The sequence below is a fragment of the Monodelphis domestica genome, chromosome X, assembly GCF_027887165.1.
Source record: "Monodelphis domestica isolate mMonDom1 chromosome X, mMonDom1.pri, whole genome shotgun sequence".
In the NCBI taxonomy this organism is placed as follows: Eukaryota; Metazoa; Chordata; class Mammalia; order Didelphimorphia; family Didelphidae; genus Monodelphis; species Monodelphis domestica.
The window spans coordinates 31,628,956-32,191,305 of NC_077235.1; the positions used below are offsets into that span (position 1 = coordinate 31,628,956).

The 562,350-nt window shown below is 45.5% G+C and overlaps 9 protein-coding genes and 3 non-coding genes across 38 annotated transcripts; 9 read left to right on the forward strand and 3 right to left on the reverse strand.

Moving 5' to 3' along the window:
• Window positions 1-12,642: 12,642 nt before the first annotated feature.
• Window positions 12,643-45,201, forward strand: RLIM (ring finger protein, LIM domain interacting). Of its 7 annotated transcripts, none has more exons than XM_007505624.2 (7): window positions 12,665-12,851; window positions 25,430-25,511; window positions 30,566-30,656; window positions 34,985-35,125; window positions 35,896-36,089; window positions 37,217-37,300; window positions 37,961-45,201. In XM_007505624.2, exons 5-7 carry the CDS (start codon window positions 35,921-35,923, stop codon window positions 39,574-39,576), a joined length of 1,869 nt encoding a protein of 622 aa, XP_007505686.1. In that variant the 5' UTR covers window positions 12,665-12,851; window positions 25,430-25,511; window positions 30,566-30,656; window positions 34,985-35,125; window positions 35,896-35,920; the 3' UTR covers window positions 39,577-45,201. The 7 variants fall into 7 exon arrangements, with proteins under 7 accessions (XP_056665276.1, XP_007505686.1, XP_007505685.1 ...); XM_007505625.3 differs by lacking the exon at window positions 12,665-12,851 and adding an exon at window positions 13,731-13,806; XM_007505626.3 differs by lacking the exon at window positions 12,665-12,851 and adding an exon at window positions 13,765-13,821.
• Window positions 45,202-61,612: 16,411 nt separating this feature from the next.
• SLC16A2 (solute carrier family 16 member 2) lies at window positions 61,613-156,015 on the reverse strand. The gene is made up of 6 exons (XM_007505629.3): window positions 155,464-156,015; window positions 80,319-80,463; window positions 75,761-76,208; window positions 74,841-74,993; window positions 68,707-68,935; window positions 61,613-67,430 (listed from the first exon to the last, which is right to left on the reverse strand). Exons 1-6 carry the CDS (start codon window positions 155,762-155,764, stop codon window positions 67,210-67,212), a joined length of 1,497 nt encoding a protein of 498 aa, XP_007505691.1. The 5' UTR covers window positions 155,765-156,015; the 3' UTR covers window positions 61,613-67,209.
• Window positions 156,016-179,625: 23,610 nt separating this feature from the next.
• On the forward strand, window positions 179,626-393,060 carry LOC100015800 (actin-binding protein WASF3-like). 11 transcript variants are annotated; one of them, XM_056808934.1, is made up of 67 exons: window positions 179,626-181,854; window positions 186,117-186,233; window positions 186,964-187,015; window positions 187,683-187,800; window positions 188,138-188,223; window positions 188,423-188,513; window positions 189,662-189,778; window positions 189,898-190,541; window positions 190,793-192,595; window positions 192,783-192,815; window positions 193,430-193,547; window positions 194,552-194,672; window positions 195,275-196,000; window positions 196,773-196,862; window positions 197,098-197,218; window positions 199,266-199,382; window positions 200,151-200,271; window positions 200,720-200,812; window positions 201,060-201,180; window positions 201,680-202,179; window positions 203,024-203,107; window positions 203,841-203,961; window positions 205,494-206,928; window positions 207,164-207,284; window positions 210,959-210,994; window positions 211,368-211,441; window positions 212,183-212,303; window positions 214,211-214,303; window positions 214,559-214,671; window positions 216,414-216,534; window positions 217,661-217,776; window positions 218,513-218,629; window positions 219,766-219,855; window positions 220,089-220,209; window positions 222,513-222,599; window positions 223,317-223,437; window positions 224,025-224,130; window positions 225,211-225,300; window positions 226,068-227,447; window positions 227,561-227,993; window positions 228,699-237,396; window positions 238,016-239,255; window positions 247,332-247,383; window positions 248,748-251,444; window positions 252,706-254,468; window positions 255,169-255,254; window positions 255,973-259,730; window positions 260,476-263,985; window positions 264,702-264,818; window positions 265,550-265,665; window positions 266,844-266,967; window positions 267,705-267,741; window positions 268,252-268,358; window positions 268,779-268,853; window positions 276,271-276,421; window positions 277,846-277,905; window positions 287,678-287,809; window positions 296,511-308,288; window positions 330,091-330,250; window positions 358,850-359,007; window positions 362,369-362,503; window positions 368,827-368,980; window positions 370,588-370,705; window positions 376,775-376,950; window positions 378,469-378,732; window positions 380,292-380,683; window positions 382,391-393,060. In XM_056808934.1, exons 60-67 carry the CDS (start codon window positions 358,875-358,877, stop codon window positions 382,546-382,548), a joined length of 1,530 nt encoding a protein of 509 aa, XP_056664912.1. In that variant the 5' UTR covers window positions 179,626-181,854; window positions 186,117-186,233; window positions 186,964-187,015; window positions 187,683-187,800; window positions 188,138-188,223; window positions 188,423-188,513; window positions 189,662-189,778; window positions 189,898-190,541; window positions 190,793-192,595; window positions 192,783-192,815; window positions 193,430-193,547; window positions 194,552-194,672; window positions 195,275-196,000; window positions 196,773-196,862; window positions 197,098-197,218; window positions 199,266-199,382; window positions 200,151-200,271; window positions 200,720-200,812; window positions 201,060-201,180; window positions 201,680-202,179; window positions 203,024-203,107; window positions 203,841-203,961; window positions 205,494-206,928; window positions 207,164-207,284; window positions 210,959-210,994; window positions 211,368-211,441; window positions 212,183-212,303; window positions 214,211-214,303; window positions 214,559-214,671; window positions 216,414-216,534; window positions 217,661-217,776; window positions 218,513-218,629; window positions 219,766-219,855; window positions 220,089-220,209; window positions 222,513-222,599; window positions 223,317-223,437; window positions 224,025-224,130; window positions 225,211-225,300; window positions 226,068-227,447; window positions 227,561-227,993; window positions 228,699-237,396; window positions 238,016-239,255; window positions 247,332-247,383; window positions 248,748-251,444; window positions 252,706-254,468; window positions 255,169-255,254; window positions 255,973-259,730; window positions 260,476-263,985; window positions 264,702-264,818; window positions 265,550-265,665; window positions 266,844-266,967; window positions 267,705-267,741; window positions 268,252-268,358; window positions 268,779-268,853; window positions 276,271-276,421; window positions 277,846-277,905; window positions 287,678-287,809; window positions 296,511-308,288; window positions 330,091-330,250; window positions 358,850-358,874; the 3' UTR covers window positions 382,549-393,060. The 11 variants fall into 11 exon arrangements, with proteins under 11 accessions (XP_056664912.1, XP_056664914.1, XP_056664913.1 ...); XM_056808936.1 differs by having other exon boundaries at window positions 190,793-193,547; window positions 205,494-205,545; window positions 207,164-210,395; XM_056808935.1 differs by having other exon boundaries at window positions 190,793-193,547; window positions 205,494-205,545.
• LOC130456213 (small nucleolar RNA SNORA35) lies at window positions 197,248-197,379 on the forward strand. The gene has a single exon (XR_008914806.1). It is a non-coding gene; the product is annotated as a small nucleolar RNA SNORA35 (small nucleolar RNA).
• Window positions 207,314-207,445, forward strand: LOC130456214 (small nucleolar RNA SNORA35). The gene has a single exon (XR_008914807.1). It is a non-coding gene; the product is annotated as a small nucleolar RNA SNORA35 (small nucleolar RNA).
• Window positions 220,239-220,370, forward strand: LOC130456215 (small nucleolar RNA SNORA35). The gene has a single exon (XR_008914808.1). It is a non-coding gene; the product is annotated as a small nucleolar RNA SNORA35 (small nucleolar RNA).
• Window positions 393,061-399,429: 6,369 nt separating the features above from the next.
• On the reverse strand, window positions 399,430-405,832 carry LOC103094578 (uncharacterized). 4 transcript variants are annotated; one of them, XM_056809763.1, is made up of 4 exons: window positions 405,706-405,832; window positions 402,948-402,993; window positions 400,577-401,251; window positions 399,430-399,596 (listed from the first exon to the last, which is right to left on the reverse strand). In XM_056809763.1, exon 3 carries the CDS (start codon window positions 401,187-401,189, stop codon window positions 400,584-400,586), a length of 606 nt encoding a protein of 201 aa, XP_056665741.1. In that variant the 5' UTR covers window positions 401,190-401,251; window positions 402,948-402,993; window positions 405,706-405,832; the 3' UTR covers window positions 399,430-399,596; window positions 400,577-400,583. The 4 variants fall into 4 exon arrangements, with proteins under 4 accessions (XP_056665741.1, XP_007506212.1, XP_007506214.1 ...); XM_007506150.3 differs by lacking the exon at window positions 405,706-405,832 and adding an exon at window positions 403,847-404,001; XM_007506152.3 differs by lacking the exons at window positions 402,948-402,993; window positions 405,706-405,832 and adding an exon at window positions 402,663-402,919.
• Window positions 405,833-408,992: 3,160 nt separating this feature from the next.
• On the reverse strand, window positions 408,993-418,244 carry LOC103095065 (sialidase-like). 3 transcript variants are annotated; one of them, XM_007506155.2, is made up of 4 exons: window positions 418,095-418,244; window positions 414,081-414,126; window positions 410,292-412,385; window positions 408,993-409,159 (listed from the first exon to the last, which is right to left on the reverse strand). In XM_007506155.2, exons 3-4 carry the CDS (start codon window positions 412,337-412,339, stop codon window positions 409,153-409,155), a joined length of 2,055 nt encoding a protein of 684 aa, XP_007506217.2. In that variant the 5' UTR covers window positions 412,340-412,385; window positions 414,081-414,126; window positions 418,095-418,244; the 3' UTR covers window positions 408,993-409,152. The 3 variants fall into 3 exon arrangements, with proteins under 3 accessions (XP_007506217.2, XP_007506216.2, XP_007506215.2); XM_007506154.3 differs by lacking the exon at window positions 418,095-418,244 and adding an exon at window positions 416,817-416,983; XM_007506153.3 differs by lacking the exon at window positions 418,095-418,244 and adding an exon at window positions 414,980-415,165.
• Window positions 418,245-422,402: 4,158 nt separating this feature from the next.
• Window positions 422,403-424,433, forward strand: LOC107650461 (ARL14 effector protein-like). Its single transcript, XM_056808746.1, has 2 exons — window positions 422,403-422,566; window positions 423,105-424,433. Exon 2 carries the CDS (start codon window positions 423,190-423,192, stop codon window positions 423,871-423,873), a length of 684 nt encoding a protein of 227 aa, XP_056664724.1. The 5' UTR covers window positions 422,403-422,566; window positions 423,105-423,189; the 3' UTR covers window positions 423,874-424,433.
• A 15,807-nt stretch (window positions 424,434-440,240) lies between these two features.
• Window positions 440,241-454,413, forward strand: LOC103096973 (collagen alpha-1(V) chain-like). Its single transcript, XM_007506170.3, has 4 exons — window positions 440,241-440,272; window positions 449,355-449,400; window positions 452,510-453,603; window positions 454,247-454,413. Exons 3-4 carry the CDS (start codon window positions 452,573-452,575, stop codon window positions 454,251-454,253), a joined length of 1,038 nt encoding a protein of 345 aa, XP_007506232.2. The 5' UTR covers window positions 440,241-440,272; window positions 449,355-449,400; window positions 452,510-452,572; the 3' UTR covers window positions 454,254-454,413.
• A 5,286-nt stretch (window positions 454,414-459,699) lies between these two features.
• Window positions 459,700-468,282, forward strand: LOC130453519 (ARL14 effector protein-like). Its single transcript, XM_056808754.1, has 4 exons — window positions 459,700-459,910; window positions 460,764-460,809; window positions 466,230-466,367; window positions 466,906-468,282. The coding sequence occupies exon 4, from the start codon at window positions 466,991-466,993 to the stop codon at window positions 467,723-467,725; it is 735 nt and encodes a 244-aa protein (XP_056664732.1). The 5' UTR covers window positions 459,700-459,910; window positions 460,764-460,809; window positions 466,230-466,367; window positions 466,906-466,990; the 3' UTR covers window positions 467,726-468,282.
• Window positions 468,283-471,324: 3,042 nt separating this feature from the next.
• LOC103095951 (zinc finger protein 345-like) lies at window positions 471,325-529,394 on the forward strand. 6 transcript variants are annotated; one of them, XM_056808751.1, is made up of 7 exons: window positions 471,325-471,465; window positions 473,383-473,465; window positions 473,831-473,918; window positions 477,346-477,450; window positions 486,401-486,472; window positions 512,116-512,290; window positions 525,806-529,394. In XM_056808751.1, exon 7 carries the CDS (start codon window positions 525,874-525,876, stop codon window positions 527,977-527,979), a length of 2,106 nt encoding a protein of 701 aa, XP_056664729.1. In that variant the 5' UTR covers window positions 471,325-471,465; window positions 473,383-473,465; window positions 473,831-473,918; window positions 477,346-477,450; window positions 486,401-486,472; window positions 512,116-512,290; window positions 525,806-525,873; the 3' UTR covers window positions 527,980-529,394. The 6 variants fall into 6 exon arrangements, with proteins under 6 accessions (XP_056664729.1, XP_056664726.1, XP_056664728.1 ...); XM_056808748.1 differs by lacking the exon at window positions 512,116-512,290 and having other exon boundaries at window positions 477,299-477,450; XM_056808750.1 differs by lacking the exon at window positions 486,401-486,472 and having other exon boundaries at window positions 477,299-477,450.
• The last annotated feature ends 32,956 nt before the right edge of the window (window positions 529,395-562,350 follow it).

Here is a 562,350-nt window from a genome sequence, read left to right on the forward strand (position 1 = left end):
ATGATAGCATGGAAACTTGGGCATCCACATTCCTCTAAGCAGCAGGCAGAAGCCCTCTGGTTAAGATTAATTTTCATCTTTTGACCTACTCTCTTGCTGGAAGGTCCTGGCCCCTGCCAACTATTTGACTTAGGGTTAGAAAATTCCTTTTAACATTTGTCAACATTCTGCCTGTCATATCGCTAGCCTACATTCCGTCAAACATTTCAGGGACTGCACTCAACAAAACCACAGAAGAGCTGCTTAAGCACAGGATACCAAATATAAGTTAGTCTTTTGGTGATGGCCAAGGTCATTGTTGTGATATTCAACTACTAAACTAAGCTAGAATCAAGGCCTACTGGGTATGTCAGGGTTCCTTACACAAGAATACCAAATAATGCAGTCCTTCATGTCAAAGAGCTTCTGTTCCACTAGTGTAGAAATTGTTTATGTTCAAGTGGAGTGGTAAACAATATGTATACAGATAAGTATAATTACTTATAATAATAAATAAATATTATAACATTTATATTATATAATATATAATAAATAAACAATACAGATAATTATAATTACTTATAAGAATATATAAATACTATAATTATTTTTATAGTATATTATATATTTTATTTTATTATGTTTAATATATTGCGTAATATATTATAATTGTATTTCTATATAATAAATAACATTTATATAATATAATAATGAATATTATATTTGTATTATATTCTATATATAAATAAAAATATAAGGAAGAATATTGACGTCCATGTGCTGAGACAACTAAACAACCCCACCCCACCCCGAGTTCTAGGTATAGCCCTGAGGAATTAAGGGGATGTATTTTTTTTTTTAACCCTTACCTTCCATTCTACAATCAATACTATGTATTGGTTCTGAAGCAGAAGAGCCACAAAGGTTAGGCAATGAGGGTTAAGTGACTTGTCCAGGGTCACCCAGATGGGAAGTGTCTGAGGTCAGATTTGAACCCAGGACCTCTCATCTTCAGGCCTGGCTCACTATCCACTTTGTCTCCTAGCTACTCCTGAATTCTATCTTAATGAATAGATTGCCTGTTGTTTAATTATTTGAACCTTGAGAGAGAGCTTCTTTTTTAAGTCCAGTACATGAATGACTGAATCTTCTGTAGAGTTGATAATGTTGAAGTAGAGGTTGCATCATTAACCATGTGTGGGTATGTCCCCTCTAAATGTAAGCCCTCCGTCTCAGTATAACAGAGCATGCACAGAGCTGCTCGGTCTGCTTCCTGCCAGCTCTGTGTACTAGATCAGTGCTTAGGCATTTGGGGGACACTAAAGCCCTTAGGGTCATGTATGATTCAATGCTAAAGGACTGGGGCTTTGGGAGATGATGGAGCAATTCCATTGGGTAAGAAGAGCCCTCAGTCATCTCTTCCCTTCCCTGCTACGGGTCACGTCAGGTCTATTAGAATCTATCCCTGAAAGGGTTGGGGGGGAAAGGCAGAGAAATAATTATTGCTCCCACAAAGACACACAGGTAGGTCACCCATGAACTTGGCCCTGGATCCCTGGTTACCTTTTTGTGCTTTGTGTTTCCTTTCCTGAGTATAGGCAACTGAACATTATCCTATCTTAAAGGTAAGCTTGGGAGGCAGCTGGGTGGCTCAGTGGATTGAGAGCCAGGCTCAGAGATGGGAGGTCCTGGGTTCAAATCTGGCCTCAGACACTTTCTAGCTGTGTGACCCTGGGCAAGTCACTTCACCCCATGCTCTGCGTTGGAACCAAAGCACAGTATTGATTCTAAGATGGAAGGTGAGAGGTTTTTTGTTTGTTTGTTTGTTTTTAAAGAAGGGTAAGCTTGAGAGATCAAGAGATTGGAGATCCTGAGAAATTTGGAAATTCCTGGCAACAACACAAGAGTTCTTGGAGAAATGATAACCTGTCAGGAGCGGCACCTGAACCCAGGCCTCACTGAACAAAATACATAGATTTCTATTTCTAGTGACAGTGGAGACCTACAAGGTGAAATGTAAAATGCCTGTTCAGAAGCCTCACAGACTGCTTTTTGTTCAGATATTTGAGTCTCAAGCTCCTAGGAAAACATAACAATAACTGTCAATTATAGTACACTCTTTGAAGTCTTATCATAAATATGTGCTTCTAGGTTCTGTGCGTGTTCAACATTCTTTAATGTGTAAGAAATAAACAGCTGTCCCATTCCTGATTAATATTGTATACTGAATTCCTTTTAACATTTCCCTTTGGGGATCCCCTAGGCTTGAACTAAAATCAAATGTTCCGTTAACCTTCAGAGATGGACGTAAGGAGCCAAAGAATGGGAGAAAGGGAGTCTTACCTCTTTTCTAGATGGCTAGTTATCGAACCCGGTCAGAGTTTGAGAAAAGCCCCTGTTTGGAGAGGGAGAGACGCCAGGTGCGGCTCCTCAGTCTTCCTCCCCCTCCAATTTTGTTGTGGGTAGATTAATTTGTAGCTATTATGGCATGAATTGAAACATCGTCCTGTGCCTAAGCCAGACTGTCTGAAAACTGTGTTTGGACTTGTAAGTCAGGATTGACTTCGGTACCCCTGCTTGCTTCAGAGGGCAGGTTCTGGACATTACCCCAAAGAATGGGACGCCAAGGGAGCAGCGGTCCTTAGTGATCCTCCTTCACTGTTGTTGTCCTGTCTGAAGCACGCAGAGAGCCCCAAGTCCAGAGTTAGCCAGGCCATGCCAATGCCATTTCTACTCCCTGTTCGAGAGCATTTCTTATTGTACTCTCTGTTTCTGGAATGCATTTTGGTGGGGTGTGATTACAACTTAGTTGTTCATTCATAAAACAAGTGTGTAAAAGCAGCATTGTGCCGTGAATTTGAAGGGACCTCAGCCCAGCCAGTCCAGTCCTCCATTTCACTTCTGGGGAAACTGAGGCCAGAGAGGAGAAATAATTCTCTGCAAAGATATCCTCCAGCATGCTGTGAAGGAACTTACAATTTAGGAGGAACAGTGGAAGGGGGCTAATTATGGTGGCCTCTGTGGAAGGACTGGAAGGCAACCCTAGCATCATAGGCTGGTGGAGGCCCGCTGAGAGATGAGGAAACTGAGGCTGAAAGCCATTAAGTGGCTTGGGGAATAGCCAGAGCCCAAGCTCTGAGGATCTATAGGAATCCAAGCCGGGTGTTACAGGCAGCCTAGTCTCAGGGCCTTGGGGGACCCTGGGTCTTTGGCTTTAGATATGAATTTGTGGGCCTGATAGATACTATGTTGGAATTCAGCTGTGCAGTAAGCCTCAATCTGCCCGCCTCCACCTCCCACTCTAAGGTATGACAAGAGAAATTCTACCTCTAAAATGCTGGGAGAAATATTTGTGTGCTTGTCCTTGCTCTGTCTGTGAAGTCAGTAGCCCTTCGGAAAAGACGGTCTACTCTTACAAAACAGTAAGTAGCTCTATGGGAATGTGGTACCAGCCTCCCTGGGTTCCTCAACTGGTAGGGACTAAGGCAGTGGCAGAGAAGAGAGAGAACCCCAGCCCCCTGGGGTGCCCTGGAACCCCGAAGGGATCTTTAGCAGTCCTGGCAGGGAGAAGCGAGCCCAGAGTGAGCCATGGTAGACTCATTCCTAAAATGAGAATTTCTGCTAAGTATTGAGGGTGGTGTTTAAGCTAAATAAACTAAGCAGATGCTTAGTGGGTGTTGATTTAGAAAGTACAGCACAGCCTCTTGGAGAAAATGGGGCTGTGGGTCCTGAAAGCACTTGAGTTCATCTAAGGAAAAGAGAAAGCATTTAAGGGAATAGAAGCTTTTAAAAAATGTTTCCTACTGAGAATACTGGCCCCCATGGGAGATAAAAATGAATCAAGGGTGGCACACAAGTAAAAAGCAACTTAATTTTTTATTAGAGTAATATCAAACATTCAACCCACATGCTTTTAAAGTGAACAACAAGGAACATAAATCTTAATTCAGTCAATCAATCCTTAATCAGTGCAAATATCCTGAGAAATATCAAAGATTGTTCCTTGGGGCTTGTTAATAGTGAAAGAAAAGAGGGCAGAAGAGGAAGGGGTCAAGAGATGAAGTGAGTAGAAGAGAAAGGGAGGATGAAGAAGTTTGACAAAATTGTTTTTTCCCATCCTTTTGTTTGGTTGGATGTCAAAACATATTAGCTGTTATTATCTGTGCCATTTGCCACTCTAGTTTAGTTTATACATGGTTTGGGAGCTCTCGGGAGCTGCCGCTCTTCAGATTTCATTGTGGTAGAATGGAAGGAGGACTTGGCACCCTGGGCAAATCTATCTGGTCATCTCTAATGTTACCCTTGAATAGTTAGCCCCGTCTCTTTCATTGCTTGCTAAGCATCTTCCCTGGCCGTCCTGCTGGTACCTCAAACCCAATATGGACCAATTTTATTTTTGGAAGTAATTTTATTTTTTTTTAAGTTTTGGAAAGTTGTATTTAATGAATTAATTTAGAATATTTTTCTATGCTTATGAGATTCATGTTCTTTCCCTGCCCTCCCTCAACCCCCTTCCATAGCCGACACACAATTCTACTGGGTTTTACATGTGTCATTGATCAAGAACTATTTCTGTGTTATTGATATTTGCACCAGCGTGATCATTTAGGGTCTTTATCCTATGGATATATATATATATATATATATATATATATATATATATATATATATATATATATTCTATGGGCCAAATTGAACAAATCACTTTCCCTTTTTCTAAATCTAGAACTCCAAACTCTCCATTTCTCTTCATGGTTTATTTATTTTATTGTTTTAAACCGTTACCTTCTTAGAGTCAATACTGTGTATTGGCTCCAAGGAAGAAGAGTGGTAAGGGCTAGGCCATGGGGGCCAAGTGACTTGCCCAGGGTCACACAGCTAAGAAGTGTCTGAGGCCAGATTTGAACCTAGGACTTCCCATCTCTAGGCCTGGCTCTCAATCCACTGAGCCACCCAGCTGCCCCACATCATTAAGTTCTCAATGAGCTCCTTTCCAACCCTAACCATTGTCTTGATCTCATCCCTGCCCTCCCCTTGCATGGGTCCTGCCAATTCTAGCCCTGTCACATTTCTCACATCTTTCCTCTCAGTCTCGAATAATTCCAGCCATTTCAAGTGCTCATGTCTCTCATCCAAATTATTATAATTTGCTCCCACTGCTCCTCCCGTCCCCAGTCACTTCCATTCCCAAACCATCCTTTATACCACTATCAAAGCCATCTTCCTAATGCTCTCATGGCAGATCAGATTTTTCCTCTGTTCAGAAAGCACGGAGTAACTTTGCTTCTAAGATTAAAAACATTCCTGTCTGGCATTCCAAGCCCAGAGAATAAATGACCGATAATGATGGAGTACAAAGTCCATGGTTCTTGATTCTCCATATCTTAACTTGAGCCCTTTGCCATTGTTCATCCCAGCACCGGGATCTTGTGCGTGACCCTCCTCTATCAGGAGAGCTGATCTGCTCTAGAAGTTTCTCCCCTTTCCCACTATTCCTGTTTGCTGGGAAGCCATCCTGTCTTTATCAAACACTAGGCCGCTGAGGCCATTTACCCTTAATCTATTCCACTGATGCGACATTCTGTTTCTTATCCAGTACCAGATTATTTTGATGATTGCTGCTATTTTATAGTATAGTTTGAAATCTGGTACTGCTAGGCTTCCGCCCTTCACATTTTTTCATTAGTTCCCTGCATATTCTGGATCTTTTGTTCTTCAAGAAGTAGTTTGGGATATTTTGTTATTTTTTCTAGTTGTATAACATAATTTTTGGTAGTTTGATTGGTATGGCACTGAATAAATAAATGAATGTAGGTAGAATTGTCATTTTCTTATGTTAGCTCAGCCTACCCTTGAGCAATGAATGTTTTTACAGTTGTTTGGATCTGGCTTTATTTGTGTGGAAAATGTTTTGTAATTGTACTCATATAATGCCCCTGTTTGTCTTGGCAAATGATTTCATGTGTATTTTATATTGTCTAGAGTGATTTTAAATGGAGTTTCTCTTTCTAACCCTTGCTGCTGGACTTTGTTGGTAATATATAGAAATGCTGATGGTTCCTGTGGATTTGTTTTGTATCCTGCAATTTTACAAGTCATTATTTCAATTAGTTTTTCAACTGATTCTCTAGGATTCTTTTAGTAGATCATCATATCATCTGCAAAGAGCCACAGCTTGGTCTCTTCATTGCCAATTTTAATACCTTCAATTTCTTTTTCTTCTCTTATTGCTACAGCCAGCATTTCTAGTACAACAGTAAATAATAGAGGTGATAATGGGCATCCGTGCTTCACCCCTGATCTTGGGAAAGCTTTTAACTTATTCCCTTTGCAGATGATACTTGCTGAAGGTTTTAGATGGGCAGTTTTGCCCTTCTGCCCATCTATTCCTATACTTTCTAGTGTTTTTAGTAGGAATGGGTGTTGTATTTTGTCAACGGCTTTTTCTGCATCTATTGAGATAATCATGTGATTTTTGTCTGTTTGCTTGTTGACGTGGTCAATTATGTGGATGGTTTTCCTAATATTAAGCCAGTCTTGCATTCCTGGTATAAATCCCACCTGATCATAGTGAATAACCCTCATGATGACTTGCTGGAGTCCTTTTGCTAGTATCCTGTTTAAGATTTTTGCATCTATATTCATTAAGGAGATTGCCCTGTGATTTTCTTTTTCTGTTTTGGGTCTGCCTGGCTTTGGTATTAGCACTGTATTTGTGTCATAAAAAGAATTTGCTGAGACTCCTTCTTTTCCTGGTTTCCCAAGTAGTTTATATAGAATTAGAATGAATTGTTCCCTAAATGTTTGCTAGAATTCACTTGTGAATCCATCTGGCCCTGGGGATTTTTCCCCTAGGGAGTTATTTGATGGCTTGTTCAATTTCTTTTTCTGAGATGGGACTAAGTATTTGATTTCCTCTCTTGTTAATATGAGCAATTTACATATTATTATTTATTAATAACATATAATCAATAATCAATAATCAATCAATCAATAAGAAATTAAAAACTAATAAATAAATAAAATGAAATAAATACAAATATGAAATATTATTAAAATACCATGTAAATATGCATCTATTTCCCCTAGATTGCTCAATGATAGAGGTCAATGATCCCTCAGTAACCAAAGACCCCTGATGAAGTTAGAACAGCTGTTTATACAGTTTAGTGGTTATACAAGATCCAGAAAGACCCCCAAACTAAGATTGTGATTGATTTTTAATCACGCCATCTGACCACCTGACTGTAAGTCTTCACCCATCATGGTCACCAGAAAACCCAAATTAGGCCAACATCCTCTTGTAAGAAGCAAAGTCACAGGGGGCAGCTGGGTAGCTCAGTGGATTGAGAGCCAGGCCTAGAGATAGGAGGTCCTGGGTTCAAATTTGACATCAGACACTTCCTAACTGTATGACCCTGAGCAAGTCACTTTATCCCCATTGCCTAGCCCTTACCCCTCTTCCACCTTGGAACCAATACACAGTATTGACTCCAAGATGGAAGGTAAGGGGTTAAAAAAAAAGAAGCAACATCACACTGCCCTGGCAGGCCAGACTTTTCAGTCCATGGTATAATGAAGGGGGGCATAGACTTAGTCAACGTTCAGTAACATTCTCCGGAAGTTTCTTATCTACCATTCCCTGAACCAGTGGAGCCCAGGAGTAAGCAAACATCTTGAAATCAGATTAACTTGTCCTCCATCTATCTTTCTTATCTTCCTTTGTTGGCATTTGGTTTTTGCTCACTAAATGAGGGTTAGACATTTGATCTGTATAGTAATACTTACAATATTTTTATTTTATTCTCCAGTAATTGATGTGGTGAAATCGCAACTAGATCCTTCTTGCAACAAGGCAATCCTTTAATATCTCCTTAATTTACTGACTTCTGGCCACCACAGTGACTTTTCCAAATGCTTGCATCTTTCTGCAAAGTTTCCAGAGCTTCCGTGGTAGAGCTGCTTCTCTACTGCCTGAAAACATGCCCAAGTCTCCCTCATCTTCCCCAAAGACCCATTTGATCCATCTGGCCATGCTAGCTCTCATCCCATATCTCACCTCCCTTTTTTGGCTAAACTCTTCAAGAAGTCCATCTAGAGCAGGCTCTGGAACCTTGAGTTTGAGTGTCCAGAGGGCAAATCCAAGCTGTTGGTGAGCCCCTGAAATCACCTTCCAGATGAGGGAGTACTTGCTTTGGGTGGCTGAAAAGAGGGGTGGGGCATGCAAAATATGTCCTGGGTCTCTGGGAAGAGGAAGCATAGAGTGCCAGCTCTGGATGTGTGCCATGTCTTTGCCAGCACTGATCTAGAACAATCCAATTCCATTCCTCTCTCTTTCTTAACTCTCTGCAGTCTGGCTTCTGACCTTGCTATTCCATTGAAATTGCTGTCTCCAAAGTGACTAAAGATAGGATGGAATGGATTTTTCTCAATCCTTAGCCTTCTGGACCTGCCTGCCCCTTTGGACACTATTGATCGCCCTCTTTTCCTTGATAACTCTTTTCTCTTAAGTTCTCAGGACTCTGCCCTCTCCTACCTATCTGCCTGCTCCTTCTCAGACTCCTTTGCTGGATCTTCATCTCGGTCATGGGTGCGAATTCCCTGGATGTCCCATTGGGCTCTGCTCTGGAACAGGGCTGTGGGGAGTTTAGTTCAGAGAATGGGAGATGGGGGGATAGAAGGATTGCCTCCTGGCAATGAGGGTACAATTGAGACTAGGCAGCATGGTTGTGACTTCCTCACTTGCTGTCCAGTGTATGAGTCATTGGAGGAGGGAGGTGGATGATGGGGTAACTATGGTTCTAGAGGCCATGGAATAAGGGAGCAAAGGACTAGGGTCCAAGAGGTAAGGACAGTGTATAATTGAAGTGGTTATAGTGCAAAAGCAGATTTTACAAAACTACATTGCATTTTATTTTCTGATCTTCATTCTTCCCTTTCCACCGCCCAAACCACCCCCACCCCCGAGAAAACAACAAAAAACAATTCCCCCTTGGGCCAAGGCCACTACTGAAAAAGGTCGATTTGTACTGGGAGTCCCCCTCTCTCTGGAGGTGTCTTAAGGCCTCCGGAATTGCAGGTCATGGGGTCCATCAGCATTCCTGGGTCTCTCAGAGTTGTTTTATTTATAATATTGTTGTTATTTAAATTGTTCTCTTGGCTGTGTCAGTTTATGCAAGTTCCCACCTTTTTTTCAGCTACCAAAGTGACCTTCCTAAAATGCAGATTTGACCGCCCCCCCCCCTGGTTGAAGTCCATTGTTCCCTTATCCTCTTTAGGATCAAACAAAATCCAAGGCTTGTCATTCTATGCCCTTCAGGATGCGGCTCCTCCTACCTTCCCAGTCTTCTACCTGGCTGGGCTTTAATGATGCGCTGGCCTCCCTGCTGTTCCGCCATCATCTCCTGCCTCCTGGCACTTTCACTGGCTGTCCCCTAGGCACACCTCAGCTCTGCCTCCTGCCTCCCTTCAAGTCCCACCTTCGAGTGGAAGCTTTCCTCAATTCACTCTTAATTCTGGTACCTATGGGGCAGCCTCTGAGAGCAGCGTTACCCAGAAAACCCCCGTCGCGGACCATCCACTCCTGCTCTGGTCCTCACAATGCCCCCCAGTGTTCTTCACATAGAAAGGCCATCTTAGCAAGCCCATGGCATCTGCCTATCCTGGCTACACCGGTATTCCGAAGGACAGCTTCTAGGAACTCTCTTCTCAAGCCATGTGGGCAAGTCTGTGTTGCCTGTGTCATGCCCCTCACCTACTAACAGCCCCTGAGGGGTGAGCCCCTTCCCCCTCCCCGTGACTCGGCCAGAACATTTCCCAAAGAAATGCCAAAGGGAAGAAAGAGCAGCGGGAAAGCAATGGTCAGCTCCCTTTAAGAGACCAGGATAAAGTGGCTACTTCCGCTGGAGTCTGAGCCAACCAGTTCATTATGGGTGTAGTGCCTATGACTGACACTTAATCAGAGGACGTCTTCAGACCTCCCAACAGCATTCATAGCTATAGGGGGAAATTCAGTTCCAAAATATGCCCTGTAAGTCCTTCATATGGAACTCTTTAATGGAAATCCTTCATACCAAGCACATCACACACACACACACACACACACACACACACACACACACACACACACACAAAGAAGTATTTTCTTTTCTTTTTTTTTAAGCCTTTGCTTTAAGCCTGACAGAAGGGCACGGTATAAGGTATTAAGTGACTGGTTCAGGGTCACACAGCTAGAAAGTGTCTGAGGCTAGACATAGAGGTATTTTCCACCAAAAAGTTTCTTTTCATGAAAGACTATATAATATATTTTGTGAAACAAGTGGGAATTTTAAGTAGAGTTACTTAACACATTCGGTATTAAAGGGCATTGAATTTATGGTCACAAGTGAGATTTATACAGTGCTTTCAAGTTTACAAAGTACATTATATATGATCTCATTTGATCTAATTCTACTCTGCTGACTTTTTGGCTGCAATGGAAACTAGATTGATATTCCTGGCACAATCATTGTCATCAACAATTATATAGATTAGGAAAGTGAGACTTTAAAAAGTTATGTGAATTGCTCAAGGTCACACAGCTAATAAATATTGGAGGCAGGATTTGAACTGAGTGTTTCCTGGTAACAACTGCAGCACAGTATTACATCATAAAGCCTCAGGTGGCAGTGCAGTAGATAGTAAAATAAACTCACTCTAGACTCAAAAGAACTGGGTTCTAATATTGTCTCTGTGATCTGTGGCAAGTCAATTAATCTCTACAGGCCTCTGTAAAAATAAAATGATCTTTAAAGACCCTTTGAGCTCTAAATTGGATTCTTTTTTTTTTAAATCTCTTTCTGTCTTATAAGACAGAAGGGCAAAGGTTAGGCAGATGTGGCTAAGTGACTTGTGCAGGGTCACACAGTTTGGAAGTATCTGAAGCCATATTTGAACTCAGGTCCTCCCAACTCCAGACATGGTACTCTATCTACTGTGTCACCCAAGTGCCCCTCTAAGTCTGATTCTTAAGTGTTGCCTTCATGAAATTAATACATTTTCTAAAGTAAAGCATTTTAAGTGGTTTCAATATATTCTTTTCCTTTTAAGTGTTTTTACTTGGCCAGAAATTTTTTCATGTCAAATAGTTATATTTATTTTTGGACTAGGACTCTAGCTGACTCATCATATAATGTTTAATGTAGTTTTTCTCTGAATATTAACAACTGTCAATTTGGCTACCTTGGTCCTATAGTTTTTTGGCTACAATGGAATAATAGTTCAATTTTCCTGGCACAGCCATTGTCATCTGCAAACTCAGTGGCCTGGAGTGTTATTGACAACCATAAACTTGGCAGAGGTGGAGGATGCCCCCATCCCTCAGGCTTCCCCGTGGGCTAGGAAGTAGGGCTGCTAGGGCCCAGTTTTCATCCAACTCACTTCCTGCTGGGGTTGAAGAGCATCCACGTTAGCTATGGTCCTTTTTATTCCATCTCATAACATTCAATTCCAAAGATGCCCAAGATCTAGGTTCAAAATAAATTTCAGTTTACTACATGTGCCAACCACCTTGGCATGCTGCTTTGGGAACCCATTTCCTTGGTTATAAAATGAGTGTCATAATACTTCTCTTTCACCTAATTGTTCTGAGCAAAGAACTTTTAAACTATAAAGCATCCTGTCCATATTAATTCTTTTTCAATACTTCAAGGACTCATTGGTATGATACTAAGAGAGATTGTAGTCTGTTGAGAACTTAGTATATTGGTTTCATGGCAGACCTGTTGACCTGGAGCCTATCCCTGATGAAGCCAAGCCTCCCATGAGATGGTTGTCATTAGAGTCCTTCCCTAGCCTATCAACGAACCTTCCTGCTAGATTTTTTTTAATGTGTGCCAGCCAAGCTCAAATGACTTAATGTGTGAGAAGTGGAGGCCATTTCCATGCCAGGCTTAGCTGACTTGTTATGTGAGGAGTCAGGGCCATTTCCATGCCACAGTGTGGTTCTGATAAAGCTTGCAGGGGTGGGGGTGAAGGAAATTGGAAAAAACTTGTTTTTTGGTTTTGTGTCTGTTTGTGAATTTAAACATTGCATTACCAGTTAGCCTCATGCTTTTACTTTTCATTTGAAATGGCATTATAATATGCTGAAGAACTATTTTCACGTTTTCTAGGTGGGGGCTCAAGGGTCAATGTGGGTCTTGATTCTCCAATTTCAGAATTGGTAGAATGACCTGAGAATTTTGGTTGCCTCAGATGGGAACCGTGGACATCAATCGCTAAGGGCCCTTATCACAACAGGTCTCCCTTTTCCTAAGAGAAACTTATTAACACTACACTGTCAGGAGTTCGGCAGAAACCGGAAGTCCCTAGACTGCCGGCGTTCTTTGGCCCTTCAGCGCCCGAGGCTTGCATTGGAAGGCTATGGGCTGGCCCTTTCCTGCTGAAGGGGGAAGGGGAGGGTGGGTGGGGAACACTCGATTTATGCCCTTTTCCGGGTGTGGGCAAGAATTTCGCGACTCCGGGGGCTCGAAGTTTTGGTCTTAATTCAAGATGGCGCACAAGGCCGTCACATGAAGGGCGTGAAGCCTCCTTGGGGCTGTGCGCCCTCTTCGCGCAGCAAGCCTCGCGAGACTGAGGCGGATTGGCCAACGGCTATGGGGTGGGGCCGTGCGTAAGTAGGGCGTTGTGCCGTCACTTTGTGTTTGGTGGGAGTCGTTTCCGGCGGTTCCCTGGTAACAATGGAGAAGGAAATGGCCGCCTGAGCGACGTGCAGGGTAGCGGCCAACATCTACCACTGAGTCTTCTCAACCAGGCTCAGAGGACGGTGGCAGGAGGTGGGAACAGCCGCCGGACACCTCGCGAGGGAGTCGCAGTCCAGCAGCGACCCTCAAGTAAGCGGAGGCGGGCGGGCGGGAGGCCGGGGACACCCCGGGCGGGAGTCGGGGAGCCTGCGGAGGAGCCGCCCCGAATGCCCCTGCTTTCCTTCTCCTTCTCTGTCTCCTCTCAAAATGGCCCGGGGCCGCGGCCATGGGCCGGGAGCTCGGGGCCTGACCGCGGTTCAGCGCGGAGAGAGGAGAGGAGAGGCGAGGGTGGCAGGGCCGGAGAGGGGAGGGCAGGGGGCGGGCTTCTGGTCCTAGTCCCTTGGTCGATGCCATTTTAGGTTGGCGTTGGCGCTTGAACCCCGGGGACCTTGGCCTTGGCCGCGCTTCGCCGGAGGACGTACCCCCCCCTCCCCCATTCCCTCATGCTTGGGAGCTCTCGGGCTGTAACCCCCGCCCGTCTCTCCGGGCCGGGGCCGGGAACCTTCTCTCGCGGCGCCGGGGGCGAGGGTGGGGGGGAGGGCCGGCCTCGGTTCCTGGGAGTTTGGGGAAGTGGGAATCGAAACCAGACCGTCTGGTACTGGAAAATCCTGACTTGTCCATGGCTCTAGGCTCGTTTCATTCTCCGGGGCCCGTTTTGCGCCGCCTTCCCCTCCCCCCTCCCTGCCCCTCCCCCCAGAGGATTTTTTTTTTTCCTAGGGGCACCCACTGAGAGCCTGCCCTGGAACCCCTATTCCCAGCCGCGGGGAACGTTGTTTGGTTTTTTTGGGGGGTGGGGTGGGGAGTCGGATTAGGGCCATTTTAGTTTTTAATTTTTGCCAAATTAAAAGTAGTGAGGCTTTAGACACTGAGGCTTTTACGCAGGCCTTGTTGCTAGCCAGCTGCGCTCTCTATCACGTCACAATCCCCGTTTATTGGTCAGCCCGCCGGTTGCCTATAAGACTCCCTCTCCCGGTTTCCCTGCTGCTGATTTAATTTTCAAGATGGAGGAGGCAGCAGCAACATTTCTTCTCTAAAGCTTTCCTCCGTGAGTAAACCACAGGTTAGCCCGTGGGCCGGAGGCCTGGTAACCCCTTTCTTGTTAGAGGCACCTGTTAGCTGTATGGGATTGTATTCAGCACTAGTGACTAAGAATAATCTAGGTTAGCAGAATGCGTTTGAGTTCTGGGGCTTGTACTGAGGGGGGGGAAGGAATGGTCTGGGAAACTGCTAGAAACTGCTAGAAACTGGTGAACCTTTCGGAAGGCGACAGTGAACTAGGATAAGGTATCTGCTTTGAACAAGCCGAGGGAACACTCCCGTTCGGGCTGACTCATGAGCAGTTTCAGACTTGGAGATAGGAGAGCCCAGGTTTCACAGAATTTCAGCCATGTTGAGCCACGAGTAAGATAAGCTTTGCTAAATTGTAGCGATAGATTTTCTGAGGTTGGTCTCGGTTTGGGGAGTGAAATGTGCCACAGGCACTTGAGCTTTTTTTAAAAAGACTAGTTCGTTAGCCTGCTTGGGAAATGTCGGTCGTTGTCGTTTGGCCTCAGGCAGCTTGACGACTAAATCCTATTCCCCCTGTGGACCCTGTCTAGCTCCTTCTCCAAGTTAAATCTCTGAGAGGTGGTTGTTGTCGGTTGGGCGTTTTTATTCAGTATTTTGGTACCTTCTCAAAGTAAGTGAGCTTTTGTTCTTAACTACTTTACCGTTTAACTGGTGTGTGGGGTTTGAATGTTTGAGATATGTGTATGTAAAAGAAATGCCTACCCTAGAGACAGAATGGAGAGAAACGGATTTTTAAGTAAAGGAGAGTAGTCTCATTCTAATGATTGTGATTAAAAATGTAAATCATTTACTAGTCAGTCTTTTTGGTGTAGAATAAAGGTTTAAAAACCTCAGTAGAATTTCTTTTAAAAAGCTTTATTTGTATCTGGATATTCCACTCTAAGCAAAGTCTCTCTGGGTTTATTTTTTTTTTAATTTACTTAGAACCTGGAGCTGGGGGCTTATATCAGGATGTTTTAAATAATTCAAAATAAGAACCGTTTTTTTTCCGTTGAGAAACACAATATTCGCAGATTGTTGCATGTTTTTAATGATGAAAAATCCCGAGGTTCTTTTTATTTGTCTCTCAATTCAAGGACTAGTATCCAAATATAGAGATAGGGACTGAACCAGTGACTCCATTGGCATAAGGAAATCCCAGGAGAGGATATTCCCTCTGCCAATGCATGTTGGCACGTTCCTCAACGACTTAGTATTATAGTCTTAGTTGTCTTAGAGAGTTTGGATATAAAACTTTGCTAATTTAAAAATAATTTGCTAATACTGGTAAATAAGTTCTTTTGGGAGCAAAGCAGTCAAGTGGTTTTGGAATGTTGGCTTTTTTCATACCATTGATTGTCACAATGCATTGATTGTCACAATTTGATTTTCAGATTTCCCTATGGAAACTGAAGTCTCACCTTGGTTACATGATTATGGATTAAGTACAATATATGTCATAGATAGTTGTACATTGTATGTCGTCTATATTACATACAACATATATGGCACATACCATATATTGTATAGAATATAGCAATACCACCTACATGTTATGTACAACATAAAGGTGTGTGTGTTTTCTATATGACAATATATAAATGTATTGCTATATAATTGTATATGATTAAATGTATATATTATACAACATGCAATATATATTTATTAATGGCTATATATTATATTACTATATAATATATAACCACATTTAACTATATAAATGTTATTTGTTGTATAAAAACAAAATATTATATCATAAATACAATATATTGCATGTTATAATATAGACATACTATGTTATAGTATATATGTTACTATAATATATGTAAACTATATATAACTATTATATATATTATATATAATATATAACTATATAAATGCTATTTGTTGTATAGAAAACATAATTACATATAAAGTTATGATAAATACATTGTGTGTTATAACATGCATATTATGTTATAGTATATGTAAACTATATATAACCATATGATTATATAAATTCTAATATGTAACTATACAAATGTTATTTGTTGTATGTAAAACATAATTACTTATAAAATTATATATAATGCATTTATGATAAATACAATATGTTGAATGTTATAATATAGACATACTATGTTATAATATATAATATAAACTATATACAATTACATATAAATTATATATAATATATAACTATAAATGTTGTATTTAAAACATTACATATAAAGTTCTATAATGCATATATGACATACAATGTGTTGCATAGTTTGCATATATTATAACATGTAGTATATATGTGTAAACTATATACAATAACTATTATATGTGACTATATAAATTATATGTAATATATAACTATAAATGTTAATTGTTTTACACAAAACATAATTACATATGAAAGTATATAGTGCATATATGATAAATATAATATATTTCATGTTATAATATAGCATACTATGTTATAGTGTATTTATAACAAACTATATATAACTGTTATGTATAACTACATATAAATTATATATAACTAAATGTTATTTGTTGTATAGAAAACATTACATATAAAGTTCTATAGCGCATATATGACAAATACAATATATGCATAGATTGCATATATTATAACATGTAGTATATATGTGTAAACTATATACAATAACTATTATATGTGACTATATATAAATCATATGTAATATATAACTAAATGTTATTTGTTGTATATAAAACATAATTACATATAAAAGTATATATAATGCACATATGATAAATATAGTATATTGCATGTTATAATATAGGCATACTATGTTATAGTGTATGTATAACAAACTATATAACTGTTATGTATAACTATATATAAATTATATAGAATATATGACTATAAATGTTATTTGTTGTATATAGAACATTACATATAAAGTTCTATAATGCATATATGACAAATACAATATATTGCATAGTTTGCATATATTATAAAATGTAGTCTATATGTGTAAACTATATACAATAACTATTATATGTGACTATATATAAATTATATGTAATATAACTAAATGTTATTTGTTCAATTACATATAAAAGTATATATAATGCATATATGATAAATATAATATATTGCATGTTATAGGCATACTATGTGATAGTGTATGTATAACTATATAACTTATGTATAACTACATATAAATTATATAGAATATATGACTATAAATGTTATTTGTTGTATATAAAACATTACATATAAAGTTCTATAATGCATATATGACAAATACTGTATAGTTTGCATATATTATAACATGTATTATATATACTATGTGTAAACTATATACAATAACTATTATATGTGACTATATATAAATTATTTGTAATATATAACTACATGTTATTTGTTGTATATAAAACATAATCACATATAAAAGTATATATAATGCGTATATGATAAATATAGTATATTGCATGTTATAATATAGGCATACTATGTTATAGTATATAATATATGTAAACTATATATAACTTATGTAACTATAAATGTTATTTGTTGTATATAAAACATTACATATTAAGTTATATAATACATATATGATGAATATAATATATTGCATGGTATGCATATATAATACATGTAAACTATACAATAACTTATATGTAACTGTATATAAATTATATGTAATATAAGTATATAAATGTTATTTGTTGTATATAAAACATAGTTACATATAAAATTATATAAAGGCATATATAAAAAATACAATATATTGCATGTTATAATATAGGCATAATATGTTATAGTATATATAATATATGTAAACTTATATAACAACTATATAAATGTTATTTGTTGTATATAAAACATTACATATAAAGTTATAATGCATATACTATAACATGTTCTATATAATACATGTAAACTGTATACAATAACTATTATATATAACTAAATTATATGTAATATAACTATATAAATGTTTGTTGTATATAAAACATAATTACATATAAAATTATATATAAAGACATAAGAAATACAATATATTGCATGTTATAATATAGGCATACTGTGTTATAGTATATATAATATATGTAAACTTATAGAACATATAACTATATAAATGTTATTTGTTGTATATAAAACATTACATATAAAGTTATAATGCATATATTATAACATGCACTATATAATACATGTAAACTATATACAATAACTTATATACAACTATATATAAATTATATGTAATATAGAAGTATATAAATGCATATAGAATACACATATGTATATATTGAGTACAACATATATATGTTGCATATAATTATATATACTATATACGAAAACAAAATGTTATATATGTAATATAACATAATGTTCTACATATGGTATATATGATTAATCATATGTAACGTGTATGTATAACAAAGATGATACAATAAAATATCTAACACAATACATTGCATGTTACATATAACATGATACACATTTAAATATATTAAGCAGGACAGATAGTATTTATATATAGTTAAATGTATAGAAGTACATGTATGTATATATATAATTGAACCTGTGTTAAGTACAATATATGTATATGTATAATTAAATATTTTATTACATATAACATGTGTATATACAACTGACCACTTGTAATTACAACATATGTGGTTATGTATAATTAAATACCTGCATCAAGTACAATGTTTGTATAATTAAATCTATTAAGTACAATGTGTGTATATAAAATATATTAAGTATAACATTGTATATATACATATATATACACACACATATAAAAATTTTTTTTGAGGCAAACAGGGTTAAGTGGTTTTCTCAGGATCACACAGCTAGTAAGTGGCTGAGACTGGATTTGAACTCAGGTCTTCCTGACTCTAAGCAGAGCACTCTTTATTTTAAAATATAGAGGCAATTTGATTTAGTGGGTATGCTGCTGGGCTCGAAACCTGGAAGACTTGGGTTTAAATCTGATTTCTGACATAATAGCTATGTGATTTTAGACAAGTCACTTAACTGTTGCTTTTAGTTATCTCCCTAGGACTTATTTAAGTCATAAACATTTTGGATTTGAATCTGTTGAGACTTCCCATACTGGGAGTTCCCACACAAAAGTCATAGATTTTTCCATTGTACTTACAGGAAGATTCTATAGGTTGTTTGATTTATGAATTCTTATTGTAGTCAGAATTGCTTCTGAGAGTCATCAGTTTATTGGCTCGGATATTTCAAGCTGCTGATTTATTCTGATTTTATAGTAATATTACAGAGTTCTCATACATTTCCTGTTCCCCTAGCCTCAGAGCAAAACATACATAAAATTGTAGATTCCAATAATTAATCAAGACTTTAATGATCATCTGGAAGAATACCCCCTATGACGTCACTGATAGATGAATGATTCAACACTTTTTGACAACTGTAATTATTATAAAGTTCTTCCCACTTGTCAGCAATGTAAAGAGGGAAGGTAGGCTTAGTTTGGGAAAAGTTCTTACCTTGGATATTTTTGCTTTAAACCCTGAGCATTCTAAGAGTACAGAAGGGATTGTGAAATTATGGTGATCATTGTGATTTTATTTTTTTCTGTTGTCTCACTTCTGCTATTTAGTACTTATGTAGCATTGGGCACGTCACTTAACCCATTTGGACTTCAGTTCATCTGAAAAAGTGATAAGGTTCGATAGAATGACCTCAAGGGCCATTCTGTGGAACCCAACTCTATATGATCTTATAATCTCCATTTGGATTTGGATAAAATTTTGTAGAATTGGTCATTTTACACCCAACATGATTTTGCTTCTCTTTGAAGAATGGTTATATGGGTGGAAGAGGGGAAATTTGTCCCTGACCTATTTAAGCTGTCTTTTGTTATCAGTTCTTTAATCTATTGACTCTCTCTTACAGGAGCTGGATGATGAACCATTTTTGGCATTTTGCCTCCAGGAAAAAAAATTCAACTAAAGTTACTGTGATTAAAATCCCATCTTCCCAAAGTGTAGTATAAATACTCTTGTAAAGCATGTCATTCAGAATAACATTTGAACAGCAAGGAGATCTTAGTGGAAGCATGTAGCTGATATAATAGCCATCTTGAGCTTTTACTTTCTTAATTCAGTTGATATTTTACTTTGACAAAAATATCAAAATTAATACAGGTTTAGTAATGTTTTATAAGTTTTGCTATTGAAAACTTAAAAATATTGCCAGAGAAGATTGAGGTGATTTCATGTAACTACTCATGTTTTTATACTACTTTAATGATTTATAAAGCACTTTCTCCATAGCAACCCATTGGGGTAGTATAATATGCATAATTATCCCCATTTTACAAAAGAAGAAACTGAGGCCTGGAGAATTTGAGTAAATCACTCTATCACAGAGCTATTAAGTGTTAGGGCCAAGTTTGAAAAAGATTTCCTAATACTGGGGTTAGCATTCTTTCTGCCTGTTAGGTAATTCAGTTCTTCCATTTCCCTATAGCCGTCAGAATTTCTCTGAAAATTTTCTTTTGTTTTTATGCCTGTCACACATGCATTATTGATGAGAATATCATGTATGGCTGTTGCATAGCCCAAGCAAGAGATATTATGAAGGTAGAATAGACAAGACTCATTATCTTGTTGGATATGGTTGAGTTACATGAGAGTGAAAAGTTGAGGGTGACTGCTATGTTGTACACCTGGATGACTGGAGTGATTATGGTATTTTTAATAGAAATGGAGAATTTTGGAAGTGAAGTGAATTGGGCAGGAAATAGTAATTCTGTTTTGTATGTGTTGAATTTGAGATGCCAGTGGGAGGGGTCAGATATTCTAGTGGAAGAAGTCTAATGGGTTCATTCTGAGTCGATATATAGATGGGTTGGAGGAATCATCTGTTAAGAATGAATGAGATCAGGAATGGGGAGGGTGTGGGGAAAACAAAGAAAAAACAGGAGAAAGCATTGAGGAAAACCAATGTATGGGAAGAAAGGAAGGGTGTGGAGACCGAGAGTAGGAAGTCATGAAAATCCAAGGAGGGAAATGATATCTAGGAGGACAGGAGTGGTCAGCAGTCTCAGATATTGCAGAAAGGTCAAGGGGCCAGAGTACTTTGCAAAGGACATCAGATTTAGCCATCAAGCGATCCTTGCTAACCTTGGTGAGAACACTTTGTTGAGTGATGAGTTCAGAAGCCAGATGGCTAGGGGTTAAAAAGTGAATTAAGAGGAAATGGAGGTAATAAATACAGACCACTTTTCCTAAGAAAATTTGCCTATGAAAAGGAGAAGTATAGGATGTTATCTTGAAAGGGGGCTTGGTAGAGTCATATAAAGGTTTCTTAGGAATGTAGGAGACTTGGAGATATTTGGAGACAGTAGGAATAGAGCCAGTAGTTAGAGAGATGATTGCAAATTAAAAAGAAGGTGTGGTGGGGAGGGTGATTGTGGGAGAAAGTTCCCAGAGGAGATGGGAAAGTATGGGGGAAAAGAGCTGGTCAGGTGATAAGAGCCATTTGGAGCTAAAAATGAGGAATGCTGTCAAAGGGTTTTAAGGAGTGGACTGGAGGGGAGAAGGAGCTCATGATAATAGATAACCTTTCATTTTCTCTGTAAAGTATGAAGTGAGGCCCTCCTGAGAAGGAAGTGGCAGAGTCAGGGTGGGATGGGAGGTGGATGGTAAGCTTGAAAGAAGAAAAGGTTTGGAACACAGCTGTTGGGAGTGTAGTAAAGGGAATGGGAGGAGGGAGGAATAAAAAGATTGCCTCATGGCAGTGAGGGTATACATGAGATTAGGTAGCATAGGTTTGTAGTGAACCCAGGCAAGCATGGTTGTGACTTCTTCACTTATTGTTCAATCTGTGAGTAGGATTGGAGGAGGGAGGTGGATGGTGGGGGGTAAACCATGGTTCCCCAGGCATTATTAGTGGCCATAGAATAAGGGAGCAAGGGACTAAGGTCCAAGAGGTAAGGACAGTGTATAATTGAACTGGTTATAGTGCAAAAGCAGATTTTACAAAACTACATTGCATTTTATTTTCTGATCTTCATTCTTCCCTTTCCACCTCCCAAACCAATCCCCACCCCTCACCCCTGAGAAAGCAAGAAAAAAAAAATTCTCACAGTGGCCATATCCCCCAAAAAAAGGCCTCAATCTGTAATCTTAAATCCTCTGCAATTGTGGATCATTATGTTAATTTGCATTCCTAAGTTTTTCAGTTGTTTGTCTTTATATAATATTGCTGTTATTTAAATTGTTCTGTCAATATCACTTTATATAAGTTCTTTCTATGCTTTTCTGAAACTATTCCCTTCATTTATTATCACACCACAGTAGTATTCTATCATATATATATGTGTATATATATATTTTTTTTCTACAATTTGATCAACTGTTCCCCAATTGATAGGAACCTCCTCATTTTCCAGTTCTTTGCCACCACAAAAAAAGCTACTATAAATATTTTTGTGTGCATGAGTTCCTCTTTCATCTCTTTGGAGTGAAGTCCTGGTAGGTGGTATCACTAAATCAAAGGGTATGCACAATTTCGTAGCTTTGGAGGGGAGGCATAGTTCCAAATTGCTTTGCAGAAGGGTTTGACCAGTTCACAACTTCACTGATGGTGCATTAGTACCTGTTTATCCATAGCCCCTGTGCCATTTTGCCATTTCTCTCTCACTCTTTTTTTATGAAGTTAACTAATCTAAGGAGTGTGAGGAAAGACTTCAGAGCTGTTTTGTTGTGTATTTCTCTAATTATTAGTGAAGTAGAACATAAAAAATGGCTGTTGAAGGTTTTGATTTCTTCCTTTTAAAGCTGCCTTTTTATATCCTTGAGTATTTTATCAATTAGGGAATGGCTCTTATGTCTTAACATTTGAATCATTTCCTGATGTATCTTAGAAATGAGACCTTTATTAGAGAATTCAAATTACAATTATAATGTCAAGATTGAGAAAGGAGGGAAGTTAGGCTAGAGCAGAGATGATGGTCTAGGAGAGCCCTGTGGGGTGGAGTGACTAGAGGTCACAGTGAAGATGGAGAATTACTTTAGGAGGAATGAGGCCTTGGAAGAGATGACAGGATAGAAGGTGGGTGGTCAGATTGAGGAATTTCAAAGTTCTTTGTCATAGAAGTGGAATTCTTTATGAGTGATAGTGCAATCCACAGTATGACTGAGTGTCTATGGGTGACTTAAGATGGAGTGAGTGTTCTGGGTTGAGGTGTTTAGTAGCTAGTGCATCAGCATGTATTTTGAAGGTCTCCCAACTAGAAGGGAACAAGTTTGGGGTGAAGGAGATGTAGCCAGCTCCTGAACTCCTTTTCTCTACTTTGGTCAGGCATCATTCCTTCCGATTGTCATAATGGCTGGCTTTTTCAGATTCTTTATCTCCCTCAATTGTCTTCCTCCATATACTATGCCTTCTCCATATCTTTTTATCAAGTATATTTTCCCAGAGATGAACAAAATATTCTAGCTCTGTCCTGAACAAGACAGAGTACATCGGGGCTATTGTGTCTCTCACATTCTGTACTCTATGTTTCTGTTAATTCATTTTAGGATCACATTAGATTTTTGGCTTCAACATCATTCTATTGATTATCTAATTGATTGTTCACTAAAACTCATATCTTTTTCATATGAACTCTTGTCTAGCTACATCTCTATATTTGCATTGTTGGTTTTTAAAAATCCAAATGTTGGGCTTTATTATATTCATCCCTATTCAACTTCAGTTTACTAGATTTGGTCCTTACCTCCAGCCAGCCTTGCTCTTGATTCTATCATTTAGTGGAAGCTGGTTAACCATTTGACGGGAATGTTGTAGAATATTATAGTTCGGACAATGCATCTGAAGTTATCTTCCGACTGGGAAGTACAGTGAAATCTTCACAAGTTAGAAGTAGGTAATAGGCTTAATGGGAATAATTCCAAGAAGGTAGTAGAGATGGCTAGGGAGAGGCTTGTGATTGTTCCATGCCCTGGAAACATCTTACTATGGCCTAAAAGATGCACCACAATAGCAGTGCTTTTATTTGATTAGGACTTTTTTTCCCCCATATAATCTTACAAGGGAGTGTCTTTCCTTGGTTCCTGTAGGGGTTATAGTAGATCATCCTCAGATTGCCTAATTATTCCATATTTAAACTTCAGGCAAGAGACAAAAATTGAGGGTTTTTTTCCATTTTATTTTTCTGTCATCAAGTACTAGTCATTTTTCTCCTTCCCTAATCCTCTTTCAAATACCCCACGAACACATAACCTTAAAAAGAATGAAGAGGTTATTTATCTAGGAAATTTACATTCCCCTATGATTGCAAGCTTATTCATTATAGATATGCAGGGTCTCAACTATGGTTTTTTTCTCTAGCTCCTGCAGATGTTTGTTGAATTGAATTATGTTGTCTAGTCCCCTAATTTTATTTTATTTTCAGTTCCAACTTCTTTCCCTCCACCTCTCCTCTACCTATTGAGAAGACAAGAAATATGATACTCATTACATATAGGAAGTCATGCAAAACATTTCTGAATTAGCAGATGGGGGGGGGGGTTAGTGAGTGAAGAAACAAGAAAAAGAAAGAAAAAAGTAGGCTTCAATATATACACTTTTGAGTCTATTGGTTCACTATCTAGATGTAGCTAGCATTTCATTTATTTGTTTGTTTGTTTGTTTGTTTGTTTATTTATTTATTTGTTGAGCCCTTACCTTCCAGAATCAATACTGTGTATTGGTTCCAAGGCAGAAGAGTGGTGAGGGTTAGGCGATGGGGGTTAAGTGACTTGCCCAGGGTCACACAGCTAGGAAGTGTCTAAGGTCAGATTTGAACCTAAGACCTCCTGTCTCTGGGCCTGGCTCGCAATCCACTGACACCCAACTGCCCCTTAGATAGCATTTTATCAAATGTCTTTTGAAGTTGTAGTGGATCACTGTAGTGATCTACCTTAGAGTTGCTAAGTCTTTCAAGGTTCATTATCTTTACAATATTGTTGTTACTGTGTAAATTGGTTTTTCTGAAACTTTTCCATTGGAGAAACTTGCTATAAGATTTTTCCTATTTCTTCTAATTTTGGCTACATTGGTTTTGTTTGTGAGTTTTATATAATCACAATTATCCATTTTATCTCCTATTAAACTATCTCTTATTTGGTCATAAGCTCTTTTCCCTACCCATAGATCTGACGGGGAATTTCTTCCATGCTCCACTAATTTGCTTATGATATATTCTTTATGTCTAAATCATGTGTCCATTTTGAGCTTATTTTGGTATCGATACACCACGAAATGTTGATCTATGTTTAGTTTTTGCCAGACAACCTTTCCAGTTTTCTCAGTATTTTCTTAAATTAAGTAGTTTTTATTGCAACACTTTGGATCTTTGGGTTTATCAAACACTAGGTTATTATGCTCATTTGCTTCTGTATATTGTGCCTTCATTTTACAAATGAGGAAAATGAGGCTCAAAGAGGGAGAAAATGACATGAACCAATAAATGGCAGAGGTAAAACTCAAACCTAGGTCTTCTCCTATACTGCACTACCTCTCATACAAAGAGGATATACCGAAGAGTTTGTGCTTATAGGATTTCACTTATATTAATATTTTAGATAAGCTTAAATAAAACTAAATCAGAACAAATTATTTATCTTTACAAACTTTTGGTTAAATTTAGGGCTTTTTGGGATTACTGAAAAAAGCAAAGAAACGATGAAAGTATTAACAGTGATCCAGTGAGTGATGAAAGAAACACGAAGGTACTGTATTTAAATTTTATAGTTTACAGATTAGTATGCATAGTTGCCCCTACATTAGATAGATTATTAGATCTGGCAAATATTAAATTTTATTTTATAGTATATGCAGTTTATAAAATAGGTAAGAAAATTGAGATCCTATTTTTAATCTAACAATAATTTTAGCTATAGGACTACTAAGTTGGAACACTTCATCTACAATTTTAATATTAGAAATTTTTTTTGATATGATAGCTAAATATTTGTAAAGGTGAGTATTGAGGTTGTTTTGGTGAGTTTCACTTGTAGATTGGCAATAATGCATCAAATCCCAATATAACACTCCATGAGACACCCACTTTTTTGTTAGAATTTTGTTTTATAAGCTTTTATCTTTCCCTCCCTCTACTCCTGCATTGAAGAATAACACAACAAATATGCATAGTCCAAGAAAATAAATTGTCATGTTGGCTATGTCCAAAAATGTATATTTCAATCCCTCCCCCCATTTTATAGAGCCCATCTCTTCCTGGCAAGAGTGTAGAAAGTACTTCATCTTTAGTCTTCTAGCATCATGGTTTATCATCAGACTTCTAAAGTCTTTCAAAATATTTTTCTCCTTACTATTGTTATCATTGTAAAAATTGTTGTTCTAGTTCTGCTTATTTCACTCTGCATCAGTTCATATAGGTCTTCCCAGTATCCTCTCAAATTGTCGTTTTCATCATTTCTTATGGCACTGTAATACTCCATTACATTCATATGTTATAATTTGTTTTCAGGAGGTAGGACCCCCCCCCCCCAGTTGTTTTTCTCCTATGGAAAGAAATGCTATAAATGTTCATCCATGTAGACCTTTTTCTTCTGTGTATTTCATCTCTTTGGGGTATTGCCTTAATATTGGTATAGCTGGATCAAAAGGCATGAACAATTTAGTAACTTTTTGGTCAAAGATTCAAATCACTTTTCCTGAATGACTGGACTAATTCACAGCTCCTCAAAGACATTAGTGAACCTGTTTTCTCACAGCCCCTCCAGCATTTGCCATTTTTCTCTTTGTCAGAATTTTGTTCTTAAAAGAACATTGACAAGAGTGTAAATGGAAAGAATGAAGCAGTGGAAACTGAAATTATAATGACCTCTGAAGTCTGGCTCCAAAAAAGAGATAGGAGAAAGCACCTCTCACATATATGGCCAGGCTTTTATGATGTGTTGCTTAAGAGTATAATCCCTATAGCCTGTCTTTGTCCCCTCTGTCTAGAACTGTCCTGAAGGGGGATAATGATTAGGTAAATGAAAAATTTGGAACACATTTAAAGAAAGGGAAAGAGATATCTAAGCAAGTTGCATTTCACTTTAAAGGGAAATAACTCTATTTGTTTCCCTGTGTCTGTCTCCTTTCTGTCTCTCCTCTCTTTGTCTCCCTCCTTGATTCTTAAGTACTATTTCATTAGTTTGAAGAATGGTTTGAGTAGTATAGGCTTTGTTTTCTGGCCAGGGTCATTGGGAGACATATATTCAGAATGCTATAGTTTAGTGATATCAAACTCAAATAGAAAGGAATCCTTGTGGGCTGCTTGTTGACTTAGAAGACCACAAATTTACATTATTTCTTTTATTACATTTTTATTTTGTTAAATATTTCCCAATTTTAGTCTGGTTTGGGAAGGGCTAGGTATAGAGAGGATAGAATGCCAGACTGGCTGTGTGATCATGGACAAATCATTGAAGAAAACATTGAACTGTTTTTGCATTTGGTAGATGTGTTACCTAAAAGGGACTTTAGAAATCCTCTTGTCCAACTTACTCATTTTGCAGATAAGGAAACCAAAGCCCAGAAAATTTTAATTGATTTGCCCACAGGAAAAATAATAAGCCAATGGAGTTGGGCTTCAAATCCAGCTCCTAATTCTGCTGATGTTCTTCCCACATCACCTCCTTAGATGTTTGAGCCAGAGAGAGACATGAGATGCTGAAAGACAGTTGTTGCTGATTCATCATCTGTGGGGACCAGAAACAGTTTAGAAGAGCTCTGCTTTCCTTAGCTTAGCTCCCTGACTCCCAAAGCACTCTTGAACACCTGACAGGGACTTGGCCATGTTTTTGTTTTCCATTATTAAAAGTTTCCTGTTACTAAGGTTTTCATGGCACACCAGTTTCAAGAGATACCTCATCTGTCCAATTCTAAGAACTTGTTTCTTAGTAAAAATCCTTTGACTTTTTAAATAGGATTTCACCTTTGTGAGAGACAGCTTAGGTAGAGATAAGAGTGTTGGCTTGGGACTTAGGAAGACCTAGGCTCAAACCTATTATGTGCCTCTGGTTAAATCTCTTACCTTCTCTGGACCTCAGGCAACCTTGAAAGACTAAGTTATAAGTTATTGCAGTCATGCTATTCATCTGAGGTAGAAGGGAATAAGCATTTATAGCACCAGCTGTGGGCCAGACACTGCAAAAGGGCTTTCACAGATTCTCACAACAACCCCAGAAGGTGGGTGAAGGGAACTTGAAGTATTTGAATGTCCTCAAACAGTCAGGATGAAGGACTTCTAATGTGTGCACACACATACATTAATATAAAGAGTAATTTACCTGGAATCACGATTGATAATGAAAGCCTCATAAATAAGATTGCCTTTCACTAGTCAGGGCTTCAAAAAGAAAGCTGGACAGCTTTAATGACACCTTAGTTTTCTTGTTTTACTCTACTGCTCTAACATTTAAAGGTAAGATCTCTTGGTATTTACATATTGGTGATAGAACTAGCCATTTGTGGGGCTTTGGAGAAAGAGGGGATGTTTGGGATTTTTTAATCTGTTTTTTTGAGAGGGAAAAAAGTTCCTCTTCCCCCAGGCTTTAGAAAGAAAGGATAAATAAGGCTGGAGAATAGGTAGAGGAAAGAATTTGAAGGCGGATAGGTAACTTCTGATTTTCTCATGCTCTAATTTAGTCTCTTTGGCATCATTAACATCATTCAGTTCTTCTTACGGGTACTGGTACAGGAAACATAAAAAAAGTTATAAAATCAGGGAAACCTTAGGGGGGCAGCTGGGTGGCTCAGTGGATTGAGAGCCAGGCCTGGAGATGAGAGGTCCCAGGTTCAAATGTGACCTCAGACACTTCCTTTCTGTGTGACCCTGGGCAAGTCACTTAACCCCCATCGCCTAACTCTTACCACTCTTCTGTCTTGGAACCAATACATAGTATTGCTTCCAAGGTAGAAGGTAAGGGTTTAAAAAGGGGGGGGGGGACTTTTCCTCACTCAGCAGTAGAATTGAAACATTTATTGGTGTGGCTGCTTAATGAGAATTTGGGATTTTGTTAAAATTAAGATGGCTTCCCCCCTTTACCTTTTTGTTTTTTCTTTGGGAAAGATGTTTTATTTTAGTGTTTTGGTAGATCTTAGGCTTCCTTGAATGCAGTTGATTGTGTCACCTAAATGTCCAGGAATGAATATGTTTGATGCAATGACTTTTGATGTTTATTGCCATTTGGTGTTCTCCCCTATTATCTCAGGGGGAAAAAAAAAATAAAAACCACAAGTAAATTCATGGTTAAAAACCAATTTTAGTTTGTGATACAAATGAGTAAAAGGAACAGATTGGATCACTTGGAGATGATCTCTTTTTTCTGACTGAATATTTGTGAAGTGGCCTGCCATTTTTTCTCTTTCTAGAGTGTAGAAATTTATTTTAAAATATGTTAACATCATAAACTTAGAGGTGGAAGGAATTTTAGAGGCCATGTAGTCCATATTTCTCATTTTACAGATAAGAAAACTGGGACCAAAAAAATTATAGACTGATAGATTTAGAGTTACAGGAGACCTTAGAGGCTGTCTAGGCCAACCTCTCATATTTTGCATATAAGAACTGAGGCCTAGTGAGGGTTAGGTTCCATTTTGAAATCACATAGCTGTGTAAGTAGTAGAGGTAGAAGTTTTTTTAAAATTCTTTCTGTCCTAGTATCAATTCTAGGACAGAAGAGAGTGACAAAGGCTAGGCAATCTGAGGAACTCCTGGGATAGAAACTCCTTTTGAAGTAGATCATCAACTCCCATAATTTACAGTCTCGGGAAGTTGCTTGAAGCACCAATAGGTTCATTGACTTGTCCAGGGTTACATTATCTGTATCTGTTGCTTGCCAGATGTAGGACTCTCACCCAGAGCTCCCTGCCTCCCTCTAGTTACTATGACATGCTACCTAAGTAGAAGTGCTTAGTAACAAATTCAAAGCTAATTCAGACTAGATCATTATTGTTACCATCTGGATATTGAAAACAACTATCTTAATTATCATATGAGAACAATTGCTTTGGAAATAGCTAACTTCTTTGGGGTAGCTAAGTGGCTCAGTGGATAGAGTCCCAGGCATAGAGTTGGGAAGACCTGGGTTTGAATATGGTTTCAGACACTTCCCAGCTATGTGACTTTGGGCAAGTCATTTAGCCTTCATCACCTCACCCTTGCCACTTTTCTGTCTTAGAATTGATATTAAGATAGAGGATAGGGGTTTTAAAAAATGGTGAGGTGGAATTAATACCATTGAGTGGTTCAGATGCTGGAAATTAAAAGTTACTGCAAACACAGAGGGCATGGGCTATGTTGAAAGACTGAGTCAGGTCTCAGATTCAAAATAAGGTTTCCATTTTGTGTAAGTTTAACTGGTTCTCTAAGGAGAGTACTTCTCATTTCTATTCTGGTTAAATGTTTCTGTACTTTATGGAAAAAGTTTCTATTCAAATCATTCATGAACATATCTGTTCGGATGTCCTCTCCGATGCCACAGATTAAAACTCATCCATGTTTGCTCACTCCATGCAACTCTTGTTTGTGCTCTCCCAGAAATTTGTCATGTGGATCTACTCTGTGAGTTCACACTTTAGATTGCCATTGTGAAGAAAGATACTCAAGCGGTCCACATAACCTTCTTAATTCTCATGAACTCCTTTCTGACCCTCTGTTACAAATGGAATGTTGCCTGTTAATCTGTATTTGATGAATTAACTTTTATATTTTTTTCCTGTGAATTTTTTAATGACATCTCTGACCTTTCCTGTTTTGGAAAACTTCCAGATTTGGAGCTTGGAGGAAAGAGAAGCAAAGTGCATCGAGCGTTGTGGCAAGTGAATGATGCTTAGGTTACCTTGACCTCTTATTTCCAAAGGTAATTTCTTCCAGACTTAACAACTGTGTCATGCTCTTAAATGCTTTCTGAATTTATTTGTACATTTTCAAATTCTATTTAATGAAGACTTATATTTTTATATTCCTATTCTTTTTCACAACAGCTTTGGCATGTTTCCTGAATTTTGGAACTGGGATCCAAATAGGCCTACGGTACTTGATTAAAGTGTTATTATTGGTGCTACCAGGTCTTTCCAAACCTGTCATTTTTGAAGAGCCCTATAACTTAATTACATACCCCCAGGGCCATGGTATATGGGATAGGAAGTTCAAAAATGCTATCCTATTAGCAATGATAATATATGACAGAAACTAGAAGAGAAATTACGAGACAGGTGGTACAGTAGATAGAGCCTGAAGTCATTAAGACTTAATGTTTCTGAGTTCAGAATTTACCTCAGATACTTAGTAGTGTGAACCCTGAGCAAATCACTTCACTCTGTTTGCCTCAGTTTCCTCATCTGTAAAATAAGCTGGAGAAGGAAATGGCAAACCACTTCAGGATCTCTGCCAAGAAAACCCCAAATAGGGGTCACAAAGTCTGGCAATATTGAAACAACTAAACAAGAGAAATTAAGATCCCTAAACTCACATTTAGAAATTCAAGGTGAATTAAATTTGCATTGAGATAGCTAATCTCATTATTGACATAATTTCATTTGACTTTCTTACTGATTTAAATTTCAAGTGCTTTGGGTGGCATAGTATTTTGATGATAGTAGTTATCATTTTCCTTATCACAACCCTATGACCTAATGGTTCATTTTATATTTTACAAGAGGAAATAGGTTAAGTTAACTGGCATAGTATGCCCATTGTCTCATAGCTAAACATCAGAGCTGGCTCTTGAACCAGCCCATGCCTTCTGCTCTACTAGTTTGTTTCACCACATAAAAGGGGTCTGATTTAATTATGGAGCCAGCTTTTAGAAGATTGCTAATGAATGCAAGATAGTGATCTGGCAGCTTGTTTTCAAGTGGATTCTATTTATAAATAGTTCTGGTAAAATGTACAAAGGTACAACCTTAAAGACTCCCCTCCCCCCCACCCCCAGCCAAGCAAAGTTACTGTGAATTGGCTTGGTTTGGGGACCCCCCCCCCAAAAGTGTGTTGGTTCTCTGAATGACATGTATAAAGAATTTTGTCATTTGGAAGCTGTAGAGATGAGATGAGTAAGCACAAAGGAAAGACTGCAAGGAAAGAGTAAAGTGGAATACTGTTGTGAAGGAATGTCTTTCATAACTTTATCTTGTGTGTTGGGTGTTAACATTTTGATAGCTCTTTAAGGTTTGCAAAGCAATTTACAAATATTATTTCATTTGATTCTCACAACTCTAGGAGGTAGGTGCTATTATTATCCATGAACTGAGACAGGTTAAGTGACTTGCCCAGGGCCCCTCAGATAAGTGTCAGAGGCAGAATTTGGATTCAGGACTAATTGACTCCAAGGCCTATGTCCTATCTACTATATCTAGTTGTCTCTGTTCTGATCTCACTTCTTTTCTGATCAACTTCTTTGGAGTGATTATGAGCTCATTGCAACCTCCTGGTACCTGATGAAATCAATAAGTACTATGTCATCCCCCAACATGAGGATCTGGGTTGGGGGAGCTCATTTTCTAGAAGAAGTGATTCTTCATTTTGGATTCTGGAGTTCTATAACGGTGGTGAACAGCTTTAAGGAACAGATGTTCTCTTATCTTATGCTTTGCCTGATAGATCTGCTTCATTAAACAGAGTTGTCTCTGTTGTCATTTTCAAGGAATCTTGCTTGGTTTTGATGTATGCATAGGAGATACCTTCCTACATACAACTTGTGTTGGAAGAGAGCCTTTACTGAATTAAACTTTTTGTTAGTCATCAAAACAAGTCTAGTGGGATCTTGTATTTTGTATATGTCGTAGTTGTGTGATGATGATAAGGATGTGTACTGTAGAATATTGCTTTAGAAAACCTGTTGTCTTAATCCTTGCTAATCCTTCATCAAGGAGGCCTTCAATGAAGAGAGAAAGAGAGAATTATAAAAAAAAAATGTAGACTGCAAAGTAGGCCTGTAGGTAGGCAATTGGCTGATACTCTTGGTTACCCTTTGAAAAAAGTAAGGTCCAGGATTTTTTTTTCATGCCTTTAATATATTCCTTTCCTTTAGTTACTTTATGAATCATCCCTAAACACCCTGACATTTGTGTTGTCTCCAGCTGCCTTTCCTTACTACTTCTGACTACTACAGGAAGGACTGGGATGTTGAATCCTAGTTGATTGAACCACACTGTCCTTGATGATGGTGAAAAGATTTTTTTTTGTGTGTATTAATCTTTTGCAAATTCTTTTCTATTTTTCTTCTGTTTGTTATCCTTCTATTGTCATTCTTAATTAATCTTGGGATGACTTTAATTAGGCTCAAATCTTTTGCCTGGCTTTTTTCTTTAAGTGTTTTTTAACCTATTAATTTTTTTCTTTAGTAATTTTCATTCCTTTTGCTGTTCTTCCCTGTGAGATATTACAAACCAGTATCTTTTCTAAATTGGTGTGGTCTCTGGCTGCTATATCTCACCACTTCACAAAATTAGGCATGTGTTTGCCAGCTGAGATATTTTTTATACTCTTGTTTTTTTTTTTAATGGCAATTGATTTATATCAGTTACAGTTCTTTATGAACATTATTATAATTGGTGTCTAATCCTTCCATTCGTTTCTTATATTTTATTACAGTATCAATAATTTGCTTAAATAGGCCATGTAGGAGTTCTTTTAATTATACAGTGTCTTTTTCTCATATTTATTCTTCCGGCTTTGTACTAATTTTTATCTTTGCTGTAACAAAGCCTTCTCACTGGACACAAGCAGTTGATTAGGGTTTTTCTTCCCACATCAGTAACAAGTTGCTTCTTGCCCTTGTGTAATCACTGTTGGAGGTTATTTGGTTTTCCTTGTGTCCAGCAACCTTCAAACTTTTTAATTTTTCTGAACTTGACAAATACAATAGACATATTAATTTTTCAATATATGAAGAATAGGAAAGGAAAGCTGCTTATTAAATGGTGAGTTTTCAAGTATGTTATATGAATTCAGCAAGTTAATTTCGGTTGTTCTACTTTATTTTAAAAATGCACAACAGAGGGAAGAAGATGATGAACATCCCTTTGTTGTGTGCATTTTAAAAATGCTTTCAGTGGCACGTTTATCTTTCTTTTCCTTCTTACTTGGCATCATTCTCACTAAGCCTAATTTCTACCATATTGCTTTCTGGTCTTCTCAGCAGTTTACAAATGTGAGTTATTACTCTCAGTAGTCAGGGACTTTGAGTTTCTCAAATACTGTGCTTCCATCATTGTTTTGTTTCTGTATGCCATGTACTTAATTCATTCCATTGATTGGTTTTCCTATTTTTTTTTTGCCATTTCCAAATAGTGTTGATTATTCCCTGCTTTTTGTAGTATCATTTAGATTTGGTACTTACTGCTCAGGCCCTTTCCTCGTTATTTCCCTTGAGATACTTGGCTATTTTACTCCTCTTTGTGAATTTTGATAGTATTTTTCCTAGACCTATAAAGTAAGGAGGCAGTGTGGAAAGAGCACTGAACTTGGAGCCAAAGGACTTGGATTTCAATCCCACCCCTTGGTTTCCATTTCCCTCTTAATCATTTTTGCCACCTCCTTTTCATTTGGAAGATCATATTCCTTGCTAGAGAAGTTGGCCAGTGTGGTAGCTGAACCTTCCTTGGCATCTTGAACATTTCTTTTTGCAAGCCTCAGCAGATCCTGGCTTTTTAGCCTTCCTGTTAACTCTTCATACCACTGGGTATGTGTCCCATCTGAACGCATCTGTTCTTTAAAAAAAAAAAAAGCTCATTGGGGAGCTTTCAGTTTCCTTTGGCCTTTCATAGATGCCTTGCTTTTTTTTTTAAAATCAGGATTGTTCATAATTGTATGGTCAAAAGTTTAGAATTTTTTAAGTATATATAAATTTATCATTGACATTCAAAAAATAGCCTCCTCCAAGTATGAAATCAGTTTCTAAGGTTGGGCTTCATGGGAAAAAGGTTGCTTTCCCATTGTTTTTAAATTTGCTAAATTATAAGATATTGGAAACTAACTTACTGAGTTTTCTTTTTGAGGTCCCCTCAAAGTCTCCAGTTTCTGTAAGACCCAACGTATTGATAGACCTTTTTGTAAACAGTTTTACCAAAGTGGATGAATCTTTTTGTAACTACTTTGGGAAACTGAGTCTTTCTAAGAGTTGTTAAAAATTTTTTTCTTCTCCCATTTTACTGGCCAATCTAAAAAGCTTTATAATTTTTATTTTAGTCGTTCTTCCCCCAAGATGACAGAATAGTTCCAAATATAATCTAGGAAGAAGTAGAGAACTTCAGGAACTTAAGCCTGGACCCAAATGCCCTTTGGGTCAACTGAAAGTCAAGTGTACTTCCAAGAAAAAAAAACTTTCTTGTAAGTTTTTTCTTTTTCTTTTACTTTTCTTTCTTTTTTGGGGGGGAGAGAAGGGGTAAAGGGAAGTTTTAAATTTCACTACTGCCATTTGTGATTTCAATTCTTGCAAATTTCTCCCATGTTCACATGCATACAAGAAATGAATCTTTTTTTTTCCCCTCTTCTAATTTGTTTTGTAAAAAAACAAAACAGAACTCAAAGAACTTTTCTCAGCATCTTTGGTAAATGAAAGGAAACCCTATAGTAAAAGAACTTTTAATCCCTTGCTGTTGCAGCTTTGAAATACTGCCGGTCCCCTCCTCTACCCCCTCCTCACCATTGTTGGTTGGTTGTGGAATGCAAGCTAATTTTAATGTTGGCTTAATCCAAATATAATTAAGAGGGAAGTTGGAGGAGGAACATAAAACCAAATAAAGTTTATTTTTGTATCATCCACACTGTAGATTCCATAAAATGTACACTTCCATTAGCATGGAAAATTTTGCTAGCTAACCACCTAGAAACCTGGCAAAAATATATTCCTTCAAATTCTTAGTTATTGAATTTTCCTGGCAGTCTCCTAATTATTTTCTAAACACTCACTCAGAAGTGTATACCTGTACATCTCAAGGATTGTTAGCTATTAGGTAGTTTCTAAATTCATATAGAGTACATTCATCTATCTGATGAATTATGTTAATGATTATGAACAGTGCAATGAATATTTGGGGGGAGGTTGATCCATATGCTATTTTCAAGATGAGCAATATCTTTTCCTCCTTCTTTCTCAGGTAATTTTTCCATTCATTCATCAAAATGGAAAACTCAGATTCTAATGATAAAGGCAGTATCGATCCATCTGAAGCTCAACGCCGGCGTCAGCTGGATCGGTTGGATCGAGAAGAGGCATTCTACCATTTTGTAAATAATCTGAGTGAAGACGATTATAGGCTTATGAGGGATAACAATTTGCTAGGAACACCAGGTATGTTATAATGTAATTTTGAGGATTTACATGTGTTAATTATTGACTTTAAATAGCTTAGTTTTATTTTTCAATCATATAGTTTCCATTAACTGTTGTATTGCTGTATTTGAATGATGATGATTATTCTGCTGCTGCCTTTTACAGAATCATTAGTTTTTATCTGGAAGGGGAGCTTAGATTATCTTGTTCTAGTTCCCTTATTTTACAGATGTGAAATCTGAGGCCCAAAGTGTTTAAATGACTCACCTAAGGTCACACAGGTTTATATGCATATAAAAGAATGATTCTTGAGTTGGCTAATCATTGCTTTGTGTTATCTGATTTTATTCATGTTATATTATATTGCCTTGTTGCGGACCAGAAGTGAATTTGTACTTAATTATTTTTTCATCCTCTCTTTTGGAGGGTAGTTATTATTAATTTGGTAATTTAATTTGGTCTACAGATCACATGAGGGCTGTGGTTAATGTAAGCTGGACTTGAATCTCTTTAGAAATACTCATAGGGGGAAAAAAAGAAAAGAAACACTCCTAGGTCTGTGAATATTTAGTACAGAAGTGCCCGTAGTATTGATAATGCCATTTTTAATAGGCATAAACTGGTTTTGTGAATATGGGTAGGGTGAAATAAATGTAGGCTTTATTTGGGTTTTTAGCCTTAGCTATATAGCAAGTGATACCATTAAGCAAACAGTTTATGAGCAAAGCCTAGACTAGGAATTGAAACCCTAAGGCACATACTGAAGATGGCACAGGAAATGAGTTTGTGGAATAAGAGCTAAGATTGGAATGGTGAGGGGTTTGAGGTATGTGAGTTCCAAGGCAAAATTGCATAGTAAGATGTGCCCGGACCCTTTCCTCTTTGGCCTTTGCTAAAGATATTAGCTGATTTATAGTGTGCCAATGACTTTCTTCTTGGAGTATTTGCTTTTTAATTAGGCACTTTAAAAGGCTTTCTAGACCCAAAAGAATGAAGGAATGTGATCGCTTTATTTCTCTCTCCCACCCCTTCAAAATGACTTTTAACAAAGATTATTACCAATCTCAATCTCTTATCTTTTTCAGGTTAGCTTTCATTGCTTCTCTTTCCTCTATAATTGAGTAACATTTTCCAACCGTTTTCAGGTGAGATTACGGAAGAAGAATTAATAAGACGACTTCATCAGATTAAAGAAGGTCCCCCACAACAAAACAGTGATGACAACAGAGGTATATAATATTGGGGAGATGGAGAAGGGAGGGGGGGGATCTATTTAAGTTTTGACTAGGGGCCATAAATTATGCATAAGTAGGGGCTAATGAATCTGAATTCTCACAAAAGTGAAATATTCATTGTGATATTTTAAGTGTGAATGGTCAGCATTATATTGGGAGAGAAAAAGCTATAGATTTTTAGATCATTTAAATGAGAAATTTCCCCATGATTTTCCCAACTATACTGAGGTTTCCCATTACTTACTATTTCCTTTTCTCTGAAAAGTTACTTCCTTTCCAGCAAATAAAAATGTTCTGGGTTCAGCATATTTAGCTTTTATGGCATTTCCTTGCCAGTGGGAGACAGGGAAGCTGAAGGTCTGGCCTCAGAAGCCAGCAGTCCATTTTTTGTTCCTGAGCTCTTCCCCTTGTGTACTGTGCTCAGGTTGGATGCTAATACTCTGCATATAAATCAGAACTAGAAACATTTGTGGTATTAATTTGTCTCTATGCAAAGTCTACTTTGAATCTTTTAAGTTCTCATTTTATTGTTTTTGGAGTCTTAGAGAAAGGAGGAGTAGTGGTTTTTTTTCTCAGTCCTAATTTTTGTAGTTCCTATTTTTCTTTTTTTTTCTTTTCTTTTTCTTTTCTTTTCTTTTCTTTTTTTCTTTATAGAATCAGCTGACGATGTCTCTAACAGCGATTCCATCATTGACTGGCTTAATTCAGTCCGACAGACTGGAAATACAACAAGAAGTGGACAGAGAGGAAATCAGTCTTGGAGAGCAGTGAGCCGGACTAATCCAAATAGTGGTGACTTTAGATTCAGTTTGGAAATAAATGTGAACCGTAATGGGACCCCAAATTCAGAGAATGAAAACGATCCATCTGCAGAGCCTTCCATCGGGGAAGATACCGAAAATAGTAGTAACCCAAGTGACATTGAAACACCAAGAGCTGAGTCTCCATTTATCAGGCCACATGGATCTGAAAGAAGTATCCTTGAGGAATTAACCGAAGAAGCTCCTCTTCCCAGAGGTCAGAGAAGGGCCCGAAGCAGGAGTCCAGAGCAACGGAGGATCCGAGCTAGAACCGATAGAAGTAGGTCACCTTTGATTTCAGTAACTGAGATTCCCCGAAGAGCCCATCATAATATCACATCTCAGACTTTCGAACATTCTGTGGTAAATGAGGCTGAGGGGAGTTCTAGAACAAGGCAACATGTGACATTGAGACAACATATGATGGGAAGTGAACTGGCCAATGAGAATGCAATTTCATTTTCAGCTTCTGAGATGAGAAACATCCCTCAGGCATCAGGTTCATCGGAGACCAGTGGGAGTAATGAAAGTCTAGCTCCTGGTCAGAGACCTCCAACCATAGTTCTGGATCTTCAAGTGAGAAGAGTTCGTCCAGGGGAATATAGGCAGAGAGACAGTATAGCTAGTAGGACTCGGTCAAGATCTCAGTCAACAAATAACACCGTCACTTATGAAAGTGAACGTGGAGGGTTCAGGCGTACATTTTCAAGATCAGAAAGAGCAGGAGTAAGAACTTATGTCAGCACTATCAGAATACCTATTCGTAGAATCTTAAATACGGGATTAAGTGAGACTACTTCAGTTGCAATTCAGACAATGTTGAGACAGATAATGACTGGTTTTGGTGAATTAAGCTACTTCATGTACAGCGATAGTGACACAGAGTCCGGTGGTCCATCTTTAAGTCCAACCCTTGACGATCCAGATCTTCAAAACCCAGGACTGGGTAGTAGCGGTATTGGTACATCTGGCGTTAGTGCCAGTACTAGCACTGGTGGAGGAGGTGCCAGTAGCAGTAGCAGTAGCAGCTCTAGCATTGAAAGTTTAGAAACCAACTCTGAGTTATACGATGGTAGCAACGAAGGAAGCTCATCGGGCATTAGACGGGAAAGTCGGAATAGGGATAGGGATAGAGATAGAAATTCGGTCACATTTGAAGAAAGTGGCTCTTTGCCCTTCCTTAGTCTGGCTCAGTTTTTCCTCTTGAATGAGGAGGATGATGACCAACCAAGAGGACTCACCAAAGAACAGATTGACAACCTGGCCATGCGAAATTTTGGTGAGAGTGATGCACTGAAAACCTGTAGTGTTTGCATTACCGAGTACACCGAAGGCAACAAGCTTCGAAAACTGCCTTGTTCTCATGAGTACCATGTTCACTGCATCGACCGTTGGTTATCTGAAAATTCCACTTGCCCCATTTGTCGGAGAGCAGTCTTAACCTCTGGAAACAGAGAAAGTGTTGTCTAAATGCGATCTGGACTTTCAGCTCTACAGCTAAGCTGTTTTTAGTGATGGGCAAAAGCGAAAACAGATGCCACTTGCTTTATGACCACCTTTTGAGTGGTGTTTAAGTGTAATATCCAGGAGTGCATCTTTGCTTCCAATAAAATGTTCTCCCTTTCCCAACTCCTATTCTCAAATAAAAGCCAATTACTTTAAACAGCAACATTTTAGGGCCCGGAAATCTGACTTTGAATATCAATAAGTATCTTGTTTTATTGAACATAATTTTATCCATAAGTATTTTTGGTTTCTCTTAATTATTTTAAAAACAATGTCTTAGTGATGGTTCCTCTCAGCTTCATTTGGATCTCAAAAGATCCAGCCCCATCCCATCTAGGAGAGAGCTGTGTGAAGTAGAAGCCCAGGTTGGAATTAGATTTCATGTGGATTTCTTTTTTGACATTCAAGCTCCACCAATCTCCAGCCATTAGTTTTTAAATTCACCAAAATCAATAATATAATTTGTTATAATTACAGATTAGATGGGCATGTCAGTGTAAATAACACTAAAGGTAGGGTCTTCTAATTGTATAGCTGTCTCCTAAGCCAATCACTGGCACACACTGTAGAGTGAGCTACGATAGTTTAATTGGGATATTTATCTTGTCGTGGAAATCATAAAAATGCCTATGCTTGTTTAAATAAAAAATCACTTTGGGGAGGGGGGTTAAAAATGTAAGGCTTTTTTTTGTAGAGCTCAATACTCTCTTTTCCAGTACAGTGTTGTATTAATTGAAAATTCAAAAGCACTATGCTTAGATGTAAAAAAATGACTTTTCAAATGAGGGCCATTATCTGTAGAAACACACAGTGATACAATGCTGTATTTGTGACATATGATTGTCCAAGAACAGCTTATCTAGAATTATTCCTTTATGTGAACAGCTACAGCTACCTTGGAATGCTGGACAAAGTTCAGAACTCAGTCCTATAATTGCATTCAAGACCAATATAGAACATTTAACTATGATGTTTGAAGCTTCAGCAGAAAGGAGATGGGTAGGTTGGGGTAGGACAGGGGGGCAGTAGAAGGAGAGAGCTCCAGAGAGCTTTACTTGAACTTGCTGTCAGGTGTAGTAATTCCGATGTGCCAGTTTTACATGGAGAGGTGGACACAGGCTTAATGCTATTTAGTCCATTTGAGTAGATGAAAGCGCTGTGTTGAATCTTCAGCGATTTTGATCAAGTTTTTGTTTTCCAAACCCCACAGGGACAGAGCTGAGATTTTCCCAACCTCTGTTAACAGGCTAATCTGCCCCCAGAATGATAGTGGAGGGTGCAAGACTTTAAAAGCATTTTCGCAGAATTCTAGCTGCTTTACAGATAGGTGCTCTGAATTGGAAGAGCCTTAAGGTTTTGTCATTTCAAGGTTTGTCCGGGCTCAGTCTTCCTTAGTCCGTTGATTGAAAATATGCCATCTTACATTTCTTTGAAAAGTTAAGTGCTGCTCCCTGACCCCCCAAGTTCATTGAAAGTATTAGTGATGTTGGGCTTCGTGTGCTATTCTTTCCTATAGTTGAAGTTGTTGCTCTTCCTGTTCTCCTTCCTCCACCTATTAGTAGTAGAACCCAGGCATACGTTTTACTTGTTTCCTTGGTAGTGGGGGAAGGGTTTGTGATGATGCCACTTGTGACCAATAGATACTCTTGAGATCTCTGCCTTGGGGGTAGGCAATGGAGCTTATGGAACAGGATTTTTGTTTTTGTTTTTTGAAGCAGAGCAAACTGGCCCAATTGGGGGGTTGAGCCCATGTCCTTGGCCTTGCTTAAGCAGCACTTCTGACCAACTTGGGCTGAGGATATTCAGATGGACTTCAGTGTAAATGACTGAGTCTGCTTTGGACATTATCTGGGTACCTTAACCAGCATTAGCCTGGCAGTTAACCAAGAATTTGTGCTGCTCTTGCAATGAAGGTCCAAAAAATCCAAACAAAGCCTCATTAAAAAAAAAAAAGAGCAAGCAGAGGTCACTTTCATGCTGCATCCATAATGAAGTTTATCTTTTAAAAAGTGAAATTGGATGTTGAAGATCCAGAATTCCATTCCCTGCTGGAGCACAGCCTTTCTCTTCTGAGGAGGGTGTGCAAGCCCCTCTGCATATCCACAGGGGTGGCTTTCTGATTGGCTAGAAATAATTTCCTCTGTGCGGAACATTCCATTGCATGGGGAGGAAGTGGGAAATGCTTAGCTTCAGATGGCTTTGAGACCATTGCAGCACAATTTAGGCATAGAAGCAGCTTTTATTGAGGACAGGACACCTCTAGCCATCTTCCTTTTACCTTCTATGATGTATTCATTTAGCAAGTATTAAAGAAGCGGGTCATCCAGAATAGTAACACTAATGAACATGGATGTGGGAGCTGTTCTCCATAGGCACTGGAAACAGTTTGAGTTATTTTGCGGTAGAATGCACACGATGCTTCTAACATGCATGTTGGAGGCACATTTATTTTTCAGAAGCACTCATTACTCTTCCATTGGATTGTGAAGTGGGGTTTACTACTTAATTATAAATACTTTATTTTTTAACTTTACAAAATTTGTAACTTATGTATCTTCCTGGGAATATAGATATTGACTCTTTTAAGCCCTGATCATTAGCAGGGGTCAGATGTACAGGGGAGAGCAAAAATTTATATATATTTTCCCAGCTAACAGCTGAAATGTCTATTGTTTTGAGGGCCTGTTCTCTTTTTAAGAGACTATGCTGTTCATTATGCATCTCTCGTTTTAGTTCATTGCATAACAGTTCTCTTTAGTCTGTATGCAATAACAAGACAGAGGCAGCATTATTTAGTGGGGAGAGAGCTGGCTTGGGGGCCAGAAGCCCTGGGTTCCAGTCCTCCTGCCACATACACACTGTGACCCTGGGCAGTTCACTTAACTTAACCTCTCAGTGCCTGGGGCAACTCCCTGACTGTTACTGAGTGGCAGTTCTGTAGAGGAAGAGAATAGAGAGGGAGTTTCTGTGCTGGAAGCTTCCTATGCCAATGGAATCATCAGAGGTCTGGGCCCCAAACCCAACAAATAAGCACCCCAAGAAATAAGATGAGATTTAACTCTTTTCAGTTTAGGGAAATAATAAAAACCAGAACGAATTTTCTGGACTATTTGAGTTTTCAAGAATTAAAAATGTTATTGAAGGGTTTTTGTTTTGACTAATCGAGAAAAGCAACAGAGATTTGCTAGTGTTAGGTTCTAAAAGTGCAAGCTTTCTCAGTAACACTTAACAATGAAGCACTTTGAGTAACTGGTCAGAAAAGTATGCCTCCCTCCATGTCAATGGGGTCCTGGAAGGTTTGCTTGGTTGGAGGGAGATAGAGTGGTCTTGTTAGGTTTTAGAGTTTCATTTGATTTATTGCTAGTTTTCATTTGTCTGCTTTTCAGATGTTGACCTTCATCTGACTCTTAAGATTAGAAACTGGTTGGGTATTGGCATTACTTCAAGCAATTTTTCTCTTATTGTCCCTCCTAACCCCCCCACCCCCAGTGGCCCCCCAATCCTTTTGGTGCTTAGCGTCAAGATGTTTTGAAATTATTCTTGATCGGAATATTGTTTGTTTCTCAAATAGCGATGGCTTGAGAAAGCTATCTGCAATCTTAGATCCCTTTCTGCCAGGGAAGGAGGGTAAAGAACATCAGAGAGCTATTGCTCCCTCGCCACGGTCAGTTCCTGCATTGAACTGGCTTACAGTGACACCTTGTGGCCATTTTAACCCTCTACAACAGGGCGGATTTTCAGTTTCAAAAGTAAAGATGCTGGGTCTTTCTGCCTTAAGGGGGAAACAAACGGAAAAAGCTGTCAAGGGGTTTCCCCTGACATGATTTTCCTGTCAAAAGTCGTTAATTTTTAAGTTTAAAGAAGCCAAAATATGTCTGGCATACCTCCTGGCATAGACCTATACTGATGACCACTTTGTGTCATCTCCTTAAATGTACAAATACAAGGCACTTATTTTTAAGGTATAAATGCATTCATTTCAGTATTTTTTTTTGGTAAATAATACAGTGCTGTTATCTACCTGGTTACTTTTAGATTAAAGGGTATACTTTTGATCTGGGGGGAGGGGGGCCTTTGGGACAATAAGACAACCAGTGATATGCTGTTTGGAAAGATAAAAGCTTGATGTGTGCAACCCTTTTTGGACTCTTATAATCCTAAGTTGATGTTGGTCTGTGGCCTGCCCTTCCTTTAACTTTCCAGTTTGGAAATCAAGGGCCCTTGGCTTCACTGAAACTCTTTTCCTAGTGAGATCTCCCAGAGCGAGTCATTTGCACCATTTTCTTTAGGCGAGAGCATCCAACACTTTCTGGAGTTTGGGTTTGGCCCTCTGGGGCACGCAGCGCGGTCCCACGAAGGTGATGTTGCAACTCAGAAGGCATCCTTTTCCTTGAACCTTTTAAATTAGTCTCTTGTCTTTCTGTAGGCACCAAAATCGAATGTCTGAGGTCTGTTCCCAAATACAGTAGCAGTGAGGATTTGTTTTTTGTTCTGAAAACAACTTTCAGAAAGCACACCCATAGGTTGCATTATAGCTACCTGGGTTGAGAGAAATGTGTGTGTGTGTGTGTGTGTATGTGTGTGTACACACGCACACACATACACACCCACCTCTATATATATATATACACACATACACATATATACATACATATATATATATATATACACATATACATATATATTTGAATGAGATGCCGAGGTGGTTAACAATCCTATTATGCCACACTGTGCCTTGGTATTTTCAAGGCTCCTCTAGCAGTCCCTGTCTTGTACACTGACTGCAGTACCTGCCAAGGTTTGGCTGCAGCAGTTCCCCAGCCTTCGTTCTAAATAGTTAGCACTCCTTTACTAACACCCTTGTACTGCTATGCTTAGGTGTGGGCACCTGCAGAGCCCTGGGATTTTCTTGCCTATTTGCTCCTGTGTTCTGGTGCTGCTTTAGGGAGTTAGGGTCAAGTCATGCCATTGAGTGTCTAGTCCAGTAGGTGTGCAGTTGGCTTCTGTATCTGCCTGTTTTCTCCTGGGAACATGCTGCTATGGGTAGATGTTTACTCAGGTCTGTGGCACAAACCTGGTAACTTTCTGAAGCCCATGAGAACCTGGGGAAGGGGTTGGGAGAGGAAGAGCAACGAATATTGGCTTTGTGTCTGCGGACACAAGGCTTAGAAAGGCTTATAGTGCAAAGACTAACCCGTGCTTGTCATCCCACGGCTTCCTGACCCGCAGGAGAGGCTTTCCCTTTCATTCCAGAAACAGAATGGAGCTCAGAACGAATTTTCTTTGGCTGCCTTGCTTTCTCTGGTTTCTTGTTTTTCCTTCATTTTGACCTGAACTCGACACTCTCCTCCAGCAGACCTTTCAGTTGGGAAGTCCTGTGTTTAAATGAGATTGTATTGCATTTCCTTTTTTTGTACAATGTTTGAAAATCTGTTAAAAATGAACTTGTTTATTTCAAAGCAAAACCCTGAAGGGCCATATTAAAACAGTTTATTCTTGATAGTTCTCTTTTGGGAGGAGTTTATTTCCAATGTAAATGTCATACTGCAAAGTTAAATTATAGTCTATCAATAAAATGCATGAAGTGGTCGTTTGTGTTTGATCATCACTCCTTGGGCTTTTATAAAACATTTTCTTTTAAACGGGAATATTCCATTCTGGTTCAACAAATACTTGTTGAATGAATGAAAACATCGGATCAGATGTGCTAAGCAGTTATATAGTTTGTAACTCCCAGTTCAGTTGACTTGATTTGAAACGATTAAGTTGAATTGCAGTGCAATGTGGGCACGAAGTTTCTGTTCTCTTCATTGGGTACAGAAGGGTAAGACGGTACAGTTCTGTGTGCCCACATAACTTTAGCTTTCTTTGTGTATTGTATAAAATAAATAGTTTCAACTTAAACAGTCATTTTTCTCTGCTTTATCAGGGGTCGTGAAACATTTCTGCAGATGCTCCCAAACATGCACAGCCCTGTCTTTTTCTCACTGCGGAGCTCTTTCAGGATGTTTCTCAGCCTTTAGATTCATCTCCTGAATCCCTTGCTTTGCCTGCATATACTCACCCATACTCACCACCTCCTCCAGCACTTCTCTGTGACCATACTGTGCTGTTACTGATTTTCAGAGAGTATCACAGTAGAAGTAGGATAAGAGTTGGAAGGGATCATCAGGATCATCTCCAGTGCTATGTCTGGAATTGGGAAGACCCGAATTCAAATGCACTTTCCAGCTGTGTAATAACACTGGGCAAATCAACATGTTTGCCTCAATTTCTTTAGCTCTAAAGTGGGGATAATATCTCAGAATTATGAGCATCAAATGAAATATTTGTAAAGAGCTCTTGGCCAATGCCCGGCAAATCATACACACTGTATAAATGCTTATTCCCTTCCCCCTTGTAATCCCATGTATTTTATTTCATGCATTTAAAAATATTCTGAGGGGGATCATGACACCCCCCCCCCCAAGTTCCAAATCCCTTGTCTAGTTCAATCCATTTAATACAACAGGAAGAAACAGCCTAAAAAGAGAATCTGGCCCAAGGTCACAGCTAGTGAGTGAGTGGCTCAGCCTGGATTCACGTTCAAGGCCTCTGACTTCCAATTCAGGACCCAGTATGTGTGGAGGCCACTGTGAGGACTTTCTGGTGTGTGTGTGGTGACTGCATTTTTTTGTGTGACCACATAACCTACTAAAGACTGTGTACAGTTAAAATGAGTCCTGCAAGCCCACTTGGTAAGTCAGGATAGGAACTGGCACTCGATGCATGTTTCCAAAAACTGCAGTGTAAACCAGTACCAATAGCGGAAGCCTCAGTGAGGCAGTTTATTAGCATCTGTGTCCCAACTTGCTCAGCAAATGAGAACTCACAACTTTTTCCTTTCAAAGCCTTTAGGCCAGCCAGGATTTTAATCTGAGGGAGGTTGTTTAAGCTAGACCCCTCATCCTTTCATGCCCATGTACCCATATACTTGGCTCATGGATAATGTTTCCCAAGAACAAATACCACTTGGGCAGAGAAACTGGTGGCCAAGCTGAAGTGCTATGCAAACAGCAAGGAACAGAGAAAAGCAAGACTTGGAGAGAATTGAATTCCTGGTTGCCTTCAAGTAGCCGACTCATGTGGCTGCTCAAGACACACGAAGGCAGTAGCTTTACTGGAAATAGAGTACAACCTGATACATTTTAGAACCATGAAAATAACAGCAGGGGGTCACATTTCTAAAGGGTTTTCCTTTCAAGAACACAGGCAGGGACCAGGAGTACTTGCCCCCATTTTATGAGCCAGGACTCTTCTCGAGAGGTTATTTACTTTGCCCTAAAGTCACATCTAGGAAGTGACAGCCAAGTTTCTGTTTTCTCCTCTATTCCCTGTTGGGGAGAGAGAGAGAGCGCACAGATGGATATTTTGAATCTTGTCTTTTCCGAGAGCCTACATGAATGCTAGATTTCAGCTAACTCGGTTTAAATGGGATTTCTTCAGCAAGGCCCCAGGCTTAATGCTCAAGAGACAGACCTGGTATGATGATATCAGCCAACAGGTACCACATTTTGTGGAGGGCATTGCTTATATCTTCTCATTTGAGCCTCAACTGTGGGAGGTAGGTGCTTCTCTTACCCCCATTTTAATAGATGGGGAACTGAAGCCAATTGAAATTGGAGCTTAACCCAGTATCGCACAGCAAATACTCAAAATGGGACTTGAACAGGACGTCTCTGGACTTCCTGACTCCTGAAACCAACACTAGTCGCAATTCCACACAATCCCTTTATATGTGTATGTATAAGCCCTTACCTTCCATCTTGGAATCAACACTGTGTATTGGTTCTAAGGCAGAACAGCAGTAAGGGCTGGGCAATGGGGACGAAGTGACTTGCCCAGGGTCACACGGCTGGGAAGTGTTTGAGTCCAAATTTGAACCCAGGACCTCCCGTCTCTAGGCCTGGCTCTCAATCCACTGAACTACCCAGCTGCTCCCAATGCCTTTATATTGTTAGTGCCAGTATATAGTATGAGTACCCTGACTGCACATTAACTGTCCCTCCCTCCCCTTAAGTGTCCATATCAGTCAAGGCAGCCTTGACCTCTGGATTTTGGATCATAAAACCGGGGTTCAAAGCCTACCTGGTGCCTGTGTGACTTTGGAAGATAAGCCTCTCTCTGGGTCTCAGTTTTCTCATTTCTAAAATGGGATGATCTTCAAGGTATGGACATTATCTCCAGAACCAATTTCAGGATCATGGGAGAAAAACATTCCCTGAATCTCAGAGTACTGTTTTTACCCAAACCCTCAAACCCCAGATTTATCATGTGTGTTCTTTGCTGGGATTGGCCCTAAACTGGCTTTTGGCTGTTTGCAAAAATGAAATTATTTCCCAAAGAAACCTTTGCCACCACACAGGGTATTTGGGTGGGCTGTAGACTTTGTAGGCAATTCCCAAAGAAGATTTTCATACGGTTCCTTCTGTTCCAAATAAGGGTGGAACATGTAAATGGATATTAAGTCTATCAAGGTGCCCAATTTGAAAACATGGTCCTTTGATGTAGAAAAGAGTCTGAGTATTATTTTTTCCTTTGAAAAAATCTGCCCCTTTCTGTTATGGTCACATGATGTGTCAGCATGAATAATGGGGAAATATTAAAGCAGTCTGAATAGTGTCTCTTAGTTGGGAAATTGTTTCACAGTGGGCTGATAGGGGAGGTAGGGGTGGGAGTAATTGAGTCAAGGTCAGAGTTCTATCAACAGGAAGTTTGCTAGTAGGGGAAGGAGGTCGAATTTGGATCTGAATAACTCAAGTGGAAAAACCTCCAGAATTTTCCAGTTTCCATCTTTTCCCTTACAACCAATAACACAAAAAGGTTTCAGGCATGTTAAGATACTAGATAATGAGGACGCAGCTGGGTGGCTCAGAGGATGGAGAGCCAGGCCTAGAGATGGGAGGTTGTGGGTTCAAATTTGACCTCAGACATGTCCCAGCTGAGTGATCCTGGGCAAGTCACTTGACCTCCATTGCCCAGCCCTTACTGCTCTTCTGCCTTGGAACCAATATTGATTCTGAGAGAAGGTGAGGGTTAAAAAAAGATACTAGAAAATGAGTTTTTCCCCAAAAGATGAGTACAACCAGCTTGTTTCTCATTGTGGAATAGAGATGGCTAGCTGTGAAACCTGAGCTTTTCTTGCCTTGTTTCTTCCGTGGCCACAGCGGCATGCCAGAATAACCTGACCCCATGTCTGCTGGACCAGGGCAGCGGGTTGAAAGGGTTGAACCATGATCCACAGATCTTCCTCTGAGAAGAGACGTCCACCTCTCTAGATTCTGGGGCCCAGATTGGGCAGGTTTTCCCATAGGGATGTTGACATACTTTATGTGGTGGGCTAATCCAGAGCCCCCTTCTGGTCAGCCTTAGAGTGTGTGCTGCCATCTTTCTAGCCAACTCTCTGGTTGGTAGTCCAGACCTGGGAGAACTGGCAAAACCATTCACATGGGAGTGAATTGACATTGTGTGGCTATGCTAAGTGAAAGGTAGGTTTATTGACAAATACACCATCATCATTCAGCGGGTAGCAGGGGGAGATCCAGTGCCAAGCTCCAGTGCTTCGGAAAATGCCTGATTTTTCTTTCTTTCTGCTTTTATTTAAACCCCAAGTTGGGTTTGGCTTTAATTGGCAACTATCAGGTGTCTACCATGTACCAGGTGCTGGGGATATGGAGATAAAGACAATGCTGTCCTTATCCTCAAGGCCTTTACAATGAATATGTAGCCCTTGCCTGCTCCAGTGGTCTCCAAGTGAATGTTCCACTATCTGGAATAGCCACATGCACATCTAGCCAGCAGCAGGCAACGTTTGAGACCTACCTTGCATTGGACATCTTGGTACTGTCACCATTGAGGCTCCTCTTTCTGTGGGTATTAGAAATGTTCATCTGTTTCTGTCAGCCTCCTCCAAGGTATGGTGGGAGGTTGTTTTGGCCAGTTGAGGTCCAAGGCCATTGGATCAGACTTCAGCTTTAAGGAAAGCAAATATTTCCCAATAGCGAGCAAGTCTGGTGACAGCCCAAAGCGAGCACATGTACTCCTGCCATGTTTGTTGACTTGGAGGATGTAGGCGCAGGGCCATGGCGAAAGTGGTCTCCCCATTCTGGCAAAAACAGATTCACCTGGCTTGTTTTGATGATGTGAAGACACCCGTGTTATCACATGCCTTTCTCGATGGCCTTTTTATAAGTCTGCAAAGCAATTTCTTGGGCACATTTTGTGGCCTGGGAAATGAAGCTCTGAAGACCTGAGTTGGGGCCATGATCTCTAGACCACTGCCTAGTGGTGGCCTATATGGCAGCCTATTCTGACTGGTCGCCATAGAAGGAATGAGAGAGCAGATATCTGGGTAGAGTGGTACTGGCACAGCTGGGATCAAATCTGGTTTGGTCAGATGCTATGGCCATACCCAGAGGAACACATCTTACAGAAACATCTGGTACCTCTTCAGACATGGACTGCCAGCGCGTCATTGACCTGGCATGAAAGTGGACCCTTTGTCGGCTAACTGGGAAGAAGAGGGGACAGGGGCTGGGAGATTTCTGATAGCTGATCCCCGACTTCAGTTGGCATCACTAATAGTCATGGAGATAAAATCCAGGGGTGCCCACATTCACAAGAGGGCTGGTGGGGCAGAGATCAGTCACAATTGGGTACTCAAAGGATGAGGGGGCAGCTGATTGTTTCAATCCATAGGGAAGGGGGCCTTTCGCAGCTAGCCTTTAGTGTTCATAGCCATTGCTGTTTATTTCCAGAGGGTTGTGTGGCTTTACCACTTGGAGACAGCTCCCGAGATGATCCTCCCTAAAAAGAACAATAGCTAATGCTTATGTAGAGTACTTTAAAGTTTGCCTAATGCTTTACATATACCATCTCATTGGATTCTCATAACAACATTGGGAGATAGATGCTGCTATTATCCCTATTTTACAAGTGAAGAAACTGAAGCTGACCAAGGATAAATGACTTGCCTAGGGTCACACAGCCGGTAAGTATCTCGGGGAAGATTTAAATTCAGGTCTTCCTGACTCCAAGACCAGGACACCATCCACTAGGACTTGGGCTTGACCCACTGGAGAAAGCTAAGGCATTAGGAGTTCATAGAGAGTTAGATCTGAAAGGGGCCTTAGAGCTCATCTAATGGAGCCTCCGATGGGGAAACAGACCAAAGTGTTCAGTGACTTGCTCAAGGTTACACGGTGAGCTAATGGCAGAGCTTGGATTCCAACCTGGATCTGGCTCAGTCCAGTGATCCTTCCATCGCACAATCTCCCACCCCTGGGTGTAACTCCCCTGGGGCAAGGGGGAGAATGGAGAGTGCTCCAAACTGCCGCTGCCTGAACCCGGAGCTCTTTTCCTACAGGGACTCTGGTATCAGAGCTTGACTTCCAAATAAGAGAGATCAAGTAGTAGGCCTCCCTTTCATGAGCCCCAGCTGCTTAGATGGAAAGGGTAGTCACCAAAGCCCCTCGAGGGGCTGGCCTCAGAATGGAATGGCAGCCCCTGATCGGGAAATGCTTATTGAATACCGGCTGCCAAGTCGAGGTCTAGTGGCATCCGAACTGGTGTTATTGCAGGCAAGATGGTGGGTTGGATGGGCGTCCACTAAATTGGGCACCCTTCTTTGTTTCCAGCTCACTAGCAGCCAGTCAACAGTGTCAGCTAGTGCCAACAAAGAGTGCAGCTGTCCTACTGAGGGTACTGTCCCTAGGGTGGGGCCAGGCAAATTTGAGATTCTCAGCCCCCTGCTAAGGCCAGCTGGTAAGAATAATGGAAGCTGGGAAAGGGCACTCCTCGTAAATATTCTGAGGTGAGACGAACCTTTGATGGTGGGCCTTATCTCCCACTCAAATACCACAAATGTTTGCTGAGACTGGTGCTAGAAACCCGAGAGAATCCAGTGTGCCCCGCAGCACTCCAGAGACCTGGGTTCTAGTCCTGACTTTCCCCCCAATGTATTGTGTGACCCTGGAGAGGCTAGCACTCCCAGGATGAGAGGCTGGACCTAGACAGAGGCTCTCCAAAGTCCCTTCAATGGCTGCCATTGGCTAGTTCTCTCCACCTGAGAGGATGTTCAGCTTTCTGTCTTTTCTGCAGTGAGCCTTTAGAAGTTCATCCTAAAAGATGCAAGCAGCCCTGGGGCCCAGAATGCCAGCCAGAGCCCCCTTGGAGACTTGGGGGGCTGGAAACACTGAAAGACAGAGAAACCACGCTCCAAGGCATTAGTGAGTTAGGACCCAACGAGCATGGCCCCAACATCCTTCCAGCAGTGACCTGGAGCTCACAGCATCACTGCCGTTCCACCATGGTGTCCACTAGGGGGCGCTGCGGTCTCAAGAATAGACCAAAGGCTGGGAAAATCCCACATCCTACTACTGAAGGGCTCTTTTCCTTGTTAACTCTAGGATTTCCCAATGGGCTGGCCCAGCTCTTCAGCTTCCTTTGTGGTTCCTCCAGTGAAGATGATGCTGGGAGTTGTGGGTTCAAGTCACAATGATGGGATTGTCTAGCTGGCCAAATCATTTCTGACTTTGGAGCCTCAGCGTTCTCTGGAAAATGAGATTTGGCTGGACAAAACCCATGAGCACTCCTGCCACTCTAATGGTATTCATTGCAAATTTCTGGAGGCCGTTGACTGCCTCCATGGACACTTCATGGTTTAGCACCTGTGACATACATTCCCTGATGAGGAGAGCCTTTATGCCCATTATATAGATGATGAAACCAAGTTTTATTTAAAAAAATTTTTTTAAAACCACTCATCTTCCACCTTAGAATCAATACCGTGTATTGGTTCCTGGGCAGAAGAGCTGTCAATGGGGGTGAAGTGACTTGTCCAGGGTCACACAGCTGGGAAGTGTTGGAGACCAGATTTGACCTCAGAACCTCCTGTCTCTGGGCCTGGCTCTCAATCCACTGAGCCACCCAGATGCCCCCATTGTTTGTGTGTGTGTGTGTGTGTGTGTGTGTGTGTGTGTGTATTGATTCTAAGGCAGAAGGAGTGGTATAAGGGCTGGGCAGTGAGGGTGAAGTGACTTGCCCAGGGTCACATAGCTAGCAAGTGTCTGAGTTCAGATTTGAACCCAGAACTTCAAGGCCTGGCTCTTTCTCTATCCTCCTAGTTGCCCCCAACAAAAACTTTTGTGCATTGAAAAACTGTCATGTAGGAAAGGGAGAAGATAAGTTCAAGCTAGTTAGATTGGATTTTCTTCTCTGTACCTTGTAGCCACTCTCCCTAGTTCTGCGCTCAGAGACTACGCAGAAGCCTCATCCTTTTGTGATGATGCAAGAAAGTCTCACCCAGTAAAGCCCCTCGGAACATGTTCCCAAATGTTCTCTGCTCAGGGCTGGGCTGACAGAGGAACCACTAGAGCCCAGTCTTGGGCACTTCTCCCTCGACACCAGCTCTCTTGGCTCCCGCCTACCACTGTTGACTCCCAGAGAGGTTCCAGGCCACTGCAAGGCCCCGCTTTCCCCCTAGCTACCCTTCTCCCGTCTCACCCTTAATGTTCCATTAATCTAGCTCTGAGGCTTCAGCAGACCGTGGAGGCCCAGGCGCTAGCCTTGTCTGTGACGGAAGTGATTTTTAGGGATGTTATAGAGAATTGCTGCCTGGGGTCTGGCCCTGTGCAAGCAACATACCCAACCGAAAACCCACCCTGGGCACAGCTTCACTACTGCCCAATCAATGAGATCCCTTTCAACTGGAGTGTCCCAGAGGAGTTGGTTCACCTTGAGGTCAGGCTGAATTGCCAAAGAGTGAGTTGGTTAAAGGATAAGTGGAGTCCAGGCCTAGAGAAGGGAGGTCCTGGGTTCAAATCTGGTCTCAGTCATGTCACAGCTGTATGACCGTGGGCAAGTCACTTCACCCCCATTTCCGGGCCTTGATCACTCTTCTGCCTTGGAAGCAGTACATGGTATTGACTCCAAGCTGGAGGGTGAGGGTTAAGAAAAAACCCAAAGAATAAGTGGAATTAAAGCCAGGAGGACCCTTCCTTAGAGAGGCCTTCCAACCCTCACTTTTCAGCTGAGCATACTGAGGCCCAGAAGGTCCTGTGCTGAAGTAGCAGAGATTTGAACTCAGACCTTCTGGATCCAAGTGTGGTTCACTTTCCAATATCCCTGGAGTTGGAATCAGAGATTCTGGGGGAGCCCTGGGTCTCATGCCTAATAAATAGGCAGCTGGCCAGGCCAGAGAGCCTGGAGAGGCCAGCCAGTGACCAGTGGGATCTCCAAGCAGCACTTTTCAGCCTAGTTGATGCTTGATTCTGAGACCCGGCCAGACAGCCCGGAGGGAGCCTTCCAGATCAGCAGGGGTGAGCCCCAGAAGTAGATCTGGATGCCCTGAAGCCTGGCCACACTGACGACCACAAAGGGCCAAATGGCCCCATGTGACGAGGGCCCAGAGCAAGGCTGAAAACCCAGCCTGCTCCAGATTTCTTAGGAGGCATCAAATCAATGAACCCAGGATTTGCTGCTATGGCAACAGTTTTTGTTCATCCTCTGTCCACACTTCTGCAACTGCAACAGGATCTGGTTGGGGAGATCATTAGATAGAGCAGGTGCAAATAATATAATCCACCAGTAAAACTGGCTAATTGGCCAAAGAAGCTTGTTAAAGCAAGCCTTTGGGAAAAGCCTGCGACCATCTCTGCAGAGACACTCCACAAACGGATTTCTTCCAAGGAGAGCCCTTTTTGCCAGTGCTATGGAAGGGCTATGGCGGAAAGGATGGAGCCAAGTCCTTCTAGGAAATTCAGGCCTCCTGGAATCTTCCCTCCCTCCAGCCCCACTCCGGCTCCCATCTGCCCTTGCTGTGTCCTATGGTCTGGCGACCCTTTGGCTAGAGGGGAGGCCAGAGAGCGGTTCACCCTGCATGAGTCGAGTATCAAGTTCCCAGAAGGCCAGGGTTGAAGCTGAGAAGTGGGCATCAAGGCAGCCCTTCAATATTCCCTGAGACACTGAGACAAAAGCCAGAGGGACAGTCATTGCAGAGAACTCCTGCTGCCTAGAAGTCCCTGGGTTGGCCTTCCAAGAGTTTAGGGCTCTAGCCCTTAGGGGTCAAGGCTTAAGGAGTCTTTCCTCTTTAGACCCCCTGCTGGCCTGCCTTCAAACAATGTGATGGGAGAGAAAGAGCCCTGAAGTGGGAGCTTGAGAACCTGGGTAGACAAGCTGTGTGACCTTGGGCAAGTCACTTCTTTCTCTTCTGGAAAATGAGGGCATCAAGCTGCGCCTCTTCAGTGGGGTCAAACTCAAACAGAAAAGGGGAATAGGGAGGGCACCCGGCTGGCTGCAGACTGCAATGTTACCTGGCCTTTAATTGTATTTTTTGTGATTTTGTCACGTTTCCCCACACCATTCTAACCTAGTTCAGCCGCACGAGGGAGCGTTCTGGGCCCCATGTGGGCATGCGTCCCCCTTGGGCTCAGTCACCTTGAGGACCCTTTTAGTCCTAAGTCCTATGATCTTTGTGAAGGTGAGTTTGCCTGAAGCCTGGGCGCTTTGTCAGCATGGCATTGACATGCTTTGGGATTCCCCTAGTTACAGCTGTTTACAGGACTGCTGAACTGGAAAGAATCATGGCTGAACCTTGAAAGTGTCCAGAACTTCTGGGAGAGCCATTCATGGCAGCTGATCTGGAGGATGGGAGCAGGAGCCAAGCGGCCATCTGCCCCCCAGGCTCCTCCCAGAAGCCTCAGCTCCCACCAGCAGCACCCAAGCTACTGCATCAGAGTCCCCTCTGATCCAGCAGAGGGGGACGGGGCATGACCACAGTCCCGACTGACCAGGATTGGTCCTAGAATGGCCAATGAGGATGGGGGTCTCTAGGGCAAAGACCCTGAATTCCCTCTCCCCTCTCCTGGTTGGCTGTGGCCACACTCAATGATTGTTAGAATTTGATGCACCTTCCCCCGTCCCCATCCAGTGCTAGGGGCTCCCGCCCTTTGTTGAGGGCCCGCATCCCTGGAGCAGGCTGGTGACGTCTGTCTCCTTCTCAGGATTAGGGGTTTAAATGCAGAAAATAAATAAAATATGGAAGATTCTAAAGGCAACCAATTAGATCAAAGCACAAAGTTCACAGATGCCAGGTTAAGAACTCCTGTCCAAGCTCCTCATTTTTCAGAGGGGGAAACTGAGGATTGAGGGTGGTGGTAGAGGACAGGACTTTACTGAAACTTCTTCCACTTGGATTCAAGCCCATCTCCCTGTTCTTGTTATGCAATAGCTCCTTTGGGGATTAGCAAGGGGAGTGATGGAGCGGGCCCCAGAGAGGAGAGTGAAGGCCAAGATGGCCCCCTAAGCCCCACGCACTAAAGCCAGTTCAGCGAGCATTTCTATTGACCACCTACAACACTTCAAGGGAGATGGCCGGTCCTTGTGCTGAGTTTTGCCCTTCAGGGATGTGTCAGAGAGAGACTCAACCTCCTCCCGTGCCATCACAGACTCTCGGGATCAGAAGGGATTCCAGAGATGATCGAGTCTAATTTGGACCTGAACAAGAATCCCTGTGACGGTCCCAGCAAGAGGCTCTGGATCCCCTGCTCCAAGATGTCTGGAGACCTCCTTCCCCTTGTCCTTGGGAAGGGGATTTTTTAGCTGAAGTATAAGACTTCCGGAAGCACTTATCTCTTCATGCTCAACTTCGTGGCCCACGAAGTCATGGCCCATGCACCCTTACTCCAAATCCAGCCTTCTTTCCCCGCCTATTGGATCATGGGCTGTTCCTCTCTCCGGCATAAGAGCTCAGAGCCCATCTCCGGGGGGACAGCCCTCTCAGGGCCAAAGCCTTCCAGGTCTACTCCCAGGAGTCTGTTTGCTGCCCCCCACCTCATGTGCTGCACATACAGCGGCCCTTTCTCCAGGATCGTTGGCCTCTATTCTAGGGCTCTTTCTCACCCTCCCAAGCCTGGTCCGATGCATTGTCAGCCATTCCAAGAGAAGGCTCCCTAAATGCCTTCAATCCTTGGACTCCTTTTTCTCTTGAAGGAAGAGCCTCAGTTTGCCTCTCTTTGGATCCATCTGGCTTTCCCTCTCTGAACTCTTTCTTTCCATTTTCCTTCTCCCCACTGACACAGATCAGGCCTTCAGTTATCACCACCCACTCCCAAGCCTAAACCTGACCCAGAGGCCCACTAATTTCTGTGGTTTGTCAAGGCAGCTCCCTCCCCTCTGGCTTCATGTGGGAGGCCTCAGAGCCTGGAAGGAAAGTTTGGCAGGCGCCTCCTATGCCTATCGTGGGGCCTCTCTTGCCTCGATGCTTTCCCCAGGAGTGGAAGACCTCTACTCCCTCTGAAACAGGCCAAGTGACAAGACCGTGGACAGGAAACAGATGGGAGGACTCGTGCTATGGGAAGCAGAGGCTGGGGAGAGGATGGATGGTCCAGAAGGAGATAAGTTGGCTCCTCCTGATTCCCGGATACACAGACCCTTGGCTTTGTGGCTCCCAAGTACCATTGCTGGGCCTTGTCCAGTTCCTGTCTGCGTTACTTGGTTTTCCCTCTCAGTGGCTGAATCTGAGAGCCTCCCTTGCCTTCATGAACTCCCTGGCAGGATGGCATTGCCCTGAGCCCTAATAGCTACTTCTAGCCACAAGCTTGTTCCGGGTGGCTCCTCCAGGGCTGCTTTCCCTGTCTGTTCAGTGGGCTCTACCCCAGCTGTTCTGGATGTTAGGACTCGGGATGGTACAGAGGAAACAGCGAGGAGTCTGGGTTCAAATGACAGCTCCACCACAGTGACCTCAGACAAGCCACTTTGGAACTGCAGGCCTCAGTTTCCTCCTCTGCCAAAGGAGACGGTGAGATCAGATGGCCTCTCTCTGAACTTGTGACACCATATCATGTAGGGAGGCAGTCAGCCCAAGGTCTCCTCCTGAGACTTCTGGGAGACCTGCATTGGGGAAAGCCTCAGCCATTTGGCATTGGAAACTGTGGGCTGGGGATAGAGAGCACATTCCTCCTAAGGAGAGCCACCTTCTAGCCCACTGGGGGCTAGAAGGAGACAATGACTGCCAAACCTCTGGGGCAACTCTTGGCAGCTCCCTTGGGACATAGCGAGATGCTGGAGCCCTGCACCAAATCTCCGGGCCCCCCCTTTCTCCAGCTAGAATAGGAGAATGGAGAGATAAGGAATGCTGGAAGGTGGGCTCCACTCTCCTGCTGGGTGAATTCCCTTCTGTCCTTGGCAGCGACTGGGGTAGAGTGGGCAGGACTAGACCCAGATGCCAACAGAAGTCTCTGGCCCTACGGTGTCACCCAAGTTTTTGCAAGGCTTACTTCCCACCCCTGGTCAGGAGGGTCCATCTTGGGGGGAGAGGACTGTTTGTTGGGAAGGATCCCAGATTTCCCTGCTAGTCGGTGTTGGGGACTCTTCATACTAAGGAATTGAGGACAGGCCAGTTCCCTCCTCCAGCCTCCATGGAGGCTTCTGGCTCACAGGTGGGAAGTGACTTGCTCAAGGTCACACAGAGAACTGGAAGTGGCCTCTGAGGCCAACTGGTCCAACCCCAACATTTTACAAATGAAGACTCTGAGGCCTGGGAAGGTGAACGACTTGCTCAGGGAAGTATGGAGGTGGCTGGAAGCAGAGCTGAGCTTCAGACTTGCTCCTCTGTCTCCAAGTCCAAGACTTTCCACCGGACGACTATTTCCCTCCTGCTTCCTAATTATTCTTAAAAACGGTTTGCAAGACTGCAGCCTTGGTTACTGATCTACTCTGTCCTGAGAAGAAAGGGCATGGGAGGACGGATCTAAATGAGAAAACACCATCAATGGGAAAGTAGATCAGGTAACCCCGTCCCCTTCCCAGCTACCCTCTGGTTTGATCATCAGGCTTCTGGCCATGGGGAATGGAGGCAACAGGGCCGGGCTGGGCACTTCAATCATCTTGGGGCCCTTCCATCTCCAAGATAATGCTTTCCCGTGCTTCTGGAGGAGTGGAGTCAGGATGGGGGTGCTCGTCAGGCTTCTGTTCTGGTCATTACCCCCACATTGTCTCCCTTCTACATGTGAGCCACAAGCTAGGAGTAGGATCTGGCCCCTTTCTCTTCCTGCAGTCTCAGAGGGAGGGTGGTTGAGTGATGGGGTTCTCAGACTCTTTGCAAGACTGGCTGCCCATTTCCCAGGCCAGGATGATTTGTGGAACATCATAACTTTCCTTGCCAGCTAGACCTTGAGTTCTTGGTCACATGACCGAGGGCCTGGGTGAGTTTATGTGGCTCTTCTCTAGCTCTGCACTTCCTGTGCTCTTTCCCTTCTGGTATTGAAGGAAAAGAGGCTGCTGGGACACCAGGCTGCCATATGTATTCATAGTCATCTGTGGCCAAGAGCAGGCCTAGATCATTCATAGGCATGGTAGGATGCCTTCCAAGAGTATCCCCAGCTAGGGGCACACATGGGCACACACATACACACACACACACACAAGGAGTGATGGGAAGCGGGAGGACCAATCCTTTTGTAGCCATGTCTCATACTGCGATAGAGAAACCATTTCACAAATCTCTCCTGCTCTCATTGTCCCTGTAAGGACAGCACGGTAAGTGATGACATTCCTCCTGCAGAGCCGGGGAAACTGAGGCCAATGGAAGCTAGTCACCCAGGTAGTCTTAGAAGTACCATGCCGATCATGTTCTCGTTCCCTCTGATGGTTCATCCTAGACAGGCCTAGGGTTAGGTTGTGCCTGTCATCTGGGGGGCCAGTCCAGCTAAGCTGGGGAATTCCTCAAGGACAGACCTTTGGAGGCCCCAGCTTTGACTAGTCTCCCTGCATGGGGGCTGGCTGCAAGTGCACCCTAGGGTGGAAGGAGGGAATGTAGGTACATTCCTTTTTCTCCTTCCCACTAGGAAGGCCTTGTGTTGATCAAGAAGAAAGTTAAAGACAAGCACTTTTGTGGGTACCTGGGTGGCTCAGTTGATAGAAAGCCAGATCTGAAGGTGGGAGGTCCTGGGTTCAAATCCGGCCTCAGACACTCTCTAGGTGTGTGACCCTGGGCAAGTCACTGAACCCCCATGGCCTGGCCCTTACCACTCTTCTGCCTTGGAACTGATACACAGTATTGACACTAAGATGGAAGGCGAGGGGTTAGAAAAACACAGAAGCATGTTTGAATGGCGCACCCAGGGGAGGGGGCTAAAAATAAAGGGGAGAGGAGTCCGTGGAGTGAGTGGCACTGGCTTCGGCAGTATTGGCAAGTGCTGGAGTGGCAGCAACAGTGGGCTGGGCTGGGAGCCCTTTCACCCCAGTACCCAGGCCCTCAGAATGTCAGAACTCCACAGGGCCTGGGTGCTCAGCCCAGCCAGCGCTCTCCTTTTCTATGGGGCCCAGTTCATATGGCCAGTCATTGGCAGGCCCTCTCTCCCGATCCCTTAGGGCTGGAGCCTCAGGCTGGCGATTTGCTCCCAAGAGCAGGACAGCCTTGTGGCCTTGGACAGGTTATTCCCAGGCTCCCAGGTCTGGACTTAATGATGTCTCTAAGACAGCCAGTGAACTCTGGAGGCAGAAGGCCTGGGTTTGAATCGTGGCTCCCTCACTTCTTAGCTATGTGACCTTGGATAAAAGTTACTGAAAGTAGTCGAGAGAGTGCTAGGCTTAGAGACAGGAAGATCTGAGGACAAAGCCAGCAAACTTCCTGGTGGCGTGAATCCTTGGCAGGTCCTGTCATCTCTGTGTGCCTCAGTTTCCCTCATCTGTAAAATGAAGTTAGGCTCCAGGGCCTTTAAGGCAGTCCCTTTTAGCTCTAAAGCTCTGATCTCATGCTTCTTATCCACTGTCCCTCAAGGCAGGCCAAGATGGGGGATGGAAGGGAGGCAACGTTTAAGATTTGGATTTGATGGGCACCTAGGTGGCACAGTGAGTAGAGTCCTGGGCCTGGAGGTAGGGAGACTCCTCTTTCTGAGCTCAGATCCAACCCCAGACACTTACTAGCGGTGTGATCCTGAGCAAGTCCTTTAGCTCTGTTTACCTCAGTTTCCTCATCTGTTAAATGATCCGGAGAAGGAAATGGCAAACAGCTCCATTTGATCTCTGCCAAGCAAACCCCAAATGGGATCATGGAATCAGTTGTGACCGAACAACAACAAGGTTTCTTCCAGCTCAGAATCCTCTGCTTCTGGGAAGGAGAGGAGGAGAGGAGGCGTCGCCCAGCAGCTGCTCTCTGACATACTTTCTCATGGTCATCCCAGCAGCTGCTGTCCAGCTTGGCAGGATAGGGTGGGGGGCCAGAACCCAGGCCTGTGACCCTAGCCAGGGCAAAGAATTCAAACCCAACCCACCGAAACCCCTTTGGGGCTCCTGAGGAGGTGACGTGTCGAGGCCCATCTAAAGAGCCATAAAAAGGGGGCAGATGTTGCTCTGTCCCTCTCCCACCCTGAGGATGTCTTGGGTGCTCAAGGGTTTGGCTATGCTGCTTCGGAGCATTCAGTCACACAGACTAGGCGGGATGTGGACAGACCAAGTCAGTGAATGACTGAGTCGGAAAGAAAGGAATTTGTGAATGCCGGACTCTGAAGAAAGGTTTGGTGATACCAGGCCGAAGGGGTGGAGACACCTGGAGCACCCTTAGATCTGGGGCCCCCACAGGGCCAGAGGCAACTGGGGCTCTTCCTCTGTCCCTTAGACTCAGTCAGACTAGGCTCTACTTCCCCCTTGGAAGGAGGAAAGGATTGAGGTATAAGGGCCTTCATGGTCACTGGGACTAGCTCCATTTTTCAGAGGATGAAACTGAGGCCTAAACAAGTAAGTGACAACTGGAATTTGAACCCAGGCCTTTCTTCCCATCCCTCATGTAGCCACCCCTTTCCCTCAGAACTTGAGATCATCCGGGACCAGTACTCTGCTTCTCTGAGCACAGTGGTCCCTAGGGCCTTGGAATTCAAGGTGCGCTGATTTGTACTCCTTGCTCTTAGTCCCCTCCAGGGACACCCCCTTTCCCCCCGTCCCAAAAAGTTCAGCGTGCCAGGAGAAGGATTGTCACTCTTTAATACAATACTTGAGAGGTGCAGAATATAATGATCTCAGGGTGGCTCTTGGCTGAGGAAGAGGCCCAACGTGGGAGCGAGCCGCTGGGTTTTGCAACAACATCAGAGAAAAGCTCAGTAAACTGAAGGAGGAAGCTACATATGGATACACAACTACACAAGGGGGAGGCCAGGCCAGGTATGATAGGTGGAGAAGGCCAGCTCGCCCTCAGACGTGGAGAGGGCCCAGGACAAAGGCCTAGTCAGGCTGCTGCTGGGAAGGCTGTGCCCTGGGCCTTTGTGGAACGGGAGACAGGGCCGGTGCTCTAAGGGAGCCAAGCAGGGGCCCGAGTGGCCTTCTGAGTGGGGCCAGCCCAACAGCCTCAGGTAGGATGAGAGGCAAAGAGGGAACGCTAGGGCCACTGGAATCTTCCTGCCAGGCTTTGCTGGTGGGAGGGAGAACCAGACACAGAGGAACGCTGGGGCCTCCCAAGAAGACAACGTCCTCTGGGAGATGGCAGAGCAGACTGTACTAGGCCCGACCCCAAAGACAGTGGAACAGTGTGGACTCGGGGATAATTCCAGAGGCTACTCGAGGTGAGCACAAGATTTAGGGCAGGCAAGCTTGGAAGTGACCTTGGGCCTGCTCTGGGCCAGGACAAGCAGACAGTAGCTGTGGCCCAGAAGAATCAGGCCTCCCTCGAGCTTCAGTTCTGGCTGTTGAATGGATCTCCTGGGCCTGTATCTGTGCCCCTGCCAGAGGTGTTCACCAGGCAAAAGAGACCTTCTAAGGCATTGTGCCTCTACCACAAGGCGTTGTTTAACCCCTCAAGTGCTGGCACCTTTCTTACGGCTCTCAAAGAAGCCAGCAACTGAGGCTGCCATGTGCAGGAGGCGGGTCTGCCGCCTTCCCAGAGATGAAAGGGAGGAGAGAAAACACTCATAAAAATGATGGGATTCTTTAGCTTTGAAATCTAATGATTCGAGGGGATCAAACACAAGCTGAGGCCTCAGGGCTTGTGGAGGGCTGAGGTACGGGTAAGGGTGAGGGCTTGGATTGGGCGAAGGCCAGGGAGCAGCCCTTTGACCTTGGCTGGCAGCTAGGAGCGAGGAATGAGAGCTGGGGGGTTGGAGGAGAGCGGCATTAGTCTGGCACCAGGGTCAGACAAGAAACCACATTACCCTGCAGGGAGAATGAACTGGGAAAACCTCCCAAGGCTTGGCTTTCTTCTCACCAGGCAGAGGTGACAGGGAGACAAGGCATCCATCCCCCATTTTCGCTAAATCCCCGTCCGTCTTTTGGGTGCTGCGTGGAGGCTAGGGGACACGGCGGGGGGGGGGGCAGCTACGGTGATCTCTCTAGCTCATTCAGGATTCCCTCTTCCACAGGGCAAAGGGACGGATGCCCAGCTTGGTATCTTTCACTTGGGGGTGGCATTTGTGGATTGGTCCAATGGAAGGAAACAGCCCTCAGTGACTGTCTGGGCCACTCAAAGATGGGAGACGACTTGCCCCAAAGTCATAGAACCAAGAAACCGAGGTGGCATTTGAAGCCAGTGAGGTCACATACAAGGCATGCTATTTATGGGTCCTTGTAAGCCTACCTCCCCTGTGTGACTCCCCTCCAAGCCCCCCAAATTCCAGTGTTGGCAGATCTTTCCTTAGGACTCAACGTCATATCCCCTGGTCCCTCGGGGACGGGGCAATTTCCTTGATCCGTAACAACTTTCATTGAGTGGGGAGGGAGTTAGAAGAGACAAGAAACGCTTTGGCAATCACAAAAAAATGTTAAAGTTAAAAAAATGAACTGAACTGAAGGGAAACCCGGCTTTGTCGTATGTAGCCTCCCTGTACGGGGCATCCTCAGGAATGGCCACTGAGAGCCCGCCGTGGCACCAGGATTTGGGCCCACTCTCACTATGGATGATTCCACCACTAGGCGAGGGAAGAGGGGGAGCACCTCACCACCATGTGGCCTCTCGGGCTGCTGCTACCTGGCTGGAGGAATGAGGCTACGATAGCTGCCCCAGGGGTTCCCGTTTTTGAAAGGCACCACATTTTCCATTTGAGCCGAGAAAAAAGAATCTAACCCAAAACAGCCCAACCCAGTCCCCTGCATGGCTCCGCTTCCAATTTCCGCTCTGGCAGAGAATACGGACCCCGACAGATTGGGGGATTTCAAACAAGCCTGTGGCCTCCTTGGTCCCAAAGCCAAACTTCCTGCTGTTCACAGGGTCAAGTTTGTTGCACCCTGGGAGCCAGTGCACATACCAAGGCGAAGTTTGCAGATTTGTTTATTTGTCCCAAACTCCTCCAGGATTTCAATGTCCACGGCCCTGAGCCGCAGGCAGCAAGGAGGTCTGTTTCTGCTGGAGAAGACTCAATGGGGCCATTTCAGGAGTTCCTCTAACCCTCCACTGCCCCCCAATGACTTCCAACCCATTCTGCTGCTTGGGTCCCAGCCTTCGTGCAAGAGCCTGGCCGCTCACTACAATGAAGATGAATGTTACGCTCCTGTGGCCAACTTTCCATAAAGCCCTGCCAGGCCAAGTACAGACGCAGATTGGGGAGAGGCGCACAGGCACCTTCTACCCTGTGGCCTTGGCTGCTCAGGGCAAGTGGGCCCGGGGCCTCCCATCCTTCATCCAGACAAGAAGGAGAGGTTAGACTTCTCTTAACCACCTGAAGCAGTAGGAACTGATCAAGGGCTACCTACGTTCCCCATCAGTCAGTGGGGCCATTGTGGGGCCAGCTAAGAGCCCAAGAGGGAAAGCCCTCTTTGGAGGAGGGGAGGTCTGATGGCTGCCCTGAAGTTATCAACAGCCATTACAGGGAAATTCCTAGACATTACAGGTGCCTGGAAGTCTATCATCTTCTTCCAAGGCAGAACCAGGCCACCCTTGGTAGGAAGGAAGTCTCCAAGCATTCAAAACAAAACCCCACGCTTGCTCATTCCCAGCCCCTGCCCACCCTTCTGGATCAGTAAGCCTTAGGCCTGGAGTGCCTCAGTTGCTACAGATGACAGGATTTTGGAGCTAGAAGGCAGCCTTAGTGATCTTCTAACTTCAATGGTCTCCTTTTAAAGGTGAGGAAACTGAGGCCCAGAGAAGGGAAGGGTCTCTCTAAAGTTCACCCAGCAACAGAGCTGAGATTCTGAGGCAGTTTTTTGGCCTCCAAATCCAGTGTTCTTTCCATGACACTGTGCTGCTGCCGGAAAAGGGGCGGGGGCGGGGGTACCTAGCCAAAGGGGCCGAGGGCCCTGGACTGGGAAGAAGTTAGGCGCCAACCCTTGTCCTGGCCAAGGCCCTCCTGGCTGCCAGTTTGTAAAGTAAAACTTCATGGTTTGGGAAAACAACCTCAGTGTGGGATTGTCTCTTTCCCATGTTTGGTTGAACGGGTTGGTTTCAGAGGAGCCAGAGTGCAGAAGGGGAAATGTAGGGGCTTCCAGGGCCCTTCCGTGACCTCATGGCCCTGGAGGGCAGAGGGATCAAAGGTCCCAGGGGCCCTCATTCACTGCCACACTGATGACAGCCCAGAGCAACAGCCAAAGTGGGGACACAGAGAGAGGCCACATGCCCAAGTGGAGAGAGGCTGGGAAGGAGGCCTAGTGTTGCTATTCCAAGCCTAATGAACAAGTCTTCAAGTGGCCCTGATGGTTCCCTTTGTTCTTGGGGCGGTATTCAGCAGGACTGCTGCCCAGGGCCTGGGCAGGGGCAAGAAGTTGGCATCTGCTCACAGAGAGAGGCCTGGGCCAGTGCTGTCTGCTCCTGGCAACTTTTGTGCCGGCATTAGCTGGGGTCAGACCCCTGTCTCGGTGCCCCTCACTGCTGGGCATGTGCCAGCTCCCTCATCCCGCCTCCTAAACAGAGCGGTCCAGAGAGCCTTGGTGTGGCAGTGGGGTCAGGACGGACGTGAACGAGTTTCCCCCCAAATAACTGAAGCTGGCTCTCGGCTATCTAATGAAAGCCTCCCACGTGCCACCTCTGTCTCCATATTGCAGGCATTCTCTACAGGGGCTTGGGGTGCAGCACTGTAGGGGCCTGTAGCCCTTTCCCCACAATACTGACCTGTATGACAGTCCTAGCCCAGGCTCACGACACTTTCTAAGAGCAAGCTCAGTCCTCAAGTGGGGAAGGGCCTCGACCAAGGCTACATAAGCTGAAGGATGGAGCTGGAATGGGGCTCAGCTGTGACACAGGGTATGTGCCCAGGGCTTCTTAGAATAACTCCCGGAGGGAGGCGTGAGGACAGGGGCCCGCTTAGATCAGAGAATTCCAATGGCCTGAATGCACTATGGCCTTCCCTCTGCTGCATGTTTATGGAATGGGTCTAGCCTTGGGATGAGCAAGTGATGCCCCTGAATGAGGATGGCAGAGGCCTAGGCCTACGTTCATTTTGTTGCCAGCAAACATTCAGAGGTTCTTAATAGCCAGGCTCCTTTCACTTGTCAAGCACTCTGGTGGCAACGGGTGGGGGAGCACCCGTCACCCATCAATGGGGGGCCAAGAAGCTCAAGGATTGCTGAGCTGGAGATGAGGAGGAGAAGAAAGTGTTCTTGGAGGACACCCCTGTTCGTCCCAGCTAACTCCAAGCCTGGTGTCTAGAGGACCCCTGAGGATCAATGGTCAAAGAGGAGAAACTCAACCGGTCCTTGCCCCACCCCAAGAAAACGTGGTTGTTGGAATTCAAGGATTTAGAAGTGGAGGAAAACCTCAAAGAAACCAGAGAGTCCAACCCACCTTGTTTTGTGTGTGGGGAAAACTAAAGAAGGGACCAGTGTCTGCTGCGACTGACCGGGGCCCACACAGAGCCATTTACGTCACAGCGTGGATCTGGTGCTGGTGGGATGGGTTGGACTACCCTGAACTTGGAAGGGCACAGTCACTAGCACCTAGCACAGTTCCTGGCACTTAAGAGATGCTTGTTAGTTGGTCAGATTGCTCCTCTGCCCCAGCATCCTATAACAAGAAGAAACAGAGGAAAGGAAGAAGGGAGGGAGAGAAGAAGCAGAGGAAGGAAAAAGAGAAGGAAGAAGCAACTGCCTCTGGGGGAGAGGGGATAGCCAGCCAGCCAAGCCCTCCCAGTGGCGCACTGGTGTACTAGTGTGGCAAGAACCAGCAGTCGGGGCTTCCCAATAGCTTGATGAGTGGCATCACTCAAAGTCGGGGGATACTAGAGCATTCGGTGACATCTGAATTTGCTTCCTTCCCATGATTCCCAGAGGCAGATGGACAGTACAGGTGACTATCTCGTTAGCACTCAGGGGCCTGGATCTCCCCCCAAGGCTCCTGGGAGCCAAGTGACCATTACCAGAAGTTGGTGGCCCAACATGGGGTCAGGATGCTATAACAACTCCTCGACTTCATTGAGAGATCAGAAGACTCCTGGGGGGAAGTCCAAAAGTCAAGAGAAAAGCCACCCTAGAGAGAGACTTTCCAAGCCATGGCACTGGAAAGGTACAAGGCATTAAATGGGGAGAACTTGGCTAATGAATGCAGAGCACCCGAGGTAGGGTGTAGGAAGTGCCCGCGGCTGGGTTGAGGGAGAGGTGCTGGAGGCCAGAGGGCGAATGCCAGGGAGAGGCAGCGATGGGGGCAGGGTGTTAGATGTGAGCCTCTGTGGCAGGGGCCCCGGGCAGCAGCTCTCCATTCATGATGGTGTCTGAGGCCAGCATCTTGTCCTTGCTGGAGTCCATTTCCTGTTTCTTGGGCATTTTCCGATGGAACAGTGGAACAAAGAAGAGGATTATGCCTCCAATGATGGGGGGAATGCCCGCAAAGTAGAAGGCCACATGGTAGTTCTCAAAACAGTTGTGGAGGAGACCTGCAAAATTCAACAGAGATGTGGTTCTCTGCCTACCAGGTGCCCATCAAGCCCTCTATCATCTCCTCCCCTCAGGACCCATGGTGCTTGTTCAGATTCTGCATGAATCAGGGTCCCAGCAGGAAGTCCAACACATATAGAGGTACCCAGAACACAGCCTGTCGGAGCTAGAGGGGACCTAGATGCAGACAATGTCAGAGCTGGCAGGGCCTTCCAATGTGGAATGGCAGAACTGAGGGGAACTTTAGAACTCAGAGCTTAGATCATCAAAACTAGAAAGGATCTTATAACCTAGAGGCAGTGTGGTATAGTGGGTGCGGAATTGGACTTGGTGTTAGGAAGACCTGGGTTCAAATCCTGTTGCAGACACAGGCTGTTACCTTGGGCAAATCACTCAATCTCTCTGTTTTGTCTCCAGTTTCTCATCCAATGCCGCTTGCCCCAGAAGCAAAAATTGCTGTGGATGGCTCTGCTGGCCCTGCAGTTTGTGGCTGGGCAGTCATTCTAGCCTGGCAAGAGCTGGCATCAGAAACAGGCTTGAAAGGGGGCTGCTATTCAAGAATTTGTATACGTAGCCATGTTTCCTCTCAGTCTGCCTCTCTGTCTACTGGTGGAGAATTAGGAAATAGGACCAGGTTTAGCCTTTTTCTCTTTCCCATGCCTTCCTTGTCTATTCAGTCATCAAGTCAAAGCCCAGCCTTCTTCGGGTTCTGCTGCTATACAATCAGTCGTCTGAGAAGCCGGGAGCTCTTTACGGGGGCTCCCTGGCTCCTTCAGCTAGTGCAGGCCCCAAGTTGGCCCCGCCTGAGGAGATAATTGAAGGAGTTGCAATGAACCCAAAACACGCTTCCCTCGTAGGTGGTTTTCTTGTGCTGAGCTGAGGCTGTGGGTGCTTAATCTGGCTGACTCTCTGCTGAATCTCCTACAGTCTATCACTTACAGTCCCTTACTGGGCCTGGGCTCAAAGCTTCCCCAAACTGGGAGGAATGGATGGGCCTCGGGCTCTCCTCGCCTAGCCTTGGAGATCCATCCCCAGGGTCACCCCTGTGCCGAGACCAGTATTGGAAGAGAGCTTTAGTTGGATGGACTCGGGTGTGCTAGGGGTCAAAATCTGCCCTGCGACAGGGATCCTTCGAATTCCAATGTGGTTTAGCCTGAGCTGGTACAATTGCTGAGGCTTGCCCAGCATGTGCCAGCATGAGAGTCCATAATGGAGTAAGAAATGCCAAGAGGTCCTAGGTAGAGGTGTTCAGATGGGCAGGGTGGGCAGCCTCACCTGCTATGGGGGGCCCGGCGGTCATGGGCAGTGCCATCATGCCTAGGAGGTAGCCAATGGCCTGAGATGCCTGCATGGGCCCGACTAGTTCGAAGGCAACGGGTGCCATGATGGTGGTGAAGAAGCCGTCACATAGGCCAAGGAAGAGGCAGACAACGATGAGGCCACCAAAGCCCTTGCACAGGGGAATCATCATACACATTAGGCCCAGGAGCATAAAGGCGATGACCTGGAGAAAGAAAGAAGGAACCTGGGTCAGGCAGTGTAGACACCTATGGGCCAGATTTAGTCACCCAACAAACTATCAGAAGCCTCCAAAAACTTCCTTGCTCTGGGACCCTTCCAGGCTTAAAGTCCCTTCTGACTTTCCACTAGATTCCAAGGTCCCTCCCAGACCTGCCATTCTAGGGGGTCTATGACTATATCCTTTGAATGGGAAGAGGGAAGGAGGAAAGCAGCACTTATTAAGCACCTACTATGTGCGAGGCACTGTGAAGATTGCTTTACAAATATTATCTCATTGGATCATGAGTATTCCTCTGGAAAAGGCCTATACCGTGTGTGTGTGTGTGTGTGTGTGTGTGTGTGTGTGTGTGCTGAAAGATATTTAGGGGTATTGTTTTTTAGAGGAACATGAGCACATCTGGGCTTTAGTCTGCATTACGTCAGGAGGGATGGGGCTGGCGGTCCTGGCTTCCGGAGCAGGATGGAGAAAGTACCAGGGGACCCCAGAACTTCTGGCTTTGGGGGGAAACAAACCCAGGAAGATTGAGCACCACTAAGGTCTGGCCCAGCAGGCGTTTTGGATCACACCTTGGCCAGAGCCTGGCACCTCTGGGACTATCTTGGGAAATGAGGCAGGATCCTCTCTTCCTGGCTTTGCTTGAGCACAGGGGCCTCCCATGGAAGCTGGTTCCCAGAGAGACCTATTGGGAGTTCCAAATCACTCCAAGGAGAGAAGGAAAGCCGGTCAGTATGATGTTGCTCTTGGTTGGACAGAATGTCCCCAAAGCGCAATCCAAAATTGGATGGCAGCCGTGGCTCGACAACAGTTTGTGTGGAAAATACTCAGAGGTAGTAGAGGCCTGACTTTAGCTCAATATGAGTCAAAAGAGACGAAGCTGCCAAGAAAGAAATGTTAACTCTCTCTTGGGCTGCGCGAATAGGAGAGGCGGTGGGGAGGCTAGTCCTTTCCTCATTCAGGTCACATCTACCGCATTGTGGGCCATTCGGGGCGCCTTATTTATCGGCAAGAAAAGCAGGACGGTGAGAGGAATGGATGCCACTCTACTGGACTGGTTGAGCTAGCAAGGGATGCAGGGGGTCCTAGATGGTCTACACCATGTTCTTGGCCCTGGAGGACAGAGATGGAAAAATGGGTCCTTCTTGTCATGAGGCCAAAGAGTGTAGGGAAGATTTGCATTGCAGTCCCACCTCAGATACTTTCTGGCTGTGTGACTTTGGGGGAATGACTTAACCTTTCTGGGGCCTCAGTTTCCTCATCTTGTAACCCAGTGGTTTCTAAGTTCCCTCCGAGATCTGGCAAGAATCCCATGAGAGGGAGATTCTAACTTACCAGAGAAGCGCCCACTATGGGAATGAGGTGTCTTTTCAAAAGGAGTGAGTTCTCTGTCCCTGAAAGTACTCCAGCATAGACTTTCCACTTCAAACCCTTTCAGTTCACTACACAGTTTACCCAGCACCTATTCTGGGCCCAGCATCCTACTAGACCTTGCGATACCAAGACAAAAGATGAAACAATCATTGCTCGTAAGCATCTGACACTCTCGGGTTGTTGGGAGGATGAAACGAGATGACGTTGGTAAAGCCCTTTGCCCACCTCGAAGGGCTGACTGCGCACTATCATGATGACTATCGCCATTGCTAGGGAAGACTTGGGAAGCTGATGGCATCTGGACAGGATGAGCTTTGAGTGACAGCAGTGACAGAGAGGCTCATGGTCCAGTTGCCCGAGTACTTTTCCGGAAGGCCACCGAGTGCTTGTGGGTGTGGCTGTCATTTATGGGGAGTAACCCTCCCCCCTGCCTCTGACCCTCCAGAAAGACTGCCTCCCATTGATTTCTTCTGGGAGAATAAAATCCATTTTTGGCTCAGGTCTTTGAGTCAGCCTGGATAGCAGAGAAACTGAGGCTGAGGTCCCAAAGCATCAGTGCTGGCGAAGATTATTTCTTCATGCCTGAGGTCACTCCCTGGCTTTTCTGGGCAGCACAGTGAATTGCCCAAGGACACGCAAGTATAGGGAGAATTTATTTTTTAAAATGTTCATTAAGAAAAACAAAGCCTAACCTTTCATCTTAGAACTGGCACTAAAAATCGATTCCAAGGCAGAAGATAGGGAAGGGCTGGGCATTCAGGGTTAAGTGACTTGCCCAGGGTCACACAGATAGGAAGTGTCGGACAGAGGTCAAATTTGAACCCAGGACCTCCCGTCTCCGGGCCTGGCTCTCTAGGTGCCCCTCTACAAGCATTTCTTAAACGTGTTTACCACGTGCCAGGCACTGTGCCAAACACTGGGCTTCAATTTGGTGCCCCAGAGGAGATGGAAATGGGAGGCGATGTTCTCTAGGAAGCTCCTTGCCACATCTGGGGTGGGGGTGGGGGAATCCCCTCTTCTCCCAGCCCCAAACCCTGGAGTGGCTTCTTGGGCCCACCGCCAGCCCGCCAGCCCGCCAGCCCGCCAGGATTGGGGCTGCACACCAGGTGAGGAAAGAACAGACGTGCCTATCAGCCAAGCCCATTAGGTCAATTAAGAGTTAATATCATTATATAACACAAAAGGCCTCATTAACTGACTTTAAAGAGTGTAATTACTGGCCCATTGTGTTTGGCCGCCTCTTACATCCTCCTGGAGGCCTTGCCAAGGTTCCCAATGAAACATCCCTCTTGGAACAGAGTGAGCCCTCAGCTCCCAGCGACCCTGGGGATCCTCCCAGGCAGCGGCTCACTGTGGTTCAACGGCTGCTTCTGGGCTGGTCATCCTCGCCGGGGCCCCCTCACAGGCCAAGGGGCTGAGAGAGCCCTTCCCGCCCCCCACTTCCCTGCCAAGGATGGGGGGCCTCAGATAGGCCTTGCGTGGAAGAAAGGGGGCACATATCGGGAGCTGAGAGGGCTGATCTCATGTCGGGAACCTGGCCCTGCCCTCCACTGGCTGGGTGACCTTGGGCAAGTCACTGCCCCTCTTCTGAGCCTCAGTTTCCTTTCATGTAAAATGAGAATAGTGCTCCTAGATAGGCCACAATTACTGGGAGTCAGACATTTTACAAACCCAGATGCACTATGGGAATTGTTTTGTTTTGTCTGGGGGGGTTGAGGGGGGCAACATATCCCTGATTTCATCATTTAAAAGGAACTTCTGATGCAGAGTCCCCAGTGCAATTTTGCAATTGTTTTGCAGATTACAGTCTTTGACCCAAAAGTTCTTGACTCGAGGGCCGGCCTTGAACTTTAACAAAGCATATAACTATCTGGTTATATTTGCTTTCTTGTTCAAGTCTCTGTATTTTATTTTAGACATTTAAAACACCATTTCGAGGTGTCCAGAGGCCTTCCCAGACTACCTAAGTGGTCCCTGAAATAGGAAAGGAAAAGAAAGAGCCCCTGCAGGTGTCTGTGACAAGAGAGGTTAAGTGATCCATGATCTCCCAAGGATCAGTGAATTAGTGTGTACGTGCCGCCGGAGGCACACCTGGAACTCAAGACTTCCTGGCTGTGAGGAGGCAGGGGCCACGCTACACCACCTCTAATATTATTGACAACAGGAGTACTTAAACCAGCACACAGGGCTGGGGTTGTGTGATGGAAGTGCTGGGTAACCTTGAAAGTTTTTTAGACATGAGTTATTTATCAATATGACGGGCCAGTCACTTTCCTCTTTGGATCCGGATTTCCTTTCTAGCACATGATGGGAAGTAGGTGGTGGTGGGAGGAAGTTGGAGGTGGGAAGTAAGAGCATAATAATGATGATGATGGCAACAGAAATGACAGTCTTGCCATCCTGGGGGTGAGGTGTGTTATGAGAATCTAGAGACTCAGTTGAATTCCATTGTATTCTGTGATGAATGTGACCTAGAGAACTCTCTTGTTATGAGGCAGTGATGGCGAACCTATGGCACAGGTGCCAAAGATGGCACAGAGTGCTCTCTGTGGGCACATGGCCACCCCTTCCACCCCCAGCGTTCCTTACTAGAAAGGCAGAGGGACTTGGGCGGAACTGCTCCCCTCTCCCTTTCCATCATGCCTGATGACAATTTTTTACATCCCTCACCCCTCTGCCCAGCAGCCCAATGGGAGCACACAGGGGGTCAGGTGGGTGGCTCATGGGTGGCAGAGTTGGAAGGGAGCGGAGCATTCAGGCCACTTCCCTCCCCCTCTCTACATTCACTGAGGACATTCCTCACTTCACCCAACCCTCTACCCACCAGCTCAATGGGAGCACTTCCTCCCTACCCTGTGTGGGGTAAGGGTGTGTGTGTGTGTGTGTGTGTGTGTGTGTGTGTGTGTGTGTGTGTGTGTGTGTGTGTGGCTGGACAAGCCAAGCACTCAGTGGTAGGGAGCAGGGTCTGGCACTCCATCTCTAAAAGGTTCATCATCACTGTTACAAGGGATTCTTTCTTCAAAGTAAGTACAGGAAAGTTTCCATTTATATAATATTTTGTTTCTATTCTCTCAGCTATTTCTCAGAACAGTCCATAAGATTTTTGAGCTCTATTTTACAGAGAGGGAAACAGAGGCCCAGAGCCACACAGAGAATTAGAAGCAGAGGAAACTTCAAACTGAAGTCTATGGTCACAGAAACTCAGAAAACGCAGGGCTCTTTCTATTCGGGCATGTTGTCTCTTAGAGGAAGGTGTTAGGCAAATCTTGTCAGCCCAGTGGTGAGGGACATTACTGGCTGGCTCTGGGAAGCTGGTGGTGGACTGCATAGTGAGGCTACTATCTCCTCAGGCTGTAGGAGATAGGTGAGTGGCTGGGCTCTTCCTGATAGGTCCCTCTCCATCCCTCAAGCCTAGGGCTCTGTCAGCCCTGACATTCCACTTTAGTTTCCCCAGGAGATCTTTTTCTGGAGACCCCTCAGCAATCTGAGAGGTCTGGACTTTTGCTATGTCTAAGCCGCCATCTTGACTCCACTTTCCCCTCAGCAATCTGGATTTGGGTTCAGAACAATGGTGCCAGATTGTTTTGACCACAAAAGTTACCAGGAAAGAGGGTTGGTGGCCTGGGCCCCTGGCATCTGCACCCAGAGAAGCCAAACCCTGGGGATGGGAAGGACTTCAGTGCGTAACCAAGAACTTGAGACTGAGGGCAGATGAGAACACACAGGTGAGTAATGGAAAGGAGTGACTGGCAATGAGGCTGGACAACTGAGGGGAGTGGGTGCAATGCACTGACATTCAATGTTCTCTGTTCTAAGGCTCTTCTCTGGCTCCAGTTCTGCCCTTCCATGCCCCAAGGCTCCTCACAGCCCCAACGGTCCATGTTTTAGGGGATATACTTAGCCCCGACATTCCCTGTTCAGCCTAACCTTCCCACTACTAAAACCGTTCCTAGTTTTGTCATCCTCGGTTTTAATGACAATTTTGTGTGATGTTTATCTACAGGGAGTTTTACTCCCATTTTACAAATAAAGAAACTGAGGCTCTTCGAGGCAATCTGACTTGACCACAGTCACATGGGTAGAATGTGTCAGAGCTAGAATTTGAACCGAAGCCCTCCTGACTCCAAGCTACGTTCCATCACAGACATTGGGGAGGCAAGGCATTTCGGATACTTCTGCCTTTGGCCTCCCAGATGGAGGGGGCTGATAATAGTAATTATTAACAATAACGCACAGAGGCTTATTTAATTTTTACACTCTCCCTGGGAGGTAGGGAGAGGGAGCAATCTTTGCCTCCATTGAAGAGCTGAGGCGCCCATGGTCCATTGCCCAGGGTTCCACAGTGAATCAGCAGTGGAGCCCAGAACTTCCTGTTGTTTGGCTGAGGGAGGAGCTCTAACTGCTAAACCATACTGCCTCTCCTCAATAGGGAGCCCCTAGATTGGAGGAGGTCTTCTCCCCTCTGCCCCCACCCCAGCCTGTCCCATTTCTTCCTTGCAGGGCAAGGTCAACTGGGCACCTGTAGGTAGATCTTCTTTAATCCAGGAATGGAATCGCTGATCCGGCCGGACACCAAGCGCCCAATGCCTGAGGTGGCCCCGATACACACCAAGAGGACCCAGGTGTCCTTGATCATCTTCTCTCCGGTGAACTGCTTGTCCACGTACTTCATCTGAAAAGCACAGCCCGGCCCCAGCCCCAGACAAGAAAGAAAGCAGATGAATCCGGGGAGAACTTAATGGTGCATCTCTCACCTTACTTTCTGGGGAGAACATTCTCATTCCTGGTGCCGCTTACAGCCTGGCACCAAGTTCTCCAGACCCTATCACGGGAAAGCTTCCGAGGTGGAGGTCTATCCTATTGAGCCCTCAGCCTACCCTTCCACCCCACCTCTGGTTTTTTGGGGTGTGTTTGGGGGAGTTAGCCCATGGATCCATTTTAAGGCACGGTTAGAAGATGGGGACTATGAGTGGTGCTGAATGAGGGGATAGTGTAGACACTCCTTCTGGTCCCTGCCACTCCCCCCACCCCGAATCATCTAGCCATAGACCCGACTCCTTTCTCTCCATGTACCTCAGATGCCATCTGGGTCAACTTGTACCTGAGCAGGAATGCCCTCTAAGACGTCTGACCTCCCCCTGGAGATGACCACTGAAGGAAGGGCCCTCACAGCCTCCAAAGGGTAGCTCATTCCACTGTGGGGTGGCTGACCGTATCACACCAGAGACTCCAGGTCCACTCTCCCTGGCTGAGGAGAATGCCCCTATTCTCCCTGACAGCCCTCTAAATCCCAGGAGACAGGGATCGTGCCTCTCCCTAAATCTTCAGTCCTAACCCTGACTCCTTCCTGTGGCTAGCTCAGCCCAACCTGAGACCCTGGCTCTGCCAGCTTGAGTGCTAGGTACTGGGGAGACTGAGAGCTGGAGGGAGATGGCTCACCAAGTGCACGTAGGGGATGAAATAGCCCAGAGCTGCTGTGGCAATGCCAAATGCCCAGATACGATAGGTTCTGTGATAGAAGACCCTCATGTTGCAGTAGTTGGTCAAGTGGCCCAGGCACTGCTGCTGAAAGCTTCGTCCCAGCTTGGCCCGGGGGTTGTGGGTTGTGGGCAGGAGGGGCCGGTAGGTGAGTGACAGGAGCATGAGGATCAGCATGAAGACGCTGAGTACCTGCAGGGTGTGTGCCAACTGGATCTTCTCCCCCAGGACCTTCATCAGGAAGGGGAAGGACATGGAGAAGAGGCTGCTGGCAGCAGCCACCACGCCGTTGGCCAGGCCCAGGCGCCGCTGGAAGTAGTGGCCCAGGATGACGAGAGAAGGCTGGAAAGCAAAGGAACTCCCACAGCCAAAGAGGATGCCGTAGGTGAAGAAGCGGGCCTCCAGGGAGCTGGGGAGGAAAGAGATGGGCCGCCCTAGGCATCCTGGGCTTCTCCAGTTCTGGCACAATAGGCTGTCTTCCCTCAGTCTTGCCTTTTTGCCCTGTCCCTTCCTCCCTCCCTCCCCTTTCCTCTGTTTCCCCACCCAGAATCCAAGGCAGTCACTGGCTGCCCCCCCCCCACTCTGCTCCCACCCTCATGCAAAACAGAGAGGTCAAGGAGGAATAATGGCAATGAGGAGAACCCTCGGTTTCAGTCAGAAACCTTGACTGGAATCAAAGCTCTGCTACTATCTATGGGAACTGGAGTGAGAAATGCCATCTTTTGGAGTTTCTCAGTTTCCCTCTCCTTCAAAATGAGAAGGGATTAGGTGATCTTGGAGGACCCTTGGCCATAGTCCCACCAAGCTTGGAAAAGCCCCTGGAGGAGGGCTGGGGAAGGCATCCACTGGTTGAGGGAGAACCTTGAGGATGAGTGGAAAGACAGTCACCATTGGACTCAGAATGGGCAAGACATCTCCCAATTACCAAGAATTAAAGAAGAACAGGGAACATGGGATCAAAGGAGTAGAGCTAGAAAGGCCATTGAGTTCAGCCCCATTTTATAGGTGAGAAAACTGAGGTCCCAGGAGGTTAAGTGACTTGCCCAAAGCCCCACAGCTCATGTTTAAGGTGGGATTTGAATGCAAGTCTTCCTTACTCCAAATCCAGGGCTCTATCCACTACAGTATGCTGTTTCTCACAGAGCTGGGGTCTTTGGTGAGCATCAGCCCAACTCAGCTTCCTGTTTGGAGTCTGGTTAGCAGAAGCCATTCCATTCCCAGTGATCTTGGGGTAGTATAGACTAACATAGCTCACATGCCTCTTTGATTCCCTCCTCTAGGAGCAGTCAGAGATTACTAGAGCTGAAAGGGATGTTTCAGGCAACTGAAGAACAATGATTTGCCCAGGGTCACACAGCTAGGGAGTGGCACGGGTCTTCTGACTTCAAACCACCACACCTGCTGCGTATGTCAGCTTGGCCCTCCCTTTGCTCCAAGCTAGGCCTCGCCTGGCCAGATGAGAATTTCTGCAGGATTTTTGGGTTATTGAGGGGAGATGGAGTGACCTTCCTCATCTGCCCACTATTGGAAAGGACCAGAGTGAAGCCTCCCTCCACGATGAGGCCCACCAACTTCTCCACAAGGACTTCAAGGGCAGTGCTGGAAAGAGTGTGAGTGTTTCCATGGCAACTGTCACCATGGTGCTCCATCTCCACGCATTCGCATTCCCAGGACAAGGCTGTTGATGCAGGCAGTGTGAGAATGAGATCAAGCCAATTGCCAGGAACCCTTATGATAGCTATTTGCTGAGTTACTGCTGCAAACCACAGCTCTGGGGCTCAATTGGCTCTGCGAGGTCATTGGGGAAAAGCTTGGGGACCTAGAGCAGTGATCGTGGTGGGGGAGGGTATCCCCAAACTCCCCCCAAGCAGCCCTGATCCTGAGAGACCAGATATCTTCCTGGTCACTGTCTGCTAGACTCAGAGGTTGGCCAATATCGAGCCTCCATCCAGACCTGCTCCTGACCCAGAGGTCTGTTCACGCCCCCCTCCGCCATTCACTCCACTTCCTTGCCATCTGAGATGACTCAAGATCCTGATTGATACAGCAGAAAGGATGGGCTTGGGCCTCCTGCCAGCAGCTGAAGCCACTTTTCTGTGGACAGTGAAGCCAAATAACCTGGAAAGATCACCGGTTTGGGACCCACAGGACCTGGGTTCAAATCTCAGCTCTGTTATTTATTACCCATAAAGTGAGAGAGTTGTATTAAATGGCCTGAGGTCCCAGCTGGCTCTGACACTGATTTCTGGCTCCGATGATGCATGTGTTCATAGGGAAAGCCAAGTCATGGGGGCTTGGTGGCAAGACACCTCCAATTCAGAGTTTTTGTAGAGGGCGGTAAGAAGAAAACAGTCCCTGCTGCTGCCTTCCACCTCCATTATTGAACCCATGTGGATTGGAAGGGAAATGGGATCCTTATGTGCCTAATTTGTTTACACTTTGCTCAGTCTTACAAAACAGCTCAGTGCTGAGCAGTGTAGGGCCTGGAGCCCCTCCTCTATCCTGCTGATGGCCGGGGCATGGCATTCCACTGGAGCATACATGCTGCAATGGGGCCCGAGAGAGCCGCAGGCAGCCACCCTGGGTTTTTCCCTTTCTCTGTCCCAATCTGACAGGATGGTGCCAAACCCTGATTGCTGGCCGAGTCTGAGTTTTGCTGGCATGTCAGCTTGGGGAGCTTGGGTGGGTGGCCGGAAATGTTAGACTCATAAAGAAAGTTGGCTCACCCTCAGAGGGCCTAGGACCATAAAATTATTTTTTTTAAAGTGATGACTATTTTTGAAGCCACAAGTACCAATGCCGGGTACCATTCTGGAAAGAGATTGGTTGGGATAGAGAGATGAGAGACTCTGTGGTGCAGTGGCAAAAACACTGGCTTTGGAGTCCAGAGAATCAGGTTCAAATCTCACCTGTTGCTTCCTACCCGTGTGACCTTGGGCAAATCCCTTCCTCCCTCTGGACCTTGATTTTCTCCTCTGAAAACTCCGGATTTTGGATTATGTCATCTCTTTGCCCACTATCTGATGACCTCGTCCACTGCTCCTTGGGTATTCAGCTCTGCCCAACTTTCTCTGGCATTGCCACTACCATTCCCTCCATCTCTTGGCAGGCCAAGGCTCTCATTTTTCCAGATAGATTGAGGACAGGTGGGTGCCATAGGGAATGTCCTTGATAATCCCACTTTCCCCAGCCTGAGGGAAGGCGCGCTGACTTGACTTCTCTCTCACTAATACCGGCTGGAGAGGGAGGGTTTTGTGAGCCAGGAGGCACCTCTATCTCATCTGAGGGAGTCTGCTTGGGGTGGGCCATCGCTCCTCTAGGAAAAGGATGAGCAAGGTGGCGATGGGCTGCATGAGGTTCAGTTGAGGAAGACATAGGGGAGACAGAGAGCCACCTTCCAGTATTCCAAGGGCTGCCATACTGAGGAGGGAATCTGACTTGTTTGCTTGGTCCCAGAGGGCCAAACGAAGAGCAACAGGTAAGTTAGAGAGGCTGGTTCTGAGGAAAAACTTGGTGCCACTGAGAACTCAGGAGCAGTGGAAAGGACTCCGGCCTTGCCTGGTACGTGGTTGAGGGGCTCTGGTTTCAGCAAGGATTTGGTGTTTCTGTGGGAGTGGGCCAGATGGGTTGTGAGCCCTGAGCTCAGTGGAGGAAACAACTGGTAAATATTCTTAAGCTTTCCTGTCTCCTGCTGAAAACATCTGGCTCTACCTGTACACACGTCATCCAGGTGCGTAGGTGGCAAATGGAGCTGCCTGATGGGGAGCCAGAGAAACAAAAGGGCACCGAGGTGAGCCCACCTCTTTCCTGGGTGACCTGCCCTTACCAACTGGATCGGAGGCAGAGAATGGGTGCCATTCTTGGTTCCGTTATTTATTGCCTATGTGATCCTGGGTTAGGCTGTTGGGAGCCTGTCTCCTCATCCTCTTTCACTGGAGCTTGGTGATGAAATGGAACAAGGTCAGAGGAGGCAGTGCGGCCCAGTGGGGAGTAGCCTGACTCTGGAGTGGAAATTCCTGCCTTGCTTTGACCTGGCAGGACAACTTACTCTCAGACCCTCCGATTTCTCATGTGCAAAATTAGGGTTTGGGGCTAGAATCAGAAGTTCTTAATCCAGAAATAGAAATGACTGCAGGTTCTTCTGACCTAAAAGCACCATGATTCTATGAATCTGTGGCTTGTTCCTTGCCTCCCGCCACCTGTGAGCATGGGAACTCCCATGAGAGCAGGAAAGGGGTGGCGCCACTTGGGTTGGGCATAAGAATGGTTGCCAGCCTCTCCTCCCATGTGGTCCTGTTCTTGCCATTGGAAAAGGAAGGCGACTTTCTCTCTTCCCAGGCCCAAGTATGGATTTTGAGTGGCTGAGTGGTGCAAAGAGTGCTAAAGGTTAGATTTAACTTCTCTGAGCCTCTGTTTTCTAATCTGTAAAATAGGACTAGTAGCTACTGGCCAGGGCAGGCGTGAAGAGGAAGAGGGAAGGGAAGGGACAGGGACTGGGCTTGGTCAGTCTTGGTCTTACTTGGTGAAGGAACTGGCGAGGAGGCCGATGAAAGCAACAGCTGCCCCGGCCGTCGCTGGGATTCTGCAGCCCATCCGGTCTGTGAAGATGCTCACGATGGGGGAACACAAGAAGATCATCCCCATAGCCAGGGCTCCGACCCATGCTGCACAGAGACACCAAGAACAATAAGGACCCCCTGGAGTGGCCAAGTACCTGCCGATTGACATCACCCCCCTTGGCCTACCTACAAAGGAGGATGCCAAAACCCAGGGGTTACGCAAGGCCACGTAAAAACTTTGTGGCAGGGCCGGGACTAAGGCACTAGTCCTCCAGCTGCAAGTGACCAAGAACCCAAACTCCCAGTGTATTCCTGCCAACACCTTTCCCACCAGCCCTTCAAGAGATTTGGGGAGGCACTGAAGGATACTGAATGTGCACACACACGACTACGAATTAGAACAACCCTTGACCAGTTCTAAAACTTGATCAGTTTTAAGAGTGTTAGAAAATCTAGAATTGTATGATTTGGAGCTTGAAGGAATTGGGCAAATCATCTCTGGTCAGCCTTCCCATTTCACTGAAGAGGAAACTGAGGTCATGAAAGAAAGGTTAAATAACTAAACAAATGAGAGGGTTGACTAGATGACACCTCAGGCTCCTTCTAGCTCTGAATCCTCTTCTCTTTAGACCTCTGTTCTCCCCTCTCCAGGCTACAGAGTCTTAGCTTCTTTAACTTTTCCTCCTCGGTTAATTACCAGCCCTATAATTATCTTCCCACTTTCCTCTGACTGCGTTCCAAGTTTGTAGCAGCAACAACGTGAAATACTGCTCAATATCTGTCATCTGAGTGGGATAGATCTCTTCTAAGTGGTAAGGCCTAGTGCAGGCCATAGGTGTTAGGCTAAGGCAGGATGGAAACACAATAAAATAGTAAGATTGCTTTCTGGTCCCTTAAAGCTCTGTTCCTCATCGGGGCCTCCCCTAGATCACACTCAGGGTGCTTTCCTCAATGGTTAGCACATGCTTATGTTGTAAATGAGGCCGGAGTTCAGAGCTGGAACACTGTGATGGCTGGCCACATCCTGTACACTTAGCCCAAAGCTAGCCATCCTGCAAGTAAGCGTGGGAGGTCACTGGAGACAACAGGTGGGAGAGAGAATGGGCAGACTGCTTTAATGGAAAGTTCACTAGAGTTGGCTTTCAGCTCTCATATTTACTAGGCCCTTTTTGCCCTTAGTGTCCTCATTTCCTTGTCTGTACAGATGAGAGAGTTCGACTTTTATAGACTTTTCCATTCTATATCTGTGATAAAACGATTACCAGAGTAAGCTCATCCATGGTGCTTGGAAAAACAATTCCCAGATAATTGTCTTTTCATTATTTCCTCTAACTCTCTCCAAATTAAGAGGAGAGCCAATTTGCAACTAAGCAGCCCTACCAGAGACCGATTGTGAAGGCCCTACGTATTAGCGCCCTCAACTCCAGAGACTGTTCCGGATCTATTTTTATGTTTTAGAATTTATATACTTTATAACTACTTTTTCCTGTGTACGTCGTTCCCCATTAGTCAAATGGAAGTTCCCTGGGGAAAGGAACTGGCATTTTTTTGGTTGGCTTTTTTATATTTATATTCTTAGTACCTAGCACAGCAGCCAATGTATAGTAGGTGATTTATGCTTGCTGAATGAATGAAAGGCACAAATAACTGACCCAAAGGACGGTAAGACAAGGGAACTTAAAATCCTGGTTGTTAGTGCTGAAAGGAACCTTATCAATCATTTTCTTTAACCCTTTATTTTACAGAGGAGGACACTGAGGCCCCAAAGGGGAAATGACTTGTCCAAGACCATGCTTCCAGTACATGGCTGAGCCCGTCAAACTTAGGTCTTCTGATTCCCATGCCTCTACTTGACAACCTTTCTTCTCAGAATCATGAAGGTACGAGAAATCTGAGGGAAAGGACCCTTTGAGTAAGAGAGTGAGGGTCTGAAAAGGCTTCTTGGAAGACATCTCTTTTGTAGGAAGAGGAAAACTTCAGCAGGCGAGATGAGTCCCACTGGGGATCTGTTTGAGTCAAGCGACAACAAGAATGGGAATTGGAAAATGGTCCAACTTGGCTAGAATCTTTAATTTAGGAATAGTAAGAGCTAGACAAAGTAGAACCAGATTGGGAAGGGTCTTGAAAGCCAAGATGAGAAATTCATACTCTAATAAAGTGATGGGGAGCCATTGAAGGATCTATCTCTGTTTCCAAAGCTTTCCTTGACAGCCGTGAAATGACATGTGCATTTTCAATGTGGACTTCAATGTGGTAGAAAAGCATTTAAAGCAAATTCTGATTGTTAGAGTGCACAGGTCACTGGACTTGGTCAGAGGCCTGGGTTCAAAGCCCCACTCTGTTATCTAGGAACTGAGATCCAGAGCAAATCAATGATTCTCCTCTCGGTCTCACTTCTTCTATTTCTTCTGCCGTTAAACGAAGGGATCTGTCTAGGTTCTGATCTTTAAGGTTTCTTCCAGTTCAAACCAAATCCTTGGCCACCTCCAGCCCCTGGGAGCAACCAATTCCTGAGTGAGGGCCTCATCCCTTGAGTGCTCATGGAGTCCTCCCCATCCCTCTCGGGTCTTGAGGATGAGCTATAAATATATATATATACACATGCGCACTCATACTCTCCAGCCCGTTCAGTAGGCCTGGGCAGGTTGTCAGGGAAGAAGGGGAAATCTGGCTGGACTATCGGGCAGGCTCTGAGGAGCACTCACTTCCCCGTCCTACTGGGCCTGGGGAGAGGCCCCCAAAGACTTTTCCCTCCTGTGCCTGGTTCCTTCGGGGTTGGGGGGAGCTCCTCCCCTCCACACACACACAGAGAAAAGCCAGTGCCTTTGAAGCTTCTGGGGAGACATTCTGAATAACTCAGGAACCCAAGAGGGGCGAGATAAGAAGAGTCCTCACTAGGCCGCCGCTGCCGCTGCCGCCGCCGCCGCCACCACCAAAGGACCACTCCAAATTAATTACAGGGTTTCAGGAATCAGTGCATTCAAAAGCATTCCTGTCATAAGTGGGGGCCTGGTGCTCAGGCTCACAGGAGGGAAGAATGGAGCAAGGCCAAGGATAAAGGAGGGAGACTGGGAAGGGGAGGGAGGAAAGGAGGAAAGAGAGAGACAGAGACAGAGAGACAGAGAGACAGAGCGACAGAGAGGCAGAGAGAGAGACAGACAGAGACAGAGACAGAGAGAGAGATGGAAAGAGATGGAGAAGAAAAGGGAGAAGAGGTGGGGAAGGAGGGAGAAAAAGAGAACGTGGAGAGGAAGGAGAGGGGGCAGACCAGAGCTAGAGAGTTAATAAAGTGATGGGGAGCCATTGAAGGATCTATCTCTGTTTCCAAAGCTTTCCTTGACAGTCATGAAATGACACGTGCATTTTCAACATGGAGTTTAATGTGGTAGAAAAGCATTTAAGGCCCAGACTTAGTAACAAGGTGCACAAAGTCCTGGAAGAACAGCTAAGAGGATTAAGTGGTCAGGCACCGAGCGTAGCCATCTGAAACCACAGTGCTCAATGCTGGCAGACAGGGAGAGCCTCCCCCACCTCCAGAAAGTGGATACTGTGTTTCCAGTGGTTTCTGCCACCCAGCCACAGGGAGAGATTACATGGGTGGAAGCAGGATGGAGCAAGGGTGCCACTGCTGATCCTTGCATGTACACCCTCCCCCTCCCAGGCACTGATCACTGGAGTTGAGGCAGCCAGCTGTGATATCTCCAGGTGGCTGGAAAATAATAGTGGGGTACTTAGAAACTGCTGGCAGGAGAATGTTGGGGGCAAGGAGTCACCCTGGATGTGGCAAACACCCAGAGGCTTCTGGGGCCTCTGTGGCTTAGGGGCCACGAAGCCAGTTTTCAATTTGGGCTTGATTCACCCTTGAGGCCCTGAGCCAAGGAGTAGTGGGGATGAGGTGGGGTGGAGCGGGCGTGAATCTGGCATCCTAGGACCTGGATTTGAATCCTTGCCCTGCCATTTACTAGACCTGTGACACCAGGCAAAGGTGAGTTTCCCCTTCTGGGCCTCAGTTTCTTCCTCTGAGCTTTTTTTGGAGGAAGCATCCTCAATGCCAGGCTAGAGACTTTAGACTTGAGCCTATCTTAATGGGGAGCCATGGAATGCTTTTGAGAAGGGGCATCTCATGATTAAAGTAGCCACTGGACTAACTTGCTGCCACCCCTTCTATTTTGGGATGGTGTTACAGCTTAGCTCCATGAGCGAGGAGAGGACACTCCACTGCACGGGTCTCTGTAGGAACTCATGAAGGGACCACCGAGGCAGCTGGTCCAACCCATGCCCATACAGGCACTCTCCTCTATGACCCACCAGACAAGTGTTCATCTAGCCTCTGACTGGGCACATCCAAGGACAGGGAGTTCATTACCTCCCAAGGTGGGTAGCCTGTTCTACTCTTGGACTGCTCTGGTTGGTAGGTTTTCTCTTCTGTGGATGTCAACTCAGTTTCTGTACCTTCTACCCATTGCTCTCTTGGCGTGGTGGTTGAGTCATATTTCAGTCTTGTCCAACTCTTTGTGACCCCATTGGGGGTTTTCTTATTGTTTCTTTTTGAAAAAAAACTACTTTCTTTTTTATTTTCATGCCAATCTTATAGAACCAGAACCCCAAAAGTAAACATTTGGGATCTTCTTGGCAAGGATACTGAAGTGCTTTGCTCTTTCCTTCTCCAGATCTTTACAAATGAGGAAACTGAGGCATATGGGGTGAAGTGACTTGCTATGGGACACACAGCTACTAAGTGTTTGAGCTCAGGGGTGAGTCTTCCTGATTCCAGGCCTGGCACTCTATCCCCCTGCCCTAGGGCAGTGAGGGCAGCATGGGGCCAAGCAAAAGAAAGCTGATTCCTGGTCCAAAGATAATGTTTCGTATCCCTACAGATAACAATCCCGGGTCCCAGTCCTCACCATTTCTCCTGAGCTGCCCTACCTTATTTTCAGCATCCATCCCCTACTATTGAATCCCACACCTACACCGACAGACACTCTCCTCTCCCCAGACCTGGGAGGAACAAAAAAGTTTCCAGTGACCTGTTCAAGGTCACCCAGCAGAGCCAAGATAGAAGGTTTCAGTCCTGTTTCTAGGCCATTGTCCTCAGATGAGAACAAGGGACAATATGGCTGAAGGTGGGGAGAGGGAAATGGGCCTGGAGTGGCATATTTGGGAGCTAGACTGCAGAAGTTCCTTAAATGCCAGGCTAAGGGGCTTGTGTTTTATCCTAGAGACAGTAGGGAGCCAGAGAAGGTTTTTGAGTGGAAGAATGACCTCATTCCACTTATACATCGAAATGATATTTGGGCAGCTGGGTGAAGAATGAACTGGAGAGGGAAGAGACCAGAACAGTAGTTAGGAGGCTACCCTCATAGACCAAAGCCCCTAATGAGGCTCTGAATTAGGGGGAAGGGAGTGCTGGTGGAGAAGCTGTGAAAAGCTCACGTTAGGTGTCTGAGAAATTAATTCCAGCGAATTGGTTATTCTCTTCCTCAGTCTCCTCTTTAAAAATGGCCACGCCAATGCCTTAGTTGGAGAGTTTCTCAAACGCCTCACTCCCTGACAGAAGGGATAGATGGGCGTCCAAGAGAGGCCTGCAGCGAGTGAGGGAGTAGGGGTGGGAGGGAAGGGTCCCGTAGGGGAACTGGGGAACCTAGGACAAACCTTACCCCTTCACTAGACAGTCTCTGTTGGAAATGGGAGATGGAGGCCTGCAACGCTCAGATTAGGTCTAGGCCCTCTTCTAGGCCTCTGGGCCAATTATCTTACTTCTCTGAGCTCCAGTTTGTTTCTCTGCAAAACAGGATTTGGAAACCTCGGCCCATCTGCCGCTGAGGGTGGGAGCAAAGGATGCTTTTGATCAGCTGGAGTGTCCGTTGACTTCACTGGGCCTGAGTTCTTGGGTCGGGAGTTCATGGGTATTTTCAGGGCAAAAGAAAGGACTTAATTACCTTTGGATTCCAAGGCCCCAAGGACAACGGTTCTCTCCCATGTCCCTCTGGCCCTTGGTGCATAGCGGGCCTTGCCCTCCTGGTTGCATAATAGAAAATGATCCCGAAATGTTTCTTTTCCAGGAAAGGGGACAAAGAAAATGTAATAGTTTTAAGAGAAAGGCTCCAAATTCCTCATGGGATTTTAATTGTTTCCAAGATTCTCAGAAACCAGGAGCTAAGACTTTAGCCACCTCGAGGTGGATTACCCCACTGCCTGTACCCCATCCAAGGCTGCTGGGTCCTATCTTGGCTGGCCAACTCCTTCAGCAGCCTGGAAACAGGCCGGGATGGGGGCAGAGCCTGAGGCCTGGCCACTTTGTGTTGGGTGGGACAGCCCTGAGCTCCTTCCTGATCCCTCCACGTAGTGTCCCCCCTCGGTTCCTCACTCTGATGGGCCCTGCTCTCTTCCCCTTCTTCCTCTCCCGTCTCCTCTTTCTTTTTCTTCTCACCTCCCCTTGCTGCCAGCACCACCTTCTCCCAGCAAGAGCCAATCCCTCTTTTAGATCAAGGCTTTGCCTGGGAAATTGTTGTTGTTTTTCCAATTCTGACCACTGGATTTCAGCAGAATTGGGTTTTTTGGGAATCTTCTGCATTTAATTTTATCCATCTGAAAATACAAATCTGAGAAGGGGACCATCGGCTTACTCATATGGCCAAAGGAGGGGGGGTGATAAGTATTTAAAGAGCACCTACCATATGCTGAGCACTTTTTATGAAGACTATCTCATTCAATTCCACAACAACCCTGCAAGACAGGTACTATATTATTGGATAATAATTGTACATTTGGGGAAACTGAGGCAAACAGAGATGAAATGACTTATCTAGGGTCACATAGCTAGTATGTTTCTGAGGGAAAATTTGAACTAAGCTTTTCTTGTCTCCAGGCCTAGCACTCTCTCCACAATACCACCAGCTACCCCCCACAACACACGAAAAGGTTAAGAACCTCTGACTTAGCTCATGCTCCTGTTTTTACCTCTCCTAAATTCCTACGGTAGATGTCACTTTTTTCTTTGACCCACTTATTCTATGCCCTTGCCACTAATAAAGGTAGGGGTGTACACGTGAAGTCAGTCTGCATTTGTCAGGAGAGGGGAGAAGGACCCGTACTCTGGTTGTGGGAAAGATGGCATTTTCTTCCCTAGCCTGCTCTTAAAAACCGTGGGGTAGGCATCACCCTTTGGACTCCTCTTGAAAAATTCCTCTAAATGGGAATGCCATGTTGTCTGACTATGCGGAGGAGGCCTGCCTTTATGAGAGGTCCAGGGAGATGGGAAAGGACTGGCAGGGCAGGGATCCTAAAGGCCAACTCCGGCTCCTTCCTCAGTCTCCCAGAATGAGTCTAAAGACAAGAAAGATGGATAGTTCTTAGAGACATTTCCCCACTAGTCTGCCCACCTTTCCTGGCACCTTTCTGAAATGCTGGCACCCTTCCAGTCAGGGTTAGTGTAAAACCACATCAATGAATCTCTGGGGAGGGTTCTATTGGGCTTGATGATGAGCTGTCATCTATTATGCGTGAACTCTTTGAGAAAAGGGACTGTGTCCCCAGCTCTTAGCACAGTGCTTTGCACACAGTAAGACCTTTTCATTCATTCATCCCTCCATTCATCCATTTATTTATTCATGATCCCTGGTAAGCCCCACAATAATCCTGCAAGGATAAGTACACAGACTGACATTTCCATTTCCTAGATGTGGAGACTGAGGCCACAACTAGGCAATGTTAAGCTCTAATCTTCTGATTCCAATTCCAATGAGCTTTCTTCTATGCCACAGGGAACACTGGCCCAGTGACCACAGAATCTTAGAAATGGAAGACATCTAGTCCAGCTCACAGCTGAACAAGAATCCCTTCCAAGGCACCCCAACTAAGTGGTCATGTGGGCACCGGTTGAATATTGTTAGTAATAGGGAATTGGCTCCCTTTCTTCTCCCCACCCCCAGAACCCATTTAATTGTGGCCAGGTGCGATACTTAGGGTGTTCTTCCTTGAATCAAGCTTAACTCTGCTTCTCCGGCACCTCCTCCACCCCATACGAGGGTATGCTCCTGGTTCTCCAAGCAGAACGAGCTTTTGGGCCCCCACCACGGAATGGTCTTTTGGGATCCCATCTCTAAGCTGTCTCTATCCAAGGCCAAAGTCACCCCGTCAAGTTGCCTCACTCCCAGGATCCATCTTTGGTATGGCTGCAGTTGAGTCCTGGTAAGCCCCAGTCAGGGAGGAGTAATGGGAGAGTTTCCTCAAGAGCTGTCTCAATTTCTGGGACTGTTCCAGGGACAGCTGGGAAATGGCAGCAACAGATGGGCTCTGGTAATGCTGAGTGGGTGGGAATGGGGGCGATTTCTTGGGAGCATCAGCCTACCATTAACAATGGTGTTGTCTGCCAGCTTGGGAGGTAGAGACAGCAACGATGACAGACCTGCCTCCTCAGCTCTCTCTTCACCCCACCCCTCCCCCTCCAGCGGCTGTTTGTGTGGGGGTACATGTACGTGTGTGTGTGTGCACATGACAAGTTGTCCTTCTTTCCCCAATGGGAGGGGATGGACAGGCCTAGTCTGCTCTTCTCCAACTCCCATATACAACTCTAGCAGTTTGGGAGCATCAGAGGATCGTGCTGTTCGGAGCTGGAAAGGACCTCAGGGATCACTTATACTGACTCCATTTTCTAGAAGAAGGACCAGAGGCCAGGAAACAATGATATGCCCAAGCATATACCCAAGCATTCCAAAGTCATAGTCGCCATCTCTCCCCAACTCCCTCCCCCATCTCCAGGCCGAATCACGGTCACAGATGGTTGGGCATCCCTTCTCTGCCATCCCATGGTACTGCTGTGGCCCTTGGGACAATGTAAGGCAGCACAGGCTTGTAGAAAGAACAGTGGCTTTAGAGACAGTAACTCCCTGGGTGATCTTGGGCAAGTCTCTACCCATTTGTGGTCCTCAGTTGCCCTCTCTGTAAAATGGGATACATGGTCTTTCCAGCTCAAATTCATATGCTCCTTGTCTTATAGTTGAACTAACTATTTTGGGCATAGAGGTGAGCTTCTTTTTTTCTTCACTATGAATCTGCTATCACCTGAGATTTCCCTCCTTTCTCTTTTAATTTTTATTTAGAATATTTTTCTATGGTTCCATGATTCATGATCCCCCGGCTTTCTCCCCTCCCCAAAGCCAACAAGCAGTTCCAATGGGTTATCCATGTATCATTGTTCAAAACCTATTCCATGGTAGTCATATTTGCTGTAGAGAGATCTTTTAACACCAAAACCCCAATCACATCCCTATCAAACTACGCAATTGAGTATATATTTTTCTTCTGCATTTCTGCTCCCGCAGTTCTTTCTCTGGATGTGGACAGTGTTCTTTCTCATAGATCCCTCCGGGTTGTTCAGGATCACTGCATTGCCACTAATGGAGAAGTCCATGACATTGAGTTGCACCACAGTGTATCAGTCTCTGTGTTTCTGCTCCTTTCACTCTTGCATCAGTTCCTGGAGGTCTTTCCAGTTCACATGGAGTTCCTCCAGTTCATTATTCCTTTCAGCACAATAATATTCCAGTGGTGAGCTTCTTAATCACAGGTGCTGCTGTGATCAGTGAGATGAGTAAGTGATCCACTCTAATTATCCACCCCAAATGGGTGAAGAAGGCCAAGCCCAGCGGTTCTAACACATTTTTGCCCCAGGACCAGCAAGGGGTTCATGTGCCCAAGCACACGCGCGAGCACACACACACACACACACACACACACACACACAAAAATGGAAGTTCCATAGAACCAATTAGTGGCAGACACTATGAAAAGAAGCTGAATGAGGGGCCATTGAGTTAGCTCTGGCCTTTATATCTATCTGGGACAAACACTCCAAACAGGCAGTAGGCCAGGTCCTGAACTAAATAGGTGAAAGAGAGCCAACTGGATTGCCTTGGGAAACTTGTACGCTACCCTTGGCCTTTTCTGCTTCTTGACACAGAAACTCACCTCTTGAACACCAATGTTCTCCCAATTATACTGGGTGGTTTTGAGTCCAGAAATGCCACAAAACCCTGAAAGATCAGCAGTGCTGTTGGATAGACCCAAGGCATCTGTGAGAAGGCTGGAGCCCATGGCTAGTGGTGACTTTTGGGCAAGAAGAAGGCATATATTGAAGGACAAGTGGAATTGGACATGGAGTGGCCACAAATGGCTAGCTGGAAGACTGCTCCTAGGAGAGATGACTATGCTGTGGAAGGGATGAAGGGAGATCTGTGGAGGATTTCCTGGAGTGTGGGCAAGAAGCACATAGGATGAGGAGGGGATAGGGTATAATCGGTACTGGTGAAGGGATCCCGGAGTCCCAGAGCTTGGAGGGATTTCACAGGCCACAGAAGCCATATCTGACTGGAGGGCTCCTTCTACTGGTCTTTAGTGATCGGTACGTTGCCTCTACTTGAACACGTACAATGTCCCAAGGCAGCCCATTGTCCTTTGGACCAGCTCATCATTAGGAGGCATCTAGACGAGTGGCATGTACTGCAGCCCAGAGCCCACACACAAAGGTCCCATAGGTAATAAGTAGAGGAGATGGGGTCTGAAACTGGGACTTCTTCCCACAGAGGCCTTCGAATTTGGCTGGCTTCTTAGCCCCAAGCTCATAAGATGGTCTGGGTTTAGAGTGAGTCCTTCTTCAAAGAACTCCTAGCACTGTCCCATTTAGCATCTCATTTGATCCTCCCAGCAGCCCTTCTGGTAATAGGCACATAAACCCCATTTTCATCCTCCCACACTCTCAGGCAGAATACCCGCCTACTCTAATGGGTTACCCAACTTTTTTCTTTCCTTTGCACAATAGATTTCAAAACCCCAAACCCCAAGGAATAACGGGACCAGCCAAAGGGTGACTGTCCGGCTGCAAACACTCAATCCCCCATTTTTTTCTCACTCAAAAGAAAACCAATTCCCATTTCTAGGCCTCTTGAAGGTTTCCAAAAGGCTTTCCTTTCCAGAGCCATGGGAAACAGCCAGGACAAGCTTTATTATCCTCATCTTTCAGAAGAGAGAAATGAAACTCTGATGGGGCCAACAGCTTGCCTTGGCTCATGCAAATAGCCAAGCCAGGGTTCGAATCCAGATGGGGCCTGCCTCCAACTCCAGGGTCCTTTAGGCTCTGGTGGCCCCCACCTTCTTACTTTCCAGCTCCTGGAATGTTAGGATTTCTGGCGCCGGTTGTTCCCCAGATTCTTCTTGCTTATCTCGGTTTCACCGATTTCCTCCCAGGACCCAGGATCCAGCCCCGCCATTTAAGTAGCTACGTGAGCACAGAGCCACAGAGATCGAGATGGGCCCACATAAAGAGAAAAGCCTGGATCCCTATCCCCAAACTTAGCCATGTTCAAGGCTGGCAGAGGCACCTGTCAGCAAAGAAGAGCTGCTTGGCTTTAGGCCTGCGTGAAGACAATGCCCTTCAATTATTCCCTGCCCTGTCCTAGAGGCTCAAAGGGTATAGAAAGGTTCCCAGAGGGTCAGCCCAATCACCTCATTTTATAGATGAAAAAACCCAGGAAGGCCCTCCCCTTGGCTGCAACTTGGGCTAGACGCTGTGCAGCCAGGGCTTGGCGCAGAATAGGGGCTTAGGAAGTGCTTGCCGAATGACTGCCTGACCAAATGGACAGGGGCCAGCGTTATTCATTCCAGAGTTTCAGGGTGAATGAATATTGATGGAAGACAGAATTTCCAAGGCCATTTCTGGACATGGATAACAAAGGGCCTATAAGAGAAGAATGATGCCTTCTTTCAGGCTCCAAAGACCAGCTAGCCTCTGATAGGGAGCAGCTGCAATTCAGCTACTTCTCAGGGTGCTAGTAGTCCACATATTGCAGCCACATGGGAGCCCATCGACTCGGCTCCCAGGCTGGGTCCCTGATTGGTTAATTGGGTAATTATAGTCACAGTGGCTCAAACTTGACACATCTGGCCCACAAGGGTGGGGGTAGGGGCAGCCTTGTTTCCTTTGGAAGGCAGTGGGTCGTAGTGGGGAGCTCAGGGAACTTGGACATTACCCAGGCCATGAAGCCATCTCACAGAGGAAGAAACTGTGGCTGTGGCTAGAGGTCAGAAGACCCAAGTTTCATCCTGTAGCACATGCGTGACATTGGGCCAATCGCTTCCCCTCATGGACCCTCAATTCCCTCATCTGTTCGGAAGGTGGGGACCTTTGCACCGCCTAACTCACTGGGGGACTGTAAGGAAAGGACTTTGTAAACTATAACGCCCTATGGAAATATCAGCTACAATAGCCATGAGGGCGATGGCTTGGGTTCATATAGCATCTAAAAAAATCCTTTTTATCATGGACTTAAATATCAACAAACACGAACATTTCCATATACAACAAAGATCAGAACAGAGGATTGTATTCACTTGGCATCCTTCTTCAAAGAAGCCAAAGTATTTTCATGTCTATTATCTCACATTCTCTCAACAAAAGTGGCCATCCCAATGTTACAGATGAGGAAATTGAGGCCCATAGAGGTGACATCCAAGATCACACAACAAAGTTAATGGCAGAGCCAGGAGTGAGACTGGGGTTTCCTGGTTCTCATTACAAAGTTTTATGAGCTAGATCATACAGCTTCCTGTTTCCGGAAGTCTGTCTTACAAATGGAGGGTGGCTCAAAGCCTTGCTGCAGGCCACATATACAGAATAAAGGTGGGGACTTGGGACAAAGGGTTGAGGTAGATGGAGATAAGGCATTGCCTAGGAAGGACTCCATCTGGGATTTTTTTTTTAATTTACAAAAATTTTTTTCAGATAACAAGTATTTATTTTCTCTTCCTTCCACCTCCTTCCCCCCCATTGAGAAAAAAAGAAAGCTACCTGGAATTTTGTTCTTGGTCTCCCCCATTTGTTTGGGAAAGAAAAGGATCTCAGAGAGTTGAAAAAAACTGATCTGCCTCAGAACCAGATTGTTCTTGTGGGGTTTCTTTGGCAGAGATCTCCCTGAAATGGACTTGGGGGAAGAAGATTCCAATAGGAGAATTTATTCATTTACTAGGAATTTCTAATCCTAAATCAGATGGATGTCTGGCACAATGGATTCCAACTCAGTTCTTGACGCATTAGATTAAAGATGAGTTAAAATCCCTTTGGGCTGTACTCAGCTGGTCGGCTAGCTGTTCAGAGTTCCAAAAGTGCTTGGTTCTTAGAAAAGAAAACTGCCCATCTAGAGAAAAAAGATAACCACAGCTAAGATTCTAGGAATTGGCAGACCTCTCTAGGGAGAAAGCAGGTGAGCATTTTCCCTTAGTCTGATACCAGGGGTGTAAAGAGCTACAACTTGGGCTTCTGGGGTCTATGCTAAGAGACTTCCTTTTTTTAAACCCTCACCTTCCGTCTTGGAATCAGTACTGTGTATTGGTTCCAAGGCAGAAGAGTGGTAAGGGCTAGGCAATGGGGGTCAAGTGACTTGCCCAGGGTCATGCAGCTAGAAAGTGGCTGAGGTCAGATTTGAACCCAGGACCTCCCGTCTCTAGACCTGGCTCTCAATCCACTGAGCCACTCAGCTGCCCCCTACAGAACACTTCTTATGCAGAAGAAGTAAGTCCTTGGCTGGATTCCCCAGCTGAAGCCAGAAACCAGAAACTGGAAGCAGAGAGAGCCCCCCCTCCCACCAGAACAGCAGAACAATGTCAAGCAGTCATCATGAGACTAATAGAGCATTTCCCAGCAGAGACCACACACCATGCAAAGCCAGGCAGTCTCCAAGAATTTATTAAGCATTTCCTATGGGCAAGACACTGTGGTTCCATGCTAATGACACAAAGAAAGGCAAAACCGGTCCCTTTCCTCAAGGTGCTTATTTTCTAGTTGGGATCAGAGCATGAAAATAGCTCAGCCCGTGAGAGATACATACAGGATTGGATGGTAATCTCGGGACGGAAGGCACTTGAAGCTACAAGATGGGAGTACTGGAGAATGGGCAAAGGTCTCCTGCAAAAGGTGCTATTTGAGCAGAGTCTTGAAGAAAACTGGGAAATTAAGAGTTGGTACTGGAGGGAGAGCATTGTGGGCATGAGAAACAGCCTGCGCAAAGACACAGAGATGGGAGATGTAGTGTCCTTTGCAGAGAACAGGAAGTTGAGTTTGAGATGCCCATGGAATATCGCGTTCGAATGGTCCTAAAAGGGATTTGGTGATGTGGGATGGGAATTTGGACAGGAGATTGGGGCTGGATTATATAGATCTGCCAATCATCTGCATAGAGATGTTCACTGATCCCAAGGTGGGTGCTGAGCTTACCAAGTGAGAGAGGAGTGACTTTAGAACCAGGCTATTAGACCTCAAGGAAACCTGAGAGATAGAACAGAGAATGTCAGCACTGGAAGAGACCTTGGAACCTAGATTATAGCCTAAAGAGTTGAAGAAGGTCTGGTCCAGAGCCTCCATTCTATAGAGGAGTAAGCTGTAGTCCAGAAGTGTTCCTTCTGTGGCCTTACAAGTCTCCCCTTCCCTCCAATCCCAACCGACAGAAGAACACGCACCACACATAAAGGAGGAGGAAGAGCTAACGTTGAGATAGCCTCAAGTGAACAGAAAGGAAGAATGAAATTTAGGGAAGAAGTGTTGGTTTCCTTTCCCAAAAGCAGTAGAGGGAGAGGCATCAAAGGCCTCTTGGCGACTAGGATAATCATTTGGGGTTTCATAGTGAGAGGGCCTATCAGAAACCAAGAAAGTGGGAAGCAGGCCCCAGCCATGTGCAATGCATTCATACTTCTGGGTCCTATGCCATAGATAGGCTTTTAGAGCTGTATAGAACTTTAGAGTCAACTCATCTCAACATATGCTAATCCATGAAGATGAGGGAACCGAGGTCCCAGAGAGCAAATGACTTGTCTAGGGTGACACGGATCTCACGCAACAGAATTTAGGCCTTCTTCATCTGTTTATAAAGTAAGGGGGAAGGGGAGGGCTGGGATTATAGGATGATTAAATCCCATGGTTTTAAGAATTGAGTGATGTGAGTAGGAGGGGCACAGGCAAGAGTGAACTGGAACCAGCTTGATCAGGCTCTCAGGAGCCATTTGTTAAACCTTCAGTATGAGCATTTACCCCTGGTATAGGAGCAAACGCTACAAATCAGGCCTTAATTTATTGTTTTGTTGGTTGTCTAAACTTAAAAAAGTGATAGAAAAATATGAACATGAATAATTCAGGTTAAACTTAAAAGTATGGTCTGCATAAACTTTTTTTCCCAGAGAGCCACTTGTTAAATATTTATCAGCCTACCCCCCTGGGTACTCAGGGTGGGCCATTTTCTAGGCTAAGGCTTTTTCTTCAGGGATCCTAAGATGTAACATTAAAGGCAGGAAATTGGGCTCTCTTTGTGTTCCCAGCTGGGCTTCATGCCTGATTGGGTGCACCTGGCTTGGGCCACCAGCTCCATCCTGCCTGACATTGTCTCCATCCCCCGGCAGAAGAGCTCTGCAGTAGGTTCCCATTGTCCCTAGGATGGCAGGCAAAGACAAGTCCTAACCCGATTGAGAGTATGAACTTTCTGAAGCATTCCATTTATCAATAGTTCAAGGTTGCTGACTGGCCATTACACAATGGCCCGCTCTGTCCCAAGTGTTAATGATTGCACAGGGAGGAGGAGGAGGAGGAGAGTCAACTGAGTCCATGGCATCTGGCCCCTTTGGAGGGAGCTGCCCGCCCTCCCTCCCCCCAGCAAACCATGCTGTGCACCCACAGAAAGGACTTGGGCCCTCCAGGGAACAAGGCAGGACTAGGGCGGAGCTCCCTGTTCCCATTCGAGATATGTCTCCATCGGGGTATGGAGACCATGGAGGGGAATGGGAGCATTTGTAGCTAAGCCCACCGTCATCTAGGGCCCCGAAAGGGAGGGAGGGTGGATTGTGAGTGTTGGAAGAACAAGAGGAATATCTTTCTCCAATACACCCTCCATATTCCTATCTTTGTAACCTTCACGCATCATTCTAGCTGTGCTTTCTCTACTCAGAAACCTTCTGTGGCTCCCTATTACCTTCTAAATGATCTAGAAAGCCTTGACTCTGGCATTCAAGGTTCTGCATAATCTAGCTCCAGCCTACCTGTCCAAGCTTGTTTCCTATTCTTTTCCTTCACAAAGTCTATGTTCCCATCAAGCTGGATACTCCTTATTCTTGTCCCACTCTCTCCAATCTCTGCTTTTGTTCACATGGTCCCCTGTGCTTGGAATAGACCCCACCCCACCCCAGTTAGAGTCTGTCTCTTATAAGATTGACTCCTGTGTCCATGAATCTTTCCTTGAAGTCGGGAGTCAGTTCACCAGGCTGTCCTCCCTCTTCCCAAGGCACTTTGGAGTTGAATGAATGCATTTTAAAAAGCATTGCCAAGGGCTAGGAATCCAAAGAGGGAAGTGGCCCCAGTCCCGGCCCTCAAGGACCTTCCGTTCCTGTGTGTTAGGAGGTTAGAGCAGCAGGGTAGATGGAAAGGTCCTATGGTCTTTAGGGTAACAGCAGCAAAGCGGATGCGAATGCCTTGTCTTTAGTGCCATTTCTATTGATAATAACAATGCTGGACCGTTGGACGATGCTAAGGCCTTGGCGACTTCTCTGGCTCTTGAATCACGGCAGGGTACTTTGCACATGCCACATAGTAGGTACCTAATGAGTTGCATTGAAATGGGGAGGGCCCGGAAGAGTCCATTAGACCTTCATTCCAATAAGAGGCAGAGTCAAGCCTAGAAGTGCCCCGTGAGCTGGGGCTGCTGGTCTCCCGTGGGTCCTAGTATGATGTACTTGGGTACGCCAGCCCTTGAGCGTTAATAATAATAACTAACCTTTCTGTGACATTCAAGAAGAGGCATCACCATCTGCTTTTCCCCGTACCCTGCGGTCCAAAGGACTTTGGCATTTGACTTCTGCCTGAAAAAGCTTTTCTGTATGTCCTCTGCCCTGCTGTAATATGAGTTCCTGTAAGCAGAGATGGTCTTCCTGTGCTCTTTGGATCCCCAGTGAGCCCTCAGTGCAATGCTTTCTTTGCCCACAGTAAGTGTTTAATAAATGCTTTTCATTCACTCATTGCCCCGTAAGACTTGCAAAGTGCTTTCCTCACAAGAGCCCGGAGGTGAGGATGAGGAAACTGAGGGGAAATGATGTGACGTCACATAGCTGTTAGATGGCAGAGCACGGATGGGAACTCAGACCATCTTTCCCCCGGATCCTGGTACTTGGGTGCCTAGCAGCAGAAGATATCATAGCTGAGGTAGCTAAAGCGCAAAGAGGTCCCCAGCAAGGCAATGATGGGACTAGCCTCTTCCCATTGCACTTCCCTGCCTTTCCATGGGCTCTGTCACAGAGCAACTGGAATTCTGGGCCCCGAGCCTTGAGAAGCTTTGAGTTGGGTAAGTTCTGAGGACACCCTCTAAAGGCCGTGTCTCTATCTCCCAGTGAATCTTCAGTCGGGATGTGCAGGTGAGGTAAATGGCTGCGCTCCCCTGTGTACTTGTAAAAAAAATTCCTAGACATTCTAGACTCTCAGGCTTGGGCTTGTTCTGCTCTGGTAGTCTTGCCAATGTGTTCAGAGCCCCAAAGAAATTGGGAGGGAGCACAAAAACCGCCCCAGAGATCCTTGTTCTCTTTCTGCTGAGGCTTTCCTGAGCCCTACAGTCTGAGGCCCAAAGAACTTAGAGCATGGAATGGTAGAGCAGGAAAGGTCCTGGGAACACAGAGGCAGCAGGTGTTTGCCTTGACTGGTCCGGGGCAGTCGAACCAGGAACAGTGCCGGGAAGCCACTGAGAGACAAAATCCTGGCTCCTGTGGGGCAGAGAGAACAGAGACGGGGAGGGAAAAGAGGGGCCGCTGTGTTAAGATGAGCCTGACTGCATGGCAGGACAGTCAAGAGGGGAACCCTCTAGGCAGGACAGAGATCCTGATGTGATGTCACGAGGGGGATGCGAGCAAAATGGATTTAAGAGAAATTGCAAAGGCCTGGAGACTCCATGTTGGGGAAGAGTCAAGGCCACCTGGAAAGTTTTGAGGGTAGAACCAGAGCCACAAGCTCTGGGCCCAGTAGTTTCTGTCTCCTCTAGATTTTTTTTACTTTGTCACCTCCCCCAGACTGGCATGCTTACACTGGATGAGGCTGGGGGACCAGACAGTTGTGCCGCAGGTACCCAGGGAAAGTTTGGGCAAGGAGATAGAGCAGTTTAAGAAAGAAGGAGGTAGCAGCCACTGCCAATGGCCCCACTGACGCCTTCTGCCACTCTCCTGCTCTGAGCCGGCGGGCCAGATCAGAGCGACTCAAGGCCTTGGTTTCTCCAACTGGCCTTATATGGTGGCTGGAGAGAAGACTATGTTGACAGGAGGGAGTGCTCTTCTAGGTCCTGTCTTGAAGAGCAGAGTGGGCCTTGGAAGCTTGGGGCTTTCCCAGTGATCTTCATTAGTGTTCGGTAAGGTTCTGTGCATCCTTGGGGAAGAGTCTCATGAACTGGGCTGTGCTGTAAATGATTGCTAGAGGTCTTCGGCCCCGAGAACATCAAAAGGCTAAAAGTAGACTTAAATAACTGCATCGTTGACGATATTTTTCCGAGTCCCTGTCTATTCTGTCTGAAGAGTGTAAGGGACAGAGGCACAGAGAATGGGACTCTGGAAGTCAGTGGGCATCCCGACACCCCCATCTCTCCGGCCATGTGGCTGAGGCAAGGGGCAGCCAAGGGGCTCCAGATGTTCTCTGATGATGCCCAGTGCCGGGACGCTTTGGCTAGAGCAGCAGGTACTTGGAGAGAGGTTGCCCAGCTACCACAATGGCTTGTTCTCTTCCTCTCAGTGTGTGGCATTCCCAGGAAGGGGGCAGGGAGCGAGGCATCCAAAGAGCTGGGTAGGGAAAGCAGAGAGAAGCAAAGCAGATGCCGTCTGTTGAGACATGTGCATTTTGGAGGGGGCGTCCTTGGCTTTGCCAAGGCAAACTCCTTCAGAAAGAAATGTTTGACATAAAAGATTAATTACAGGTTGAGCTTTGGTGTTTAGCAGGAGGGAACTGAGCTGGATTCAGATGGAACTTTCAGAGTGGAGAGCCAGACTGCAGCAGGGCTGGGGCCGAGATGTGCCATCATGGGAGGTGGGTGCCAAGCCCCAGGACCCCCTCCCCTTTCCCCTCTGGCCAGGAAGCATTATTTCCCTTTGGGGGAGGAGGAGAGGTGTTTTTTTTTTCCAAAGGGGGGCATGGGCACTGTTTGATTTCTTGAGCATTCAAACCTCATAGTCATGGACCAAGGTTCTTTCTACCCAAAGCAGGAGGGCATGGCTAGAGGAGGTAGAGGGAAGCGGGGGCAGAGCTGGGCACGGCCGAAAGGAACATCAGATCCTATTTTCCTGGGGACCTACACGGCACCTATTCTTGTCAGCCTTTCCATGCCATTGCCATCAATACAGATCAGTTCTGGCCAGATTATGTTATCCCCTAGTCTGTCCATTCGCTATCCCATCCCATCTTGTCCTGATGCCACCTGCCTTACTGAGCCAGAATCTTCACCTGAAGACGAGCAGGAGGCCAAGGAGCAACTCTGAATGTCCCAGGGGGCCTTTGGCTTACTCTACCTGGAGGGTCATTCAAGAAGGTTTATAGGGAGATGAGGCAGAAGTAGATTCCTCTGTGGAGGTCACTTCAACTCAAGTGGCATTTGACAGTCTTCACCTGCCAAAGGCTAAAAGCATTGGGGGTGGAGCAGAGCCTAAAGGGTAATTCCTTCTCATCATTTTAATGTGGAGCCTGGCAACTCAACTGATGCAGTAGAAGGAGCACTGGGCTTAGAAGATCTGGGTTCGGATCTTAACTCTGTTAGTTGTTGGCCATATGTCTGTGAGTATTGTGAAGGTGTGCCTCAGTTTCCTCATCTATCAAAAAGAGGAATTTGGGATACATGGTCTCTAAGGTCCCTTATAACCTAAAGTCCTTTGATTCTGGGACTACCTAGTTGCAGAGGAATTTAGAGATCATTTAGTCCAGGCTTCCCACTGCTTCTTAATTGAAGATGCATTCGAGACCAAAAGAATGGAAACGATTGGTTTTGGGTCATTTATCCAGGGACAGGAATCCATCCTCTCCCCCAAACCTCAAGAAATCCTCCACTAGCTGCTCAGCGATGGAGTCTCTGCTCTGGAGGGCCTGAGAAACGGTTAGCGAAGCTTTCATTTCAAGACCTTGACGTACTTTCTAACCAACAAATGGGGGCTGCCTGGGTGGCATCCTTCTTCCCTCTTCCCTCTTCTTTCTGCCTTTACCTCCCACACACATAAAAAACGAAAGGTGGGGCCCAGAGAAAGCAATATTATTGGCCGCTGACCATATTGTTAATCCCTGAGGCCACTTTAAACTGGATTACAAACACAGGCCAGAGGAAGGAAATGCTTGGCCTCAGCAGCAGCAAAGAAGGAGAACGCCAATGAAGTAGAGCCTTGCTCTGGATGGCCTCAATTCCAGTCAAGCCAGGAAATGTTTGTATGTTTCAGACACCATGTGCCAGACACTGCCCTACCAAGGGAGCCTACCAAGGCCCTGCAGATATAAAGATAATACTCAGAAGCACCTGCACTTCAGCCCCTGTCCTCAAGATGCTTCCAATCCATTGGAGGGAATACAGAGTAAGAAGAGATCAATGTCTGCAGCATTATTTGAGGAGACACAATGCTAATGAGTAGGCCCTAGAAAGGCATCACTGCAGTTCTGACTCAAGACCTGAGGCTTCAAGGGAGCTAAGAATAGTTATGGGGCCCATTTGAGGAGGGAGAACATTACAAGGCATGGGGGAAACCTGAGCCAAGTCCCGGCAGAAGCTTTGGGATCTAGCTGGAGATAGGATGATTAGGAGAGGAGAGGGACTGAAGATAGAGTCCAGCCAGGACGTAAGAGGTGACAGAGGCCTGAACTAGGGTGGGAGCCATGTGAGCAGAGAATGGGTTAGAGGGGTCAAGACAAAATCGAGAGGTCTTGATACATGATTGGCTCTGGGAGAGAGACACACAGAGATTGGGGGGGAAGGGAGAGAGACACAGAGAGAGAGACAGAGATAGACAGAGAGACAGAGACACACAGAGAGACAGAGAGAGACACACACAGAGACAGACAGAAGGAGAGAGCTGCAAACCTGGGTAATTGGGAAAATGGTGGTCCCCCAACAGAAACAGAAGTGTGGTGGTTTGGGGAGACAGATTGTTAGTTCTTTTTGAACCTGTTTGAGTTTGAGATGCCCACAGGAGATTTAGATTGAATTATCTAGTAGGAAGGGATGAGGGCTGCCTGGGTAGATCTAGTAGTCATCTGAATCTGAGGACATTGTCATTAGAGATGGTCTAGAGAGAAGAGAAGAGAAGAGAAGAGAAGAGAAGAAAAAGAGAAGGGAAGAGAAGAGAAGAGAAGGGAAGAGAAGAGAAGAGAAGAGAAGAAAAAGAGAAGGGAAGAGAAGAGAAGAGAAGAGAAGAAAAAGAGAAGGGAAGAGAAGAGAAGAGAAGAGAAGAAAAAGAGAAGGGAAGAGAAGAGAAGAGAAGAGAAGAGAAGAGAAGAAGAGGCCTTAGCATGCCCTATCTGGGAAAGGATGCAGCATTTGAATTTGGTCCTGGACCCCTCTCCCGGGTCCTTACATTCCTTAACAGGCTTCACTGCCATTCTACTTAGATTTTCCTAGCCCAGTTTTCATGGCAAAGTGGATTGAGAGGCAGAAGACCTCTCTTGGAAAGCTGGCTCTGCCACTTGCTAGCTGTGTGACTGAATGAATCATTTCCCATCTCTGGGGTTCGGTTTCTTCCTCTCTAAAATGCTGCTAATAGCTGCGCTATCTGTCTCCTTGGCTTGGTTTTGTCATTGTGAACTATCAAGAGCTACCCAAATGGGAGATGTTACTGCTTCCTCACCCAGGCCTGAGGGCGGGAGTGTGGTAGAGTGGGGAATTCCTCTCTGAACTTCAATTCCTCATTTGTGCAGTGTGTGCGTGCATGCATGTGTGTGCGTGTGCGTGTGCATGCGTGTGCGTGTGTGTGTGTGTGTGTGTTATACCAAATGATCTCTAGGGTCCTCTTCATTTCCAATGTTCTAACCCCTTCCGCAGCCCAACTTGTTTCTCAGCGATGGACATGGAAATGATTCCTTAAGGGTTGGTCCTAATGGGGAAGACATAGGAGGCTGGAGTGGGCCGTGGGGATGATGGCTTGTTTAGAGGTGAGTGTATGCTGGAGTCCATTCCAGGGGTTCGAAGGTCTAAATACCTTGGGAGATTGGTGAACTGGATCTTGATCTATTGATAAGCTTTCTGCCTAGCTTTAAGTGATGGAGAAAGGTTAATGAAGAAGTTTCAGCTTTAGAAGTAGGTCATGGGCACATTCTCCTCACTCTCCCCTCCAGAGCCAGTTGTTAAACATTTTACGAGCGCACCCCTCTTCCAAGAAGCCGAGTGGGTGAAACGAAGAGGGAAACAGACAATACCTTTCACTCTTAAAGCAGAGTGAGGAAAGTTGAACCGCTTTTGAGATTAAGAGAGGGGATGGTTGGGAAAGACCTCAGGACCTCAGAGGAGCATTTAGAGCACTTTTACAATTTGGCTCATCAGAAATCCCCATCAGGTAGGTGCTCATCCAGCTTCTACTTGAATACTTCCAGTGAGGGGGAACTCCCTCCCTTCCCCAGAAATTCACCTCTCTGCTATTTTCTCTTCGTTCTGCCCAAGCACAGTAAATTGAATCCTGCTTTCATGTGGTGGCTCTTCAGTTACCTGCAGATAACTCTCCAGTCCCCCCACCCCCCGCCTCCTCTTGTCCAGGCTAAATGCCCGTGGCTCCTACAAATTATCCTAGAGCCTCTGATGGCCGAGTCTCTTGTCCCCTCGTGATACTGAGTGCTTTCCTCTGGATACAGTCCAGCTTGTAAAATTCAGTGCCTGGAACTGAGCCCAGGAGGAGTGTGGCCAGGGTGTGGAACCCAGGACCGTGGCCCTCTTCTTTCTGGGATTTCTACGTGACTAGGCCAAGAGACAAAGAGGAGGCAGAACTGCCAGGAGAACCCCAGGAGCTGAAAAGCAAGGCAGGGGCTGAGGGGGGGTTGTGAGGAAGGCAGAGAGGAAAAGAGAGTGGGAGGGCTGGGCTGGGCCAGGCAGACAGCTGTGCTAGCAGGACTCTGAAATTAGTAATGGGGGGGGGAAGAGGGAGAGATGAGGGTCATATTTCCAAACAGTCTTAGTGAAACTGGAGGATGTGGAGCACATTTGTGGAAGGGGAAGGACACTGTTGTGATTTCTACCCTGGGGGTTGGAACATGGAGTCCTGGAGGGCAACGGGCACGCATTGGCCACAGGGAAATGGGGCAGATGGGTGGGTGGGAAGCCAGGCCTATTGGCCATTGCTCTTAATCACAGCTTGCTGTCCACCACTCCACCCCCCATACACACAGAGGGGCACAGCCATGAGAGCAGTAACGTGTACCTGGGTGACCCAACCCGTCCCATATCGGAATAAAAAGAGCCAGAATTCCTTGGGGGCATCAAAGGACCTCACCTAGAACCCCAGCTTCAAGTCCTGCTTCTACTACTAACTCATTTGGTAACCCTGGCCAAGTAATTTCATTTATCTGGGCCTCGGTTTCTTTATCTGTAAAATGGGGCTATTTGAGCAGCTGACTTCTCAGAGGTGTGTTTTATTTATTCATTTTTGTGCAAAGCCCTACATAAGTACATGTAAGCTATTATCTTGCATTCATTAAGTAAACAGCTTTAGATGTACAGCCCTAGGCCAGCTGCTGGGGAAAACACAAGGGTGAGTTAAGATCCAGTACCTCCACACAAATGATAAAAGTCCCCGCCTTTCTCTGGGCCTTGGTTACTGTGCCTCGAGAATAAATGAGCTCAAAAGTCCCTTCTGGTTCTACAGGCTCTGATCCCGGGCTGTGTTCATAGATAAAGATTCTACAGATAAGAATACAGAAGGCACACGAGAAGACTAGAACATGATTTGAGATCGATCAGAGGAGGGGAGGATCGCTTCCTGCTAGAGGAAGAAAGAGATTCAGCCCAGGAAGAAAATCACCTTTGTCTTTCACTGAATGTCCCTGATATTCCCTTTTGCTTGGCCCACTTGCTGTCTAGCTTCCCTGGGCCTCCCTTGCCTTCTAGAGAAATCGAGGTCAGAGAGACCCTTCTCCAGTGCCTCGTCATGATGCCCTGGGCTTGTGGGGTACAAACAAGAGAGGTTTGGAGCACAAAGCTGGCAGTTAGAGCAAAGCTAGCCTGAGGCAAGAAGGGCTTTGCTGAAAGTACCACATCTAGGGAGGCAGAGGGGATGTCCATTGGAGTACTGGCCATGATCTGGGCTACCACCCCAAGTGGTCAGCACTGCTCTCCCATAGTCAAGTCAGCCCTACCTCTACTATATCTCCCTAGCCATCCTGCTGTCTGGAGCCCTCCTCCATTATCTGTGATCTCTTCCCCTCATATTCCTTCCATCTTCAGATGCTCCCTGAAACCTATTTTTCTCCCAAAGACACCACATCTCTTAGTGCCATATTTATAACTGGATGGTCCTTCCTTCAAGCGGCCTCTGACCTCCAAATCCCCACCCCAGGGCCAAAAGAAGTAACTGGGGTCTCCTTGTTCCTCCTACCACTCAGATGCTTATTCTGCCACTTCTCCATTCTGTCCAGATCCTTGTTGATATCAGTCCTGGAGTTCTAGATCACTGGCCCCCCCTTCCACAAAACTTTAATCTTTCCACCTCTCAGAATATCCCAGCCTCCCAGTTTCCTCAGGCTCTTCACGTCCCCCATGCCCGTCTCCTCCTTTCTATCACGTCACAGCGGTGGTCATTGTAGCACCACTCTGACCCTAGCCCATCACTTCCTTGTCTAGTCACTGCCTGTGGTCTCAGAATCTCTGGTTATGGCTCTGGGGCCTAGTGGTTGTCATGGTCTACTTCTAAGGACCAGTCTTTAGCCAAGAGAGGCCATGAGGGATTCTGCCTTGGCCAAAGCCTTCCTGGAAACAATGTCCAAAGGCGCCGAGGGGGAGGGAACTGCCTTGTCCAAGAGAGGCCTCGCACAGACGACATCCTTTATGCTCAGAATTTGGTGTACAAAGCTCATGGTAGTTTCTTCCTCCATCAGTGACAAACCCTTTCTTTCCCTCTCAAGGGTCAGAGCCATGCTGTAGCCACAATCCAGAGCAGCCAGAGCCTGGCCCTTTGGCTCACCCTCCTTACAAGTGAAGCACAGCATCGTGACTGCCTGCCCAAGTCAGGGGGCATGGAGGGACCAAGAACATCTAGAGTCTTCTGCCTTATAGGCCGAGGCTCCAACCTGACAGAGAAGCAAGCCAGCCTTGGGCCTGACCCAGCTGACACGGAAAGGTTACTGTATAACCTGCACTGTGCCTCCTTACCTTCTTTCCATAGCGAGCCTAATCAGTGACCCTGAAAGCTTTCAAAGGCTCCATTCAGTCTACTTCTCAGTACCTGGCCCCCTGGGCCAGGCTCTAGAGTGCCCAGCTCGACCTGGCATCTGTCCCAATTCCCAGAGGAATGTTGAGACCTCCCTGGGCCTGGGACCCTGAGGTTGAGTGGGTGGTGGAAAGGACTTAGAGGAGAGACTGCAGCTCATTGCACAGCGAGTGCCTGCCCTTCGGCACACGGGGTCCTGGAGAGGACAGGTTCAGCTGGAAGTGCTGGAGGACAGATGCCCCAGAGGCCCCAGGGGCACTGAACCCATTGAGCCTTGGGCCACACAAGGCAATGCCACCGCAAATCAATTTGAGGCAGGGATAGAAGAGACCCAGGTCAGCTAGTCCCATCTCCTCATTTTACCGAGGAGGAAACTGAGGCCCAGAGAGGGGAAGACATACCCAAGTTAGTTAGGGGACAGCAGAGCCAAATGGTAGAATCCTAGGAGATTGTCAGTGGTGAGCTGCTTCCTGACTCTCTTTTGATTTGTAAGCACTTGTCAAGGGCCTACTGGGTGCCGAGTCTTGTACTTGGCACTGAGAATACAGAGATGAAAAGAGAAATCACCTCTATCCTTAGCATCAGGGAAGAATATAAGGACCCAGATAGAGGTAGTTAACTGTGTTACTGACATCTGTGCACAGTGAAGACCAAACAGAAGGGATTAGAAGAGAGGGATCAGGAAAGGCTGCATGGAAGAAGGGGCATCTGAGCTGACCTTTGAGGGAAAGGCAGAGAAGGAGAGGATTTCAAGGGGCACAGATGGGCCAGAGTATATATGATCCAGGCCTATGCAAATCCAGGGAGTGTGAGACAGACGGAGGGCATTAGGAAATGGGGCCATCAGCAAAGCCAGCACCAGCAGTAGCCTCCACATGTGACTAGAGATAAACCAGAGATGGGGAGTCTGAAGGGTTCTGTATCCACAGGCCAAAAGAACGGAGCTCCCAGAGCCCCCCCCCCAAGTGCAGACTTTGGAAGCCCCTGGATGGAGCAGTGATTAGAGCAGCCAGACTGCCTTTAGAGCCAGAGCCCAGACAAAGGCCTCCGAGGTCCCCAGAACTTTGTCCTGAGCTACTACAGAGGGCCCTGAACATTCAGCTCTCTGACCCTCAAAGCCAAGGCAGGCCTAACTCCTGGAAGTGGAGATCAGCACAAGACACCGGGAAACTCAGTGTGACCAACCTCACCCCAAAACTCAACAGGGGTCTGAGCCTGGCCTTGTCACAAAGCCCCAATTCAGAAACTAAAGTCGAAGAGAGAAGTCAATGCAAGAAAACATGTCAGTATCAAAAATTCTTGTAGATCTGGAGGTCCCCCCAAAAGAAGGCCCAAGTAACTCTAACAGATGCAGGCACACACTCAAAGGAAAAAGCAAATTTTCTGTGAGGATGGCAAGAATACCGAGGAGAACTTCTGCAAAAGATAAATGGAATAGAAAATGGAAACTTGGACATCCTGAAAACTAGATTAGACTAAACCGAAATCAACAACTCCATGAGAAAACAAGAAACATTAGATCAGGGCAGCTGGGTGGCTCAGTGGATGGAGAGCCAGGCCTACAGATCAGAGATCCTCAGTTCAAATCTGGCCTCAGACATTTCCCAGCTGTGTGACCCTGGGCAAGTCACTTACTCCCAATTGCCTAGCCCTTACCACTCTTCTGCCTTGGAACCAATGCTTACCATTGATTCTGAGACAGAAAGTGAGGGTTTAAAAAAAAGGAAATATTAGATTAAAATCAAATGATAGAAAAAAATATAAACTATTGGATATCAAAAAAAATCTGACTTGGAAAACAGACCAAGGAAAGGTGATTTAAGAATCACCAGATGCCCTGAAAATTGTGATTAAAAAATCCCCCCAAACTTTGGACACTAAGTCATAAATGAAAACTGCCCAGATCTACTGGAACCAGGGGGCAAAGTAAAGATGGAAAGAATCCATTGATTGTCTCCTGAAAGGAACTCCAAGAAGAAAAGCGCCTGCAATGGCATACACAAAATATAAAGCCCTCCCTCTTCTTTCACCAAAGAAAAAAGTAGTACAAACATCTAAAAAATGGATAGTCAGAAAACTTGATCTCGACTCTACTATATACTAGGCCTAGAAACTGATGTCAGTCAGGCCCTTGGAGCCCGTCGCTTTTCCTTGAAATAAGACAATGAGGAGCACTGTGGTACAGTGGAAAGAGCCCCGGAGTTAGGGTAAGAGGGCTTGGGTTCAAATCCTGACTCTGTTTCTTACTACCTATATCATTCTAGGCAAGTCACTTCTCTCTGGACTTCAGTTTCTCCATCTCTAAAATAAAGGGGATGGACTAGATGATCTAGGGTCTCTCCCAAGCTCAAAGTCTGAACTATGACCCAGCAGAAGTCAAGCTCAGGCTTCTCTTTGGCCCAGGACAATCTGGTCACCCAAATGCCAGCAGGAGTTATTTTATGTAACCCATAGGGGCAGCCTGGAAAGCTTGCTTCTCTCTCTCATGAGATACGGTGGAGCTACGACGAGGAGGAGGAGCAGGGCTGAAGAGCACAGAGCATCCCTTGGTGAGACTTAAGCCATTTTCTTCCAGCTGGGAGCTTCTGGCACTTGTAGTGACCCAGGGCAGCCAGGGCAGGGAGGGGACTGTCCCCTGGCTGAACATCCGCCCCTTAGAGTGCTCCACTTTGGAATCAGTAATGTACTTCCTGTTTTGAAACACTCTCCAGGCCCCTGAATCTCAGGAGAGCACATCCTCATATTGTTTCTGTCAGGATGGGGACCCACAGGAAGCTTTACCTTTTATTAACAACCTGAACAGTCTGTTCTGAGGCAGCCCGCTGTCCAAGTGGAGCACAACCCAAAGGGCACACCCAAGGCTCATCCTTCACTAGGCATCTGGACTTAGATGATGCCTCTAGTAGCCTTGGCTGGCTGCCTAGCACCTTGCCTCCTGTCACCCGGGAAGAAAGGGCAATGACTTGTTCAAGGACACACGAGTACTCAAGGTCAGGAAAATCACATTAGGGGCTGAGCTGAGGAGACACTGGTGACAGGAAGACCAATGAGCAGACCACTACAGCAGTCTGGAGGAGAGCTAATGAGGGCCCAGAACTGGGATGGTGGTTGTATGAGTAGAGAGAATGGGATCGCTATTTCCCCAGTTGTCAAATGAGGTGGTTGGAGGAGATGGCAGAGGTGTATCGAAGGCGGGGAAGCTGGAGCTGTCCTCCCCGATCCAGCTCTTTGTCGGGTGTCAGGATTCTTAACAACAGCTTTGGCCTTTGGGTCTTTCCAAATCTGAGAGTCCTCGAGCTTCTGAAATGTCACTGGAGGCAGAGGATACCCAGAGACCATAAAACAGTGTGGATCGGTCATTTTTAGGGTGATAAGGAGGGAGCCAGACTGTCCTGAGCAGTTGGAAAGGGAGATAAGTGCTAATGCCCCAGCTAAAGGCAGAGCCCCAAGGAATTATTTCTGTGTCAAGGCCGGCAGGAAACCAAGAACTCGAAGTCACTGACAACTTTTGTAAGGCAAATCCAGAGCCTTGCCTTATTGGCAGAAGATGCTGACCCATAGGATGTTAGAGGGAGAAAGGAGCTTGATGATCATCTACTCTAACCCTTAATTTTCCACTTGAGGAAAACCAAGGTGCAGAGAAGAGAAGTGACTTGTCTAAGGTCACGTAATTAGTCAAGTGTGGAAAGAGAATTAGAGTCCCAGGGACCTTTCAGATGCTTTTTATATAGCACCTAGATTCCCTACCCTTTGCCACGGAACAATGCCTTGGAAATAGGTGTTTAAGAAGTGCTTGTAGAGGAAGATGGTGATGACAATTTGAGATCTAGGGGGTTCTGGCCACTAGGAGATCCCAGAGTTAATACCGAAAGGCCTAGGTCTTATTGTTCTTGACTTCACTACTTATTAGCTATGTGATCTGGGCAAGTCCCTTGCATTTCTCTGAACCTTAGTTTTCTCATCTGTCAAATGGGGATAATGGTCTTACTTTACAGGGCTGTGTAGGAAAGCACTTGGGAAGCAGGAGAGGTCCTTGTCTACTAGGCTTCCAACCGACAGTTCACTACGACTACTGCTGTAAAATGGGTCATTGGCCCCGTTCCCCTTGGAGGTGCCTTCCAGCTCTAACATTCACTAGTCATTCAATGGAGTTTATTTGTCAGCAGGCCAGGGCCTTTCATTCCGTAAGAGCACAGTTCTGCCGGAGTGCCAGTACTCAGGTCCTTCAGCCCATCATCCTGATAACTGGTAGGTGTAATTGGGCAGAACGGGAAAATGGTCCAACCAAAGCCTTTGGTTATTTCGTCCACTCCAACGACTTCCCCCAGTTCAATGAATCTACTTGTATGGTGGAAGGTAGAGGGCCCATTCCCTCTCTCACCCTCCTGGGGACTGCCCATGGTCGGCCTCCATCCTTCCCAGGACACAAGCAGGTAATCAGGAAACCCAGCCTGAGGGGACAGAAAGGGGGAGTAGTCTGGGTTGGCCAGAGCTGGCCCGGGAAGTCAAAGCCTCAAAGCATACGTGTAGTGTGTATGTGGAGGGGACAGGAAAAAGGCTCGGCCCAAAATAGGGAACGATAGGGCCTCGAAGGGGCTTTAAACAGAGAATGTCAGAGTCGGGGGGAGCCTCTGAGATTTTCAACCCCCTCATCCTGAGTGGTGAACAAAGAGGCCCACCGAAGGGTCCAATAATGAAACCGGGCTCATACACGAGACCATTACAATTCATTATTGCATACATTAGTGCACTCAATCTTCACGACATCCCTAGGAGGAAGGTTCTGCAGGGAAATGACTTGGCAGAGGCCACGTTTAAGTGGTGAAACTAGATCAGAGCCCCAAATCCGAACCAAAGCAGTCCCCCGCCATTCCATCCTTGAGAACGTTCCAGTTTACCCATGATGACTTTCATGTGGGTCTCTGCAGCCGGGGAGTAGGGTGAGGGTAAAGTTCTGAGGCTGGGCGCCCCTTCTCAATGACTACCAGCAGCCATGTTGAAATGGGGCTGCTATCTGGCCCAGTACCAGGCTCCCAAGAAGGTATGGAACTCGCTTTCCCTACTGGATCAACAAGACAACTTCTCTATGGTAAGAAGTTGGGAGAGGAGGTATTCTGGAGTAGACGTGGCCTTCCCTGGCTGGGCTGCTGGGCCCCTCCACCTTAGACCTCTTTGGAGAATAAGGAAACCAGAGTAGGTTAGACATCTTCGAGACCTTCTAGGCCAGAGGTTCTAGACCCCTTTGGCAGCCTGGAGAAGCCTAGAGACCCCTGATCAGAATAGTGGTTGCAAATGCATAAAATAAACCATTCTGAGGATTGCAAAGTTATAATGAAATCGAGTGTTTGAAATGTCAAAAGAACACATTCAGGGGTGGCTTCAAGTCAAGAACTCGTGCTCTAGGCCAACTTCTTCCTTTTACAGAGGAGGAAACTGAGGCCAAGAGAGGGGGAAGGATCCTGGTCTAGATCACTTGGCTAGTCCACAGTAGAGCTGAGATTCGACTCCAAGTTCCGTAAGAGAAAAGCTATGACCTTGTGGAGTGTCCAGAATGGGTCTGGAGGCTCCTCTATGAACTCGGAGCAACGAATGCCCCTGACGCATGCCAGAGCAACTAGGCAGACCCAACTAGAAGACTGGACGAAGTGAGGGAGTTGGGGAGGTTGAGTGTTGGGGACTGCTGAGAGAGGCTGTGTTGAACCCAAAGCCTGTTTTGAAGCTTTCATCTCTTGTCAAAAAGCAGGGCTTGTTTCTCTACCACCCAGCCTCCCCCTGCCAAAGTTGGCCACTATTTAGACTGGTGACTCCTAGCCTCCCGTGGACACTAACTCTCACATCAGCCCCAATGATCTCCGGCTGTGGGTTCACTTCTAAGTTTTCCCCAGAAAGACCTAGAAAGCCAAGATCTCCCAAAGATTTGCTGTCACCAACTGCATGTCCACTCCAACATCTGCCAATCACAATGCCCAACCTGACGGGCCGACTGTGGGCCGGCCACTGGCTGAAGTCAGATACCCCGCTGTCACCATCTCCCCTGACTCCTGGGTGGTGCATATAAACCTGGAACACACTGTACTGTAATCCATTCCCTGGCCACCACCCCTCACCAGGGCATTCCTGGGCTCCCAGAATGGCAGAGCTGGGAGAAACCTACGAAACCAGTGGCAGAGGGTCCTTAGGAGCTGGGAGGAATTCTAGAACACACAGTTTCCAAGTCGTAAGGGATCATAGCACAGAGAGCATCAGAGCTGGGAGGGTCCTTCGAAGCCAGAGTGTCAGAACCGAGAGGAACCTTGGAACCTGCAGGGCCAGAACTGGGAGACTCTAAGCGAGAATGTTGGAGTGTGAGGGCCCTTAAAATAGAGAACAACCCGCCACGGCAAAGCAAGAAGGGAGCTGAGTTTGGAAGCACCAGAGGGACTGTGGGATGGCAGGGCTGGGAGGGCCTTTAAAACAGAGACCAGAATGGCAGAGCAGGGAGCACTAGAAGATGGGAGGAATAACGATTTGGCATCAGAGCCCCGAGTTTTAATAACGACTCTCTAGTTGGGGAACCTTGGGCAAGACACTTCTCTTCCTTCTCTGGACCTCAGTTTCCTCCTCGATACAATGGGAGCATTGGACTTGATGATCACTAAGGTCCCTGCCATCCCTCATTTTCCAGGGTGAGGTCCAAAGAAGGGGAGGGAAGGGGCAGACCTTGGCCAAAGGGACAGAAGTTGTGGTGGGGACAGCAGGGCAGGAGCCTAGGATCGAGCTCTCCTTTCTCCAAGCCTGGAGCCCTTTCTGCTCCCCTCCCCATCCTTCCCTCCTCTGGCTAGAATGTCTTTTCTCCATACCACTGGGAGGGAGGGTTTCCGCCCAAAGCCTCCTGGGGAGAAGACAGGAGAGATGGAGGATCCGGCCCCCAGGGTGGTCTGGGACACCAAGAGCCAAAGCTTTGAATCCCATCAAGCTTTTCCATCTCTTTATTTTGATCAAGATCCCAAGACTACAAAGGCGGGCAGGATGTTTGTGCTCCTCAGTGGCAGTCCTGCCCCCAGCTGAGCCAGGGCAAGAGGCAAGAGGGAGTGGGGGGATCAGAAAATTACCTCCTTGCAAAAGTAGGTCACCATGTGTGTTGCCTAGCACTGCATAGGAAGGGGCCGCCAAGCCTGTCCTAGCACCGGGGCTCTTCCAGCCTGCCCCACTAAAAAGGAGGATGGATGGATTTGGAGGCAGAGGGCATGAGTTCAAATTCTCACTTTGCTAGGTACTACCTCGGTGACCCTGGGTGAGCAGTACAGGGTAAAGGGCTAGAGGACCTTCCCGCTTGGCCACCTGCTCCATGTGCAACCTGCTTTACTTTGGTAGGCCTCAGTTTCCTCAACTGTAAAATGGTGAAGGGGATGGACCTTATGGCCTGTGAGGCCCCTTGGAGCTCTAACTCTGTGATCCTAAGACTTCTAGGTGCTGCATTTGATCGCCTAGTTCTCTTATAAATTGAAAAATCCGCTTTCCTCCCTCTCAGTGGGTTGCGGAGAGATGCTTGCACACTCATGCCCTCACTTCTCTCCTGGCCTCTAAAAGAGCTAGGCTAGGAAGCTTCGAGAAGAAAATGCCCAACGGCTCGTTGGATTGGGGAGCCTTGAGGGGACTGGTATGTAAGCTGGGAAACAGCTGCTTTCCTCTTCTAGCTGAAGCCAGAAGCGGGGGACAGAACCCGAGAGGAAGGAGAGGCCACGGTTCAGGCCGCCCTCATGCCAGAGTACTCTTTTTTCAAGCTTCACTCGGTATCTCCAACTGTAAAATGGGGGACTGGGTTCCATAAAGCACCTGAAAAGAGACCCTGCTGCTCAAAAAGGGAAAAGGATCCTGGAGGGCTGAAGGGTTCACCCTCCTCAGAAAGACACTCACGAGAGTGGCTCGGCCTCACCCAAAGGACCAAGCCGCTTTCTGAGCAGCATCTAGCCTCTCGGAAGCACCAGAGACTGTTGGCTTTAGAGCCGGAAAGGGTCAGAGAGAGCATGTGGTCTGTCGGCCGGCCCCGTCTCGGAGGCCAGGAAGCTGAGGCCCAGGGAGGACTTGCCTGAGATCTCCCAGCTAGGAAGCGGCACAGCTGGGATTGGAAGCCAGCTCCTGTGACTCAAATCAATCCACCACCCTGCTCTGGAGAACTTCCCTGCAAATCCATCCGGAGTGTTCCCTCCTGAGCTGACCTCAGCACCGGGTAGGCCTTCCCCAGGACGGAGGGAACTTGCACATGGCCAATGAACGGAGGAGTCCCGGGAAGGGGAAGAGGAAGGTCTGGCCCCTGGAAGCCCAGATGAGAGAGATAACGGAGCAGAGCCCTAGAGGCCCAGGTCCCCAGCCTGGCTTCCTTCCCCCACCCGGCAACGGAAGGAGTCCTTCTACAACATTCTCCCAGGCTTAGTTCTTGCTTTCTCAAGCTTTGATTTCACATGAAAAACCACACATGCACCAGTCGGGGAGACTTAACAAGCACATTCTTGGGCGCTGACTCATGGGTTGGGGTGGGGGAGGCAGCAGGGGGTGGTGGTGAAGGAGGGGGGTGGTGTCGGAAATCTGAAAATACCAGCAAACAAATGGAGGGCAGCAGGAGACTGACTACTGGATGGGAGAGGAGAAGACACATCAGCAGCTTCTTGCTCCCAAGGGAACCTCTGGGGGAGACCCAGACCCAAAAGAAACCAGGTGGTGGAGTGTAAGGACATTGAGCCAAGTCTCCTGGAGGTTGGCCCTCAGGCTTGCTGGTTGCTTGCATAGCTAAAGAGGAGTAGATTTGGACTCAGGAGCCCTGGGTTCAAATCTCTCCTCTCCTTCTCCCTGCCTGCCTCAACCTAGCTCGAGTCATTTTGAACCCTGGGTTCCTCACCTCCAGCGATCTAAGTTCTTAAACCTCATCTAGCTCCAGCATCCTGGAGTTCCCAGGCCCTTCCACGTTGCCCTTCTCTCATCATGCCTCACCGTGGGGTGAGGCGCCTTTGCACTGAGGAGGGCTCTGCCCGGCTCTGCCCAGCCAATGGCTTGCAGAACAATGGTAGTGCTGGGTGGGGAAGTTAGTCCATCCTTAGGAGGGTGACCACCTCTGAATGAGTTCTCAGCTCATGGCAGCCGGCCCATGCAACAAGATTAGAACATTGAGCATCCCAAAGGCCCTTCTGAATCATATGCTCGACAGCCTTCGTTTGAAGGATGCGTCCTGTTCAAATGGTCTCAAGAGTGCTGCTGGACTTGGAGTTGGGAGACACCAGACCTGGGTTCAAATCCTGCCTCAGTGGGGTGGCCATGAATCTGGCACTTGGGTTTCCTCATCTGTAAAAGGAGGGCTCCGAAGAGCTCTAGTATGTCTGACTCTCACATGGCTGTGGACATGAAGCTCTGCTAGAAAGCTGAACATAGTATGTACATATCAGTGCCAGCCACGGGGATCATGACGATGATGACAAAGATGTTCTGAGGCATGTCTGTGCTCACCTTTGGGAGTCTCTGTGCGAAGTGGCTCTTCCCTCAGGGCCTCGAAGAGGAGGAGGAGCCCGAGGAGGCCAGAAGCTGAGTCCAGAGAGAAGATGGGATGATGGACAGGGGAGGAGGTAGACGGAGAAGGGTAGGGAGGCCAGGAAGGGAGTTGGACCGAGGGGCAGCAGGACCCTGAGAGGGAGGAGGCAACCCCATAAATCAGACTCCTAGGCCCACTGCCCAAGATGCCGAGAAGACCTTGTGAAACCCACTGCTGCCTCATGTACACCCAGGTTGAACGGGAAGTTGGGGGGGGATAGGGGTGGCTGGGAGCCAGGGAGGGTGGCTGGGGAGTGTTGTGCAGAGGGGAGCCTTCTCTGTCCTGACAGCTGCTGGGCTTGGACTCCTGCCAGCTGGGGAGAGGCTGACAGTCCCAGGAGGTAAAGGTTCTTTCCTAGCTTCCCTTCTCTAGGCTAAGGGTAGTGATGAGCACCAACACAGTCACAAAGCAGCCTGGAGGTGGCAAGGGAGGAGATGAGGTGGTACCTCAGACCCACCACTCAAGAAACTGCCATGACTCCCTATTGCCTTTTGGACTGAATATGAAGTTGACTATTTGGCTTTTAAAAGCTCTTCATCTCCCATCTCCAAATGACCTTTTCAACACAGCGGTGCACTACTCCCCTTCATGTATTCTCTGGTCCAGTTATACTGGCCAAGAATCTTGTTCTTTCTCTTGTATCATCTCCCATCTCCAAGCCTTTGTACTGACTATCCCTCCTGCCTGGAATGAATCTTCCCCTCACTTTCACGTCTTCTGAACTCAGCTCATATCTCCCCTTCTGCAAGAAGCCCCTCCTGTTCCCTGCTCCTGTGGGTGCCATCCCTTCAATCCCCCTACATTTGTCATAGACACGTTCCAGTCCTCACACACAGTGGCCAGTTGTGGAGAAGATGCCCACCTGCATTGGAGTAGCCCTCAACAGTGAAATCACAAGGGCAGATGTACACGTATATGCCTACTGTGTCTCCCACAAAGGAATGTAAACTCCTTGAGGCCAGGGACAGTTTCATTTCTGTATTTTTAAACCCTTACCTTCCATCTTGGAATCAAGACTGTGTATTGGTTCCAAAGCAGAAGAGTGGTAAGAGCTAAGCAATGGGGGTCAAGTGACTTACCCAGGGTCACACAGCTGGGAAGTATCTGAAGCCAGATTTGAACCCAGGACCAGCCAACTCTGGGCCTGGCTCTCAATCCACTGAGCCACCCAGCTGCCCCCCATTTCCATATTTCTATCCCTATCACTTGGCCCAAAGCCTGGCACATAGTGGTGACTACTTACTGTATGCTTATGAATTCACTGGTTAATTCACTGATGGAGGTGGGTATAGTAGATGCTGGCTTGGCAGTTGAGACCTGAGTTCTAGTTTAAGCCTTGCTGTTTGACTCTGATCCCTTCCCGTCGGTGGGCCTCAGTTTCCTCATCTGGAAAATGAGGCCTTGGCCTGGCTGATTTTTATGGTCTGTGGTCACTTGGGATTCCGGCATTCTGGTTCATTTTATTCCCCCAGCTCTGACATTCCACATTCCAAGATCCCAATGGGCTGTTCCAAGGGCCCTCCTGGCTCTGGCATTTAAGGTTCCGATCTAACTTGAGCATGCTCGATCCAACGCTCCTGTCAACTTGTCGGCCTCCTTTCTGTGCCCTAAGGCCTTACACTGGACTTCCCGGAGATTCCGAGCTTCTGCAGGGGACAAGGAGAGGGCAGAGTGGGCATGGGCTTTGGGGCCATCTCCCACTCTGGGCTTGTCCTGTAGAGGGAGCAAGAGAACACTGTTCCCCGTGAGCTCTCTGATGGACTGCGCTGGTCTTCGGGGTTTGGGTGGAACCCCAGGGCCCAGAGCAGAAGCCCAAGGAATTCCTCCTCCAATCTCCTTTCCCGGCTGCTAGTGTGGGGGGTCTAATAGGGCTGGTGAACCCCCTGGGGCAGGCCTTTGTTTGAGAGCAGGCCCATCTCTCATGTTCCTTATTATTCATAATTATAATGATTATAATTGGACATCCAACCTTCCCACCCATCAGCATGATGACCTGAATTTATCGAAGGATCTCCAAGCATCTCGCCCACATTCTCTTGTCTTATGGATTGAGGGGACACTGAGCGACGGGCCCAAGACTCCACGGAAGGAGGGGTTGAAAAGCCCATGTTTCATGTGACACCCAGTGGAATCACGCGTCGGCTACGGGGGGTGGGGGGAGGAAAAGAAAATGATCTATGTCTTTAACAAATAATGCTTGGAAATGATCAAATAAAATATTATAAAATTAAAAAAAAAAGAAGCAGCAGCACAGGAAAAGAAAAAAAAGCCCGTGTTAGAGCTGAGCCTTCCGTCAGACTCCCAGCAAGGGCCAGGATCTCTGAGCCTTTTGTTGCCTTGAGGTATGAAGGAAAAGGAGGCACCAGCTAAACTGAGTTTTACCGGGACATCTAGCCTAGGCAAGATAGAGAAGTATGAAGACAAGAGACACCCAGAAGGGAAGTGACCAGTCCAAGGTCACTGCTTCCCTTCTTCTTCTTCCTCCGTGACCTAGCCTAGCAGAGTTGGGCACACAGTATGTAAGCCATAAACACTTAGTGATTGATTGACTGGTGAAATATGACCCCTCCTGTTTCGTATCCCTTCAGGGCCGTATGGTCTGTTTGCCAGGGTGACAGCTGGCTAATCTGAGAAACCAATCTGTGCTAATGGGTTAGTAGGCGCCGATGGACTAATGATAGCGCACATTTCTACAATGTTGCTTTAACTTCCAAAAAGCCTTGTGGGGTAAGTAGTATGATGATAATGTTTAAGCCCATTTTCTGGCTAAGCTAACTGAGGTCTAAAGAGGTTAAGAGGCTTCCTCAAGGTCACACAATTAGTAAGTGATAGAGCCTTTCCACACTAGCGTGTTGCACAGTAACGGGGGTCCTGGGGAGGCATCGTGCCTAAACCAAAAGACGGAGTTTCAGTTTTGGTCCCATGTCAGGAAGATGGAGGAAGACACGCCACGTGGCTCTTCACTTATTCTGTCTATGCTTTCCACCCAACTCTACATTCCTGATTAGTGACTTGGATGTGAGAAAGAACCGGAAAGAGGAAGAGCTGCCATTAAGGGAACAGTAATTCCAGGCAAAAAGCTTGGGGATAGGGAGTGAAACTGAGGCAAGCAACTACCTAAACAGGAGCCACCAAGATGGTTGCCCTGCCCCATTCTCCTCTCCTCCAATCCAGCCTGGAGATGCTGCCTAAGTAATTTCTCCACAGCACCACTCTGATCATGACAATCTCCTGCCCAACACTCCTCAGTCCCCCATTGCCCACTGGGAAAAAACCCATATTCCTTAGCTTGGCATGCATGGCCCTCTACTGTCTATGCCTGCCCCACCTGCCCCAGCCTTATACCACACTATCCAGAATCACAAAATGTTCGTGAAGGAAGGGAATCTTAGAACCATCCAATCAGCCCTTCTCATTTTGGAGAGGGGAAACTGAGGCCCAGACCTCACTTCAGGTCCCGAGAGATCAAGCTCTTCTGACTCTAGGTGTAATGATGTTCTTGCTGGACCACACAGCATACTGTGAGGCCCAGCCCTCGACCTGAAGTGAGCCATCCCTCACCTTGCTCACACCTGACCCTTGTCCTCCTCGATTTCTGCTTGGTACCACGGTGAATTGTGCCAGCCTCTCTCCTGGCCACCCAGGAGAGTACCCGGCTTGGTGCTCTATCCAGACTTGCCTTCCCCAGTGATACCCCCCTTTCCTTCCTCTTGCCTTTGCCAGTATATCTGGCCTGCGTCCCATCTTCTCGGGAAGTCAATCTGAAAATAGATTCTGGGTTCATGTCACAATAGAAGTCAAAGGGTTAATGCCACCTCATGCTGAGTCCCCCCCATAACACATGGTAATTCCAACACGGACCTTGGATTTGTTAACTAAACAGCATAGAAGCCAACTCCTGGGCGAAAGACTGAGGGGAGGAGTTAGACCTTTTGATGTCCCTCATGTTCCCTTTGTCCTCCACCATGTCCCATGCATGTGCCATGTGACAATGTTGTCATATGCTCCCCAGGAGAGTTCGGGACCTGGGTCCAGGTGACCATGACTTTCTAGATGGCCTGTGGGACTCAGAGAGGAGGTGGAATATGGAGTCACCAGGGAAGCAGGTGGCGTAGACTATATGACAAATACAGGACTCAGAAAGGAGTCAAAAGAGCTGAGTTCTAGTCCTGAAGGAAACCAGTTACCTTTTGTGCCTTGGTTTCTTCATTTTCTAAAATAAGGTGTCCGAATTAGATGGCCTTTCCAGGATTGATATTTTATCAACATAATTCTCTGCCTCTGTAAGTGTTTAAGTGATGAACCCCGTGCTTCCATTAGCTGAGACTGCCAAGGCAAATGAGGTGGGCAGACACCAAGACGGGCATACCAAGGAAGGGGTCTTTCAATGAGATCAGTCTGAAATAGGCATCTTTGTTGTCATCCAGTTGTTTTTCATAAGAATGCTAATAAATGGTACTTCTAGGTGGCCAGCAGGCTCTTCAGCGCCATGTCTGCCCAGAGAGCGGAGAAGATGGACTGCCGTAGGGAAGGAAGGCAGGAGACATGTCCCTTGTGTTCTGGTCCCGTATAGGCATACCTTGCTTTATTTTGCTTCATAGATATTACAATTGGTTGATTTTTTTTTGGCAAATTGAAGGTTTGTGGCAAGCCTGTGTTGCCCAAGTCTACGGGCGCCATTTTTCTAACAGGACATGCTTACGTTGTGTCTCTGGGTCACATTTCGGTAATTCTTGCAATATTTCAGCCCTTTTCATTGTTACCACAGCCATTACGGTGCTCTGGGATCAGTGATGGCTATAATTGTTTTGGTTGCTAGAAACCACATCCATATAAGACTGCAAACCTAATAAATAAATGTCTCAAAATCGGGCCAATTAATAACCCTACATTGTGTTCTCTGAAGGTCCCTTCCTGTTGTGCTATTCCATGTTTTCGAACTCCAAGCTTTGGCCTTCTCGGTTCTAAGAGCTCTCCCCCAGCTAGAAAATCTCTATATTCTAAGGTCCCTTGTAATTATGATATTTTTTCTATTGTAAACCCTCTCTTTGTGTCCGTCATTCTCAGGGTTCCTCCCAGCTATGACATTCCATGTTCAAGGCTGTCCAAATTCTATTGAAAACAGGCTAAATTTGGAGTCTGAAGACCTGGGTTCAAATCCCAGCTTTGCCATTTATTCCTAGTTATTTCCTCTCTCTGGGCCTCAGTTTCTTTCTCTGTAAAACAAGGAGATTGGCCTCAATGGACTCTAAGGGGCCGCTGGCCTCTAAATCTTTGCTCTTTTCATGCATTCTTGCCAGGGGATCCACCCAGGGCAGGCACCATGACTATTTGAATCAGCCATTGAATTCATGTGTCTCCAGTCAGCCCCAGATGAGGGAGAAGTTGAGCTTTATCACTGCCCAAAATAGAGGCACTCCTCTGGCCCCTTTCCAGCCTTGCCTTTTAGGAGGCCTGCCCACTGGTAATATCCTGCTCCTCTTTCTGCCAGCACTTGTGCTATTTGGAGCCAATGTTCATCCGCTACTATTTTAAACATGGGGCACCTCGAAGCTATCAGAAGCATTTCTCCTTAGCTGTCGCAGTCTCCTCCCAGGGCCTCCTGGGGAGGATGACTTGCTAGCGCCCAAGGGAGCCGTGCCTGATCCTGAGAGCAGCTTGCCCAAACTGGGTGCTAGGGTCCAAGGAGCAGTCTTGTACAGAGGCCAGAGCCCTGTTCAGGAGTCTCGGCCCTGCTGTTCTCACTGTGTCACTCTGAGCAAGTCGGACCCTCTCTGACTGTCGAATGGGGATGATATTTTGTATACCTTCACGTGTGGCATGACTGTGGACTACTGCTATTATCATTAGGACGGCCCACTCTGATTTCCTCGTGCTCCCTAGGGAGACAATGTTGCTAGCATGGCACCAGGACCCTGGACTCGGAATCATAACCCCGAGTGTGATACTGCCTCAAGGTGTGACTGTGGGCAAGTCATTTGATGTTCCGAGTTTCAGATGGGAATCTGCAAAATGGGGAGCATAATATCCTCATCACTTGGCTCCTAAAGTGTTGGGAGGAAAGTACCTTTGGAATTTTTCAGTGCTACAGAAATGAGTTATTCATGAGTTCTCTCTGAGTTTCATGCCTCTCCCCAAAGGAGATCCCCCTCCCTTACCTGGCACTCCCACCACGAGTCTCTGCCATTTCCCGTTCAGGCCGAGAGAGATGATGAAAGAGGATGAGGGACTTGAGAGTTTTAGAGCAAGGACGATGGCCTGGGCTCCCTGTTGGCTGTATTCTACCCCTCAGGGTGGGCAAGATAGAGAAGAACTCACATTTGTCCTCCTGCAACTTCTCCTCACTCCACCCTCACCTGGAGCTTTCAAACTCTTGGCCCACAAGAAGCAGACAGTCATGCCAACAGCTGGGCATGCTAGGGCCCATGGGCCTGTGATGAAACTCTGGCCTGTGATGCGGAGGATAAGTTACGACGTGGGTGTGATGGAGGGGCCTGGGGATTGAGTGCCCCATGGCCCTAAGCTGTCCTGCTCTGACCCCGCTCTGAGCTTTGCGCTGCATCTTCAGCAGCAAGGACAGACTGTATGGGCCCTGGGAAATGGGGCACCACGTGGATCACGGCAATCTGGGCCTCTCCCGGGATTGGGAAGCCCCAGCTCTATGAAAGCGTCCGTCCTCGTGAGAAGAGACAGATTCCATGGAGACAAATAAGGAGGCAGCAACAGACAGATTCTTAGAGAACGGAGAGCGGGATTTCATCTGTATTCTATATCGTGCACGCTTTTATCAGGGCCTAGATCCAGCATCCTCGATAAAGACTGTTCTAGTTCTGGGGAAAGAAGCTGCTTAGAAATTCATCACAGGCTACATGGAAAATCTGGGTCCTACCAGAGACCAACCCATATTGTGTCCCTGCTTCCCTCAGTTTCTTTTTCTGTAAAATAAGGGAGTTGGCAGGAGTGACCTCTAGGGTTCCTTCCCTCTGTTCTCTCTCATAGGCTGTGTTCTACGGTCTCTCCCAGCTCTTACCCTTGATATTCTAGATTCTCTCCAGGTCCTTCCAGCTCATATTCTAAGCTCTCTCCAGGCTCTGACATTTTATGAGTCTATGATGCTAAATACATGGGTGAAAACCCCCCACATAACACTCAAAGTAGGCAGTCCTTGCATTGGTTTACATTGTAAGTAGACAGGATAGAACTTGCTTCCATAGAAACAATATTATAATGAGAGGTTCCCGATTGAGGGCTGAAGGACCACACACATGAAATGTGATCAACGAGGGGTAATATTCTCAATGCACTATGTGGTCCCATGACTGCATCAGCTTCCCAAAGGGGGCAGGCAAACCAAACAGTGAGCAATAAGATGTTTAATATAAGGGGACAGCTGGGCAGCTCAGTGGACTGAGAGCCAGGCCTAGAGATGGGAGGTCCTGGGTTCCAATCTGGCCTCAGACTCTTCCCAGCTGAGTGACCCTGGGCAAGTCACTTAACCCCAATTGCTTAGACCTTCCTTTTGTCTTAAATTGTTACTAAGATAGAAAGTAGGGGTTTATTAAAAAGAAAAGGAAGGAAGGAAGGGAAGGAGAGAGGGAGGGAGAGAGAGAGGGAGAGAGGGAGGAAGGAGGTAGGAGGAAGTAAGGGAGAGAGGGAGGGAGGAAGGAAGAAAGGGAAGGAGGGAGGAAGGGAGGGAGGGAGGAAGGAAGGAAGGAAGGAGGGAGAGAGGAAGGGAGGAGGAAGGGAGGGAGGAAAGAAAGAAAGAAAGAAAGAAAGAAAGAAAGAAAGAAAGAAAGAAAGAAAGAAAGAAAGAAAGAAAGAAAGAAAGAAAGAAAGAAAGAAAGAAAGAAAGAAGGAAGGAAGGAAGGAAGGAAGGAAGGAAGGAAGGAAGGAAGGAAGGAAGGAAGGAAGGAAGGAAGGAAGGAAGGAAGGAAGAAAGGAAGGAAGACAATCCCTTTGAGATCCTGCATCTTGTACAGCTGAACTCAAAGCAAAGATAAGGAAAAGGTAGGGCTAGATTCCTTCTCTGTCCCAAATGTCATTGTACAATGACTGGGGGACAGCCGAAAAAGCCCTAGTGGTCCTTTTAATGTCCTCGGGGCCCTCTCCACATGGGCCACTCCCTTCTTCCCATCACCATCTTCACTGGCTGGCCCCACTATCAGCCTGCAATCACAATTCTTGGCTTAGGAAGAAGTCCAGAACCTCTTGGCTCGAATGGACCACATGTGGTCCTCCCAGTGCCTGAAGAGGAATGGCCCAAACAAATGGCAATCTAACCTCTCTGCTCAAAGGCTTCCAGCACCAGAGAGCTTATTACCTAGAGGCAGCCTGGTCTGCTCGGGACAGCTCTGGCGGGCAGTAAATTTTTCCTCTCCAGCAAGTCTAAATCTGCCCCCTTGCAAATTTCTCCCACTGCCCTTAGTTGTCCCTGATGGGGCGAAGCAGAGCAAGGCTAATCCTTCTTCTATGGGACGGTTCTTTAGATACTGGAAGACAATGATCATGCTCCCTCCTCTATGTGTGACCATGTGTGCCTCAGTTTGCTCATTTGTAAAACAAGAGGTCTGGCCTTCTTGGGTCTCTCCTAGCTCTGAGCCCACGTCTGTGGGCTTTTAGGTGGTGGGGAATTTTAAGGAGACGAGAATGAGAGGCCTAGGCTAGGTGGGGAGGGTATGGCCCAAGGATAGAATCAGTTGCCAACACTAGGAGTTCCCCGTTTTGGGATAAATCAAGGCCCTTTCAGTCAGCCTAACCACAGGCTGCTGGCTCCGGGCCTGTCCCAGCAGGTGACCTAGTTAGAGGGGTGTGTAGCTGAGGGAATCAGAGAGCTGACAAGCCCCACTGGGAGTTACAAAGCCTGCCAGGAGGGATCTTGAAAAGCCAAGCAAAGAATGCCCTTGGGTGCCTACATCCCACAGGGAGGAGAAGTCACTTGCTTCTGGGCTTCGTGAAAAACTGAAGGCTACTGGCTGAGGCTGAATGGGAATGTCTTCAGATGGGTCCCAACCAGGGGAGCAGAGGGCAAGACACACATTGAATCATCCTTTGGTGACGGGAAGGGACCTTAGAATGGAGAAGGGCAACATGGGGCCCGAGTTTCAAACAGAAAAGGGCAGAGCTAGAAGGGTCCTTAGAACAAGGAATGTTAGCTGTGGGAGCAGCTTAGAACAGGGAACATCTGAAGTGAGGGGCAGCTTGGAACACAAAATGTCAGGACTGACAGGTACCTTAAGATGTCAGAGCTGGAAGGAATCCTAGAACGTGGAATGTCTGTGCTGGGAGGAAGCTTAGAACAGGGAATGTCGTGGGGAGAAGGAACCTTAGATCATCTAGTCCAAGCCATACATTTTATGGAAGAAGAAACTGAGGCCCTCTGAGGAGAATATGATTCGCCCATGCTCTCTCCTGGTCAGTAAATGATAGACTCAGATCTTGAACCCAGGCCTTTTGGCTTCTAGCTAGGGCCCATACCCTGCACCAGGCCACGGTGGAGTGATTGAACTGTATTCCCTGGCCACCTTGAAGCTAAAACCTCACCACTCGTGGCTCCCAGAATAATCCTTTAAAAGCAATTGCTTCGGGAAGGGGGGAAGGCAGGGGGCCAGGCTTGGGCAGGGTGAGGCCTGGCCTGCAAGAGCAAGAAGCATGTCTGACGAGGTGGGCGTGCAAGAACAGCTCCCAGGGGCTGTCTTGGAGCTGGATAATTGACAGGGGAGGCATTTTTCAACAGCTGTCATTATGCTTACATTCAGGGCTGGTGGGGCTGGCGTGATGAGAACAGTGCCCCAAATCCCCAAGACAAACAAACCAAAGCCCAGCCCAGGCCCTGGGTTGGGGTTACCTGGAGCTAGTTAAACCGCCCTGCACAGGCTAATCCCACCAGCTCCCGACTCAGGGGAGAAAAAGGTGAAGTCCCGTAGCCTTAACACTCAGTTAGTTCCCCGGTACTTTCCGGTTTCTAAACATTCTCCTCCCTCCCTGAAGCTACGTGCTGTAGGGAGTGGGTACAAGCATCCTCTTCAGTTCATAGAGGAGTCAACTGGGCTTCACTGTACCCAGGTCTCCTGGCTATGAGCCTCGAGCTCTCTACTTTTCTCTCTCCGCTCTGCTTCTCTTACTACATGGGCCCCCCTGCCCACACTTATACACTCTTTTAACTGGGAGGAAATTTAGAGATCAGCCACTCACTCCCTTAATTGACAGAAGAGGAAAGTGAGACCCAGAGAGGGGAAGAAGGGGTGGCAGAGGCCAGAGTAGAACCCAGTCTTCTGTCTTCATGTCCAGGGTTCTTCTCCCTCCTCTATGCTGCCTTCCTCTCCTCTTTGGGTTAGATTCTGTGAGATGCTCTGTACCCCTTCTCTGAGGTGTGAATTGGGTGGGAGTCACTTTTGCCTCTAGGGGAAACCAAGGCACATACATAAAGGTTAATGCCACATGGGCAAAGGGGGAAAGAAAGGCACTCCTACATTGGACTTTAAAAGGGCAGGCAGGATCAAACAGAGGGTAAATGCGGTGGTGGGAAGGCTGATGACACAAGCCTGGTTGGAGTAGCAGATTCAGATGGAAGAATAGCCTCATCAAGTCAAGGAGGCAACTAGACTAGAAAGATAGATCATGAAGGCCTGAAAGCCAGACTTTGGGCTTCTCCTTGTAGCCAATAGCAGCCTGTTGGAAGTTTCTGAAATGAGATTATATCGGTGAGTTGGCAAGAGTCTATTTTTTATTTAGGTTTGGAAACAGAGATGACAAGGAGCAGGGCCCGTGCGTGTCACTGGTGTGACCTTGAGTGAAAAGCTGCAAGAATTTCCTGCCAGGCTTAGCGATCTCTCACCTCAGTGGGTAGCGTCTGTGTGGGCAGGAACAGGTATGATAGCGACTACACTTAGTAACTTATCAAGGAGAAGAATCATGCTCCCAACCCAGATGCGTGCCATCCTTGACGGCTCGCTCTCTTTCATCCAATCTGGGTTTTACCTTCTCTCCTCTGACTCAGCCACATCCTGGTGGAGGCCCTATTGCATGCTGTAGACTGCTGCTTGGCCTTCCTGCCTCCAGTGTCTCCCCGATTCAGTCCATCCTCTATTCAACTGGAAAGGTGATCTTTCTAATGCACTGGTCATACCACATCACTCCTGCTCCCCTTCAACAACCTCCAGGGGCTCCCTATTGCCTTCAGGATCCCATATGAAATCCTCTCTGACTTTTACAGCCCCTCTATCTTTCCCGTCTTTGTCTGCCTCATACCGTTGCCCCACCCAATATACCCTGAGAGCTAGTGACACTGGCCTCCTTGTTGTTCTGTGAACCAGGTACTCCAGACATTTCCCTGGCTCACCGCAGAGCCAGGATGCAGTCCCTCCTCAGCTGTACCCCACCCCTGCTGCCCTCTAGATCTCAGGGGAGATGCTTCTTTCTGGGCTGTGTGGGAGCCAGCCATCCCCTCCGGGCCTTCCCACCTTCTCAGATATGGCTTCTCCAGCCCTTTTCAGTGGAAGGCACATCTTGCTTGCCTCATCGGGGAAGCCTGGCTTGGTGCCTTTGACTGAAAGGCAAACACTGGTGACATCTGCCCACTTCAGACAAGGCCCCTTCTCCTGAGCCAAGGGTTTCTGCTGCTTACTGGCTACCTGATGAACTCCTCTGGGACTTGGTTTCCTTATCTGAAGGCAGCTGTTGGAGTGCTTGTAGAGCATTATGGTTGGACTCCAAGGCCTTAAGTCTAAAAACATCTCCAGCTAGGCTACTCACAAGCTATGCTACTTTGGCCACATGATGACGTCCCTTCTCCGTGCTTCCCTTTTCCTATCTTCTGGGGTGTTGTGGGAAGACTGTGTGTTGAAATAAGACTCGGGGACCTCTGAGATCTCTTTCGACTCCAAGATCCTCATTTCAGTAGTACCCTAAGCTCACCAAAGTACTTTCCTCACCACAGCCCTAAGAGGTAGGCTCTGAAAATATTACCTCCATTTTGCAGATGAGGAAATTGAGGCTTCAAGGAGTTAGGTGACTTGCCCAAGGTCACACAGCTTTTAAGCATTGGAACCATGACTCAAATTTGGATCTCCCCAAGCAAATTTGGGACTTTTCTCTTTTAGGTTGCCACTCACCAAGCTCTGAGAGTTCATGGTTTGGGCACTGCCAGATGGCATCCCAACCCCTCCAGTCCATGCAAGATGAATGGGCCATTTACAAGGGTCCCTCTAGAGACCCAAGGACCCCCTTTCCAAAGCTGGAAGGGAGAATGTCATGTGGATTCTCTCTGATAAGGGGGAAGGCATGGGGTAAGAGAAGCCATTGACAGGGGTTCAAGGATACCATCCCATCTAACTTCCCTGCATGCTCTGGAAAACCAGAGCCGATACTCCACACTCACCCACATTGTGGTTCCCCCCGAGGCTTGGAGAACACCCCTTTGCCCCAGGGAAGTAATGAAGTACCTTGGCCCCAAAGCCAATGCCAGAGGAAGAGGGTACCTTGGCCCTGACATCCCCAGCCAGCACCCTTGCCTCCTCTTCTCAAGCCACTCTCATCACCTCCCAACTCCGCCATGACCAAAAGACATTCCTATGGACCAATCTGTGTGTGGCGGGTAGGGCAGGACAGTCTTCCCTCCATGAAAAGGATACTCAGTCTATTCAGGCCGATGGGAATATGGTCTGTAGACAATGGCTCCCAACTTCTCAGGGCCCTTGAAAGTTGAAATGGCACTTTGCCCTGGTTCCCAAGTTCTCCATTCAATATGTCAGCCTCATGAAGTCAGGAGGACAAGGAGACCCAGAGAGCAATGGAAGTGAATTAGATAATGAGGGCGGGCATACATGGTCTGTCTGCCTGAGGCCCATCTGCTGGGGCTTTAATACTCAGAGAGGCATTCAGGGGGCCTCGTCCTGAATGGCCTAGAACCATGCGATGAATTCCCCGCCATCGACCCGAAGGCCCTGACAGGTGCCAGGGGTGATTAAATTGGGTACTGGCACACTCTGGCAGGAGCCCCCCTAGCAGGGGACTGGAGGAAGGCAAATAGCGAGAAAGGGCCAGTGGAACACGGATCCCTTGTAGCCCAGAGCACTGAGCGAGCAGAGATACCCAAGGGAGAGATGAGTTGTGGTGGTGGCATCTGGGCTATTTGGGCCTACGTCTCCTCTGCTAGCATTTTCACTGGCTTTGTGGCTGCTTCGGCCAACACAAATTCTACGGACCCTTCTGGCTGTGACCTCTGTCTAGTGGACCGGGCGGGCAGAGCTAGGATAGGATGGTGGAGGTGCCACGCTGCCCAGGAGCGGAGGGTGGGGTGCGTGGGAAGCAACATGCTACCAGGAAAGGAAGAGGTGACAAATGATGTTTGGGCAGGAATGACAGACGGGGTAGGGAGACAGAGTTTCCAAAAGAAGCCCAGACAGCTTGTCAGTGTGGCCTCCAGCAGGCCGGCCAGGGAAACTCCCTTCCTAGTGTCAGCCAGCATCTTCCCAAAGTGAGCCAGCCCAGCCAGATGGCCCCTTAGAGCCCTGTGACGGAGCCCCCAGGCCACCCCGGCTTTTCTAATCACCAGATACCCCTGCCCATGGCCCAGGCTCCTCTTTCTTCCCCAGACCATGACTCATAGCAGCCAGCCCTCAGGCTGTACCAGCTTTTACTCTGTGCCAGGAGCCAGCCTGGTTTCTCATTGGTCAAGAGAGGGCTGAAGATGAGGGCATCGGGGTAGGGGGGACGGCCTCTAAAGAGAGTCATGGATAATTGAGAACAAACACTCGTATAACCCCGATTTCACCAGCCCTGTTGCTCTCCACAGCCCCCCATAGGCACAGAAGGCAGGGACAGCAGCTGCCCAGGGCCCCTCTTACTGGGTTTCCTCGTTTGCCAATACCAAGGAGACGTTTCCTGTTTTTACATTGGGAAAGAGTTACACAGCCCAGGCCCAGAGCCCAGAGCTGGCTCTGGCCTGAGGTCCGGAAAGCGGCTCACCTGGGACCTGCAGCCAGGGGCACATGGGAGCCCAGCTCCCGCCCCTGAGCAGGGGGCAGTTCTTCTCCCCCTATGCAGGGAGGGGAGAGTTCAATAGGGGCAGAACAGGGTTAGGGGCCACGGCTCAGACTTGATATCAGGTTGGCATCTTCTGGGTTCCCTCTCTGAGCCACCCACCACGTGACAGTATTGGGGAATAAACAGAGCATCCCACATATCAGCGATTCAAAGCCCATGATTTTATAGAGCCTCCAACAAGGAAAGTGACTTTTCCAAGGCCACACAGCTAACAAGCCAGTGGCAGAGAATAAGAGGCTGACACACCATCGGTTGGGGATGTTGTGAAGGGAAATCCCGCCCTGGCCCAGTGGGTTAGACTAGATGTCCTCTGGAGTCACTTCCAGTTCTAGGCTTCTCTGAAAAGACATAACCCAAGTCTAACCAAGGAGGCAAGGTTATTCATGGGGCCCTTCCATCTCACTTGCAGGGAAACCTCCAGGAATTGTCTCTCCAGCTGGTTTGGAAGCTTCTGGAGAACAGGAACCCCTTTTCATTTTCTAGCACTTGGCACATAGTAAGTCCTTATTAATGACTTTTCTTTCCTTCATTTCTCCAGAAGGAAGACCAGAGAGGGGGGCCACTCAAACTGGGCCTTGAAGGACAGGGTTCGATTTGTATTGAGGAGAGTAAGAATCCTGAAGATAGGAAGACAAAGGCATGGAGGTTGGACTTAACTTTGGCATCAACAGGCTGGGCAATGAGGACCCTGATCTGACTGGAGCAAATGTTGTAAATTGGGAAGGAAGGGGGGGACGGGGATGCACAGGTAGGTGGGACCACATTGTGTACGGCCTTGAGAGCCATGCAGAAATGCTTAGACGTGATTTGCTAGACAATAGGGAGCCATTTTTGATTCTTGAGCAGGAGAGTAGCACATTAAAAAGTGTTCAACTGTAAATGTCACGTTTAAAAAGTCATTGTCTATAAATGGAGGGCATCGAATGAAATGATGTCTAAGTTGTAATGGCTCTTCCAGCTCTGCTATGGGCATGCAAGTGGCTCTCTTGTTGCTGGGGATTCTGCCTTAAAGTAAATTGCATCTCTTGAAAGATGAAGCCCTGAAGGGCTGTGTGTGAAGCCCCCTTTATCTGGACAAAGAGATAAATGGTAGAAGTATAGAATGCAAAATCTCCCAGGGCCCTTAGAACAAGGGCCATCTGAGCCCCAATCACTGTCTGTCCAGCCCAATTCCAGTCTGGCTTGGCCAACTGTTTGCTGGACAGCTCCACAGGGAAGAGCAAAGGGAATACCCATCTATTAAGCGCCTACTATGTGCCAGGTACTGGGCTAAGCACTTACAAGGCTGATCTCATTCAGGCCTCCAATCCTCCAGGTTCAAGGTCCTGGAGTTCTTCTTGTGTCTTTTCTTTCCTTCACCCCCATCTCCCATTACCGGGCTCGCCTCCTCGACCTCTACTTGCCTGGCATATACTCCTTTCTCCAGACACATGGCAGCCACCAAAGCCTCATGTCTTCTCACTGGGACTATTAGAGTGGTCTCCCTGCCTCCATTCCTGGACAGATGTAGATACGTAGATAGATGTACAGGTGGGCACCTAGGAGGCACACTAGATAGAATACTGAGTCTGGAGTCCTGAAGACTCCTCTTCCTGAGTTCGGATCTAGCTTCCAACACTTACTACTGGTGTGATCCTGAGTAGGTCATTTAACCTCGCTGGCCTCAGTTTCCTCATCTGTAAAATGACCTGGAGAAGGAGACAGCAAACCACTCCAGCCAAGAAAACCCCAAATGGAGTCATGAAGAGTTAGACGTGATGGAAAATAACTGAAAATATATCAATATGTGGCTATATGTATATGTAGAGCAATGCCGAACTAATCCTTCTAATACAAAGATTCCACTAGGTCACTCTCCTCTCCTCTAGCTCTCAGTGATTCCCTATTGTCTCTAGTCCTCAGGCTGGTATTAAAAGCCATCCCAAAGGGAGCAGCTGCGTAGCTCAGTGGATTGAGAGCCAGGCCTGAGAATACAAGGTCCTGGGTTCAAATTTGACTTCAGACACTTGCTATCTGGGTGACCCTGGGCAAGTCACTTGACCCCCATTGCCTAGCCCTTATCGCTCTTCTGCTTTGGAACCAACACACAGGACTGACTCTAGTGCAGAAGGTGAGAGGTTAAAAAAAGCCAGCCACAATCAGAATTCAGCCTACCTCTCCAATCTTTTCTCCCATGACTCCCCTCTGTTCTAGGGAAACTAACCCACTGGCTCTTTGCCAACCCCGACAATGCCAGGCTTCCCCAGACCTGGAATGTCCTCCCTCCTGATCTCAGCCTCTTGGAATCCTTGTGTTTCTTCCAGACTCAGCTCAGGTGCCAGCCCTCCATGAAGCCGCCCCCTCCCACCTAACAGAGCTGTAGCCTGGCCGAGTGGCTCGGTGGGATAGAGTGCTTCTGGCTCTGGAGTCGGGCAGTTCAAATTTAATCTCAGAAGCATACTAGTTGTGTGAGCCTGGGCAAGTCACTTAACCTCCACTTTACCTTCCTCATCTGTAAAATGGGCTACTAATAGTACCTGCCTCACAGAATTGATCTAAGCCAATAGCTGTAAAGCCTTATCACAGGGCCTAGCACCGGCACTGGGCAGGCAGAATCTCTTCCCTACTGTGTCCCTAGAACTCAGCACCCAGATCATGGAAGGATAAGGATGGCGACCTAGATTTCTTTGTTATGGGGAACCTCTGGGTGAGGAAAGTCCTTCTACTAAAGCCAGTGATACCTCAGCGACCCAGAGTCCTCTGGGATTGCCTGGGGCGCCTTGAGAGGATGATTGCTTGCCCATGGCCAAGCAGCTAATAAATATTCATCAGCTGTTTGGAACTGAACCCAGAATGCCAGAGGCCAAGGCCTGGGGAGAACATCTATCCAGCCTTGGCATTTTTCGGGCAGTTTTTGGACCATGGGGGGAATGAAGACCTAACATATGGACTGTGTGACCCTGGGCAGGTCACTTAACTTCCCACTGCTCTAGAGAAGGCATTCCTCATGCACTGGCGGAGGGTGTTTCTTCACTGAGGAGTCCCCTAGACCAGGAAATCATAGACCCAATCCCTAACTCGACTTTATTTGGAAATATATAAATGAAAATCAAAGGACTAAAAGTTCTGAGACATGGAGGCTGCAACCACTGAGCAGCTAGGTGACACTGCAGGGGATAGAGCACCAAGCTTAGAGGCAGGAAGGATCATCTACCCAAGTTCAAATCTGGCCTCAGATACTTACTCAACATGTGATCCTGGGCAAGTCACTTCGCCCTGTTTGCCTCAGTTTCCTCCTCTGTAAAATGAGTCAGAGAAGGAAATGGCAAACCACAGTAGGATCTTTGCCAAGAGAGCCCCAAATGGGCTCAGCGAGTAGTACTGGCTGAACAATGACAGTGAGCAGGAGCTAGGGATAAGGGTGAGGATAAGGATGAGGACGGCCCATCTGTGTGGAAGAGACAATTCAATTCAGTTCAGGGGAATCAAGGTACCTTGGGCTCTAGGATGGGCAGTTCTGGCTCTGAATGGCCTGTCTCGTAAGCTTTGCATGCCCCGGAAGCCATGAATTCAGATTAGGGGAGAAGAGGAGGGGAGAGAAAAAAGGCATTATGGGAGAAAGAGGCCCCCTAGTTCTTGGCAAGGCTTTCAGGGGAGAGCTGACACAATAGACAGGAGGGGACACCACTATGCCTGGAGTTGAGAAGACCAGAGTTCAAATCCAATTACTAGCTATATGACCCTGGGCAAGCCATTTCACCTCTGTCGGCCTCAGTTTCCTCAACTGTAAAAGGGAATAATAATAACACTTGCCTCACAGGATTGATAAATGCTTGTTTCTTTCCTTCCTTCCATACTTCCTCTCCTCTTCCTCTTTTCTGCCAGAAGCCTAAGGGGAGAGGGAGAGGGAAGACCTGAGGATAGGCTGTTCTGGCCCCCTTTTTTCCACACCCCCAGCACCAGACTGGTGACACGCACACCCTGCTGTTAAGTCCTCCAATCGCTTCTTTCATGGAAAAGAAGGAGTGTAACAAGGCCGGACCAGCCCAGGCCATCCAGGCTAAGCATGGGGACTGTTGGACAGATAATGCCATCTTGGAAGTGCTTTAGGACACTTTGTAGGCAATAGCCTTGGTTAGCGGGGCATTTACTGAGTATTCTTGCCCCCATTTTACAGATGAAGAACTGTATGGGCACAGAGGGGTGAGTGACTTGTCCGTGGGGACCCAGCTAAGAGGCAGTTAGTTCTTTGGACCCCAAAGTACCCCTCGTCCGGCTGTGTCCCATAGCCTTTCCAAGGACATCAAGAGCACTCCCTAACCCGAGGTTCCCTCGGTCTTGGGCTGAGGCCTTCCACCAGCTCTAAGGCTTGGCATCTCTTGGCTTATTCCTAGTGCAGCTTCCCCCTTTGCTCGTAACACCCATTGTTTACCTAAGACTTAAAGAAATAGCCTGGCTTTAGCTCCTGCAGCCGGATTAAGAGCTGGCAAAGACTCAAGAGGCATTGTGGGCATTGTGACTGTTTCTATTCCCTTGGCACCCGGAGCCAAGTGGAGGAAGAGTATGCGGGGCTCTGTAGGCAAGCCTCAGTTTTCTCCTCTGCCAGCTGACTGAACTGCACTAGGTCTCCTGTGACACAGGCTGTTCTAAGGTCCCTCCCAATCCAGACGATCTATTTAAAGGCCTTTCTCGGCTTGGCCATTTTCAGTTCTAAGGACATTCCGATTCCGAAATTCCCTATTCCAAGGTCCCTCTCAGCTCGATTGGGTTCTTCTTTTTTAAAACCTGTACCATCTTAGGATTAATACTCTGCTCCAAGACAGAAGAGCAGTAAGGGCTAGGTAATGGGGGCTAAGTGACTTGCCCAGGGTCACATAGTGAGGAAATGTCTGAGGCCAGATTGGAACCCAGGACCTCCCATCTCTAGATCTATTCAACCACCTAGCAGCTCCCTTGATTGTGCTCTAAGGGCCCCTCAAGACCCTTGCGTGTCCACTCCTTCTGGGGAACACAAAGAAAAAGAGATATCCCAAGAAGACTCCTGTGATCTTATCAAGGTTAACAGGGAGATGAAGACAGATTCAAACTCAGAGCAGTCAAAATTGATTCCCAAAGCTGAGCTAGCTCCGTCTCCTCCCAGATTCTAGAGGGGGGTACTGAGGCTTTCTGGGAGAAGGGAGGGAACCAGCCCTAGACTGACCCCAAGACAACCTATCATGTCGGCCTCTTAGAGCTGACTCAATCAGCCTTGGGGGTGGTGACTGACCCTACTGAGGCACAGGCTCTTTGCCTCTAGCCAGCCTGGCGCTCCCTCCATTTCGGTGCTGTATCGAGGAGTACACATCAGATTGGCAAGCTTCCCTCCACCAAGCAGTGGTCCTCAGACCACACGGTCATTTTAAGCTAACAACTCCTGAGCCCAGATGCCAAGAGCTTCTTCTTTCAGCAAACAAAGGCTGAAAGTTCAGGGCAAACCTGGCACATCCATCAGGGCAGCACCAAGCACTGAATGGGAATGAGCTAGAAAGGAGCCTAGAACGTAGTATGACGGAGCTGGAAGGGTCCTTTGGAGAATGGCACAACAGAGAAGAACAAGCCTGAGAAGGGTTTTAGGACACAGAATATCTGAGCTGGGAGGGACCTTGGACATCATCTATTCCAACATTTCCCCTTTATATGGGCAAATCAAGGCCCAGAGAGGGGCATGTACTTGGCGGAGCCTGTCCCCAAAGCCCAAGGTTCCTTGTTTTCATGTCCAACATCCATTGATCTGGCAGCATCAGGAGAAATCAATGCTTATTTCCACCCCTGGACTAACTAGATTTAAAAAAAATGATCTCAAAAGGCCCTCGTTGCCTTGTAGAGGGAGCTATAAATACCTCCTGCACAGTATAGCTGCGGCTGTATCCATTCTGTCTGTCAGCCAGCTCTTCAGGGCCACTGACTGAGCCGGGATCTGTGCTTCCCAGACATGTGGATGCCACCAGCTGCAGCTTTGATGACGGCAGTGCCAACATTAATCTTCCAGCTGTTGGAAGGAGGAAGGGAGAGGGGGAAGGCAGGGAAAGGGCCCAGCAGGGGGACCAGGCACCAGCAAGCAGCAGCAAGGACAGGGAATGCTGAGGCAGAAAACTTGGGTTCTGATCCTGGCTTCTCTGCTCGCTCACTGTGTGTGCCCTTAGGGACAAATCCCTTTGCCTCTCTGGCTCTGCTTTTCCTCAACTGGAAAATGGAGGAGTTTTAACCAGATGATTTCTAAGAGTCCCTTTCAGTTCTAGAGTTCTAGGGCCCTTTAGTTTCCATGGTTCTCCTTTTTAAAAAATATTTATTTATTTAGTCAATTTAGAACATTATTCCTTGGTTACAAGAATCATATTCTTTCCCTCCCTTCCCATAGCTGATTATTCCACTGGATATTACATGTGTGGTTCTCCGTTTTTTAAAACCTTACCTTCTGGCTTACTATAAGTCCTAAGTCGGAAGAGCAGCAAGGGCTAGGCCAGTGATGGTGAACCTTTTAGAGATTGCATGTCATGCCCTGAACCCCAGAGATGCTCCTCCTGTGCCCTACCACCACCACTACCATCTTATCCCTGACAGGGCAGGAAGCACTCCCATTGGTCAGTCAGGCAGAGGGGCAGGGGAAGTAAAAAAATGTCCTCAGAGCAGTAAAGAGGGGGGAGGAGAGCAGCTCTGCCAGAGGCCCCCTACCTTTCTAGTAACAAACTCTGGTGGGCAATGGCCCTCATCTCTGTGTGCCCTTTTTTTGATTGCGTGCCATAGGTTTGCCATCATGGGCCTGGTCAATCAGGGCTTGCCCAGGGTCACACAGCAAGGAAGTATCTGAGGCCAGATCTGAACCCAGGTCCTCCTGATTCCAGGCCTGGTGTTCTATCCACCGTGTTACCTAGCTGCCCTTTATGTTCTCCTTAAAGAACTGGTTATTCTGGTCTCTGGGCTGCAGAATGTATTCCTATACTATAGGTACACCTGTACATGCCAGCCCCTGCCTCTGTATGTACATGAGTGTTACATGTGTCCATCTTAGATCAGTCATACGACTGCGTGTATACACATACAGAAAGGTGGCTAATGACTAGACTGGACAGGATGTCTCAGAGGCCCTCATTTCATAGATCAAGAAATTGGGACAGCAAGTGACTTGCTCAAGGTCACACAAGTAGTATGACTCAGAGGTAGGATTTGAACCCAGGTCTTGACTCCTAAGCCAGTGATCTCTGCCACTTTATCTTGTTTCTACTTGTTAGCTAAAGCTTTTGGCAAATAACTCTCTAAGGATCAGCTTGTTCAGCTAGCAAATGGAGATACTAATTGTTGTGAGGATCAGATCAACAGATCAACAGATAGGAAGGGCTGTGGCAATGTCCTCTGTGGTGATAAGGATAATGACAGCAATTGCCAGCAGATTCCCAAAATGGACGGAGAAGTAAGGGAGTCTCACAGCCCTGAAAACTGTTCACTGTCCTGACAGAGCTGTGTGATCCTCGAAAAGTTACCTCACCTCTCTGAATCTGTTTCCTCCTGGTCTGTGAAGAATCATACTGATGACAAGTTGCGACATTTAGCTAATTCTTTAAAAGTTGGCAAAGCGTCCTCATTTCCTCTGTCAGAAAGGCTCGTCCCATTTTATATAGGAGGAAGCTGAGGGTCAGCACTGAAGTGACTTGCCCAGGGTCAAACAGCTAAGATCAGTAAGAGACAGGATGGACTGATCCCCAAGAATTCATCAAGTACCTACTATGTGTTTAATAGTGCTCTGTGAAATAGTCCCTGCTTACCTTCTCCCTGAGAAGATAACATGTTTGCCAATAGGTAAATAGAGGATCTAGGGCTAGAGATCACTTGGGATTGGACCAGAATGGTGAATTCTGGATCAGGACAGTCCCTCTCCCCTTCTGGGACGGTTCCTTCTTGAGTTTCAGATGGGTACCTGGAGCACTGAGAGGCAGTCATTTGCCCAGGCTCACCCAGCCAGTGGAGTCAGAGGTGGGCCTTGAACCTAGGTCTCCCTGGCCCTGAGGCCGGCGGCTTTCTAGTCACAATGTCATGGTCGCCTCCCCAAAACAGGGTACAGACAAAATAAGTACGAAGTGATGAGGGCGAGGCGCTTACAGTGAGGAGGACCAGGAAGATCCTGATGAAGGCTATATCGCTTGGGATGAACCTTGAAAGGGAGGGCCAGGTTCCAGATGACAGAAGCGATCAGCATTCCAGGAATGGGAGACAACCTCTGCAGAGCCATGTTGGCGGAAGATGGAATGTCAAATATGGAGGGAAACTGAGTAGGCCCATTTGGCTGGTGGGTAGAATGCATGAGAAGGAAGAATGCGTCATCGGCCTAGACAGGTAGACTGAAGCGAGGTTGGAAAGCTCTTGAAATGCCACCTGGGAGATTTTCTATTGGACCCTAGAAATACTGGGAAGCCATTGGCATGCACTGAGTAGGGAGGGACAGTCACACCGAAACTCACTTTTGCAGGGAAATGAATGGATTAGAGAGTGGAGGCTCCTGAGACCCAAAAGCCATTTAGAAGGCTTTGTCCAAGTGAGAGGCATTGAATGCCGGGTCCAGGGTGAGTAGAGAAAAGGAGCTAGATGTTGAGGAAATAGGATTGAGCAGAGTTAAGGCTTGATGGCGTCTGAGGGGGAGGGACAGGGAAGAGTCCAGGATGACTGATTCCCTGGCTGCCGATCTGGGTGCCTGGAAGAACTGAAGTGCAGTTCTACCCTCTCCCCAAAGAACCAAAGGTGATGGCACTTCCATTATTGACCTCCCATGGTGGTTGGGAGAGAGATACAGCTGGAAAAGACTAAAGCAGAGGAGGAGGTGGTGGTGACGATGACAACGGAGGCGGCAGCCTGTTGGTGGCAACGGCAGTGGCTTCAGGGGCCTGAGGTCAGCCTTAGAGTTCCTCTCTCTTCCTGTGTTTTCCAGTTACCTGGCTAGACCGGTTCCGTGGGAGTCTGCCATGCCTGATGATGTCACCAAGGAAAGAGAGGCTGACTGGGGGTAAGAGGAAGTGGCTTTTGATGCTCAAGATTCCCTGGAGACACAGGGAGTGGGGCAACCCTGGCATCCTTGGGCTTCAGGATGGACTGAGAATACCATAGGCGGAGAACCCAGGTCCAAAGCATAGCTCTGCTGCTTTTGAGCTGTAGGCCATCATGTACTTTATTCCACCTCTCTTGGCCTCAGTTTCCCTAGTCATACAACAAAGGAGTCGGCTTAGATGTGCCCCAAGGTCCTTTATTGTTCTGTCCTCTCACCCCCACCCAGATGGGCCCTGACCATCAGACCCACAGACCTGAAGATACCTCTCTGCCCGCCTGCCTTTCCATGGGCAGAATCTAGGTCAGGGGACTTGTGGGAAACACAACTACTCTGTTGTTCTCCACATGGATGGCTGGGGCCTTGCTGAGCTAGGCAGGGTAACAGACACTGAAGTCGACCTGAAAGACCCCAGATCACTGATTGGACAGTCAACTGGCAAGCCTGCTCATCTCCAAAGAAGGCCCCTCCCTCCTTCCCATATGGTCTCATGATGGAATCACAGGCTTTTGGAGGAGAGGCAGAGCCTAGAATGGAAGAACTATGGGGAACCTTATTGCAAAGAATGAAGGTCACAGCTGTAAGGGGATGCTTCAGATATATGATTCCAGAACCAGAGAGGCCCTTACTTAGAACACATAAAGAACCATGAAGTTACAGGAGCTGGAGGGGGCCTTAGAACAAAGGATTTCAGGGGCAGGGGGGACTTTAGGGACCGTCTAACCCAAGCCTGTCACTTCTCAAGAAAGGAAACTGAGACTCAGAGAATCTGGGGGTCTTGCCCAAGGTCACCCAGCTAGGAAGCAGCACCTCTTTGACCACCTCCACTCCAACAGCCCCAAGCTTTTTGTAGTTGTTCAGTGACACCCATTGGTTTCCTGTCTGAGGCGAAAGTGGGGTGGGGATTTCCGCTCTGAGTAAAGGGATGGGGGTTGCAGGAGAGATAGAAGCCACTGGGCAGCAAAGGTAGCTTGGCAGGCTAAGAATCCCTCTGGTCTGAGACATAAATGTGTACAGTAGTAGGCCGAGATGCTCGGGTCCAAAGATGTCGCTCTGGCTTCCTTGGAATGCGAGGGCTCCCTGGGCTCTGCCAGCCTGGAGTTGGACTGTCAGATGGTCACAAATCCACAGACAGATGTGCCTTTCTACGTGGGCACAGAGCCTGCTTGGAGGGTCATGTCATGGGTTTCAGCCACTCTCCTGGGACCCAGAACCTTCTAGAACCCTGGAAAGGCTCCCCTGGGGCTGGACTCTGCCTGCCAGTTTGCTCATCTGTAAAATGGAGATGGGAGCACTTCCTATAGTATGGGTTGGCCTGGATAGCTGCCAAAGTCTTTCTCAGCTCTCAAATTCTGTTTCTGTGAGAGCCACCTGAATTGAGAAGATTCCTTTGTGCTCAGAGGCACCTGGGAGCTCACTGCGGGCATGTCTTACCCGGGGTCCACGACCAGGCTGCCGAAAGCTCTGGGCTGGCCAGAGAAGACCCGAGCCCTTTCCCTGGCACTCACTCACTAGCTCTGTGACCTTGGCCAAGGGAGGCTACCTTTCTGAGTTTCCATTTCCCCTCTCAGTGGTTAAATGTGGCCAGGAAGCCTCATTAGGACTATCGGTGAAGAAAGTGGTTCCCGGACCTGAGGGGAAGCACTGGAGGAGAAATAAAGGAGAATGACTGTTATCGGCCGGCCCCGGAGCCAGGCCAGGGGAACAAGGGAAAAGCCCATTTTCCAGGCCATATTCATTCAACTTCCACCCATCCCACCCCCCAAGTCCGACAGCCAGGGGTTCTTTTGCCCAAGTTTGGAAGGAGGACCCAGCACTCAATGCAAAACAGGCCTGCCTTGAGTTCTAGGCATTTTCCCAACCACTCACTTTGGGCCCCTGGAGGCCTTGAGTGCCCGCTTTCTTTGTGCCTTCTTTCAGAGCACTCCCTTCATGCCCTCTGGGCTCAGTGCCAGAATGTCAACCTATTCGAATAGGATCAGAGGAGCGAAAGCTGGAAAGGGGCACAGATATTGTCCATTCCAACCCCCTCGCTGCACAGAAAGGAAAAAAGAGGCCCAGGGAGGGCAGCGGCCTCACCCAAGGTCACAAAGGTCACAGGCAGTCAGGGGAAGGCCCCAGCCTGAGATTCTGAGCTCAGACCCAGGGCTCTGACCACGCACTAGACTCCATCTCCTGAAAAGGTATCTGGGCTGCTGCCTGGAAGTAACAGGTGTTGGGCAGCGTGCTATTTCAGCTCCCACTGACATGGCCCTACTTTCCTGGCTAGGTGCCTGCTAGTCCCCTGTGGCCCCTTCCCCCAAATGCTCCTCTCCCCACTTCCCTGGCTTCTCTGGGCTCCACCCCTTCCCCCACTTGGTCAGCCAGTGCCAGTCCAATGGGAAAGGATGACTCACTAGGGCATGTGTCTGATCTGACTGCTTCTGGAGCTCGCCCAACTAAGCACCTCTCCCAGAGGTGTTCTCCATTTAGCCAAAGCCTTTAAGGCACAGTTCTTATCTCACCTCCTCTGATTGTCTCTTGAGTAATTCCTCAGGTAAGGGCCCCAAACTCTAAACATTGCTCTACCGCTAACAAATTCGCTCAGAGAGCCTCAGTTTCCTCATCTGTAAAATGGCTTGAGCTTGTAACAGTGGAGTGGGGCAGCAGAGAATTTCATTCCAAGATCTTCAAGATAATCAAGAACAAAACCCTCTCATCTCCAAAGAAGTCATCACTGACCACCTTATCCCATTCTCATGATGGAGGCACATGGGATTGGGAGTGGGAAGTCCTAGGTTTGGGTTCTAGGTCTGCCACTAACTAGCCGTGAGACTTTGGCTTGCTTCCTTTGTTTGGATATGAACACTGACCTTACAAGGGCCAAGTGTCCTCATCTTCATTTTACAGAGAGGAAATTTCAAAGAGAAGTGGGTTGTCTAGGGTCTCATAGCTAGGGTTCGGAGCCAGTTCTCTCTCCACTTTCCATGACTCCATCCTGATTCTTACCTAACCTCTCCAGTCCTCAGTTTCCCTATCTCTAAAGTGAGTAGGCTGGACTCACTGATTTCAAAGTCCCTTCCATTTTGAAATCCTAGAATCCTCTGGGTCTCCAGGAAGGTTCTCCTGACTACAGTGCCCCATCTTCATCCCTGTGTAGCAGGAAAAAATCCTGAAGTCAGAAGGCAAGGAAACCATGTCCTGGTCCTAGCTCTTCTCCTAATTCACCGCCCTCCTCTAGGGCCCCATCCTTCATGGTCTAGCTCAGGCCAACTTACTTCCGGAGGTCCTCCATGACTAATGAACACAACAATCATGGTGGCATAGAACACTCTGGGCACTGCGAAGCAGCAGACCTGGGGCAGTTTGATATCAAAGTGGTTAGAGCACTGGGCCTTGAGTCAGAAAGGCAGAACTTCAAATCTGGCCTCAGATGCTTTCTAGCTGTGTGACCCTGGGCGAGTCACTTCACCCTGTCTGCCCCAGTTCTTCATATGAAAATGATCTGAAGAAATGGCAAGCCATTCCATAAATGTTTGCCTCGGTTTCTTCATCTGTAAAATGGAGACAATAATAGCATTTACTTGGAAGGATTGTTGTGAGGATCAAATGAGATGCTCATAATGTGCTTAGCCTAGTGCCTGACCTATAGGAGGTACTATCTAAAGGCTGGCTATTATCATATCAATCATTCTAGTCTTTGCTGTGTCACAAACTGTCCTTCCCTGGGCTTTGAGTATCATAGCTAAGAAATGAAAGGTTGACTTGGGTGACGTCCATGAGTTGCCTTCCACCTCAGAAGATGCTCGGATGTTCATTCCTTGTCTTCCAGGTTATTCGTGACTTGCCATTTGGTGCCCGTTGCCTTCATACCTGCTTAGATGGTGCCGTTTAGGGAACGTGGTGAGTTCCTGGAGAGCAGGGAGCCTGGTGTCTCCTCTTTAGTTCTCAGGGGATCACACGGCACATGGCTGGGCACCCTGTGGGTTCTCAGGAAAGACCTGAACCAAAGCCAGCCTTTCTGACATGCTTCCTGAATGATTAGCTTGCTGGCTCGTGGAGATGGTGGCAAAGTACTCCAGTTTCTCCCGCCAGCCCCCTCCCTCTCCTTGAAGGCATTTGAGGCTAGATGCTGGGAACAAGGGACCAATTACATAGTTTTCAGTTATCTATTGGACTCTCCAGCCAAGTATCCAAGCAATTGGGGCTGAGGAATTTGGGTAGCCGTCTCACTCAGAGACTGGTAGGCTAGCCCAGCCGGGAGGGCCCTTAGAACGGGGAATGTCAGAGCAGAGATGATGTCACAGTGGGAAGGAAACGACTTGGTGTGGACAGAATATTTAATTTTTCGTGTATACATTGTTTCTCCCCAATATCATGTAACCTCCCTGAGGGCAGGGGCCATTTTGTTTCCTTGGGCCTCCAGCATCTAATCGGGTACCTGACTAGTTCTTATTAACTGTCTGTCAAATTAGACTGAATTTAATAAAGAATGCTAGAGTTGACTTGGTCCTTTGAGAGAGTGTCTAGGCCGGCCTTACCTGCTCTTGACCATTCTACAAAGAAAGAAACTGAGTCCCAAGAGGTCTTGCTAGTGCCGGGTGAATTTGAATGAACTGCAATGATGCAAAATCCCACTCTCCTCCCCCACCGCTACCATTTCCCAGAACACCTTGAGAGTGCCAGTACCCTACAGCCCTTAGGGTTTGGGAGGCTCAGCTTTCAGTCTGTTCCTCCTCAAGTTTGAGTAAACAGTGCCCTCTCCTCCTCCCCTCTCCAGTATTGCAGGGGGTTGATGAGTTCCCTGATCAAGTTAGCTGAAGTGAACCTTTGTTTGGGGCTTTGAGTATATCTTCCAATGGAGAGTGTGCACCTATTTGTGAGGCCTGGGACGCCATCGGTTATGGGTTAGAGGTACCCTTTCTGCTGAGCCTACCCCTGCCCCTTTCTGGAGAAATCCTAAGAGATCTGAACAGAGGCCAGATCGAAGCTAAGATGCAAAGAGAGAAGGAGATGAGGATCTGCCTCCCCTCCGACTTCCCTTCATTTGTTTTTAATCACGTCAGACTCTTTGAGACCCCATTTTGGGGTTTCCTTGGCAAAAATACTGCAGTGGTTTGCCATTTCTTTCTCCAGTTCATTTTACAGAAGAGGAAACTGAGGCAAACATGGTGAAGCGACTTGCCCAGGGTCACACAGCTATTAAGTGTCTGAGGGCAGATTTGAACCGAAGAAGCGGAGTCTTCCTAACTCTGGGCCTGCTACTCTATCTATCCACTGTGCCACCTGGCTCCCCCACAAACTCATCCTTTCTTCCACCAGTTGATGGATAAAGGCAGCTCTATATCTACAACTTTGCCCATCAGGCCAGATTCTAGGAGTTCCTGGATCAGGCTGTGCAAACATAGTGATGGAATCTCTTGGTAGCAGCCATGGAGAAGAAACCATGTGACAAGGTGGTGGGAGTTTTAGAACCCGGAGCCTTTTGGAGGAGTGTTGAGAGTTTCTGTCTGAACCTGAAGACACCTTGAATATGGCAAGAATTTCCAGGCTGAGGATCTGTCCTCAAGTACACGTCCCCAAAACTGTAGGAGCTACAAGCGACGGAGCCATGACATGCAGGACCAAAAACAGCGGGACTTTACCTATCACTACTACCGTGAGATATTCAGCAAGGGCAGCTCGATGGGGAAATGAGTCACCTCCCTAGCAATCCAGGCCATTTTTTCGGGGGGGGGGTGTGTATTAGGTAAGGCCAGAGGCCCATATGGGTTCTCCGGGGTGAATGGAATAGGCCGAATAGCAAGGGGGTCACCTCCCTAGAAAACTCAGGTTTGTATCATTTGGACGGAGGTAATTCCAAGTGTAGGGTGTCACTATGAGTCCAAAAGACCATATGGGCCTGGGAGGAAGACATACCTCAGTGGAAAGGAAGGGGAATTCTTTATGGACATTGCGTTTGTAGTCTGAAATAAAACTGTCCTTTACTTGGCGTCCATTATTACCTTGACTACTTGAATGGGAACTGAAGACCCTTTCATTCATATCTTTGTAAGCCGAACCACAACCTACATTCCGAGCTTCCCAGAAGAGACTCTGTGTGTGTGTGGGGGCAAACAAGGCAAAGAGATGACTTTTGAGAATCCTGTAGATTAAGTCTGGTCTGTATATGCTTGGGCTGCTGGGCCACACTCCCCTTTCTGGACCGTGGATGTAAGCTGAGTCCTTCTCTTCCCGTACAGCCCCCAATGCACCTCTCTTCCAAGTGGCCTTCCCGGACAAATCTCCCTTCCAGTGTCTCTCCACACTCTGGCAGTCTCCTAGTACAGCTGGAACTGGTTAGGTTGGTGCTGATGGATTTCAATCACTGATGTCTCCATGTTGGATTTTTTTGGTTGCCATCCTTCCCTCTAGGCTACAGAGTTTCCCCGGAGGAGGCCTACATCGTCTCGTCCCACCACCGCTGGTCCTGGACCTTCCTGTCCCAGCTTCCACTTGGCACCATAGCTTCTCCCTCTCCACCCACCCCTTGTTGATGGGGATTAAGATGATAGGTTTGAAGTCTTGCCCCAGCAGCGGAAGGGCTCCAATGACTCGTCCTTTGTTCTTTGCAAAGAAAGGGAGAAGGGCTCATTTTTGTTTGCCCATAACATAGCTCTAACTGCCTGCTGGGACCTCCCGAGACTGACATCCACTGGAAAACACTTGATGAAAGAGTTCTTGGACCCCACCTCCTCCTCCTCCTCCTCTTCTCTGGGAACCAAAGTCCTGTGTCCCAGCTGCTGGCTCTCCAGCATCCAGGGGCCCGAGAGCCTCAAGTTTAGGCCCTATATTCCTCAGGCCCTATATCCTGTTTAGAACACAAGGCAACCCACAGAGCTCCAAAGGAGACTACAAAGGGCTCGATGGCCCCCCCACCCCACCCTGTGCTTGAAGCTCGCCAGCCCCTGGGTCTTTGGATTCTAAATATCCCTTTCCTTCTTCCCCACTACCTGCTGTTGGGCTGAAAGTTCAGTGAGAGACCCCTGGGGAGAAACGGACACCCCAGGCCCCACCTCAAATCCTCTCCCGCCCTCTCTCCCTCTCCCTCTGGCAATTTGTAGCAAAAGAACTCAATCGTTGACATGAGTGGAGGTTTGCTGGTTCCTTGCCAAGCACAGTAAATATTTCAACATGCCTCGTTTCCGTGACTGTGTACAGTACAGATGTCTTTTTTTTAGGTCACTTTCCATGTGACCTTAGACAAGTCATTTTCCTTTTCTGGGGCCCAGTCTCCTCATCTGGAAAGAGAAGATGTTAGACTCGATGCTCTTTCAGGTGCTCCCCAGGTTTCTTCCTATCGTGACCCTCTGTGATTCCGGATTACCGAGTCTGGATAGTTCCTCTTGCTGGGTTTCCTGGGAGCTTAGATACAAAGCAAATGCAGCCAGTCGTCCTCTGCCCTGGGGCCCCAGCTCATGTTCCCAAAGAATCCAGTGGAGGAGGAGGTGGGACAATAAGCAAGAGCAAGGGCAAGACAAGAACAGACTGGAATAGCAGCCAGGGGCTGAAATAAGCCAGGGGAGGCCCCCTGTGATTGATAGGAGGAGGCAGCAGGGCTAGCTGTTCTGAAGAACTTTCTGGAAGGTGGGAAGCCGAGCTCCCATGATCTGAGCAGTGTAATGCACCCCCCCATTTAAGAGAAAAAGAAATGGAAGCCCAAAGGGTTCCAAAGTGCCAAGCTAGGATTGGAATCCAGGTCCTCGGAGCAGAAGCTATATGTAAGGCAGCCAATTCTGGCTCCAGTATGAAGGCCAAATTGGAGGCGAGAGGTAATAATACCATAGGAGGTTGGGCAGAGTAAGTCTAGGGGTAGACGGTGGGGAGTGATCCAGTGCCAGCGATCCCCTACATCCTTTCTTCTGAACAACCGTCTGGGCAGTAGTGAGGCCAGAAGAGGAGGGATCAAGGTCCAGAGACTCCTCTTGAAAGAGTCCCACAAGGTTACCTTGATGGAGCCTGGGAGGCGTAGATCCTGCTCCCAACTCATCTAGGCTGACCTTGTGGCCATAACATCCTAAGACTATTCACCCACATTTCTGTAGCCGGTCAGGGGTGACAAAACACTTCACATTCCTTTATTATCTTATTTGGACCTCACACTGGGCCTAGTAGCCTTATTTTCTAGATAAGTAAAAGAAAGAAATCCATTTGCTCCAAGATGGCCCAGCTAACAGGTGGCCAATTTGGGCCTTCCTGGGCCATGGCCTCTTCCTCCCTCTTCCCACCCCTGAGGGTGTGGGAGGGCAGAAGGGGGACCCCTGTCTTCCCATTGGAAGGTAGCCATCTGTTGTCTGGAGTGCTGACCTTTGCTTTATATACTAGGCCAGGAAAGTCTCTCCTTCCACTTTCCAACATGGAGCCCAGATCTCTATTGGTTGGGCAGGCCCACGTAGGAGAGGGCAGACTTCAGAGGGAGAGGAGGCCAGAAGACAGATATTTGGAGGATGGAGAATTGTGGAATCTTGGCTCTTAGACCTACTAACTGTGTGTCCTTTGCCAAGTGTCCCTACTTCCCCGTTTTCTCCTTCTGTAAACTGAGGCTAACCCTATCTGGATCACCACAGGGTCCATGTGAAGAAGGGCAATCAGTCAACAAATGATTCAGAAACTACTGTGTGCTATGAACTGCCCTAGGAGCTGGGGAGACAGAGAAAGGTAAGAGTTCTCAAGGGATAGGTACCAACCCCAAAGTCCCACAGGAAGGTACACTGAGGCTGTTGCTGTTCTCTCAATCTGGAGGTGAGAAATGCCACTGAGGAAATGGGGTTTGGAAATGATTAAACCCCCTTTCCAGGCCCCTGGCCTCCACCCCCCACCCATGGCCATAAAGGAACCCTTCTGACATATTCTCTGTGCCACTTGAGTGGGCTAAGAGAGCCAGGCCTGGAGTCAGGAAACCTGGCTTTGAGGCCCAACTCTGATGCTTACTTGTTGGCTGTTGAGTAAACTGCTTCCCTCCCCTGGGCCTCAGTTTCCTCACTTGTAAAAAAAGAGGGTGATAAGCTGTTTCTTATTTAGCTCATGGGGTCACAGGATCATAGATCTCAAGCTAGAAAAGACCTTTGAGGCCATCACATGGAGCAATTACTAATAGAGAACAGCACAAAGCTGATGTCCAGGACAGAACATTACAGGTCCAGTACAGGCGGTTAACAACCCAGAATGGTTCACTGATTAATAATACAGATTCTGCGATTCATGCTTGACTGATGCCAAAACTACAAATTGTACAGTTTATGCTTAACTAGTGCTAACTGGGGAGAAATACAAGATTTCAGAACATGAGAGTCCTGCTTCTTCTATCACTGCCTATCACTGCCCACGGCCCACCTCCATCACTTGCAATAGTTGTGATAGGTAGGGAAAGCAAGAATCACTGTGCCCATTTTAGAGATGAGGAAACTGAGTGTCCAAGGTTACACGATTAACAAATGTCAGGAGTCTGGTCTTCTGACTTTAACATACACTGCTGCTTTGTGCTACATTTCTCTGTCAAGGGAGTAGGGTGGAATCAAGGGGCACTGTCCACTAGAGAGTCCTGTGCTATCAAGTTACCTTAGGCAGCCCATATTGTTCTTGTTGTTTAGTCTTGTCAGACTCTTCATGACCCCGTTTGGGGTTTTCTTGGCAAAGACACTGTCAAGGTTTGCCGTTTCCTTCTCCAATTCATTTTACAGATGAGGAAACTGAGGCAAACAGGGTGAAGCGACTTGCCCAGTCACACAGTGAGTGTCTGAGGCTGGATGTGAACTCGGGTCTTCCTGAATCTAGGCCCAGTGCTCTATCTACTGTGCCACGTTGGCAGCCCATGGGCTGGTCTAAGGCTGTTAGCCCTTGTGAGGAGCTCAGCAAAAACCCTTCTCTATTCCAGAATTGATGGACTCTGTGCAGACTCCAACATATTTTTATTCTCTTTATTTTTTTTGTTTGTCCCCCCCACTTCCATCGTGGCTAATGTGGAAATCAGTTTTGCATAGCGTCTTATTCGGAGTGGGTTTTGGATTTCTTGCCTTTTCAGTGGGTGGAGGGAGAAAGAAGAGAAGGGGGAGAATTTGGAACTCAAAGTAAAATTAAATTGAATTAAAGATAGATTACATAACAAAGAATAAAGCTGCAGCAAGCCTTAAAAAATGAAAGAAAGAAAGAAAACATTCTCCATGTGAAGCTCAAGGGACTGAACCAAGCGTTTGGCTGAGAAAACCACTGGCTGTGGTAACTGGCCTGAACCTCAGTGGTCACAGGGCCCAACACCTTCATTCTGAAGCAAAGAAAGAACTGACCATAAGTAATGTAACAGAAATTCCAATCTGGGTCTCTTTGGCCTCTAAACCGGGCATTCTTGCCACTATCCTGTGGCTCCTTCCAATTGGTGGTGGCTAAGGCGAGCATGGCAAAGAAGCCTTGGTTGGGCACCTGGTTCTGTCCCACTTTCCCCTGGCCTTGCCAATGCAGGGGAAGAAAAGGCCCTGGGAACTTCTTATCATTCCTCCTGCTGGTGTGGCTACCGGCACCAAGTCTCTCTCCATTCCAGTCCACCTTTCACTCAGTTGCCTGAGTGACCTTCCCCTTGACAGTCCTCTGTTGGGCGGACAAAGCCTTTGATGACCTTCCCCTCCTCCCCACTTTTCTAGTCTTTATACCTTACTCTCCCATTCAGGTACACTGACCGTGAATGGCATACTGCACTCTAGCTCTTGACTCTGACTGACCCCCATGCCTGGAATGCACTCCCTCTTCATCTGAGCCTCCTGGATTCCTACAAGTCTCAGCCCAAATCCCAGCTGCCACAGGAAGTCTTTCCCATCTCCTTTAATCCTAGTGCCTCCGTCTGTTCCTTATTGTCAATTTATCTCATGTATAATTTCTTTATCTATAGTAGCCAGTTGTCACACCCCATTCAACTGGAAGCTCCATGACAGCAGTGGCTGTGTTCTGGCTTTCTTGGTGCTTAGCATAGTGCCTGGCACATAGTGCATGTTTAATTCATGTTTACTGACTGGCTGAGGACCCTGAAGTAGCTTTACCACAAGTGAGTCCCCTCTTGTTCCCACCTCCTGTCTGGGCCATGGCTTGTCCCTAACCTACATGTAGCCAGTTGTTGGCAAGGTGTGGGGGGAGGAAGGACGAAGGAAGAGATGTAGGAAGAACGGGCTGGGACAAGTAGTCATGGCATTCGTCCTGGCACCGTCCCCAGTAACACAAGAGAATGACCATTACGATAACCCAGAATTCCAGAGTATGGAGATCTGGGGGATCCCATCCCATCTTCCTAGACCACAGGGGTGTGTGTGGGGGTATGTATGGACATGGGAGGGTCTTGCGGACTCATCCAAAGGATGGGTACCATGAGTTAAAAATGGGGGTGCTCTCTTGACAGGGTTCCAAATCCCAGCTGAGTAATGAGGAAGCTGGAGAGCCCAAAGCAAAGAGAAAAGGGATCATGGGGCTTAGGAGTTTGGAGGGACTTGAGAAGTTGTCAGGGCCAACCTCATCATTTCTTCAAGAAGGGCACTGGACCGGAGATCACAAAGATAGTGAGTTCATGGCAGAGCCAGAATTTGAGCCCAGATTCTCAGTGCTCTTCCCAGCAGATCTGTCCAGATCTATCCTTTTGATAGGCAAAAGCCAAGCAGGAACCTGGGGAAGAGAATGTCCTTCCTCCAAGGCCCCACCTTGGCCCTGGGGAGATGGGACAGAAGCCAAACGGATGGGTACCTGCAGGAGATTCTGGCTCAGGCCTCCTTCCAAAAGCTCAGCCAGGGCCACACTCCCCACTGGATTGTACCTTAGCACCCACAGCACCACCTTCAGGGAAGGAAAGGAAACATCTGCCCCCTAAAACCCTGGGGCCTGTGCGGGCATCTTGGGAGGCCAGGGGCTGGAGAGACTCCCCAGCTTTGCCACATCCCTTCCTGCCTTCCCACATCCTCAATCAGGAAGGCCTGGGAGAGGTCCCGGGGCAGGGACAAGAACGGGGAAAGACTATCAGCGACGTGGACTCCCCCAACCACCCTTCAGGGGAAGGGGGTGATGGAAGACTGAGCAAGCCCTCTGAGGGCCCTGACGGGCTTCATGGGCAGTATTTCCTGGGGGTCAGAGGCACCACAAATAGATGGGCCTTAGGGCCCATCAGAGAGCAGAGCTGGACAGGACAGAGGATGCTGGGAGTCAGAAGAGCCCTTTGAACAGAAAATGGCACAAGTGGGAAGGCTTCATGAACAGAGGATGTGCCGGTCAGCCAGGAAGAGCTTTAAAGATGATGGCAGCCAAGCCAGGATGTGGAGTAAAGGGGCCCAGGTTCAAGTCTTGATTGTGACACTTCCTAACAAAAGTACCCTCTTGTGTGTATATGTGTGTGTGTGTGTGTATGTTTGTGCCTGTGTGTGTGTTCTAACACTCTTATTGTGGTTACTCAATAAACTCTGGCCCTTTCACGATGAAAACCTAACTGACACCCCCAGAGCCCAGGGGGTAGATGGGTTTAGGGCACTGAATGGGAAGGAAAGCTTTTCTCCTAGGAAATGATATGGGCCCAGCTAGAAGTCAAGGACTTCCTCTCATGTTCTGGAACATCACGGACATCAAGAATCCCCACTGAATGCCTCCAGGGAGCTGCGAGGGTCACAGAATGTCCTGTTATGATGTGGTTTTATGGAGGCTCCAGGACAAGTCAGTTATCCAAGATCTTGAGAAAAAACGTTGGCTGAGATGCAGCTGGGTGGCTCAGTGGATTGAGCGCCGGGCTCAGAGATGGGAGGTCCTGGTTTGAAATGTGTCCTCAGATTCTTCTTAGCTGTGTGACCCTGGGCAAGTCACTTTACCCCCATTGCCCAACACTTCCTGCTCTTCTGCCTTGGAACAGTATTGATTCTAAGACAGAAGGTGAGGGTTTTTTTAAGTCATTGGCAGAGCTGGGACCTGAACCCAGGTCTTCTGACTGCTAGCTCAGGGTCTTTGCAGTCTATCAGAAGGCTGGAATCTTAAGAAAACTATCAGCAGGGAAAACCTACACAGTTCTTGGAGATGCCTTGATTTCAAAATGCTACATCAAAGTACTGCACTTTGAGTCACAAGAGCTGGATTCAAGTCCCTACTGCAAGGCTTACTTGCTATGTACCTGGGCAAGTCACTTCCCTTTGGGAAGGGGGGGCTCTGTTTCTCCTTCTATAGAATGGGGATGAATACCAACCTTATAAGACTCAGTGAGCGAATGGGTATGAATAGGCCTACCCGTGGGAGGCAAAGAAAAGATGGAGAATCACTCAAGTATTTGTACATCTCACTAGATTCTTTAGGAACCAGCTCCCAAACTGGGAGACAGCCATTTGGACACACCCCACTGGGCAGCCCATCTGCAAGGCCTCTGCCAGACTGCTCCTTGCAGAAAGGACCCACCCTCACACAAGGGCAGCAGTGTGGTGGCAGGAGTAGCCCGACTGTCTTTGAATACAAAGGACAACACCATCTAGTGTCTCCCTCTGGTCCTTCCTCTGCCCTCCTGCTCCCCCCCCAGCCTGGCACATTGTCATTCGACTACGTGAGTGACTCACAATTCATGCCAGGTGAGTAGGAAAGAACTTGATGTCACTGAAGTGGATACGCAAGAGCTCCAGGGCCTTAGAGCACAGAATGGCAGAGCTGGAAAGCCCTGGAGAACCCAGAACTCACAGCCTCCGGACTTTGGCCCCTGAACCACCAAGGGCCCTTGCTAAGGCTATCTGGCTGTAGGTGTGAGCAGACTAGCAGGCCTGGAGCTCAGAGCAAGGTGGGCTCCTGCTATTCGGGCTTCCTCCCCAGAGCCAGAGGCCGTCCACTCCCTGGTGGAATGAGAAAAGACTTGGCTTGGATCTCTGCTTTGGGCACTTCCTAGCTATGTGCCCCAGGGCCATGCACTGCTCACTGAGCCTCAATCTCCTCACCTGTAAAACGATTCGGCATCATATTTGCTGTGTCAGCCTCACAAAGTGGTTACAAGGAATGTTTTGCCAGCCTCAGTGCCCTGAGGAAAGTCCCCCCCCCCTCAAAAAAAAAAGTCTTCCAGAGTTGTCTGAGGCCCTGAGGAATGAAGGGACTTGTTATGGGTCGCCCAGGTCAGCTTTCAACTCCACTGGACCACACTGCCTCAAAATGGACCTCAGTGACTAGATTTCACAGAAGAGGAAAAGGAGAGACACCCAGAGAATGGAAGGGACTTGCCTATGGTCACACAGACACAGTGGTTGGTCTGATTGAGCTACAATGATGATGACATCGAAATCCCCTACGCTGCTCTCAGCCATCAGAGCTGGCATGTTGGTGGCCCGAGGAAAATGAGTAAGAGGAGGTCCCAGGGGTAAGTGCAGTGGGGTGCAGAGCTGCTTGACTTGGCTTCAGTGAGAAGAGCCTTTGATTTACCATTCCCAAATCATCTGTGCCTCCCCATTCCCCCACCTCCCTGGAGAAGGTGAGACTAATGGAGTCCTGGCTTGAATGTGTCCTCAGGGAAGTCAAGGCCCCTCTCTGGGCCTCAGTTCTCCACTCTGAGAGACAGGAGGCCACTGGGCACTCTAAGGTGACCAGGCAGCACTGAAGGAAACACTCAGTGGCAATTGGAGGCCAGAGAGCAATCAAAGCTGTCATTGTTTTCCCATCTAAGGTCCCAGCCCCCCCCCAGTCTAGCCACTAGGCCCTTTGGGGGTCCCTGGGCTCCAGGGAAAAGAACCCCTATTCTAGATAAGCCCCAGCTCAGTCTCATGGACCAAGATCTCTTCCTGCTCCAACATTTTGAGGCTCACATTCTCTGTTCTAAGTCTCTGAAGGGTGTGGAACCCCAGCCAGAGGAGGTTCTGCATTTCCAGGGGGGCCAGAGTGACTGGTTTTGTTTAAGGGGTGGGGAGAGAGGCCAGGGAGAGGGCCTGGAGGGGAGAGGGGCCACTTCTGCCTTTCCTCCTTGGGACTTGGATGAGCCCAGGGGCAGGACGGTCAGGACCCCAGCCTTAGTCCGAACTACCTTCCCCCTGGGCACAGCAGCACAAGGATAGGCTTCTGCTGCCCCTCTGCTGCCAGCTGCTGTCAGCTGCTGTTTTAAGGCTGTAGGCAAGTCCACACTGCCCCCTAAGCCCCCACTCACACTATTCCAGCACCATAAAGGTCTTCTTCCCTCAAACCAACTCTGAAAGGTGGACAGTGTGGTCCCTTCTTTCCCCATTTGACAGAGGAGGAAACTGAGGCTCGGGAGAGAATCCAAAAGCATTTATTTAGTGAAAAAGCGTGTATGCAAGCACTGTGCTGCAGGGTGCTGGGTGTGGTGGAGGGAGGTGGATCCAAAGCTGGGCTAAGGGAGTAGCTCCCTGTCCTCAGGGGGTCAAAAACGCCAAGGAAGAGGGCGGTGCAGGAGCGAACAAGCGGCAAGCGGCAGAGCACTTAGCCAAACCCAGGGGGGCTGCCCCTGCCACACAGCAGGCAGCAGCGCTGCTTGGGGGAAAGACGCCGAGGGAAAGGCCGAGGGCAGCGACCCCAGAACGCAGTTTGGGCTCAAATGCCCCGTGACTGCATTGCCCCTGGCAGCGATCGATCGAGCGAGCGAGTGAGCCGGGGGGAGGAGGGGGGGAGAGGGAGGGAGCGAGGGAGCGCACAGAGGGTCCGGGTCGGCCCACCTAGCAATTCTCTGCCCATTGGAAGAAAGGCTGCCTCCAGGCCTGCTCCCCACCCCAACCCCCCAGCCCCAAAACTTCCCTGAGGGGAGGAGGTTAGTGGCCTTTGACTCCGCAGGCGCTGCGCCCAGCGAGGAGCGGACCAAGGTCAGCTACGGGGTCCCACTTCGCCCGGGGGTGGCGGCCTCGGACCCCGCTGCGCTGGGATGGGCACCCCGGGCGCCCTGGGCTAGAAAGCACTTCGCCGGCCGAGTCTTCGCACTAGGCCAGACTCCGGTTCGAGGTGCTCGCCAGGAGGCTTAGGCTTTCTTGAACCCTCCGAGCCCACGAGTGGGTGTAACCTCCTTACAGGAGCCAAGAAGCGTTTGTGGGGCTGGGGCTGGGGCTGGGAGCGAGAGTGCGTGTGCGCGCGAGATGAGAGAGAGAGTCTCTCGGGTCTCGCGACTTTACTCCCCAGCCCCCTGCATTCAGCCGGAGGCTCTCGACCCCTCCTCGGGAGGCCCCTGGTGCCGAGGGTGGAACCCTTGGAAAGGTGCAAGCTCCGATCTGGGTTCCCACGACATACTTTCTCAGCCCGGGGCCAGGAAAGAGGCGGGGAGCGAGCAGCTGCCTGGGGTCTCACCGCCATCCACAAGGGGCTGGGGGCTTGGCTTAGCCCGAACAGCGGCGGGCAGAGGGCGAACCTGGTAAGCTAAGTTATAACCAGGGAGAGAAACAGACTCCCGCACGCACACAACACGCGTGTACACACACGCACACCACAGGTACACACGCACTCTTGCCATGTGCCTGTTCGCGCGCCTACCTGCCAGAATTCTAAAGCACTGCCCGTGCGGCCGGCCAGTGCCCACGGCAGAGGGAGGCAGGCAGGCAGCGGATTCCGCTCTTCGGAGAGCTTGGGGACCACTCAGTACTTGCCTCCTTCCTCCTCCTCCTCCTCCTCCTCCTCCCCAGCCAGGCCCAGCGATGAGTGCAGCCACTGCCCCCCCCGCCGCCGCCCAGCACACACGCACGCACCGAGTGCTTTAAACCAGCCCGGGAGGTGAGGATGGACACTGCTCGGAGCAAAAAGTTCTCCGCTTCCAGGGGGCCGGCTGCTCCGAGCTCGGGCTGCCCGGGGAACCCTGCCAGCCTGCTTGCCAGCCACAGGCCCGCTGTCCGGAGCCCCGGGAGCCCGGGGCGGTGGGGTCCGCAGGCAACTGGGCGCTCAGGTGGGTCGGGAGGCGGCCCCCGGGGGCTGCGGGCCGCCCCGGCAGCCCCTGCCCCGGAGGGGCCCAGGGCCCAGGGCACTACTGGGCCAGCCAGGTGTGTGCCGCCACTGAGGGGCGGACGGGGGGCGGCGGGGGCGGGGGTCACTCACTCACCTGCCTTAAACTCCTGCTGGCTCTTGTCGCCTTCCTCGTCCTGGAGCAGCAGGGTGTAGATGATCCCGAAGGAGTTCTGGATGCCGAATATGGAGCCGTTGCACCAGGTGGCGGCGAACACCACGAGCCAGCCGTAGCCCCCCTCGGGGGGCTGGAAGCCCGGGCCGGGGCCGGAGCCGGGGCCGCGGGTGCTCACCGTGAGCTCTGGCTCGGGGCTGCTGGCCGGCTCCTTTGCCTCCGCCTCCGCCTCCGCCTCCCAGGGCCCCTTCTGTCCTCGGGACTCGGGGCTCCGCAGGGCCATCGCGGGCGCGGGCGCGGGGGGCCGGTGGTTGCACGGCGCGGGGCGGCGCGGCGGCGGCGGCGGCAGCGGCGGCACGGCGGGGCTGGGCTGGGCTGGGCTCGCGCTGCTCTCCGCGGGCGGGCGGGCGGCACGGCTGTTGTTGTTGTTCCGCCTGTTATTGCTCCAGCCGCCTCCTCCCGGCCCAGCGCCCTAGCTGCCCAGACCGTCCCGCGACAGACGGTCCCTCATGCCCTCCTCTCCTCCCCCCACTCCTCCCCCTCCTCTCCTTCTCCCCCTGTCATCCCTTTCTCCTCCCCCCCCTCCCTTCCTCCCACTGTCTGCGCCGGCTACAGCCTCCTCACCGCTTCTCCTCCTCCTCCTCCTCTTCCTCCTCCCCCCAGAGGCTCCCCCCTCCTGGGCACCTCGGGCCCGCCCCCTCCCCTCTCCAGTCAAACTTAGCCTCCCTTGGTCTCCGGAGACTTGCCAGGGCGGGAGACGAGGTCAGAGAGGAAGAGGGGCGGTCAGCCGGGCCCCGGGCCCCCAGCCCTCCCGGAGGGCGGAGGGCCCCAATCCCCTGCGGCCAGAGGGGTGGGGTGCTCTCCTGGGCTCAGGCTTAGACTTGGGCCCGGGCCCCCTCGCCCCGCCACTCTAGCACTAGCCCAGGGCTAGGGGTGCCCTTCGCCCACCTCTAATGGAAAAGAGATGGCTGGGCGTCGGACCCCACCCCTGCCCTCGAAGGGCACCCCCAGCCCCCTTGTTCCCAGGGCTGCCCCGCCCTGGCCCGGCTCCTTGGGAGGCTGGCCCCGAGGGGGCCCCCAGCGCCCCAAGATCGGAGCTGGGACTGGTGCGGGGGCTGCCCCTCGCAGCCCCCAAGGCAAAACCCCCACCCTTCTAGCCCCCCAGAGCGCCCGCCTGGGGCCTGCAAATCCGGGGGCCGGGAGGAGGCGGCCCCGCGGCTCCGGGCCCCGCCCCTTTGGGAAGTCAATCAGGGCTTTGTTTGCGCCGAGCCCGAGCCGGAGCCCGGAGCCGCCGGGGGCCGAGCTGGACCGGGGACTGGGGCCAGGGGCCGGGGAAACGACTCCCGGCGGCCGTGGCGGAGGTGGGCACGACGTTGGGGGGCAGGGCCGCCGGGGAAGAGGGCTCAGCTCGGGCCCCTCCCCTCTGCTCCCGGGCCGCGTAGGGCCAGACTGGACCGGGCCGGGCCGGGCCGGGCCAGGCCAGGAGGGGGCGGGCTGAGCAGTGGCCAGCAGTTTGGGAAGCACAGGACAGGCCGCCAGGAGCCTGCATTCGTGGGTTGGGCTGGGCCGGGGCCGCAGGCATGGAATGGAACAGAACATGTAGTGAGGTGCCATGCTGTGCTGTGCCCTCTGGTACCTTGCTGGGCACAGCCACTGCTCTACCCGGGGCCAGGGGCCTTGGATGCTTCAGTCTGTGTTCTTTCCCTTCCCCAGGGAGGGGACTCTGCACCATTGTCTCCCACCGTCCTGAGGAATGGGACACTGGCCCCTGGCTGAGGTTGGCAGGGATCCAGGGAAAACTCCTCATACCATCTCTGGAATCTTTAGCAAAATCCTAAAGAGAAATGAATCGGAGCAGAAGAGAACCGTTAGAGATGGATGAGTTCAGGGTCTGGGACCAGGCTCTCCTCCGGGGCATCCTGCCCCATCTCAGGATCCCAAAGCGCACCCCAGGCCTGGCCACTTGTCCTACCGGGAAAGCCCTGCTTGGCCAGCCCAATGCTCCCTAGGGAAAGTTGGGGAAAGGACGTTGGCCCCTTTCTGTGATCTCCTGACCTCCCCACTTGCTCATGCCCTCCCCCACCCAATCAGGGGAACCCTGGGCCCATCCTTCCTCCACTGGCCTCCACAGAGCCTCAGTTTAGCAGGTCTGACCAACTCCTTAGAGCTAAGCTGTTCAGGGAGGACTTCCTTTTGACTCTGGGTGGGCATTCCTGGTGCCTCTGGGCCTGAATGGGGGGTGCCTTTGGTTCAGGGGACCCTCACATTCCCTCAAACAGAGCTAGCCCCATAGTGCCTCTTGGTTCACATTCGAGTGCTCTTCTTGCTCATTCCCTTGGACTGATTGCCTCTTTGCTCCAAGGTTAGAGAAGAGGGAAGGCACCCGCTGCCAGTGAAGATGCTCAGGAACATCTCCTAGTGGTTTCCTCCCCCCAGCTTTAGCACACAGACCAAAGTTGTTTATAAACCAGCCAGCTAAACAAGTTCATCTGAAATGGTTCACTTACTTCCATTCAGAAGCATGGGGCAGAGTGCATAGAAGGTTGGACCTGGAAGGAATTCAGGAAGACCTGGATTTGAGTCCTGTCTCAGACACTCATCTATCTCTCTGTGTGGCTGTGGGGGAAGCCACTTAACCACTGAGCCTCAATTGACTTGTGTCTGAAATGGGGATAGTAAGAGCACCTACCTTATCCAGGTGCTGCAAGGATCAAATGAGATGATGTATGCTGTTGTTCAGTTGTGCCGGACTCTTCCTGACCCTATTTGGAGTTATCTCGGCCAACATTTGAATCTAGGTCTTCAGATGTCAACTCAAGTAGGAGCTGACCCCTGACCCCCACCTTCCTCCCCAATGTCTATTTCCATAATATTTTAAGGTTCATTGACAGCAAAACTATTGACTTCACTGTCCCTCGGTTTCTTTCTCTGTAAAATGGAGTGACCAGGATAGCCAAGGTGTCCAGAGCTGTTCTATTTTCCTTCTCTTCCTTGTTTGACAGATGAGGAAAATGAGGCAAATAAGATTAAGTGACTTGTCCAGGGTCACACAGCTAGGTGGTATCAGAGGCCAGACTTGAACTCAGGAAGCTGAATCTTCCTTACTACAGGCCCAGCACTCTATCCACTGTGCCACCTAGCCAACTAGCTGCTACATAATAATGGAAGCTATCCTCATCTGTCGTAGCCCTTCCTCTAGTCTCCAATGAGGCCCACATGGAAATTTTCCCAGATTGTTGTAAATCAATAAAGTTTCCAATTCCCCCTAGAGGTAGCCACTCCATAACTCCTCACTCTCACCCTGGATGTCCCAGTCTGGTGCCAAATCTTGTCCTGCCTCCCTTCTCAATGTGGAGGGACATCTGGCCCTTCCTGTGTATCCATACAGCCACCACTCGGCTTCAGGCCTCTTACCACCTCTCCTTTGGGCTCTTCGTAGCATTCACCTTCCAACTGCTCTTCCTCCCTCAAGTTTCTGCCCTCTCTAATCCATCCTCCATTCAGCCCCAAAAGTGATTCCTGAAGGCCACATGTGGGCATGGCCTCCACCCTGACAAACTGCCCTTATTTCCAGGATCCAGGAAAAAGCCCCCTGCTTGGCCTCTTTTCCAGGCTGCTGACACCTTCCTTCCCTCCACTGTGCTCCATCCAGCTACCCTGGCCCTTCTTTCAACATGGCACTCCTTTTTTCTGGTGGAACAGAATGGAATGCTCTCCCTCCATCACCTCTTTGTTCTTCTGCTTTCCTTCAAGACACAGCTCAAATCTCACCTTCTGCAGGAGGCCTTTCCCACTTATTCCACTAGATAGTGCAGCCACCTCCTAGATCACCTTCCATCTACTCTTTCTTCATTCTGAATTTATCTAGTTAATGCCCTGTTCTCTCTCCCAGTAGAATGTGAACTCCTGGGGAAGCTGGACAGTATAGTGTGGATAGAGTGCCAGGCCTGGAGTCTGGAGGTCCTGGGTTCAAATGTGACCTCAAACCCTTCTTAGCTGTGTGACGCTGAGCAAGCCACTTAATGGTGATTTCCCAGCCCTTGGAACCAGTGCTAATGATTTTAATACAGAAGATCAGGGTTAAAAAAGGAGGAGGAGGTGAGCTCCTTGAGAGCGGGGATTTCTTTCCTTGTATCGCCAGCACTTTCTATGGTGCCTGGCACATAGTGGGTGATCAATAAATGCTTCATGGCTGGCCACTGGGTTCTTCATTCAAGAATGAGGAGAAACAACATAGTGATGAGGTCTGAACTCCAAAAGTCTAAATGGAATTGATGATAGGGAAAAAGAGCTTGAGTACTTAGGGAACAGGAGAGAGACGGAGACAGACAGAGAGAGGAGAAAGACAGGGAGACAGAGAGAAGAGAGACAGAGAGGAGAGAGAGACAGACAGAAACAAAGACAGAGAAGCAGACAGACAGACAGAAACAGAGACAGAGACAAAGAGACAGAGAGCTTGTAAAGGTAGAGAGGACATTTCTCTTCTTGGCCACATTAGGGAAATGATGTTGATGTTCCTGGTCTTCCCAGTTTCCAGTCTGATCCCCTCTCTAGTCCAGTATCCAGATGGCATAGAATCTTCCCGTTGTGCCTCTGCTCTGATCATGTGTCTCCTCTTTTCAGAAACCTTTGGTGACTTGCAGCTGCTTACTAAGTAAAAGAAACATTCCTGCCTGACATTCAAGGCCTTCGGTAACCTGGCTCCACCCTACCTATCTGGCCTTATCACCTAATACTCCTTTTGTACTACTCTGAACCAATTAGGCCATTCTCCAGCCCCAATTCTCATCCTGGTCTCTTCTGCTTGCATGCCTTTGCTCCTACCATTCCCATGCCTGGAATTCTGGGTAGAATTTGTAGACTTGAACAAAGTCTTCAGCTGGAAATTCCAGACTCTTCTTCATCTGACTCCTGTGAACCTTTCCAGACGTCTTTCACATTAGTCTCCTTCAGGGATTCTGTATTTCAGCCAAATTGGCCTACTAGCTGTTTCACCTTTCATCTCCAGTCTCCCTGCTTTTGTAAGGGTGGTCCCTTAGGCCCGAAATGTGCTTTCTCCTCACTTTCACATCATGGAATCTGACTTCCTTCAAGGAATGGCTCAGGGGCTCCTGTGTACTCGGAGACCTTTCTTTTTTTAACCCCTCACCTTCTGTCTTAGAATCAATACTGTGTATTGGTTCTAAGGCACAAGAGTGGTAAAAGCTAGGCAATGGGGGTGAAGTGACTTGCCCAGGGTCATACGGCTAGGAAGTGTCTGAGGACAGATTGGAACCCAGGACCTCCTATCTCTAGGCCTGGCTCTCAATCCACTGAGCCACCCCGATGTCCTTTCTTGATCCCCCACTCGTTGTTAGTCATGTACTCTCCCCTATGAAGTTACTTTGCATCATTGTGTGTGTGTGTGTGTGCACACTTCTCTGTAGGTTTTATTTCCCCTGGAGAATTGAGGAATTTCCTTCTTGTCTTTGTGTCCCCATCATCTGGCACAGTGAATGGCACATAGTAGGTATTTCATAGATGTTTTGAGGTTGAGGTGAATGACTTTGAAATCCCCAGAAATGCCCACACCTCCAGGTGCTTCAGGAGGAGAGGTGTTGGACAGACAGAGAGGATGAACTCAGGGTGGGTCTCATCATAGTCTGTGCCAGGAGGCTATTCATGATAATAAGTGCATCACAAACAAATCAATTGAGTAAGGCATAAGGAGCCCACTTCCTGAGAGCTGGGGCCATCCAGCTCAATAGCCATTCTATTCTTAGAGTAGGGGGAGAAGGGGGGGAAAGATGACTAAAGCTATCCTGCCTAGCCATCTCAGCCAGCAGGAGCATTGTGGGAAAAGAGCAGATAGGAAACACGCCATGGTAACCCCTTTAACCCTATAGTGTCTGGAGCAGAGTGGAAACTTCCTTTTTCCTTGGAGACCCAAGCAGAATTGGAGTAGGGATCATTCGTAGGTATTTTCCATAGAATAAAGGAAAAGTTGAGAAGATTTAGGGATGTCCATTTGGCTCACAAATTGTGTTTCTTGAGGAAATGGGATAGTTGGTAGATAATTTTGATAGAAGAATCATCCATCAACTCTTTAACCTGGTATTAATGATGAGTTATAAGACCACTCTGTCTATGTGTGCTCTCCTATTTCTGCCCTGCCTTTCTCCGTCCTAGACTTGTCCGAACAACTTTATAGACTGACTCGGTTTCCTCCAAGATTTGCTTGTGTGTATTTGGATAAGTTGCTACTATGCACTGTGCTTCAGTTTGCAGTATGTGCTGGGTTAGGTATCATCCCCTTTTCTTATTCTCCACTGGGGCCGATTGATACTTGGTAGTCCAATGCCCTCAGAAGATCCATCCACAATGGAGACTCCAAACAAATTTGAGAACATGGCGGAGTGGAGTGGGCAATGCTAAGAGGCATTTATCAAGGACTTGCTCTTGTGTGCAACAGGTGGAAAGAACACTTCAGTCAGTTCCTCAACCAACCCTCTTCAGTCGACCAAAGTGCCCTTGACCAGATCCCCCAAAACCGCTCCATTGAACAACTTGATGTCCCTCCTTCAATAGAGGAAGTCTAAAAAGCCATTAAACAAATGAGTGCAGGCAAGGCACCCGGTAAAGACGGGATCCCAACCGAGGTGTACAAGGCCTTAAATGGAAAGGTGCTCCAGGCATTCCACATAGTGCTGACCAGCATATGGGAAGAGGAAGACATGCCCCCAGAACTCAGAGATGTCTCCATAGTAGCCCTATACAAGAACAAAGGCTCACGAGCAGCCTGTGACAACTACAGAGGCATCTCACTACTCTCCACTGCTGGAAAGATCCTCGCCCGTGTTATACTCAACAGACTCCTGTCATCTGTTTCAGAGCAGAACCTGCCTGAATCACAATGTGCCTTCTGACCAGATCGCAGCACCATCGACATGGTCTTCACAGTGAGGCAAATGCAGGAAAAATGCCTTGAGCAGAACCTGAATCTCTACATTGTCTTCATAGAACTGACAAAGGTGTTCAACACAGTGAACAGGGATGCATTGTGGGTGATCCTCAGCAAGCTTGGTTGCCCAGCAAAATTCGTCAAACTGATCCAGCTCTTTCATGTCGACATGACAGGGGAAGTCCTATCTGGTGGAGAGACTTCCGATCGCTTCAACATCTCCAATGGCGTGAAACAAGGCTGTGTCCTCGCTCCGGTACTATTCAACCTATTTTTCACCCAAGTATTATGACATGCTGTGATGGATCTAGACCTGGGCGTCTACATCAAATACTGACTGGATGGCTCACTATTTGGCCTTCGCCACCTGACTGAAAAAACAAAGACAACAGAGAGACTCATCCTGGAAGCTCTCTTTGCAGATGACTGTGCTCTCGTGGCCCACCAAGAAAATCATCTCCAAACCATTGTGGACAGGTTCTCCACCACAACAAAACTGTTTGGCCTGACTATCAGCCTCAGCAAAACAGAGGTGCTGTTCCAACCTGCACCAGGGAGGCCAACGAACCAGCCATGCATTACAATCGACAGCATTCAGCTTTCTAACGTCAACACTTTCAAGTACCTGGGCAGCACCATCGCCAACGATGGGTCCCTAGACCACGAGATCAATGCCAGGATCCAAAAGGCCAGCCAGGCACTTGGGCGGCTGCGCTGCAAAGTCCTCCAACACAGAGGTGTAAGCACTGCGACGAAGCTCAAAGTGTATAACGCAGTAGTCCTCAGCTCGTTCCTGTACGGTTGTGAAACATGGGCACTGTACCGGAAGCACATGAAACAGCTGGAGCAATTCCACCAACGCTCTCTCCGGTCAATCATGAGGATCCGATGGCAGGACTGAATCACCAACCAGGAAGTCCTCGACAGAGCCAACTCCACCAGCATCGAAGTCATGGTCCTCAAAGCCCAGCTACGATGGTCTGGACACGTCATCCGCATGGACCCACAGCTAATACCAAGACAGATATTCTACGATGAGCTGTCAGCTGGACTCAGGAAACAAGGCCGACCAAAGACAAGATTCAAGGATCAGCTAAAGTCCAACTTGAAGTGGGCTGGCATGACACCAAAGCAACTAGAACTTGCTGCCTCTGACAGAAGCAGCTGGCGAACCCACATTAACCAGGCCGCCACCACCTTTGAAGATGAGCGACGTTGACGTCTTGCCGCTGCACATGAACGCCGACACCAGGCCACAACTGCACCTCCCATAACAACTGGTGTCCCAGGCCCCATGTGCCACAAACTCTGCGCCTCAGCCTTTGGACTCCAAAGCCACATGAGGGTACACTGTAGATGAAACTGCACAAAGACAATAGTCATTCTCGGTCACCGAGAGACTACCACTACTACTGCTCTTGTGTTAGACACTGTGCTGAGCTCTGGGGATATGAAGAAGGTAAGAAACTTGGTCTCTGCCTCCAAGGAGTTCACCTTCTAATGAAAAGAGACAGCATGCAAATGGATGTGTGTTGTTATTGTTGTTGTTCAGTCACATCCGACTCTTTGGGACCCCATGGACCATAGCACATTGGGCCCTTTTGTCATCTACTATCTCCTGAAGTCTGTTTGAACTCATGTTCATTGCTCTCATGATAGATACATGAACAATATATTCAATGTAACTGGGAGATCATCTTCGTGGCAAGGCACTATCGGAGGCATCTCCTCATTGCCCGATATGTTGCACTCATTCTAGATTTCTTGGATTTTGTCACTGAGCCCCCATGCTGGGGACCTTCCCTCCCCCCCCACTTCTGGTCTGCTTTTGTCTATCTTTCCTCATGTGACTGTAAGCTCCTTGAGGGCAGAGACTTTCTTGCTTTGTCAGTTTTTATGCCTGATGAATAGTAAGGCCTTAAGAAAATCTTATTGACTGTTGACTGGCAGTGGAGGTGGGACTTTCTGCAGAATCTCTGAGGTGTGGGTGTGGAGGGAGGTATGGAGACAGAGTGAAGGACCAAAATAAGGACATAGAGGATCTGGATTGAGGAACAGCAAGGAGGCCAGAATGGCTGGATTCCAGAGTATGTGGAGGAGAGAGCCTGGAAGGGGAGTAGGGGTCCATTTATGGAGGATTTTGAAGGCTAAACAGAGGATCTTCTCTTTGATCCTGGAGATGATAGGAAGGTTCTGCATTAAGGAAGATTCATTTGACAGCTGAGTAGAAAATGGATGGTGGTGGTAAGGGACTTGAAGCTAGGACACCAACTAGCAGGTGGCCATTTGGATAATCCAGTGGTGAAGCGATGAGGGCCTGCACCAGGGAGTCAGTGATGGATAGGTTATGAAAGCTAGGAGCAGAGATTTAGAGCTGGCAGGAGCTCAGAGGTCAGTAGGCCCACTCTCATTTTACAAATAAGGAAGCGGATCCAGAAAGACATCACTCTGATTCTGGCCCAACATTGCTAGATGACTTTTGGTTGGCTAGATAAGTAGTGGCAAGACTCACGGGAGAGTGGAAGCCATGGGCAGTTAGGAAGTATGGGGGAAGACATGGGTCCATACCCAGAAGAAGCCATTGGCAAGTATGTGTTGATAAAAGAGCGAGGCAGAAATGATCTTGATTAAGTATTTGGCAAAGCTAACAGGGAGGAATGGGGAGAGGAGCGCATTTATAAGGTCAGCTTAACCTACTCAGTAGAAATGAAAACCAGAGTTTCCCAAGGGTAGACTTTGGGGGCTGTGAGCTTCCTGCCTTTGGAAATGCTCAGACTGGGGGGAGGGTCAGCTAGGTGGTTCAGCACATTGAGAACCAGGCCCAGAGAGACTAAGTCTTGGGTTCAAATTTGGCCTCAACAATTCCAAGGGACTTATGAGAAAGAATGCTATCAGTATCGAGAGAAAGAACTGTGGGAGTAGAAACGAAGAAGAAAAACATATGATTCATCACTTGGTTATATGGGTAAAGGATTTGGGGTTTGGCTTTAAACGATTTTTCTATTACAAAAATGAATAGTATGGGAAGAAGTATTGAGTGATAATACATGTATAAGCCAGTGGAATTGCTTGTCAGCTCTGGGAGGGAGGAGGGAAGAGGGGAGGGAGACATGAATCATGTAACCATGGGAAAATATTTTTCAAAATAAAATTATATTAAAAAATAAAAATGGGGAGCAATGTAAAAAATATTTGGCCTCAGACATTTCCTAGCTGTGGGACCCTGGATGAGTCATTTGAACCCCATTGCTTAGCCCTTACTGCTCTTCTGCCTTAGAACTAACACACTGTATTGATTCTAAGAGAAAAGGGATGGGTTTTAATTGTTAAAAAATGCTCAAGCGGAACTTGGGTAGCCACTTAGGAGGGAGATTGTAAAAGGAAGATTCCTCTATCGGAGAGAGATTTGGAATCAATGGCCCTTCATGTCTCTGGATACAATGATTCATTTGGCAGCTGAGAAGGGACCGCCCTGTAGCATCTTTTCAGAATTGACCTTGAGCTGTGATTTGACTTGTTAGAAGGTTGTCAAGAATGTTGATCATCAACAGCGGCTCTGTGGGCTCCAGATTGGGAAAGAAAATGTCTCCTGGCTTCTACCTCCCCTGCGTGGAATCGGCAAGCCTGAGCTCCGAAGCTGGAGATAACGGAAGCAGATCAGCTGGCTACTATGGATAGTTTAGCCCTACTCAAGGTGCTTTGAGGGGAAAGGAAGTAAACCAATATATCTAGTCAATATCCTTCCTACTGTGGAGGAAGGAATGCATCCAGATAGACTTCAGAAGTGTTTGCAGAGCAGCAGAGTGTCCCTGCGACCAAGGGAGTGGGCCACTGCTCTGGTCTCTGGCAGGGCCTAAGCTTGGAGGCCTTGCATGGGCACCTACTGCTACACGTTGGAAGAAGGCCTACTCTTCCCTGGGTCACTGAGCCGAATGAGAAAACTTGAGAGCCTCAGCTTTTCATCAGTACTGGGCTCCCTGGGAGGTGGGGGCCAATTAGGTGGCAGTATGTTGTCTCATTCGGAGGTGGGAGGCGCGATGTCTGCTACCCATCATTCCTGTCCTGTTCCTAGCCAGGGGAAAGCCACCTCTGCCAACTGGAGCTCTGTTGATTATTCCTTTCCTGTCGCTAGACCTGGAAACATAGGGCTCAAGGCTTAATTTTCCTCAGAACTTGGAGCTGATGTTCTCTTTGGCCTTAATTCTCCAGGTACCTGAGAAGAACAAGAACATTGCAGCCCTCCAGAACTGGAGAACATTCAGGTGCCACAATTTCATCTCAGACCAGGGCTTCAGATATCAGCCCTGACCATCCAGGGGTAGCATCACTTCTAGGGATGAGACAAAAGAACTAGTACCATCTGCAAGTTGAATCAGGCTCCAAGGGACCTGAACAGCACCTATTCACTGACCCAGATGCTTGAGTTCAACCCCTTCTTCCTTGGTGTTTGTGAGAGCAGACTAAAACCCTTTAGCATCACAGGACTGTGGAGGTTAAAAGCCCCAGTCAACAGTATCTGTCCTTCTCTTGTGCCTAGGGAGCACCCACATTCTTCTCATTCAATTCCTGGGATCTCGACTCACCCAGGCAACAGTTGCCATTCCTCGCAACCCTTTCTGGATCACTTATCCTTATCCCCTCTACCCTGCCTTTCCTGGGTCCCTATCTATTCTACCTTCCAGTTCTCTTAAGTCCTGAGAACTTCATTCTATCACTACCTTCCTAGATCCCTTCCCCTCAAACCCCTTTCAGCTTCTTGCACTCATGAATACTACACTATACTGCTGACCACCCTCTCCTAAGACCATAAAAGTTCTATGACTCAATACCCTTGGTTTCCCTCTCTGCTCTAACTCTTGCCCTTCCTTGACACGGTCACTGTATGTATCAGCATCCTCTCTCATAGCCTGCCTGCCTGCCTCCCAAGTCTTGAACTCCTGTAACCTGCACAGTCATTCTGCCTCAATCCTCCACAGGACGGGTTCTCTACATTTTTGTTCATCAAAGTGTTTCATTATATAAAATTTCCCCTCGGGAATGGCTTGGCTACATCCCCAAAGTCGTGGTATGCTGTTTGATTATGGCCGTTTTTGTTGATGAAATTTCCTACTGCTTGTACGATTTGTTCTTTAGCCCACAAATTCCTTGGGATTAGGTTATTTAGTCTCTAATTAATTTTTAATCCTCTTTTCAAAGATCATTTCTTGAATGCAGTTGTTATTGTGTTGTGTTGAATACTTCTGCTTTTCTGCATTTGTGAAGTTTGTGACCAGTTTTTGTTAAAGTTCCACGAGCAGCTGAAAAATAGGTATATTCTTTTCTGTCCCCCTTCAGTAACTGCCAGAGATATGGCATATCTAACTTTTCGGAAATTCTATTCCAGTCTCTATGCTCCACGGGGCAATCCCTATCAGGGGGGTGAGTGGTCTCTTTGTTCCTCAAGGTGCCCCCTTTCATGGAGATATGGAAGCTTACCATTTTGTAGACCTGTGGTCTTGCTGGCCTCTCTGGTAGGACTTCTCTTCCAGTGTCCATTACTTCTTTTTTTTAAACCCTTACTTTCTACCTTAGAATCAGTTCTGTGTATTGGCTCCAAGGCAGAAGAGTGGTAAGGCTAGGCAATGGGGATGAAGTGACTTTCCCAGGGTCACACAGCTGGGAAGAGTCTGAGGTCAGATTGGAACCCAGGACCTCCTGTCTCTAGGCCTGGCTCTCAATCCACTAAGGCACCCGGGTGCCCCCAAGTGTCCATTATTTCTGATTGTGTTTTTATGAAGGCCTGGGCTAGATGAAGGGACTAACTGAAGTTTTTCTTTGGCTTTTTTTCTCTCTCTGAGTGAATGATTATATGGTAGCTCACCATCAAGGTTAAAAGGGAAGAAAAGTAGAAAACAAATACTTAAAACTTTGGGTCCCCAAACTTTTTACACAGAGGGCCAGTTCACTGTCCCTCAGACCATTGGAGGACTGGACTATAAAAATCTAACCCTAACCCTAACCCTAACCGGGCAGCAGTATACACAGTGTGGAATCCCCTCCCCCAGATTGCCACTCACCATGCTGATATCTTCCACTGTGCAGCCACATAATCCTTTGCGAGGCGCCTTGTTCTAAGGCACCATTCAAAGTATTATGTCACCAGAAGTAGTACTATACATGAGCAACACTGCGCTTTGTGGTGCCGCCACATACAGTGCTCCTCTCACTGACCACCAATGAAAGAGGTACCCCTTCTGGAAGTGCAGTGGGGGCCAGATACATGGCCTCAGGGGGCCGCATGTGCCATAGTTTGGGGACCCCTGGCTTAAAACTTGCCTGTCCAAAAGAGTTTTATTAAAGTGTAAGGAAAGAGGGAGGCTATGAGGGCATCCCTGACCAATCCATGTCCCCTCCAGCTCAGCTGATGAGATTGCAGGAGGGTCAGGTAATGAGATTTTAATGTGTTAAATGAAGTGCAAAGATGTTGCTCTGATTTCTTATCCCTTTACAAAATCAAAGATTTCCATAATGGAATTAGAAGGCAGCTTGCTGTTGACTGGCCAAACATTGGTCATACCTGCCCGGGTGGTGTTTAAAAAGATGATTTGCCAATTCTGGAGACAGTCCAGATGGGAGAGCTTTGTGCAATGTGAGCCTTGGCAACAGAGGAGAGCCGGCTATAGAGGAAGAACCCAGTTCTTGAGAGCGAATCGCTCTTTGCCTTTCCACTTCTAGCTCTGCCAGAGGGCAGAGGGAGAGGAGATTTCTCTGGCTCTCTTCCCCCTATCAGGTCATGAGCAACTTACACCCTGGAAGACAAGGCACTCAACAACAAAGTGAGTTGGGAGAGAACAGGCAGATGGTTCTGAATAACTTGACTCTCAGCAGTAGAGAAGAGAGCCATCAGCGAAGAAGAGTTAGCTCTGTCAGGTGGCACCAGAGGCAGGAGTTGCCTTGACCATATATATATGTGCCATGCTACCAGTATATTGTAAGTGCAGGCCCGAGGCTTAGTTGGGAGAGAATATGACCCAGCTTTACTACCGTTCTTACAACAATACCATAAATGACTTTGTTTTAAGCTGCTCTGTCTATTGGCTGATTGTTAAATGTAAGTGAAGCAATAGGGGATTGAGAATTTTAATAGAAACTCATCAAGTGCCCTTGAACTGGAAAAGGAACCTCCCCCTGGGGACCGAACCTGGAACTTCTGGCGGCCAAGCTGAGGAGGAGGCTCAGTGGATATTGCAAAAGAGCCTATGGAAGTCTCAGAAGCGCTGGCGATGGGCTGGGAGGAGGGCAGGATGCTTCTATGTCCACACCCAGATTGGCAGCTCTCAAAATGACTTTTGTACATCTCCTCCCAGCACATGCTCCAGATGCTCCTTTTGGGGGACTCCATGACATTGACCAATGGAGGGCAAGATGCTGTCTATTGCCTACGTTTCGTGTCTTTGAAGGGAGTAATTGATTGAGAGGCATGAGACTTGGGTATTGGACTGCCTCCCAGATTGTTCAGGGTTGGCTCCAAAGGGGGTGTGTGGAGAGGCTGATCTGTCTGTGGTGCCAGGCACTCTGGAAGCTATAGGAACATCTCCAAAGGCAGAATTAGGGAGATGGGAGACAGCTTCTCAGCTGGAAGAAAGGCAGCAAGAAGCAATGAAGTGGACATTGGTGCATGTGACGGTATGCAAATTCCATCCATCCAGCCATGAGTCTTCTTCCCAGGGAATTCAGCCTTTCAATTGGCTGGGCCTTGCTAGGAGAGGACTTTAGTTTGCCTTTGTAATGAGGGTCAAAGGCTTTGGGGGGCTAATTATGGATCTTGTCCTAGAAGATTCTACAAAGAAATGCTAACTCAGATCCTATAGGGATGGAGGAGCAAACTTACCAAACACAAAGATACCAATGAGAGAAGGGCCTTAATTATTAATATTGCTATATATAAACTCATGTATGCAGATGGTATCCTTTGGCCTTGGGGTCAAGTTTCAAATCCAAGTTGTTGACTGACAAATGAGGTCAGTCAAAGGGCAGAAGAGTCATTAAAATTAACTGGGGGCAAAGGAGAGGTTGGTGGAGCCAGATTGGCTCTTTTATCCAGCAAATATTTACCCAGTTCCCTCTGGGGCCAGTTTGACCCCATTTTCTCCATTGCTCATTTTGGGGAAGGTTTTTTTTTCTATCATGACAAAATAGTATGTCGCGAAGATGTTTCATGAAGAGAATGGAAAGCATTCCACAAGGGTCTGGTGGAAGAATTGAGGGTGCTTACCTCAGATTTAAAAAAGATTTAGGGAAGACATGCGTGCTGCCTTCAATTATTTTATTATTATTATTATTATTAACCTCCTTACCTTCCACCTTAGAATCAATACTTTGTATTGGCTCCAAGGCTGAAGAGTGGTAAGGGCTAGGCAATGGGGGTCAAGTGATTTGCCCAGTCACACAACTGGGAAGTGACTGAAGCCAGATTTGAACCCAGGACCTCCCATCTCTGGGCCTGGCTCCCAATCACTGAGGCATCCAGCTGCCCCTTCAATTACTTTAAAGGTTGTCATCTAGAAGAATGATTTGACTTGGTCTGCTTGACTCCAGAAGATGTGATGAGGAACCATGAATGTAAATTGTGGAGAAGATTTTGGTTTACTCCAAGGGAAAATGTAGAACTGTCCAGAAATGGAGTGGTTTGCTTTGTGGGGAGTGGAGCAAGTAAAGGGGTGCTAGTGAGCTCCCATTACTGGAAGTGTTTGAGCAGAGGATGGATGACACCTACTTGGGGATGTAGATTGAGAGTCAGAGAGACCCTGGAGATCAAGTAGACCATCCTTCTCATTAATGATAAGGAGTGATGCCCATCCAAAATCCTGTTTGGCTTCAATCCCTTCCCTATCCTAAGGTTTCTAGTCTTTTCACCTTTTCTTGCCTTTCACGTGCCTTTCATGTCTCCCAGGACACACAGCTAGGGTGTAACAGAGCTGCTATTGGATGAGCAATCAAAGATCATTTATCCTTAGCATGTGGCAGGCACTCACCTCTGAAGATACAAAGAGAGGTCAAAACTGGCCCCTGCCCTCAGGGAGCTCACTTCCTAGCAAGGGAAACTGAACATTATGAGCTCGGAGGAAAGATACTAGTGGGTGGAGGAGGGGACGAGAAGGACTGGATGAGGCCTTTTTCGGAATGTGGGATTGGAGCTGAGGATCCCAGGAAGCTAGGGAAGCCAGGAAGTGGAGGTGAAGAAGGAGGACATTCCAGGCACTGCAAAGGAATAGAGGCGAGGGATGGCGTGTCATCTACAGGCCACAATGGCTGGATTGCCAGGTATGTGAAGGGCAGAAAGGTGCAAGAAAGTTAGAAATGTCGGAAGGGATCAGATTCGAAAGGGATTTGAATGCCAAATGGGATTTTGTGTTTGATTTGGGAGGCAATGGAATTTTTCCATAAGAAAAAGAGGTCATTGAGGCCAGATGTACACTTTAGGAAAGTCTCTTTCACAGCTGAGAATGATTAGAAGGAGAAGAAACTTAGGTTAGAAGGCTATTGCAGGGGGCAGCTGGGAGGCTCAGTGGATAGAGAGTCAGCCTGGGAATTGGGAGGACCTGGGTTCAAATTTGGCCTCAGCCATTTCCTAGCTGTGTGACCCTGGGCAAATCATGCTCTTCTGCCTTGGAACCAATACACCCTATTGATTCTAAGATGGAAGGTGAGGGTTTTTTAGGAAAAGAAGGCTATTGTGATAGGCCAGGGAAGAAGTGATGAAGGCCTGAACTCAGAGGGAGGTTGTGTGATTGGAGAGAAGTTATGTACCATGGATGCTCTGAAGGGGAAGTCAAGAGGCCTTTGTGACATATTGAATATGGGAGATGAGAGAGAGGGTGAGGAGTTGAGGGTGACACCAAGGTTGTGAGACCATTAGGGGACAAGGTCATGAGTTCTGTTTTAGACACACTGAGTTCGAGATGACTCTGAAGTTGATGAGATTCTGTAGCCACACATTTTGACAGATGATGAGTTGGGACGAGTCGATCAATGTGCACTGAGATCCTGCATTCCACCCTGTCTAAAACTCCATAGATCCATGGTCTTTCGAGATTATGCCAATTCTTCAAACCCCAACCATCTCTGTAGCCTTCCATTTCCTAAGCTGAAGTTCAGAAATCGACTTGGTCCTTGGGTCTGGGTACAGGCCGTACCATTGTTTGTTAGCAAGAATGTGGTGGAGAGGCAGAGGGCCATTTTAATGGAAAGGCCGGGGCACTCATCTCTAGCATGGTCAGAATAGGTGGGTACCTTCCTGGTGTGATTGCCCCATTGTTCTCAATCCTTGCCCCACCGGTGTACTCTGGGGAGCCTGAGATGTAATCATAGGTGAGCCATTTTCCTGGATTAAATATTGCTCTCTTTTCCACATACAGATCAAGATCTCACATACAAGGAAAGGTCAAGGCACAATTTTCCTCCTCTCTACCATTTCAGTCCAGATATTGGGGTAGGATAGAACCTGGGTGCAGGATGGCTCCCCTCAGAGAGCACAGTTAAGGCCAAGGTTAGTATATGTGGTTGATCTCAGCTAAAGGATGCTGGGAAGAAGCAACTTCTAGGCTCTGATATCTCCTGGGGTGTTCATGTATGCATGCGTGTGTGCCTGAGTGTGTGTGTATGCGCACACATGCACGCACACATGCACGTGATGGGAGAGGTGCTGAAATCTTAGCACCTTTGTTCCACCCTTGTTAGAGGCAGTCAGGTATAGGGATAATGAGAAGGCCTGAGGATCCAGGACATTTTGATTATTAGATCTGGAAAGGACCTGACAATCTAGAGGAGAGACTGTAGGGATGTCACTGACTTTAGTGGACAGAGTTTGAAGACTGTAATCTTGTGCAAGACCCTTAATCCTTCTGGGCCTCAGTTTCTTCATCTGTAAAATGAGGAACTTGGGCTAGATGATCTCTTAGCTTCTTTCCAGCTTTAGATCTATGATCCCATGATCATGTCAAAGCTAGAAGGGACCTTCCAGTGCAGAGAGGCAGAGACGGGAGGGAACTTAGAACAAGGAATGTCAGATATTGAAAGAAATGATAGAGTGTCAGAGCTGGAAGGGGTCCAAGAATACGGGATAGCAGAGCCAGAGCAGGACATTAGACTGGGGAATGTCAACAGTGCTGGCCTGGGAGGTGATTTAGGGCAGGGAATGGCAGAGTTGGGAGGGAGAATATGACACTTGGAGGGAACCTCAGAAGCCATCTCATTGGACACGTTCATTGTCCAGACGGGACAGTAGCACCAGGCGTAAGTGGCCACACCATGCTTTGGACACAGCTGTCCTACTGCCCAGCCCTGAGCTTTTCCCACCACTTCCCTTCCCTGTGTCTTGTGAAAGGACATAAGAAAGGACCAGACTCAGCTGGCATGAATCGGGAAGCCCTTCTAGGCAGCTCTGCTCCCCTGCTGTTCCCCCTCTGGATGTCAGAATCACAGACTCCCCAAGTGGGGCCTCACTAGTCAGCAGAAGGACCTCCCTTCCCCACCCCCTCTCTGCTCTGTGCCTGGGGGAATAGTAGTAGGAACTTGGGAGATTAGCAGGGGCCCCCAGCTCAGGCTGCCTCACCAAAGAATGCACTCAGAGCCCTCTGGTGGGAGGGCCAGAGGCAGGCCTGCTAGTCCACACTTTACAGAGAAGGCTCAAGGCTCTCCTGCTTGGTTCCTGGCCCCCTGCCACAGCCAGACTCCTGGGTGTAATCACCACCTGCCAATCAGCTACTCTCTGAGAAGGGGAAAGGGCAGCGTTTGGAGCAAGGCTGCTGAATGCTTGGATCTGGCAGGGCCCCCACAGGGAGCCAGGGCCAGGGTCACCGAGAGAGATCATACGATCTTGGCTTTGGGAGCTAGGAAGGGCCTTACAGACTGTGGGTTTGGGAAGAAGAAAGCCCTATCCAGCCTGCCTTCTGGGAAAGGAAAGGGCCTGGAGAAGCCAGAGGCCAGCCTGGCCAAAGGCCTGGACCCGGAAAGGCTTCATTGTTGTTCAGTCCTGTCTGACTCTTCGTGACTCTGTGGCTCTCCGTGGAGTTTTCTTGGCAAAGATACTGGAGAGGTTTGTCATCACAATCGGAGGTTAAGTGACTTTTCCAGGGTCACACAGCTAGGAAGGACTAGATGTGAACTCAGTCAGGTCTTTCTGACTCCAGGCCCAGCACTCTATCCACTGAGCTACCTAACTACCTCCTAGGTTTACAAGAGGTTAAGTGACCTTGCCCAAGGGTACACATATGGGAATTGTCTAAAGCTGGCTTTGAATTCATGTCTTCCTGACTTGGAAGGAGTGTGGCCTTGTTACTGATACAATAACTTCATCCCCTTCCATGTCCTGATCCCTGGGTTCTTAGCCTTTGGTGTGTCCTGGATCTCTTTGGCAGTCTGAGGAAGCCTATTACATTGGCCTCTTGAAGGACACCAATTATATTGAACTATAGTTACCAACATTGTTTTGACATCTGAAGACCCCTCCCACCAGGAATCTTTCCATGGGATCCCTTCCGGGTCATTGAACCCCAGGTTAAGAACCCTCATTCTCTTCTGCTGCATGTTTTTTTTTCCAGGAGGCTACTACTCTCTTATCTAAGAGGTAGTAGTTCAATGTTTTTTCTCTGGGATCCTCTCATCTTCCGCAGGAGGTGAGATACCTAGGTATTCTTTTAAAGCTGGGAAAACAAAGGGACAGGACATGACTCACTCAATTTGGCACAGTTACTAAATGGTGGAGTCAGAACTTGAACTCAGGCCTCCTGATTTAGATTCCTAGAAATTTCTATCAGGCTTCATTGAAAATGCTCAATGTTAAGTTTTTCCTCTAGGGCAGTGATGGTGAACCTTTTAGAGATGGAGTGCTGGGCCCCCCCTCCCAGTGCCATGTCCACCACCACCCCCAGACTGAGAGCCATGCCCCCTACTTGCCCCTTCTGCACAGCTTTTTACCCCAGGCAGGGGAGGGAGGAAGGACTCCTATTGGGCAAAGGGGTGGGGAAAGTGAGGAATGTCCTCAGGCACACAGAAAGGGGGAGGGGAACAGCTCTGCCTCCTCTGGCTTTCTAGTAATACTGATAGAGAGGATTCTGCGTGCCCTTTTTGGCACATTTACCATAGGTTCATCATCAGTGCTCTAGGGGAATGGCAATTTCCTGAGATAGAGGCCACTTGGTGTCAGAAACAGGATTGAATTTGGATTTTGAAGACCTGCAGGGGTTCAAAAACTGGGTTCTATTTCTGTCAGACCTCCAAATCCCAAAATAACCCTGCTGTTATCACCATTTTACAGGTGATGAGACCATAGGTCAGAGAGAGAAAGTCACTTGTCAGTGGCCACAGAGCCAGGAAGTACCAGAGGCAGAGATGGAATCTGGCTCTCTCCTGTGTTCAAGCTCAACCCCCTTTGTCCTAACTAGCCCCTAGCCCCAGGCCTTGTGTACAGGAGGACTCCCATAAATGGTCAGGAGTGGTGAAATTCAGTTAAACCATGCCACCTCTTTGGAGGGGGCTAGGCTGAGGTCTCCTCACTTGTAAAATCTCTGCGGTACCTCCCGACTCTGATGTTTCATGAAATCTTTGGAGATTTAGAGGAATGAATGAATGAATGTCTAAGAAAGGAAGAATGGAGGCCTAGGAGTCACTTAGCGGGGACACCCACCCAAATCCAGTCCCTTCCAGGCATCCTCTCCAGGCTGTGGAGTATGTGGGAGGATCATGGGACCTGGCCTATTTCCCTGAGAAGACTGAGGCTCAGAAACTTGCTCAATGTCTCAGAGGTAGCCCAGCTAGAACACAGGTGCCCCAACTGTGGCTTTGGGCCACACTTTCCCTCCCTGCTGGGGAGTGGTGGGATCTTGAAGGCTGCTGCCAGGCCAGGATTCTCCATGCTCTCTAGGCTTGCCCAGGCCTGCCGTACCGGGGGCTCTAGGGCAACGTTCTGAGGAGGGCTCAGGGCCCCAGGATGAAGGAGAGCAGCTGCCCAACCAGCCAGGCTTTCAAAGTCCCTGCAAGCCAGTGGGGAAGAGCTGCGTTGTCCAGGGTCCTGATGCCCCCTGGTGGCTTGAGGTGTGTTGCTTTGCAGTCAACCTTGCTTTCCAGACTACTTCTGTGGCTGGCTCCGGCTCCCAGACTAGAGGCCAGCTCCTCAGCCCCTGGAGCCCTGGGCTTCTCGGAAAGGCTCCGCAGCATTTGGGCACCCTCCCTCCCTCCCTCCCTCCCTCCTCCAACACTTTCCAGAACTGCTCAGTTCTCGGGCAGGCCACAGCTATTTGGGTGAGAGGGGGTACACTGAAGGATGAAAGTAGAACGGGGAATCAGGCTTAGCAAAGGAGAGGCTTCTAGCCAGAGGCCTAAATTATTGGGGGCCCCACAGGCCTCTCTCCCTGTCTCTACACGGTATTGGATCTCACCTTTCCAATGGCTGAGCCACTGGGCCTGGGAGAGAATCAGAGTTTGTTCCAGATGGCCCTTAAAGGTCATCTGGTCCAGCCCCTCATTGTACAGGGGAGCAACTGAAGTCTGGGGCTGGGAAAGGACTTATCTAACGTCAAGTGGCTTGTAAGGAGAAGCCAACTCTAACCCCAGTGTCCTCTCTCCTAAACCAATACTGATTTGACTACAATCCACCTTACTTTAATCCCTCAATGCCCTTTTCTCAGTGCCAGAGATCCCACAACAATGAAAATATTCCTGTAACCAAAGAAGCTTCCAAGATTCTATCCCTTGGTTTGCACCCTCCTTCTGGCCTTTCCGAATTCTGTTCACCCTTCAAGATCCAGCTGAAGATGCACCCTCCCTGGCCCATTTCATGTTGTACTTTGGCCAACAGGATGATCGAGAGTATTTATTCCTGGAAGAAAACTCAGAGATGATCTAGTCCATCCCCCTCATTTTCCAGAGCAGGCAATTGGATTGGTTCAGCCAGCTTCCATAGTGGCCCTGGCATCATGCCTGGCGCATAAGGCTCATTCCCACAGTTTTTGCCTTTCAGTGCAATGCTCTTTCTCCCCTTCCCCCTCCTGTATTAGAGATAGAAATGAGGTAGGGAATGGATGCATGACTTCATGGGCACTGGGGACTTCTGGATAAGCAAATCCCTCTACCAGTGCAGGTTGGCATCTTCTCTATAACTTACAGGCACAGAGTGTTGCCTGGAGAACTGGAGGGTTAAGTCACTTGGCCAGAGTAACAAAGAGATAGGACTTGAACCCAAAGCCTTTCCATTCTGAATCTGAATCATTATACATTCTACCTCTGTTACATAGCCACCCTTTCAAGAATAATAACTAACAATAACAACGATATTAATAATAACTGAGTCACTGAAAAGGCGCCAACCTTTAATAGGCTTTAATAACTGTGTCCAAAAAATGAGGTTAATTTGGCATAAGCTGCCCTGGAGGAAGCCATGCTTTCCCCAAATTTGCGATTGCCACTTTAATGAATGTTCATGAGCTGTTCTTTGAATCTTTAGAATTTTCCCGGCATCGAAGTCAAGCCTACTGCCTTACCCTTGCTAGGTCTTTCTTTTCTTTGCACCTTTTCTTTCCTATAGAACCACAGCCACAGGTTTCCCTGTATTGGAATGGGCCTCAGAGGTTATGTAGTCCAGCTCACCAACCCATTCCATCTGTGGGCTGCTGGGTGGCTCTGTGGATTGAGAGGCAGGCCCAGAAACCGGAGGTCTTGGGTTCCAATTTGGCCTCAGACACTTCCTAGCTGTGTGACTCTGGGTGAGTCACTTAACCCCATTGCCCAGCTGTTACTGCTCTTCTGCCTTGGAACCAATACACGGCATTGATTCTAAGTTGGACGGTAAGAGTTTTTAAAAGTTTTCTTTACAAATCTACCTTTCAGCAAATCTACTTCTACCTCTATCCATTATTCTTAGCATCTTACCCTCCACACCCCAGAAGGAAGGACCAGTATCAGTTGAAGACCCATGCCCATGCAGAGACACAGACCAATTAGAGATATGGAAGGTCGGAAGATGTGAAGGGGAAGAAGGGTCAACATCGCAGAGTCACAAAGTCCTGAGAGCACAGGATTGCTGTCACTATAAACTCCATGACTCTATGACTCTGAGGGAAGGTGGGGCTTACCAAAGGGGGTGCCTGAACCCCATTGTGCCATGCCCCTTGCTCCAGCTGTAAGTCAGGGCAAGGGGGGTGAATGGGCAAAGGAAGTTCTACTGGGTCTTCATGGCTCCATTCAATACTTGGTTAACCTGAGTTCTTGCTTGGACATTGGGGGCCCTTTGAGATATGTGAACCAAGTTCTGGTGTTCCTAGGGGGAAACCCTGAGAGGTGGCATGAGCCGTTACTGAATTATTCCTGAGAAATCTCCAAGATTGAAGTTGACTCTTGTGAACCTCAGTGTGTGATTCTGAGCCACAGGTTCCATTCTGGGCCAAGCAGAACAAGTCTAATCCCTCTTTCACATTCTCAACATAGTTTTTAAGAAAACCCCAAATAACCCTTTTCCTTGTCCTTAGAATTCTCCACCAGGCTTAGCTCATTCTAGGCTTTAACATTCCTGACGGGATTCTTTCGGGATTGGGTTACTCTTGTATGTGTACTCAGTTATCTGTTATCCCCATTATTATTTATCCTTCATGTGTGTTCTTTCAAATACCACGCTTGCAGTAGTCACATTGGTCTCTACAGACAATTCTCTCTTTTTCTCCTCACTGAAATAATTTCTGCTTATGTCTTTAGAATTCCATTGTTGAGTGCCATTTTTAGTTTTTTTCCCCTTCCTAGGCTGACTTGGCCCATGGAATCCTATGACTCTCTTCTTAGAACTCTTTAAAAATATCCTCTTCCCCAAATCTAGGCTGCACCCAAGACTATGTACCTATGTCAGTAACAAGTTTTATAGCTATGCTTCCAATGGCCCCATGGCTTGAATAATACTTGCCCATCAAGCCCAAGAGGGGCTGGGCCAGACATGGTATAGGACTGCATTGGTGAAGTATTGGCACACATGCGGAGCCAGCACAGGACAGCTGCTCTGTTCCCCCTCTTCCCAGAACCAGAGGACATATTTTTTCATGCCTTGTCCCTCTGTCCAGCCACCCAAAGTAGTCACTTCCTCTCTCTGCTCTCTGGGGTAATGTGGGGGTGGGGGTGGGGGTTACAGGCAGCTTGAAGTTGCAGTTTGGGCATGCGACCTTGAAAACCTTCACCAGTGCTGGTGTAGGATGAGGCAGGATGGGCACTGAAGAGGTGGAGGGCTTTAGTGAGGAATGGGTGGCATGAGAGGAACCTCCACCTGTTCCTAGTCTATACTCACTTTATTCTCCCATTTCACTTGCTAGGAATGGGCTTTACAGGTTAATCAGAACCCTATAGAACTCAGGTGACAAACAACTGGATCAGAAAGCAGTTGGAGGGCAAGATCAGAGGTCTCAGTTGGCTACAGAGAGTGACAAGTAAGGAGAGGGAGCAGGAATCGCTACATTTGGTTTCAAGTCTCTGCACCACCCCTTCCCCGTGACTGAATGTTGACCCTTTGGTAGGCTGGAAAAGCAGAAGGTGGAGGCCAGGGAATGCTTGTGGCTTCAGGCAGAAATGTATGAGCTGAAGGGCTTTCTAGGAACTTCCCGGTTTGGGTGTGTGCCTGCTGATGGCCTGGGACTGAAGAGAGCTACTTGTACAACAGGTATTTCACTATTCGAAAATGTTATTCTTACCTTGAAGATAATGAGGAAAGCCCTATATTTAGCCAGGCCATGCTTACACAGCCATCTCCATTATGCCATGCTCACACAATTACGACCCACCGAAAGCGGCATGAAAGGAGAAGGGCAGGGTGGCCCAGAGGATGGGGCTGAAACAAGATTCTATGAGCACTGCCACCTGGCAAGTGATGGAGCTGGGGACGGTAGTCACCATAGAGACTAGGAAGCCGAGAGAGCTTGTCGTTTCCCCTCAGCCTCTTCTGGTATTGAATGTAGCACAGAGCTGCTGGGCATGAATATGGGGCTGCCTTGATAAATGGGGTCAGGTAGCTGGGCAGCAGAGCTCCCCCTTCCCACTCTATAACGAGCTCTGTCATGGAGCTGTCACTTGGCTATGAAGTTCCTGTCAATTCCACTTCAGCAACCAATCAGTCACTCAATAGGTATTTATTAAATGCCTGCTGTGGCCCTGGCACTTTGCTTGGAGATAAAAAGACAGAAATGAAACAGTCCTTAGCCTCAAGGAGGTTACATTATGTTGAGGGCAGGCAATATATTTATATCTATATGAGGATAAACAAAACATAAGTAAAACAAATATGAGGGATCTGATGGGGGCAGGAGGGCATAGCTGCTCAGGGTAGATGAGGAAAGGCCCCATTTGAAAGGTGACACTGAGCTATGAGGGAAACTAGTCATTCTAAGAGGTAGAAGTGAGAAGCAGAAGCATTCCAGGTGGAGGGGTCAGCCAGTGCAAAGACAGAGAGGCTGGAGATGGCATGTCAGATGAGAGGGACGTCAAGGAGGCCAGTTGGGCTGGACCATCAAGTGTGTGAAGGGAAGTAATGTGTAATTAGCCCAGAAAGTCACATTATGAAAGGCTTCAAATCCTATACAAACGAGTTTCCATTTGACCCTGGAAGTAACAGGGAGGAAGCCGCTGGAATTTATTTGGTAAAATAGTTGTATGGTCCAACCTGTGCTTCTGGAAAATCATTTTGGCATCTATGGGAAGGATGGATTGGAGAAGGGAGAGACTTGAGTCAGGAAGACCAATCAAGAGGCTGTTACAATAACCCAACCAAAAGGCCTCTACTCCTCAGCATCAGGTCAGGCATAGTGGTTCCCTTGGTCGCTTTCTTCATCTGGTCATCTAAGTGGTCGTTCTGGGTTGGGAAAATCTGAATTCGAATCTCACCATGGACATTTACCAGTTAGTTGTGTGATCCTGGACAAGTTACTTAATCTCCCTCAGTCTCCTCATCTGTAAAATGGAGATCATAACAGTAGCTACACTGCAAGGTTATTGTGAAGCTCTAATGAGATGCTCCATATTTTTAAAAATATGTCACAAACCTTAGCGAGTGCACTATCGGTGCAATGTGCTGCCAGAATGAAATAATTACCAAGGAAAGTCATCATTTTCCCATCTGCCACTTTGTTTGGGGCAGACGACTCCAACAGATGTCTCGATAGTAGATGTTCTACTTCTCAGTAAGAGCCCGTTTTGATGTCAGCTTTGTGGTCTTTCTTCCGAGCTCCTCATCTCATTCTTCCTTCCTTTTGTTCAGGTGGTGTGTGGCATCCTCCAGTGACCCAACACCACGTCTGGTTTTCACACCACTGATCCTCGGCGGGGGCAAAATCAGCACCTACTGTGTACCAGGTAGTGGGCATGCAAAGGACGGTCCTAGCCCTGAATGAGCTTATATCCAAATGGCCAAGACACGTATAGATAACCAGGTATGTGCGAGATAGATGGAAGGATCCTTAGAGATCTTAGAATACATTAGAGGAGAAAACGGAGGCCCTGAGGCTAAGGGACTTGCCCAAGGTCACACAGCTGGGAAGTGTCTGAGGTCAGATTTGATCCCAGGACCTCCTTCCTGTTTCTAGGCCACCTACTGGCCTCTTAAATTAAAAAAACCTTTACCTTCTATCCCAATAACAACTCTAGGACATGGGCTAGGCAAATGGGATTAAGTTATTCGCCCAGGGTCACACAGCTAGGAGGTATCTGAGGCCTCCTGGGCTATTGTAATAGCATCTTCACTTATTTCCCTGCAGCCTCCTCAGCTGTCAAATAATCTTCCTAAACTGCTGCTCTGACCCTTTTGCTTTAGTATCTGTCAGAAGTGAGATTCAAACTCAGGCCTTCCAGACTCCAAGACTTGCCCTCTCGCCTCTCCCAGACACTGCATCTCAAGAGCCTTTATAAGTAGGAGCTGGTTTATAAGTGCTTATCAAGCTGAAGGCATGCCTGTCCCAAGTTCTGTAACAGCTGCTTTTTCGTCCCTTGGAGCATCTCTGTGGCTCATGTCACATGACTATTCCAGAGTGGAGAAACCCTGACACAAAGCACCTAGCTCCAGACAGGCCACGTCTGTAGACATCCAATAAATATTTGATGAATTGAATTCAATTAATTGAATTGAATCACTAAAGGTCCCAAGGAGCTCGGGGCATCTCGGAGAGCTCTCCGATTCTCCAGAGGGATGGCATTACCTAGTTGCTTTGATGAAATGTCTCTGTCTCCTTGCCTGGTCTATCGCTGCATTCTTTTTCTAACACGAGATAATTAGATTATGGAAGATGACAAATTGCTTTCTGGAGACTTCTCTGTGTTCTCAAATAATTAGCCCACCAAAGCCGGCCTTGGTTGAGGAACAAGTAGACCAGCAAAATCTTCATGTCCTCAGCCATACTTTTGAGCCTGCTTCAATCATTGGCTAGTCCTGAGAGAAGGAGCAGGGTGTGATGGAGGGAGGAGGGTGTGAGAGGTGGTATCCCTGTCTCTCAGAAGATCCCAGCTCTGTACAGGAGAAGGGAGGAAAAGAGGGCCTTTGTCCCACTTTGTCCGGAGCATGCCATATCCAGCCTAATGTTTGTTCAAGGCATTGTTGACGTTGAGTGATTTCTAGGTCGTATCTGACTCTTTGTGGCCCCATCTGGAATTTCTGGGCCAAATACCGGAATGAGTTTGCCATTTCCTTCTCCGGTTCCTTTTACAGATGAGGAACCAAAGCAAATAGAGTTAAATGACTTGCCCAGGGTCACACAGCTATTAAGTGTCTGAGACCAGATTTGAACTCAGGGAGCTGAGTTTTCCTGACTCTAGGCCAGGCATACTCTCTGCTGTTCCACCTAGCTGCCTTGTTCAAGGCATTAGTCATTCACGAAGAGGGGAGAATCACAGCCTAGTACTCTTGCCTCTTTTTGCTTAAAACTAATAGCAGATCTAGCTGTCAGTCTGAGGAGAAGAAGCAAGTTCAGCCTGAAAAGAGAAGTGAGGGGAAGAAGGCAAAGGCACAGCAATCTGGAAATACAAAAAGACTTCCTTGCGTACCCAAACACATGGGGACAGAAGCCCAAGGATCACCACACACTCCATAAATCTACATAAAATGGAAGCAAAAAGACCCTGCACACGCCTCTCCTTCCTTGGCCTCATCCCCCCACATACAAGGCCCTTGCTAGACCTGTGAAGCATGCAAGTGGTCTGGGATGCTCCCAGGGGACCTTTCCTGCATCCTTTCCCCTACTGATTGTACTCTTCTCCCATCGATTCCACCTGCTCTTCCATCAAACTTGCTCCCTGGAGAGACTGCTCTCACTTTACTCTTAATGTGAGGAAATGTCTGTTCCTATGTCCCTTCTCCCACAAGCCTCTTCAGTCTTAGCTATCAGAGCCTACTTTAAGGCCATTGCCACACTAATCTAGTGGGTGTGCAAAGGAGTCAGGGAACATAAGGTGGGAAAGGCAGTTTGACCTCTGGTTGTAGGGGGCCTTGAATGCCAGACTCAGGAGTATGGACTTTATTCACTAGGCAATGGAGATCAATTAGAGATTTTTGAATAGGGGGATGGTGTAATCCAAACTGATTTAGGAAAATCATTCGGCTAGAACAAGGATAGATCTGAAAGGAAATTATTTGGAGGCAGGGAGGCTGGTTAGGAGTCCACTATGCTAGCTCTCCTGCACACGAGGCCATAAGAGCCTGAAATAGACTGAATATGGGGTCAGCAGAGGGGGTGAATGCAGTAAAGATCGCCAGGGTACGCTCACTGCACTTGGCAGCTGGATGTGGGGAAGAACCAAGGTGTTAGAGCTGCAGGGGGACCGAGGGTGCAGCTAGTCAAACTCCTGCATTTACAGAAGAGAACTCTGAGGCACATGGGAATTTGTCCACCCTCACACACATGCACGGGAAGGAGCCAAGCCAGAACTGGCAAGGGGGTCCTCTTGCTCTCTATCCAAGGGCCTCAGTGAGGTCCGAGGCCCTGTGGGATGGTGGTCCCACCCACAGAAGGAAGAGGAGCACATTTTGGTAGAGACGGAGAAGCTTGGGCCCTGTGAAGTCACTGTCTTAAGGGCCAAAGCCATGCTGAACTCACACCACCAGGTTTCTTCTCAGCCCGAGAATGAGTGCTACACACTCAACTGACCAACCCACCACTTTGTGCCGGGGGACTGGCTTAGCCTTGTAGAAATGCTGGCAATCTATGTGAAGAGTGAATGTGACCATCTGGGGAGAGATTTTTCCTTGGTAACCGAGTCAGAAAAAGATCTGAGAGAGAGACAGACAGACAGACACACACAGACAGACAGAGATGGAGAGAGAGACAGAGACAGAGAGAGATGGAGAGAGAGAGACAGAGAGCAACAGAGGCAGACAGAGAGAGACAGAGAGAGAGATGGAGAGAGAGAGACAGAGAGGGAGACAGAGATAGAGAGAGAAGTGGAGAGAGAGACAGAGAGAGGGAGAGAGAGACAGAGACAGAGAGAGCAACAGAGACAGACAGAGAGAGACAGAGAGACAGACAGAGGCAGAGAAAGACAGAGAGAGAGAGAAAGGGACAGACAGAGACACACAGAGAGACAGAGACAGAGAGAGACAGAGAGAGAAAGAGATAGAGACAGAGAGAGAGGGAGAGAGAGACAGAGACAGAGAGCAACAGAGACAGACAGAGAGATACAGAGAGGGAGACAGAGACAGAGAGAGAGGTGGAGAGAGAGACAGAGAGAGGGAGAGAGAGACAGAGACAGAGAGAGCAACAGAGACACAGAGAGAGACAGAGAGACAGACAGAGGCAGAGAAAGACAGAGAGAGAGAGAAAGGGACAGACAGAGACACACAGAGAGACAGAGACAGAGAGAGACAGAGAGAGAAAGAGATAGAGACAGAGAGAGAGGGAGAGAGAGACAGAGACAGAGAGCAACAGAGACAGACAGAGAGATACAGAGAGGGAGACAGAGACAGAGAGAGAGGTGGAGAGAGAGACAGAGAGAGGGAGAGAGAGACAGAGACAGAGAGAGCAACAGAGACAGACAGAGAGACAGACAGAGACAGAGACACACAGAGAGACAGAGACAGAGAGAGAAAGAGATAGAGACAGAGAGAGAGATGGAGAGAGACAGAGACAGAGAGCAACAGAGACAGACAGACAGAGAGAGAGAGGTGGAGAGAGAGAGAGGGAGAGAGAGACAGAGACAGAGAGAGCAACAGAGACAGACAGAGAGAGACAGAGAGACAGAGATGGAGAGAGAGACAGAGAGAGGAAGAGAAAGGGAGAGAGAGACAGAGAGAGAGAAAGAGAGAGAGACAGAGAGAGGGAGGGAGAGGCAGAGAGAGAGAGACAGAGAGAGGGAGGGAGAGACAAAGACAGAGGGAGAGAAAGAGAGAGACAAAGAGACAGAGAGACAGAGAGAGATGGAGGGAGAGGGAGAGGAAGTGAAAGAGGAGGAGGTAGAAGGGAAAGAGGAAGATGAGGGGGGAGAGGAAGCAGAAGAGGAAGTGGAAGAGGAAGAGAGGGAGAGATAAAGGGCCCACACTTGGCAATACTTATTGAATTCTTATTAGTAGGCCTAGGCCAAGCCTTTTCTCAGGTTAATGAAAGAATAAGTATATTTGAAAAAATTTATTCAATTAATTGATTTAGAATATTTTCTCATGGTTACACAATTCATGTCCTTTCCCTGCCCTCTTCCAACCCCCGTCCTGTAGCTGAAACACAATTCCACTGGATTTTACAAGTGTCATTGATCAAGAACTATTTGAAAGAATGAGAAGAAAGGACAACTGAGTCTCTACCAGTGAGGGATGGATCAGTGAAGTCACTTGGTGAGTGGGAAAGGCGGTGCTGGGCTGGAATGCTAAAAATGGCTATTTTCCCTCAAATGGGGAAGAAGGAAGAGTCTGGATATTAAAAGTCAGTTGGCCGGACCTCCCTCTCCCTCAGAATTCTAGAGCACATAAAGGTAGTTATGGAATCTACTGGTCACACAGGGTGGGTGAGCATAGTGAGCTTCATTGAGTAGTACAGGTCATGACAGGCTAACCTGCCCTTCAAGGCTTAATTCAAGTTCCTGCTAACCTCAGAACTTCTATATGAACTTTTCTCCTTGTGATTATTAATGCTCAGTGTTCTAATCTGGGCAAATTACTGCATTTGGGACAGAGAATGGCAGAGGGGGAGAGAGACAGACAGAGAGAATGGGGAGTTGAAGGGAGAAAGAAAGGAGGAAGACAGAAGGGAGGAGAGGAGGAGGTAAAAGAGCAGAGAAGACATAGCAGAGAGACAGACAGAGAGGGAGAATTAAAGAGAAGGAGAGACACACAGAGAAAGATTCTGAGAGGACTCAGTGAATTCAAGTCCTCAGTCCTGGGTGAGCAACCTTCTCAAATTAATGGACTACTAGAAAGATGCCACCAAAGCATGGATCAGTGAAAATCTTTGGGGATATGATAAAGGGGAACCTGCAGTGCTGCAGTAGGCCCTTTTTGGCTAAGAGGGGGAAGAGGGATGAGTCTGGACATTATAAGCCAGTGGCTTGATTTGTTTCTCTTCCAGGAATAAGGAAGACAGCCAATGAGTTGTAAACAATCCATATCTCAAAAGGAGGGTGAGCATCTTTATCTTCTTTAATAAGAGGTCAGACCAGAGTATCCCGGCCCTCCCTGGTTTCCTTCAAGTCCCTATTAAAATCTGATCTTCTACAGGAAGTTTTCATCCCTGTGATTATCAATGATTAGTGTTATATCCTAGACAACTTACTGTCTTTGGTCCTTATAGGAGAAAGGGCTATTTGCCTAGTGGTGGGAGATGAAGAAAGAACATTGGAAGAGAAAGAGGAGGAGGAAGAGATTTTGGGTTCAGAAGTTAGGAGGAAGAGAGGATGAGGAAGAAATCAAGAGGGAGGAAGAAGAAGAGAAAGAAAGAAGGGGAGAGAGAGAGAGAGGGATAAAGTAAGGAGAGAGAAAGAGAGAGAGAGAGAGAGAGAGAGAGAGAGAGAGAGAGAGAGAGACAGAGAGACAGAGAGACAGAGAGAGAGAGAGACAGAGATTGGGGTGGGGATAGACAGGGAGAGAGGGAGAAGGAGAGGGAGTGGTTCTACACTTTCCAGTACTTATTGAATTCTCATCACCAGGCCTACATCAAGTCTCTTTTCAGGTTAATGAAAAAATAAGTATATTAGACAAATTTTATTTAATTAATTGATTTAGAATATTTTTCTATGGTTATGTGATTCATGTTCTTTCCCCTCGCCTCCTCCCACCCCCATCCTGTAGCCAACCAGCAGTTCCACTGGATTTTACAAGTGTCATTGATCAAGACGTATTTGAAGGAATGAGTAGAAAGGACAACTGAGTAAGATACCAGTGAGGAATGGATCAGTGAAGCCATTTGGTGAGTGGGAAAGGCGGTGCTGGGCTGGAATACTACAAATGGCCATTTTCCCTCAAATGGGGAAGAAGGAAGAGTCTGGATATTAAAAGCCAATTAGCTGGACTTCCCTCTCCCTCAGCATTCTAGAGCACATAAAGGTAGTTATGGAAACTACTGGTCACACAGGGTGGGTGAGCATAGTGAGATTCATTGAGTTCAGGTCAAGACAGACTAACCTGCCCTTCAAGGCTTTATTCAAGTTCCTGCTAAAATCAATTTCAATAGGAAGTTTTCGCCCTCTGATTATAAATGATCAGTGCTATATTTTATGTAACTTATTCTCTTTGTGACATTGTAGGAGACATTTGCATTTGCCTGGTGCTGGGAGATGAAGAAAGAGCATTTGGAGGGAAGGAGAAGGAGGAAGACTTCTGGGGGAGAGATGTAAGGAGGAAGAAAGTATGAGGGAGAAAGGAAGAGGGAAGAAGTGGAGAGATAGAGAGGGAGGGAGGGAGGGATATGGAGAAGAGAGGGAAAGGAAGTAGAAGAGGAGGAAGTGGAAGGGGAAGAGGAAGAGGAAGAGAGGGAGTGGGAGAGAGAGAGTGCCCACACTTGATGGTACTTAATGAATTCTTATCACCAGGCCAAGTTCTAGTCTCTCCTCAAATGAAAAAATAAGTAAAAAGGACAGCTGAGTCGCTACAAGTGAGGGGATGGATCAGTGAAACAACTTGGTGAGTGGGAAAGGGGGTTCTGGGCTAGAGTACTGAAAATGGCCATTTCCCCTTAAATGGGGAAGAAGGAAGGGTCTGGATATTAAACCAATTGGCTGGACTTTCCTCTCCCTCAGAATTCTAGAGCACAGGAAGGTAGTTATGGAAAGTACTGGTCACACAGGGTGGGTGAGCATAGTGAGTTTCATTGACTTACAGGTGATGACAGGCTAACCTGCCCTTCTTGGCTACATTCAAGTTCCTGCTAAAATCAAAATTTCTACAGGAAGTTTCAATGATCAATGATCAATGTTATATCCCATGCAAATTACCTTCTTTGTGACATTGTGGGAGACATTGGTATTTGAGTGGAGGGGAGAAAGGAAGAAAGAGCATTGGGAAGGAAAGAGAAGGAGGAAGAAGATATTGGGGGAGGGATGTAAGGAGGAAGAAAGTATGAGGGAGAAAGGAAAAGGGATGAAGAGAAGAAAGAGAGAGAGAGAGAGAGAGAGAGAGAGAGAGAGAGAGAGAGAGAGAGAGAGAGAGAGAGAGAGAGTAGAGGGAGTGGAAGAGGAGGGAGACGAAGAGCAAGAGAGGGACAGAGAGAAAAGATTAGAGAGTGATTTCCGGCTTCCTTCAGGTCCCTATTAAAATCTGATCTTCTACAGGAAGTTTGCTTCCCTGTTGTTATCAGTGATCAGTGTTGTATCCAATGCACCTTACTGTCTTTGTGTCATTATAGGAGACATGGCTATTTGACCTGTGGTGGGACAGGAAGAAAGAGCATTGGGAGAGAAAAAGGAGGAGGAAGAGATTTGGGGAAAGAAGTTAGGAGGAAGAGAGTATGAGGGAGAAATCAAGAGGGAGGAAGAAGAGGAGAAACAGAGAGGGAAGGAAAGAGAGAGGGAGAGAGAGAGGGGGACAAAGTAAAGAGAGAGAGAGGGGTGGGGATAGACAGGGAGAGAGAGAAAGGGAGAGGGAGTGGTTCCACACTTTCCAATACTTGCTGAATTCTCATCACCAGGCCGACCTAAAGTCTTTTTTTAGGTTAATGAAAAAATAAGTAGATTAGACAGATTTTCATTTAATTAATAGATCTAGACTATTTTTCCATGGTCATGTGTGATTCATGTTTTTTCCCCTCGCCTCCTCCCACCCCCTTCCTGTAGCCAACCAGTAATTCCATTGGAATTTACAAGTGTCATTGATCAAGACCTATTTGAAAGAATAAGTAGGAAGGACAACTGAGTCAATACCAGTAAGGGATGGATCAGTGAAGTCACTTGGTGAGTGGGAAAGGGGTTGCTGGGCTGGAATACTGTAAAAAGCCATTTTCCCTCAAATGGGGAAGAAGGAAGAGTGGGCATATTAAAAAGCCAATTGACTGGATTTTCTTCTCCCTCAGGATTCTAGAGCACAGGATGGTAGTTATGGAAATTACTGGCCAGACATGGTGGGTGAGCATAGTGAGATTCATTGAGTAGGTAATGACAGACTAAGATGCCCTTTATGGCTTCATTCAAGGTCCTGCTAAAATCACTTTCAAGAGTAAGTTTTCACCCTCTGAATATCAATGATCATTGTTATATCCTATGCAACTTACTGTCTTTGTGACATTATCAGAGACATTGGCATTTGCCCGGTGGTGGGAGATGATGAAAGAGCATTTGGAGGGAAGGAGAAAAGGAGGAAGACATCTGGGGGAGAGATATAAAGAGGAAGAGAGAGTATGAGGAAGAAAGAGAGAGGAAGTCGAGAGAGAGAGAGAGGGAGGGAGGGAGAGGAAGCAGAAGTGGAAGAGGAGGAGGAAGTGGAAGGGGAAGAGGAAGTGGAGGAGGAAGTGAAGGAGAAGTGGAAGTGGAAGAGGAGGAAGTGGAAGGGGAAGAGGAAGAGGAAGAGAGGGAGTGGGAGAGAGAGAGGGCCCACAGTTGACAGTACTTAATGAATTCTGATCACCAGACCTAGGTCTAGTCACTTCTCAAATGAAAAAATAAGTAGAAAGGACAACAGAATTGCTACCAGTGAGGAATGGATCAGTGAAACAACTTGGTGAGTGGGAAAGGGGGGTGCTGGACTAGAATACAGCAAATGGTGATTTTCTCTGATATGGGGAAGAAGGAAGAGTCTGGACATTAAACCAATTGACTGGACTTCCCTCTCCTTTAGGATTCTAGAGCACATAAAGGTAGTACATAAAGGGGAACCTAGATTGCTGCAATAGGCTTTTTTGCTAAGAGGGGGAAGAGGGATGTTTCTGAACTTTATAAGCCAATGTGCTGCTTGATTTATTTCTCTTCCAGGAATCAAGAACAAAGCCAATGAGTTGTAAATGATCCATATCTCAAAAGGAGGGTGAGCATCTTCATCTCCTTTAAGCAGAGGTCAGATCAGAGTATCCTAGCCCTCCCTGGCTTCCTTCAAGTATGTCTCTATTAAAAATTGATCTTCCATTGAAAGTTTTCATCCCTGTGATTATCAAATATCAGTGTTATGTCCCATGCAAATCATTCTCTTTGTGAAATTATAGGAGACCTTGGTATTGGAGTGTTGAGGGGAGATGAAAAAAGAGCTTTGGGAGGGAAGGAGGAGGAAGAAGATATCTAGGGAGAGAATTTAGGTGGAATAGAGTATGAGGGAGAAAGAAATTGGGATGAAGAGGAGAGAGAGAGACAGAGAGACAGAGAGAGAGAGAGAGAGAGAGAGAGAGAGAGAGAGAGAGAGAGAGAGAGAGAGAGAGAGAGAGAGAGAGAGAGAGAGAGGACAGAGAGAGGGAGAGAGAGAGAGATACAGAGAGAGAGAGAGATACAGAGAGAGAGAGAGAGATACAGAGAGAGAGAGAGAGAATCAGATTGTACTCAGTGAATTCAAGCCACTAGGTCCCCATGAGGTCTCATCTCAGGGTAATATATAAAAGAATAGGAAGATTTCATTCTACTACCTACAGCCTGGCAGGCACTACCAGCCAGGGATGGACCAGGGAAAGCCCTTGGTGTGTGGGAAAGGGGGCCCTCCACTACAATTCTTTCAGTGGCCTATTTTTCCTGAAAGGAGAAGATGGAAGAGTAGAGTCATTATAAATCAGGGAAGTTGCTTTTTTTCCTAAGAGGATTCTGGGACACATTGATCCAGTGGCCAAAGGAGGGTGAGCATAGTTATCTTCATTAAGGAGAGGTCAGACCACATTATCTCAGGCTTGTCTGGCTTCCTTCAGGTCCCTATTAACATCTGCTCTTCCATAGGATGTTAATCCCTGTGTTTATCATCAATGATCAGTGTTATATCCTAGCCAACTTACTGTCTTTGTGACATTGTCAGAGACATTTGTAATGGGGATGGGGCAGGACAGAGATCATTGGGAAGGAAGGAAAAGTGTGTAAGGCAGTGGAGGGAGAAGATATTAAGAGGGAGATTGAGGGAGGATGCCAGAGAGACAAAGAGAGAGCACCAGTGATTTCTCATCACCTGACTTGGGTGAACTCTTCTCAGGTTACTGCAAGAATAGGCAGAAAGGACAGCCATTGCACTACCCGTGAGGGATGGATCAGTGAAAGACCTTGATGAGTGGGAAAAGGGTGGTGTATTTGAATACTGTAAATTGCCAGTTTCTCTAATATGGGGAAGAAGAAGGAAGAGTTTGGATTTTAACCAATTGGCTGGACTTCCCTCTCCCTCAGGATTCTAGAGCTCATGAAGGTAGTTATGGAAACTACTGGTCACAAAGAGTGGGTGAGCATAGTGAGCTTCATTGAGTAGGTCATGACAGACTAAGCTGCCCTTCATGGATTCATACACATTCCTGCTAAAATCAGAACTTCTATATGAACAAGGTGAATACCTTGTGATTATTTATTAATATTTTGTTAAAATCTGGGCAAATTACTGTATTTGGGGGGGAGGATAGGAGAGGGGGAGAGAGACAGACAGAGAATGGGGGTTTGAAGGGACAAAGAAGGAGGAAGACAGAAGGGAGGGGAGGAGGTAAAAGGGCAGAGAGGAGATAGCAGAGACACTGAAGGAGAGGGAGAATTCAAGAGAAAGAGAGACATGCAGAGAAAGATTCTGACAGCACTCAGTGGATTCAAGTCTCAAGTCCCAAGTCCCAGGTGAGTAACCTTCTCAAATTGATGGAAGACTAGAAAGATGCCACCAAAGGATGGAGCAGTGAAACTCTGTTGGGGATATGACAAAGGAGAACCCAGAATGCTTTAGTAGGCCTTTTTGTCTAAGAGGGAGGAAGAGGGATGAGTCTGGACATTATATGCCAGTGGGCTTGAATTGTTTCTCTTCTAGGAATGAAGAAACACATTCGACAAGTTCTAAAAGGTAGAGATTCCAAAAGGAGGGGTGTATGCATCATTATCATCAATAAGCTGAGGTCAGACCAGAGTATCCTGGCCCTCCCTGGCTTCTTTCAGTTCTGTATTAAAATCTGATCTTCTACAGGAATTTTTCATCTCTGAGATCATCAATGATCAGTGTTATATCCTAGACAACTTACTGTCTCTGTGTCATCGTTGGGGACATTGGTTAATGGAGTGCTGGGGGGAGATGAATAAAGCACATTGGGAGGGAAGGAGAAGGGGGAGAAACTGGGGGGGAGAGAAGTTAGGAGGAAGAGAGTATGAGGGAGAAAGAAAGAGGGAGGCAGAGGAGAAAAACAGAGAGAGGGAGAGAGAAGAAGAGAGAGAGATCGAGTGGGGCAGGGAGAGAGACAGAGAGAAAGAGGAGGGGGAAGAAAGTGAGAGGCAGAGAAAGGGCCCACAGTTGGCAGTAGTAAGTGAATTCTTATCACCAGGCATAGGTCAAGCCTCTTCTCTGGTTAATGAAAGAATAAGTAGATTTGAAATAATTTATTTACTTAATACATTTAGTACATTTTTCCATGGTCATATGATTCATGTTCTTTCCCCTTGCCTCCTCCCACCCCCTTTCTGTAGTCAACCAGTAATTCCACTGGATTTTACAAGTGTCATTGATCAAGAACTATTTGAAAGAATAAGTAGGAAGGACAACCTAGTCGATGCCAGTGAGGGGATGGATCAGTGAAGTCACTTGGTGAGTGAAAACAGGGTTGCTGGGCTGCAATATTGCAAATGGCCATTTTCTTTCAAATGGGGAAGAAGGAAGAGTCTGGATATTAAAAGCCAATTGGCTGGACTTCCCTCTCCCTCAGCATTCTAGAGCACAGGATGGTAGTTATGGAAACTACTGGTCACACAGGGTGGGTGAGCATAGTGAGCTTCATAGATTACAGGTTAGGACAGACTAGCTCTGCCCGTCTTGGCTTCATTCAAGGTCCTGCTAAAATCAATTTCAATAGGAAGTTTTCACCCTCTGAATATCAGTGATCATTGTTATATCCTATGCAACTTACTGTCTTTGTGACATTATCAGAGACATTGGCATTTGCCCGGTGGTGGGAGATGATGAAAGAGCATTGGGAAGGAAGGAAAAAAGGAGGAAGACATCTGGGGGAGAGATATAAAGAAGAGAGAGTATGAGGAAAAAAGAGAGAGGAAGTCTAGAGAGAGAGAGAGGGAGGGATGAGAGGGAGAAGAGAGGGAATAGGAGAGGGAGAGGAAGTGGAAGAGGAGGAGGAATTGGAAGGGGAAGAGGAAGTGGAAGGGGAAGAGGAAGAGGAGGAGGACGAAGAACAATTGTAAGGGGAAGAGGGAGAGAGAGGGCCCACAGTTGACAGTACGTAATGAATTCTGATCACCAAGCCTAGGACTAGTTTCTTCTTGAATGAAAAAATAAGTAGAAAGGATAACTGAGTCTCTACCAGTGAGGAATGAATCAGTGAAACAACTTGGTGAGTGGGAATGGGTGTACTGGGCTAGAATACTGCAAATGGCCATTTTCCCTCAAATGGGAAAGAAGGAAGGATCTGGACATTAAACCAATTGGCTCAACTTCCCTCTCCCTTTGGATTCTAGAGCACATAAAGGTAGTATAAAATGGGGAACCTGGTATGCTGCAGTAGGCCTTTTTGGTTAAGAGAGGGAAGAGGGATGAGTCTGGACATTATTAGCCAGGGGCTTGATTTATTTCTCTTCCAGGAATCAAGAACACAGCCTACGAGTTGTAAAGGATCCAAATCTCAAAAGGAGGATGAGCATCTTCATCTTCGTTAAGCCCAGGCCAGACCAGAGTATCCCAGCTCTTCCTGTTTTCTATCAGGTATATCTGTATTAAAAAATCGATCTTCCATTGAAAGTTTTCATCCCTGTGATTATCAAATATCAGTGTTATATTCAATGCAATTTACTGTCTATGTGAAATTATAGGAGCCTTTGGTATTGGAGTGTTTGGGGGAGATGAAGAAAGAACATTGGGAGGGATGGAAAAGGAGGAAGGCATCTGGGGGAGAGAAGTTAGGAGGAATAGAGTATGAGGGAGAAAGAAATTGGGAGGAAAAGGGAAGAGAGAGAGAGAGAGAGAGAGAGAGAGAGAGAGAGAGAGAGAGAGAGAGAGAGAGAGAGAGAGAGAGAGAGAGAGAGAGAGAGAGAGAGAGAGAGAATCAGATTGGACTCAGTAAATTCAAGTCATTAGGTCTCCCTGAGCTCTCATCTCAGGGTAATATATAAAAGAACATGAAGATTTCATTCTACTACATACAGCATGGGTGGTACTACAAGCCAGGGATGTACCAGGGAAAGACCTTGGTGTGTGGGAAAGGGGACCCTTCACTACAATCCTTCCCATGGCCTATTTTTCCTGAAAGGAGATGATGGAAGAGTAGAGTCATTATAAATCAGGGGGGTTTGATTTTTTTAAATTAGGATTCTGGGACACATTGATCCAGTGGCCAAAGGGGGGTGAGTATAGGTATCCTCATTAAGGAGAGGATAGACCAGAGTATTCCGGCCCTCCCTGACTTCCTTCAGGTATGTCCCTATTAAAAATCGACCTTCTACAGGAACTTTTCATCCCTGTGATTATCAATGATCAGTGTTATATCCCAGGCAAGTTACTGCCTTTGTGTCATTGTTGTAGACATTGGTTATTGGTGAGCTGAAGAAAAAGCATTGGGAGGGAAGGAGAAGGAGGAAGAAACTTGGGGGAGAGAAGTTAGGAGGAAGACAGTATGAGGGAGAAAGAAAGAGGGAGGAAGAGGAGAAAACCAGAGAGAAGGAGAGAAAAGAAGAGAGTTCCAATGGGGGGGGGGGAGAGACAGAGAGAAAGAGGAGGAGGAAAAAGTGAGAGTCAGAGGAAGGGCTCACAATTGGCAGTGTAAATGAAGCTTATCAGCAGGACTAGGTCAAGATTCTTCTCTGCTTAATGAAAGAATAAGTAGATTTGATATAATTTATTTACTTAATTCATTTAGAATATTTTTCCATGGTCACATGATTCATGTTCTTTCTATCATAACTTCCCCCCCTCCTATAGCCAATAAGCAATTTTACTGGGTTTTACAGTTGTCACTGATGAAGACCTTTTTGAAAGAAGAGTAGAAAGGACAACTGAGTCACTGTTAGTGAGGGATGGAACAGTGATGCCACTTGGTGAGTAGGAAAGGAGGTGCTGGGCTAGAATACTGCAAATGGCCATTTTCCCTCAAATGGGGAAGAAGGAAGGATCTGGATATTAAAAGCCAGTTGGCTGGACTTCCCTCTCCCTCAGGATTCTAGAGCTTATGAAGGTAGTTATGGAAACTACTGGTCACACAGGGTGGGTGAGCATAGTGAGCTTCATTGATTACAGGTGATGACAGGCTAACCTGCCCTTCTTGGCTTTATTCAAGTTCCTGCTAAAATCAGAATTAATATAGGAAGTTTTTACCCCTGAGATTGTCAATGATCAGTTTTTTATCCCATGTAAATTTTCATTTTTGTGACATTGTGGGAGACCTTTGTATTGGAGTGGTGGGGAAGATGAATAAAGAGCATTGGGAGGGAAGGAGGAGGAAGACATTTAGGGGAGAGAAGTTAGGAGGGAGAGAGTATGAGGGAGAAAGAAATTTGGAGGAAGCAGAAAAGGAGAGAAAGCCATAGAAAGAAGATGAAGAAAGAGCATTGGGAGGGAAGGAAAAGGAGGAAGGCATCTGGGGGAGAGAATTTAGGAGGAAGAAAGTATGAGGGATATATAGAGGAAAGAGAGAGGAAGTGGAGGGGGGAGTGGGAGAGGGAGTGGAAGTGGAAGTAGAGGGGGAAGGGGAAGAGGAGGAAGTGGAGGGGGAAGAGGAGGGAGGAGTAAGGGGAAGCAGAAGAGGAAGAGAGGAATTGGCAGAGAGAGAAGGCCCACACTTGACAGTACTTAATGAATTCTGATCACCAGGCCTAGGTCTAGTCTCTTCTCAAATGAAAAAATAAGTAGAAAGGACAACTGAGTCGCTACCAGTGAGGAATGGATCAGTGAAACAACTTGGTGAGTGGGAAGGAGGGGGTGCTGGGTAGAATACTGCAAATGTCCCTTTTCCATCTAATGGGGAAGAAGGAAGAGTCTGGACATTACACCAACTGACTGGACTTCCCTCTCCCTTAGGATTCTAGAGCACATAAAGGGGAACCTGGTATGCTGCCGTAGGTTTTTTTGGTTAAGAGGGGGAAGAGGGATGAGTCTGGACATTATTAGCCAGGGGCTTGATTTGTTTCTCTTCCAGGAATCAAGAACACGGCCTACAAGTTGTATAGGATCGATATCTCAACAGGAGGATGAGCATCTTCATCTTCCTTAAGCCCAGGCCAGACCAGAGTATCCCAGCCCTCCCTGGTTTCCTTCAGGTATGTCTCTGTTAAAAATCGATCTTCCACAGCACTGTTAAGTGACCCACTGGCCCTCCCTGTGGCCAGCTGGGCCTCATCACAGTGCAAGAGTAACTCCCCTCTTTACAGAAGGGCCAGGCCTGCCCTGTAGGCTGCCCCTTTTGAACTGGGGTACATCTGGCCAGCATGGGGCAGGCACTTCAATAAAAAAGCTAGCTCGCCCTTTGGATGAAGAACCCCGACCCCAGCCCACAAGTGGCATGCCCCTGCCCCTGTATGCTAATGGCCAGTGAAGGAAGATAATGCTCCAGGCATTTTGCTAACCACTGCTCTCTTTCCTCCACCTCCTGGAAGCTAAAAACTCCCAAAGTGTCCCATTGACAGTGATCAGAGCATGTCTGCTCTTGAGGCCACAGACTACTTTGTGTGACAAGGGCTGTGTGGATGTAGTGGGCTTTAGCTACCTCTAGGTGTTCTCTCCTGGCCTCCTCCCACCCACCTATTACTTCAATAGGAGGGCCCTCAGGCATGTGCTCAGATGATACTAGTACAGAAGCCCAGAAAACGGAAGTTTACTTCAGTCTGCCTCCCTTTCCTTCTCCTGGATTTAAATCTCCTAACTAGGAGGGTCCCTATGATGTCTCTCCCCACATTGGCGGGCCGGCCGGCCTGCCCTGTGGCCCCCTTCTCCAGAGTCTCCTTATCCATTTTTTGAACATCTGGTCCTTCAGACAACCTTCCTCCTTTCCTTTTGCCAGGCTGCTATGAATAGCAACCCCATTAGTATCTTCTCTGATCCTTCCATTCATCCAACTGCATGTCCTGTTGCTGTCTTGTCCCAAATTGGACTCTATGAGGTCTATGTGCCTTTTACAACTAGAAGCATGCCTGTGAAGAGAGTATGAGGGAGAAAGAAAGAGGGAGGCAGAGGAGTAAAACAGAGAGAGGGAGAGAGAAGAGAGAGAGATCGAGTGGGGCAGGGAGAGATACAGAGAGAAAGAGGAGGGGGAAAAAAGTGGGAGGCAGAGAAACCGCCCACAAATTGGCAGTGTAAATGAATTCTTATCACCAGGCCTAGGTCAAGCCTCTGTTCAGGTTAATGAAAGAATAAGTAGATTTGAAATTTTTCATTTAATTAATAGATGTAGAATATCTTTCCATGGTCATGTGATTCATGTTCTTTCCCTCCCCTCCTCCAACCCCCTTCCTGTAGCCAACCAGTAATGTCACTGGGTTTTACAGGTGTCATTGATCAAGCATTGATCAAGACCTATTTGAAAGAATGTGTAGAAAGGACAACCGAGTCTCTGCCAGTGAGGGATGGATCAGTGAAGTCACTTGATGAGTAGGAAAGGAAGTGCTGTGTTAGAATACTGCAAATATCCATTTTCCCTCAAATGGGGAAGAAGGATGATTCTGAATATTGAAAGCCAATTGGCTGGACTTCCCTGTCCTTCAGGATTCTAGAGCACATGAAGGTAGTTATGGAATCTACTGGTCACACAGGGTGGGTGAGCATAGTGAGCTTCATTGACTTACAGGTGATGACAGGCTAACCTGCCCTTCTTGCCTTCATTCAAGTTCCTGCTAAAATCAGAGTTTCTTCAGAAAGTTTTCATCCCTGTGATTATCAGTGTTATATACTATGCAACTTACTGTCTTTGTGACATTGTAGGAGACCTTGGCATTGGAATGGTGGGGAGAGATGAAGAAAGCATAAGGAAAGAATGAGAAGGAGGAAAATATCTGGGGGAAGAAAGTAGGAGGAAGAGAGTATGAGGGAGAAAAGAAGAGGGAGAAAGAGAAGACAGAGTGAAAAAGAGAAAAAAGGAGAGAATGAGAGATGGAGATGAAGAGGAAGAGGAGAGGCAGAGAGACAGAGAGGACGCACACTTGGCAATACTCATTGAATTCTTGTCAGCAGACCTATGTCAAGTTTCTTCTTATGTCAATGAAAGAACAAGTAGATTTGAAATTTTTCAATCAATTAATAAATTTAGAATATTTTTACATTGCCATGTTATTTATGCTCTTTCCCTCCCCTCCTCTCATGCCCATCCTTTAGCCAATAAGCAATTGAACTGGATTTTACAAGTGTCATTCATCAAGACGTATTTGAAGGAATGAGTAGAAAGGACAACTGAGTCACTATCAGTGAGTGATGGATGAGTGAAACCACTTGGTGAGTAGGAAAAGAGGTGCTGGGCAGGAATACAGCAAATGACCATTTTCTGTCTTTGTGACATTGTCTCTCAAATATTGATATTTGCCTGGTGGTGGGAGATGAAGAAAGAGCATTAGGAGAAAAGGAGAAAAGGAGGAATACATCTTGGGGGGGAGATATTACAAGGAAGAGAGAACATGAGGAAGAAAGAAAGAGAGAGGAAGTGGGGAGAGAGAGAGAGAGAGAGAGAGAGAGAGAGAGAGACGAGAGAGAGAGAGGGCACACTCTGGACAGTATTTAATGAAATTAATGATCACCAGGCCTAGGTATAGTATCTTCTCAAATGAAAAAATAGGTAGAAAGGTCAACTGAGTCGCTACAAGTGAGGAATGGATCAGTGAAACAACTTGGTGAGTGGGAAGGAGGGGGTGCTGGGTGGAATACTGCAAATGGCCATTTTCACTGAAATGGGGAAGAAGGAAGAATCTGGACATTAAATCAACTGACTGGACTTCCATCACCTTTAGGATTCTAGAGCATATAAAGGTAGTACATAAAGGGGAACCTGGTATGCGGCCATACTTTTTTTGGTTAAGAGAGGGAAGGGGGATGAGTCAGGACATTACACCAATTGGCTGGATTCTCTCTCCTTTAGGATTCTAGAGCACATAAAGGTAGTACATAAAGGGGAACCTGGTATGCTGCTGTAGGCCTTTTTGGTTAAGAAGGGGAAGAGGGATGAGTCTAGACTTTATAAGCCAGGGGCTTGATTTGTTTCTCTTCCAGGAATCAAGAACATAGCCTACGAGTTGTATAGGATCCATATCTCAACAGGAGGGTGAGCATCTTCATCTTCCTTAATCAGATGTCAGACCAGAGTATCCCGGCCCTCCCTGGTTTCCTTCAGGTATGTCTCTATTAAAAAATCTATCTTCCATTGAACGTTTTCATCCCTGTGATTATCAAGTATCAGTGTTATGTCCAATGCAACTTACTGTCTATGTGTCATTGTAGGAGACCTTGGTATTGGAGTGTTGGAGGGAAGGGGAAGGAGGAAGGCATTTGGGGGAGAGAATTTAGGAGGAAGAGGGTATGAGGGATAAATAGAGGAAAGAGAGAGGAAGTGGAGAGAGAGAGGGAGGAAGGGAGAAGAGAGGGAGTAGGAGAGGAAGTGGAGGGAGGGATGAGGAGGGAGTGGAATAGGAAGAGGAAGTGGAGGGGGAAAAGGGAAAGGAGAAGGGGAAGAGGTGGAGTAGGAAATGGACGGGGAAGAGGAGAAGGAGGAAGAGGAAGAGAGGGATTGGCAGAGAGAGAGGGCCCACTCTTGACAGTACTTAATAAATTCTTATCACCAGACCTAGGTCTAGTCTCTTCTCAAATGAAAAAATAAGTAGAAAGGACAGCTGAGTCACTACCAGTGAGGAATGGATCAGTAATGAAACAACTTGGTGAGTAGGAATGGGTGTACTGGGCTAGAATACTGTAAATATCCCTTTTCCCTCAAATGGGGAAGAAGGAAGAGTCTGGACATTAAACCAATTGATTGGACGTTCCTCTCCCTTAGGATTCTAGAGCACATAAAGATAGTACGTAAAGGGGAACCTGGTATGCTGCAGTAGGCCTTTTTGGTTAAGAGGGGGAAGAGGGATGAGTCTGGACATTATAAGCCAAGGGCTTTATTTGTTTCTCTTTCAGCAATCAAGAACAAAGCCAATGAGTTGTATATGATCCATATCTCAAATGGAGGGTGAGCATCTTCATCTTCTTTAAGCAGAGGTCAGATCAGAGTATCCCGGCCTTCCCTGCTTTCCTTCAGGTATGTCTCTGTTAAAAAATGGATCTTCTATTGAAAGTTTTCATCCCTGTGATTATCAAATATCAGTGTTATGTCCAATGCAACTTACTGTCTATGTGACATTGTAGGAGACCTTGGTATTGGAGTGTTGGGGGGATGAAGAAAGAGCATTGGGAGGGAAGGAGAAGTAGGAAGGCATCTGGGGTAGAGAATTTAGGAGGAAGAGGGTATGAGGGATAAAAGGGTATGAGGGATAAATAGAGGAAAGAGAGAGGAAGTGGAGAGAGAAAGGGAGGGGGGAGGGAGAAGAGAGGAAGGAGGAGAGGAAGTGGAGGGAGGAGGAGGGAGTGGAATAGGAAGAGGAAGTGGAGGGGGAAAAGGGGAAGGAGAAGGGGAAGAGGTGGAGTAGGAAATGGACGGGGAAGAGGAGAAGGAGGAAGAGGAAGAGGAAGAGGAAGAGAGGGATTGGCAGAGAGAGAGGGCCCACAGTTGACAGTACTTAATAAATTCTTATCACTAGGCCTAGGTCTAGTCTCTTCTCAAATGAAAAAATAAGTAGAAAGGACAGCTGAGTCACTACCAGTGAGGAACAGATCAATGAAACAACTTGGTGAGTGGGAATGGGGGTGCTGGGCTACAATACTGCAAATGTTCCTTCTTCCCTCAAATGGGGAAGAAGGAAGAGTCTGCATATTACACCAATTGGCTAGACGGTAGAAGGAAGAGTCTGGACATTAAACGAATTGATTGGACGTCCCTCTCCCTTAGGATTCTAGAGCACATAAAGGTAGTACATAAAGGGGAACCTGGTATGCTGCAGTAGGCCTTTTTGGTTAAGAGGGGGAAGAGGGATGAGTCTGGACATTATTAGGCAGGGCCTTGATTTGTTTCTCTTCCAGCAATCAAGAACAAAGCCAATGAGTTGTATGTGATCCATATCTCAAAAGGAGGGTGAGCATCTTCATCTTCTTTAAGCAGAGGTCAGATCAGAGTATCCCGGCCTTCCCCGATTTCCTTCAGGTATGTCTCTGTTAAAAATGGATCTTCCATTGAAAGTTTTCATCCCTGTGATTATCAAATATCAGTGTTATGCCCAATGCAACTTACTGTCTATGTGACATTGTAGGAGACCTTGGTATTGGAGTGTTGGGGGGAGATGAAGAAAGAGCTTTGGGAGGAATAGGAGAGAGATAGAGACAGAGAGAGACTGAGAGAGGGAGAGAGTCAGATTGGACCCAGTGCATTCAAGCCACTAGTTCTCCATGAGCTCTCATCTCAGGGTAATATATAAAAGAATAGGAAGATTTCATTCTACCTGCAGCCTGGGTGGTACTACAAGCCAGGGATGTACCAGGGAAAGACCTTGGTGTGTGGGAAAGGGGACCCTTCACTACAATCCTTTCAGGGGCCCATTTTTCCTGAAAGGAGAAGATGGAAGAGTAGAGTCATTATAAATCAGGGAGGTTGAATTTTTTTCTACTTGGATTCTGGGAGACTTTGATCCAGGGGCCAAAGGAGGATTGAGTATAGTTATCCTCATTAAGGAGAGGTCAGACCAGAGTATCTCGGCCTCTCTGGCTTCCTTCAGGTCCCTATTAACATCTTCTCTTCCACAGGAAGTTAATTCTTATGTTTATAAATGATCAGTGTTATATATCTTAGACAACTTACTGTCTTTGTGACATTGTCAGAAACATTTGTAATGGGGATGGGGCAGGACAGAGATCATTTGGAAGGAAAGAAAAGTGGGGAAGACAGTGGAGGGAGAAGATATTATGAGGGAGATTGAGGGAGGAGGTGAGAGAGACAAAGAGAGAGCACCAGAGATTTCTAATCCCCAGACTTGGGTGAACTCTCTTCTCAGGTTACTGCAAGAATAGGCAGAAGGGCAGCCATGGCACTACCAGTGAGGGATGGATCAGTGACCATCCCCACCAAGTGGACCTTGGTGAGTGGGAAAAGGGTGGTGTATTCGAATACTATAAATTGCCAGTTTCTCTAATATGGGGAAGAAGAAGGAAGAGTCTGGATATTAAACCAATTGGCTGCACTCAACCTCAGAATTCTAGAGCACAGGAAGGTAGTTATGGAAACTACTGGTCACACAGGGTGGGTGAGCATCGTGAGCTTCATTGACTTACAGTTGATGACAGGCTCACCTGCCCTTCTTGGCTTCATTCAAGTTTCTGTTAAACTCAGACCTTCTACATGAACTTTTCTCCTTGTGATTATTAACACTCAGTTTTCTAATCTGGGTAAATTACTGCATTTGGGAGGGAGGATGGCAGAGGGGGAGAGAGACAGAGAGAATGGGAGATTGAAGGGAGAAAGAAAGGAGGAAGACAGAAGGGATGAGAGGAGATAAAAGCAGAGAGGAGGTAGCACCAGAAAGAGAAAGCGAGGGAGAATTTAAGAAGAATAGAGAAACACAGAGAAAGATTCTGGCAGGACTCAGTAAATTCAAGTCCTGAGTCCTGGATGAGCAACCTTCTTGAATTAATAGAAGTCTAGAAAGATGTATAGCCACAATCACTGCCAGCAAAGGCTGGATACGTGAAACACATTGGAGATATTGGAAAGGGGAACCTGGAATGCTGCAATAGGCCTGTTTTTGGCTAAAAGGGGAAGTGGGACGAGTCTGGACAAAGTCAGTCATTGGGCTTGTTTCCTTTCTCTTCTAGGAATAGAGAACACATTCAACAAGTTGTAGAAGGTAGCGATTCCAAAAGGAGGCTGAGCATAGATACCTTCATTAATCAGAGGTCACAACAGAGTATCCTGGCCCTCCCTGGCTTCCTTTAGGTATGTCCCTAATGAAATTTGACCTTCTACAGCAGTGGTTCTCAACCTTTCTAATGCCGTGACCCCGCCATACAGTTCCTCATGTTGCAGTGACCCCAAACCAAAAAATTATTTTGGTGGCTACTTCAAAACTGTAATTTTGCTACAGTTTTGATTCGGAATGTAAATTCCTGATATGCATTATGTATTCTCATTGCTACAAATTGAGAGGTTGAGAACTGCTGTTCTACAGGAATTTTTCATTTCTGAGATCATCAATGATCAATGTTATATCCTAGACAATTTACTTTTCTCTGTGTCATTGTTGGAGACCTTGTTTAATGGAGTGCTGGGGGGAGATGAAGAAAGAGCACTGGGAGGGAAGGAGAAGGAGGAAGAAGACATCTGGGGGAGAGAAGTTAGGAGGAAGAGAGTATGAGGGAGAAAGAAAGAGGGAGGCAGAGGAGAAAAATAGAGAGGGAGAGAGAAGAAGAGAGAGAGATTGAGTGGGGCAGGGTGAGATACAGAGAGAAAGAGGAGGGGGAAGAAAGTGAGAGGCAGAGAAAGGGCCTACAATTGGCAGTGCAAATGAATTCTTATCACCAGGCCTAGGTCAAGCCTCTGTTCAGGTTAATGAAAGAATAAGTAGATTTGAAATTTTTCATTTAATTAATAGATGGTCATGTGATTCATGTTCTTTCCCTCCCCTCCTCCAACCCCCTTCCTGTAGCCAACCAACAATTTAACTGGTTTTTACAGGAAGATCAAGAACCTATTTGAAAAAATGAGTAGAAAGGACAACTGAGTCACTCCCAGTGTGGGATGGATCAGTAAAGTCATTTGATGAGTAGGAAAGGAAGTGCTGCGTTAGAATACTGCAAATATCCATTTTCCCTCAAATGGAAAGAAGGATGATTCTGAATATTGAAAGCCAATTGGCTGGACTTCCCTGTCCCTCAGGATTCTAGAGCACATAAAGGTAGTTATGGAAACTACTGGTCACACAGGGTGGGTGAGCATAGTGAGCTTCATTGAGTTCAGGTCAAGACAGACTAACCTGCCCTTCAAGGCTTTATTCAAGTTCCTGTTAAAATCAGAAATTCTACTGCACTATTCACTTTGTGATTATTAATGCTCAGTGTTATAATCTGGGCAAATTATTGCATTTGGGAGGGAGAATAGCAGAAGTTGAGAGAGAGAGAGAGAATGGGGGGTTGAAGGGAGAATGAAAGGAGGAAGATAGAAGGCAGGAGAGGAGGAGGTAAAAGAGACGAGAAGAGGTAGCAGAGACACTGAAAGAGAGGGAGAATTAAAGAGAAAGAGAGACCTAGAGAAAGATTCTGAAAGCACACAGTGAATTCAAGTCCCAAGTCCTGGGAGAGCAACATTCTCCAATTGATGGAAGACTTGAAAGATGTCACCAAAGGATGGAGCAGTGAAAATCTCTGGGGATATGACAAAGGGGAACCCGGAATACTGCAGTAGGCCTTTTTGTCTAAGAGGGATGAGTTTGGACATTATAAGCTAGTGGGCTTGATGTATTCCTCTTCCAGCCATCAAGAACAAAGCCAATGAGTTGTAAAAGATCCATATCTCCAAAGCAAGGTGAGCATCTTCATCTTCTTTAAGTAGAGGTCAGTCTAGAGTATCCCGGCCCTCCCTGGTTTTGTTCAGGTATGTCTCTATTAAAAATCGATCTTCCATCGAACATTTCCATCCCTGTGATTATCAAATATCAGTGTTATGTCCAATGCAAGTTACTGTCTTTGTGAAATTATTGGAGACCTTGGTATTGGAGTGTTGGGGGGAGATGAAGAAAGAGCATTGGGAGGGAAGGAGAAGGAGGAAGAAGACGTCTGGGGGAGAGAATTTGGGAGGAAAAGAGTATGAGGGAGAAAGAAATTGGGAGGAAAAGGAGAGACAGACAGAGACAGAGAGTGAGACACACACACACACACAGAGTATCAGATTGGACTCAGTGACTTCAAGTCATTAGGTCTCTATGTACTCTCATGTTAGTGTAATAAATAAATGAATAGGAAATTGAACAGTGAGCCAGGGATGGGTCAGTGAAAGTCCTTGGTGAGTGGGCAAGAGCGGGTGCTGGGATAGAATACTGCTAATGGCCCATATTCCCTCAAATGGGGAAGAAGGAAGAGTCTGGATATTAAAGACCAATTGGCTGGACTTCCCTCTCCCTCAGGATTCTAGAGCACATAAAGGTAGTTATGGAAACTACTGGTCACACAGGGTGGGTGAGCATAGTGAGCTTCATTGACTTACAGGTGATGACAGGCTAATCTGCCCTTCTTGGCTTTATTAAAGTTCCTGCTAAAATCAGAATTAATATAGGAAGTTTTTACCCCTGAGATTGTCAATGATCAGTTTTTTATCCCATGTAAATTATCATTTTTGTGACATTGTGGGAGACCTTTGTATTGGAGTGGTGGGGAAGATGAATAAAGAGCATTGGGAGGGAAGGAGGAGGAAGACATTTAGGGGAGAGAAGTTAGGAGGGAGAGAGTATGAGGGAGAAAGAAATTTGGAGGAAGCAGAAAAGGAGAGAAAGCCATAGAAAGAAGATGAAGAAAGAGCATTGGGAGGGAAGGAAAAGGAGGAAGGCATCTGGGGGAGAGAATTTAGGAGGAAGAAAGTATGAGGGATATATAGAGGAAAGAGAGAGGAAGTGGAGAGAGAGAGGGAGTGGGAGAGGGAGTGGAGGTGGAAGAGGAGGAGGAAGTTGAAGAGGAAGAGGAAGTGGAGGGGGAAGGGGAAGAGGAGGAGTAGGAAGTGGAAGGGGAAGAGGAGGAGGAGTAAGGGGAAGCAGAAGAGGAAGAGAGGAATTGGCAGAGAGAGAGGGCCCACACTTGACAGTACTTAATGAATTCTGATCACCAGGCCTAGGTCTAGTCTCTTCTCAAATGGAAAAATAAGTAGAAAGGACAGCTGAGTCACTACCAGTGAGGAATGGATCAGTGAAACAACTTGGTGAGTGGGAAGGAGGGGGTGCTGGGTAGAATACTGCAAATGTCCCTTTTCCATCTAATGGGGAAGAAGGAAGAGTCTGGACATTACACCAACTGACTGGACTTCCCTCTCCCTTAGGATTCTAGAGCACATAAAGGGGAACCTGGTATGCTGCCGTAGGTTTTTTTGGTTAAGAGGGGGAAGAGGGATGAGTCTGGACATTATTAGCCAGGGGCTTGATTTGTTTCTCTTCCAGGAATGGAGAACACAGGCAATGAGTTGTATATGATCCATATCTCAACAGGAGGATGAGCATCTTCATCTTCCTTAAGGCCAGGCCAGACCAGAGTATCCCAGCCCTCCCTGGTTTCGTTCAGGTATGTCTCTGTTAAAAAGCGATCTTCCACAGCATTGTTAAGTGACCCACTGGCCCTCCCTGTGGCCAGCTGGGCCTCATCACAGTGCAAGAGTAACTCCCCTCTTTACAGAAGGGCCAGGCCTGCCTTGTAGGCTGCTCCTTTTGAACTGGGGTACATCTGGCCAGCATGGGGCAGGCACTTCAATAAAAAGCTAGCTCGCCCTTTGGATGAAGAACCCCGACCCCAGCCCACAAGTGGCATGCCCCTGCCCCTGTATGCTAATGGCCAGTGAAGGAAGATAATGCTCCAGGCATTTTGCTAACCACTGCTCTCTTTCCTCCACCTCCTGGGTTCCCAGCCTTAGCTGGGAAGCTAAAAACTCCCAAAGTGTCCCATTGACAGTGATCGGAGCATGTCTGCTCTTGAGGCCACAGACTACTTTGTGTGACAAGGGCTGTGTGGATGTAGTGGGCTTTAGCTACCTCTAGGTGTTCTCTCCTGGCCTCCTCCCACCCACCTATTACTTCAATAGGAGGGCCCTCAGGCATGTGCTCAGATGATACTAGTACAGAAGCCCAGAAAACGGAAGTTTACTTCAGTCTGCCTCCCTTTCCTTCTCCTGGATTTAAATCTCCTAACTAGGAGGGTCCCTATGATGTCTCTCCCCACATTGGCGGGCCGGCCGGCCTGCCCTGTGGCCCCCTTCTCCAGAGTCTCCTTATCCATTTTTTGAACATCTGGTCCTTCAGACAACCTTCCTCCTTTCCTTTTGCCAGGCTGCTATGAATAGCAACCCCATTAGTATCTTCTCTGATCCTTCCATTCATCCAACTGCAAGTCCTGTTGCTGTCTTGTCCAAAATTGGACTCAAATGTCCTGGCCATCCTCCCCCTCACCTAGGCTTTCAGTTGCATCTTCACATGCCAGTCATCCACTCTGTTGCTTAGATCTATGGATTCTCCCTTTAAAGTCTTTCAAATGTCCCCCATTGCTCTGAATCCACCACTCCTCGATGATGTTCCATCCCATGGGCAAGGGATTATCTCTAGTTATCCCTGCCTTCCATCTCTTGTCTATGTGCCTTTTGCTACTAGAAGCATGCCTGTGTCTTCCCAAGCCCTTGATCTCCATCGCCACTTCTCTATCTAACTAAACCCAAGTCTCCACTTTCTCCTCGCTATCCCTTAACCTTCTTACACTCTGCCTTCTGACCTTATCTAGCCAAAATGACCCTCTCCTAGTTCCCAGTGACTTGGCTGTCATCGTGGCCTTTGTGCCTTTTGCTGCTGCCTGTATTCCTCTCCCTTATACTTCTGGTCCTACCTCTCAGGCCTCTTCATGCTCTTTTTTGGAATCCTCAGCCAAGTCACCCCTTATTACTAGTCTCCTATAGGCTTCTCCCTCCTAATACACTTCATAATTAGCTCCCATGGACTCTTATCTCTGCTGCTGATCCTTGCATCTACACATCGTGCCCTGCCCTCTCCTGACCTCCAGTCAGCAACTGCCTTTTAGTTAGCTGTCCGAATCTGGGTGGCCAGTCGATGTCAACGGAACTCATCTTTGCACCCTACACCCTGTCCCTTCCAAACTACCCTAGAATAGTGATGGGCATTTAATTTGATCCTTGAACAACCTTGGGGGGGGGGAGGTAAATGCTATTTAGCCCCATTTTAGAGTTGAGGAAACAAGGCAAATAGATTAATTTGTCCCTGATCAGGCCATATTTCAACTCCATTCTTACTGTCTGGGAGTCCAACCCCATCACTCTAATTCATAGGACTACCCAACTGCCAATGAGGTGTCATCCCTGCATGTCCAATCTGTGGCCAAGGTCTCTGAAATCTCAAATATCCCCCTTCTGGTGTCACTTCTGATATCCTGATACACTCCATCTCCATTCCTGACCATTACAATTCTGTGCTGGTGACTGCCATCCAGAAATCTCTCTCAGCACTCTCATCTAGCCAGCCAAAGTGATTTCTTAAAGCAAAAGTCACCCACCCCCATTCATTAAACTCCTGTGGCTCCCTATTACCTCTCGGATCAAATATAAGATTCTCATTTGGGTAATCAAAACCCTTCTTCACCCAGGTCCAGTTTTACACTTTTATTCTACTTTTCTATCCAGTGATATAGGCCTCTTTTCTATTCACTAACCAATCCTCCAACTGACTTCCTTGACTTTAGGTCTATCAAATTCCTTAAGCCTTATGCAACCCCCTTAAATCTGGTACCTTCCCTCCATTAAGAATAATAAATCATAAAAATCTCATCCTATGCTGAATTCCTTGAAGGCAGGGACCCCTGTCTCTGAGTTTGGGCACCTTTTATCTGTCTTCCCTGGAGGAAGACATTCCCAAAGCCTCAGTTCTCAACGGTTCAATTGTTACCCTTACACAGAGGTTTCCTAGATCCAATAAGTCTCCAGCTAAGCTCCAAACCCCAGCTGTTCACTACCTTTGGCTGGATGTCCTCAGGCATCTCCAGTTCAACTGGTTCAATTGTAAGTTCCTTATCTTTTCCCTAAGATTTCCCCTCCTCTGAAATTTCCTAGTTCCTTTTTGGGGGGTTGGGGGAGGAATCCCTTTTCCTACTGGTCACTCTTTTTAACCCCATTGCCTTCTGTCTTTATCAATTCACAAGAGCTAGGTAATCGGGGTTCTGACTTGCCCAAGCTCACAGGCAGTGTCTGAGGACATATTTGAACTCGGTTCCTCCCAACTCCAGGCCTGGTGCTCTATCCATTGTGCCACCCAGTTGTCCCTTGGTCACTGAGTTTTGAAACCATGGCATTATCCTCAGTTCTTCACTCTCCCTCAGCCACATTTGATAATCAATTACCAAGTGGGTGGCTTCCCCCTCCAACCTTCAATTCTGACCTACTTCCTTCCCTTTTCTTGCCCTCATGGATGTGTCTCCCTCACAAACACACAAAATAAATTTTATAAAATCGATCGTCAGTTGAAAGTTTTCGTTCCTGTGATTTTCAAATATCAGTGTTATGTCCCATGCAACGTACTGTCTTTGTGAAATTATAGGAGACCTTGTTATTGGAGTGATGGGTAGAGATGAAGAAAGAGCTTTGGGAGTTTCGGAGGGAAGGAGAAGGAGGAAGAAGACATCTGGGTGAGAGAAGTTAGGAGGAATAGAGTAGGAGGGAGAAAGAAATTGGAAAGAAGAGAGAGAGAGAGAGAGAGAGAGGGAGGGAGGGAGAGAGAGAGAAAGGGAGAGAGAGAGAAAGAGAAAGAGAGAGAAAGGGAGAGAGAGAAAGAGAGAGAGAAACGGAGAGAGAGAAAGAGAGAGAGAGAAAGGAGAGAGAGAGAGAGAGAGAGAGAGAGAGAGAGAGAGAGAGAGAGAGAGAGAGAGAGAGAGAGAGAGAGAGAGAGAAAGAGAAAGAGAAAGGGAGAGGGGGATAAGGAGAGAGTCAGATTGGACCCAGTGCATTCATTCAAGCCACTAGGTCTCCATGAGCTCTCATCTCAGGGTAATATATAAAAGAATAGGAAGATTTCATTCTACTACCTACAGCCTGGATGGCACTACCAGCCAGGAATGGACCAGGGAAAGCCCTTGGTGTGTGGGAAAGGGGCCCTTCACTACAATCCTCCAGGTGGTGCATTTTTCCTGAAAGGAGAAGATGGAAGAGTAGAGTCATTATAAATCATCAGGGTTAATTTTTTTTCTACTAGGATTCTGGGACACCTTGATCCAGGGGCCAAAGGAGGGTGAGTATAGTTATCCTCATTAAGCAGAGGACAGACCAGAGCATCTCAGGGTTCTCTGGCTTCTTTCATGTCCCCATTAACATCTGATCTTCTACAGGAAGTTTTCATCCCTCTGATCATCAATGATCAGTGTTGTATATCCTAGACAATTTACTGTCTTTGTGACATTATCAGAGACATTTGTAATAGGGATGGGGCAGGAAAGAGATCATTGGGAAAGAAAGAAAAGTGGGGAAGACAGTGGAGGGAGAAGAGATTAAGAGGGAGATCAAGGGAAGAAGAGAGGGTGAGAGAGAGAGATGGAGATAGAGAGAGCACCAGTGATTTCTCCAGTGATTTCTCATTACCGGACTTGGGTGAACTCTCTTCTCAGGTTAGTGAAAGAAGAATAGGCAGAAAGGACAGCCATGGCACTACCAGTGAGGGATGGATCAGTGAAAGACCTTGGTGAGTGGGAAAAGGGTGCTGTATTCAAATACTTTAAATTGCTAATTTTCCATCAAATGGGGAAGAAGGAGGACAAGTCTGGATATTAAATCAATTGACTGAACTTCCCTCTACCTCAGAATTCTAGAGCACATGAAGGTAGTTATGGAAACTACTGGTCACACAGGGTGGGTGAGCATCGTGAGCTTCATTGACTTACAGTTGATGACAGGCTCACCTGCCCTTCTTGGCTTCATTCAAGTTTCTGTTAAACTCAGACCTTCTACATGAACTTTTCTCCTTGTGATTATTAACACTCAGTTTTCTAATCTGGGTAAATTACTGCATTTGGGAGGGAGGATGGCAGAGGGGGAGAGAGACAGAGAGAATGGGAGATTGAAGGGAGAAAGAAAGGAGGAAGACAGAAGGGATGAGAGGAGATACAAGAGCAGAGAGGAGGTAGCACCAGAAAGAGAAAGCAAGGGAGAATTCAAGAGGAAGAGAGACACACAGAGAAAGATTCTGGCAGGACTCAGTAAATTCAAGTCCTGAGTCCTGGATGAGCAACCTTCTTGAATTAATAGAAGTCTAGAAAGATGTATAGCCACAATCACTGCCAGCAAAGGCTGGATACGTGAAACACATTGGAGATATTGGAAAGGGGAACCTGGAATGCTGCAATAGGCCTGTTTTTGGCTAAAAGGGGAAGTGGGACGAGTCTGGACAAAGTCAGTCATTGGGCTTGTTTCCTTTCTCTTCTAGGAATAGAGAACACATTCAACAAGTTGTAGAAGGTAGTGATTCCAAAAGGAGGCTGAGCATAGATACCTTCATTAATCAGAGGTCACAACAGAGTATCCTGGCCCTCCCTGGCTTCCTTTAGGTATGTCCCTAATGAAATTCAAACTTCTACAGGAATTTTTATTCTCTGAGATCATCAATGATTAGTGTTATATGCTATACAACTTACTTTCTCTGTGTCATTGTTGGAGACATTGGTTAATGGAGTGCTGGGGGGAGATGAAGAAAGAGCACTGGGAGGGAAGGAGAAGGGGGAGAAACTTGGGGGAGAGAATTTAGGAGGAAGAGAGTATGAGGGAGAAAGAAAGAGGGAGGAAGAAGATGAATTCTTATCACCAGGCCTAGGTCAAGCCTCTTCTCAGGTTAATGAAAGAATAAGTAGATTGGAAAATTTTCCTTTAATTAATAGATGTAGAATATTTTTCCATGGTCATGTGATTCATGTTCTTTCCCTCCCCTCCTCCAACCCCCTTCCTGTAGCCAACCAATAATTTCACTGGGTTTTATAGGTGTCATTGATCAAGACCTATTTGAAAGAATGAGTAGAAAGGACAACCGAGTCTCTGCCAGTGAGGGATGGATCAGTGAAGTCACTTGATGAGTAGGAAAGGAAGTGTTGGGATAGAATACTGAAAATGGCCCATTTCCCTCAAATGGGGAAGAAGGATGGGTCTGGATATTAAAAGCCAGTTGGCTGGGTTTCCCTGTAAATCAGGATTCTAGAACACATAAAGGTAGTTATGGAAACTACTGGTCACACAGGGTGGGAGAGCATAGAGAGCTTCACTGAGTTCAGGTCAAGACAGACTAACCTGCCTTTGTTGGCTTCATTCAAGTTCATGCTAAAATCAGAATTTCTACAGGAAGTTTTCATCCCTGAGATTATCAGTGATCAGTGTTATATCCAATGCAACTTTACTGTCTTTGTTACATTCTGGGAGATATTGGTATTGGAGTGTTGGGGGGAGATGAAGAAGGAGCATTCAGAGGGAAGGAGAAGGAGGAAGAAGATATCTGGGAGAGAGATGTTAGGAAGAACAGAGTATGCGGGAGAAAGAAATTTGGAGGTAGCAGAGAAGGAGAGACAGAGACAGAGACAGAGAGACAGACAGAGAGAGAGAGAATCAGATTGGACTCAGTGACTTCAAGTCATTAGGTCTCTATGTACTCTCATGTTAGTGTAATAAATAAATGAATAGGAAATTGAACAGCGAGCCAGGGATGGGTCAGTGAAAGACCTTGGTGAGTGGGAAAGAGCGGCTGCTGGGATAGAATACTGCAAATGGCCCATATTCCCTCAAATGGGGAAGAAGGAAGAGTCTGGATATTAAAGGCCAGTTGGCTGGAATTCCCTCTCCCTCAGGATTCTAGAGCACAGGATGGTAGTTATGGCAACTACTGGTCACACAGGGTGTGTGAGCACAGTGAGCTTCATTGACTTACAAGTGATGACAAGCTAACCTTCTTGACTTCATTCAAGTTCCTGCTAAAATCAGAATTAATACAGGAAGTTTTCATCCTTGAGATTATCAAGGATCACAGTCATATCCAATGGAATTTATCAAGTTTGTGACATTGTGGAAGAGACCCTGGTATTGGAGTGGTGGGGAGAGATGAAGAAACTAGCATTGGGAAGGAAGGAGAAGGAGAAAGGTATCTGGGGGAGAAAATTTAGGAGGAAGACAGTATGAGGGATAAATAGAGGAAAGAGAGAGGAAGTGGAGAGAGGGGGGGGACAGAGGGAGAGGGAGAAGAGAGGGAGTGGCAGAGGGAGTGGAAGAGGAAATGGAAGAGGAGGAGGGAGTGGAAGCAGAAGAGGAAGTGGAGGGGGAAGTGAAGGGGAAGAGGAAGTGGAAGAGGCAGAGGAGTAGGAAGTGGAATGGGAAAAGTAGGAGGAAGGGGAATGGGGGAAGAGGAAGTGGAAGAGAAGGAGTGGGAGAGAGAGAGAGGGCCCACACTTGACAGTATTTAATGAATTCTCATCACCAGGCCTAGGTCTAGTCTCTTCTCAAATGAAAAAATAAGTAGAAAGGACAACTGAGTCACTACCAGTGAGGAATGGATCAGTAATGAAACAACTTGGTGAGTAGGAATGGGTGTACTGGGCTAGAATTCTGTAAATATCCCTTTTCCCTCAAATGGGGAAGAAGGAAGAGTCTGGACATTAAACCAATTGATTGGACGTCCCTCTCCCTTAGGATTCTAGAGCACATAAAGGTAGTACATAAAGGGGAATCTGGTATGCTACAGTAGGCCTTTTTGGTTAAGAGGGGAAAGAGGGATGAGTCTGGACATTATTAGGCAGGGGATTGATTTGTTTCTCTTCCATCAATCAAGAACACAGCCAATGAGGTGTAAACGATCCATATCTCAAAAGGAGGGTGAGCATCTTCATCTTCTTTAAGCAGAGGTCAGATCAGAGTATCCCGGCCTTCCCCGATTTCCTTCAGGTATGTCTCTGTTAAAAATGGATCTTCTATTGAAAGTTTTCATCCCTGTGATTATCAAATATCAGTGTTATGTCCAATGCAACTTACTGTCTTTGTGAAATTATAGATCTTTGTATTGGAGTGTTGGGAGAGATGAAGAAAGGTTATTGGGAGAGAAGGAGGAGGAGGAAGAAGACATCTCGGGGAGAGAATTTACTAGGAATAGGATATGAGGGAGAAAGACATTAGGAGGAATAGGAGAGAGAGAGCGAGAGAGAGACAGAGAGACAGAGAGAGACAGGAGAGGGAGAGAGTCAGATTGGACTCAGTGAATTCAAGCCACTATATCTCCATGAGTTCTCATCTCAGGGTAATATATAAAAGAATAGGAAGATTTCATTCTACTACCTACAGCCTGGGTGGCACTACAAGCCATGGATGGACCAGGGAAAGCCTTTGATGTGTGGGAAAAGGGGCCCTCTACTACAATCTTTGCCATGGCCCATTTTTGCTGAAGGAAGATAGAAGAGTAGAGTCATTATAAATTAGGGGGGTTGGTTTTTTTTCTATTAGGATTGTGGGACACCTTGATCCAGTGGCCAAAGGTAGGGTGAGTATAGTTATCTTCATTAAGGAGAGGATTGACCAGAGTATCTCGGCCTCTCTGGCTTCCTTCAGGTCCTTGTTAACATCTGATCTTCCACAGGAAGTTAATCCCTATATTTATAAATGATCAGTGTTATATATCTTAGACAATTTACTGCCTTTGACATTGTACGGCACATTTTAATGGGGATGGGGCAGAACAGAGATCATTGGGAAAGAAAGAAAAGTGTGTAAGACAGTGGAGGGAGAAGTGACTAAGAGGAAGAGCAAGGGAGGAGGACAGAGCAACAAAGATAGAGCACCAGTGATCTCTCATTACCAGACATGGGTGAACTCTCTTCTCAGGTTACTGAATGAAGAATAGGCTGAAAGGACAGCCATTGCACTACCAGTGAGGGATGGATCAGTGAAAGACCTTGATGAGTGGGAAAAGGGTGGTGGTGTATTTGAATACTGTAAATTGCAAATTTCTCTAATATGGGGAAGAAGAAGGAAGAGTCTGGATATTAAACCAATTGGCTGCACTCAACCTCAGAATTCTAGAGCACAGGAAGGTAGTTATGGAAACTACTGGTCACACAGGGTGGGTGAGCATAGTGAGCTTCATTGACTTACAGTTGATGACAGGCTCACCTGCCCTTCTTGGCTTCATTCAAGTTTCTGTTAAACTCAGACCTTCTACATGAACTTTTCTCCTTGTCATTATTAACACTCAGTTTTCTAATCTGGGTAAATTACTGCATTTGGGAGGGAGGATGGCAGAGGGGGAGAGAGACAGAGAGAATGGGAGATTGAAGGGAGAAAGAAAGGAGGAAGACAGAAGGGATGAGAGGAGATACAAGAGCAGAGAGGAGGTAGCACCAGAAAGAGAAAGCGAGGGAGAATTTAAGAAGAAGAGAGAAACACAGAGAAAGATTCTGGCAGGACTCAGTAAATTCAAGTCCTGAGTCCTGGATGAGCAACCTTCTTGAATTAATAGAAGTCTAGAAAGATGTATAGCCACAATCACTGCCAGCAAAGGCTGGATACGTGAAACACATTGGAGATATTGGAAAGGGGAACCTGGAATGCTGCAATAGGCCTGTTTTTGGCTAAAAGGGGAAGTGGGACGAGTCTGGACAAAGTCAGTCATTGGGCTTGTTTCCTTTCTCTTCTAGGAATAGAGAACACATTCAACAAGTTGTAGAAGGTAGCGATTCCAAAAGGAGGCTGAGCATAGATACCTTCATTAATCAGAGGTCACAACAGAGTATCCTGGCCCTCCCTGGCTTCCTTTAGGTATGTCCTGTTAACTTGGAAATAACGTAGAACTATTAAATAGTCAGAAAAACCAAGTCTTTAATCAGGATAGGGATAAGTCCAATTTGGCCCTTTACTCAGAGTTGGGGCCACAACCTTTTCAGGTGCAAAACCCTGGACTCTGGAGATGTTATCCCTAGGGAGTGCCACAATGCTAGATGACAACTCAGAGGAATAAAAGAATTTGGGGAACCTCTATACCATTTGGGGAGTCCAGAGGCAGGGAAAGATGATTGACATCACTATAGCTACAAAGAAAATGGGAGTGTTCAAACTACACTGACAGGATGGGAAAGGAATCATAGCTAGAGGCTAAGGTGTAAGAGAAGGGGCTACCTACAATGGATACTAAAGGATGGTTCCTGCCCTGGTGTGGATCTTCTGCTTATCTCACCCAACCAGGATTGTCAATCCCCTGAGGGTCTCCCACTCAGTCTGAAACTGCTAACTTGGGATTCCCTTCAGGGTAGATTCCATGGGAACAGGGAACAAGTACAAGCCTTGGGGTCTCCAATGTACATGTAGTCATGAAACTTGGGGTTCATCAGATCCCACTAGGCCACAAGTTTGGGATTCCTAAATTCCATGTTGACAGTCCCTAATGAAATTCGACCTTCTACAGGAATTTTTCATCTCTGAGATCATCAAAGATCAGTGTTATATCCTAGACAACTTACTTTCTCTGTGTCATCGTTGGGGACATTGGTTAATGGAGTGCTGGGGGGAGATGAATAAAGCACATTGGGAGGGAAGGAGAAGGGGGAGAAACTTGGGGGAGAGAAGTTAGGAGGAAGAGAGTATGAGGGAGAAAAAAAGAGGGAAGCAGAGGAGAAAAACAGAGAGGGAGAGAGAAGAACAAAGAAAGATCAAGTGGGGAGGGAGAGAGACAGAGAGAAAGAGGAGGGGGAAGAAAGTGAGAGGCAGAGAAAGGGCCCACAGTTGGCAGTGTAAATGAATTCTTATCACCAGGCCTAGGTCAAGCCTCTTTTCAGGTTAATGAAAGAATAAGTAGATTTGAAATAATTTATTTACTTAATACATTTAGTATATTTTTCCATGCACATGATTCATGTTCTTCTTATCATCTCTTCCTCCCTTCCCTTAGCCAATAAGCAATTTCAGTGGGTTTTACCGGTGTCACTGATGAAGACCTTTTTGAAAGAAGAGTAGAAAGGACAACTGAGTCACTGTTAGTGAGGGATGGAACAGTGATGTCACTTGGTGAGTAGGAAAGGAGGTGCTGGGCTAGAATACTGCAAATGGCCATTTTCCCTCAAATGGGGAAGAAGGAAGAGTCTGGATATTAAAAGCCAGTTGGCTGGACTTCCCTCTCCCTCAGGATTCTAGAGCACATAAAGGTAGTTATAGAAAGTATTGGTTACAAAGGGTGGTGGGTGAGCATAGTGAACTTCATTGAGTAGGTCATGACAGGCTAACCTGCCCTTCTTGCCTTCATTCAAGTTCCTGCTAAAATCAGAATTTCTTCAGGAAGTTTTCATCCCTGTGATTATCAGTGTTATATCTCATACAACTTACAGTCTTTGTGACATTGTAGGAGACCTTGGCATTGGAGTGGTGGGGAGGGATGAAGAAAAAGCATTAGGAGAGAATGAGAAGGAGGAAAATATCTGGGGGGAGAAAGTAGGAGGATGGGAGTATGCTGGAGATGGAGAAAAGAAGAGGGAGGAAGAGAAGAAAGAGAGTGAAAAAGAGAAAAAGGAGAGAATGTGAGATGGAGATGAAGACAAGAAGGAGAGGCAGAGAGACAGAGAGAGAGGACCCACACTTGGCAATACTCATTGAATTCTTGTCAGCAGACCTATGTCAAGTTTCTTTTTATGACAATGAAAGAATAAGTAGATTTGAAAATTTTCATTTAATTAATAAATTTAGAGTATTTTTCATGGCCATGTTATTTATGTTCTTTCCCTCCCCTCCTCCCATGCCCATCCTTTAGCCAATAAGCAATTGCACTGGATTTTACAAGTGTCATTCATCAAGACGTATTTGAAGGAATGAGTAGAAAGGACAACTGAGTCACTATCAGTGAGTGATGGATGAGTGAAACCACTAGGTAAGTAGGAAGGGAGGTTCTAGGCTGGAATACTACAAATGACTATTTTCCCTCTAATGGGGAAGAAGGAAGAGTTTGGATATTAAAAGCCAGTTGGCTGGATTTCCCTCTCCCTCAGGATTCTAGAGCACAGGATGGTAGTTATGGAAACTACTGGTCACACAGGGTGGGTGAGCATCGTGAGCTTCATTGAGTAGTACAGGTCATGACAGGCTAACCTGCCCTTCTTGGTTTCATTCAAGTTCCTGCTAAAATCAGAGTTTCTATAGGAAGTTTCACCCTCTCATTATCAGTGATCAGTGTTATATCCTATGCAACTTACTGTCTTTGTGATATTTGCCTGGTGATGGGAGATGAAGAAAGAGCATTAGGAGAAAAGGAGGAAGACATCTTGGGGGGAGATATTAAGAGGAAGAGAGAGCATGAGGAAGAAAGAAAGAGAGAGGAAGTGGAGAGAGAGAGATAAAGAGAGGGAGGGAGGCAGAAGAAGAAGAGAGGGAGTGGGAGAGAGGTCCCACACTGGACAGTACTTAATGAATTCTATTAAAATCGATCTTCCATTGAAAGCTTTCATCCCAGTGATTATCAAATATCAGTGTTATGTCCAATGCAACTTACTGTCTTTGTGAAATTATTGGAGACCTTGGTATTGGAGACCTTGGTATTGGAGTGTTGGGGGGAGATGAAGAAAGAGCACTGCGGAGGGAAAGAGGAGGAAGAAGATATCTGGGAGAGAGAAGTTAGGAGGAATAGAGTATGAGGGAGAAAGAAATTTGGAGGAAGCAGAGAAGGAGAGAAAGAAAGAGAGAAAATGAAGAAAGAGCACTGGGAGGGAAGGAGAAGGAGGAAGGCATCTGGGGGAAAGAATTTAGGAGGAAGAAAGTATGAGCGACACATAGAGGAAAAAGAGAGGAAGTAGAGGGAGAGAGAGTGGGAGGGAGGGAGAAAGAAGAGAGGGAGTGGAAGAGGAGGAGGGAGTTGAAGAGGAGGAGGAAGTGGAGGGGGAAGGGGAAGAGGAGGAGTAGGAAGTGGAAGGGGAAGAGGAGGAGGAGTAAGGGGAAACAGAAGAGGAAGAGAGGAATTGGCAGAGAGAGGGGGCCCACACTTGACAGTACTTAATGAATTCTGATCACCAGGCCTAGGTCTAGTCTCTTCTCAAATGGAAAAATAAGTAGAAAGGACAGCTGAGTCGCTACCAGTGAGGAATGGATCAGTGAAACAACTTGGTGAGTGGGAAGGAGGGGGTGCTGGGTAGAATACTGCAAATGTCCCTTTTCCCTCTAATGGGGAAGAAGGAAGAGTCTGGACATTACACCAACTGACTGGACTTCCCTCTCCCTTAGGATTCTAGAGCACATAAAGGGGAACCTGGTATGCTGCCGTAGGTTTTTTTGGTTAAGGGGGAAGAGGGATGAGTCTGGACATTATTAGCCAGTGGCTTGATTTGTTTCTCTTCCAGGAATCAAGAACACAGTCTACAAGTTGTATAGGATCCATATCTCAACAGGAGGATGAGCATCTTCATCTTCCTTAAGGCCAGGCCAGACCAGAGTATCCCAGCCCTCCCTGGTTTCGTTCAGGTATGTCTCTGTTAAAAAGCGATCTTCCACAGCATTGTTAAGTGACCCACTGGCCCTCCCTGTGGCCAGCTGGGCCTCATCACAGTGCAAGAGTAACTCCCCTCTTTACAGAAGGGCCAGGCCTGCCTTGTAGGCTGCTCCTTTTGAACTGGGGTACATCTGGCCAGCATGGGGCAGGCACTTCAATAAAAAGCTAGCTCGCCCTTTGGATGAAGAACCCCGACCCCAGCCCACAAGTGGCATGCCCCTGCCCCTGTATGCTAATGGCCAGTGAAGGAAGATAATGCTCCAGGCATTTTGCTAACCACTGCTCTCTTTCCTCCACCTCCTGGGTTCCCAGCCTTAGCTGGGAAGCTAAAAACTCCCAAAGTGTCCCATTGACAGTGATCGGAGCATGTCTGCTCTTGAGGCCACAGACTACTTTGTGTGACAAGGGCTGTGTGGATGTAGTGGGCTTTAGCTACCTCTAGGTGTTCTCTCCTGGCCTCCTCCCACCCACCTATTACTTCAATAGGAGGGCCCTCAGGCATGTGCTCAGATGATACTAGTACAGAAGCCCAGAAAACGGAAGTTTACTTCAGTCTGCCTCCCTTTCCTTTTCCTGGATTTAAATCTCCTAACTAGGAGGGTCCCTATGATGTCTCTCCCCACATTGGCAGGCCGGCCGGCCTGCCCTGTGGCCCCCTTCTCCAGAGTCTCCTTATCCATTTTTTGAACATCTGGTCCTTCAGACAACCTTCCTCCTTTCCTTTTGCCAGGCTGCTATGAATAGCAACCCCATTAGTATCTTCTCTGATCCTTCCATTCATCCAACTGCAAGTCCTGTTGCTGTCTTGTCCAAAATTGGACTCAAATGTCCTGGCCATCCTCCCCCTCACCTAGGCTTTCAGTCGCATCTTCACATGCCAGTCATCCACTCTGTTGCTTAGATCTATGGATTCTCCCTTTAAAGTCTTTCAAATGTCCCCCATTGCTCTGAATCCACCACTCCTCGATGATGTTCCATCCCATGGGCAAGGGATTATCTCTAGTTATCCCTGCCTTCCATCTCTTGTCTATGTGCCTTTTACTACTAGAAGCATGCCTGTGAAGAGAGTATGAGGGGGAGGTAGAGGAGAAAAACAGAGAGAGGGAGAGCGAAGAGAGAGAGATTGAGTGGGGCAGGTAGAGAGACAGAGAGAAAGAGGAGGGGGAAGAGAGTTAGAGGCAGAGAAACCACCCACAAATTGGCAGTATAAATGAATTCTTATCACCAGGCCTAGGTCAAGCCTCTTCTCACTTTAATGAAAGAATAAGTAGATTGGAAAATTTTCATTTAATTAATAGATGTAGAATATTTTTCCATGGTCATGTGATTCATGTTCTTTCCCTCCCCTCCTCCAACCCCCTTCCTGTAGCCAACCAGTAATGTCACTGGGTTTTACAGGTGTCATTGATCAAGACCTATTTGAAAGAATAAGTAGAAAGGACAACCGAGTCTCTGCCAGTGAGGGATGGATCAGTGAAGTCACTTAATGAGTAGGAAAGGAAGTGCTGGGATAGAATAGTGCAAATGGCCATTTTCCCTCAAATGGTTAAGAAGGAAGGTTCTAGATATTAAAAGCCAATTGGCTGGCCTTCCCTCTCCCTCAGGATTCTAGAGCACATAAAGGTAGTTATGGAAACCACTTGTCATACAGGGTGGGTGAGCATAGAGAACTTCACTAAGGTCAGGTCAAGACAGACTAACCTGCTTTTCTTAGCTTCATTCAAGCTCCTGCTAAAATCAGAATTTCTACAGGAAATTTTCATCCCTGTAATTATCAGTGATCAGTGTTATATCCAATGCAACTTTACTGTCTTTGTGACATTCTGGAAGACATTAGTATTGGAGTGGTGGGGAGAGATGAAGAAAGAAGTTTAGGAGAGAAGGAGAAGGATGATGGCATCTTGGGGAGAGATGTAAGGAGAAAGAACAGATATGATGGAAAATGAAAGAGGAAAGAATTGGAGAGAAAGATAGAGAGAGGGAGGGAGGAAGAAGAGACAGAGAAGAGAGGGAGAGGAAGTGGAAGAGGAGGAAGTAGAAGAGGAAGAGGAGGAGGAGGAAGTGGAAGGGGAAGAAGAGGAAGAGGAGGTAGGAGGGAAGAGGAACAGGAGGAAGAAGAGCAAGTGGAAGAGGAAGAGATGTAGAGGAAGTGAGGGAGAGGGAGAGAGAGGAAGTTGAAGTGAAAGAGGAGGAAGAAATGGAAGAGAGGAAGTGGGAGAGAGAGAAGGGCCCACACACTTGACAGTTCTTAATGAATTCTTATCACCAACCCTAGGTCTAGTCTCTTCTCAAATGAAAAAATAAGTAGAAAGGACAACTGAGTCGCTACCAGTGAGGAATGGATCAATAATGAAACAACTTGGTGAGTGGGAAAAGGAACACTGGGCTAGAACACTGCAAATGGCCATTTCCCCTCAAATTGGGAAGAAGGAAGAGTCTGGATATTAAATCAATTGACTGGACTTCCCTCTCCCTCAGGATTCTAGAGCACATGAAGTTAGTTATGGAAATTACTGGTCAAAAGGGTGGGTGAGCATGGTGAGCTTCATTGAGTTCAGGTCATGACAGACTAACCTGTCCTTCCTGGCTTCATTCAAGTTCCTGCTAAAATCAGAAATTCTACTGCATTATTCACCTTGAGATTATTAATGCTCAGTGTTATATTGTAAAATTACTACATTTGGGAGGGAGAATAGCAGAGATGGAAAGAGACAGACAGAGAGAGAATGGGGGATTGAAGGGAGAAAAAAAGAAGACAGAAGGGAGGAGAGGAGGAGGTAAAAGAGCAGAGAAGAGGTAGCAGAGACACTGAAAGAGAGGGATAATTAAAGAGAAATAGAGACACACAGAGAAAGATTCTGAAAGCACACAGTGAATTCAAGTCCCAAGTCCTGGGAGAGCAACATTCTCCAATTGATGGAAGACTTGAAAGATGTCACCAAAGGATGGAGCAGTGAAAATCTCTGGGGATATGACAAAGGGGAACCCGGAATGCTTTAGTAGGCCTTTTTGTCTAAGAGCAGGAAGAGGGATGAGTCTGGACATTATAAGCCAGGGACTTAATTTATTCCTCTTCCAGCAATCAAGAACAAAGCCAATGAATTGTATATGATCCATATCTCCAAAGGAGTGTGAGCATCTTCATCTTCTTTAAGTAGAGGTCAGATCAAAGTGTCCCAGCCTTCCCGTGTTTCGTTCAGGTGTGTCTTTATTAAAAATCTATCTTCAATTGAAACTTTACATCCCTGTGATCATCAAATATCAGTGTTATATCTGAGAGAACTTACGGTCTTCATGAAATTATAGGAGACCTTGTTATTGGAGTGTTGGGGGGAGATAGAGAAAGAGCATTGGGAGGAAAGGAGAAGGAGGAAGAAGACATGTCAGGGAGAGAAGTTAGGAGGAATAGAGTATATGGGGGGGAGAGAGAGAGAGAGAGAGAGAGAGAGAGAGAGAGAGAGAGAGAGAGAGAGAGAGAGAGAGAGAGAGAGAGAGAGAGAGAGAGAGAGAGAGAGAGAGAGAGTCAGATTTGACTGGTTGAAATCAAGCCACTAGGTTTCCCTGAGCTCTCATCTCAGGGTAATATATAAAAGAACATGAAGATTTCATTCTACTACATACAGTATGGGTGGCACTAACATCCAGGGGTGTACCAGGGAAAGCCCTTGGTGTGTGGGAAAGAGGGGCCCTCCACTACAATCCTTATGGTGGCCCATTTTTCCTGAAAGGAGAAGATAAAAGAGTAGAGTCATTATACATCAGGGAGGTTGATTTTTTTTTCTATTAGGATTGTGGGACACCTTGATCCAGTGGCCAAAGAGGGGGTCATCAAAGTGATCCTCATTAAGCAGAGGACAGACCAGGATATGACTGCCCTCACTGTCTTCCTTCAGGTATGTTCCTATTAAAATCGACCTTCTACAGGAAGTTTTCATCCCTGTGATTATTAATGATCAGTGTTATATCTGAGAGAACTTACTGTCTTCGTGAAATTATTGGAGACGTTGGTATTGGAGTGTTGGGAGGAGATGAATAAAGTGTACTGGGAGGGAAGGAGAAGGAGGAAGAAGACATTTGGGGGAGAGAAGTTAGGAGGAATAGAGTATGAAGGAGAAAGAAATTTGGAGGAAGTGGAGAAGGGGAGAGAGAGAGAGAGAAGGGGACAGAGAGAGAGAGAAAGAGAGGGAGAGAGAGAGAGGGGGGGGGGAGGGAGGGAGAGAGAGATTGGACTCAGTGACTTCAAGTCATCAGGTCTCTATGTACTCTCATATTAGTGTAATAAATAAATGAATAGAAAATTGAACAGTGAGCCAGGGATGGGTCAGTGAAAGACCTTGGTGAATGGGCAAGAGTGGGTGCTGGGATAGAATACTGCAAATGATCCATATTCCCTCAAATGGGGAAGAAGGAAGAGTCTGGATATTAAAAGCCAATGGGCTGGACTTCCCTCTCCCTCAGGATTCTAGAGCACATAAAGGTAGTTATGGAAACTACTGGTCACACAGGGTGGGTGAGCATAGTGAGCTTCATTGACTTACAGGTGATGACAGGCTAACCTGCCCTTCTTGGCTTCATTAAAGTTCCTGCTAAAATCAGAATTAATACAGGAAGTTTTCATCCCTTAGATTATTAATGATCAGTGTTATATCCAATGCAACTTACCGTCTTTGTGACATTGTGGGAGACATTGGTATGGGAGTGGTGGGGAGAGATGAAGAAACTAGCATTGGGAAGGAAGGAGAAGGAGAAAGACGTTTGGGGGAGAGAAGTTAGGAGGAATATAGTATGAAGGATAAATAGAGGAAAGAGAGGAAGTGGAGAGAGACAGAGGGAGAGGGAGAAGAGAAGGAGTGGGAGAGGAAGTGGAAGTGGAAGAGGAGGAGGGAGTGGAAGCTGAAGAGGAAGAAGAAGAGAGGGATTGCCAAGGAGAGAGGGCCCACTCTTGACAGTTCTTAATGAATTCTGATCACCAGGCCTAGATCTAGTCTCTTCTCAAATGAAAAAATAAGTAGAAAGGACAGCTGAGTCGCTACCAGTGAGGAATGGAACAGTGAAACAACTTGGTGAGTGGGAAAAGGAACACTGGACTAGAATACAGCAAATGGCGATTTTCTCTGATATGGGGAAGAAGGAAGATTCTGAATATTGAAAGCCAGTTGGCTGGACTTCCCTCTCCCTCAGGATTCTAGAGCACATAAAGGTAGTTATGGAAAGTACTGGTCACGCAGGGTGGTGGGTGAGCATAGGGAGCTTCATTGAGTTCAGGTCATGACTGACTAACCTGCCCTTCTTGGCTTCATTCAAGTTCCTGTTAAAATAAGAAATTCTACTGCACTATTCATTCACCTTGTGATTATTAATGCTCAGTGTTATATTGGGAAATTACTGCATTTGGGAGGGAGGATGGCAGAGGGGGAGACAGACAGAGAGAGAGAGAGAATGGGGGGTTGAAGGGAGAAAGAAAGGAAGAAGACAGAAGGGAGGAGAGGAGGAGGTAAAAGAGCAGAGAATAGGCAGCAGAGACACTGAAAGGGAGGGAGAATTAAAGAGAAAGAGAGACACACAGAGAAAGATGTAACTTGTTGAATGAGAATGGGGGGGCTGGGCTTGAATGCTGCAAATGTTCCTTCTTCCCTCAAATGGGGAAGAAGGAAGAGTCTGGACATTAAACCAATTGATTGGACGTCCCTCTCCCTTAGGATTCTAGAGCACATAAAGGTAGTACATAAAGGGGAACCTGGTATGCTGCAGTAGGCCTTTTTGGTTAAGAGGGGGAAGAGGGATGAGTCTGGACTTTATAAGCCAAGGGCTTGATTTGTTTCTCTTCCAGGAATGGAGAACAAAGGCAATGAGTTGTATATGATCCATATCTCAAAAGGAGGGTGAGTATCTTCATCTTCCTTAAGAAGAGTTTAGACCAGAGTATCCTGGCCCTCCCTGGTTTCCTTCAGGTATGTCTCTGTTAAAAATGGATCTTCCATTGAACGTTTTCATCCCTGTGGTTATCAAGTATCAGTGTTATGTTCAATGCAAATTACTGTCTTTGTGAAATTATTGGAGACCTTGGTATTGGAGTGTTGGGGGGAGATGAAGAAGGAGCATTCAGAGGGAAGGAGAAGGAGGAAGAAGATATCTGGGAGAGAGATGTTAGGAAGAACAGAGTATGCGGGAGAAAGAAATTTGGAGGTAGCAGAGAAGGAGAGACAGAGACAGAGACAGAGAGACAGACAGAGAGAGAGAGAATCAGATTGGACTCAGTGACTTCAAGTCATTAGGTCTCTATGTACTCTCATGTTAGTGTAATAAATAAATGAATAGGAAATTGAACAGCGAGCCAGGGATGGGTCAGTGAAAGACCTTGGTGAGTGGGAAAGAGCGGCTGCTGGGATAGAATACTGCAAATGGCCCATATTCCCTCAAATGGGGAAGAAGGAAGAGTCTGGATATTAAAGGCCAGTTGGCTGGAATTCCCTCTCCCTCAGGATTCTAGAGCACAGGATGGTAGTTATGGCAACTACTGGTCACACAGGGTGTGTGAGCACAGTGAGCTTCATTGACTTACAAGTGATGACAAGCTAACCTTCTTGACTTCATTCAAGTTCCTGCTAAAATCAGAATTAATACAGGAAGTTTTCATCCTTGAGATTATCAAGGATCACAGTCATATCCAATGGAATTTATCAAGTTTGTGACATTGTGGAAGAGACACTGGTATTGGAGTGGTGGGGAGAGATGAAGAAACTAGCATTGGGAAGGAAGGAGAAGGAGAAAGGTATCTGGGGGAGAAAATTTAGGAGGAAGACAGTATGAGGGATAAATAGAGGAAAGAGAGAGGAAGTGGAGAGAGAGAGAGAGAGAGGGACAGAGGGGAGAGGGAGAAGAGAGGGAATGGCAGAGGGAGTGGAAGAGGAAATGGAAGAGGAGGAGGGAGTGGAAGCAGAAGAGGAAGTGGAGGGGGAAGTGAAGGGGAAGAGGAAGTGGAAGTGGAACAGGAGTAGGAAGTGGAATGGGAAAAGTAGGAGGAAGAGGAGTGGGGGGAAGAGGAAGTGGAAGAGAGGGAGTGGGAGAGAGAGAGAGGGCCCACACTTGACAGTATTTAATGAATTCTCATCACCAGGCCTAGGTCTAGTCTCTTCTCAAATGAAAAAATAAGTAGAAAGGACAACTGAGTCACTACCAGTGAGGAATGGATCAGTAATGAAACAACTTGGTGAGTAGGAATGGGTGTACTGGGCTAGAATACTGTAAATATTCCTTCTTCCCTCAAATGGGGACATTTGTCTGGACATTATTAGCCAGGGGCTTGATTTGTTTCTCTTCCAGCAATTAAGAACAAAGCCAATGAGGTGTAAACGATCCATATCTCAAAAGGAGGGTGAGCATCTTCATCTTCTTTAAGCAGAGGTCAGACCAGAGTATCCTGGCCCTCCCTGACATCCTTCAAGTATGTCTCTATTAAAAATCGATTTTCCATTGAAAGTTTTCATCCCTGTGATTATCAAATATCCGTGTTATGTCAAATGCAACTTACTGTCTTTGTGGAAGACTTTGGGAAGGAAGGAAAAGTGTGTAAGGCAGTGGAGGGAGAAGTGACTAAGAGGAAGAGCAAGGGAGGAGGACAGAGCGACAAAGATAGAGCACCAGTGATCTCTCATTACCAGACATGGGTGAACTTTTTTCAGGTTACTGAACGAAGAATAGGCAGAAAGGACAGCTGTTGCACTACCAGTGAGGGATGGATCAGTGAAAGACCTTGGTGAGTGGGAAAAGGGTGGTGGTGTATTTGAATACTGTAAATTGCAAATTTCTCTAATATCGGAAAGAAGAAGGAAGAGTCTGGATATTAAATTAATTGGCTGGACTTCACACTCCCTCAGAATTCTAGAGCACAGGAAGGTAGTTATGGAAACTACTGGTCACACAGGGTGGTGGGTGAGCATAGTGAAATTCATTGAGTAGTAGTAGGTCATGATAGACTAAGCTGCCCTTCATGGCTTTGTTCACGTTCCTGTTAACATCAGAACTTGTACATGTACATGTGATTATTAATGCTCAGTGTTATAATCTGGGCAAATTACTGCATTTGGGAGGGAGAATGGGAGAGGAGGAGAGAGAGAGAGAGAGAATGGGGAGTTGAAGGGAGAAAGAAAGAAGGAAGAGAGAAGAGGAGAGAGGAGGTAAAAGAGCAGAGAAGAGGTAGCAGAGGCACTGAAATAGAATTCAAGAGAAAGAAAGACACACAGAAAGATTCTGACAGCACTCTGTGAATTTAACTCCTGAGTCCTGGGTGAGCAATATTAAGGATTGGAAAGATGTCTCCAAAGGATGTATCAGTGAAACTCTTTGGGGATATGACAAATGAGAACCTGGAATGCTGCAGTAGGCCTTTATGTCTAAGAGGGAGGAAGAAGGATGAGTCTGGACATTATAAGCCAGTGGGCTTAATTTGTTTCTCTTTCAGGAATGGAGAACACAGCCAATGAATTGTATATGTTTCATATCTCAAAAGGAGGGTGAGTATCATTATCTTCTTAAAGCAGAGGTCAGACCAGAGTATCCCGGCCCTCCCTGACATCCTTCAGGTGTGTCTGTATTAAAAATGGATCTTCCATTGAAAGTTTTCATCCCTGTGATTATCAAATATCAGTGTTATGTCTAATGCAACACTGTCTATGTGAAGTTATAGGAGATCTTGGTATTGGAGTGTTGGGGGAAGATGAATAAGGATTATTGGGAGAGAAGGAGAAGGAGGAAGAAGACGTCTGGGGGATAGAATTTAGGAGGAATAGAGTATGAGGGAGAAATCGGGAGGAAGAGGAGAGAGAGAGAAAAAGAGACAGAAAGAGAAGATATAGAGAAAGAGGGAGAGAGAGAGAGAATCAGATTGACTCTGAATTCAAGTCACTAGGTCTCCATGAGATCTCATCTCAGAGTAATAAATGAATAGGAAATGAAACAGTGAGCCAGGGATGGTTCGGTCTAAGACCTTGGTGAGTGGGGAAGAGGGGAACACTGGCTAGAATATTGGAAATGGCCCATATTCCCTCAAATAAGGAAGAAGGAAGAGTCTGGATATTAAATCAATTAGCTACAGTTCCCTCTCCCTTAGGATTCTAGAGCATATGAAGGTAGTTATGGAAACTGCTGCTCACACAGGGTGGGTGAGCATAGTGAGCTTCATTGACTTACAGGTGATGATGGGCTCACCTGCCCTTCTTGGCTTCATTCAAGTTCCTGCTAAAATCAGTACTTCTGTATGAACTATTCACCTTGTGATTATTAATGCTCAGTGTTCATTTAAGATCCTGCTAAATCAATTTCTATAGGAAGTTTTTACCCTCTTGATTGTCAATGATCAGTGTTATATCCTATGCAAATTACTGTCTTTGTTTCATTGTAGGAGACATTCCTATTTGAGTGGTGGGGAGAGATGAAGAAAGAGCATTGGGAGGGAAGGAGGAGGAGGAAGAAGATATCTGGGAGAGAGAAGTTAGGAGGAATGGAGTATGAGGGAGAAAGAAATTTGGAGGAAGCAGAGGAGAGAAAGACAGAGAGAAGATGAAGAAAGAGCATTGGGAGGGAAGGAGGAGGAGGAGGAGAAAGAGGAAGTTGGAAGGGGAAGAGGAATAGGAAGAGAGGGAGTGGGAGAGAGAGAGGGCCAACACTTGATAGTTCTTCATGAATTCTGATCACAAGGCCTAGGTCTAGACTCTTCTCAAATGAAAAAATAAGTAGAAAGAACAACTGAGTCACTACCATTGAGGAGATGGATCAGTGAAACGACTTGGTGAATAGGAAAAGGGGTGCTGTGCTAGAATACTGCAAATGTGCATTTTCCCTCAAATAGGGAAGAAAGAGTCTGGATATTAAACCAATTGACTGGACTTCCCTCTCCCTCAGGATTCTAGAGCACATAAAGGTAGTTATGGAAACTACTGGTCACACATGGTAGTGGGTGAGCATAGTGAGCTTCATTGAGTACAGGTCATGACAGGCTAACCTGCCTTTCTTGGCTTCATTCAAGTTCCTGCTAAAATCAGAATTTCTACAGGAACTTTTCACTTTGCGATTACTAATGCTCAGTGTTATAATCTGTGCAACTTCACTGCATTTGTGAGGAAGGAAGGGAGTGGGAGTGGAAGAGAGAGACAGAAAAGGAAAGAGAGACAGAGAATGAACTGCTTAAAGGGAAAAGAAAGGAGAAAGACAGAATGGAGGAGATGTGGTAAAAGAGCTGAGAAGAGATAGCAGAGAAACAGATAGAGAGGGAGAATTAAAGAGAAAGAGAGACAGAGAAGGATTCTGACAGCACTCAGTGGATTCAGGTCCTGAGTCCTGGGTGAGCAATCCTCTCAAATTAATGGAAGACTAGGAAGATGTATAGTCGCAATCACTGCTACCAAAGGATGGATTTGTGAAACACGTTGGGGATATGGCAAAGGGGAAGCTAGAATGCTGCAACAGGCCTTTTTTGGCTAAAAGGGGAAGAGGGATGAGTCTGGATACTGTCATATTTGGGGCTTGTTTTGTTTCTCTTCCAGGAATGGGGAACACATTTAAGGAGTTCTATAAGGTAAAGATCCCAAAAGGAAGGGGGTGAGCATAGTTACCTTCATTAAGCAGAGGTCAGTCCAGAGTATCCTGGCCCTTCCTTGTTTTATTCAGGTATGTCTCTATGACAAATCTATCTTCTATTGGAAATTTTCATCCCTGTGATTATCACATATCAGTGTTATGTCCACTGCAACTTACTGTTTTTGTGAAATTGCTGGAGACCTTGGTATTGGAGTGTTGGGGGAAGATGAAGAAAGAGCAATTGGGGAGGAAGGAGAAGGAGGAAGAAGACATGGGAGGGGGGAGAAAACTTAGGGAGGAATAGAGTATGAGGAAGAAAGAAATTAGAAGGAAGAGGAGAGAGAGAGGGGGAGAGAGAGAGAGAGAGAGAGAGAGAGAGAGAGAGAGAGAGAGAGAGAGAGAGAGAGAGAGAGAGGGAGAGAGAGAGAGAGTCAGATTAGTCTCAGTGCATTCAAGTCACTAGGTCTCCATGAGCTCTCATATCAGAGTAATAAATAAATGAATAGAAAATGGAACAATGAGCTAGAGAAGAATCAGTTTATCCATCTGGTGAGTAGGAAAGGGAGCCTGTGCTAGAATACTGCAAATGGCCCATTTTCCCTCAAATGGGGAAGAAGGAAGAGTCTGGATATTAACCCCATTTACTGGACTTCCCTGTCCCTCAGGATTCTAGAGCACTTGAAGGTAGTTATGGAAACTACTGGTCACACAGGGTGGGTGAGCATAGTGAGTTTCATTGACTTACAGGTGATGACAGGCTAACCTGCCCTTCTTGGCTTCATTCAGGTTCCTGCAAAATCAGAACTTCTACAGTAACTTTTTATCCTCTGATTATTAATGCTCAGTGTTATAATCTTCACAATTTACTGTATTTGGGAGGGAGAGGATGGTAGGTGGGCAGAGAGAGAGAGACAGAGAGAGAATGGCGAGTTGAAGGGAGAAAAAAGGAGGAAGATGGAAGTGAGGAGAGTGGAGGTAAAAGAACAGAGAAGAGGTATCTCAGAAACAGAAAGAGGGAGAATTAAAGAGAAGGAGAGACACACAGAGAAAGATTCTGATGGGACTCAGTGAATTCAAGTCCCGAGTCCCAGGTGAGCAACTTTCTCAAATTAATGGAAGACTAGAAAGATGCCACCAAAGGATGGAGCAGTGAAACTCTGTTGGGGATATGGGAAAGGGGAACCTGGAATCCTACAGTAGGCTCTTTTTGGCTAATGGGGGGAAGAGAGATGAGTCTGGACATTATAAGCCAGTGTGTTTGATTAGTTTTATTCCAATAATCGAGAACACAGGCAATGAGTTGTATAAGATTACAGATCTCAACAGGAGGGAGAGCATCTTTATCTTCTATAAGCAGAAGTCAAACCAGATTATCTGGGCCCTCCCTGGCTTCCTTCAGGTTCCTACTAAAATCTGATCTTCTAGAGGAAGTTTTCATCCCTGTGATTATCAATGATCAGTGTTATATCTCATGCAACTTACTGTCTTTGTGACATTGTAAGAGACATTGGTATTGGAGTGGTTGTGGGAGATGAAGAAAGAGCACTGGGAGGGAAGGAAAAGGAGGAAGGCATTTGGAGGTGGAAAATATGAGGAAGAGAGTCTGAGGAAGAAGAGAAAGAAAGAGGGAAGAAAAAAAAGAGGGTGAGGAGAGAAAAGAGATATGGAGGGAGAGAGAGAGAGAGGAAGGAGGAGGAAAGTGAGAGGGAGAGAGAGAGAAGGCCCACAACTGGCAGTACTAAATGAATTCTTATCCCCAGCCCTTTGTCAAGTCAGTACTCAGGTTAATTTAAGAATAAGTAGGATTGAAAAATATTATTTAATTAATTGATTTAGAATATTTTTCCATGGTCATGTGATTCATGTCCTTTCCCTCTCCTCCTCCCACCCCAAGCCATAGCCATCCAGCAATTCCACTGGATTTTATGGGTATGGTTGATCAAGGCATATTTGAAAGAATAAGTAAAATGGACAACTGAGTCTCTACCATTGAGTGATGGATCAGTGAAACAACTTGGTGAGGGGGAAAAATTGGTTCTTGGCTAGAATACTGCAAATGGCAATTTTTCCTCAAATGGGGAAGATTGAAGAGTCTGGATATTAAAAGCTAATTGGCTGGAATTCTCTTCTTTCTCAGGATTCTAGAGCACATGAAGGCAGTTATGGAAACGACTGGTCACTCATGGTGGGAAAGCATAGTGAGCTTCATTGAGTAGTACAGGTCATAATAGGCTAACCTGCCCATCTTGGCTTCATTCAAGTTCCTGCTAAAATCAATTTCTATAGGAAGTTTTCACCCTGTGATTATCAATGATCAGTGCTATATCCTATTCCACTCATTATCTCTGTGACATTGTAGGAGACATTGGTATTTGAGTGGTGGGGAGAGATGAAGGAAGAGCATTGAAAGAGAAGGAGAAGGAGTAAGACATTTGGGGGAAAGAAGTTAGGAGGAAGAGAGCATGAGGGAGAAATAAAGAGAAAGGGAGATGAAGGGGAAGAGGAAGAGGGAGAGAGGGAATGGGAGAGAGAAACAGAGAGAGGATGAGAGCCTCTGTTAGGACTCAGTGCATTCAAGTCACTTGGTCTCCCTGAGCTCTCATCTCAGGGTAATAAATAAAAGAAAAGGAAGATAGAAGAGCCAGCCAGGGATGGATCAGGAAAAGTACTTGGTAGTGGGAAAGGGGACCCTACACTACAATACTTCCCATGTCCCATTTTTTCCTAAAAGAAGATGGTAGAGTTATTATAAATAAGGGGATTTGATTTCTTTTTCTAACAGGATACTGGGACACCTTGATCCAGTGGCTAAAAGGAAGTTGTGCATAACTATCTTCATTAAACAGAGTTCAGACCCTAGATTATCCTGGCCCTCCTTAGCTTCCTTCAGGTCGGTATTAACATTTGGTCTCCTACAGGAAGTTTTCATCCCTGTTATATATCCTGTATACATCCCTGTTATACATCCCAGTGTTATATATCCTAGGCAACTTACTGTCTTTGTGACATTGTCAGAGACATTTGTAATGGGGATGGGGCAGGACAGAGATCATTGGGAAGGAAAGAAAAGTGGGGAAAACAGTGGAGGGAGAATATATTAAGAGGAAGAGCGAGGGAGGAGGATAGGAGAGAGACAGAGAGGACCAGTGATTTCTAATCCCCAGATTGGGTGAACTCTCTTCTCAGGTTTTTGAAAGAATAGGCAGAAAGGATAGCCATGGCTCTCCCAATGAGGGATGGATTAGTGAAGTCACTTGTTGAGTGGGAAATATATTTGAATACTGGAAATGATAATTTTCCCTCAAATGTGGAAGAATGAAGGGTCTGGATATTAAAAGCCAATTGGCCGGACCTCCTTCTCTCTCAGGATTCTAGAGCACATAGAGGTAGTTATGGAAACTACTGGTCACACAGGGTGGGTGAGCATAGTGAGCTTCATTGAGTAGGTCATGACAGGCTAACCTGCCCTTCATGGATTCATTCTCGTTCCTGTTAAAATCAGAATTTCTATGGGAACTTTTCATCCTTATGTTTATTACTTCTCAGTTTATATGGGAGGGGGAGAAAGAGCAGATGGGGAGAAAATGGGAATGTTGAAGAGATAAAGAAAGGATGAAGATGGAAGGGAGGGAAGAGTTAAAAGAGCAGAGAAGAGGTGGCACTGAAATGGAAAGGGAGGGAGAATTAAAGAGAAAGGGAGACACAAAGAGAAAGATACTTACAGGACTCAATGAATTCAAGTACCGAGTCTTTCTCTACAAGAATGATGCCAGCAAATGATGGACCAGTGAAACTCTTTGGGTACATGGGAAAGGGGATCCTGGAATACTACATTAGGCCTTTCTTGGATAAAAGGGGAGGAGGGATGAGTCTGGACACTGTCAGCCATTGGGCTTGATTTGTTTCTCTTCCAGAAATGGAGAACACAATCAACAAGTTCTATAAAGAATAGATCCCAAAAGGAGGGTGAGCATAGTTATATTCATTAAGCAGAGGTCAGACCAGAGTATGGCTGCCCTCCCTGGTTCAGGTATGTCTATTAAAAATTGATCTTCTATTGGAAGTTTTTATCCCTTTGATTATGAATGATTCATGTTATGATCCAATGCAACATACTGTCTTTGTGAAATTATAGGAGACATTGGTATTGGAGTGTTGGGGGGGGGGTTGATGAATAAAGAGCATTGGGAGGGAAGGAGAAGGAGGAAGAAGACTTTTGGGGGAGAGAATTTAGGAGTAAGAGAATATGAGGGAGAAAGAAAGAGAGGAAGAGCAGAAAGAAAAAGAGAAACAGAGACAGGGAGAGAGAGAGAGATAGATAGATAGATAGAGAGATAGAGTGTCAGATTGGACTCATTGAATTCAAGTCACTAGGTCTCCATGAGCTTCTCTTCTCAGAATAATAAATAATTGAATAGGAAGTGGTCCAGTGAGCCAAGGATGAATCAGTTTATGCACTTTGTGAATAGGAAAGGGGACCTGTGCTAGAATATAGCAAATGTCCGATTTTCCCTCAAATGGGGAAGGAGGAGTGTGGACATTAAACCAATAGGCCGGACTTTCCTCTCTCAGGATTTTAGAGCACATGAAGGTAGTTATGGAAACTACTGGTCACACAGGGTGGGTGAGCATAGTGAGCTTCCCTGATTACAGGTCTTGACAGACTAATCTGCCCATCTTGACTTCATTCAACTTCCTGCTAAAATCAATATCTATAGGAAGTTTTCATTCTGTGATTATCAATCACCAGTGTTATATCCTGTAAAACTTTTTGGCTTTGTGACATTGTAGGAGACATTGGTATTTGAGTGCCGAGGAAGATGAAGAAAGAGCATTGGGAGGGAAGGATAAGGAGGCAGACATTTGGGGTAGAGAAGTTGGGAGGAAGAGAGTATGAGCCATAAATAAAGAGAGGAAGAGGAAGGGGAAGAGGAATAGGGAGAGGGAGAGAGAAACAGAAAGAGGCTGAGAGAATTAAGTTCAGTTAGGACTCAGTGAATTCCAGTCACTGGGTCTCCCTGAGGTCTCTTCTCAGGGTAATAAATAAAAGTATAGTAACATGTAAGAATCAGGAAGGGATGGACCAGGGAAAGACCTTGGAGAATGGGAAAGGGGGCCCTATACTACAATGCTTCCCATGGCCCATTTTTTCTACAAGAAGATGGAAGGGTAGAGTTATTATAAATCAGCAGGTTTGATTTCTTCTACCATGATTCTGGGACACCTTGATCCAGGCGCCCAAAAGGAGGTTGAGTAGAGTTATTATCTTCATTAAGCAGAGGTTAGACCAGAGTATCAAGGGCCTCTCTGGCTTCTTTCAGGTCCCTTTTAACATCTGATCTTCCACAGGAAGTTTTCATCCCTGTGATTATCAATGATCAGTGTTATATATCCTAGACAACTTACTGTCTTTGTGACATTGTCGGATACAATTTTAATGGGGATGGGGCAGGACAGAGATCATTGGGAAGGAAAGAAAAGTGGGGAAAACTGTGGAGGGAGAAGATATTAGAAGAGTGAAGGAAGAGGAGGAGCAGGAGGAGGAGGAGGAGGAGAAGGAGAGAGAGAGAGAGAGAGAGAGAGAGAGAGAGAGAGAGAGAGAGAGAGAGAGAGAGAGAGAGAGAGAGCACACCAATATTTTCTAATTCCCAGACTTGGGTGAACTCTCTTCTCAGATTTCTGAATGAATAGGCAGATAGGACAACCAGGGCTCTACCAGTGAGGGATGGATCAATGAAGCCACTTGTTGAGTGTGAAATGGATGGTGTATTTGAATACTGCAAATGGTTCATTTTCCCTCAAATGAGGAAGAAGGAAGAGTCTGGATATTTAAAGGCAATTAGCTGGACTTCCCTCTCCCTCAGGATTTTAGGGCACCAGAAGGTGCTTATAGAATCCCATGGTCACACAGGGTGGGTGAGCATAGTGAGCTTCATTGAGTAGGTCCACAGACTAACCTGTCCTTCTTGCTTGACTACATTCAAGTATCTGCTAAAAAGGAATTTCTTCAGGAAGTTTTCATCCCTGTGATTATCAATGATCAGTGTTATATATCCTAGGCAACTTACTGTCTTGGTGACAATGTAGGAGACATTATTATTTGAGTGGTGGGAAGAGATTAAGAAAGAGCATTGGGAGAAAAGGAGAAAGAGGAAGACATCTGGGAGAGAGATGTAAGGAGGAAGAGAGTATGAGAGAGAAAGAAAGAGGGAGCAAGAGCAGAAAGAAAAGGAGAGAGCTGTATAGAGGGGGAAAGAGAGAAAGAGGAAAAGAGTGATTGGGAAAGAGAGAGCCCACACTAGGAAATAATTAATCAATTCTTGTCACCAGGCTTAGGTCCAGTCTCTTCTCAGGTTAATAAAAGAATAAGTAGATTTGGAAAAACATATTTAATTTATTTAGAATATTTTTCAATGGTCATGTGATTCATGTTCTTTCCTTCCCCTCCTCCCACTGCCATGCTGTTGCCAGCCAGCAATTCCACTGTGTTTTTCTACTGTCATTGATCAAGACCAATTTGAAAGAATAAGTTTAAAGGACAACTGAGTCATTACCATTGAGGGTTGGATCAGTGAAACAACTTGGTGAGTGAAAAAGGGGATGGTCGGCTAAAATATGGCAAATGACAATTTTCTCTCTAATGGGGAAGAATGAAGAGCCTGGATATTAAAAGCCAATTGGCTGGACTTCCCTCTCCCTCAGGATTCTAGAGCACAGGATGGTAGTTATGGAAACTACTGGCCACACAGGGTGGGTGAGCATAGTGAGCTTCATTGAGTAGGTCATGACAGGCTAACCTGTCCTTTTTGCCTTCATTCAAGTTCCTGCTAAAATCAGAATTTCTACAGGAACTTTTCACCTTGTGATTATTAATGCTCAGTGTTATAATCTGGGCATATTACTGTATTTTGAAGGGAGGGATGGGAGGGGCGTGGAGAGAGACCAAAAGAGTGGGAGAATTCAAGAGAAAGAGTCACAGAGAGAATGATTCTGACAGCACTCATTGGATTCATGTCCCGAGTCCTCAGGTGAGCAACCATTAATTAAAATTAATGGAAGACTAGAAAGATGTCACCAAAGGATGGAGCAGTGAAAATCTTTGGGGAACCCGGAATGTTGCAGAAGGCCTTTTTGTCTAAGAGGGAGGAAGAGGGATGAGTTAGGACATTATAAGTCAGTGAGCTTGATTTGTTTCTCTTCCAGGAATGGAGAACACAGCCAATGAATTGTATATGATCCATATCTCAAAAGGAGGGTGAGCTTCTTTATCTTCTTTTAGCATAGTATCCTAGGACTCCCTGGTTTCTTTCAGGTATGTCTGTACTAAAATCTGATCTTCTCTTGAAAGTTTTCATCCCTGTGATTATCAAATATCAGAGTTATGTCCAATGCAATTTACTGTCTTTGTGTAATTATTGGAGACCTTGGTATTGGAGTGTTGGGGGGACATGAAGAAAGAGCATTCAGAGGGAAGGAGAAGGAGGAAGAAGAAATCTGGGAGAGAGAAGTTAGGAGGAAAAGAGTATGAGGGAGAAAGAAAGAGGGAGGCAGAGGAGAAAGAGAGAAAGGGATTCACATTGGACTCAGTGAATTCAAGTCACTAGGTCTCCATGAGCTCTAACATCAGAGTAATAAATATATGAATAGGAAATGGACCAGTGAGCCAGGGATCGATCAGTGAAACACCCTGGTGAGTGAGAAAGAGGGTGTGCTGAGCTAGAATACTGCAAATCACCCATTTCTCCTCAAATGGGGAAGAAGGTAGTGTTTGGATATTAAACCAATTGGCCTGGACTTCCCTCTCCCTCAGGATTCTAGAGCACAGGAAGGTAGTTATGGAAACTACTGGTCAAAAGGGTGGGTGAGCATGGTGAGCTTCATTGAGTTCAGGTCATGACAGACTAACCTGCCCTTCATGGCTTCATTCAAGTTCCTGCTAAAATCAATTTCTATAGGAAGTTTTCACCCTCTGATTATAAATGATCAGTGTTATATCTTATGCAACTTCCTGTCTTTCTGACTTTGTAGTAAACATTGGTATTTTCCTGGTGGTTGGAGATGAAGAAACAACATTGGGAGGGAATGAGAAGGAAGAATGCATCTGGGAAAGAGATGTAAAGAGGAAGAGAGTATGAGGGAGAAAGTAAGAGGGAGGACGAGGAGAGAAAGAAAGGGATGGAGGGAGCAGGATGGAGAAGAGAGGGAGAGGAAGGAAGTGGAAGAGGGAGAGGGAGGAAGTGGAAGTGGAAAGGGAGGAGGATGTGGAAGGGGAAGAGGAGGAGGGAGGAGGTAGTGAGAGTGGAAGAGAGAGAGAGGGCCCACACTTGACAGTACTTATGAATTCTTATCACCAGGCCTAGGTCTAGTCTCTTCACAATGAAAAAATAAGTAGAAAGGACATCTGAGTCCCTACCAGGGAGGCATGGATCAGTGAAACAGCTTGGTGAGTGGGAAAGGGGATGCTGGGCTAAAATACTGCAAATGACCATTTTCCCTCAAATGTGGAAGAAGTTAGAGTCTAGATTATAAAAGCCAATTGGTTGGACTACCCTCTCCCTCAACATGAAGGTAGTTATGGAAACTACTGGTCACAAAGGGTAAGTGAGCATAGTGCGATTCAATGAGTAGGTCATGACAGCCTAAGCTGCCCTTCATGGCTTCATTCACATTCCTGTTGAAATCAGAAATTCTACATGAACTCTTCACCTTGTGATTATTAATGCTCAGTGTTATAATCTGAGTAAATTACTGCATTTCTGAGGGTGGAAGGGAGAGAGACAGACAGAGAATGGGGGGGGTTGAAGGAAGAAAGAATGGAGGAAGACAGAAGAGAAGAGAGGAGGTAAAAGAGCAGAGAAAGAGGTAGCAGAGGCACTGAAAGAGAGGGAGAATTAAAGAGGCGAGACACACAGAGAAAGATTCTTTTTTTTTCTTTTTTTTTCTTTTTTTTTAATATATTTTATTTGATCATTTCCAAGCATTATTCGTTAAAGACATAGATCATTTTCTTTTCCTCCCCCCCACCCCCCATAGCCGACGCGTAAGTCCACTGGGCATTAGATGTTTTCTTGATTTGAACCCATTGCTTTGTTGATAGTATTTGCATTAGAGTGTTCATTTAGAGTCTATCCTCTGTCATGTCCCCTCAACCGCTGTATTCAGGCAGTTGCTTTTTCTCGGTGTTTCCACTCCCATAGTTTATCCTTTGCTTATGAATGGTGTTTTTTTTCTCCTGGATCCCTGAAAGTTGTTCAGGGACATTACACCGCCCCTAATGGAGAAGTCCATTACGTTCGATTATACCACAGTGTATTAGTCTCTGTGTACAATGTTCTCCTGGTTCTGCTCCTCTCGCTCTGCATCACTTCCTGGAGGTTGTTCCAGTCTCCATGGAACTTCTCCACTTTATTATTCCTTTGAGCACAATAGTATTCCATCACCAACATATACCACAGTTTGTTCAGCCATTCCCCAATTGATGGGCATCCCCTCGTTTTCCAGTTTTGGGCCACCACAAAGAGCGCAGCTATGAATATTTTTGTACAAGTCTTTGTGTCCATTATCTCTTTGGGGTACAGACCCAGCAGTGCTATGGCTGGATCAAAGGGCAGACATTCTTTTGTCGCCCTTTGGGCATAGTTCCAAATTGCCCTCCAGAATGGTTGGATCAGTTCACAACTCCACCAGCAATGAATTAATGTCCCTACTTTGCCACATCCCCTCCAGCATTCATTACTTTCCTTTGCTGTTATGTTAGCCAATCTGCTAGGTGTGAGGTGATACCTCAGAGTTGTTTTGATTTGCATCTCTCTGATTATAAGAGATGTAGAACACTTCTTCATGTGCTTGTTAATAGTTTTGATTTCTTTATCTGAGAACTGCCTATCCATTTCCCTTGCCCATTTATCAATTGGAGAATGGCTTGATTTTTTGTACAATTGATTTAGCTCATTATAAATATGAGTAATTAAACCTTTGTCAGAGGTTTCTATGAAGATTTTTTCCCAATTTGTTGTTTCCCTTCTGATTTTAGTTATATTGGTTTTGTTTGTACAAAAGCTTTTTAGTTTGATGTAGTCAAAATTATTTATTTTACATTTTGTGATTCTTTCTATATCTTGCTTGGTTTTAAAGCCTTTCCCCTCCCAAAGGTCTGACATGTATACTATTCTGTGTTTACCCAATTTACTTATGGTTTCCTTCTTTATGTTTAAGTCACTCACCCATTTTGAATTTATCTTGGTGTAGGGTGTGAGGTGTTGATCTATTCCTAGTCTCTCCCACACTGTCTTCCAATTTTCCCAGCAGTTTTTATCGAATAGTGGATTTTTGTCCCAAAAGCTGGGATCTTTGGGTTTATCGTATACTGTCTTGCTGAGGTCGTTTTCCCCCAGTCTATTCCACTGATCTTCCTTTCTGTTTCTTAGCCAGTACCAAATTGTTTTGATGACTGCTGCTTTGTAATATAGTTTGAGGTCTGGGACTGCAAGGCCCCCATCATATGTGTTTTTTTTCATTATTTCCCTGGATATCCTTGATCTTTTGTTCTTCCAAATGAACTTTGTTATGGTTTTTTCTAAATCAGTGAAGAAGTATTTTGGTAGTTCAATGGGTATGGCACTAAATAGATAAATAAGTTTGGGTAGGATGGTCATTTTTATTATATTGGCTCGTCCTATCCATGAGCAGTTAATGTTTTTCCAATTGTTCAAGTCTAGTTTTAGTTGTGTGGCGAGTGTTTTGTAGTTGTGTTCATATAGTTCCTGTGTTTGTCTTGGGAGATAGATTCCTAGGTATTTTATTTTGTCTAAGGTGATTTTGAATGGGATTTCTCTTTCTAGTTCTTGCTGCTGAGCTGTGTTGGAGATATATAGAAAAGCTGATGATTTATGTGGGTTTATTTTGTATCCTGCAACTTTGCTAAAGTTGTTGATTATTTCAATTAGCTTTTTGGTTGAATCTCTAGGATTCTTTAAGTAGACCATCATGTCATCCGCAAAGAGTGATAACTTGGTCTCCTCCTTGCCTATTCTGATGCCTTCAATTTCTTTATCTTCTCTAATTGCTACTGCTAGTGTTTCTAGCACAATGTCAAATAGTAGAGGTGATAATGGGCATCCTTGTTTCACTCCTGATCTTATTGGGAATGCATCTAGTTTATCCCCATTGCAGATGATATTAGCTGTTGGTTTTAGATATATACTGTTTATTATTTTTAGGAATGACCCTTCTATTCCTATGCTTTCTAGTGTTTTTAATAGGAATGGGTGTTGTATTTTATCAAAGGCTTTTTCTGCATCTATTGAGATAATCATGTGGTTCTTGCTAGTTTGCTTGTTGATGTAGTCAATTATGTGGATGGTTTTCCTAATGTTGAACCAGCCCTGCATCCCTGGTATGAATCCTACTTGATCATGGTGAATGATCCTTCTGATCACTTGCTGGAGTCTTTTTGCTAGTATCCTATTTAAAATTTTTGCATCTATATTCATTAGGGAGATTGGTCTATAGTTTTCTTTCTCTGTTTTTGACCTGCCTGGTTTTGGAATCAGTACCATGTTTGTGTCGTAAAAGGAGTTTGGTAGAACTCCCTCTTTGCTTATTATGTCAAATAGTTTGTATAGTATTGGGGTTAACTGTTCTCTGAATGTTTGATAGAATTCACAGGTGAATCCATCAGGCCCTGGGGATTTTTTCTTAGGAAGTTCTTTGATGGCTTGATGGATTTCAATTTCTGATATGGGATTATTTAAGAATTCTATTTCCTCTTCTGTTAGTCTAGGCAGTTTGTATTTTTGTATATATTCATCCATTTCTCCTAAATTGGTGTATTTATTGCCATATAATTGGGCAAAGTAATTTCTAATGATTGCCTTAATTTCCTCCTCATTGGAGGTGCTGTCCCCCTTTTCATCTTTAATGCTGTGAATTTGCTTTTCTTCCTTCCTTTTTTTAATTAGATTGACCAGTACTTTGTCTATTTTGTTTGTTTTTTCAAAGTACCAGCTTCTTGTCTTATTTATTAAATCAATAGTTCTATCACTTTCGATTTTATTAATTTCTCCCTTAATTTTTAGGATTTCTAATTTGGTTTTCTGCTGGGGGTTTTTAATTTGATCGCTTTCGAGTTTTTTCAATTGCATTTCCAATTGATTGATCTCTGCTCTCCCTTGTTTGTTAATATGAGCTTTCAGGGATATGATTTTGCCTCTGATTACCGCTTTGGCTGCATCCCAAAAGGTTTGAAAGGATGTTTCGCCATTGTCATTTTCCTTGATGAAATTATTAATTGTTTCTATGATTTCTTCTTTAGCTAAACGGTTTTGGAGTATCATATTGTTTAATTTCCAATTGGTTTTAGATTTGGTTTTCCATGTACCATTACTAATCATTATTTTTATTGCCTTGTGATCTGAGAAGGCTGCATTCATTATTTCTGCTTTTTTGCATTTGTGTGCTATGTTTCTGTGACCTAATGTATGGTCAATTTTTGTGAATGTGCCATGTGGTGCTGAGAAGAAGGTGTATTCCTTTTTATCCCTATTTATTTTTCTCCATATGTCTATTAATTCTAATTTTTCTAAGATTTCATTCACTTCTTTTACCTCTTTCTTATTTATTTTTTGATTTGATTTATCTAAATTTGATAATGGTTGGTTTAAGTCTCCCACTAGTATGGTTTTATTGTCTATTTCTTCCTTCAATTCTCCTAGTTTCTCCATTAGAAATTTGGGTGCTATATTATTTGGTGCATACATGTTGATTAATGATATTTCCTCATTGTCTAGAGTCCCTTTTAACAAAATATAATTACCTTCCCTATCCCTTTTGATCAGGTCTATTTTTGCATTGGCTTTATCAGATATCATGATTACCACTCCTGCCTTCTTTCTATCAGTTGAGGCCCAGAAGGTCTTACTCCATCCTTTAATTCTGACCTTGTGGGTGTCAACCCGCCTCATGTGTGTTTCTTGAAGACAACATATGGTAGGGTTTTGGATTCTAATCCATTCAGCTATTCGTCTACGTTTTATGGGTGAGTTCATCCCATTCACGTTCAAAGTTATGATTGTCATTTGTGGACTCCCTGGCATTTTGATTGCCTTCCCTAATTCTAACCTTTTCTTCTTCGGCTCTACCTTTTAGTCCAGTGATTTACTTTGAATCAGTCCCCCTTGTCCCCTCCCTTGATGTTTCCCTTTTTAGTCCCTCCCTTTTTGTTCCCTCCCCCTCCCCCCTCTCTTTCCCTCCCTTTTTGTTCTCCCTCTCCCCCTCCCCCCCTTGGTTTTCCCTTCTCCTTACCCTTGTTGGGTAAGATAGAATTCAAGATCCCAATGGATCTGGATGTTTTTCCCTCTCAGAGTTGATTTCCCTGAGATTGAGGTTTAAGTAACCCCCCCCCCTCTCTTCCTCTCCTTCTTATAGGAGTTTTCTTCCCCTCCCCTTCCCCTGTGAATCTTTGTGTGAGAACCATTATTCTATTTGGTCTTTCTTTACCCCCTATTTATACATTACATTTTCCCCACATATTAGTATACATAGGTTGATATAAATGTAGTCCTTATAGAAGAGAGTTTGAGTAAAAGAAGATAACATTTTTCCCCTTTCCTTAATATTTACCTTTTCAGGTATTCCTTGCTCTTTGATTTTCGGTATCAAACTTTCCACAGAGCTCTGGTCTTTTCTTTGCAAAAAGTTGGAAGTCTTCTATTTTGTTGAATGCCCATACTCTCCCTTGGAAGTATATAGTCAGTTTTGCTGGGTAGCTGATTCTTGGTTGGAGACCCAGCTCTCTTGCCTTTCTGAAGATCATGTTCCATGCCTTACGATCATTCAGCGTAGAACTTGCAAGGTCTTGTGTGACCCTGATTGGCATTCCTTTATATCTAAATTGTCTTTTTCTGGCTTCCTGTAGGATTTTTTCTTTTGTTTGATAGCTTTGGAATTTGGCAATTACATTCCTGGGAGTTGTCTTTTGGGGGTTTAGTGTAGAAGGTGTTCTGTGAGCTCTGTCAGTGGCTGTATTGCCCCCTTGTTCTAGAATCTCTGGGCAATTTTCTTTGATTATATCTTGTATCACCATGTCCAGTTTGGTGTTTATTTCTGGCTTTTCTGGGAGTCCAATTATTCTTAAATTTTCTCTTCTCCCCCTGTTTTCCAGATCTATCACCTTGTCGGTGAGATATTTTATGTTCTCTTCTAATTTCTTGGTGTTTTGGCTTTGCTTTATTAGTTCTTGCTTTAAAGCCTGGTTTTCTTTTACAGTTTGGTCAAACTGGTTTTGTAGATGCGTGAATTTCTTTTGCATCATTTCCCACTTTTCCTCCCAGAGGGCTTCCATCTTTTTGGTCCTTTCTGATTCAAATTCTTCATGGGTTTGTGGAGAGTTTCTATTTCCTTTGGAAGATTTTGGAGAATTTTCTTGTATATCTTCTTCTATCTGCTCTGTATTTTGTATTTTGGCTCCATAGAATGTGTCCAGAGTCGCCCCTTTCTTCTTATTTTTCTTGGTATTTTGGGGCTTCTGTGCTTCTGTGGAGTTTGTCATCTCTGAACGTGGAGGATTGGCTTTTCTTGTCTTTGTCTGGTGATCAGAGGCTTTAGTCCTGGGCAGATGTTGGTTCTATGAGCGTTCCCTGGGTTAAACTGAATATGCCTCACTGGAACTGGAATGGAAGGGTTGGACCACGAGGCCACACTCTCCCCCTGGCTCGATTTCCGGAAGTTGCCTTCAGAATCCCTGGCCGTGAGGCTGTTTCGTCGGCCTGCGGGGGGATGGGCTGCCGCTTCCCCAAGCTCCGAGAGCACAGACTTTCACTGAGACTTGGATAGCAGGATCCAGCCCGTGAGGCTGTCTTGCCCGCCCTAAGGGTTGCTGTTGTTTTGACCAGCTCTCTGCAGCGGAGGCCCCAGGCAGTAACTTTCACCCGGACCGACCAGCTCTCTGCAGCGGAAGCCCCAGGCAGTAACTTTCACCCGGACTGGGACTTGGGTAGAAGACCCTGAGGGTTGTTGTTCCTCAGACCCTGCTCTCTGAGCCCGGCGCGGCTGCCGTTTCCGGGAGCCTTGGACTCTGCGCTCCTACCCCTGAGGTCCGAGGGATCTCGGGTTCTGGCTTTTAAGGGGAGCCGTACCTTTTGAACCGGGTCCAGGTCCAGGAGGAGGGTTCCCAGGGTCTGTGCTGTTGATCGTTTTGAATTTCGGCGCCTTAGGAGCTTCTAGTTTGAGATCGGTCGGGAAGGGTTTTCCGGAGATCTGAACTTCAGCTTTCTCTAAGCCGCCATCTTAACCGGAAGTCACAGAGAAAGATTCTGACAGGACTTGGTGAATTCAAGTACTGAGTCCCGGGTGAGTAACCTTCTCGAATTGATGTTAGACTAGAAAGATGTCACCAAAGGATGGAGCAGTGAAACTCTTTTGGGATATGACAAAAGGAAACCTGGAATGCTGCAGTAGGGTTTTTTGGCTAAGAGGGGGGAAGAGGTTTACAAAGAGCTAAATCAATTGTACAAAAAATCAAGCCATTCTCCAATTGAAAAATGGGCAAGGGAAATGGATAGGCAGTTCTCAGAGAAAGAAATCAAAACTATTAATAAGCACATGAAAAAGTGTTCTACATCTCTTATAATCAGAGAGATGCAAATCAAAACAACTCTGAGGTACCACCTCACACCTAGCAGATTGCCAATATGATAGCAAAGGAAAGTAATGAATGTTGATGGGGATGTGGCAAAGTTGGGACATTAATTCATTGCTGGTGGAGTTGTGAATTGATCCAACCATTCTGGAGGGCAATTTGGAACTATGCCCAAAGGGTGCTAAAAGACTGTCTGCCCTTTGATCCAGCCATAGCACTGCTGAGTCTGTACCCCAAAGAGATAATGGGGAAAAAGACTTGTACAAGAATATTCATAGCTGCGCTCTTTGTGGTGGCCAAAAATTGGAAAATGTGGGGATGCTCTTCAAATGGGGAATGGCTGAACAAATTGTGGTATATGTTGGTGATGGAATACTATTGTGCTCAAAGGAATAATAAACTGGGGGAATTCCATATGAACTGGAATGTCCTCCAGGAACTGATGCAGAGCGAGAGGAGCAGAACCAGAAGAACATTGTACACAGAGACTGATAGACTGTGGTACAATCCAATGTAATGGACTTCTCCATTAGTGTCAATGCAATGTCCCTGAACAATCTGCAGGGATCTTGGAGAAAAACACTATCCACAAGCGGGGGACAAATTGTGGGAGTAAAAACACCGAGGAAAAGAAACTGCTTGACTACAGGGGTGGAGGGGACATGACTGAGGAGAGACTCTGAATGAACACCCTAATGCATCATAGCATCAGCTATGGGAGGGGTGGTGGGAGGGGGGGAGGAAAAGAAAATGATCTTTGTTTCCAATGAATAATGTTTGAAAATGACCAAATAAAATAATGTTTAAAAGGAAAAAAAGAGGGGGGAAGAGGGATGAGTCTAGACATCATAAGCCAGTGGGCTTGATTTGTTTCTCTTTCAGGAATGGAGAACACAGCCAACAAGTTGTATATGATTCATATCTCAGAAGACGGGTGAGCATCTTTATCTTCTTTTAGCAGAGGTTAGACCAGAGTATCCCGGCCTTTCCTGGACGTATGTGTCTATTGAAAATCGATCTTCCATTGAAAGTTTTCATCCCTGTCATTATCAAATATCAGTGTTATATCCAATGCAACTTACTGTCTTTGTGACATTATTGAGGACCTTGGTATTGGAGTGTTTCGGGGAAGATGATTAAAGAGCATTGGGAGGGAAGGAGAAGGAGGAAGAAGACCTCTGGGAGAGAGAAGTTAGGAGGAAAAGAGTATGAGGGAGAGAGAAATTTGAAGGAAGCAGAGAAGGAGAGAAAGATAGAGAAGATGAAGAAAGAGCATTGGGAGGGAAGGAGAAGGAAGAAGAAGACATCTGTGGGAGAGGAATTAGGAGGAATAGAGTATGAGGGAGAAAGAAATTGGGAGGAAGAGAGGAGAGAGAGAGAGAGAGAGGAAGAGGGAGAGGGAGAGGAGAAGGAGGAGAGAGAGAGAATCAGATTGGACTCAGTGACTTCGTCATTAGGTCTCCATGGGATCTCATATTAGTGTAATAAATAAATGAATAGGAAATGGAACAGTGAGCCAGGGATGGATCAGGGAAAGACCTTGGTGAGTGGAAAAGAGGGGGGATGCTGGCTAGAATATTGCAAATGGCCATTTTGCCTCAAGTGGGAAAGAAAGAAGACAGTGGATATTAAACCAATTGGCAGGACTTCCCTGTCCCTCAGGATTCTAGAGCACATAAAGGTAGTTATGGAAACTACTGGTCACACAGGGTGGGTGAGCACAGTGAGCTTCATTGCAAATAGGTAACAACAGGCTAACCTGCCTTTCTTGGAACTTCCTTTAAGTTCCTGGTAAAATTTGAATTTCTACAGAGACTTTTCACCTTGTGATTATTAATGGTCAGTGTTATAATCTGTGCAACTTACTGCATTTTGGAAGGAGGAAGGGAGAGGGGCAGAGAAATGGAGAAGAGAGAGCCAGACATTGGGCCAGTTGAAGGGAAAAAAAGGAGAAAACAGAATGGAGGAGATATGAGGTAAAGGAGCCGAGAAGACATAGTAGAGAAACAGATAAGAGAGGGAGAATTAAAGAGAAAGAGAGACAAACAGAGAAAGATTCTGACAGCACTCAGTGGATTCAGGTCCTGAGTCCTGGGTGAGCAATCCTCTCAAGTTAATGGAAGACTAGGAAGATGTATAGTCGCAATCACTGCCACCAAAGGGATCTTTTGTGAAACACGTTGGGGATATGGCAAAGGGGAAGCTAGAATTCTGCAACAGGCCTTTTTTTGGCTAAAAGGGGAAGAGGGACAAGTCTGGATACTGTCAGATTTGGGGCTTGTTTTGTTTCTCTTCCAGGAATGGGGAACCCATTTAAGGAGTTCTAAAAGGTAAAGATCCCAAAAGGGGAGGGGGTGAGCATAGTTACCTTCATTAAGCAGAGGTCAGTCCAGAGTGTCCCTGCCATTCCTGGTTTTGTTCAGGTATGTTTTTATTAAAAATCGATCTTCTATTGGAGGTTTTCGTCCCTGTGATTATCAAATATCAGTGTGATGTCCAATGCAACTTACTATCTATGTGAAATTATAGAAGACCTTGGTATTGGAGTGTTTGGTGGAGATGAATAAAGAGCATTGGGAGGGAAGGAGAAGGAGGAAGATGACTTTTGGGGGAGATAAGTTAGGTGTAAGAGAGTGTGAAGGAGAAAGAACTAGGAAGTGGAGAGAGAGATGGTGAAACAGAGAGAGAGAGAGAGAGAGAGAGAGAGAGAGAGAGAGAGAGAGAGAGAGAGAGAGGGACAGAGAGACAGAGAGACAGAGAGACAGAGAGGGAGAGAATCACATAGGACTCAGTGAATTCAAGTCATTAGGTCTCCATGAGCTCTCATATCAGAGAAATAAATAAACGAATAGAAAATGGAACAATGAGCCAAAGAAGAATCAGTTTATCCATCTGGTGAGTAGGAAAGGGAGCGTGTGCTAGAATACTGCAAATAACCGTTTTCCCTCAAATGGGGAAGAAGGAAGAGTCTGGATATTAAAAGCCAGTTGGCTGGACTTCCCTCTCCCTCAGGATTCTAGAGCACATAAAGGTAGTTATGGCAACTACTGGTCACACAGGGTGGGTGAGCATAGTGAGCTTCATTGACTTACAGGTGATGACAGGCTAACCTGTCCTTTTTGCCTTCATTCAAGTTCCTGCTAAAATCAGAATTTCTACAGGAACTTTTCACCTTGTGATTATTAATGCTCGGTGTTATAATCTTTACAGTTTACTATTTGAGAGGGAGAGGATGGTAGATGGGGGAGAGAGACAGAGAGGGATAGAATGGGGTGGTTGAAGGGAGATAGAAAGGAGGAAGATAGAAGGGAAGAAAGGAGCAGGGAAAAGAGCAGAGAACCAGCAAGAGAGGGAGAATTAAAGAGAAAGAGAGACACAGAAAGATTCTGACAGGATTCAGTGAATTCAACTCCTGAATCCCGGGTGAGCAACCTTCTTGAATTAATGGAAGACTAGAAAGATGCCACCAAAGAATAGGTCAGTGAAACTCTTTGGGGATATGGGAAAGGGGAACCTGAAATGCTGCAGTAGGCCCTTTTTGGCTAAGAGGGGGGTAGAGGGATGAGTCTGGACATTATAAGCCAGTGGCTTGATTTGTTTCTCTTCTAGTAATCAACAAGACAAGCAATGAGTTGTATAAGATACAGATCTCAACAGGAGGGAGAGCATCTTTATCTTCTATAAGCAGAAGTCAAACCAGATTATCTGGGCCCTCCCTGGCTTCCTTCAGGTTCCTATTAAAATCTGATCTTCTAGAGGAAGTTTTCATCCCTGTGATTACCAATGATCAGTGTTATATCTCATGCAACTTACTGTCTTTGCAACATTGTAGGACACATTGGTATTGGAGTGGTTTGGGGGGGATGAAGAAAGAGCACTGGGAGGGAAGGAGAAGGAGGTAGATATTTTGGGGGGGGGAGAAAAATTGGGAGGAAGAGCATCTGAGGAAGAAGAGAAAGAAAGAGGGAAGGAGAGAGAAGAGAGATATGGAGGGAGATAGAGAGGGGGGAAGGAGGAGGAAAGTGAGAGGGAGGGAGAGAGAGAAGGCCCACAATTGGTAGTACTAAATGAATTCTTATCAACAGCCCTATGTCAAGTCACTTCTCAGGTTAATTTAAGAATAAATCAATTTGAAAAATATTATTTAATTAATTGATTTAGAATATTTTTCCATGTTCATGTGATTCATGCTCTTTCCCTCCCCTCCTCCCACCCCCAGCCCATAGCCAACCAGAAATTCCCCTGGATTTTACAGGTATTGTTGATCAAGGCATATTTGAAAGAATAAGTTTAAAGGACAACTGAGTCTCTACCAGCGAGGGATGGATCAGTGAAACAACTTGGTGAGGGGGAAAAATTAGTTCTTGGCTAGAATACTGCAAATGGCCATTTTCCCTCAAATGGGGAAGATTGAAGAGTCTGGATATTAAAAGCCAATTGGCTGGAATTCTCTTTTTTTCTCAGGATTCTAGAGCACATGAAGGCAGTTATGGAAACGACTGGTCACTCATGGTGGGAAAGCATAGTGAGCTTCATTGAGTAGTACAGGTCATAATAGGCTAACCTGCCCATCTTGGCTTCATTCAAGTTCCTGCTAAAATCAATTTCTATAGGAAGTTTTCACCCTGTGATTATCAATGATCAGTGCTATATCCTATTCCACTCAGTGTCTCTGTGATATTGTAGGAGACATTGGTATTTGAGTGGTGGGGAGAGATGAAGGAAGAGCATTGAAAGAGAAGGAGAAGGAAGAAGATATTTGGGGGAAAGAAGTTAGGCCGAGATTAAGAAGGGAAATAAAGAGAAAGGAAGATGAAGGGGAAGAGGAAGAGGAAGAGGGAATGGGAGAGAGAAACAGAGAGAGGATGAGAGCCTCTGTTAGGACTCAGTGAATTTCAAGTCACTTGGTCTCCCTGAGCTCTTCTTTCAGGGTAATAAATGAAAGAAAAGGAAGATAGAAGAACCAGCCCAGGGATGGATCAGGGAAAGACCTTGGTGAGTGGGAAAGGGGACCCTACACTATACTTCCCATTGTCCCATTTTTCCAAAAAAGAAGATGGGAGAGTCGAGTCATTAAAAATAAGGGGATTTGATTTCTTTTTCTAACGGGATACTAGGACACCTTGATCCAGGGGCCAAAAGGAGATTGTGCATAACTATCTTCATTAAACTGAGAGTTCAGACCCTAGATTATCCTGGCCCTCCTTAGCTTCCTTCAGGTCCATATTAACATTTGGTCTCCTACAGGAAGTTTTCATTCCTGTAATTATCAATGATCAGTGTTTATATAATCCTAGGCAACTTACTGTCTTTGTGACATTGTCAGAGACATTTGTAATGGGGATGGGGCAGGACAGAGATCATTGGGAAGGAAAGAAAAGTGGGGAAAATAGTGGAGGGGGAAGATATTAAGAGGAAGAGTGAGGGAGGAGGAGAGGAGAGAGACAAAGAGAAAGCACCAGTGATTTCTAATCCCCAGACTTGAGTGAACTCCCTTCTCAGGTTTCTGAAATAATAAACAGAAAGGACAACCATGGTTCTGCCAGTGAAGTATGGATTAGTGAAGCCACTTGTTGAGTGGGAGAAATGGTTTGGTGTATTTGTATACTGGAAATGGCAATTTTCCCTCACATGGGGAAGAAGGAAGAGTCTGGATATTAAAAGCCAATTTGCCAGACCACCTTCTCTCTCAGGATTCTAGAGCACATGAAGCTAGTTATGGCAACTACTGGTCACACAGGGTGGGTGAGCATAGTGAGCTTCCCTGACTACAGGTCATGACAGACTAAGCTGGTCTTCTTGACTTCATTCAAGTTACAGCTAAAATCAGAATTTCTATGGGAAATTTTCATCCTTGTGTTTATTACTTCTCAGTTTATTTGGGAGGGAGTATATGGGAGCAGGAGAAAGAGCAAATGGGGAGAAAATGGGAATGTTGAAGAGATAAAGAAAGGATGAAGATGGAAGGGAGGGAAGAGTTAAAAGAGCAGAGAAGAGGTGGCACTGAAATAGAAAGGGAGGGAGAATTAAAGAGAAAGGGAGACACAAAGAGAAAGATACTTACAGGACTCAATGAATTCAAGTACCGAGTCTTTCTCTACAAGAAAGATGCCAGCAAAGGCTGGACCAAAGAAACTTTTTGGGTACATGGGAAAGGGGATCCTGGAATGCTAAATTAGGCCTTTTTTGGCTAAAAGGGGAAGAGGGATGAGTCTGGACACTGTCAGCCATTGGGCTTGATTTGTTTCTCTTCCAGGAATGGAGAACACAATCAACACAATGAACAAGTTCTATAAAGAAAAGATCCCCAAAGGAGGGTGAGCATAGTTATATTAATTAAACAGAGGTCAAACCAGAGTATGGCTGCCCTCCCTGGTTCAGGTATGTCTCAATAAAAAATCTATCTTCTTTTGGAAGTTTTCATCCCTGTGATTATCAAATATCAGTGTTATGTCCAATACAACATACTGTCTTTGTGAAATTATAGGAGACATTGGTATTGGAGTGTTGGGGGGGGGTTGAAGAATAAAATAACAATGGGAAAGAAGAAGGAGGAATAAAACTTTTGGGGGAGAGAATTTAGGAGTAAGAGAGTATGAGGGAGAAAAAAAGGAAGAGCAGAAAGACAAAGAGAAACAGAGACAAGGAGAGAGAGAGAGAGACTGAAAGAATCAGATTGGACTCAGTGCATTCAAGTCACTAGGTCTCCATGAGCTCTCATCTCAAAATAATAAATAAATGAGTAGAAAATGGAACAGTGAGCCAGGGATGGATCAGTTTATGCACTTTGTGAATAGGAAAGGGGATCTGTGCTAGAATATTGCAAACATCCGATTTTCCCTCATATGGGGATGAAGTAGGAGTCTGGACATTAAACCAATAGGCTGGACTTCCCTCTCCCTCAGGATTCTAAAGCACAGGAACATAGTTATGGAAACTGCTGGTCAAACAGGGTGGGTGAGCATAGTGAGCTTCCCTGACTACAGGTCATGACAGACTAATCTTTCCAACTTGACTTCATTCAACTTCCTGCTTAAATCAATATCTATAGGAAGTTTTCACCCTGTGATTATCAATCACCAGTGTTATATCCTGTAAAACTTTTTGGCTTTGTGACATTGTAGGAGACATTGGTATTTGAGTGTCGAGGAAGATGAAGAAAGAGCATTGGGAGGGAAGGATAAGGAGGCAGACATTTGGGGTAGAGAAGTTGGGAGGAAGAGAGTATGAGCCATAAATAAAGAGAGAGGAAGAGGAAGGGGAAGGGGAATAGGGAGAGAGAGAGAGAAACAGAAAGAGGCTGAGAGAATTAAGTTCAGTTAGGACTCAGTGAATTCCAGTCACTGGGTCTCCCTGAGGTCTCTTCTCAGGGTAATAAGTAAAAGTATAGTAACATGTAAGAATCAGGAAGGGATGGACCAGGGAAAGACCTTGGTGAGTGTGAATGGGGACCCTACATTACAATACTTCCCATGGCCCATTTATCCTACAAGATGTCGGAAGGATAGAGTTATTATAAATCAGCAGGTTTGATTTCTTTTTCTACCAAGATTCTGGGACACCTTGATCCAGGCGCCCAAAAGAAGGTTGAGTATAATTATCTTCATTAAGCAGAGCTCAGACCAGAGTATCTCGGGCCTCTATGGCTTCCCTCAGGTCCCTATTAATATCTGATCTTCCACAGGAAGTTTTCATTCCTGTGATTATCAGTGATCAGAGTTATATCCTAGACAACTTACTGTCTTTGTAAAATTTTCCGAGACATTTGTAATGGGGATGGGGCAGGACAGAGGTCATTGTAAAGGAAAGAAAAGTGGGGAAAACAGTGTATGGAGAAGATATTAAGAGGAAGAGTAAGGAAGGAGGAGGAGGAGGAGGAGGAGGAGAGAGAGAGAGAGCACTCAGTAGTGATTTCTAATCCCCAGACTTGGGTGAACACTCTTCTCTGATTTCTGAAATAATAGGCAAAAAGGACAGCCATGGCACTACCAGTGAGGGATGGATCAGTGAAGCCACTTGGTGAGTGGGAAATAGATGTTGTATTTGAAAACTGCCAATGACTTATTTTCCCTCTAAAGGGGGATAAGGGGGAGTCTGGACATTAAAATCCAATTAGCTGGACTTCCCTCTCCTCAGAGTTCTAGAGCACATGAAGGTAGTTATAGAAACTACTGGTCACAAATGGTGGGTGAGCATAGTCAGCTTCATTGAGTAGGTCATGACAGGCTAACCTGCCCTTTTTTATTTCAATCAAGTTCCTGTTAAAAAAAGGAATTTCTTCTGAAAATTTACATCCCTGAGATTATCAATGATAAGTATTATATATCCTAGGCAACTTACTGTTTTGGTAACTATGTAGAAGACTTTAGTATTGGAATGGTGGGGAGGGATTAAGAAAAAGCATTGGGAGAAAAGGAGAAAGAGGAAGATATCTGGGAGAGACATAAGGAGGAAGAGAGTATGAGAGAGAAAGAAAGATGGAGCAAGAGCAGAAAGAAAAAGGGAGAGAGAGGTACAGAGGGGGAACAAGAGAAAGAGAGAGCTCTCACACTTGGCAATAATCAATCAATTCTTGTCATCAGGCTTAGGTCAAGTCTCTTCTCAAGTTAATAAAAGAATAAGTAGATTTGGAAAAACATATTTAACTTATTTAGAATATTTATCTATGGTCATGTGATTTATGTTCTTTCCTTTGCCTCCTCCCACCGCCATCCTGTAGCACATGGATCGAGACCAATTTGAAAGAATAAGTTTAAAGGACAACTGAGTCACTACCAGTGAGGGATGGATCAGTGAAACAACTTGGTTAGTGGAAAAGGGGCACTGGGCTAGAATACTACAAATGACCATTTTCCCTCAAATGGGGAAGAAGGAAGGGTCTGGATATTGAAATCCAATTGGCTGGACTTCCCTCTCCCTCAGGATTCTAGAGCACAGGAAGGTAGTTATGGAAACTACTGGTCACACAGGGAGGGTGAGCATAGTGAGCTTCATTGAGTAGGTCATGACAGACTAACCTGCCCTTCTTGACTTTATTCAATTTCCTGTTAAAATAAAAAATTCTACAGAACTATTCACCTTGTGATTATTAATGCTCACTATTATATTGGCAAATTACTGCATTTGGGAGGGAGAATGGCAGAGGGGGAGAGAGACAGATCAGAATGGGGGGTTGAAGGGAGAAAGAAAGGAAGAAGACAGAAGGGAGGAGAGGAGGAGGTAAAAGAGCAGAGAAGAGGTAGCAGAGACACTGAAAGAGAGGGATAATTAAAGAGAAGGAGAGACACACAGAGAAAGATTCTGAAAGCACACAGTGAATTCAAGTCCCAAGTCCTGGGAGAGCAACATTCTCCAATTGATAGAAGATTAGAAAGATGTCACCAAAGGATGGAGCAGTGAAAATCTCTGAGGATATGACAAAGGGGAACCTGGAATGCTTTAGTAGGCCTTTTTGTCTAAGAGGGAGGAAGAGGGATGAGTCTGGACATTATAAGCCAGTGGACTTAATTTATTCCTCTTCCAGCAATCAAGAACAAAGCCAAGGAGTTGTATATGATCCATATCTCAAAGGAGGGTGAGTATCTTCATCATCCTTAAGTAAAGGTCAGTTCAGAGTATCCCAGCCATCCCTTTTTCGTTCAGGTGTGTCTCTATTAAAAATCTATCTTCCATTGAAATCATCCCTGTGATTATCAAATATCAGTGTTATGTCCAATGCAAGTTACTGTCTTTGTGAAATTATAAGAGACCTTGGTATTGGAGTGTTGGGGGGAGATGAAGAAGGAGCATTGGGAGGGAAGGAGAAGGAGGAAAGCATCTGGGGGAAGACAGTATGAGGGATAAAAGAGGAAAGAAAGAAAGTGAAGAGAGAAAGAGGAGGGAGGGAGGGAGAGGGAGAAGAGAACCAGTGGAACTGGAAGAGCGGGAGGGAGTGGAAGAAGAAGACGAAGTGGAGGGGGAAGTGAATGGGAAGAGGAAGTAAAAGGGGAAGAGGAGGAGTAGGAAGGGGAAGGGGAAGAGGAAGAGGAAGAGAGTGATTGACAGAAAGAGAGAGGGCCCACACTTGACAGTACTTAATGAATTCTGATCACCAGGCCTAGGTCTAATCTCTTCTCAGTTGAAAAAATAAGTAGAAAGGACAGCTGAGTAGCTACCAGTGAGGAATGGATCAGTGAAACAACTTGGTGAGTGGGAAGGAGGGGGTGCTGGGTAGAATACTGCAAATGTCCCTTTTCCCTCAAATGGGGAAGAAGGAAGAGTCTGCATATTACACCAATTGGCTGGACTTCCCTCTCCCTCAGGATTCTAGAGCACAGGAAGGTAGTTATGGAAACTACTGGTCACACAGGGTGGGTGAGCATAGTGAGCTTCATTGAGTAGGTCATGACAGCCTAAGTTGCCCTTCATTAACGTTCTGGTTGAAATCAGACCTTCTACATGAACTTTTCTCCTTGTGATTATTAATGCTCAGTGTTTTAATGTGCGCCAATTACTGCATTTTGGAGGGAGGATGGCAGAGATGGAAAGAGACAGACAGAGAGAGAATGGGTGGTTGAAGGGAGAAAGAAAGGAAGACAGAAAGGAGGAGAGGAGGAAGTAAAAGAGCAGAGAAGAGGTAGCAGAGACACTGAAGGAGAGGGAGAATTAAAGAGAAAGAGAGACATAGAGAATGATTCTGACAGCACTCAGTGAATTCAATTCCCAAGTCCCAGGAGAGTAACATTCTCCAATTGATGGAAGACTAGAAAGATGTCACCAAAGGATGGAGCAGTGAAAATCTTTGGGGTATGACAAAGGGCAACCCGGAATGCTGCGGTAGGCCCTTTTTGTCTAAGAGGGAGGAAGAGGGATGTGTCTGGGGCTTGATTTGTTTCTCTTCCAGCAACAGAGAACAGAGACAATGAATTGTTCAGAATTCATATCTCAAAATGAGGGTGAGCATTTTTATCTTCTTTTAAGTAGAGATCTGACTAGAGTATTCCAGCCCTCTCTGCTTCAGGTGTCTCTATTAAAAATTCATCTTCCATTGAATGTTTTCATCCCTGTGATTATCAAATACAAGTTTTATGCCCAATGCAACTCATTGTCTTTGTGAAATTATAGGAGATTATGGTATTGGAGTGTTGGGGAGGGGAATGAATAAAGAGCATTGGGAGGGAAGGAGGAGGAAGAAGACATCTGGGGGAGAGAAGTTAGGAGGAATAGAGTATAAGGGAGAATTTTCGAGGAAGATGAGAGAGAGAGAGAGAGAGAGAGAGAGAGAGAGAGAGAGAGAGAGAGAGAGAGAGAGAGAGAGAGAGAGAGATGTAGTAAGGAGGCAGGTCACACTTAAGTAGCATAGGTTTGAACAGTAGTTAGTAGTAAGATAGATCAGGGAAAGAAAGTATGAGGGTGGAAGAAATAAAGAGAAATAGGGATGGACTGAAGTGAAGGGAGAGAGAGTGGGGGGGGGAAAGGGGAGAACAAGAAAAGAAGGTCAGTAAATTAAGGAGGAAGTTGAGAAAGAAACAAAGAAAAAAAAGAAGAGAAAGAAAACTAAAAAGAGAATCTGACAGGCCTCAGTGACCTCTACCCAGGCCTTCATTAACTCCCCTCTTAGATTAATGGGCTGAACAACCAGGGATCTGTCAATGAAACCCATTGGTGTGTGGGAAGGTTGGGCACTTGGATGGAATAATGATCAAGGTCCATTGTTCCTAGAAGGAAAAGAAGGGAGATTTTGGATATGATAAGGTAGTGGACTTGATTTCTTTCTTTGCTACTATTCTAGAACTCATTAGAGAAGGTGCTGGTCCCAAGACAATATGGCAGATATTAACCCTGCCTTCTTGCCTTCCTCCACGTCCCTGCCAAAATCTCATTTTCTACAGGAACTTTTCATCTGGGTGATGTCAGTCCTCAGTGTTGTAATCTGTGTAACTTACTCCCTTTGTGACATTGTAGTGACATTTGCATGAGAGGAGGGTGGGGTTGAGGGAGGGAGAAGAAGGAGGAAAGACGGTCAGTCAAGGGAAGAGAGACTGAGGGAGGAAGAAATGGAGAGAGAGACAAAAGGGAGAAAAGGAGGTTTTGAAGGGAGAGGAAGGGGCAAGACAAGGAGAGAAGAGAGGTGGGGTAGAAGAGAGCCAGGAAAAGAGGGAGTTGGGGAATGGGGAGAGAGTCTGAGACACAGAGAGCAACAGAGACAGAAAGAAAGAGATGGCACCTGACACAGGACTCCGTGAATTCACATCACTGGGCCTGAATGAACTCTCTCTTCTCAGGTTAATGAAAGAAATAGGCAAATAGCACAGTTGAGTCACTACCAGAGAGGGATGGATCAGTGAATCACCTGGTGGGTGAGAAAGGGGAAGCTGGGCTAGAATACAGCCAATAGTATATGTTTCCTAAAATGGGGAAAGAAGAAAGAGCATGAGTATCAAAAGACAATAGGCCTCACCCCCCCCCTCAATTCGAGAATGGACAAAAGTAGTGAAGAAAACTACTGGTCACACAGGGTGGGTGAGCATAGTGAGCTTCACTGAATAGGTCATGACAGGATAACCTGCCCTTCTTGGCTTCATTCAAGTTCCTGCTAAAAAAGGAATTTCTTCAGGAAGTTTTCATCCCTGAGGTTTGTTAATGATCAGTGTTATATCCTATGCAACTTACTGTCTTTGTGACATTGTAGGAGACTTTGGTATTGGAGTGGTGAGGAGAGATGAAGGAAGAGCATTAGGAGGGAAGGAGAAGGAGGGAGATATTTGGGGGAGAAAAATTAGGAGGAAGACAGTATGAGGGATAAATAGAGATAAGTAAATAAAATATAGAGATAAATAGAGATAAATAGAGGAAAGAGTGAGGAAGTGGAGAAGGAAAGAGAGAGGGACGGAGGGAGAGGGAGAAAAGAGGGAGTTGCAGAGGGAGTGGAAGAGGATGGAGAGAAAGAGAGTGAAGGGGTGATGGAGAGAATACAGAGAGAAAGAGGAAGAACATGAGAGGCAGAGAAAGGGACCACAATTTGTCAGTACTAAATGAATTCTTATCACCAGGTCTAGGTTAAGTCTCTTCTCAGGTTAATGAAAGAATAAGTAGATTTGAAATAATTTAATTGATTTAGAATATTTTTCTATGGTCATATGATTCATGTTCTTTCCTTCCCCTCCTTCCACCGCTATCCTGTAACCAACCAGCAATTCCACTGGGTTTTTCAACTGTCATTGATTAAGACCTATTTGAAAGAATGAGTAGAAAGGGCAAGTGAGTCCCTACCAGCAAGGGATGGACCAGTGAAACAATTTGGTGAGTGGGAAAGGGGGTGCTGGGCTATAATACTGATAATGGATCATATTCCCTCAAATGAGGAAAAAGGAAGTCTGGATATTAAAAGTCAATTGGCTGGACTTCCCTCTCCCTCAGGATTCTAGAGCACATAAAGGTAGTTATGGAAACCACTGGTCATACAGGGTGGGTGAGCATAGTGAGCTTCATTGAATAGGTCATGACAGGCTCACCTGCCCTTCTTGGCTTCATTCAAGCTCCTGCTAAAATCAGAACTTCTACATGAACTTTTCACCTTGTGAATATTAATGCTGAGTGTTATAATCTGGGCAAATTACTGCATTTTGGAGGGAGGATAGGAGAGGGGGAGACAGACTGAGAGAGAATGGGTAGGTCGAAGATGGAAAGAAAGGAGGAAGACAGAAGTGAGAAGAGGAGGTAAAAGAGCAGAGAGGAGGTAGGAAGTTGTACCAGAAACAGAAAGAGAGAGAGAATTGAAGAGAAAGAGAGACACACAGAAAAAGATTCTGACAGGACTCAGTAAATTCAAGTCCTGAGTCCTGGATGAGCAACCTTCTTGAATTAATAGAAGTCTAGAAAGATGTATAGCCGCAATCACTGCCAGCAAAGGCTGGATACGTGAAACACATTGGAGATATTGGAAAGGGGAACCTGGAATGCTGCAATAGGCCTTTTTTGGCTAAAAGGGGAAGAGGGATGAGTCTGGACACTGTCAGTCATTGGGCTTGTTTTGATTCTCTTCCAGGAATGGAGAACACATTCAAGGAGTTCTATAAGATAAAGAGGCCACAAGGAGGGGGGTGAGTATAGTTACCTTCATTAAAGCAGAGGTCAGTCCAGAGTATCCTGGCCCTTCCTGTTTTCTTTCAGGTATGTCTCTATTAAAAATCGATCTTCTATTGGAAGTTTTCATCCCAGTAATTATCAAATATCAGTGTGATGTCCAATTCAATGTACTGTCTATGAATTTAAGGAGATCTTGGGATTGGAGTGTTGGGGGGAGATGAAGAAAGAGCATTTGGGGAGGAAGAAGGAGGAGGAAGAAGACTTTTGGGGGAGAGAAGTTAGGAGGAAAAGAGTATGAGGGAGAAAGAAAGAGAGATGAATTGGAGAAAGAGAGAGACAATGAAACAGAGAGAGACAGAGAGAGAGACAGAGAGAGATAGTCAGATAGGACTCAGTGAATTCAATTGAAATCAAGAGATCTCCATGAGCTCTCATATTAGTGTAATAAATAAATGAATAGGAAATGGAACCGTGAGCCAGAGATGAATCAATTTATCCATCTGGTGAGTAGGAAAGGGAGCCTGTGCTAGAATACTGCAAATGGCTCATTTTCTCTCAAATGGGGAAGAAGGAAGAGTCTGGATATTAAACCAATTGACTGGACTTCCCTCTCCCTCAGGATTCTAGAGCACATGAAGGTAGTTATGGCAACTACTGGTCACCCAGGGTGGGAGAGCATAGTGAGCTTCATTGAGTAGGTTATGACAGACTATCCTGCCCTCCATGGTTTCATTCACATTCCTGCTAAAATCAAAATTTATTCGGGAAGTTTTCATCCCTGTGATTATCAATGATCAGTGTTATATCCTAGGCAACTTACTGTCTTTGTGACATTATCAGAGACATTTGTAATGGGGATGGGGCAGGACAAGAGATCATTGGGAAGGAGAGAAAAGGGGAAAGACAATGGATGGAGACGATATTAAGAGGAAGAGGAGGAGGAAGAGAGACAAAGAGAGAGCAACAGTCCAGACTTGGATGAACTCTCTTCTCAGGTTACTGAAAGAATAGGCAGAAAGGACAGTCATGGCAGTACAAGTGAGGGATGGATCAGTGAAGCCACTTGTTGAGTTGGAAATGGGCTAGTGTCTTTGTATACTGCAAATGGCTCATTTTCCCTCAAATAGGGAAGAAGGAAGAGTCTGGATATTAAAAGCCAATTGGCTGGACTTCCTCTCCCTCAGGATTCTAGAGCACACAAAGGTAGTTATGGAAACTACTGGTCGCACAGGGTGGTGGGTGAGCATAGTGAGCTTCATTAAGCAGAGTGACCATAGTATCTCTGCCCTTCTTGGCTTCATAAATGTTCCTGCTAAAATCAGAACCTCTCCAGGATGTTTTCATCCTTGTGATTATTAATGCTTAATGTTATATTCTATGCAACTTAGTGTCTTTGTGACATTATTGGAGACTTTGAGATTGGAGTGGTGAGGGCAGATGAAGAAAAAGCTGAAAAAAAGGGAAGGAGAAGGAGGAAGATATTTAAAGGAGAAAAATTAGGAGGATGAGAGTATGAGGGAGAAAGAAAGAGGGAGAGCGGGGGGGAGAGAGAGAGAGAGAGAGAGAGAGAGAGAGAGAGAGAGAGAGAGAGAGAGAGAGAGAGAGAGAGAGAGAGAGAGAGAATATAAAGTAGGAAGGAGGGCAGGTGGTTCTTAAGTGTAGTATAGGTTTGTACAGTAGTCAGTAAGATAGATCAGGGAAAGAAAGTATGAGGGTGGAAGAAAGAAAGAAATAAGGATGGATTGAAGGGAGAGAGGATGGGGGAGAAAAGGGAAGAGGGGACAGTAAATTAAGGAAAGTGAAAAGAAACAAAAAAGAAAGAAAGAAAGAGAGAGAAAGCTAAAACAAGAATCTGACAGGCCTCAATGAACTCTAGTTAGGCCTTGGTTAACTCCCCTCTTAGGTTAAGTGGAAAGGGTGGGAGTTTGGACAGAATAATAAACAAGGTCCATTGTTCCTAGAAGGAAAAGAAGGGAGATTTTGGATATGATAAGGTAGTGGACTTGATTTCTTTCTTTGCTACTATTCTAGAACTCATTAGAGAAGGTGCTGGTCCCAAGACAATATGGCAGATATTAACCCTGCCTTCTTGCCTTCCTCCATGTCCCTGCCAAAATCTCATTTTCTACAGGAACTTTTCAAATGGGTGATGTCAGTCCTCAGTGTTGTAATCTGTGTAACTTACTCCCTTTGTGACATTGTAGTGACATTTGCATGAGAGGAGGGTGGGGTTGAGGGAGGGGAGAAGTAGGAGGAAAGACGGTCAGTCAAGGGAAGAGAGACTGAGGGAGAAAGAAATGGAGAGAGAGACAAAAGGGAGAAAGGAGGTTTTGAAGGGAGAGGAAGGGGCAAGACAAGGAGAGAAGAGAGGTGGGGTAAAAGAGAGCCAGGAAAAGAGGGAGTTGGGGAATGGGGAGAGAGTCTGAGACACAGAGAGCAACAGAGACAGAAAGAAAGAGATGGCACCTGACACAGGACTCCGTGAATTCACATCACTGGGCCTGAATGAACTCTCTCTTCTCAGGTTAATGAAAGAAATAGGCAAATAGCACAGTTGAGTCACTACCAGAGAGGGATGGATCAGTGAATCACCTGGTGGGTGAGAAAGGGGAAGCTGGGCTAGAATACAGCCAATAGTATATGTTTCCTAAAATGGGGAAAGAAGAAAGAGCATGAGTATCAAAAGACAATAGGCCTCACCCCCCCCCCTCAATTTGAGAATGGACAAAAGTAGTGAAGAAAACTACTGGTCACAGAGGGTGGGTGAGCATAGTGAGCTTCACTGAATAGGTCATGACAGGATAACCTGCCCTTCTTGGCTTCATTCAAGTTCCTGCTAAAAAAGGAATTTCTTCAGGAAGTTTTCATCCCTGAGTTTGTCAATGATCAGTGTTATATCCTATGCAACTTACTGTCTTTGTGACATTGTGGGAGACATTGGTATGGGAGTGGTGGGGAGAGATGAAGAAAGAGCATTAGGAGGGAAGGAGAAGGAGGGAGATATTTGGGGGAGAAAAATTAGGAGGAAGACAGTAAGAGGGAGAAAGAAAGAGGGAGGATGAGGAGAAAAGCAGAGAGGGAGAGAAAGAGAGAGAGAGAGAGTGAGAGAGAATGAAGGGGGAATGGAGAGACACAGAGAAAGAGGAAGAGGAAGAACTTGAGAGGCAGAGAAAGGGCCGAAAATTGTCAGTACTAAATGAATTCTTATCACCAGGTCTAGGTTAAGCCTCTTCTCAGGTTAATGAAAGAATAAGTAGATTTGAAATAATTTATTTACTTAATACATTTAGTATATTTTTCCATGATCACATGATTCATGTTCTTTCTATCATAACTTCCCCCCCTCCTATAGCCAATAAGCAATTTTACTGGGTTTTACAGGTGTCATTGATGAAGACCTATTTGAATGAATGAGCAGAAAGGACAACCGAGTCTCTGCCAGTGAGGGATGGATCAGTGAAGTCACTTGGTGAGTTGGAAAGGAGGTGCTGGGGCTGCAATACTACAAATGGCCATTTTCTCTCAAACGGGGGAGAAGGAAGAGTGTGCATATTAAAAGCCAATTGGCTGGACTTTCTTCTCCCTCAGAATTCTAGAGCACATGAAGGTAGTTATGGAAACTACTGGTCACACAGGGAGGGTGAGCATAGTGAGCTTCATTGACTTACAGGTGATGACAGGCTAACTTGCCCTTCTTGTCTCCATTCAAGTTCCTGCTATAATATATTTTTTCAGGAAGTTTTCATTCCTGTAATTATCAATGATCAGTGTTATATTTCATGCAACTTACTGTTTTGTGACAAATGGGAGAATTTAGTTTTGGAGTGGTGGAGAGAGATAAAGAAAGAATATCGGGAGAAAAGGGGAAAGAGGAAGACATCTGGGTGAGAGATGTAAGGAGGAAGAGAGTATGAGAGAGAAAGAAAGAGGGAGCAAGAGCAGAAAGAGATAGGGGAGAGAGAGGTACCAAGGGGAAAAGAGAGAAAAAGGAGAGTGATTGGGAAAGAGAGAGAGCCCACACATGGAAATAATTAATTCTTGTCACCAGGCTTAGGTCAAGTCTCTTCTCAGGTTAATTTAAGAATAAGTAGATTTGGAAAATTTTATTTAATTTATTTAGAATATTTATCTATGGTCATGTGATTTATGTTCTTTCCTTTGCCTCCTCCCACTGCCATCCTGTAGCCAGCCAGCAATTCCACTGGGTTTTTCAACTGTCATTGATCAAGACCAATTTGAAAGAATCAGTTTAAAGGAAAACTGAGTCACTACCAGCAAGGGATGGATCAGTGAAACAATTTGGTGAGTGGGAAAGGGACACTGGGCTAGAATACTGTAAATGGCCCTTTTCTGTCAAATGGGGAAAAAGGAAGGGTCTGGATATTAAAAGCCCATTGGCTCGACTTCCCACTCCCTCACAATTCTAGAGCACATAAAGATAGTTATGGAAACTACTGGTCGCACAGGGTGGGTGAGCATAGTGAGGTTCATTGAGTTCAGGTCAAGACAGACTAACCTGCCCTTCTTGGCTTCATTCAAGTTCCTGCTAAAATCAGAATTTCTACATGAAGTATTCACCTTGTTATTATTAATGCTTAGTGTTATAATTTGGGCAAATTTTTGCATTTGGGAGGGAGGATGGCAGAAGTTGAGAGAGACAGACAGAGAGAGAGAGAGAATGGGGGGTTGAAGGGAGAATGAAAGGAGGAAGACAGAAGGGAGGAGAGGAGGAGGTAAAAGAGCAGAGAAGACATAGCAGAGACACAGACAGAGAGGGAGAATTAAAGAGGAGAGACACACAGAGAAAGATTCTGAGAGGACTCAGTGAATTCAAGTCCTCAGTCCTGGGTGAGCAACCTTCTCAAATTAATGGACTACTAGAAAGATGCCACCAAAGCATGGATCAGTGAAAATCTTTGGGGATATGATAAAGGGGAACCTGCAGTGCTGCAGTAGGCCCTTTTTGGCTAAGAGGGGGAAGAGGGATGAGTCTGGACATTATAAGGCAGGGGCTTGATTTGTTTCTCTTCTAGCAATGGAGAACACAGTCAACAAGTTGTAAAGGATCCATATCTCAAAAGGAGGGTGAGCATCTTTATCTTCTTTAAGCAGAGACCAGAGTATCCCGGCCCTCCCTGGTTTCTTTCAGGTATGTCTCTGTTAAAAATGGATCTTCCATTGAAAGTTTTCATCCCTGTGATTATAAAATATCAGTGTTATATTCAATGCAACTTGCTGTCTATGTGAAAGAAATTATAGGAGCTATTGGTATTGGAGTGTTTGGGGGAGATGAATAAAGAGCACTGGGAGGGAAGGAGAAGGAATAAGAAGAAATCTGGGAGAGAGAAGTTAGGAGGAATAGAGTATGAGGGAGAAAGAAATTGGGAGGAAGAGGAGAGAGAGAGAGAGAGAGAGAGAGAGAGAGAGAGAGAGAGAGAGAGAGAGAGAGAGAGAGAGAGAGAGAGAGAGAGAGAGAGAGAGAATCAGATTGGACTCAGTGAATTCAAGTCACTAGGTCTCTATGCACTCTCATATCAGAGTAATAAATGAATGGGAAATGGAACAGTGAGCCAAGGATGGATCAGTGAATGACCTTGGTGAGTGGGAAAGAGGAGGTACTGAGTTAGAATACTGCAAATCATCCATTTCTCATGGGAAAGAAGGAAGAGTCTGGATATTAAAAGCAAATTGACTGGACTTCCCTCTCCCTCAGGATTCTAGAGCACATGAAGGTAGTTATGGAAACTACTGGTCACACAGGGTGGGTGAGCATAGTGAGCTTCATTGACTTACAGGTGATGACAGGCTAACCTGCCCTTCTTGGCTTCATTCAAGTTCCTGCTAAAATCAGTACTTCTGTATGAACTTTTCACCTTGTGATTATTAATGCTGAGTGTTATAATCTGGGCAAATTACTGCATTTGGGAGGTAGTATGTTAGAAGGGGAGAGAGAATAGATTGAAGAGAGAAAGAAAGGAGGAAGACAGAAGGGAGGAGAGGAGGTAAAAGAGCAGAGAAAAAGATGTAGGAAGTTGTACCAGAAACAGAGAGGGAGAATTGAAGAGAGAGACACACAGGGAAAGATTCTTACAGGACTCAATAAATTCAAGTCCTGAGTCCTGGATGAGCAACCTTCTTGAATTAATAGAAGTCTAGAAAGATGTATAGCCACAATCACTGCCAGCAAAGGATGTATTTGTGAAACACTTTGGGGATATGGCAAAGGGGAAGCTAGAAAGCTGCTATAGACCTTTTTTTTGTCTAAAAGGGGAAGAGGGATGAGTCTGGACACTGTCAGTCATTGGGCTTGTTTTGTTTCTCTTCCAGGAATGGAGAACACATTTAAGAAGTTCTATAAGGTAAAGAGTCCACAAGGAGGGGGGTGAGCATAGTTACCTTCATTAAGCAGAGGTCAGTCCAGAGTAGCCCGGCCCTTCCTGTTTTCCTTCAGGTATGTCTCTATTAAAAATCGATCTTCCCTTGAAAGTTTTCATCCCAGTAATTATCAAATATCAGTGTGATGTCCAATGCAATGTACTGTCTTTGTGGAATTATAGGAGATCTTGGAATTGGAGTGTTGGGGGGAGATGAAGAAAGAGCTTTGGGGAGGGAAGGAGAAAGAGGAAGAAGACTTTTGGGGGAGACAAATTAGGAGTAAGAGAATATGAGGGAGAAGGAAACAGCAAGGAAATGGAGAGAGAGAGAGAGAGAGAGAGAGAGAGAGAGAGAGAGAGAGAGAGAGAGAGAGAGAGAGAGAGAGAGAGAAGAAGAAGAAGAAGAGGAAGGAGGAGGAGGAGGAGGAGGAGGAGGAGGAGGAGGAGGGAAGGAGGGATTGGGAGGAGAGTGAAAGGGAGAGCAAGATGGAGAGGAACAGAGAGAAAAAGGAAGAGAGTCATTGGGAGAGAGAAACAGAGAAACTGAGAGAATCACAATAGGACTCAGTGAATTCAAGCCACTAGGTCTCCCTGAGCTCTCATCTCAGGGTAATATATAAAAGAATAGAAAGATTTCATTCTACTACCTACCACCTGGGTGGCACTACCAGCCAGGGATGGACCAGGGAAAGCCCTTGGTGTGCAGGAAAGGGGGCCCTCCACTACAATCCTTCCAGTTGCCCATTTTCCCTAAAAGTAGAAGATGGAAGAGTAGAGTCATTATAAATCATCAGGGTTAATTTTTTTCTACCAGGATTCTGGGACAACTTGATCCAGGGGCCAAAGGAGGGGTGAGTATAGTTAGCTTCATTAAGCAGAGGTCAGACCATAGTATCCAGGGCCTCTCTGGCTTCCTTCAGGTCCCTATTAAAATCTGATCTTCTAGAGGAAGTTTTTATCCCTCTGCTTATCAGTGATCAGTGTGTTATATCCTAGGCAACTTACTGCCTTTGTGGAATTATAGGAGATATTCCTATTTGCCTGGTGGTGGAAGAGGAAGAAAAGAGCATTGGGAGAGAAAGAGAAAGAAGTCATTTGGGGGACAGAAGTCATGAGGAAGAAAGTATGAGGGAGAAGTCAAGAGGGAGGAAGAAGAGAATGAGAGAGGGAGAGAGAGTGGTCCCACACTTTTCAGTAGTAATTGTATTCTCATCACCAGGCATAAGTCAAGTCTCTTTTCAGGTTAATGCAAAAATAAGTAGGTTTGACAAATTTTATTTAATTAATTGATTTAGAATATTTTTCTATGGTTATGTGATTCATGTTCTTTCCCCTCACCTCCTCCCACCCCCATCCTGTAGCCAACCAGCAGTTCCACTGGATTTTACAAGTGTCATTGATCAAGACGTATTTGAAAGAATGAGTAGAAAGGACATCTGAGTGAGGGATGGATCAGTGAAGTCACTTGGTGAGTGGGAAAAGGGGGGTTCTGGGCTAAAATACTGATAATGTCCCTTCTCCCTCAAATGGGGAAAAAGGAAAAGTCTGGATATTAAAAGCAAATTTACTGGACTTCCCTCTCCCTCAGGATTCTAGAGCTTATTAAGGTAGTTATGGAAACTACTGGTCACACAGGAGGGTGGGTGAGCATACTGAGCTTCATGTAGTAGTACAGGTAATGACAGGCTAACCTGCACCTTGGCTTCATTCAAGTTCCTGCTAAAATAGGAATTTTTTTGGAAATTTTCATCCTTGTGATTATTAATGTTCAGTGTTATAATCTGTACAACTTACTACTTTTGGGAGGAGATGGAGGGAGGGAGAGAGAGAGTACCTGACAGGACTCAGTGATTTCTCATCACCAGATTTGGGTGAATTCTCTTCTCAGATTACTGAAAGGCAGAAAGGACAGCCATGGCTTTACCAGTAAGGGATGGATCTGATGGATCAGTGAAGTCACTTGGTGAGTGGGAAAGGTGGTGCTGGGTTAGAATACTGCAAATGGGACTTCCGGTTAAGATGGCGGCTTAGAGAAAGCTGAAGTTCAGATCTCCGGAAAACCCTTCCCGACCGATCTCAAACTAGAAGCTCCTAAGGCACCGAAATTCAAAACGATCAACAGCACAGACCCTGGGAACCCTCCTCCTGGACCTGGACCCGGTTCAAAAGGTACGGCTCCCCTTAAAAGCCAGAACCCGAGATCCCTCGGACCTCAGGGGTAGGAGCGCAGAGTCCAAGGCTCCCGGAAGCTGCAGCCGCGCTGGGCTCAGAGAGCAGGGTCTGAGGAACAACAACCCTCAGGGTCTTCTACCCAAGTCCCAGTCCGGGTGAAAGTTACTGCCTGGGGCCTCCGCTGCAAAGAGCCTGTCGGTCCGGGTGAAAGTTACTGCCTGGGGCCTCCGCTGCAGAGAGCTGGTCAAAACAACAGCAACCCTCAGGGCGGGCAAGACAGCCTCACGGGCTGGATCCTGCTATCCAAGTCTCAGTGAAAGTCTGTGCTCTCGGAGCTTGGGGAAGCGGCAGCCCATCCCCCCGCAGGCCGACGAAACAGCCTCACGGCCAGGGATTCTGAAGGCAACTTCCGGAAATCGAGCCAGGGGGAGAGTGTGGCCTCGTGGTCCGACCCTTCCATTCCAGTTCCAGTGAGGCATATTCAGTTTAACCCAGGGAACGCTCATAGAACCAACATCTGCCCAGGACTAAAGCCTCTGATCACCAGACAAAGACAAGAAAAGCCAATCCTCCACGTTCAGAGATGACAAACTCCACAGAAGCACAGAAGCCCCAAAATACCAAGAAAAATAAGAAGAAAGGGGCGACTCTGGACACATTCTATGGAGCCAAAATACAAAATACAGAGCAGATAGAAGAAGATATACAAGAAAATTCTCCAAAATCTTCCAAAGGAAATAGAAACTCTCCACAAACCCATGAAGAATTTGAATCAGAAAGGACCAAAAAGATGGAAGCCCTCTGGGAGGAAAAGTGGGAAATGATGCAAAAGAAATTCACGCATCTACAAAACCAGTTTGACCAAACTGTAAAAGAAAACCAGGCTTTAAAGCAAGAACTAATAAAGCAAAGCCCAAACACCAAGAAATTAGAAGAGAACATAAAATATCTCACCGACAAGGTGATAGATCTGGAAAACAGGGGGAGAAGAGAAAATTTAAGAATAATTGGACTCCCAGAAAAGCCAGAAATAAACACCAAACTGGACATGGTGATACAAGATATAATCAAAGAAAATTGCCCAGAGATTCTAGAACAAGGGGGCAATACAGCCACTGACAGAGCTCACAGAACACCTTCTACACTAAACCCCCAAAAGACAACTCCCAGGAATGTAATTGCCAAATTCCAAAGCTATCAAACAAAAGAAAAAATCCTACAGGAAGCCAGAAAAAGACAATTTAGATATAAAGGAATGCCAATCAGGGTCACACAAGACCTTGCAAGTTCTACGCTGAATGATCGTAAGGCATGGAACATGATCTTCAGAAAGGCAAGAGAGCTGGGTCTCCAACCAAGAATCAGCTACCCAGCAAAACTGACTATATACTTCCAAGGGAAAGTATGGGCATTCAACAAAATAGAAGACTTCCAACTTTTTGCAAAGAAAAGACCAGAGCTCTGTGGAAAGTTTGATACCGAAAATCAAAGAGCAAGGAATACCTGAAAAGGTAAATATTAAGGAAAGGGGAAAAATGTTATCTTCTTTTACTCAAACTCTCTTCTATAAGGACTACATTTATATCAACCTATGTATACTAATATGTGGGGAAAATGTAATGTATAAATAGGGGGTAAAGAAAGACCAAATAGAATAATGGTTCTCACACAAAGATTCACAGGGGAAGGGGAGGGGAAGAAAACTCCTATAAGAAGGAGAGGAAGAGAGGGGGGGGGGTTTACTTAAACCTCAATCTCAGGGAAATCAACTCTGAGAGGGAAAAACATCCAGATCCATTGGGATCTTGAATTCTATCTTACCCAACAAGGGTAAGGAGAAGGGAAAACCAAGGGGGGGAGGGGGAGAGGGAGAACAAAAAGGGAGGGAAAGAGAGGGGGGAGGGGGAGGGAACAAAAAGGGAGGGACTAAAAAGGGAAACATCAAGGGAGGGGACAAGGGGGACTGATTCAAAGTAAATCACTGGACTAAAAGGTAGAGCCGAAGAAGAAAAGGTTAGAATTAGGGAAGGCAATCAAAATGCCAGGGAGTCCACAAATGACAATCATAACTTTGAACGTGAATGGGATGAACTCACCCATAAAACGTAGACGAATAGCTGAATGGATTAGAATCCAAAACCCTACCATATGTTGTCTTCAAGAAACACACATGAGGTGGGTTGACACCCACAAGGTCAGAATTAAAGGATGGAGTAAGACCTTCTGGGCCTCAACTGATAGAAAGAAGGCAGGAGTGGTAATCATGATATCTGATAAAGCCAATGCAAAAATAGACCTGATCAAAAGGGATAGGGAAGGTAATTATATTTTGTTAAAAGGGACTCTAGACAATGAGGAAATATCATTAATCAACATGTATGCACCAAATAATATAGCACCCAAATTTCTAATGGAGAAACTAGGAGAATTGAAGGAAGAAATAGACAATAAAACCATACTAGTGGGAGACTTAAACCAACCATTATCAAATTTAGATAAATCAAATCAAAAAATAAATAAGAAAGAGGTAAAAGAAGTGAATGAAATCTTAGAAAAATTAGAGTTAATAGACATATGGAGAAAAATAAATAGGGATAAAAAGGAATACACCTTCTTCTCAGCACCACATGGCACATTCACAAAAATTGACCATACATTAGGTCACAGAAACATAGCACACAAATGCAAAAAAGCAGAAATAATGAATGCAGCCTTCTCAGATCACAAGGCAATAAAAATAATGATTAGTAATGGTACATGGAAAACCAAATCTAAAACCAATTGGAAATTAAACAATATGATACTCCAAAACCGTTTAGCTAAAGAAGAAATCATAGAAACAATTAATAATTTCATCAAGGAAAATGACAATGGCGAAACATCCTTTCAAACCTTTTGGGATGCAGCCAAAGCGGTAATCAGAGGCAAAATCATATCCCTGAAAGCTCATATTAACAAACAAGGGAGAGCAGAGATCAATCAATTGGAAATGCAATTGAAAAAACTCGAAAGCGATCAAATTAAAAACCCCCAGCAGAAAACCAAATTAGAAATCCTAAAAATTAAGGGAGAAATTAATAAAATCGAAAGTGATAGAACTATTGATTTAATAAATAAGACAAGAAGCTGGTACTTTGAAAAAACAAACAAAATAGACAAAGTACTGGTCAATCTAATTAAAAAAAGGAAGGAAGAAAAGCAAATTCACAGCATTAAAGATGAAAAGGGGGACAGCACCTCCAATGAGGAGGAAATTAAGGCAATCATTAGAAATTACTTTGCCCAATTATATGGCAATAAATACACCAATTTAGGAGAAATGGATGAATATATACAAAAATACAAACTGCCTAGACTAACAGAAGAGGAAATAGAATTCTTAAATAATCCCATATCAGAAATTGAAATCCATCAAGCCATCAAAGAACTTCCTAAGAAAAAATCCCCAGGGCCTGATGGATTCACCTGTGAATTCTATCAAACATTCAGAGAACAGTTAACCCCAATACTATACAAACTATTTGACATAATAAGCAAAGAGGGAGTTCTACCAAACTCCTTTTACGACACAAACATGGTACTGATTCCAAAACCAGGCAGGTCAAAAACAGAGAAAGAAAACTATAGACCAATCTCCCTAATGAATATAGATGCAAAAATTTTAAATAGGATACTAGCAAAAAGACTCCAGCAAGTGATCAGAAGGATCATTCACCATGATCAAGTAGGATTCATACCAGGGATGCAGGGCTGGTTCAACATTAGGAAAACCATCCACATAATTGACCACATCAACAAGCAAACTAGCAAGAACCACATGATTATCTCAATAGATGCAGAAAAAGCCTTTGATAAAATACAACACCCATTCCTATTAAAAACACTAGAAAGCATAGGAATAGAAGGGTCATTCCTAAAAATAATAAACAGTATATATCTAAAACCAACAGCTAATATCATCTGCAATGGGGATAAACTAGATGCATTCCCAATAAGATCAGGAGTGAAACAAGGATGCCCATTATCACCTCTACTATTTGACATTGTACTAGAAACACTAGCAGTAGCAATTAGAGAAGATAAAGAAATTGAAGGCATCAGAATAGGCAAGGAGGAGACCAAGTTATCACTCTTTGCGGATGACATGATGGTCTACTTAAAGAATCCTAGAGATTCAACCAAAAAGCTAATTGAAATAATCAACAACTTTAGCAAAGTTGCAGGATACAAAATAAACACACATAAATCATCAGCTTTTCTATATATCTCCAACACAGCTCAGCAGCAAGAACTAGAAAGAGAAATCCCATTCAAAATCACCTTAGACAAAATAAAATACCTAGGAATCTATCTCCCAAGACAAACACAGGAACTATATGAACACAACTACAAAACACTCGCCACACAACTAAAACTAGACTTGAACAATTGGAAAAACATTAACTGCTCATGGATAGGACGAGCCAATATAATAAAAATGACCATCCTACCCAAACTTATTTATCTATTTAGTGCCATACCCATTGAACTACCAAAATACTTCTTCACTGATTTAGAAAAAACCATAACAAAGTTCATTTGGAAGAACAAAAGATCAAGGATATCCAGGGAAATAATGAAAAAAAACACATATGATGGGGGCCTTGCAGTCCCAGACCTCAAACTATATTACAAAGCAGCAGTCATCAAAACAATTTGGTACTGGCTAAGAAACAGAAAGGAAGATCAGTGGAATAGACTGGGGGAAAACGACCTCAGCAAGACAGTATACGATAAACCCAAAGATCCCAGCTTTTGGGACAAAAATCCACTATTCGATAAAAACTGCTGGGAAAATTGGAAGACAGTGTGGGAGAGACTAGGAATAGATCAACACCTCACACCCTACACCAAGATAAATTCAAAATGGGTGAGTGACTTAAACATAAAGAAGGAAACCATAAGTAAATTGGGTAAACACAGAATAGTATACATGTCAGACCTTTGGGAGGGGAAAGGCTTTAAAACCAAGCAAGATATAGAAAGAATCACAAAATGTAAAATAAATAATTTTGACTACATCAAACTAAAAAGCTTCTGTACAAACAAAACCAATATAACTAAAATCAGAAGGGAAACAACAAATTGGGAAAAAATCTTCATAGAAACCTCTGACAAAGGTTTAATTACTCATATTTATAATGAGCTAAATCAATTGTACAAAAAATCAAGCCATTCTCCAATTGATAAATGGGCAAGGGAAATGGATAGGCAGTTCTCAGATAAAGAAATCAAAACTATTAACAAGCACATGAAGAAGTGTTCTACATCTCTTATAATCAGAGAGATGCAAATCAAAACAACTCTGAGGTATCACCTCACACCTAGCAGATTGGCTAACATAACAGCAAAGGAAAGTAATGAATGCTGGAGGGGATGTGGCAAAGTAGGGACATTAATTCATTGCTGGTGGAGTTGTGAACTGATCCAACCATTCTGGAGGGCAATTTGGAACTATGCCCAAAGGGCGACAAAAGAATGTCTGCCCTTTGATCCAGCCATAGCACTGCTGGGTCTGTACCCCAAAGAGATAATGGACACAAAGACTTGTACAAAAATATTCATAGCTGCGCTCTTTGTGGTGGCCCAAAACTGGAAAACGAGGGGATGCCCATCAATTGGGGAATGGCTGAACAAACTGTGGTATATGTTGGTGATGGAATACTATTGTGCTCAAAGGAATAATAAAGTGGAGAAGTTCCACGGAGACTGGAACAATCTCCAGGAAGTGATGCAGAGCGAGAGGAGCAGAACCAGGAGAACATTGTACACAGAGACTAATACACTGTGGTATAATCGAACGTAATGGACTTCTCCATTAGGGGCGGTGTAATGTCCCTGAACAACTTTCAGGGATCCAGGAGAAAAAAAACACCATTCATAAGCAAAGGATAAACTATGGGAGTGGAAACACCGAGAAAAAGCAACTGCCTGAATACAGAGGTTGAGGGGACATGACAGAGGATAGACTTTAAATGAACACTCTAATGCAAATACTATCAACAAAGCAATGGGTTCAAATCAAGAAAACATCTAATGCCCAGTGGACTTACGCGTCGGCTATGGGGGGTGGGGGGGAGGAAAAGAAAATGATCTATGTCTTTAAAGAATAATACTTGGAAATGATCAAATAAAATATATTTAAAAAAAAAAAGAATACTGCAAATGGCCATTTTCCCTCAAATGGGGAAGAAGGAAGGATCTGGATATTACAAGTAATTGGTCTGGACTTCTCTCCCTCAAGATGCTAGAACACATCAAAGGAATTATACAAACTACTGGTTACAAAAGGACTGTGGATGGACGAAGTTAGCTTCACTAAGCTCAGGTCCTGAGGAAGTAGCTCTGCCCTCCCAGGATTCCTTTCAGGCCCTGCTAAAATCTAAACTTCTACATCAACTTTTTATCAATATAATTATCAATCCTTAGTGTCGTAATCTATGCAACATCCTACATTGATGACATTGTAGGAGACACTTGTATGAGAGTGGGGGAGGGAAGAGAGGAGGGAAGAGGATGAGGAAGAGAAACAGAATGACTGAGAGAATCAGTTAGGATTCAGTGAATTCAAGTCACTAAGTCTCCCTGAGCTCTTATCTCAGAGTAATGAATAAATGAATATGAAATGGAACATCAAGCCAGGGATGGATCAGTCCTCCACTACAGTACTTCCCGTGGTCCATTTTTCCTCAAAGGAGAAGATGGAAGGAGTAGAGTCATTAGAAATCATCAGGGTTGATTTTTCTCTACCAAGATTCTGGGACACCTTGATCCAGGGTGAGCTCACCCAAAAGGAGGGTGAGCATAGTTAGCTTCTTTAAGCAGAGGTATACCAGAGTATCCAGGGCCTCTCTGTTTTCCTTACTGAAATCTGATCTTCTACAGAAAGTTTTCACCCTGTGATTATCAATGATCAGTGTTATATCCAATGGAACTTACTGTCTTTGTGACATAGTAGGAGACATTTGTATTGGGGGGTTGAAGTAAGACAAGAGATCATTGGGAGGGAAGGAAAAAGGGGGGAGACAGTAGAGGGGAGAGAGACAGAGAGAGAGAGAGAGACAGAGACAGAGAGAGAGAGACAGAGAGAGAGACAGAGAGCACTAGTAATTTCTCATCACCTGACTTCTGATTTCTAATCCCCAGATTTGGGTGAACTCTCTTCTCAGGTTACTGAAAGAATAGGCAGAAAGGACAGCCATGGTGCTACCAGTGAGGGATGGATCAGTGAAGCCAATGAAGTGGGAAAGTGGTGGTATATTCGAATACTGCAAATTGCCCATTTTCTCTCAAATTGGGAAGAAGGAAGAGTATATTAAGGTATTCATTCAAACTTCTTTATCTCTCCTTCAGTATTCTAGAACACATGAAGGTAGTTATGGAAACTACTGGTCACATCAAGATAGTGAGCTTCATTAAGCCCAGGTCTAACCCTACCCTTCCTGGCTTCCTTCAAGCCATTGGTCAAATCTGACCTTCTATAGGAACTTTTGATCAGTATGATTATTACTCCTCAGCATTATAATCTAGGCAACATACCCCCTTTGTGACATCATATGGCACATATATATGAGGGGAGTTGAGAGAGCATGGTAAAGAGGATAGAAAGGAGCAGTGGAGGAAAACAGTGGGAAAGATTGGGGGAAGAAAGAGTATTCGGGGGTGGAAAAGAAGATGGGGGGGCGAAAGAGGCATAAAGATGTGGGTAGAAGAGAGAAAATGTGAGAAGGGGAGAGAGTAGGGAAAAGGAGAGTAGAGAAAAGAGAGAATAATGAAAAACAAAGAAAGCTAGAGAGAGAATCTGACAGGACTCAATGAATTCAAGTCACTTGTCCTGGGTGAGCTCCCTTCTCAGGTTAATGGAAGACTAGAAAGATGGGACAGCAACAATCAATGCCATTGAGGGATCTGTAATTGAAACATCTTAAAGCAAATGGCCCATTGTTCCTAAAAGGAGAAGGGGTGAGAGTTTGGACATTATAAGCCAGTAGACTTGATTTCTTTCTCTGCCAAGATTCTACACCACATTAAATGAGTTCTAGAAGGTATTGGTCCCAAATGGAGGATGTACATAGTTATCTCCATGAAGCAAAGTATCCCTGCCTTCCCTGGCTTCCTTCAAGTCTCTACTAAAATCTGATCTTCTACAGGAAGTTTTCATCCCTATCATCAGTATTCATCATTCATCATCAGTCATCATTCGTCATCAGTATTAGATTCTATGCAATTTAGTACCTTTGTAGGAGACATTTGTATGAGATTGGGAGGGGGAGAAGAGAACATTGGCAGGGAGGCAGAAGGAGGAAGAAAGTAATGACAGAGTTTGGAGAAGACAGAGTATGAGGGAAGAAGAAATAGGGAAGGAGAGAAGAGGGGTTGAAGGTAGAGTGAAGAGGAAGAGAGAAAAGATCGGGGGAAAGGGAGAGTAAAGAAGAAGAGGGGAGGAGTGGTGAGAGAAAGGCAAAGGGGAGAATATGAGGGGACTCAGCGAATCCAAGTCACTAGGCCTGGGTGGATTCCCTTCTTAGGTTAATGAAAGAATCTGTAGAATGCACATCCAAGTCAATGCTACCTTGATGAGTGGGAAGGTGGGCCCTTGGAGGGAATAATGCAAATGGATTCTTGTTCCTAAAATGAGGAAAAGGGAAAATTCTGGATATTATTAACCCATGAATTTGTCCTTCTCTCTCTCTCTCTCTCTCTCTCTCTCTCTCTCTCTCTCTCTCTCTCTCTGTCTCTCTCAGAACATATAAAAGGAGTTATCAAGAAAAGGAGCTATAGAAACTACTGGTCACACTAGGATGGTAAGCAATAGTATGAGCTTCATTAAGCACAAGTCATGACAGACTAGCCCTGCCCTCCCTCTATTCCTTTAAGCCCCTACTGAAATCTCAATTTCTACAGAAAACTTTTATTAGGGATCTCATCATTCCTCAGTGTTGGTATCTCTGCAACTTACCACCTTTGTGACTTTATATGCATCATTTATAGGAGAGGGAGAAGGAAAGAGGGAGAGAAGGGGGTAAAAGAGCGAGAGGTAGAAGACAAAGGGCAAATAGAGAGGGAAAGAGAGAAGGAAAGTGGGAGAGAGACAGAGAGGGAGGATAGAAAGAGCTCATAGAAGAGATGGGAGGGGAAGGGAAAACAAGGTAAGGAAGAGAACAAGGAAGAATAAGAGGAAAGGGAGAAAGAAAGGGAAAAGGGAGAGGGAAAAAGATGGTGAGGTAAGAGTAGGGGGGAGAGAGAGAGAGAGAGAGAGAGAGAGAGAGAGAGAGAGAGAGAGAGAGAGAGAGAGAGAGAGAGAGAGAGGAAGAGAGAGAGAGAGAGAGAGAGAGGAAGAGGGAGGAGTAGAAGAGAGAAGAGCAAAGATAAAGAGGAATTAAAGAAATGGGGGAGGTATCGTGAAGAGAAAGGAGTGAGAGAGAGAAGGCCAAAGAAGACAGAGCCAGGGAAAATGAGAGTACCAAGCAGGATACAGTGAATTCAAGTGTGAGCTCTGTCTCGTTGTGGCTTCTACCTCCTTAACATGGTTCTCATCTATTTTTTCTCCCACAGTCTTTATGTTCCTGTTGCTGTCTCTTCCACTTCCCCTGCCTACAAGACTGGTTAAATACGTAGTAGTAAAGATAGAAGGAGATGGTGACAGAAGAGAGAGACAGAGACATATGAACAAAGAGAGGGAGGGAATGAGGGAGAGAGACAGAGACAGAGAGTGTGTGTGAAAGAGAGGCTGAGACAGAAAGACAGAGGGAGGGAGGGAGACAAAGAGAGACAGAATGTGAGTGTAAGTGTGAGTGTGAGTGTAAGTGTGTATGTCTTGTAATTCAGCAATCCTCAAGCCTCTCATGGCTGCCTTCTTCTCCTCACCTTCTCAGCTGAGAACTTTTCCCTCATATTTTACCAAAAAATGAGGCCATTAGTTGAGAGGTCTGTTTTCCCTTGTCCTTGTCTCATCGCCTAGAGGCATTCTGCCCCAGCCCCATCATACATGAAGAGGTGGCCTTTCTCCTAGCTGAGACAAACCCTCTACATGGACAAGGATTCCTGTTGCAGCCTGTCCCCTCCAGCTGCCTCTCTACTGCCTAAAAATACACTCATGTGTCTCTCATCCTCAAAAAGCTCTTGACATGCCCATCCTGACTGGCTCCCTGTCTGGCCCCTCCTTCTCAGTCTCCTCTGCTAGATCTCTGTTCAGGTCACACCTGCTAATAGTGGCTCTCTCATAGGCCCTCTTCTCTTCTCTTGAGATAGGATTTCACTTGGTGATCTCATGGGCATCCATGGATTTAATGATCATCTCTCCACTGATGATTCTCAGATCTACTCATCCAGCCCTCATCTCTCTGCTGCCTTCCCGTCTTGCTTCTCCAGTTACCTTTGAGATATTTGAAACTGGATGTTCAGTAGACATCTTAAACTCAACATGGCCAAAACAGAACTGAATATCTTTCCCCTTAAACACTCCCCCCCTTCCAAGCTTACCTCTTACTGTAGAGGGCACTGCCATCCTGCCAGTTCCCGACACTCCCACCCAACTTAAATGTTGGCCTCAACTCGATATCTCTCACCCACCATCCCTCCTCCCCTTCCACCTCCCCTCCCCCTGGCCATATGTAGTCTATTGCCAAGAGCTGTCCATTTTCCCTTTGAGTTATTGCTCATATATATCGCCTCCTCTCCTCTTATCCTGCCACTACTCTGGTGTCCTTATCAGCTCCCCGCTGGACTATTGCAGTCACCTGCTGTCCCTGCCTGGAGTCTCCCTCTAGTCCAATTCACCTGTCAAAATTAATCTTCCTACAGCACAGCTCTGACCATGTCACCCCTCCTACTCAATAAAGCCCAATGGCTCTATGTCATCTCCAGGATCAAATAGAAAATCCTCCATTTGGCATTCAAAAAACCCTTCACAACCTGACCTCTGCCTACTTTCCCAGTCTTCTTCCATCTTTTTCTCCTCACTTTGTGTATCCTGATCTGTCATCATGGCCTTCTTGCTGTTCCTCATTCTGGCAGGTCCCAGTGCCTGGAATACTCTCCCTTCTCATCTCTACCTCCCTGCTTCCCCAGCTTCCTCAAACCTCAAACCCTGGCTAAAATCCCTTCTTCTTTAAGATGCCATTTCTGTTTCCTCCTACTTTATTTGGAGCAATGTAACTTCAGCACCAAGAACAGTGCCCACACAAACTCCATGTTTGCTGAACCAAATTCCATTATTTACAGTTAGGTCACTTCACTGGAGAATATGATATTAAAAAGATAGTGTTTTGATAAAAAACAAAAGATATCCATCCATACAGATCCCTCCAAAATGAGCTTTTGCAGCAGTGAGCAGCCTGAGGGCATTGGAAAGGTGGCATAATTTCCCAAAGTCAATTGGGCCCATCGCCCGATTCATTAGATATCTACAGGTGATTTATGAGCTGATGGATCAGCATGATGGTCTGGGCAAAAGACCTTCCCCTCCTGTTTTTTTCTTTGTAAATGGTTCTGTAGGTGTCCTCTGGGAAGGTCCAGAGGCTCCAGGGCCAAAGATAAATCAGTATAGTGCCACCCACCAAGGGGAGCATCTGGATACCAGCTCTGGTATTGAGGCATCTCTCTTGTTTTAGGGTTCTGTCCTGGGCAGTGACAAAGCACCCCCCCCCAATACAGTAGCAAATTGGCGCTTTTGCTTATTAGTTTCATTGAACTGAGCAGTGCTTTATTTGATTTGATGGAACCAAATATTTGCTCTCAGGTCAGGTAAGCTGAACTTTGGTCCCTATGTCCCAGTTCTCTCTGGGTCCATGCAAGGTCTGTTTTGGATGCTAAGACAAGACAGAGCCTGTGAGTTGGGACGACTCATTCTGGCCAGCATTCAGCCAAAGACACATGGTTTCATAGAATCACAAGAACATAAATTTAGAACTGGAAGGCTTCTGAGAGATTATTGAGTCCATGCCACTCATTTTACTGATGAGGGAAGAGGCCCATGAGTTTAAGTGAGCTGCCCAAGTTCACATAACTAGTTGTGAAAAATCAAGTCTCCATGGTGGGATTTAGCCTCATCTTCCTAACTTCCAAGTCCAGTTCTAATAAGAAATTATTTCAACATCTTTCATTCTAATATATTTTCTAGTACCTTTAGGTTTGCAAAGTAATTTAATAAGCTGTGGCACATGGCCAATTCAGTGGCTGAGCAAAATTGGAACCCAGATCTCGCATCCTGAAATCCAAAGCTCTTTACCAGTCCTCAATAGTACTTCCTTGGGGGGCAGCTGGATTGAGGGCCAGGCTTAGAGACGGGAGGTCCTAGGTTCAAATGTGACCTCAGATACTTCCTAGCTGTGTGACCCTGGGCAAGTCTCTTACCCCTCATTGCCTAGTCTTTACCACTCTTCTGCCTTGGAACCAATACACAGTATTGATTCCAAGATGGAATTCCAGTAAGGATTCAAAAAAGTAAAAATAAAAATAAAATAGTACTTCCCTGGACAGTTCACTGTTGCCCTATTAAAGAACATTGCTCAAAGATCCCAGGTGACCAGATGGCTCTTTCTGTCCTCTCAGGACAGTGACTCCCTGATAAATTATGGAGAACACATTCTCTGCAGTCAAAGCGAGCCAGTAAAAATGAGATTGTCCCCAGAGCTTTCAAATCTGGCATGTCTGTTCCTACTTAATTTGGTTACAAAGTGATTACAAATGAGACATTGATCTTTAAAGAGGATGACCGGTGCACCTTTCCAGGGTCATTTTCACCAACATTAGCAGGATGATGGTGACAGTGGACAGTGACATGGGCACTAGCCAGACAGGGAGTTGAGACCTGAGTTTAAATTGCTTCTGACACTAATTAGCCTTAGGCAAGTCATTTCCCCTCTCTGAGGTCTCATTTTTCTCATCTTTAAATGAAGGGGAAGGGAGATGGATTAGATAATCTCTAGAGCAGTGATGGCAAACTTTTTAGAGATGGAGTACCAGGCCCCACCCCACCTCCCAGACCAAGTGCTATAGCCCCCTCTTTCCCGACTTGGGAAATGCTCCCATTAGGCTGCTGAGGGTGGAGGAGGGCTGGGTGAAGTGAGGAATTACCTCAGTGAGTGTAGAGAGGTGAAGGGGAGTGACCCCAACTCTCTGTTCCCCTCCAGCTCTGTCACCTGTGAGCCATCCCCCTTACCCCCTGTGCACTTCCATTGGGCTGCTGGGCAGAGGGGTAGGGGATGCGAAAGATATCATCAGGCAGATGGAGGGAGGAAGGAAACAGCTCTTCCCCAAGTCCCTCTGCCTTTCTAGTAACAAATTGTGGGGGTAGGGGTAGGGCAGCTACATGCCCACAGAGAGCTCTCTATGTGCCATAGGTTCGCCATCACTGCTCTGGAATATCTTTTATTTCAACAATTCTTAAAAATCAGATATAGTTTTCTAACGTGTTACATGTGCTAGTAAGTATCCAAAGATCTATTGAATGAAAAATGTACATTTCTGGAAGTCTTTATACCTTGCAAAATACTTCCCCCATAACAGCCCAGTACAATTGCTGCTGCTGCTGTTGTTCAGTCATTTCAGCTGGATCTGACGCTTTGGAACCCCATTTGAAGTCTTCTTTGGCAGAGATACTTTTAGTTTCCCATTTCCTTTTCCAGCTCATTTTACAAATTAGAAAACTGAGGCAAATGGGATTAAGTGACTTGCCCAAGGCCACATAGCTAGTAAATATGTGGGTCTAGATTTGAACTCAGGCCTTTCTGACACCAGGTGTTCCGGCCACTATGTCCCTGAGCTGCCCATTGTACAAATTCTGTTTTCCCTCTTTTTCCAGGGGAGAAGCCTGATCCTCAGAGTAATGGCTATCTGCCTAGTAAACTTGAGTCAATTGAAGCCGTTGACTCCAAGACCATTGCCATTTCTAGGACTTTGGATTCCCACCACTTTTAATGTGAAATCTTGAAGTTCCCTTGTCTCTGGCACCAAGGGAGATACACCCCTCCCTTAGAAACATTTTCACTATGACACAGCACCGGCCCTAAGCTCTCACTTCCCAAAAGGACTGGTTTGAGAATAGATTCTCTTTGTTTCCCTTAAGCCAAAACCCAGTGCCTCTGGTTTAGAAATTAAAGGATAAATTGTATTCATTTCTCTCCAGTCACTCTGAGGAAAATTCTTAGCATGCAGTGGAGATAGGAAATTCAATTTTTAAAATACTCCTAACTCCTGGGGCAGCTGAATGGACTCAGTGGACAGAGAGCTTGGCCCAGAGTCAAAAGGATCCAAGTTCAAATCCAGCCTCAGACACTTGCTGTAGTTGTGTGATCCTGGTCATGTCACTTAACCCTGTTTGACTCAGTATTTTGATCTGTAAAATGAGCTAGAGAAAGAAATGGGCAAGAAGATCCCAAATGTGGTTATGAAGAGTCAGACATGACTGAAATAAATGAACACAATACCTCTTAGGCACAAGGCAGACTCAGGGAATGACCAAGATACTGGTCTACTGATTCATTCCTTTTAAAATCTGTTCTCATAGTATGGAATGCATAGAGCATGGAGTCACAATTTCACTAGCAAAACGATCTGAGAGATTAGAAAGTGAGAACTAGAAGAAACCCCAGAGAGTCCATAGTTTAATCCTTCATTTTACAGTTAAGGAAACTGACACCAAAGAGAGAATTTGCCCAGTTACATTTGTTTTCTTTATTTTTTTATTTAGTCAATTTAGAACTTTTTAGAACAAAAAGAATCATATTCTTTTCCTCCCTCCCCTCTCCCACCCTTCCCGTAGCGACGTGCAATTTCATTGGGCATTACTTGTGTCCTTGATCAGAACCCATTTCCATGTTGATGTTTACTCATTCATTTAGAGACTACATCCCCAGCCATATTTCCCTTGACCTGTGTTTTCAAGCAGTTGCTTTTCTTCTGTGTTTTTACTCCCACAGTTTTTCCTCTGGATGTGGATAGTGTTCTTTCTTATAGATTCCTTTGGGCTGTTCATGATCACTGCATTGCCACTAATGGAGAAGTTTATTACATTTGATTGTACCACAGTGTATCAATCTCTGTGTACAATGTTCTCCTGATTCTGCTCCTCTTACTCTACATCAATTCCTGGAGGTCTTTCCAGTTCCCATGGAATTCCTTCACTTGATTATTCCTTTTAGCACAATAATATTCTATCTAATTTGGTTCATAATCTCAAATCTGAGCTCCTCAAGAGCTTGTGACCAATTTCCATTCTTTGGGAAGGTTTGGATGTGTTTGTTTATTTGTCATCTTCTGCTCTCTCCTCTGTGGTCTGGAATTTTTCTGCATAAAAATTATCGAGGGTCAAAGTTTTTTCTTGGTAGTTGTGGATTGTAGTTCTTGGTTGTTGGTGGCCATTGCTTTGTTCCTTCTCCATCAGAAGTCTGAGTGAGGAAGGTAGGCAATCTTTGTATTGAGTTCCATAGAGGCTTTTGCTCTGAGGCTATTTTTTGAGTCTCCATCATATCTGCTATATGATGCCCCTTTCTGCCCAATCTACACGTTTCCTCAGCCTCCTGGGGACCTAAGTCTTGCTGCTTTCAGGGGTAAGTCAGTGGTGTCCTCAGCCATCCCCCCCCCAAGAACCAAGAGGTTGCCCCGTGCTTGCTTCAACTCTGGCGCCGTAGGTAGAGTAAGGGAGGGGTGATGAGCTTTCACTTTGATGGGAGTAATTTTGCTCCCTTTGGGTGTGGAAATGCCCAAACTCTGCCTACTTTCAATGCTGTGCCCCACAGTGGAGCCTCTTCACTCATCTAATATTATTGTCCTTTTGAGGCACTTTATATCGGTCAGTGGAGAAGAGAGGAAGAGCCTTGCTTCTATTCTGACCCATATTAACCTGGAAGTCCTAGGGCAGATTTGAACCCAGGACTTCCCATCTCTAAGTCTGGCTTTCTATCCACTGAGCCATCTAGCTTCCCCCTCCAATGTATTTTACAGATAAGTTCCCAAACTCCATGTAAAGAACCCTTGTCTTATATAGCTTCTGTCATGCTTAGGCTATGCATTAAACAGAATCTTCCCCATATTAAGTGTCTTCAAAGATCTTTCAGAGATCCCTTTCAGTGCCTTAGTAATCAAGTTAGAAAATTTGTTCAGGTCCTAAAGATCTAATTTATCTAGGCCTGTTTAGTTTTTGGCCAGGGCTCTCTAAAGAGCAGCTCATCGTGTCCTCTTTCTGTCCTTGGTTCCTTCACTCCTTCATCCTTTCCCTCCTCCATTCCCTCCTTTTCTTTCTACCTTCCATCCTTCCTACTTTCCTCCCTTTCATCCCTCTCTTCACTCCCTATCTCCCTCCTTCTCTCCCACCCACCCTTCCTTCCTTTCCTTTCCTTCCCTCCCTTCCTTCCTTTCTCCCTCCCTCCCTCCTTCCCTCCCTCCCTCCTTCTCTCCTTCCCTCCCTCCCTCCCTCCCTCCCTTCCTTCCTTCCTTCCTTCCTTCCTTCCTTCCTTCCTTCCTTCCTTCCTTCCTTCCTTCCTTCCTTCCTTCCTTCCTTCCTTCCTTCCTTCCTTCCTTCCTTCTCTCCCTGCCATCCATTCCTTATTTCCTTCACTCCTTCATCCTTTCCCTCCTCCATTCCCTCCTTTTCTTTCTACCTTCCATCCTTCCTTCTTTCCTCCCTCTCTTCCTTCTGTCCTCCCTTTCATCCCTCTCTTCACTCCCTCTCTCCCTCCTTCTCTCCCACCCACCCTTCCTTCCTTCCCTTTCCTTTCCTTCCTTCCTCCCTCCCTCCCTCCCTCCCTCCCTCCCTCCCTCCCTTCCTTCCTTCCTTCCTTCCTTCCTTCCTTCCTTCCTTCCTTCCTTCCTTCCTTCCTTCCTTCCTTCCTTCCTTCCTTCCTTCCTTCCTTCCTTCCTTCCTTCCTTCCTTCCTTCCTTCCTTCCTTTCCTTCATTCTCTCCCTCCCCTTCATTCTCTCCCTCCCCTCCCTTCCTTCTTTCCCTCATCTTTCCCTTCATTCTCTCCTTCCGTTCCCTTCCCTTCCGTTCCCTTCCCTTCCCTTCCCTTCCCTTCCCTTCCCTTCCCTTCCCTTCCCTTCCCTTCCCTTCCCTTCCCTTCCCTTCCCTTCCCTTCCCTTCCCTTCCCTTCCCTTCCCTTCCCTTCCCTTCCCTTCCCTTCCCTTCCCTCCCTCCCTTCCTCCCTCCCTCCCTTTCTTTCCTCTCATCACTCCCTCTCTTCCTCCTTCTCTCCCACCCCCTTCCTTTTTTTCTTCCCTTTCCTTCCTTCCCTCCCTCCCTCCCTCCCTCCCTCCCTCCCTCCCTTCCTTCCTTCCTTCCTTCCTTCCTTCCTTCCTTCCTTCCTTCCTTCCTTCCTTCCTTCCTTCCTTCCTTCCTTCCTTCCTTCCTTCCTCCCTCCCTCCCTCCCTTCCTCCCTTTCTTCCCTCTCATCACTCCCTCTCTTCCTCCTTCTCTCCCACCCCTTCCTTCTTTTCTTCCCTTTCCTTCTCTCCCTCCCTCCCTCCCTCCCTTCCTTCCTCCCTTCCTTCCTTCCTTCCTTCCTTCCTTCCTTCCTTCCTTCCTTCCTTCCTCCTTCCTTTCCTTCATTCTCTCCCTCCCCTTCCTTCCTTCTTGCCTTCTTTCCCTCCCCCTTTCCTTCCTTCCTTCTTTCCTTTTTTCCCTCCCTCTTTCCTCCCCTCCTCCCTCTTTCCTTCCTTTCCTCCCTCCCTTCTTTCCTCCCTGTCTCTTCCTTTCTTCCCTCCCTCCTTCCTTCCCATTCCTTCTCTCCCTTGACCCTTACATTCTGTGCTGCAATTGATACTTAGAATTAGTTCCAATACATAAGAGTGCATAAGGCTAGGCTATTGGGGCTAAGTGACTTGCCCAGGGTCACATAGTTAGGAAGTGTCTCAGGTTAGATTTAAACCCCAAACCTCCTGTGTTCAGGCTTGGCTCTTTATCCACTAGCTGCTCATAACAGAGAAATTTCCATTCAGTCCTATAGATTAATATGCAACAACTGGTCTTTGTCAAATGTGGTGCTGACATGGTTAGATCTGTGTTTTAGGAAAGCCATGGTAGCTGCTGTGTGGAAGATGCATTGGGGCAGTGAGAGGCTTACAGCTAGAGGACTAAGTAGGTGGCTTTGCAGTTGGCTAAGGGAGAGGGATCGGGGCCTGACCTAGGGTGGGGGCTCTGTGAATATCTGGGGAAATCGATTTAGAGGATGTTGTGGAAGCAGAAAGGATGAGGCTGGGTGACTGATTGGACATGTGGGATGAGGAATTGAGAGTGACACTGAGGCTGCAAGCTTGAGTAACTGGAGCAACGATGGTGCCTTTGATAGCTTAACTGGGCTTTACTGGTAGCAGTAGCCATTGACTGCCTTTGCACCATTGCTTGTGTAGCTGGAACACTCTAGATCTTTGCCAACTTCCAGAATGTTACACAACTTCTTTTGCTACCCCCAGTTAGAGTCCGGAGACGACAAAGGTCACATTCAGCCACATATAAACACCAGGAATTAACTGGGTAAGGGGAAGGCAGCCAGCCTCCCCACTTTTAGCCCGAGCTCTGAGAAATGGGTCTCGAGTTTTGTTTTGGCTCATTCTATTTCATCTCTGCCTTTTGGTTATAGGGACAGGTGGTGGAATCCCTGCTGTGTCCAGGAGCTCGAGGCCGGGCAACCTTGGAGGTCAGATGCCAGGACAGATGTGCAGCTCAACAGGGAAGCCCCGAGAAGCCATGATCCCTGAGACGCCTGCTCAAGGTGGGCCTTGTACTTGGAGTCTGGTGGGATTGTCATATACAGGAACTGAGCTGAGCAGTATACCTAATCCTCTTCTCCTCCCCAGACTATAAGTTGCAGCAAGAGGCATTGTGCCCTCAGGTTCTGGGGGGAAATGTTTGTATGTTTGTTAAATGTTTGTATGTATTCTTGCTACACCTAAACCCCCTCCTTACCTTCTGATTTAGAATCAAGACTAGGTATAAGTTCCAAGACAGAAGAATTGCAAGGGCTGTCGAATGACTTGCCCAGGGACACACAATTTTAGGAAGTATCTGAAGTTAGATTTGAACCCAGGTGCCCCCGACTCCAGGCCTGGCTCTCTGTCCACTGAGCCACCTAGCTGCCCGTCTTGCTATAGTTTTGAAGTAAAAGCTAATCCTACTGCTAACTAGGATATAGGGGACTTCAGTAATTGGAAATAGCATCAGTAGGTGCTGGAGCCAGTGGCTATGCATAGACACTCCCCAAATCCCTCAAGGGTACTGGAGAACAATGGAGGAGGGATAGGATGGAACACATCTGGCCTTCTGGCAGTGAGGGCAAGAGTAATCACTGTTACAACACTAATAGGGAATCTTAGAATGAGAGTAGATTTGGAGGGCTAGATAATGAGCTTTGTTTTGAACATGTGGAATTTAAAATATCTCTGGGACTTCCAATCCAACAGAAAGCTCATGACATGAGCTGAGAATTATTTAAAGAGAAACCAATGCTGGATATATACTATTAGGAGTCAGTCAGCGGTCCAGAGATGGTAACTGAACTCATGAGAGCTGAAGTCTCCAAGTGAAGGGGAAGTGGTGAGAAAAGGCAGAACCTTGCGGGACACTCACCAAGGTAGAAAGGACCCAGATAATGACAAACAAGAAGGTAGGAGAACCAAAAGAAAACAGTCATAGAAATCCAGAAAGGAGACGGTCCAGGAGTAGGCAGTTGACAGTGTTATATGGCACAGAGATCGAGAATGAGTCTTAAGAAGAGGCCATTGAGCTTGACAGTTTAGGAACTGTAGAGAGAGACGTGGCAGTGATGTGATGATGTTGGAAGCCATATTGTGGATGGTGTAGAAGAGAATGAGAGTAGGCAAGTCAAGGTATCAAGAGCAGATCTGGCTTTTAGCTGAGAAATGGAGGATAAATAAAAGATGATACCTTATTGGAATATAAAGTTGTGCTGAGGATTTTTAAAAGTCTATAGAAACTTGAGTCTGTCTGTATGGAGGCATTGTCATTTGATAGGAAAGTCTTTTCCCAACTTGGTGGTTGGTTTACGGATTTGGGCTAGATTATCTGGAAGGTCTCTTCCAAATCTAACATTCTGTGGTTTAAGTTATGACAGTTTATTTTGCATGGTACCATCCAACCTTCCAGTATGTGTTCACAGGGCTTCCAAGCTCATGTTCCCAAGATCCCATTCTCTTTAACTTCCATCCATTGGTGATTGGTGATTCTGCGTTAAGCAGAAATGGCTTGAGGCAATGGCCAGTGAGCCCAATCAGTAACAAGCTTCTATTCTGGAATGTGTTGGGTGCTTGAGGAGAGATATAAAAAATAAAACTAAATCACCTTGGTCATCAAGGAGCTTCTGTATGTGTCTATGTCTAGGATCCAACTTGCCATTTCATTGGTATAGACCAGTGATGGCGAACCTTTTAGAGGGGTGAGAAATGTCCTCAGGTGCCCATGGAGAGGGAAAGGGGAGCAGCCCAACCCTATGTCCCTCTGGCTTTCTAGTAACAAACTCTAATGAACTCTCTGCTGGGGCGTTGGCATACGTGTCCACAGAGAGGGCTCCAAGTACCCCTTTTAGCATATATGCCATAGATTCCCCACCACAGATATACAGAATTTCTTCCCTATCTGTTGTGCAGTTCTGCAGTTCTATAGTTCTGTATATGCTGTATAGTTGGTCCTCTGGGAAGGTTGCCTAGGGTAGTGAGCAGGTAGGGAGTTGGCCCCTGATCACGTCACCCAACATCAGAAAGGTGGGAAGCTGACAGGCCCCCATATCCACCAAGTCAAGATCCAAGATAGGCCACGCCAACTAGCTTCTCCTCCCATCAATCAGGTCAACCTCAGTGGTCCCAAACTTATGCCAACCCCCAGGGAGAGGCAGGAAACCAACTGGCCCCAGATCTCAATAGGCACTGCTACAAGTCCAAGACCCAGGGAAGTCAGTCCCATCTGGAACCAAGCATCTCTGAAACTTCAGGTCAACTAGCCCCAACTCCCTCCAAAAGGGTGGGCCTTCCTTTTGGACCTCTGCTCTGTCCCTTTTTCCTTTCAGTCAGTACAAGCAGCCTGGGCCTGCAGGCTTCTCTGACCTCCAGTAACAGGATCAGGAGCCTCCTGGAAGGGGTTCAGCTTTCAGCCTAGTACCTGCTATTTGGTAGGGCTCAGGGCCTTCCAGAAGTAGAGGGACATCAGTTCTTCATATTTGATGGGTATTGGGGCTATCTGGCATCCATTTCCCAGAAACCCCAGTCCCTTGGAGCGTGATGGTATATCTGCCCCTTACTGCCAGAGTTGGGATCCTCTTGATTGGAGCCTCTTAGTAGGGGGAGGGAGGGGTGAGGGTCTGATAGAAGCAGAGATCAGTTGTCAGCCAGCCCCCCAACCATAGCTCCCTGACATTCAGCAGAAATTGGAGAGTTGGGGCACCAGACAGGAGGAAAATGAAGCTGTGTGAACCTCACAGGAGCTGAGACCAGCCAGCCTCAAGTCTCTTCAAGCTCCACTGACTGCAGTTGAGGCCTGCAGGCCTGGCACATCTCTGATTTGGTAGACCCAGATTTCATTGCAACAGAGTCAAGCAGGCCTCCTGCCTTACTGTCCAGCCAGTCACAGGGAAGAGTGGTGCCTACTATTCTGGAACCTCTTAGGTGTGGGAAGGGAGGAGTATAACTGGTCTGACCAGAACCAGGATCTTCCAGCTTCCCAGTCCTTTCCCACCTGCTCACTGGCATAAGTTGAGGCCTGTTGGATTTCAGGCCAGGAGACTTCTAGTGACTGGATCAGGACCAACTCCTCTCCCGCTATGTTCCCCCCTGCCCCTTTGGCAGGAAATTGGTAAGAGGCTTCACCAACATAGTGGGGGGCCTGAGTAGAGCAGGCCACAGTCTGCTTCCAGTTTAGCCCTCCCCTAGTTTAGCCCTCCCCTGTAGTTAGACATGGGATTGCCTGTCCTGGAGCCTCTTAGGGCTGAGTGGGCTTTGTGCAGGGTCTGCAACCTGACCCAGGACTTCAAAAAACCTTAGGGAAGCTGTCCCAACTCCTGGCAAAAGAGGGGCAAGGCAAATCTTGCCAGGCTCCAAGCCCTGAGAGTTCCCAGGGAAGGGAAAGCAGATAGCCTCAACTCTGAGCACCTACTAAATCCGTGAGTGGCCAGAGAGACCTGCCAGAACTCCTGAGAGTGGGGTAGGGAACATAGCAGGGAGTCTAAGAGGCCAGAGGCCAAGTGGCACCTGATCTGGACACCTGAAGTCAGAGAGTCACGAAGCCCAAATATGGCCGAAGTCAGCTGGCCTCTCCTTCAGGCCCACTGAAGTGATGTACTCCAACTTTTCCACTAAGCCTCAGGGGGCAAAATGTATGAGAGGTTGGAGGGGCTCAGACTCTCCGCCAGGTCTAGGACAACTGAGGCCAGGTATCATTTGCAGGTAAAAATCTTCAGCTAGCCCCAACTCCAGTCAAAGATATGGCCCTTCTTCTGGGGCCCTCTGCTCTCTCTTGACAAATGCCTGACTGGGAGCCCCTGCTGTTCCCCACTTATGTTGGCCAGTTTCAGCAGGCAGGCTTGCCAGAGGCCTCCAGGATCTAGAGAGGACTGAAGGCTGACCAAGTTTGGAGAAACTTTGCTCCTTCAGGTTTTATGGGAGTTGAGCCAGGAAGAGGGGCCAACAACCCTCCAGACTCAGCCACCCCCTGCTGCATTCTGTGCCTTTTGGCAAGAGTTCAAGTAGGCAAACTGACCAGAGGCCCCAGGGATCAAGTGAAGCTAGCATTCTGGCCAGGTCTTAGAGGACTTTGCTTCTTCAAGTTTGGTGGGCATTCGGCCAAGAACAGGTGCCAGTTTCCCTCTGGGACTCCTTTGTTTTGTCCTCTCCACTTCTGGTGGGAAATTCAAGTCAGGCCTCAACTACCTGGAGGCCGAAGGGAAATGATGGCAGAAAGGGAGCATTCTCTTTTCAGGTGCCATAGCATTTAGGGCCTGCTGGTTTGTTACCTCTTTAACTTACGGTGACAGGATCCTGAGCCAAATGGCCTCCTGCCAGTGGAAACCCCTTTATAAAAAGTGGGAGTTTGGGCAGGCAGGTTGGCCGTGGACTTAGGGACGAAGGGGGCTGGATGCCTGATGGGAGAGAGGGAGGAGGAGATAGGATCCAGGGGCTTTCTGCCTCTCCTATCTCTGGTGACAGGATGAGGAGCTGGTGGTCTTCAGGCCCCTGGGACTCCTTGCTGTTTCTTCCACTATCGTGGGAAGTCTGGCATTTAGGCAATAACTACCCACTGGGCCAAGTGAAATGATGGGATAAGAGGGAACTCCCCATTCAGGTTTGATGGGAATTTGGGACCTGATGGCTTCTCAGCTCTCTGACATCTAGTAAGAGAAAACTGTATCCCGCTTCTCACCCCACTAGGGATATCCCCTATTTTGTTTCCACATACCTTCCCTCTTTGTTTTGGCTAGTGTTCTTGTAGTCAGGCTGGTCTGTGGTGGCAGAGACCTCATGGGGTTAGTGGGGGACACAGCCACCTCAGGTTAGGTGAAAGGTGTCCCAGGAATTAGGAGCCAGCTGTCCTGGGGCCTCTGGAAAACCCTGCCTCACCCTAACAATTTTGTTGGCAGGCAGGCTTCTACTACCAAGAGGGCCAAGGGAATGATGGGAGCAGTGGCAAATCCTGCTTCAGGTTTGGTGGGAGTTGGGGCCCACAGACTTTCCAATTCTCTGACCTCTTGTAACAGGATTCGGGACCAAATGGCCCCCCTTTTAGGACCCCTACCTAACCTGTGGAAATTGGGGTCCATCGTGATCAATCTTTCTTTTTTAAAAATTGTTTATTTATTTTTAAGTTTTTTCCATGATTCATGTTCTTTCCCTCCCCTTTTCCCTCCTCCCTCTGGGAGCCGATAAGCAATTGCACTGGGTTATACAAGTATTATCACTCAATACCTACTTCTACATTATTCATTTCTGTAATAGAGAAACCTTTTAAAACCCAAACCCCAAATCGTATACCCATATAAACAAGTGAGAAATCACATGTTTTCTTCTGTGTTTCTGCTCCCACAGTTCTTTCTCTTGATGTGGATAGTGTTCTTTCTCCTAAGTTCTTCTGGATTGTTCTGGATCATTGCATTGCTATCAGCAGCAAAGTGGATGACATTTGATCATCCCACAATGTTCCAGTCTCTGTGTACAATGTCCCCTGGTTCTGCTCATTTAGCTCTGCTTCATGGAGGTCTTTCCAGTTCTTATAGAAATCCATCAATTCATTATTACTTATAGCATTATAGTATTCCATCACCAACATATACCACAATTTGTTCAGCCATTCCCCAATTGAAGGGAATCCCGTCATTTTCCAACTTTTTGCCACCACAAAGAGCGCAGCTATGAATATTCTTGTACAAGTCTTTTTCCTTATTATCTCTTTGGGGTACAAACACAGCAGTGCTATGGCTGGATCAAAGGGCAGGCAGTCTTTTAGCACCCTTTGGGCAGAGTTCCAAATTGCCCTCCAGAATGGTTGGATCAATTCACAACTCCACCAGCAGTGAATTAGTGTCCCAACTTTGCCACATCCCCTCCAGCATTCATTACTTTCCTCTGCTGTCATGTTAGCCAATCTGCTAGGTGTGAGGTGATACCTCAGAGTTGTTTTGATTTGCCATCCTGATTAATTTTACCTTGGACTACAGGAAGATGTGCAAAGCAGCCTCAGAATTCTAGGACCACCTGCCATGTTCCCTCTACTGATGGGGAATCCAGAACTTAAGGGACAGCTACTTAGTTGACCAAGGGAATTTACAGGATAAGGAGGATATCCGTCTTCTGATATGATGGCAGTTAGGACCTGCTCATTCCCCAACTCTCTGATTTCTAGTAATGGGAAACTATGGTCTCCCACCTCTCAGACCCCCTGCCATCATGTTCACAACACCTCCTTTCCCATTTTGGCTAGAGGTCCTAAAGGCAATTTGGCCAGGGGTCTGAAGGATCTAGTGAGAATGGGATCTAGACCAGTGTTGGGGATTTTGCCTTTAAACACTTGATGAAATGGGTCCTAAGCACAGAGGCTAGCTGTCCTGACACCCCACTCCACCCCCACTGAGATACTCTGCTGTGGTACACGCAATTTGGTTGGACAGTCAGCAGAACTAGGAACTACCTATCGGGCCAAGGTGAAGGATGGGAGCAGGGGAATATCTCCCTTCAGGCTTCATGGCAGTTGTGTCATTTTGATCTCTCTGGCTTGGAGAAAGGAACAAGGAGAAATAGGCTCAGATACCTGGGACCCCCTGCTGTATTTTTCCATGTTCTCATCAGAAATTGGGCAGCAGGATTAGGGACTATTCCCCTTAGGGTTGGATGGGACATGAGACCTACTTCTTTCCTCCATCTTGAATCGCTTTTTAAATTTTAATTTTATTGGTTATTTAAGAAAATGTTTCCATGGTTACATGAATCATGTTCTTTCCCTCCCTTCCTCCCCCCCCCATAGCCAATACACAATTCCCCTGGGTTTTTCATGTGTCATTGTTGGATCTCTAGTTATAAGAAACTTTTTCAAATAGCCATACTACTGGACCCTCTGCTAGGTGTCCACCCATTCCCTTTCCTTATTGGTGGGAATGCACCAAGTCACGTTGAGCAATAGTTTGAGGGACCTTTTGGGTTGGAGAGACTGGATGAGAGGTGTCCCAGGGACAGGAGCCACATGTCCTGGGTCCTCTGTGACCCTTTTCTGTGTCCTGTCCATTTTGGAGGAAAATCTAGTAGGTAGAACAGCAGTACCTGTTGGACAAAGAAAACTGATGAGAGGAGGATGGAGACAGCACCTTAAGGACAGATAGGAATTGAGACACATAGGCTTCCCAACTCCCAATGAGCTCTAGTTAGAACACATTTCTTCAAATGGCCTCCCCCCATCATACACCCCCTGCTATGGGTCCACTCTACCTCATCTCTTTTGGGGCAGGAATTCTGTCAAGGATCTAGTGAATTAGGGAGACTAAAGGAAAGATGGGAAATGTAGAATATTGAGGTCAGCCAAAAAGTATCCCAGGAAGAGGTGCCATTTGTCCTGGGGCCTCTGTGACCCCCCTGCTGTGTCCAGGAATATTTTTTTCCAGGTAAGGCCAGTTAGGCTATAGGTTCCTAGTGGGGACAAGGAAAATGATAGGAAAAAGGGGTATGCCTTCTTTTAGGTAGTGTGCCTCAGCCATTCTGGAAATGTAGGATAGAACTACCTACTGGGCCAAGGAAAATGTTGGGATCAGCAGGATAGCAACCTTTAGGTTTGATGGGAATGTAGTTTTCTGGCAGCTCAGATCTCTGGGAACAGGAAGAGTATGGAATGGCCTCAGGCCTCAGGGACTCCCTATTGTGTTCCCTTCCAATTTTGGTGGGAAGCCTGGCAGGCAGTTGTCAACTACCTAGTTGGTCAAGGGGAACGATGGGAGTGGGATGCTATCCCCACCATCAGTTTTGGACCCTCAGCCTTTTTACATCTCTCAGCTAAGGAAATGAAGGTTAGTTTGGCCTGAGGCCACTGAGACTCTCTGCTGTATTCCACCATTTTTGGTGGGAAATCTGGCTTTTAGGACACAAGTCACTGTTGGGGCAAGAGGAATAATTGAAGCAGAGGGACACCCCCTAAGGTTTGATGGGAGTTGGGCCCTGAAGGCTTCTCAATTCTATCTCTTGTAGTAATAGGGGACAGTTGAGGTCCCCCACTAGTATGGTTTTACTATTTCTTCCTTAAGCTCTTTTAGTTTCTCCTTTAAAAATATGGTTGCTATACCATTTGGTGCATAAATGTTTAGTATTTAGATTACTTCATCATTTATAGTACCTTTTAGCAAGACGTAATTTCCTTTACCTCTTTTTTTTTAATTTAGAAATTTTAAATTTTGAAAATATTTTTCCATGTTTACATAATTCATTTTCTTTCCCTCCCCTCTTTCCTGTTCTCTGTCTCTTGTTTTTCCCTCTCTTAGCCAGTTATGATGAGAGTAATGTTTAAGTATTGTCCGTCACCATCTTTATCCTCTCCTCCCCATAATAATTTTTCATGCCTCTTCATGTTATATCATTTAGCCCATTCTATCTCTCCCTTCCCTTTTCTCTCAGTGTAATCCTCTTTTTCAGCCCTTGCTCATATCATCATACATCATATCATCATAATCAGCTTGCTTTCCAGCCCTCTTTCTAAGGATATTCCTTCTATCTGCTCTACTGCTAAGAGTAATGTTTAAAAATGACAGATATTCTCTTTTCACATAGAAATACAAACATTTTTACCTTAATGAGTCGCTTAAATTTTCTCTTCCTTATTTACCTTTTTGGACTTCTCTTGTCTTGTGTTTGGATTTCAATTTTTTTGTTTAGGTCTGGCTTATTCCTCAGGAATGCTTAGAAATCTATCTAATTGAATGTCCATTTTTTTTCTTGTAGGAATAGGAAAAACCAAAATGGTCACCCTTCTCTGGTATCTCCTGTTTGTGTGTCTACTGCCATCACCACCGCCATGACGTCCTCCTTCTTTGAGAAGTTTGTATTGTCATGCTGGTCAGTAGTATAAAGGACTTAATGAGTTTAGAAATTGGAAGGAAAGATGGTGATATAGATCCTTCAAAGTAAGTGAGCAGTATCCTGGAAATATGTGTGCCTGCTATCTTGGAGCCTTTGGGACCCTTCCCAGTGTCCAAAGGACTTTAACAGGAAACCAAGCAGTTAGAATACAGAATATATAGGGAGCCAAGGAAAGTAATGGGACAAAGGGGAATGTCCCCCTTTAGGAATGATGAGAGTTGGTACCCAAGCCTTCTAACTCTGTCATATCCAGGAGAAATAATGGGGCCAAATTGGCTACTGTACTCTTGGACTCCATGATGCTTCCCCAACTCTCTCCTTCTTTTGGGGGGATTTGGTATACTCAATATTCTTATTGGAGTCAGGGACCAAGAGGGGTTGGGAGCTTGAAGGGATGATGGGAAATAGCCCCTTCAGGACAGATAGAGGACGTAATCCCACCTTGAGGCTTAATGAGGCACCTCTTTTCCTTTTGACTTCTGTGACTAGGAGAAAGGAAGAAGTAAACGTGGGCTCTGGAACCCCCCAATGCCATGCCCTTCAACTTTCCCCCCAGACATTTGGTAAGCAGGGGTAATTTCCTTGTGGGCCTCAAGAAATGATGGAATTAGGAGATGACCCCTGCAGGTTTGATGGGACTTTGGACCTACTTCCTTCCTCTGTCTCAGTATCTCTAAATAGAAAACTTTTCCAAATGGCCACTCCCCACCCCTGACCCCTCTGCTGTGTGCCCAGCCATTCCCTTGCCTTTTGGGTGAGGCTTCATGCAGTCAGACCAGTCCAGGGGTTTGAGGGACCTTTTGTGTTAAGAGAGAATGAAGGGAAGCCTGGGGATAGTCTTCAGGCTGAATGAGAGGTGTCCCAGAGGCAGGAGCCACGTGTCCTGGGTCCTCCATGACTCTTTTTCTGTGTCCTGTCCATTTTGGAGGGAAATCTAGTAGGTAGGACAGCAGTACCTGTTGGACAAAGAAAAATGAGAGTCTAGAGACATCGCCCCTAAGGTGGGATAAAATTAGGGGCCTGTAGGCTTCCCAACTGTATGAGTTCAGGAAATGGGATATTTTTTAAAATCATCTCCTCCCCAATCCCATACACCCTTGCTTTGGGTCCACTCCACTTCCTCCCTTTTGTAGCAGGAATTGTGGATTCCTATTGACCAGTGGTGTCAGATCTTAGTACTAGCTTTGGGGAGACTAAAGGGAAGATGGCTGCCATAGGCCCCTCAAGTCCAGCAAAAAATGTCCTGAGACCTCTGAGACCCCTTGCTGTGTCCAGGAACATTCCTTCCCCCCCCCCCCAGTAAAGCTGAAAGAAAGCCTTTTTGAGGCCCAAATAAAGTAATGGGAGCTAGGGGGATATGCTCCTTCAGAGATGAGGGAATTTTAAGATCCTCGTTCACCTTCTGACCTCTTTGAGTTTGGAAAGGCCTTAGGGACCTCCTGCTGTGTCCCCTCCACTTTTAAAAATGTTTTTATTGATTAAGAAAAATTTTCCATGGTTACATGATTCATGTTCTTTCCCTCCTCTCCCCCTATTGCCCCCCCCCGCCCCAGTAACCAATGAACAATTCCATTGGGTTTCACATGTATTGCTGATCAAGACCTATTTCCATATTGTTGATGTTTGCACTCGGGTGATCATTTAGAATCTATATCCTCAATCATATCCCCATTGAATCATATGATCTAACAATTGTTTTTCTTCTGTATTTCTGCTCCCACAGTTCTTCCTCTGGATGTGGATAGTGTTCTTTTTCATAGGTCCCTCAGAATTGTCCTGGATCATTGCATTGCTCCCCTCCACTTTTGGTGGGAAGTCTGTCAGGCAGGTGGCAACTGCCTAGTTGGCCAAGGTAAATGATGGGAACAGAAGCATAACCCCCTTCAATTTTGATGAAAATTGGGGAGGAAACTGGCCAATCTAACCTTGGAGGAGAGGAAGAGATGCATAATGGCTTCAGATCTCTGGGACCCTGTACTGTCTCTGTTTCCAGTAGGAAATGGGGAATGTATTATGTTATCACTTTGGCCAAGGGGAATGATGGGATGAGAAGGATATCCACCTGAACGGAAGTTTGAAGATTCAGCCCTTTCATTATAGGTGAAAGGTTTCCCAACACCTGGTCGTTTGTCCTGGTGCTTCTGGCATGCCCTGCTATATCCAGAAGCTTTTTGGCAGTACCTCAGAGAACTATGTTGTAGGTCCCGATGGAATGAAGGGGAATGTCTGCCTTCGGTTAATGATGGAAGTTCTGATCTTCTGTCTTCTATCATCTTGTCACAGCTGTGTAAAAGAAGGCAAAATGGTCTGTGGCCTCTGAGACCCCCTTGTATGATCCACCTATTTTTTTCAAGAGATCTGACCTGCAGGACACAAGTCCCTCTTGGGCCAAGGGAAATGATGGGAGCAGAGGACATCTCCCTCAATGTCTATTGGGAGCTGGACCATGTAGACTTTTCAGTTCTGTGAGCTCTGTAGTAAGAGGAAGCCACCGAATGGCCTCCCCACCTCTAGAATCCCCCTCTGTGTGTCCACCCCAGCTGCCTCCACCTCTTATCCTTTTTTTACACATTCCTACAGTCACACGGGTCAGTAATATAAAGGACCCTAGTGGGTTTGGTAGCCTGAAGGGTAGGTGGAGAACATAGCGCCTTCAGTCTAGATGAGAGGTATACTCAGAACATGTACCAGCTGTCTTGGGGCCTTTGGGACCCTCTGCAGTGTCCAGTGGTGTTTAGCAGGAAATCGAGTGGTTATGGTGCTGGTATCCAGGGGGTCAAAGAAAATGATGGGACAAAGGGGAATATCCCCCTGAGGAATAGTGAGAGTTGGCACCCCCTGCCAGCTTTTCTTTCTGACTTCCAAGGGAAGAAATAGGGGCAGAATGGCTTCTGTGCTCTTGGGCAGCATGATATGATACTCAGCCATCTTTCTCCTTTTTGTGGGAGTTGATGGAATCAGTCTGGCCAGCGGGGACCTAGTGGGGTTAGGAACCGGAGCAGAAGGATGAGGGACAACATCTTGATGGGATTTGGCGTCTCCCCCTTTGACTTGGAGAGAGAAATGGGCAAAAAGGTCCCCTGGTTTCTGGAACCTGCTGCTGTCTCCTGACACCATTTACCAGAAATGGGACAAGCAGGGGACATTTCCTTAGCCAGTCTAAGGGAATGATTGTATTAGGGGATATTTCTCTACAGCTTGGGTGGAACTTGGGACCTACTTCCTTCCTCCTCTCTGACCTCTAGTACCAAGAAACTTTTCCAAATGACCCCCCCACACACACACCCTCTGCCCAGCCACCCTTCTCTTTGGGTGAGGCTTCATACAGTCAGACCAGTCCCATGGTTTAAGAGACCTTTTGTGCTAAGAGAGACTGAAGGCATAAGAGGTGTCCCAGGGGGAGGAGCCACATGTCCTGCGTCCTCCGGGACCCTTTTCTGTGTCCTGTCCATTTTGGAGGGAAACCTAGTAGATAGAACAGCAGTACCTGTTGGACAAAGAAAAATGAGAGACTAGAGACATCATCCCTAAGTGGGATAGGAATTGGGGGCCTGTAGGCTTCCCAACTGTATGAGTTCTGGGAATAGGACATTTCTTCAAATCACCTCTCCCCACCCCATACACCCCTGCTATGGGTCCACTCCACTTCCTCCCTTTTGGGGCAGGAATTGTGGATTCCTACTGACCAGTGGTGTCAGACCCCAGTGCTTTGGGGAGACTTAAGGGAAGATTGATCCTAAAGACCCTCAAGGCCAGGGAAAAAGTGTTGCAGGAACAGGAGGTATTTGTCCTGATGCCTCAGACACCCTGCAGTTTCCAGTAGCATTTTCCCCAGGTAATGTGGCTAGGCTACACGTTCCTTGTGGGCCAAGGAAAATGATTGGAGAAAGGAGGATACTTCCTTTAGCTATGAGGGAATTTGTGATTCCCCACCTTCCGGCAAGGTGAAATGTCTTCAGGACTCTGGACTTTATGCTGTATGGTCAGGTGCCCACCTCCCCTTTTGGGAGGGAGGTCATGCATTCAGGCTGGACAGTGGTTTCGGAGACCTGTTGGGGTTGTGAGAATGAAGAGGATTTGGGAGACAAAAGGCTCTTCACGTAAGAGGAGAGGTTCCAGGAAGAGCATAACATTTTCTCTGTGGTGTCCACCCCATTTTGACAGGAAAGTTGGCTAGATCACACAACAGCCAGTTGGGCCAAGAGGAAGTAGGGGAACAGGAGGAGAGCCCCCTTCAGGACTGATGGGAATGGGGTCTTGTGCTCTCCTCTCATTCTTCTGTCCCAGCCCCCAGAACCCAGTGGCCTCAGGGAGCCCCTGCTGTGCCCCAGCCCTTTTTGCTCAGAAATCAGTCATTAGAGAACCATTCACTTAGTAGGCTAAAAGTAATGATGGAAACGGGGAATGCCCTTCAAGTTTAATGGGAATTGAAGCTTTCTTTGTTCCCAACTCTGTGACCTCTAGAAGCAAGAAATCTAATCTTTGACCTCTTACCTCTCAGACCTCATGCTATATGCCCACATTTGTCAGAAGATCTACAAGGCCAACTGGATAGATTTCACAAGAATCTAGGGTAGATTAGTGCTTGACTGAGTTTGGGTAATGTTATTCCTTCAAGCTTGATGAGATGTGTCCTAGGAATAGAGGTCAGCTGTCCTGGAGCCATTGGACCCCATGTTGTACCCCTTTTGTTTTTTTCTGAAATTGTAGTTTATAGGATCCAATTACCTATTTGGTCAAGGGAAACGACGGGAGGAGTGGAATATCCTATTTCCTGTTTGCTGGGAGTTGGGGCTTGTAGGCTTCTGAATTCTTTGACCTTTACTAACAGTATTCTATTTCAGTGGCCTACCTTCCATGGAACCCCTGCTGTGTTTCCAGCCTCCCACTAAGGCTGGTGAGCCCCCAGGAATCTAGTGGGGATAATTGTCTGACTGGGGCTGGAGAGAACAATTCCACTTCAATGAGAGCTCTTCTAGGAATAGGGCCCAGTTCTGGTGGTCTCTGAGCCCTTTTGCTGTGCCTCAGCTATTCTGGAAAGATAATCATTAGGTAGAATAGAAATATTGGGATGGGTGGGATAGTGACCTTCAGGTTTGATGGGAATGTGGTGTGCCTTCTGGCCTCTCAGACCTAAAATGGCCTCAGGCTCTGGGAATCCCTGCTATTCCCTCTATATTTCTCGTAGGAAATGGGGCATGCAGGTGGTAACTGGCTCAGGAGGATATCCATCTGAATAGAATTTGGGAGAATTATCCTCTTAATGTTGGTGAAAGGTTTCCCAGAACCTGCCCATTTGTCCTTGGGTTTCTGGTAGCCCTTGCTGTGTCCAGAGGCATTTTTGACAATGAATCAGACAGGTATGTCGTAGGTACTAATGACAATACTGGGATGAAGGAGAATATTCCCCTTCAGTTATGAGGGCATTTGGATCCCTCTGCCTTCTAGCTTCTCTAACCATTGGGTAGAAGAAGGGCAGAATAACCTCGGACCATTGAGATGCCCTGCTCTGTTCTACTATTTTGGGTGGTGATCTGGCCTGTAGTGGGGAATGATGGGATCAGGAGGATATTGTAGGAATATATGCTATAATACATATAATTAATATAATAATGTAATTAATATAACAAAATATAATACAATTATAATCTAATCTAATATTATAATAAAATAATATAATAAACATAATGTGAAAATCCAGGCAGAGAGTAAAACCTCCTTCCAGCTCAGAGGAAATCCAAGAAGGAAGTAAAGACAGTTATTGTCAGTTCAAACTCCCACAATTCCTCTCTCCTTCCCAGAATCCTATCCCAGGGCTTGTATCAAAATTCCCTTCTTTTAGCTAATTTCTAAAATCACTCTATCCCTAACTTATATTCCTACAATATCCACCTGAATGAAAGTTGGGGAAACTCAGCCCCTTCATGTTAGGTGAAAGGTTTCCCAAGACCTGGTCAGTTGTCCTAGAGCTTCTGAAACCCCCATTTTCAATTTCAATCTTATTTTCCCCCAGTTACATGTAAAAACTTCCTAATGTGTGTGTGTGTATTTTTAAAAAACCCTCACCTTCCATCTTAGAATCAATACAGTGTATCAGTTCCAAGGCAGAAGAGCAGTAAGGGCTAGGCAATGGGGGTGAAGTGACTTGCCCAGGGTCACACAGCTAGGAAGCGTCTGACGTCAAATTTGAATCCAAGACAACCCATCTCTGGGCCTGGCTCTCAATCCACTGAGCCACCCATCTGCTCCCTTCTAAAGTTTTTTAAAAGAATTTTGAGTCTTGAATTCTTCTACTCCTTCCCCTACTCATACAAATTTTACATGTGCAATCAGGTAAGTATTTTTCCATATTAATCTTTTTATGGAAGAAAACTCAAACAAACAAACAAAAAACAAAGTGAAAAAGGTTTGCTTCAGCCTGGATTCAGACTCCATCAGTTCTTTCCTTGAAAGCAGATGGCATTTTTTTCATGAGTCCTTTGAGATGGTTTTGGATTCTTTTATTTCTGAGAATAGCTAAGTCCTTCACTGTTGTTCAGAGTACAGTACTCCTATTATTAAGTTCAGTGTTCTCCTGGTTCTGTTTACTTCACTCTACTTTAGTTCAGGTAAGTCTTTCTAGGTTTTTCGGAGCTTCTCCTGCTCATTTCTTATGGCTCGATAGTATTTCATTACCGTAATATACTATAGCGCAGGCAACCATTTCCCAATTGATGTGTATCCCCTCACTTTCCAATTCTTTGTCTCCACAGAAAGAGCTGCTTTAAATATTTTTGTGCAAATAGGCCCTTCCCCTTTTCATTTTATTTTACTCTCTTTGGGAGGTTATGCGACTCCAGAACTCATTTTGAGACATATCATGGTTTATTGGAAGATAATTTGGTAGAGATCATGTAGGTGTGTGTACCTTCTTCACATCATCTTGGTTCTGCCTGTACCCACAGCCTTTTATAGATGGGAAATTTGCCTGTACAACAACAGAATCAATTGGGCCAAGAGGAAGGATAGGAACAGGAGGACAGTCCCCTTCATGTTGGACGGGAATTGGGCCTTGCTCTGTCTTTTAATTCCTCCTATCTCAGGAACAAGAGCCACGTGGCCTAAGGGCCCCCCTTTTTGCTTAGAAATCAGGCACTCAGGAACCATTCATTTTACTTAGACTGAAGGCATGATGGAATTGGGGAATTCCCCCTTCAACTTTGATGGGAGTTGCAGCTTTTTTCTTTCCAACTCTGACATCTAGTCAGGGAAAATTGCACCTTTGTTCTCTTTCCTCTGGCACCCTGTGTGTACCCACATCGTCCCTTTCCCATTGTGGCTGGAGATTCTAAAGGCAGACTAGCTAGATTTCACAGGGATTTAGTGAGGGTTTCAGGTGATGTTACCCTTTCAGTTTTGTTGAGAGGTATTTCAGGAATGGGGTAGGCTGTCCTGGGACCACTAGGACCCCCTGCTGTGAATGAAAAATTTTCTTCCCAGGAATTCTGGATGGTAAGATCCAAATACCTATTGGGTCAAGGGAAATGATGGGAGCAATAAGAATATCCTCCTCCTGGTTTGATGGGAATTAGGGCCTACAGCTATCCACACTCTCTGACCACTAGTAACTGGATTCTCTACCAGATGATCTCCCTTCCCTGGAAACTCTGCTAGGTGCCCAGCTTACTCCCTCTTCCCCTTTTTGGGGAGTAGCTCCTCATCAGGCAGTTCCTGAGGATTCCCCAGGCATTTAGTGTGGATTGGAGCTTGACAAGAGCTGAGGGCACCTATTTGGCTTGAGGTATGCTGAGAGGTATCCTAGAATTAGGGTCCAACAACCCTGTGTTTTCTGAGCCTTAGCTCTTCTGGAAGGAAATCCATCAGGTAGGTACAGAACTACCTATTGGGTCAAGGGAAAAGTTGGGATTGGCAGGAAAGCGATCTTTGATGAGAATTTGGTCTGCCTTCTGGCTTCTCAGACCTCTGAACAGAAAAGCGTAGAAAGGTCTTCCTCTGTTTGGTGGGAAGCCTCGCAGGTAGGTAACAACTACCTAGTTAGCCATGGGGAATAAAGGGAGTTGGAAGATATCCCCGCTTCGGTTCTGATGGAAGTTGGGTAGGAAACTGGACAATCTAGCCTTGGACTAGAAAAGGAGGGGGAAAATGACTTCAGATCTTTGGAACCCCAAGCTGTGCCTCTATTTCTGGTAGGAAATGGGGTGTGCATTTGGTAAATACCAACTGAACCAAAGGGAATGATGGGATCAAGAGAATATCCACCTGAATGGGAGTTGGGAGACTCAGTCCCTTCATGTTAAGTGAAAGTTTTCCCCAAGCCCCTTGCTGTGTCCAGCGACATTCTGGAGGTAAATCAGATAGCTATATTTTAGGTTCCAAGAATAATAATCGAAGGAAGGGGGAATATCCCTGTTCAGTTGTGGTCAAAGTTGGGACCTTCTTCCTTTAGCATCTCTCATCACAGTAAAAGGACAGACTGGCCTAAGGCTACCGAGACCCCCTGCTGTGTTCTGCCCATTTGGGGGAGAGATCTGGCTTGTAGGACATGACTCTTCTGCCAAGAGAAGGATGTAAACAGGAGGGTGTCTACCTTCAGGTCTGATGGAAGTTGTAATATGTAATAACAGGAAACCTCTCCAAACGATCACCCTCCTGGACCCTCCGTTGTGTGCCCACACATTCCCTTGCCTTCTGGGTAGGAGTTCATGCAGTCAGCCTGGGAAGTAATGTTGGGGAAACTGAAAGACTGGGGACATCGTTCCTTTGGGTTGGGCCTGGATGAGAGGTGTCCCAGAGAACACAGCTAGTTGTCCTCAGCCCTCTGAGCCCTCTTGGTATGTCCTTTCCATTTTGGAGGGAAACGTAGCAGGTAGACTATTAGTATCTATTTGACAAAGGAAAATGAGAGAATGGAGACATTCACCTTAAGGTGGGATAACTATTGGGGCCTATAGGCTTTCCAACTCTCTGAGCTCTAGTAACAGAACACTTCACCTTTGGAATCCCATGCTATATGTCCAAATCATCCCCTCCTCATTGTGGCCAGAGGACCCAAAGGCAGACTGGTTTCTCCAGAAATTAGTGTGGGTTAGGGGCAATGACGTTACCCTTTCAGATTTGGCAAGAGGTGTCCAAGGAATGGGGATTGGCTATCCTAGGGCAGTGTATCCTGCTGTTATCCTTGCATTCTTCACCAAAGTTGGCTCATAGGATCCAAATACCTATTGGGCCAAGGGAAATGACGAGAGTAATAGAATATCCTGATTCAGGTTTGATGGGAATTGGGGCCTGTTGGCTTCCAAACTCTGACGTCTTAACAGGATGATGTATAAAATGGGCTCCCCTCTCCCCTATTGTGTGCCCAGACTCCCCATTCCCCTCTTTAGGGACTTGTCCCTAAGGCAGGTGGGCCCCCAAGAGTAGCCAGGCATCTAGTAGGGATCAGAGGCTGACCAGGGCTGGGGAAAACTCAACTTCTCAGAACTATCCTAGGAACAGGGGCTGTGGTTCTACACCCCACTCCCCAGCTTTGCTTCAGCCATTCTGGCAGGATATCCATCAGGTAGTTCAGAACTACCTGTTGAACAGAGGGAAATTATGGGATTGGTGGAATAGTGACCTTCAGGTTTGGTGGATATTTGGTGTGCCTTCTGGTGCCTCAGACCTCTGGGAAAAGGAAGGGGAAGGAATGGCCACAGACTATTGGGATCCTCTACTGTGTCCTCCACTTTTAGTGGGAAGCCTAGCAGGCAGGTGGCACCTACCCAGTTGACCAAGGAGAATGATGGGAACATGAGGACATGCCCCTTCTGTTTTTATGGAAGTTGGGACCCAAACTGGCCACTCTAACTTCGGTAAGGGGATATAGCCCCTTTAGGTGATGGAGGTTAGGGCCCCTTGGCCTCCTGCCTCTCCCACCTCTTCTGATAGTTTCAGAGGCCAGTTGGCCTCAGGTCAGCCTAGGGCCTGTTCCTTAGTGGGGCTTGAGGTCTGCAGGGGAAAGGGAGACATTATGCCCCCTTCAGCTTTGGCTAGTTTTATAACTGGCATCCATCTTCAGATATTTCTGGTTCCTCAGGGCTTGACAGGAATCTGTCCCCTTTTTCTCAAACTAAGGCTTATATGAATTGGGGCCTCCTAGTATTAGGTAGGCAGAAGGGGCTGGACAAGAGTGGGGATCTCTGAGCTAGAACTCTGTGACTCACAGAGGATGCTTGGGATACTCTGGCTGGGGCCTGACAGAAGGAGAGTGGAGCCTTTGGGAACCTCTGAGCCTGACAGGATCAGGGATCAGCTAGTCTCTACCTTCAAGCTTCCTGTGTGCCTCCCCACTTTGAGAGGAGTTGAGGCCAGCAGACTTGGGCTCTCTCTGACCTAGTCAGACCAAGAGTTCACTAAAATAAGGTCAAGTGGGCCTTACTCCTCACATTTGGGCTTCTTGCTGTTCCCCTCTCCTAACCCTTTTGCCTGGAGTTTGGGCAAGTTGGCCTGAGGCTTCATCTACCTGAGGGGGGGGGAGGCTGAGAAGAGCTTGACTCCAGATCACCCTCTTTAAGGCCTGGGGCCTCTTAGACCTGGGTGGAAGAGCTCCAGGGTTTGGACCTACAACGGAAGACTGAGAGACCCCAGGCCAATGTGCCCTAATTTTGGACAAAGCAATGGGGAGGCCGGGACTGCCAGTCTTGAAGCCCAAGGGAAGGAAAACCAGACAGCCTCAACTCCCACTAGAGTTGAATGGGCAATGTCTCTGGGCCCCAATAAGGCCCATCAGTCAATCAGTCACCCTGGCTTCTCTTGGGATAGAGCCAAGTGCCAGGAAGTGGCCCAACTTCTGCCTAGCCTCAGAGGGCCGAGAGGTTTCAGGCCAGCTGGTCCTCGCTCCAATTCCCACCAATGAGGGACGGGAGAGCCCTTGGGAGGAAAGTAGTACACAGGCTCAGTCAGACCCCCAAGTCCCAGGTGTGATGGCCCCGGCTGCCTGAAAAGGCCCAGTCCATCCCTGCTTGGGTCCACCCCCACTCCCAATGGTCTCAGCGGGCACAAGGTCCAAGCGTGAGCATCGTCTGAGAGCTGCCCCACTCTCAGCAAGCCTCAAGGGGTGCCACCCCCGCGCCTGCTACAGGCAGGCCTGGCCTCAAGCCCCTCGCACGTGGGGACCATCAGGGCCCCAGGAAACGCCGAGGGCAGTAAGGCGCCGGCGCAGAGGGAGAAGCCTGGTGCAGGGCAGGGCGGGGGGGGGGGAGGGGGGGGGTCGGGAGCGGCGGCTACGGAGGCTGAAGGGGAGATCGAGAGCTAGAGGGAGAGCTGGTCAGAGCGCAGGAGAGCCAGGCAGCCCAGCCAGGAGAGGCTGGGAGCGCATGCGCGGGGCCAGCACTGCGGAGGGCCCGGGGAGGGGAGGGGAGCGGAGCAGAGCGGAGCGTGCTCAGGCAGCGACAGCTGCATCTGCATCCCGGGTCCCCTCCCCGTGGCCGCCGCCTCCTCCTCCTCCCTCTCCGCGTCCTAGCCCATCTCCAGCTCCAGCCAGGCTCTGGCAGCCCAGGTCCAGCGGCAGCCGCAGCCGCAGCCGCAGCCTCAGCCTAGCCTAGCCTGCACCAGGCTGCGCTGTGCTGAGAGGTCACGTTGCAGCAGCCAGGGATCAGAGAGGTAAAGGGGCACCGGCTGGGGATAGCAGCTCTCTCCCTGAGGCCGGCCGGGGGTGGGGTTGGGGCGATCAGGGCTTGGGCACCTCCTCCTCTGCCTCGAGCCAGAGCCTGGGGGGTTCGGTTGGGGGTCCCCACTCCCTTAGGTTCCTGGTCCTGCCCCCCAACAGACAATGCAGTCTTTAGAGAAACTTGGGCTCGCCTTGCCCTCCTAGCCCTAAGGGGAGAAGACTGGCTCGGCGGTAGAGTCCCCTTCCCCTCTGAGGAATGGACGGCCACTCCGCTGGTGATTTTGCCGTCTTTCCAGGGAGGATGGCTGGGTGGAAGGGAGCCCGTCCTTGCTATTCCTCACCCCACCCCCATGGGGCGACTCCCCCCTGGGTGAGGAGAGGTGGCTCTCTTAGTGGCTCTTTCCTCTGCGGTCTTCAGATTTGGCTCTCCATCATCCCTCTAGCTCTCGTTCAGCACCTCAGGAGGGAGGGAGGACCTAAAAGGGCTTTCCTTGGAAATTTGGGCTAACTGTGGATCAAGGCTGGCTCCCAGTTCTGCCTAGTACCGCCTTGGCATTTGGACAAGAGGGGAGAAGGTCTGTGCCCCACTCCGCCCTCTCCTGCCTGACCATCCAGGGCCTAGGTGGTGGGGCTTGGCTGCAGGAGCAGCGCAGCCCTGCTTGGGCCCTAGGGAATGCTGGGGGCGCGAGCACCCCGATTTTCGATTTTCGGGGAGTGAAGATTTGAGAAGCACTCGGGGCCTGAGGGTGGGAGGAGGGAGGGAAGAGAACCCAGTCTCTTGGGGAATAAAAAGGCCTTCCTGATCGAAGACAGATTCCTAGCAGAGGCACTCCCATAAGGGCTGCTGCAGTTCAGTGGGGGAGGAGGAGGGCAGGGCAGAGTGCAGCTGGACAGCACACCTCTGCTTCAGCCACTTGGCCCATTCCTCTGCAGTCCGATGTAGTGCTCTGACTGGCAGCTGGCCAAAGGACCCTGGGCGCAGACACCCAGCAGTCTACTTGGAGGTGACTGACTGGTGTCTGAAAGCTTGCCAGATTTTGCTTGGAATCTGGGCTCAGATGGATGGACCATAGAGGGTGTGGAGACTAGGTGTGAGAAAGGCTGCTGCATCTTTGGAGGCTTGTGTGCTCATCCTCCTCTGTTGCCCCACCCCGACCTCAGTGTGATGACTAATTGTTTTCTCATTGGTTTTCTATGTAGCAGAAAGAGCAGTGGGCTAGGAGGAGGCAAGAGACCTGTGTGCTGGGGACCAGCCCTTCTACTCCCTGGCTACATGACCTTGGACAAGTCACTTCCTTCTCTGGGCATCAGTTTCTCTCTGTCAAATGACTAGATGGTCTCTGGGGAATCTTCTAGCCCTAAAATTCCACAAGTGGATGTTGGTTTTGTCTGTACTGTTAGCTTGTTAGCTCTTGAAGGGAAAAGGCAGGCTTTGTGTTCCCACAGTGCCTGCACATAGTAGGCCTTCGATGTCTTCTTGATGGATCAGGAACTGGAGAACTAGGCTTTCCTGGCTGCTAGGGATTCTTTCATTTTCTTGCTCAGCTATGAAAGGTTTTAAATGGCTTAGGAGCAATGGGTGGGTTGGGCCACATTGCCTCTGCACACCAGACCAAGCTAGCCAGATTTCTGAGCATTTATATGCCATGGGTCAGCTTTTTTCTGCACCTCCGATGAGAGAAAATCTCCCACAGGCCAGAAGACACATGACGTACATGGGCTCAGAAAACCTGGAGCTGCAGAGGCAAATGTAAGCTGGAAAGAGGGGTTTCTGTCCCCTTCCCCCCCATCCCCTGTGGCTGGCTGTTCTCTTCCCACAACCACACTGGACAGAGGATCCCTTAACTGCCTTTCTTGAGTTATGGTGCAGCTAGAGAGGAGAAGGAAGAAGGGAAACCACTGACCCTCCCTACTCAGGGCAAATGAGGCAGAGCTGAAGATAGGAGCACCATTTCCATCCCTTGGTCAGTGGATGTGGGTGTCATGGTGCTGAGTTTCAGACAGTTAGGGAGAAAGATGAATATGTGCCCTTTGATGCCCTAAGATCGACACTTCTGCAAAGAGGTGGTATTTCAACTAATTAGCTATGGAGCAGCTCACTTGCCCTTGCTGTATCTTAGTTTCCCCATCTGTAAAATGGGGTGGGTAGAGAAGACAATCTCTGAGGTGTCCCTGTTGGTCAGTTTATTTCTTACTTGTCCTGCCTCTTTGGTTCTGTAGCCTTTTCCATCTTGGGAGCCTGGGGAACCAAACCATGTTCCCTTTGAAAGCCCTCCTTACCATGGCCCCCTGGCTAGACAGATTGTCTTGTAGATCCTCCAATGAGTCAGGTTAGTTTACCAAGACAGAATTCCCCAAGTCATACAGATTCCTTCATCTCCAACACCCCTCCCCTTGGCTTAAAACACCCCGAGAATTGTGTCAACTCTTGGCTCCCCTTTGGCTCTGCAGCCCTGGTCTGAGTGAACTGCACTCCAAGATGGAGGGTGGCAAAGCTGTCTTCAACTGTCATTGCTTGGAGATTTTCCTTTAAGAAACCAATAAGTCTGTCTATACCACAAGATCATAGTATTCTAGAGCTAGAGATGGGATGGGGTTTGGCAAGACCACCTGGTACACTGACCTCATTTTACAACTGAGGAAGCTGAGCCCCAGAGAGGGGAAGAGTAGTAAATGATTGAGGTGGGATTTGAACCTAGATCTCAGGTCCCAGATTTGAGGGTCTCTTTTTCTGTATCATAAAGTTCTTAGCAGGAAACACAAAATCAGATGTATGGGAATGAGTTCATAATAGCCCATCAAACATGGCTTACTTGACAGAACCATGGATTTATACCTGGAAAGGATGGCAGAGATCGTCTGACCCCCTCAATTTCCAGAGGAGGAAAGGTTAGATCCTCCTGAGATCCAAGTTATAAGAAGCAGAGCTTAGGTGTGACCCTAGGACTCAGTCCTCAGCCTCCAAACCCAGGGCTCTTTCCAATATATTGTGATTCTCTTTTGGCAGCCCCAGTAGTGGACGCCAGATGTTCTGTATCATTTAAAAGCAACACTGTGCTCAGATAGTTATAGAAAAAGAGACTTGATTTCTATGGGTTCCTTCGGAGGTTTTTCTAAGCTTTTTTTACCCTTTTTAACCCTTATTTTCCATCTTGGAATCAATATTGTGTGTTGGTTCCAAGGCAGAAGAGTGGTAAGGGCTAGGCAATGAGGGTTAAGTGACTTGCCCAGGGTCACACAGCCGGGAAGTGTCTGAGGCCAGATCTGAACCTAGGACCTCCCATCTTTAGGCCTGGCTCTCAATCCTCTGAACGACCCAGCTGCCCCTCTAAGCTTTTTTGATGACTCCATCTGGAGGGGGGGTAGTCAGTCCTCCATCATTTGGAGGCCTTCAGGCAGAGTCTGAAGTGGCACCGGCCACTTGTTGTGGGTTGAGAAGAAGGGCAGGCTGGAGATCCATTATCAAAGAGGAAAAATGACTAAAAGGGTTCGTTAGTGCAGTGGTTCCTATGAGAAGCCCTCTTAACAAACATTGCTGAAGAGGAAATGTGCTTTCTTGGAATAAGCAAAGAGGTCCAACCTTCTAGGCCCTGGGCAACAACAGCTACTCTCCCTTGGGTTGAAACAGTTCAGAGGCAAGCTGGTTACAATTTAATCTTTCTACAAAATGGCACATTTTGGTGGTGATTTCTTGTGAAATTACCGAAGCTACCAGTTCACCGGCAGGCTGTTGGTATGAATTTTGAAATGAATATGGACCATTTGCCCCTTTTATTTTTTAGTTTTAAACCTGGACCTTCCATCTTAGAATCAATACTGTGTATTGGTTCCAAGGCAGAAGAGCGGTAAGGGCTAGGCAATGGAGGTCAAGTCACTTGCCCAGGGTCACACAGCTAGGAAGTATCTGATGCCAGATTGGAATCCAGGACCTCCCATCTCTAGGCCTGACTTTCAATCCTCTGAGACATCCAGCTGCCCCCATTTGCCCCTTTTATATAAGCATTTTTAGTTCTACAGAAGGCAGGCTCTTCATGCTCAAGGCATAAAATGGAGACTTAATAGAGGGCAAGGCTAGGAGCCTTGAATCTAAATTTCAGATCTAACTTTAATTGTTAAATCTAACTTTTGAGAGGTTTGGTGCTGGTATGGTTTCTGAGAAGCTTCTGCATCGAGTTATTCTGGAAAGAACTCTGGAATTGGAGGCAGAAGGCCCCAGGTTCAAGTCACTTAGCTAGGTGTATGACTCTGGATGGACCTCAGTTTCCTCCTTTGTAAAAGGAGGAAATCAGTTTAGATGAGTCGATCGCTGAGGCCCCTTTCAGCTTGAATGTGCTCCATGTGAATGCTTTTTATTGGGGATGGGGATCTGGTTTAAAAATGGAACCCAGGTTAAAGAGAAACATGCCTGTCTCTGGATAGAGAACCATTAATTCTGTGTGCGTGTGTGTGTGCATGTATGTGTGTGGGACCCGGTTTAACATTTTTAGAAATTATTTTGGGGGTGGGAGGGGAGTTACATCTCGCAGGCTCCAAGTTTGCAGATTATGCTAGCTGCTTCTGGGTGGGAACATGCTCATGGAAATAAGCCATAAGAATAAAGGCGCCTGTACGAGTGGGCAGCAAGGCAGCAGATGAGCTGCAGTGTGGGCAGGGGTAAGCTAATGCATTTAAGGAAGAGCTATCCAAGCTGTGCTTACAGAACCATGGGCTCTGAGCTAATTATGATCTGGGAAAGGGATCTGGGTGATAGGGGCCATTCCCCCGGCCTCGGCCCTGGCCCAGTTACCCCTGTAGCCCACAGTTCCAGACCTCACTAAAGAGAGAATGGGGAGGAGAACGAGGCAGAACGAACGCAGTAGCCAAGTGGTAGTGAACTATCTGATCCCAGGGACTGTATTTTTTTAATTCAAAATTAGGTCACATGATCTGAGGAGAGACATCACTTTAGAATCCAGATTGACCTGATTTTGAATCCTGCTGTAATACTAACCTGCCACCTTTGGGCATGTTACCTCGACCTCTCTGTCTCTTAGGGTCACACTCCTTATCTTCAAGTTGTAGGGGAATGTCTTTGTCTTGTTTCAGGGACTCTGGGAAAGGGAGTTGTGCCAGTCTTCTCCCACCTGGAATATTGTTTGCCATGCCGGTCCCCTGGCCCCAAGAGAGAGAGATCTGGAGGGGTACATTCAAGGCCTGGGAAAAGGATGGGGCAGGGTTCAGATCTCGGCCCAGTTGGGCATCTAGTAAGATGTGCCACTATCAGGCAATACGTTCCATGAAGTCCAAGGATCTGATTTTGAATCCTAGCTTTGCTCCTCTCTAGCTGTGTGACTTTGAACCCCTACCTGATCTCCCCTCTCTGGGCCTCAGTTTCTTCCTCTTTAAGGAGGAAGTTGGACTAGATATACTGTAAAGTCCTTTCTGTCTCAACCCTGGCACAGAGCACAGTATATCTAAGAAAGACAGACCGAGAAGGCCAGATGTGTTGGTATGACTGAGATGATGAATCAAGGATGGTACTGGCTAGGGCAGGGAAGGGCTTGGATTTGGAAGGGGCCACTGGGGTCCGCTCAGATGCTCTCCTCGTCATTGCTGGAGGAGTGAGTGTGAAGTCTCTAGATGTGTGTCCAGGAACCAGAACAGAGGCTCGGCCAGAATAGCTGGGGTAACAATTCACATTTCTATACCATTCGAAGGGATTTTTAAGTACTCAACAAATCAAGTATATTCTCCATTTTGTAGGTGGAGAAAACAGGCTGGGGATGGAGAGTGGTCTCGAAGCAGGCTTGAGTTCAAAGAAATTTATTCTTGAACGAGATCTGAGCCTGAACAAAGCTTCAAAGTCCTTGGAAGCTGGCCGGGTGTGGGATGCCAACCTTGCGCCCTTGATATCTCTGAGCTATTTATCTGTAGACAGCTCCTGGCCACCATGGGGGTTTCAGCATAGCAAATAGCTGTACCTGAGCTGCAACAGACACTCTGACAATTGTGACCATATTTTCTGAACCCCAAATTGGAACACATGGTCTGGCAAAGAAAACTCCCTTTGCAAAGCTTCGTTAAAAGCACATTTTCTATTCTTGAAATAGAATTTCTTGTCCCAGAAAATCCAAGGTATATGGTGACCCTAAGTGACTGACACTTAGAAATTCATGGTGGTGGTGGGGAAGAGATCCTTGGACTTATTCTTGAATTCCTTATTCTCCAAATCCTGAAATATAAGACAGGAGAAATCCCATGAAACCCCAAATAGGGAGATTTAGGAAACATAAAAAATAGTCCTTCTTTGAAGAGCAGGCAGTCCAATTTTGTAAGGCTAAATGGTTCAGAAGTAGAAACAGGCTTGGGAAGATACGTTGCTTGGGGTCTAACTCTCCAGCAATCTGGTAAGGATGAGCCTCCTTCCTGCACTTAGCTAGATTGCCATTTAGATAGCAGACACCCTGTCTCCAGGACGGTACTTGAAGCCTTCCTAGCTTGCTAAGACCTTCTACTTTTATGACATAACCTTCAAGAACCCAGGGTCAGATTGATGGCATGATAAGACTTTGGAAGAGGATGATAATGGAGAAGACAGAGCCATCCCAGGTCACTCAGGGAAGCTTGGGATGTTTGGAAGGCTGTAGAACGCTTTTGAGGTTGATGCCAAGTAAGGCATCCATGCCATCCTACAAGATGTCCCTTGGTGCCCCCGTCACCAGATATTAGATGGGATGACCATTGGTCTAAACCATATATTTTCAGAGAATGAATTTATTTTTGCTGAGAAAATTCAAGTACAATTATAGTTAGTTGAAGACAGTAGCCAGTTGATCTTTGATTCAGAGGACTCTGCAGGATTTGCTATAAATGGAATCTCTTGCAGCTTGTAGGCGCACAAAATGGTGGTTTTGAGCATACCTTCCGCATCTCCAACAACAAATGGCATCCACCAAGCATCCCAACCAAGGAAGTGGAATGCTTAGAAAGGAAGGTGGTGATCAGTAGGCAGACACTCGTTTATCAAGAACAGGCCAGGTCAGAGCAGCCTCATCTTTTTCTTTCGATAGGAATCCTGTGCTAATAGGTCAAGAGAATGGCATAGCTGAAGGGTTCCTTAGCTTCATCTTTTGGTCATCACATATGGGTCATGTTGATAAGGGGATTTCTCTTTGGGTTCAGACTAGACCAGATGGCTTAAGGGGTCCTTTCCAGCTCAGCGTGCATTGATGATGGCTCCCCAGTAGGGGAGCATGGTAGCCCAAGAGCTCCTGTACCTAGAGTAGTCATTGGGAAACATGAAGTCTTTAACCCTGACTCCAAGCCTGGGAAGGCATACTTCCATCTGATCAGCACCTCCCTGCCGCCTGATAGGAAAAACCTGGGAATTCCATAATGGAAGCTTTTTTCCGCAATGCTGGTGCTGAAGTGACCAGTAGGGATTCCTAAAGAAATATGGAGACATGGGGCAGTCCAGTGGAATACTAGGAAAAGGGATGGGGAAGGACACTGGTGTTGGCTTAGCAGTCAGAAAACCTCTTCTGATGCTTCGCTGACCATGTGACCCTGGATACATCGTGTTACCTCCTTATCCTCAGAAACATGAACATGATGATCTTGAAGGCCCCTTCTTCCAATGCTAGTATTCCATCCTTTATGCCCTTTCTAAATACTAGCGTTCTCTATTAATTCTCAAATGTGGCTTCCTTTAGTTTCTGTGAACATTACTGTCAGAGAATAAGGCTCATTCCTTTTCTTAACCGAGAGCTTGCATGTATCGACCCTGCTCCCCCAAGATGCAATGTATTTGAATAACAGAGCTAAAGGCTTGAGCAAGCTGGGCATTCACGGGAGGAGATCAGTTTTATTCCCCAGATTTCTCCAAAGCACAGTGCCCATCCTTGGAACTACCCTATTGCTTTCCAGCTCTGGCCTAGCTGGGGATGTATGACAGGCTCATGTAAGAACTTAGCAGTTAGCAAATGTGTGGAAAAGTGTGACATCTTAGCTCTGGAAAAGGGAGAGGGGGAGTTGGCAGATGTCGAAACAAAAAGCCTTTAGTGTTCATGGTTTCTAAACTAAGAAGTCGATGATGAGTCCAGAATGGCGGATTACTGGAGGCCTGTGCCTACGCTCAGCACACACATCCTCAAGCCTTTGTACATGGATTTGTGTCCTCAGCACTTAACACAGTGCTTGGCACATAGACATTTAATGAAGGCTTGTTGGTTAGGATAGAGGCATCTATTCCCCCCGATACAATAACTAAATTAGTTTACTGTCAGAGGACTGGAGAGAGCCTGGATGTCTGAAGTCCAGGAAGACGCCCCAATCTGATTATTCATTTTGATTTCCTTCCCTGTTTAGTTTTTGGCCAGGGCTCTCTAAAGAGCAGCTCATCGTGTCCTCTTTCTGTCCTTGGTTGTCCTGGGAGGAGATGGGGGGAGGGGATCAGCTCCCTCTCTCCAAAATGACCACAAAGCTATCTGTCCTCAGCTCACGTTTCCTGTTCTAGGAGAGTTGGAGAGAGGTAGAAGGGACCCTAAAGGACACCTTAGTAGAGATGGAGGGATCCGAAAATGTAGAATGTCAAAACTGAAAGACATCTACCTTAAACACTAGTCATTGAAAAGGGGCCCAAACTGAGGGCCAAACAGGAAAATATAATTGTGCCTGTAATTGTACAATATTCTCAGCCTTGTGCTATTCCCATCCCTTCCCAAACACAGTTAAAGGGCTTTCCCCAAAGCTCGGGAAAGGTCACAGTGTTGCTGCTACAGATAGCAGCTGGGGTGCCAACAAGTAGTCTGTTACACTATTTTGGAAGGAGGGGAAGAATGCTCTTCAGATCTCAAAGGGTAGCCAGGACTCCATGGGCAGACCAAGAAAGGAGAGATGGCTGTTGGTTTCAATGGATCCTGTCTTTAGGAACAGGGGAAGAAATGGTCAAATCGTGATGCCCAATGGAATGGAGGTCACGCCCCGTGGCTCCCCACTGCCAGTAAGAATATTTAGATTCCTCCTTCTGACATTCAAGACTCTTCCATATGGACCCAGCCTTTCTTATCGATCGTTCTGTTTTCCTTTGTGAATGGGAGGCTCTAACCAGTCTCTTCTTTGTAACCATGTCAGATATTCTATGTTACCAGCCGTTTGCTTGTGGTGATCCCCAGGCCTCACGTGCTTTCCTCTACCCTTTCAAGGCCTAGCTCAGATTTGAACACTTCTACTCTGGCACACAGTGATTGCTCCTTCTTGATTAGTTCTTGTCAGCATCTCTTGCCCATAACACTCCCTAGTGCAGCTGGAACCAGATTATATCATCAATGGGAGATATTCGGCAAAATATATAGTAAGACAGAGAAAATGTTAATCTATGGTTTTCTGAATTAACATGTGGCCTGTAGGGATCCGTATGTACTGTTTAGAGGCTCATTTCCATTTGAGTTCGATGCTACTGGCCTACAGCATCTTCTCCGCCGCCCCTTATTGGTCATTCTCTATCACCTGCCTTGTGTTGCTAATAACTTTTTAAAAAGTTAAACATTGAATATCAGTACAACCAAATGTATTCTTTAGATTCATATTTTGTCAGTTTTTCAGTCATCTCCCAGGCCTTCATCTGTCTCCTTTGTGCACTCTTGTTTTTCTTCTTGGACAAACCATTTTTCACATTCTCCCTTTTCCATTTTGTATGTTGTCACAGTCTTTTGTGATTGTTTTGAATTCCTTACACCTTTTGGTCTTAATCGCATACTAGTATTCTACTATGTTAGTGTACCCCCACTTATTTAGCAACTCTTTTTCTGTTTAATGTTTAGGTTCCTTGTGACGAGATGATTGCCTTAAAGGCTAGGATGATTTTTGTCACTTTTACATAGCTTGCCAGGTTCCTCTCCAAAAAGATTTGACAAGTTTGCAGCACTGGTGTATTTACTGTCTGTTATACATGCCAGGCCTTCTCCCACCTCCAGGCCTTTGCATAGGCCATTGATGGCCAACCTTTTAGAGACAGAGTGCCTGGCCCCACCTCCTAGACAAAGTGCTGTGCCTTCCCCTACACCAGAGACTGAGTGCTGTGTCCCACTCCCTCCTTACCCCAGACGGGGAAAAGAGGAAGCACTCCCATTGGGCTGCTGGGCAGAGGGGTAGGTGATGAGAGGCGCATGTGGAGAGGGGATGGAGAGTGATTCAAGTGCTCTGCTCCCCTCCAGCTCTGCTGCCTATGAGCCACCCCCCTTACCCTCTGTGTGCTCCTATTGGGCTGCTGGGCAAAGGGGAAGAAGATGTGAAAAATGTCATCAGCCATGGTAGAGAGGGAGAGGGGAACAGCTCTGCCTGAGTCCCTCTGCCTTTCTAGTAACAAACTAGGGAGAGGGGTGATGGGGAGGGCACACATGTGCCCACGAGTGCTCTGTGTGTCATCTTTGGCACCTGTGTCATAGGTTCACCATCACTGGCATAGGTTGTTCCACCAGACCTGGAATGAGCTTCCTTCTCACTTTTGTCTCTTAGAAACCCAGGCTCCCTTCAAGAATGAGCTTAAATACCACCACCCCCAGAAACTTTTCCTTCCCCTACCTCCCTCTGAGGTAGTACTACTTGCTCTTTCCCTCTTCAAATTACTTTGTACTCTGTGGTTACTTATCTGTAGTAGAATGTAAGCTTCTTGATGACAAAACCTTTTATTTTTTGGCTTCATAACCCCACACCTACCAGCTCAATATGCTTTTTATGACCAAGCACTCAGCCACTACTGTCGACATGGGTGAGATGGCTACCCACAAGCTTACACTTGTGATATCCACAGCTTAACATGCGGGGCTTCTGCTGCCACTGCTCACGGTATTCCTTTTTTTGGATATGTGTTCATACTGGAGGCAATGGGTGACCTTGAGCAAATAATTTAACTTCCCTGGGCCTCCGTTCCCTCGTCTGTAAAATGAGGGGGTCAGCTTCTGTGGTTTTGTCCCCATCTTCTTTGTAGCCTATCAGAGAAATCAGTTCAAAATCAACAATATTCTTAAACAACAGTATTCATGAAAATCTTCCAGGTCAAATCAGCCACAAGAATTATCTGAAACATCCATCCCATTTGTGTGGCAGAAGAACCACCCCAACTAGTCCAGTGGTCCTCTTGATAAGGAAGATCTTTGAAGTTCTCCGCTTTCATAACAAAAGGTAGAGAACACAGTATGAAAGTGAAATAGTGAGCTCTTAATGGACCCTGAATTATAGTGGGTCTAGAACAGCTGAAGCGTGTGCCAGCTTGGCATGGCTCTGGAATGCCAGCATCTAAAAACCTTTAAACAACTCCAAGCAAGAAACTGGGTTTCTCTGTTCCCCAGACTTCCAGAGCCCAACTTACCCAGAATGTTCCTTGAGGGGGCTGGATGTGGCATAAGAACCTTTGACAGCCCAGATTGTGCCATCAACTAGCTGTGTAGCCTTGGGCAAATCCCTTACTCTTTCTGGGCCTCCTAAACTCATAGAGTGGCAGGATTGTGAATGTAGAGCTGGAAGGGAAATCAGAGATCATCTAGTCACCCTTTGTTTTATACATGAAGAAAAGGAGATGGAGAGAGGCAGTAGATTGCCCCAGGCCATGCCCAAGTGCCTGTCAGAGGCAGGGTTCAAACCTCAAAGGGCATCTTGCCCAGACCTTAAGTGAGTAAAAATCCCCTCTACCCCACCCCTGGCAGCCTCTGCTTGAAGATGTCCCATGGGGAAGAATTTCCTACCTCCCAAGACAGGAGTCTTCCACTTTAGGACAGCTCCAGCCATCAAGAGTTTTTTGCTTTGTTTCCTCCTCTGTAAAGTGAGGGGGCTGGACTTGGTGATTGCTTAGGTCCCTTCTAGCTCTGGCATTCTGCAATTGCTTTTCAGCTCCTTCTGTTTTCCTCCCCACCTCCTGTCTTGCAGAATGTATTTTGGAAAGATGAGCTGGCTTTTTGAAATCAGCTCAAGGCTGGAATAGGATGAAATCCAATTTAGAGTCAGAAACAGTTTTGTTTCTTCACATAGAAGGGATCTTCCAAATCACCTAGATTAATCCCTTCACTTTACAGAGGAGGAAACTGAGGCTAGAAAAGGGATATGACTTATCTAAGGTCATCCAGTGCATGGTGAGGCCAGCATTTAAGCTCCTCTCATCTTTCAAGTTCGGTCACAATTCAGGTGCCTTATTTTTGGTGAGTCCAGGCCACTTGGTCCTTCCACAAAGCCCCCAGAATGAAGATGGCTACTGTGACAGGCCTTGGTATCATGGCCTGGCATGCTGCCATCCTGAATGACCTCACATTAAATCAAAGGCAGAATACCCCAAGCAACAGCTGTGGCATTGTCAGTGGGAAGAAGAACAAACTGAAACTCAATACAGCTGTTTAACTATAATATCTTTTGTCCATGAAGAGAGAGGAGGAAATTCATCTCTCTCCTTCAGTTGCAAAAGTGAGGACCTATGGGTATAGAATGCCGAATACTCAGTGGGACGTGGTTGATGGGTCTGGTGGTTTTAACGCTTCACTAAGCGGGGAGAAGGAGTGACAAATCGAGAACAGGTCGCTCTAAAAATGGCTTCCTGACAAGTTTTTTTAAAGGAAGGCAAACTACAGAAGACTTGCAGAACAAGGTAGATGGTTTTTAGAGAGGCTGATGTTGCTAACTAGACAGCTATTCCAGATGCTAAATGATAAACAGAAGGGCAGCTGGGAAGAGATTTGGGCTTAAATTCTGTGAGTCATAGGAGATGGAAGGAAACGAAACTCAGCACATCCTTTGGACCGAAGTACAAGAGAATAGATGAACTTAGGTAAGTATAGAGTGGCTCATCATTAGGTTGGGTATTCAGTGATGAGTTCTTAAAGTCATAGATTTAGAGCTAGAGGAGAACTTGAAGGGCATCTAATCCAATCCTTTAACATTTTACAAATGGGGAAACTGAGGCCCAGGGAGGTGAAGTGACTTGCCCATAGTCCCATTAGTACGTGGCAAAGCTGGGATGTGGACCTAGATCCTCTCACTCTATGTGTAGCATACTTTCTAATGTATCAAGTCAATTTAAAAAAAAATCCAAGCAATATTTTAAAGCAGAATGAACTTAAACACTGGGTACTCCAATGCACCATATAGCAACAGCAACTAAGTCAGGGGACTATTAAAAATGAAAAGTTGAAAAAAGATGCTTCCAGCTTTCCAAGAGGTATGGCCAGAAGAGTAAAGCTCCAGAGCATGACATTTACCATAAAGGAAGATGACCAGGTGAGAAAAGGAACCGTGAAAATTGCCCTGGGACAGTTCTGGAAAACTTCAAGGGTCTTTGTAGATTTGATAGTTCTTGGGCTGGCTTTTTAAAGCCCTCTCCTGTAGCATAAGAAATAAGTGCTATTCATCAGCTTTAAAGAAACATTACAATGGTTGTGGGGTTGAGTTGGCATATAGGAAGAGGTGAGGGTACGAAGAAGACTTTCCAGTGGTCCCTCCTTCCCTGATCAGATTTTTCCTCTTCACTTACACAACCACTCCCTTCCCCTGGGAAATTATCTCTTGGGTTCTGGACAGTCTGTCCTTTAGTGCTGTGTTTGGCTGTGAAACAAAGGTGAATACAAAATGGCACCCGGTCCTGGGTGGTGGCCTCTTTCCACTTCTGCAGTGACAGTGTCAGGGTAGCAGTGAAGGGAGCCAAGGATAAGAGGCAATCACGCCTTTTTGACTGTATAAATATTAACTGTTGGTACTCTAAAGAGATTCTTTTTCAATGGCCAACAAATGGACATACCACTGAGGGAAAGGAATCCTTGTGATCTCCATGTTCTCTCTCTGAATGAAACTAGAAGACAAAAGGAAGTTGCAGCTAAATGGACCCCCAGATTCTTCTGGGAGGGACAAACAGTTGATTGGCTTCATCACGGGCCCACAGGCAACAAAAGAAACGTTTCCTGGAGACACGATTATCTTGTATGACCGTGCTCATGATGACCATTTTGTGAGATGACCATGAAAAGAATTCTGGCTTCTATGCTAACGTCTCTTTCAAAGAATGAGTTGTTGTAGATGTTCCACATAACTAAATGAGACCCTCCAAAATTAAAAAGGAGAGGAAGACAAAAAGACCATCGAAAAACGTGGCTCGATGAATAAGAAATAGAAGCTGTCAGAGGCTTCTGAGACTATATATAGAGTCGCACTCTAAAACACAAATGCTTTTTTCCCACAGAGAACTGAGAGGTACTGGACATGGTGAATACATAACATCATGCCACTTAGAGCCCTGATTCTCGGCATGGAGAACTTGGGTTCATATCACGTCTCATAGGTTTTTTTTTTTAAATTTTTAAACCCTGACCTTCTGTCTTGGAGTCAATACTGTGTGTTGGCTCCAAGGCAGAAGAGTGGTAAGGGCTAGGCAATGGGGGTCAAGTGACTTGCCCAGGGTCACACAGCTGGGAAGTGTCTGAGGCCAGATTTGAACCTAGGACCTCCCATCTCTAGGCCTGGCTCTCAATGCACTGAGCTACCCAGCTGCCCCCACGTCTCATAGGCTATTAACTGTATGACCTTGGGAAAGTCACTTAACCTTTCCCGGACTTCATTTTCCTCATTTGTAAAATAAGGGCCTTTAAGGTCTCATCTGGCTGTTAAGTCTGTGGTTTACTGTTTCTCTAGTTCCTCTCTGTTCACTTATATTCCTCCATCCCTTATAGTCCTAACTTCTGACCCCACTACTCAATGGCGGTGGCTCTCACAAGGGGACTGTTCCATTCCTCAGTCTTTATTCTTCTTGACCTGTCTGGGTTTGGACAGTATTTATCTCCCTTGGGTTTTGAGGTATACTGTGCTGGTTCGGATTCTTTCTGTGCAGGTGCTCCTTTGGTTGATCATCAATCCATGTCCCCCACACTAACTTTGGGGGTACCTACCCCCAATGCCAACTCCTGCCCTGGAGCCTTTCTTTTAATCTACACCCTTTCTTTGGACCTCATCGGCTCATATAGGTGCAGTGATTTCTATAAAGATGACTTGCAGACTTATCTAGCCTTGGATTCTCTCCTGAATTCTAGTCTTACATCATCAACTGCCTATTTTGATGTTTTGAACTAGATTTCCCATAGTCATCTCAACTATCTAAAACCGAGCTCTTTATCCTTTCCCCCAAACCTACTCGTCCTTTGGAATTCTGTTTCTATCAAGGGAACCACCATTGTTCCACCCAGCTGCCCCAGAGATCTTTTACTCTCTCATGCTACTCTCTAGCTCAATAGACTTCGTGGCTCCCAATTGCCTCTGGTGTCAAATATAGCTTGGCTCCAACCCAATCTTTCCAGGTGCTTAATGAGAACAGACCAAGTTAGCCAACACTTGACTTCATTGCTAATTGATCGATAAGCATTTATCAAATATCTATGCTGTGTGCCAGGCACTAGAGATCCAAAGGCAAAAAAAAAAATGAGTCTCTTGCCTTGGAAAATTTCCATTCTACATGAAGGGAAAACAACACATACCTATATAAGGTTATACAAGTGTTTGTTAACTTGGGTACTTCTCCCACCCACTTTTGTTTTTTTAGACCCTTACCTGTCTTAGAATCAATACTATATATTGGTTCTGAGGCAGAAGAGTGGTAAGAGCTAGGCAATGGGGGTGAAGTGACTTGCCCAGGGTCACACAGCTGGGAAGTGTCTGAGACCAGACTTGAACCTAGGACCTCCCCATCTCTAGGCCTGGCTGTCCATCCACTGAGCCACCCTGATGCTCCCAGTACTTTGTTTTAATAGGTCATCATTGAACCATTTTCATTATACACTTTTCCTTTTAGTTTTGTATGAATTTTGTTTTTTAATGACTTCGACACCCAGTAATGAGCTGTTAACAGTCTGTTAAAATAGCACTGAATTTTTGGTGCTCTTTGTGCTTGCCACCTTTGCTTAAAAACAGTATTCATGATCTGTAGCCTCAGGCTTTGTGTATGGTCTAGACTATTATCTGGTCCATAGGGTCATTGGCCTCTTTCGTTCCTTATTCCCGATCCACATTTTTGAATGGATTTCTTGCCACCATCATCTGTGTCCATCTTTGCATTGAACTCAATAAGTATGAGAGTAGAGGTTGATTTAATTGGAGAGTCTCGGTGACTTCTCTGTAGAATGGCTGTCCTCCTTCATGCCCCATAACAGATGTTCTGTAAGCCTCGCTTATTTTCATGAGGGTCTTTTTGCAAATACTTATCATGAGTACTGCAATATGAGATGGCCAATCACCCATGAAATGATGTTTCTCATTGCCTGTAGGCACACGATATACCCAACTCCTTTATTTACCTCCCAAGGAAAGCCGTCTTTCCATTTAACTGCAACTTCTTTCTTCTCATCTTGTTTATAGTGAGAATGGCAAACCCGATACAATTCAGTACATTCAGTATGTTAACCCATTAGTCAAGTGTCTCATATTTAGAGTGCCAACAGCTTGACTTAATGTTTCTAGGTTGCCTAACAACTGACGCTTAGTACCTTCTCGGCCTCTTGTTCACCACCCTGCCGCCATCACTGAAGAGATGGAAGGGGCCCCAGAAGTGAAGACTAGTCTCAATTTTTGTTTCGTGGATTTCTCTGGCCCCAAAATTCATCACCAAGTGTCCAGTCTAGTGGCGTTGAGCCTCACTCTGCTTAGCTGGCGTGGTCCTTGTAAAACAGACTTGGGCTCTTTCTGGGATGGTGTTGGAGGCCTTTTTGACCCGAGAGAACCTGCCAGAGCTTATGCTCCACTGACAGGACCTTTCAGGAACTCTGGGTCATCTCCATGCCACCATGAAGCATCAGAATGTGACTGTCAAAGACTGAGCTTGATAGATTGCCACCCGCTTCCCCCTTCCCCCCTCAGCCAAAAGAAAAGAAATTTCCCAGGTGTTTCTCAGCGATATGAAAACCTTTTAACATTTTCTTTACCCTGGGGACCCTGCATCCTAGTTTCCTGCATATAACCTTCAGCTTATCAGACAGATACTGCAGATAGGGAGCCAGTGCCGGCTTTCAAATCTCCTTATATACACTGTGCTTAGAAGCCTCATTTGAATCTCACCGCTGTTACGTGTTCTAGTCCCAATGCCAATGACCATGCGAAAAGGTGTTGCTTCTATACTATTTCAACTCCATTTCCCTGGGCACCATCAGGATCCTTTTCCTCTTGCTTTTGTTTACCCAAATCTTTCCTGAATGCCAATCAAGGGCAAGACCTTTTGCTAGGCAATAGCAGGTGGGGAGGGATGGAGAAATCCTTAAGACCCTTCCCTTGACTAGCTTTAGAAGCAACATGATGTAATGGAAGATAGAAGAAAAAACCTTAGACTGTAAAGTACCAGAGCTGGGAGGGGCCACAGAGCACTGGATGTCAGAAGGCCTCAGTTCTAGTGCCAGAATTGCCAAATGCATGGTCTTGAGCAAATATCCTGATATTGGGGCCTCAGTTTCCTCATCTACAAAAAGTGGGCAACAGCACCAAAGAGATGTGTTGTAGGGAAAGTACAAGAGTATGAAAGATAGACGATGAAGACAGTAGAGGGGAGAAAATCTGGGAGTTCTTCAGGTAGATTGCAAGAAGGGCCTAGAGTAGTACGGCAATAATGGCAGTTGAGAGGAGACAGCTTACTAAGGATATTGTAGAGCTAGGAAGACTCAGCAGGACTGGGAAATGGATTAAATATGCCTAGTACAACAGTTCCACCACTTTTCATCTCTGGGCCTCAGTTTATCTGTAAAATGAGTAATTGAATTGGACTCTTGGAGATGCATCTATAGAGTACAAGTGACTGGGTCCTCACTTTCTGGATTTTGAGCTTGAATAGGGTATTTGGCTGTTCCACAGTTGTTTTCCTGACATTTCCCACATGGTCTGTTCCAAACCTCTTCTTGAGTCTCTTTCACCATCCTTTTTCCTTCCTGCCCTCCTCCCTTGCAGTAGAGGCTCTGGACTCATATTTGATGGAGAAAATTTGACTGAGGATATTTGTTTAGAGTTCACTCTTCTGATTTCTTCTCCATCTCAAAACCCTTTGTCATCATTCTCCATTCTCTTAAGACCCTGATGGAATGGCCTCTTTTCTTACCAAGACCAATGCCTCTCCTTGTACCCTTGATTCTGTCTGCTCTGGGAGTTCGCCTTTTCCATCATCCTCTTTCTCCCTGATCTTTAATCTCACTGGTGGCATTCCTGTTGCCCACAACTGTCCAGGTTGTCAAAAAGACCTGCTGCCTAGGTCTCCCCAATCAGTGCCTACTTGCCCCTGCCTTCCCCCTAGCTATTGTCCTATGTCTGTCCTCCCTTTAGAGCCAAATTTCTTTTTCTTTTATTTTTTTATTCTGTAATTTTTTCCAATTACATTTAAAATGATTTTTTACATTTGTTTTCTGTCCAAATTCTCCCTCCCTCCTCTTGCCCCTCCCTGAGACAGTGAACAATTGACATAGGTTATACATGTACAATCATGAAAAACATTTCTATATTAGCTCTATCGTAGGAGATGACACACCAAAAAAATGGAGAAGAAAATAAAGTGGAAAGTGGTCTGCTTTAATCTACATCCAGACTCCATCAGTTCTGTCTCTGGAGGTGGGTAGTATTTTATCATCATTAGTCCTTTGGAGCTGTCTTGGATCATTGCATTGCTGAGACTAGTTAAACCTTTCACAATTGATCATTGTGCAATATCATTACAATGTTCTTCTGGTTCTGCTTATTTGACTCTGCATCAGTTCATGGAGGTCTTTCGAGCTCTTTCTGAAATCCTCCTGCTTATTCCTTATAGCACAGTAGTATTCCATCACCATCATGTACCAGTTTGTTCAGCCATTACCCTCTCACTTTCCATTTATTTGCCTCCACAGAAAAGCTGCTAGAAATATTTTGGTATAAATAAGTCCTTTCCCCTTTTAATTGGTCTCTTTGGGATACAGACCAAGTAGTATCAACCAGTTAATTAAAATCACTGTCATAAAGTTACCAAGCTCTTAATTGCCAGATCCAATTGCTTCTTCCTAGTCCTCATTCTTTTTTCTTTGCATCATTTAACTCTGTGGAACATCCTCTCCTTTTTCATCTCTTCTCTCTGGGTCTCTGTGATACTGCCCTCTTTCGGTTCTCCTTGTACCTATCTGGCCATTCCTTCTCAGTCTCCTTTGTTGGATCCATCACCCATGACCTGCTATCTAACTGTAATTCTACCTCAAAGTGCTGGTCCAGACCTTTGCCTCCTCCTTTCTCTTTCCGTACCTTCTCTCTTTTCTTTAGCCCTTACCTTCTGTCTTGGAATCAATACTGTGTATCTCTTGATTTCATCCACTTCTATGGGTTTAATTTTCATCTTCATGCATATGACCCCCAGATCTATATATCCAGTCCTAGGCTTTCTCCTGAGCTCCAGGCCTTCACCAGCTGCCTATTGGTTTGGAAGGATTTTTAGTGCAGTTTCAGCTTTCACTGCTACTAAGCCGCCATCTTGGCAGCTGCCTATTGGAACTCTTGTACTGGATATTGTGAAGACCTCTACCTATCCCTGTCCCGTTATATTTCTCCCGAAACCCACTTGCTTTCCTAACATCCTGATTTTCAAGAGCCCTATCACTTTCCATTCACCCAGCTTCACCGCCTTGGGATCACCTCTGACTCTTCCCCCGTCTCACCCATCACATCCAATTGATTGCCAGTTTTTGTAGATTCTCATTCTATATCCCATCTTCCTCCATTCCCTCCTCTTTCCCCACACATACAGTCATGATCAAAGTTCAGGCCCTTGTTGCTTTTCACCTGGACTATTGGAGGAGCCTCTTCTTCAAGCTATTGCTCCCTGCAGCCCATTCTTCACACAGCTGCCTGAGGGATCACATCACTCCCTGCTCTTCCAAAAGCTGCAGTTGCTCTCCTATCTCTAGGATAAAATGCAAACTCCTCCATTTGGTATTTAAAGCCCTTGGGATCTGGCTGCAGCCTACCTTTCCGGGGTGGGGGGAGCTTATGACACATTACTCCCCTTCACACACACTATATACCAGTCCAACTGCCTCCTTGCTGTCCCTCCCACATGACATTCCAGCTCCCATCTCTTCATCTCTTTCAATCCCTAGCTCCTTTCAAAGCTCAGCCCCAGTGCCACCTCCTACAGGGAATCTTTACTGATCCTCCCCCAGCTGCCGGTGCTCCCTCCAATTTTTCTGTCTCAATTTCGTACCTTTGTGTGTGTTCGTGTGGGTACTATCATTTCCTCTGAACTTTGCTGAAGATGGGCACTCTTGGCGTGCGGATCTGTGTCGGAGCTCCTGGTTAGAGTCACCAACACTTGGCAAAGGTTTAATAAATGTTTATTGATTGGTCGAAGGGCCAGAACTTCTCAGAGCTAGTAGGGATTAAATTAAGCCGAATCAAGAAAAGGGAGGATTTCTCTACTCTGTTCCTTGTCTACATGCTCCAGCACCTATGTTGGGACTCTCATGGAAAGGTGCTCCATAACCGTTTTGGTGGTGATGGCATCGTGGGCCTCACTGTCTCCTCACTTCTGATTTAGAGAGGAAAAGTCATAGGACAGGGTTTGAGTGTGTTTTCAGTGCTTGAATTTCTTAGGCCCAAAGGGTATGTACAGCATACTCTGATACTGCAGACTGTGAAGGAGGGTAGGGAATCCTCCTTCCTCCTTTGAAACACGAGAGAAGGACAGAGAGGAAAGCTTTCATCACCACGGATTGTTTAAAAAGTGGTTCATCTCGATTCAGTAGACATCTTTTATTTAGTAGGCTCTTACTACGTGTTTTCAGAATGTTCCTTTTTTGTGTTGCTAATAACTGAGAACTCTTGGCGGAAGGAGAAGGTTAAAAAGAGCTAATCATCTTCAGGTGCCTTTCATGAAGGGTTGTCAAGTGGTAGAGGAAATAGACTTGTTCTGCCTCACACCAGGGCCCAGAACCGGGAACGAGGAATGACAGTGATGGAGACTCCACACATGAGGGGAACAAAACTAATAAGAATTATTATATTATTGTTTGGTTGATTGCTTGTATCTGACTCTCTGTGATACCATTTGGGCTTTTCTTGGCCAAGACACTGGAGTGGCTTGCCATTTCCTTCTCCAACTTGTTTTACAGTGAGGAAACTGAGGCAAACAGGGTGCTGTGATTTGCCCAGGGTCACACAGCTAGGAAATACCCGAAGCCAGGTTTGAGTTCAGATCTTCCTGACATTAGGCCCAGCACTCAATCCACTGCTCCACTTAGCTACCCCCAAAATAACTATTAAAAACATATACAAAAGTGGAATGGGTTACTTTGGGCATAGTTATTTCCCCCTCAATAAAGAGCTCTTTATTGGGCAGCGGGGTGGCTCAGTGGATAGAGAGCCAGGCCTAGAGATGGGAGGTCTTGGGGTTCAAATCTGGTCTCAAATACTTCCTAGTTGTGTGACTCTGGATAAGTCACTTAACCTCCATTGCCCAGCCCCTACTGCTCAACTGCCTTGGAACCAATACACAATATTGATTCCAAGATGGACGGTGAGGGTTAAAAAAATAAAGGGCTCCAAGCAGAGCTTGAGTGACTACTTGTTGGATATATTGTAGAGCAGATTTAGGCACAGGTTGGACCAGAAACCCTCTGAGATTCCTTCCAAGTTAGGATTCTAGGATTTGAGTTGGGGGAGCAAACCACCGTACTTCAAAGTCAGAGGCCTGTGGTTCCAGCCAGCTCTGCCACTTAACTAGCCATCTGACCTTGGGCAAGTCCCTTATCTCTTGGAGCATTGTCTACACAGAAAGAACAATAATCCTCTCACTCCTTATTTCAGGCTCGTGAGGACCAAGAAGCCCAGGATTGGATTTGGAGTAGACCTCGAGGACCATCCAGCCAAGTCTATCAGCCAAGACTGCAGTAGGACGTAGCCACTGGGTGGTTATCCTGCCTCTGCCTGAAGGCCTCCAATGAGTGGGAAGCCATTCCATCCTGAGGTATCTGATGCCACTTGTCAATATCTCACTGTTCCCAGTGCTGCCCTCTGAGACCAACCAGAACAAGTCGAATCCCTCTTCTATGTGGGAGCCCTTCAGGTCCCCCTTAAATCTGGTCCTTGCTGGCTTTGCCATCCCCACATGGCATGGAAGCAAGACCCCTTCCTATTCTACTTGTGGCCCTTTGGCTGCCCTCCAGCTTTGGCAGCTAGGTGGCACCAAAGTGCCTAGAGTCAGGAAGACAGGAGTTCAAAGGTGGCTTCATTTCCTAGCTGTGTGACCCTGGGCAAGTCACGTGACCCAGTTTGCTTCAGTTCCTCAACTGTAAAATGGGGATAATAACAGCACCTATCAGGGTTGTTGTGAGGAACAAATGAAGTAATATTTGTGAATAATGCCTGGCACATAGTAAATGCTATATTTATTATTAATTAGTATTAGTATTAGCCCAGAATAGAGCCTAGTATTTCAGATGTGTGCCGATCAGGGCAGAGGAGGATGGGACCATTATCTCATTACCTGTGGAATCCCTTAATGCACCCCAAGAATGCATTCAATTTCTCTTGGCTGCCATCTCAATCATGGTCTCATATGGAGCTTGCAGTCCACTAACACCTCCAGCTCTTTTTCAGACAGACTGATTTCTAGCCTTGCTTCTCTATTCTCTCCTTATGAAATAGAGGAGAATCAGGGCACAATCCGAGATTGGTACTGGAGGCGTTGGGGCCCAAGCCCACTCTGGTGCTTACTCCTTTTCCAGGCCTCAGTTTCCCTCTCTCAAAACTAAAAGGCTCAAACTCGATGCCTTCTGACTCCCTGCTAGTTGATCCGTCTATGATCTGGGAAAAGTTGATTTTTTTCACCTAAATATAAGACTTCATTTATCTGGATAACATGTTTCTGCAGATGAATGGAAAGATCTGGGAGATCTGAAAGTTTCTCAGTGTGACTCTAAAATTAATGTAAAAATAGCTTCTTTTTTCTCTTTTAACCCATTTCAAGAAGGGGAGGGGGAAAGGCTGGGACCAGCTCAGCAGGGGCTTCGAGGCTGCACGGTTTGGTGGGAAACATACTGGATGGTACGGCAGAAGACTGGGTTTGAGCATGACTCTGTCACTTCCTAACAGTGTGAGTGGCCAGGCCAGTTTCCCCATCTGTAAAATGACAACCACACACGTCTCTCTATTTCCCTTCGAGGGTTATGGCAGGGTGAGGGGCAAATAAAAACCCGGATGTTCAGTTCAGCAAACTCATGGAACACTTGGGAGGCACCTTCTCTGCATGAGAGCTTTTGATATGACTTAATTGAACCGTGCCAGCCCTGGATCATTTGTGGCTAGATGTGATCTCTCTTGAAAGAAGAAGAATTTCCTGTTTTTTATTGGGAGATCTATGAGACAGATATGAAGGAAGAGCTCTCATTTCTATGCCATTGTGAGGCTCACAAAACATTTTCCTCCTAACAGCCCTGTAGGTTACAGAGATTTTCAATATTAATATCCTCATACGGCTGATGAGGAATGTGACTCGTAGCCATTATATAGCCCATCACCCAAAGGCCACTGTGGACAAGAGGCCTTTTCTAATTTCCCTTAGTTGTTAGTGGCCCACTCCCCTATTGCATTGTGACCTTAGAAAAGTCATTTAATCTCTTTAGGCCTCAAATTCCTCATCTGTAAAATAAGGGGTTGTGTGGCTAAGCAGGCTCCAAGGCTCTGATTTTATTTTATGTTCATTCATCTGTATATATATTGTTTTCCTCCAGTAGAATGTCCTGAGGACAAGGACTCTGCCATTTTGTATTTTGTATCTCAGGGCCTGGTATACAGTCAGCACTTAATATATGCTTAATGAGTTTAGTTTAAGGACCATTATTATGCTCAACACAATTCCAGGAACAGACTCTTTAAGGATTCTTTCAAAGCCCTTTTCTGTAGGCCATTCTGCTCTGCAGTAGCTCTGTTGCCTATTTGGGAGGTAACAGGGTCCCCCTCATGGAGCTCCTTCTTTACACTCCAGAGGGGATTCATGGATGTTCAGTCATGGGTTGGACTAGATGGCTTCTCTGGTCTTTTCCCAACCTGAGATTCTCTGGTGGACTGCGTCAATGCCAATTCCTCCCATTTCAATTTTTCATTGAGGATTGGGTATCTTGGGGCTCAGGGGATCCAAAAGAAACCAAGCTGATCCCAGCTGAAGGGCAAGCTAAGACATCTGGGTAGTAATAGTGGGACGACCTTAGGAAAATGCTGGTAGCCCTGCCTTCTCGTCTGGATTCTCTGTGACCTCAGACCGTTCCTTTCTGTGACTTGGTTTCTTCCTTCATAAAATGAGGGGTTTGAATTGGTCTTAGCGCTAACATTCTAGATGTTATGCTTCGGGGGCCTTTCCAGTGCCAACATCTAGTTCTACCTAAAAGTTGACAGATCCCTGTATTTCTGTGATGCTCTCAAGAAAGGAGTAGAAGAGAGGTGACCATAGAACACCCACAGCCCCAAAGCAAAGCTGGAAGGATAACCAGGGGCCTTGTGGGGAGGAGGTCTAATGCTCTGAGAGAAGGCAAGTGGTTGAATGGATGCCGTTGTTCACTAAGCTCACTGTGGGAAAGATGGAAGGGTTTAGAAAAGAGTTGGCTTCTTCTCTTGGTACAGACATTCTGTACCCTGTGTGTGTGTTGGAGGTGGGGGGAGGGCAGAAGGAGGGATCTGAGAGTGGTAAAAGCCCTGGCCTGATGCCCACCTTCATCTGTTGCTATGGCAATCTCTTAGCCTTGTGGGCTCAGAATTCTACCAGGCCTGCTTAGATCCTCTGTCCCAGAGGTATCCCCTTCCTCTATGCCCACTTCCTCTTCTATCCTATTACTGCTTGAGGTTGATAGGATCTGAGACAACACTGAGTCCCTTCGTTTTACCAGAGAGAAAGTGAAATCTCTGAAAGGAGAAGGGATTTTTGCACCCCTAGTAATAGGCAGATATGACTAGCCAGTGGCTGGCATTTCAGGGGAGAGGCCTATTATTTTGGATTTCATGGCCCTGTCGCTTCATTGACTCAGAGCCAACAAGCCCAGTTTGAAGCTGAGAACTTAGGGTGAATTCCCACTTCTGTATACTTTGGGACCCCAGAAAGGGCCCAGAGAAGTAAAATTCTCCAACAGTACAAATTCTTTGTCTTATTTTTACAATTTTTAAAAAGAAGTTCTTGACATATTCTGTTTTGACCTAAAAGACACTTTCCAACAAGAACTCACATGACTCCTCCCCTCCAAACATACAAAGTCCATTCCCTGAAGGACGTCTTAGCACAGGCAGATGTGTTCTTTAACTCTAGCAACATGATGCTAACATCAAACGTAGGATGTGCTCAGTCTTGTCTCATCAAGGTGATTTTTTAACGTTTTTAATTTCATAATATTCTGTTACATTCATGTATCGTAATTTGTTCCATCATTTACCAGTCATTGGACACCCACTCTGTTTCCAGATTTTCATCATCATCAATATAGCAGGTCTGAACACCTGTGCATGTGCAAAAATTGTCCCAGTAGTGGGCCACCAGGGTCAAAGGGTATAAGTAATTGAGTATCTTTTGTTGCGTAATTTTAAATTGTTTTTTTCAAATGGTTGAACTCAACACTTCACAGCTCCACCAGCAGTGAATTAATGTTCCTATCCTCTCACAATGATCTTTTCCATCTTTTGGAATAAAATGCATCCTTTTAGCTAATGCTTCCAGCCATATTCTCCATTGATATTTTGGGCCATGGAAGTCTTTGCATTTCTCTTCTTTCATCTTCCTCTCACCTGTACCCTCTGCCTATAAACTGGGAAAAATGGGCAACAGAATGGAGATCATGACCCAGGCCCCAAACTGTGAGACCACTGCCTTCTTTTTCTTCACAAAACAGCCTTTGGCTCACCCATGGGCAGGTCATCTGGGTTGGAGGGGGCAGATAAGGCAGAGGAGAGAACTAGCTATGAAGGTCTAACTCAAATATTCCTACCCTTTCCTGCCTTCTTGCTCCAGGCTGGCTTTTTCTGACCAAGCCTTTGACTTCTCTAGCCTCTCACCCAAAGGTAGGTCCCTGGGTATCCTCCTAGTTGTTTGATTTGTAATCACAGCCCTGCTTCTTACTAGTTGAGGAGTCTTCTTTTTTCCTGGAAATTGAGAGGTGTGCTGCCCCCTGCCCAGTAACCCAATGGGAGAGCTTCCTCTCTCTGGGCATGTATGGGAGGGGCAGGACATGTGGTCTTGGCCCTGCTTCTGCACAGGACTAGGGTCTGAGGAGTGGGGTGGGGAGGGGACCGGCACTACATCTCTAAAAGGTTTGCCATCACTACTCTAGAACTATTATAGACAAATTCCAGAACTCCCAGGCCAAGGAAAAAGTACTATAAACTGCCAGAGGCACAAAATCCAAATATCAATGAGCTTCAAGTGAGGGCTACATAGGACCTAGCAGCTTCTATATTAAAAGGCCAGAAAGTATGGAATGGAGAGGAGGGGGGAGGGAGGAAGAAAGGGAGAGAGAGAAAAGAGAAAGAGAGGGAAGGGGAGGGAGGAAGAAAGGGAGAGAGAGAATGAGAGAGAGAAAAGAGAAAGAGAGAGAAAGAAAGAAAGAAAGAGAGAAAGAAAGAAAGAAAGAGAGAGAAAGAAAGAAAGAAAGAGAGAGAAAGAAAGAAAGAAAGAAAGAAAGAAAGAAAGAAAGAAAGAGAGAGAAAGAAAGAAAGAAAGAAAGAAAGAAAGAAAGAAAGAGAGAAAGAAAGAAGGAAAGAAAGAAAAAGAAAGAAAAAAAGAAGAAAGAAAGAAAGAAAGAAAGAAAGAAAGAAAGAAAGAAAGAAAGAAAGAAAGAAAGAGAAAGAAAGAAAGGAGGGAGTGAGAGAAAGGAAGGGAGGGAGGGGGAGAGAGAAAGACAGAGAGGGAGAGGGGGGGTATGGCCCCCAATTCTCTCAGAGTCTTTCTCTTTTGAGGTCCTTGGGCCTTTTAGAAAGGCCTGAAGTGGTACTTTCTTAATCTGGTTGCCCAGTGATACCGTCACAAGCCATCCTCCCTACAGACTGACCACTGACTCAGATGCTAAGTGGATCCAGCCTGCCTCCTCCCGGTCTCCATCTACTTGGTAGAAGGATATGGTGGGGAGGGAGAGGTAAGCTGGGGGCGATCCTGGGGAGTTTGGGGTCCCCCCCCCATCAGCAGAGAGGAGGTTCTTTCTCTTGCCAGAGCCAAAGCAGCCCCTTTTATTTCCTATTTGGCTAAGTGAGCCTGTGTTGACAATTACCCAGTCTTCACTCTTCCTGGTGTAAAAGTGCTAATGAGGTTCCCAGGTAAATACAGCATTTAGATTCGTGTAGCCTGGAGGAAGGCACCAAATGGGGGTAGGGGGAAGGCTGTGCAGCCTTCGCCTTCGCCTTCGGAAAGAAGCTCTTTTCCTTGGTTTGGGGGATTCTCCCGAGGCTCCCAGGGTACTGCACAGGACCCAACCCCCAAGACTTGTTTCTCACACAGATTCTATCTAGCACCAGTGAGGATGTGACCTTAGGTAAGTCATTAACCCCTCCCAGAGAGTTCCTTCTCTGCCAAAAAAGAGGGAAGATTGACCCTTTGCAAGCTTATTGATGTGAACGCCAGAGTGGGAGAGAGATGGAAATTGTTAACGATAATATTGACCTAAAGCAGAGAGTGGGAGAAGCCTCCCGAGAGGAAGGACCCCTCCTGAGGCTCTCGGTCACTGTGGTGGCCCCCGAGGAAGGGGGACGTGTGTGTCGGACTTGGATAAAGGCCTAGATGGGATGCTTATTAGATTTGTAGATGCTGAGGCTGGATGCGCTCCTTAACACACTGACAAGGTCAGGAGCCAAAGAGATGCTGGCAGGTGGCACTGGTGAGCTGCCACATCAAATAGGAATAAATGTCAAGGTCTGGATGCATTGAAGCCTCGGCCACCCTGGCTGGAGGAGAAGGGCGTCCAGGGAGTCCAGAAGGAGGCTGCCCCCAACGAAGACAGTCTGGGGGTCCATTGACAGGAGCCGGTGAGGGAGGGGCAGCGCCTCTCCAGAACCCCCAGAAGAGGGTGACCAACCGGCATTTGCCCCCACCCCCAGCTATTTAAGATGGCTTGAAGGAACTACAGGAGTTTTGCTTGGAGAAGACTTGGGGGCCATAAGAACTGCCTTCCAGTCACAGAAATGGGGAGATGAGGCTTTCCGGCAGGGGAGTAGCCCTGGGGCTGAAAGGGAAAAGAAGAGGAGAGAAAGGATTTTCCTATCCCAGGAGCCATTTGGTGGAGAGATTCCGCCTTTAAGGTGTGTGAGGCACTTGGCTAAATGCTAGAGAGAAATCTACTAACACTTCCTGCCCTCAAGGAACTTCTAATCCCCCCTGAGCCCAAGAGGATTAGAGAGTGCGAGAAAGTGCATCCTCGAGCCCCACTCCAAGGTTGTGCTTGACTGGGAGAAGATGGAGATGAAGCCTGAAAGGCCTGCAGCTTGGTGGGAAGGTGTCTGGGAAATGGGGTGGTAGCCAGGGGAGGAGAAAATGAAGGCTCATCTATCAGTGCCTTGTAGCCCTGGGATGGAATCTAAGGTTCTGGAGAGAGGAGACGAGGACCAGGTGGAGGAGAGCCCTGCGATTCTGAGACTGCTTCCAACTCCTATTCCAGTTCTGTGATTAGAGCTATTATTTCCTGGTTTACAGGTGGAGAAACTGAGCCACAGAGAAGCAGAAGCTAATCAATCAAGAGATATTTATGTGCCCATTATAGGCGGTGCCCTTTACTGGGAGCTGTGGTGGGGAGGGAGACACAGAGAGAGAGACACACACAGAGAGATACAGAGACAGAACAAGAGCCAGACAGAGAATGAGAGAGACAGACAGAGGAGACAGAGACAGAACAAGAGAAAAACAGAGAGATAGAAACAGAACAAGAGAAGGACAGAGAAACAGAGAATGAGAGACAGAGACAGAGAGACAGAGACAGAACAAGAGCCAGCCAGAGAGAGATAGAGAGAACAAGAGACATACAGAAGGAGACAGTGACAGAAAATGAGAGGGAGAGACAGAGGGAGACACAGAGACAGAACAAGAGCCAGGCAGAGAGAGACAGGAGGAGACAGAGACAGAACAAGAGAAAGACAGAGAGACAAACAGAAAATGAGAAAGAGACAGAGAAAGACATAGAGACAGAACAAGAGCCAGGCAGAGAGAGACAGAGAAAGACACAGACAGACAGAGGAGACAGAGATAGAAGGATACAGAGACAGAACAAGAGAAAGACAGACAGAAACAGAGAGAGAGAGACAGAGAATGAGAGGGACAGACAAAGACACAGACACAGAACAAGAGCCAGACAGAGATAGAACGAGAGACAGACAGAGACAGAGGAGACAGAGAAGGAGACAGAGACAGAACAAGAGAAAGACAGAGAGACAGAGAGAACGAGAGAGAAAGAGACAGAGGCAGATAGAGACAGAATGAGAGGGAGAGACAGAGACAGAAGGAGAGGGAGAGAGATATAACAAGAGACAGACAGAGGGAGACAGACAAAGAGAGAACCCTGTTTCTGCCTTCAAAGAGTTTACAATCTGGGGGGAAGACAGGGCACATTCATATCCCAAGGCAATATATACTGTAGGTGTCCAATAAGTAGAAGAGTCAGTAGATAATACTAGATAAGGGAGAGATCACTGGATTGGGATGACCAGGAAAGAAGGTTACTTCTGAGTTGGGTCTTGAAGGAATTGGGCACAGAGGAAGAAATCCAAGTGGAGAAGTCCTCCAGGCTTTTGGAGATGGACCACAGTGAAGGATAGTCTTAGGGAGGTTTTAGATTTATCCACATAGGGCCATTGAATGAAGATGTGGCAAGGGGCAGCTGGGTAGTTCAGTGGAAAGAGAACCAGGCCTGAAGATGGGAGTCCTGGGTTCAAAGTTTACTTCAGATATTTCCTAGCTATCCAATAAGTCACTTAACCCCCATCGCCTAGCCCTTACTGCTCTTCTGCCTTAGAAGCAATACATAGTATTAATTTTAAGATGGAAGGCGAGTTGAAAAAAATTTCCTTTTTAATATGGGAGCAGTCAAGCTCCCCAAAGGAAAGGGGGTAGAGAGATGAATCCTGAGAACGGAACCCCTATGTCTATGGAGCAGGAGGAAGGAAATTGACTCCCAGAAGGAGGAGAGACGATGTATCCCAGAAGCCAAGGGAGAAAGGGTCTACAAGATGGAGGTGGTCAACACTGCGGAATGTAGAAGAGTCTAGGTGCATGTAATGAATCTTCGGAGTCTTTGAGGACTTGGGAGAGCCTTTCTGAAGAGGCCGAGGTTCAGTGGTTAAACAAATGGCTGATGGAGAAATGGCAACGCCAGATCTAGACCATTTGTTTCAACAGTTTGGCAGTGAAGGAAACAAAGAAAGGTTAGTAGCCAGGGTAGCTGAGAAGGGAGCTCTGAACATGCTTCTAGACGGTAGGGGAGAAGTTGGTGGATTGGAAGAGACTAACGATATTGAAGTACGAAGGGGATAATTGAGGAAGCAAGATCTGAGAGGATGGGGGGAATGAGATCCAGGGAACAGAGATGGGTCTTGGAAAGGAGGAGGCCCAGCTCTTTAAAGCTTGTCTTTTGAGACAAGCAGAGATGACTGTAGAGACAGACAGATGCTTGGAATTCAAGAAAAGGGATGGTCTACACCTCAGATATGTTGATGGTTGGGGGAAATGTTCTTAAGTGGTGAGTCAAAGTGGCAAAGCCAGAGTGAGCCCAGTGTGTCTAGTCTTGCTTCTTTACCTGCTAGATCATGCCCTACTTCTCTGATAAAGTAAATGGCTCCTCTGGTGAGGATCTCTCATCAATCTCACCTGCTTACTTTTAAAACTGTTGCCTCTCAGGGGGCAGCTGGGTGGCTCAGTGGATTAAGAGTAAGGCCCAGAGATGGGAGGTCCTGGATTCAAATGTGACCTGAGATACTTCCTGGCTGTGTGACTCTGGGCAAGTCATTTACCCCACATTGCCCAGCTCTTACCGCTCTTCTGCTTTGAAACCAATGCACAATATTGTGAGGGTTTTTAAAAAACTTGCCTCTCAGACAGCTAAGCCTAGAGACAGGGGTGAGGAGGTCCTAGGTTCAAATCTGACCTCAGACACTTCCTATCTTTATGACCTTGGGCCAAATCATTTAACTCCCATTGCCTAGCCAACACAGAACAGGCAAGGTTTTAACAGAAGCTGTTCCCTCCTGTCCTGCCCTCATCGGAAACAGAGATGTCATCATTGACTAATAGGGACGAAGGCCTTTGATGCCGTGTGTTCACTTGTAGCCACACATCATGGGAAAAGTTAACAGTGGGCCTGTTTGGCCTCCCTCACAGGTTCTCCTTGTTGTGACTTTAACTAGGACTTCTGAGGTTCCCGAACATTGTTCCTTCCCTCTCTCAGTGCTACTAGGACCTTTCTGAAGTCACCTTTTCCTCTTTTGCCCCTGCCTACTGGGACTCCTTGGCTGCCCTTCCTGGGTTTCCCGGAGATCATCCATGAGGTGCTTGGGTAGCCCCATTGTGCTTATCCTGGGCCAGCAAGGTGAGAGGGGAGCATCCCTCTCCTAGAGCCTGTAGCTCTCGGCCTCCTGGCTTGCTATCTCCCCTTTTTCCTCCTGCCCCAGCCCAGGTCCCCAGCTGCCCTTGGCCTGGAATCTCCCGCAGGCAGGCCGGAAGCATTTTGTGGCCCTCTCTGGGCCTCCTGCACAATGCACTTTTCAGTTATCTCTGTGATGCTGCTGGCCCTGATTTCCCTCCCTCTCATCTAGGCCATGAGGAAGGCAGCCTTCCAGCCTGGGGCTGCCATAAGGGAAGAATGACCCTTTTGTTCCCTGCCTTCCCTTTTCTACTAGCAGCAGTTCATTAAATCTTCTTCCCTCTCCACCCCCCCTTCCTGCTGGCCAGTGGTCCAGCTGACCTGTTTACCAGCCTCCCATTCTCCTGCCGGATGTGGCTTTAAGAGCTGCCGGACCTGCTTTGAGGTCATCACTTTGGCCAGAACTAGAAAGAAGTGAGGTCCCCGGGTGGGTGTATTTTCTTTTAACAGTGGCCAAGCCTGTTTCTTAAATGGCAGGGGCCTACTGGCTTCCCCAGGACCATGTCTGCATCCAGGATAAAGGAGGATTGCCTTTAGGGCAGCAACCCGTCAGTCAGTCTAGGTTTATTAAGGCCCATGCCTTCCCCAGCCTGCTGCTAACCAATATGCTGAACCTCCTTGGCCTCGATTTCTCAATATGGGAAATGAGACCAATCTGGTTCACCTGGTATCAAGGATGGAGAGAAATAGAATATTTTTTGTGGAAGACGTGGTAGTAGCATCCTGACTGCAGGGGGTGAGGTCCATGGGATGCTTCTCATCTCCACAAGCCAGAAGATTTCTCTCTGGGTTGGAGCATTCTGGGAATCCAGAATCATAGTCCTTCTCATCACCCATTCTCGAGGTTAGAAAATGGATCTCCTGTGAGCTTCTCTCCCTGCACAGCATTACCACATGGGCACTTTGCTGAGGTAGGGTGGCCATACTGCTCCTCCCTACCATTAGCCTGTAGAATGTCAGCAAGCCCAACCCAGTTCTTCTCCCTTTCCTTCTGGCTCTAAGTTCCCCATTGATGAGGAATTGACTCGTGGGGCAACACCTACCCAGTGCCCCCTGGCCTCCCGCCACCCTGACTATCTTTTCCAAATCTTGCTTTTACCAACCATTGTCAAATGAAGGGCCAGAAAGAAGTGGAGAAGACTAGAGCTCCAGTTCCAGGCAGCATGTCAGCAGGTAGACAGACAGTGAGGCCCTCTAGGGTTAGGGTTAGACCTGCCTTGGACATCTTGTTGGTCTCAGAGCCAGAGACAGGGTGGGAGGCGACTCTCCCTTCTTGCCCTCTTTACCAGAGTTTCTGTGAGGCTGTGCAAGGAGTGACTGGTCGTGGCAGTGCTAGGCTCTGGAAGAGAAGCTGGATGCTCTCAATGTGGTAAGGGGGAGAGGGGCAGGATCACTGGACTAGCACAGAGGGTCATTTGACATTCAGGCAGCCTGTTCCTTCCTTCCTTCCTCCCCTTCCTTCCTTCCTTCCTTCCTTCCTTCCTTCCTTCCTTCCTTCCTTCCTTCCTTCCTTCCTTCCTTCCTTCCGTCTTGTCCCAGAATAAGAAAATAATGGTGATCTTATGAGAACATGTGCCCCGCAACGAGCAGATTCCAAGCAGTAAGAGGATCTCAGCGTCTTGTTGCCAGGCCAGCTAGTTTTCTTCTTTGAATTAGCTGAGATAAGTGTCCGGAGCCTTCTCGGGCCTGGGGCAGGCAGCAAAGCCTGGGGTTGAATGGAGAATGGAATGTTAAGAGCTTATTGGAATCCCTCTCATCCCCAAATCCCCAAGTCTGACACTGGAAAAGCCCAAGGAATCAGGGAAGTTGATGACCGGCCTGGGGGGTCAGACCCTTTCTAGGGGACCCCACACAAGCCCCAGGGTTTCTGGGCCTCAGTTGCCTGCTCTGCAGAAAGGCTTGTGTTCTATGCTCCCTTCCAGCTCTCAGACAACACAGTCTGAACTCTGTCCTGGAGAATCAGGGCTGATTATTCATTTTATGACTTGAGCTGCGTAGGCTTTACTGTATCTGTACTTACCTCCATATTAACACATTATCAGTGTCTGACCCTGCACTGGCACCTCAGACTAGGATGGCACGGGCGCTTAAGCCATTTCACACCGTTGATTTCGATGCTTCCTGGCTGGGGCATAGCTCAGCTGTCTACACATGCAGTTCCTGAGTTGATGATGGGGCATGACCCCATAGAAGGCTTTCGGAATCCCGGGCAAGTTTTCTGAAGGACTAGACCAGGACTAGTTGACTAGGTAGGGGGAGGGCTGGATGAATGGACCCCTCTCAGAAGTCGGAAGCCTCCCTCCCCTTAAGGTCAATGGCTTCTACTCTTCTCTACCCAGTCTCTGACTGGAATTACTCCAGTGGAGAAAAGACAGGGGCTTTGTGGGAGACCAAACTGGCGACTAGGCCCAATTCTGCCCCTACTTTGTGGCCTTGGCCAAGTCACTTTCCTGATTCCAATTGCCCATCTATAAAATTAGGAGGGATGTTGTACTGGCTTCCTCAGAGCCATGAGGGTCTGAAGAGGTACTGGCCTCTGGGAAGATGTGCTATTATTAAAGTCCTACCAGCTAGCAGCTGAAATATTCAGATGATTATCAGCCCAAATTCTGGCCATCCGTTCCACAGATGAACCTGGCCTGGAAGGAAATGAGGCTGGATACAATGACCTGGTCATTCAAGTAGAAAATAGGCTAAAGCTCTGTCTGTGCCCTGGGAAGTCTCCAGGCTCTCTCATGAGGCTGTCTGGAAACTGATTCTCAGTGTTTATGTAGCACCCCCTCAGGCCCTTCCTCCTTTCTTTCCCCTTTCTCTACTCATACTCTGGGTCATTCTGGAATGAATACATTGCTCCCCTCCTTCTCCCTCCCCTCCCCAGTATGAGCACAATTTCCTCTTATTTGTACAGTTGAGGAAACTGAGGCTGAGGAAGAGCAGGCCCCAAGGTCACAAATCTTAGTGAAAGAATTGGGATGTGAGCCTTTTTCTAGCATCTCCCCTCCCCTCCCAGGATGCTCAGGGAAAAGAGGGGAAACTCATCTTCAAAAATAGAATTGTAGAATGTCAACCATCAGTGAGTGAGTGAGTGACCTTAGAGGTTAACTGATGCTAACAAGAATAACTATTCCCATTTCAGCAGCACTTGGAGCTTTACCTGGAGCTTTTTGGACACTAATCCTCTTAATTGTTCTAATCCCCATTTTACAGATGAGAACCCTATCAAGGTTCAGTGACTTGCCCAAGATCATGCAGTTAGGAGCAGAACCAAGACTGGGGTCTGAGGTTCCTATATCTTCTTCCAGGTTTATTTCCATTTCCTCCTTTGCTTCATGAACAGGGCCACTATGGAACAGCACAGAGTTTGGAGATTGAAGGCAATGCCAACCTCTTGGGGCTAATGAAGACAGCTTGATCGGGCCTCCATTGAGTAGAAAAAAGAGAAAAAAATTTATGAAGCCACAGGAGAGGGAAGGAAGGAATGTCTTCCCCTACCCACCCCTGTCACAGAAACCTCCTAGAATCCAGAGTTTAAAAGGGCCCTAGAGTGTATATCAATTAATGCCCTCATTTTATTTTATTTTTTATGTGTCTCTTCATTCCCGTTTTATTAGGTTATGCCACTGTTTTTTAATTGAAAAATTTTATTTAATTTAGACTATTTTTCCATGGTTACATGATTCATGTTCTTTCCCTCCCCTCCTCCTACCCCCTTCCCGTAGCCAATGAGCAATTCCACTGGGTTTTGCATCTGTCAGTGATCAAGACCTATTTCCATATTGTTGATGTTTGCACTAGGATGATCGTTTAGTCTCCATCCCCAATCCTATCCCATTGACCCATGTGATCAAGCCATTGTTTGTCTTCTGCTTTTCTGCTCCCACATTTCTTCCCCTGGATGTGGAGAGCTTCTTTCTCATGAGTCCCTCCGAATAGTTCTGGATCATTGCATTGCTGCTAGTAGAGAAGTCCATTACCTTCGATTATACCACAGTGTATCAGTCTCTGTGTACAGTTTTCCTGGTTCTGCTCCTCTCACTCTGCATCACTTCCTGGAAGTTGTTCCAGTCTACATGGAATTCCTCCACTTTATTCCTTTGAGCACAATAGTATTCCATCACCAACAGATACCACAATTTGTTCAGCCATTCCCCAACTGAAGGGCATCCCCTCATGTTCCAATTTTTTGTCACCACAAAGAGCGCAGCTATGAATATTCTTGTACAAGTCATTTTCCTTATTATCTCTTTAGGGTACAAACCCAGCAGTGCTATGGCTGGATCAAAGGGCAGACAGTCTTTTATCGCCCTTTGGGCATAGTTCCAAATTGCCCTCCGGAATGGTTGGATCAACTCACAATTCCACCAGCGATGCATTAATGTTCCGAGTTTGCCACATCCCCTCCAGTGTTCATTACTTTCCTTTGCTGTCATGTTAGCCAATCTGCTAGGTGTGAGGTGATACCTCAGAGTTGTTTTGATTTGTAATGCCCTTGTTTTTAAAAGAGAAGGGACTGGTCCAAGGTCACAGGTAGTAAGGATTTGAACTCATGTCCTCTAACTCAAATCCTCTCAAAATCAGCTCCTGTCCTTAACTAGGTCTCAGAGGAAGAAATGGTCTTCCCAAGACCAGCCAAATTGCATCCTTTACCACCTTGTTCACTCTAGTCTCCTTAGTAAGCTTTCCCCTTTCATCATCTCTTCCTTCTCTTTACTCTTCATTCTTTATCTGTTGTCTCTTTACCTGTTGACTACAAAAGTGGCAAGGTCTTCCCCAATCCTTGACAATACCTTCCCCTTGACACAGTCATCCCCTTGAGGTGTCAGCCTGTATGGCTTCTCCCTTCATAACCACATTCCTAGAAGAAAGCATTCTTCTTTTGTTGCTTCCACTCTCACTCTCATTTCTCCAGATTTGGCCACTGTCCCCTTGTCTCCACCACCCTAGTCTAGGCCCTCGTGGCTTCTCGTGGCTCCTTGGAGTTGCCTCCTCATTGATCTGCTTGCCTCAAGGCTTTTCTTCTTTCCAGTCTATCCTCCACCTGACCCCTCAAGATGATTTTCCAGGGTACTTCCCTAACTCAGTAAATGGTATAGCTTCCTCATTGCCTCTGGGGTCAAACGGGAACTCCTCTTTGGATCATCTAAAGTCCTCCACCACCTGACCCCAACCCAGCTTTCTAGCCTTGTTACACATTACATTCATACCCACTCCTGCAACCAAACTGGGTTGTTTTGCTGTTCCTCCCACATGGCACTTCTTTCCTCTCCCATTCCATCCCCTCTCTCCCCTTACCTCCTATCTCCTCCCCTCTCCCATCATCTTCCCTCTCCATGCCTAGAATTCACTCCCTTCCCACCTCTGCCTCTTAGAATCCATATTGTCCTCCTCATGTGACATAAATAACCTCCATTATAACATATATAGCAGGTGGTGTCCAGCCTCTGCTCAAAGATGTCCGAGGAGAGGTAGCCCACACCATTTCTGGATGCTCTCATTGGCTGGAAGTTACTCCTACCCATAAGCTTAATTTGCCTTTTTGGGTCGCCCACATGGAACCCTTCTTTATGGCTCTCATGTCTTCCCCTCAGTCTTTTCTCAATCAGTCAGCCAATCAGACCCTAGGCTTGGCTAGGCAGCTGCACTTCTCCATCTACCCTCCAACCAAATGGACTCTACCTCCTTCACCCTCCTGGTTTCTCTTCAGCTGATCAATTCCCATCCTCAACTATGGCGCCCAGAACTGAGCCTAATCATGATGCAACTTGGCCAGAGCAGAGCATGTTCCTGGAAGCTCTTTGCTCCAGAGTGCAGCCTAGGGCAGAATTTGCTTTCTGAGCTGACACATCACTCTGCCCATTCATTGCACTTACAATCCACTGAAGCCCCAGCTCTTCAGAGAAATCGCTGCCTAGTCAGGCTTTGGGGAGGCATCCTTGACATTTTCCTTATCGAATTGCATCTTATTAGGTACAGCCCAGTGGCCTAGCTTGGCCAGACCTTTTGGGACTTACAGGCCAATGGATGGACGGATGGACCGACGAGTGGATGGCTCACTGTGGGAGCAGTGGGAGCTAGATCCATTCTGACTAGTGGGTTAGCTCTCCCCGAGCTTTGTGCCATTTGCAGATTTGATCTAGAGGGTAGACAAAAAAGAGAATGAGAGAGAGAGAGAGGAGAGAGGACAGACAGACAGACAGACAGACAGACAGACAGACAGACAGACAGAGATGAGAAATGAGCTTACTAAGTAATTGGTCCAAAATGTGAAACAGCACAGGGCCAAGCATAGATCTCTGGGCCACTCTGCTAGAGACCTTCTGTCAAGCTGATAATAGACCATTAATAACCACTGTGTAGGCTGGCTGTGCAGCCAACTGGAAATCTGTCCACCCCAATTAGCATTTAGTCCACTTTCTTCCACCTTTTTGACAAGTGCAACTGACTCTAAGAGATCAAGGCCTTGGGAAGAGGACCATTTCTTCCTCTGGAACCTAGGAGAGGACAGGAGCTGATTGTAAGAGGATTTCAGTTAGAGAACATGAGTTCAAATCCTAACTACCCATGTGACCTTGGACCAGTCCCTTCTCTTTAAAATGAGGCCATTAATCAATATACACTCTAGGGTCCTTTTTAACTAGGACCATAGATGAAGTGAGTCAGAATTCACAAATATTTCTTAGAAAATGGGTTTGGGAACTAAACCAAGAGGTAACCAACAAGGAGCCACGGCATCACTGCCGAGGGTCCAGGGACCCCAAAGAATGAAGCTCTTCCCATTTAAGTGCTAACGGGACTGACTGTCACCATGACAAAAGTCAGTGGAGTTAAGTCTGTGAGATGCTGTACTCTCCCAAAGCCACAGTCTAGAAGGCCTCAAGCCCATGGTCTTCTCAAAGCTGCCAGTAAAGCCTGGGAGATTATAGGGGAAGGGAAGTGAAAAGGAACCGAGGGAGTAGGGAGATGGGATGTTTGTACACCAAAGTAGAAGCTTTTAGCTTAGATACTTCCCAGTCCTGCTGCAAGGCAGTGGCCACAGGGCTGGGCCTGAGGGCAATGGCTAGTGGTACCTCAGCCCACCACAGCAGCTGGCTTCAGTGGATGTGATGTGATGGCAGGAGTTGGGTGGAGCCAGAGGAGATAGACAGCTGACATGAGCAGCTACATCTTCACTTGGAGTAAGGTGGTGAAAAGTACCCTTGGGACAAAGCCCTCCCTAGGCTGCCATTCTCCCCAAGCTTGAGCTGCCCAGGCTGGCTCTTCGTGATCACTGCTTCCTTTTCCAGATGTTCACTAGTGGTCTTTTAAAAAGACTGTTCTAGAATTTTCCCAGGAATCAAAGTCAAACCTCATTGACCAATAGTTTGTAGTTTGCAATTATTCCCTTCCCATTTTTGAAAACAAGAGTCAATCAGTCTTCTCCAGTTTGTGGTACCTCTGCCATCCCAGGATCTTTCTGAGAGCACCAGCAGGAGCCGAGGGATATCAGCTAGCTCTTCAAGGCTTTGGGCCCAGTGGCTTGAATTCATCAAAAGCAGTTGAGGGTTCTCTTTTTGCTAGCCAATTTTGTTCATCACTTCCAGTGGTAGGAACATTCTCCTTGGTCAAGAAAACAACCAGAAGTCTGAGAGAATTGTGCATTGTCTGTCATAAATGGTTGGAGGCCCCAAGTATTTGGCCTAAACAGTTAAAGAAGCCCTGAGTTTTCCTTTCCAGCTTCTGCTCATTCTGAATTCACTTTCTCCTTCCCTCCCTTTTTTCCTCTTTCCTTCCCTCCTTCCCTTCCCTCCTTCCTTATTCCCTTCCCTTCTCTCTTTCCTTTCTCCCTTCCCTCCTTTCCTCCTTTCCCTCCTTCTTTCCTCCCTCCCTTCCTTCCTCCCTCCCTCCCTCCCTTCCTTCCTTCCTTCCTTCCTTCCTTCCTTCCTTCCTTCCTTCCTTCCTTCCTTCCTTCCTTCCTCCCTCCCTCCCTCCCTCCTTCCCTCCCTCTCTCCTTTACCCCCATCCCATTCCTGACCCTATTTTGTGGGGCCATGCTACACTTAGATTCACTCTCTGTTATTTGCTCTTGCTCTGGTCTTGTGGCTACCTTCTATAGGCATTTTCAAAAAAATCTAGGTTGGTTGGTGAGTTGCCTATTTATTCAGATCTGTCTCTTTAAACAGCCTCTATTATTCTCCTCCTTGAAATGGTTTCCTTTTGTGCAGTCAGAATTTTATACTTGAGCATCGCCCCCAAAGGAGGATGTCACCTCCTACGTAACAAAAGAAATCGAAGCCATACATTTCCAGCTTCCTCTTTTCTCCAGTTCCACACTTCAGATCACCCATTTGCTCCAGTCTCACAGAGACAGCTGGCCCTTCTCGGGAATATCCACTCCTCATGCCCTTCGTCTCATCCCTTCCCGTAGCCTCTGGCAGCCTGCCCAGGCTTCAATCATCCCCTCTTGAATTATCTGCCTCTCCTTGTCCAGTTACCCCTCTTCTGTGTTCAAACTTCCCCAAATCTCTCCTCTCCTTAAGAATCCGTAGGTTGTCCCCACCATTCCCTCCAGCCAGCATTATAACTTTCTCTTCCCTGTCATAGCCAAGAAGCCTAGAAAAGGCCTCCTCCACTTGCTACCTCCACTTTTCTCACCTCCAACTCACAATCTGGCTTCAGCACTTTTGGGAAACATCTTCCTACGAGGTTGCCAGTGCCTTGTTGGTAGCTAAAACCAGCGCCTTTTTCTCCCTTCTCATCCTGCCTAACCTGCAGTGTTTGACACGGGTCTCCCTCCCCTTACTCCTGCATATTAGGTTTTCATGACCCTGCTCTGTAATGGCAAGCTTACCTGCAGACTGATCCTTTTTATGCTTTCCACCATACATTCATTATCCATATTCCTCTCCCAGTGTGCAAGTGTGCCCCAGGGTCGCTCATTCCTCCTCTCCCCCTTCCTCCTCTCTCTCTCTCCCCCTTTCTTCTCTCTCTTTCTCCCCCTTCCTCCCTCCTCTCTCTCTCTCCCCCTCCCCCCTCTCCCTCCCTCTCTCTCTCCCCCTTTCTCCTTTCTCTTTCCCCCTTCCTCCCTCCTCTCTCTCCCTCTCTCCCTCTCTCTCTCTCTCTCTCTCTCTCTCTCTCTCTCTCTCTCTCTCTCTCTCTCTCTCTCCTCTCCCCCTTCCTCTCTCCTCTCTCTCTCTCTTCCTCCCTCCTCTCTCTCTGTCTCTCTGTCTGTCTGTCTTTCTGTCTCTCTCCTCCTTTTACATCTATCCTCATCTCTTTGTGTACACTACAATCACAACAGGGCAAGCCCTCCTCCCATCGTACCTGGGCAATCCACTTGCCTCCTAATTGGTCCAGTTGGTCTTCCTCTATCAGTTATGGCAGAGCCAACTCAAACCATCTCCTAAGGGCCAATATTAAATTTTCAGCGTGGGCATTTACGCCTTGAAAATCAGGAAGTGTTACAAATCTGGGCTTGACTTACTATCTTTTTGATTGTCTAGACTTAAGAAAGTGATGGAGAAAATGTTAATAATGCATATTAAACTTAAACTTGTTGTGGGCACATTGTTAAACATTTACCAGCCTACTCCTATCCTGTACCCAGTCTCTTCCTTCTCTAATCCATCCTCTACACAGTTCCCAAGTGACTGCTATTAAAACTCAGGTCTAACCATTTTACTCTCCTGCTCAGTAAACTTCAGTGGCTCCCATTGTTTTAGGTTAAAATGGGAGCTCATTTGTTCCATATTTAAAGCCCTTTATAATCTGGGACAATCTTGATTTCTGTGCTGATTGCTAATAACTTCCCCTTATACACTCTACAAGACTCATGCATAGCTGGTTCAGTTGCCATTCCCTCCAAAGGATGGTCCATCTCCCAAGTCCATACTTTGGTGCAGGCTGCTCCCCATGCCCAGAATATGCTCCCTTCTCACCCATGCCTCCTCAATCATATGCCCCAGACTCCTTGAAAGGATAAATTCAAATGCACTCACTTTAGGCCTTTCCTGGTTCCTCCAGTGTCTGCTCCTCTCACTAATTACTGTGTTTATTTTGTGAATATGCTGGTTTATTTGTCTGTGACCAAGCCATATCCCCCAGTAGGATGTAAGTGATTTCTTGCTTTATTTCTGTCCTGAGTGACTAGCACAATGAATAGCCCATGCTAGGGGCTTAATAAATATTTGTTGCTTGACCTTTCAATCAATAAGGCAGGTCAAGAAATTATCAGCTTGATACACTGTGGCACAATCAAATGTAATGGACAGGTCAAATGTAGTGATCCAGGACAATTCTGAGGGACTTATGAGAAAGAACACTGTCCACATCCAGAGAAAGAACTGTGGGAGTAGAAACACAGAAGAAAAACAACTGCTGGATCACATGGGTCGATGAGGATATGACTGGGGATGGAGACTCTAAACGATCATCCTGGTGCAAATATCAATAATATGGAAATAGGTCTGGATCTTGAAAAAAACATGAAAAACCCAGTGGAATAGCTTGTTGGCTATTGGAGGGGGTAGGAGAAGGGGAGGGAAAGAACGTGAATCATGTAACCATGGAAAAATAGTGTAAATTAATTAAATTTAAAAAAGAAAAAAAAGAAATTATCAGCTTCGCCACTTTTGATAATTTGATCATTGATGTTGCCCATCTTTGTGCCAGGCTTGTAATGTTTCCCTACAACTTATGCATGTCCAAGTGATCCATAATAATTGCTCGGGACAAAAACCACTTCTGGTTTTCTCTCCATAGTCCTTTGATCAGTTCTTCTCTGGCTTGTTTCCCCTCTGTTTTTTGGATTTCCTCTCTTCTGAACTTCTCCGTGTCTCGATTGCTACCCTTCTTTCTTCATCAGGGTTATTCTGTCTACCTCAGAGGACTGACAAAGGCAGATTTCTCCCTCTCCTCATTTTAATTTAAAGCCAAGGTTTTAGCCAGGAGTCTGTAAAACCTCTACCTCAGAAATCCAAATCACATTCTCAGCGAATCCTTTCATAGCTAGTTTTCAGTTCCCAAATTTTCTTCTTCTGTATTCCTTTCCATCAATGGGGAACACTGCATGTGCTCCTAGCATCTTCAGTGGATTCTCCAAGACTTTGTCATCTTCGGTAGTACTTTCTGGATGCCTTCTGCAATCCCATTTGTTCCCACATCAATGGCCAAAAGGAGGTAGTAGTCATTCATTTTTACAAGCCCTGCAGAGTTCTCTTTTATGTGTAAGATAGAGAAGTTAAGTGGTGCTGCAGTGGATAGAACGCCAGAGCTGGAGTCAGGAAGACCCCCTTTCTTGAGTTCAAATCCAGCCACAGACACTAGCTGGGTGATCCTGGACAAGTTACTTCACCCTACTTGCCTCATCTGTAAAATGTTCTGGAGAAGGAAATGGAAACCACTCCAGTGTCTTTGCCAAGAAAAACTGAAGTGGGGTCTGAACGAGTTGGGCTGGACTGAAACAACTTAACGGCAACAAATGTCTTGGCTACAAGGGTGCCTCAGGAAGACAGCCGACTCCTCTCACGTCAACAGATAGCATCAGTATACTGTAGTAAGAGAGTCACCAACTGCCACTGTTGGCCTCTTCTTCCTTTCACTTTTTGGCACCCTGGGCTCTGGAGCTACATTATCCCTCCTTAGAGGATAAGCCACTGCTTTCTTCTCCAAGTGCCCAGCTCCATCCTCTTCAGAAAGAGCCCTGTTTTTTCTTCAAGTCAACAGTTTTCCTTTTCCTTCCCTTCTTCCACTATGTGACATTCTTCCATTTAAAAAAAAAACCTTCACCTTCCGACTTAGAATCAATACTATGTACTGGTTCTAAGGCAGAAGAGGCAATGAGGGTGAAGTGACTTGTCCAGGGTCACACAGCTAGGAATGGTCTGAGGCCAGATTCGAACCTGGGACCTCCTGTCTCTAGGCCTGGCTCTCAATCCACTGAGTCACCCAGCTGCCCCCTATTCTTCCACTTTCCAAACTCCCAAGAAGGGTCAGGTTTCCCATCTCCCTACCACTTCAAACCCATTGTTCTCCCCTTCAAGGTCCCACTTTTTCTGCTTTGGGAATACTTCATTGTCACTGATAATGGGAATATGGAGAGACCCTCGACAAGTTCTTTCACCTTCTTCTAGATTGGAAAGGACATAGCAGTTACTTGATGCTGGCAGAAACAGAAGTGCCACTCATTCAGTACAAGTCACTGGAAAATCCCACCTGCTCTCATCCTGGTTTTTCCTCCTTCTAGGTGTTTCTACCTCTTATCCTAACCCCTGTCGGTGGCTTTTTAGCCTTTTATAGGACCTTCAGAACTTGATAGCTGTATCGTATTTGTCTTACATACAATTTCTTACTCACTTGTTTCCTCATTATGTGGCTAAAGTATTTAAGCTTCAGCTTCAGGATTTGACCTTCCATTGAAAAGTCTGAATTCATTTCTCTAGGTAATGACTGATGTGATCTCCTTGCTGTCCAGCGGTCTCTCAGAGGTCTTCTCCAGCACCACAATATGAAAGCGTGAATTCTGCGGCACTTGGCATTCCTTGTAGTCCAATTCTCATAGCCATACATGGCTCCTGGAAAAACCACAGCTTTAGCTATCCAGCCCTTTGTCAGCAAGGTGACATCTCTGCATTTTAGTATACCATCCAGATTTGCCAAGCTTTCCTTCCAAGGAGAAAGAGTCTTAATTTCACATCCGTGGTCGCCAACTACGGTGATCTTTGAGCCCAAGAAGATAAAACCTGACACCGCTTCCATTTCTCCTCCCTCTATTTGCCAGGAAAAGATGGGACTGGTTGCCATGATCTTAGTTCTTTGATATTAAGCATCAGTCTAGCTTTTACACTCTCCTCTTTTACCCTCATCAAGAAGCTGCTTTATTCTTCACTTTCTGCCATCAGAGTAGTATTTTTTAACCCTTACCTTCTGTCTGAGAATCAGCACTAAGTATTGTTTCTAAGACAGAAGAGCAGTAAGAGCTAAGCAATGGGAATTAAGTGACTTGCCCAGGGTCATACAGCTGGAAAGTATCTGAGGTCAGATCTGAACCCAGGACCTTTCATCGTTAGGCCTGACTCTCAATCTACTGAGCTACCAATCAGAGCAGTATTATCTGCATTGTTGATAGAGGGCCTGGATAGAGTTCCAGGCCTGGAGTTGGGAACATTCATCTTTCTGGGTTCAAATCTGGTCTCAGACACTTAATAGCTGTATGACACTGGGTAAATCCCTTAACCTTGTTTACCTCCTTTTTCTCATCTGTAAAATGAGCTGGAGAAGGAAATAGAACACTATTCCAATATCTCTGCCAAGAAAACTCCAAATGGAGTCACAGAGTCAGATACCACTGAATCACTACAATTTCCCACTCCTCCTTATTCAGATCAAATCCTTTTTGTTCGTTTGGCTTCTTCCTCCATCTCTGTGTGCCTTCATATGAACCGGCCTATGTCCCTGGAGTGCTCTCATTCATTCCTCACTGCCATTTCACAAAATCCTTAGCTTCTTTCCAAATCTCATGCCTATATGGGTAGGACCTTTGCTGACTTCCTCCACTTGCAAGTGTCAATGCCCCCTGAAATTCATTTATTTCATATGTACAAAGCGAAACTGTGATGGATGCTAGTTCTAATCATACAAAATCCAATTTAGTGCCAATTGCAGGTCACATTTAATGGGAACTAAAATTCTGTTAACAAATGCAAGGCAGTTGCAGGTTTTAACATATCATAACCATCAATAGTGTGTTTGCCTGTGGTTGTGTGTGGACATGATGTGTTGCTGTATACAATATTATGAGCAGTTTTAATTTTTTTAAAGAGTCCTTAAGGGGGAGGCTAGGCAACTCAGTGGATTGAGAGGCAGGCCTAGAGATGGGAAGTCCTGGGTTCAAATATGACCTCAGACACTTCCTGGCTATGTGACCCTGGGCAAGTCACTTCACCCCCATTCAATAGCCCTTACCACATTTGCCTAGCCCTTATACAGTATTGATTCTAATGCAGAAGGTGAGGGTTTAAATAAATAAATGAAAATAAAATGATCCCTTAACAAAATGGTCAAAAGGAAGAATATTTCAGATAGAAACATAGCCAGTGCAATAGAGAGAAAGCTTGTTACTCTATTAGTACAACAACCTGATGTAATTGAGAAATATAAACATGGTCATAGTAAGGGAAAAATAGGACAAAATATCTGAATGCCTGAATCTTGTGCAGGTGTGAATCTCTGACTCTTTTGCTCTGCTTACTTGACTGAAGAACCTTTTTTTCTTTACTCTCTTTCTCTTTTAATTTATTATTAAAATTCCTATATGTTTTTCAATATTAGGAGTATGTATTTTTATTCCTACAAAATTTTTGGTGACCACAAAGGGACTAAGAACTAGAGGAACCAGATTTCTTCTCCTGCCGTGGTTTTCCCTCTCATTTCCTCTCTCCCCTTTTCTTTCTCCCTTCTCCCTCCTGAAAATCCTTCAAAGCCTTCTTAGGCTCATTGCCTACACCTGCACAATCTCCAGTATAAAGACAGAGGTGAAACAAAAGGATTATCCTGGGAAAGGATACCTTCCCGACCATACAAATTCTCCATTTTTTGTTAAAACCTTTGGCCCCTGATCTCTTCAGCACATAATACAAGTTTGTTCTAGAACTCATGCTGGGAGGAAAAGAAAAACCATTTTTTATTAGTAGAATCTTTTATTCATGTTCCAATATAAGTTTCCAGGGAAAAAATTAAAAAACAAAAACAAAAAAAACTTCCCAACTACACACAAGAAGGAGGTTCAAAAGGAGGGGGGCTTGCCTCTCCATCCAGCCTGCCCCCCCCCAGGTGTAGTTTCGGCAGCAACAAGTGGGTCGGGGAATTAGTCCATGGACTGTTGGTGATGAAAAGGACGTTTATATATTAATCACTGAATATTCCAATCAGGGCTTTGTTGGATCCCTCATTGATGTCCTTGTCACACCGTATCATCTATCTGTCTTTTTATCTTGTTTTGCTGCTGTACTGTCAACTCTACGCAGCCATTTACCTGTCTTCTGTGCTCTTGCTCTCTCCCTCTGTTTAAAAGCTCAGTGCTCCAAATATGCTAAGTGTTTCATGTGTTGCTTGAACGATTGAACTGGATAGAAGTGACCTTAGAGCATAACCTGTCAGTGCTGGAAGGGATTCTAAGGATAATCTATTCTAACTGTCTCATTCTACAGATGAGGAAACTGAGGCCCAGTTTGCCCAAAGCATTACAGAGAGAACCAAAACATGTTATAATAAGTTACCACTTTACCTTAGAGGTCTCTCCTTCATTTATCACATTTAAACCCTTACCAAGTGTTCTCATTGGGCACTTCTGGAACCTGTCTTGCATTCACCCATCTGTTTATCTACTCAGCAATCAAGCCAGCCAGCTGACTATCCATCCCTTCTCTCTGCTTCTCTGTTCCCACTGCCACCAGCCTAGGCCTGATCCTTATTACCACCAGCTGGGCCTAGTAGGCTCCTAGGAGGCTCAACTCTATTCTCTCTTTAATCCAATGTAAGAATGACCTTTTCCTCAAGTATGGTTCTGGCCATATCACTCCTCTGCTCAGAAGTTTCAGTAGCTTCCTGTTACCTTACATAAAATTCCAACTCTTTTGTCTGGCCTTCGAGGACCTCCACCTTGCTTTTCTGTATCTCAAATCTTTCCCTTCCATTCACTGAAGGCTTTAACTAAACAGGACCTTAACTATCTCTTCTCCTCCCCAACCCATGTGCTTTTGCTCATGGATTCCCCCAAGCTTGTGATGAACCCTTTTGAGTCTTAGCCACCCTTCAAAGCCCAGCTTGAATGTTGCATTTTCCAAGAAATCTTCTTTGAGTATTCCAGTTAGTAACTTTCCTCCTGGACCTTACTGGGCACTTTGTATTGTGTTTCTGTAATGTATTTCTAATTTAGTGTTGTTGTTCAGTCATTTCAGCTGTGTCTGACTCTTTTGTGAGCTCATTTTGGTGTTTTCTTGGCAGAAATACTGCAGTGATTTGCCATTTCCTTCTCCAATCCATTTACAGATGAGGAAACAGGCAAACAGGGTAAAGTGACTTGCCCAGGGTCACACAGCTAGGGAGGTATCTGAGGCCTGATTCAAACTTAGAAAGATAACAACACTCTTATATCCACTGCAGCACCTCACTGCCTCTATACTTTAGTAATGTGTACTACAGTTCTCTATGGGTTTCTTATCTCCCTCCCTCCTACTAGATTGTAAACTCCACGAGGCAGAGTCTGTGTATATTATCTAAGAAAAGATTAATCCCATTCCTCATGGTTCATTTGTATCCCAGAAGCAGAGGCTAGCTGGCTGTCAAAGGGCCACTTGGAGATGTGTCAGGGGCATTTTGGGTAAGAGGAAGTAAGTTACCTCAGGCTGCAAATTCTGAGAGTCTTTCTCTACTATGGGTATCCATTCCCCTGCCTGTCTTCCTTGGCACCAGTTCATGAAGAGGACAAGTGTATGGTCCATGGAGTTTGCTCCCTTAGCAGGGCTTAGCATATGAGAAGGCAAGGACCAAGCCTGGATCTCCTTATCACTGACACATTCTCCAGTGAACCATGGTTTTTCTTTTTATTAAAACCCAATTCTTCCACCTTAGAATCCAAGGCAGAAGAGTGGTTAGGGCTAGGCAATGGGGGTCAAGTGACTTGCCCAGGGTCACCCAGCTAGAAATTTTCTGAGGCCAGATTTGAATCTAAGACCTCCCGCCTCTAGGCCTAGCTCTCAGTCCACTGAGCTACCCAGCTGCTCCTGAACTGTGGATTTGTTGAGATGGAAGGAACCTTAGACTATCATGCCCAGTGCCTGATGGAGAGAAACTATAGCCTAGAGTGGAAGTGATTTGTCCAAGGTCATACAGAGAGGGCTAGAGCCGGTTTATAGCCTCCCAGTTGCTTCTTTGGGGGGCTTTGGTTTCCTCCTCTCTATAATCAGAAGAGTCATCTCTGGCCCCTTGGGCTTGTGGTTTGGATGTTTTGGGAAGGAAAGTGTCTTGACCTTCTTGGAGAAAGCAAATCTGCTTGGATGCTGCCAAATGAGGGCATTCCAGGTGGCTGGGCTGAAGCCCTAACCAGCTCTTTCCCAATTAGGTTCTGTACACATTCCATGTCCCCTGGGCCCCCTTTTGAACTAATTACTGACCTCAGCTGCTATTGCTTCTACGTTTTGCCATGGTAATGGGCTGCTTTTCTTCCATCCCCAAAGAGAAGGGGCTCATGCCCACCAAAGCTTCACCCGCCCTCAATGGGGGCAGCTGCCAGATTGCCCCACCTCTGCTGGGTGGTCCCTCAGCTCCAGGTCCCTGGCGGATTCAAAGGCTGGCACTGTTTTGTGGGGAGTTTTGGAGGGAGGAGGAATGGGGTCTGGGAATTGGCCCCCTGGGACTTTTGCGAAGGTTTTTCTACTACTGCCATCCCTTTGAGCGTACCGGAAACTCAGCAGGCCTGGATTCTTCTGCGGTGCCCATCGTTGCCTGCCAGCACCCAACGATAACAGTTAATGGAGTGCGTTTGGTGCTTGGGGCTACCAATGAACTGCCACATATCTCCGCTGCTTTTCAAGCTAAGCATCCGGGCTCTGGGAACTGGTTGGACAATAAGCCAGTTCATCAGCGGGAAAAGCTCGTCAGACATGGTTATATAGCTCTCACTCAGCTTGCTTATTCTTCCCCCTCCCCTCCTCCCACCCCCGACTGTTTTTCTTTGAGGCAGTGAAACAACAACATACTGGTACATTGACCAGGCTGCCCCTTTCTTGGGCAAGAAACCAATGTTTTTCTATCGCCTTCCTCCTCACAGCAACCCAGGGAGGCACACGAGGCCACAAGGACCTTTAATGCTCCCTTTCACAGATGGGCACACTGAGGCCCAGAGGAAGAAAGGGCAGGGTCCTAGTAGTAAGCCAGGGACAGATCTGGGACAGGAGTCCAGGGTTCCAGCCCCTTTCCCTAGCAAACCGAGCAGAACTGAATCTAGTCTGCTACCTAGCTGTAGGTCTGAGGGGTTAGCTGGCTAAGAGGAAGGGACTAGGCCACAAGGCGCAGTGATCTTTGCCCTTTAGGCCTGTCTCGTCTGTATGTCTATCAATCTAGGCGTTTTGGTGATTCTGTCTTGGAGATACCTGACAGAGCTTGGAGATTCCCACGGAACTAGAGTCTACTCTTCAAGGATAAGGACGTTACAGGACCTTAAGACAAACTTCCAAGTTGGGGAAAGGAGGAAAGAGGGAAGGGCAGGTGAGAGCCCACACTTGCTAGGCTAGAGGACTAGGCAATAGAAGCTGGAGGGTAAGGAAAGGAGGCAACTGCGTGCTGAATGCATGTCATTCCAGCTGTCCGGATGGTCATAGTTTCTAGGAAGAGAATCTGAGAGGGACCCGGAACCCCTTCCCTTGGATTGTCTGGCAAGGGAGTAACGGGGCTGCTTCCCTGCCAAGAAGGAGAGTGAGCTTTGCAGGAGCTGTGCCACATAGCCAGCTCTGGGGAGGACCTTCCTTCCTGGGTCGTGAAGAAGCCAAGCCCTTTTCTAGCATTTTCCTTTTGGTCTGCTGAGAACAGGTTAGTGGGTCATTCAGGTGACTGCATCCAACTGGAGAAGTCAACAGTGAAGATTTTCATCACTCACCTTCTGCTTAAGTCCCTTGGCTACTCAGTGCCTCAGTTTTCCCATCTGTAAAATGAGAATCCAGATCCTTAGGTACCATGATCACGAGAATTGCAAAGCCTTTTGCCAATGCTAGGAGCTCCCACAATGCTAAATACTAAAGAAAATCAAGAGTTGGCCTGGCAAGAGTTCCACTCAGGTGTGTCGAGGGACTTCCCTGGAAAATGGAGTTGAATCCAACTTTGGCCTTCCAGCTTGGAGCTTCTGGTCCTCAACCAAGCTCCCTGAGCTCCTTGTCTTGTTTTCGGTCTGGACCTCAACTTTACCTCTTCTCCTTATTCCTCCCCTCTCCCACCCCTCCCCACAGGTGATACTGAAGACAACCCAGGACAATGCCACTGGTCAAGAGGAACATTGAGCCCAGGCACTTGTGCCGAGGTGCCCTGCCCGATGGGGTCACCAGCGAGCTGGAATGTGTCACCAACAGCACTCTAGCTGCCATCATCAAGCAGTTGGGAAGCCTCAGTAAGTGGGCTAGTCTTCGAGGGCCCGGGGCACAGGCCTGGAGGGTAGCTTTCTAGATCTGAGCCATTCCCCTTTTCCTCCTGATCTTGCCTCTGACCTTGGGGGTAAAGGATCCAAAAATGTCTAGGGTTCAAGCTTTAAATTTGAAATCCTCTCATTCTGTAGGGGATACTGAGACCCAGAGAGGCGAAGTGATGAAGTCCCTGCTATTGTGGAGTCCCTAGTCATAGGAAGCCATAGATTTTTGAGGATTGAAGGTGATCTCAAAGTGTCATCTGATCAATTCCCCTTCCTCCAGGCAAGTGGGCAGCATACCTAGGCCATCCCAGAGACTTCATTGTTGGTTTGATCCTGAAAGACTTTACAGTGTCTCCTAACAAGTTTCCTGGTAGCCAAGAGACTCTTGCCAAATGTTTCCTGCTATAATGACTGACACTTAAATGGGCTACTCATCAACTTGGGTACATGACTCCCTTTTCCTGAGCCTTAGAAGAATAAAAAATGGGAGTATTGTCCCCCAGGATCTCAAATGTCCCTTCCATGGCCCAGGTCTTGAGCCCCATAATTTGATAGGTTTTAGTGAGCCTCCTGGTTACTCTGGGAACATAGATCATGTGTATAGAGGCACTTAGGTTTCTGCAGTTGTCTAATGAGGGGCTCTCTCATGAGCAGTGACAGCAAACCTTTTAGAGACTGAGTGCCATGCCCCATCCTACCCTTACCCCCAGACAAAGGACGAAATGCTCCCATTGGGCTGCTGGGCAGAGGGGTGGGTGACAAGAGGCATGTGTGGAGAGGGTGAGGGGAGTGGCCCAAGTACTCCACTCCTCTCCAGCTCTGCTGCCTGTGAGCCACCCACCTTACCCTCTGTGCACTCCCATTGGCTACTGGGCAGAGGGGTGGGGAATGTGAAAAAATGTCAAGCCCAGTGGAAATGGGGAGGGGAACAGCTTCACTGGAGTACCTCTGCCTTTCTAGTAATGAACTGGGGGTGTGGCCCACATTCCCACAGAGAGCTTCCTGTGTGCCATCTTTGGCACCTGTGCCATAGGTTTGCCATCACTGCTCATTAGCAATAGAGGGGGCAGGTTAGGATTTAGGCAGAAGCTCCCTTCTCAGTTGGAAGATTGTCTATGATAGATCTGGAGGGGAGATTTGGTTTCAAATCTTGGCTCCAGTACATATGAGACTTTACCTTTCTAGACCACAGTGCCTTTGAATCATAAAATGGGGATAATATTTGCCCCACCTGCCTCAGAGTTGTCTTGCATTTTTGTTTTAGGAAAAGTGCTTTTAAATCTTTATTCTGAGCTGTTACTGTTGGGACAAGGAGCTACTTTTGAACCCCTGGGTAATGTGTGACTTGAATCACTGCATATGGCCCAGGGCCTGTATGCAGGCACCTCTCTTTGCCCACTGAACTAGGCCTAGCCTCTTGGGCAGATTTTCCCAAATGGAGTGCCCTCTGTGCTAAGTCCTTGTAGCTTAGAGATGCTCAGCTAGAAACCAATGATAGATATGCTGCCCATTTGGTGGTCATCAGCCTAGAATGCCTGACAAGCCAGGGAATAGGATAGAGTGGAGGAAAACATTGTGTGAACACCAGGAGGAGCATTAGAATGGAGAACATCAAGGCCACGGGTGACTTTTGGCCATAGAATGCAATTACCTGGGGGGAAGCACAGGACATAGCATCGGTGCCACTTAGTTGGGCCTTAGGACACAGAATTTCGTAGTGAGAAGGCTCTGGAAACATGGCGCACACACCAGCATTGGGTGGGATTTGGGGTTCAGCTTAACTCTTCATTTTACAGATGAGCAAACTGAGGCTTAGAGATAGTCATTGACTTGTCCAAGGTCAGTAGACAAACTGCTTAACAATGAAGTTGAGGCTTGAACGAGATCACTTGATTCTCAGTCCTATCACAGCTCCCCACCACAGCTTTAAAGGCCCAGCCTTAGCTGGCAAGAAGGGTGAAGCTCCAGGAAACAGCTGTTCCCAGTGGGAATAGCATCTTCATGTAGGGATTACTTCCTGGCCCCATGAGGGCCCCAGCCTGAGTAGCTGTGGCTGAGGCCCACAAAACAGCAGTGACAAGGCGTAATGATGCACCTAGTTTGGGGGACCCCAGAGTCTTCCCCTTGGTACAGAATTGCTTTGTGGCATAATGAGGTAGCACATCTCCTAAGGGGCAGTCTGCTCCCCAGTCCTTATTGTAACCCTCCAAGACCCTTCGGCCCCAGGCAAACAGGGCCCTGATTTGCCAGCCTCTGTTGTGGGGGAGAAAATCATAAATTAGCCTCAGTACCACTGAGCTGTCAGGGACTTGGCATGTCCCACTTTTCTCCCATATTGACATTGTAAAAAGAGGACAGAGCAGGGAGCAGGCCATTTTTAACTCAAAGGAATGATTGTCTAAGGATAAAATTTAGGCATCGGCAAGGGTGCCAGTTTGTGTTGAAGAACTCCACTTAGGATCTGTATCCCTCACAATCTACCCATGAAGCCTGTCTTGCTGGGACTTTGAGGGAAAGGAGACCAACCACTTAGGGAGTCTGTGCGCTTTCAGAGAACGAGGAAGAGATGAACTCAGAAGCATGCATTGGGGCTAGGGATGTGTATGGGACTGCCTGCCCCTGGGCAGTAGAGGAGGCAGAAGAATGGTAGCTACTCAGCTGAGGCTACTCGGAATCTCACTAGCTCCCGGAAGCCTGCCCATAAGCACAGACACTGAATGTCGGAAAGGATCTCAGAGGGCATAGAATCTACCCCCAGCTAGGCCAAAATCTATACATCATTCGGTTTCTAGTTGCAGACCTTCAGTGATGGGGAGCTCATCACCTCCTGAGATAGTCCATTCTGGGAGAGATGACCCATAATTTTATTAAAGGAGAACGGCTTGGAGGAATTAAGGATGTTTAATCTGGGATCTTCCAGAGTATATTTCATGAGAGGATGAGATCTCTGTCTTCGGATATTTTAGGGACCACATTTTACTTGACCCCTGAGGGCAGAAGTAGGAGCATGGGGTTTGGGTGGAGGAGGTTGCAGAGAGGTAGATGGAGGCTTGATGTCAGGCCGAAACTCCCAACAAAGCTCTCTGAAAAGCAAAATAGGGTGACCCAGGACAATGGAGTTCCCTGGCCTAGGAAGCCTTCAAGCAGAGGCCAGGTGAAGGGTTTTGTTCAGGTATGACTTGTATCTGGTGACCTCCAAGATCCCCTCAGCTCAGAGATTCAGTCCATCAGCAAACTGAGGGAAGCTTCACTGAAGCTGGCCAAACCCATGGTTGGGTTTGTTGAGAGAGTGTTGTGGGGAACCCTCTCAAGACACTTTCTGTCCCTCTCCCTCCGATTCTAGGCAGACATGCAGAGGACATCTTTGGCGAGCTCTTTAATGAAGCCAACAGTTTCTACATGCGAATGAACTCACTGCAGGAAAGGGTGGACCTCTTGGTGATTAAGGTCACACAGCTGGACTCTACTGTGGAGGAAGGTGGGTAAGCCAACAGAGGGTCCCTCTTTCCTGAGGCAGAGCAAGTCTGCTTTTTCTCCTCCTTGCCTAAGTTATGGCCGCCATCTTCCTCAGGGCACATTTTAAGCCTGCTAGGGCCCTCTGACATTGATTTGTCTCTCTAAAATTTGTTTACTCTTTCGGGACTGGCCCTAATTGGGTATTTTTAAAATAAGTTTTCCTGATGCCTCCAGTTTGTACCCTGTAGTCGATTTGGGCTCTCTCCCAGTGTCGTCCCAAAGTTGAATTCTTCTGTGTTATGATGCAAGACAGTTTCGCAAAGATGGCTGGCGATAGAGCTCTGATAGCTCTCTGGCATCACAGGTCATGAGAGGAGTCGTCCCCCATCCTCTCTCCTTTTTAAAAAAAAAGACATTTGTATTTTCATTCATCCCAGCAGTATGTGTACATTTGAAAAATATTCATAGAGATAGGAAAACATTAGTCTGCTTTGTATGTGTACAGACCCATCACAGTAACCACACACACATGCAACACATGTACACACACATGCAACACACATGTGCACACATAACCTAGGACTTCCAAAGCTCCTAACTTATCAAATTCTGTGACTATGAAACTGCAGTCTGCTGTGGCATAGAAGGTGTCAGAGAAGATATCGGTGGCCAGGAAAGGCAAGGAATGAGAATGTGGGCCGGCGCATGGTTTAGCTCATGTGCTCAGCTGGTAGGCGCTAAATATTAAAATGAGAAGTGGCAGGCACACAGTGTTTTGACGAGGTTCATCATGGAGGCTTTCTAGAGAGTCGCAGCTATGAATCAGAAGGGAGGCTTGCAGTCTGGTCATACTGTTGGTGAGAGCCAGTTATCACAGATGATCAGCAAGCACCTACTATGTGCTAGACACAGTGACATTCTGGAGGACTGAAAGTAGTGAAATGTAAATACAAGATTTTAGAGTTGGAAAGGGACCTCAGAGATTATCCAGCCCACCCTCTGTTCTCTCCACTTCACACATGTGGAGACTGAGGCCCCGGAGATAAAATGGTGTGCCTTAGTTTACCTGGATAGTGAAAGGGCAGAGAACTGAAACTGGGGCTTTCCTTCCTTTCTTATATCATCATCACTTTTTTATAACGCCCCCCTTTATAAGATTATTATGACCCCTCTTTCATTAGAAACCTCCCTTATAACAAGCATGTACAGTTTAAAGCAATGTGGACCTCCCCTAGCCCATCAGCCTGACTCTCTCTTAACCTGTCAGCCTGGTCCTTCCCTAGTTCATCAGTGTGGCCCTCCCCTAGCTTTCATCTGCAAAGGACCGGGCTGGAGCAGACGACTTCCGAGATCCCCCCTCAAGCTCTAAGTCCATGGAACAGTGATAACAGTGCAGTACACGGACCGTTCTGAAAACACAGGCCTCATTCTCTGCCCAGGCTCTGTCACGTCTTTGCCAAGAGGCAGGAGATGGGCTCCATTGTCTTAGATGTAGTCAGTGTGTGGCTCAGAATTCTGGAGTCTTTTCTTTGCAGGATCACTCTCATGGGATACATCGGTCTCCTGCCATTCACGTATAACTCCCATCCTAAATTCAATTGGCTAGCCATGTGGGGCAGGGGTCTACCGCCCCTAAAGCAACAACAACAATGTCTCAGGGAAGGCCTCACAGTCTGGATTCCCCCCCCCCAACCTCCCAGAAACACACTCATCCTCTCCTCTGTTACTCCTTTTATGACCCATTTCCAATAGACTTAAGAGCATGAAGTCATTCATCTTTTTACAGATTCACAGACATGCAAATAGAGATGCAATAAAAAAAATTGCTCATATGTACATCCTGTCACGATTCCAGGTGATGCAGTGCATAGAGTCCTCAGAAAGACCTGGGTTCAAATCCAGCCTCAGATACTTCCTAGCTTATGACCTTGGTCAAGTCACTCAACCTCTGACTGCCCCATTTTCCTCATCTGTATGATGGGGATAGAGTAATTGTGAGAATAAAATGAGATATGTGTAAAGCACTGGTGTCAAAGTCACTGTACACAAGGAACCCTGTAGGTGCATATTGGCTTAGAAAACCACATGTCAACATTATCTATGTTCTGTTATATTTTTATTTTTTTTTTGTTAAATATTTTCCAATTACCTCTGAATCTGCTTCTGGCAGCACTTGAGACGGCCTATGGGGGACATGTTTGACACTTCTGCATACCTGAAAGTGCTCTATAAATGCTAGCTATTATAATTTCACAGATGTAGGCTTATAAATAGCTTCTCAGTACTCAGTGATGGCCCCTTGGGTGTACATATGCCCAGCTTGTGGCTTCCTAATTGGCTACTGATTCTTTCCCGTGATAAACAATGCTTTAACAATGGGAGTCCACTTGGCTTAATTATCTAGGAGATGCTGGGAAGCAGCATGCAGGTGCATCCTGTGGGCCTCCCAGAGGAGGAGTGACTTTACTCTAGGCTGTTACCGAAGGAAGCAACATGCTTTTGGATAGCCTGTTGAGTGGGCTGAGAATTACAGAGGCCTTGGAAACACCAGGTAGAGGACGTGACACACAGAAGGATGAGAATTCAAGGTTACGTTTTCTGTCTCCTCACCCCCACCCATGTGACCAGGGCACGTGGCCTGCCGTGATACAGGGCAGAGGAGAGAACCTACCATAGCTATCTTTGCTCCCTGGACTTGCCCTTGGCCCAGCTTGTCTGCTAGAAGTTGTCCCATCCTGCCATCTAAGCCACCCGAGCCCCAGCCAACCATAGACGCCAAGATTCTCTTTCCAGAAATTGTGCCTAGTGTTACCGGATGGGGATTTCCACCCCCTTGGGGCAGCCACTTCTGCTTTCTGAGCCTCAGTTTCTTCTCCTATAAAAGGAGATTGGATGGCCTAGATGACTCCCGAGATTCCTTCTGACTTTGAGATTTGGGATCTAGGAGCTCTGAGAGGTCCCTTCTCATTCGGATGACATGTGGCCAGAGAGCCCTTCCTATTCTAAAACTTGGTGCCCCTCCCTTCTGATCTGTGCCAGCCCAGCATGGTGGGGAAAGCAGGCACATATTCTGTTTCGACCACTTGCCTAGGAAATAAGACACTGGGCCTAAACACTACAAGACAGCCATAGGCTTTTCTCTCTAGTCCAGTTCCCATGGGGTAGCTGGGCCAGGGCTGGGGCTCCAAGGGAAGGTGCCAGAGGCAAACACTGGGCTTCTCTGAGCCATAGATGGGCAGGAATGGGCATGGGGCACATTTGGTGGTGGGGAAGGGTTTCTGGTGGCCCCGGGGGGTGGGGTGAGGGGGAGGGGGCGGGGATTTGAACATCAACCAGGAGGTTAGTTGGTTTTTTGTGGTGGAGGTCACTTGTGAATAGCAGTCACCCAAGTACTTCAAGTTTGCCATCTAGTGGCCATTGCTATAGCAAATAGCTTGGGGGGGGGGCAAAAAAAGAAAAGGGCTTTCTAGAAATGAGGACAGCTTATAGGTCTATAAATACGGGGCTGCAGGAGAACCCCTGGCATATGGCCATGGATGAAGGCTACAGCCAAGAGACTCTGTCATACTGGAAAAAGGATCCTCCTGTCCCAGTCCAAGAATGGGAAGGGGTCTCCGAGGTCATCTCATGTGCCTCTGCCTCAGTTTACACAAGAGGAAAGTGGGGCCTAGAGAAAGGAGTGTTACTTCTCCAGGGTAACTCAGGTGGTAAGTGGCTGAACCAAGATTCGAACCTCCATCTCCTAACTCCAAATCCAGCTCTCTGCTCTGTAATTCAGTCTCTTCCTTCTGCCACTTACTAGCTGTGGGACCTGGGCCAGGGCCTTTCACATCTCTGATTTTCAGTTTCCTCATCTGTAAAATGGGCATCCTCTTCCTTCCTGTTGGGAATAAATAGCTGTGTAAGCCTTAAAACCCTACTGCCACATGAGCTCCTTTGACGTACGTATTTGAGAGTCATTGGCGTCCCTTCCTGTGTCTTCCAGGAGTTGGCCCCTTCACTCACCCACTCCTCTCCCAAACCTTCAGCTTCTCCCTGGCTCCCAGCTCCTTCCCTGCTGCCTATAAATCTGCTTGGCTCTCTCTGCCTTACTTACAAAGCTTTCATTTAACTCAGCTCCAACCATCGTTCTAGATCTCTCTTCCCTTTCATAGCCAAACTCCTAGAAAGAAAAAGTGCTTGTCCGCGTTACCTTCCTCATCTCCCATTTCTCAGTCCCTGTTCCCATCACTTCCTCACGCGCTCAGTCGGTTCCCCTCCTTGTTCCTTCTGTAGCGTTGACACTGTTGCCTGCTACTGCTTCTTCCTAGATCCTCTACCCGCAGGTGCCGCCCCAATCTATGTATCCAGCCTTTAGCTCTCCCCTGGACTCCATCCCTGCATCTCCAGCTACCTGCTTCATATCTGCTCCTGTAGGCTGCCAGACAACCCTGCTGCCCTTCTTGCCCCTTACCCATCCATCCTCTGTATGGCTGCCAAACTGACATTCCAGGAGCACGAGTTAGACCAGGTCACTGACATCATGGTGACTCCTTTGTGTCTTGAGAAAATACTAACTCCTTTCCTTGGCACTTAAAGGCACTCCCAGCGTGCTGCTAGCCTCTCTCTCCAGACTTATTCACATGACTCACCCTAAGGAACTTTATTTTCCAACCAAGCTGCCATGCTTACTGTTCCACTGATACATCATTCCATCTCCCACCTCTGAGACTTTGCCCACATTGTCCCCTGTTCCTGGAATTTTCTCCCTCCTCACCTTCAATGTTTGGAATCCTGTGTTCCCTGCAAATCACAGCTTGGGCCATCTCCCACATGAAGCCTTTTCTGATCTCCCTCCACGTTCCCGAATTACTTCATTTTGACCGCACTTTGCATTTACTTATCAATATACAGGTCATTGTCCTTCTACTAGAATGTCCACTCCTTGAGGGTAAGAACAAATCCATTTGGTTCGTATGAATGTAATTGTGTATGTAGGTAGGGAATAGGAATCTGTTGTCTGGGCGGGTGCTGCATTGAACAGGGGTTGACTGATACTTTATTTGCTCCCAAGAACCCTTTGGAGGTTCTTTGGAAACAAGGGCTCAAAGAAAGAGATTGTGTCACCAAGAGAGAGGGCACCAAGTCTTTAGATGGACCTAAAGCCCTGTCTCCATTCTGCCTGGGTCCTTGGACCACTTGGATAGACATTAGCTCATTTTAAATGGTAGAATGGGGGCATCGAGGTGGCTCAGGCCTAGAGATGGAAGGTCCTGGATTCAAATGTGACCTCTGATATTTCTCAGCTGTGTGACCCTGGGCAAGTCAATTAACTCTAGTAAGTCTAGCCCTTACCACTCTTCTGCCTTGAAACCAATACTTAGTATTGATTCTAAAATGGAAGGCAAAGGTTATTAAAATGATAGGGGCAGCTGGGTAGCTCAGTAGATTAAGAGCCAGGCCTAGAGACGGAAGGTCCTAGGTTCAAATCTGGCCTCAGACACTTCCCAGCTGTGTGACCCTAGGCAAGTCACTTAAGCCCCATTGCCTAGCCCTTAGCACTCTTCTGCTTTGGAGCCAATACACAGTATTGATTCCAAGATGGAAGGTGAGGATTTTTTTAAAAAAAAGAAATCATAGCAGCTCCTGTACTACAGAGAAGAAAACTGAAGCCTAGAGAGGATAGGTGATTTGTTTAAGGTAACCCTGAGCTAGGATTTGAACCCAGGTCTCCTCACTCCCTGGTACCAGAGTCAATAGTGCCCCACTGCCTGCCTAATGAAGTTCCTGCTGCTCAAAGCAGATAAGAACACCAAGCTTTGGGACTAGTAAGGCCAGAGGCAATGGGAACCTTTTGGAGACTCTTCCATATAATCCAGAAAGTGATGCCTCTTGAGCTGGCTAGGGATATCCAACCACCATCTAAGCAAGTGGACCCAGAAGGCACATGACTATAATACAGCTTTGAAGTCCTGAGCTATATGCACCATGGGAAGCATTGGCATGCCAACTAGACAGAACTGGCAGAAGGCAGACCTGAGTGTGAAGCTATGTGGTGGCAGAGACCATATCACCACTCTGAACTGTAGTGTCCTCTTCTATAAAATGAGGGCTTCTTTTCTATTGTGTCATGGACCCCCTTCTCTGAATTATGTTTTTAAATGACTGAAAGAAATGCTCAATTTCAGCTAGAGGTTGGTAAAAATAAGGATGTCTATTTTTCCTCATCCATCCAAATTCATGAATCCCTTGAAAGCCATCCACAGACCCCTGAAGGGCTCTGTGGCCCCCAGGTTATGAACCCCTTGACTAGATGATCTCCAAAGTCCCTTGCCACACTAAATCCTCTGCTCCTCGGCTCCGCAGTGTCCCTGCAGGATATCAACATGAGGAAGGCTTTCCGGAGCTCCACAATCCAGAATCAGCAGGTGGTATCACGTAACTCCATCCCCAACCCTGTGATGGAGATGTACCAGCGGTGTGACAAGCCCCCGCCACTCAACATCCTCACGGCCTACAGGTAGGAGGGAGGGCAGGGCCCCAGGCTACCAGGATAGGTTTGGTGAGCGAGAGCAAGTGGAACGGTATTGTCAGAGTCAGAATCCTCCATTCTATTTGTTGGGGCTTTTGCGATTGTCAGGAGTACCAGCTTCGGAGTTGGGGAGCCTGACTGAACCCTGGCCAAGCCCTCTCCTAGCTGTATAAACTTGGGCAACTTGATTCTTCTCTCTTAGCTGAGCCCCCTCATCTGACATTGGACAAAATAACACCCTCCCTGCCAGGCAGGGTCATTGGGCGCCAAGTACTCATCTGCATTTCTTTCCACTTACTAAAGAAACGTAAGCTGCTCCCATGAAAGACATTGGCCGTGGCTCCAGGCAGAGCTGCCATCTCATTTGGATGGGGGCTGCTGCCTACCCAGGCCTCATCACCTAGTTGCCAGCCAAGCATTCCTTCATCCATGAAACCTCCCACTGCTCCAGGCTCGTCTTCCTCCCTAGTTGGCTCAGAGCTGGGGGCATGGAAGGATGCGTCCCAAGACCCCACTTGCTTCAAGCCACTCCACACCAGAGAACACACGTTATTTAACAGTCATGAAGTGGTTGGCAATAATAAAGAAGGACTGGCAATGATTTAGACTTTATACTATTAGAGGGCGTATAGAAAGGCACGATCAGTAACAGCTTTCTCTTGTCCTGAGCTTTTTACCTCTCTCAGTGCCACTGCACACAGTAGGCACCAAATATATCCTCCCAACAATTCTGGGTTATGATCCCCATTTTACAGATGAAAAACTGAGACCCAGAGAAGTGAATGACTTGCCTTAGGTCACATAGCTAGTAGGTGGGAAAATGAGGCTTCATGTCTCCCAACTCCCAATCCCAATTCTCCTACACCACTACTGTCTCAGTCAAGGTGCTACCCAGTCCTATCCACCATCAGTTTCTTCTCAAAGGAAGGGTCTCTTCTTCACTTGGGACCCACCTGTATGCTTAAGATTCACCAGGTCCTTAGCATGGTTCCTTGGAGACAGACATCCAATACCATCCTGTTGTATGGTTCCTGGGGCTGCATGATAGAAAATAGGCCTGGACGTAGGGAAGCACCCAGTTTCATTACTGATCCTTCCTTGCTGATAACAGTCAATCCACATATTTCAGGAGTGTGCTTTGTAGGGCAACTTGTTTGGGTTTTTGTTGGGAAGTGCCTCTTTGGTTGAAAGTAAATGTATCCTCCAAAAGGGCCATAGCTCCAACCAGGGTTCCAGTCAGCCCTGTACATGCTCTCCCCTAGACACTGCATCTCCCAACTGCCAGGCAGTGGATGAAGCCATTGTTCACAATCTCCTGAGCCTTCTAGACCTCGCTTCTGATCACTCCAACAAGGGAGGAAATTTTCTGTCTTTGGGGAATGCCCCTAGACACAGAAAGTTCAATTTTCATTGCGTCTCAGGGCTCTCAGATCTGAAGTCAGAGGATCTGAGTTGGAATCACAGCTCACTGTGTGACCTTAAGCATGTCTCTTGCCCCTTCTAGGCCTCATTTTCCTCTCCTGTAAACTAAGGGAGTCAGTCTAGACGTTGACTATTTGTGAGCTCACTAACATACCCTTTTGGGTCCATTTCAGAGATGACAAGAAAGATGGCCTTAAATTCTATACTGACCCATCATATTTCTTCAACTTGTGGAAAGAGAAAATGCTTCAGGCCACTGAGGATAAGAGGAAGGAGAAACGAAGGCAGAAGGTACATGGGTGGGGCTGGAAAGAGAATTAGACATGAGAGGAACTCTCCGTCTCTTGTGGTCAGGTCAGCATGGTGCCACAGAAAGAGTACACTGACTTTGGAGTCAAAAGCCCTCTTGGCTTAGGCCCTTGCTGCATGACCTTGGATAAGTCACCAATTCTTTCTGAGCCATAGTATCTTCATCTGTAAAATGAGGGGGGTGGTGCACTAGATGACCTCTTAGGTCCCTTGTAGTTCTTATTATGTGTGCTCATGTGTGTGTGTGTGTGTGTGTGTGTGTGTGTGTGTGTGTGTTTGCCATGTTTTACAAAGGATCCTGACAAGCTGTGACTTTTCTGGTCAGGAGGTCCAGGACCAGGATGGTGAAGGGCCTGGGCACCATGCAGTGTGAGAGGCAGTCGAAAGAACTGGGACTATTTAAATTAGAAAAGGCAAGGCTCTGTGAAGGGACACGATCTCATTCCTTAAGCAGAAGAGGGATTAGATGTCTTTTGCTTGGCCTCAAAGAACCAGCCACAATGTGAGGACGTTGCAGAGAGGTTCTACTTCAAATCTAGACTCTGAGTCCCTTGTTGGGGGTGTTGCAGAGAAGAGTATCCTTTTTTGAGGAGGATTGGCCTACACAACCCCTCAGTGCCCATCTGGTCCTGAGATTTCCTGAGCAGAGCTGGGCCTTAGCCAGGCTGTGGCAGCACTGCTCCACAGAGTGGCCTTCAGTGCTCGGCAAGCACCATTTTTCTCAAAATCCATCAATTCAAAGCTCAGCTGCACAATTTGGAAGATTGGAGACTTTGTCTTCAGTGACGTCAGCCTTTTTCTCTCCCATCCTACCCACCCATCCTCCTGAAACCTCTCTTCACCCTAAACGATAGCTGTTTTCAAGTCTTTGAAAGGTAGATGACTAAGAATCCTAAGGGAGTCATTACCAGGAGGGGACATTTAAATTCCATTTCAATGAATTTTCTTTGTGAATCAGTACGTCAATCTCTTTTGCTGGATCTTTCTCCCACTCCCTAACCGTGGGTGTTCTTCCGCCTCTTCTTTTCTCTATATATACTATGTGCCCATGTGATTTCATCAGCTTCCTTGCCATCTCTACATGAATAACTCCAAAATCAAAAGCATTTGTATGTAATGCCACTGAGTCTTATTAAACCTGATCAGGCTTCTGACAGTCCCCTCATTACCAACTGTCAGCTAGACATCTCTATCTGGACATCCCCATTGGCACCTGAAAATCAAGGTGTCAAAAACAAAACCCCTTGTCATCCCCTTGAAAGCTGATCCCACATTTCTTCCCCATTTCCATAAAGGTACGACCACTAATAACAATTCTACCTCCATGCCATCTATCCCATCTATCTGCTCCTTTCTTTCCACTCAGATGGATTCCTCATCTCTTCTCTCCTGAAGCGTAATAATGGTATCCTTGTTTCTGGTCTCTCCTTCTCCCAACCTCCCTCTATCTACCTGTCAAAATCATCTTCCTAAGGCAAAAATTACACGCTAAAAAATGGTTCCCAATTACCTCTGGGCTAAAATCTCAGCTCGTCAGCCTGGAATTCCCTTCTTCCTCTGGCCCATTATTTCTAGCTGGGCCCAGACTGGCCCATCCAGTTGTCTCTCCAAGCCAACTTACTTGGATTGCTTCTGATTCTAATAATCCTAGCAATTTAAACAGCAACTCTGGATAAGGAAAACCACTGCTTGGTTCTTAAAGGGATCACCTCAGTACCACTGTTGCTTCTAGAAAGGATGTCCTTCATGGCTGCCCTATGGATGAGCTCTCCATCCCTGTTGACTTAGAGCCAAGCATCTTCCTTGGGTACCATTTCCCTCCTTGTTTTGTCTTCCCTGTTAGCACGTCAGCTCATTGTGGGCAAAGGCTGTCTCCCCCCTGGGTTTGTCTTCCTGGCACTGAGCACTTCCCCTGGAACAAAGTAATAAATGATAATGAAATGCTTCATTTAAAGTGAGCTCTAGCTCCAACCAGACTTTTGAGACTCCTTTTAGATTACTCTCCTGTATTCATTTTACTTTCTAACCCAACTTGTCTGCTAGCTGCTCTTTGAACTCAGCCTCCCATGTACCTTCTCCATGCCTTTGCATGGCCTGTCCTGCCTGAATGCAAGTTTCGTTCACACCTGCCTCACAGCATCCTTCGTTTTCTTAAAGGAGACTAGGCAACTACATGGTATGATGCAGTGGACAGAGCACTGGGCCTGCAGTTGGGAAGCCCTGAGTTCACACTTGACCACAAGCTCTTCCTTAGCTGTGTGTCCCTGGGCAAGTCACTTAACTTCTGTTTGCCTTCATTTCCTCAACTGTAAAATGGAGATCAGAGTAAATAGCACTTCCCTCCTAGAGTGGTCATGAGGAACAAATGAGATCATATTTGTAAAAAAGCTTAGCACAGTGCCTGGCTCATACTGAGTGCTACTGTTGTTATTATCTCAGTTTCAGTTTAGATGGCATCTCCTATAGAAAGCCTTTCCTGATCCCCCCACTTTTTAACACTTCCCCCCTCCTTGACAAGTACTGTTTCTACTTATCTGTTTATTATATCCTTAAATAAAAAGTAAGCTCCTTGAGGGCAGGGGTTTTTTGGTTTCATCTGTGTATTCCCAATGCCTAGTGCCACACTTAGTACACAGGAAGAGCAGAATAAATGCTTCTAGTATTTAGGGGATTGCCGAAAAATGTTACATTGACTGTATTCCACCCCCCATCCTTAGAAAAATCCTCATTTGCTCTCACTTGCCCCCCACTGTGTACCCTTCAATCTCTCTCCTCTCCTTTGTGGCTACCCCCATTGAGAAGGCTATAGGTGTAGGGACAGGGTGCTGGAGCGAGCCACACCTGCATGAAGAAGACAGAGTAGATTGTTTTCCTCCCATCATCTTCCTCTCAAGGAGACTTCTGTTCCTGCCCAGAGAGGAAGAAGGACGTTGGGGCCAGGGGCGACTACTCTACTCTCCTCAGAGAAAGGGGGTGCCAGCTAGAAGTATATCTGTCTGCTCCCCTTAGTAACGGTTAGCCATGGGGATGTGGTTGGGCTCCAGCTAACTTTTGATCACTTTGTCATTTGTGGGGGAAGAAGATTCCAAGTTCTCCATCCAAGGCCTGAGCCGTTTCCCACCTAATAGCAGTTCCATAATGAACACCTAGCACATAGCGAAGAATCAGAGAAGGTATATATATATATATATATATATATATACGTAGGAGAATATGTGTCAGACAACAGAGAGTAAAGGAGCTCTTCCACTGGGAGGGAGATAGCTCAACTCAACCAAGACAGGGTCTCGGGTCTCACTCAAAGGGAAACTCCCCAACAGCATGCTGGGAATAGAGAGAGACATAGAGACTGCCAGCTCCTTTCATGGCTTCCTGGTCTTTTCCTTCTGAGATTGGCCCCTTTCATTGACCCTTTTCATTGTCTCTCTACGAGAGCCGGAAGTGAGGAGCTCCTGAATGATGAGTCCCCAAAGGGCAACTGACAAAGGCTGGAGTTCTTCTGACTCTCACCAACACCACCCTGCTCCATCTGCACCAATAAGGAGAGAGTCCCATGTCAATAGGCTTTGAGGCAGGGACTACCTAGATGCTTCCACTTGCTCTCCTCTCACTTGCTTTTAACCCCTGCACAGTATGGCTTCCAATCCCTCCAAAGTTTCGATCGACTGCCAAATCACCCAGCTTTACAGTCTTTCCTTGGTCCTCATCCTTCAGGCCTCTGCAACATTGGACACTGGAGATTATCTTCTCCTACTGGATGCTCTCGTCTCTCCAGGTTTTCATGGCACTGCCATCTCCTGGTTCTCCTTGATTCTGTCCAACTGCTCCTTCCTTCTCAGTCTTGGCTGGTTTTCCCTTCAGCTCGCACCCACTAACAGTAGGGGTGCCCCAAGGCTCTGTCTTGACCCTCCTCTTCTCCCTCTGAACATTCTTACTTGGTGATCTCAGTTCCCCCTGGGTTCAGTGCTCATGTCTATGCAGATGACCCCCTATGTCACTATCCAGTCCCCATTGCCTCTCTCCTATGCTTACAAATCTAGGCCTCGCCACTGAAAGGAGAACTTTCATTCATCAGAAGACACTGGAGTGGACTCTGGAGAAAAGCTATAGCATCTTTTCAGGGAGCTAGCTAGCTCTTTGTCAAGCCCACAAGCCTGTATTAGGCACTGCCTGTGTGCCAGGCACTAGTTCTAGAGATATCAAGAAAGGTGAAACCAGTGCCAGCCCTCAAGGAGCTCCCAACCCAATGGGGGAGACCACAACCAAACAACTCTGGGCAAAGATGAGAGAGATAAGAGAAGTTGGAGGTGATCTCAAAGGGCCGTAAGAGGAAAGGCTTAAGAGGAAAGGCTTCTTGCAGAAGGTGAGACTTTAGCTGAGGCTCGAAGGAAGCCAGGAAAGCCAAGATGGAGAGATGAGGAGGCAGAGAATTCTAGGCATGGGGGACAGCCAGAGAAATTATTCAAAAATATCAAGAGATGGAGTGTCCTGTGCAAGGAATGGCCAAGAGGCCAGTGTCACTGGTTGGTGGAGAGAGGGCGGGGAGAAAGGTATAAGAACACCAGGAGAGAAAGAATTTAAAAGGCCAAACAGAGGAGTTTATGTTTGCTCTTGGAAGTAATAGGGAGCTACGGGATTTTATTAAGGAGAAGGAGTTAAGATGCTCAGCCATATGCTTTAGGGAAAAATTCTGATGTCCAGGTCAAGGATGGAGTGGAATGGGAAGAGATGAGGCAGAGAGATCGCCCAGAGGCCACTGTGATAGTCCAGGTGGTGGGGGCCTGAACTAAGGTGGTGGTAGAGTCAGAGAAGGGAAGGGAGTGTAAAGGAGAGATGGTGGCAAGATCAAATCAACAGACCTTGGATATAGGGCTATAGGGTGGGGGGGTGGTGAGAGAAAGGGGAGAGCCAAGGGTGACGCATTGGATGTGGTGGCAGTACCACTGGTGGACAGTAGTCATCGGGCATAGAATGATCAGTCTGATGTGGTTCAATGAAGCACATCTTTATTAAGCAAGACCCTGTGCTTGTGCTGGGTGCTGAGCACACTCGGGCCCTTTCCGTAAGGAGCCAACTACCCAAAGGGGAAGCATCAAATTCATAAATTACTGTGCTGTGCTACAGAGGAGAGCAAAATGAGCACAAAGGAGAGGATCAGGCAAAGCACCCCAATAAATTTGAGGAGAAAGGGCCCTTTCACATGGGACATCAGAGAAGGCTCCTCAGTGGAAGGTAGTCTCTGAGCAAGGTCTTAAGGGAGAAGAGTAAGACTTCAGAGGGGTGGAGGCTCTATTCCAAGCATAGGTGACCCTACGGCAGACAGAGCTCTGGGCCTGGACCCAGGAAGGTTCATCTTCTGGGGCTCACATCTGGCCTTGGACACTTGCTAGCTAGCTATGTGACCCTGGGGAAGTCATTTCATCCTGTTTACTGAGTTTCCTCCTTTGTAAAATGGATTGGAGAAGGAAATGGTAAACCAGTCCAATATCCATGCCAAGAATGATTAAACTCCAGGCATGGTGGAATAGCATGAGCAAAGGCTGAGAGATGGGAGAGGGCAAAACAAGACCAGGAATCAGAGAGCAGTCTACTTTGGCTGGAGCCTAGTGGAAGTGAAGAGGATGACGCAAGTAGTTTGGAGGCTAGTTGTCAGGGACCCTAAACACCAGCATCAGTTGTACTTAACCTGTGGGTAGTGGGGAGCCACTGAAGGTTTTTGAGCAGAGAAATAAGAAGATCTGAGGAATAGGAATAGTTCAAATCCACTGAAGATAGGAGCCTTGAGGCAAGAACACCTTTTGGAAGACTTTTATAACCAAACAATTGCTTGTGTGTGTAGGTAGGCAGGCTGCGTGGGGCTCTGGGGGTAGAATAGTAGACTCTCTCTTCAGGTGCCTTCCTGGCCTAGTGTTTGCTTTGACAGCCTGCTTGCTGTGAGAGGAGTTCTTCTGGTATCATGGCTAGGTGACCCTGATCTAGAACCAACAGCACTGGGTTGGTTTGGAGCTGGCCAACATGGCGAGACTGAGGTGTGTTTGTGTTGATCTCCAGGAACAGCGGCTGGTGGAGGACTCCACCAGGGAGGTGAAGAAAGTGCGGAAGGCCCGGAACCGACGGATGGAGTGGAGCATGATGGCATATGATAAGGAGTTCCGGCCCGATAACAGGTTCTCTCCATCTCCGTATCACATGGCCTCTTCAGAAGGATCGCTCTCCCCAGATAATAGGCAGGTGTTACCTCTTATTACATTCACTCTCAGCCCTTTGTTTCTCTTTTTCCATTGGCAGACAGGCTACCATGGATGGTGGACCCATTTCTTTTTAATCATATTTTATTTTTCCCCATTGTAAGAATTGTAAAAACAATCTTTAACTTTTAAAAACAATTTGAATTCCCAATTCCCTCCCTCCTTCTCTCCTGCCCCTCCTGAGACGGTAAGCCATCTGATACCAATTTTACATTCACAATCATGTAGATCATTTTTCCATATTAAAGATGGACCCATTTCTCAAAGGGATCCCTTCTCTCCCCTCTCAGAAAAAGGCCCTAAGACCTTGTCCACTTTTCTCCAGGCATTAGGCATTCATCCACCTTAAAATGTGGCCAAAAAGAGCTCCTGATGCATGGCAGAGCCAACTAAGCATACAACTCCTATCCGCACATGTCAGCCTATTCATTATTCCTTCCTGTTCTCTGGGCCGTCACCTGTTTATCCATGTAAAAGTCCAAATGTGGCACTTGGGAGCCATTATTCTCTGCATGTTTCTTTACATTGTCCACTGCCATCCTTCACGTTGCCATGCTCCCCAATGTTGCTAGCTCATTCTGTCCTTCACCTGAAGTTGGCCTTTCCGGCCATGTCCACTCCTCGGCAGTGACTAGAAATACATTTTCATACATGTTTGTATTTATAGATATCGATTTTCTCTTCTTACGAGCTTGCTTTTCTTTATGGTAACAGCCAAGAGGCAGTTTGATAAGTGGCCAGGCCAGGGTTCAAAGCCTCAGGCAGGGTGGATGTGGAAAAGCAGGGAACCTTGGTGCCCCAAGCCAACTCTGCTAAGACTCCCAAGTGGCACATGCCAGGGGATGGCGCTCCTGTGCCAGACCCTCCCTCACCACAATGAAATCACTGTTGCAGACCCTCTTTCCTCTAAAAAATGATCCCGTTTGGAGCAAATTCCCAATGAGGAGAAGATTAGGTTACAGAAGACTCCCCAGACAATCCTGACAGACAACCTTCTCCGGTTGGAAAATGCCTCAGTCGCCAGGAATGTAGACAGTTCTCTTAATGGTCTTTGGGGGAGCTGGCAGACAGGGAGATCATTGTTGGCAACGCTACCATTTTGTTTGTACCTCAACCCTGCCCTAGGTCCCCTTGCTTTCTAACCCCATCTAGGTACTAGTGCTTTAAAGCCAAATCAGAGCTCCCTATCTCTAAGGGCTTTAGAGATCTATGACAGTAATAATGCCTTTGGGGGCAGTGTGGTGCAGTGGGAAGAGCTCCGCATTTAGTGTCACTTTTCTTCTTTGTAAAACGAGAGGATTGGCATAGGTGATTCGTAGGCTCCCTTCCAGCTAGAAATCCTATGACATGTGATTCCATTGCTCCTTCTTTGGCACCTTCCTTGCCCATGCTGTTTATAGCCATTCCATCTTTGATTCTCTTTCCCTGTCCCTTTCCCCACTCTGGCTCCCGCGGTTCAGACTGGGATGTGACCATTGCTATCTGTGTTTACTCTAGGTCATATGCATCAGACATCGGCGATCACTCCTACCCAGCCAGTCCCAACCATCCAGCCCAGCAGGTGTTGGCACCTGCTCCTCATCTGCCCATGGAACACAAAGAGATCATCCTGGCCCCCAGCCAGCTCCCGGAGCTGGCCTACCGGCCCACAGCCCCTGGCAGTCGGCAAAACAGCCTTGGCCGGGTCCAACAGCCCCACGTGCCACAGCCTCCGGATCCAATACTGAACGGACCCAGGCCTCAGTTGATCAAGGACTATGGGTAGGCTGTCATATTCTATACCTCCTACCCCCCTTTCTCTGGCTTGGGTGTAGGGACCTAGCCCCAGGGCTGGAGGATGCAGGAGGCAGAGGCCAGGAACCCAGGGCATCAGTGACCTAAGGGTTCATCTCATTACCCTTCCGGTAGGATGGCAGGTACCTTCCTGCAGAGGAAGGAGTTCCAGGGTGCCTCCTGGCCTCCCTGCTTCCTCTAGCAGCTGAAGAAACAAAGCTCCACTAGAATTACTGCCTCTCCTTCCATGTTTTAGCACCCCTCTGATTTAAGCTTGCTTCTGGCCTCATCCACTGACACCTTACCTACTTGGTACCCTCAAATACTCCCAGGAAAGTTGCATTGAACCACTCCTCTTCCACACGAGCACACTAGCAAGAGGTGGGACGGGAAGCTTCCCATATAAGTAACACCCATCTCGCTCTCTTCCACCCTCCCCCCCCATCTTGATAGAAATAGGCAGGACAATTATTATTGTACCCATTTATCAGATGAGATACTGGAGGCCTTTCAGGTCTCTCCACTCTTAAAGTTTATGAACCTACAAAGCCCAGAATGGCAGAGCGCTAGTCCAAGGTCATACGGCTAGTGAGAATCAAAGCAAGTAGTTGAAAAGAGTTCTGATTCCCCACCTCAGGTTCTGCCTGGGAGACCTTAGACAAGTCACCGCCCTGCCGTGTTTGTGTCAGCATTTCTGGTTCTTTTCATCTGAGCTCTGTTATTCACTTTATGACACTTGATAAACCAGTTCACCTATCTTAAAACTCAGTTTCCCCACCATTGGGGTGGTGCTGGCAATCTCTGCACCCCATGCCTGCCTGACAGAGTTGTGGGGAGGAGAGAACTTTGTAAATCTTCAGATACTGTAGAAATGGCCCGTGTTTCCATGTTTCCTTTGTCCAAACAGAAGTGCCTCATTGCCATTAGGCCTCCTGCTGGCCTTCAAGGCTGATAACACTTAGCTACTTAGCAAGAGACAGATGGAAAACCTCCTCTGGGGCCTCCCTTGTTCCTGTGATCCCCAAGAAAGATCAAAGGGTGTAGCCCTTCATTGGTGCAGAAAGGGTGTTCGAGTTCTTTGGGACTGTGGATGATATGTGGGCCTCTATCTCCAGGGAACCCTCCAAGCCTGTACCTTCCAGGCCCAGTTCAAAAGGAGAGTCAATTGTAACTCAGCTGCCACCAGAAAGGGCTCTTGGCTCAGTCAGGGACCACAACCTCCATCAGCAGGATAGCTGGGGGAGATAGGAGTCAGGTTCCCGGTAACACCAGGAGGCCAGTGACAGAGGGACTTGCTCCCCTCAAAGACTCACATACAGATTGGACCTTAAAGGATGGGCAGGAGCATCGCAGGTAGAGAATGGCCATCTTGCTTCCAACTCCCAGGGTCTTTGAAGGGTCTCAGTGGAAGTTACCTCAGAGTTCTTCTCTTCTAACTACCTTATTTTACAGATGAGGAAACTGAGGTCAAGAAAGAAGTATTGACAGGTAGTAAATGTATTCCAACTCCTTCTGATCTCCACATCTTCTCTCTCTTCTGCCTCCAGGTCCCAACAAGTGCCCATGGCCGATTTCTTCGTACCGCCTGCCCCCCCACCCCCACCTCCAGTGATCCCCTCCGCCCAGACGGCTTTCGACAGCCCCATCTCTGCCCCACCTGCTCTTGCACCCGCTGCCGCTGCCACCCTGGCCCACCCTTCCTACACACCTTCCCCGCCCCCAGCCCCACCCTGCCCATATTCTGTATCTCCTCCCCAGACTGGTCCTATGGGCCCTCCTGCAGCTCCTCCACCACCCCCTCCCGGCCCTCCAATGGCCACAGCCTCTCCGGCTCACTCAGCCTCCCCGGGTGCTGTACTCTCTGAACCACGGAAACCTCAGATCCCATTGATACCAATGAGTGATGCCAGAAGTGATCTTCTTGCTGCCATTCGAAGGGGTGAGTATGATGGAGGGAAGGAGGCTGGGAAGTCCCGAGATGGAACACTGTGGCCAGTAGAGTATGGAAAAGGAGATTTCACAGGGACTTTGCCTTTTAATGAGGAGTTTGACAAAATGACTACTTTGTGGCGTCTCCATTGACCATAAGGGTCAATAGCAGTATAATCAGGATCCACAATTCCATCCACGTGAGCACTGCTTCCATGGACTCTGTCCACAGCTCCTTGGCACTTTAGTTGATGGTTTTCATGAGGTGATGTGGCCAAAGGATTTAGCCCCCCACAGCAAACCTGGTAGTGTGCCTCGACACGCTTGCCTGGCCTGATCCTCGAACCCAGCCAGGATCTACCTTCTAGAGCTCTGGCATGATTTTCAAGGACCCTGGGTGTCCTCTGGGCCATGGGGAGGAGACTGTGCAATGAGAAGAGCTCACATTTCTCTAGCATTCAAAGGGTTATGTAGCACTTGACTTCCAGCTACTCTGAGGTCAGTAGTACAGGGGAAAGTAATCACGAGAGACCTAGGTTCTGGCCTCTCTCTGATACTTATTAGCTATATGACCACGTAACTTCTCCAGTACTTGGTTTCCTCACCTGTAAAATGGGGGTGCCTTTCGTTCCTGTGAGCAAACACATACAAAACAAAACACACAACACAAAGTTCTTTTAAGGAGTAAATGAGATCATTTACAGATAATGCAGTTACAGGCAGCTAGGCAATGCAGTGCATAGAACACCAGGCCTAGAGTAAGGAAGACCTGAATTCAAATCTGGCCTTAGACATATAGTTTCTGTGTGACCCTGGGCAAGTCATCTAACTACTGTCTGCCTCAGTTTCCATATCTGGAAAATAGAAAGGATATGAGTAGCATGGCACCTGCCTCCCAGAGCTGTTGTAAGGATTGCATTAAATAATATACTTAAAGTGTTCTGCAAACCCTAAATAAGACACCCAGGATTTGCAAGTTGTTATTATTATTGCCATCACCTGCCTTAAAAACCTTAAAGTGATGATATATAAATGTAAGTTGTTTAATAGTAATAATAGAATTGTGATCTCATCAGTGTGGTAGGTCACTTCCATCAGTGCAGATGCCACATGGTCCATCCCTATTTCCTGGGACCCAGTGCCCAACCTTCTGTCCTTTCTGTTTGCTGTCCCAAGACTAACCAGGGCTGTGTTCAAACCCAAACTGGAGCTTGGTGGAATCTGTCTAAATTTCCCTTCCATTGGCAGAGCCTTCAAGAAGTCAGGGTCACCTCGATACCATGCAAAGGAGGCATCAGAGGAGAACCTTTGTGCATGTAACACTGCACATGTAATTACACATCAGCAATAATGGTTATCTAGACAGGAGATGTTGGTGTGGATCCCCAAGTGATCCACCACTAAGCCAGTGACCTCGAGCAAGTCACTGACCTTGTCTGAGCCTCAGTTTCCTCATCTTTAAGATGAGAGGGGTTGGACCAGATGATCTTTAAGGTCCAGTTTGAGCTTGGATGTTCCCATGGGGGTGAGCCCAGAATCTTCAAGAGCTTCCTCCTTTCTGGAAAGCTCTAAGAAGAGGATTGGTGATCAGCTGTTAGGAATGATGGGAGTGGGCGGCAGTAGGAACGAGCTAGATGACCTGTAGAAGGTGCTGATATCCATCCATCCGTCCATCTGGGCATCAGGCTGAGCTCCTGTCTTTGCCATTTCCCTCCAGGTATTCAGCTGCGGAAGGTGCAGGAGCAATGGGAACAGGAGGCCAAGAAAGAGCCAGTGGGCAATGATGTGGCCACCATTCTCTCACGGCGCATTGCAGTGGAGTACAGTGAATCGGATGATGACTCCGAGCTGGATGAGAATGAATGGTCAGACTAAGGGGACGTGGGCCTGACCAGGCCAGCCTTCGGAGCGTTCTAGCATAGCTCCCCTTCCCCTCCCACTTCCCCTAGCCCTGCCTTGCCCCCACCCTGGGCTCCCACCTGCCACCGTCCCTCCCAACGAAGTCTTCACTGCTCGCCAGCCACCATCTCTCTCTGCCCCTGCATCTGGCCTCTGTTATGGTCAGGAGCAATGGGCAGCCAGCAGGGCGGCTGGCCTGCATGCTCTAGTATAAGGGTAGACATCCACTAGGTAGTCTTTCCTTATACTAGAGGCTAGCTCATGAATTCACTACAATGGGGGGGGGGGAGGGGGAGGGCCGTGGGGGGGGAGGGAGGGAGCTTTGGAGAACTCGATTTCATGTCTTTGGCCTGATGAGCTCTGGTCCTGTGTGTAGGCAGCCGACACTTAAGGCTCCCTTCGGTCCAGGGCTTTTCAGAGAAGGGGGCAGCTCAGCTGGGCACATTGGAGCTAGAGAGAGCAGGTGTTTTCTCACCTTCGTGCCCCATCCCCAGCTACCCCCACAGTTCTGTGGAAAGACTTCTTCTCCACTGAGGCCTATTTGGCCCAAAGGTTTATAGAAATTTTTGGCCTGGAACCACAGGGCCCTTCTCCAGAGAGTAGCCATGTTTATTGCCGTGAAAGAGGCGGCGTGTGTGTGACGTGGTACTCGTGTGTTCCGAAGCCCTGGGTAGAATAAGAGATGGGCTGAGGAGAGGAGAGAAGGAGCCCTTGGGGGCTGCCAGGGTCCTTTCTGTGTGGCCCTGGGAATTAAAAGTCCTCTAGCACTCGGGAGATCTCCCTAGGCAGGCACCGAGCGGGTGCTAGGTGCCTCCCACCAGAGCGTGGGGCACCTCGATTATGCATAAGCAGGCAGTCGTGGTGTGGTGGGGAGAATGACCGAGTGGAGGCCAGAGGTCCAAATGATGACCTCTGCACTTTTTTTGTAATTACTTATGTATGTACACAGGTAGTCAGCCTGCTGGGATGGGAAGACTGCTAGACTTGGAAGCAATGGGACCTGTGTTCGAATTCTGGTTCTGACACTTCCTGGTTGGGCAACCCAGTCAAAATCCCTTCCCTTCTTTGGGGTTCATTTTTATCATCTATAAAAATGATGGCTGTGGACCAGATGGCCTTGGATGTAATGTCCCTTCTGACGGCAAGCCTAGGCTTGTGTGGATTGATTCTCTACTTAGTGAGATCATCCTTTGGGGGGGAGGGGGAGGGGGAATTGAGGAATCAGATCTATGATTTCATCTGTGTGGGGAGCTCCCAGTGTGCAAATTCTGTCTCCTGAGAGAGACTGGCAGCTCATCTATAACTTCCAGTTTTAGAGTTGTCTAGAGCCCTGAGAGCCGGCATAACTTGCCCAGGCCACACAGCTTGTATGTGTCAGAGGCAGGACTTGAAGCCAGATCTTTCTGATTGTGAGGTCAGTTCTCTAACCACGAAACCATGCCATCTGTCCAGAACAGATGTTTAATCCCAAATTGGCATCTCCTATTGCCCAGCATGCACCACAGGGCAACAAAGGCCAGTGTCAGGAATGCAAAGGAAATAAGAGCCGCAGCACTTGGGGAAACAGTCACCATGGGGGCCTGCTGCCTGGGCCTCTCTGGGGCATGGGCTCTCAGGAGACAAAAATGGACCAGCTTTTGCAAGTAACCTCTTTTCTTAGGAAGGGGGCCCTTGCAGCACCTTGCTGAGGCTTCCCCCACTGGAAAAAGACCCTGGCAGGGGCAGCACAGAGGAATGTTTTCACAGGAGAGTTGTGAGGAAGGTGCTCTGTAGGCCCACCACAAACCCCAGCTCTTGATTCTCTCTAGTCATTGAAGGCATTGCTTTGCCTCAGTTCCACACCAGAAAAGGGAGAATAATGATAGCTCTGAGACCTGCCGCACACACAAAGTTATCATGGGGCTCAGAGGAGAGAGAAAATAGTCAACCGTTGGATATTCCGCTCATCATTAGCAATGAAAGCAGCTCACATTTCTCTAGCCCATTACAGTCATCTATTCATAACTTCATTTGAGCTGTGCCCCCCTCCGTCCCCACCATAGGACCCTAGTGAAGTAAGTAACAGAAGTTTGCCCTTTTTACAGATGAGGAAAGTGAGGCAGAGCCAAGTCAAATGACCTGCCAAAGTTCACACAGCTTCTGGGCCCCAAACTGACTTTTGCTAGAGTCCTTCCTACCTTTTCTTCTCAGCGGGAGCCCAAAGGAGAAGTTGGCATCTTTGAACGTCTCCAAAGCTCAGTCGTGAGGGGCAGAGAAATGGTCTGGCCATGCGGGGCTGTGAGAGTGGCTGAGGGCTGGCTCGATAAACCTTGGCCTCCCGGTGTTCTTTTTAAAGACCCACCCAGAAAATCAGCAGCAGTGCTAACAAGAGTGACATCTAATTCGCCAGCCAAGTGGCCAGAGCTCACAGCAAGGCTGCCTTCAGTGGGTTTGAGTAGTGTCTGTTGGTGGCCGCCTTAGGTTGGGGCTCTCTAGAAGGCTCCATTCCATTAGGGGAGGGATATAACATATGCACAGATAAGTTCATACAAAGCAGTTGGGGGGCAAAGAGGGAGCACTAACAAATGGGCAGAAAAGCAAGAAAGAATTCCTGTAGGAAGTGGCACCTGAGCAGTGCCTAGAAGGAAGCTGAAGATTTGAAAGAGATGCAGGTGAGGAGGGGGGAGTCTACGTATAGAGGGAGCAATCTCAAGAAAGATGCAGAAAGAGGAGGCCAGATCGTATTTCGGGATTGCCATTTTAGGAAGCTATCGGCCATTTATTGGGCAGCTGGAGTTGTCCTGCACCAGGAAAATGAAGGAACCAGGGCTGTTGGATCTATAGAAGAGAAGGTATTGGAAGGAGGCCCAAAGTAGGAACAGGAGGGGGAAGTGACAGAGAAGCAGAAGGAAATTTGCTAACAACTTGCACCATCTGGAAGTAGAATGAGCTTCCTTTAGAAGATGGGAATTCCTTGTTACTAGAGGTGAGGTTGAAAGGATTACTGCCTGGGTGTGGGTTGCAGGAGATACCCTCTATGGTTCCTCCAAGCTCAGAGATCACAGGCAGATCATTAAGCCAACATAAAACGAGTTCCCTTTTTGCATTTGTCCCAGAATCCTTCATTTTCTGCCTGATGGGTAAGGGCAGAGTTCAGCCTGGAACACATTTGGTAGCCACACACAGCATGGCAATACTGGGCCAAGAGGGTTTTCCCAAGATAATTTAGAGGGAACTTGCCTCCCCAGAGACGTGTCTTATATGTAGGAAATGGCAATATTTTGCTCAGAAGTGTGGGGGCAGGCGGTACGTGACTACAGCATTAAAATCTCAGATGGAGACATTTTCATTTGAAAAGTGAAATCGGCAGAGAAGTGCTAGCTCCACATAGAAGAACGTGGGAGCTGGTCCTGCGCTAGTTACTGGCTGCTTTCTGGTGATTAGAAATCTTTCCACCATCAGTGTGAGTGAGAACTAAAGCCGAAAGGAGTTCTGTCCATCCATCACCTTGACTAACCTACACAGGGAGGCAGCCCCCATTCTTCCCTGCCTCCATGTCTGGGATATCACTCTTTTTCCAGAGCTGCTTCTCCCCTTACTCCCCAGATTCCTGGCCCACACAGGCGACTTCTCTCTTGGCTCTGGACTAGAAATTGGCCTACAGAGGATAGCATCTCTAGGATTTTCCCATCATGCCAAGAGAAGTTATTTTCTGATTTTACATATGTTTGCACATCATTGTACATCCAAACAGACCTCTTTTCTTAAAGCCAAACTCCCAAACCACTAAATACTTGCAAAAGGACTTTAGGACAGAGAATTGTAGCTACCCTCAGAGGTCATTTGTTCCAACCTCTTTCCTTTTATAGGAGAAGAAACTGAGGCCTATGGAGAACTGACTTGACAAGTGGCAGGCCTGCCTTTAATCCAAGGTTCCTGAGCCTTGTCTGGTGCTCTTAAACTGCCCAAGTTGGGCCTGGTTTTCCTGTTTGGGGAGTGGCCCAATTCTACTCATAAAAGTCATGGAGTCTTCAAAGTAGGAGGAGGCACCAGGCTCCACCACTCCTAAGCCACAATCCCTTCTACAACCTCCTCAGCAAGGGGTTAGCCAATCTCTGCCCTCCAGGGACGAGGACCTCTGTAAGGCAAGTTCCATCTGGGGACAACTTTAATTGTTAGGAAATGTGTGTGTGTGTGTGTGTGTGTGTGTGTGTGTGTGCGCGCGTGTGTTTGAGTGTGTGTTTGGTGAGGGTAGAAGCATGATGGAATGGATAGGACACTGGACTTGACATCAGGAAGGCCTGGGTTCAGATTCTACCCCTGACACTTGCTGGCCGCATGACCTCAGGGGAGCCATTGACCCTTTGAGCCTCAGTTTCCTCCATTGTAAATTGAGAGTCAGACCCAATGGCCTGAAAGTTCCTTTCTCTCATTGTCCCCTAGCCTGGCTTGTACTATGTGATCTTAACAAGCAGCGTGACTTCTCTATGCCTGGACTTTCCAATCTATCATTCTGTGTTCTGAGTGGCAGGACCCATTAAGCCACTACTAACCCTGCCAGGCCCCCGCTACCCCTGGGGACTGGGAAAGGCACCCTCCTCCACCTTCTTCTCTATCCTTCTCATCTTTCTTCACCCCACCCTTTCCAATCTCCTGCCATCACCCCTCAGACACATACTATGCTGTGGCTCATGGGTAATGCTCCTAAGGCTCTAGAACATGGCCCAAAGTCCCCCACACCTGCTCTGCCTTATGCAGACAAGTATGGCTGGTGGCTGATGCCCGCTACTGCCTGGGCTTAAATGGGCCGTGCAGCCTTTCCCTAGGCTCCTGGGCACTCAAGGACAACAGAGACAGGTGTCATTTAGAACTAGAATTTCCCAGAGCCCCCAGCCCCAGCTGCAGCAGTGGCTTGGCAAGTCCTTGAGGACATTGGGACCCAGACTATTGGAATAAACTGGCTTCATTGGAGGTTGCTGCCCAGCCCCTGAGGCCTCCAGTGCCCAATGGCTCAGAAAGGCAGTAGGGGAACTGCTGTTGACCCTATCACAGCCTGAGGGTCCTTGGCCCAGGATTCATTTGGAACTTCAAATGAATATTTCAGCCACAGGAAATGGATTTAACTGTTTGGCTATGGGCAACTTAAAGGAGCTGTTGGGTATGACAGGGTATGATCCAAATTCTTCCCTCAGATTTGGCCCCTGGATCAAGGAAAATGACAATGTGGGTCTCGGTTTCCTCATCTGTTAAAGTAAAAGAGTTGGACTGGATGATTTGAGGCTCCCTCCAGACCTGGCATTCTTTTTTTTTTAAATATATTTTATTTGATCATTTCCAAGCATTATTCGTTAAAGACATAGATCATTTTCTTTTCCTCCCCCCACCCCCCATAGCCGACGCGTAAATCCACTGGGCATTAGATGTTTTCTTGATTTGAACCCATTGCTTTGTTGATAGCAGACCTGGCATTCTAAGAAACTTCCTTTGGCTTATTTCTAAGAGAGCAGGCTATGGAGTCTGAGGGCCCAGGGAGCCAAGGTTTCAGCCCTGGCTGTTCCTTCTACTTCTCTCTGAAAGGCCTCAGAGATCAGGTCTTCCTCTCAGGTGCCTGACTGCCCATTGCCAAGATCAGCAGCAATGCTGACTGACGGTGCTCACTGTGACCCTGGATCCCAGTTTGGATCCCCCAGCCCCCATGGGACCACAGACCCCATGGAGAGGGCTAACATGGCCTTTGGGCCCTGTGGTGAAAAGGGTCAGACATACCAAAAGAAAAGAGGTCCACCTCTCCTTTCTGTGGCCCCAAGAAGGGCCTTGGATTTGTCATTGTAAGAGCCAGGTTTGACTCCCAATCCTGCTACCTACCCAATAGCTATGAAACCCTAGGCAAGCCTTCCCTCTTTCCCTTCATCTGCAAAGGGAGGGGCAATGGACTCAATGGTCTCAAAGGTCTTTTCCAGGTCTTAGTGCTCCTAGACCCATCCTTCCCATCCTCCGAGTTGAATTCTTACTTGAACTTGAATCAGAAACCCTTTCTCATTCCAGGTCTGACTCCCATAAGCCATTTGATAGCCTGGGGAGGCAGTCCTGGCCCAAAGGCAGCTGCTTTTTTCCCTGTCTGACTCCTCCCTTCCCAGGATGCTACACCTCTCAGGTGTGGGATGGAAGATACAGAATGAACCTTCAGGGCCTTCACAGGTTAAGGCAGCCTCTTTTAAAACCTCCACTGGCTCAGAAGACCTCTCTGTCTCTGAAGCATCCCCAGAGAAAACCACAACGAATTAACTTAGACTATTCAGAGTAGCCCCCTGTGTAAAGCAGTTCAGAGAGAGATCCATAATTCTGAAGCTGGAAGACACCTTCAAAGTCATTGGGCCCAGTTGCATTTTGAGCAGGAGCCTCCTCAATACAACCCCGACAAGTGACCATGCAGCCTCTGCTGGAACACCTTCCCCAAGGAAAGGCGAGTGGCTCCTGCCAAATTGCTTCTGGACAGGTAGCCACTGAGAGGTAGACTGTTTAGTCTGGTTCTGCATCTGGAACTAAGGAGGAAATCAGAACAGGCTCTTGGAACCGCATCCTCAGTTTGAGTCGATCCCTTTGCCTTCTGCTTCTCTTTGCCATATTTAGCTGCAGGCTCAGAAGAGGAGTCAGCTTTCCACCATCGTGGCACCTCTGAGTGGCCTAGTCTAGCCTGTTGGGTTGAATAGGAGCTCCTAGCTGAGGGACTCAGGGCAGCCACCTTACCCCTTCTCAACGGTCACAATGGTTGAGTTTTTCCTTCTGGTGGGCCAAAATTGGCCTGTCTGCAACTTCTCATCTCTCACATCCCCACGCCGTTTTCACTTCTCCAGTCTCAGCATCCTTGGGACTTTCCAGCAGTCCTTGGATATGATTGTTTTCCTCTGGCCATTCCCCAACTGAAGTGCTGCTTCATCCCAAACCTTTAACAAAGCCCTGGCTGGCCTTAGCTTCTCAGTTACCAACCACTTCTCTGGCCCCTTGGGTTGGAGTTCCCTCTATAATCTTCCTTTGGTTAGTTACATGGGTCATTTTTAAGGTTAGCTCAGAGAGGACCCAGCCACAACATCCATGGAATGAAGGACATCTTATCTAATATGCCTCTTAGATGAACCTTTCCCTTTGTTTCCATCTCCATCTCAGTCTCTTTCTACTGTTCAGAATAAGGAACTTCATGGACCAAGGTCACGATGAGAGAGAAATGATTTGTCATCAGAAACTTACTCCCAAGAAATCCTTTTCCAAGGCAGTTTGAAATTAGTTGTTAAGAACACTCTGTCCCTCACTTTCTCCTGTGAATCTATACTTTTACTGCTGGGGAAGCAGATCCTAAGAGACCATAGAATGTGAAGAAGTAGGATCAGTGTTGACATTCAAACTCCTGATAGCCAGTCCAGAAGGAAGGGCCCTCAGCCACTCTTGAAAGTTGTCATTAACAAAAGCTAGAGACAGCCTCAGTGGGAATTCAGCCTTTAGGGCACATTTCCCAGTTTTCATAAGGAATGTCCTAAACCAATGGCGGCAAACCTTTTAGAAGAGCGGGTGATGTAAGAAATGTCCTCAGGTGCCTGTGGAGAAGGGGAGGGGAACAGCCTGGCCCCATGTCCCTCTGGCTTTCTAGTAATGAACTCTGGTGAACTCTCTGCTGGGGCAGTGATGCACATGCCTACAGAGAGGGCTCTGAGTGCCCCCCTGGCATGTGGCATAGGTTCACCACCACAGTCCTAGGCAATGATGAAGCTTTAAAAAAGGGAAAAATTGAACTAATGGAAGGCAAGTAAGGAGAGAAGGGGCAAAGTCTGGCTGTCCTCCTGGTAAGACAAGTCATGAGCATATGGTTGAATTTTTTTCCCAGACAGCCTAGAACACATTTCCTTACCACTTTTAGAAATGAATATTCAGACAAAGAAAACTTCTTGCACATAGGGTAGGTAGAGAGAATTAGCTCGGTTTCTAGCTCCTTCAAAGAGGGTGCCCTGAAGATCCCAAAGTGTAACTATATCAAAAGTGCTGATGGTTTCCAAGTTTCCCATTTTCCTTTCCTCTTCTGTTCCCACCCCCACCCCCGGTACTTCCCTGTTTTCTTCTCTGTCTTTAGGCCTGGCAGAATCATGGAATGTCAGAGCTAGAAGACATCTTTGAACCAAAAATGATGGAGAACCTCCCTCTCATATTTGCCAGTCTAACAGTAGCTAGGGCTCATCCATCTCCTAAGGCAAGGCAAGGCAAGGCAAGCAAGGCTACCTTCTCTAGCAGGCAGTTCTCTAGCCAGATGCTTAAAGTCTTATATGACAGCCTCCGACACTCCCATGATATGAGCCTACCTGCGCTGCACAAGCCAGGAAACCAAGACTGCCAAGCCAGAGAGGTAGAAACGGAACTGTAGAAATGTCTTGACTTGAAGAAAAATGCTTTAGGCAAAGGTGTTCATGAACAGCACTGTAGGAAGCAGAGTTGGAAGGCTTGGATTTCCGGGCCCCCGCTTTGCTCTTCACAAGCTCTATGACCGTGGATGAGCCACTTCACCTTGTTAGGCTCTTAGCTCCTCTTCTGTTTACTGAGTGAGTCGTTCTCATTCCCTATTGCCCTTCTAGCTCCAAATCCTCAAGTCTAAAGAGCTGTCTCTTCCTCCTACCCCAGTCCCTTTCGCTACTTTGCATGAGCTTCGCCTAGTATTTGTACTTCTTTATCTTAGTGTGGCCTCCTCAGATTTCCAGATGGCAGGCAGTGCCTCCAAATTTGACCGTTGCCTACTGTCACCCTGCCTGCTGCTTGAGTTGGAGCTCTCTTGGCTCCAAGAAGTAATGGAATTAGGGTTAGAGCCAGCCTGTCCATCCCTGGAAGAAGAATGGAGTTCTCCTTCCTCGGCGGCTTGAATTCTAGGGGCACTGAGCATCTCGCCAGTGCTAACTTGCTTTGGGACATTTGGTGGAGCCATATAGTCCAAGAAGCAGGCCCATCACCCCCAGAATAACCAGCTAGAAGTACTCTCCTGTCCATAGCATATTGTGATTTTTCTTAGTTCCATCTGGAGTGTGAGCTCCTTAGAGGCAGGGCCTGGGCCTTATTCATCATTGCATCCCAGAGCACCCCGGCACAGCTAGAGCTTGCCACTTAGAAGGCACTCCTTGGGAGAGTGGCTGAGAGAAAGGGGATGAAGGAGACAGAAGGAGAGAGGATGAGAAAGTGAATGGAATGAAAGTCTTCCTTCCCATGTCCCCTGGAGCCATGTTTCTGGACCACATCTTGAAAAGGAGAGAGAGGAGGCCAAGGTTCCGCTTGAGTTTAGGACTTGGAGTAGTGAAGGTGAAAGCACCTAATCTGACTCATTCAAATTACAGCTAGGAAAACTGAGGCCCTGTGGGAGGGAGGGAGGGATCTCCACTCACATTTGCATTGCACTTTCTATTTTACAAAGCACTTTCATAAACCTTTTGTTAATCTGATCCTCATGAGGTACAGCCTTCTGAGGGCCATTTTTCCAAAGGAAAAGCGCCCCTGTAGACCAAGTGGGTGGCAAAGCCAGTGGCAGGATATAGGGTCCCAGGTCCCCTTTGGCCAGTGTTTTTTCTAGACTTCACTGAAACTGCCCCATTTGCCCATCACATCCCTAGAAGAATGGGGCACAGGCTCCTTCCACCAAGCTTGGGGGAGGGAAGTAAGCTCATCAGTGGTTGGTAGGAAGACACTCTTCAACCCCCATGACCACTCAGCCAGGCCCACCACCACCGCCAATCAAAACCAGTCTTTCTTTTCCCCAAAAAAAATTTCCTTCCTTTGTGGAGACCTTCCAAGCTGGCTTGGCCTGCAGGTAGGAAAGAGTGGGGGGTATGGTCCTCCTGTCATTTTCTGGAATGTCTGCCTTCTACCCAATTCCCTCTGCTCTCTTCTATGCACCAAAATTGTGAGGACACACAACCCTTGCCCCCAACCACCAGACCTGGGGACCGGCACATTGGTGCCTCGTGCCTCGCACCTCGCCTTATGAGAGTGGCGATGGCCCGAGTGCCCCATGCCCGGGCTGGCCTTGGTTTCAGTGAGAGCTGGCTGCCCGTCCAGAGAGAGCCCCATTGGCTTCAGACTTGTGAACTGGCACATGCTTCAAGCTGCTTGGTGACTGAGCCCCATCATCCTCCAGCTAGCGTTAAAAAGCCATCCCACATGGTGGGATCCAAGCCCTTTGCATTTAGTCCATAGATGTTGCTGCCTGTATCTCCCACTGTACGTGGTTTGCTAAGTGTGAGCAAGTGTGTCTTACCCAGTGTCATGGGTTTTGCTTGCCTTGATGTGGACCCCAGAAGGTATCAGTGGGACAGTTGCTAAGCCAGCTCCCCTCGGGGAGAGCGGAGAGAGCAGCTTTTCAAGGCCTGTGTGTGAACTACATTTGTTAGCGACATATATACAACATAACCTCCCAGACTGCTGACGCTTTATGCATGTGGTAATAAAAAGACTAATAAAGATCGGCTTTGTGTGGGCCTCTGCCAAGTCTCTGTCTCGTGTGCTTCATTCGGACGGACGGCTAGGTGGAGGGAGGAGCATGTGGAAGGAGAAGCAGAAGGGGAAGGGTTGGTCATACTGGATCCCAACAAGAACACTGGTGTAACCAACAACCAAGCAGCTCTCGGACCTGTTCACGCTCATCTGCCCTTCTGGGATGATGGCGACAAAGGACAATGCAACTTTTGTATCCTAGGTCTGCCACTCACTCCCACCCCCTAAGCCTGGGCTCTTGCCACAGAAGACCATAGCGCTATGGCAGTGTTTCTGGGACTAGTGGACTTGGGGAACAGGACTGAGAATCTTGCACTTTTGCTTGGAATCCCAGGATTCAAATGGGGCAATGTGTACATGGGGCAGCGGTAAGCAGTTCTTCTTCTTGGCTCCAAGAAAGACTTGAGTTCTCTATAAGGACTTTCCATAGTTGTATTTGTCATTGGTTCAGTCATTTTTCAGTCACATATGACTCTCTGTGACCCCACTTGGGATTTTCTTGAGAAAGATACTGGAGTGGTCTGCCATTCCCTTCTCTGGCTTGTTTGACAGATTAGGACCTGCAGCTAACAGGGTTAAGTGACTTGTCCAGGGTCTGAGATTGGGATTTGAACTCTGGAAGATGAGTCTTCCTGACTCCAGGCCCAGCACTCTATTCACTGTGCCATTAACTGCTCTCCATAACCACAGGGGATATCCAAAAACTGGGTAACTTTGAAAGGTCTCTCTTGAAAGTAAGAAAACGGGAGCAGCTGGGTGGCTCAGTGGATTGAGAGCCAGGCTTAGAGACAGGAGGTCCTGGGTTCCAATCTGGCCTCAGACACTGCCCAGCTGTGTGACCTGGGCAAGTCACTTGACCCCCATTGCTCAGCCCTTACTGCTCTTCTTCCTCAGAACCAATACTTAGTATTGATTCTAAGGTGGAAGGTGAGGGTTGAAAAAAGAAGTAAGAAAATGCTGTCTGATTTCTGCCCTCTGATCTGTATTCTTGTTCTGCCTTAGAACATATTTCCTATTGATTCTAAGCCAGAACATAAAGGTTTAAAAAAAAGAAAAGAAAAAGCTCCGAGGAGGCCTACATTAATGAGTGCCGTTTCCCAACAAACAGTATTGTCCCCCAAAGTTGGGAGAGGAGAGCATTGTGGGTTAAGGTGTCACAAGAAGAAGAAATGGGTGGGAACTCAGCTGGCTGCCTTAGCAGCCTCTAAAAGGTGACATAGACCTGGAGCTCCAAGCCCAAAGGAGAGAAAATTAGAATTAGACCCACAGATAAACACCTAGGGAGAGGCTTTAAAAAGAGCTCTTAAAATATTAGGGAAACTCGGCCCCATAGCATGGTTTATTTAGGAGCCTTTAATAGCTGGAAGTGGCCCAGGATATGGCTGCCCAGGGCCTTCCTCCAGGAGACTGTCTGTAAGAGGGTGTCATAGGCCTTTTTATGGTCCCATCCCAGGTGATGCTTGGAGGGAGGACTGAGCAACCAGTCCCTCCTGAGGGCTACTCAATTTGCTAGCCACTGAAATTCCATTTCCATCCCTCCACTGGACCCTGCTAGTGATTCAGGAAAAGTGGGAGGTAGCCTTGGAGCTCCTCCATAAGAAGCAACGCTGGCCTGGGCAGAGTTCTCCTGGTCATGGCAAGACCTTCCTGTCCCTCATTCTGACTGGATAGCTAGGGGTCACCAGGGCCTGGCTGCCTACCTCAGGGATCCCTTTCTTACCTATGCTCTGCTTGCCCAGAGCTCTGCTTGGACCCTGAAGAAGGGAAGCCTTTCAGATTAAGCACCAACTTTGAGTTTATAATCAGCCACCTTCTCCCCTATAAATGCCATTACACCCTGAATCCTTGTCCGTTTTATCTCTGGAGATATCGGAATAGCTGAACCTTTACTCCACAGGAAAGATGAGTTAAACTGGAGAAGTGAGAAAGGGTCCCAAATGTGACAACCCAACAGCAAAGAAACAATTATTTCCCAACATGCATTGGAGCCGATCTCCCTCTCGCATTTGGTAGTGGTGACATTTCAGGCAAGGTTCTTGAACTTAAAGAAGCTCTAATTCCAACACAAGAACAGTGAGCCTCTAGCTTTAGAAATTGAGGCCCCCTTCTCTTTAAAAAGTCCAAAGATGCTCCTGAACTGCCTCTAATGATAGCTGAAGGTGGAAGGATGACAAGGCAGGAAGGATTTATCCCTCTATGCAAAAAAACATGCTAGAATCCCTGGGGAAGGGAGTAGGCGTTGTTCTCTAAAGCTGGAATGATCACTTGTCACTAGGCCCATTCCAACTCTGTGCCCAAGCCCTGGAACTCACTAGAAACTTAGCTCCTGAAAGAAAAGGCAGCAAAGTGTCTCCAGGACTCAACTGTGGACATGCAAATGGGAATAAATCCAGTGTTTGGTTTGCCAGATTCACCCTCCATATTGTTATAAACCCACTTATGACTAGAGAGACCCTTGATTCCTCATTTCCTAGAGTTAAAGCATGGGGCATGGGTAGAAGTGGCCCGTTCAACCAATCAGCAGGCCGTCGCACAGATCCATACCATTACAAAGTGGCCTGCCCCAAAGGTCATATTCCTTCCTATTTGGGGCACGAGAATATTTTAGGGTAAGAATCCAGATCTGAACTCAGCTCAGGCATTGTGCTCGAGTTTGCATTAAGTAATTTCCAGGGCCACCTGAATTTTAGGCATGGCAGCTTCTTTGGCCTTTGCATCTCAGCCTTTTGAGCCTTTGTACTCATTCTCAATCGCTGATCACAGCTTTTAGGATCCTTCTCCCCTCTACTTGGCCACAAGCCCCTGGATTGACAGAATGACAGTAGGGACACGTCATCACTAGGACCACATGAGTATGATGGGAAATCTGATTCAGGGGCTAGTAATGCCACACACTTAGAAATAAACAACATCGGAAAAATCATCTGATTTTTTTTCAAGCATCGCCATGTAGCTGATGAAGATGGAGCGAGACGGTTGCCTTGGGATTTTTTTACAAACAGAAGAGAAATAACCAGAAGAAGACTTGGTACATATATATGCATGGAAAGCAATCTCTCCCAACATGGGCTGCAGTTAGGAGGAAGGCAGCCTCTTTTTCTTGAAGAATTCCTTGGGCTTTTTGGAATAAGAAGAAAGAAGCCAAAGACAGGGAAGGGTCTGGCCCCCGTCCCCACTTACTGAGGGCAGCGTGGAGTCCCCGCAGTGCTGGGCTCTTGGCTCTTCTGCTCACAGAAGGGGCAGCTTTCCCAGCTCCCTTGGGGTGCCAGTGGCAGTCCAGACAGAGGCCTCGTTGGGGAGGAAGGAGGAAACCAGGACCTGGGTTCGAAACACAATGGTGACTCATAATGCAGGTACAGGAGGCGAACACTGGGGATGAGGGAGGAGACTTGGGCTGTGGATGATGCTCCCTGCAGGTTGGTCTAGTTTCCCTTCTGGAGACAGGCAGGTGGCCCCCTCTTTGTAGGCCCAGGCTCCTCATCCCTTCACTTCTCTCCCAGGGACGCCCCTCCTCGGGGCTGGACGTCCTGGCCAGCTCATCCCTCCCTTTCTAAACCAAAAGGCAGTGTGGCCAGTGATGTGGGGAGGAGGCAGAGGTGGGACGAGGAGGAATCTCTGTGGGGAGGCTGTGAAAAATGACCAGGGGGTCCATCTTCCAGGGAGGCAAACTGAGGCCCAGGGAGGGGAAGGGGCTGGCCTCAAGTCATACATGAGAACTTAGATCTAGAATTTGACCAAAGCCAATTATCATTTCAACCCACTCATTTTACAGAGAAGGAAAATGAGGCCCAGGGAAGATAGATGATGGCTTGCCTCAGGTCACCCAGGGAATTAAGAAGAGGGAGGATTCGAACCCATCGATAATGAGAGAGAGAGAGGGAGAGAGAGAGACACAGAGAGAGAGAGACAGAGAGAGAGAGAGAGAGGGAGAGAGAGAGACACAGAGAGAGAGACAGAGAGAGAGAGACAGAGAGAGACACAGAGAGAGGAGAGACAGAGAGAGAGAATGAGAGAGGGAGAGAGAGAGACACAGAGAGAGACAGAGACAGAGAGAGACAGAGACAGAGAGAGACAGACAGACACAGATATATATGGGGGGGGAGAGAGAGAGGGAGGGAAGGAGAGAGAGGGAGAGAGACAGACAGACAGACAGACACACACACACACACAGAGACACACACACACACAGAGACAGGGAGAGAGGATGAGCCAGAGACAGGGAGAGCAGCCTTTAAGAATGCCTGTGGCCCCCCTCTCTGCTCCGCACAGGTTGAGGAAGCCCCTCTGCGGGCTCCATGTAGCTGCAGACGGACGGTCAGAGGTGAGGCCAGGGGGCTTGCTCCCCCTTGGAATGCCACCCAGCTGGCCCAGAAAGGCATCCCCGGCTCTGTGGTGTGGCCCTTCCTACTGGCTTGCCAGTCTCTCCACTTATTAAGAAGCATTTGTTCAGGGCTGCCCCGGCCCCAGGCCCTGGCCTAGGCACCAGCACCGCCGAACAGACAGGAAAGGGGCTGCCCCCAGGGTCCGGGGGATCCTGCTGCAAACAGAAGGAGGAGCAGGCCTGCCTCCAAGCTGTGTGGCTGTTTCAGGGGCCTCCTCCTGTCCAGTGTCCTGGAAGGTGACAAGGGGACACTTGACACTCACTCTTCTAGCTGCTTCTGGGCAAGCCGACCTGGGTTTTAGGCCCTGCCCCGTGGCCACCTAGGTGGGGGACAGTGGGTGGCCCATTCTCCTTTGGACTGCAGCGAGCCTCGGGTTCCTCCTGTTTCCAATGCCTGCTGTAGGGGCCCTCACTTGGGAATGCCAGCATTAGAAATGCAGATTCCCCCCTTTCGGTGACAAAATGGGACAAGCGTATCCGCTTTTCTAGAACCGTAGCAGCTCAAGGCCCTGCCCCTGCCCTTCCCCATGAGGCTCCTGGCAGCTCCCAGAGATGGGGCAGGAGGTAGATTGGCCTAGGACAGTCATGGCAAACCTATGGCACAGGTGCCAAAGATGGCACGCAGAGTGCTCTCTGTGGGTATGTGGCCACCCCCCCCACCCCGAGTTCCTCACTAGAAAGGCAGAGGGACTCAGATGGAACTGGAACCCTCCCCCTCTCCACTGCTCCTGATGGCATTTTTTCCCATCTCCCCCCACTCTGCCCAGCAGCCCAATGGGGGCTCCCAGGGGATAGGGTGGGTGGCTCACAGGCAGCAGAAGTAGAGGGGACCAGAGTGCTTGGCCACTCCCCTCCTCTATCCACAAGCGCCTCTCATCACCCACCCCAATGGGAGCCCTTCCTCCTTCCCCAGTGTAGAGCAAGGCGAGGGCCTGGGGCTCTGTTTCTGGGGGGAGGCCAGCATGGCTCTGGGTCTAGGGGTGGGGGTGGGCAGGGCCTGCTCCTCCATCTCTAAAAGGTTCTCCATCCCTGGCCTAGCATATGCGACAGCATGTGGCAGCGCTTTAGGAAGGGTTGTTTGGAGAGCAGGCCCGCTGTCTGGGGGCAGGGGGAAGTACTGGGGCTCTGCCTCAGTCCGCCTGGCGAGGCCTTAGCCGTCTCCCACACAGGCGGGAGTGACCGCCTTGGCACTGGGGTGTCAGAGCTGATGGGGGGCTTCTCCATCTGGCAGCCATTCTGCTTCTGTCTTTGTCTTGCTCTTCCTGCCCTGCCCTCTACCTTCCTCTCCCCAGATCATGGCCTCTTAAGTGTCTAACATTCTCTGGGCTGAGAGAAGCTTTGCCCCAAGGAAACACCGACTGCTCTGAATAAGGCAGCGGCTTCTCTGGCTTCCGGAAGGCCTGGCCTGGACGTGGGCCTCAGGGCTGCCTACCGGAAGAGGACTACTGCAGGAGATCAGAGGAGGCCCCTTCAGGAGGGTCCTGCAGCCTGCCTTGGGGGGTCCTTCTTGGCACCCATGCTGCTCCCTCTCTTCCCAAGGGAGCATGGCATGTGGGAATGGGAAGAGTTGCCCATCGAGCCCACCCCCGCCCCAGAGAAGTAGGCCAACCTGAGAAATGGTCCTCCAGGCCACATGGAGGGAGAAGCTTCAAGACCCCCCGTGAAGACCGGAGGAATGAGTCAGTGGATTCGCCATCACTGACCCCCTTTGGTCTGAAGCCTCTGTGGGCCATGGCTGGCTTCTCGGGAAGCTGCTTTTCAGCGGAAGAGAAGCTCTCGTGTGTTGGGGCCTCCTAGAAGTGTGCGTGTTTGAGTGCTAAGCAGGGACGGGCTACCGCAGAAAACGAGGCTGAACGTACTATTTCAGCAGCAGCTCGTGGGCAAGTACCACTTGCATGGCATGTGGAGCAAACAAGCACTGTGCCGGCACACAGGAGGGCTACCCAGAGGCCTCGTTGGAGAGAAAGCAAGGAGACCATCGATGCACTTCACAAACATTTTTTTATTCTTTTTTTATCTGCTATAACTGGAACAACATATTTTCTTCTGTTCTGGAACTTCATCACCATCTTCAGTTTTCTGCTGCAGAAGGTGTGTAGAACAGAGACACACAGGGGAGTCGCCGGAGAACCCCGACTGCTCTTAAAACCTGCAATGGAATGAGAGCCAAACGTAGGTTAGGCCCGTGGCTGTCACAACACCTAGCTTGAGAATCGTACAGAAACTCTACAGAAAGAAAGCCACAAGTACACCACGTATACAGGACGCACAGCTACACGACTACGGAAAGATGACAAGCACTCCGTGACCGCTGGCAGAGAGAACCCACGGGCTTTGCTCTCTCTTTGGCTGCCATCTAGCACTAACTGAAACAGCAAAGAGAGTTTCGGGAAGCTGGAGGAGAATTCTGGGACTGGTTCTGTCTCGTGCCCTCCTGGTGCAAGGCCTTATGGGTGCCTGCATCTGGGCTTGGAGTGAAGGCATTTAGGAGTAGAGGGCAGGCAAGCTGTGGTGCTCTAGGTCAGTGATGATGACCCTATGGTGTGGTCACCAAAAATGGCAGGCAGAACCCTCTGTGGGCCCACAGCTTCTACTCCCCCTTCAGTTCATCTCTAGAAAAGCAGAGGTACTCATGTGGAGCTGCTCCCTTCCTCACCTCCCCTGTGCATGAGAATACTTTTTTATATCCTCTGCCCCTCAGCTCAGCAGCCCAATAGGAATGTACAGGAGATCCGGTGAGTAGCTCACAGGCAGCAGAGCTGGAGGGGAACAGAGAGCTTAGGCCACTCTCCTCCCCCTCTACCCTCGCTGATGACATTCCTACCTTCACCCAGCCCTCTGCCCAGTAGCCCAATGGGGGCACTTTCTTACTCCCCTGGTTTGGGTAAGGAGACTGGGGTGTACTCAGCACTTGGAGCAGGGGTGAGCACAGCACTCAGACTGCGGGGTATGGAGGGGCCCTGCACTCTGTCTCTAAGCAGTTCACCATCACTGCTCTAGGCAATACTGCCTGAGACCATGTGGAGTCAGTATTGCCAGGCAGGAAAGCTCACTGAGGGAGGACAGAGAGACAGGAGAGGCAGACAGTCAGACACACACACACACACACACACACACACACACACACACCTTGCTCCTAGGCATAGTCCTCGAAGATCCACTCCCGGTTGACACGGCAGATGGTCCCACACTTGGGAGAAGAGCAGGTGGGGCATGGCGAGAAGCAGCCAGGACATTCCCTCTGCAGGCAGTCACAGAGGTCACCATTATTGACATTCAGAATGCCACTGGAGCCGGCGTCGTTACTTGGGCCAAGGTAGTTGCTGTTGCTGACGTCAGTGCCACTCTGGGAAAAGCGGCCAGTCTGACTGATGAAGCTGGAGACGCTCCGGCCTCTGGAGCTGGTCTGACCAAGGGGGCCGATGGTGCCACTGGAGTGGGCACTGGTGCAGGTGCTGATCATGACGGAATAGCCACTCCTGGCTGGGTGACTGACTTTGACACGGGGGCCAGTCTGGACCTGGCCTTGGGTAGTGGGAGTGCTGCCGCTGCCAGTGGCTTCTCCCTCATTGGTGGTGTTCTTCTTCTGAACTCTTCTCTTCCTCCTGGCCTGGACTCTCACCTGATGCTCTTCTTTGGCCTCCTTCTTCTTGGCCAGCAGCCTCTGCATCCGCATGATGCGGACAGATCTTCTCACAGGCATAATCTTTGTGCCTTTGGCAACCTGAGAGCGGGTAATCATTTTCCTTCCCTGGAAGGCAGCTGCTTTGTTACCTCAAGAACTCTTGGAAGGGTCTTCTGGACCTTGGGAAGGACAGCAGGCACAGATGGTCACTACAGGAGTCTGTCTACACAGAGGGTCCTCAGATTCAGGGACTGAGAAAGCCCAGGGGCCCAGGGCCCTGGCCAGCCATGGAGCCTCACAGTCGGCCCCCTCAAATCGGGGTCCTTGAGCACCTCCCCAGAGGAGGCAGAGGACCATGTGGAGGAAACCAGCCTGACGAGGGCCCCCTGAAAGGCTCAGGGCACGTGGCCTCTCTGTCCTCTGCTTGGTCTTTCCCTCCTCCCCAGTTCTCATTCCCACCCTTGCCTTCAGCCCTGTCTGAGGATGAGGAGAATCAGCCCCAGGCCCGAACAGGCTCCCCCAGCCACTCCACAAATCTCCTCTTGGTTTAGGTCTTGCTTCCCTCCTCTTGCCTGGATGCCCAGTGGGGGGCATCTATTGTCCCAGCCCTCAGTGGGAACAGCCAGCCTGCTGCTTCCTCCCCCCACCTTCAACCCCCCCTTGTACCTCATGCACAGGGGAGCCCCTCATTCTGCATCCCCCCAAATGTGCCGGCCTAGACATTCAGACCCCTTCTGCAGAGAACTGTGGATTCTGCCAGGTCTTGGAAGTATCAAATCTGGGAAAGGAGCCGAGGCTAAAGATGGGAGCTTTGGGGGACCTGAGCTAAAGAAAGGCCAAGGGCCAACCTCCTTGTTCTCCTTGCTCCCCTTCCTCCTTCATCTTTGCTCAGCCTGAACGTGACCCTCAGGTCTCCCCTGTTCCTTTTTACCCACCTGGCCCCCTGTGTGCTCCCCCTGCCTACTCACCCCATCTCTGCATGGGCGTCCTGCAAAGAAGGGGCTGTCCTCCATGCCCCTGGCCCTGTGTGCCCATTCACCCTTGGCAATCTCATCCACTCTCATCCTCCGGTGCCTTCTGTGAAGCTCCTCCCAAGCCTCTATCTCCATCTCAGGCCTCTGTGACATTTCCAGCTGGCATCTCAAGCCCAGCTAGACCAAAGGGACCCCGACGTCTTCCCTCCTGAGCCTGCTCTCCTTCCCCCTTTCTCCCTCCCCTCCCCAACACCCCGTCTCCTCCCGTGGCCTTGAAACCTTGGAGCCACTCTCGTCTCCCCCTTCTCTGTCACCCCCAATGCCCGCTCCCTCTCTCCCACAGCGTCTCGCATTCTCCCACCCTGCCACCTGAAATCTGGAGCAGGGCTGCTTAACCGGGGCCCTGGAGGCCCCCAAGAAGCCCACGGATACCTTTCAGGGAGCCAGGGAACTCGGATGGAGAAAAACCCAAGACACAGACTTCTGGGAGCATTTGGTGCCATCTGGAAAGCCCAACAGCCACCTTATGCCCAGAAGAGGCTCCTGGACGTCAGCAGTGTGGCCCTGGGGTGCCCGAGCCCAAGGAGGCTCCCGTCCGGACAGCGGTTCTCCCTACCTCTTTCATCTGACCTCCTTCCCTCCGAATCCTCAAACGCTGACTGACGAGCCCTCCCAGAGGCAGGGAGACCCAGAGATGCCCCTGCCTCACGGTCAAGGCCAGGAAACCAAAGCAGAGCAAGGCTTAGCCTGGAACTGCCCCCAGAGCTTTGCTACAAAACAGCTAGGGGAGGAAGGGACCAAAGGAAGCCCTGACCAGGCCAGTGCACTGACTGGCTGCAGACGCCAACACCCCGGGGCCCAGGTCTTGCCACCCCCTCTGGCTTTTCGCTGCCATGGGTACCTTGGTTTTGGAGTCTCCTTTCAGCCAAGTCTTTGTCGTGGACAAACTGGAAAAGAAACAGACACGGGTGTAAATGAGTGGAGTTTTGCCAAACCAGGGGAGCCCCAAAGGGACCTCCCCTGCCCTCGGAGGGCTCCCCATCTGAGAGACCACAGAGGGGCCCACGGCCACGGGCACGCACTCCCCCTGACAGCTGTCCACTCTGCAGGCTCCTCCCCTGTCCCTACTCTGTGCCAGGCACTGGGCTAGCTGGGCCCTGGGGATCCAGAGAGAGGAACAAAATGGTTCTGGCCCTCAGGGAGCTTCTGTTTCGCTGGGGTTCCCCCTGCCCCCTGGGGGACACCCAGAACACTGGTTTCCTCACAAGGCTGGAGGGACTTGGATCTCTCCACTCCCAGATGGCCCTTGATCAAAGGGCAGAGATTCCTTTGGCTTCTAAGCATCCGTTTTGCTAGTCACAGAGCAGCCCATCTTGTGTGCTCCTTCTCTAGAAGGAGAAAGAAAGGCTAAAGGCTCTCCTTGCTCTCTGGGGCTTCATTCGTTCCAGGAACTCAGGGCTAGAACTCGGCTTTCCTGATTGTCAGGGCAGTGCTCTGCCCGCCCTTGAGAGGCTACAAGGAGAGGAATTTGGGGTGGGGGCGGCCTGGGTCTGCTGTAGGGCCCAATCGGGCTGCCCCTTCCCACCCTGGACCTGGATGGAGGTCTGGCTGGGCCCTCTGCGGGAGCCCTCGCAGAGTCCAAGGGCCCAGCAGGTGCAGGGCCATCTCCCGGGGCTCCTGGCACCAAGCTAATGGGGGCAGCTGGCGGGGGGCTGGCAGGCAGCAGCCCCACCGGGCTCCCCTTCTTGTCCAGCAATGGACAAGGGGTCACCCCCGTCAGTGAGGGGCCACCTCTCTCACCTGGCCGGAGATTCCTCCAGGGCTCTCTTTCCCTACTGCCACCTTCACGAATACATCCCACGGGCACCCCCGTCCGCAGGCAGCGCCTAAGCTCAGAGCCCGACCTCTTCCTCCACTGCCAGTGTGGCCAACACAATGAACTGAATCAGTTCCTAACTGTTCCTCTCCTGTCGCATCCTCAAGAGCTCAGTGCCCGACCCCTTCCTCCCACAGCAAAGATTGCTACAACAATTCAGGAAATAAATAGGATTCGAATTCCTCACATCACATAAAACTGAGAATGCAAACCCTTTCACTTAGATTAAATACTTCAGAGAAAAATTAATAAATAAATAAAAGCAATTATTCCTTGCACAATTAAATAAATAGAATTCAAATTCCTTACATCACATAAAGCCGAGAACCCAAACCCTTTCACTTAGATTAAATACTTCAGAGAAAAATTAATAAATAAATAAAAGCAATTATTCCTTGCACAATTAAATAAATAGGATTCGAATTCCTCACATCATTGTATCACCTCACCTCAGAGCCCAGCCTCTGGATCCAGTAGCAATTATGAATAAAATGTTAAATAAATAAAATCAGAGCTACGTGTATCCCACTGCATCGCATAAACCCAAGCCCTAACCTGTGTACTCAACAATGATTATTCCCTGAAAAATAAAATGAATCGAATCCTCATTCCTCCTCTATGGCTGTATCCTCTAGAGCTCCACGCTCCAGCCTCTTCCCTCACTAGCAATTGTACATAAAACAATTAAGTCCAATTAGAACTGGTCCTATAATCTCCCAGCAGCCTGGTCACTTTTTCCAGTGGCAGGTCCTCACAGAACAATTAAATAAATAAAACCTTAATTCTCCACGCCATATCTCATCGTATAAACCTGGGCCCTGCCACAATCATCTCATAGTAATTATTCAGCACGCAAATGAATAAAATCACAAGTAATTCTATGTACGGCACTGTAAAAAGGTAGTGCTGAGCTTGACGCCTTCACCCCAAAGAAATAATGCAGAGACAAATGCAGGGAATAAAATGAAAATCCATCATGTGGCCGAGCACCTCAACCCCGTCACTGAATGCTGTTTGCTCAGAAAACACTTAAATAGTAAAACTAGACTTCAGGCTGAAGTAGGGCATCCTAGAGAACTTAGGGCTCCAATTCCTGCCCGCCTGCCCACATTCATTTTTTTCTTTTTCTTTCTTTCTTTCTTTCTTTTTTTTCTATTTTTTAACTGCCATACATTTATTATTCCTGGAAAGCCTCAGTAAGAAAAATCCTCAATAATAGGTAACATCCCATCGAATAAGAGCCAGAGCCTCAGCCCCATTCCTGCAATAGCATTTACTGATGAACAAAATTAGAATTCAGGACACTGGGCTGCATCCCTTAGAGCCGGCCCCAGCCCTTTAATGGCATAGTAATTATTCACAAATCTATTAAACAAATCAAAGAAAAATGAAGCCAATCCTATTACAAGAGCCGAGCCCCTTCCTCCAACTGCAGGTATTCCCAGCACAATTAAATAAACAAACAAATATATATATATATATATATATATATATATATATATATATATATATATATATAGGATTTTAATTCCTCCTAGAATATCCTAGACCACTCTAGGAAGCCCTGCACAAACCTCCCCTCCCCCTCTACTGAATGGCTGAGGGCCTCATTGCCTGGTGGGGGAGGCCCTGCAAGGACTGTGGCAGCACCTCGAACTCAGGCCCTGGGAGCCTAAATTCAGTGGCTGCAGGGCCCCCAGACGCTTGTGGGGCTCCCCTCCCCAGCCCCCTGGCCCTCCAACTTCCCCCCACAGGATAGAGGAGAATAAAAAGTGAGGCCTACCTTTAGGAGAAGTCTCTCAGAGACACCCTTCCTCCAGGAATCCCAGCAGAGAAAGGAGGAGGCGGCTTGGCCCCCTGGAGCTCAAGTCTGGGAGGGAAGCACAAGGAGTGGCAGTCAGAAGGCAGGGGGAGATACAGGGCATCCCCTGGGAGGGAGGAGGAGGAGGAAGGGGACAGAGATGGCTCCACCCCCTCGAGCAGGAAGGTGGAGTCAGGTTGCAAAGGGTCGGCCAGGAGACCCTGCCCAAGTTGCAGGGGGGAGGGATTAGACTGGGGGGGGGAGGACTAACCCTAATACACACTGAGAAATAGCAGAAGCAAAACTGTAGCTACATCCCAGGGCTGCACAGCGGGGGTCCACGAGGCTCTCAGGGAGCCTGTCCCGTCTGCTCCTCAGTCCCCCAGGCCCAAGGGAATGGGGTGCTCCTGCTGCATGAAGCACCTGCCAGGGGCCTGCTCTGGGGGACAAATGCAGAGGGGAGGGGGTCCCCAACTCTCACCTGTGCCTGGAGACAGTCCAGTTACAGAAGTTGGCTGCCTCTGTTTGCAAAAATCCTTCAGTCAGCCCTTCTTCCGTCTAGCAGCAAGTCCCCCAAATGCTCAGTCCTCGGCCGCAGCTCGGATAGTCAGGGCTCCAGCCCCTTTCTCCAATAGCAACTGCTCAGAGAAGGACTCAAGTCACCAATGAAGTGCCCTCGCACCTTCTCCATCTCTGAGCCCCAGCGCCTTCCATTCACAGCAATCACTCGGAGAACAATTAAGTACAATTATCATTTGTGGTATCATACGACGGCATCATGGGAAGCTCTGAGCCCCAAGCCCTTCGCTGATGGCAATTATGCCGAAAACAACTGAGAAATCAAAAGCAAATTCCTCCTAGAATAACGCCCTTAGAGAGCTCGGAGCCCCCAACCCCTCCATCCAAAGGCAATTACTCATCACACAAAGAAGTGGAGAAAATCACGCGGCATCTTCCACCATGCCATCGTGGCCAGCTCAGAGGAAAATGCCCGGGACGGGTCCTCCTATCGGCCAGTTTGGGGGCCCCGCTTTGGGGCGAGGATACCCAAAGTGTGCAGGGACACAGACCAGCCTGGGGAGAAAAGACTCTCCTGAGACGGCCGCCTCCTCCCTAAGGACCTTGTCCGGTCCTTGGGACTTCCTGTGGCTATCGCACATGTGCTCACATACATGTGCATACACATGCACGTGCACCCACACACACACGCACGGTTCCCTTTCACCCCCTTCACTCTGACCCACAGCCCAGCCTGTGCCACACATTTCCCAGCAGCCCACGGCCGGCGGGCATGTTGGCCTGTCAGCACTCAGCTTGGCTCATCCTTCCGCCAGTCCCCCAGTCCATTGCTCAGCTCGACCCTGAAGCCTTGCATCAGCTTGGCAGAAGCTGTCAGAACCTGGTCCTGGGCCATGGTCAGCCAGAGCCCCGCCTCCCCCTTCCCCTCCCGTGACCACTGTTGCCCAGACTAGGCCTGGACAAGCTCCCGTGGCCTCGGGGCCATCCCCCTGCTGAGCAGTCTGCAGTCCAATGACTGATGGACTGCTCCTGAACACCAGTCGGGCATCTCTAAGTGGCCACTGGCTATCTCCCTTCTGGCCTCACCATCCCACTGGCTCTGAGGCTGTGTCTGTCTTGCAAGGAGATCCTCCCCAGGATGGCACCTGCTCCCCTCCTGAGCTCTTCGGATCTCCCAAGGCGCCCCTGAGCCGGGCAGCCTCACTAACTGTGCCTCCCTGCCTCTGAGAGCAGCAGTGAGAAAGCTGTCCAGTGGAGTAGCAGCTCAAGGCCCTGCCCCTGCCCTTCCCCGTGAGGCTCCTGGCAGCTCCCAGAGATGGGGCAGGAGGTAGATTGGCCTAGGACAGTCATGGCAAACCTATGGCACAGGTGCCAAAGATGGCACGCAGAGTGCTCTCTGTGGGTATGTGGCCACCCCCCACCCCCCACCCAGAGTTCCTCACTAGAAAAGCAAAGGGACTCAGATGGAACTGGACCCCTCCCCCTCTCCACTGCTCCTGATGGCATTTTTTCCCATCTCCCCCCACTCTGCCCAGCAGCCCAATGGGGGCTCCCAGGGGATAGGGTGGGTGGCTCACAGGCAGCAGAAGTAGAGGGGACCAGAGTGCTTGGCCACTCCCCTCCTCTATCCACAAGCGCCTCTCATCACCCACCCCAATGGGAGCCCTTCCTCCTTCCCCAGTGTAGAGCAAGGCGAGGGCCTGGGGCTCTGTTTCTGGGGGGAGGCCAGCATGGCTCTGGGTCTAGGGGTGGGGGTGGGCAGGGCCTGCTCCTCCATCTCTAAAAGGTTCTCCATCCCTGGCCTAGCATATGCGACAGCATGTGGCAGCGCTTTAGGAAGGGTTGTTTGGAGAGCAGGCCCGCTGTCTGGGGGCAGGGGGAAGTACTGGGGCTCTGCCTCAGTCCGCCTGGCGAGGCCTTAGCCGTCTCCCACACAGGCGGGAGTGACCGCCTTGGCACTGGGGTGTCAGAGCTGATGGGGGGCTTCTCCATCTGGCAGCCATTCTGCTTCTGTCTTTGTCTTGCTCTTCCTGCCCTGCCCTCTACCTTCCTCTCCCCAGATCATGGCCTCTTAAGTGTCTAACATTCTCTGGGCTGAGAGAAGCTTTGCCCCAAGGAAACACCGACTGCTCTGAATAAGGCAGCGGCTTCTCTGGCTTCCGGAAGGCCTGGCCTGGACGTGGGCCTCAGGGCTGCCTACCGGAAGAGGGCTACTGCAGGAGATCAGAGGAGGCCCCTTCAGGAGGGTCCTGCAGCCTGCCTTGGGGGGTCCTTCTTGGCACCCATGCTGCTCCCTCTCTTCCCAAGGGAGCATGGCATGTGGGAATGGGAAGAGTTGCCCATCGAGCCCACCCCCGCCCCAGAGAAGTAGGCCAACCTGAGAAATGGTCCTCCAGGCCACATGGAGGGAGAAGCTTCAAGACCCCCCGTGAAGACCGGAGGAATGAGTCAGTGGATTCGCCATCACTGACCCCCTTTGGTCTGAAGCCTCTGTGGGCCATGGCTGGCTTCTCGGGAAGCTGCTTTTCAGCGGAAGAGAAGCTCTCGTGTGTTGGGGCCTCCTAGAAGTGTGCGTGTTTGAGTGCTAAGCAGGGACGGGCTACCGCAGAAAACGAGGCTGAACGTACTATTTCAGCAGCAGCTCGTGGGCAAGTACCACTTGCATCGCATGTGGAGCAAACAAGCACTGTGCCGGCACACAGGAGGGCTACCCAGAGGCCTCGTTGGAGAGAAAGCAAGGAGACCATCGATGCACTTCACAAACATTTTTTTATTCTTTTTTTATCTGCTATAACTGGAACAACATATTTTCTTCTGTTCTGGAACTTCATCACCATCTTCAGTTTTCTGCTGCAGAAGGTGTGTAGAACAGAGACACACAGGGGAGTCGCCGGAGAACCCCGACTCCTCTTAAAACCTGCAATGGAATGAGAGCCAAACGTAGGTTAGGCCCGTGGCTGTCACAACACCTAGCTTGAGAATCGTACAGAAACTCTACAGAAAGAAAGCCACAAGTACACCACGTATACAGGACGCACAGCTACACGACTACGGAAAGATGACAAGCACTCCGTGACCGCTGGCAGAGAGAACCCACGGGCTTTGCTCTCTCTTTGGCTGCCATCTAGCACTAACTGAAACAGCAAAGAGAGTTTCGGGAAGCTGGAGGAGAATTCTGGGACTGGTTCTGTCTCGTGCCCCCCTGAGGCTGGAAGAGTGGCAGGGCAGGAATGGCATCCACTTCCTATGGAAGAGCTTTGTAAAGTTCCCAAAAGTCAGCTTTGGGAGAGGCGGGGGGAGGAAGCTGATGAGTGAGATGGACACTTGGGGTCCCCTCTGGGTGTAAGGCCTTATGGGTACCTTCATCTGGGCTTGGAGTGAAGGTGTTTGGGAGTAGAGGGAAGGCAAGCTGTGATAGTCTCAGGAATATTGCCTGAGAGCAGCAGGAGTCAGCATTGCCAGGCAGGAAAGCTCACTGGGGGAGGACAGAGATGGAAGGAGAGACGGAGACACACACACTTTCCCTCTCTCTCTTCTCCCTCTCCCTCTCCCTCTCCTTGTCCTTCTCTCCTTCCTTCCCTCCCTCTGCCCCTCCTCCCTCTGTCCCTCCTCCTTTCTCCTTCCTTCCTTCCCTCTCTCCCTCCCTCCCTCCCTCTGTCCCTCCTCCCTTCCTCCTTCCTTCCTTCCCTCCCTCCCTCTGTCCCTCCTCCCTCCCTCCTTCCTTCCTTCCCTTCCTCCCTCCCTCTGTCCCTCCTCCCTCCCTCCCTCCTTCCTTCCTTCCCTCCCTCCCTCCCTCTGTCCCTCCTCCCTCCCTCCCTCCTTCCTTCCTTCCCTCCCTCCCTCCCTCTGTCCCTCCTCCCTCCCTCCTTCCTTCCTTCCCTTCCTCCTGTCCTCCTTTTCTCTCTCCCTCTCTCTCTCTCTCTCTCTCTCTCTCTCTCTCTCTCTCTCTCTCTCTCTCTCTCTCTCTCTCTCCCTCTCTCTCTCTGTCTCTCATACACACACACACACACACACACACACACACACATATTGCCCCATAGGTCCCTTACTTAGCCTGGAAAACTGGAAAGGTGCTGAGCAAATCTTTATCCTCGTTGACAATGGCCTCGTAGACCCATTTCCGGCGGAGGCGGCAGTTGGTCCCACACTTGGTGGACTGGCACTCAGAACATGGGTAGAAGCAGCCCGGGCAACGGATGTCCAGGCAGTTGCAGAGGTCTTCTCCGGTCAGATTTGGACTCTCTTGCTCTTCATTCTTCTTCATTCCTTTCTTGTCTTGTGGGAGCTTCACAGCTTCTTGTGCTGTGTTTGAGCTAGTATTGTCGGTGGAGCCAGTGTTGTCAGTGGAGCCAGTGTTGTCGGTGGGACCAGTGTTGTCAGTGGGGCCACTGTTGTCGGTGGGACCAGTGGTGTTGGTGGGGTTACTGTTGTCGGTGGGACCAGTGGTGTCACTGGGGCCAGTGGTGTCAGTGGAGCCAGTGTTGTCGGTAGGGCCAGTGATGTCAGTGGGGCCAGTGGTGTCAGTAGGGCCAGTGGTGTCAGTAGGGCCAGTGGTGTCAGTAGGGCCAGTGGTGTCGCTGGGGGCAGCGTAGATTTCGTAGTGTTTGGGGCCTGTGTAAGCACTGGGGCCAGTGTAGTTGCTGAAGCTGGTGTAGTTGCTGGGGATGGCGTAGTCACTGGGGCGGGTGTACTGTGCATAGTCTTTGAGGCCAGCATAGTTGACGTAGTCGTTACGGTTGGCATAGTTGGCATAGTTGGCATAGTCACTGGTACTGGCATAGTGGTTGGGGCCACTGTAGTAGTTGGGGCCCATGAAATCGTTGGGGATAGCATAATCCCTGAAGAGGTTGGAGCCTGCATAGCTGCTGGGCCCTCCATAGTTGCTGGGGCCTGTGTAGACACTGGGGTTTGCGTAGATGCTGGCACTAGTGCTGGCATACTCAGTGTAGTTGGTGGAAGTGGTATAGTCCTTGGGGACTACATAGTCACCACGGCCTGTGTAGCTGCTAGGGCCTGCGTAGTCGCTGGAACAAGCATAGTTGGTAGGCCCAATGTAGTTTGCGTAGTTGCTGGGGCCAGCATAGTTGCTGGGGACTGTGAAGTTGCTGGGAACTGCATAGCTGCTGGGGCCTGCGTAGCTGCTGGGGCCTGAGTAGCTGCTAGGGCCGGCATAGCTGCTGGAACCTGTATAGGTGCTGGGACCCGCATAGCTGCTGGGGCCCACATAGTTGTTGGAGACAGTGTAGTTGCTGGGAACTGTGTAGCTGCTGGGACCCGCATAGTTGTTGGAGACAGTGTAGTTGCTGGGAACTGTGTAGCTGCTGGGGCCCGCATAGTTGCTGGGGACTGCGTAGTTGCCGGAACCTGTGTAGGTGCTGGGAGCAGTATAGGTGCTGGGTACTGCATAGTTGCTGGGTACTGGATAATTGCTGGGTACTGCGTAGTTGCTTGGTACTGTGTAGTTGCTGGATACTGCATAGTTGCTGGAGCTGGCATAGTCTGCATAGGGATTGGTGCTGGGAGCAGTGTAGTGAGTATAATTGGCATAGTCATTAGAGCTGGTGTAGGTTATGGGGCCACTCTGGTCAAAGGAGCCAGTGCTACTACTGGGGTCGCACTGGGCACTAGGGACGGTCTGGCCAAGGGGGCCAATGATGCCACGTGTGCGGGCTTTGGTTGGCGGGGCGGCCTTAGCTTGTTGGACCGTCTTGGCACGGAGGACTGTTTTGGCACGGGTTCCATTTTTGGTGGGTGAGCTGGTAGTATTTGCTGGGTTGCCAGTCTTTTCACGGGGGCCAGGCTTGGCACGGGGACCAGTCTTGGCTGGACGACCAGTTTTGGCATGGGGCCCAGTCTGGACACTGGAGCTGGTCTGGACCTCGTCTTGGGTAGTGGGAGTGCTGCCGCTGCCTTTACCATCTCCCTCCTGGGCAGTTTTCTTCTTCTGGACTCTTCCCTTCTTCATGGCTTGGACTCTCGACTGATGATGTTCTTTGGCCTCCTTCTTCTTGGCCAGCAGTTTCTGCTTCTCCATGATGCGGGCTGATCTTCTCACAGGCTCATTCTCATCCTTAGCACTTTGAGAGCTACTAGTCATTGTTGGTCACTGTTGCCTTAAATGGTCTCTGAAGGGTCTTCTGGACCTTGGGAAGGACAGCAGGCACAGATGGTCACTACAGGAGTCTGTCTACACAGAGGGTCCTCAGATTCAGGGACTGAGAAAGCCCAGGAGCCCAGGGCCCTGGCCAGCCATGGAGCCTCACAGTTGGCCCCCTCAAATCGGGGTCCTTGAGCACCTCCCCAGAGGAGGCAGAGGACCATGTGGAGGAAACCAGCCTGACGAGGGCCCCCTGAAAGGCTCAGGGCACGTGGCCTCTCTGTCCTCTGCTTGGTCTTTCCCTCCTCCCCAGTTCTCATTCCCACCCTTGCCTTCAGCCCTGTCTGAGGATGAGGAGAATCAGCCCCAGGCCCGAACAGGCTCCCCCAGCCACTCCACAAATCTCCTCTTGGTTTAGGTCTTGCTTCCCTCCTCTTGCCTGGATGCCCAGTGGGGGGCATCTATTGTCCCAGCCCTCAGTGGGAACAGCCAGCCTGCTGCTTCCTCCCCCCACCTTCAACCCCCCCTTGTACCTCATGCACAGGGGAGCCCCTCATTCTGCATCCCCCCAAATGTGCCGGCCTAGACATTCAGACCCCTTCTGCAGAGAACTGTGGATTCTGCCAGGTCTTGGAAGTATCAAATCTGGGAAAGGAGCCGAGGCTAAAGATGGGAGCTTTGGGGGACCTGAGCTAAAGAAAGGCCAAGGGCCAACCTCCTTGTTCTCCTTGCTCCCCTTCCTCCTTCATCTTTGCTCAGCCTGAACGTGACCCTCAGGTCTCCCCTGTTCCTTTTTACCCACCTGGCCCCTGTGTGCTCCCCCTGCCTACTCACCCCATCTCTGCATGGGCGTCCTGCAAAGAAGGGGCTGTCCTCCATGCCCCTGGCCCTGTGTGCCCATTCACCCTTGGCAATCTCATCCACTCTCATCCTCCGGTGCCTTCTGTGAAGCTCCTCCCAAGCCTCTATCTCCACCTCGGGCCTCTGTGACATTTCCAGCTGGCATCTCAAGCCCAGCTAGACCAAAGGGACCCCGACGTCTTCCCTCCTGAGCCTGCTCTCCTTCCCCCTTTCTCCCTCCCCTCCCCAACACCCCGTCTCCTCCCGTGGCCTTGAAACCTTGGAGCCACTCTCGTCTCCCCCTTCTCTGTCACCCCCAATGCCCGCTCCCTCTCTCCCACAGCGTCTCGCATTCTCCCACCCTGCCACCTGAAATCTGGAGCAGGGCTGCTTAACCGGGGCCCTGGAGGCCCCCAAGAAGCCCATGGATACCTTTCAGGGAGCCAGGGAACTCGGATGGAGAAAAACCCAAGACACAGACTTCCGGGAGCATTTGGTGCCATCTGGAAAGCCCAACAGCCACCTTATGCCCAGAAGAGGCTCCTGGACGTCAGCAGTGTGGCCCTGGGGTGCCCGAGCCCAAAGAGGCTCCCGTCCGGACAGGGGTTCTCCCTACCTCTTTCATCTGACCTCCTTCCCTCCGAATCCTCAAACGCTGACTGACGAGCCCTCCCAGAGGCAGGGAGACCCAGAGATGCCCCTGCCTCACGGTCAAGGCCAGGAAACCAAAGCAGAGCAAGGCTTAGCCTGGAACTGCCCCCAGAGCTTTGCTACAAAACAGCTAGGGGAGGAAGGGACCAAAGGAAGCCCTGACCAGGCCAGTGCACTGACTGGCTGCAGACGCCAACACCCCGGGGCCCAGGTCTTGCCACCCCCTCTGGCTTTTCGCTGCCATGGGTACCTTGGTTTTGGAGTCTCCTTTCAGCCAAGTCTTTGTCGTGGACAAACTGGAAAAGAAACAGACACGGGTGTAAATGAGTGGAGTTTTGCCAAACCAGGGGAGCCCCAAAGGGACCTCCCCTGCCCTCGGAGGGCTCCCCGTCTGAGAGACCACAGAGGGGCCCACGGCCACGGGCACGCACTCCCCCTGACAGCTGTCCACTCTGCAGGCTCCTCCCCTGTCCCTACTCTGTGCCAGGCACTGGGCTAGCTGGGCCCTGGGGATCCAGAGAGAGGAACAAAATGGTTCTGGCCCTCAGGGAGCTTCTGTTTCGCTGGGGTTCCACCTGCCCCCTGGGGGACACCCAGAACACTGGTTTCCTCACAAGGCTGGAGGGACTTGGATCTCTCCACTCCCAGATGGCCCTTGATCAAAGGGCAGAGATTCCTTTGGCTTCTAAGCATCCGTTTTGCTAGTCACAGAGCAGCCCATCTTGTGTGCTCCTTCTCTAGAAGGAGAAAGAAAGGCTAAAGGCTCTCCTTGCTCTCTGGGGCTTCATTCGTTCCAGGAACTCAGGGCTAGAACTCGGCTTTCCTGATTGTCAGGGCAGTGCTCTGCCCGCCCTTGAGAGGCTACAAGGAGAGGAATTTGGGGTGGGGGCGGCCTGGGTCTGCTGTAGGGCCCAATCGGGCTGCCCCTTCCCACCCTGGACCTGGATGGAGGCCTGGCTGGGCCCTCTGCGGGAGCCCTCGCAGAGTCCAAGGGCCCAGCAGGTGCAGGGCCATCTCCCGGGGCTCCTGGCACCAAGCTAATGGGGGCAGCTGGCCGGGGGCTGGCAGGCAGCAGCCCCACCGGGCTCCCCTTCTTGTCCAGCAATGGACAAGGGGTCACCCCCGTCAGCGAGGGGCCACCTCTCTCACCTGGCCGGAGATTCCTCCAGGGCTCTCTTTCCCTACTGCCACCTTCACGAATACATCCCACGGGCACCCCCGTCCGCAGGCAGCGCCTAAGCTCAGAGCCCGACCTCTTCCTCCACTGCCAGTGTGGCCAACACAATGAACTGAATCAGTTCCTAACTGTTCCTTTCCTGTCGCATCCTCGAGAGCTCAGTGCCCGACCCCTTCCTCCCACAGCAAAGATTGGTACAACAATTTAGGAAATAAATAGGATTTGAATTCCTCACATCACATAAAGCCGAGAACCCAAACCCTTTCACCTAGTTTAACTTCTTCAGAGAAAAATTAATAAATAAATAAAAGCAATTATTCCTTGCACAATTAATTCGAATTCCTCACATCACATAAAGCCGAGAACCCAAACCCTTTCACTTAGTTTAAATACTTCAGAGAAAGATAAATAAATAAATAAAAGCAATTATTCCTTGCACAATTAAATAAATAGGATTCGAATTCCTCACATCACATAAAACTGAGAATGCAAACCCTTCCACCTAGTTTAAATACTTCAGAGAAAAATTAATAAATAAATAAAAGCAATTATACCTTGCACAATTAAATAAATAGGATTCGAATTCCTCACATCACATAAAACTGAGAATGCAAACCCTTCCACCTAGTTTAAATACTTCAGAGAAAAATTAATAAATAAATAAAAGCAATTATACCTTGCACAATTAAATAAATAGGATTCGAATTCCTCACATCACATAAAACTGAGAATGCAAACCCTTCCACCTAGTTTAAATACTTCAGATCAAAATTAATAAATAAATGAAAGCAATTAATCTTTGCACAATTAAATAAATAGAATTCGAATTCCTCACATCACATAAAGCCGAGAACCCAAGCCCTTCTACTTAGTTTAAATACTTCAGAGAAAAATTAATAAATAAATAAAAGCAATTATTCCTTGCACAATTAAATAAATAGGATTCGAATTCCTCACATCACATAAAGCTGAGAACCCAAACCCTTTCACCTAGTTTAACTTCTTCAGAGAAAAATTAATAAATAAATAAAAGCAATTATTCCTTGCACAATTAATTCGAATTCCTCACATCACATAAAGCCGAGAACCCAAACCCTTTCACTTAGTTTAAATACTTCAGAGAAAAATTAATAAATAAATAAAAGCAATTATTCCTTGCACTATTAAATAAATAGAATTCGAATTCCTCACATCACATAAATCCGAGAACCCAAACCCTTTCACTTAGTTTAAATACTTCAGAGAAAAATTAATAAATAAATAAAAGCAATTATTCCTTGCACAATTAAATAAATAGGATTCGAATTCCTCACATCACATAAAACTGAGAATGCAAACCCTTCCACCTAGTTTAAATACTTCAGATCAAAATTAATAAATAAATGAAAGCAATTATTCCTTGCACTATTAAATAAATAGAATTCGAATTCCTTACATCACATAAAGCCAAGAACCCAAACCCTTCCACTTAGTTTAAATACTTCAGAGAAAAATTAATAAATAAGTAAAAGCAATTAATCTTTGCACAATTAAATAAATAGGATTTGAATTCCTCATATCACATAAAGCCGAGAACCCAAACCCTTTCACTTAGTTTAAATAGTTCAGAGAAAGATTAATAAATAAATAAAAGCAATTATTCCTTGCACAATTAAATAAATAGAATTCGAATTCCTTACATCACATAAAGCCGAGAACCCAAACCCTTCCACCTAGTTTAAATACTTCCGAGAAAAATAAATAAATAAACAAATAAAAGCAATTATTCCTTGCACAATTAAATAAAAAAGTAGGATTTGAATTCCTCACATCATCTCAGCACCTAAGCTCAGAGCCCGATCTCTTCCTCCACTGCCAGTGTGGCCAACACAATGAACTGAATCAGTTCCTAACTGTTCCTCTCCTGTCGCATCCTCGAGAGCTCAGTGCCCGACCCCTTCCTCCCACAGCAAAGATTGCTACAACAATTCAGGAAATAAATAGGATTCGAATTCCTCACATCACATAAAGCCGAGAACCCAAACCCTTTCACCTAGTTTAACTTCTTCAGAGAAAAATTAATAAATAAATAAAAACAATTATTCCTTGCACAATTAATTCGAATTCCTCACATCACATAAAGCCGAGAACCCAAACCCTTTCACCTAGTTTAACTTCTTCAGAGAACAATTAAAAAATTAAAAGTATAATCTATCAAATAGCAGGGCATCACACAACGGTGAGAATCCTGACCTCTTCATCCAAAAGCATTTCTTCATTAAACAATTAAATAAAAAGATTATACTTCGTCATTTATCCTTAGAAACTCAGTTCCAATCCCTACCCTTATATTAATTATTCAGAGAGTTTTAATAAATCAAATCACTCATAATTATATAATAATATCATGTCACATAACGGTCATATCCCAGCGCCCCTTTCCAATAGCAGTTGCTTATAGAACAACAGAATAAACAAAATCCTAAGTAATGCTGCCCTATTGTGTCATAGAAAGCGCCGAGCCCTGACCTCTGCGAACAACTAAACACCTCGGGTTATGGTGCATCACATCCTATAAAGCTGCAAACCCAGACCCTGTCTTCTGATGTAAGCATTTCAGAGAGCAATACAATAATTAAAATTATAATTCAGCATATCACATCTTGAAGCTTAGTACCTCAACCTCTTCCACGAATAGAAATAATTCTTCAACCAAATAAATACAATAATTCATCCTGTAGCATCACAGAAATCTCAGAGCCCCAGCTCCTTCCTCTGATAGCAGTTATTCCTAGCATAATTAAATAAATAAATAAATAAATAGGATCATAATTCCTCCTAGAATATCCCAGACCCCCTGGGAAGCCTTTCACATACCTCCTCTCCATGTATACTGACTGCCTGAGGGTCTCATTGCCAGGTTGGAAAGGCGCTGCGAGGCCATAGAGCCCTATGGCAGCACCTCGCACTCAAGTCCCAGGGTCCAGAGAACCTTAGCCTTAGTGCTTCTGGGTCCCCCAGAAGCTCTTTGTGAGGCTCCCCTAATCCATTCCCCCACCTCTCCAACTTTTCCCCTCAGAATAGAGTAACATGAAAAATGAGGCCTACCTTTGAGAGGAGGTCCTGAGAGACACCCTTCCTCCAGGAATCTCAGGACAAACAGGAAGGAGGCTACTCTGCCCCCTGGAGATCTGGGGGAAGCTAAGAAGGCGGCACAGGAAGGGGCAGAGAGAAGCTGGAGGAAGAGAGGGCACCCACTGGGATGCAGGGGGAAGGTGAGGCAGAAAGTAGCCACTCTGCCCCCCGCTGGTGGAGTTAAGTTGAGAAAGTACTTCCCCAGGTCAGCCAGGAGTCCCTGCTCATTTTAAGAAGGGGGAGGGGAAACTGAGGCCCAGTGAGTGGGCCGGAAGAGGCTTGTTCAAAGTCATACGTAAGATTTGTTTTCTTGAAAAGAGCTTTAATATAGTTCAATTATTATTTTTTAAACCCTTACGTTCTGCCTTAGAATTGATACAAGTATCATTTCTGAGGCAGAGCAGAGTCAAGTGTCAGGCAATGTAGGCTATGTAAGGAGGCCTGGGTTTACACAGCTAGCAAGTGTCTGAGACCAAAATGGAGCCTAAATCCCCTCCCTGAACTCCAGGTCTGGTTCTCTCTCCACTAAACAACCGAGCTGCCCCTAGTCCAATAATTCTTAAATTTTTTCTTTTCAATCCCCTTACAAATTAGTTTCATTTGCTAGGAGATATTTTACATTTTTCTTTTATGTTTTCAGCCTTTTATTTGATTTTAATATTTCTTGTTGCTTTATGAAATCATTTTCTTCTTGTTGGTCCATTCTCATTTTCAAAGAATTTGTTGTTTGAACAAGGCTTTTTACCTTTTTGCCAAGCTGTCAATTCTTGTTCCAACTTTTTCTTCCTTAGCTCTCATTTCTTTTCTACTTTTTTCCTCAGCAGATCTCATTTAATCCCATTAAAAATTTGTTATAGGGGCAGCTGGGTAGCTCAGTGTGTTGAGAGCCAGTCCTAGAGATGGGAGGTCCTGGGTTCAAATTTGAACTCAGGCTCTTCCTGGCTGTGTGACCCTGGGCAAGTCACTTAACCCCCAGTGCCTAGCACAGTGCAGGCCCATAGTAGGTGCTTCATGCAGCAAGAACACCCCATTTCCCAGGGTCTGGGGGGCTGAGGAGCAGCCGGGACAGGCTCCCTGAGAGCCTCGTGGACCCCTGCTGTGCAGCCCTGGGATGTGGGTTCAGTTTTGCTTCTGCTATTTCTCTCAGTGTGTCTGAGGGCCAGGCCCTTCCCCACCAAATGGGTAGGGTCTCCTGGCAGACCTTGGGAGGTCCCTTTCTAGCCTAACTCCCTCTTCTCCCCCTGGGGGGGGGCAGAGAAGCCTATTTCCCCCTCCCCCTGCCTCCCAGTGGGTGTCCTCTGTCTCTCCCTGTCTTCTCTCTGCCGCTTCTTATGCTACTCTCCTAGTTTCCCACAATCTCCAGGGGGCCGACCCACCTCCTTCCTTTCTGTGCTGGGAGTCCTCAAGACAGGGTGTCTCTGATGGCCTCCTCCCAAAGGTAGGCCTCACTTCTCATCCTCCTCCATCCTGTGGGGGGAGGCTGGAGGGCCTGGGGGCTGGGGGAGGGGAGCCCCACAATGAACTTCTGGTTGTGCTTCCCTCCCAGGGCCTGAGTGCGAGGTGCTGCCACAGGGCTCTCAGGCTTGGCAGGGCCTCTCCTACTTGCAATGAGGCCCTCAGTCAGTCAGTTTAGGGGGAGGGGGGGTTTGTGCTGGGCTATTGTAGGAGGAATTAAAAACCTAATTATTTATTTAATTGTGCAAGGAATACCTGCAGTTGAAGGAAGGGGCTGGGGCTAGGGGCTTTCTATCATGCAATAGGATAGGATTCGTTTTTAGTTTATTTATTTTATACTTTTATGAATAATTTATATTGGTGAAAGGGTTAAAACCCTGAGCTTTCGAAGATACAATGTTGTGTGAAGAATTTGAATTTTGTTTTGTTGTTCTATGAATAATTGCTATTGGATAAAAGGGTAGAGGCACAGTGCAGGCCCATAGTAGGTGCTTCATTCAGCAAGAACACCCCATTTCCCAGGGTCTGGGGGGCTGAGGAGCAGCCGGGACAGGCTCCCTGAGAGCCTCGTGGACCCCTGCTGTGCAGCCCTGGGATGTGGGTTCAGTTTTGCTTCTGCTATTTCTCTCAGTGTGTATTAGAGCCAGGCCCTTCCCCTCCCAGTTCCCCCCGCTGTAAAATGGACAGGCTCTGTCTTTGGGAGGCCCCTGCCCAGCCTAGCTCCACCCCCCCTGCAGAGGGGAAGAGCAGCCCCTTTCCCCTAGCTTGTCTCCTGGTGGTGCCTTCTCTCCCCACCTGCTCTCTCACTGCCCTTTCCCGGGGCTCCCTCCCAGCTTGCCTTGACCCTCAGGGGGGCAGAGCAGGCTCCTTCCTTCCCTCTTTCCTCACACTCCTGGTGCCCCCAGAAGCTCCAAAGGGAGAGAGACAGAGAGAGGTAGGTCAGGTGGGGGGAGAGCCCCCCACAGGCTCTCACGTGTGTGTCTGTGTATGTGGGTTTGTACATTTGTACGTGTCTGTATCTATGTGTGCGTCTGTATCTGTATGTTGCTGGGTGTCTGTGTGTTTCTCTGTGTGTCTGTCTCTGCATGTGTGTCTGTCTGTATCTGTATGTCTATGCGTGTATGTGCGTGTGTACATGCGTGTGTGTCTGTGGGGCTGGGCCTTGGGGCCTGGCGGATGTCTCAGAGAAGAACTTATTAATTAGTGGGGATCCTGCCTTATCCTAGAGCTTGGGAAGAGCAGAGTTCCATAGGGAAGCAAGGCATGTGGCACCCACAGGCCAGGGGGGTCTTCCTGATGAAGCCCAGCGGCCCGCTCTGAAGGGCCCCGCTCCCAGAGGCCCTCGTTCCACCCAGAGTGGGAAGATTTCATGTGCTGGACCCCCACCCCACCCCTGGTCATTTTTAACAACCTCCCCACCTGTCCCTCTCTCTGTCCCTCTCTCTGTCCCTCTCTCTGTCTCTCTGTCTGTCTGTCTCCCTCTCTTTTTCCCTCTCTTTCTCCCTCTCCCTCTCTCATTCTCTCTCCCTCTCACTCTTTCATTCTCTGTATATCTGCCCCTCTCTCTGTCTGTCTGTCTGTCTTTCCCTCTCTGTCCCTCTCCCTCTCTCCTTCTCTCCTTCTCTCTCTCTCCTTCTCTCTCTCTCACTGTCTCTCTGTCTCTCTCTCTCCCTCTGTGACTGTGTGTGTGTCTCTCTGTCTATCTCTCTCTGTCTGTCTGTCTGTCTCTCTGTCTTTTCCTCTCTCTCCCTCTCTCCTTCTCTCATTCTCTCTCTCTCACTCTGTCTCACTCTGTCTCTCTCTGTCTCTCTCTCTCTCTCTCTCTCTCTGTCTCTCTCTCACTCTGTCTCTGTCTCTGTCTCTCTCTGTCTCTCTCCCTCTCTCATTCTCTGTCTATCTGTCTATCTCTCTGTCTCTCTCTCTCTCTCTGTCTCTGTCTCTCTCTCCCTCTCTCATTATCTGTCTGTCTGTCTCTGTCTCTGTCTCGGTGTCTCTCTGACTTGCTCTCTCTCTCCCTCTCTCATTCTCTGTCTGTCTCTGTCTCTCACTTTCTCTCTCTCTCTCCCCCTCTCTGTCTGTCTGTCTCTCTGTCTCCCCCCTCTCTGTCTGTCTGTCTCTCTGTTTGTCTCTCTCCCTCTCTGTCTGTCTGTCTGTCTCTCCTCTCTGTCTCTCTCTCTGTCTCTGTCTCTCTCCCTCTCTGTCTGTCTGTCTGTCTGTCTCTCCTCTCTGTCTCTCTCTCTCTCTCTCTCTCTCTCTCTCTCTGTGTGTGTGTGTGTGTGTGTGTGTGTGTGTGTCTCTCTCTCTCATTATTGATGGGTTCGAATCCTCCCTCTTCTTAATTCCCTGGGTGACCTGAGGCAAGCCATCATCTATCTTCCCTGGGCCTCATTTTCCTTCTCTGTAAAATGAGTGGGTTGAAATGATAATTGGCTTTGGTCAAATTCTAGATCTAAGTTCTCATGTATGACTTGAGGCCAGCCCCTTCCCCTCCCTGGGCCTCAGTTTGCCTCCCTGGAAGATGGACCCCCTGGTCATTTTTCACAGCCTCCCCACAGAGATTCCTCCTCGTCCCACCTCTGCCTCCTCCCCACATCACTGGCCACACTGCCTTTTGGTTTAGAAAGGGAGGGATGAGCTGGCCAGGACGTCCAGCCCCGAGGAGGGGCGTCCCTGGGAGAGAAGTGAAGGGACGAGGAGCCTGGGCCTACAAAGAGGGGGCCGCCTGCCTGTCTCCAGAAGGGAAACTAGACCAACCTGCAGGGAGCATCATCCACAGCCCAAGTCTCCTCCCTCATCCCCAGTGTTCGCCTCCTGTACCTGCATTATGAGTCACCATTGTGTTTTGAACCCAGGTCCTGGTTTCCTCCTTCCTCCCCAACGAGGCCTCTGTCTGGACTGCCACTGGCACCCCAAGGGAGCTGGGAAAGCTGCCCCTTCTGTGAGCAGAAGAGCCAAGAGCCCAGCACTGTGGGGACTCCACGCTGCCCTCAGTAAGTGGGGACGGGGGCCAGACCCTTCCCCATGAAACCCCATGTTTCCCTCCTGACAAGAACAAAGCCTCCCCTTACCCCTTGCCCCAGAGGAGGTATCATTAGTCCCAGTCTGGAGGCCAAGGAGGTGGACAGGCAAGTTCTTGGCAAGCCCAAGGATATAGGGAAGCTCATAGGCCGCGGAGCCGGGCTGCCAGAGGTCCTGGGGCAACCAGCCAGATCAGGGTCAGGATGGGGTTCGGGGGAGGGAGAAGGGCCCGCTGACACCTGGGCCTGTGAGGCCTGCTCACCCAGCCGGGGAGCCAGGACCCCACGGCGATAGGAGGGCCCAAACCAAGACGGGCCATGCAGTGTCGGTCCCCAGAGGTGGGGGGGTCCAAGAAGAGGGAGGAGGGAGGGAGGGGGTGAGCACACTGCCCCCTCCTGAGCAGCCCCAACCCCACGGGTGCCCGCTTTGGCCGGCTGCTGTGCCGCCTGGCTTTCGGGAGCGGCTTCTGCTCAGAGGCTTCTCACTCCCGCCTTGTGCTGTCACCCCAAGGTCCAGGCGGAGCCCGTGCGTGGTCGAGGCTACCTAGAGGAGGGGCCCCAGCTGCAGAGGTGACGTGGCCGAGCACTGATCGAGAATGAGCGCCAACGTGGAAGGCCAAGTTGAAAAGGCCCAGGCCCAGGCCCAGGCCACAGAAGAGGAGACCACAGCTCCTGAGGCAGCTCCTGGGGCAGCTGAGGCTGCTGCTGGGGCTACTGCTGGGGCTACTGATGGGGCTGCTGCTGAGGCTGCTGCCGGGAATGCTGAGGAGGCTGCTGCTGGGGATGTTGCTGGGGCTGACGCTGGGGCTGCTGGGGCTGGCGCTGGCGCTGGGGCAGCCGTGAGGGAGAGGGCTCCTTTTCAGATCCATCAGATGGAAGAGGAGCAAATCCAAGCCGTGGTCCAGCAGCTGATCGCCTTAACTGTGCGGAAGAAGGTCCTCCAGGGAGATGGGGAGAAAGCCAATGGCATGGAGGCCGCTGCCGAGGCCTTCCCAGGGAGCCTGAATCCCTGGAGATCCGACCCTCTGCTGCCGAGGCAGAATGAAAAAGAGAAGAAAGACAGGAGGAAGTATGACCGCCAAGGCAGGCTGCTTTGCAATGGCGTCGACCTGTGCGACTGCCTCATGGCCGAGTGCCCGGGCTGCTTCTACCCATGCCCCAAATGCAGCTCCCGCAAGTGCGGGGTCAAGTGTCGCTGCAACCGTCGCTGGGTGTACAGGAAGACCGAAAATGAGTGTGGCGACGTGGTCAGTGCCTTCCCATTCGACTATCCTGACTAAGGGCGGCCCAGCGCCCGCCACGCTTGGCTCCCTTCCCTCTGGAGGGCCACAGTGGCTGCTCTTGTGCTGAGTCGTAGGGCCTGCCCAAGGAGCTGCACTGGCTCTAGGGATGAGGGAGCCTACCAGGGCTGGGCAGCACAGGTGTCCCCTCCAGGGGAGTGCTTGCAAACCTCACCTTCCAGCAGCGCTTTAGGAAGTTCTGGCAGAGGAAGGAGAATGAGGCCTGCCTGCCTGCCTGCCTGCCTCAGCATCCTCCCACCTTTGCTTCTCCCTAGAGTCACTGCAGCTCTAAGCAGGGGGCTTCCCCTATCTCCTGTTCTAATTAGCCCTCGCAGGTTCACTAACCGACAAACAAGCGAGCACGCTGGCTCTTTCTTTCCTCTTGAGTTGTGGCTCTGTGCTGTCTTTCTGGTCCTTTTCTCCCATGTGGCTAATCTTTCCTGTTGAGTTGTAGGAGATGAGCTGTTCAGCTTTGAGATGGCTTCAGAGATCACCTGGATGCGGATCATTTGTGTAATAGTGTTTCAAGGAAAATAAAAGCTGTTTGTAGATTCAAAGCTGGTGTTTTGTCTCATCCCTTCAATTCGCTCTGGCCAACCATAGCCAGCGGCGTACACCTGGGCGGCAGGCTCTGGCCACCAATATGGGCAAGGTAAGAGACAAGTGCAGCCGGCTGGTGCAGTGGAGAGAGCTCCAGGCCCGGAGTCATCAAGACCCGAGTTCATATGTGGCCTCAGACACCTGAGTGGCCCTGGCAAGTCACTGACCCTTGTGTCTCACCATCTCTAAAATGAACTGGAGAAGCAAATGGCATACCTTGGCAAGAATGTTTGCCAAGAAAACCCCTTCGTGGTATTACAAGAATGTAGACAGGACTGCACAACAACAAAAGAAGGCCACATGTCTGGAGGGCAGGGGCAGTGTGAACCGTACACATTCGGGCAGAACCAAGGGTGGAAGGACTTGTCAGAACCAGGTGTACTTTCCCCATCCAGGTTAAAGCTCCAAGGCTAGGTCATTTGTTGATATTGCTTTCCAACTCGTTGGAACTCTTGGACCATGGCTATCCAGGGAGTTTTCTTGGTAAAGATACTCAGGTGGTTTGCCATTTCCTTCTCCAGGGTATCTCTTTTTGGGCATTCAGTGGTTCAGTGAGTTGCTCAGAGTCACACAGTTAGGAAGTGTCTGAGTGTCAAATTTGAACTTGGGTCTAGTCCTAACTCCAGATCCAGTGTTCTTATCCATTGTGCCATAGCTGCCTCTGTGGCTACATCACATTTTTCCTTCATTGCTTGCAGACAGAGGCCTAAAGGAGAGATGGCACAGTTAACAAATTCAGCTTCCTTCATGGGGACTAGTCGTTTGGTAGCCCTTCCTTCCCTTCCTCCCTGCCAGCATCATCTGGGATGAAACCTGCAGGGGGGCCTCTGACGCAGACTTACAGATAGCCTCCTACGGGGTGGTAAGAAAGGAGGAGCTGGTTAATTGTTTTTTTAAAGGGAAAGACCTACGTGAAATTATGAGGAGAGAAGCAAATGGACCCAAGAGAGCGTTATACACAGCAATGGAGATGCTCTTTGAACAATGACTGCCAGTGTCCACCTCCAGAGTGCCAGACTTAGTTTCCCATAGGCACGCGTGCACGCACACACACACACACACACACACACACACGTTAAATGATGCCTCTGGGAGTATGGGAAGAGAGGGAGATAACTAGGAACCTTCATGTGGGAAACATCAAAATCATTTTTTTATTTAAAGAAACTTTCTTTCCCCAATTACATGTAATAATTTTCAACATATATGTGTTATAAAATTATAAGATGCAAATTATCTCCTTCTTGGAACTGGTAAGCAATTCATTCTGGGTTATATCTGCATTATCATGCAAAGCATACTTCCATGTTGGTTACTGCTGTTAGAGAATACTCATGTAAACCCCAGCCCCCCAAATAAAACCATAAATAAACTATTGTGGAAGATAGTCCGCTTGGAGCTGCAGCCAACAGTTCTTTCTCTGGATGTGGATAGCAGCCTTTGTCAGAAGTCCCTCAGAATTGTCCTGGGTTATTGTAACAAATACATTAAAAAATATAGTCTCATAGGGGGCAGCTGGGGGGCTCAGTGGATTGAGAGCCAGGCCTAGAGACGGGAAGTCCTGGGTTCAAATCTTACCTCAGACACTTCCCAGCTGTGTGACCCTGGGCAAGTCCCTTCACCCCCATGGCCTAGCCCTTATTGCTCTTCTGCCTTGGAACCAATACATGGTAGTGATTCTAAGATGGAAGGTGAGGGGTTAAAAAATTAAAAGGAAAAATACGGCCTCATGGGGGAGAGCTCTCCATCCTTGGCACACACTGATCTTTCCTCCTGTGCTTTCTTCTTTCCTGACTACCTCAAGGCTTAAGGGCTGCTGGCCCCTTCCCCACACATTCACAGTTTCACTGGGTCTACTTCCCTTGACTTTCTTGGATTTCCAGATAACTGGGTTCTGAGTCCAGAATCACCAATGTGATGCATTGTCTCCTGCACCATTGGAGCAGAGCAACAGACAGGCCTTTGCCAACTAGGCCAAGGCATCTCTTTCCCAGGAAGAAAAGAACACAGGGGATAAGGAGAGTCAGGAAAATCTCCATTTCTGAGATGGTTCCTCCAACCCTGTCCCTTGTTCTTTTACACTTCTCTGGTACCCAGTCCCATAATAGGACGTCCTTCAAGAAATCATCCAGCTGACCGTCCCCCCTAGTCAGTTGGGAGTGAAGAGAGATCACTCATCAGCACCCACCCCATAGTAATAACCCCTGGGCCAGTCTGGTGTCATTCAGAGAAACGACTAAGAGAAAGGAGCTCGGCCTAGTGAGTGGGCCCCAGATCACACTCCAAGTAGAGGCACCAGCCAGATTTTAATTCCTCTCTCATTTTAATGTGTTGCTCTATTAATTAAACAAAAGAAAGATTTCCATGTGGGTCCTTCCAAGCTGATGGGAGGCCCACAGGAATCCTTACGCTCAGGTTAGTGGACACTGTTTTTGTCTGAATTTGACACAACTGCCTGATTGAGAGGACACAATTTATTCAAAGCAAGGGCATTTCATGAAGTATCAGAGAGGGGAAATGGTAACAAGACACTTCCTCTTATTGTTACTCAGTGTGTCCAATTCTCTATGACCCTGTTGGACCATAGCAGGCCACAAGGATACTGGATTAGTTCCCATTTCCTTCTCCGGAGGCAAACAGATATTAAGTGACTTGCCCAAGGCCACACACCTAGTGAATGTCTGAGGGCAGATTTGAACTAGGTCTCTCCAGACTCCAGGCCTAGTGCTCTATCCACTGAGCTCCTAGCTGCCCCGTGATATTGAGAACAGGAACTACATGGAGAGGCCAGGATGGAATTTTTCCAAAGAGGGTTAAGAAAGCTAGATTAAGGAGACGGGATAAATTGGAGATAATCACCAAGGGAAGGAAGGCACTGAGATTCAGGAGGGCTTCAAAATAGAGAGCTGATGGGGTGAGGGCACGCACATATAGGGAACACTTAAGACCCAGACACGCACGCTGGGAGGAGCCAATCTGCTACCACCATAGGGCTGCTCATGTCTCCTAGCAATGTCACTGCTCCCGCCAGGCTTCTGCCTCTTGTTCCCATGGTTTCACCTGCTTTCAGCTGCTCCAGTCTCCATGCTCTGTGCTAGTCAATGTGCTAAGACCTCATCTTTTCATGGGATCTGCCTTCCTGGCCCAAGGGATTAGGGCCCTCTGTCAGAAACCTTAACCCATTCTGTGGTGAAGTTCTTTCCTATTTCGTCAGCCTCAGGGCTGTGTGGGAGGCCCAACTGGCCCCCAGGGCCCTGCAAACCACTGACACCCTTGAGGTGGAATCGCCATTATTTACGTTTTCTCCATCACTTTACTTAGTCCAGACAATCCAAAACATAAATCCAGGGGACAGCTGGGGGCTCAGTGGATGGAGCCAGGCCCAGAGACAGGAGGTCCTGGGTTCAAATCTGGCTTCAGACACTTCCCATTTGTGTAACCTCAGGCAAGTCCCTTCACCCCCATTGCCTAGCCCTTACCACTCTTCTGCCTTGGAGCCAGTACACAGTATTGATTCTGAAATGGAAGATGAGGGCTAAAAAAATCATAAATACAGCCTTGGTTTGCAGGGTTTGCCTATTTCCAGGCATAGATGCTCACATGGAAAGTTGAACAATTAGCTCTCCCCAGCCTGGCTCCAACAGGCCCCTGGGAGTTAGGTGATGGATTTTTGCTTACTGACAGCCAAACAATTCTAGAGGTTGGGGTTCCCTGTAGTCTTTGAAACCCATGTTTCTCATTCTCTCCTAAAGGTGAGTGAGTGGAGGAAAGGCTCAGGGACAAAGCAGAGCCAGAAAGCAACACTGTGCACTTTCCCACAGGCCTTTCTGCCTTCCAAATTTTATTCTATCCAAGCAGAGCCAGGCCAAAGCCACAGGGGGCCTCAGAGGCGCACTCTTTTATAAGAGGGGTTATCGGGATTAGGGCTCATTTTTGGATTCCTGGAACCTGCAGATTAGCTGGGCTGTTGCTGCTGATGGGTAAGTAGAGCACCTGATGGGGCTCCTCCAGCAGGCTCAGAGGGAGGAGAGGGTTCTCTGTCATCCGGCTGAGGGAGGAGGACCACGAATGTAATGGATAAGACAGACAAGGGCTCCTGGCTGGGAAGGCATGACTTGGGGAGGGTAAGGGTGAAGGCAGGCTCACAGTGAGCAGGTCTTAGCCTCACCTTCTGGTCCAGACTTCTAGTGGAAACTCCTCCCAGTTACATCTTTATGGAAGGCTTGCCTGAGCTTAGAGGCCCTGGCCAAGGGGGTAGAATAGGGATGACTGAGCAGTGAGGAGTTCCCACAGCTTTCCGTGTCTACACTGGAGCAGCTTTGGCGGTTTGGACGAGGAAGGACTGTGGCTACTGTTCCTTTCACTTGGATTACAACCAGAAGAGCCTGATGTCCCCTGGGCTGTGGCCAGACAAGGGCATAGGGAGGAAGGCCTAGCCAGAAGAAGTCCCCACTGCTCTGGAAGGGGGCCAGCCAGTACTCTGGCTTCTCCTTGATTTGCCATCTTACAGGAATTCCTTATGCCAACTTCTGCTAAGATGAGTACGGTGCCTGAAAACACTTTGGACCACTTGAGATATGCTCAGCAGTAAAACACTAGACTTCTCTTACCACGAGAAGGATGTCACACATGACCTAACATGTTTGGGGGTTCTACCTTTATTTTACTATGTAAGGGAACATGTTTCATAGTGCTCAGAACCTCAGAAGGCTAAACTGTGATTTCCTTTGGCTCCTTGCCTTGAGCCAATCCATTTCCCCATAGAGTACATTTTGGAAGACCCACTAACATGTTTCTGTCATTTTAATTTCTCTTCTTCGGTGACGTGTTTAAACCTGGCTTCTTGGGTGCCCTGTTTACATCTCCCTTCCTGGGTACCTCGTCTAAACCTCACTTCTTAAGGAACCTGTCTAAATATCCATTCTTCGATGCCTATCTAAACCTCCCTTCTTGGATGCCCTGTCTAAACCTCCCTTCATGGGTGTCCTGTCTAAAATTCCCTTCTTGGGCGCCCTGTCTAAATCTCCCTTCTTGGATGCCCTGTCTACATCTCCATTCTTGGGTGCCAGTCTAAACCTGATATTTGGGTGCCATGTTTGAATGTCCCTTCTTGGGTACCTGTCTAAACCTCCCATCTCAGATCCCCTGTTTACATCTCTCTTCTTCAGTGACCTGTCTAAACTTCCCTTCTCAGAGCCCCTGTTTATATCTCTCTTCTTCGGTGCCCTGTCTAAACCTCCCTTCTTGGGTTCCCTGTCTAAATCGCCCTTCATGGGTGGCCGGTCTAAATATCCTTTCATGGGTGCCCTATATATATTTATCTCCCCTCTTGGGTACCCTGTCTAAATCTCAATTCTCAGGGACCCTGTTTATGGCTACTTTCTTGGTTACCCTGTCTAAGTTTCCTTTTGGGGTGCCCTCTCTAAATATCCCTTCTTGGGTGCCCTCTCTAAATATCCCTTCTTGGGTGCCCTCTCTATCCCTTCTTGGGTGCCCTCTCTAAATCTCCCTTCTTGGGTGCCCTCTCTAAATCTCCCTTCTTGGGTACCCTCTCTAAATCTCCTTTCTTGGGTACCCTCTATAAATCTCTTTTCTTGGGCACCCTGTATAGAGCTCCTTTCTTGGGCACCATGTCTAAATCTCCCTTTATAGGTGCCCTGTATAAATCTCCCATCTTAGGTGCCCTGACTAAACCTTCCTTCTCAGAGGCCCTATTTACATCTCCCTTCTTGGGTGTGCTGTCTAAATCTCCCTTCTTGGGTACAGTCTAAATAAAACTGCTTTTGTGGGTACCCTGTCTAAATCTTCCATCATTGGTACCCTGTTTCAATCTCCATTGTGTCCTGTCTAAATCTCCATTCTCAGAGCCCATTGTTATATCTCTCTTCTTCGGTGCCCTGTCTAAATATCCCTTCTTGGGTGCCCTGTCAAAATCTCCCTTCTTGGGCCCAGTCTAAATCTCCCTTTGTGGGTGTCCTATCTAAATTTCTCTTCTTGGGTAACCTTTTTAAATCTCCTTTCCAGGGTAGCCTGTCTAAATCTCCTTTCTTGTGTACCCTGTCTAAAGCTCCTTTCTTGGGTACCCTGTCTAGACCTACCTTCTCAGAGACCCTGTTTACATCTCTCTTCGTGGGTACCCTATCTAAATCTCCTTTCATTGAAGATCTGTCTAAATCTCCTTCATGGGTGCTCTGTCTAAATTTCCCTTCTCGGGCTGAGTCTAAACTTCCCATCTTGGGTGCCCTGTCTAAATCTCCCTTCACTGGTACCGTGTCTAAATCTTCATTCTTAGAGCCCCTGTTTACATCTCCCTTCTTGGCAGCCCTGTCTAAATCTCCCATCTTGGGTGCCCTGCCTAAATCTCCCATCTTAGGTACCCTGTTTCATTCTCCCTTTCTGGCTGCCCTGTCTAAATTTCCCATCTTAGATACCCTGTTTCAATCTCCTTCCTGACTGCCCAGTCTAAATCTCCCTTCTCAGAGCCCCTGTTTATATCTCCCTTCTTAGGTGCCCTGTCTAAATCATCCTCCTTGGGTGCCCTGTCTAAAACTCCCTTCTTGGATTCCCTATCTAAACCTCCGTTCACAGAGCCCCTGTTTAAATCTCTCTTCTTGGGTGCCCTATTTGAATCTCTTTTCTTGGGTGGCCTAACTAAATCTCCCTTCTTGGGTGGCCTGTCAAAATCTCCCTTATTGGGCCCAGTCTAAACTTACTTTCATGGGTACCCTGTCTAAAGCTCCCGTCTTGGATTCCCTATCTAAACCTCCCTTCTCAGATCCCCTGTTTACATCTCTCTTCTTGGGTACCCTATTTAAATCTCCTTTCCTGGGTGCCCTGTCTAAAACTCCCTTCTTGGACTCCCTGTCTAAACCTCTCTTCTAGGGTTCCCTGTCTAAACCTCCGTTCTCAGAGCCCCTGTTTACATCTTTCTTCTTGGGTGCCCTATTTGAATCTCTTTTCTTGGGTTCCCTGTCTAAATCACCCTCCTTGGATGCCCTGTCTAAATGTACCTTCTTGGGTGCCTGTCTAAATGTGCCTTCCTGGGTGCCCTTTCTAAATTTTCCTTCTTGGGTGCCCTGTCTAAACCTCCCTTTTTGGACTCCCTGTCTAAACCTCCCTTCTAGGATTCCCTGTCTAAACCTCCGTTCACAGAGCCCCTGTTTACATCTCTCTTCTTGGGTGCCCTATTTGAATCTCTTTTCTTGGGTTCCCTGTCTAAATCACCCTTCCTGAATGCCCTGCCAAAATTTCCCTCTTGGGTTCCCTATTTGAATCTCCCTTCCTGGGTGCCCTGTCTAAATCTCCCTTCTTGGGTGCCCTGCCAAAATTTCCCTCTTGGGTTCCCTATTTGAATCTCCCTTCCTGGGTCTAAATCTCCCTTTTATGATTCCCTGTCTAAACCTCCGTTCACAGAACCCCTGTTTACATCTCTCCTCTTGGGTGCCCTATTTAAATCTCCCTTCTTAATGCTCCATCTAAATTTCCTTTCTTGGGTACCCTGTCTAAACCTCCCTTCTCAGAGCCCTTGTTTACATCTCTCTTCCTGGGTGCCCTATTTAACTCTCCTTTCCTGGGTGCCCTTTCTAAATCTCCCTTCTTGGGTTCCCTATCAAAACCTCGATTCTTGGATAATCTGTCTAAATCTTCCTTCTTGGAGGCCTTTGTAGATCTTCCATTTTGGGCTCTGTCTAAACCTACTTTCTGGGGTACCCTGTCTAAACCTACCTTCTCAGAGCCTCTGTTTACATCTATCTTCTTGGCTGCGCTATCTAAATCTCCTTTTTTGGATGCCTTTTAAAATCTCATTTCTTGGGTACCCTGTGTAAATCTTCCTTTATAGGTGCTCTGTTTATACCTCCCTTCTTGGGTACCCTGTCTAAACCTCATGTCTCAGAACCCCTGTTTACATCTCTCTTCTTGGGTGCCCTGTCTAAATCTCCCTTCTAGGGTTCCTGTCTAAGCTTGCTTTTGTAAAATGTACAAAAAATCAAGCCATTCTCCAATTGATAAATGGGCAAGGGACTGTCTAAACCTCCCTTCTTGGATGTCCTCTTCAGAACTGCCAACATTTTAGTCAATGATAAGACAAGGTACTGAGAACTCGAGATCAAATTTTACATCAGACACTAACTAGCTGTGCCACCTTGTCTAAGTCACTCAGTTTCTCTCATTCTCCATCTCCTTATCTATAAAATGGGGATAAGAGCAGTATCTGCCTTACAGGGTTGTTGAGGACATTAATCTTTGTGAATTTTATAGCATTGAATGTATTATCTTTATTCCCCCCTAAGAGATTGTCAACTGGGTGTCTTTCGGTCTTTTAATTGGTCATGTCTTTGATTGCGGGATGGTCCCTTTGGGTCTCCCTGAGGTCTCTATGGTCTTACTCACCTAGGATAGGGCCAGGGAAATGCTGCTGGAGTGATAAAGTTCCAGACTTGATTTATTCTTTTGTTGATTATCTAGAACTTGCATAGAAAATGATGGCAAAAAATGTTAATAATGCCAAGTGAACTTTAAAGCATATCGAGCATTTTTGGAGAGCTGGTTGTTAAACTTTATACTACATGACCCTTAAATTCAGCCATTTGTGAGTAATGGCAACTTGGAACAGAATCCTCCATGATTTCCATTGTAGCAAAAATTATCTAGGGATGTTTCACCTTTGTCAATAAGAGCTGAGATGTTAAACGCAGAATATGAGATGTTTACCTTTTGTAGAAGAAAATTCTTTCTGCTGTACTATAGGTACAGGCCTGCCAGAAGCAATTTTTATTGTTATTAATTTTTTAAAACCTTATTAGTCCATACTTTTTCGTTGGGATGTCATTGTAAAGTAAGTGCTATTCATCATTAATATGTGATATTTTCCACCTGATAGCGCACAAATAACCTGTATCAGATTACTTGCCATCTCCGGGAGGGAAGGATAGAATTTGGATCACAAAATGTTAGAAAACAAATGTTTAAAAATTGTTTCTAAATGTAATTGGGGAAAAGATAAGATATTAACTTTAAAATATGCAATATTTTCTCTCATTGTATATAGTTTTATCTTTTCCTTTGCAAATTGTCACTTCTTATTTGAACTTGGCTCTTTAGGACAATGTCACATTTTCCAAATCATCTTGTGCCTTGCCACTTTTGAGTTGAATCAGTTAGAAGGACATGTAGGGATGTTTTGTCCTTTTTCAAGGCTGCTCAAGTGTTACAAGTTAACCCAACCCATCAAGCCAGCCAGCATTAAATAACGCCAAAGACAGATCTTTTTCTCTCTTTTTTGCATTCTTTTAAAGATAATACTTCTTCTAATTTCATGTAAAAGCAGCTTTTAACATTTAACATTTTTATAATGATATTCCATTTTACCAATTGTGTGTAATAACAATTTTCCATGTCACTTTTCTGAAGTGATATGATCCAACATACATTTTCCAGAGTTAGAAGATCCAAATCGTCTGTCCCCCTCTCTCGCTTCCCTCCACCTTCCCGGAGATGGTAAGCAATTTGGTCTTGGTTATACATGTATTATCATGCAAAACATACTTCCCTAAAATCTCTCATATCTGTCCTCTTTCCTCCACTCGTTTTCCAAACACTCACGTTCAGGCCCTTATTCCCTCTTGTCTCGATGGTTGCAGAAACCTTCTAGCTGATCTCCATATCCACCCTCCACAGAGTTGCCAATGGATGGTCCCTGCAGCACAGCTTGCACCAGCCTACAGCCTTACTCAAGAACCATCTGTTGCTTGTAGAAGAAAATAAACACTCTTCTGTTTGGTATTTAAGTTCCTTTATTCATTGTTCAGTCATTTCAATAGTGACTCCATTTGGGCTTTTCTTGGCAAAGAAAATGGAGTGGTTTGCCATTTCCTTCTCCAGCTCATTCATTTTTTAGATGAGGAAACTGAGGCAAAGAGGGTTAAGGGACTTGCCCAGGCTCACATAACTAGTAAGTGTCGGAGGCAGTATTTGAACTCAGGTTCAAATGTGTGACTCCAGACCTGGCTCTCCATCCACTGGGCTACCTAGCAGCCCTAGACTGTGACTCAATTCTCTCCAGGCTGATTGTTAATCACTCTGTTGGACACACTCTCCATTCCGGCCAATGTAGCCTACTTAATGTTTGCCCATATACTTCCTATCTCCCACTTGGTAACCTCTGCACAGGTTGTTCCCTATCCCCAATGCCTGAAATACTTTTCTTCCTTACCTCTTTCTCTTCAAACCCCAGACTTCCACCAAGTCTCAGCCTATGTGGTACCTCCTCTAAGAGACTGTTCATGGGGGGCAGCTGGGTAGCTCAGTGGATTGAGAAACAGGCCTAGAGACGGGAGGTCCTAGGTTCAAATCCGGCCTCAGCCACTTCTTAGCTGTATGACCCTGGGCAAGTCATTTGACCCCCATTGCCTAGCCCTTACCACTCTTCTGCCTTGGAGTCAATACACAGTATTGACTCCAAGACGGAAGGGTAAGGGTTTAAAAAAAAAGAGACTGTTCATGGACCCACCACCCCTTTTTAGTAAGCCCTGACTCCCCCTATGTTAAAATGACTGAATTTGTTTTACACATCTCAAGCATTTACTCACCCATGTTGGTAGGATACTGCTATATCCCCACCTCCAAGTGGACTGTAAGCTCTAGGCCTGTGTTATTGGCAAACCTATAGCACATGTGCCAGAATGTGTCAGATGGGGCTGCTCCCTTCCCCCTTTCCATGCATGCCTGAGGACATTTCTCCCATCACCCACCCCTCTGCCCAGCAGCCCAACAGGAGCACTTTCTCCCTCCCCTGTCAGGGGTAAGGGGCAGCTCACATGTGGTATGAGGGGTGCAGTTTGAGCACTCAGCCTCTAAGGTCTCTAAAAGGTTCACCATCATTTCTCTAGGAGGTTCAGGGTCATTCCTTGTTGGCCTGGTAGCTGTGAGGCCTGGCACAGAGTATATTCTTGTTCAACTAGATTGACTACTTGAAATCTCTGAACCTCTTCAGTCTTCATATCTGTACCCCAAACTACTCCCCCCCAGCTTGGGAAAGTGCCACCTAAGAGTAGCCTGGACTGTCAGGAGAAGGCCCTGAGCTTGCTCTGCTCTGGGGCTTGTCTGCCTGTATACAGGGAGAGGCAGTGGAGGTGGGCCCTGGAGTCAGTGGGGGCTCCATGTCAGATATTCTGCTGATTATTTCGGTGTATGACTTAAAACGTTACCTAGGAATCTGAGGGGGTCAAGGAAATTAGGCCAATGAAATAGTGTATGTCTAGGGGAGTGTCCAGCAGCCCCAAAGCCAGGAGGTGGACAGGATAAAAGACCAGAGTGTTCCAGGGATGGAAAGCTTTTCTCCGTGAGGCTGTTCATCAGTATGTCAGAGGCCCCCTTTATGGTACCATCTCTGATAATACTGGAAGACACTGGACAGATGAGAGGAATGGAGATCTCTGCCTTTTTTAAACCCTCACCCTCTATCTTAGAATCAATAGTGTGTTTTGGTTCCGAGGCAGAAGAGTGGTAAGGGCCAGGCAATGGGGGTTAAGTGTCTTGCTCAGGGTCACACAGCTGGGAAGTGTCTGAGGCCAAATTTGAACCCAGGACCTCCCATCTCTAGGCCTGGCTCTCAATCCACTGAGCCCCCCAGCTGCCCCAAACTCTGCCTTTTAGCAGTATTCCTTCAATCTCCAGGTGGGGGTCTTACTCTTGGTATGATTGCTGCACACACCATTTCTCTTGACCTTGTGCTTTTTCATCCTCCTTTCTCTCATCCATCTTTCTCTGTCTCTCACGGCCCCCCCATTTTCTCTATGTGTCCTCCTCCCTTTTAGGACCCCCTTTCTCTCTCCTTTGTGTCTCCCCTGCCTCGGTCCATCTCTTTTTTACCCCTGACATTATATCTGTCTTTTTACAATACTGTAGATAGTGTTTTTCATATGTATCTTGCTTACGTTGCAGTGACTGCTGAGGCAGTCTAGTCTTGCCTGGCCCGGGCATACGCAACGGGATATGATTACCCAAAGCCCTGCTAGGTTGTCTTTAAGGTAAAGCCCCTGAATCCTTTTCTTAAATGTAGTCAAATGATTTTTGATCGGAAAAACACTTTTCAAGTTCAAATTGCTTTTATTTAAAATGCAAATGTCTGCTGACATCCACAAAAGTCAGAGAATCAACATTTGTTTAATAACTCGTAACACTGTGAGACAAAAAATGTGTTACTTGCTAATGCCATCGAGATAATCAGCTATTTCTAGTGGCACCAAGTAGCTGGCTTTGGTGGTTGTTGTTTTGCTTATTTCATTATTTTTTGTAAAGCTTCAATTACTAATAAAAGCATCCAAGATAGTCTCTGACTTTGGAAATTAGGCTCCCTTTTCTTTCTAAAATCTAATGCTCTTTTGAACTGGCCCTTGGCATAGCTGAAGATGACAAGATAACAGATCATTTATTCTACTTTCGTTATTAGGAAATATTCAAATGAAGATGAGCTTTACAATAAGTTATTGATAGCAATTCTTGAGCGGATGGAATAGTTATTGATCCCTGACGATGGAATGTTTAGTTGTTACTAGGGCCTTGAAGTTCACTAATAAATGGTTGGTTCAGGGTTCGAAAGAAAAGGGAGCCAAGTGTTAAGATCTTAGTGGGACTGGGAGAATGGAAATGCGTTGACAAAGTCGCTAGATTGATCCTCAACCTTGTTATAAACCCACTTGCGGCTGCAGCGACACTCGACTCCGCATTTTTTGGAGTTACATTTGGGGCATGGGTAGAAACAGCCCGAACACTCCAACTGTAAGCAATCACACATATCCAAACCATTGCAGAGCAGCCTGCCTTTGTGATCATACTTCCTCCGTTCTCTCCTGCTCCTTCGGCGTCTTCTAGTTTGAATGCCACGCTCCGTCTTGGAATTTCCAGAGGTGCTAGGGTTGCCAGTGGCTTGCTGGGCCTCCTGGACTTCCTTTGCGGTTTCAGGCATGGCAGCTGCTGCCTGGACTACTGGGTTTTGAACTCTTAAGGCTAGAAATTGTTGGACAATTTCTTTTGCTTCATCCTCTTCCATCTCACAGTCTTCCACAGAAATCATGTCATGGGAAACTTCCTCTCCGTCATCACTGGGTCGGTCACTTTGGAATGCGGACTGCGCATTCATTTTCAATCTCTAAATGTGCAGATACTCCCGTGCTCTGCTCTCCTTGCTTCCTTCGAAGTTGCGGCTGGACCTGAGGAATACATAGCAGGTACATCTTGTCATATCAATGTATGTAAGTGTGGCGGGAAGTCAGAGTTAGGGATCAAGGAAGCCCAGGGACCCAGGGACCCAGCACATTGGTGGGGCACGGATCTTAAGGGTAGGTTTCTGGAAATTGGGGAATCCTCTAGGGCTTGCCAACCGGAGAGAGAGGAGAAGCCAAGGTCACTTGAGGAAGGTTGCCCAAAAGTATGAGGCAGACCTAGCGGAGGACACGTCTCCTCTTTCTCCTTCATGTGTTCTCTCCCTCCTCTCCGGTTCCCATTCCTTGACCTGGCTTCGGCTCTGTATTAGGATGAGCAGAGCAACTGTCACCAAGGCCTGAATGGGTTTCCCTATCTCAGGGTATCTTTGTGGCCCTGATCTCATGGGATCTGAGTGGGGCGGGGGGTGGGCCTCAGAGGTCATCAAAAAAATCCCAGAGTTCATCTGGCCTCTCTGGTACCTTCCCTCCTGCACAGCAGCCTGTACTATTACTGCCCAATGCTAGTGATTAGAAGGGTTGCCTCCTAGCTAGACACAGCCTTTCCCTCAGGACTGTCCACTCCCTGGGCCCAGTTCTGCCCTCTGGCACAAAGTGGGAGGGAGATATCTTGGAGCAGAAGTTGTTGCTGCAGTAGTGGCCATTCCTGAAGTCAGTGCTGCTTAAGAGTAGACATGTGTCTGTCCCCTCTCATTTCTTCCTCCCCTTTAAAAACTGCCCCCTGAGGACAGTGGGGTGGCTCAGTGGTTCAGAGAGCCAGACCCAGAGACAGGAGGTCCTGGGTTCAAATCTGGCCTCAGACACTTCCTAGCTGTGTGACCCTAGGCAAGTCACTTCACCCCCATTGCCTAGGCCTTACCACTCTTCTACCTTGGAACCAATATATAATATTGATTCTAAGATGGAAGGTGGTAAGGGTTTAAAAAAAAGAAAAAGAAAAAATTTAAAAAGAAATAAAAGTGCCTCGTAACCTCTAGGTGTAAATTCTGTGAATCCCCTCTTGGGTGTGATCTGCCTCCCCTCCTGCCATCCCAGGTCCCAAAGCCCAAAGATGAAGGAAACATCCAGCCCTCCTCTCCTTCCCTACTCCACTCCAACCTTCGTTGCCCATCATTTGACCCACTTCCCTGGGACTGATGGAAGTTAAGGTCTCTGGCCTATTAATTCTCCTGTATCCTTGGCCTTTTTAAGCAACATTCTTTCCACCTCAGCAGGGTGAAGGAAGCCTAGCCCCTCTACTCCCCAGGAACTGAGAGAAACAATACTCTCTCAGGAGGAAGGGAGGATCACTGAAGTTACATCTTGGGTACGGAAGGAACTATGCCCTAGAAATATACAATTTCTATCCTGAAAGTAGATAGAATGTTGTGGCCCAAAGCCTGGCAGGGGAGGAAGGGATGTGTTTCTGTTCACCAGAGGTGACATTCCAAATTTTCCACCCTGGACCATAGCCCTGTTTCCCCAGGCTAGTTCTGGTTCTCCTTTGCCCTGCTGACTCTATGTCCCTTTTGTCACCTGCTCGGAATCTCTGAGGTGGGCAGAACATCACTACTTCAAACAACATGCCTCCCCATAGGCAGAGAGAGTCTCCTATCCTTGAAAGTTCTCCTTCCTCGCCTCACTGCCTTCAAAGCTCGGCTCAGGTGCTGCCCTCCTCCTGAGGAAGGGGCTTTCCTGGACCCTGCCATTTGGGAGTGCTCTTGACCAACCAAAAGGATCTCGTCCTTATTCTCCACATATTTTGTGCACACTCATATAGGCACACGTCACCTCCTTCCCCCTGCCTCAGTCCTCAAAAGAATTCTTTAGGGGTATCAGCTATTGGAATTTGCCTTCATACGCTCAGAGCCATGTACCCAGTAGGCACTTAATAAATGCTTTCAAGATGTAATCAAATGCTGTGCAGTTGGACTATAGAACCCCAGACCAAAAGGAAAGAGGTGCTTCCTCCCTGCTTTTTAGAGAACCAGCAGCAGGATAGACAAAGCACTATATTTTTCTCATACACACAGGTGTCTGTGTGTGTGTGTGTGTGTGTGTGTGTGTGTGTGTGTGTGTGCGCGAGCTGTGTGCATGCATGCATGTGTGGGGGGAACATGCGTCATACAGGGAATATTTTCCAGCTGCTTCTGGCTGAACAAGAGGGAGCTGGCGGGGGTGGGAGAAAGCTGGGGAGGGGGGGCTAGCCTGTGGTCATGTATGACCAGGTTGGGGCTAAATAGCTTGCAATTTTAGATGACAAGGTGTCCCCTAATTGGCTGCCGAGCTGGAGAAGCTAATGACTCAGTGGATGTAGAAAAGGGAGCTGCCAGCCTTTCTGCTTTTCTCCTCCTTTCTGACTGCCCTCTTGGCTGTGACTCTCTGAGCGTCATGATGCCACTCCTGTGAGGGGCAGAAAAGGATAGGTCCTTCTCCGTCCTGGTGCCATGGCAACCACACCACTGCTCCCCATCTGGAGCATGGCCTCAGTGAAGCGAGCTTGCACTAGGGCCCCTGGCTGCCTCTGCGTCTTTTAGATTTGTTTTTTTTTCTCCATCTTAGGTGAATGAGCACCCCATAGGACTGGTGGCAACCTTGTGAGTTCTAAAAATCTAAGATCTTGGGACCAGTGAGAGGAGTGGTTGGTCGCAGCAGCTGTACCATTTCTGGTTGTATCATTAAATGTTGTGGTTTTCTCTCATTCCATCTTTCATTAATGGTATCCATGGCTTTGCTTCGATTTTCTAGTTTCTGGGCTAGGAGTGGTGACACACTCCTGTAATCTTGGCTACTGGGTGGGGGGCGGGGTGGGGGTGGGGAGCTGAGGTGGATCATTTGAGCTTGGGAATCCTGAGCCGGGCGAAGGGAAGGTGAAGGGAATAATCAAAGGATTATGTGCCAGGCACTGTGCTAAGCGCTTTGACGAATACATGTTGTCTCATTTGATTCTTACAACAACGCGAAAGGTAAGTGCTCTTATTATCCCTGTTGCCTAATTGAGGAAATCGAGACAGAGAGCAGTTAAGTGATTTGCCTGAGATCATGGAGCTAGGAAGTGACTGAGGCCAAACAGCAGCTCAGGCCTTCCTGATTCCAGGCCGGGATTTCTCTCCTTTGAGCCACCTGCTGCAGCTAAAAGGGCTAGAATTCATCAGGTGTGTGCCCTAAATCTGGCACCGCTGCTGCTGCCGCCGCCAGGAGCTCTCAAGAGGAGGGGGCAGCCAGGATGGTGCCAGGCCAGGGCAGAGGCAGAGCCAGGGCAGAGCTCTCGTGCTGATGGATCCGGGCCCCTACGGCCTGGCCCACATAGGGAGACCCCGTCTCCAAGCGAGTCCCAAGATTGTCCGGTTTCTGTTCTAAATCATCGAGTCTCCTTGCAGATTTTCACTGAGGTCTCTAATCTTACTCTTTTTCTCTTCCTTCAGTTCCTTTATTGAAATTTCCAAGTACTTCTGAGGCTCTCGGGTCCAATGCATTCTCGTCTAGGATTCTAGTTGGAGTTATGGCAGAAATATCCCTTCTCCTGGAGTTTCAGACTGAGATTTCCTTCCCCCATCACATTTCTTCACTGTATTAGAAATTGTCTTTCCTGATTGCCTCTGTATTTTTGCTGTTGTATTCCCCCTGTGGTAGCTGCCTTGGAATGCTTGCTTTCGGTTGCTAATTTTCATAATCGGTTTGCTTAGGGAGATGTGGTGCAGTTTTAGGCATCTGGCAGTGGCAATGGGGAGCCAGGGGTAGGGAAGCTCTGAGTCAGTTGTCTTGCTGGCTGTCCCGGAAGTCTCCATCCTAGGGGACAGAAGCCTAGGGGCAGGAAGCACATGGCGTGGCCTTTGCAAGGATCACTCCTGCTCTTTACAACATAGGAGAGAAAGATGAGGCTCAGAGGAGGCGATGGACTTGGCAGCATGTCAAGGTAGCACAGGAGGCGACTGTAGTAGAACCCTGTCATGCTACTGGAAAGGAAGAAATGAAGAGCCAAAGGGAAGCTAAGCTAGCTTAGGCACAGGATTGGGAGAGGCACGAGGCTCCTTGGAGGACGAGCTAGGCCCCAAATGGCTTGTTCCAAGGGAGAGATCTGAGGCTCAAAGAGGTGAAGGGAGTCTGGGAATCGCTGACAGAGAGGGGTAGAAGAAAGATTCCAAATGGCCCAATCCCCAACTGGCCAAGATGAATTTCCGGTAGCTAAAGAGGAAACCCGGATGATTCTCAGCAGTTACTATGTTCGGTTGGAGGCCAGCATACCTGAGAATACCAAATGACTGGGTGAAGGCTGGCCCAGGAGGGAACTAAGTCCAGGAAAACTCAAAGGGGCTGATTTAGCATCAGGACTTACTATATATATAGCTCAAAGGAGAGATTTCTTGCACAAAGAACTATAGAGATCTCTATAAGTGAAAACAAGAAAATTGTGCTTTGGCGGGGGGGGGGGGGGGGGGGGGGGAACGGGACTGAGAAGCAGGTGAGAAAGGCTCCCTGAGAGCCTCTTGGACCCCCTCTGGGGAGTCCTGGGAAGAAGGTTCACTTTTTGGTTCTGATATTTCTCTCTGTCTGACCTAGAGCCAGGCCCTTCCTTCTCTGCCCTGGGCCTCAGTTTGCCCCCCTGTAAAATGGGCAGGCTTTCCTGGCTGACCTGGGGAGGCCCTTCCCCAGCCTAACTCCACCTTCCCCCTTGGAGGAGGGCAGAGTAGCTCCTCTCCATCCTCCCCATCCCTCCCAGTGAGTATCCTATGTCTCCCCACCTTGCCCTCTCCCTGCCCCTTCCTGTGCTGCCCTCCCAGCTTCCCTGGATGCCCAGAGCAGCCTCCTTCCTTTCTGGGCTTGGGAGTCCTCAAAGCAGGGTGTCTTTGAGGGCCTCCTCCCAGAAATAGGCCTCATTTCTCATCCTCCTTCATCCTCTGAGGGTAGGCTGGAAGGTCAGGGGGCTGGGAGAAGGGAGCTCCACAGGGAGCTTCTGGAGACCCTGGAGCCACTAGGGTTGGGCTCCCCCTCCTCCCCCCCAGGGCTTGAGTGCGAGGTGCTGCCATAGGGATCTCAGGCCTGACAGGGCCTCCTCCACATGGCACCCAGGCCCTCAGTCAGCCAGCATAGGGGAGGAGAGGTTTGTGCAGGACTTCTTAGAGAGATGATGGGATATTTCAGGAGGAAGTATAATCCTATTCATTTATTCAGTTGTTCTAGGAATAATTGCCATTGGAGAAAGGGTTTGGGGCTCTGAGCTTTATATGATGTAACAGACTAAATTATTTTATTTATTTGGTTATGCAAGGAATTATTTCTATTGGATGTGAAGGGGCCGGGGCACTTAGTTCTGTATGATGTGATATGATGAATTATAATGCAATTTCTTTAATTGTTCTAGGAATAATTGCTATTGGTTACAGAGGTTAGGGCTCTGAGCTTTGTATGATATATGATGAATTGTCATCGTAAATACTTAATTGTTCTCTGAACTATTTATATTGGAGGAAAGGGCTTGGGCTCTCAGCTTTACATGCTATGATATGACGTGATGAATTTCAATTTGATTTCTTTGATTGTTCTAGAAATAATTGCTATAGATTCCAGAGCTTGGGGCTCGGAGCTTTTCAATGATGCAATAGGATAGGATTAGTTATGATTGTATTTATTTCATTGTTTTATGGATAATTATAAATGGAGTGATATGCTGGGAGAAATTGTCATTTTATTTATTTATCTGTTCTATGGGCAACTGCTATTGAAAAATGGGGCTGGGGGCTCTGGCCATTATTTCATGTGATGTTATATAATTATTAATGATTCCATTTTTATTTTTTTCTATATATAATTAATATTATGGTTTATGGTTCCAAGTGTTATATGATGAGATATTATATGATGAAGTATAATTTTTAAAATTTAATTGTTTTATAAACAAATGCTATTGGAGGAAGGGGTTAGGATTCTGATCTTTATTACATGGTGGATGATAATTTTATTTAATTGTTCTATGAAATATTTGTATTGGGTAAGGGGTTTGGGGCTCTGAGATTTCTATGAGGTGAGATGATTTAACTGATTAAAATTGTATTTAGTTGTTTTATACATAATTGCTATTGAATAAAGCGACTGAGACTCTGAACTTTATAATATGTGATATGATGAATCATAATTCTATTCATTTAATTGTTTAATGAATAATTGCTATTAGTTACAGAGCTTAGGAGGGCTCTGAGCATTCTGTGATGTGATGTGATATGATTAGTTGTGATTTTATTTGTTTTATGAATAATTCCTTTTGGATTAAAGTGTTTGGGCTTAGCTTTATATGATGCCATATTGTATGTTGAATTATTATTTTATTTATTAAGTCGTTTTATGAATAATTGCCATTGAATGAAGGGGTTGTGATGATGAGGTTTATATGTGATATTATATAACAAATTATGATTTTTATTTATTTGTTTTACAAACAATTGCTATTGGATAAAAATGGAGGTCTGAGCTTTATATGATGCAATATATGGGGAATTATGATTTTATTTATTTCAATGAACAATTGTTATTGGATAGGGGGTTCTAACCCTTACATGATGCCATTTTACATGATGGATTAAAATTTGATTTATTTCTTTATGAATAATTGCTATTGGATAAAGTGGCTAGGGCTCTGAACTTTATATGATGAATTCTAATTCTATTTATTTAATTGTTCTAAGATTTATTGCTATTGGTTATTTAAAGATTGGGGCTCTGAACTTTGTGATATGATGTGATTTCTTATGATTTTACCTATTTAATTGTTTTATGAATAATTGCTACTGGAAGAACGGAGTGGGGCTCAGCTTTCTGTGATGTGATATTATATGACGAATTATGCTTTTATTTATTTAATTTTCTATGAACAATCGCTGTTGGAGGACGGTGTTGAAGCTCTCAGCTTTAAGCATTTGATATTATATGATTGTTTGTTTTTCCAGGAATAATTGCTATTAAATTAAGTAGCTGGAGCTCTGAACTTTATGTGATGTGATATGATGAACTATAATGCAATTTATTTAATTGTCCTAGGAATAATTACTATTGGTTATAGAGGCTAGGGCTCGGAGCTTTATATGATGCAACATGATGTGATGAATTATAATTTTATTTATTAAACTCTTCTATGTATAATTGCTATTGTTGAAGTGATTTAAGACTCGGAGCTTTATATGATGCAATGTGATATAGTGAATTATAATTTTATTTATTAAACTCTTCTATGTATAATTGCTATTGTTGAAGGGACTTGGGGGCTCTGATTTATATGATGCAATGTGATGTGATGAATTATAATTTTATTTATTAAACTCTTCTATATATACTTGCTATTGTTGAAGTGATTTGGGGCTCAGAGCTTTATATGACGCAATGTGATGTGATGAATTATAATTTTATTTATTAAACTCTTCTATGTATACTTGCTATTGTTGAAGTGATTTGGGGCTCAGAGCTTTATATGACGCAATGTGATGTGATGAATTATAATTTTATTTATTAAACTCTTCTATGTATAATTGCTATTGTTGAAGGGATTTGGGGCTCTGATTTATATGATACAATGTGATATGATGAATTATAATTTTATTTATTAAACTCTTCTATGTATAATTGCTATTGTTGAAGGGTTTTGGGGCTCAGAGCTTTATATGACGCAATGTGATGTGATGAATTATAATTTTATTTATTAAACTCTTCTATGTATACTTGCTATTGTTGAAGTGATTTGGGGCTCAGAGCTTTATATGACGCAATGTGATGTGATGAATTATAATTTATTTATTAAACTCTTCTATATATAATTGCTATTGTTGAAGGGATTTGGGGTTCTGAGCTTTATATGATACAGGGTGATATCGTGAATTATAATTTTATTTATTAAACTCTCTATGTATAATTGCTATTGTTGAAGTGATTAGGACTCTGACCTTTATATGATGCAATGTGATGTGATGAATTATAATTTTAAATTTATTAAACTCTTCTATGTATAATTGCTATTGTTGAAGGGATTAGGACTCTGACCTTTATATGATATCGTATGTTATCATGAATGATAAATTTATTCACGTAAGTGTTCTATGAAAGAGTTGGGGCTTTGAACTGTATATGATTAGTTATAATTTTATTTGGTTAGTTATTTTATGAACAATTGCTCTTAATGGAAGAGGTTGGAGGTCTGAGCTTAATATGATGTGACGTAATATGACTATGATTTTATTTAATTCTAGGGATAATATTTGTGAGGGGGTGGGTGTCTGAGCTTTATATGATAAATAATTTTATTGGTTTGTCTCATGAACAAATGCTGTTGGATGAAGGTGCCAAGACTCTGACCTTTACATGCTGCCATGTAATATGATATAATTTTATTAAATTATGCTATGAATAATTGATACTGGATGGAGACTCTGGGTACTGAGCTTTACATGATGTATTATGTTACTTTTGATTTTATGTATTTAAATTTTATGAATAATTATCTGAACTTTCTATGATGTGATATGTTGTGATGAATTATAATTATACTTATTTAATCATTTTATGAATAATTGCTATTGGTTACAGAGGTGGGGGCTCTGAACTTTCTATTAACTATGAGTATATTTAATATTTTAATGTATAATTAAGATGGGCTGAAAGGGGCGCAGCTCACCTTTACAAGATGCAATATTATATGATTAGTTATGATTTGATTGATTTATTTATGCTATGAATACTTTCTGTTGGATAAAAGGGTTGGGACTCTAGGCTTTATATTATGTGATATTATGCTTTCATTTGTTTTGTGAAAAAATTGCTCTTGGGGTTGGGGCTCTGAGCTGATTTTATTTATCAATTGTTTCAGGAATAATTGCTATTGTAAAGGATTTGGAGCTTTTAGCTTTACTATGCCTTTTCTTCTGACATCATGAATTATGATTTTATTTAATTGTTCTATCAACAGTTGCTATTGGTTGCAGAGGGTGGGGCTCTGAACTTGATATCATATGATATGATTAGGTATGATTTTATTTGTTTATCAAATGATTACTATTAAAGCGATGGGGCTCAGCTATATATGTTGTACTATTGTATATTGAATTATAATTTTATTTATTCAATTGTTCTATCAATGCTTGCCATCGGATGAAAGGGTTTGGTGATGAAGTGTCTAAGATGCAATGTTATACAATTGTAATTTTCTTTTATTTCGTTGATTTACCAACAATTGCAATCGGATGGAGGGGTTGGGACCCTGAGCTCAGGTGATTCATGGAGACACAGCCCTCGACCAAGAGTCCCCCCAAGCCCCTGGTCAATCAGCATGGGGGAGGGGAGAATTCTTTCTGCAGGGCCTTCAACAGGAGCCTTGTGAGAGAATATGGTGTAATTTGATCGTTATTTCATTAACTTGTAAATCACTGATATCTGAGAAGGGTTTGACATGATGGATTTATGGAGACAGAGGAAGACAAGTTATATAACTAGAGTGAGGCCTCCTTAGTGTTGCTACAGTAGAGGGTGACAGCTGGGGATTCCCTCCCATCTGCATTTGTACCCCCAGTGCCTAGCACAGTGCAGGCCCATAGTAGGTGCTTAATACGGCAGGAACACCCCATTTCTCAGGCTCTGGGGGACTGAGAAGCAGGTGAGACAGGCTCCCTGAGAGCCTCATGGACCCCCTCTGGGGAGTCCTGGGATGTGGGTTCAGCTTTGCTTCTGACATTTTCTCTCAGTGTGTCTGAGGGCCAGGCCCTTCCCTCCCTGGGTTTCAGTTTTCACCCTGAAAAATGGGCAGGGTCTCCTGGTTGGCATTGGGAGCCCCCTGCCCAGCCTAACTCTACCTTTCCCTTTGGGGGGTAAGCAGAGCAGCAGCTCTTGCACCCCTGCCTTCCAGTGGGTTCCCTTTGTCTCCCCACTGCCCTTTCCTGTGGCCCCGTCCCAGCTTCCCCTGATCTCCAGGGGGCCGACCCACCTCCTTCCTTTCTGTGCTGGGAGTCCTCAAGACAGGGTGTCTCTGAGGGCCTCCTCCCAAAGGTAGGCCTCACTTCTCATCCTCCTTCATCCTCTGAGGGTAGGCTGGAGGGCCTGGGGGCTGGGGGAGGTGAGCACTACAATTAGCTTCTGGAGGACCTTGAAGCAATAGGGCTGTGCTTCCCTCCCAGAGCCTGAGTGCGAGGTGCTGCATAGGATTTTCAGGCCTGGAAGGGCCTCCGCAACATAGCACCAAGGCCCTCAGCCAACCAGTAGAGGGGAGCAGAGTTTTCTACAGGGCTTCTTAGGGGGATGGTGGGATAATCCAGGGAGGAATTATAATCCTATTTATTTATTTAATTGTGCAAGGAATAACTGCTTTTAGAGGAAGGGTTTGGGTCCCTGACCTTTATATGATAGTCTAGGATGAATTATTTTGTTTAATTGATTATTTGAGGAATAATTTCTATTCGATGAAAGGATTTGGGACTCTGAGCTTATGTGATGCAATATAATACAATTGATTAGAATTTTATATATTTCATTGTTCCCTATATAATTGCTACTGGATCCAGAGACTGGACTCTGAGCCTATGTGATGTGATGATGTGAGGAATTCGAATCCTATTTATTTCCTGAATTGTTGTACCAATCTTTGCTGTGGGAGGAAGGGGTCGGGCACTGAGCTCTCGAGGATGCCACAGGAGAGGAACAGTTAGGAACTGATTCAGTTCATTGTGTTGGCCACACTGGCAGTGGAGGAAGAGGTCGGGCTCTGAGCTTAGGCGCTGCCTGCGGACGGGGGTGCCCGTGGGATGTATTCGTGAAGGTGGCAGTAGGGAAAGAGAGCCCTGGAGGAATCTCCGGCCAGGTGAGAGAGGTGGCCCCTCACTGACGGGGGTGACCCCTTGTCCATTGCTGGACAAGAAGGGGAGCCCGGTGGGGCTGCTGCCTGCCAGCCCCCCGCCAGCTGCCCCCATTAGCTTGGTGCCAGGAGCCCCGGGAGATGGCCCTGCACCTGCTGGGCCCTTGGACTCTGCGAGGGCTCCCGCAGAGGGCCCAGCCAGGCCTCCATCCAGGTCCAGGGTGGGAAGGGGCAGCCCGATTGGGCCCTACAGCAGACCCAGGCCGCCCCCACCCCAAATTCCTCTCCTTGTAGCCTCTCAAGGGCGGGCAGAGCACTGCCCTGACAATCAGGAAAGCCGAGTTCTAGCCCTGAGTTCCTGGAACGAATGAAGCCCCAGAGAGCAAGGAGAGCCTTTAGCCTTTCTTTCTCCTTCTAGAGAAGGAGCACACAAGATGGGCTGCTCTGTGACTAGCAAAACGGATGCTTAGAAGCCAAAGGAATCTCTGCCCTTTGATCAAGGGCCATCTGGGAGTGGAGAGATCCAAGTCCCTCCAGCCTTGTGAGGAAACCAGTGTTCTGGGTGTCCCCCAGGGGGCAGGGGGAACCCCAGCGAAACAGAAGCTCCCTGAGGGCCAGAACCATTTTGTTCCTCTCTCTGGATCCCCAGGGCCCAGCTAGCCCAGTGCCTGGCACAGAGTAGGGACAGGGGAGGAGCCTGCAGAGTGGACAGCTGTCAGGGGGAGTGTGTGCCCGTGGCCGTGGGCCCCTCTGTGGTCTCTCAGACGGGGAGCCCCGAGGGCAGGGGAGGTCCCTTTGGGGCTCCCCTGGTTTGGCAAAACTCCACTCATTTACACCCGTGTCTGTTTCTTTTCCAGTTTGTCCACGACAAAGACTTGGCTGAAAGGAGACTCCAAAACCAAGGTACCCATGGCAGCGAAAAGCCAGAGGGGGTGGCAAGACCTGGGCCCCGGGGTGTTGGCGTCTGCAGCCAGTCAGTGCACTGGCCTGGTCAGGGCTTCCTTTGGTCCCTTCCTCCCCTAGCTGTTTTGTAGCAAAGCTCTGGGGGCAGTTCCAGGCTAAGCCTTGCTCTGCTTTGGTTTCCTGGCCTTGACCGTGAGGCAGGGGCATCTCTGGGTCTCCCTGCCTCTGGGAGGGCTCGTCAGTCAGCGTTTGAGGATTCGGAGGGAAGGAGGTCAGATGAAAGAGGTAGGGAGAACCCCTGTCCGGACGGGAGCCTCTTTGGGCTCGGGCACCCCAGGGCCACACTGCTGACGTCCAGGAGCCTCTTCTGGGCATAAGGTGGCTGTTGGGCTTTCCAGATGGCACCAAATGCTCCCGGAAGTCTGTGTCTTGGGTTTTTCTCCATCCGAGTTCCCTGGCTCCCTGAAAGGTATCCGTGGGCTTCTTGGGGGCCTCCAGGGCCCCGGTTAAGCAGCCCTGCTCCAGATTTCAGGTGGCAGGGTGGGAGAATGCGAGACGCTGTGGGAGAGAGGGAGCGGGCATTGGGGGTGACAGAGAAGGGGGAGACGAGAGTGGCTCCAAGGTTTCAAGGCCACGGGAGGAGACGGGGTGTTGGGGAGGGGAGGGAGAAAGGGGGAAGGAGAGCAGGCTCAGGAGGGAAGACGTCGGGGTCCCTTTGGTCTAGCTGGGCTTGAGATGCCAGCTGGAAATGTCACAGAGGCCCGAGGTGGAGATAGAGGCTTGGGAGGAGCTTCACAGAAGGCACCGGAGGATGAGAGTGGATGAGATTGCCAAGGGTGAATGGGCACACAGGGCCAGGGGCATGGAGGACAGCCCCTTCTTTGCAGGACGCCCATGCAGAGATGGGGTGAGTAGGCAGGGGGAGCACACAGGGGCCAGGTGGGTAAAAAGGAACAGGGGAGACCTGGGGGTCACGTTCAGGCTGAGCAAAGATGAAGGAAGAAGGGGAGCAAGGAGAACAAGGAGGTTGGCCCTTGGCCTTTCTTTAGCTCAGGTCCCCCAAAGCTCCCATCTTTAGCCTCAGCTCCTTTCCCAGATTTGATACTTCCAAGACCTGGCAGAATCCACAGTTCTCTGCAGAAGGGGTCTGAATGTCTAGGCCGGCACATTTGGGGGGATGTAGAATGAGGGGCTCCCCTGTGCATGAGGGGTCTTGGGACATGTGAAGGGGGTTGAGTAGCCAAGAGCGGAGCAGCTGATGAGAGGCAGAGATCCCAATGCGTCAAAATACAGGGCCTTACTTCCTTATAAATGTTACCATTCTCTTTTCTCATGTGAACATATCCATGCCCAATCCCAGGGGAAGGGCAAAGGGAAGGGAACAAGCGTTTATCATACCTCACACCTCCTTGGTTCCAGACACTTTGCCCAAGTCCCTTCCTGATATCTGTTTTTTATTTCCCCCACATCCCTGCAAGGCAGGAGCTATTCTTATCACCCTTTTACAGCTGAGGAAACTAAGGCAGGCAGAGGTGAAACGACTTTCCCAGGGTCCCACAGCCAGAAAGCATCTGACACTGGTTTTGCGCTCAGATCTTCCTGACTGCAAGCCCAGTGCCAGTGACCTTCTGAGAAGGGTTCGTGTTGGGGTGGAACAGATATCATGTTTGACCAAATAGGCACAAAGGGGCCCTGCCTGTCTCTTGGCACATCTGATTTGCCCTGGTAGACTTTGAAATGCAATTGGCTCTTTCTGTTGGGTGGTATCCACCCTGTATGCCCCCTTCAAGGCCCTAATGGAAACACTGGCTTGTGCAAAGGGAATGAGAAACTCATCGCCGGAACTTGCTGTGTGACCATGAATACTGAATTCATTTCTGTGACTTTACAGACCTTTCCCCCATCTTGTTATTTGCCCTCTTCCCTCCCACCATCCTGGAGTCCAAGCCCTTCCTCCTCAGGACCATTCAGTACAGCCAACAACTAACTACCTATTGGCAGGTTTGCCTTGGGCCAGCCATGACCTCTCAAGGCTGGAGGCCTGTGGCCTCAGTGTTCCATAGAAAGGGATCCCTATCCCTACAGGCAGGGACACATGGGCCACTTAGAAAGCACCAATGGCCTTGTAGTCTTTTCATTGATTTGTTCTGTTCAATGTTTCCCAATTCCATTTGGATGTGGTTTGGGGTAGCCCCCAAACCCAAAGCCTTCTAAGCAGGTGCCTCTGCCACCCCTGCTCTAAGCCAAGCTCCCTTAGTGAAGGGAGTTCCTAGAGCAAGGAAATTACAGCTCTAGGCCCTAACCCAAACCACCTTGACATGGAGGTCGCCTGCCTGTCCCCCTCCCCATGGCTGGGTTTTCAGTAGGGAAGAAGACAAGGGGTGTCCTATGGCTGGCTTTTTTCCCATGTCCCCCCAGTTGGCCTGCCTGATTGGTCTACCCCTCCACCACATCCGCCTTATGCCAGAGGAAGCATGACTTTGAGGGCTAAGGTTTTCCTTACAGAATTGGGGGGAAGAAATATTATTTGCCAAGGACAAGGATGGAGGGGAGTGTGTCAACTTCAGAGTAGGCCTTCCAGCAGGCCAGAGGCAACCAGCCATATGATGAGCCAGCAGAGGTGGAGGGGGAATGGAGGAGGGCGGGGAGGAAGGAGCAGCAGGCTGGCTGTTCCCACTGAGGGCTGGGACAATAGATGCCCCCACTGGGCATCCAGGCAAGAGGAGGGAAGCAAGACCTAAACCAAGAGGAGATTTGTGGAGTGGCTGGGGGAGCCTGTTCGGGCCTGGGGCTGATTCTCCTCATCCTCAGACAGGGCTGAAGGCAAGGGTGGGAATGAGAACTGGGGAGGAGGGAAAGACCAAGCAGAGGACAGAGAGGCCACGTGCCCTGAGCCTTTCAGGGGGCCCTCGTCAGGCTGGTTTCCTCCACATGGTCCTCTGCCTCCTCTGGGGAGGTGCTCAAGGACCCCGATTTGAGGGGGCCGACTGTGAGGCTCCATGGCTGGCCAGGGCCCTGGGCCCCTGGGCTTTCTCAGTCCCTGAATCTGAGGACCCTCTGTGTAGACAGACTCCTGTAGTGACCATCTGTGCCTGCTGTCCTTCCCAAGGTCCAGAAGACCCTTCCAAGAGTTCTTGAGGCAGCAAGAGCAGCTGCCTTCCAGGGAAGGAAAATGCTTACGCGCTCTCAGGTCGCAAAGGATAAGAAGAATGAACCTGTGAGAAAATCAGCCCGCATTATGGAGAAGCAGAAGCTGCTGGCCATGAAGCAGGAGGTCAAAGAAGAGCATCAAGTGAGAGTCCAGGCCATGAAGAAGGGAAGAGTCCAGAAGACTAGCCAGGAGGGAGAAGACATGGGCAGCACTCCCACTAGCCATGGCCAGGCCCAGGCCAGCACCAGTGGCCAGACCGGCCCCCGTGGCAAAGTCGGTCGCCCAGCCAAGACCGGCCCCCATGCCAAAGTCGGTCGCCCAGCCAAGAATGGTCCCCGTGCCAAAGTCGGTCGCCCAGCCAAGACTGGCCCCTGTGCCAAAGTTGGTCGTCCGGCCAAGACTGGTCCCCGTGCCAAAGTTGGTCGTCCGGCCAAGACTGGTCCCCGTGCCAAAGTTGGTCGTCCGGCCAAGACTGGTCCCCGTGCCAAAGTTGGTCGTCCGGCCAAGACTGGTCCCCGTGCCAAAGTTGGTCGTCCGGCCAAGACTGGTCCCCGTGCCAAAGTTGGTCGTCCGGCCAAGACTGGTCCCCGTGCCAAAGTTGGTCGTCCGGCCAAGACCGGTCCCCGTGCTAAAGTTGGTCGCCCAGCCAAGACTGGCCCCTGTGCCAAGACTGGCCCTGACACCATGACTGGTGCATTCACCCAGGGTGGCTCCAGCAGCTTCACTGACCCAAGCTTCATGGAACCAAGCTGTACCTCAGGCTACACCGACCCCATAGATCATATCCAACCAGGTACAAGTCTAGTACATGTGAAGCTTCCCCGAGGCAAAAAAGGAATAAGGAAATACGACCACAGGGGCAGGCTGAATCTGAATGCAGAAGACCTCTGTGACTGCCTGGAGCGTGAGTGCATGGGCTGCTTCTACCCATGCCCCAAGTGCAAGTCTACCAAGTGTGGGCCCACTTGCCGACGAAACCGGAAATGGATCTACGAGGCCATTGCCAATGAGGAAGGAGAAGTGGTCAGCACTTTCCCATTTCCCCATGCTAAGTAAGGGCCAAGATCCACAAGTCCATGTGTGTGAGAGAGTTTGTGTGTATCTGTCTCTGTCTCCCTTCTCTCTGTCCTCCCCCAGTGAGCTTTCCTGCCTGGCAATGCTGACTCCTGCTGCTCTCAGGCAATATTCCTGAGACTATCACAGCTTGCCTTCCCTCTACTCCCAAACACCTTCACTCCAAGCCCAGATGAAGGTACCCATAAGGCCTTACACCCAGAGGGGACCCCAAGTGTCCATCTCACTCATCAGCTTCCTCCCCCCGCCTCTCCCAAAGTTGATTTTTGGGAACTTTACAAAGCTCTTCCATAGGAAGTGGATGCCATTCCTGCCCTGCCACTCTTCCAGCCTCAGGGGGGCACGAGACAGAACCAGTCCCAGAATTCTCCTCCAGCTTCCCAAAACTCTCTTTGCTGTTTCAGTTAGTGCTAGATGGCAGCCAAAGAGAGAGCAAAGCCCGTGGGTTCTCTCTGCCAGCGGTCACGGAGTGCTTGTCATCTTTCCGTAGTCGTGTAGCTGTGCGTCCTGTATACGTGGTGTACTTGTGGCTTTCTTTCTGTAGAGTTTCTGTACGATTCTCAAGCTAGGTGTTGTGACAGCCACGGGCCTAACCTACGTTTGGCTCTCATTCCATTGCAGGTTTTAAGAGGAGTCGGGGTTCTCCGGCGACTCCCCTGTGTGTCTCTGTTCTACACACCTTCTGCAGCAGAAAACTGAAGATGGTGATGAAGTTCCAGAACAGAAGAAAATATGTTGTTCCAGTTATAGCAGATAAAAAAAGAATAAAAAAATGTTTGTGAAGTGCATCGATGGTCTCCTTGCTTTCTCTCCAACGAGGCCTCTGGGTAGCCCTGTACAGTCTAAATTCTGCAAACATCCGAGTAGTGCCTGCCCTCAAGGAGCTTCCTTTCAGCCCCTGAGGGCACCTGGCACATGGAGAAGGGGGTGCCAAGATGGTGCTCTGGAGAGTGGGTTCTCTTCTGCCCTTGAACTCCTGGCTCACCTCTATGGCCATTCCCCTGAAACAGTATGGGCTACTGCTGGAGTCTCACCTCCTCCCCTAGGACACACAGACACACACATACACATACAGGGGAAGGGAGGTGAAGAAGTAAAAAGGAACCAACAGAGATCCAAAGGGGCATGAAAGGAGGAGAGTGATGTCGGGGCTAATGTCCCCTCAGAGGATGAAAATAGGGAGGGGAAGGCTCCTGAGGACCCCTGTTTATGAAGCTGGGCAAGTTCAGCCTGGAGAAGGGGCAGACTCACTGGAGCAGCAAGACTTGGTTACCCTCTTCAAGTCACTGGACAGCTGGCATGTGGGAAGGGAGCTCCATGTGTTCTCTTTGACCACAGAGGCCAGAAGAAGGAAGGATGTGCAGAAACTGCAGGGGCAATTTCGTAGTGGATGGCACTGGAAAGGGCTGTCCTGAGCACTGCAGTTCAACCCTGGTGTTCAAGTCTCATGACCGATAAAAGTCCAACTCTGTCCAAGATATTCCTGTTATGGCAGCCGTGTGTGCCACTCATTTGTTTGCTCCACATGCGATGCAAGTGGTACTTGCCCACGAGCTGCTGCTGAAATAGTACGTTCAGCCTCGTTTTCTGCGGTAGCCCGTCCCTGCTTAGCACTCAAACACGCACACTTCTAGGAGGCCCCAACACACGAGAGCTTCTCTTCCGCTGAAAAGCAGCTTCCCGAGAAGCCAGCCATGGCCCACAGAGGCTTCAGACCAAAGGGGGTCAGTGATGGCGAATCCACTGACTCATTCCTCCGGTCTTCACGGGGGGTCTTGAAGCTTCTCCCTCCATGTGGCCTGGAGGACCATTTCTCAGGTTGGCCTACTTCTCTGGGGCGGGGGTGGGCTCGATGGGCAACTCTTCCCATTCCCACATGCCATGCTCCCTTGGGAAGAGAGGGAGCAGCATGGGTGCCAAGAAGGACCCCCCAAGGCAGGCTGCAGGACCCTCCTGAAGGGGCCTCCTCTGATCTCCTGCAGTAGCCCTCTTCCGGTAGGCAGCCCTGAGGCCCACGTCCAGGCCAGGCCTTCCGGAAGCCAGAGAAGCCGCTGCCTTATTCAGAGCAGTCGGTGTTTCCTTGGGGCAAAGCTTCTCTCAGCCCAGAGAATGTTAGACACTTAAGAGGCCATGATCTGGGGAGAGGAAGGTAGAGGGCAGGGCAGGAAGAGCAAGACAAAGACAGAAGCAGAATGGCTGCCAGATGGAGAAGCCCCCCATCAGCTCTGACACCCCAGTGCCAAGGCGGTCACTCCCGCCTGTGTGGGAGACGGCTAAGGCCTCGCCAGGCGGACTGAGGCAGAGCCCCAGTACTTCCCCCTGCCCCCAGACAGCGGGCCTGCTCTCCAAACAACCCTTCCTAAAGTGCTGCCACATGCTGTCGCATATGCTAGGCCAGGGATGGAGAACCTTTTAGAGATGGAGGAGCAGGCCCTGCCCACCCCCACCCCTAGACCCAGAGCCATGATGGCCTCCCCCCAGAAACAGAGCCCCAGGCCCTCGCCTTGCTCTATACTGGGGAAGGAGGAAGGGCTCCCATTGGGGTGGGTGATGAGAGGCGCTTGTGGATAGAGGAGGGGAGTGGCCAAGCACTCTGGTCCCCTCTACCTCTGCTGCCTATGAGCCACCCACCCTACCCACTGGGAACCCCCATTGGGCTGCTGGGCAGAGTGGGGGGAGATGGGAAAAAATGCCATCAGGAGCAGTGGAGAGGGGGAGGGGTCCAGTTCCATCTGAGTCCCTCTGCCTTTCTAGTGAGGAACTCGGGGTGGGGGGGTGGCCACATACCCACAGAGAGCACTCTGCGTGCCATCTTTGGCACCTGTGCCATAGGTTTGCCATGACTGTCCTAGGCCAGTCTACCTCCTGCCCCATCTCTGGGAGCTGCCAGGAGCCTCACGGGGAAGGGCAGGGGCAGGGCCTTGAGCTGCTACTCCACTGGACAGCTTTCTCACTGCTGCTCTCAGAGGCAGGGAGGCACAGTTAGTGAGGCTGCCCGGCTCAGGGGTGCCTTGGGAGATCCGAAGAGCTCAGGAGGGGAGCAGGTGCCATCCTGGGGAGGATCTCCTTGCAAGACAGACACAGCCTCAGAGCCAGTGGGATGGTGAGGCCAGAAGGGAGATAGCCAGTGGCCACTTAGAGATGCCCGACTGGTGTTCAGGAACAGTCCATCAGTCATTGGACTGCAGACTGCTCAGCAGGGGGATGGCCCCGAGGCCACGGGAGCTTGTCCAGGCCTAGTCTGGGCAACAGTGGTCACGGGAGGGGAAGGGGGAGGCGGGGCTCTGGCTGACCATGGCCCAGGACCAGGTTCTGACAGCTTCTGCCAAGCTGATGCAAGGCTTCAGGGTCGAGCTGAGCAATGGACTGGGGGACTGGCGGAAGGATGAGCCAAGCTGAGTGCTGACAGGCCAACATGCCCGCCGGCCGTGGGCTGCTGGGAAATGTGTGGCACAGGCTGGGCTGTGGGTCAGAGTGAAGGGGGTGAAAGGGAACCGTGCGTGTGTGTGTGGGTGCACGTGCATGTGTATGCACATGTATGTGAGCACATGTGCGATAGCCACAGGAAGTCCCAAGGACCGGACAAGGTCCTTAGGGAGGAGGCGGCCGTCTCAGGAGAGTCTTTTCTCCCCAGGCTGGTCTGTGTCCCTGCACACTTTGGGTATCCTCGCCCCAAAGCGGGGCCCCCAAACTGGCCGATAGGAGGACCCGTCCCGGGCATTTTCCTCTGAGCTGCCCACGATGGCATGGTGGAAGATGCCGCGTGATTTTCTCCACTTCTTTGTGTGATGAGTAATTGCCTTTGGATGGAGGGGTTGGGGGCTCCGAGCTCTCTAAGGGCGTTATTCTAGGAGGAATTTGCTTTTGATTTCTCAGTTGTTTTCGGCATAATTGCCATCAGCGAAGGGCTTGGGGCTCAGAGCTTCCCATGATGCCGTCGTATGATACCACAAATGATAATTGTACTTAATTGTTCTCCGAGTGATTGCTGTGAATGGAAGGCGCTGGGGCTCGGAGATGGAGAAGGTGCGAGGGCACTTCATTGGTGACTTGAGTCCTTCTCTGAGCAGTTGCTATTGGAGAAAGGGGCTGGAGCCCTGACTATCCGAGCTGCGGCCGAGGACTGAGCATTTGGGGGACTTGCTGGCTCCAGGAATCATTGCTGTTGGACGAAGGTGTTGAGGATCTGAGCCCAGGTACTTCATAGAGACACAGGCCTGAGTCAAGACTCTCCAAGCCCTGTGATTTAATCATTATTTCATTAACTTGTAAATCACTGATATCTGAGAAGGGTTTGTGATGGATTTATGGAGACAGAGGCAGACAAGTTATATAACTGGAGTGATGCCTCCTTAGTGTTGCTACAGTAGAGGGTGACAGCTGGGGATTCCCTCCCATCTGCATTTGTACCCCCAATGCCTAGCACAGTGCAGGCCCATAGTAGGTGCTTCATGCAGTAGGAACACCCCATTTCTCAGGCTCTGGGGGACTGAGAAGCAGGCGAGACAGGCTCCCTGAGAGCTTCTGGGCAGTCCTGGGATGTGAGTTCAGTTTTGCTTCTGATATTTTCTCTCAGTGTGTCTGAGGGCCAGGCCCTTCCCCACCAAATGGGTAGGGTCTCCTGGCAGACCTTGGGAGCCCTCTGCGCAGCCTAACTCCACCTTCTCCCTGTGGGGGGAGGCAGAGCAGTGTCTGTCCCCTTCTTCCTCCTCCTGCCTCCCAGTGGGTGTCCTCTGTCTCTCCCTGTCTTCTCTCTGCTCCGTCTTGTGCTACTCTTCGTTTCCGCAATTTCCAGGAGGCCAAACAGCCTCCTTCCTGTGTCTGTCCTGAGATTCCTCGAAGCAGGGTATCTCTGAGGGCCTCTTCCCAAAGGTAGGCCTCACTTCTCATTCTCTGGCATCCTGTGGGGGAGGCTGGAGGGCCTGGGGGCTAGGGGAGGGGAGCCCCAACGAACTTCTGGAGGGCCTAGAACCAATATGGTTGTGCTTCCCTCCCAGGGCCTGAGTGCAAGGTGCTGCCAGAGGGCTCTCAGGCCTGGCAAGGCCTTCCTCACATGGCATTCAGGCCCTCAGCTAGTCAGTATAGGGGAAGAGGAGGTTTGTGCAGGGCTTCCTAGAGGGGTCTGGGATATTCTAGGAGGAATTAAAATCCTATTTATTCATTTAATTGTGCTAGGAATGGTTGCAGTTGGAGCAAGGGGCTGGGCTTGGGGCTTTCTATCATGAAATAGGATAGGATTCGTTTTTATTTTATTTCATTGTCCTCTGAATAATTGCTAGTAGAGTGGCTGGGCTCTTAACTTTATGTGAAGTGATGAATTTTAATCTTACTTATTTAATTGTCCTGGGAATAATTGCTATTAGTTACAGAGGTTAAGGCTCTGTGCTTTCTATGATGTCTGGCGGACTTGCCCTAACTCGGTGACACCCCACCCGTGCTGGGCTCTAGAGCCTTTCTGTTCCCAGTCTGCTCTATGTCCCTGCACACTTTGGGTATCCTCACCCCAAAGCAGGGCCCTGGCCCACCTCTTCCTGGGGTGGCCCCCAAACTGGCCATCATGAGAACCTGTCCAGGGGGATTCCCCATACACAGCCCCGGCCTATTACTACTCTGCCATGCATCATCTCAGGCCTGTGCCTGGGTCTCTGAGAGATCAAGTGATTTGCCCAAGGCCCCTGCAGTCACTGGGGCCTGCACAGTCTGATGACCTGAGCAGGTAGGACTTCTGTGCTCATTCAGGCCCAGGGCACATCGAGGGCCCTGCTCCCATGAGGACCCTCAGTGGGAAAGAACTGACGGCTCTTCTGGAGCTGGCCGCCTCTTTGGGATTGGCCTCTGTGATGCCGTGTTTTTATATGATTAGTTCTGACTTTACTTATTTGGTTTTTTATGAATAATTGCTATTGAATGAAGGGGTTGGGCTCTGAGCTTGATACACTGTAAGATTATATGAAGAATTATCATTGTATTGAAATTTTGATGAACAAATGAATGAATATGTGGGAGTTCTGAGCTTCATATGGTATATGATAAATTTGAATTTTATTTCCTGAATTGTTGTAGCAATCTTTGCTGTGGGAGGAAGGGGTCGGGCACTGAGCTCTCGAGGATGCGACAGGAAAGGAACAGTTAGGAACTGATTCAGTTCATTGTGTTGGCCACACTGGCAGTGGAGGAAGAGGTCGGGCTCTGAGCTTAGGCGCTGCCTGCGGACGGGGGTGCCCGTGGGATGTATTCGTGAAGGTGGCAGTAGGGAAAGAGAGCCCTGGAGGAATCTCCGGCCAGGTGAGAGAGGTGGCCCCTCACTGACGGGGGTGACCCCTTGTCCATTGCTGGACAAGAAGGGGAGCCCGGTGGGGCTGCTGCCTGCCAGCCCCCCGCCAGCTGCCCCCATTAGCTTGGTGCCAGGAGCCCCGGGAGATGGCCCTGCACCTGCTGGGCCCTTGGACTCTGCGAGGGCTCCCGCAGAGGGCCCAGCCAGGCCTCCATCCAGGTCCAGGGTGGGAAGGGGCAGCCCGATTGGGCCCTACAGCAGACCCAGGCCGCCCCCACCCCAAATTCCTCTCCTTGTAGCCTCTCAAGGGCGGGCAGAGCACTGCCCTGACAATCAGGAAAGCCGAGTTCTAGCCCTGAGTTCCTGGAACGAATGAAGCCCCAGAGAGCAAGGAGAGCCTTTAGCCTTTCTTTCTCCTTCTAGAGAAGGAGCACACAAGATGGGCTGCTCTGTGACTAGCAAAACGGATGCTTAGAAGCCAAAGGAATCTCTGCCCTTTGATCAAGGGCCATCTGGGAGTGGAGAGATCCAAGTCCCTCCAGCCTTGTGAGGAAACCAGTGTTCTGGGTGTCCCCCAGGGGGCAGGTGGAACCCCAGCGAAACAGAAGCTCCCTGAGGGCCAGAACCATTTTGTTCCTCTCTCTGGATCCCCAGGGCCCAGCTAGCCCAGTGCCTGGCACAGAGTAGGGACAGGGGAGGAGCCTGCAGAGTGGACAGCTGTCAGGGGGAGTGTGTGCCCGTGGCCGTGGGCCCCTCTGTGGTCTCTCAGACGGGGAGCCCTCCGAGGGCAGGGGAGGTCCCTTTGGGGCTCCTCTGGTTTGGCAAAACTCCATTCATTTACACCCATGTCTGTTTCTTTTCCAGTTTGTCCACGACAAAGACTTGGCTGAAAGGAGACTCCAAAACCAAGGTACCCATAGCAGCGAAAAGCCAGAGGGGGTGGCAAGACCTGGGCCCCGGGGTGTTGGCGTCTGCAGCCAGTCAGTGCACTGGCCTGGTCAGGGCTTCCTTTGGTCCCTTCCTCCCCTAGCTGTTTTGTAGCAAAGCTCTGGGGGCAGTTCCAGGCTAAGCCTTGCTCTGCTTTGGTTTCCTGGCCTTGACCGTGAGGCAGGGGCATCTCTGGGTCTCTTTGCTCATTACTGAGACAGCCAGAAAAGTCTTTTCTCCCCAGGCTGGTCCAGACTCCAGCTTTGTGGCTGAGCATTGTGAGATGATCCCTCTCCTCCTCTCTGTCCCTGCCTGCACCCACCTGTGCCTTTCTCTGTGTGGCTGTGTGTGTCTCTGGGTCTCCCATCTCTGCCTCTGGCTCTTTTTGCTGCCACCCATGAAACCCAGCTAGGCTAAGCCTGGAGAGAGCAGCTGAGCCTGGTCTGTCACAGATGGGATCTGGGTGTGTGTCTTCTCTCCATGCCCCAAGGAAGGCCCTGCAGGCCAGAGTCTGGGGCTCCATCTTCTTCCCAGTGCCTGCAGCAGGTAGGCTGCTGGTGTGCCCATCCCAGCCTGGCACCTGACTCCTTGCTGGCGGAATTGCCCTAACTCAGTGACACCCCACCCGTGCTGGGCTCTAGAGCCTTTCTGTTCCCAGTCTGCTCTATGTCCCTGCACACTTTGGGTATCCTTGCCCCAAAGCAGGGCCCTGGCCCACCTCTTCCTGGGGTGGCCCCCAAACTGGCCATCATGAGAACCTGTCCAGGGGGATTCCCCATACACAGCCCCTGCCTATTACTACTCTGCCATGCATCATCTCAGGCCTGTGCCTGGGTCTCTGAGAGATCAAGTGATTTGCCCAAGGCCCCTGCAGTCACTGGGGCCTGCACAGTCTGATGACCTGAGCAGGTAGGACTTCTGTGCTCATTCAGGCCCAGGGCACATCGAGGGCCCTGCTCCCATGAGGACCCTCAGTGGGAAAGAACTGACGGCTCTTCTGGAGCTGGCTGCCTCTTTGGGATTGGCCTCTGTTTGTTCTGCATTATGAGACTTTGCACACGTGTCTTTGAACTGTCTGCCCTGCTTCAAACACCAAAATTTTGCATCTCCTATCATAGAAGAACCCCCCACCCCTTCATTTGCTCAGAGTAGTCAAGGTAGAAGACTTCCTGAAGAGCTTCGGATGAATCACTTTCACCCACACTGGAAAGGCGCCCACACACTGTTGAAGCTTCCAAAGAGCTGGAAGCTTGCTTTCAGGTGGGCCACCTTTGCAGAACTTGGGATCCCTCTGACACTACAATAAGGCTTTGCACCAGCCTCGGGCTTGATAAGGGTAAGACATGGAGACAGAGATCGTGTCTCCCATGTTACCTTCTTAGTAGACCCGAGGGGTATAGAAGAAATGAGCTGCATGGGAGTGACAGACAAGATGGATTTCTCCATTTGGGGAAGTCAGAGATCAGTGTGGATGGGGTAGGGTTTGAATGGGAGTCGGGAATTCAACAGGTGAAGAGAAGATGGGTCAGGAAGAGGAGGGGAGGGGCCTCCAGGCAAGGGGAATGATGTGAGCCAAGGCCCAGAGGAGGTGGGGAATGGCAGAAGCATTTCCCAGAAAAGAGGGGAATCTACTTGGACTAGAGCCTAGTCCAGCTGGGACCGGGGGGTGGGGGAGGCAGATGAGTGGCCTGAGATAAGGCAGGAAAGGCAATGGTACACCAGATGGGGGAGGTCCTTGAAGGTCGGGAGATGGAAGTTAAGCTTCTCTGACTCAATTGGCAATAGGGAGCCATGGAAAATTTGTGAGCAGAGGAAAGCTCCAAGGAGACATAGAAATAAGAGAGACAGGTCTGGCCTTGGCACTGGCAGAAGGGTCCCTTGGATGGGGGAGAGAGTGGGCGATTGGCACAGTCCATGAGGACCTACACAGGCTCAGCTAGAATAAAAAGGAGACAGATACAAGCTCGAATGAGTAAGAATTGATAAATGAACGGTATGTGAGGAGAGAGAAAGGAGCCAATTACGGCTTCTTCTTCCACAGGGAAGACTGCAAAGAAGAGGGAAGTCTGAAGGCAGAAAGTCAAGCAAACAATGTTTAGGTGTTTTCAACAGATAGAAAGCTAGGGAGTCTGTACTTCGATACCCAATGAAATGTTTGTCTGGAAGGTTCCGAGATACTTGGACATATGTGGCTGAATTTGGGGTTGATGTCTCATTCAAAGCCATTTTGACCTGAAGCCTACAGCCAGGCCTAGACAGGGAGGCCACGGAAACCCATGTTGGCAATATGAAGAACGCATGTGTCAATGGCAAAAGCTCCTCCCATGGACACTGATGGAATCCATTATTCCTGTTTCCCAGGCTCTCAACAGTTTGGTGCCAGTTATGTCCCAGCTGAGTATTTCCATACTTGTTGCATCCATCTAGAGTGATCCTGGTCAGGCCAAATCTATGCACCCTTACTGTGGGTATTTCCAGGGCTGTCCTGGAGCCACTGATTAAATATTTCTTGTGAGCATTTAAGCCTCAGTGATTGGCAAATTGTGCACACTGGGCACAGTTTTGTTGCTTTCTTGCTTGTCTACACTGAAGAAAGTGAAGGAGAAAATGTCAGTTGTTGTTTGTTGTCGTCATTCAGTTGTGTCTGACTTTGTGGTCCCATTTGGGGGTTTCTCAGCAAAGTTCCTAGGGTGGTTTGCCATTTCCTTCAGCTGATTTTACAGTTGAGAAACTGGGGACAGATGGGGTAAAGTGACATGTCCAGGGTCACACAGCTAGAAAGTGTCAGAGGGTAGATTTGAACTCAGATCTTGCTGACTCCAGATGCAGAGGAGTGACTGGTTAAAGTTCAGGCTGTGTCCTGTACCTGTTCCCCTACCCTATGAAAGCTGCTTGGATATCTTTGTCAACAGGAGCCAGCAATGCCCATAGCCACTGGGAAATCAAGTGTGTCTGGTTGCTTAGAGCAAAGATGTCAAATGCGCAGCCTCACATGTGGCCTTCAGCACTCGTAGTGTGAGCGGCCCAGATTCTGATGTAATGGGAAACGTGGGACAGAATGAATCAGAGCCCAACAGAGTAGACTAAGTCAGTGTGTGGTTTGGGAAGTCAGGCGCAGGTGCAGTCAGGGCTGCCCAGATCTATTTCAGGTAGACGGCACTGCTCTCTCCTGCCAAAGAGGCCCTTCAGAGGCTACAGACTCATCAGAGAGGGCAGGAGAAGAGTTGGGTCTGCTTCTGGGCTAAGACGCAACTGATTTGTGCCTTTCTGTGGAGTTAAATAAACCCACCTTGGGTTCATCCTGTTCTTTGCCTCAATCCTTGCAAGGGAGCAGAAGGTTCTCTGTATATCCTTCAGGGACCCAGACGTGGCTCAAATGGAGGCATTCCCAGGCCAAAGCCTCGGTGGGCTCCCAACCCAAACAGAGTGGGATTAGTGATTAGCCCCCCTGGATGACTTTCAGTTCAGGACCCTGGCTTGAAATATCTATGATCTCAAATGCACTTCTTTCCTCTAGGGTAAGAAAGAGACTCCCCTGCTTAGCTTTTAAAGCCCTTCACAACCTGGCTCCATCCTGCCTTTCCAGTCTCATTGGACATTCTTCTCTTTCGTGTACCCTCTGCTCACTGCTCCTCACTCTTAAAACCCCATCACCCACTTCTATGCCTTTGCCCTGGCTGTTCCCTATGCCTAGAATGCCCCCCTTCTCAGCTACACTTCATAGAATCCTTTTCTTCTTTAAGATGAGGCTCCCAGGCCATCTTCTGCCTGAAGCCCTTCCTGATTCCCCCTCCGCACCCTGGCAGCTCCCTCTGTCCCCGGCTACCGGGTACGAGTTAGTATCTGCACTCCTTCAGGTCCCACAGTAGACATTCCTCCGAGCCTTTTCATCACCCCCAGTGGGACGGCATCCCCTTGTGACTAGGGTTTGCTTCGTTTGCCTTCTCTGAGCTCCGCACAGTGCCTGGCACGTGGCTGCTCTTCCCAAGGATGGACTTGCTGCTCGGTTCTAGAAAAGCGGATACGCTTGTCCCGTTTTGTCACCGAAAGGGGGGAATCTGCATTTCTAATGCTGGCATTCCCGAGTGAGGGCCCCTACAGCAGGCATTGGAAACAGGAGGAACCCGAGGCTCGCTGCAGTCCAAAGGAGAATGGGCCGCCCACTGTCCCCCACCTAGGTGGCCACGGGGCAAGGCCTAAAACCCAGGTCGGCTCGCCCAGAAGCAGCTAGAAGAGTGAGTGTCAAGTGTCCCCTTGTCACCTTCCAGGACACTGGACAGGAGGAGGCCCCTGAAACAGCCACACAACTTGGAGGCAGGCCTGCTCCTCCTTCTGTTTGCAGCAGGATCCCCCGGACCCTGGGGGCAGCCCCTTTCCTGTCTGTGCGGCGGTGCTGGTGCCTAGGCCAGGGCCTGGGGCCGGGGCAGCCCTGAACAAATGCTTCTTAATAAGTGGAGAGACTGGCAAGCCAGTAGGAAGGGCCACACCACAGAGCCGGGGATGCCCTTCTGGGCCAGCTGGGCGGCATTCCAAGGGGGAGCAAGCCCCCTGGCCTCACCTCTGACCGTCCGTCTGCAGCTACATGGAGCCAGCAGAGGGGCTTCCTCAACCTGTGCGGAGCAGAGAGGGGGGCCACGGGCATTCTTAAAGGCTGCTCTCCCTGTCTCTGGCTCATCCTCTCTCCCTGTCTCTGTGTGTGTGTGTGTCTGTGTGTGTGTGTGTCTGTCTGTCTGTCTGTCTCTCTCCCTCTCTCTCCTTCCCTCCCTCTCTCTCTCCCCCCCTCTATATATATCTGTGTCTGTCTGTCTCTCTCTGTCTCTGTCTCTCTCTGTCTCTCTCTCTCTCCCTCTCTCTCTCATTATCGATGGGTTCGAATCCTCCCTCTTCTTAATTCCCTGGGTGACCTGAGGCAAGCCATCATCTATCTTCCCTGGGCCTCATTTTCCTTCTCTGTAAAATGAGTGGGTTGAAATGATAATTGGCTTTGGTCAAATTCTAGATCTAAGTTCTCATGTATGACTTGAGGCCAGCCCCTTCCCCTCCCTGGGCCTCAGTTTGCCTCCCTGGAAGATGGACCCCCTGGTCATTTTTCACAGCCTCCCCACAGAGATTCCTCCTTGTCCCACCTCTGCCTCCTCCCCACATCACTGGCCACACTGCCTTTTGGTTTAGAAAGGGAGGGATGAGCTGGCCAGGACGTCCAGCCCGAGGAGGGGCGTCCCTGGGAGAGAAGTGAAGGGACGAGGAGCCTGGGCCTACAAAGAGGGGGCCACCTGCCTGTCTCCAGAAGGGAAACTAGACCAACCTGCAGGGAGCATCATCCACAGCCCAAGTCTCCTCCCTCATCCCCAGTGTTCGCCTCCTATACCTGCATTATGAGTCACCATTGTGTTTCGAACCCAGGTCCTGGTTTCCTCCTTCCTCCCCAACGAGGCCTCTGTCTGGACTGCCACTGGCACCCCAAGGGAGCTAGGAAAGCTGCCCCTTCTGTGAGCAGAAGAGCCAAGAGCCCAGCACTGCGGGGACTCCACGCTGCCCTCAGTAAGTGGGGACGGGGGCCAGACCCTTCCCCATGAAACCCCATGTTTCCCTCCTGACAAGAACAAAGCCTCCCCTTACCCCTTGCCCCAGAGGAGGTATCATTAGTCCCAGTCTGGAGGCCAAGGAGGTGGACAGGCAAGTTCTTGGCAAGCCCAAGGATATAGGGAAGCTCATAGGCCGCGGAGCCGGGCTGCCAGAGGTCCTGGGGCAACGAGCCAGATCAGGGTCAGGATGGGGTTCAGGGGAGGGAGAAGGGCCCACTGACACCTGGGCCTGTGAGGCCTGCTCACCCAGCCGGGGAGCCAGGACCCCACGGCGATAGGAGGGCCCAAACCAAGACGGGCCATGCAGTGTCGGTCCCCAGAGGTGGGGGGGTCCAAGAAGAGGGAGGAGGGAGGGAGGGGGTGAGCACACTGCCCCCTCCTGAGCAGCCCCAACCCCACGGGTGCCCGCTTTGGCCGGCTGCTGTGCCGCCTGGCTTTCGGGAGTGGCTTCTGCTCAGAGGCTTCTCACTCCCGCCTTGTGCTGTCACCCCAAGGTCCAGGCGGAGCCCGTGCGTGGTCGAGGCTACCTAGAGGAGGGGCCCCAGCTGCAGAGGTGACGTGGCCGAGCACTGATCGAGAATGAGCGCCAACGTGGAAGGCCAAGTTGAAAAGGCCCAGGCCCAGGCCCAGGCCACAGAAGAGGAGACCACAGCTCCTGAGGCAGCTCCTGGGGCAGCTGAGGCTGCTGCTGGGGCTACTGCTGGGGCTACTGATGGGGCTGCTGCTGAGGCTGCTGCCGGGAATGCTGAGGAGGCTGCTGCTGGGGATGTTGCTGGGGCTGACGCTGGGGCTGCTGGGGCTGATGCTGGGGCTGGCGCTGGCGCTGGGGCTGGCGCTGGCGCTGGCACTGGCGCTGGGGCTGCTGGGGCAGCCGTGAGGGAGGGGGCTCCTTTTCAGATCCATCAGATGGAAGAGGAGCAAATCCAAGCCGTGGTCCAGCAGCTGATCGCCTTAACTGTGCGGAAGAAGGTCCTCCAGGGAGATGGGGAGAAAGCCACTGGCAAGGAGGCAGCGGCCGAGGCCTTCCCAGGGAGCCTGACCCCCTGGAGATCCGACCCTCTGCTGCCGAGGCAGAATGAAAAAGAGAAGAAAGACAGGAGGAAGTATGACCGCCAAGGCAGGCTGCTTTGCAATGGCGTTGACCTGTGCGACTGCCTCGTGGCCGAGTGCCCGGGCTGCTTCTACCCATGCCCCAAGTGCAGCTCCCGCAAGTGCGGGGTCAAGTGTCGCTGCAACCGTCGCTGGGTGTACAGGAAGACCGAAAATGAGTGTGGCGATGTGGTCAGTGCCTTCCCATTCGACTATCCTGACTAAGGGCGGCCCAGCGCCCGCCACGCTTGGCTCCCTTCCCTCTGGAGGGCCACAGTGGCTGCTCTTGTGCTGAGTCGTAGGGCCTGCCCAAGGAGCTGCACTGGCTCTAGGGATGAGGGAGCCTACCAGGGCTGGGCAGCACAGGTGTCCCCTCCAGGGGAGTGCTTGCAAACCTCACCTTCCAGCAGCGCTTTAGGAAGTTCTGGCAGAGGAAGGAGAATGAGGCCTGCCTGCCTGCCTGCCTGCCTCAGCATCCTCCCACCTTTGCTTCTCCCTAGAGTCACTGCAGCTCTAAGCAGGGGGCTTCCCCTATCTCCTGTTCTAATTAGCCCTCGCAGGTTCACTAACCGACAAACAAGCGAGCACGCTGGCTCTTTCTTTCCTCTTGAGTTGTGGCTCTGTGCTGTCTTTCTGGTCCTTTTCTCCCATGTGGCTAATCTTTCCTGTTGAGTTGTAGGAGATGAGCTGTTCAGCTTTGAGATGGCTTCAGAGATCACCTGGATGTGGATCATTTGTGTAATAGTGTTTCAAGGAAAATAAAAGCTGTTTGTAGATTCAAAGCTGGTGTTTTGTCTCATCCCTTCAATTCGCTCTGGCCAACCATAGCCAGCGGCGTACACCTGGGCGGCAGGCTCTGGCCACCAATATGGGCAAGGTAAGAGACAAGTGCCAGCCGGCTGGTGCAGTGGAGAGAGCTCCAGGCCCGGAGTCATCAAGACCCGAGTTCATATGTGGCCTCAGACACCTGAGTGGCCCTGGCAAGTCACTGACCCTTGTGTCTCACCATCTCTAAAATGAACTGGAGAAGCAAATGGCATACCTTGGCAAGAATGTTTGCCAAGAAAACCCTTTCGTGGTATTACAAGAATGTAGACAGGACTGCACAACAACAAAAGAAGGCCACATGTCTGGAGGGCAGCCAGGCCCTGGTGACCCTTAGCTAAACAGTCAGAACAAGGGACAGAATGAATTTGCAACACCCAGGCGAACTCCCCACATTCCATCTTTGCTTCTCAGGGACGGGCTCCAAGGCTATCTCACATTTTCCCTTAACTTCTTGCAGAGGTCCAGGGGAGGGATGGAAATGGAATTTTCAGTGGTTAGCAAATTCACTCATCTTCTTGGGGATTAGCTGCTTGGTAGATCTCCCTTCCATCTTTCTAGTATCTGTCACCAGCATCAGAGATGGGACCATAATGGGGACCGCTGACAACTTCTTGGAAGTGAGTACTCCATCTCTGGCACACCCTAAACTTTTGTCCTGTACCATCTTCATCCTGGTGATGTCATGGCTTTGGGGCTGCTGACATTCCCCACAACACATGAGAGTTTCATTGCACCTTGTTTCCTTGACCCTTTTGGATTCCCAGGTAAAGTTTGATTCATATGTTGAAATAATCGTAGGATATCTGGCATGAAATGTGCACTGCACTGATTCCAGGGCTAACCTTCATAGTCTCTCCTTGTCTGTAGGCAGATGAGTCCCAGAAGCAGAGGAAACCAAAAGCCTTTGTGGCAGCCCAGTGTGTACAGCCAAGTGGCTGAATTTTCCAGGATGGGGGAAGGACTTTGGAGTATGGCAATGATGACTTAAGTACATATATTTAGCTTCCCATCAGGGACCTTGGAGTCCATTTAGCCCAAACTCTTCATTTTATCATCATGGCTAGATTCAAGAGATGTGCTAGAAGCATAAATGGCAAATCTGGCAACTGATTGTATGTGCAGTATGAAACAGTGCCAGGAGACGAGAATACGACCAACCTTTTGGACCCAGAAGACAGAAAGATTGATGTCTTTTGTAGAAATGAAGATTGGAAGAAGGGACATTTGGGAGGGAAAGATAATGTCTGAAGCTAATGTTCAGGGGAGAAATTGAGACTGGATATAGAGATCTGAAAGTCATTTCCATAGGGATGTTAGTTGAGTGCATGACAATTTACCAGGTCATCAAGAGAAAGAAGGTAGAGAAAAAATGGCCCAGCACAGAGTCTTTGCCAAGGTTTGTATTAATGATGTCATATGAATAAGGTAATGATGAAGGAGCAATGAGAAAGCAGTGGGAGACCTGGGAGAGAGAAAAGTCTTAAAACATTTGACTCAGGGGTATCCTCTGCTCTGAACTGCTTGTGTTTATAGAGACAGGTTTGCATCTACACACACGCAATGTGTGTGTGTGTGTGTGTGTGTGTGTGTGTGTGTGTGTGTGTGTGTTCTTTTTGGTTAATACCCTTCAGCATACATGTCCTCCAAAGTGTCTACATCCCAGGCATCCAAATCCCAGGGTCTGTATAAATCAGACTGTTGTTCTTTCTAAGTGATGTTGTAAGACAGAGGTTTATACTGTTCATTCTCATGTTGAGCTTTGCCAACCCCCTCTCCCTAATGAAGATGGCATTGGTAAATATTTGCCTCACTATCTTACTGAAACCCTTTGGACCCACATAAATATTCCCACATAAGTGTGTGGTTGGTTCTCCTATCCTGACATTTCTTTTCAGTCAGGAGACACTTCCTCGGTGAAGGAATATTTAACCCAGACAGAAAATGTGGGGACTAGGGCTCAAGTTCCAAAGTTCAGTTCCTGGTTCTGGTATTTCATTGTTCCTCCTTGCTGAGCTATGTAACCTTACTAGTAAAATGGCAATCTGATGGAAGTTACTTAACCTCCGTGCCTCAGTTTCCCTATGTGTAAAGTAAGGCCCTTTCTAGTTCAAAATCTTGTGATCCATCTGCTGGCAGCCTGGTGTAGTGGAAGGAGGGATAGAGCTGGACTTGATGTTCCCTGAGGGCTCACTAAGGAACTCCTCAAAAAAGGGCTCAGAGTCAAGCAGGACCATCACTGAGTCAGAGGCCACCTGGGCCTGGTGGGAATAGGATGGACCCCAGATTCTTCCCTGCAGCAGCTGGAGGGATCTAGGACAGGGAGAGGGGTCACCAAAGCAACCAGCGTTTATTCAGTATTTCCTAAGATGTGCTGAGTTTTGGGAAGGATCAGAAGCTCCCTCCTCTCTGGTCCTGGGTAAGAGGTTGAGGGAGGGGAGGGGGAATTATTCACATAGGAACCTCGAAGTCAAGACCCACCTCGAATATTCAGAGCACTTCTACAGTCTTACAAGGCGTTTTTATATAATTATCTCATGTAAGCATCAAAACTACCCTGTGTGATCACATGGTTAGAGAAGGATATGATTGGGGATGTTGACTTTAAATAATCACTCTATTTCAAATATCAATAATAGGGAAATAGGTATTGATCAATGATACATGTAAAACCCAGTGGAATTGTGCAGCGGCTATGGGAGGGGGGTGGGAGGAGGGGAGGGAAAGAACAAGAATCATGTGACCATGGAAAAATATTCTAGATTAGTTAAATAAATAATTAAATTTTTCTAAAGAGAGGAAAAAAACTACTCTGTATGGTAGGTGCCGTTATCATCTCCATTTTACAAATGGGGAAACTGAGGCAAACATTGAGCGGCAATTATGAGGCCCAGGAGGTAAACAAGACTACAATTCCCAGAATCCTCAGGGAGGCGCCATTTCCAGCCGCCGCATTCGTCTCTCATTGGTCTTACTAATGATTCTGGGGACTCTGGGAAGGGTAGTCCCATTGGTTCGCTACGCTGGCGCCGAGACTAAGGTTCTGAAGCGTGAAAACGCACTGAAGCGTGAAAACGCACCGCTTGGGAGCGTCGTGGGAAACAGAATTTGGGAGGTCCTGAAGAAGCCTGAGGAGCTAAGTAGGTCTGGGTCTTTCGGGGGGAGGCAGACTCACTTCTTTCGCCCCTTTGGGCTTTTCCCCACAGCCGAAGAAGCCATGATACGGGGGATGCGTCACAGTCTGCGACTTGCATCAATCCCACCCCTTCACAGCCCCGTGGGTATGGGGGTTGTGCGCATGTGCTTCTCTAGGAGCGGAGCTTGGTAGACCGGAGTTGAGGAGTCGGAGCCTTGGTGGGGACCTGAGCGGGGCGGACTGTGGCTCCGAATGGAGGGGAGGGGAAAGGTGGGGAGGGGCTGTGTGTACAATGAGTAGAAATTGAAAGCCCGGAGATACCTGGTTTCAAGTCCCGCCCCTGACACACCTGAGCGTGATGAGGGGCGAGTCCTTTATCCTCAGTATCCTATCTGTAAAAAGCGCTCTTGTGAGGAGCAGCTACGGAGATTAGAAGGGCCAGAAAGTGCTGTGGGCGATGTCTGGCCTTTCTTGTTGGGTCCGTACCGTCCATCCATTTTCTCTGAGAAAATGAAGAGAGAAGTGGCGAGGACACGTGCCTCACCTGGCGGGGGCAGTCGATAAACATTGAGGGGTCCAGAAAGGTTTCTTGGAGGCATTTTAGGAAGTGAGGGGGCAGAACATTCCAAACATGAGGGACTGCAAAGGCTTGGAGGCGGGAAATGGAGTGTCTTGTGTGAGGAGCTGCAAATAGGCAAATGTAAATGGATCACTGAGAATGTGGAAGGGAATAAAGTGAAAGACTGCAAAGATAAGAAAGGTTTTGGGGAGCTTTAAATGACAGAAATCTTTATATTTGATCATTTTGAAGTAATAGGGAGCCACTACAGGTTACTGAATAAGGAACTGATCAGCTACATGCTTTGGGAAAATCATTACAGGTGAAATCGATTGAAGAGAGGCGAGATTTGGAGCAGGAAGACCAGTCAAAATGCTATTATTAGTGGTGTATGAGAGTACAAAGACGAGGATGACAAAGTTGAGAGCCTGGATGACTTGGAGGATAGTGATGTCATTGGCAATAACTGGAAAGTTGAGGACTGGGGAAGATTGGGCGGGAAAAGATAATGAGTTCAGGTTTGAACACATTGAGTTTGAGATGCCTACAGGGCATCAAGTTTGCAATGTCCAAGAGATAGTTGATATGTTACAGAGGCTGAATATAGATATATATAAACACACACACATCTAGATAATGTTTACTTGTAGGAAAATTCCTTCTCAGCATTTTTTTGATTATAAACCCTCATTTTCCATCTTGGAATCAATACTGTGTATTGGTTTCAAAGCAGAAGAGTGGTAAGGGCTAGGCAGTGGGGGTCAAGGTGACTTGCCACACAGCTGGGAAGTGTCTGAGATCAGATTTGAACCCAGGACTTATCTTTTCTAGGCCTGGCACGCAATGCACTGAGGCACCCAGCTGCCCCCCCCCCCTCAACATTTCTGTGGATATCCTATTTGGAATCCTAAAGCCCCAAATAATAATTAAAGAAAGGAAAAAGTATGTGAACTGGCACAGGAACACATAGGAGAGAAGCAGTCATAAGCCAGGTAGTTTTGCTTTTTACTGTTGCCCTCTGTGTGTGTGTGTGTGTGTTCCTGGCCCTTTCTCATGCTGATGGTGAGTCATTCTTGCAAACAAAATATGAATGAATTTCAACACATAAGTGTACCTTACATAAATCCTCTGAGTGGTATTCCCAGAAATAAGTTCTCAGAGCAATATAAGTCCTTAAATTGTCCATTTTGATTCTGTGTTAGAGCTCTTAAAGTTGCAATATCAGAATATTAAATTGTTTAAATGTTACCCAATAATGTTCCCCAGGATTTTTCAGTGTTTGAGTATTTGATATAGGCTATTTACAGTTCTTTGTAAATACTATGAAACTCACTGTTTCTTATTTATTAAACACATTTTTAGATATCTGTAAAACATGGAAAGCATTTGAAGAATGTTGGAAGCATTTAAAGAAAGATAAAGGCAATCAGTCACTTCATCACCAGGTATGTTTTAAATCATTATTTTTTTTAAAAAATCATTGTTTTAAGTCATTTCAACGTAAAGCATCACAACTAGCCTGGTCACGTATGGAAAGAAGGATACTATGAAAACGTGAAAGATGGTAAATTAGCCTGTTCAATAAGCAGTTGAAGCATTAAAAATCTTGATGCAATCATCTAATTAGTGAAAGAATTTTAGTTTCTTGTTTAGTAATTTAAATGATTTTTTGTTAATGATCCCTTCTTTTAATGTTTTCTGTTATCAGATTTCTTTATCAGGTAGACATCATTTATCATGTTATTAACATGTTTTATCTTGTCCCATTATATTGGTTTGTAATAATAAATCATGCATCTTTTATTCATAGAGACGCTCCTAGAGAGGAGGAGGAAAACATTCCAAGCCTAGAGTCAGAAAATGGAGTGTCTTGTGTGAGGAGCAGCAAATAGGCAAGTGTAAGTATTTCACTGAGAGTGTGAAACTTTTAGTATATAACTCTTACAGAAAAATAATTCTCTGTTAATATTATCATTCATTATTATTATTTAGAAATTCAAACAAAATGTTATGAAAAATACAGAATGAATTATAGTTTCTGGAGTTCCCAAGAATTCCTAGAAGTTCCAATTTCTTGTTCCAGAATCAAAAGATAACATTTGTAGGGAATTTGGAAACAACACATCTGGAAATTATCTGCATAAAGATGATAATTGAATTCATAAGCCCAAATGAAATCACTAAGTAAAGTAGCATAGAGAATAAGAAGGAGACAAGGCAGAGCCTTCCTTCAGGGATATTCATGATTAATAGGTGGCACATGGATGACAATCCTACAAAAGAGATTGAGAAAGAATGATCAGAAAGATAGGAAGTGAACCAGGAGAGATCAGTGTCACAAAAACCTAGAGAGAACATGTCCAGTCGAAGGTGGTCAACAAGTATCAAATACTTCAGAGAGTTTAAGAAGAATGAAGATTGAGAAAGGGCAGTTATATTTAGCTTGTCTCTTGCTTGCCTCAAGTCTCTTCCTACCAAAAAAGTAGTGCTAGAAATATTTTAATTTGTGAGGGAACTTTCTTATTAATCTCCCCAAAGTGTGTGCCTAGCAGTGGAATTTCTAGGTTAAAGGATATGTAGATCTTTTAGTCATTTTCTTCACATAATTCCACATTGCTTTCTAAAATGGCTAGATGGCTTTTCCCACAGCATTAATCTGCCCATATTTCTACAGTTCCATCAACGCTGACTTTGTCATCTTTGCCAGTTTGCTGGCATAAGACAAAACCTCAGAGTTGTTTTGATTTCCATTTTTCTTATGATTAAATTTGGTATAGACTTTCATGTGGTTGTTAATAGTTTACCTTTCTTCTTCTGAGTACTGTTAATATTCTTGAGCAACTTATCTATTGGGTATATGATTTAGTTAAAAATAGATAATCATGTCTGTTGATCTACCTGACTGGGCACATATAAATTGCAAAGCATCACAAAGTACTGAAAGTAATCAGGATGTCCCTTTCAACCTTTTTACGTTGTGGGATGCCCGCCCTTCCTTCAGGGTACCTCTTGTGGCATATGACTGGCATAGAAATTAAGTTGGTTTTGCCAGTATCAATCCATATACTATTTGTTAGTAAGACCTAATTTTCCTTTTTTTGAGAGAGAGAAAGTAAATAGAAATACAAATTCTAATATTTTCTTGTCTCACCTGAGTGGATCATCTTTTACTTTGGAGACCACTATACTAAATAACCTATGAAGTTCCTTCTAACTCTGTGTTTCTGTGACTTTGGTTTTCTGCCCATAATGCCAGGCAGATTTAAGAATGGCATGTTTCTGATAAATGCTCTTTAAAAGCCATTAATGTTTATTAGGTTCTTAGTTCCTGACTACATTTTATTGCTTGAGAAAAACTGCCGATTTCGGCCTGTCTTTTGATAAGGATGATATTAGTTGGTGTTAGGTCTGTCTTCTGTCATTTATTAATTTATATTCTGTCACTGGACCAGCGACTGGACAGCAAGTCTAGAGTTGGTTAAGTATAAACAACAGGAGACATTTAGGTCAGCGATTATTGAAGCACCCGTTATGTGCAAGATACCATGCTAGGCACTGGAGAGCCAAAGCCAGAAGTGAGTCTGTTCCTTTCCCAAGGTACTTATATTCTATTGGGGCAATATAGCATATATATGAAAATAAGCAAATACAAGTAAATAATTTGAGGAAGGAAGGAATGTTAAGAAGGGGAGAAGGAGTCATGGAAGTCCTCTCCCAGAGATGATAGCCAGGAGAGCCCCACAGGAAGATTTGAATGGGTTCTAATCTCCTTGAGGGCAGGGACGGGCAGTTTTTGTCTTTGAAACCTCACACTCAGCACAGAACTTGGCACCTAGTGGGTGCCCAATAAATGCTAGTCTAACTGAATTGAGGCATAAATGAAGAGGATGGTTCATTAATGGCCTAGATGTGTCCTCAGAAGATGTATTCAGAAACAGTTGCTGGAATGTCAAAGTCAGGGAATGACCTAATTTTTTTTTATTTTAGGAGATGAAAATTTTATTGTAAAACTGACAACATTTAGCAAAGGAAAAAATATAGACTATTTCCCATTTTTCAATAGAAATACAATAATTTATGGCTGTGCTTAGTACACTCTGTCGCTAAACCATGCAAAACCAAATTAAATGGAAAATAAAGGATAGCTCATTCCACTTTTCTGCCACTCATAATCACTCAAGTTGTACCATTAAATACCATTAATAGACATTATTGTATTATCAAAATTAAAGGAAAATAAAAAATATATCCATATATAATTAACATGCAACATTAACTGTTTTTTATGGAAACAGCATAATTGAGTGTATACAGTTTAAAAACAATGGTAGGGTATTGGTCTACTTAGATGCCAGAGTACAATGGCATTTCACATGGCTTGGAATTTCCTCTTCCTGATAAAACAAGACTTGGCAAAGTTTGGCCAGTTGCTCTAAAATGTATATGTAATAGGATGGAGATGAGGGGGGAAAATGAGAAAATGTCTTAGGTTTGTCTCCATTATCAATTTCTTGCATTTTTTTCAAAATCCTGATTATAAACACAAGCCTTGGAATTTTGTATCAGTTGTTTAGAGATTTGGGGCATAAAATTAGTTAACAAATGCCTTCAGAATTCATGTCTTGTATCAATTTGTTTTTATCTTTTTATGATATCTTTTGTAAGACTGAAATGTCATCTACATAAGTTGAAATTATTAGTTACTAAAATGACTTTTAAGTTGAATAATGAAAAAAGGATTTTTACAGTTTAATAAGGGGAATCATCAACAGTTCAGTTTAAGGAAATATTAGGGCAGCAAATAAACTTGATATCCTCACTAAGTAAAGCTAATCAAATTTATCTTTAATGGCCAAGATAACACCTTAAGCCACAGGTATCCTATCCATTTGAATATGAGCCATTTAATGCCATATTAAAACAATCTCAAACTTGAACTGCAACTTACTCAGTTTTCAACACTTGGAAAATCTTCAGGCAACATATAATTAACAGAGATAGTCAATTCTAACAATAGCAACATCTGTGAGAAATATTCATTAACACTAAGATAGTTTCAAATTCACTGACTGGTAATGAAAAAACCAATTTACTTATTTATTTTTGTCGTCTTATCTTGATATCCTCTCCTGAAAATTTCAGGAGTAATCATTTGTCTTTCTTTGTTATAGTGAAAGGGAGAAAACTATTTCTAATATTTGCTACATTTTGATAATCTTGTAATTTTTAGTTTGTCATCTCAAAAGGGATATATTAATCCCAGTCTCTTCTTTTTTAGATGATTATACGTGAATAAACAACAGACCAATTTGTTTTGTTGCTTAGGAAATCTGAATTAGAATCACAGCACACAATCAGCTGTCATCTCTTGTGTTGCTTTCACCTATTTACCAGGAGCCCAAGAAAATTCTCTCAACAATCTTTGGAAAGGTATGTAATTCTCAATCTTAATTCATAAATTTTCAAGTTCTTAGAGTATCTCCATCTTTATTATTTGTGAAGGGTAGTGGATGTTATCCTAGCAAAGATGCCCCTATAAACCATTACCCAAATACATAAACATTTATTCTAATTTCATATATTATTCATTACCATTAGGAAAAGTATTATTGGAAAGCAATTGCAGTTTAGGAAGAAGTAAATGGCACCTAAACTAAATAATACCAAACAGCTCAATGTAATCTGTTTATTTTCTAAGATCTATAGTAGTCATCTCAAAGCAATTTAGTTTTAGCCTAATCTGGCTAAAACCTAGAGTACGTGGCAAGCAGTATTATGAGGTAAAGACCAAAAGATAGGCTGGAGCCAGGGGATTAGGGGGTTTCAGTGGAAGCCTCTGGAGTTGGTATTTCATTTTATGGACAATAGGGATCCACTGAAGACTTTTGAGCAGGGAAGTAACACAGTTTAAAACTTTTTTTGTTTCAAAAGAACAGATGTGAAAACATGTATTGAACCCTACCTTACAGGGCCTTGTTATTTTAAAATAGACAACACAGAGCAGAGAAGTATGTATTATGATTTGGTGAAACATTTTCCATTAGGATAGGAGTTAGATGTGAGTTCACTGGTTCAGAACTCCTGAATGAGGAAACTCCCTGTACCTTTGCAGGTTGGTGCCTTCCCTGCAACTTTATAGTCTTAGAAATTTACCTAAAATGCCATGAGGTTAAGTGATGTGCCCAGTAAGCATCAGAGGTACTCTTTTTACTTACTCCCCCATGATGATTTTCTCACATTGTTAGGCCATGGCATAAATATTATCACAGGGGCTTCAGAGAATACTTAATGGACTGTGGCCAGCAAACCACACTCATTTGACAGTAGAGGTCCCTGGGAACATAAAAACACTAACACTGACTAACACTGGGTTATAGCTGGACAAATGAGAAGAATCATGGGGTGAGGTGTCTATATGAGTATAAAGACTCCATTAATTCATGGGTAGAATCCCCATGGCCAGGCTATACTTGTGATCTTAAAGGTCAGAGTGGAGCCATTCTGAAAAAACAAGTAGTAGTTGAATGGAACCCTAAATCAATTAACCCCACAAATATTTATTAAGGGCCTACTAGGTGCCAGGCACTGGAATGAAGGAATATGCTCAGTAAGTGGAGAAGGCCCAAGAAGTTTGTTTTTGTGGCAATATCCCTATTTCACAGATATGGACATTGAGTCTCTGAGAGATAATAATCTCTCAGGTCACACAGCTAATAAATGTTGGGATTGAGATTTAAACCCAGGTCCTCTAGACTCCAGGTCTAGCACTCTAGCTACCATGCCATACTAGAGACCCCTTCTCTCTCCATACCCTCAAGAAGGATAATCTAGGACTTTGGGCCACACTTAAGAGGAAGATTGTCAGTGTGATTCAGATGACTTCCATCTTGCTATGAATCAAAGTACTCAGAAAAATTCCAGTGGCACAGTGAAGATAATGCTCTCCCATACCTTATAAACTAAAATTTTTCATTTGACAAGGAAATACTTGCTTTTTGCTGATGGAGTTGACAGGGTACATCCAAAACTGCAGCTAAAGGAAAGAAGGGGAATCATAAAGAAAAGAATCTCCCATAGGATGGATCCCTGACAACATCTCCTCCCATTCTAGTCCAAAAAAGTACCATCACCCAGCAGGCACTGGAAGCATTGAGGGACATGATCCTTGGACTGGGCTTCAAATGCCAATAAACACAAATATATGCCAAGTAGATAAAAACAAGGTAGTATGGGAGGAAAAGTACAAGTAGTTAGCAGGGTCATGAAAGGTTTCAGGTAGAAGATAGGACCTGAATTACTTCTTAAAGAGGGGAACCCTGCAAGGCAGAGGTAAAGGAGGAATGCATTCCAATATGGGGAACAAAGACTTGGAGTCTGGAAATGGAATCCTACATGCAGTGAATACAAAGGTCAATTTGTCTCATATCACCAAATTTGTGAGGGAGAGGATAATGTCCATTGAGGCTGGAAAGACAGTCTGAGGCCAGGTTATGAAGGGTTTTTAAAAACTTAAAAAGAGGAATTTGTATTTTATTTTAGAGATAATAGGAAGTCACTGGAGTTGGTTGGGGGTGGAGTAGGAAGGTAGTCACCTTTACATGTAAGAAAAAGATAGCAGTGTGTTAGATCGACTGGAGTAAGGGAGAGACTTGAAAAAGAGAGAACAGTAAGGAGCCTGGCTCAGTAACTTAGGTGAGGAGTGATGAGGGCCTGAAATAAAGTGGTAACTGTGTGAGTGGACAAAAGGGATTGGATGTGAGAAATGTAAGAGTAAAATTGGAAAGATGGGACAGCAGAGAAATTATAGAGGGAGCAGGATGAAGGAGAGTAAGGAGTCAAGAAAATGCTGAAATGATGAACCTGGGAGAAGGGCAGAATGAGGGAAACTTTGACCAAAATTGGGGCGTTTGTAATATGAGACATTATGGAAAGAAGATGAGTTTACTTCTGGAAGAAGTCTCTGGGATATGCAGTTCAAAGTATCTGATCTAAGAGGTAATTGGGGCTAAAGCTTAGATAAACTAAGTTTGGAGATATAGGTAGGTAGATAGATAGATGAATGAATCAATACACAGAAAGGTAGAGAAAGAAAAGTCAGAAAAAATGTAGGTAGATAGATGAATAGGTAGGCAGATAGATAGATATCTAGGTAGATGAGTAGGTAGTAATTAGAAACAGGAAAAAGGGAAGGAAGAAAGGTAGGTAGGTACATAGATAAATGAACAGGAAGATAGTCAAGATAGATAGGTAATTAGAAAGAAAGGAAGGAAGAAAGAATGAAAGGAAGATCTACACAGATGAATAGGTAGATATACCAATAGGTAGGTAGGTAGATGAATTACATTAGATTGGTAGGTAAGCAGATACATGGGTAATTAGGTGGATAGTTAGAAAGAAAAGGAGAGAAAGAAGAAAGGTAGATAGAGGGATAGATACATAGATTGATAGGTAGATGGGTAGGTAAGGAAAAAGGAAAGGATGAAAGGTAGATAGTAGAATAAATAGGTAGATAAGCAGAAGAATAAGTAGATAGGTAGATGAATTAGATTACATAGGTACTTAGGTAGATAGATGGGTTGGTAATTAGAAAGGAGGGAAAGAAGGAAGAAAGTAAACAGGTAAAAAAAGGTAAATAGATTAAAATGAGAAAGAAAGGAAAGAAAAAGGAAGGTAATTAGATAGATTAAATAGGTATTTAGGCACGCAGATGGGTAGGTAGGCAGTTAATTAGAAAAGGGAGAAAAGTAGATAATCAGATGTATAAATATAACTAGGTAGATAGATACATAAATGCAAAGAGGACAGAGAGAGTTAGATGGAGAGATAGATACATAGGCAAAAAGAGAAAGATAAATAGATATAGACATACATATAGGTTAGAGAGAACCAGATGGATGGATAGATAAATGGGCAGATACACCCAGAAAAATAGATAGATGCATACATATGTACAACTAGCTAGATAGAAAAATACATAGATCTATAGATATGTATATAGGACAGAGAGAGCTAGATATTTAGATAAATAGGGAGACAGACATACAAATATATATAAATACCCATAGGGAAGAGAAAACTAAATATATAGGAAAATATCTTGATCAATACATATACAGATAGATATATACATACATTCAGGATATAGATAGCTAGATGGATGGATAGATAAATGGGTTGATAGATAAATACATAATTATTGGATAGAGAGAGCTAGATGCATAGAAAAATACATAGATCAAAAGATAATTTAATAAATCAATAGATACAAAAAGAATAGAAGGAGCTAGATGACAAGATAGATAAAGAGGTAGGTAGATAAAAACAAGAGGTAGACACATACATACATACATACATACATACATACATACATACATAATAGAGCACCAGTTGATACATATATGAATAATAGAGAGAGATGGATGGATACCTATTATATATCTACCTGCATACAGTATATGTAATGAAAATTGGAATGACAAGGAGGCAGATACATATAAGATAGAGAAAGCTAAATGAGCAGAAAATACATTGCTCGGTACATACGTATAGGAAAGGGAGAGCTAGCTAGCTAGAAAAATACAAAGATAAATTGATAGACATATAGATACAGGATAGAGGGAACTAAATGGAGGTAGAAAGTAGCAGATAGATACATGCATACTTACATATGTGATTGAGAGTAGGGATAGATACATGCTTACAAAATAGAATTACATGGATAAATTGGCAGATAAATCTGCATATACAGACAAATAAACATACTGCATAGAGGGAAGTATATGGATTGAGAGATAAATAGGCAGATAATAGAGAGCTACATAGATAAGTAGATACATCCATATAGAATAGATGAATAGATAGATAAAGAGGCAAATAGATACAGAGATAGATAGATATATACATACATAAATACATGATAGAGGGAACTGGATATGTAAATAGGTACATGGATCAGTAGTTACGTGGATTGATAGATTCATACAAGCATCCATACATACAGGATTGAGAGAACTACAGGGACAGATAAATAGGCAGATAGATAGTAAATACATACATATGTACTTATAGGCTATAGAGAACTAGAAGAATAGACAGAGAGAGAGAAACTGATTGATACATCCATACATATAGGACAGAGAGAGAATTAGATGATTAGATAGATAAATAGAGATAAAACATCTCTGCATAGAGAAAGTTAAATGGATAGAAAAATGCATTGATCAATACAGAGAGTAATAAAGAGATAATACAGGATATTGAGAAGGCTAGATGTCTAGATAGATAAGTAGGCAAATACATACACACAAAATAGAGTGAATAGAAAACCACACAGATTGATAGCTATATAGATAGATAAATAGATGCATCAAGAAAGAGAGAGGCACACATGCATAAAGGAAAGAGAGCTAGATGGAGAATTAGATAAAGAGGTAGATACTTATATACTTACATTATAGAACTAGATGGATATATAAATGATATATACATACATTTAAGAGAACTAAATGGATAAAGAGGCAGATGCGTACATACATGAAAGAGAACTAAACAGCAGATAGAAAAATCAAGACGTGTTCAGGATAGAGAGTAGATACATACATACATATATACATACATACATATATAGAATGACTGATAGATACATACCTAGGACAGAGGGATGTAGATGGATGGATAGATTGATAAATAGGCAGATACATACATAAAGGATAGAGAACACTAAATGCTTAGAAAAATACATTGATCATTACATAGATAGATAAATAGACAACATTCATTCAGGGTACAGAGAGCTAAATGGATGGGGAGATAAATAGGCTGAGAGATAAATAGAAAGATAGATACATATATATACTCACCAGATAGAGCTATATAGATAGGAAGATACATACATACATACATACATACATACATATATGATAGAGCTAGATGGATAGGTAGATATATATATGCTGTATAGAGAAAGCTAGATGGAGAGATATCGAGGCAGATAAATACATGGATACATATATACCTATATACATACATGGTAGACCTTGATAGATAAATAAATATATGCATACAAGATAGAGAGAACTACATGTTTAGATAAAGCAGCAGATAGATACAGATCTACATTCATACATACACATGAAAGAGCTAGATGGATAGATAAACTGACAGATCACTACAGACATGCATACAGGAGAGAGAGCAAGATATCCATCTTAAGATAGATTCATATGCACAGAGAGAGATATGGAGAGAAGTACATATATATATGGGATAGAGAGAGCTAGAAGGATAGATAGATAAATTGGCAGGTACATACAGATATACAAACATATAAGACAGCGAGCTACATGGATCAATAAATAGGCAAATAGATAGTTTGATACATAGAGGGCAGAGAGCTAGATGGATAGATAAATAGGCAGATAGGTTGACTGGTAACATGACTACATGCATACATAACAATAGATAGAGCTAGAAGGATAGATAGGTAAATAGGCAGATACATTATTATAACTATAGGTAATTAGATATATACATACCCAATACATACAGGACAGAGAACTAGATGGATATATAGATACTTAAATACATTTATACATATGGGAAAGAGAGAGCTAGATGAAGAGATGGATAAAGAAATAGATATATACACCTACGTACATACATGATTGATAGAGCTAGATGGTTGGATAAATAGGTAGAATGATTCATGCATACATGCATTTAGGATAGAGGTAGATTAGCTACAGAGAAATAGATATAAATCTCTAGGAAAAAGAGTAAGGCTTAGAGCTACAAGAATAGATAAATAGGCAGATAGGTAGATACATAGACACATATCTATGCAGGATAAAGAGCTAGATGGGTAAGTAGTAAGGTAATTAGAAAGGAAGGAAGAATGAAAAGTAGATAGAATAATAGATTGTTAGATGAATAGGTAGATAAATACATAAATGGATAGATAGGTAGATAGAAAAGAAAGGGAAAGAAAAAGAAACAAACGTGGATGGATAGGGAGATAAGGTAGTAGGTAGATTGGTAATAAAATTGGTAAATAATGTGAGAGAAAAAAAATAGGCAGATAGATAAATAAGCAGATGGATAGGTATGTTTTTAGAGAGGAAAAAGAAAGAAATGAGGAAGAAAGGTAGATAGATGAATAGATAGATTGGTAGGTAAATAAATAGATGTGTAGGTATGTAGGTAATTAGAAAAAAGGTAGGAAGGAAAAGGAAGGATTGAGTTGTAGAAGAATAGGTAGATTATTAGCTCAATGGGTAGATAAACAGATAGATGGATGGATAGATAGAAAGAAAAATGGATGGATAGAAAGAAAAATATAAAAAAGAAACATGGATGAATAGGGAGATAAGATAATAGGTAGAATGGTAGTAAAATTGATGAGTAATGTGAAAGAAAGAAAGAGACTAAGTAGAAGGATGGGGTAGGTGGTTAATTAGAGATAAAAAGAAAAGAAGAAAAAGGAAGAAAGGTAAGTAGATAGATTGATAGATAAGATAGTTAAATTGAACTGTAGGATGTAGACAATTAGAAAGGAAGGAAAGAAGAAGGAAATAATGAGTGGCAGACAGGATAGGTAGGTAGGTTGTTAGCTGAATAGGTAGATAGATACATATATAGGATAGAGAGATCTAGATGGATAGCTATATAGATTGATTTATATGTGTGTATATACAGATATGTATAAAGGATGAAGACAGCTGGATGGATGGATATGTAGGCAGATACATATATACACACAACACATGGGATAGATAAAGAGGCAGATGCATAGGTAGATGGATGGATACATACATATGCACATAGAAACAAACATACAGGATAGAGCTAGAAGGACTGATAAATAGGCAGAGGAACATAAATACAAAGCTAGATGGAGAGACACACACAGACATATAGATTGATAGGGAGACAGAGAGACAGACAGATGGGGGGAGAGAGAGAGAGAGAGAGAGAGAGAGAGAGATGGATAGATAGACAGATAGATGGATAGAGATAGATAGATAGATAGATGGATGGATAGACAGACAAATAGATAGATAGACAGACAGACAGATGGATAGAGAGACAGATGGATAGAGAGACAGATGGATAGAGAGACAGATGGATAGAGAGACAGATGGATAGAGAGATAGATAGACAGATAGATAGATGGATAGAGAGAGACAGAGAGAGAGAGAGAGAGATGTAGATAAAGAGGCAGAAAGATATATAAATAGGTACATACATACATACATACATATAGAGAGATAGACATGGATTTAAGATAGAAGGATAGATACATAAATAAAAAGATACATACATAGTGGATAGAGATAAATTATATATATACACATACAAATATACATATAGATTAGAGGAAGCCAGATGGATAGATAATAAGTATAGATACATACCTACATATATACATAAAGGATGGAGAGACCTAGAAGGAGAGATAGAAGACATATAGATAGCTAGATAGAGACATACATACATACATACATACATACATACAGGATAAAGAGAGAGAGCTAGGTGGATAGATAAATTGGCATATAGATACATGCATATATACAGGATAGAGAGTGAGAGGGATTGAGAACTACATAGAAATATATACATATGAGATAGAGAGATCTAGATGGATAGATATAGAGGGAGATAGATAAATAAATAGACAGGTAGGTAGATACATGAAAACCTAGGATAAAGAGATACATAAATACATACATATAAGATAGAGTGAGCTAGATGGATAGAGAAATACATAGACTGATAGACAAATACATACAGGATAGAGTGAACTAGATATACAGACAGATAAATAGCCAGGTAGATAGATATATAGGTACTTAGATACTTAAAGTACAGAGAAAGAAAGAGAGAATTAGACAGAAAGAGAGAGATAAAGCAGACACATAAATATAAAGATAGATAACTAGATACATTCATAGAGGATATGGAGTTAGATGTAGAGATAAATAGTCTGATAGAGATAGACAGGATACATACATACAAACAGGCTAGAGATATCTAAATGGATAGATAAATAGGGAGATAAATACATGGGTTTTGATCCTGGGCAAGTTACTTGGCCTCTCTGAGCCTTGGTGTGTGGTTGCAAGGCCAATGTGTTTCAAGTACTTTGAACACTTTATAAAAATGTCAACTCTTATTAGGAAGCTGTCCCTTATCTCATGTAGAACTCTTGTACTCTGAAAATGCATGACAGCCCTTTAACTGATGTGAAGAGTTTTCTTGGGTGAGAGACAGGAGACAGATCCTCCTACATCTCCTTCCCAACATCACAAACTTTCCCACTTCCAGGTTTAACATCCTCAATTCAGTCTACTGAGTCTTGTCTGCCATTCTTTCCCATCAGTTTTCCCTCCTGGGCCCTGCCTTACATCCAGTTTGCTCCCCAGAGAGAAGAACCAGGAGTAGCAGATGGAAGGTAATAGTAAGAAAAGCCACCTCACAATGAGGTTCCCAACCAAAGGCCAGCTGTTGGATATGTTCTAGTGGAGGGTATCCCTGAAGTTCCTTTCAGGTCTGCTTTGGCCTGTGCCCTTCCTCAACTCTGTCCTACTCTGGGCCTGAGCACCATGTTCCAGATGGAGTCTGAGCAGGGTAAATGGCAGTGGAACTAGTGCCTCCCTGGTTCTGAAAGATCTCAGGCTTTTAGGCTGCTATGTCCCATTGTTCACTCCTTTTGAGGTTGTGGGCCAGATGAATTCCCAGATGTTTGTCACATCTTTGAGCTACATTCTCCCATTTTACAGAATAGGAAACTGAGGCTTGTTGACTTGCCCAAAATCACATCCATAACAGAGCTGGGCTGGGATATGAACCAAGCTCAGTTTGCAAAAAAAAAAAAGTGAATTTATTTAGCAGTGTAAATACATATTTATACTATAGTATAAATAAATATTCCTCAGTTTCTCCATTTTGCAAATTGACTTGGAAAAAGGAACAGAAAGCTTGAGTTTACTAAAATCTTGCAGAAAGTTAGGATATCTGGAATAGAACCCCTGCTGTAGATATCTTAATTTATAGTAAATCACAGGTAATGAGTGTGCCCAGGCTGGGGGCCTTGTCTCTACAATGATAAAAATGATGATTGGTCTGGAATTGAGGATGCTTAGAAACCTCTGTGAGGTGTAAAGTCCAGCTTTAATGATATCTCCCTCTCCCTCCCTCCTTCCCTCAGGGCCTCAGCAAGGTGTGAAATCCCATTGAAAAGATTAACTCCTTGATGAAGTGGGACAATACTGGGGCTCCCCCCCTCAGAGTTAACAGTGTTCCAAGTATTTTTCCCCCACCAAATTCCCTGAACCTTCTGTGCCAAGAAATGTTTTCCAATGAGAATGTGGGTTTTCCTGGTCCTCAAAGCCTGTGTAATCTAGCTGATAACATCAGATCCTAAGGTGTGGTTTGAATTTCTTTCCTAATGTCAGGTTTTGGATGAGAAGAGGAGCAAGTGCATGCATAGGCAGAATGGGGATTTTTGTGTCAAGTTAGAACTACTCACCTTTTTGGCAAGCTTCTAGTATCTTGGACTCTCTCTCTCCACTTCTGCTACTGGGGTGGGAGAGAGGAAAATTACACAGAACAGGTTAAAAGACAGCCATTATCTTTGAAAATCTTCACTTTGGATTGTCTGATAAATTTTTGTCAGGCTTAGATGCCCCCCTTCCCCCAATCCCACTGCCGAGGGAACCTGTCAAGTTTCTTCCCATGTAAATAACTATCTTTGGTTTTGGAAAAATTACAGCATTGGCAATGAATGTTTCAGACACATGGTCAGACTCATTTGTGGTTGTCAAATAAACAGAATGATTGAGAGTTGCTTGCTGTGATGGGAAGAGGGCTAGACAAGTGCTAGGGGACCTGAGTCCTTGGCCTAGCTCTGCCACTAACTGGATATGTGCCCTTCGGAGGACCCTCTAAGCTCCAGGCCTGTCTTCTCATCTCTGAACTGGGCTGTGCAAGCTAGATTATCTCCAAGGGCCCTTTAGAGCCCATGGGTACCCTCCTCGGAGAAAATAATTAACTTAGTTTTGGAATTCCATCCTAGGGCTAAGCTATCCTGATGGGAAATGAATACAAACTCACTTAATCCATTATATCTAGCTGGCCACAGACCAAGAGTCACACCTACCCATCCATCCTTCCACCTTTCCATTCACCTTGCCTTCAACTTTTTGTTTGGGGGACAAATCTGGACCCAAACTCCTTAGCCTGGCCTTGGAAACCTAACCTCTTGCCCAGGTCACACAGTTACTGACGCAGCCATCACTACTAAGCCCAGGGCTCACATCACCTGTATGTGCTGAGGGGGCTCCACAATCTACATTTGGAAAGAGAATTATTATTATCTTAACCCCTTACTATTCAAAATGAAATGTAAATGGCAGGGAGGAATCTGAAAACATCAACCAGTGAAGAGGTCCTATTTAGGCCCCTCTACCCCCAACAGAAGAAAGGCCACTGGCTGCCTAAGGAACACACTGATTAAACAAATGGCATTAACTTAATAGGGCCCAAACCATACCTTCTTCCCAGCCACTTCCCACTTCAGTGTAAGTCCTTCCTACCTGAAAAGGAAACAGCACACCAGGGCTGAAGAGGTAACGGCTATAGGTTCTCAAAAGAGTGAGATCACAGAACATAGAATGTTACAGTTCAGGGAACCTTGGAAACAACTGAGTAGCCCCTCCCCCCCAGCCATTTCCTGATGAGGAAATTAAGGGCACAATTTTAGAATCAGGACAGTTAGAGCCTAGTCCCCCACGGACACACAGCAAGGAAGTAACAGAGGTGTAACAGCCCTGTAACCCACTGCCTTCCGTGCTGTTCCTGTAGGTGGAGCTTGGGGCTCTGCTAAGGAATATAGTATCACAAATTGATGGCTAGAAGGTACTTTAGAGTTCATCTAGTCTAATTCCTTCATTTTACTGATGAAGAAATTGAGCCTGGGGGGGGGCGGGTTGACTTTTCAGTGGGGGCTTGAACCTTATTCCTCTGATTCAAGACCCATCACTCTACACTGTCCCACAGGTCACTCTCCCCAGTACACAAAAAAGGCAGTTTGGGAGAAGGGCTGAGGATAGTGAGTCACATGATTGGCCTAGGGGTTTGTGGTGGTGGTGGTGTTTAGTCATGTTTAACTCTTCATGACTCTTTTTGGGGTTTTCTTGGTGTAGATACTAGAGTGGTTTGCCATTTCCTTCTCCAACTTATTTTACAGAGAAGGAAACTGAGACAAACAAGGTGAAGTGATTTGCTCAGGGTCACACAGCTAGTAAGTGTCTGAAGCCACATCTGAATCATCTCACTCCAAGCCCAGGACTATCCACCTGACTGCGTTGTAGTTTGTGAGGGGAACAAAACTCTTTAATCAAGTCTTCTCTGCAATAGATAGATGTAAAAGCAGAGGGATGCCCTAAAGCTGAGATCCCTTCTGTCTCCCACTTTTGCCCTGCCCCCCTGCCATCCTTTACTTTGACCAATTTATTCATCATTTCCATAGATCACTTATATAGCTCCTGAGCTCCTTCTATGTTCCAGGGAAGACCAGGGCCTACCTCAGAGTTGATTGTAAAAATCTCTTTATTCTTTCAGAAACTCATCCTAGGTTGTCCAACTCCACTTGAAGGCTTCTCTGATTCCACCCCCCAAAGTAGTTGCCACCTCTTCACATTTCCCCTGACATTACACAGCAGGTCTCAGCTGTATTTGCTGCATTTAGATCAGAGCCCAAGCCTGTAGTGTTTGGCCTGCCCAATGCAGAGGACCTTGCACAAATACTGGGTGCTTAATAAATGTCTATGGCACAAATTGTTTAAAATGGCACAGCTCTAGATCAGTTCCCCATTTGTGGAGGGAGTCATTTACCTAATCTGAGATAGGGACAGGCTGGAGTCTGGACCACGTGGATTCCATATGGGAGTGTGTGGCTGTATTGACTTCCAGAGCCTGGCCCTTTGGTGGTAGAATCCTTTCTCAGGTGTTTTGATTGAGAAGTTGATTGAAAGCAGCTGCTGTGTTGAAGAGGATGTCAGTAATGAGTGGCAGAGGCTAAGGGCTTGGGAGAGTTGTTGGACCCGCCCCCCAGGCTTTGAAGAGGCTTTTCATTGGGATCCAGGGGACTGCAGGAGAAGGCCTAGGCAGATGGGAAAGAGGCTGGTTTGGGAACGCAGACCCCTGGTCCTACCAACTCTGGTGTGTCACCAGCCTTCCCTGGACCTCAGTCTCCTCCTCCTCTGCCAAATGAGGGTGTTGGGCTGACTGCTCATTGACCTCCCAACACCCTTCTAGCTTCACATCTGAGATCCTAGGAAAGGCTCCATTCAAGGAAATGAGGAGGAGCTGAGGGGACAGAAATCAGGTAAAAATAGTTGTTGTTGTGGACCAATGGACCCAAGGCCCAGAGGGGGACCACCTGCTGAGAGAGGGACTCTAGCTTGGAGAAGGCAAGGGCAGGGCCTGGATGGGGGCAATTGAGTGGAAGGCACCTCCTCCATGGGCTTTCCATTTCTATTTGCTCCCCCCAGGGTATTGCTCAGGTTCCTTGGGATATAACTGAGAAGCCAAGATGGGTAGAGTCCATAATTCTTCTCTACCTGGAAAGGCCATCCCCTCTATCATGGTGCCTGTGTAAAGGGCCTGGAACTTTTTGATTGCCTGGTACTGAAGAGGCCTGAGAGCCCCCAAGCATAAGAGAAGGGAAAGGGTTCTGAAGTGCATCAGAATTAGGATGACATCAAGAAGCATTCCAGCCATGTCCTGGAGTGCACAGAGCCCTGGAATCTTTGCACCAAGGGGCCAGCACACTCTTTGGGTTCCATACAGAGGAGCTCTCTACAGACACTTGTGGCAGCCATTAGGTGTTTCTGCTCCATGGCCTGCTGGCTCCTCTCCCTAGTCTGAGGATAAGCTCTCCTGCTCCTTACAGTCAAAACACTTAGATTTTGTTTGGCCTGATCTAAGAAGCAATGAACATACATACTTTCAGATTCAAATTTACATAAAGAAGATGTTTCTCTGCCTTCTTGTGTATTAGAACAGTGGCATTTGTTGGAGGTCAGCTCAGTCCCTGATCCAGTTATTCTCTTAAACAAGTAGCAGCACTCTATGACTCTGGGAAGAAGAAACAGCCCTGGACCAAAAAGTAGCTGAACAAATAATAGTGGAATTTAATGATAGAATATGCATGAGCTAGGCTTTATAGAGGACAGAAAGTGAATAGATCTCAGATCCCAAGGGGTTTCAAGAAAAGACTTAATGTTTTGAAATAACCAAATAAAATATTGTTTTAAAAAAAAAAAGGAAATACTTAATTTGGTTTTTTCCCCCCAAAGAATAGACAAATTAGGGGAAGGTGATCTCTTTGGCAATGAAAAATGAGAAGGAAAAGCTTGTGACTTTGAAGTATTGACTACTTATCTTTTTGTAGGATTTTTTAAACTAAACTTTTTTAATTAAAATGATTTTATTGAAAATCATTTAAAAATTAACATGTTTCAAAAAGTTAATATGCCTCTCACTACCCTCCGTCCATATAACAAATTTAAAAAACAATAAAGACATGAGGGGATGTTCATCAATTGGGGAATGGCCAAACAAATTGTGGTAAATGTTGCTGATGGAATACTATTGTAAGAAAAGATACGCAGGACAGTTTCAGAAAAATCTGGAAAGATCTTCATGAATTGATCCAGAGCAAAATATGAAGAACCCAGAAAATTATACAAAGAAACAGCAATATTGTATGATGATCAACTGTGAAAGACTTGGCTACTCTCAGCAATATCTTGGATCTTATGATTTTGGAAAATGTATATTGAAAATTGTTACATATAATTGGGAAAATAAATTACATTTTAATTAAAAACACACAAAATAATAAAGATAGCCCTTGGTACACAACTGCTACATAGTGTAGCAAAAAAAATTCCAACATTAGCCATATCCTAAAGTATCATTCTGCATTTCAAGTTCATCACCTCTGTCAGCTTCATTCTATTGGACTGAGTTTATCACTGTAGTAATCAGAGGGCTAAAGTCTTTCAAACATGTTTTCTTCTATGATATTGTATTAATTGTTCTCCCAGTTCTCTTTAAAAATTGACCTCATCAGTTCACAAATCTGAGTTTTCTCTGAAATTGTCAGTTTGATAATTTCTTACAGCACAAAAATGTTTCATCCATATATCATAATTTCTTCAGCCATTCCTCAATAGCAGAACATGCCCTTGATTTCCAGTTTTTAGCTTCCTGAAAAAGAACAGATGTATCCCCTTCCTTTTTCCCCCCACTTTCTTGGCCTAGTAGTGGTCTAGCTGAATCGGAGGATATGTACACAGTTCAGTAACATTGTGAGCAGCTTTCCAGAATGACTGAACCAATTCAGAGGACCTCCAACAATACACTGTTGTACCTGTTTTAATAGATGCATTTTGAAAAGACATCACCAATATGAATTTACATAAAACAGATGCAATTTTCCAGTTGGCTTCCCGTATACAATTGGATTAGTTTTCTACAAAAAAAGATGTCTTAGTTGAATGAGAGAAATTTCACAAAATAGATAAAAATACAGTAAAATAGAGATAACATTACATTTTAAAACTAAGCCATTCTGTGGATTTTTTTTAATTAGATTTGCTCAATTTCAAACATTATTCCTTGGTTACGAAAATCATTTCCTATTCCTCCCTCCCTTTCCCCTACCCCTTCCATAGCCGAAGCGCAATTCCACTGGGTGTCTTGATCAGAACCCATTTCCAAGTTGTAGGTGTTTGCACTAGGATGTTCATTTAGAGTCTATATCCCCAATCATATCTCCCTGGACCCATGTAGTCAAGCAGTTGTTTTTCTTTGGTGTTTCTACTCCCACAGTTTCCCCTCTGGATGTGGATAGTGTTCTTTCTCATAGATCCCTCCGGGTTGTTCCGGATCACTGCATTTCCACTAATGGAGAAGTCCATTACATTCAATTTTAGCACACTATATCAGTCTCTGTGTACAACGTTCTCCTGGTTCTGCTCCTCTCGCTCTGCATCACTTCCTGGAGGTTGTTCCAGCTCACATGGAATTCCTCCACTTTATTGCTCCTTTGAGCACAATAGTATTCCATCACCAACAGATACCACAATTTGGTCAGCCATTCTCCAATCGACAGGCATCCCCTCATTTTCCAATCTTTTTGCCACCACAAAGAGCGCAGCTATGAATATTCTTGTACATGTATTTTTCCTTATTATCTCTTTGGGGTACAAACCCGGCAGTGCTGTGGCTGGATCAAAGGGCAGACAGCCTTTTAGCACCCTGTGGGCATAGTTCCAAATTGCTCTCCAGAATGGTTGGATCAATTCAGAACTCCACCAGCAACAACAACAAAAAAAATGCATTCACGTCCAGACTTTGCCACATCCCCTCCGACATTCATTACTTTCCTTTGCTGTCATGATAGCCAATCTGCTAGGTGTGAGGTGATACCTCAGAGTTGTTTTGATTTGCATCTCTCTGATTATAAGAGATTTAGAACACTCTTTCATGTGTATATTAATAGTTTTGATTTCTTTAACTGAAAATTGCCTATTCAGGTCCCTTGCCCATTTATCAATTGGAGAATGGCTTGACTTTTTGGTACCATTGATTTAGTTCTTTGTAGATTTGAGTAATTAGACCTTTGTCAGAGGTTTTTGTTACGAAGATTGTTTCCAAATTGGTTGCTTCCCTTCTAATTTTGGTTACATTGGTTTTGTTTGTATAAAATCTTTTTAATTTGATGTAATCAAAATTACTGGTTTTACTGTTTGTGACTTTTTCTAAGTCTTGGTGGATTTTAAAATCTTTCCCTCGCAAAGGTCTGACATGTGTACTATTCTGTGTTCACATAATTTACTTATAGTTCCCTTCTTCATGTTCAAGTCATTCACCCATTCTGAGTTTATCTTGGTGTAGGGTGTGAGGTGTTGATCCAAGCCTGATCTCTCCCACGCTGTCTTCCAATTTTCCCAGCAGTTTTTATCAAATACTGGATTTTTGTCCCAAAGGCTGGGATCTTTGGGCTTGTCATAGACTGTCTTGCTGAGGTCACTTGTCCCAAATCTATTGCGCTGATCCTCCTTTCTGTCTCTTAGCCAGGACCATATTGTTTTGATGACCACTGCTTTATAGTATAGTTTGAGATCTGGTACTGCAAGGCCACCTTCCTTCGCATTTTTTTTTCATTATTTCCCTGGATATCCTTGGTCTTTTGTTCTTCCAAAGGAACTTTGTCACGGTTTTTTTTATTCAGTAAAAAAGTTTTTTCGTAGTTCGATTGGTATGGCAGGAGAAAAATTAATTCATTTGGGTTGGATGGTCATTTTTATTATGTTTGTTCATCCTGCCCGTCAGCAGTTAATGTTTTTCCAATTGTTTAGATCTAGTTTTAATTGTGTGGAAAGTGTTTTGTAGTTGTGTTCATATAGTTCCTGTGTTTTTCTCAGCAGATAGATTCCTAAGTATTTAATATTGTCTAGGGTGATTTTAAATGGAATTTCTCTTTCTAATTCATGGTGCTGAGATGTGTTGGAGATATATAGAACTGCTGATGATTTACGCAGGTTTATTTTGTATCCTGCGACTTTGTAAAGTTGTTGATTATTTCCACTAGCTTTTTTTTTTTTCAAATTGAATATCATTTTTAATTTCCAGCAATGAGCACAAATATTCAAAGTTACTTAAAGAACCAAAGAAGGAAAACAAAAACGAGTACAAAAGTTATGGTAAAGCTAACCTGAAACTTTTGTCACTTGTAGGTTATAAATCATGGTGAAACATGAGATGGGTCTCCCTTTAACAAGGGAGTCACAAAAATGTCTCCCCTTTTGTAGCCCCTTTATTCATTCATTTACTTTTTATTAACATAATTTTTCAAAATTTGGTCCATTTCAAACATTCCTTGGTCAGAAAAATCATTTCCTATTCCTCCCTCCCTTTCCCCTACCCCTTCCATAGCCGAAGCGCAATTCCACTGGGTATTACATGTGTGCCTTGATCAGAACCCATTTCCAAGTTGTTGGTGTTTGCACTAGGATGTTCATTTAGAGTCCATATCCCCAATCATATCCCCCTGGACCCATGTAGTCAAGCAGTTGTTTTTCTTTGGTGTTTCTACTCCCACAGTTTCCCCTCTGGATGTGGATGGTGTTCTTTCTCATAGATCCCTCCGGGTTGTTCCGGATCACTGCATTTCCACTAATGGAGAAGTCCATTACATTCAATTTTAGCACACTATATCAGTCTCTGTGTACAACGTTCTCCTGGTTCTGCTCCTCTCTCTCTACATCACTTCCTGGAGGTTGTTCCAGCTCACATGGAATTCCTCCACTTTATTGCTCCTTTGAGCACAATAGTATTCCATCACCAACAGATACCACAATTTGGTCAGCCATTCTCCAATCGACAGGCATCCCCTCATTTTCCAATCTTTTTGCCACCACAAAGAGCGCAGCTATGAATATTCTTGTACATGTATTTTTCCTTATTATCTCTTTGGGGTACAAACCCGGCAGTGCTGTGGCTGGATCAAAGGGCAGACAGCCTTTTAGCGCCCTGTGGGCATAGTTCCAAATTGCTCTCCAGAATGGTTGGATCAATTCAGAACTCCACCAGCAACAACAACAAAAAAAATGCATTCACGTCCAGACTTTGCCACATCCCCTCCGACATTCATTACTTTCCTTTGCTGTCATGATAGCCAATCTGCTAGGTGTGAGGTGATACCTCAGAGTTGTTTTGATTTGCATCTCTCTGATTATAAGAGATTTAGAACACTCTTTCATGTGTATATTAATAGTTTTGATTTCTTTAACTGAAAATTGCCTATTCAGGTCCCTTGCCCATTTATCAATTGGAGAATGGCTTGACTTTTTGGTACCATTGATTTAGTTCTTTGTAGATTTGAGTAATTAGACCTTTGTCAGAGGTTTTTGTTACGAAGATTGTTTCCAAATTGGTTGCTTCCCTTCTAATTTTGGTTACATTGGTTTTGTTTGTATAAAATCTTTTTAATTTGATGTAATCAAAATTACTGGTTTTACTTTTTGTGACTTTTTCTAAGTCTTGGTGGATTTTAAAATCTTTCCCTCGCAAAGGTCTGACATGTGTACTATTCTGTGTTCACATAATTTACTTATAGTTCCCTTCTTCATGTTCAAGTCATTCACCCATTCTGAGTTTATCTTGGTGTAGGGTGTGAGGTGTTGATCCAAGCCTGATCTCTCCCATGCTGTCTTCCAATTTTCCCAGCAGTTTTTATCAAATACTGGATTTTTGTCCCAAAGGCTGGGATCTTTGGGCTTGTCATAGACTGTCTTGCTGAGGTCACTTGTCCCAAATCTATTGCGTTGATCCTCCTTTCTGTCTCTTAGCCAGGACCATATTGTTTTGATGACCACTGCTTTATAGTATAGTTTGAGATCTGGTACTGCAAGGCCACCTTCCTTCGCATTTTTTTTTCATTATTTCCCTGGATATCCTTGGTCTTTTGTTCTTCCAAAGGAACTTTGTCACGGTTTTTTTTATTCAGTAAAAAAGTTTTTTCGTAGTTCGATTGGTATGGCAGGAGAAAAATTAATTCATTTGGGTTGGATGGTCATTTTTATTATGTTTGTTCATCCTGCCCGTCAGCAGTTAATGTTTTTCCAATTGTTTAGATCTAGTTTTAATTGTGTGGAAAGTGTTTTGTAGTTGTGTTCATATAGTTCCTGTGTTTTTCTCAGCAGATAGATTCCTAAGTATTTAATATTGTCTAGGGTGATTTTAAATGGAATTTCTCTTTCTAATTCATGGTGCTGAGATGTGTTGGAGATATATAGAACTGCTGATGATTTACGCAGGTTTATTTTGTATCCTGCGACTTTGTAAAGTTGTTGATTATTTCCACTAGCTTTTTTTTTTCAAATTGAATATCATTTTTAATTTCCAGCAATGAGCACAAATATTCAAAGTTACTTAAAGAACCAAAGAAGGAAAACAAAAACGAGTACAAAAGTTATGGTAAAGCTAACCTGAAACTTTTGTCACTTGTAGGTTATAAATCATGGTGAAACATGAGATGGGTCTCCCTTTAACAAGGGAGTCACAAAAATGTCTCCCCTTTTGTAGCCCCTTTATTCATTCATTTACTTTTTATTAACATAATTTTTCAAAATTTGGTCCATTTCAAACATTCCTTGGTCAGAAAAATCATTTCCTATTCCTCCCTCCCTTTCCCCTACCCCTTCCATAGCCGAAGCGCAATTCCACTGGGTATTACATGTGTGCCTTGATCAGAACCCATTTCCAAGTTGTTGGTGTTTGCACTAGGATGTTCATTTAGAGTCCATATCCCCAATCATATCCCCCTGGACCCATGTAGTCAAGCAGTTGTTTTTCTTTGGTGTTTCTACTCCCACAGTTTCCCCTCTGGATGTGGATGGTGTTCTTTCTCATAGATCCCTCCGGGTTGTTCCGGATCACTGCATTTCCACTAATGGAGAAGTCCATTACATTCAATTTTAGCACACTATATCAGTCTCTGTGTACAACGTTCTCCTGGTTCTGCTCCTCTCTCTCTACATCACTTCCTGGAGGTTGTTCCAGCTCACATGGAATTCCTCCACTTTATTGCTCCTTTGAGCACAATAGTATTCCATCACCAACAGATACCACAATTTGGTCAGCCATTCTCCAATCGACAGGCATCCCCTCATTTTCCAATCTTTTTGCCACCACAAAGAGCGCAGCTATGAATATTCTTGTACATGTATTTTTCCTTATTATCTCTTTGGGGTACAAACCCGGCAGTGCTGTGGCTGGATCAAAGGGCAGACAGCCTTTTAGCGCCCTGTGGGCATAGTTCCAAATTGCTCTCCAGAATGGTTGGATCAATTCAGAACTCCACCAGCAACAACAACAAAAAAAATGCATTCACGTCCAGACTTTGCCACATCCCCTCCGACATTCATTACTTTCCTTTGCTGTCATGATAGCCAATCTGCTAGGTGTGAGGTGATACCTCAGAGTTGTTTTGATTTGCATCTCTCTGATTATAAGAGATTTAGAACACTCTTTCATGTGTATATTAATAGTTTTGATTTCTTTAACTGAAAATTGCCTATTCAGGTCCCTTGCCCATTTATCAATTGGAGAATGGCTTGACTTTTTGGTACCATTGATTTAGTTCTTTGTAGATTTGAGTAATTAGACCTTTGTCAGAGGTTTTTGTTACGAAGATTGTTTCCAAATTGGTTGCTTCCCTTCTAATTTTGGTTACATTGGTTTTGTTTGTATAAAATCTTTTTAATTTGATGTAATCAAAATTACTGGTTTTACTTTTTGTGACTTTTTCTAAGTCTTGGTGGATTTTAAAATCTTTCCCTCGCAAAGGTCTGACATGTGTACTATTCTGTGTTCACATAATTTACTTATAGTTCCCTTCTTCATGTTCAAGTCATTCACCCATTCTGAGTTTATCTTGGTGTAGGGTGTGAGGTGTTGATCCAAGCCTGATCTCTCCCACGCTGTCTTCCAATTTTCCCAGCAGTTTTTATCAAATACTGGATTTTTGTCCCAAAGGCTGGGATCTTTGGGCTTGTCATAGACTGTCTTGCTGAGGTCACTTGTCCCAAATCTATTGCGCTGATCCTCCTTTCTGTCTCTTAGCCAGGACCATATTGTTTTGATGACCACTGCTTTATAGTATAGTTTGAGATCTGGTACTGCAAGGCCACCTTCCTTCGCATTTTTTTTTCATTATTTCCCTGGATATCCTTGGTCTTTTGTTCTTCCAAAGGAACTTTGTCACGGTTTTTTTTATTCAGTAAAAAAGTTTTTTCGTAGTTCGATTGGTATGGCAGGAGAAAAATTAATTCATTTGGGTTGGATGGTCATTTTTATTATGTTTGTTCATCCTGCCCGTCAGCAGTTAATGTTTTTCCAATTGTTTAGATCTAGTTTTAATTGTGTGGAAAGTGTTTTGTAGTTGTGTTCATATAGTTCCTGTGTTTTTCTCAGCAGATAGATTCCTAAGTATTTAATATTGTCTAGGGTGATTTTAAATGGAATTTCTCTTTCTAATTCATGGTGCTGAGATGTGTTGGAGATATATAGAACTGCTGATGATTTACGCAGGTTTATTTTGTATCCTGCGACTTTGTAAAGTTGTTGATTATTTCCACTAGCTTTTTTTTTTCAAATTGAATATCATTTTTAATTTCCAGCAATGAGCACAAATATTCAAAGTTACTTAAAGAACCAAAGAAGGAAAACAAAAACGAGTACAAAAGTTATGGTAAAGCTAACCTGAAACTTTTGTCACTTGTAGGTTATAAATCATGGTGAAACATGAGATGGGTCTCCCTTTAACAAGGGAGTCACAAAAATGTCTCCCCTTTTGTAGCCCCTTTATTCATTCATTTACTTTTTATTAACATAATTTTTCAAAATTTGGTCCATTTCAAACATTCCTTGGTCAGAAAAATCATTTCCTATTCCTCCCTCCCTTTCCCCTACCCCTTCCATAGCCGAAGCGCAATTCCACTGGGTATTACATGTGTGCCTTGATCAGAACCCATTTCCAAGTTGTTGGTGTTTGCACTAGGATGTTCATTTAGAGTCCATATCCCCAATCATATCCCCCTGGACCCATGTAGTCAAGCAGTTGTTTTTCTTTGGTGTTTCTACTCCCACAGTTTCCCCTCTGGATGTGGATGGTGTTCTTTCTCATAGATCCCTCCGGGTTGTTCCGGATCACTGCATTTCCACTAATGGAGAAGTCCATTACATTCAATTTTAGCACACTATATCAGTCTCTGTGTACAACGTTCTCCTGGTTCTGCTCCTCTCTCTCTACATCACTTCCTGGAGGTTGTTCCAGCTCACATGGAATTCCTCCACTTTATTGCTCCTTTGAGCACAATAGTATTCCATCACCAACAGATACCACAATTTGGTCAGCCATTCTCCAATCGACAGGCATCCCCTCATTTTCCAATCTTTTTGCCACCACAAAGAGCGCAGCTATGAATATTCTTGTACATGTATTTTTCCTTATTATCTCTTTGGGGTACAAACCCGGCAGTGCTGTGGCTGGATCAAAGGGCAGACAGCCTTTTAGCGCCCTGTGGGCATAGTTCCAAATTGCTCTCCAGAATGGTTGGATCAATTCAGAACTCCACCAGCAACAACAACAAAAAAAATGCATTCACGTCCAGACTTTGCCACATCCCCTCCGACATTCATTACTTTCCTTTGCTGTCATGATAGCCAATCTGCTAGGTGTGAGGTGATACCTCAGAGTTGTTTTGATTTGCATCTCTCTGATTATAAGAGATTTAGAACACTCTTTCATGTGTATATTAATAGTTTTGATTTCTTTAACTGAAAATTGCCTATTCAGGTCCCTTGCCCATTTATCAATTGGAGAATGGCTTGACTTTTTGGTACCATTGATTTAGTTCTTTGTAGATTTGAGTAATTAGACTTTTGTCAGAGGTTTTTGTTACGAAGATTGTTTCCAAATTGGTTGCTTCCCTTCTAATTTTGGTTACATTGGTTTTGTTTGTACAAAATCTTTTTAATTTGATGTAATCAAAATTACTGGTTTTACTTTTTGTGACTTTTTCTAAGTCTTGGTGGATTTTAAAATCTTTCCCTCGCAAAGGTCTGACATGTGTACTATTCTGTGTTCACATGATTTACTTATAGTTTCCTTCTTCATGTTCAAGTCATTCACCCATTCTGAGTTTATCTTGGTGTAGGGTGTGAGGTGTTGATCCAAGCCTGATCTCTCCCATGCTGTCTTCCAATTTTCCCAGCAGTTTTTATCAAATACTGGATTTTTGTCCCAAAGGCTGGGATCTTTGGGCTTGTCATAGACTGTCTTGCTGAGGTCACTTGTCCCAAATCTATTGCGTTGATCCTCCTTTCTGTCTCTTAGCCAGGACCATATTGTTTTGATGACCACTGCTTTATAGTATAGTTTGAGATCTGGTACTGCAAGGCCACCTACCTTTGTGTTTTTTTTTTCATTATTTCCCTGGATATCCTTGATCTTTTGTTATTTCAAATGAACTTTGTTATGTTTTTTTCTAAATCAGTGAAGAAGTTTTTTGGTTGTTCAATGGGTATGGCACAAAATAAGTAAATTTTTTGGGTAGGATGGTCATTTTTATTATCTTAGCTCATCCTATCCATGAGTAGTTAATGTTTTTCCAATTGCTCAAGTCTCGTTTTAATTGTGTGGAAAGTGTTTTGTAGTTGTGTTCATATAGTTCCTGTGTTTTTCTCAGCAGATAGATTCCTAAGTATTTAATATTGTCTAGGGTGATTTTAAATGGAATTTCTCTTTCTAATTCATGGTGCTGAGATGTGTTGGAGATATATAGAACTGCTGATGACTTATGCTGCTTTATTTTGTATCCTGTGAATTTGCTAAAATTGTTGATTATTTCCACCTGCCTTTTGGTTGATTCTCTGGCATTCTTTAAATAGACCATCATATATGATGCCAAGAATGATATCTTGGCTTCCTCATTGCCAATTTTGATACTTTCAATTTCTTTTTCTTCTCTAATTGGTACTGTTAGTGTTTCTAGTATAGTGTTAAATATTAGCCGTGATAACAGGCATCATTGTTTCTCTTCTGATCTTATTGGGAAGGCTTCCAATTTATCCCCATTGCAGATGATGTTGCCTGATAGTTTTAGATATATACTCTTAATTATTTTTAGGAAAGACCTTTCTATTCCTATGCTTTCTATCATTTTCTAAAGGAATTGGTGTTGTATTTTATCAGTCTTTTTCTGCGTGTATTGAGATAATCATGTGATTCTTGTTGGTTTGCTTGTTGATGTGGTCAATTATGTGGATGTTTTTCATAATATCGAACCATCTTTGTATTCCTGGTATACATCCCACCTGATCATAGTGAATAACCCTCGTGATGAATTGCTAGAATCTTTTTCCTAGAATCCTATTTAAGATTTTTGCATCTATTTTCATTAAGGAGATTGATCTATAGTTTTCTTTCTCTGTTTCTGACCTGCTTGGCTTTGAATCAGTACCGTATTTTTGTCATAAAAGGAATTTGGTAGAACTCCCTCTTTGCTTATTATGTCAGATAGTTTGTATAGTATTGGGATTTGCTGTTCTTTGAATGTTTGATAGAATTCACTTGTGAATCCATCAGACCGTGTGAATTTTTTCTTAGAGAGTTCTTTGATGGCTTGTTCATTTTCTTTTTCTGATATGGGATAATTTAAGAATTCTTTTTCTTCTTCTGTTAGTCTAGGCAATTTATGTATTTTTGGAAATATTCATCTATATCACATAGATTGGAATATTTATTGTCATAATTGGGTAAAATAGTTTTTAATGATTGCCTTAATTTCTTCTTCATTGGAGGTATAGTCTCCCTTTTCATCTATGATACTGTTAATTACATTTTCTTCTTTACTTTTTTTATTATATTTACCCATACTTTGTCTATTTTGGTTGGGTTTTTTTCAATATACCAGCTTCTAGTCTTATTTATTAGTTCAATAGTTCTTTCACTTTTGATTTTATTAATTTCTCCCTTAATTTTTAGGTTCTCTAATTTAGTTTACTTCTGGGTATTTTTAATTTGTTTGCTTTCAAGTTTTTTCATTTGTATATCCAATTCATTGACCTCTGTCCTCCCTAATATGTTAATATATGAACTCAAGGATATTAATTTCCCCCTGAGTATGGCTTTGGCTGCATCCCATAGGTTTTGAAAGGATGTCTCATCATTTTCATTTTCTTCAGTGAAATTATTAGTTGTTTCTGTGATTCGTTCTCTCACCAATTTTGGAGAATCATATTATTTAATTTCCAATTAATTTTTGATTTGGCTCTTTATGTCCCCACTCTGATAATATTTTTATTGCATTATGATCTGAAAATGTTGCATTTATTATTTCTGATTTTCTGCATTTTTTGCCATGTTTTTATGACCTAGTACACGGTCAATCTTTGTGAATGTACCATGTGCTCCTAAAAAGAAGTTGTTTTCCTTTTTGTCCCGTATTTATTTTTCTCCATATATCTATTAACTCTAATTTTTCTTAAGATTTCATTCACATTTTTACCTCTTATTTATTTATTTGATTTATCTAAATTTGATAGTGATAGGTTCTGGTCGCCTACTAGTATAGTTTTACTATACATTTCCTCCTTCAATTCCACTAGTTTCTCTTTTAGAAATTTGGATGCTATACCATTTGGTGCATACATGTTGATTACTGAGATTTCCTAATTGTCTATACTCCCTTTTAGCAGCATGTATTTACCTTCCCTATCCCTTTTAATCAGATCTATTTTTACTTTGGTTTTGTCTGATATCATGATTGCAACTCCTGCCTTTTTCTATCAGTTGAGGCCCAATAGGTTTTGCTGCAACCTTTAATTCTAACTTTGTGAGTATCCACCCGCCTCAGGTGTGTTTCTTGTAGACAATATATGGTAGGATTTTGGATTCTAATCCATTCTCCTATTTGTTTTCGTTTTATGACTGAGTTCATCCCATTCACATTCAGAATTATGATTGTCACTTGCATATTCCCTAGCTTTTTTATATCCTCTCCTAGTTCTGTACTTTCTTCTTTTGCTATATCTTTTTAAACCAGTGGTTTACTTCTAATCAATCCCCCTAATCCCCTCCCTTGATATGCTTCCCTTTCTGGTCCCTCCCGTTTTGTTCAATTCTTGTTTTTTTAGGGTCTGTTAAGTTACCTCCCCACCCCCTTTCCTTCCCTTTTTGTACTGCTTCTCCTCTACCCCCCTTAGTTTTCCCTTTTCACTTTCCCTGTAGGATAAGATAGAATTCAAGACCCCAATGGATTTAGATGCTCTTTGGTGGTCTTAGTCAGCTCCCAAGGACCTAGAGGTTCCCCTTATTCTAGAGGTGCCCCTCTCTCACTGATTCTGGCGTGCACTGGCTCTGACTCTGGCTCCATAGGTGGGGTGGGGGAGGGTAGATCAACTTGCGGTTTTGGTGGGAGCTTTTTCACCCCCTTATAGTGTGGAAATGCTCAAATCCCACATACCTTCAATGCTGCGCCCTAATGTAGAGTCCCTTCGTTCTCATGAATTTGGTTTTTTAGGTCTTTTGAGGTAGTCTATTTTGGTGGGTGCTGAGGAGAGGAAGAGTCTTGCCTCTAGACTGCCGCCAGGTTTACCCAGAAGTCCCAATGTGTGGCTTTTGAGAGCTGTCCAGCAGTCTCTCTGAGGGTCCAGAGTCCACTCTTTCTAGGTGTGACAATTTTGGTTGAATAATGGAATGAGAAATACTATGTGCTCAGTCCCACATACATAGGCATCACATAGTGTTCTTCCATGACATGAGGTGGTTTATTTTATAGGTTCAGTGAGTACCTGCTTTTCTGGCACACAATCAGTTCTCTATATACATGTTTCCATAGAACTTAACAAGAGATGTGAAGCCTAAGGAGATAGTCAACCAAACATTGTTGCTACAACAGAGATGGAGATAAATGACATAAGTAGGGTGATTTGGAGGTTAGTCCCTCTTGACCTAAGGAGAATCATTGTTACTTTTGGTCAGCTTTCACAATCAATCACAATTACTTAGGAGATGGATAGCAAAATATTCTGTAGCTAGGTACAGGGTCAGGGGGTTTTTTAATGACAGACCAGATTGGGGTTTTCCTCAATTTACAAGTTCTATTTTTCTTGTGTTTCTTTAAAGCACCTGGCAATGTTTTCTGGTTTTGGTCTGCAGTGGAGTGTGTCTTGAAGGTGATTGATGTGCCTGGCTTGTAATTGGAGTGAATGTAACTCTGTGGAGAAGGAAAGGAGGGGGGGTAATGGGTAGTGATCTTTATGTTTTAATTTGGTGAATGTAATCTTTTAGTGTAATAATCTGGTGGGGATTAAGGTGGGATATATGTTTATTCTATAAGTCTTTGCTCTTATATAATTTCTTTTGTATTGGAGAGAGATCAATAATAATCCATTAGTGAAAGAACTTAGAGAGAGAAGTCACAGAGGGGGGGATCAGTGGGGGCTTCATTTTCTGGTGGCTTGATGGTTCCGAACATATGGCCTGCCAAGATTCTTATGTAGGTATCAGTGGTCCCAGTTTCTCTTGGAATTGGACAACCTCAAACTAGCTGATCAAGGTCCCTTCCAGCTTCCTTATCTGTGATTCTGCATCAGCAGTGTTGAGTGTCATAATTATCTTGGTGTTCCTCACATCATTCAGCACTTTGGCAGAGGACAGTGAAGGGAAGGGAGATATAGAGAACAGGTAGAGGAGAAGAGAGAAAGAGTTACAAACCGAGAGATAGAGGAGGCAGTAGGGGAGACAGACAATGGTATAGATATAGCAAGGAGGGAGAGGAAAGATGGGGAAGAGAGAAGAGATAGAGTATATAGATAAAGGAGAGGAGAGGACAGGTAGGGGATAGAATATAGAGATAGAGGAGAGGGGAGAAGAGGATAGATAGATTATAGCTATAGAGAGGAGTGGAGATATAGAGATAGTGGAGAGGAGATAGAGTAGAGATATAGAAATGAGGGGAGAGGTAGGATAGAAGAGAAAGGATTAGGGGAGAGGAGAGGTAGATGGGGAGAATTGGAGAATAGATATAAGATAGAGGAAGGAGGGGAGATAGTTATAGGAGAGAAAGATAGGCATTGGGGAGACATGTCTACAGGGGAGATAGATATGAGAACAGAAGTAGAGAGGAGAGAAAATATAGATAAAGGAAGAGAGCTAGCAGAGAAGAGAAATGGGGAGATAGTTACAGAGAAAAAGAGAAAAGATAAGTAGAGGTCACAGAAAGGGAGAGAGAAAGGATACATATGGAATGGAGAGGAGAAGACAGGTAGAGAAGAAATCAGAGATGGGGAGACAAAGGATAAATAGAGAAAACATGTATGGGGAGAAAGAGATAGATATAGAGAAGAAATAAGACAGTAGAGAGGAGAGGAGAGAGAATTCGTGAGGGGATATAGGGGAGAGTAAATAGGATATATAGAGAGGAGACAGGAGTAGAGATGGAGATAGATTCAGGAGAGGAGGAGAGAGATAAAGGATAGATGGGGAGAAAAGTGGAATAGGATAGACGTAGGATTATAGAAAACAGAGGAGGTAGATATAGAGAGGAGAGAAAACAAAGTATAAAGAAGAGACAGGAGGAGGAGTGGAGAGGGGAGATAGATATAGAGTAGAGAATGGAGTGATAGAGAAAGGGGATGTAGCCAGAGGGGAGAAGAGATATAGAGCATAGAGGAGGGGAGGGGAAATAAAGGGGAAGGGAGAAATGAGTAGAGAGATACCTAGAGTATAATAGAGATAAGGGAGAGGAAAGATAGGTAGTGAGGGAAGAAATAGAATATAAAGATAGAGGAAGAGGATGCAGTGATAGAGAGGGGATATAGCAAGAGGAGGGAAGAGATAGAGAATAGAGATAGGGGAGATGATAGAAGAGACAGGAGTAGGGAAGCTGGGAAACACAGATAGTAAGAGAAAAGATAGAATACAGAGATAGCAGAGGGGAAAGGAGACAGGATGAAAGAAGAGATAGAGGGGAGGAGAGATGGGGAGATAAATATAGAAGAGAAAGATAGAATTCAGAGTTCTTGTTGGAATATTAGTGTATGGTACAAGGATATGAATTTATATAGCTGATTGAGAAGTAAAGGAGTAAATCATGAAAGTTCAATTGAGTGCTGGGAAAGTAGTAATTTTGTAAGAATATTGCTATATATATATTGATGTCTCAGAATGAATGAAACATGTCTTTAACATGTTTGTCCTGTACACATGTAAAGGCAGCCATCATTATCCTCCATAAGTCATGGGAGGCAAAAATGGTTGGGGTAGGTGGCATGATATAAATAATACTGTCTCCCTGGCAGTGACATTGAGTATGATTTCAGGAAACCCTTAATAATGGAAAATACCCTTTGAGATTTCATCTATTCCATTTAAAGAACACTTCTCAGGGGACTTATACCAAAAAAAAACTTCATGAAGGAGATAAAGTGAAAAATGGTATACTTTAATTTGTATTCAGTTTACATTGGTTCCTTCTATGGTGGTGGATAGCTTTTTTTTTCCTCGTGAGTCTCTTGGAGTTTTTCTGGATCCTTGCATTGCTGTTACTGTGTACAACATCCTTCTGGTTCCACTCATTTCAATTTGCATCACTTCATATAAGTCTTTCTGACATTTTTTAAACTACCCCCCCACCCTCTCCCTCCCCACCAGTCTGTCTGTTATCCTTCTACTTCCCTATAGGGCACAAATTAATTCTCTGCCCCAATGTATTTGATTGTTCTTCCCTCTTTGGGTCAATTTCAATGCATGTAAGAATTGAGTATTTCCTATCTCCAACCTCTTTACCCTTCCAGTGTATTGATGTTCTCCTCCCTTCCTCCATGTGCTTCTTTGTGACATATAAATTTACCCCATTTTCTTTTCCCATTTCTCTCAGTATTAACCTCTTTTTTAAAACTCTAGTTGTATATTATATATACATATTCATATATTTATGCATACATTTGTCTATATACATATTTATGTCTTGGCATTTCATCCTATATTGTTTGTCACTGTTCCCTCTAAGTATAATTCTTCTACCTGCCCAGTTGATAACAATTTTTAAGAGTTACCAATATCCTCTTTTCTTATACAGATACATATCATTTTAACTTATTGGGTCCCTTAAAAAAAGTTTTGTTTTTCTTTTTTCCCCCCTTTCTTGGATTCTGTGTTTGGGCATCAGATTTTCTGTTCAGGTCTGGTCTTTTCTTTACAAATGCTTGGAATTCTTCTATTTTATTAAATGACCATACTTTCCCCTGTAAGAATATAATCAGTTTTGCTGGGAAGCTGATTCTTGGTTGTAGACCTACTTCCCTTGCTTTCCAGAATATCATATTCCATGCCTTTTGATCCTTCAATGTAGATGCAGCCAAATCCGGTGTTATCCTCACTGCAGTTCCACGGTACCTGAATGACTTCTTAACAGTTTGTAATATTTTTTCCTTGGTCTGATAGTTCTCAAATTTGGCTATAACATTCCTGGGTGTTGTCAGTTGGGGATTAAGTACAGGAGGTGATCTGTGGATTCTTTCAATCTCCACTTTTCCCTCTTGTTCTAGAACGTTGGGACAGTTTTCTTGTATAATTTCCTGTAGGATGATGTCCAGGCTTTTTATTTTGTTATAGTCTTCTGGTAGACCAATCATTTTTAAGTTGTCTCTCCTGGAATGATTTTCTAAATCTGTTTTGTGAATGAGATGTGTTTCATATTTTCCTCAATTTTTTCATTCTTTTGATTTTGTTTTATAGTTTCCTGCTGCCTTGTGAAGTCGCTTGCTTATAAATTGTATTCTGGTTTTTGAAGACTGAATTTCATCCCTGGCTTTTTGATCATCCTTCTCCTTCTGATCTTTCATCTCCTTTACCTCATTTTCAAGCTGATTAATTTTGGCTTTCTAGACACTATTTTCTGTTTCCAGATGAATTCTCTTGCTTTTTATGTTCTTTTCCCAGTTGTCTTCAGCCTCTTTTTTTTTTTAAACCTTACCTTCCATCTTGGAGTCAATACTGTGTATTGGTAGAAGAGTGGTCAGGGCTAGGCAATGGGGGTGAAGTGACTTGTCCAGGGTCACACAGCTGGGAAGTGTCTGAGGTCATATTTGAACCCAGGACCTCCCATCTCTAGGCCTGGCTCTCAATCCACCGAGCCACCCAGCTGACCCCTGTCTTCAGCCTCTCTTAATTGTGTTTTGAATTGTATTTTGAGTTCTTCCAAAGCCTGTGTCCAATTCGCTGGAGTTTTTGTGTTTTTGCTTGGTGTTCCTTGATTCTCCTGTTACATTGCCTGGATAGAAGCTGTCATTTGTAACTGCCATTTGTAATTTCTTTTTTCTTTTTCTGTTTTTTGCTCATATTTGCCCCATTCTTTCCCCCCCTGTAGTTGCCTGCACTTTTGCTCCTCTCATTATTGGATCTGTGGGTTTGGGCTTTTCTGTCAACCTTCACCCTTGGAGCTTAGCAAGGCTCTCAGAGCAGTCTGTGGGGGAGGGGAGTTGGAGCTTGAGCTTCCTTGCCCTCTAAAAACTTGATAAGATTAAGCCAGCAGAGTTGAACTTACAGAGCTGGATGTGCCCTGAGGCCAAAACCTCTGGAAAGGGAGGGCAATATGGAGTGTCTAGGCTGCCTGCTCTGCACTTCTTCTCCAACTGCTTCCCCACCACCTATGTTCAGAACCCTGAGCCTGGCACAGCTTTGCCCACAAGGTATTCCCTCCAAATTAATGCCCTTGCCCGAGGAGAGATTCCAGACAGTGCTAGAGGCTCAGCACTCTAGGTTGGGGAGGGGTCCTGGGACCTTCCTTCTTCCTTCCCCTTAAACCAGAGTGTTCTGGAATTCAGGCTTTTGGGGGGCATACCTTTTAAGTCCAGCAAGAGGGTTCCTTGGCTCTGTCCTGTTGTTAGGTATGGTTTTCAGTCCCCTAGGAGCATTTGTTTTATAATCGGTATGGAAGGGTTTTCAGAGGTCTGAACTTTTGCTGCCTCTACACCACCATTTTGACTCTGCCCTTTCTGGTATTTTTAATGATTGTTCTGATTGTCATTTCTTATGGTTTAATACTATTCCATTGCAATCATATGCCATAGCTTGTTTAGTCATTCGCCTACTGATAGACATTCCTTCAGTTTCCAATTCTTTGCTTCCCCAAAAAGAGCGGCTATAAATATCTTTGTACAAGCAGGGCTTTTCCCCCTTTCTTTTATCTCTTTGGGATACAGACCTGTTATTGAGGTGTCAAAAGATATGCACAGTTTTATGGCCCTTTGGGCATGATTTCAAATTGCTCTCCAGAATGGTTGCATCAATTCACAGCTCTACCAACAGTGTATTAGTGTCTAAATTTTCCATCATTCCCTCCAAATAGTTACCCTTTTCCTTTTTTGTCATACTTACCAGTTTGATAGGTGGTGTTTTAATTTGCATTTTTCTAGTTGGTACTGATTTGGAGCATTTTTCCAGTCCTATAGTACCTTTTTAGCATAATAATTGTAGGATGCTGCTGTTGTTTAGTAATTTTCAGTTTTGTCTGTATTCTGCCAGATTACATCTGCAGTATCGTGTTCTCAAGAGGATGACCAGGTTTGGGAGAGCCATGTTAGGGCTAGATAAGAGAAGAAAAGACTCAAGAGGGAACATGATAACTGTCTTCAAGTACTGTAAAGGATAGATATAGAGAGGAGAGGTAGATATAGATATAAAGGAGAGAAGAGATAATTATATATTACAGAGAAATAAGAGAGGAGAACAGGGGAGATATAAAGATAGATATAGAGATGGAGAGGATGGAGTGATAGCAGAGAACAGGGGTGGGGAAATAGATGAAGAGGAGAGAAGAGATGGGGAGAGGAAAGACAAATAGGAGGGGAGAGAAGACAGGAAGAGAGAAGAGATACATGGAGATGGTGGAGACAAGAGATGGAGAGATAAAAAGAGGAGAGAACAGGAGGGGAAAGAAGGAAAATGGGTATAGAAAGGAGATGTAGAGATATAGAGGAAGGATGAAGAGATGGAAGATGGCAGGGAGAAGAGAGAGGATAGATGCAGAATTGGAGAGTTTAATTGCTTTGGCCCTGAATACGTAAAATAATTCAGATGGAATTGTCATTTTAATTTATGAGCAATAAATGTTTTTCCAAAAGTATTTTGTACTTATGATCATGTAGTTTCTGAGTTTATCTTGACAGGTAGACTCCCAGGTGTGTTATATGTCTCTCGATATTTTTAATGGAATTTCTCTACCTCTTCATTATTGGGATTTATTGGTAGTATATAGAAATCCTTATGAATGGCTTGGGTTTGCTTTATATCCTTCCACTTTGCTAAAATTGTTAACTCTTGATTAATTTTTGGTTGATTCTCAAAGTAAACCATCATGTCATCTGCAAAGAGCAGTAGCTTTATTTTTTCGTTGCTTATCTTAATTGCTTGAGTTTCTTCTTCTCTTGTTGTTATAGCTACTATTTCTAGTACAATATTGAATAGTATTGGTGATTTTCTTGGGCAGGCTTCTAGTTTTGCCCATTTTAGATAATGTTTGCTGATGGTTTTAGGTAGAGGCAAGTTTATCCTGTTTAGGTTAAAGAAAGGAAGAATCAAAAAGGAAACTACTTTCCTATACTTAGAATTCATGAAAGAAAATAACTTACAACAATAAATAATTCTTTAAATAATAAAAAATAACTCTTGTTTCCTATTCTCTTTTATTTTTTTCCTTTTTTGTATTTAGTTCTCTTTGTCTAAGTCTCTTTGAATTAAGAAGTTGGCAGCTTCCCTTTGCCCAATTCTGATTTTTAATGAGTTATCTATAAGTTATTTAAACCCTTATCTTCCATCTTGGAATCAACACTGTGTATTGGTTCCAAGGTAGAAGAGTGGTAAGGGCTAGGCAATGGGGGTTAAGTGACTTGCCCAGGGTCACCCAGCTGGGAAGTGTCTGAGGCCACATTTGTACCAGGACCTCCTGTCTATAGGCCTGACTCTCAATGCACTGAGCTATTCAGCTGCCTCCAGAACAGGTTTGTTATGTTACAACAGCCAGAGCAACATGTATATACACACACACACATATGTATGTTAAGAATTCCAAGCACACTGAAAAAAAAGTCAACCTTATAAAAAAAGTAAGAAACAAAATATACCTTCATAGAACCAAATCACAATTCATTCTACAAGGAAATGGTCTCTCCATTCTACAAATATTATTATAAACCAATAAAAAGCATCCTACCTTGAAACATATTTCTATCACATTATGCAACTACATTCCACAGTTGACAATATTTAAAAACTTTAGAAATGTATTCATTTTCATGTACATGGAAGGAGGAAGGAAACATGCATAATTGGGCATGGGCAAGTGGGACCCTTGAACAGCGATGCTAATGATATGATTAAATCAAATTGAAATTTATTACTAGTACATATACAAAAAAAAATTAAGAAAATGATTGGGATTCTATTCACAGCTGCCTTCTGCAGATTGAAACTTGGGTCTTCCTGACTTGAGGCTAGATCTTGTTACCACTGAGCTATGACTTTCTACTACTGTAAGGACATTTCAATCTCTAGCCAAAGTGGACCTCTTGGATTAATGGCTGTTAAGGAGACCATCTAAGAAATGGGTGATAAACAACAGATGAGGTAAGGCATAGATTTATTGTTCCCTCTGATAGTATAATAAGGATTCTCAGAGAAAGAAATGCAGATTTCCAATTAAGAGTTTAAAAAGTTGAAAGCAAATGTTAAATAATTAACACAAAAAACATAGGTGAAGTATTTTGAACACATTGGGAATAAGTGATTTAAGCTTCTAAGAAAATGAAGAAACTGACTTTCTTAAACTGAAACAAAGTTTTCTACAAAAGATTGCTGGAGGCCATCATACCCTCAGTGGCTGACTAGGTCACAGTCTGGGGAAATGGGTTCTGCAAGGCAGCCCCCAGAGAATGAGACCCTCACTGGCTCCGCTTTGACTTCTCTCTCTTCAACTTCCCTTAATAATGGATGATTATTGTTCTCTCTCAAATATAAAAGAAATTATATTAGAGCAAAGACTTATAGAATAAACATATATTCCACCTTAATCCCCCCCCAGATTATTACCCTAAAAGATTACATTCACAGAATTAAAACCTAAAGATCACTATCCATTACCCCCCTTCCTTTCCCTCTCCAGTGTTACATTCACTCCCTTCAAGCCCAGATCGACAGGACACACTTCGCTAGTTTGTTATGTTACAATAGCCAGAGCAACATCTCCAAGTACCCCAGTGAGACACAAGAAAAATGTGACTTGGAAATTGAGGAAAACTCCAAATCTGGTCTGTCATTAAATTGTCCTCTAACCATGTACCTAGCTGTGAAATGTTTTGTTACCCATCTCCTAAGTAATTGTGATTGATTTTGAAAGCTGACCAAAAGTAACGATGATTCTCCTAGGTCAGGGAGAACTAACCTGTTTATGTCATTCATCTATAGCAACAATGTTTCATTGACTATCTCCTTAGACTTCATGTCTGTTAAGTTTCATAGAAACACATATGTAGAAAATTGATTGCCAAAGAAGTATGTAATCACCAGCCTATATAATTAACGAACCTCCGTGCTATGGCAGAACACTGTGTAACACCTGTGCACGTGGGCCTGAGCACACAGTGTCTCTTATCTCCATTACTCGACTGGATCATCACATCTAGACAGAGTATGCCCTCACCCTCAGAGAGACCACTGGATGGCTCCCAAAGAAGTATCTCTCCATTCCACAAATATTGTTGTGAACAAATGAAAATCATCATACCTTAAAACAGATTATTGTCTATTAATCGTCTATAATCTCTCAGTCATCACTTTATCCATCTGTATGTCTACCTACCCATCATTTATCTATCCATCCATTTATCCATTTGCCTATCCATGTAACTGTCTATCCATCTATCTATTCATCAGTCTATCTCATCTCCCAATCTGTCTTTCTATCCATTTATCAATCTATAATCTATCAATGTATTGATATATCCATCCATCTAGTTATAATCTATCAAGCAATCTATTGATCAATCTATAATCTATTAATCCTTCAATTCATCAGTCTTCCTGTCTATCCATCGTCTATCATCAATCATATCAATATATCATCAATCATCTATGTATAATCTATCATTCACTCTATTCATCTATCAATTTATAATTTTTCAACCTAGCAATCTATCATATACCTTCCATCTATCAAACAATATATGTCATTTAATATATAAATACTCTTATCAAGCATGAATCTATCCATCCAACTGTCCATCTGTCTCCATTCATCCATCTATCCGTCTATAATCAATCTCCCCTCCCTAATCTTCTCCCCCAATCTATTATATAACTACACATCTGTGAATCAATCAATACTCAATCAATAAATCCATACAACCTTCTATCTGTCTATTCCCTTTGAGAGCCAAGCTAGCAGACTTTCAGAGGGGAAGGTCCTTCTGTCGAAGTGTGACAATTTGGTCGAATAATAGATGAGAGGCACTGTATACTCAATCCCATGTCAGGCATCACACAGTGCTCTGGCATGGCACAGGGGTTGGTTTATTTTATAGGTTCAGCAAGTACATACTTTCTTGGTGCACAATCATTTTTCAACATAAATGTTTCCATATAACCTAAAAGACACGAAGCCTAAGGAGTAGTCAAGAAGCATTGTTGCTACAACAGAGATGAAGATAATTGACATGAGTAGGGGGATTTGGAGGTTAGTCCCTCTTGACCTAAGGAGAGAATCATTGTTACTTTTGGTCAGCTTTCACAATCAATCACAATTACTTAGGAGATGGGTAACAAAACATTTCATAGCTAGGTACAGGGTAGGAGGGTAGTTTAAATCAGACTAGATTTGGGGTTTTCCTCAATTTTCAAGTCACATTTTCCTTGTGTTTCACTCGGGTACTATAAGGGGTAAATTTTTTTGACTAATATATTATACCAATGGTCGCCAGGGATTTAATTCAATCCCAATAAAAATACTCAAGTCATTTTGGTAATTTTATGGTGATTTAATTTATATAGAGGGAAGGAATTAAGAAGAAGAGAAAGGGAAAGGGGTATAACATTTCTCCGGTCTTGCCTAAGCCAAGGGAAGTTCAGAGAACTCAGCCACGAGGTGTACTCCAAGACAAGGGGCCTCCTAAGAGGATAGTGCTTTTAGGAGGGAGAAGAAAAAGGAATCAGCCTAAACTCCAAGAGAGCTCAGGGAAGACGCCTCACCTGACCCACGCTACTGAGCATCTCCCAGTCACCTCACCAAGGACGCTCACTGCCAAACCCAGACAAGAGCTGCAAGTACGCCAAGATGCCAAGCACGCTGGCACAAGCCACACCACTGCCAAACCCAACATCTCCGCAAGAGAAACTCAGCTCAACGCCTCCACCGCCAAAATGAGACCGGCAAGAAGAAGTGATGCGAATATATAGACTTTTTTTACATCACTTCCTGCATTTCATGTGTACCCATGGTAGCTTAAGCTTGATTTAGGACAGCCTAGGGGATCTGTCAGTTGTTTTCTTATTTGCCACTTGCTAGCACATGTCTGTCAAAGGCCATACTTCCTCAATACTTAATCCTTAAGCAGGAGTGTTTTTATTCCTGTTTGTTAGGATTTTTAAAATTAATCAGGGCTTAGAAAATCTAAAATTCACAGTACTTGGAGATGTTGCTCTGGCTATTGTAATATAACAAACCAACAAAGTATGTTCTATCAACCTGGGCTTAAAAGGTGATTGATGTTCCTGGCTTTCCTGGCTTATAATGGGAGTAAATGTAACTCTGTGGAAAGGGAAAGGAGGGGGCTAATGGGTAGTGATCTTTAGGTTTTAATTCTGGGAACATAATCTTTTAAAGTAATAATCTGGGGGGATTAAGGTGGGATATGTGTGTTAACCCTATAAGGATTTGCTCTCATATTATTTCTCCTGTATTGGGGAGAGAACAATAATCGTAACAATTCCATTAGAGAGAGAAGTCACACAGAGGGGGGTTCCATGGCTGCCTTATTTTTTCCAGAAAATCGCTTTGCAACTCTGGAACTCATGAATAACCATGTCAGACAGCATGGGCTTGATGGCTTCCCACATATTCTTCTATCCATCTAACTATCCCTCTATCAGCCTGTCTATAATCTATCATTCAATCTATCCATTTCTTTCTATAGTTTAATAATCTCTCCAAAAATCTGCCAATAAATCTATAATGTATAAATGAACCAATCTATCAATATATGATATATCTATCCATCACTCAATTGATCAATCAATATGACATCTCTTATTCAAGCAATACTCTAGTAATCAATCATCAATCTATCCGTCAGTTCTTCTGTCCATCCATCTATCAATCAATCTTTCTATATTCAATATGTCACCTTTCTATCTCTCCATACTTCCATCTATCTGTCCATCCACCTGTCGATCAATCTATAATCAATATTTCAATTGACCTATCATACATCTATTGGTCAATCTATCTACTTATCAATCAATATGTAATCTATCAACCAATCTAATAATCTGTCAATTAGTCATCAATTTATCTGTTCATTCAGCTGTATCTCTACCTAACCATCACTTATCTCTCCATCCATCTATTTATCCATTTGTCTATCCATCTATCCATCAGTCTATATATAATCTACCAATCTTTCTATCCATTTATCAATCTACAATATACCAATTTATTGAAATCTCTATCCATCTATCAAGCAATCAATTGATCAATATGTTATCTATTAATCCTTCCATTTGTCTGTCTTTCTGTCACTATCATCTATCCATCTTTGTATAATCTATCAGTCTACTCATCTATCAATCTATAATTTATGAACCTAGCAATCTAACATATATAATGTCATTTTGTATATCAATCAATACTCTGTCAATCATGAGTCTATTCATCCAACTATCTATTCATCCATCCATCTATATACCTGTCTATAATTTAGCAATCTCCCCTCCCTAATGGTATCTTCCTTCTCTCCCCACTTATTCCTAATGGATCCTTCCTGTTGTCTCACCTTTTCCTCCCTTCTCTTTTGCTATCTTCCTTCTCCCCCCATTCCCTATGGTTCCTTGCTGTTGTTTCACCTTTTATTAGCCTCCAAAATGATATCTTCCTTCCCCAACCCACTTATTCTTCATAATATCTTCTAGTTGTCTCACCTTTTACTGTTCTCTTTACAGGTATCTTCCTTCTTCCCACTCATTCTACTTTGTTCCTTGCTGTTGTTTCACCTTTTTCTCCAGTCCCTAATAGTATCCTCCTTCTTCCCACAGTTATTCCCTATGGTTCCTTTCTATTGTCTCAGCATTTTGTCCCTTCCATAATAGTATTTTCCTACTCCCACCAGTTATTCTCCAGTGTTCTTTTTTTTGGGGGGGGGGTCATCTTACCATTCCCCCTTCCCTAATGGTATCTTCCTTCTCTCCTCCACTTATTCCCTGTGGTTCTTTCCTGTTGTCTCCACTTTCCCCCACCCTTTCATTGTAACTCCCTTCTCCCCCAACTTATTTTTTATGATTTCTTCCTGTTGTCTCCCGTTTTACTCCACTCCATAATGGTATTTTTCTTCTCCTCCCCCCAACTTGTTTTCTATGGTTCCTTTCTGTTTCCTCACCTTCCTCCCCCATTGGTATCTTCCTTCTCCACCTTACTCCATTCCTGTGGTGTTTTCCTTATGACTCACCTTTTCCCCTCCTCCCTAATATTATCCTTCTTTTCCAAATCATTTTCATGTTTCCTTCCAGTTATCTCAAGTTTTCCCCCTCTCCCCAATGGTATCTTACTTCTCTCCCCACTCATTTTCCATGTTATCTATCAATCAATTTCCCCTGTCTAATGCTGATTTCCTTCTCCCCAACTGATTCTCCATGGTTCCTTTCTGTTGTCTCACCTTTTCCTCCCCTGAGTAATGCAATCTTCCTTCTTTTTCCAATCATTCCCTATGGTTCTTCTTATCTCACCTTTTCCTCTTTTCTCTAATAGTATCTTCCTTCTCCCCCTCTAATTATCCATGGTTACTTCCTGTTGACTCACCTTTTCCTTCTCTCCCACAGGAACTGATGGTTAAGTTATAAATAAAAAGATTGATGGAAAGAAAGGGACATACAGATTGATCAATAGATTATAGACAGACTGGCAAATAAGCTGTCTCCACTCCATGAGAGGCTGAGTTCAAACAATGCAGTAAGGTTTTTCTCAGTTCCCATAACTGAATAAACCTTTGTCACAAGACAGAATTTGGACTGGGCCCATGATTGAAGAGAAAAGAAAATGAGCTAGCTGCAGAACTGAGTCATAAGATGGAGTCAGTGTGGTTCACTCAATTCCCACAATTAACCGCTTCCTCTCCAAATCTCAATTTTCTCACAATTTTCCCCCCTTTTGATTTGGGGGGGGGAGTGCCCACTCCCCCATGGATCACTTATCTATAAGTTACATCAATCAGGTTTTTCCATATATTCTTAATCAATTACATAAGAGTTAGCTTACAGATCAAACTCCTTAGAGGGCTTACAAAGGACAAATCTTGAGAAGGGCAACACCAAGATAACCAATAGAATAATAGTCATCAATATTAGCTACCATCAAGTGTCTAATTAATTAATTAAATTAGTTAATTTAGGCTATTTTCCCATGATTACCTGATTTCCCTCCCCCCTCCTGTAGTTAACGAGTAATTCCACTGGGTTTTACATATATCATTGATCAAGACCTATTTCCATATTATTATTTGCACTAGAGTGATCGTTTAGAGTCTACATCCACAATCATAATCCCTTCAAACAATGTGATCAAGCAGTTGTTTTTCTTCTGAGTTTCTACTCCCACAGTTCTTTCTCTAGATGTGGATAGTGTTCTTATAAGTCAGAATTGTCCTGGATCATTGCATTGCTGCTAGTAGAGAAGTCCATTATGTTAAATTGTACCAGAGTGTATCACTCTCTTTGTACAAATGTGCTCTTGGTTCTGCTCCTTTCATTTGCATCCATTCCTGGAGGTCATTCCATTTCACATGGAATTCCTCCAGTTTAGTATTCCTTTTAGCACAATTGTATTCCATCACCAACAGATCCCACAATTTGTTCAGACATTCTCCATTTGAAGGGCATCTCCTCAGTTTCCAATTTTTTGCCAACACAAAGAGGGAGGCAAAGAAGATGAAAGATGAGGTAAAGAGGATGAAAGATGACCTCCAAAGAAAATCAGACCACAAGGAGAAGGATGACCAAAAAGGCAGGGATGAAATCCAGTCTTTAAGAACCAGAATACAAAAACTAGAATCAATTGACTGCACAAGACAGCAGGACACTATAAAGCAAAATCTAAAGAATGAAAAAATTGAGGAAAATATGTGTGAGATTTAAAATGGTTGATGTCTTAAACTGTAGTGATTAAAATAGTGGAAGATATAAATTGTGATAGATATAAGAGAGGGTGAGTAAATTTGACCGCAGAAATATGTTTCACTACAGTGTCTTGGGTTTAAAATCAAATATAAGGTGGTCACCAGGGAAATATTCCCAATTATTCAAATACCCAAGTCAATTGGGTTTTATAGAGATTTTAATTAACAATACAATGAGTAATCAAAGAAAGAGAGAGAGAGAAAGGAAGAAAGGAATAAGTATGAAGGGCCTCAAGCCAATATGGCCTAGACCTGAGTCTTAAAAGAGAAATCAGTCAATTTTTTAGCATTCACCACAAGGTCTGAATAAACAAGGATACTAGTGACACACCAGGCCAGGTGTCTCTTCCTCAAAGAGTCTTCCAGCCAGAGATTGTTTCAAAGGGCCTCTCTCAAGAGCCTCCAGAGCTCCTACCACAGAGGGACAGAGCCCCTCAGAGGAGCTCCTCAAGGAGCTCTCCTTCAGAATGAGATTTCCTCCAAGAGCACTTCTCAAAGAGATCTATCTCCAATGAAAGATCCCTCAAGCATCAGTCCTCAAGGAAATGAGTCTCTCAGAATGAGATCCTCCAGAATGAGAATCAGAAATCCAGATCCTCAATGAGATCCAAGCTCTTATTTTTAAGGGCAAAATTTCCTCTGTCACCTCCCCTAAGTCCTTACATCTACCAATCACTATAGATGTTTCTAAAGGACCACCCATTTTGAATTCACAGCTGAGTAGTTTTAATATCTTTAGTAAGTCAGGAAAAGATGCTGCTGTGTCGACAAATTTCATTAAGAAAAACCTCTGAATAAGTTATCACCCTTTTAGGTTTAAGTAGTTTACAAGTTGCCCCACCTTTATAGGTACTTAGTATCCCATTGTATCAATTCTAAAACAGTCATGACTCAAAGAACTTCCTGTCCCTTCCGTAAGCATGGATCAAAGTACTTTCATTGTTTAGCAAACAGTTTTCTTTCCTAAAGCAGTCTTAAGTAGGGTGGAGCAGGGACACTCCCATAGCTAGGAGCCCCCACACTCAAGTAGAGTTCTCACCATCTGCTAGGGAATTTTTTTAAGTAGAAGATTCCCCAATGGGGGAAACCCCTAACATTCATAAGTCTGAGAAATTTTGAGGGAAAAGTGGTGATTGAAAGAATCCACAGATCACCTCCTGTACTTAATCCCCAACTGACAATACCCAGGAATATTATAGCCAAATTTGAGAACTATCAGACCAAGGAAAAAATATTACAAGCTGCTAAGAAGAAGTCATTCAGATATCATGGAACCACAGTGAGGATAACACAAGATCTGGCTACATCTACACTGCAGGACCAAAAGGCATGGAATATGATATTCTGGAAAGCAAGGGAACTAGGTCCAACTCCCCAGCAAAACTGACTATATTCCTACAGGGGAAAGTATGGTCATTCAACAAAATAGAAGAATTCCAAGCATTTGTAAATAAAAGACCAGACCTGAACAGAAAATTTGATGCCCAGGCATCAAAAGAATCAAAAAATCAAAAGGTAATTAAGAAAGAGGGAAAAAAGAAAAACAAAAAAAACCCTTTTTGATAAGAGACCCAATACGTTAAAATATGTATCAGTCATTGGTAACGCTTAACAAGTGTTATTATCACCTAGGCAGCTAGAAGAATTATACTTAAAGGGAACAGTGAAAAACTGTATAGGATGAAATGGCAAGACATAAATATGTATATAGATATATGTATGCATAAATACATACATATGTGTATGTCTATATAAAGCTAGAGCTTAATACTAAAAGAAATGGGAAAAGAAAATGAAGGGGGGTAAATATATATGTCACAACAGAAGCACATAGGAGGAGGGGGGAGAACAATAATACACTCCAAAGGGTAAAGAGGTTGGAGATAAATACTCAAGTTGTATATTCATTGAAATTGAAATAAAAATGCTGGGAAATACACAGCTGGTAATCATAACTCTGAATGTGAATGGAATGAACTCACCCATAAAATGCAAGTGAATAGCAGAGTGGATTAGAATCCAAAGTCCTACCATATGCTGTCTACAAAAAACACACATGAGGAATGTAGATACACATAGGGTCAAAGTAAGAGGATGGAGCCAAATCTATTGGGCAATCATGATATCTGATAAAGCCAAAATAAAAATAGATCTAGTTAAAAGAGATAGACTTCCCAATAAAAGATAAAAGAGAAGCCTTCCCAGTAAGATCAGGAGTGCAACAAGGATGTCCTTTATCACTTCTATTATTTAACACTGTACTATAAACACTAGCTGTAGGGATTGGAGAAGAAAAAGAAATGGAAGGTATTAAAATAGGCAACGAGGAGACCACTCTTTGCGGATGATATGATGGTCTACTTAAAGAGTCCTAGAGAATCAACCAAGAAGTTAGTGGAAATAATCTACAACTTTAGCAAAGTTGCAGGATACAAAATAAACCTTCATAAATCATCAGCAGTTCTACATATCTCCAACACATCTCAGCAGCAAGAATTAGAATGAGACATTTCATTTAAAATCACGCTACACAATATAAAATACATAGGAATCTATTTGCCGAAACAAACACAGGAATTATATGAACACAACTACAAAACACTTTCCACACAATTAAAACTAGATCCAAACAATTGGAATAACATTGATTGTTCATGGGTAGGATGAGCTAACATAATAAAAATGACCATCCTACCCAAATTAATTTACTTATTCAGTGCCATACCCATCGAACTACCAAAAAACTTTTTTACTAAATTAGAAAAAAACATTACATAGTTCATTTGGAAGAACAAAAGATCAAGGATATCCAGGGAAATCATAAAAAAATGCGAAGGAAGGAGAACTTGCAATCCCACATCTCAAACTATGCTATAAAGTAGTGGTGATCAAGACAATTTGGTATTCGCTAAGAGACAGAGGAGGATCAGTGGAATAGACGCAGGGTAAGTGACCTCAGCAAGACAGTATATGACAAACCCAAAGATCCCAGCTTTGGGGACCAAAATCCACTATTTGATAAAAACTGCTGGGAAAATTGGAAGACAGTATGGGAGAGATTAGGTTTGGATCAACATCTCACACCCTATACCAAGATAAACTCAGAAAGGGTGAATGACCTGACTATAAAGAAGGAAACGATAAGCAAATTAGGTGAACACAGAATAGTATACATGTCATATCTTTGGGAAAGGAAAGACTTTAAAAGCAAGCAAGAGCTAGAAAAAAATCACAAAATGTAAAATCAATAATTTTGATTACATCAAATTAAAAAGTTTTTGTACAAACAAAACCAATGCAACCAAAATTAGAAGGGAAGCAAACAATTGGGAAACAAATCTTCATAACAAAAACCTCTGAGAAAGGTCTAATTACTCAAATTTATAAAGAGTGAAACCATTTGTACAAAAAATCAAGCCATTCTCCAATTGATAAATGGGAAAGGGACATGAATAAGCAATTTTCAGTTAAAGAAATCAGAGCTATTAATAAGCACCTAAAAAAGTGTTCTAAATCTCTTGTAATCAGAGAAATGCAAATCAAAGCAACTCTGAGGTATCACCTCACACCTAGCAGATTGGCTAACATGACAGCAAAGAAAAGTAATGAATGCTGGAGGGGATGTGGCAAAATTGGGACATTAATTCATTGCTGGTGGAGTTGTGAATTAATGAAAACATTATGGAGGAATGGTTTATCTGGAAATATCTGGAATTATGCCTATATGGCACTAAAAGACTGCATACCCTTTGATCCAGCCATTGCACTGCTGGGTTTGTACTCCAAAGAGATAATAAGGGAAAAGACTTGTATAAGAATATTCATAGCTACGCTGTTTGTGATGACAAAAAATTGGAAAATGAGGGGATGCCCTTCAATTGGGAAACAGCTGAACAAATTGTGGTATCTGTTGGTGATGGAATACTATTGTGCTCAAAGGAATAATAAAGTGGAGATATTTGATGGGAACTGGAACAACCTCCAGGAATTGATGCAGAGTGAAAGGAGAAGAACTAGGAGAGCATTGTACACAGAGACAAATACACTGTGGTACAATCTAATGTAATGGATTTCTCCATTAGTGGCAATGCAGTGATCCAAACAACTTGGAGTGATCTACGACAAAAAAGTCTATCCACATTCAGAGAAAAAACTGTGGGAGTAGAAACAGAAGAAAAAACAACTGCATCAATCCATGGGTCTAGGGGATATGGTTGGGGATGTAGACTATAAATGAACATCCTAATGCAAACACCAACAGCATGGAGCCATTAATTAATAGATTCAATTTTGTACTTAGCTTCTACTCCTCACCTACTCTGATTATAGGAATTTCCTATGAAAGGAAAAGAAGGGAAAGAGTTATAATAATGTCTTAATAGAGGAAAAGGAAACTCCCTTATCTCTATCTGATTCCAACCATGAATCATATCTGACTCTCAAGCATGTAGGCACAAGGTATCAAAGCAAGGCTCAGGTTTAAGCAGTTGTGAACATTTCCTGTTTAGAAAAGAAATAGTACAATGGGGAAACTGAGTTAAGAGACTCCTACCTTAGGCCAAGCCAAGATCACTCTCCCAACTTCCCAGGAACAGCCATGCAGCAGTAACATTTCTCAGATTGCAAAACATACCCTTTTTTACTAATGGTTTTGTGAAAATTCAGACATCCTTGTAAATTAGTCCCAAGATTTTTTACCTCAAATAAAAAATTTCACTAACCATAAGGTAAAGAATGCTTTTATCTTTCTCATATTTTCCTAAAAGTTAAATTTCATTAATCATTTACGTATAACTTATTCACATATATCAATAGTTGACTATAATATAAATATAAACCCTTATTTAATTATGATATTATGTATGTTAATATTTAAATACTAAATAAAAATAAATAAGTTACATATTTAAATCACATATGAAAATATGCATTTTGATACTTTTTATTAGTATAGCAAAAATTTCACAATGAAAGCTCATTATATTAAACTTATGATTTTTTGTTTTAAAACAAAGCATATTGCTAGTCTCCCATCTTTTTCTGAAACCATGTTTGTGTGACTGATTTTGTACTCTATTAGATATTTAACTTTTCAAATATCTATTTTTATCACATTCTTTTTAAAAACTCAATTTATAATCTAACTATCGAAAGGAACAAAAGTCTGGAGGCCAGTTTGGTTGGAATATAAATTCTTATTTAGTTGGCATTGTTTCAGTCTTTCTATCCATTTGCTTATACTTGTGTCACATAGTCGGTGCTTTGTAAATGATTAATGTTCGACTGATATGAAATATCTGAGGGGGTAAGAATGGGCAAAATATCTGGAAAGAGAAGTTTGGAGCCAGTCTGGAAAGGGTTTTAAATGCTGGATAGAGTAGTTTGCATTTTATTCTCTAGGTAGTAAGGAGCTACTGGAGTTTCTTGAATGAGAGTGAGGTGATTACAACTGTGCTTTAGAAATATAATATTGGCAGTTCGATGGAGAATGGATTGGAGAGGGATCTCTAGATAAAAAGAGAAACCAATTTAGGATTAGAGTTGAAGGATTTGGGTCTAGGGTTTAGGCTTGGACTAGAGTGGTGGTTATATGAATGGAGTGAATGGGGAGGATGAAGCAGAGGCTGTTAAGCTCAATAAACATTTTGTAAGGTACAAAGTTCATCCTAATATCCACATTAAGAAAATATCCCCAGCTTTTACCCCAGGAAAAAGTAGTCCTTTTTCCTCAAAAAGACCCCCTTCAAATGGAGGAAGATAAGAAAAGAATTTCAACTCTTTATCACTTTCATATTGACAAAATGCTTGCTATAACAATTCTAAGGGAAGTGCTACAAGTATTATCTCCATTTTCCAAGTGAGTAATGTGGTGCAAGTGACTGGTCCTTGGTAGTGCAACATTAGGACTTTAGATTGGAATTTGTCCCTGGATCTAGCATGTTTTCTCCTGTTGTTACTATTCAGTCATTTTTTAAGTGGTGTGACCCTATTTGGGGTTTTCTTGGCAAAGACACTAGAGTGGCTTGCCATTCCCTTCTCCAGCTCATTTGATAAATGAGCAAACGGAGGCAAACATGGCTAAGGAACTTGCCCAGGATCACATAGCTTATGTCTTCTCACTGTGCAACTTTTTTTATAACACTCAGGGAGATGGATTCTTTAATTTTTGCAACAGTGTCTCCATTTCATCACTCAAAAAATAAATACTGAGGGTGGGATGGCATCCTGGGTAGAGGGCTGGCTTTGGAGTCAAGAGACCTAGAATGAAGGCCTGCCTCTTAACACCATGGACAAGTCACTTAATTTCTCTGTGTCCCAGTGTTAAGGCATGAATACATTGGTGCGCTTCATTGGTGGAGGCAGTTTCCCTCCCAGTATTATCACAGTTCCAGACCAATGACTAAAGGAGTGACTAAGCTAACAAAAAGAATTGAATCCAAATTAAACTCACCTATTCACTAAAGAGAAATCCTTTCCCTCAAATCTTTCATATTTGAAAGCTTTGCTATTTGAGGGCCATTCTGACCTGGTACCATGCTTTAGCAGAGTCCATTTAAGACTTGTACCTTGAAGAGGGGGAAAAAAACTTACAAAGAAAACGGTCCCTAATCCCCCTAATCTAAAAACTCTGAGTATAGATAATATTGTTGAAAGAATAAATGATATATTCTAGGGAATAGCTATTATTTTCTCCTTGTCATTTCAGGTGAAGGGGCACAGACTAAAACTAAGGACCATTATCCAAAAGAAAATGAAGATATAGGATCACAGAGGATGTTATCAACAGGGATCTTGGGGGCTATTGTCCAGGACCCAGAATTTCAAGAAAGTTCTGACTGTGAAGGCAGGTTAGAACTGCAGCAAGGAAGCACATCAGGTCACAGAATCAGTAAATCTCCCCAAGGGAAATCTTTCTGGCATGTGACTCTTTTTCCTAGCAATGCCACTGCAGAGGAGAAAGGCCAGGAGTGCAAAGGAATACTGGATCTGAACTTAAAGATTGTTCCACACTCAGGAAATCTTTCAGGAGAAAGAGCACAGCAAAGTGATTCTCATAAGCACAGTCACAGACAAAACACAGTGCCTTTAAGATATCAGCTACCTAATAATGAAGAGAAACCCTCTATAGGTGGGGAAGCTAGCAGTTGGCATTCAGGCATTGATTGTACAGGAAGGAAGGACAAGGTATATAAATGTGATGAGTGTGGGAAAACCTTTGGAAGGAAATCCTGCTTCATTAGACACCAAAGAATTCATAGTGGAGAGAGGCCCTATGAATGCAAAGAATGTGGGAAAGCCTTTAATCAGAATTCTACACTAGCTAAACATCAAAGAATTCATACAGGGGAAAAGCCCTTTGAATGTCACGAATGTGGAAAAGCTTTCAGAACGAGTTCATCCCTTACCAGGCATCGGAGAGTTCATACAGGAGAGAAACCTTATGAGTGTAATGAATGTGGAAAAATGTTTCGAGGGAGAGCAAATCTAATTCATCATCAGAGGACTCATAGTGAAGGAAAACCCTGTGAAAGCAGAGAATGTGGGAAATCCTTCATGGGAAGTTCAGGCTTAAGTAAGCATCAGAGAATCCAAAGTGGGGAAAAGCCCCATGAATGCAAACAATGTGGGAAAGTCTTCAAATGGAGCTCAAGCATTAGTAAGCATCAGAGAATCCATAGTGGAGAGAAGCCCTATGAATGCAAAGAATGTGGTAAAGCCTTCATACAGAGCTCAGACCTTAGTAAGCATCAAAGAATCCATAGTGGAGAGAAGCCCTATGAATGCAAACAATGTGGGAAAGCTTTCATACAGAGCTCAGACCTTAGTAACCATCAGAGAATCCATAGTGGAGAGAAACCTTATGAATGCAAAGAATGTGGGAAAACTTTCAGGGGAAGATCAGGCTTCAGTAAGCATCTGAGAATCCATAGTGGAGAGAAGCCCCATGAATGCAAAGAATGTGGGAAAGCCTTCATACAGAACTCAGACCTTAATAAGCATCAGAGAATCCATAGTGGAGAGAAGCCCTATGAATGCAAAGAATGTGGAAAAGCCTTCACATTTAGGTCAGGCCTTAGTAAGCATCAGAGAATCCACAGTGGAGAGAAGCCCTATGAATGCAAAGAATGTGGAAAAGCCTTCACATTTAGGTCAGGCCTTAGTCAGCATCAGAGAATCCATAGTGGAGAGAAGCCCTATGAATGCAAAGAATGTGGAAAAACCTTCAGGGGAAGTTCAGGCTTCAGTAAGCATCTGAGAATCCATACTGGAGAGAAGCCCTACGAATGCAACGAATGTGGGAAAGCCTTCACATTTAGGTCAGGCCTTAGTAAGCATCAGAGAATCCATAGTGGAGAGAAGCCCTATGAATGCAAACAATGTGGAAAAGGCTTCACATTTAGGTCAGGCCTTAGTAGGCATCAGAGAATCCACAGTGGAGAGAAGCCCCATGAATGCAATGAATGTGGGAAAGCCTTCATTCAGAGCTCAGACCTTATTAAGCATCAGAGAATCCATAGTGGAGAGAAGCCCTATGAATGCAAAGAATGTGGGAAAACCTTCAGGAGAAGCTCAGGCTTCAGTAAGCATCAGAGAATCCATAGTGGAGAGAAGCCCCATGAATGCAAAGTATGTGGGAAAGCCTTCATACAGAGCTCAGACCTTAGTAACCATCAGAGAATCCATAGTGGAGAGAAGCCCTATAAATGCAAAGATTGTGAGAGAGCTTTTCGAGTGAGGTCAAGCCTTATTGGACATCAGAGGATCCATAGTGGAGCAAAACCCTATGTATGTGAAAACTGTGGGAAAGCCTTTAGGTGGCATTCAAGCCTCAATGACCATCAGTGTTCATGCTTGAAACAAGTCTTATTCATGTACTAAGTATGAAAGTCTTAAAAGGGTGCTCACAATCTCACCAAACATTGGAGAATTCATGACTGGTGAGAAACCCAATGAATGTAGTGATTGTGAGAAAGCCTTCCATCAAAACTCCAGTCTCATTCAGCATGAAAAAATTCACAGAGCTTAACTGAGTATAGTAAATGACAGAGAAACTTCTGAACTTCAGAATTGTTTTGCTGGATTCCAGAGGAAAAAAAATTGCAGGGTCAGACTCCATAAATTATTACAACTTCTGTAAGGGCAGAGATTTTTGTCTCTTGATTTGTTTTGTTCAGCAAGTGAGTGCAATTCTAGATTGGTATCTAGTAAATTCATTTTCACAATGACTCAATAAAATGACGTTGAGGGGATAGTTGAAAGACACATTTCTCTCCACCAAATCCCCATTCGTTTCCCTTCAGTTCCCTTTGGCATGGCCTTTTGCTATCACTTCTCATCTCTACCTCTAACATGCTCCAATAACTGATAATAATGTTATGGCCATGTGCTCCATCCCAGTGTCTTCAGCTCCTTCAGTCAGCAGCAGTACCATTTTTACAGGCTGAAGTCATCTCCATTTCAAATGGTTTTCACCATTTGTATCTACTTGGCCTTTTTTGCATCTACACTTAAATGGATGTTATTTATGTTATTTTTCTAGATAAAATGTTAGCTCCATGAGCAGCAGGGTCATTTTTTTTCCATACTTACCTGCTCTTTTTTGTGTCTGGCTTCCCTGTCTGGTTTGTATTCCTTTTCAATAGAGGGATGGCTTTGGAGTCAGCGAGACTTAGGATCAAGGTCTGCCTCTAACATTTAGCAGCCTTGCAACTATGGATGAGTCCCTCAATTCCTGGCAACTGTAAGGCATGCAAGTTTCATTATTAAGCCCATACTAAGAACCTGCTCTGTGTCAAGCAATGGGATAGAATATGAAGCTGAAAACTCCAAACAGGGACTGCCCTAGAGAATTTCTGTTCTACTAGAGAGGGGGAGGGAACATGTGCACAAATAAGATCAGTATAAGAAAAGGGCTCTAACTAGGAGAGAGTACAATCATCAGAGAGGATCTATGATGCAAGACATTAAGGAAGCTAAATTCTGAGATGTAGAATGAGATGGAAGGCAGAACAGGCATGGTACAAATGCATGGAAGGAGGAAATGGAATATTCAGTTGAGGGAGAAGTTGATCAGTCTGACATGAATGTAGAGTTCCAACATGTAGGGGACCTGAAGGCCCTTATATATTTCTTGAATACTTGCCAAAGATCCACCTGGAGTTCTACTTTCTCCTAAAGTTGTTGTTGTTGTTGTTGTTGTTGTTGACTACTAAAGTATATTTCAGAACTCTTGTAGCACTGATTGTAATGACTTAAGCCATGTTTTTGTATTACATTAAATTCTTTGAGATTAATGTAGTTCTCTTGGTTTATTTTATCTCCTAACAGTAATATCTCTTTTCTGAAAGTCTTCATTTGGGTAAAATGAGAAGGCAAGATTGGAAGCACTGGGACTCTCTAACCTCCTGGGTCAGTCATGGAATGGCATTTTTTGGACAGACAACTTGCTTTGTTCTTATACATTCTCTCAGCACATAACACGGATTCCAAGAATTAATGCCCTTGTCCCATTATAACCATTCCTGGCAGAATACCAGGAAAGTGGCAAGGTCCAGAATAGCTCTGAGCTCCCTGCTTATAGGAGGGGTGGTTTCTTTTTCCAAACAGCAGGACATCTACCCTAATGAAGAAAGAAAATTGACAAAGAATGAGGAGACCAGAATGTAAGGAGATGAAAATCAGACAGAGGTCTATAAAGGGTCTACAATTAATGAGAGTGAGGCTTCGAGGTCTTCTTCACTCTCATGAATTTGTCTTTGTTCATCTTTTCATGAACACAAATTATTGTGCTGAGCTGTGGGTGAAGGAGAAGATGGCAGTCCAACTACCTAGCTTTTTCAATCATTCCTGGGCAGCTATCTGGGTCCTTGACCCTAGAACTCAGCATAAGGCATTGATTGGCCTGAGGTTCCCAAAGATCTAGAATGGGCCTGGCAAGATCCAGAGCATGCCATGCCCATTAAGGACATCTCCTCCAGCCTCCTCCTTCAAAGAAACATCTCTCAAGAGGTTCATCTGTCAATGTGTGTATCTATACCTGTTGGGAGCCAGTTACTTCTGCTTTGAGATCTTGTACATTTTTCTTCAGAATAATCATTTTAGATAAATAAAGTCAAGTTCTCCAAACCAGGTAATTATTTAGGTTTTATTGGAACAGGGCCAAGTCCTCCAACAGAGCTTCACTAGTCCCTACTTGTTTAGTGGACCAGCTAAATCACGATTAGTTAGATTTCATTAGGTAGAGAAGAGAGCTGAGAGTGTAGCCTCTACATCTATGAGGACAGTCTGCAAGGACTTTTAGTTGGGATTTTTGGGTGGAGAATTTAGATTATTTAGATTTTAAAAATCAATATCCAATACTCCAAGTATTATATTCATAAAATTTATTTATAATGACTAAAGCTAGAGTAAAAGGGAGCTAACTAAGCCATGGTCGCAAAAGAAGAGAAAAAGAGGACCAAGTTCCAGAAACTCATAAAGAATAACAAAAGGACACAGGTAAATGAAGGGAAAAGGATGCTGGGAAATGCAAAAGGAATTCTGGGGAATGTAGTTCAAAGATAGAAAATTTCCATGAATGCAATTATAAGATGTAGGGACCCCTCAACCCTGGTCCACTATCCCATCCTGTGAGTTTAATTATTACAATAAATCAACTACTGTTTTATAATAAACCTGTGAAGCAGTCAGATTGAATTATACCAACAATGACAGGTTAGGCCTGCCTGTGGCCTACATCCTGACTCCAACCAAATTGAGTAGTCACTGGGTTCATAGAAAGGACTAATAAGCTTCTTCAGCTCCATGCACTAATTAGGTAAGCTTTAGCGTAAGTATTTCACTTTACTTTTGCCTCTCTCTCCCCCTTTCCCTCCTTCCTTCTCTCTCTCTCCCTCTCTCCCTTCTTTTGACTTGTATTTTATCTCTTTTCTCCTCTCTCCCCCCTCCAGTCTTCTCTTTATCTCTGTCTCCCCCTTCTAAAATTGTTGATTGTTTCGACTAGCTTTTTGTTTGATTCTCTAGGATTCTTTAAGTTGACCATCATATCATCCACAAAGAGTGATAGCTTGGACTCCTCGTTGCCAATTCTAATACCTTCAATTTCTTTTTCTTCTCTAATTGCTACTGCTAGTGTTTCTAGTACAATGTTAAATAATAGAGGTGATAATGGGCATCCTTGTTTCACTCCTGATCTTATTGGGAAGGCTTCTAATTAATCCCCTTTGCAGATGATGTTTGCTGATGGTTTTAGATCTATATACTTTCTAGTCTCTAGCCTTTCTCCTCTATATCTGCCTCTCTTCTCTCTATCTTTCCTTCTCCTGGCTTTGTTATCTCCCTCTTTTCTCACCTCTCTCTGCATGAAATCACTCCTCTATCTCTCTGTCTCCCTTCTCCTGGCTTTTTTCCTATCATCTTTCTCCTCTCCCAGCCTCTACTCTCGAATTTATCCATTTCTCTTTCTCATTTCCTGGCTTATCTCTTCTCAATCTCTTTCTCCTCTCTCTTTCTCTACTCATTTTCTTCATCTCTATTTTCTCCTGGCTTTCCTTTTCTCTATCTCCTTTCTCCTTTATCTCTGGCCTCTACTCTCTCCTCTTATCTTTCTCTTCCTTTTCCTGACTAGTCTCTTTTATCTCTCTTTTCTCCTTTGTCTTGATTCACAGAAGGATAGACAGATGAATAGATAGGTTGATGTATACATGGATAGACAGATGATAGATAGGCTAATAGATGAATGGATATACTGATAACTGATATAAGTATGTATCTTGAGGAATAGATTGAAGCATAGAAAGATGGATAGCTATATGGATGGATATATGAATAGATATAAAGATAGAAACAAACAGATGATTCATATACTGATGATTGATTGATAGATTATATATTGATTATTAGATGGATCGATATATCGATGGGTTGATCGATAAAGATTGAAAGATGGGTAAATATATCTATATGATTGATATGTTGATTGATAGATTATGGATTGATTGATGGATATAAATAGGTTATGGTTTGATGAGTAGGTAGATGGGTAGATGATGGATTGACAGAAAGTCAGAGAGAGTGACAAATGGATTAATACACTGATTGAAAGGTTTTAGATTGAGAGACTAGAGGTTGCTTAATAGATGGATTGATAGATGAATAGACAGACTAGGACTGCTGGACAGATGGATGAATTTATTGATAGATCTATAAAATGATAGATTATATACTGATTGATATGATATATTGATAAGTTAATGGCTGAATGGATTGATTATAGATTACTAAAATTGTTAGATTGCTGAGACAGATAAGATTGTTAGATCATACAGAGACTGAGAGATGAACAAAAAATAGACAGATATATGATAGAATTATAGGTTGATTTATAGATTATAAATTGAAAGATAGATTGGTATATTGGAGATAGTTTGATAGAGACAGATGATTGGATGGATAGATGATTGATACATTATGGTTTGATGAATGATAGATTGAATGATAGATTACATATTGATAGGGGAGAGATTGATAAATTGATAGATTATCTATTGATTGATAAATGCATGGAAAGACTGATATATGGCAGAATGATAGGTCCATTAAGAGACCGATTATAAATTAATAGATGGATTAAAAGAGAGATTATAGATAAATTGAGAAATGGATAGTTAGCTGGATGGATGAATAGAGAGAAAGATGAACAGATGGATGGATAGATAGGTTTATGATTGATAGAATATTAAGATATTAAATGACAGATTATATACTAATTGACTAATAGATATGTTAGGATGCTAGATTGATAAATTATAGATTCACAGAAGAGTAGACAGATCAATAGATTACATATAGATGCATACATAGACAATTGAGCCAGAAAGACAGATGGACAAATGGATGGATTAATGGATTATAGACTGATTGATCAATTGCATGATAGTTATACATAGATGGATAGAGATCAATAAATTGACAGATTATAGATTGATAAATGGATATAAAGGCAGATTGGTAGATTACAGATAGATTGATGAATAGATGGAAAGACAGGTACATATAGTGGAATGGATAAATGGATGGATAGATAAATGAAGGGTAGATAAATACAAGTTGTATGAACAGACAGATAAATAGATTATAGATTGGTTCATAGATTAGATATTGATTGAGGGTAGATCAATTGCCCTATAGATATATTATAGAATGACAGGTCATTTCATAGATGGATTATGAATTCATCAACAAGTGGATGAACAGATAGATGGAAAGATAGAACGTTGATACGTTGACAAACATTGATTAGAGATAGAAAGATGGAAGGATGGACAGATTGATGATTGATTGCTAGACTACTGAATTAATAACAGCATATTGATTGATTATTTGACTGATGGATAGATATGTGATAGATTGGTTAAATGATAGATTACAGATATATTGGTAGGTTGAGGGGCAGATGGTTAAATTATAGATAAAAAATTAATGGAAAGAAAGAGATAGATTGATCAACAGATGGATGGATGAATAGACGAATAGACAAACAGATGGAGGGTTGGATGGATAGATAGGGGAGACAATCAGAAGGAAACATGGAATAAGTGGAAGGAGAAAGGGCAAGAGGAAGATGCCATTAGGGAGTGCAGTAAAAGAGGAGACAACAGGAAGGAACCATGGAAAATGAATGAGGGAAGCAGCAAAATGTAAAAAGGGAGGTAAAAAAAGGTGAGACAACTGGAAGAAACCATGGGGAATGAGTGGGGTGAAGAGGAAGATACCATTATCAAGGGGAGGAAAAGGTGAGACAACCAGTACGGGACATGGAGAATTAGCAGTGGGAGAAGGAAGATACCATTAGAGAAGAGATGAAATGGTGAGACAACCAGCAAAAATCATATGAAATGTGTGGAGAGGAGGAGGAAGATACCATTAGGGAGGGGAAGAAAGGAGAGTCATAAAGAAGAAAACAGGGTAAGTGAATGAGTGGAGAAGGACTATATCATGGGGGCGGGGGAAGGTCAGACAAAGGGAAGGAACCATAGGAAATAAGTGCGGGGGAGGAGAAGGAAGATAGCATTATTCAAAGGAGGAAAAGGTGAGACAATTGACACTTGGAATATGAGTGGGGTGAGGAGCAAAATATCATTAGAGAAGAGAGAAAAAGATGAGACAACAAGAAAAAATACTATATGGAATTAGTTGGGGTGGGAAGGAAGATACCATTACTCAGGAGAGGAAAAGGTGAGAGAACTGGAAGGATCCATAGGGAATAAGTAGGGTAAGAGGGAAGATACCATTAGGGAGTGGCGGAACTTTAAGACAACAGGAAAGAACCCTAGGGAATAAGTGGAGGAGGAAGGGAAGGTACCATTAGGGAGGGGAGGAAAAGGTGATACAACAAAAAGGAAACATGAAGATTGATTGGGGAGAGAAAGCTCAGACAAGTGAAAAAACCATGGTGAATAAGTTGGGTGAGAAGGACCATACCATTAGGGAGTGAGGTAAAAGAGGAAACAACAGGAAGGAACCATGAGAAATTAGTGGAAGGAGAAGGAAGTTACCATTAGAGAGAGGAGGAAAAGGTGAGACAACAGGAAGGAAACCTGGAGAATTCGTTTGGGAGAAGAAAGATACCTTTAGAGAAAAGAGGAAAAGGTGAGACAAGAAGAAAGCATAGGGAATGATTGGAGGGAGAAGGATGGTAGCTTTACTCAGCAGAGGAAAAAGGGGAGGCAACAGGAAGGAACCATGGAGAATCACTGGGGGAGAAGGGAGTTATCATTAGGCAGGGGAGATTGATCAATTGAGAGGTGGATAGATAACATGGGAAATAAAGGGGAAGAGAAGATACCATTAGGGAGAGGGGGGAAACTTGAGACAACTGGAAGGAAACATGAAAATGATTTGGAAAAGAAGGATGATAGTTTAGGGAGGACTTGAAAAGGTGAGTCATTAAGAAGATGCCATAGGAATGAAGTAAGGTGGAGAAGGAAGATACCAATAGGGGAGAAAGGTGAGGAAACAGAAAGGAACCATAGAAAATAATTTGGAGGGAGGAGAAGAACGATAACATCAGGGAGTGGAGTAAAAAGGGAGACAACAGGAAGGAATCATGAAAAATAAATTGGGGGAGAAGGAAGTTACAATGAGGGAGTGGGGGAAAGTTGAGACTACAGGAATGAACCACAGAGAATAAGTGGAGGAGGCAAGGAAGATACCATCAGGGAGGGGGAGGAAAAGGTGAGACAACAGGAAGGAACAACAAGGAATAAGTGGGGGTGAGTAGGAAGATACCATTAGGGAGGTGAGAAAAAGGTGACACAACTGGAAGAAACCATTGGAAATGAGGGAATGCGGAAGGAATATACCATTAGGGACTGGGGAATGGTAAAATAAGAAGGAACAATGGAGGAAATGGTAAGACAATAGAAAGGAACCATAGGGGGTAAGGGTGGGGAGAAGGAGGATACTATTAAGGACTGGAGAAAAAGGTGAAACAAGAGGAAGAAACAAGGTAGAATGAGTGGGGAGAAGGAAAATACCAGTAAAGAGAACAGTAAAAGGTGAGACAACTAGAAGATATTATGAAGAATAAGTGGGATGGGGAAGATACCATTTTGGAGGCTGATAAAAGGTGAAACAACAGCAAGGAACCATAGGGAATAAGTGGGGGGGGAGGGGAAGGAAGATAGTAAAGAGAGGGGTGGGAAAGGTGAGACAACAGGAATGATCCATTAGGAATAAGTGGGGGGAGAAGGAAGATACCATTATGGAGGAGAGATTGATCACTAGATTAGACATATAGATAGATGGATGGATGAATAGATAGAGGATAGACTCATGATCAAAAGGGTCGACTGATATATAAAATGACATTATATATTGATTGATGGATAGATTTAAGTTTGATTGCTAGGTTCATAATTTTTAGATTGATGAGTAGACAGATTGATAGATTATAGGGAGATGGATAGATAGATGATGGATAGAGGGATAGAAAGACAGACAAATGGAAGGATTAATAGATTTCTTGAAAGATGGATAGAGATCAATAAATTGGTATATTATAGATTGATAAATGGATAGAAAGATTGGTAGATTCCAGATAGATTGATGAATAGATAGATGGATAGACAGGTACATGAGTAGGTGAATGGATAAAGAGATGTATGGAGAGACAAATGATGGGTAGATAGACATACAGCTGGGTGACTAGAGAGATAAATTGATGACTAATTGACAGATTATAGATTGGTTGACAGATAACATATTGATAGGTAGAAAGATTGACCAATAGATGTATGATAGAATATGTCAATTGAGAGATTGATCTCAAATTGATCGACAGGTCATTGGACAGAATGATGGAAGTATGGATAGATAGAAACATGATGTATTGATGGATAGACAAACATTGAATATAGATAGAAATATTGATGGATGGTTGAATGGATTGTTAGATTGATGATTGATTCCTTCACTGTTGATTGAATAAGAGATGAAATATTGATTGGTCAATGTAGTGATGGATAGATATATCATATATTGATTGTTTGATGGATAGATTATAAATTTATTGGTAGATTTTGGAGTCATTGTTAGATTATAGATAGAAAGACTGATGGAAAGAAATGGATAGACATAATGATAGATTATAGACAGATTGATAGATGGATAGAGGAATACACAGATGAAATGGAGGTTGTATGGTTTTATAAATTCATGACTGGTGGAGTATTAATTTACATAGTAAATAATAGATTGGATATTGATTGACAGATGTATAGTTACACAATAGACTGATACAGTGATTGAATAATTATAGATTGACAGGTTATAGATGGATGGTTGGATAGATCAGTAGATGATATAGACAGAAATATAAACAGATGGACTAATGGGTGGGATAGACTGATGACTGATTGATAGATTATAGATTGATGTTGTTTGATAGATGCTTGATAGATCGATAGAAAGATCATTAAATTGATAGGTTCCAGATTGATGGATAGATGGATACACAGGTAGATAGATGGATAGATGCAGGGATTAATATAGAGACAAACAAGACACATAGTTGGATGGGTTAAGAGATAGATTGGTGATTGGATGATAGACTGAACAACAGTTATATATAGATTGATTGATAGATGGATAAATAGATATAAGATAGACTGACAGGTTGATGGGTAGGTAGATTGATATATTATAAATTTATTGATAGATAGATAGACAATTGAATAGATCAATGGATGGAAGGACTTATGGGCAGATGGATAAGTAGATAATTGATTCAGATTGAAAGATATATAGATATACAATTTATTGTTAGATTGATAGATATATAATATCTTGACAGTTTGGTAGATTGATAGATAATAAATTGATGGATGGATAGATTGATAGATTACAGACAGACGGATGGATAGAAGGATATATAGATGGATATATCTATCCATCAATACATGATGATTACAGAGATTGATAGATGGATAGTTGGTTGGATTAATAGGTGGACTGATGATTGATAGTTTATATATGGATTTATAGATTATATATATATTGATTGATATATATATTGATATGTTGGTTGATAGCTTATCAATTGACTGATGGATAGAAAGAAAGACTGGTAGATTATAGATATATTTATGAATAGAAAAATGATGGATGAACAGACAGTTGGAAATATGAATTGATGGATAAATTTATGATTGATAGATTATACATGAATGGATAGATATGATAGATTGATAGGTTGACTGATAAATTATTGAATGATTTATAGATGGATAGAGTGATCAATTTTAGATAGATTGATGAATAGATAGATTGATAGACATAGATGAATGGATGTATGAACAGATGAATGGATAAATTGATGACTGATTGATAGATTATAACCTGATTGGTAGATTATATATTGAATGATAAATATCTGAATAGACCAATAGCTAGATATATGTCAGGAAAATAAATCTATTAGTAGATAGGTTGGTCACAAATTGATGAGTAGATGGATTGACAATGGTTAGACTGATAGATATGATAGATTTATAGGTTTATTGATAGTGGGATAGATAGATTATAGATAGATGGATGGATGGATGGACAGACAGATGGTTGTATGGACTGACAAATTAATGATTGATTCATAGAGTATTAATTAATACATGAAATGAGAGATATCTATTAATTGATAAATGGATATATATAATAGATGGATAGGGTGATTCATAAATTATAGATTTATAGATGGATAGGCATATGGCTATAGATTAATAGATTGTAGATTGATAGAGAGATGGTTAGACAGAGTAAAGAAACTTGCTGAAGAAGCCTTTTCTCTTCACTGACTAAATCTGCAAATTGCAAAGATGTTGTCAAAATTAAATGGGATTTTGTTATCTGTGTTAACCTCTTCAAAATGGATGAACTGGAAATGGCATATGAAAAACATGGAAACTGTGGGCTATCTTTTTGGAGCTCTTGTACTTTCAAAAGGAAAGGAGTAGTGATATTTTACAAAGAAAAACCTGTGTGTGTGGGAATACTTTTGAGTCCACACTCACATAAGATAAAAGAGAGAATGATGGAAGAGGGAAGAATGCATCAAAAACCAGAATTCAACAATATGTTGTTTATAAGAAACACATTTAAAAACGAGAGACAAATAAAAATAAAGGGCTGGAGTAGAATTTATCATGGCGTGAATTTCTACAAAAGGAGTAGGGGTAAGGAATCATAATTTCAAAGTTAAAGCCAAAACACATTTAATTAAAAGAGATAAAAGGAGAAGGGATGTTATGTTAAAAGGTGTATGATAATGAAGTAATATCAGCATTAAACATATATGCAACAAAAATGCTAAAGCATTCACATTTTGAAGGAAAAGATCAGTGAATGATGAGGTCGAAGTAGGTAGTAAAACTAAACTACAGTAATGGGGTCTTCAAGCTTCTTCTCTCAAAACTAGATAAAATCTAACTGAAAAATAAATAAGTCAAGGAAATAAATTAAGTCTTAAATATGCCAGATACCTGGAGAGACCTGCATGGGAATAAAGAGGAATGGGCCTTTTCCTTAACAGTCCATACTACCTTTATAAAAATTGACCATATATTAGAGCATAAACAGTTGAGAGTTAAATATAGAGAATTAGAAATAATGTATCATTTTCAGATCATAATACAGTAAAAATTATATTTAATTTGGAACCATTGAAACAGATTAAAAATTAATTGGAATCTTTTAAGAAGACCTAATCTTAAAGAATGAGTAGGTTAAAAAACAAATCACAGAAACAATAAATAATATTCTTAAAGAGAATAATAAGGCAACATACTAAAACCTATGGGATGCAGCAAAAGCAGTAGAGGAAAATTTATTTCTTTTAAATACTCATATCAGTAAAATAGAGGAGGATGTGATCAATGAATAGGATACAAAATTTTTTAAAACTAAATTTTGAAAAATTTAAGAATTTTTAAAATTTAATCCCCAATTATTTACTAATTTGGAAGTCCTGAAAATTAAAGGTGACTTGTGTGAGCACTCAAACCCCACTGGCTGACAGAGTCACAGTTTGGGAAATTGGAGCTACAAGGGAGCCCCCACAAAATGAGTCCCCCACTGATCCCCTTCTGTGACCTCTCTCTCTTTAACTTCCTTCTCTAATAGATAATTATTGTTCTCTCTCCAATGCAAAAGAAATTATATAAGAGCAAAGACTTATAGAATAAATATATATGCCACCTTAATCCCCCCCAGATTATTACCCTAAAATATTGCATTCACAGAATTAAAACCTAAAGATCATTACCCATTAACCCCCCCCCCATCCTTTCCCTCTCCACAGAGTTACATTCACTCCCATTACAAGCCAGGCAAGCCAAGAAAATCAACCACCTTCAAGTCCAGGTCTCACTCCACTGAATCTGTTTGTAGACAGAAACCAGGCAACATTTCCAGGTGCTTTAAAGTATCATGAGAAAAAAAGAACTTGTAAATTGAAGAAAACTTCAAATCTGGTCTGTCATTCTATTACCCTCTAACCCTGTATGTATCTACGAAATGTTTTGTTACCCATCTCCTAACTAATTGTGATTGATTATGAAAGGTGAACAAAAGTCACAATGATTCTCCTAACTAGTGATCCCTCAGGTCAAGAGGGACTAACCCCCAGATTATTCTACTCACATCATTTATCTTCATCTCTGTTGTTGCAATGATGATTTGTTGACTATCTCCTTAGGCTTCATGTTTGTTGTTCAGTTCTATGGAAACATGTATATAGAAAATTGATTGTGTGCTAGAAAAGTATGTACTCACTGAACCTATATAATAAATGAACCTTGTGCCATGGCAGAGTGCTGTGTGATGCCTATGCACATAGGATTGAGCACGCAGAATCTCTCATTCATTATGCAACCGAACCGCTACAGCTAGACTGAGTGACCCTACCCTCTGAGAGATCACTGACTCAGCTCTCAAAGAGTGACATTGAAAAATTCAATATGAGAAAATCATTGAATTAAAAAATAAAAAATAAAATTCTGGTTGATTTTATGAAAAACCAATAAAATAGCTTAATTATTTTTAATATTATTTAAAAAAACAGAAGAAAACAAATCTCTAAAAGGATGAATATATCAGGAATTTAGGAATGGCTTAATATAAGGCAAGCAATTTACATAATTAATTATATCAATAACACAAAAAATCATATGATTATATAAATGAGTGCAGAAAAAGCTTTTGACAAAATACAACATATTTTCCATAGAGAAAACTTGAAGCAGAGTTATGAATGGCTTTTTACTAAAAATGATAATCATCTAGGTAAAACCATAAGCTAGCATTATTTGTAATGGTGATGAGGTAAAAACCTTCCCAATAAAATCAGGAGTGGAACAGGGATTCCCATTACCACCACTACTATTCAAAATCATCTGCTAGCAATAGAAAATGGTAGCAATAGCAATGAGAAAAGGAAATTGAAGGAGTTAGGTTAATAAAGGTAATAAAACTATCTCTTTCTTCAGATGATATGATGGTCTACTTAGAAAATTCCATAGATTTAATTAAAAAGCTACTTGAAGCAATGAATAATTTTAGCAAAGTAGCAGGATATAAAATAACCTCACATAAATCACCAGAATTTCCATAAACAACCAAGCAATATAAGTAGAGATATTAAGAGATATCCAATTTAAAATAACCATAAACAGCATAAAATGCCTGGGAGTATACCAGCCAAGACAAACCCAGGTGCTACATGAACATGATTAAATGCTTTTTATACAAATAAAGTCCTATTTTAATAATTGGGGAAATGTTCATTGTTCTTGGATGGGCAAAGCCAATATAGTAAAAATAACAATGCTTCTTAAAGTAATCAATTTATTTAATGTCATTCCCATTAAATTTATAATTTATCAACCTAGCATTATATCATATATCTATGGATCAGTATATAATCTGTCACTTAGTATCTCAATCAATATTCTATCAATCATAAATCCATCCATCCATCTGTCCATCTTTCTCTCCATCCATTCAGCTAACTATCCATGTCTCAATCTATCTATAATCTATCAATTTATCCACCTATCAGTTTATAATCAATCTTTTAATGGACCCATCATTCTGTCATATTTCAGTCTATCCATGCATTTATCAATCAATATCTGATCTATCAATTTATAATCTATCAATCAATTCATCAATCTCTCCCCTATCAATCAATGAATATATAATTATAATTCAATCTATAATCTATCGATCTGTGATGTATTAATCATCTATCCATCCATCTAACCACCTGGCTCTATCAATCTATCTAATCCACCAATCTGTCAATCAATTTATATTCTATAATATAAATCAACCTATAAATCTATCATATATCTGTCTGTGTATTCATTTGTCTAACCCTGTGTCTTTCTATGTATAATCTAACAATCTGTCTCAGCAATCTAACATTCTCACCAATGTATCTATAATCAATCTATCCATCAACCTATCAGGATATAATCTATCATTTAATAGATCTATCAGTTTATCTTTTTATCCATCCATCTGTCCAGCAGGCCTAGTCTGTCTATTCATCTAAAAATCCATCCATTTACCAATCAAACTCTGATCCCTCAAACTAAAATGTATCAATCTGTCTATTAATTCATCTGTCTATCTCTCTCTGACCATAAATCCATCACCTATCTACTTTAACTGTCAATTTTTAAAATATAATATTAACCTTATTAATATAATTAGTTTCCTTCATATTCCTATGTATTTTAGTGATTCTGGGGTGTCCTTTCAGGAGGGCAGTACCTCAAAAGGACTTAAAAGTTTTGAGTTTGGAGTAAACATTGATAATGGTCATGTAGTCCAACCTCCACATTATATACATTTAAAAACTCAGGTGCCTTGACATGATATAATTTGGGTTACAAAGGGAAAGGAGTAATCCATGGCCTTTTCCTAAAGAAATAAACCTTTGCCTCTGTTATAAGCATCATAACTCATCAGGATGAATAAATTTTTACATTTAGATTTTTTGCTAAAAGCCCAATTCATCTTTCCATCATTATTCATTAATGAGATTACCCTATACCGTCTGCATGTGCTTGCACTATATTCTATTTTGGCCATTAGGATCATATTTATATAATCTAAGTAATTTAGCAGATTCTATTGTCAGCAATAATTTACATAGCATTGTAATTAACTGCTCTTCAAATACTGTATAGAAGTCACTTAAACCTCACGGGATTCCAAAAATTTTTGGAATAGAAAGTTGACATCATTCATGGATATGGAAGGATAAGAGAAACATGCAGAATTTAGCAAGGTACTGATATGAAAGTGGACAGCAATGCAAATAATCTTAATTAGATCAAGTTCAACATTATATCGAATGCACGTAGAAAAATGATGCTAAATTGCTGTATTTGTCAGCATCTGACTTCAAGGGTTTAAACCCAGGTATTCCTGACTTCTGGCCACAGCTTCTTTCCATTGAACTATGATTTCCTTTACACTAGGAATCTATTTAGATCTCTACCTAAGGTGGAACTTCAAAAATTAAGAAGAGAAATCTGAGTAATATTAATTTGCATTTGTTTGATAAATTATGATTTAGGGCATTTTTTCATCTGTCTTTATAGCATTAAAAGGATTTTCTTTATTTCTCCCTCTGTCTCTTAAAGAGTCAGGAACAGAAGGATTTATAAATGGGAACTGATTGCAGTATGTGAGAGAAAGCTGAAGATTCTGTTACCTAGGAGACAAGGAAGCTATATAAGGAAGGAATCAGTAGACAGTGGAGCTTTTACCTCTGAACCTGGAGGCAGCAGGTCAGTTTTGGTCTCTCAATGAAGAGTCACAACTGACAGTTGGGATAGAGAAACGGATTTAAGGAGTTCATAGGTGATAAATGTGTATTTATTAGTCTAGGTAGAGTAGGTTAGATTAGGCCTGGCCTGGCCAAGGAAAAGAACCTGTCTGTGAAGACTGTTAGAGTAGGGTTTTTTAGAAATTTTAATTAATATTAGGAATTTAGGTATACTCATAAGGTATTAGAGTAATAATCTCTCTTTCCTCCTTTCTATTTTCTATCTGTACTTCTCAAATTAAACTAAGTGTTTTATCAAACTTCTCACTTTTGTCAAACTTGTACCAATTAACCCTTACACTAGCTTTGATTTATTTCTCTAAAAACAGCTTCTTCATATCCTGTGAACATTTATCAACTAAGGAATGACTCCCATTCTAATAAATTGACAGAGTTCCATTTTATAATTGAGAGCTGAGACCGTTCTCTGAGAAACTGTCTAAATCTTTTCCCCTAATTTTCTTCTTTCCTTCTAATATTGGCTACATTGGTTTTATTTGTATAAAACCTTTTTAATTTTGTGGAATCAAAATTATCCATTGCATAATATACAATATGCTCTGTCTCTCATTTATTCATAAATCCTCCTTCCATAAATATGATAGTAATGTTCCATGTTCTTCTACTATCTTTGTTTGTATTTGGATCATGTATCCATTTTGATCTTATCTTAGAAAATAGTGTAAGCTATTGATAGATACCTATTTTCTGCCAGACTGCTCTCCAGTTTTCCCAACATTTTTTGGCAAATAATGAATTCTTATCCCACTCATTTAAATTTTTACATTTCACAAACTCATAGTTACTATAATCATTTAGTACTCTATATCATATATCTACTCCGTTCCAAGGATCCACCTTTTTCTTAAGCAGTAACAGATAGTTTTGATAATAACTGCTTTACAATACAGTTAAAAATCTGATACTTCCAGACCTCCTTCTTTTATATTTCCTTTCATTATTTCCCTTAATATTCTTGACCTTTGCTTCATCCCAATGAATTTTATTATTACTTCTAAATCTATGAAAATTTTTTTTGGAAATTTAATTGAAATGACATTAAATAGATTACTAAGAAGCATTGTCATTTTTACTATATTGACTTTGCCCATCCATGAACAATGAACATTTCCCCAATTATTTATATAGGACTTTATTTGTATAAAAAACCTTTAATCATGTTTATGTAGCACCTGGGTTTGTCTTGGCTGATATACTCCCAGGCATTTTATGCTGTTTATGGTTATTTTAAATTGGGTATCACAACCCCCCAGAAGAAAACTAAACTAGAGATCCTAAAAATTAAGGGAGAAATTAATAAAATCGAAAGTGATAGAACTATTGAGCTAATAAACAAGACTAGAAGCTGGTACTTTGAAAAAATAGACAAAATAGACAAAGTACTGGTCAATCTAATTAAAAAAAGGAAAGAAATGCAAATTAACAGCATCAAGGATGAAAAGGGGGACCTCACCTCCAACGAAGAAGAAATTAAGGCAATCATTAAAAACTACTTTGCCTAACTATATGGCAATAAATATACCAATCTAGGTGATATGGATGAATATTTACAAAAATATAAATTGCCTAGACTAACAGAAGAAGAAATAGATTCTTAAATAATCCCGTATCAGAAACAGAAATCCAACAGGCCATCAAAGAACTTCCTAAGAAAAAATCCCCAGGGCCTGTTGGATTCACCAGTGAATTCTATCAAACATTCAAAGAACAACTAACCCCAATACTATACAAACTATTTGACATAATAAGCAAAGAGGGAATTCTACCAAATTCCTTTTATGACACAAACATGGTACTAATTCCAAAACAAGGCAGGCCAAGAAGAGAGAAAGAAAATTATAGAGCAATCTCCCTAATGAATATAGATGCAAAAATCTTAAATAGGATACTAGCAAAAAGACTCCAGCAAGTGATCAGAAGAGTCATTCACCATGATCAAGTAGGATTTATACCAGGGATGCAGGGCTGGTTCAACATTAGGAAAACCATCCACATAATTGACCAATTCAACAAGCAAACCAACAAAAATCACATTATTATTTCAATAGATGCAGAAAAAGCCTTTGATAAAATACAACACCCATTCCTATTAAAAACACTAGAAAGCATAGGAATAGAAGGGTCATTCCTAAAAATAATAAACAGTATATATCTAAAACCATCAACTAATCATCTGCAATGGGGATAAACTAGATGCATTCCCATTAAGATCAGGAGTGAAACAAGGATGCCCATTATCACCTCTATTATTTGACGTTGTACTAGAAACACTAGCAGTAGCAATTAGAGAAGAAAAAGAAATTGAAGGCATTAAAATTGGCAATGAGGAGACCAAGTTATCACTCTCTGTGGATGACATGATGGTCTACTTAAAGAATCCTAGAGATTCAACCAAAAAGCTAATTGAAATAATCAACAACTTTAGCAAAGTTGCAGGATACAAAATAAACCCACATAAGTCATCAGCATTTCTATATATCTCCAACACAGCTCAGCAGCAAAAACTAGAAAGAGAAATCCCATTCAAAATCACCTTAGACAAAATAAAATACCTAGGAATCTATCTCCCGAGACAAATACAGGAACTATATGAACGCAACTACAAAACACTCTCCACACAACTAAAACTAGATTTGAGCAATTGGAAAAACATTAACTGCTCATGGATAGGACGAGCCAATATAATAAAAATGACCATCCTACCCAAACTTATTTATCTATTTAGTGCCATACCCATTGAACTCCCAAAAAATTTCTTTACTGATTTAGAAAAAACCATAACAAAATTCATTTGGAATAACAAAAGATCAAGGATATCCAGGGAAATAATGAAGGAAAAAAAACACAAATGATGGGGGCCTTACAGTCCCAGACCTTAAACTATATTACAAAGCAGCAATCATCAAAACAATTTGGTACTGGCTAAGAGACAGAAAGGGGGATCAGTGGAATAGACTGGGGGTAAGTGACCTCAGCAAGACAGTATACCATAAACCCAAAGATCCCAGGTTTTGGGACAAAAATCCACTATTCAATAAAAACTGCTGAGAAAATTGGAAGACAGTGTGGGAGAGATTAGGAATTGATCAACACCACACATCCTACACCAAGATAAATTCAAAATGGGTGAATGACTTAAACATAAAGAAGGAAACCATAAGTAAATTGGGTAAACACAGAATAGTATACATGCCAGACCTTTGGGAGGGGAAAGACTTTAAAACCAAGCAAGACATAGAAAGAATCACAAAATGTAAAATAAATAATTTTGACTACATCAAATTAAAAAGATTTTGTACAAACAAAACCAATGTAACTAAAATCAGAAGGGAAACAACAAATTGGGAAAAAATCTTCATAGAAATCTCTGACAAAGGTATAATTACTCAAATTTATAAGGAGCTAAATCAATTGTACAAAAAACCAAGCCATTCTCCAATTGATAAATGGACAAGGGACATGGATATGCAGTTTTCAGATAAAGAAATCAAAACTATTAATAAGCACATGAAGAAGTGTTCTAAATCTCTTATAATCAGAGAGATGCAAATCAAAACAATCTGAGGTATCACCTCACACCTAGCAGATTGGCTAACATGACAGCTATGGAAAGTAATGAATGCTGGAGGGGATGTGGCAAAGTAGGGACATTAATTCATTGCTGGTGGAGTTGTGAATTGATCCAACCATTCTGGAGAGCAATTTGGAACTATGCCTAAAGGGTGATAAAAGACTGTCTGCCCTTTGATCCAGCTATAACACTGCTGGGTTTGTACCCCAAAGAGACAATAAGTAAAAAGACTTGTTCAAGAATATTCATAGCTGCGTTCTTTGTGGTGGCGAAAAATTGTAAAATGAGGGGATGCCCTTCAATTGGGGAATGGCTGAACAAATTGTGGTATATGTTGGTGATGGAATACTATTGTGCTAAAAGGAATAATAAAGTAGAGGAATTCAATGGAGCCTGGAACGACCTTCAAGAAGTGATGCAGAGCGAAAGGAGCAGAACCAGGAAAACATTATACACAGAGACTGATACACTGTGGTACAATCGAAGGTAATGGACTTCTCCACTAGTGTCAATTCAATGTCCCTGAACAATCTGCATGGATCTAAAAAACACTATCCACAAGCAAAGGATAAACTATGGGAGTAAAAACACTGAGGAAAAGCAACTGCTTGACTACAGGGGGGAAGGGGATATGACTGAGGAGAGACTTTAAATGAACACTCTAATGCAAGTAGCAACAACATGGAAATGGGTTCGAACCAAGAACACATGTGATACCCAGTGGAATTGTGCGTCGGCTATGGGAGAGGTGGTGGGAAGGGGGTAGGGGGGGGAGGAAAAGAAAATGATCTTTGTTTCCAATGAATAATGTTTGGAAATGACCAAATAATGTTTAAAATGAAAAATAAATAAATAAATGAATAAATGAAAATAAATAAATAAATTGGGTATCACTTAATATCTCTTCTTATATGGCTTGGTTGTATATAGAAATGCTGGTGATTTATGTGAGATTATTCTATATCCTGCTACTTTGCTAAAATTATTAATTGCTTCAACAAGCTTTTTTATTAAATCTGTAATTTTCAAAGTAGACCATCATATCATCTGCAGAAAGAGATAGTTTTATTACCTTATTAGCCTGTCTAACTCCTTCAGTTTCCTTTTCTTATTGCTATTGCTACCATTTTCTATTGCTAGCAGATGATTTTGAATAGTAGTTGTGGTAATGGGGTTTTGTTGTTCTACTCCTGATTTTATTGGTAAGGTTTTTACCTCATCACCATTACAAATAATGCTATCTTATGGTTATACATAGATGCTTATCATTTTTAGTAAAAAACCATTTATAACTATGCCTTCAAGTGTTCTCTATGGGAGTGAATTTTGTATTTTGTCAAATTTTTGTGCATCCATTCATATAATCATATGATTTTTTGTGTTATTGATATAATCAATTATGTCAATGGCTTGCCTTATATTAAGCCATTCCTAAATTTCTGATATATTCATCCTTTTAGAGATTTGTTTTTCTTCTTTTTTTAAATATTAACAAATAATTAAGCTATTTTGTTTTTTCATACAATCAACCCAAAGTTTTGTTTTTCATTTTTTAATTCAATGATTTTCTTACATTAAATTTTTTTAATGTCACTCTGAGAGCTGAGCCAGTGGTCTCTCAGAGGGTAGGGTCATTCTCTCTAGCTGTAGCAATTATGTCAAATAATGGATGAGAGACACTGTGTGCACAGTCCTATGTACGTGGACATCACACAGCACTCTGCCATGGCATGAGGTTCATTTTTTTATATAGGTTCAGTGAATACATACTTTTCTGGCACACAATCAATTTTCTACATACATGTTTTAATAGAACCTAACAACAGATGCAAAGCCTAAGGGGATAGTTAAGAAACATTGTTGCGACAACAGAGATGAAGATAAATGACATGAGTAGGATAATATAGCTGTTAGTCACTCTTGACCTGAGGGATGACCAGTTAGGAGAATCATTGTTACTTTTGGTCACCTTTCATAATCAATCACAATTACTTAGGAGATGGGTAACAAAGCACTTCATAGCTACGTACAGGGTTAGAGAGTAATTGAATGACAGGCCAGATTTGGGGTTTTCTTCAATTTACAAGGTCTATTTTTCTTTTGCTACTTTAAAGCACCTAGAAATGTTGCCTGGTTTCTGTCTACAAACAGATTCAGTGGAGTGAAACCTGGACTTGAAGGTGATTGATGTTCTTAGCTTGCCTGGCTTGTAATGGGAGTGAATGTAACTCTGTGGAGAGGAAAAGGAGGGAGGTAATGGCTAATGATCTTTAGGTTTGTGAATGTAATCTTTTAGGGTAATAATCTGGGGGATTATGGTGAGATATATATTTATTCTATAAATCTTTGCTCTATCATTTCTTTTCCATTGGAGAGAGAACAATAAGTATCCATTAGTAAGCTAAGTTAAAGAGAGAAGTCACAGGGGGGGGTCAGTTGAAGCCTCATTTTCTGGGGCTGCAGTAGCCCCCATTTCCAAAACTGACTTTGTCAGCCAGTGGGGGTTTGAGAGCTCGCAACAGTCACCTTTAATTTTCAGGACTTCCAAATTAGTATCTAATTGGGGATTAAATTTTAAAAATTCTTAAATTTTTCAAAATTTAGTTTTTAAAAATTTTGTATCTAGTTCATTGATCACATCTTCCTCTATTTTACTGATATGAGTATTTAAAAGAAATAAAATTTCCTCTACTGCTTTTGCTGCATCCCATAGGTTTTAGTATGTTGCCTTATTATTATTCACTTTAAGAAAATTATTTATTGTTTCTGTGATTTGCTTTTTAACGTACTCATTCTTTAAGATTAGGTCTTCTTAAAAGATTCCAATTAATTTATAATCTGTTTCCATTGTTCCTAATGAAAAAGAATTTTTACTGTATTATGATCTGAAAATGATACATTATTTCTAATTCTCTATATTTAACTCTCAACTGTTTATGCTCTAATATATGGTCAATTTTTATAAAGGTAGTATGGACTGTTAAGGAAAAGGCCCATTCCTCTTTATTCCCATGCAGGTCTCTCCAGGTATCTGGCATATTTAAGACTTTATTCACTACCTTGACTTGTTTATTTTTCAGTTAGATTTTATCTAGTTTTGAGAGAGGAAGCTTGAAGTCTCCCATTACTGTAGTTTAGTTTTATTATCTATTTTGACCTTATCATTCACTGATCTTTTCCTTCAAAATGTGAATGCTTTAGCTTTTTTGTTGCATATGGTTTAATACTGATATTATTTCATTATCTCTAGCACCTTTTAACATAATATCCCTTCTCCATTCATCTCTTTTAATTAAATCTGTTTTGCTTTTAATTTTGAGATTATGATTGCTTACTCCTACTCTTTTTACCCCAAGTCAGGCCATGATAAAATCTACTCCGGGCCCTTTATTTTTATGTCTGTCTCTCATTTTTAAATGTGTTTCTTATAAACAACATATTGTTGGATTCTGGTTTTTAATCCATTCTTCCCTCCTCCATCATTCTTCTTTCCTCTATCTTATATGAATGTGGACTCAACAGTATTGCCCCCCCCACACACAACTTTTTCTTTGTAAACTATCACTACTCTTTTCCTTTTGAAAGTACAAGAGCTCCAAAAAGACCACCCAGTTTCCATGATTTTCATATGCCATTACCACTTGATTCATTTTGAAGAGGTTAACACAGATAACAAAATCCCATTTAATTTTGACACCATCTTTGCAATTTGCAGATTTAGCCAGTGAAAGAAAAGGCTTCATTAGCTAGTTTCTTTATTCTGTCTATCCATTTCTCTATTAACCTATTAATCCATCCATCCATCCATTTGTCTATCCATCTATCAATCTATAATTTATGAATCACCCTATCCATCTATTATATATATATATCCATTTACCAATCAATAGATATAATCTCTCATTTGATGTATTAATCAATAGTCTATCAATCAATCATCAATCTGTCAGTATATACAACCATCTGTCTGTCCATTCTACCATCCATCTATAAATCTATCCAGCTATCAATAAACCTATAAATCTATATCTATCTATCTAACCATCTGTCAATTCATCTATTCGTCAATTTGTCACCAATCCATCTATCAATAGACCTATTATTCCAACATATATCTAGCTATTGGTCTATCCAATCTGGTTATAATCTATCATTCAACAATTTATCCATCCATCTGTCCATCCATCCATTCATCTATGTCTATTCATCAATATCTAAAATTGATCAGTCTATCCATCTATCAATCATTCAATAATTTATCAGTCAACCTATCAATCTGTCATATTGATCTATCCATTAATGTGTAATCTATCAATCATAAATTTATCCATCAGTCTATCTTTTCAACTGTCTATCCATCTTTTTATCTATCCATGAATATATCTATAATCTATCAGTCTTTCTATCTTTTGATCAGTCAGTTGATAATCCATCAACCAACCTATCAATATAGATAATCTATAAATCCATATATAACCTATCAATCAGTCCACCTATTATCCCAGCCAACTATCCATCTGTCTGTCAATCTCTGTATCCATCATGTATTTTTTTAAGCCCTTACCTTCTTTCTTGGAGTCAATACCGTGTATTGGCTCCAAGGCAGAAGAGTGGTAAGAGCTAGGCAATGGGGGTTAAGTGACTTGCCTAGGGTCACACAGCTAGGAAGTGTCTGAGGCCAGATTTGAACGTAGGACCTCCCATCTCTAGGCCTGTCTCTCAATCCACTGAGCTACCCAGTATCCATCATGTATTGATCTATCCATCCATCTATATATCCTATCTATCCATCTTTCCATCTGTCTATAATCTATCAATCTGTCTATCCATCCATCAATCTATTATCTATCAATCAACCAAACTGTCAAGCTATTATATCTATCAAACTATAATCTATTAACCTAACATTCAACTGTATATCTATCCATCTTTCAATCTATAATGTCTGAATCAATCATCTACTTATCCATCTGTCCATACATCCTTCCATCCATTGATCCATTCATCTATTCAATTGTCTTTCCATCTACCAATAAATCTATAATCTACCAAACTACCTACCCATCAACCTGTCAATCTATCATATATCTATTTATCCATCTATCAAGCAATCTATATATAATCTGTTGTTTTCAGTCTATCAACCAATCACCAATCTCTCTCTCAATCCATCCAACTGTATGTCTGGTCTGTCTCTCTATTCATCCGTGAATCTATCCTTCCATCTACCTGTGTATCTCTCTCTCCATCAATCTGTAACCTATCAATTTAATGATCTTTCTATCCATCTATCAATCATCTATCAAACAACATCAATCTATAATCTATCAATCAGGCATCAGTCTATTCCATATCTAGGTATAATTATTTGATCAATGTATCAATCTATTATATCACTATACATTTATCTGTCAATCAATATAAAATCCAACATTTACTATATCAATTAATACTCCACCAATCTATCAGGAATCTATAAAACCATACAACCTCCAGTCCATCTGTCTATTCCTCTATCCATCTATAAATCTGGCTATAATCTATCATTCTGCCTTTCCATTTCTTTCCATCAGTCTATCTATAATCTACAAATCTCTGCAAACATCTACCAATAAATTTATAATGTATCAATGAACCAATCTATCCATCAAACTATCAATATATATCTATCCATTACTCAATTGACCAATCAATATGTCATCTCTTATTCAATCAATAGTCTAGTAATCAATAATCCATCCAACCATCTGTCAGTTCTTCTGTCAATCCATCTATTCATCAATCTTTCTATCCATGTTCAATCTGTTTGTCAATTTGTCAATACATCATCTTTCGATCTATCCATACTTCCATCATTCTGTCCATCCATCTGTCAATCTATTTATGATCAATCTTTCAATTGACCTATCATTCTATCATACATCTGTTGGTCAATCTATCTACTTATCAATCAATATGTAATCTATTAACCAATCAATAATCTGTCAATTAGTCATCAATTTATCTGTTCATCCAGCTGTATGTCTATCTACCCATCACTTATCTCTCCATCCATCTGTCCATTTGCCTATCCATGCACCTGTCTATCCAGTAGTCTATCTATCTGTAATCTACCTTTCTATCCACTTATCAAACTATAATATACCAATTTATTGATATCTATCCATCTATAAAGCAATCTATTTTCTATTAATATTTCCATTTGGATGTCTTTCTATCCATCCATCATCTATCTATCCATTTCCTTGTAATCTATCAGTCTACTCATATATCAATCTATAATTTATGAACCTAGCAATCTAACGTACATCTATCCATCTATCAATCAATAAAATCATTTTATATATCAGTCAACACTCTATCATGAGTCTGTCCATCCAACTGTTCCTCTCTCTATTCATGCATACATCTGTATACGTCTATAATCTAGCAATCTCACCTCCCTAATGGTATCTTCCTCCTCCCCCGCACTGATTCCTAATGAATCCTTCCTGTTGAATCACCTTTTCCTCCCCTCTCTTTTGCCATCTTCCTCCCCCCACTTATTTCCCATGCTTCCTTGCTGTTGTTTTGCCTTTTATTAGCCTCCAAAATGGTATCTTCCTTCTCCATCCCACTTTTTCTTCATAATATCTTCTAGTTGTCTCACCTTTTACTGTTCTCTTTACTGGTATTTTCCTTTTCCCCACTCATTCTACCTTGTTCCTTCCTCTTGTTTCACCTTTTTCCCCAGTCCCTAATAGTATCCTCATTCTTCCCACAGTTATTCCCTATGGTTCCTTTTTATTGTCTCACCATTTCCTACATTCCTTAATAGTATTTTCCTACTCTCACCACTTATTCTCCATTGTTCTTCTCATCTTACCATTCCCCAGTCCCTAATGGTATGTTCCTTCCCCATTCTCTTATTCCCAATGGTTTCTTCCAGTTGTGTCACCTTTCTCTCACCTCCCTAATGGTATCTTCCATCTCACCCTACTTATTCCTTTGTTCTTTCCAGTTGTCTCACCTTTTCCTCCCCCTCCTTAATGGTATCTTCCTTCCCTCCTCCACTTATTCTCTGTGGTTCTTTCCTATTGTCTCAAATTTTCCCCCACTCCCTCATTGTAACTTCCTTTTCCCCCAACTGATTTTTAATGATTCCCTCCTGTTGTCTCCTTTTACTCCACTCCATGATGTTATCTTTCTTCTCCTCCCCTCTCAACTTATTTTCTATGGTTCCTTTCTGTTTCCTCACCTTCCCCGCATTGGTATCTTCCTTCTACCCCTTACTCCATTCCTATGGCATCTTCCTTATGACTCACCTTTTTCCCTCCTCCCTAATTGCATCAAGATTCTTTTCCAAATCATTTTCATGTTTCCTTCCAGTTGTCTCAAGTTTTTCCACTCTCCCTAATGGTATCTTACTTTTCTTCCCACTTATTTTCCATGTTATCAATCCATCTATCAATCGATCAATCCCCTATGCCTAATGGTAACTTAGTTCTCCCCCACTGATTCTCCATGGTTCCTTCCTGTTGTCTCACCTTTTCCTCCTCTCCCTAATGGTAACTTCCTTCTACTTCCACTAATTTATCATAGTTCCTTCCTGTCATTTTCCCTTTTACCTTACTCCCTAAAGGTATGTCCCTTCTCCCCGGACTTATTCAACATGGTTTTTCACTTGTCTCAGCTTTTTCTTCCCACCATAATAGTATCTCCTCCACCCTCACCCCCATCAGTCTCCATGTTTTCTTTTTGCTGTATCACCTTTCACTCCCCTCCCTAATAGTAGCTTCCTTCCCTTCTCCACTTATTCCCTAGGGCTCTTTCCTGTTGTCTCAACTTTTCCCCCACTCCCTAATGGTATCTTCCCTCTTCCCCCTCTAATTCCCTATGGATCCTTCCAGTTGTCTCACCTTTTCCTCTCCTGAGTAATGCTATCTTCCTTCCCACTCCCACTGATTCCATATAGTATTTTTTCTTGTTGTCTCACCTTTTTCTCTCTTCTCTAATGATATTTTCCTACTCACCTCACTCATTCTCCATGGTTCCTTCCAATTCTCACCTTTTCCTCCTTTGAGTAATGCTATCATCCTTCTCCTCCCCCCCACTTATTTCCTATGGTTCCATCCCTTTGTCTTACCTTCTCCCCCTCATGGTATATTTCTTCACCACCCATTCATTTCCCTTGTTTTCTTCTTTATGACTCTTTCTTCCCCTCCCTAATGGTATCTTCCTTCTCCTCTCCACTCATTTCATATGGTTCTTGCTGGTTGTCTCACCATTTCATCTCTTCTCTAATGGCATCTTCCTTCTCCCACTCCTAATTCTCCATGTTTCCTGCTTGTCTCACCTTTTCCTCCCCATGATAATGGTATCTTCCTACTCCCCCACATATTCCCCATGGTTTCTTCCAGTTGTCTCACTTTTTTCTCACCTAGCCTCTTTACACTTTTCTTCTCTCATTCATTTTCCATGGTTCTTTCCTGTTGTTTCCACGTTTACTGCACTCACTAATGGTATGTTCCTTTTGCCTTCCCTTCTCCCACTTATTCCATATATTTCCTTCTGATTGTCTCCCCTATCTATCCATCCAACTGTCCGTCTATTTATCCATTCATCCATCTATCCATCTGTTAGTCTGTTGATCAATCTACCCCTTTCATTCCATCAATCTTTTTATCTATAATTTAACCATCTGTCCCTATACCTACCAATATATCTATAATCTATCATTCAACTATCCCTCAAACTATCAATCACATATCTATGTATCCATCAGTCAAATAATCAATCAGTAGGCAATCTGTTATTAATTCAGTAGTCTAATAATGAATTATCAATCCATCCATCCATCCATCCATCTCTAATCAATGTTTGTCTATCTGTCAATACATCATCTTTCTATCTTTCCATCTATCTGTTCATCCACCTGTCAATCAATTCATAATCCATCTATCAAATGACCTGTCATTCTATAATATATCTGTATGGAAATTTATCTACCCATCAATCAATATGTAATCTATCAACCAATCTATAATCTATCTGTTTATACATCTCTTCGTACAACTTATGTCTACCCCCATTCATCTATTTATCCATTTGACTATATGTACCTGTCTATCCATCTATCGGTTCATCAATCTATCTGTAATCTACCAAGCTGCCTTTATATCCATTTATCAATCTATAAATTTATTGATCTCTATCCATCTATGTATAACTAACATGCAATTTATTGATCAATCAGTATAATCTATTAATCCATCCATTTGTCTATCCATCTTTCTGGCTCCATCATCTATCCTTATATCCATCTATGTAAAATCTATTGATCTTTCTACTCATCTATCAATCTATAATTTATCAACCTAGCATTCTATCATCTATGAATCAATCAGTATATAATCTGTCATTTAATATCTTAATTCTATCAATCATAAATCTATCCCTCCATCTCTCCATCTTTCTCTCTATTCATCCATCTAGCTAACTATCCATCTCTCAATCTATCTATAATACATCTTTTTATCCATCTATTAATTTATAATCAGTCTTTTAATGGACCTATCATTCTGGCATATATCAGTCTTTCCATGCATTTATCAATCAATATAATACCTGTCAATTTATAATCTATCAATCAGTTCATCAGTCTCTCCCCTACCATTTAATATGCAATCTATCATTCAATCTATAATCCAACAAACTGTAATGTATCATCTATCCATCCGTCTATCAATCAATCTCTAATACATCAATCTATCAATTTATAATCGATAAACTTATAATTGTCATATATATATTCTTTTGTCGATCTCTGTCTTTCTATGTATAATCTAACAATATCTGTCTCAGCAATCTGACCATTTTACTCATAAATCAATCCATCCAGTCATTCACTTATCAATATATTATATATATTTATGCATCTACCAGTATAAAATCTATCATTTAAGAGATTATTCAATCAATTAATCTATCCATCAGTCCTAGTCTGTCTATTCATCTGTCAATCCATCCATCAATCAACTTCTAAACTCTCATTGTAAAATCTCTCAATTGGTCTATTAATCCATCTGTCTCTCTAACTTTCTCTCAATCTATCATCTATCTATTCATCAATCCATAATCTATCTATATCCATCAATCTATAATCTATCAATCAACCTATCAATCATATAGATATATTTACCCATCTCTCAATCTATAATCAATCAACCCATCGATATATCATATCTATCCATCTAACAATCAATATATAATCTATTAATCAGTCTGTGCATTCATCTATGCTTTTCTCTCTATCTTTATATCTATTGATTCATCCATATAGCTATCCATCTTTCTATGCTTCTATCTATTCATCAAGCCATATATTAGTAATATATCAGTTATCAGTATATCCATCTTTCCATTAGTCTATCCATCATCTGTCTATCCATGTATACATCAACCTATCTATAAGTCTCTCTGTCTATCCTTCTGTCAATAAAGACAAAGGAGAAAAGAGAGATAAAAAGAATCTAGTCAGGAAAAGGAAAAGAAAGAGAAAGAGGAGAGAGTAGAGGCAGAGATATAGAAAAGGCAAGCCAGGAGAAGAAAGAAATCAAGAAGAAAGTGAGTAGAGGAAGAAAGAGGAGAAAGAGATTGAGAAGAGATAATCCAGTTAAAGAGACAAAGGGATAAACTGGAGAGAGTAGAGGCAGGGAGAGGAGAAAGATGATAGGAAAAAAGGCCAGGAGAAGGGAGAGAGAGATAAAGAGGAGTGATTTCATGCAGAGAGAGGTGAGAAAAAAGGGAGATAACAAAGTCAGGAGAAGGAAAGATAGATATAAGAGAAAATAGAGGCAGATATGGAGGAGAAAGGCTAGAGAAGAGAATAGAAAGGGCAGACATAAAGAAAAGACTGGAGAGGGGAGAGAAAAGAAAAAAGAGAAAAAAAGAGACAAGTCAAAAGGAGGGAGATAAAATGGAGAGAGTCGAGGCAGTGAAAAGAGAAATATGATAGAGAAGAGAGAGCCAAGAGAAGGGAGAGACAAAGAGGAGAAAGTAAAGTAAAATACTGTGAAATCTGACCTAATTAGTGTAATGAACTGAAGTAGCTGATTAGTCCTTTCTGTGAAGCCAGTGATGACTCACAGTTTGGTTGGAGTCAGGATGTAAGCCACAGGTAGGCCTAACCTATCATTCTTCATATAATTCAATCTGTTTCACAGGTTATAAAACAGTAGTTGACTTATTGTAATAATCAAACTCACAGGATGGAATAGTGGACCAGGGTTGAGGTGTCCCTACATCTTATAACTGCATTCATGGAAATTTTCTATCTTTAAACTAAATTCCCCAGAATTCCTTTTATATTTCCCCAGCATCCTTTTCCCTATGTTTACCTGGGTCTTTACATTATTGTTTATAAGTTTCTGGAAATTGGCCCTTTTTCTCTAATCTTGCAACCATGGCTTAGTTAGCTCCCTTTTACTCTAGCTTTAGTCATTATAAATATATCTTATAAATATAATACTTGGAGGATTGGATATTAATTTTTAATATCTACATAATCTCCACCCAAAAATCCCAACTAAAAGTCCTCGTACACTGTCCTCATAGATGTAGAGGCTACACTCTCAGCTCTCTTCTCTACCTAATAAAATCTAACTAATCGTGATTTAGCTGGTCCACTAACAAGTAGGGACTAGTGAAGCTCTGTTGGAGGACTTGGCCCTGTTCCAATAAAGTGTAAATAATTACCTGGCTTAGAGAATTTGACTATTTCTCTGAAATAATTATTCTGAAGAAAAATGTACAAGACCTCAAAGCTGAAGTAACTGGTGCCTAACAATACACACATTGACAGATGAACTTCTTGAGGCATGTTTCTTTGAAGGAGGAGGCTGGAGGAGATGTCCTTAATGGGCATGGCATGCTCTGGATTTTGCCAGGCCCATTCTGGACCTTTGGGAACCTCAGGCCAAACAATGTTTTATGGTGAGTTCTAGGGTCAAGGACCAGATAACCGCCCAGGAATGATTGAATAAGCTAGGTAGTTGGACTGCCATCTTCTCCTTCACCCACAGCTCAGCACAATAATTTGTGTTCATGAAGAGATGAACAAAGACAAATTCATGAGAGTGGAGACAACCTTGAAGCCTCACCTTCATTAACTATAGACTCTTTATAGGCCTCTGTCTGATTTCCATCTCCTTACATTCTGGCGTCTTTATGCCATTTCTCTTTCTCCATTAGGGCAGATGTCCTACAGTTTGGAAAAAGGAACCACCTCTCCTGTAAGTAGTGAGCTCAGGGCTAGCATGGACCCTGCCACTTCCCAGGAATGGCTGTGATGGGACAAGGGCATTTATTCCTGGACTCCATGGTCTATGCTGATCGAACATATAGGAACACAGCAAGCTGTCTGTCCAATAAATACCATTCTATGACTGACCCAGGAGGTTATAGAGTCTCAGTGCTTCCATTCTTGCCTTCTCATTTTACCCTAATAAGGACTTTCAGAAAAGAGATATGGGGGTGCAGCTGTGTGGCTCAGTGGATGGAGGGCCAGGTCGAGAGAAGGGAGGTCCTGGGTTCAAATCTAGCCTCAAGCACTTCACAGCTGTGTGACCCTGGGCAAGTCACTTGACCCCCATTGCTTAACCCTTACCACTCTTCTGTCTTGGAACCAACACACAGTATTGATTCCAAGATGGAAGGTGAGGGTTTAAAAAAAAAAGAAAAGAGATATGATTGTTAAGATTACATAACTACATTGAACTAAAAGAATTTAAGGTAGTACAAAAATGTGGCTTAAGTCATTACAATCAGTGCTACAAGAGTTATGAAATGGGAATAATCAGTGGATGTACTTTAGTAGTCAACAAAAGCTTAGGAGAAAGTAGATCTCCAGGTGGATCTTTGCAGGTATTCAAGAAATACTTAAGGGCTTTCAGGTCCCCTACATGTTGATTCATCCTCACCTGTCCATCCTTATATTTTTCCCCTGTGTGAACTTTACATTCACGTCAGACTGATCAACTGTTCCCTTAATTGAATATTCCATTTCCTCCTTCCATGCATTTGTACCATGCCTGTTCTGCCTTCCATCTCATTCTATCTCTCAGAGTAGCTTCCTTAATGTCTTGCATCATAGATCCTCTCTGATGATTGTACTCTCTCCTAGTTAGAGCCCTTTTCTTATACTGACCTTATTTGTGCACATTTTCCCTCCCCCTCTCTAGTAGAACAGAAATTCTCTAGGGCAGTCCCTGTTTGGAGTTTTCAGCTTCATATTCTATCCCATTGCTTGACACAGAGCAGGTTATTAGTATGGGCTTAATAATGAAACTTGCATGCCTTACAGTTGCCAGGAATTGAGGGACTCATCCATAGTTGCAAGGCTGCTAAATGTTAGAGGCAGACCTTGATCCTAAGTCTCTCTGACTCCAAAGCCATCCCTCTATTGAAAAGGAATACAAACCAGACAGGGAAGCCAGACACAAAAAAGAGCAGGTAAATATGGAAAAAAATGACCCTGCTGCTCATGGAGCTAACATTTTATCTAGAAAAATAACATAAATAACATCCATTTAAGTGTAGATGCAAAAAAGGCCAAGTAGATACAAATGGTGAAAACCGTTTGAAATGCAGATGACTGCAGCCTGGATCATTGTCTTGCTAATAGTACCTAAATTTTTCACACTTGATCATCCTATAATATTGTTGTTACTGTGTACAATGTTCTCCTGGTACTGCTGATTTCACTGTAAAAAGTTCATGTAGTCTTTCCAGCTTGTTCAGAAATCATCTTGCTTATCATTTCTTAAAGCACAATAGTATTCTATCACCATCATATGCCACAATTTGTTCAGCCATTCCCCAACTGATGGGCATCCCCTCATTTTCCAATCTTTGCCACCACAAAAAAGAAGCTAGAAATATATTTGTACAGATGGGTCCTTCCCCCCACTTTTTTCATCTCTCTGGGATACAGACCCAGTAGTCATATTCCTGGATCAAAGGGTATGCACAACTTTCTAGCCCTTTGGGCATAGTTCCAAATTGTTCTCCAGAATGGCTGGATTTATTCACAACTCCACCAACAATGGATTAGTATCCCAATTTTGCCACACCCCCTCCAACATTTATCATTTTCTTTAACTGTCATGTTAGACAATCTGATAGATGTGAGGTGGTACCTCACAGTTGTTCTCATTTGCATTTCTCTAATCCACTGTGGTTTAGAACATTTTCTCATATAATTATTGATGGCTGTGATTTCTTCATCTGAAAACTGCTTGTTTATATATCCTTTGATCATTTCTCAAGTGGGGAAGAATTTGTATTCCTATAAATTTGACTCTTCATATTTGAGGAATTGGACCTTTCTCAGAGAAATTTGCTGTAAACCCCCCCCAACCCCCACTTTGTGATTTTCCTTCTGATCTTGGTTACTTTAGTTTGGTTTGTCCAAAACCTTTTAATTTAAAATAATCAGAATTATCCTTTTGACATCTCGTAAGGTTCTCCTATCTCTCATTTGGTCCTAAGTTCTTCTCTTCCCCATAGATCTGACAGATAAACTATTCATCATGCTATCACCCTTCATGTCTAAATCACACACTCACTTTGACCTCATCTTGATATAGGGTGTGCGATGCTGCTCTATAGCTAATTTCTGCCAAACTGTTTCCCAATGAGTTCTTATCCCAGAGGATCAGGGAGGTTAATTTGTTTTAATTTGGAAAGGCATACAAGCAATTATGAAGAGCAAAAGAGTAGAACCAAGAGAAAAATACACACAGATACAGAACTAGCATTTACACTTCCAAAGAAAAACCTGGTAGACATAATTCATGTGCATATTCTTATACACCAGAGGAACTGACAGCTAAGAAGCTAGTCCTGCTACTTACAGCCTCAGGAGGTGACCTCAGGCAAACCAATGACCTCCTCATACCCATCTCTCTATTACCAAATGGGACTAGGAAAATGTCAAATAATTGCTCTGAAAATGGGAAAAGACAGATTTTAAACTAAGGCATTTTTCATATTATTAGGTAAACGCTTGGGAGAAAGCAAACAGACTGGAGGGAAGAAGCCAGGATTCCAGGACACAGAGCAGTAATTCTTAGGGAAAGGGATGTGACCACATTTAATCAACAGAGATGAGGATCTTCCTCAGGAAGGACAAAGTCAACTCTAACTCACCTGAGACCTGACCCTCAGGTCTGCAGCTGCCATCAGTTCTTCTTCCTTGTTTCCTCTGAGAGAGGAGGAGAGAAGC

What these genes read in the sequence shown, in the direction of transcription:
- RLIM (XM_056809298.1), top strand. Translation starts at nt 35,921, where the DNA reads ATGGAAAACTCAGATTCTAATGATAAAGGCAGTATCGATCCATCTGAA. An exon ending in CAATTTGCTAGGAACACCAG is followed by an intron (nt 36,090 to 37,216) that starts GTATGTTATAAT and finishes AACCGTTTTCAG; the next exon opens with GTGAGATTACGGAAGAAGAA. An exon ending in AAACAGTGATGACAACAGAG is followed by an intron (nt 37,301 to 37,960) that starts GTATATAATATT and finishes TTTTCTTTATAG; the next exon opens with AATCAGCTGACGATGTCTCT.
- SLC16A2 (XM_007505629.3), bottom strand. Translation starts at nt 155,764, where the DNA reads ATGGCCCTGCGGAGCCCCGAGTCCCGAGGACAGAAGGGGCCCTGGGAG. An exon ending in CCAGCAGGAGTTTAAGGCAG is followed by an intron (nt 80,464 to 155,463) that starts GTGAGTGAGTGA and finishes GTCTCTGTGCAG; the next exon opens with CATGGGTCGGAGCCCTGGCT. An exon ending in CTCGCCAGTTCCTTCACCAA is followed by an intron (nt 76,209 to 80,318) that starts GTAAGACCAAGA and finishes TTTCCTCCCCAG; the next exon opens with CTCCCTGGAGGCCCGCTTCT.
- LOC100015800 (XM_056808936.1), top strand. Translation starts at nt 358,875, where the DNA reads ATGCCACTGGTCAAGAGGAACATTGAGCCCAGGCACTTGTGCCGAGGT. An exon ending in AGGAGAAACGAAGGCAGAAG is followed by an intron (nt 370,706 to 376,774) that starts GTACATGGGTGG and finishes GTTGATCTCCAG; the next exon opens with GAACAGCGGCTGGTGGAGGA. An exon ending in TCTTGCTGCCATTCGAAGGG is followed by an intron (nt 380,684 to 382,390) that starts GTGAGTATGATG and finishes ATTTCCCTCCAG; the next exon opens with GTATTCAGCTGCGGAAGGTG.
- LOC103094578 (XM_056809763.1), bottom strand. Translation starts at nt 401,189, where the DNA reads ATGATTACCCGCTCTCAGGTTGCCAAAGGCACAAAGATTATGCCTGTG.
- LOC103095065 (XM_007506155.2), bottom strand. Translation starts at nt 412,339, where the DNA reads ATGACTAGTAGCTCTCAAAGTGCTAAGGATGAGAATGAGCCTGTGAGA.
- LOC107650461 (XM_056808746.1), top strand. Translation starts at nt 423,190, where the DNA reads ATGAGCGCCAACGTGGAAGGCCAAGTTGAAAAGGCCCAGGCCCAGGCC.
- LOC103096973 (XM_007506170.3), top strand. Translation starts at nt 452,573, where the DNA reads ATGCTTACGCGCTCTCAGGTCGCAAAGGATAAGAAGAATGAACCTGTG.
- LOC130453519 (XM_056808754.1), top strand. Translation starts at nt 466,991, where the DNA reads ATGAGCGCCAACGTGGAAGGCCAAGTTGAAAAGGCCCAGGCCCAGGCC.